Source organism: Buteo buteo, chromosome 17, assembly GCF_964188355.1.
Source record: "Buteo buteo chromosome 17, bButBut1.hap1.1, whole genome shotgun sequence".
NCBI lineage: Eukaryota > Metazoa > Chordata > Aves > Accipitriformes > Accipitridae > Buteo > Buteo buteo.
The window spans coordinates 753,895-1,303,500 of NC_134187.1; the positions used below are offsets into that span (position 1 = coordinate 753,895).

Here is a 549,606-nt window from a genome sequence, read left to right on the forward strand (position 1 = left end):
TATATTTTAGCAACACCTTGATTTTAATTAATTTCTACTTGTATAGCATGGTTTTGCTCCGTATCTTTCACCATTACAGTGTGCACATTTACACATTTATGAATTCTTTTGACCCCCATGCCCTCAGCCTCAGTGTCATATTTGTCTTTTCACTGATCCTGGTATTTTATCTGCAAACTGGTGGTAACTCTTGTTACTTCTTCTACATGGTTTGTAACACATATAAGACTGATCTACACTTTGTAACACTATAATCTTCACTTTTCTTTTTTTTTCTGCTCATTTCTTGTATCATTGTTAATTTGGGGCTATTAGCTGATTATCTTCCATAACCAGGCTGCTACATTTGCCTTTCCTTATTTTTACTTTTTTTCTTAAGTAGCAACAAAAGTCCATTGTGAACCTCCCACACAAATCAAGTGCCTGTGCTGTTGTTTGTACATGATCTCTTGGCACACAGCACCATCTAAAGAAGTGTTCAGAAGTCAGAAAGCTCTGAGCTTAAATTCTTAGGCCAACTTTCCTCAACTTTTACATGAAGTTATGCTGTACATGGCTGTAAAGAGAACATAGCTCAGTCCCAAACAAGTATAACTAAAAAGGTGAGGTTGAGAATGTTCTGATTGAGAAACTGGAATAATGTTTTTACTATCCTTCTATTTTTATTTACATAAACATTTCAGAATTTTAAATTAATGTAAAATTTTGCACTTTAGCAGCTATCTGAAGTACCAAAGAAGGTCCTTATAGCCCCTGTATATATGTCTCTCCAGCTGTTGGCTTAGCAGCCAGTATTTGTTGTTAAGCAGTTAACTGCATGTCACAAGCTCCTCTTACATCTCACAGGTATTCCCTGTTAGCAGCCAACATGGTAACTGAGATAAAGCAGAAGCTGAGCTCAGGAGACAGAAACAATCTCCTTTTTTGTTCCTCTTCAGCATGCCAAGATAATTACCTTGTTTGAGCCCTAAGCATGCTCCTTATCTATATTTAGAAAGATTCTGCAGCTTTTCTTTCACTTACAAGTTTTTTTATTGCAATTTGGCAGAGAACAAAACAAGCCGGGTGATGGTTGTAAAATTGAAGCAGATTCTGTTTAAAATACAGGTGAAACAATTAAGTTTAATAGGACATCCTTTGTATAGCTCCCTCCCAGGGCACAGAACTTACCACAGCTGACTCATTACTGAGGAGGTGTTTCGAGAGCTGGAAGAAAACAGGCATGGGAAGGTACGGAGCTCTTCAGAAGTAAGTACTCATCGGATATAACCAGCTAGAGGCAATGGTAGGGAGGTTTTTGGTGCAACAGGGCATTCCACTGCATGATAACAGAAGTCTGCCTTTCTAAGTACTTGTTCTGCATTATAGAGAGAATAATGGCAGAGCCTTGCAGCACTGTTAGATGGACCTTTGAAAACTGCCCCTTCCCATAAGATGGAGAAACTGAGACAGCATTGTAAAGTAAGGAATATTTACTTCCATGTCTTTCCATAGTGGGAAGAACTAAACTTTCCACTTTGTATCTTTGCATTTCTTGTACCTTATTCTCTGGGGTTTTTTTTGTCATAAAATATTTCTTATTTCCAGTGATAACTTTTTTTTCCTGGCCCATAAGAGATCTTAGAAACACTGCATTTCAGCATCCTAGAACATTAAGTCCAACATTTTAATAGAGACATACCATCCCTGTAACTCCATGTATTCTCTTGTGGTTTAGATTTTGCCAAGTAGCAATTTTCTTCTGATTTCTAAACCAAATTTATCTACAGCTAATGCATACCCATTTATTCTTGTACCAGTGTTGAATAGCTGTTTTTCCCCTTTAATGTTAATCCTACTGACAGCTAGCCTTTTACCTTTTGTTTTTTAACTTAAACTTTTGGGCTTCTTACCATGTCAGAGTGTCTCCCTTCCTGATTATTTAGAAGTCTTTCAATGCACTTGTTCCATTTTGAATTAGTTTTCTTGCCTGCAGGTGAGTGGAACCACACATAGTGTCTTACTACTTTGGGTGATTCACACCGATTTCATCACTATTGGCAGTACGTGGACTGGACTTTCAGAATTGCTTTTCCTTCCTGTGGGTAAATCAGACTGACAGCTTATAATCACAGGGTATAATTAATTAATATATCCAGGACCTTCTCATCCTCTTTCCGGTTACTCCTAGACCAGAACCTTGTGTTATTTGTCCCTATAAATACCTTGTGACACCAGTGCATACAGCTGAATTTCACTTACCAGCTCTTTCTTGAGTTACGGTTTTCTAGTTTTGTCTATATGCACATATAACCCAAGTTTGTGTCACCAGTTAATTTTGCTGGGATACTCTCAACTTTTGGTGCTAATATCACTGATGAAAAATCTTAAAAAGATAAATGTCCAGAGTGACTCTTGAGGAATTTTCAGTAGATGTCTCCATCCAAGCCAATTTCTCCCTTTGAACCAGTTCCTTTACTTTATATTTACTTCATTTATCTTCATCTTCTCAAGTTTTATTACTGATTTCCCACATAACAGTTTCTTGTATCATTATTACTGAGGATACACCTTATTTTCATCTGATGAGAAACTATTTATCACCACAATACAGTCTGCACATACCTTTGGCAGGATTGTGTTGCTTTCTATCCCATTTATAAGCATGTGTTCAGTTAGTCTTTACATCAAAACCTCCAGAGCCTTGCATATGAATGAAGCCATCTTCTCCTATTCTTAAATACAGATAGAACTATGCTGCAGAGGTTACCACAGTTCTCTTGATAAACAAAAATATGCATTACCTGAACTACAGCTCTTTGTGTCAGCTCTTTCAAAAAACTGTAATCTGGTTGCAGTGGTATGTATAACAACATCCTCAGTGAGCACAGAGGAAGAGTATTACTTTTGGTTTGGGTGGGTTTTGGGCCATGCCTGAAGACTATCTTTAATCACTATCTTTTCTTCTTTTTCTCTTTTTGTGGTCTTTTGCTATATGAGGTGGTAGAAGTGGGAGGCTTTTATTGCTAACAGTTGCAAACTCAAACTCAGCTGGACTTCTTGTATTCGCTCTTTGCTCTGCAGGCCACAAATTTTACAGATCTTTCCTTCTCCATTTTTATGCTCACTCTTTACACTCTTGATTATTCACACCAGTAGGTTCACAGCCCCTTCACAGTACCTTTCCATAAGAGATTGTTGAGACTTTTAATAGATTCAGTGAAAAGAAATCCCAGGATTCTTACACATTTCCAGGCACCTCAGTCTTGCTGATTTTACTTAAGTTGTTCAGTGCATTCAAAATTTACGTGACAGGGATCAAGAGAGTTGGTTACAGGTCTATTTCTCTGAATCTCTCCATTTAAGGAAAATCAAGTTGCAATTGCTTGATAAAGGTTTCTTCCTGTTTTCCCAAATCTACAGTTCAATGCCCCTGAAGTGTTTTGGGACCCCAGGAAGTGAGGCTTGAGGAAACTGCAGAGTATTTATTAAGGCTTAGTATTAGACCAAAGTTTTCCCTTTCAAATGTGTCGAAAAAATTTTACAGATGTCCACAGCTTGTAAAGCCAGAAAAATGTAGTTCACTATCATTTTTCAGGGTCTCTTGAAAGACAAAAGGTAATCATTAACAAATCAACATTAGCAGTACTAACAACCATAAAATCATATGCTTTTTATTTAACATAAAATGAAACATTAAGATAAAATACACATTTGTCCATGTGCTGAAGAACTACTGTATTTTACATTCATTTATAAAGCAGGTAGTTTTACATGACAAAAATAAGTGAGAGGAAGAGGAACAGAATCTGCAATAAGACATAAGCCACAGGGCAGGCTTTTCCTTGTCAAAGTGCTATCTCCTAAGGGCACACAGATCTTCAAGTGACAGGTTAGAAATAGGCTGTTTTTAGCACTCCTCACATCCCTCTTAATGCTGGTGAGAAGCTAAGGTGGAATCTTATACAGCAAAATGAGTGAAAAACTTGTTGACAAAACAACCTTTGCCAAAATGCATAGCTGCAGCACAATGGACCACGTTTGTCCCTGATGTATTGCTCCTTTGCTGGAACTGGCCTGTGCTGTTTTTAAATGCCTAGAAGTTACCTTAGTGAACTACAATTCCTTTTTTTTTCTATACAAACCTCGCCACATTTCTTAAATTTGACTTTGCAGACAGACTGCGATAGGGTATGTATGGGCTTACAATCGCACAGATTTACGGCAATGGAGGGCGCTGTAAATCCAGTGAAGTCGGCTGTTTGTGGGTGTATCCTTGGTACACCTCTAGACACCAGATCAAAAAACTGTTACTGAAACCTCGGTCGCTGAGGTTCAAGGTAATGCCTCTCCCATCTCAGCTACAGGTGGGCTAAGAGCATCTGCACAGGCAGTACAGTTAAAACCGTGTCAAGTGGGAAACAGCCCTGTAGTAAGCTGCAGTAGCTGCATCATACTCATTTCCATGCCTGCATTGCCTCTTGGTTCATGTTCCTGCTGTTGGCCCTGGAATTGGGCCATGAGGACCCTGGAGGCCTGGCCTCCGAAAGTTAAACTCCTGGCCCAGCTTTTCCAATATAAAATCTATAATGCAGCATCTGAGAAGTCTTAACTGAAAGGTATAACCAATTAGTTTTATGCTTTAAATTGGGAGAGGAAGGAATGGGAGATGCAGCAGTACCAGGGGAATAAGGAATGTTTTTTGTTTGTTTGTTTTTTTTTTTTTTTTAAAAAAGTGCAGCAGATCAAAACACATTGCTATTACATATTTTGTCTAATCCAACAAATATAAAAGCTGTAATTCCATCTCAGGTATGTGGTAACTTTGCAAGGTGTAATGTCACCAGAAGACTGAGACGAAGCTGGTCTTACTATGTACACTTAGCTAAAATATAGCTGTGTGTACATATGTATACATGCATGCACACCTGCACAGCCCCCCCACTATAGACTCTATGTATATACACACACCCAAACAGTGGGACTTTCTTACAGTGCAACTGTTTATAGAGTGAAAGCCCCCCTCAATGTGTCAACAGCAAGTTTTGACAAAGTATTGGGTGCCATGTTTTGTTTTTTCAAGAGATTCTGATAATAATTGAAGCAGTATGAAAATAATCAGTTGCCTGCCTTTTCAGGGCTTAGATTTGTACTTTTAAAACTTGACTTGTTAATGCTTCTTCTTTTCCCACATTTGGTTTCCTTCCCTATAAGTCCCAGCAACAGAGAAGTGCTGTAAACATGTCCAGTTTATAGACAGGATTCCCGTAATTGCTTGCTGGAGTAAGTGGAATAGTGTAAATGTCATTTGAGATTCATCTAGGCCAAAATGGGCATCATACAAAAGGGGATGAGGCAAGTGCACTGTGCCTCCTGTGCTGTGGGGCCCTTTCCACCTTTCTCTCAGTAGATTAGTATTCTCCCTCTCTATATGCAGAACTGGGGCCAGCAATTACAGGGGCTGCAGATCTCCTAGTCCTTCAGAAACAAGTATACACAGAACAAGGAGTATGTGCTGTTTACTCTAATAAATAGTTCCATGAAGCAGTACCAGCACACAGGGGAAACTGATACACAGCGCTGTGTATCTCAGCTTAATCCTGACAGCGCTGCGACCTCCTCGTTTGCACACCTTTCCTGTCTGACCCGCTCTGTGGCTGCTCTTTGCAGTGTGTCTGTCAGATAATTGCTGCTCAAGATGAGCATCTCTAGGATCCCATTCCTGATGAGAATTCACTCCATTTCTAATAGCTGCAAAGATGTATCATCCTCTACAGTATGATTTTCACCAAAATTCCTACAAAGTAAAAAAAAAAAAAAAAAAAAATCTGCTTTGATAGCATTTCCTTGAAATCACTGAACTTTTGGTATATCATTTGAATTCCTCAAAAAGCGCCATAAGATGCTCACACAAGAAATCAAGCTATTTATTAAAATTTCAGCAGCACAGCAAAACTGACTAGCTTCCGATTTTGTTTTGGTTGAATAGCTTCTGTACCAGTATGTCTCTTTGGCTATAAAGGTAGCATTGCTTGTATAAAAGATCCACCTCAACTTCTTGTCTTCTCACCATAGATTATTCTGGGTGGTTATCAGGCAAAATGAACGAATATGAACAGAAACACAAACAGGACACAGGACTGAAAAATGCTCTGTATGCTCTATCTATCTAAAACTGCTAAACTCTTCAAAAATTCATTTGCTCCTCAACTTCTGGTTCCTCTGCTACCCTGTAGTTGCTAACAGCAGCTCCTGCAGTGGTACAGTACTTGCATCCTCTCTCCCTCTTTTCTTCTTTTCCTTTTTTTTTTTTTTTAAACATTATTACATGCTCAAATCCAACCAGCTCAAATACGTTTTAATACATTGAAAATGTAAAATAAAGAATATATGAAGTACATACAGTATATATATACATATTTCAAATACTTAAAATTCTTATGTAAAATATGATTTTTCTATATTATTTGTGTAAAAATACATTTTAAAATGGTGTCAATTTGATTTTTCTGTACATACCCTCTATTCCAATTTAAGTCCCTTTTAAAAAGGCAAAAGACAGACAAAGGTTTAGTATCTTCTAAACTGTGTTTACAGGCCTGTTGTCAAAACAAGAAAAAAGCATGTGGTAAACAGTATTGGATTTCTTCTTTTTAAGAATTCCCATTTTTATTGCATTAATGGAAAAAACTGAATCTTCTCAGTTCTCTTGCCAGTAAAACTATTCTTGGCCTTGCTGAGAAACTGCATACTCCCAATACCCTGTTTATCTAGTTCATAAATCATCCTTTGTCAATTTTTTTTTACAGATACTAAAATATATATTACTTAAAATATATTACTGTAAGCTCTTAAAATTGATCTTCAGTTATATCAAATGTATAGCATTAAAAAAAAACAACCTAGGTAACAAAGAAAATTCTGGATATCATCATCCTAACAAACACTCGAGCTGTTCTCCCTGTGAGACGCGGGTGGCAAACAGACCCGCTGTCCGCAGGGACCTCCTCGCCCACCAGGTTAACTCTGCACACGGCAGGTTAGCTGAGGGTGCTCCTCAACGCCGCAGGGTGCCAGAAGCAGCAACGTCCCGGGAATGGTCTTCTCCCCACCCGCCCCACCGCAGCAATTAATCCACGCTAATTGCCAGAGGTAATTCAGTGTGCACATGCCATCTTTGCCCTCCTACCACCACTGCAGCCACCTGCGCTTCCAGATGTGGGATTTTGGAAGTTCAAACCAGCCAGTCCTGGCTGGGGAGAGCTGAGCACCCTCCTCCACTGACCCCTGAAACCAGCAGAGCCGCTGAGGTGAAGCCCAGCGCCGACGTCCACTGGTGGCTTTCAAACAGCTCAGCCTGAGCAGAACTCCCAAGCGAAACAAAAGTTTCCCCAGGGCTTCAAGCACCCTGGGTGAGACACTTCTAATGAAGAATGCCACTGGCCTTTCTGTGGAAAATAAAGCCAGCCCATTTCTTTTTTACCAAGCCGCAGCGCTTTCAGATGACGCAAAGGCAGTCTGCCACCAGAGCGGCGGTGGGTTCTGCCTCCAGCCCTACCACGGGCCACACGCTTCTACCGCTTCTCACGCTGCTGCCACGGTTGTGGGGCTGCGCAGTGCTGAAGACTGACCACCTCCAGGGAAGGCGGGAGGACACCCGGGCAGGGCTGGTGCTCCTCGCCCTTCTGGTGGTCCCCCCGCTTTCGAGGGCTTCAAACGCACTGTCAGACCGAGCCTCCCTGGAGGAGAGAAGCCCGAGTCCTGCTCCAATCTACCGCTGCATGCAGGCCAGGTAGGAACCAGCTCCAGGATGGTCTTTGCTGCCTCTGTAGCAGCATGAACGACACCTGTCAGAAGTAACGACCTGAGGATACCTCCTGGCTGTTAATGACATGACCAGGAACTTGCTGCCCCGCCAGCTAGATACTACTGCCGTAAAAAAGATACAACTCCGCCGACCAGCGTAACTGTTAAGCATCTTGGTCTTTCCTTTTGATTTAAGAAGGGACATTAAAATTTCAGACAACATTCCTTCCCTGTGCTACCAATCTATCTCAAAACCCAAACTCATTTATAGTGCTGCATTTGCTCCTCCATTGCAACAACTTGTACCTGGGGTTTTTTTGCACTGGAAAGTTAAATTCCATTGATCAGTCTATATTTCTAGTTCTCATGCTGCAGGACCTGGATGTGGCCTGAAAGGGAAAATTTAAATCTGAATATCTTTTCTTACTCAAGTTGCTTTTACTACCACAAATATAGTTTGACATTAGGCTTTGAAAACATTTTATCTCAGATTTTTTTTTTATGACAGCATTTACTATAGCTCTATTAATTTAATACCTGGGGAACCAAAGTCTAATGCTTTAAACTACGTCACAACACACCTTATATTTGTAAATCCAGTGTGAAGGCAGGTTTATTATCTTGCTGGAAGGAAGAGCGGGAAGGTCAGATGATGGGAAGAATGGAGTCTGCCGGGAAGAGCCTCAGCAGTAAGGCAGCAGTAGCAGGCTGATCCCACGTAGGGAACACTCCTATACAGGCTGCAGGATTTCCCCCTTCTAAAATACTTTATTGAATAAACCAGCACTGTAAAACATGCAAAACTTTCAAGGTTTTATGTCAACCTGTACTTACAGTGATTATTACACCGAGTCCCATTATTTCTAATGATTTCCTAACTACTTAATGCCCACTTGCAAACCTGTGGAGATTCTTCCATCAAGTTGCACCTAGTAGCTCATAGCATATGTTAAAATCAAAGACATGCAGTTAAAAGAATTTATTTTCTTAAATAGAATAAAAGTAGCCCAAGAAAAGTGCTGATCCGTTAAAATATAACTAAGGCACTAAACAGAGTTGTAAACTTCCAAGTCATCACGCAAGATGCCTACACTGCCCAATGCATGTCCGGAGCCACGGAGATCTTTGTGGTCACCGTACATCCCAACCCGGGACAGCAACGGCCAGGCCAGCGCCTTTCCTGCAGGACTACGCATGAAACGGCAGCTTCTTGCACTTCCAGAGTAGACTCACAAGAGGTGTCTGTGGCACAGAAAACCGAACACACACACTACAGAGAATGCTTGTAAAATTCAAAGGGAGGAACAAGCTGGAACCACAGCCAGGGTCAGTGACTGGTTTGGAAAATGCTGAGAGGAGCAATGGAACAGCCTTTCCAAGTGGCAGCTGCAGCAGGTTGAAAAGCCCATGAGGGCTAAGAGCAAGCTGACAGATCACAGCCTGCTGCTCCCTCATCATCTTCTCCTTCCCCCTCTTAGGCAGCCTTGTCAGCCTAGAACAATTACACTGATAAAAGTCAAGGTGTGAACAGAATTGATCCAATTATGCCAGCAAAACCTCTTTACTCTTAGTTGAGACAAGAATGACTTTTTCCAGTTTAGTTTGTAACTAGCCACAATCTTTAAATTGGATTATACTGGGGGATCTGTCTTAGACAGGAATGAATGTGTCGCTCTGAGGATTACACTGCTGTAACTTCTTTCATGTCTAGACAAGGCTTGAGTTAATAAGGAATGGACAGACCCTGCTCTCAGTACTCGACTCCCCAGGGCACCCAGCCTGAAACCATTCTACACTGCACCCCAAGATTTTTAAAACTGGCAGAAATTCCTCTTACAGCACAAGAGATGGAAGCAGGCAGTGATGGGCTGCTGTCCGAATCAGTGCCGATGTACAAGTCACCCCAGGGAACAAGATTATCCCCGTTACAGCATCTGGGGCTGGAAGGGGAGAAGCCAACCCATGTTTGCTGGTCTGCATGTGCATGCATGCAGGTGGCGGTGGGGAACATGTACAGTCCAGGGGCTATTCCTTGGGCTACGACCACCACCAACATGTGTGCAGCGTGACAAAAAAACCTGGGAGTAATTTTTGTGTAGGGTTTTGGGGTTTTTTGAGATTTCAGTTTTAGATTAAGAAAATGGCAACTTTATTCTAATACCTAAATCCTCTTTGCCACTGGATGTCTAAGCAGAGATGTGTAGAAATCAGGGGTCACTGCTCCCCAGTAAATTTGAGTAAAACAGACCAAGATACGCTGCAGCTCTTGCTAACTCACACCCACTAATCCTGCTCCGGAGGACACCATGCTCTGCTGGACAGGGAAGGAAATGTTTCTGTTACGACATGATTAAGTCTGCAACTCTCTTTTCTTTAACATTACCAAATAAATCACCACCCACTCCTTGGAAAAACACACTGCTTCACAGGCAATTATTTCTGATCTTTACCAACAGCATGCCAGGTTCCCAGGTGAGGGAGAAGGGAAAGGGGAAAGCAGTAGTATAGTCAAATGGAAAGAAAAAAGGCTGAGGACCCCAGCTCACAAAACAGCTGTCCCACCTATTTTGTTAATATTGCTTCATCTTTAAAAGGCCTTTGGATTAAAAGTGAATTCAGTGCTTTTCCATCAAAAAGATACATAGATCTGTTACCTGACCAAGATGCAGTATGGCCCCCCACCCGCCCCGAACAGCAACAACATGGGACTGGATATAATTAGTGAACCTGATGTTCTTTGTTTTGGAAGAAACAACATACAGACCCTGGATGTGATGCGGACATGTTGCGATACATCAAAACGCAGATTGGCATGTGCTTCATTAGCCAGCCTGTCGTCAATTCCTCTTGTTGAGAACAGAGTACCATTTTATAACTGCTTTAATTTAGATTAATCAGAGGGAGTGAATTTGTGAACACTGAAAGTGAGGGTGAGCATCACTAGCTGTGTCCCACCATCAGGTATGAGGGGTGCGGCGCAGCCCCCTTCCCTCCGCACCCCCGCCCATCTTTCCCAGCCCCAATGCAACCCCGGACCTCAACTGAGCAAAATCCAAGCTAAGTCAAGCCTGATTTGGTATTTTAAAACACAAAGAGATACCCACAGCAGGCTAACGGTGAGGCCCAACAAGACACTTGTTTTTCTTTCCCTACACTTAGCTAAATATAAAATCTTCTATAGAAATTAGAGACGTCTGACTATTGTGGAGGTTTGAATGAGCACAGTAAGCTTCCTAGAAAACAGCAGGACCGAGGGTGACACTTAGCGCACTTCACTTGCATCATGTGCCATGACAGCTGATGGTTCATGACTGTGGGATGGCACTTTCCAGCTCACTCGAAATGCCTAAGAAAGCAGATTTCTGCTGAGTCCTGACAGTCCAGAAATGAAATGCAGTTCAGCACATATTTGTGATCTCTGCTTTAAATGGTTCTTGGGATTACTGATAATCATGGTTACTGAGTTGTTTTAGTGATTTAAATTATTGAATCCTATGGTTAGTACAGTTGCCTTTTTCAGTATTTACCAGTAGCAAATCAAGACACTACCTTCCTTAAAACAAGGTTACTGCAACTGACTCCTTGAAGGGGAGAGGATATGCAAATCAAAACCACCAGCCAATATTGCACAACCCAGTATGCCTTCTGGAAACAGCCTGGTCACAAGTGAAAGGCAATTACTTGAAAGGCTGGTACAATGGTAATGCCTTCCAATTCTGAAAAATTTGAACTAAAATTCAGAGCAACAAAGTGAGCCCACTCAGGGGTTCCTACTTCGGTACTCTGTGATCAGTCAGTACAAACATTTTGTTTCTTGATTATCCAGTTCTTCTCTTTGCCAAGAGAAGACCAACAACAGGCTAAGGTTTTGCCAGGGGTTTGTTCCCCCATCTAGAGCAGAGCTCAGCAAACATGCTGGATAGCAGGCTGGGGTTAATGAAACTGCAGTACAAGTCAAACACTATCTCCTAAAAGATTGAAAAAATACTTTTAAACAAAATAATGTGACATATTTACATAATTCCTTAAGTGCAAACTCTTGTCACAATTCACGTAGTTGAGCTCAATTTAGACTCACTGTACAAGAAGGTGCTCTTTCTTTAATGAAAGAAGAACTCTACTCTGTATTCCTGATTCAGTAACGCGTCTCTTGTGCAAGGCAGTAAGTTTCCTGTTTCTTCCCAATGTACTTCCAAAAGCAAAACCAACAACAAGCCATCCTCTTCCCCACTTCCCATCCCAGTTACCGCACAACGAGGCAGGAGACACAGAGCTTAGAGGGGCCAATGCAATCATCATGGCAGAAGGCACCGCAGCCCTTGCACATGATCATGGCTTTCAACCTGCAGTAACATTTGGAAGGGGAATCCTCCATGCTGTTGTCTTCAGCGAAGGCTTGAACGGGGATGGTCTGAGTGTGGTTGCCAGAGTTCATAGCTTGGCTGGTGGGAATGGTGGTTACAGTCACAGAAAAGGACATGACGTTCCCCATGCTACTGGACAACTGATTGCATTCAGACAGCCCAGTCATAAGAGACCCTTGGTTCACGTCTGGGGAGGTGGAGACGTTTATTGTGCCACTGTAACTGGGTCCAATGAGCTGTGCTGCAGCATTTCCAGATAGCTTTGCAGGGTGTGAAGGAGAACGCAGTGGAGGTGGCTGCTGCTGCGCAGAGTCCGAGGACGGTACAGAAGTACTGAAAAGCTCCGGATTGCTGTGCATTTTCCCCCTCATTGCATGTGCCATTTGCTCTTGAGCAGCTTGAATAAAATCTCGTGCTAGTGTAGTTCCGTCAAATGCCTGAACGTTCTCCTTGTTGACTGCTGCTTGCTGAGACGTGGCTGCTTCTGTCTTTATACCCTTTTTAGGAAGGGTGCTGTAATCCGAAGAATTTATGCTATGTGATACCTGCTCTTTTTCACACTGACCAGAAGCCTGGGCAGCCTGGGGCTCCTCTTTTACACTGATACGCTCATGTTCATCACCAGTACTCTCATCATCTGCATCTCCTTCATCGCTGCTGCTGCCATGGCCACCTATCTCCTCACATTCCCCAAATTCTGTTTTTGGAGCATCAGCAGGACTGTTCAGACACAAGCGGTTTTCAGGGTTCAAGGAGAAGCCTCTCCTCAAACTCTCTGAACCACGACCGTAGGTGGAAATGTTGAGCAGATAATGACCAGACATAGCAGGCTTGGATGTCCTTCTGCCCATGAAACCCAGCATAAATCTCTGGCTGGTGGAGCTGTTTTCTAACTGGAAACCTGAGTGAGTGCGGTTCAGTTGTGAAGGCTGAAGGACTGGCAACAAATTCTGCCTCTGGACCCTCTTGATAAGAGTCTGAAGGATCTGCTCTTGGGTTGTTTTGCTGAGTGCCTCGTGGCACTGGTGCTGGTCACGACTGGAGTCCTTTCCCGAGGGGAGTGGAAAGGTCCTTGGAATGTGAGGCAGAGGCCTGTTCTGGCAAAAGAGCTTCCCAAGCTGTTGTGTGGGTAAACTTGACTGTCTTTCACCGCCCTCAGCTCCAGCACCGTTCCCTGCTACACTTGTAGCACTGGATGCTGCTGCTGCCCCTTTTTCTTCATGAGAAGCTAATGGGACAGTTTTCATCTCTGCTTTGGTGAGAGGCTTCGGCAGGATTTGCTCCAGAGGGACGTTCTTGCCTTGAAGAAGTTGGGTGACCAAAGGGTTGTTAGCAGGAATACTGGAGCTTGGTTTTGGGAGGGCCCCACTTGAGCCTGAACTTGCATGATTTTTAAGGCTAGGTGCTGCTGACGAAGTGCTAGAGGGTGGGACAGATGTAGCAGATGCGACCATACCTCCAGCCTGGGCTTCTGAGCTCACAGATGTTAGTGAAGATTTCAGAGGGGAAGGAGATTTGCTTGTAGAAACATCTAAGCTGGTCCCTCCTAAGGCTGTATTTGTGCTGGGATCTGCTGTGGACACCATGACGCAGACTGCTCCATCCCTGACAGCTGGTGCCCCACAGGCCTGGCTTGGACCTGCTGGAGCCGAAGGTGCTTTCTCTTGTTTGTCACTGCTACCAGCATATGGGGAGCCTGAAACCTGATTTACAGTCATACTGGGGGGGCTCTGCTTTATTCTGTTGGTTTTCTCTAATGCCGATACCGCTGATGAGGAGGAGCTGGTGCCTGTATTGCTGGCTGGAGTTCTGGACTGCAGTGTGGAAGTTTGCTGTAGTTGTGCTCTAGAAGGATTGTGAGGTGGTGCCTGGTCCGTGGCCTGGGTCTCCATTTGGGTATGGGTCCCTGGACAATGGGGAAGAAACCCTCTCGAACTTCCCCCGCTTCCAGTTCCTGCCAGTTCCAGTGCACTTCCTCTAATTCCAGTTTTGTTGGTTCCGCTCGTTGCTGTGTTACTCTTCTCTCCTCCACCGCCCGGTGGGCCCCCACCACCGCCCGGTCCAGGCCCTGGGACAGCCCCCCCCGTCGAGGCAGCGGCAGCAGCGGCGGCGGCGGCGGCAGCGGCTGCTGCCCTCTGAGCCTTGGCTTGCTGGGCTTTTGCCTTGATGTCTGCCAGAGTTCTGGCCCCTGTTCTTCCCGGACTGGTGAGTGAGATTGGGAAACGTGCCCTGGGAGAGACCTGGCCCGCAGGAAATGGCATTGGGGAGATTCTGGAAACAGGAATCTGAAACAGAGGAGGAGAAAAGCGCAACTGAGATACGGGGAACATTTAACCCACATGTTTAAGAACTTAAGTGTTTAGTTTAGAGGACTAGTTGTACTTTTGGAGAAATCCCTTACCTCCCTCACTTGAGATAAAAGACATATATGATCTTTTGATGTCTGGCACACCTATTTTAAGTCTATTACAATCTTAGCAGCTCAGACTGGAAGTTCAACCCTTGCAGTCACAGGCTAGTACGTTGTACACCACTATGCAAAAGTTGATCAAGCTCCCTCAGCAAAAACTGTAAGGTTGTTCCACAACTCAACAACTATCGTCCCTTATTCCAAGTTTCATACTTTATTCAGATGTAGTTTACATCCTTTTAAAGGTTTGCATCAACGTTCTGCTTGATTTTGTATTGCTCTTCTACCCCTGCGTATTTACATGTGTCTCCTCAGTGTCTTTATAACAAAGCAATAATAATCTCTCTACTGTGTATCTGTCGATAAAATGCCAGTATTTTAGTCCTTTCTTCTAAAATAGGTTCTCCACTCCCCTCATCATTCCAGTTTACTTTCTGTAAGTTTGTTCTTTCTAGAACATAAGTGATGAGAACAGTGCACTAATGTTAGTGCTCTTCTGTCTCACAAAGATTTAAGCGAGTATATTTTAAGGTTACATTTGTTTTCATGTATCTGCAATACCTCGCTGACTCCCACTCATCTTCTGATTAACCAGTTCACCACTTCTTTCTTTTTTGACAAATGACATGTCTTCTACCTTACAGGGGAAAATATTTGCAATCACCCTTCAATTCACTCTATTATTAAATTAAATCCCATGTTTATTACACTGGAAGGTCAACCATTCTTCCTGTATATTTCAAATCTGTTCTATTGACAGGTTTCCCCCAATTTTGTGTCACTAACAAATTTTATTAATGCTTTCCTACCTTTGTGCTATGCTTATTAACACAGTGAGAAGAATGAACTGTTTTTAAAATTTTGTGTTTGCATACTTCCTAGTATAAAAATCTTAATAGGAGAGTAGAGTTCTTAGGACATACAGAAATACACCAGTTAAGCAGTTTTCCATTAACAACTTCTGCCTAAGGCTCCAAATCAGGGAGCTGAACTCTAACCAGAGCACATTCTGGTAGAAAAAGCACAGGCCCTATTCTGCAGAAACCAAACTTTTCTATTCATACAGTCACACAAGACTGTAAAACTTTTTCTGTGCTGGCTCATCCATTTATTATCTACCATTGAGCATAACATCACTGAAAAAGGAATTAGTGTTATCTGTACACATGCAATCTTGTAATCATTTTCTGAAAAGAGTATCAATCGTCCAAATCGAGTGTTTATTACTTACCAACGTGGTATTTCCTGGCAGTTTAGGAGTAGGTGTGTGGTCCTATGACCTGGATCTCAAGTGTAAGAGAACGGCATTGTCCAGGCCAAAGTCTGGAACATTTCTTTCATGCTTCCTTTCCACCTGCCTTATCCTAGTGGTGATGGATTGCCTGTTTCCTTTCCTATGTAGGTTCTCGCTAAGACTCAGCAGCTAAAGGGCTTTTGGACTTGAGATGTTCCCTAAAATAGTCTTCCCCTGCTACCTGGTCTGGCACTATACTGCATTCAGCTGGTATAAATGATAACTAGAAATGATAATTGCTAGATGGTCTTTTTTTTTTTTAAACACAGGTAAATAATTAAGTTTCTGGACTTGATATAATAAGAGGAAGCTGCTGATAGCATTCTCTCTGGACCCGTTACTGTACTGCTGGGGATACTCACACATCTGCAAAGTTCTCTGCACTCCTGGGCTACAACTTGCTTTGTTATTACAGCCTCGCAGTTCCGCCACAGCTCTCCCCCATTTCCACCGTGAACTACAGTACTCCCTGTTATACTCAGTCTTGGGCTTTTGCACAATAGTTTGAGCTTCTGCCCAAGAGATCTTTTAACAGATGCACGTGTATGAGAGGTACTTAACTGAAGTTATGTTGATTAGCCAGCCAGCAGATTCCCTTTAGCAAACAGCTCAGCTTTTACAGTTTTGGATCAAATATCTCCATCACTATAATAAGCAGGTAACATAATTTACATAACTAGAACTGACAAAGCATTTCTGTGAGAGCCACCAGCTGAACTGACCCATGTAAAGCCACTCTGTGGATCTGTCTTCATTTCTCTTTACCTTGAGTGGGGGAACCCGTGGCACCGGGGTCCCCGCTGCAGGAAAGGACTGTGGCTGGGTCCGAAATGCCTGGTGGTGCTGACAGTTCTCCATGACGCGTGGCTTTTTTTCAGGAGTGGTTACAGCTTCTTCGGGACTCTCTGACTTCCTCTTATGGGCTTCAACACTGACTTCCATCTCTTCATTTACAGGGGACTTCTTTTCTGGTGTTTCTGGAGTCATCACTGGACTTTTCACGTTTGCTACTACTTCACCTGCTTCAGGGCTCTTTGGTTTACTCGGGGCCAACACTGAGGTACTGACAGTCTCTTTCACTAGCACTTCCTTTGATGCAGCGTGCTTTCTCTCTTCTTCGGGCTTTTGACTAGCGGCAGTTTGTGGTTTCTCTTGAATGGATTCTCCTTGGACTCTCTCTTTTATAGGGAGAGAATGGTCACTAGGTTTCACTGCACACCCATCCGGGGAAACCAAGGCCTCTGCAGGTTTGGCTGGTTTTGGCTGCATGTCCTCTCTTCTTTCCTCTCCTTTTTTCATTGCCAGTGCTTCCTGGACTGCTTGTGCTTTAGACTCTAATGGAGAAGTAATCTCCTCTTTGCGTGGTGCCAGAGAGGCTGGCGTGCATTTTGGCTGTTCAGCTGTTGGATTTTCAGTCTCTGTCTCGGCAGAGCTGGTATTTGCTGTCAGTCTCTTGGACTCTTCAGGACTTAACCCAGAACTATCAATAAAAACAGAATTTTTATTTTGTAAAACATTCTTGCGAAAAGCATACTCTCCCTTAGGAAAACTGAGAGGGGATTCTCTACATACCACACCCTAAGTATGTGTCACAGACCTCATTCTATGCCATGATCTTTGAAAACCTGCAGTACTGTTAGTACTTCCACATGAAACAGAACATAATAGCAAAGTTTAAAAACAGCTAAATTAAATACATGGAACACAGGTTAGATCTAATCTTCTAACCAGATACAAATTTTCCAGGCTGCGAACCAAAAGAATTTGGCAAACAGTAAACATTCCCTTTATTAACTACCACAGACCTATCTCTGCAGCATGCAAACAACCCCACACATCTTGCATTTGACTGAAACTCATATGGTGATTATTTGCAGAAAGGGACACTAAACTCCTGAAAAGTGTCCCACCATTTTTTCCAGAGGAACACAGCTAGCGTCAGAATCACTGACATATCCTTAGCTTAGAACCAACGTTGCTGCCTTTCTCCATCATCAAAAATATTTCCCTGTATTATTCATCCATCTTTATTTGTGAAAGAAATGAACAAGCTGGGAATCAGAGAAATGTCTGATTTAGGATCAACTTCATCCATCCCTCTTAACGAAATATCAAATTTGGTTTTTTTGCCAAAACATGAATCCTTAAAGTCTGACGAAGCCAGTCTGATGAATCTATGGTATTGATTTATACCAGGCAAGTTCTTAGGAGCTAGAGAGAACTGAAGTCCTGCTCTTGTGCACGTCACCTCCACACTGTCCTGCTGCCCCCGGTCCCTCTAAAGCTTCAAAAATATGGCTGTCACCTTTTATCTTCCAGCACAGACCTCCATGGGTGATGACATCCGGGTTCTCAATGCTGGGAGAACTGGGTAAGTTAGCTGAGTAAAGCTCTTTGCTAATGCCACTAGATCACTTGCATTCTCAACCTGGTGTATTCCTTTACTCAGTACCGCAGCCTGCCATATGTACATGCACACACACATCAGCCTCCTGCTCACCCATGAAACCCCAAACTATCAGACCATGGAATGACAGAAATAGGGCTTGCAACAATCCAAATACTCTAGAGGGTTAACACATCATAGATGAATGGGAGGAAACTGGCTGACAGTCCAAGGACAAGCATCAAAGCTAACTGTCAAGATGCAGGATAAGAAATTCCTTATTAGTTATTTATATGCGTCTGTTGTTTTTCAAGTTTCTTAGTATAGTTACTCACACAGAAACCTGTAATCCTCTCTATAGCCCAAAAGGATGGGAAAGTCTTAAAGCAAAACAAAATGCAGAATAAAAGACTTGCAGACTTGGGAGTTTAACCAAATATGTGTCTGATTGAAGATGTGGGGAAATACACAAGATTTTATGTAGCAGGTGACTTACTGCAAAGGTTGAGTATGCTCAACCACCACATACCTGTGGATCTCCAGAATCCTGACACTAGAAGAACCCTAAGAGGGGTATGCCTCAAAGTATCATAGTAAGGAGCAGGAAAAGTTAAGATGGAAAATCTAAAGGACATCCTCACTTCAGGAAAACAGTATTATGCTGGTTAAAGCATTAGAAATCATGACAGCAAACACATCACTTCTGACCTAGATCACTCAGGCATTTTCTCAGTTCTGTGGCAGCTAGATGAAGCTAGAGACCCTTTTCAGGTTTCAGGACTAATGAGAAATAATGTGTATCGATAGACAGCATGCTACAAACGCAGCAACAGGTACACCTGGACAGGCAATGCAGGATTAAAAAACACAGTTGAATGTCTTACCTCTGACCATAGTAGCTCTCAAAAAAGTGTTCCTTCCACAGCTCGACTTTCTTTTCCTTTTCTATTTCTTGCCTTATTCTTAGCTGCATTTCTGGTGTAAACTCACCTGCAAAACACAGCAAAAGATATCTTAAAAAAGCTATGGGTAAAATGAATCAGGATAACCAGAGGAGCCTTCACGCTTGCAGGTGAGAGTGCTATCTCAGAAGTCCCCTTTGGAGCTTGTGACACTGTAGCCCTGCCTGTGGTACTTCAGCATTTCTCCTGAGCTGTGAGGTGTTTCTCTGCTGCTTGCTCCTTGCTGTGGATGGGCAACAGCTTTACACCTCACAGTCACAACTCCTTTCCCTGTCAGTGTCTGCTCTGGCTGCCAATACATGCTTTATGTGAACTAGCGCTTATTAAATGAATACAAATCTATACACAAATATATGTTGTGTGTAAGCATGCACTACATAACTGCCATTTTCTGAAGGATATGAAGATATTGCCTATGCAGATGGCAAAGCAATGTGGCACCTTAAAATGACAGTCATGGATGGCTGCGGTGAAATACACATGCAAGAACATCAAAGACTTCTTGCCCAGCATAAATGACAGAAAGTATTTCTGGCAACGGATGCTATTCTGTCACAGGCAGGTGGGAAACAAAAAAAAAACAACAAAACAAAAACCCCTCACACATCTGAAGCGCACATTTCACACATAACGTATTGTGGTTTGTAAGAAATGTTTCCTAATGTCATGTCTGAACCCTCCTCGACACAGCTTTGAGCCATTAAGGTTTGTAAGACCTTATGTTAATACTTTAGAGTTCATTAGGCAACAAGAAAGCTTGTTTTTCTGACACAACTGCAGTGCTTTGATGATAGACATGTGACCCTGAGCCTCAAGACTTCACTGCTTCTCAAGGTTTATCTAGTTCACACGCCATTTTGTATGTGCTTTTTAGCACTGGAGGAAACAGTTACTAGAATCAGATCTTTTCCAACATTGCAGTTAGCAAAGAGAGGGGAATCTTTAAAGAGATTAACAGAAATTGGATACTTTCATCACTGCACAGTTTCTCAACAATTTTTCCCCATTAAATAAGGGGATCATAAGAAATTCTTGCTGAGTTTGTTCTCCGTGCAGTTCTCAAAATATGTCCAAAGGAAACTAAGAGTGTGTCCCTTTCTAGTACACTCCTATTTGTCAGTATGAAATCAGGACAGTCATCTTTCCATTGCAGCAAGTACAGAGGACCCAAACCAGAAATTCTGGTACATTGACCTTCTTTTCTATTTTTGTATAAACTTGGTCAGGTAAATAAATATAGAAAGTCTGTTGCATGGAAAACAGTGGAACACCTGCCTTCACTTAGAGTAATTTAGCAACAGGGTACAACATTCATTTATTTGAAACACTCTCTGTTGTAGCAGTGAATTCTTAGATTTTCATTGCTGTGGTTATGCCACCTTTGTCTCCCAGCTGGGAGATTGCAACTAAAAGCATACGTCTGCATCAGCCTAGGCGTGCACTGAGTGCAAAGCACAGTGAAAAACTTCGTGGCAGCTTGCAGTCAAGTGGAAGTAACTTTACTTATGAACGTCTACCTGAAGGTTGATAGGGACCATGGGAGGTCTCTTAAGTCCAACCTCCTGCTCAGAGCAGGGGCAGCTTGGCCTCCACCAGGTTGCTCAGGCCTCTGGTCAGTTGGGTCTTGAAAACCTCCAAAGTTGGAGATGACACAACCCCTCTGGGCCCCTGCTCCACTGCTGGACTGTCCTCACAGGGAAAAAGCTTCTCCTTATGTCCCATCTGACTCACGCCTGTTTTCTCTCATCCCCCTGCCACGCACCACTGCGACAAGCCTGGCTCCATCTTCCTGATGGCCTCCCTGTAGGTAGCAGGGGGCTGCTACCAGGTCACCCCTCCCCAGCCTGTATCGCTGCTGGGGGCTCTTCCTTCCCAGGGGTAGGATCCTGCCCATCTCCAGCCTCTCGGTCCCACTTGATGGCAGCCCTGCCCTCGAGCACATTGACTGGTTCCCCCCATTCTGGTGTCCGCTGCAAACTCCCCCAGGGTCGTTGATAAAGACGGCAAATAGGACCGGTGCCCGGACAGACCCCTGCGGCCTCCACTTGTCACCAGCCTCCAGGTGTGAACTGTGACTCCAAGCTTGACCGTCTAACCAGCTACTGACCCATCTGGTTGTCCACCCATCTAGACCCTAGTGTCCCAGCGTGGATACAAAAGTACTGTGGGAGACACTTATCAAAAGCTTTGCTTAAGTTGAAGTAAATGATGCCCACTGCTCTCCCTTTGTTCACAAATTCAGTCATTTTTAATGCAGTGAAGCTATTCAGGCATGCTTTACCCTTGGTAAACCATGCTGACTCTTTCCAATCACCTTCTGCACATGCCCAGACATATGCTCCAAGAGGGCTCGCTCCATGACTTTCCCAATGATGACACTGAGGCTGACCAGGCCTGCCTAAGTTAAATAATACTGTGGGTGACCCCAAACAGCATTGTTATGACTCATTGGTACCTTGAAGAGTAGCTGAAGAAAGCCTACAGGACTGCTCTTGCCCGCAGTGGCATCACGCTTTGATACCTGAGCAGAGATACAGTGCTCAGCAAGAATGTCAGTGGATATCTCCAGACTTCACCCTCATAGTTGCAAGCTTTACCACTGTAGCAGTTCTACAACAGTTTTACTCTGGTGAGAAAATCTTTGCGTAAACATAGCTGCACCCTCTAGACATGTAGACATGAATGGACAAAGGTCTTCTAAGAAGCATTAAAGGGAAAACACTAAATGATAATGGCTAAAACTAGGGGTGGTTTTAACAAACAGATTAGACAGCTGAGTTCTATGCCTTCCTGTTTACTGGCATAGATACACCTGGAATCTACAAAATGTGAAGGGTTAATTCATACAGAATCGGATACATTTTCTATGGAAAAGCCTCTTTAGAGTCAATCATCTGGGCATGAGTAAATCATATTCCCTTCTTCTTAAAGTGATTCATGATTGGTGCTGTAGTCTTTATAAAAACTCTGGTGACAGGCTGTGTGGTTCAGTTCTGTAGAGGAAATGGTCCCTGCCCACAATGAGTGAGCACACTTCCGGTGATGTAATTTGATCAAATCATGGAATTAAGCACCCCTAAGTTCAAGCTGCAAATGACTGTTGAAGGTGCAGGAGTCCTATAGATTAGTAAACGGCTGACTTTGTTATATAAAAAATCACGGCTCAAAGGACTGACCATACCAGCTGTGGCTAGATGACTTCACTGACGACAAAGTGCATTAATCTGGGAATATAATTCACCTTCTCTACTGAGCTTCACAGTGGGCTGTATGTAGCTACTACAACTTGAGAATAACACAGGTCTACTGTCATTTCAACAAGATTTTAAACACATTTTTCCTTCTTTTCTCTTCTCTTCCAGACACTTGCTCAGTTTGCCACATGTTAAGTTCAAAAGAGAACTCCTTACTGCAGCCCTCTCTATGACCTTGAGATTACATAGTTCTAGGCTTGCATTTGCTCTCACGGGCTGCATTGACTACAGCTGTCTTTACCTACTAAATCATTCCAGTGCTTCAACTTCTCTGTAAAATATCTTTTACACATTCCCCAAAACATTCACTAGTGGAAAGTCTTCTAGCGTTTTGCTTCATTGTTTGGGGAAGTTTTACCTTCTGACAACCTCTCCTTCCAGCCTTGGGCAGCTGAAGTGAAGAACTCGTTGTTGAGCGCAGAGCCACTCAGCTTCATCAAACCATCCGCCCCAACCTGGAATACATGACAAAGCAAATAGTATTAACTAGCTGGAAAGACAAATGTCACATGTTGTCACAAGGGATCTGAAAACAGAGCAAGAGTCCCAACATAGCCACAAATCTCAATGGAGTCTGCCTTTACCTCACTCAGAAGAAAATAAACAGCCTTCTTAAGGCTGTGCTTAGCCAAGTCTGAGATCTAGGAGGCTGTGGTAAGTTTTCCTCATCCTTGCTTCAGCCCAATCCTCTATAGTCCTGCTGCTGCACAAACATACGTGAGCAGCAGATGGTACAGGTGGCAAGGAGAAGCACACAGAAACAGAACAGCACAGCCTCTGAGAAGCTTCTTCAGATACCCTTTCCTCTGCAAAATTAATGCATGGCATCGCCTGAAGTACCATCCAAAGCAATAGCTCTGCTGTCATCTGGTGAATGTAAAGTGCATAAAGGAAAAGCAAGGACATAAAAGGTATCATATAAAAGTAACTTTGAAATTTATATAATCATAACCATGGATGCTTCAGGAAAAACAGGGACAAATGAAGCTTAAAACCCATTCCGTCTTTGAAATACAGGGAACCAAATAGGGCAGTCATGCTATAGAGTAGGACATAAATGAGAAAGCATGAGGCTAAGACTGGAACATAGCATGGTGGGAAATTATAACCAGGGTAAAACAACATATATGAGGTTTGCTTTTGCTCTTTATCCCACAGAAGTAAATGTGGAATTTCTCTACCAGAAGCACAAAAATACACATATCATTCAGGAAGTAGGCAAAACTGATGTGCTTCCATTTCTTGCATAAATAATAAATCAGAACAAATAAGCAAAATACAACTGTCCAAATGTAGGTTATGTCTGATTACACTGGGAGATCTGTGCAGCAAACATTCAATGGTGCAGGATTTGATAAAGAGAAACACTGCTCTTCCTGAGGCAACATTTGTGATGCAGGTAATTAAAATGATGGAAGTGACCTAATAGAAGGTTTTGTAGATAAGATTTCGTTAGAGATTTTTAAGTTAGGAGCAGCCATTATAGGGATTTACAAAAGCAGAGATTTATTTTCTAGTCCAAATCTCTGTTGATTGACTACAGGGAGCAGAATTCACAAGACTATCCCCTACTGCACATATGGTGTTGCCTGTTCCTTGTATTGGAGGACAGACAACTAGCGCAGGGCTGGCTGGGTTGTGCCTCAAAGTGCCCACTCTCTCTTCTACAGAAGCACCAGCTGTAATAGCTCAGACTGAGTCACTGCCAAGCAAAACAAAACAGATATGTGACCTTTCACAACTGGCATGTCCAACGCCTTCACCTCTTCTCCTTTTTACTACAGCAAAGTCTGACATTTTATAAAGCACACATCACCACTTTGACATGGTGGGCTGCTCTAGGAGATCTACTACAGTGAAATGTAGAATTTGTCCTCTCAGGAGCCAAGCAATATTATTTAGTCAGTCAAAATTTGTTCTCAGTCAAATTCTAATTCAATTTAAGGACAATTAAACTTAAAAGTCAGGACAGAAATGTCTTACCATCTGCTGTGAGGTTCTTGCCAGAAAACTCCAGCTGCAAACTCCATCACATCATATTTTGACACATACCTAATTATTACAAAGGCCACAGGACTTATAAAACAATTCCTTCAAATATTTATTGGATCAACCTTGGACTAACAAGTCCCTGATGAATGCTGATTGAAGATTAGAATTCATGAGACAACATTAAGTGTTAGAACTCCTCCTAACTCCAAATTAACACTATCTGTTCAGCAACACACCCTCCGTAAAGCAGACCATAGTGCAGCTGCCAGACCCGTACGCATTATTAACATTCTGTGAGAACTGAAAGAACAGCACAGCTGTGAAGATGGATATAACTTCACTAACCACGGATGTCTGTGCTGTCAGTGTCTAAGCTGGTGTCCCTTCACAGTTTATAGTGATCAAGTCAACTGAGTGTATGGAGGTGGGGACTCGGTTCATCTCGTCCTGAAGCACACCACCTGTATTTGGTCACAGGCTCTTGATTGTACCAACCAGATTTCCACGTTCTATAAAAGGAGCCCCGAGTAACTAGCTGAGACATAGGCTCCTGGGAGGTGACTGAGGTATGTAAACACAGGCATCTAGTACTAATCTGAACACCACACAGAAAAGTATCTTCAAGGCACCTGCAGATCTAAGACAGGACATACAGAAGATTTCCATCTGGAGTGGCATCTTGAAGCCAGCTTTGATATCTAAAGAACATTTCAAATGGCTCTAGGCACATATGTTACGGCATCTGAATTAACACCCCTACAACTGAAGTGGAAGCATAGTGCAGAATCCCACTCTGCTCTGAAGCTCCCAGCCAGTTGGGGTAGGAATGCTGAAGACAAACATAACACATGAACAGGGTAAAAGGAAGGAAGCATCCTTGTTCTATCTACTACTTTTCTGGTAGTGAGCATAAACAGATTGAACTTCACTTCCTCAACTCATTGTTTTTTCCTCCTTTTACATGTAAGCGCAACATCAGTTCTTTTCTCGTCTCTTAGTATAATCCCTGCCTTCCACAAGCTGCTGAAGAAAGCTGCTATCACGTTGATACTGCTTCAGGAAGTTTTTTTATGTACCCCTTCAGATGAAATTCATCAGATCCAGCTGAGTTGAAATAACTGTCTTATCAAAAGATTCTCTTAGCTGTTCTTTCAATACTGAAGGCTGAGTTCTTGTCCCCTTGTCCCTCATGTTAATTGATCCAGCTATCACCAACTCTTCAGTGAAGAGCTTTCACCATTTCTTCTGTGCCACTCCCAGAGCAAATGAACCCATTCCTCCCCACTGAGTACTCTTCTGCTTTTCCAAATTCCTCTCTTCACACACAAAGAGGTCTTAGACAGACAATCCACAAAAATAAACTGCCTTCAAGGCTGACCTGCACCACATGCTTGGTACCTTTAATCTAGTGTGTGTTGCAGGTCAGGACACAAGCTCTCTGGAGCAGGTCAGGTCTACTCTGCAATCTGGACAGCATAACTATGCAATAGAAAACTCATTCAGTTTTTACTTTACCAAATTCAGAATTTGACAGCAGTGACACGAGGTCATGAGAAATGAGAATGGTGGAACTAAATGGCTGCACCTGTTTAACTCCTGGCCCTCTACAAGTCCAATGTAACAGAAAAATTGCTCTCGCTGTAGCTGGGAACAAACATGGAGTTGATTAACGAGAATTAAGCCACTGGTTTATCAAACCGGAACTCCTTTTTCTTTCTGGTAGCAACAAATACCCAAGCAAATCACTGAAGAATTTTCCAATTTTTTTTATGTTGTGCACAGAAGAAAAAGTCTACCCCATTGGAAATAAACACCGTATTTGGATGTCTAGTCTGCGCTACTTCTGGAGCTGCTCCCTACTGACACCTAAGAGCCTAGCTTCTCTCCACAACAGAGCCCACGACATACCTGCCTGTCCACCTCCGGCAGCAGCAGCAGCAGGCGCTGCTGGCATTCTGTAGGCAGAACGGAGAACGTATGCTTGTTGATCAGTGCCCGCAGGTTTGTGTTCACAAGGATGGAGTCGGGAGTTTCCACATCAATTTCAGCACACTTTGTTCTCTTCAGCTGCCCTGCAGTGAACCACAAAGATGTAAGTAACATCTTACCTAAGAGAGGATTAAAGCCTCCTTTGGAGTTCACTGTACCTGAGATTTTCAAAATGCCACCTTAGTAATCCATTTCAAACCTTGACTTGAAGTATACATTTTACCTTTGCACATACAGTTAAAAACAAAATGTAGGAGGTCCTTTCCAGCACAGAAAAATTTCCATACCTACTATATTGTAGCCTGTGTCAGGTCACCTATCTTTTGTAGGAATCCTGGCTATCTGGGGACTGGTAAGGAGTCTTTTTTGGGGGGGCTTCTAGAACTGCTTTTAGCCCCATTAATTTTCTATTTTAAGCCTCTAGTTAAGGTCAGTTTGTTCCTCGGCATTTCTTCTTGGACTTTCCTACTTTGTTCTCAGCAAAAGCATTTCAGAAAAATTCATCAGCTCATTGTGCTTGTGTAGAAACCACAACACTAGACAAAGCCATAAAAATGAGTAACTATTCTCTTTCCTTGTCTGTGTTTCAAAGCCAGCAAGTCCAGCATTAACCCTTATGCTACAGCCAGCTTCATGGATGTGCTGCAAATTCAGAGAAAAATAATGAACAAAGTATTTGTACTGCGTACTCTTATTTTCTTTGGATGCATCCACTGTCCATTACTGGCAAAATACCATGTGTTTTGAAGCTTAAATTAAAAGTGCATTATTAGCAAAATGGGTAATATTAAGACAGAACCTGCTCCCCCTGACTTCAGGGATGACAACAATTATTTTTAAGGTAACAGTACCTAACAAAATAAATGCCATGGAGGCTCGTTTCATTAGGGGAAGTTTGCTCTATTAGAAGTCATTCAGAAAATGGCTCTGCAGTTTTATAATCTACTTAAGCTGCAGAATTTCCTAATTACAGTGGACAAATGAAACACGCCCTGTAAACTGCCTATTTTCACCACTGATAAAGGAAATCTAGGATGATTAGCATCAATAGAGACCTCAGCATATCCTTAAGTTCACTGAGGTCAATTCCATCATTGGTATATGTAAAATAAACCACAAAAGGTCAGGAGGACTGAGAAATACCTAACTTCAATGAATGGGAAGGAAGCCAAATAACAGTGGGGTCTGAAGTATAAAGATCTGGGAAGGAATTTCTTTTTTCTTTTTAATGTTATCAAAGTGTCTTAAGTACATTAAAAAGGCTGCTAAATAATGCAACTCCTTTTTTGCTTGTCAAACAGCAAGCTGCAAATCCACAGGTAGAAACCCCTGATGATAAGAAATGAGAAAGGGCTTATTTGCATATGTAAGGTTTGAATTATTTATCCTAATTCACACAGCATACTAGCAGTACCTTCCAGAGTTGTCCAGAAGTCACTTTAGCAATGGAATTAATTACACATATTTATTCAATTTTGCTATTTAGGCTTTTGTTCTGTCATCAGAGCAACCAAATCTCTGTAAGCAGAAAAATAAATATCTTACTTGCATGGAGCCTGTCAGATCTCTGGAATGGTTTCTTCCCCAGCCCTGGCAAGGAGTTATCAAGCTTAACAGAGGGAGAGGAACTGGAGGTGGAGTTCTGAGGGCTGCTTGACTGTCCATCTGACTGCTTTCCTTCCCAAGCTGCACAGGAAATGGAAACATTTAAACACAGGGATGTACAAAGAAATATTACAGGAGACATCTGTTTGGATTGAAATAAAGGTTCTTTAACATGCATACCCTAATCCCAGCAGCTCTGGGACAAGCACTTCTAGGATACTTATATTCCTTTGTTCTTGTAGCATGCAAAACCCCTTTGTAGCTACCAGACTACCACAAAATAAAGGGATGGACAGCCATTTCATTTATGGTTGGAATCTATTTCCCAGTTAGTCCCATCTTATTTCGCATCTATATCCAATCCAGTAATGATGTTGTTAAAACTTGGTTTCAGAGGCAGCTTTAGTTTCTGTTACAGTTCACTGTCAGGAAAAATCTCTTCATACTTTATGTGTACTTTCTAAATTTTAACCTACTATTGTAGCTTTTGTTCTTTTAGACCACCCTCAGTAATCCCTCCTCCTCTTTCAAATACTCAAAGAGATATTTTCATGTCCTCCTCCAAAGTCACCACTTAGCCAAACTGGACAGATTTCACCACGATTACTTCTCCTTACAAATCAGTCCCACCCACATTCTCTTTTGTATAGCAGTATTTTTTCTGCCAGTGGGAAGAGCTTCTTCCCTAGATTCTCCCTGCCTTCCTTTCCCTCCTCCTCCTAAGTGAGATGAATTAAGAACATGAGCTGGTCCTCCCTCTGCTCTCTTTAGGTTTATGTGTAATAGCAGGTACTTACTCAAGTATGGAAAGGTGCTGAAGCCCCATACCTTGAAAGAGAAACGCCACAATACACGTCATGAAGTCACAAACTAAAGAATGCTGGCTCTGATTAAGGACTTCTAATAATCAATTCCTTCACCCAGTCTGTGTCAGCTTTGTTCCCCATCTGCCTCTCTTACTCTCCTCTCTGCCTGGTTCCTTTCCTCTTCCTTCTCTTCCTTACACTAGCTGTTCCAGTTCTGACTAAAGGCATCCCTGAAACTGTGGAATCAGTGTGTTGCTTTCTACCAGAACATTGTTCACTCTCCACTTGTATGTTTAATTTGCTTCTCCATCTCATTCTATCCCATTGTCCTGGCTGTGAACTATTTCTATATACTATCACGTGGATAGGAGGGGAAAAAACGACTCCATGGATGCTGATGAAAAACATACAAATGCTACTCATGTTGCAGCAACACTCAAAGGCTTTTACAGTAATCAACGTTCAGTCTAACTGGGGGCTGCGTAAACACACACTGTTCCTACCCTGAATCAGTCGATTAAGGTGATGGCAAAAGCTGAGGAATATGGCTTTCCTGAGACCACATGTGAAATGAGTTTGATCCTTAACTTCTTTCTGTCCCTCAAAATCTTTAAGGTAAGAAAACTCACATGGCTGGATGCTGGCATGGATAGGTACCGACTCTTCAGGAAAGGCAGGCAAGGAAGATCAGTCAAGGTTGTCCTGACTACCTATACAAGCCCGTAGGGCAACAAGAGTTGAATCCAAGGGTCCTGGGGGAGCCCACCAGTGTCCCTGCAAGGCCTCTCTCTACCATCTTTAAAAAGAAATGAAGATGGTGGGAGATTCCCCACAACTAAGACAGGCAAATGTTGCACCCACCTTCATAAAGGGCCAAACAGACAACCTGAGAACAGACAGACTGGTTAGCCTCACTTTTCTCCCTGAGTAAATCATGAAGTGACCCCTCCTGGAGCACATTTCTGGGCACACAAAGGAGATAATGATGACTGGAAGCAGTCAGCATGGACTTACCATGGATAAATCATGGTAAATCACCAGCCTGATGGCCTTCTGTGATCAAATTACTGTTTGTGGATGAGGGAAGAGGGGTGGATGCCATTTACCTTGACTTTAGCAAGGCATTTGACATTGTGTCCCACAATACTGTATGCGAGCTGGGAGATTAGGGTGTGGATGGGTGGACAACCAGATGGGTAAGCAGTGGGTGAGGTGGCCAGGCTTGGAGGATCATGCTCCATACTCTGCCTGGAGGCTGGCAACAAGTGAGTGCCTCAGGGCACCAGTCCTGGTTTACATTTTTATTTGGGGGAGGCAATGGAGCACTTGCTCAAGTTTGCAGGTAATGAAAAATCTGCGGGGACCAGTCAATATGCTCGAAGGCAGAGCTGCCACCAGCAGGACCGAGCCAGGCTGGAGGAGGGGGCCAGCGGGAACCCTACACAAAGGCAAATTCCTGCCCCTGGGAAGGAAGAGCCCCCGGCAGCGATACAGGCTGGGGGCAGCTCTGCTGGAGGGGACACGAGGCTCCGGGCAGACATGAGCTGAACGTGTGCCCCGGCACCACAGGCCAACAGCATCCTGAGCTGTAGGACCACAGGACCACAGACAGCAGATCAAGGGACGTGATCATCCCTCTCTACTCAGCGCTCGTTAGAGCACTCCGTGATTCTGTGTCCTGTCCCAGGGCCTCTAATACAAGGATGACATCAAAAACCAGGAGCGAGCTCAGCTGAGGAACACCAAGCTGCTCAGGGGACTGCAGTGCTTGTCCTATGAGGAGAGGCTGAGGGACCCTGGGTTTGTTCGGGCTGCAGAAGAAAAAAGGTTGAGGGACACCCAATAGTCACCACCCTGTTCCTACCAGGAGGCCTTCAGGAAGATGGAGCCAGGCTTGTCACAGTGGTGCATGGCAGGGGGACAACAAAAAACAGGCAAGTCAGCCAGGATACAAGGAAAAAAATTTATCCCTGTGAGGACAGTCTGCAATGGAGCAGGGACCTGGAGGGGTTGTGCCTCCTCCACCCTTGGAGGTTTTCAAGACCTGACTGACCAGAGACCTCCTGAGGTCCCTGCCAACATGAATGGTCCTGTGATTCTAACATATTTTCAGAGTAGTACTAGAAAAGTTGGATAAGTTGACACACAGAACGTACGATAGCTTGCAACCATAATGTAGCAGCAAAACATGGGAAAGTCAAGAGAGGAAAAAAAAACAGTAACAAAAATTAGATAGAGATGCTGGAAGAAAATAGTTCACCCATGATTAAAGTGGATGTGGTAATAGTTTGGGAAATGTGAAACCAAAATAAGGAGAGAAACTTAATATGCCATGACCTCCTGCCCCAGAGGCCTGACATGCAGTGCCTGGGAAGGGCCAGACAGCAGACCTCCAGCAGCTGGATCCTGGCCGTACTCAGGAAAGGCAAAAGCCTCATTAGAATCACAAAAAATAAAGACACGAAACAATACTTTAAGTACTCTAAGAAACATGAGTTTGGATTACGTACTCCATTAGTCTGTTTTAATAACTACCCTATGGTAGCTAAGAATCTTACAAAATAGCCTACCTGTTTCAGTCCCTCTTAGGTCTCCCCTGTTCCTACTTCCCTAAGTGAAGGTGCAATTCCTCCTGGGGCAGGGAACTCAGGAGATGGGGTCCTCCAGGAATGATATCTGCCTATTGTGCTAATGAACCACTCAGGTTTAATCCTAGTTAGCAGAGAAATTCCAAAAGGCTTTTAAACTATCATTTTATGCTAAAGATTTCATACACCTGGCACTGCATTTTCTTAATACCGTTATGGGAAATGTGTAATTTTCTACTGGATTAATTTTGGCTTCCTTCTCAGACTACACCAGCCTAGGTGTAAAGGGCACAAGCACAGCTTAGAACTGAATTTCAAACAAGCAAAATATTAACCTTTTTCCCCTTAACCTTTTTGAAAGGGTCTGAACCACAAAGCTGCCTGGGAACAACAGGCAAACTCATCAACTGTTAAATACTTACTCTGCTATTAAATGATGCATGCAGTACAGCTGATAAATATGCCCCTTTCTTTCAATTGGATATATGGCGCATAGCCGCAACCTTGCATATGCCTGAACAGATGTTACAAGAAACATTCCAGCAGTATATAACCAGCAAGCCAGGACAGCTTGGTCTAGTTTTGGTTTGGATTTGTTTAGAGCTATTTGGAAAGGGAAAATAAACAAACACACTAAAACATAGAAAGACTTTTATACTAAAGAAAACCAGCATGAGATGAGGAAACATCTCCAATTATGTAAAAGGCGGTAGGGAGAAGAAATCAAATAACCTGCACTCTGTGACCATGGTGGACAGGACAGGAAATCTTGGGTTTAAACCCAAGGAAGCAAGACAAGATTCTGATTAGAGGTTAAGAAAAACTTTTTAAGGCTAAAGTTAACAAAGCAGGAAGGGCAAGACTTGGTGGGAGTTTTTGGTCTTTGCATCGATGGCATCTCAGAACAGACTGAAGAAAACATCCATCAGGAATGCGTCATATATCCTGCCCTGAGGAAAAGATGTGGACTAGATGCGGTCTCAAGGATACTCCTAGGCCTAGTTTCTAATGGCTCTATGAAATTTCTTAACCTGACCAGTAAATTTCAGCTAAACATTCAAGTAATTACACCAAAAACTTGCAAGGGCAAACTGTTTTTCATGCTAATATTGTCCTACTGCTGTTGTATAATCCTCTCCAGCTACTTCTACACCAGTAAACAGAACGGTGACATTGGCCATTCCCCTGGCCCCAAGAACAACTGGCACAAACCAGCCGCGTTCACATCCTTACACTTTCTGTCTCCTCCAGGCGGGGCTGGCCACATTCAGAGTGCCTGCAGGGAATAATATTTGGCCTGTGCTGAACACCAAGCCATGCCAAGGACTGCCTAGGAGACTGCTAGCTTGTCCTGAGCCAAGCTACGTCAGGGAATTTAGCAGAATGGATTGACTGAGTTCCAGTTCTTGTGCCCAGTACTTTGGCAACGATTAACTCGGCAGCTGAGATGCAGCTTCTCTCCCTCCACATGCAGTTGTTTCTTGTTCTAAACACAGGTTTGTTGGCTAAAGGACTGACTGGAAGGGGAAGGACTTTGGGGACTGGAATCAGGTTAACAGATGCTGTAAGGATAATGAAGGTAATGGTTCTGTAAGGTAATGGTTTGGTATTACCCATGTTACCAGGCTTTACCAAGAAGTCATTTTTAAGATGACTGAAAATAGCTTAGGATTAGAGATGTAATTTTGTTGTGATCCAACTGCTTTCTCTCTCTTTTTTTGGGCGAGCTTCATGACTGTCAGTCTCAGCCACTCCATCTGTGAGAGAACACCTGAATAAAGTCTTTCAGAGTAAGCGTTCTTGCTGTGTCGTCCTCAATAGTTACATTTTCATGATCATCATCCTTCCGAGATGTCAAGAACTCCCCTAACTTTACATGCATACTGTTGGACCCTAAAATAGAAAATGACAACTCAGGAAAGAGTCTCAGAATCTCAACAGTTCTAGGAAAATGCCTGCTTTTGGCGGGGTCAAAAAAAGCAAACTGAATGCTAGGACTTGTTAAGAAAAGATGAACAAAACGTATAATACCAAAATGATGCTATACAAATTCAGAATGCATCTTGCACCCTGAACTGTGTACAGTTTTCATTCTCTCTTGCAAAAAGCGTATAGCTTTCCATATGAGGAATGAGAAAATATGGTAGGACTCTTCAGGTCAAAAAAGAGATGTCTACAAAAGTCACGAGTGGCAAAATTGTTGAATAAACAATAGTTATTCATTGTCTGCTTGATAATTAGAAGAAATCAAATGAAGGTATAAGCAGCCTGGCTGAAACCAAACAAAAATGAGTAGTTTTTACAGTGTGGTGCTTGCCACAAGGCATTTACAAAGTCAACTTTCCCACCCCCCAGGTTTGGCAAATCCACTGAAGAAAATCCCACCCAGCCCAAGAAATACAAAGACATCTCCTCTTTCTTTGAAGGTCCCCAAGCACTGCTACATGCCTACCCTGCTTTTACACACTTCTCAATGCATGTACCATCAGCAGTGTTGGACACAGGTCACCAGGCCAAATGTCTTTGCTTTGATAGGCCTGCTGTTCTGATTTCTGCCGTAAATATGAACAAAAGCAGATTGGTGTTCAGTGACCGGGGAGCTGGTACAGAGCCACTACCAGTAATGTTTACAGATGACTTGACAAATTGTGGATTGATAAAATAAATCTGCAAAGTCATTTACTTATACAACATTAAAATCAGTCTATACAAACACAGACGCATTTCTTGCATCTAAAAGAAAACAACTTGAGTCATGCATACAGAACCAGGAGATTATAATGGAAATCAGTTACACCAAAAAAAATTTAGAGAAAACTAGCTAGAAGTAACTACCAAGAATTTATGGTAACTTGTGAAATGCTGCTGATGGTAAGGGAGCTAATGAACTGTTGAATGAACAAGAGAAGAGCAGTGATCTCATTAATTTCTAATGCAGCATAAATGCTGGAAACCACTTGGGGATCTTTCAGATCAGAACATACATCTTTGGAACAAGACATGAAAGCCACACAGAATGAGAGGGCACTTTGGAAAAAAATAAATACTAGGAGAAACACCACCCAGTTTGCTTAGCCATGAGAAGTACCTGACCACAGCATATAGGCAACTATATGGGAAGACATTTCTCACAGAAAGAAGCTTTTTAACCAGACAATGGCACAATAAGATCTATCCAAGATCTATTCTTAACTGAATGCATTCCTAATAAAATCAAAGCCAGGAAAATAGAAGCTACACTATTTCGGAAACAAAAAGAATGCCATATGAAAAGAGCACTTTCTTCTGTCATCCCCTAAGAAGAAGAAAAGGCAAGTTAGAGAGACATAACAGTAAAAAACCATATAGGAGTGTCCCTGCCACGTACCAGATTTCGCAGGTGTGGAGTCACTGGTTGTCTTGACGGCCTTCAGAAGGACATGCTGATTAGCCGACACGGGCATGCCTGCTCTGCATTGCTGCTGTTGTTGCTTTTGCTGCTGCTGTTTCAAGGCCTGGGGAAGAGGACAGAAGAATATGAGCAAAGAGAAATTCAAAATATTTGTAGAAATTATCAGCACACAGTACAAACTGCTTGTTTTACAGCAACCAATAGTTGTGTTCTAACTATGTCAAAAGTACAAAATGACTTTGAAAGAAATTCAGTTCGCATGGGACACTGTCTATTTAAATATACTACTGCAAGTAGACAGATTTCCTACCTTACATCTAAAGCAAAAAGTTAATGGTTGCAGAACATCTTAAGTTGTGTTGTTTCATGAGAAATGCTCTCTAGAGAATGCAAAGAGAAAGGATTCCAAATCTGGAGTTGGTTCAAGAAGTAATTATACAAAAAACTTCAAAGTAAAAGTACCATCATGTAATTCATTTCCATCTCCTGGAGAGGCAAGTAGCAACTTACTAAAAACCTTCAAGAGAGACGCTACCCATCAGGAAAGACTTTTTTAATTAGGAGAGTAACAAAGATTAAAACACTAAAGGGAAGAAAATAAAATCCTTTGTTTCAGAAAAGGCTGTTAAGGCAACCATAATACAGCCTAAAAGGCACAAATGACTAAGACAAGGAAGTAGGAAGACATTTGGTTAAACTGCAGCATTTACCCAAACCACAGTAGCTGTTTTCAGAAAATGAAATCCAAACCCAAATAAACTTAACTGCAGAATAAATTACAACAGATCAAGTACACCACAGAATTTCAAAATAGGAAGGAACGGGAAATGTTGTGTTGCACATATACAAATGAGTGGGACTGTTAACTAGAGATAATCACCATCTTGAATAACAACAACAATAATAATCATAATAATACAGTTAGAACTAGGACAGAGAATAAAACTATGCAGGAACCTGCAGAATCTGCCACATGAGGAAAACAGAAGACAGACTGACTTTCAGTTTGTAAAGACACAAATGAGGGAGACTGACAGCAAAAGTATACAGATAATGAATTGTCGTGGTTTCTATGCCCCCCACCTCCCAGGTTCCTGTAAAAATTAACTCTATCCCAGCTGAACCCAGGACATGAATGGACACCTTAGATTCCTATTTTCCAATTTATTATATAGTTCCTATTTGGCCACTTCTACCATGGGTTAAAAAACCATTCAGCCAAACTGAAACACAGCAAAATTAAAAATCAGTAGGAGGAAGTATCCTCTGCAACGCACAATTAACCTCCTGTTATTGAGGTCAAAAGCTTTTTTAAAAGAGAGAGATAAAAAGAGAGACCTGGCATTCATATGAGTAACAAAAATCCATAAACAAGTTCAAGAAAGCTTTTACAAATTCTTCTTTGGTTTGAAGATGAACCACAGGCAACAGTGAATGTCAAGAAAGTACTAGAGTACGAAGACCGCTAGTGTGTTCAGGGACTTGTTTGAATACCATACTTCCATTATGCAAATCACTTCAAATATTTAAGGTTTAGTGTATTCGGTTCACCTATTCTGTATGCCATTTAATTGCTGCTTTTTTCTCGGCTCAGGTAAAACAATTCTGCTTTTGCTCATTGTGTCACCTCAGTTCTCAGTCATGCAGCGCCTGAGGTGCCCACGCCAATGGTGGCTGAGGCATGTGTGGGAAGAGGAGAAAACAATCATTCACTAGACACCTCTTTAAATTCTGTGTCAGCTTTGCACTTTACGTTATAACTTTTAGGGGTTTACTTTAATAAATCTGAATTTATATTGAGTCCTGCCATAATCATAGAATAATTCTGGTGGGAAAGTACCTCGGGAGGTCTGTTAAGTCCAACCTCCTGCTGCTCAGAGCAGGGGCAGCTTGGCCTCCGCCAGGTTGCTCAGGGCTCTGGCCAGCCGGGTCTTGAAAACCTCCAAGGGTGGAGGAGGCACAACCCCTCCGGGTCCCCGCTCCAATGCTGGACTCTCCTCACGGGGAAAAAGCTTCTCCTTATGTCCTGTTTTTCCTTATACCATTCAACTTATGCCCGTTGTCCCTCATCGCCCCACTTCCTCCACTGTATTGCGACGAGCCGAGCTCTGTCTCCTTGATAACCTCCTTGTACGTATGGGACGGGGGGGGAGGCAAAAGGGGAGGAAGGGGAAATGCCCAGCTCGTCCATAACACCCTATACCGGGCCCGGCTCCCCCATAACACCCTATTCTGGGCCCGGCTCCCCCATAACACCCCACACAGTCCCAGCTCCCCTCAGCTCCAGCCATGCAAGGTCCCACTCTGCCAGCCCGCCTCTGTCAGGAACCAGCCAATCAGGAAAACGCTAACTACCCCGCACCCACCAATCAGGCGGCAGCTTGCAGGCGCCACGGCTGCAGAAGCCTCTGGAAGCGTCTCTCTCTCAGAGGGTCTCTCCAGGGACGCCGGAGCGCAGCGAACCCCTCCGCCAGCACCAGCCCGCCAAATCTCCTCTAACCCTGACCCGCGTGGATACTCCCTCCCCTGTGCCCATGCCCATGCGCTGGGCTCATTATTTTCGTTTTGTTTGCCTTTCCGTTGTCCTTTGTTCTCCCTCAATGGAGGGCAGATGTTCCTCAGCACACCTGCGCTTGCACAAAGGGCAGCTCTGAGGTAAACCCCCGCTGTCGAGGGCGGAAACCACCGCTTTAGAGAGTTGAGAAAGAGCGTAGTTCAAAATGGCGCCATTCAGCATCATCAGCACCTCCTTTTATTGTAATTCAAAGACCTTATGTCAGCAGCACGCTCCTCCCTGTCAGCTCCACGGTGGATGACAACGGTGACGGCAGCAGGACCAGCAGCTGCTCCTAAGCACCCACCTCTTGCTCTGCACCTGCCTACAGTCTCTGATAACGATGTTAAAAACCCACAGGGATGCACCTAACAGGGAAAAATCTGTACTGTACAGCTCCCTTCGTCACACAAAAGGTGACAAAGTGACTATTCACTGTCCAGAGAGCTTTTGTAGGGTGTAGCCCAACCCAGTCCCCAGCCCTACTCATTCCAAGTATGTGGCAAGAACAGATAAAAGTGTAATGGATAAAAATGAAAGCCAACGGTATAAACCTTATCTGAGAAGAGGGTCTGAGTTCTAATTTTAAAACACCATGACGAGATCTGGATCAAGGGAGGGGATCCTCCCCCTCTGTTCAGCGCTGGCGAGGCCACGATGGGAGTGCTTGGTCCAGTTCTCCCAGTACAAGAGGGACATGGACAGACTGGAGCAGGTCCAGCAAGGGGCCACGATGACACTGAAGGACTGGAGCAACTCTGCTATGAGGAAAGGCTGAGGGGGCTGGGACTGCTCAGCCTGGAGCAGAGCAGGCTCAGGAGGAATGAATCCATCTCTATAAATGCCTGCAAGGAGGGAATGAAGAAGAGGGAGCCAGGCTCTTCCCAGTGGTGCCCAGTGCCAGGACCAGAGGCAACGGAAACAAAATCAGAAATTCCATCTGAATACAAAATACACTTTTTTATTATGAGGGTGATGGAGTGCTGGCACAGGTTTCTCAGAGAAGTTGTGGAGTCTCCCCCCTTGGAGATATTCAGAAGCTGTCTGGACGTGGCTCTGGGCGACCCTGCTTGAGCAGGGGGGTTGGAGCAGTGGGACCCCAGAGGTTCCTTCCAACCCCAACCAGTCTGAGTTTCTGTGATTCTGTGAATTCTGATGGCACTGGGATGGCTGCTCAGGCTAGGAAAGGATGAGATGAGGTCAGTGGATTGGAAAGGATTAGAGGAAAGAATTAGAGTAGTACCTGCATTTTCCAGTGACGGGTGAGAAACCGCCCATCTTTCTGGATCTGGATTATAAATTCCAGAGTCTCAGTGTGGTGGGTTTTTTGTATCAGCACACACTCACTGTAACTAAGGGGGTTTCTCCCCATGATTGTTCCATCCTTCCAGCAGGATGAGCACTGACATGTCTCTACCAATTTAGATTCAGATATTGCAAACCTCTAACTCGGGATTTTTCCAAACAGTTGCAAAGAATGCAGCCATCTGCTTACTTACTATACTTCATGGTGATGGCACACCAGTGTATACCATATTATTCACCTGTATTTTAAGTTTTAACTCTGATGTGTTTATGAACTAAATCCTGATCTTTATTTCTTGACGGACCTGATACTTACAGTCAGTATAGTGGCAGCGTGGTGTTCCAGGGTTAAAAGTTCTCACTTAGAAATCTGCTCTCTCTTCCCTCCATAATATTATAATTACTTAGCACTTAAGATAGGAGGGCTGAATCCAGCCAGCTGTCTTCTGCAGTGCACGCTAGCAAATAATCTGGGTTGCAGACATAATTAAAAATACGAAAGCTTTCTTTAATTCTCATTTCACTCAATATCTTATGTTTTTCCTACTCCTCTACTCATAACACTGCTGTCTCCTTTCTGCTATCTATATTTGCTCATTTTATCTATGTTTTATAACTTTTTCTGACCACAATGGCAACCATGTTTAGGAAGAGGTGGAAGATGTGATATTTGGTCAAAATGACAGAATTCCACTGGAACTAAAATTAAGCAAAGGATTAGGCATGCAATGTTCTTAATTTGATCCAAAGCTAGAGCAAACCTCAGGCAGGTAAGTTAGAACGATTGAATGATGATAGTGTTCTTTGGCAACACCTGTTTTTCCTGCGTGCCTGGAAGGCAAGTTATTCACTATGCTACAATGTGATGCTCTACTGTGGGCCACAAGAGTTGAGTTCAGGGAGGAGAGCTGTTGTGATGGAAGATGATGACCACAAGAAACAGCTTTTTGCCCTGCAGACAGCCGCAGAAATGTTAAGTACAAACAGGTATGGTATGCTGACATCAAGGCCTCCATGTAGTTCCCCATTTCTCTTTCAGGGTTTCTGACTTTTTTCCCCAAACCAATGAGATGAACAGTGAAACTGAGAACACTGCCTAAATTTTTGAATTCATTGGCTCTGACATATTTCATTACCTTCAGCGACAGTGCTGGAACAAGGATGCTTGGGAAGTAGACATCTCAGAATAAGAAAGCTGGGGGGTGGAGGAGGGAGAGAAAAGAGACAGAGAGGAATGAATATAAAGGTGGGGGAAGGCTGGTGGGAACAAGAGCATAGGGAATTCAGAGATGAAGAGTAGAAGACTATTAGGCATGTAAGGACAGAGGCTGGGAAGAGAGGAGAAAAGTAGATGGAGTGTAGGATTGAAAATAGTCTAAGTTTGGAAATGGAGTGTAGGTTTGCCCAGAGGTCCCTTTCAACCTGTGATTCTGTGAAATGGGGACCTGCAGACCAGGGAAAATGAAGAGGAACTGCTGAGCGTGGGAGGGGAAAGAGGACTGTTTACAACAAACCCTGAGTCTGTTTGATCACTGTCTTAAAAGAGAAAAGCCTTTGCGGATGTTGGAGGGAAGTGATTGCCAGCTAGGCTTAAAGAGGGATGAGGAGGAGAAAGCAAAGAGTATAATTAATATCTTGTTGAATTAGTGAGAAGCAATTTTCTGAGGATTCAAATGAAAGTGGAAGCTTGACTCTGAACTTCAGAAGAAAATCTGCCTAAAGTGACAACACAGTCTCACTTTTTTAGTGCGGCTATCAGCAGCAAGCAACATCACAGTAACACTGATGCTTCTGTCAAGAAACAGCCAAGTGGGAAAAGAAAGAAGCGAGAAGATTCTCTAAAGCTGGCATCTCATTTTGACATCAACTCAACTCTCTCTTGCTGGAAACAAAGCTCCAGTTAATCCAGTTGCCTTCACCTGTAATATTCTCCTCAATGATATGCCCTAATTAGATCCTTCCCTCTCACTGCAGATCCTTTTCCCAGGGCCACAGGCATCTCTCTTAGCTGAATGCCATCCCGAGTGTCACTTCTCAGCTGGAAAAAGTCAGGAAAACAGGCTGGGATAGAAAAAGTAAATCTATCTGGAACACATCATGATTTCATCTGTCACAAGCTTCCGTAATGCCTGGACTAGCACCTCCTCTGCAACTTGATTCATAACTCCTTACAGATTTTTACTTCACTAAGGAGTAAATCTAACCTTGATAAAGCATTTCCTTTCTAAGGACCGTGGAAAACTAAACAATGCAGTTGGGGAAACACCTGCAAATAAGACACACAGGGGAATAATTCATGTTGCATTCTTCATTAGCAGAAACAAATCATTTGAAGTACACTTACCCACTCCATCCTATGTGTGCACAATTAACACTATCTACACAACAGTCATTCCTCAACAATGGAAAATAATCAGTCCTCCTCTTTCTCTCATAACACCCAGTAGAGGTGCAACGCAAAGTCAGTGTGCTCTCCTTCCCCTTCTTCCCTCCATATATACATACACACTGCAACCACAGAATTCCTTGCAAGGGAAACTATGCCGCTAACTAGGGGAAGAAGACAGTGGATTTAGTTCTTTTCCCAAAGAGACCTTTCATTTACCGAAACAGACTGTAGAAAGCTAAGCACACTCATCAATAGGTTGGGTGAAAAGAAATAACATCTTATATCCATTCACTAAAATAATAATTTTTAAAAGTTCAGATGCTTATTTAGGGAAAAAGCAAAAGAACTAAATAGTACAATATTTTGCATCACCTTTAACAGACAGAGGTGTTTTAGCAAAACCCTGTTTACTATGAGACAGCCAGGAAGTCCTGAATTACTTCCCTGCAGAGAGCAGTTTCATCGAGAAAGATGATTTACCAGAGAAATAAAATTACTGCAGCGATCCCTAAACCAGGCTGCAGACTAGGCTGCTTACCTGTTTGAGTGCCTTCTTGCTGTGCTTCTGCGATGAGGAGATGACTTTGCCTGTCTGGATGGAAGGTGACGGGCAGCCTGACTGAGGGGAGGATGTCTGTGACAGTCTAGATGACACTACAAGAAAAAAAACCAAACAACATAATCCGACCTTTATACATTTGCCTGCAGCACATTAGCCAGTCCTCACCATTGCAGATCATCTCATGAGGCTCATGAAAACTGCACCTCTAGCGAATGTTACTTTTTGCTTGAAGAATCATTTCTATTTCCTCCCCACCACCAAGGCAGCTGTTTTTGTCTGAAAGCCAACAGCAATTCCTGTGACCAACTTCAGATTTTTCATCTCTTGTCCATGTCTTTTTTTATTAATCTTGTAAATAGCTGTTATCAAACAACACTACAGCTTGAGAAAAAGCTTCGGATTCATGCAGGTTTAGCTAATTCAAATCTAACTGGAAATACAGACACAGGCAATGGTTGTCTTCATCTGGAATGTCCTGTGGTCAGACACTTAATTGATAGCAGTCTCTGGTCAGATTAAATCTGAATCCCCCACAAGAGCAGGAAGACAAATGACATGCAAAGGAAGTAGAACATCACTTGCTCCTTTCTAAAAAGAAATATGGGAATATACAGGATATCCCAGTAAATGAACGCATATTCTCAGTGGATGAGCCTAGATGCTTAAAGAAATCTAGTCCTAGCCACGTGGAGTCCTAAAGGCTTCTAGTTTCAGGTGATTTAGACTTTTAAATGGTCTTGTTACAACCAACAAACAAGGGATGGGAATTAAATAACAGCTGGTCATGTAGCTTGAATATACCTGTTTGGCATAGGATACTCAATATACTCTGCTCTGGCAGCAGTGGGGTGATGGACATGTGGCCAGCCAGGGAAACCACTCCGTCTCTCACAATCACGGTTTTGCCTCTCTTTTCTTGGCAAGTATATACTGTACTGGCCAGCAGCCAAGGTTAACCCACCACATGTACCTATATAAAAAGCCAGGTAATCAGCACACTAGAGCTAGTCAAAGCTGTTTAGCTGCTGAGGCTGAAACAGTACAACAAAAAAAGACAAAAGCGAAATGATGTTAATTGGAATGCCTTACATCGCACGATAGCCGTAACAAAACAAACACTATGTACGCATAGCCAAGAACATCAATGAGATACGGCTGCACCTGCAATGAACTCTAAAGGTAGATCTGTGAGACTGGGTATGGAGGCATACAGTTAAAAAGAAAACAATAGAAGTTAGCAAATTCATGATCTGTATATATATCTGCATGTGAATTTGTGTAGATAATAATGCCCACTGTAAGATCAAGGAAACAAAATGAAGAGCAAAAGAATGTTTGATTGCAGGGGCAGGTGGAGGGTGACCCCTACCATAAGGGATAATAAGCAGATTCACATGTAAACTATTTAAATTACTGCTTCCTGAAGCAATTAGTTCTACAATACACAAGGCTAAGCTAAACTCCTTTCTGTTGCAGAAGGACACGAGAGATAATGGCAACAGCTCTTCATTAACAATAGCCACAGTGTGATCCTGCTCCGTATCCACAGAGAAGGGAAGCTCCCCAAAATAATGCAGTGACAGTAAGCATCAGAAAGCAACATTTCAATAAAGTGCATAAAATTAGTAACAACAAATTATAAAAAGTAAAATTCTCACGTGTGGTATGGACATTAAATGAAATGAGCAACTTTTTTAGAAGGCACACACAACAGAGATGAGGTAATATCAGACTCTGAAATGTCATTAAAAACAACAACAATAAAAAGGTATGGTAAGAAACTGGTCATTTAAAAGTCACTGACAAGATTACCATATCCAGATGATACATGCACACGATAAAAGATGACACAGTTGCACAGCAAGCAGAATTACCACTTAAAAGGCAAAAGAAACCCCTGATGTTACACCAAGACCTGGAAAGCAAAGGTTATATCTGTAGTTTGAAATAGCAATAAGAATGTTTTTAAACTTGCATTTGTCTCAGTTTAGTTGAAATTGGAGTTCAAGAAGAATAAGAAGATGCTGGAAAAGATCAGAGTCTGCTCAGCACCTGGAGAGGAAAAGAAGATCTCAAACTCATTGGAATTCTCTGAGTGCCTTGATAAAGAGAACTGAAGAAAAGAAAGTCTGTTGCTAAGAGTTTACTCACACTTCCAGAGATTTTCAACAAAAGGCTTCTAAAAATTATATGGCTATTGTTTAAAAAACAAAGAATTGGCATAACTCTGTGGCTGGATGGGACAGAAGGCAAAGAACAGAATCAAATGGTAATCAAGCAAGAAATCAGCAAAAATTCTGCAAGGTCACGTACTAAGCAGGGAGCAGTTTAGAGCTTAGTGATAGACCAGAAGGCAGGAAACAGTAAAATATTAAATACTTAGTTTAGTTAAGGTCAGAGAGAATTGTGTGGAAACACAGAGAAATATAACCCAGAGAACAAAAGACCAAAAATACAGAGTAAAACATAAAAAAAGAAGTAAATTTTTGGAGGAAAGAACCCAAGATGCTCATAGAACCTGTGGTAAACTAAATGAACTGTGTCATCTCAGGAAAGAGATCCATGATGGCTGACAGGTGAATGAAAATGGCCAGCAAGATGATGCTATGTGCAAGGATGGAAAGATGGCAATATATAAAATTCTTACGGCATATTCACATCGACTGTCTTGCATACTGCAGTGCCGATCACACAACATCAATAGAATTTGATGGGATTCAGGAAAGTAAAGAAAACGGTGAAGGACATGGAAAAAAACCCCAGGGATAGTGAGCTATTTTGTATTATCCTCAAAGGAAGGACTATGAGTGAAGCATACAAAATTAAATGACGTAGCTTCGTGTCTGAGCATCCCGTTTCTGCTGAAAAAGCACCATGCTCGCAGCTGCTGGGCCACTGTCATCACCCAGAGAACAGCAGAGCCATCGGCCTCACTCTTGCACCAGCCGGGTAAGTTCCCAGTCCACCACTGCTGCAAACACAACCCTTGGCTGGGCAAACACTGCGCCCCCGTCCTTCTAAAACTAATCCTTGCTCGTAGCTATTAAACACAAAGAAAACACAAGTTTGGTTTAACATTTCAAACCCAGGCACAGAAGCAGATTGACTGTTACTGGGTTTGAGACATTTGAATAGCAGGAACATAAACCACATCCTCTTTGAAGCCTATCACTGCTGAAACTACAAGTTCTGTGTGAAATAGAAACATTAAGCCAAATACAGGCTACTCTTCTCCAGCCTCATATTCTCTTCACATTTTAATTTTTATGCTGTCTTTGAATAAAGAAAACTAATATTTTAAAACCAGGAATGGCAGCACAGGCTAAGTCCCACACCTGGGAAGACAACTCATCCCTGGAGCTGATACAATAAAGCCGCATTATATTTTGTGCATCCTCTGACTGTGTAAAAGCCCTCGGTGCCACAACGGCTGCTGTGTTGGACTGACAGCTGTAACCACAACAGATTCACAAGAACAAACAGGAGAACTTGAGAAAGCCAACCAAGTCACAGCAGCTTGAGCTTAGCTGTGGGCCCCCAAACCAAAGGGGGGATGGATGGGAGCATAAACCTGTGAGAAGACACCCCTGGGTCTTTGGACCCAAAAGCTCTCAGAAAGGTTACATCCTTTTAAGAACTTTGCATGCAGCCAAGCGGAGGTGTAACACAAAGACATGCACATGTAGAAAAATATTCAGACTCCCATAAAGACGAGGCTTGACAAGCTGAGTTTGTTTCCTTTACATTTAAACAGAATTTCAGTAAAGTTAGTTCTGTCTTCACTTCAGGCTTTCTTGTAATTTGAAAAATACGTGGAGCTGAGATTATACCTCTTCATGCCCTTAAATCTTAAGAGCACTTTCGGAGAGAAGCTGCAGCAGTAGGTACAGAAAGCAGTGCATCCAGTAAGACACTCCAATTTTAAAATACTTGCTTTGCGCTGTTTTTATGTAAATAAGGATATCCTTGAGCAGCTAAAGATTAGGCAAGACTGTGGGCCAGTACCTGACAGAAACGAATTTCAGTAGATTTTCTGAATTAGAAACAGTAAACAGAATCCTCTCATCCCAAAGAGGCATACGAGAGATGGGATGGAGACGTCACATTGATAATAAGCAGTAAGGACAGAAACATGACTAAAGGGCATTGAGAAAAAAACTCAGATATTTGAGAGTGCTGGCTTGGAGAAGCAATTAAACATATGTATCCATAGCCAGGATAGCTAACAAAACCCCATAACTCTGCACACTTGGCCTGAAGTCACTGTGCTGGCTGGTTCATTCACAAGGTTTCATTGCTTCCTGCTGGTGGTTTGGCTGGGAGAGGAGTTTGCCAGGTGAAATTTTAACAGTTCTCTAAGATTAAAGTAGATGAGATAAAGCGGAACATGTGTCAGCCAAACCTCACAAACCCTGATTTGTTAGATAAACTAAGAGTGGATCCAGTAGAGCCCCATGTCCCAGCTGCAAGAAGAAATACTGGAGGAAGACCCATCTGCAGTCAATTACAGCTGTAATTTATGGGACAGAGACTCCTTTACACTTTAGACTTCTTACTTGAAATGTCACTGACACAAGAGCATTTCTTCTAAGAAATGAAATTATAATAGAACTTTAATTACGTTAAAGGTCAAATAAATTAGAAATTTCAGTCTGGCAAGATCTGATGACATTTTACAAGGTATTGGGTTCCCTTAAGATTTGCAAACTCTAAACCATTGGTCAATCAATTCTCTTCTATAGATTTATAAAGAAACTGTGCTAACAGCAGCAAAGAGAAGTAGTAAGATTTATTTAACAATCATTTATTGAAGACGAGTGGTTAATTCTTTTAGAAAAATTGCAGTAAATTGCTGCAAATATTAAACGCAGGATGTAGTCTAGGGATCCCTTCTAACAGAAATAGTTAGGCTGTACAGTTTCATCAAGACGCTGCCTCGTGCCTTTCCTTCGAGAAGCCCCAATTCAGTTAATGCTAAGGACTTTCTGCTTGACCCTCTTGGGTAAAGCAATGCATTAATTAACCACAGCCTCAAATGAGGCAACTGAAGTATGATCTGATGACACGTCCATTTTAACAGTGTGCCACATCGTGTGTTTTCCCAGTGTTTTCAAAGGCAATAGTGTAAGGAACGCCCCACGTCTCCTGACACCCTGGTACTTAGATCCCACCATGCACTCTTTGCTGTCACCACCCAGTGCAAGACTGGCCTGCTGAAACTGGCTAAAGTCCATCCTACCACCAAAGGAGCACTAAGACTCATAATTCTCACCTGGTGTTAGGTACCAGCACAGTTCTGCACACTGCACAAGACAAAGTAACAGAAAGGTGAAGATGCCCAAAATATTTTTACTTTTTTTTTTTTTCTTCAATGTCTCATCTTGCAAAGGTTATTTACCTTTTAAGGTGTCAAAGTAGAGGGATATTTGTTTGAAATCCTACTGGCTTCCAGTATACATCTGCTCACATGTATAAGATGATATTTAATAATAATATTCTGGCTAATGTCTTTCACAAACAGTGTCAGATAAACCACAATGATAAAATACATGGACACAGCTGATCCTGCCTTGGGGTGGCAAGATTGACTGTATGACTGTAATGTCCCTCTAAGCTCAACATTTAGACAGAAGTGTAGAGATCTTTGCTTGCTCAGCCAATAATTTACTTTTTGATGCATTGCCTTATCCTCCCTTGTCACTGCATGGAGCGTAGCTGGCTGCAGGACTGGGCAGGAAAACACCTGGAGCAGCACTGAGCCAGAGAGGAGGGAACAGAAAAGCAGAGGGAGATCTTGCAGCCAAGCAATGGGGATGATGACAGAACTCATACTTTTTTGGCAGGCACTCAGGCAATTACTAAATCAAGATTAAGATTTTCTTAAACTGATGTAGTAGAAATGACTGCTGGCTTTCTCAGGCTTGTTTCAGAAGAGATGCAGTGGACACTGCTGAAGAAAGCAAGCATAAAGAATGATCTTGCATTTATACAACAGTTTTATTTCAGTGGCTCCAAAAGAGGGTCACACAGCTTAAGGTCCACCTTCACAGTTCACTCTACCAAATACTGGCATATAGATATTTTGACTACCTTGCTAACTGTTTAACAGCATGTGCTAAGTGTTTAACAGCATGAAACAAAACTATTAAAAATGTGCTAGAAGTAAAGGAAAAATATACCTGCAATTGTTGAGAGAATTTTGGAGTCAAAATCCTTTCAAATCAGACAAAGAAAGATGTAACAGTTTGCGAAACTAAAATTAATCTGACAAGAAGAGTCTTTTGCATGACCTATGGCTGAAGACAACCAAAACCAACCTACCCAAATACTACTAGCGTAAAAACACCGCACAGACCCTGTATTTTGACACTACAGCAGGCTCAGTGATGTAAGCAAAGGGCACAGCCTTCTGAACTGCTCGCACAACGGTTCCTGGAACTGTGGGGTTTTACTGGATCTCTTATCCTTTATCTTTTAAAGATCAGAGCTAATTATAGTTTCAAATACACTATGCAATAAAAGAAACTCTCATCTTCGGGTAAGTGGAATCAAACTATTTTGGAACAAAGAAATTGTTCTGCTAAATTTATACTCAGAGCATTAGATTAAAAAATCTACCAGGGATAAAAAGCCTTTTGCTAGATAACTGCTTCATGAGCATCATGTAACAAACTGCTGTGGCTGCATGTGCTGCAGAAATCAATGCCATCTTATGAATGGGTAATACATCCTGATAATTCATTCCACCCATCAGGAGTCTGAAATCTGTAATCCCGCTGCCAGCGTAAATTTGATTTATTATTTGGCACAGAAACAGCGCTCTTCTGTACAGTCTTCAGGCATGAGATATTTACTCTTTGCCTTTAAAAGGACCAAAATGCAGCATGATCTAGACACAAGACGCGTCCCATCAGCAGGCACTGCTGCCAGCCCTGTACCTGCTCTCATCTCTCTTGCAGCAGAGCTCGGTGCAAAGCCACGTGGGCACACAGACTAGGTACTCACCTCTGAGTCTTGGCTGGAGCTCAGAAGTAGGAGCTCTACTGGGGTTTTGTCTCTGATTTTGTTTGGGCTTGGGAGAGTATAATATGAAAAGAAATTAAAATAATAGGTCCAGAGTTCCTGCTCAAGGGGTTGCATGCATTTCCATGGGGTTTTCTGCCTCAAAATCTACACATTCAGAAAGAAAAGGCTGCACTTTACTCATCTGGAAAGAAAGTACAGTCAAGCTGAACTAAAAATACAATACCCCCCCCTTTCAACTATGTGCAGTCATAAGCTTAAAATAACCCAATTTTAAACAGCTAATGGGATCCAGATGTATTACATGAAAAAACTTCTAGTGAAAGCAATTAAAACATGTTTTGAGAGGCACAGAAATATCTCCAGTTAATCCAATGCCCTTCTTTTCTACAGGTATGCAGTTTACCAGAATAAGAATGGGAATGCAACCTTGAATTCATATCAAAACAGTATCATACTTACAAGTGAGACAACCATTTTAAGAGTTCTCCTCCACATGACTGTTCCTTGCTAAAATGAAGGAAGAAATAATGCCCAAAAATACTGTCCAATTGCAACTTCCCAGAACTCCCCCTCTGCACTTACCCTGGGTAAAGTTGAAATTTATACTGCTCTGATGAGGATTATGCATTCCTGTTATCAGATTACATTTTTATAAACATAACAAAGATCAACTCTTTGCTTCATATGGAGAGACTGGAGTGTATCTTGCACTGGTAGCTCTGACAAAACAAGCTGAAGTACCCAACAAGTCTGTGTCTGATCGCTCATACGTCTCCACGCTCGGTGATCTCACCTAAGCTCTCTACCCTCTTTCTCTCCCAATCTAAGGCCTTCTTAGAGTAAATTTATTCATACCTGCTTCCTTGGTTACACTGGGGAATTCCTCCACTCTAGGAAAGAACATCAACTAAATACGGACAAACACCTTATGAAAGAGGGGTAAAAAGGAAAGATACAGCTCTACAGCTCTCTGCTCTAGTGAAGAATTAAAGTTGGCACCAAGCAGCTCTCACTAAGTAGCTTAACACCACGTATAGTATTGGATCACTTAGAGAAAGATCTGACGACCTGAGCTGCCAACAGCAGCCAAAGAGTCTACATCATATACTTGAGACACTGCCACCAAAACCTACTCTGTGTGTCCATGAATGATGGCTCTTCATCAGAGGCACAGGTCAATGCGGAGCTCTTTGGAATGCAGGACCAAGCACATTGCCCTTCAGACTGGCTGCGGTACTCTCCAGCCCAGGCACAGGAACATCCATCAGCATTACAAACATTTCAGACAACAACTCTGTCACAAAGCCTTATCAGCTATGGAGATCTCCCAGTTAACAAACCCCAGGCTTACCTAAATGACACAAAAGTAGTTCTGGTTTCAGCCCAACCATAGGGAGGGCACATGACTGCATTTATTATTCACAGCATGCAGCACATCTAGAACAGCAGCCACAAACTGGAAGACCCTGCTACAGACAGTATGTGTACAAAAGGAATGAGCAGTCCCCAACACAGCAGGCTCAGAATCTATGTATAAAACAAATGAAACTAAAAGAAATAGTAAAAAGAAATGCTCGGTGATTTGTACCCCTGTCAATTCCTAAGCTTAAGCATTTTCACGTTTTCTGGAGGACATACGGCAATGACAAAGGCAAAGCACCCTGCGTGTTCAAGAAGTCAAATCATGATCATCAAAATGTTCTGAATTTAGAAATATTTTACTGATACAAACAACATTTTTTCAGCTGTTGTACTGGAAGGAAGAAGAGAAAGAAAGTATTTTACATAAACTTGTTAAAAAATTACAGCTATAAGTGCTAATTACTTTAGCTGACATCAAATTAGCCAACATCGATGAGTTGTTCTGCTGTTTGGTTTTTTTTTTGTTAAAAAACAGATAGCAGATGTGAGCGTTTAGGAAAAAGTCAAGACTGTAAGGGTGAGTGATAAATCTGAGTTATTCACAATACACACTATGGTAGCCCAGGTCGCTGACAGAAGCAATCATTCATTCCCCCTGTTGATAAAACACCCAATGCTCACTGAAAGTCATTTGACAACCAACCTTGACAGCTGCCCCCATTTGGTCTCAGTACATTACTGCAAAGATTTCAGTGTTTGTTTGTTACTTTACCCAAAATACAAGTTTCCATGTTGAGAACACTTCCCTCTTCCCTAAAAAAAAATACCTTTAGAGCTCAAAGAACTTAGTAGTTCACCTAAACTTCTCTCCTCTTGGACACTGAGAAGCAGAAGCGAAATTATTCAGGTCAAGGCCAGTTGGGTAAAACCACAAACTGAATCTTGCAGTCCATCCCGTCAACACTTACTGCCACAGAAAATTCAGGTGCTCATGTTTCTGGTGACGGCACACATGTACTTCAGGCCTGTCCCTGCAGGTCCCCACAAAGGCAGTGGAGAAAACCCGTCCCAAATTCATAAATAATACCCATACCACTTCATGATAAGACAGAAAGATACAAACACAGGCTGTGCATAACAGCACTGATGAAGAAAAGAGTTACCCTGGCATGGTGGAAGAGCTGTTTTCTTCACAGCCTCTTATCTTATGATCAAAGGCAGCCAAGTGACTCCTGCTGTGAGGTTGGTACAAAGAGGGATCAGAGAGAGACATCTGCACTCCATGAGTGCACTTGACACTGATGGCCAATGATGGCCTTGAAATGGAGAGTGAGGAGGATGTGTCGACCCACAAGGAAAAGACCTTGTTAATGTGGATGGTTTTCTCTGATGATATAAAAGTGGGGAGAACGTCTCCATTAAAGCGAGGGAAGACAAGAAAATCTTCCTCTGAGCATACCAGTGTAAGAGTTATTTTGAAAAGGGCCAACATTTTATGCTTTCTTGCCAGAAAAGCTTCTAGCACTAACGTTCATCTACTAAAGCAGCCAGTTTTGACGTGACCAATACCCAACTGACAGTGTTCACTTTCCTGGTATCCTTTCGTTGCTCAGTTTGAACATGGCAACTGCTGCGAGGAGCCTCTAAAATGACCCTTATCATTCCTTGCAGGTATTCTCTTTCTCTGGATCTCAGTTGATGTGCAATAGCCAGCAAATAACTGTCATTTCAATAGGTCGTTCCTTGACTTCTGAGTCCTTTAGGAGGAAAATTTACAGCCTACAGAACACACATCGAGTTGAGTAACTGCAGGTCAGGCAGGACGTGGACTTTGCTGTGCCAGCACCTCCTGCTGTCACGTAGGAACACATATAAAGGCAGAAGCAGCAGCGCACCTCTTCTCCCTCACTTTTCAGGCATTCAATTAAAAAAGGAGCATGAAAGGTATTTCTGCATTCACATGTGTGAAGAAGGAGAGAGATTAATTGTGCAACAGTACGCCCACTCGGTGGGTTTGCTCTGGCTGTCACGGCCTGCGAAAGGAAATGTAGGCAGGTCACGGCCACCTCCAGCACACGAAGGATTTGGCAGCTCTACAGACACGGTCACTCAAAACCCGGCATCCTGTGCACACAAGATACAGGCTTCAGTAAGATTTCTTCCGATATGCACTCAAGAGCAAGGATGTGAATTTAAGCACAGCATCAATAAGGCACCGTGGAAGCAGAAACAGAGGCAGCTCTACTGAGAAGCAAGAAGCAGCACAAATGCAGCACTTTCTTTCAAAAACGTTCACCTTCCAACACAGTCAGCTCAGCAACAGCAATGCCAAATTAGCACCAAGAGAAACCAGAGAAACCCACTTGCTCATATGAAATTGTACCAGTGCATTTGCCTGTGTTAGTCACTGCATTCCTAGGAATGCATGGTTTTAAAAAAAAATATAACAAATTGCAGCGCGCACACACAGAAGGCACCAATGGCACTTGCTGTCGAGTACGTTTTCAAGCAGTGCCACCTCCCTGAAGAGCCTGTCAGAACCCAAAGCTTTACCTTGCAGTGTCAAGTGTGAGATGCCCACAAAGCTCAAAGGAACATCTGTTGGCTGTTGTGACTGGCATCATTGTATTTTTAACAATTTATTTTTAAGAGAACCCAATCACTGTATAACTCATTCTGTAAGGGAGCATTTGCTCTGAAGAAGTAACACACCAGCAACTGAAATACACCCCATACAACTTTGTTCCTTGCAAAGCAACCCCCTTCGGGCAGCATATGGTTGTGAAAAAAAACCCCTAAGTTACAGCAAAGATTCTTCTTATGCCTCTTTACGGAATCCTTCAGTAAAATACCTTCTTTTTTGAGTATTACTTGTGACTGCTTACTAATACCACAGCATGCTGAAGATGTGTGTTCCTGAGCCAGAACAATGTATCTGGAGCACAGCAAGTTTGTTAAGGTACACAAGCAAATGAACTCATCTAATGGTTTGTGGTCATCAAAAGGAGGTCTTACACCTCCCACCACAGATGAGCAGTCCCATCCCTTCCCTCGGACTGTCCCGGCATGCATTAGGTTCCTCCATGAGCTGATTCAAATTGCTTATCAGGCACAAGGCTGCCAGTCTTTTTATCGCTAGGTTTGCTTTCGTTGGGCTACCAAGGCATGCTGGCTCACAGCAGGGTCACCACGGCTGCCCAAGTCCACCCAGGGTGAGTAAAGAGAGGGCACGGACCAGAGTCCTGGGCAGAGAGAGTTCTCTGAGCTGCTCAGCTGACCCTCAGCATCTCTTTACAGCAGATACTTAGAGGCCAATGTAAGGGGGACCGTATGCTTCGGATGCTTTCTTTTGGGGTAACAGAACATGTTTCTAGGTTGCTGACTCAAACACAGAGCAGATCAGAGGTGGCCAAACATGAATTGTGTAGGAAGCTAATGTAGGCATTCGAAGAGGGGAAGACGTGGTCACATTTCTTTGAATTCCCTGTCAGGCTCCTGCATCACGTATCACATTGGAGTGACTGCATCTAGGGCAGCACGGCTGCTCTTCTCCTCGAGTCTGAAGAGCTACCTACAACTCATTAGCTCTCAGGTCTCTTTGATCATTGTTATTGCACCTTGTCTCTGCTCATATACATTTTAATAAAAGAAAATAAGCCATTTAAAAATCTTGTATCCAGATTACAGAGGATCTCCAACCCAGCTACACAGCAGCACAACCTGGAACCTGCAAAGGTTTGCACATCGCTCTCCCAGCTATCACCTCACCTGTGCCTGCGAGGTGTCTCACCAACTAATCCACTTAACAAGGGTTTGTTGCCAAGACACGCATGCCTGAAAACAAGCCTCCAAGGACAGCACAAGCACCTACAAGAGGATTATTTGATTACTGTGTGTGTCATGAGCACATGAGAGTGATAAGCAGTTATGCCTGGACTTTAGCAGCAGTGATGCCAATGCATTTACTGCTGAGACAGCACTAGCACAAGTGTTTAATTTTTTGGAGAAGAACCATGAATTACCCACTACACTGAAGCTTCCTGATTTTTACCCCACGAAGTAGCATTTTTTTTCATTAAAACCACACAGTTAACCTGGAAACAGTTGATTTAGACAATTTAGGAATTCTCCAAATAACTTTTAAGCAGAGAAACTGATGAAGATAATATGATGCCAATGATCACATTTAACACCAGCTTTGGGGTACTTAGCTGAAAAAAAGGCCTCTCATTTAGAGTCCTAAAGTAGGGGTCAAAGCATAGCCAGTATAGCTGAACTTAAACAGTTTGCCTGTATTCCCTTCTCTGCTTTTACCTACTATCACTTAAGTGATGTGACTGCAAACTCCCCAGGGCAGGAATCCTGTGTACAGCACCCAGCACAACGGCCTCTGATCCAGGAGCCATGCTAAAACACGGTTTTAACATGTCCAACTAATGGTCTGCTAACTTAGCTAAGATTAAATTCAGTTTCTTCTCTGCTGTTGAGAGACCAGTTTCTAGAGACCACTGTCAAAAAATATAAAAATGAAGGTATTACAGCTCTTCCTCACACAGTTGTTTGTGATTAACTCTTCCTGATTCACTCCATCTGGGAACGATCACTCAGGAACAGCAAGGTCCACATGTGGAATTAATTGTCAACAGCACTTCCAACTCACACTCCAAACTAATTTTCATTAATTTGCAAATGTACATTAAAAATAGCCGAGAAACATTAAATCTTGTCAGCTACAACCCAAGTGCGCATGGGGCCTATCTGCAGCTGGGGCAGAGGCTGCAGCACAGCCTCCGCAGCCACCCAAGGGCTGCTGCAGCGGGGCCAGCCAAAAAAGCAACTCCCGCATTTTGACAATGGATTCCACAACTCTGAACTGAAAACAAAGAAAGAGCCAAGCTGAGATACTTACAGTTCTGGTGAAAAACGAACAGCGCTTAAAAACTTGCCTCTCTGCCGACCCCAAGACTGCGCTCCCTGTTCTTGTTGTTCTGACCTGTGCCCTCACCCATGGCTGCAAACCGGCTAACCCGAGAGTCTCAGACGCTCAGAAATGCAGGCGCAATGTCGTAGAAACAAAAAATTGTTGGGGTTGGGTTTTTTCAGCAAGAAACTACGCAGTCAAATTCAAAGTCCTGGGCTGAGGCACTGCCATCGCAGTGGATTACACTGGTAAAATAAGACTTTTAAGTGGACAAAAACCCCTCAATTTCCCTACACTTTATTCTCAGCAGCAGTTGAAGAGATCCTGCTGATGTTAAAAGACACTCCCCCTTCCCCAGACAGACAGACAACCAAGCCCCAACATTAAAGTCTGGCAAGTGAAAAAGGTCTTTAAAACAAGATTGCTGGGCAGCCTTAGCTACAGGCACTCCCCATTTCCATTGCCTCCCAACGGCACCGAGGAGAACACGCTGCTTGCCGAAGGAACGGGAAAGCCTCCCTGCACCCCTCTGACTGCCATCAGCACTGCTAGGACAAGCACGAGGAGGACAGAATGGACAGGCAGGGAAAGCATCCTCAACACACACAGCTGTCTGCTTCAAACTTACTGAGATCTTTTTATTTTGAGTTATCAGTTGCTTCTGAATCAATGTGGTAACCAGCAAGGTAAACCTCATGCTTTGTCTATAATATATGGAAAGAAACTGTAAGTCTTAAAGACATCAGCTCACGTGCAGCCTTATGTGACAATGAGCAAAAGCTTTAACGCTTCTAAAAGTCAGGAAATTACTGTGGGTCATGTTTTGAGGGGAAAGAATTAACTACTGGACTAGAAGATGGCAAACTGCTGAGGGCACAGGGAACGTGGCTGTATTGTTGTCAGTAAGGACAGAGACAGTCCAACACACTAATGCAGGTACGTCATTTTAAAAGATCTCATTTCCCCCAAGTGATGAAAACACAAGGGAATCTGACTGGTAAGAAAAACGTTGCCAAGAGAGCGCAATTGAAAACTCCAGATAGTTACAGAGACATTCATTAGACCATCAGTAAGTCAGGGGTAATCACATTACCCATTGGAAATACAGAATAGGAATTCTTCTCCTAGAGCAGAAGCGAAGGAAGTAACTAAAATAAAAAATGTATTAGATATTGCTATGAGTCCTTCACAGTTGAAGATGACTACCAAGCTGGTAGTAATCACTGCACATTAGAACTTTGCTACTATTGATGCTAAAAATACAAAGAGACAGTTATGTGGCCAATACTTATTTGAAAAGAAATACCAGTTCCTCTGCAGTAAGCACAGGGCAGTGCTACCTAGCCAGGACTTTTAGAACGTATGTTATCCAGTTGTTAAAAACTAAAGCTCAATAAGGCTAAAAACATTTTAATCCTCTGTTGGTAAAACAAGATGTTTTCAGTCACTCTGGGCAAATACTATTCAATACTCATCGACAGTTATGAAGACTCCTCACATCCCTACTATTTCAATAGTGTGCGTGTATATATATATATGTATAGTTTATATATAGTGCTCCTACTATAAATAATGGTTGCACAGGAAATTCAACCAAATTCAGTGTGCTTATGACAAACACCATAACATGGTCAAGTCCCATCAGAGACACGTAATTTGCATGGAGCTGGCACTGCTACCAAAGCTTGACATGCTAGTGGGCAGCACACTTCCCAGCTGTAAAGCCTACCTGAAATACAAACACACTCAGCTGCCTAAAATACACCTCAGTTTGTGTAAATAAACAGAGCTCTCAAAGGGTGGCAGGATCTGCCCCAAACACAAGACAGCACGATTGCTCTAACAACATGGTTTTCAAAGGCACAAGCAATTTTATTGTGCGAGACAGTTCATCTCCTTGAAAGACTGACCTGAGAAAAATAACGCTATACTTGGTCCTCTGATCACTAACATATAGCTTAACCTGGTCTCCCTCCTGCATTTCTGAGTTACATAGTGACACAGCTCCTTAGCACACCTCTCTGGAAACTTTTTTTTTTTTAATGGTTTCTGCAATAGTGAAAGAAGGAAGCAGAGTCTGAAGATGTCACGGTCAGCCTGCCTGGCTGAATGCCACCAGACCCAACTGCTGCCTACTGCACGTCCTGGATGCTCCTCATAGGACCTGTTCAGCAGCCAGGTATTACGCACGTAGAGCAAAAACGTATCTGACAGCAAAGAACATCAGGAGGTTGTCAAGATATCCAAGTATCATATTTATAAATTGTGTGGAAAAATGAGCTCATAGTGAAGTGGTGAAGTTTGCTGATGATACCAAGTTATTCAGGGAAAAACACACAGGCTGATGGACAACTTGTAGGAGAGGGGACAATAACCACAGAGGAATGTTATCTTAGTATTATAATAAACACTTGTACAAAACCCTCAGGTGAGCAGTGGTCAAAGCAAGCAGAATGACAGGAATTACCAGGAAAGAGATACAGAACAGAAACAAAACATACATTCACCTACTTCTTCAAGACTGTGTGCCATTTTCATACTGGCTCTAAATACATCTACGTGAGCTAGAAAAGCCCAACAAGGATGGAATGGCCCTTAAATGAGGAACGAGAAGGGTCATCCAGCCTGGAAGAGAAAACTGACAACTGATATGATCAGAGTCTGTAAAATCCTAACTGGTACACTAAAGCAAACAGAGCAACAGTTTGGACTCAAACACAAGAGCTGGGGAGCATGAAATGAATTTAGACGATGCTAGGTTTTAAAAAACGGACCAAGCAAAAGGAGATACTTCTTTGCACAACACATCAAATAGAGGAAATCCTTACTGCAGAGCAGTGCAAATGCTAAAACTGTACAGCAGTTCACAGTGGGATCGGACGAACCCATGGACAGGCATCAAGTGAAAGACAGCCTCTTTGTGCTCTAAGTTCCTGAGCCACAGACCGATGGATGATGTGAAACCACACCTGTCATGTTCTTGTGCTCTTCTTGCACCTTCTCTCTGGGTTACTGCTGTTGATCAACACTGGAGCAGACTACCAGGCTACGCAGGCCTGTGATCAGGCTCGCTATTGCTGTTCTTGAGCACACCTGAGACTGAGCTGGAATCTTCATTCTTAAGACCTTGAGCTGTCAGACTGCCAGTGCTGAGGACCATGATTTTTGCTTTCAAAAAAACCCAACCCATCCTAGCAAGGTCTCCACTGCATGCAGGCATGGAAGACACACAACCACAGTATCACTGTACACATAGTTCAAAAAAACCCCAGTACTGATTTGATACAGAACAAGTTTAAGCTTAAAGGGAATAAGGAAAAAAATAGATGTAGAAAGGTTAAAGGACGATCATGTCATGCTGGTGAAACAAGAAATTCAGGCTTTACTCAGAAATGGTTCCACATGCAGAGAGATCAAACATCTCCTGAACGTGCACTTTGCTTTGAAGAACGAAGCAGGTCCTTGGCTGGCAGGACCGGCACCGAGGTGCCAACCACGCAAGTGCCATGTGCTGGGAAGCCAGGAGCCCTTCAGCCCGTCACTCTCAAAGCAGGAATTCCTGCTGTGTTTTCCCAGCAAGTGGTTCCTGACCCTCTCCGATGACCTGGCAGCGAAGGGTGCATCTGCTCTACGCAGATGCCTAGCTCCTGACCGCCTTCCAGAGATCCACAGAAACACCCAGGTTGGCAGGGACCTCAAAAGATCATCCGGTCCAACCTTTCGTGGGAACGGCAGCCCAGATGAGATTATCTAGCACTTTGCCCAATTGCATCTTGAAAACCTCCAACAATGGGGACTCCACCACATCCCTGGGGATGTTGTTCCAGTCAATGATTGCTTTTACTGTAAAAAATTTCTTATGTCAAGAAACCTGTCCTGGTGCAACTTGTACGCATTGTCCCTTGTCTTCTCCATGTGGCTCCCTGAGAAGAAAAGTTTGTTTTTTCAAGTTTGTACTCCCTTTCTCCTACAATACAGAACTTAGAGGAGCAGCAGGTCACAGGTGACCTTTCTCCCAGAGAGGAAAGGCACCCGGCATATGTTTCTGTGGGTAAAAACTGAACATGACACAGCACATGAGGCTGAAAGGCAAAGCCACTGAGATTTTGTTTGACATGGAATGACAGAATGAACTGCAAAAATCTTAAAGGCAAGCCAGAGAAGCTGAAGCAATGAAGGAAAAAAAACCCCAGATGAGAAAGCTCTTTCACAAAGCAGCCCCTGCCTTCAGACAGGGCTGCACGTGCTTTGCTCTGTGTACCCGCATACCACTGGTGACAGAAGCTGGGACGTGAGCCTGTCTTCTGCAGGTACTGCATGGCAAAACCTCCCCCGCTCCACATGAAAGCTTGTACAACCAACTCCTGTACGTCCTCACAGACTGCCACCGAGAGGAGACTTTATCGCTTTGAACAAGAGCATTTCCATTGCTTTGGGGATCCAGGAGAGGTCAGAGCAGGCAGCCCCTCAAAGCCTGTCACTGTTCATCTCCTATCAGCTTGGACACGCTCCTGCCCCGTCCCTCACTACAAAGCCTGTTGTCAGGCTTGGCAGCAAAAATATTTCTAATTGTAATGCAATACAGTTGGAAAGTCAGAATTAAATAGAACAATATATTGATACGTGGTGACTCCTACCAAACATGCATGCACCAGATTTTCTTAAGCCTCTAGCTCAGAGAAGCACTTGAAAAACCTCCTGAATGCAATCAGAAAGCTTTAGGACAGCAAAGCTCTGGACCAAGACAGAAGTGGTTTTATTGCTCCTCTGCTCGCCCTGCACAGCTGCAGCCACACGCAACAGCTTTCAATTCCTCTTTGCTCTCAAGTTCTAGCTCTTCGGCTGAATCCTTCCAGTTCATCACACCTCCAGTGCGAGTGGACATCCCCGAGGGTGTGGGGACGGCGCTGAGCGCAGGGGACCACCGCTCAGAGGGTCACGCACCCTCCCCAGCTACCGCACACAAGCAGTCGAGCTCCCGCAGGGCCCGACGGAGCCACAGGACTGGTGCTGCCCTCCCAAATGGGCACCTTTAGGGGCCAAACAGCACCTCCCTGGGGGGATGAGAATCCCTGAGAAAACTGGCTTTTTGGAAAAATGTTTGCCATATTAAATGGCTGCCCACTCTTCAGTTTTCTGCAAAAGAAATTAAGGACTTAATCACATTTCCCTACATTTCAGTGGAAATACTTTGGGGCCCTAAAGCACCTCAGAAATACTGTGCTTATGGGAATAACCACCCCAAAACATCTGTCCTGCGCACATTGGTCAGGGACACGAGGCAGGAGTGATGCCCAAGGCTTCTCCAGTTCATGCACCAAACAGCAGTGCAATGCCACCGACTCCAAACAAGACAACAGTAACTACAGCTCCTGCCTGGCTCTTCTCCTTACAGAAGACGACCGGGAGCTGGGATGAGCTCTGCAGCGGGGGAGCACGAGCGGTGAGCAGGAGGCTGGCGTGTAAAACAGGCTCTGAGTGCAGCTTTGTCAGGCCAAGACCATAAGCTGAGAGTTTGATAAAGTGCTGGGAAAGGATCGCAAAAGTTTGCTTGGTAAAAGCACAGATCGAAGGTGTCCTACAGAAAACTGATCTGTCATTTCTTTGGTAAGCCTTAGGATTTTTAGTTGCTGAGGAAAATTCATGCATGGGAATTCATGCAAAAAAATCTTCTACTATAGATTTTAAGTTTATAACCCATTCTTCTACATGTCTAAAATGCTTACCAAACACAGAGCCACATATAAGTGCCTGTGACCACAGCCTAATGACTGCTGCTCACACAAGTTAAAAAATATGGTTCTTGCTGTGAAGTCTAATGGAAATACAACTTCTTGACTGCTAGAGAGTAAGCCCTCGGAGGCTGTATAGCCCATGAAAAACTACAGCTCACTCAAAATCTGGATACTACAATATAGTAGCCTAAACAGAAGATACACTAACCTAAAAAAAGGAAAAAGTAACGTTTTTTGGCTTTGTGGCTGCAGATTCCTTGATAAATTGCATAATGTGATACGCGGGAAACAGCTTCCTCATGAGTCACGAGCACAAGCAGGAATTGGCTGTATTTAGAAAAGCTTATATTTCTACCAAAACTTTAGCAGGAAGAAACAAAATGACATAACCCAAACAGAATTCTTTTTTAACATTTTTTTGGGCATGCAGCAGCAAAGCACTTTCTGAAGGCAGTGCCATGATCAGGCCATGGGTGTTAATTAGGGAAGCTGAGAGACACTGTCACAGCAAAGCTCTTATAGTAAAAGCAGGTCACACCCTCTAACTGTGAACCAGTATTTCTGTGTGTCTAGACTCCCAAGGTTTTCCTCTATACAAAAAGATAATGCACAAAATTTCAGGTATAGAACAGTGTTTTATTTCTTATTCCTGTTTTCCTAAGTATGGGCCATTGGCAGTGAACATAGGGTAGAAGTTTAATTATTACAGATATTTTCCTTCACTGTCCTAGGTAAGAAGAGTTTATGGTGATATCCTATTTTAACCTGACGAAAAATCTTCTAATCTATTTTCAGTTAACGACATTTTACCAAATATAGTTACTTTTCACTTTGAACACTAATCTGGTCAAACAAAATTCTGCCTGCCTAGGGACCACGAGGGACTCACTGTTATGTGTTGTACAAAAATGCAAGACAAGCTGGTTGTTTGCTAATGGGAAAGGATTATCAATAATCTTGTCCAGTTTGTTTCCCCCTTTTCCCTTAAAGTTCACTTTACCATCTAATATTTTTTCCCTTTTTCTTTCCTTTTTAATACAGCAAACTTAGGTTGGGTTTCGCTAGAGGGACACCTGTTACTGCAACGGCTCTCACAGAAGCTGTCAGTTACAGAAACTCAACAAGATCCTTCTCTTTCAGGATGACTGATTAGAAAGCGTACACCAGGGACACACAACATGGCAGAAACTGTAGGAGAATCCAGTTTTGACAGCCATTTTCCTTGCTAGAAGCCATGAAAGTCTGGGCAACTCTATACTGGAACCAAATGCCTTTTATTTATTTGTACAGGCTTGCAAAGCCAGGCATAGGCACTGACTGTGGTTCCACTCCAGTCAACTGAAGCTTTGTAGCTGATCACAGAAACACGACTACATGTTTTATTTCCAGACACCATAAGGACAGACTATATTAGTAACCTTGAGCTCACAAACAACCCCAGGTGTACAAATGAGGTGCGCACACAATGACATTGAGCAGCTGTATTTCACATTCATGTAGCTCATTACAACAAACCACTTGCAAGCTGTCCTACAAAACACAAAGCAAAACGGTGATAAAAGCATCCGGAATTGAGGCATTTAGACTTCAAGTTTCAGGATGATTTAAAACAATAGAACCCAAGAAGTCTTGGCAGTATCCATTCACAAGTCCAAAAAAAGCTTTGTTTTTATCATCAAACTCCAAAGACGAGAGCCAAGTAGCTGCCTCAAAGCCAAGGAAAAGGTATCTGTCTCACCTCTGATCGGCACAGAGGGACCCCAGCCAGAAAAGCACCCACCTCATTCCCAAAAGCAAAAATCTGCCGCAGCTGCCTGCTGAAACAACCCCATCTTACCTTCAAGGGGAATTGCATAAAGCTGCTCCATGAACATTGCTGCTGCTGCTTCTTAAGCTCCGCAATCAGTGCTGCTCCTGGCTTCCTCCCGCCTTCTGCTCACGCACAGATGTGCAGGCAATAATGCATGGAGCTTGTTTTTAAACTTTTTCCCCTGTGCTCCTGATTGGTCCCATGTAATGCCCATGTGGGTCTACAAATGCACAAAGGTTTCTATCCTTTCTAAAATCAAAGTGTCAGTTTTGCTGCTGTCAGACCACTATTTTTGTACATATAAGGAAGTGGCTGTTGATGTTATCTGAATGCGCTTCCTGTTTTATATGTATATGAGCAAAAATAATGTCACATTAAGCTAAACTGCAGTCTCAAAAAGCTCAAGTCAAAGCCGCTAAGCAAAATAATATAAGCACAGCTCATCTGTTCACTGTCCACCCCAGTTTGCATTCACTTCATTGATTTTTATTAGAATTCCATATTCTCACAATAAAAACTATCCTCCCCAATCCTTGGGGGAAAAAAAGCTGTACCCCATACTAGCGCTGCTTCCTACCAAGACTCTCGGGACCAGTCAAATTACAAAGGGCTCGGTGGATGCTGACAACCCTATCTCGAACATCACACAGGTGAAAACGCAGCCAGCAGCCAAGCGTGGCCACAAGACAATTCTGGCTGAAATTTGGGTTATTCTTGAATGTGAGTAGATACTTTTTTCTTAATGAAGAAGGAGGCTTTTTTGTGTTTCATGTACACACAGACAGTCCAGGAAGCGGCCGTGTAGGAGTGCTGCATTCCAGAGCTGATGCTACACAGCTCAAAGCTGAAGGAATCTTTCTAATTGGAATTTAGTGCTTTTCTGGTTACTTTAAAGCAGAGCAAACAAACGTACCAACTAAAAATAAAACCTGTTTTGCTGTAGAAGTTGTTCTCCTCTTGCAGAAGAAAACAGCAGTAAAACATGGAGGCACCAAGGAGGAGAGCTGCCAGCATCAATGCTACAACTTCTTATCCCCCAAAGTCAGAACTGTCATTGCCAGGAGGTCCTGCAAGGTGCCAATTCATTCACTTCCACTTTCAAACATTACTGATTGCAGAACTCGGAGATGAACCACGGCTGGGAGTGAGCTGAAGCCATTTGCACTTTCTAGTTTCATTATACTTTTCACAGCAACTCCTTGGATATTAAATGCAAGTTATTTTTTATATATAGCAAGATTATGAAACTTCAGGTTTTGCTAGAGGAAACCAGAAGAATCTTTTCAGACGCATAAAGTAAATGAAATACTAAAAATGAAAGAAAATTTTCTTCCCTGTGGACTTCATGGCACAACTCTTTGATATATGTCTCTGAGACTGTCAGCAATCTGAGTACAGCTGGTCTGCACTTTGAGAAACTTTTAAGTACTGTCTCTAAAATATCAATGAGTTATAGTGTGTGACGTAAGAAAGATGCCTTACAAACATTAGAATTTAAAAATGTTTAATGCAAAGATTTTTTTGAACCATTTAACATCATAGTACCTTACTTTACCTCATTAAACAGTTTTGGATCATTTAATTTTCATGCAAAAGTTATGTTACAGCCAAGAAACAGAGCTGGGAAGATAAACCAGGTGTCTTATTTCATGATGGAAGACGGAGAGCTATCACAGCAAAATTAAGTAGTGAGACCTAGAACTAGCAAAGTTCCAATTTGCTGCATATTTATGTCCTGGCGTTGATTGATTTGAAAGTCTGTAAACAGGCAAGCTTCAGAAGAAGTTTTTCCTGCAGCTGGGGCAGCTGCATCACCCTCGTGTGTATTCTCACATGCCTACTAAAGCACAAGTTCATGCTACAGCCTTTTGCACTGTTGGAGCAGCTACGGCACCTCTTCTCCCTTCCCAGCCACTGTTGTGAAAAGCAGGGATGTAATGATCTTTGTAACCCCTCCCGCTACTCCTTTAGGCTTGGATGAAATCAACTTTAAATGCTACAGTTTAAGAACAGACTGACATCGAGAGTACAAGCCTTGTTTCCAAACCTAAAAACCCCAATAAATATCATAGGTGCACCCAACGCTGGACATGCTATTTGACCAGCTCAGTGGAAGTATGCGGGTTTCTGTAGCTAGTGACAGAAGATGATAGGATCAGCCTCACGTTCAGTCAAATTTCATTTCCCAGAACAAACAAGCAGGTTCCCATTTGCTGCCTCATCAGGGATGGCTTTTACTGAGAATCCCTATCAAGGCTCTCTCCCACACTTCAGGTGTCTTCATAGCTCCTTCACTGCATGCCACACCTGCACCAAATATCAAACAAGCTTCCTGAGAAAGGAGGAATCAATCCAGATATTAATTTAAATCTGTTGCCATTAAGCATCCTTCAGGAACTGACTATTTCCCTACAGCAGCCTCCCAGCGCCAAGCTCTGCTACGGAAGCCTCCAACTCTGCCATTAACACGGGAGCCTTGACTCTGCCTGTACCACCCCTTCTGTACTCACACCCTGGAAGGCAAAACAGCACCATGAATTTGGAGGTTTTTTGGAAGGCTAGTGTGTCTTTTTTTTTTTAAAGACATTTTTGGCAAAGAAGTAATTTTTGTTTATGTCCTTCATTACATATTTCTAAAATCCCTCATGAAACACATGGACTGACAAAGACTTGTAACATCCAACAAGCATCTCACACAAAGTGGCCAGGATACCATTCATTCAAAATGAACATCAGACATCTGATGGCATTTATTTGTTCAGGTGCACCAAACATGCCTAATTCTTTCAGCTTTTATGCTTTCATTTTAAATCTCTGAAGAAAACCTATGTTGGGCGGGGGGGGGGGGGGGGGGGGGGGGCGGGGAGAAGACAGAGATTCAGAAGACATTCCAACAGCTGTCTGAATACGAGCCAGCAGTGTGCCCAGGTGGCCAAGAAGGCCAACAGCATCCTGGCTTGTATCAGAAATCATGTGGCCAGCAGGACCAGGGTAGTGATCATCCATCCCCCTGTACCGGGCACTGGTGAGGCTGCACCTCGAGTCCTGTGTTCAGTTTTGGGCCCCTCAATACGGGAAAGACCTTGAGGGGCTGGAGTGTGTCCAGAGAGCAGCAACAAAGCTGGTGAGGGGCCTGGAGCACAAGTCTTATGAGGAGCAGCTGAGGGATCTGGGGTTGTTTAGCCTGGAGAAAAGGAGGCTCATCAGCAAGAAGCACTGCAAGAATCCCCAAGGATCTCTAAAGAGCCTGGGAGCCTCCCAGCGAGGTGGGTGGCAGAGGTGGCACCTGGGGACAGTCCAAGGAGCACAGCACCGCCGCTCTGCAGCCTCACTGCCACAGCAAGACGAGAAAGAGGAAAGGGAGAATAACAGAGAAAGGAAATATGAGCTGCAAAACAAAAACTCAAGAAATGGCTAGCACAGCAAAAAGCCCTTGGGGAAAGCCCCTGGTGCGGTCGCTCCCTTCCTACAGAAAATCACTGACACAGCAGCATCAACAGGCCAATGAACAGGGCAAATGTGCCGGCGTGGGTGAATCGGCACCCGTGCAGAGGGATAACACACAGCCACGCTGCACAAGTCCATTTTCTTATTTTGCTGTAAGAGGAATCTTATCATGAAAGAAAGTACCAACAACAGCACACATTTCTCGAATCAGGCTAACCTTCGTGGCTTCGGGGGGGTACTGCCAGCCTTGCTGGATGTACAAGGCGCTCCTGCCTGCACCTCTGCTCTCCCCCCCCACGGACCCTCCTGCCCACTGGAGCAGGCTCACCGCAGTCCAGCTGGGCTCTGACCCACAACAGGAGGAGGGATGCCCAGAACTGGCAGGATTGGATCTTTTAGTGAAATTCAGCTAATATCCCAAGCCAAAATCCAAGCTCTGTGTGTGTGTAGTGCAAAAACAGCCATCCACAAGTTAAGAGAAATATGAGATTGTATTTTAGATGAGAGCAGCTCATTTAGCTAAGCTCTACACAGAGAAATATATGTACCTATTTCTATCCTCCCTGCCACAAAGCAAAATCTCAATATTCACACGTATCTGAAGGCCACATCAGAATCCACAAGCACAGATTTCAGTAGGACAGCGTATCATCATTGTCCTACAACAACCCATAAAATCCAAAGGTTGCTCACTTCCTCTCCTAATATAATAGTACAATGTACTTACAACTTCAGTGTTACTCAAATCACTCAAAAAAACCCCACCCCCCCATATCAAAACCTTTTAAAGAGCAAAGAACTAGGCAACATATTTATGCCTTTGAATGTTCACTTGTTGAATACAGGCCAGAAAATTTTATTCTCACATGAAGCTTCTGATTTCTAGCTGAACTAAGTAGTTTTGGTTTTGGGGTTTTGTTTTCTCATTTGGTGTTGTGTTGTTTTGAGGGTTTTTTTTGTTTTTGTTTTGGGGTTTTTTTTGTGGTTTGTCTGTTGTTTTTTTTTTTAAATAAAGAAAACATTTATATCTACAAAGAAATTTCTCAAAAATGGCATATGTGGTGTCACAGGAAGACTCAACTTCATAAAAAGGAGAACCACACTGAAACACAGAAACAAGTTAAAAAGAAATTAAGAGCAACATCTAAAAGGGTAAAACACATGCCAGTGGCAAAGACATCATTTAAATAAACCATGACAGATTCCTAGAGAAAGTGGTTATCATGTATCAAATATGACTAAAGATTTAGAAATAAACTCATCTGGTTTAGGAACAGAGTAAAGGACTCTAAGTCTTGCAGGTTTTTAAATCCTGCAGATTGATAACTGATGAAATGTAACAGGAGGTAGAACCAGCTAGGTTTCCCCACGGCCGGGGGTATTGGTGGGGTGTCCAAGGAAGGGTGCTACCACCCACACCACCATGGCGAGACGCAGCTTGCAGGCGTAAGAAGTTATCTGCATAACAAAAGATTAAACCTGATTGCAAAGAACTGCAAAAGAACCTCACGATACCACGCGATGGGGTGCTAGAACAGCAGATATGACTCAGTGAAGATAAAAGGCAATATAATGACCAAAGGGAAGAACAACTCTGAAACAGCTACTGCTGCTCAGGGAAAGGATCCCAGAGTTACCAGAGATGAAAACACAACACAATGCTCATCAACAGTCAAAAAGGCAAAGCTTTACAAAATATCATAGAAAAGAATAAGCAAAAAAATTGTTAAGAGCTGTTAGAAGATAAAATAAGAGGGGAAAGACATAATTACATCAGTGTGTGTATTCACAGAACATGTGTGTTTTGAAGCATACGGGCATTTCCACCCACTGATCTCAAAAAATACACAGTGTAACTGAAAAAGATTCAGAAAATGAAATAAGGATAACCAAGACCATCTGAGAGTCCTGGCTCTGTCATCCCAAAGCCTTGCATTAATTCTCCTGCCAGTCTCCTCACAGGTCCTGCTACATCACCTTGTTTCCTGGTGCTGTGGGAGCTGCTGCACCCAAGTGTGGAGCACTGCTGGCAGGTGCACAAAGGCTGTATTGCTCTGGAACAACTCTTCATAAATTGTATCCTTTAGAAAAGCATCCCTATTTTCAACACAGTCACGACTGCAGCTTTTAAAAGCCGTTTACGCAGCTTGAATAAGAGAAGTGTCATGGCTGGTAATGAAGTCAGATTTGCTCTAAGATGTGAGGCACATCCTGCTCTACTACCTACCAACCAGAGTATTTATTTTGTCATCTTCTAGATAGCATCAGTAGCCCCCAAGAAAATAAGAGAAAAATCAACGTAATGCTGAAAAGAAAAACAACATGGTATAAGGCACTATATAAACATGTCTTACTGTCCATCATATTTTTCTTGTTCAGGATGGCCTCTACCACTTAGTATTTAAAAGAATGCACTTTCTTTTAATATGGCAAAGCAAGGGAAGTTGACTGCAAAGAAAAGAGGTTTCATCTCGGCTCTAATAACATCAGGATTCAAATAAATCCTGTGTTCTTTCCCTCTCAGTTGACTTAACTCGTTTCTCACAAGAGCAGTAGCAGAAATGCTCAGTGCACCACTGAAGCTATGTTGAGGAGGAATAAGTCATTACATGCCCCTCATCCCGCACCTTCCAAAGGGAGCGAACGCAGCATCTTGTCTGGAGAAGGAAGCATGGAGCAGAACAACACACAGTTACAGCAGCACCGATCAAAGCAGACAGCTATCCCCCCCCAGCCCCCCCGAAATTTCAGCCTGGTGTTTGAGAGGAGTGTGCTACATCCATAAGTTAGTTTAAGAGAAGTTTTAATTTTACGAGGGAATTTCATTGGTGCAAAGCAGCTCATGGTTGATTTATGTTCTGAAGCCCAAAACTCATGTTGTCATCTTTGACAACTGGCTTCTGAGACCTAAATATATGCAGAAACATTGCTTTACCTTCCCAGTGTGACACGGAGAAGTGTATTTTAACCACCAATTTCTTAATCCTATTGTGAACCAAGACAGACGAAGGTGGAGGCCGAGCTGTACTGCAGCAGACAACCTCAGACGAAGTGCGGGTAACGTCCTCCTGCCCGTGGGTAACAACTCCGCCACAGCACTCAGCACAACTGCTTGGTTTATTTGTTGAAGACACATTCTGATTTTCACCATACACGAACCACCTGACAATGTGCTTTGACATACTGCGTACCTCTGCTTTTGACCCATTCCCCAATATAAAGGTACATTTTGCTTTGGGAGAACTCCCTCCCTCCCGCCTGTCCACGACGTGTCAGTATTTTCAGACTGAACACAGCCTACGGCTCTCTGTGTCCCAAAGGTGATTTATTTTTCTTTATGCCTTACCCTGACAGCTGAAACATGGCACTCTGGCAGGTAGTGAGATGAGCCGTCCTAGTCTCAGCTTGCGTACAACCAGGCTGCTAAAAACCTGTCTCATAACTCACTACCAGCTCCTCTCTTCCAGGAGCAGCAAAGGTGAAAACTATAGGGGACAGGAGAGTTGAGTGCCTGAGAGGGTGAAACAAGAAGGTACTGTATGTACTCTGGCATCTGGCTGTCTCATGAAGATCCACCACAGCCACTCACTCTGGTGTAACTGTAAGAAATTAAGGCAATAAAATTGCCCAGCAAGGAGGAGCAGCTCTGCTTGCGTTCACTACAGACCCTGCAGCAGCTGATGTAGGGGACATACTTCCCAGGCAGCAGTTGGTGGCACGCATAGACTGGGAGAGATTTACCTACAGATGCGGTATACGGCCAGCCAGCTTGCAGGATTTAAGCCGAGTTGTAAATAGAGAAAGGACGGGATTTGATTGTCACTCCCGTCACACCTTGCCAGTGCAGGTGAAACCTGGGCAGCTGAAGGCTCCACTGAGCCCCTCTTAGTCCAGAAGCAGCTCCATACATCTGCAGCTCCACAGATTCATTTGCCCAGAAATGCCATCTGCTTTAGCAAACAAGCACATTGTTTTTCCAAGGGAAGCTTAAGGAGAAAGCCATTTCCCCGCATAACCTGGTAATGCCTTGGTGTGACACTAAGTGGTAGGTTCATTAATAATTAAGAGTTTCTCACAGAAAGGAACACAACCCTTGAGGGCAGGTGTTCTCAAACAGAAGGAACACACTTGGTAACACTACTGACCAAAATGACTTTTCTAATTTACTGATAATTTTTTATTTACTAATCACTAAAAGTTCATGACTTTCAGTGCATTAAAACCTATGAAAATGGCCTTTACGCTAAAGGCCAAAATGCCACTCCTAAGAAAAATCATCAGTACCAGGCAACAAAAGGGATTGTTGCCTTAAAGGGTAATGAAGTTTGGCAAAAAATAACCCCCCCTGCATTCCAGCTTGTCCTCAGATATAAAAGGGCTGGGGGCAGCTAGGCTTAGATTCCAAGTGATGTCCAATTCAACAGTACAAATCCGGTCACATTCAATATACATTGAACTATCACGATTTTGGATGCACAAATAGTGTAATGTACTTTCAATCTAGTCGTGTTCAACAAACTATCACGGCTAGATTTTAATGAACAGTACAGTTTATTAAACAACAGAAGCACAGGTTCTTTTGGATTGCCGGCGATAAATACACTGTCTGCAAAGCATGTGCAAGTAACAAGAATATCAATAACACAGTCGACTACAAACGCATTAAATTATGGAAAAACTCTAGAGATTTCTAATTTTCCTGGAGAGGCACTCGGTATAACCGAGGGTTCGAATCTTACCCAATAGGCATCCCTATGGAGGGGAAGAGAGGTTCAGCCCGTCAACTGATCCCAGAAGTCAGCGATGTCCTCCCGACTTGTCTACGATGGTGTCTTCCCTAGCATTCCTCCTCTTAAGCCCTTTTATACTATTTTCTTATTTTTAGGTGGAACTTGAATGACTCTAGTCATACATACCTTTATTATGATAGGTATAAAATGTCCTCGCTTACTTTTAAAGGTATACACTAGAAAAAATTCAGAGTGGATGCTTAGTGAGGGGTGGTCACACCTTGAAGGCGGGTAGCCACCAAGCTCCCCTGGTGTTGGTAACACCTAAGGTTGCAGTTATGTTGCTTAGGGAATGGAACAGATTTCATGTATATCTACCACATTCCACCCTGGAAGTTTACCTTCCCTTAAGAGGGGGACATATCAATAAGTCACCTCCAGCAATCATTTCAGAGAGGAGCAAAATTCCTTTTTTTGTGTTTATACTGAAACCACTATCTTCACATTGTCTGCTTTTGAGTTTTGGGTACCTTTTGCCAGCTGTTTCAGGGTAAGATTTCCTTTCCTTCTTGCCTGGGTTCCTAAACCATGGCCCCTCCTGCCTTTTCAGACGTTCAGTAAGGTAGTATATAAACTTTTATCTGAAATGTATACATGTATTTCTACATAAAGATCTCTCTAAAAGATACATAAAATCCCTTGCAGGTTTTGACATAGAATCATAACATTGGAGGTGTAGGCAAGATAGCAAAAAAAACCCCTTACTGACCAAATATTTTGAGAGGATTTGTTAGAAATGAAAATATTTTAGCCAGACTATCTATAGCTTTCCTTTCAAAGGATGAATTTGGAGTCACCGTAATTCTAAGGTTTTTTTAACACTTTCTACTTTCATGGTGCTTTAAATGCTTAAAATTCTACATAATACTTCTACTTTTGTTATTTGCATTGTGACTCCAGGGAAAGCTCCAAGCAGGGTCTGGTCCACACGAGCCTCATGCACCCATACAGTAAGAGCATGTTCTCACTCAATGACTGCCCACTGCAAACCTTCCCACCGATGGAAGGGTTTCGGCAGACCCCACCAGTTATTGCAAGTCTTTAAGTGCTTCAGAAAACCTCTCACGTGCTTCTACTTCATATCCTATGGCACTGGAAATAAGTTTTAAGTAATGTTTCATTTCAGCCAGGAAATTCTGTGCATGACTGAGGAGAATAGGAAAAAGGAAGAGATCGGATTGAAGGGTAAATTTACAGCATCAGCAGCTGCACCAACAGCTCTCCAAGAATATCCAGAGCTGCAGCCTGCTACCTCTGCCTAAAGGGAGGACTTCATGCTTCTTCACAACGCTGTGAGTTACAAAGCATACTTATTTTTAACAGAGAGAATACAATGCTATAGTGAATAGACTCTCCCCAACTCAAGGAACAATATATGTCGCATCCTCACATATTGTTACGGCTTTTTAAAATTAATTCAGCCCATAGCATCTAAGCAGACAAGCAGATATCTGAGCAGAATTTTGAAGGAGGAAAGAATTCAGACAACATTGGTCAAACGAATGGGTGCCAAAACTAGAGGCAGGTAAGACAGGAACTTCAGTTTATTACCAATACAGGATGTAAATATTAGCCAATGCATTATAAGAGGTGCTGATTTCCACTGTTCCTGAAACAGTAAGACACCATGACAGCAGTATCTGACAAGATACATTGCTGCCTCAGACTGGCAAAGACATCAGGATTCAAAACAGAGTGAAATCCGCTATTTCCTCTGCTTGGTACTCTTGCACTACCAAAACCACTCTTCTGTAGAAAATCCAGAATCTGGATATTCTCGAAATATCACTGAACCATCCATCTTCAGCAACCACCCAGATACAGCAGTGGAGCAAAAAACAGCACTTCACTGTATTAGCCAAGGTTGCAGATAATTTAATATTGAACAGTGTGGAATACTTAAATATTGCCTGGTTTATGAGGGAAAGAGTCCAAAACAGGACAAAAGAAAAAAGCACAGTGGCTCAAGCCCAAACCCTACGGGACCCATCAGTTCACATAACAGGCTTTAACCTCAGAGATTCTGTGCTCATTCCTAGTCAGTGTTGCATCAAAAGCGTCAGAAGAGGCCAAAAGTAAAAGTTGCAATCTTCTTGGAAAAGCAGGCAGATGGCAGAGAAAACCTGGAAGAATCAAATTCACTTTCCTGGCTGGGAAGCTCAGTGTGCTGGTCTGTAACTTGTGTCAAGGCCTTAAATACACTTAATTACAGGTACCTCCTCCCCTTTGGTGCCCACAACAGTAAATCAGCACTTGTGTCAATCCATGAGCACCAATGGTAATGGCAGATTTTAAACTGTTATTGTAACAGCCTGTCTTTACAAGGCAACAGATGTGATGGATAAAAACCTCCAAATCCTACACAGATCATGTTAAAATCATAGCTCCTAAAACCAAAAATTACCTTTCCTTTTCCATCTGCTTTTCTTCCCATCTTTGTTACTGCACCCATCGCTGCTGCTGCTGCTGCTGCTGTTCTCAGAGCTCTGAGAGTCGGACTGGGCATCACTGCTCTCCTCTGAGCCATCAGAGAGCTCCTTCAACCCGTCTGGAACGTCCTTCTGCAAATGGAAAAAACAGATATAGTTACCCACTCCACAGTAAATTCTCCCAATTAACAAAATACTTAAAAGTAGCAGTTTTCTTTATTTACCAAGCACTAATTGTGGACTTTTTTTATGCTGCAATGTCAGAACTCCTTAGCCACTGGCCTCAAACACTCATGCAGCCTTCTGTGAGACCATATGAAATATTTAACACAATCCCAGCTGTCACATCTTTTACACTGCCCTTGCCATCACTTCAAAGGTATGCTCTTCCTTAACTTCTCCACCCCTAATCACTAACTCCAATACACTCCCCCTTTACGAGCAATCCAGTCCCTTTTTTAACTTCATGATAAAAGAAAAACAGCTCGGTGCCCCACAACCCCACATAACATTATTTTTCCAACCAGGTGCTCAGCAGTTCCGTGCCTGCCAACACAGGTCCTTGCAAAAACGGAGCTGGGAGGTGTTTCTGCGTGGTGAAACGGCAGTGGGTTCCCTGCGTTCACCTGCGTGGTTTTAGGCAGATAACAGCCAGCAGAGAAAACCGGCAGCGGTTTTCACCCTGTCCACACCTAAACCCAGACTGCCCTCTAGTGATTATCCCGATTCAGATTGTAACCTACATTGGAAATTAGCAATAACAGACTGTTGGCTGCTGCGGCCGAGGTCGTTAACGTCACCACTGCCCAAGCACCCAAACCAGCTCCGGACACCCCGCAGAGGTGCTGAGCCGAGAAGGGCAGGACGGCGGCCGGAGGCACCAGCTCATCCCCACCTGACACCAGCCACCCTCGTACCTGCACCTCTGCTTCTCTCCCATCACCTTGGCCGAGTCATACGGCATACCTGAAACTATGCTATCATCCTGAATTCCTCGTTAGTACAGTAACTGAAACTTTAAATGTTTACTGTACAAGGCAAACAGGACAGTGGTCATAACAGCTGGACAAATGAATAGGTCTGTGTGCATCAGACAGGGAAAAATCCTTCTGTTAATAGCCACTGGAAAAAGTAAATCAAAACACTTCTCCCTTTAACAGGAGACAACTGATTTATTGTCCTTTCTCTGAAACAGAGCTATGAGTAATTTCCACATGTAAGGCCAAAAAGTACTTAAGACAACACAAGTGTTATCAATGTAATTAATTCCAGATTTCTTCCATCAGCAAGGTGAACTAATAGGTTCAGATATTCAATTGTATTTTCATCCTGCACTTCAGAAATAAAGTTCTTTTAACTGCACATTAGAAGTTACTTGTAAACCACAGTGGAAGAGAAGGTATCACCAAAAGCAGGAGAAAAAAAAAAAAAAATCTTTATATCAAGAGTCACCAAAGCTGACAAAGCTTAAGCTTGCATATTCCAATGCTGACACTCCTTTCATTAAACCTCCTTTATAGCTTAACCTTTGGAAAGACAATTTAGTCACCTGAGATGCAGTAACTGCACATTTATTTATTTCATTTTTTTCAAGATATCTCTTTCAAAGTCTTCTGCTGAGAGGAGATGAAGCCTCAACATGGGTTGCCTTCACCTCCTGCCAGGTTTGGGGAACACACAAGGAGCTGGAAAACCTGGACTTCTTGGTTTTTCCAGTGGGTAAAGAAGACAGAGCCAGACTCTTCTCAGTGGTGCCCAGAGAAAGGGCAAGAGGCACAAACTGAAACACAGAAATTCCACTTCCACATAAGGAAAAACTTCTTAACTGCAAGAATGATGAAACACTGGAACAGGTTCCCAGAGAGGCGGAAGGTCTTCATCCTTGTAGGAATTCAAAACTTGACTGGACAAGGTCCTGAGCTACCTGCTATAGTTGACCCTGCATTAAACAGTGGGTTGGACCGGATGATCTCCAGAGGTCCCTTCCCATCACCACCACCATCCTGCGATTCCAACATCCCCTTGCTTCCGCAGACAACAGCCCCATTAGCTCACAAAGCCCGTACAACTTCAGTGACTCCCCTTCCAGCTGAGCCTCTTCTGACCAGTGAAACGTTTTCACCAGTATCTTCTGATGTGGTGTCCAGTCCACACTGTGGATCCTGCATTCTCTTGAATTTTCCATGCAAGACATCAGTACAAGATCTTCGTTAACACCAACTCCTCCATGCAGCTGCAGCTCACTGTATTGCAAGTTCTAATTTCAAAGAAAACGAAGAACCCAAATTGCACCCTCAACTGCAGAACTGTCTTCTCTACATTAAAATTGTTCTTCTTTCAATAAGTAAACTTATTCCTTTTAGTGAACCATACTCAATAATAAAATCTGGTCTCTTCGCTATCAGTCCCATAAATGCATCCGGTAAAATGGCATGCACTGTGGTAAAAGTTTAACGAGTCAGACGTCTCCAAATACCAGGTCAAAAATCTTCCTCCAGACTGGAATCTTCCAGGCTGCTGGTGAACAGCAAATTCACTACATAGCATGGAAAAATTCAAAGGTAAATGCACAAGGGCAGAACTACAACACGATCATCCAAATATGGACAGATGCTATTTGTGTTCAACATTAGCAATGAATTTGGGACCAAGAAATCTGAAGCTGGCAGGCAGAAACACACTTGGAAATCATCAAGTGTAAAAACACAGTTGGGGTGGGAGGTCTATGTGAAGGTCAATGAACCAGCATACTGGACTTCCAAATAATGCACCTTGCAGCAACTCAGCATGGCTGGTGGTCACTGGGATAACGGCAAACCTCAGCGCAAGCAGGGGCCGCATGGTTACTGCCGTGCCATGGGACGGGGAGCTCATGGGCTGCACCAAGAGCAACTGTGGCTGAAGGAGAGGGACAGGGAGCATCTGCAGCTGCCCCACGTCCTTCCTCAGGCAAAAATATCCCCAATGTTCCCACCTTGATGGCAGTGATGCAGAGGAATCCAAAAGAGAAACAAAGTCATTCAGAAGAGAAAAAAGTCTAAGACAAATATATACAATATATGTGCACCTTGCATAATGGTTTGGTTTAGATTTTTCTACTTTTTACTTCTTTGATCTTTTCTTTCTCAGCCTCCTGCCAAAATGACTCCAGTTTCTCAGTGTTAGCGCATCAACTTTCAGTCTAAATCCTACAAGTGTACATGGAAGGTGAGAGCGTTGACCTCACTAATATTTGCCAGTCATCATTTTTTACAAAGCAAAGTATGGAGGAAGCAATAAATAAAAACACAGAGACACAAACCAGATAAGCAGGGGGTACCAGCGACAACGCCGAAGACCAAGAGGCTCCAGTCACTAACTGATGGGTCACCAGGACCCTCCACCAGCATAGCTCTGGAGAAGGCCAACATGAACTTTGTCAGTAATACAATGGGGAAACAGGAAAATGAGGATTTGGGATATTGGTGAGGGGGAGCTGTGGGATAATGCAAAATTCATACAGGAAAGTTGAGGGGAAGGGGATGGAGGAGGATCCAAGTTGGGGAATAGACAGAAACGGGTATGGAAAGGGGCCGGTGGCATGTAGCCAGCAGCAGGTCAGGACATGTGTCCGACCGAGCCCTGCCCTGGTCACCACCGTCTGCCCTGTCCTGTCCCACTCATACCCCACTTCTTCTCCTGCCCGCTCCGCTCATTTGCCCCGATCTGGATTTGCCAGGAATGACAAGTTTTGCCTGACTGCCAATTTTCCTCCCTCTCTGGGAGTATTTCACTGTCCATTACACACTAAATGCCTCTAATCTTTTCCTTAAGACCATCTTTGCCATGCACTCTACTAGAAATCCCTGCCTTAGGCATACTTTGCCTTCTATTTAAGAAAATGACGTTCATTTTCTCTATTTATCTGTTGACCCTCAATATGTCAAGTATTCTCTTAAAATGTGAATCCTTCCAGGCACGGCTGAGCTTTGGCGTGTACCTGTACAGCCTGAAGCAAAATCAGACCCTCAAAGCTCACCCCACACACACAGCCTTTGCAAACCATGAAAAATACCAATTACAAGAAACTCAAATACCAGAAGTTACCAAAAATTCAGCACTTCTGCTACAAGTATTTAAAGGTCATGGTAATTTGTTTTATTCTGTAGTATTTAGGACCACTTGGAGTTAATTTTCCCCAGGGGTCCAAGCAGACTGTTCAGGCTGTATGAGAAGCAACCAACACATCCTCGCTAGGGCAAACGCAACTCGCTGCAAGATTTAGAGTTGCTGCAGCAGAGCATAGCTGGCTGATTCGGGGTGTTACACATCCCTTCAGCACCAGAGCAAGTCTGGAGGATCTAATCATTTTTAGAGATTAAAAGTTATTCTTTGCTTCCCCCTCCCCATGCAAAGCTTGGCTATTGTCTCTAAAGCACTGAAACAGTCATTCTGGGATTCAGTTTGCTCTTTCTATCATTACTGTCAAGCCTGAGTGTGTCCGAAGTTGTACACCTCCCATAACCACCCTGCTTGCTGCTGTCAAAAATACACAGCACCTAGCAAAAGAGAAGCCTGTCCATCAGCTCGGGACCTGACCTCTCAAGTCCTTAAACAAACCTTTGCAGCTTAGTTAAGAAAGCAGTCATGTTTCTTGAGAACCATAAACCATGTCTTGTGTGCTCTGCTTTGGGAGAGCACCTGTTCACCACCACGAACAGACTCATCACTGGGGCATGAAGTGCTCGGTGCACTGCAGATCGCTTCTGACTACTATAATTAGACAAGGTTTGGGAAAAGGAGACGACTAGGTACTTGATAACAAAGCTGGAAACAAAGGGACAAAAAAGAGCAACAATAAAATCACGTTAACAAAAACTAACGTGAAATGTAGTTCAATTGCTAGCTGCCATTAAGAATTCACCTCTGGAGCATCTCCTGGCCACCAGCACTAAGCAAGCACCTCCAGAAACACCTAAACCTTTGAACATTATTTCACAGAACTGACATACTTCTTGGTTATAATTCTCTAATCTGTTTTACATATCTTTATCATCAAGTCTAAGAAAAAAAAAATAATTACAGTAAGATCCCAGCAGCCTACCAGTCTCCTTACTACTCAGTAAGGGTGTGATACCATAATCCAGTTCAGTGAGCCAGCAAAAATGCAAGTGCAACTTTGCTTCACTCACCATAAGCTTCTTCTTTTATGAAGCGTGATTTACTGAGCACCTGGCTCTCCTCCACTCCACTGTGGTGTAACAACACATCGCTTGGGGAATGGTCAGCCCCATTCTTCAAAGCTTTCTATTTCTAACTGCTACCTAAGCCATCATGTTTTGTTAATCCTGGATTCTCCAAAGGATTTCTCATTCAGTGCACCATCACAGTTTCCGGGCTCCTCTTGGCAACTGTGCTGGGACTACATACGGCAAAGGGGACCTGGGCTGGTGCAGCAGGGCTGAACCTCTCCCTTTCCTGCAATACTGGGTTTCTCGATGCTCCATGGAAGTTACCACCTCCAGACTACACAACTCTAAGGAAGGAAAGATGACAACAAAACCGCAGTGTCTTCAGATACACAGGACACAATATGCCTTTGGAATAACTCAGCAGCTAGTCTGGCCTCCTAATTAATACAAATTGTTACACTTCACAAATTGTTACTCCTACACTGAGTTAAATAATATTGGAGTTTTGCTAAAGCTTAATATTAAGAAAGATAATCAGTTTTAACTTGCAGATCTCATGAGGAAAACAAACTAAACTACCACAGTAACTCTGACAGTCTGTTTTGCTGCTCAAATGCATAGTTAGGCTTGACTTTGCTTAGATGATTTACCCCACTTACAATGTGCTTGCAATCTTTCAAAAATGACTTTTTATTTTTACATCTTAAATTATTTTGTTCTTCTCTGAAACTTTTCATCATAGCTTTGCCACATCATGACACAGAATTCACGGACAAATACTCAATTACTTGTCTACTACCAGATCTAAATCTTTTCCCAAGTCATAATGTTTTGATAAAACACTGTTTTCCCAATCTGTATGCTTTATTCCTAAAACATAAAACTTCACACTTTTCTGTAGTGAAACAAATTGTGCAAGACTCAGTCCAGTTTATCAGCAAACAGATACCTACCTTCCCTTCATTGTTGGTTGTATCTCTGATAGCCCTTACCTTAAACTTATGTGTTATCAAAATAGTGGTTTATGTACTTTTACTTAGATGCAGTGAAATCAGGTCAACCTCTGCGCTTGGCACAACAATGCTTAAAGTAAGAAGTTTGTCAGATGTCTTGCAATGGCATTTTTGGAAGCTCTAAAGATGTTTTACTCTGACAGCACATCAGCGCCAATCCATGGCTCCCAAAAGAACATCCTCTGTTGTCACATTATACACAAGTACTCAAAGAATAATGTGTTTTTCCAGTTTACAGGGCAGAGAGAGGAGATGGTGAGAATGGAATTCAACCTAGCTAAATTTTTGACGATGAGGACATCCTTTTCAGGGCAATTCTTAGTTAATTCCATTGGTAATCTAACAGGCACTTGTAAAGCACAGACTCTCATACGTTTTGAATATTTTAGGATGAGATGAATCTCATCTTAGAAGTTACTATTTCTCTCTATTGAGCATGGAGTGAGACAAGGAAAGTGGTTCTAGTGGAGACACCTGTGCTAGACAGGTCTACGTGCAGGGAGAAGAATCCTACCTTATGGCACAGTTTTCAGAGTCCAATTTACAAAAAATAAAGAGCGGGCTTCCTTCTAGTAGTTTAACTGGGGTAAAAGGTTTCAAATAAAGATTAAAGATGCCAATCAGACAAATCAAGGAATCCACACTTTTTCCCTACAATGCTCTCTGCCTACTAGTCACAGACTGAGAATAAAGTAATTTTTGATTTCTAGATACAAGTTGAGATCAGTGAAGATGAAGTTACCCTTTTGGGGCTAAAATTTCATTAAAGTTTTAATTACTCTTTCATTTCTGGGATAGTAATTAATATCAGCAAACTCCACCACTGTGAATAAAAAGTAGCACTTTCAGTTGTACTTTCAACACCCAGGTGCTCGCTAGCAAGCATGAAGACTTAGTGTGTGCATTTGGAGGGAAAGCTTACACTACAATTCATGCCAATGAGGAATAGTCCCCTCTTCAGGATTATCCTAATCCAAGATATTTGTAAATGGATAAAAGTCACCTGAGCATTCAAACAAGATTCCCCAGCTGAGCCACTTACCTTCAGAGTGTATACTCCCATGCGCCCCGGGACCTTATAGAAAATGCCCTCTTCCCCTCGGGAGTTTGTATGTAACATAGCATTCAGGCATGCAAGAGGAGAAGTCCCACTGAAAACAAAAACACAAGGTTAATGTTTGAATGTATTTGCTCAGTGTTAATCTTCTGCTGGGAGACAATCATGGCCCCTCACCTCACCATCACACATGCAGAGGCAGAAAGATTCCAGATCCAACTTCTATTCCCAAGGAGAATACAAGTTGAAGCTGCTGTAATAAGCAACAGTGAAACCAGTCCACGTACCCACGCTCCAGTCCCAGGGAAAATAGCAAACAAAGCAGCCCCCAAGTTCAGAGTCTCCAATACTTCTCTGCCAAACATCAAAACAATCACACATTTTTAAAGCTCTAGATACTCAGCATTGCTCATCTGAAACTCAGAGCAGGTTTGTTGTGAGCTAATGACTGACTGCAGAGATATTTAAAGTTGTGCTGTGGGGTTTTTTTCCAAAAAACCTCCCCACACCATACTGAAATGAGGGTTGTGGGATAAAGAATGGAAACTGATTATGCAATTTCCCTTGAAAAGTGTGGAGATCTTCAATCCCAGTCAGGAGAATGGAGGCAGAAGATCCATTTTTTCCACCGGTGCTGGTGGGGGCTTCTTTGTTTGTTTTTTTAAAACCCATCCTGCTGTAGCCAGAAGCAAAATCAGGTGGACACAGGTGACTTTTGTTCCCACTAGAGGGTCAGGCTGATCACATCCTCTACTAAATACTTGCTTGTAATGCATATTGACATCGAGCACAACCCCTGTGCAGAAATTAAGCGAGACGTTTTCACCTCCCAACACCTTGTCACAAAGGCTGGAACAGGCACCATCAAATTGACTAAAAACCTAGATTTGTGACTGATTGACTGAAATCCCTGAGCAGCTGTTTGTCTGTAGTAAATTATGCTATGAACATTCAAATGAACTGCAAACAAAATTTATACAAAAAGGGGTAAAATAATCCCTGGGAGAAAAGGGAAATAGAGGCAAGGATGAGCACAGCCCTCTGATGATTTGGGCAGGGCACTAGGCTCAGCTGAATTACTGATGACTAGTACAAGCAGAAGCCAATGTCCTCAAATAGGTCTGGTCTCCTCTGCCCCAGCTAACAAGTAGGAGACCCCAGAAGGAACACGGGCCAGACACGGTGGCTCACAAACCATAGGAGAAATACCATTACGAGAGAAGGGCTATTATTTATGTTGCTAGACCTGATCCCATCTGTGCTGACTGCCATGCAAACGTACAGCGAGAGACCAGTTGCTGTCGGAGGGACTGGGGGGGAGCCAGCAGGGCACCGTCCTGGTCCCTCCTGCCTGTGGCACCACAAACCAAGCATCCTGCAGGCTGCTCACTCCTCCAGTTGAGAAACAGGCTTAGAGAAGTACTGGAGCTCCTGTGGGAGCTGTGTGATTGTACTGAGACGCCCCAGGGCTCGGGCACGAGCCTGAGCAGGGGCGCACAGTCGTCCCCCACCAGCAGAGATCTCTGTGGGGTTGCAGCCTGCAGTCAGACCAGATGACTTCCTTCAAACCTATATGCAAAAGGTCAGAAAACAGCCTCTACAGTGTTAATGAATACGATGGTGCAGGGGTGCTGCTGCCCTGCGGTTTTCTCTCTCCCAATCGGTCCCTCGGTGCACACTTTGCATCAACAGATGCTGCCCGTTGCAGTTCTCTCCAGTGAGTGTCAAAATGGATGCGACACAGCCTAGAGGATGCCTGTCCAAACCACACGTTCACCAAACTGCGCTTATGCATCTCTGCTCTGCGGGATCTTGCGCTTTCTGAGGTTTTGTGAGCATCATTTGTTAATATATACCAGCGAAAACAGTGATGAGGAGGGAATTTTCTAAACCCCAGCCCAAAGCTCATCTGACTGCGTTAGCAGACGGCTCAGCCTGATGCTCAAGCAAAAAACACCAGTGCTGGAGAAAGCAACTGAGCCTCAGGCACACCAGGGACCACCCACTCATTGTGTTTTGGTTCTTACATGGCAAAACTCAGTTCCATTTGGGTACTCTTACACTGACCCAGTGACTCCTCTGGCTAACAAATGTCTTCTGGAGAGACAGCCAACTGTGATACAACAGAGAAATCAGTAATGTGAGCACCTTGCTTTGATCCCTGCCAAGAATTCATGCTCGTCTTCACACACGGCGTATCTAGGTTGATGTTCCAGCCAGAATCCCTACTGCTGAATATAAGCTTCTCCTAAATACATTTGCACGCCATAGAAAACCTCTTCCTTGACTAACCCCACCAAAACCAGGTCTTGGCTCATCACTCCCTGCCGCTCCCACGGCTTTTCTGTGCACCTTCCCCAATGGTGAAGCAACTGCTGCAAACAGGAGCACCACAACTGGAAACAACTCTTCTCACACCAGCTTCACCAAGGGTATATGCCAACTTCACAGGGCTAATCCTCTTCTCCAAAAAGCCACAGGGTCTCCCTGCAAGCCACAATTCAGTGTGATTTCCTACAGCGACCCCAAATTCTTTTCAAAGGCACTGCTCCCCAGGGTACACCCTTCCCCTCTTCTCATCTTTGCTCCTGGATGCGATTTCTACATGCAAGTACTATGCAAGAACTGCATGCAAGTATATTTTATACAGGCCCAGCTGTATCTGGCAGTATAAACAATATACCTGCCCTTCTCCCATCACTGTTGATCATCACCCCTCCTATCACTGCATCTAGGAAACTATCAGAAGTCATTTTATACTTTTTTCCAGATCACTAATAGCACGTTGAATAGCAGTGAATGCACCGAAGCATTCCCATGCTCAGGAAGCTCTGGGGCAGCGAGGAGAGCTCTGCCACATACCTGACCTTTAGCTCATGGAGTACATTCTTTTTAAAAACAGTATCAGAGCAGAATATCAATGTTAAGCCAAGCATTTTACAAAACTCTAGGCAGAGCTACGCTTTGGAAGCTCACCAAGGCATGAAGCCTTGGCAGAACCTATCTTTACAAGAGCTATACTGATCTGGCATCTACACTGCTCCTACTGAATTGATTCCATTGTTCAACAGCTTATCCACTATTTTTGCCTTTTTTTTCCCCCCTCTCATATTTACCCATCTCTAGTTACATGCCTTCCTCTACAGGCTGTTCTAGAAAGCTGGTGCAAATCTAACAGTAGTCTAGCCTTTCATAAAGCTTATTATGGAAAATTGTAGAAGTTAAAAATCAATTGACAAATCCCACCCAACCTTCAAAAAAAAAAGGGGGGGGGGCATTCAATTTGGGTATAAGATGCGTGGTCTTCATGTCATATTACATCCTTTCTGCCTCAATGAGCAAGTACTCATGAGCCCTTCCTTATTAACCGTCTTATTTTCATGACTATCAGTCAATTTAAGCCCCCACTCTGGGTGCAGGGTGGCCGTTCACACTTCTGAACAGAGCTCCCCAATGCAGCTGCAGAAGAACAGGAGAGCAGCTGCTCCTACAGGGTTACATGAGCAGCCTAACCAGCAGCTTCCGACTTCACTGATCTGATCTTGATTTGACATACAAACCTCCAAACTGAAAAAGAAAAAACATACCCCCAAAATATCTGAAAACAAGCCGAGATGCTCATCCCAGAATTCAGATGAAGCCCTAACCAGCAGGGCTGTACTACACCTACCTGCATCCCATGGGAAACCACTTCAGGCATTTTTTCTTATATAAAAGGTTGTGTTGCCCACAGCTCTGACAGTTTGCTAACGTCAGAGCAATGTGCAGTGAGACTGTGGTTACGTTTATTCTTGGCAATGAAACCTGTTCTCCTCCAAATGGAAAGATTTCACCCCTTGCTTGTTCTTTACTGCCCTTTTGTTCAGAATCCCCTAACATTCACTTATTACTTTTTCCAGCTACCTGTGTTTTGCACCCAGCCTACCTTTTGACACTTTAAAGGCAATAGCTGCCTAAAAACAGCCTTAGGAACCAAATGTTATTATGCCATTTATTTTATTGCCTTTTTTTTTTTTTTAAAGTAACAATGGCCATCTCCTCCATTTGCCAGGAACACACACCAGATCATCAGCCACATCTGGCAGTTCCCATCATTCTACCTCAAACCCAGTACTTTGCAAAGCAGATTAAGTAAAAGACAAGTTCCTGCCCGCTCCAGATTCATCATTACCCATTATTTCACTTCATTCCCTTCCATCCTACCCAAATCTGCACTGCTCCACCTGCAGAGCCACAGTCAGTCTGACCATCTGCTTCTATTAAGGTGACTGCTAATATACCAGTCCTTTTGGAGGTTTCAAAACAGGATTCATCCATCAGAAAAGATTATGTGGAGCTCAGCAAGACTATGACATGACTAGCTCCTAACTGCTATGCTCCTTCACAGCCCCTTAGGGGAAGCTGTATCAGATCTGTTAGAGCTCAAGCCCCTAACTTGATTTCTAAAGCTTCTGAACTGTAATGTTCCCCAGCTTAGTGATCACGGTCATCAGTCACCCTGGGCTCTAAATAAGCTCAAACTGTGGCTCTTGGGTTGAAGATGAGGAGTTTGAGATGTGGATGCACAAGACTTCTCAATTTAGAGAGGCAGGAATTACATTACTGCTTTTGAGGACAGTCTCATTGCAGGCTCGTGTTCTACTACTTATCTACAGCAAACTGGCTCGACAGCTTATTGCAGCACGGACAGACGGCATGCTCACAGTTATGATGGGAGGAGAAAGGAAAAAAGGTATATCCACAGTCATTAACATCAAATTCTCCCAGAGAAACCTGAATGAACATTATGCATTCCACCAGTTCCCCTCCCACAGCTAATGCTCACAGTCTAGGGGCTGCTTTGCCCCTGCTGCCCTTCCCCATGCAGGGCTGTTCTCATATATTATTTACTTTCCACTCAAAGAATCTTCCAAAATGAGCTAAGATCAATTTTCACTTTTCCCATTGCATTAAACTTCCACATTCCCCTGTTCTCACAGACTACCCTGTTATATATTAATATATAAAATTAGTATTAACAACAGCAGTGCCCCAGGACTGCTACAGAGAGGTGGTGGGTAGCTAAGCTGTCCCAGCAGCAAAGGGATCTCACTCTCCTAGTTAAATGCAAGGTCAAAATATTTGTCCAGATGCTGGCAATTAGGTGCAAGTTACTGTACTAAAAGCACACAGCCACTCTCAAATCGGGTATTTCGTACCCTAGCAGTTTAGGAACAGAGGTTGAATTTGAACGCAAGCAGTACAGCACCCCGTAACCCCTCTAGGGCTTCCTTCAATACTACGTGTAGGGTGCAGGTTTTGGAGGTTTTGTCAGGTTTTAGAAACAAAGGAAGGCTTATGAATCAAAATTATGTTCTCTTTCACTATTTCAGTTTGTGATGTTCTCAGCTGCGATGCAACGCACACTGTTTACTGTTTAACAAAGCAGCGGGTACAACTCCAGACTCAGGTTTATGGCACTCAGCTATAAGTTTTTTATATAAACCAGTGCACTTGAATTAAGATGCTTAATCTAGACAGGGCACACTTCTGATTTTACTGAACTTCCAGGGTTTCCTCCCAAGAACTAGCTACTGTAGGAAAGAGTTAGACATTGGCTCGTGCCAACGCTAGAGGGGCTCATCCCCACGGCCCCGAGATCTACGTGGACTGTTTTTATCCCCAGTCTCATTTATGCACTGAAAAACAGATTACATGCACAATCAATATGCCAAAATACAGGCAGCAAACTCAGCATAAATAGGACTCATGGTGCCACTGCAAGGGTCATAATCCAAGCTCTCATGCCTAGACCTAGGATCTTCATCATGAAAACTGGGAAACATCGATTTGTTCACTGTTTGAAGTTTTAAGCCATTTTACTTTCCCATACCTTACACATTACCCTCACTTACAATATATTTCAGCTTGAGAAAAACATATCTACCCGTTCAAAGCTACCTTTATCAAAAGCAAAAATGGTTTAAGTGCTGACATAGGCTTTAAACCACAGCATCGAGAAAATTTTCATTTACAGATGCTGTTTTAGAGAGAGGTCCAATACAATCAAGTACCCATCAATACTTACCAGGTGACCACCCAGTGAACAGGCTGAACAAATACCTGTTCTTAAACTCATATTATCAGAGCTGGCACTGACCTTTTAGCTATACAGCACCTTCGACAGCAGGGTCTCAACGATACTTATTTTGCTGCGCTGGGGCAAATATGAAGTGCCTGTGAAGTGGCTATTTCAGTTAAAAATTCAGTTCCCAATCGTTTTGCTACTATTGCTGTGCTCAGCAGTGCTGCCTGCCACTGAAAATGGTGTTTTAGTAATTATTCCCTTCTAATACCAGCTTGCCAGCTAAAAGTAACCAATTTAACAGATTTACTGGAATTTATAAACCTGTTTATACTTATCAACCTGTGACTGCTATACAAACTATACATTTTTTACATTGTTGACTGAACAAGGGTTTCTGGTAACTTCTAAATATTTATTCTATTCTGAAAATTAACATATTCCATACCCACACTTTCATTTCATTAATGAGTTAGAAAACCGATCTCATAGCAATCTCCAACAAGTGACAGTCCCTCTGCCTGCAGAACAGGCACATTCTTTACTTATTTTATTGGACTGCTGAAAGGGTAACAGTGTAATAATAATTTTGTAGTTAAGAGATAGTTGTAAGGCCAGTCAATGGCATAAGAAGAAATACATATTCTAAGCTCTCTCACCCCTCCGAGTATTTCTCTAAGCTACTCGACATTTCAGACAGACACATACATACCACATTTTCCTTCTGAGAACTGCCAAATTTAAGCCATCATTAAACCACGGCATTTTAAACTCCACATGAAACTCAAAGCTTCTTCAGACCGAGCAGGAAAAAGGGGTTTTGAGAGTGGTAAATGTACACAAGGTTAAGGGCAGGACTCTCTACTCCAAGCAGCCGCCTGTTGAAGGGGAGGAAGGAGGTGGAGTGTTTCTTCCCACACTTTCAATCCCACTGCAGCATCCCTTCCCATCAGCCTGGCTCCCGAAACCTCAGGGACCGAGCTGACTTGTTCTGATTTGAAAACAAAGTGTGACCAAATCGTTTTTGTTCGGTCACATGTGGGTAGGACACCAGATTGAAATTTTTCAGTCGTGATGTATTTGAACTTAAAACCCTTGCCCTCAGAACATCATGTAAGGTGTATTTATCTACCAAAAGGTTACTTTATATTAAAGCTCCATTTTTAATTTGGTTCGCAGAGTTTACAGTATTTCTCCAGGTGTGCACAACAGCACGGTCTTCAGCATGGTGCACCCAGCAGATCCCCTGCAGCCTCCTACCACAGGACCCCCACCTTCGGGCTCCAGGGGATCCTGCAGACAGAGGGGCATCTGCTGATGCTGCTGGGCACAGAAACACCACTCAGAATTCACTGGTTTCACAGCAGGGAGGTGCCATAGCACCCAGCAACCTCAACACCAGGGAAGAGTTAATTATTGCCTTCTGCTCTAAATGGAAGCTTCATATAAAGTGCACGCAGCAGCAAGTGTCTTCATTTTACATCATCACTGCATGTTGATGTAACTGGATAAAAACGCCCAAATGGACTGGACTGTGTTAAAGGGTGAGGGTTTTTCTCATTTTGTTCTTTTGAGCATGCCCTTCTTCCCCACTTTCCACTTGAATCAGACATTCACACAAATAGCTTTTTGTTTATTAGTATATTAAAATATGATGTTTTAAAAAAACAATAGTTTCAGATCTATGGAAGTGTCAAAGCAGAGAGATATTGTAAGCAGACACCACTGTACCAACTTCAAGCTTGTTAAACACATTCATGATTTAGAAAAGCAGCTTATTTTACATGTTAAATTTTGCTTCACCCAATATGCAGTGCCAACTGTCCCCGAGACAAAAGATGCACAAAAATACGTCATGCAAATCAAGCATCCCCCTCCCCCCAAATTCAGGTTTGCAGACAGCAAGGTTAATTTGTAAGACACTAAGCATTCACATGCTATTAGCCTGACATTTTCCACAGACTTTACAAACAGATTAAGATTTCAAGTTTGCATCGCACTGAAGCGCTAATGCAAACAGCATGCAGGAAAGGTAGATTAAGGTAACAGAAGCATTAACACCAAATATACTACCATTACTTGGTTTCTAAGTCTGTGTGAAACAAGCAGTTGCTCATTTAATTAAGGCTTTTGCAGCTTGCGTTAATAGAGAAGAGTAGCTTTAGAACAAATCAGCAGTGGTTCTTACCTTCTGGAGTTGGAGTGCAACCCAAAAAAAGGAGAGAAACACCCCTTTAAAAATTTGAGCAAAACAATTGTCTAATCATTAATATGAACCCTCCCCCCCATCCACCAAAACCAAATTTTAAAAGTTTCAGGCAGATCTGCAGTAATACTAAGGCCAGGTTATATCAAACAGATATGGGGGAAGAAGATGTAGACCTGTCAGAATTTTTCAGACTATTTTCAAAGAAGCTGCCATACAGCTACCCACCCCAGGCAACTCCCAGATGCATTGTTTTCAATCTTCACCAGTTAATAAGCTTTTTATAGGGTGGACCCTTTGGAAATATCACATGCAGACAGACAGCGGTATAGGAACTTACTTATTGTTTCACACACCCGCAGCACAACTCAGAGCTCCCAACTCCAAGTAAAATAGCAGCCCTGTAACTCAGAGGAGCGAGACAGACTGCTAGCAGTTTAATGAAGCCATAGTTATGGTGCAGGAATGAGCACGTACTGCTTCATCACCTCCATGGGTAATCCATGGTCTCGCTAAGTCACTAATAAGGCAAACTAATACACCACTGGCCTCATTTAAATATTTCCGCAGTAGCAGGGTTTGGGGCAGGTAAAACGTTTCCTGCTCTAAAGCCAATTCAAGGCTTCACACAGCACTCAGAGTTCATGGGAATTTGTGCAAGACCAAAGCAACACGAGTGCAGCCAGCGATCACAGCGAGTTCAGATGGAGCCGCACATAGACCATAGTGTAATAGAGGGCCCAGGAGACACTCATGGATGAGGATCACCCTGGGGGACACAATAAAGCTCTTAGGCACACACTGAAGTTGGACTTTATTTATAGCTTTAATTAATGGTCTATCATGACAACTGAATCTGACCTGCGGGAACATCAGTAGACCCTGATATCATATGCAGAGTCCTGGATAAGATTAAAAACCCTAGTAGAAGTCATCTGACTTTCTTAGACATGGTTTACAGGTGTAAGCAATATGTTCAGGTTTACAGCACTTAATTAGCTCCACCTTAACACAGTGGCCACAGGTAAGATACTTGTTCACGTGCTGTTCACATCCTTGAGGGACTATGCAGAAACTAGCATTTTCTGATTGTAAAAGAGGAAACCAGATAGAAGTATCTTCCTCTAAGGCTTTTGGGGCACAGAGTTAAAATTTCAAAGTTTTGGGGTTCCCCCGCTTTGTATTTCTGCTACAGAACTACGCGCCAGTTCATACTGAAGATAAATCCTAAATCTAGATATTTTTTGAGACCTTGACTCTAACGTTTTCTAGAAGAAACAGTCAACCTCTTAGATTCCTGCAGTGTTCATCAGTAGTGTATTACACCCCACATTTCTCATTGCAACAAGCTAATATACTCTTTCACATGATGAAAAGTCACGTGCAATTTTATTTTGAGGAGACAGCAAAAACTGCTACTACCCCAGTCTCAGTTAGGATTAGAGAAGTGGAATATTTTGTTAGTTATGGATTTAATACCTTTATATAAGGAATATGGAAAGAGTCACCTAGTCAGAGTTTCTCCTACATATAAGGAATGTATTTAACACTCCCTGCTAATGGTAACAGTATGATTTTTCTCTGTAACCATTCATTCCCTTTGAACTATTATTTTTCATACCAACATTTTTCCCTACATGTATCATTTATGGCATCCACTAACTCGTCTCCATGCTTCTGCACAAACACAGAGTGGTACAGAAACCTGGGGCTGCTTCAACTTTTAGAAGAATTAATGCTAAGGAAGCAAAAAAGAAACAAGCCCTGTGAGGGTCTACCGAACCCAGGGTGTCCATCAAGAAGATCAGCTTTTCATTCTGTGGTCTACAGGGGAACAAACCAGGCTCCCCATGAAGCATGGGCATGATCTGCAGTCAAAGGTTCATGATTCAGAACCAAAAGACAAGGTGGCCTGGAGCTGGTAGTGCCAGGAGAAAGTGTTCAAGGGACCGAAGTTGCATCTCCAGCTTTTCCTCACTTCAGGAAAAGTCCTGGCAGGAACCGTCTGCCTGGTTCACAGGATAGTTATGAGTGTCCAGAAGAGACAATCACCAAACATACCGCTAACCTTGTTAAATATTAATCTGTAACTGTCACTATGACTAATACTTGACAGCTGTTTGACCAAAAATAGCTTTAACCTGTACTTCACACACGAATTCCACCTAGATATAAAGACATCATGAAGGTCTCAGAATACCATGTTCTGGTGGTCTTCAGTTAAAAATTTAAGTTAATAGCTGGTTTTTTTCTTGAGAAAAAGTCAAATCCAACTTTCAGCTGATTATAGGGAAAAAATTGCAAGAACTTACTACACCAGCACTTATTGGCCCTTGCTGCTGCCAGCCCCTTCTCCTGACAGCTTACAGTAATTAATAGAGCAAAGCTGAAGAAGAGTCTTGCAATTAAAATGTGCGTGCCTGTAAGGCTGGCCCTAAGGCATCTGCTTTCCAACAAATGCCCCTTTCCCATCAGCAAAGCATCAGGAAAGAGCCCCAGAATCCCAGCTGTGAGTAAGAAGTCCTGCATGTGACAACCCCAAGAGATTAGTAATACTTTTATGGACATTTTATAATACCCATCTTGCAGCATAATGGAAAAAAGCTAGAGACATTTGAGGTAAGCCAACTCTGGTAGTTCTTAAATAAGAAGCACGGATGCCCCTATCCTATATGCCCCCATATACACTTAACATTATCAATATCAAATCTATGAGACATGAACTCAAGGTGTTCCAGATCATTTGAAGATTACCGTTAAAGAACCTGTGGATTAAAGCATGTGTGAAGTTATTCAAAGGTTTGTCAGCCGATGGCTTCAGTGCCTTCCAAGTCAGCTCATAATTTGCAACTTCACACACTGAAAGGGGGGAAAACCAAAGCTGTTTTGTGCTAACAGAGTATGACCTGTTTGACATACTGTACCCTAGCTGCACATACTAGAAGCAGCCCTTTTAACTGTACTCTCTTGTCCACAAATAAGCCTATTAAGGCTTTGAGGTATTGCAGTGACTCACAATCTTACAGGAGGCACTGAAGCCAAAAGGCCACTTTGCTAAGGAACGAGGCTGGGAACCGTGACTTAGAGTCATTTAGATGGGGAGGAACGTCTGGAGGTCACCAGTACAACCTCCAGCTCAAAGCAGAGGCAACCGGTCCAACCCTAAATATCTCCAGCAGTGGAGGTCACACAACCCTCCCTGGTCCTGCTCTAGTGTTTTATCACCCTTATGGTGAAAAAAATTTCCCCCTCATTCTAATCAGAATTTCCCATCTTGCAATTTGTGTTCATCGCCTCTCAGTCTAGCACTGCGTACCCCCTTGAAGAGTCTGGCTCCATTTTATAGAAGCTATTGGTAGAAGTGAATGCTCACCAGAAACGCCAGCCACCAGATTATGAAAAGCAGGTTTGGATATAGCAGCTTTTAAATGTACTGCTGTACAAAGAGCCCAAGCAGGAGAAGGTTCCTGGTGTGGTTACCTATGGACTGCCAAAGCAATGAGTAGTTTCAAATACTCTAGACCAGACTACACAGAAAGGTGTTTTTTTGCAAACATTGTGTCACCCAACCTCCTCACTGTGGGATGCCGCAGTTATCACCAGGCAAATTTGATCATAAATATTAAGAAATTGTGAAAAGCTTTATTTGAATAAATTAACACTGTAAACAAACCAAGTGTGCCAAATCTGCTGCCTGACAAACCCTTGATGGCCAGTAAGGACAACTCCTTCCAGCACCCTCTCCCAATGGGGTCCTGCAGCACTGGGGATATGCCTAGGCATCAGCTGCTTTCACCAAAATAATTCATCCCATCCTTGGATGCAGACAGCAGCCCTTAGGGAAGACGACTATATGGGCACAGATGGTATAAACCGAAAAGCCTGCTCACACAACAGGAAGATGCTACCTATTACAGTCTCTGCCACTCAAAAAAATGTATTGGTATGCTTAATTAGTATTCAAGAAGCTGCATGGTTAGCCAAGGTCAGAGAGCACTATAGGAACCCAAGTGTCCTCTTGAGGATGCTTTGCTGTAGGGCCATCCTGAAGCACTTCTGGCAGGTCCTCCCAGCTGTTTCTACCTCTTCTACCCTACTCCCACCAGGCTCCCTATACAGCAGTGGCAGGAAAATGAGCTTCAAATTGGCTTTCTCGCTTCGGCACATTACTTTCCAGTTTCCCAGCTTCCTGCTGTCACAAGGAATCAGGAGGCAGCACAAGCGAGCTGAAAACACAAGCCTGCAGCAGGTCCTATCACTACCTCAAGACCCTTCCCCTCTTCCGTCCTGCCTGACTAGGTGTTTTTCAGCCAACAGCTCAGATGATCAGAGGGGAAACACTAAAGATGAACTCATCAGCATGTCAAGTGGCCTGAAGCCATTTTAAGAGCAATACCATGAAGGTTGCTCTGACCCATGCAGATTTCCTTCATCAAAATTTGAGCTCTGTGTAACAGTTAGCTCTTCAGTAAAAATATGAGATTGTTTGTATGAGAGTCAATGTGGAGACAATTTCAAGTTGCCAACGTGCAGATATTAATTAAAAGGAGACAGCAAGCAGACTGCATAGCAAGAAGTTGTTTCCATAGCATTTTGACTATAGACATCAAGGATGAGGGCAAAATTCTGGACATACTTATTCCACAAGTAGTTATCAAATGGACTATCAAATATTCTACCAAGATAATTCTGTATATTAGTCAAATGTGTCTAAAAGAAGGACAATGGCCTATATATGTTCCTCAGCTATAAGGTCATGACCAGAATCAGACTGAGCTGATGAAAATTCTTCATTTCTTGAACGCAAGTGAAGGTGTCCAGAGCCATTAAGGAATTTGCTGAAGGATTCAGTCTACACTTACTATCCTCTGGACTTGTGAAAACACTTAACTGGAGAATCCACAGAGGACGTGAGTTATCAGAAGATCTGCTTTTCAGGAGGTAAAGCTATATAAGTGGACTCAAATCCAAGATTTGCAGTCTCACAGTAGACTCAGAGCAGCAAATCTTCATGGGTTTTGTACAACTGCCCTGCCAGGCAGGGGGAAGAACATGGCTCAGACTCCACATGCAACACAGCTAGCCAGCAGCAAGAGTAAGAGGCTTGCCTGCTCTGTCAGACACAGGATGCATGTCTCTTCCATTGTTGGACAGTTTCAGTTTTCACATTTTCCTAATATTTTTTAAGATAGAGAAATGAGAAATATATTTTTAACTGGTTATCAATTTAATTCTCTTCACCCAGATGAGTTTTTTTTGCCTGGGAGAGCCTTTTATTGTAGGCTCATCATGGCTTTAAAGAGCAGCTTTTACAAAGAGGAAAGTCTAACAGTTTTGATAGGCGCAGCTTTTAATAGGGAGAGGAAACTCTTTGTAAGAGATAATCTATCTTCACACCCAGTGTCAGTGGGATCCAATACCAACTTCATCCTTTTCAAAATAATTTAAGAACACTACTTCCTTTTAAAAGGCCCCCTTCCACCCTTACCCTGTGGGGGGTGTTGGGTTAGTTAATTTTTTGGAGGGAAATTATGCTGGAGGAAGAATTTCCTAGCATCAAGCTGTTGAAGGAACAACCACCCTGAGAATCAAGGCATGGAGGAGCATGCAACTGCATCTTATTTCCTAGCTCTGCAGCAGAAGATGAGGAAATCAAAGTACTGAAGAACGACTAGGAAATACGTCAGTGGCAAAGCCTTCTGCCAAGAAAAAGGAGAGATCACTTTGTTGGTCCTTAACTCGATCTGAGATGCAAGGATATCCTCTAGCAGTAAACAGCTTCCCTCTTCCTATAGTTATCACCTAAGTCCAGACTCCAGCCTGACCTTTGCTCATATTTCTGAGAAGTCAATGAGGGAGCTGGTGGTCTTTTAAGTTCATCCTCGCTCCTCTTGCAAGGATGTGAGTGACCAAGTATAGAGGTTTTTTTCCCACTCAGGCAAGATCCTTATTTCATAGCACTAGAGCAGTAATACAAAGGAGTAATACAAATGTGACACTGCTCTGAACTACATAGAAGCTAAAAGCCCCATGTTTTCTTTCCAGACAAGGGCAGTCACTATCACTGTAGTTGTCCTCATCGCTCAGGAAGACAGACTGTTCACATTATCAGGCTCACAGAGGATAAGCTAACCACAGAAATACAGCAGGCTTCTGATTTTCAGCTAGCAAGAGAGAAGAAATAACAGGAAACCAGTTAAGAAACCTTACGGAAGCCTCAGGTTACAGTGCTGGCACATCATTTATACAAGCATCACACTGTGCAGCTCCAGCCCTCTTCACATAACCATCTCCCCTGAAACCAAGTCCCCTCCTCAAGGATGCTCTGACTTGGATGCTCAGAGCATCTTGCAAGGAATTTGGAAGGACCAACTTGCCAATGAGAAGCATAAATTAGCCACTGCCTGGAGGGCAGCTAAAACTTGAAACCAAACTCTTCATGACACACTTATCTCTAGTCCAAATATCACTAGTGAAAAGGGGACTTTGGCTTCTACACTTTTTTTTTTCCACCCAAAGTGGTTTAAGAGTTTGTTTTGGTTTATGTTAGAAATTCCATGAATACTTGAAACAAAAGTAGCCAGAATACCATGTCTGTTTTCATTTTTGCCAAGATTGAGCTAGTGTTTAGATGTATTTCCTTGCTTAATTAGTATTTGGGCAAAAAAGTCAGTGTGTTTGGACAGAGGTCCACAAGCTGCTATTTTATACAGTGTCCCCTATAAAATCCAAGAAAAACAACACATTCATGCCTATTATGAGAAAAGGCCACCAAAGATATCTTTCAAAGATGTTAACTCTTCAGATACTCTTACACTGGTTTTAACATACCCAAGGAGATTAACAGAAATCCAATGACAAGTTAACAATTTTGATTTAAAAAGCTACTTATCAAACAAATGTGATTCTCTGTTGCTAACCCTCGGTGCCCATCTATCCCATGCATTCAAGTTTAGGGAACTTTCACAGCTGGTGTTGCTTGGGTTAACACCATTATCCCATGCAACTTCAAAGCCTCATTTGAAAGTATAAGTGTTACAACATGCTTAGGCTTCCCCAAGCTACATTGCCAACAGAGATAAGGCAATATAAGATGCTGGACAAATCTTAGAGTCAGATATGGTTATGCTGCCAATGCATTGAGTGTTTATCCCCATGTATTTTATTTTCACAGTTTGCAAGCAGTGACCTATAGGTAGGAAAGGATCTCATAGGATTAGCACAGCCTGTCAAAACAGGCAAATCAAGAAAATTAGGACAACAGATCACATGAAAAGTGTAGTTCTAGCTTCAGGATGCTGTAGGTCTCCAAAACTGACACCTCAGAGTACTGATCCTGGGTTGACCTTTAAAAATCTCACGATTAAAATTACTTGAGTACTAGGATAAAATTATAAATACAGGTAAGATGATCAGCCAGTATCATGATCAGCCAGTATCACCACAGGTTTCTGTATTGCTACAAAACCCCCGCCATCTTATGAAAGACCTAGCCTTGTCCAAAAAATAGTCAAATTGTCCTGCACATAGCAGAAGTCTCTGCTCCTGTTTTTTCCACACTCAACTGTCACCCTTCTTCCCTGCAATTCCAAATCCTCTGCAACAGTACCAGCACTTTTGAGTCCTCTAAACTCTTCCAATATGCCCTCAAGCTTCCTCCCAAGCAGCCAGCCAAGGGGCAGCACATGCCAGGAATCATTAGCACAAAAGGGAGATGGACTGGCTGCGTGGCCAAACAGAAAAATGACGCTGGACACTAGCTGGGCTCCCTGTTCTCTCTGTCTCCTTTCAGGTCATTTGTCACTTCTAAAACTATATTCTTTCTGGAACTCAGTGATTTTAAAAAGTTAGATATATCAAGGATTTGAAGCAATAGATGCTGAATTAAAAAAAACCCAACCAACACACACACACACACTGCAGTCAAAACTGACAGAGTTTAAAGATTATGTGGTTTGTGGAAATAGTTTACTACCAAAGAAATTTGCAATTCTGTTTATTAAAAGCAAATTGCATTGAGAAAGAATTCAAAAAACTCAAATGCCTTGACACATGTGCTAACAGGAGAGCCCATGTCCTGCCTGCAAACTTATACACCATTTTGCCAGACTAAGACTCTTGCAGCTGCCTGCTATCTCAAGGCAACCAAGCACAGGCAAATTACCGTAACCTGCTGTCAAAGGCTTTGCCATGGTTTCCTACTGGAGTCTCCACATGAGAGTACTCAAAATCTGGTGAGCTCAACATGCTCATCTTACAGCTTTTATACCTTCTCTAACATGATTTTTCCTCTAATAAATGCTGATTTGTGTTAAGCCCATCTTGTCACAGGCTATGACTTATCAGAAGCCCAATCCAGCCACAAACACATTACTGGCACTAACTGGAACTGAATTGCTTAAGAACTGACAACCTTTTAGGTCTTAACCTAAATAAAGCTTTATTACATCAATCTAACATGTTAAGGGGAAAAACATACATAGCATCCAAGCGTGGCTAAGTCAGTAAGGTGGATAGTTGAACGAGAGAAATTGAGTTTCACATCTGACTGCTCCCACAAACATCTTTCAGAATTTAAGATACTCAAGAGTTTGCACTGTCCTGATGCTCAGCAACAGCTCTTTTAGAGAGGAAAACAACTTACTAGCAGCTCAGGCTAAATCCCCAAATCGACTCTAAAAGGAGGACTTGAGGTTGAGAAGGATTATATGGCACCATGGCATTTCTGTTCTGGTTTTTTTTTTTGCTGTTCTGTCCAAAATCTGGCCTGGCCATCCAGAGACTGGATCTTTCACACCACATCTGAGCTCTTGCCTAAGGCTCTGCCCCAAAAAGAGCACTCTGGAATTGCTAAAAACATTCACCACGCCTAACTGCCTGGATATTTGCTGGACTGTGCTTTGCCATCAGCAAGACCACCAGTACAGATAACTGCATTTCTATCCTTGGGTGGGCACAAAGGGCTGACAAGTGCCATTACTGTTCGTGAATACGCCTTTGATGGATTAACAGTATTTAACACAATACTGAAGCTGCCCTAAAGCTGATAAACCTTTGATCTGACTGCATGTAGTACTGCCCCAAAGCAAAGTGCATAGTCAGGGCAGGAAATAAACCGCACTTTTGTTACCTCTTTAAGAGCTAAATGAGTATATCTGGTTTCCTTATTTTTAGATAAACTCACATTTCCAAAAAGCAAACCACCTTTGTGTTGTCCACAACTTGAGTGGAAGATGTTATCGATAGCAGAATTTCTACACTTGGCCCCTTGAATATTTCCTGCAAAGCAGATGGATTGCTGTATTAAACTGGCAAAGTGGAGTGGAAAACTTAAGTCAAATTCAGGATGGCTATTTAATTCCAAAATAGATGAACTGGCACATCTAATCCCCTTTTTCCCCTCCCTTTTTCTTTGCTCTTAGAGAACATAAGTATGAACACTTTGTACTTCATATGGACAATTGTTCCCTATCTCAGCAAAAACACCTGTCCATCTCTGGGAAATATATATGAGCAAGGACTCAAGAATTAAGCTATGGTAACAGCAGTTCAAGAGTTGTCATCTGAGTTGCTCTGTTTCTAAAGCATATCAGTGTCACCTGGGTTGACACCCTCCTTTCCCCAGCACACCAAAACCTCAGTCTGCTCCTTATGGGGAACAGGAAGATCTCTAAAGCAGAACCACACACTACTCCAGATAGTACTAAAGAAAACAGCATGAGGAATAAAGTTTTCTAAATAAGGATTTGTAAGTGAGGCTGCTTTTTTACTTCCTGGATACCTTTAAGTTCTGTTTTAAGTAATTTCAATTAAACTGACTATTTTTATTTTTTTTTAAGATGAAATAAATAGTTAAGTTTACTTCAGTATCTGGAGTCTGAACTACCTGATCAGGTCTAGTTTATCTTATATGAGCCGCAGACCAGAGTCATGCATACCTGGCATGCTGGTTTGGGCTGGAATAGAATTAATTTTCTTCATAGTAGCTAGTATGGGGCTATGTTTGTGCTGAAAACAGTGCTAATAATTCAGGTATGTTTTTGTTACTGCTGAGCAGCGCTTACACAGAGTCAAGGTCTCTTCTGCTTCTCACACCACCTCACCAGTGAGCAGGCTGGGGGGGACACAAGAAGTTGGGAGGAGACACAGCTGGGACAGCTGACCCCAACTGACCCAAGGGATATTCCAGACCATAGGATGTCATGCTCAGCATATAAAGCTGGGGAAAGAAAAAAGGAAGGGGGGGACATTTGGAGTGATGGAGTTTGTCTTCCCAAGTCACCATTACACATGATGGAACCCTGCTTTCCTGGAGATGGCTGAACACCTGCCTGCTGATAGGAAGTGGTGAATGAATTCCTTGTTTTGCTTTGCTTGTGCGTGTGGCTTTTGCTTTACCTATTAAACTGTCTTTATCTCAGCCAACGAGTTTTCTCACTTTTACCCTTCTGATTCTCTCCCCCATCCCACTGTGAGGGAGGTGAGCAAGCGGCTGTGTGGCACTTGTTGCCAGCTGGGGTTAAACCACAACACCTGGAAATTTAAGTATGACCCTTATCTAGCTTTGTAGGTGAAAAGTACCAGTGACTTGAGAGCCTATTTGCAAATGGGACCTAGACTCCAATTCTGCAGGTATTTAACATTTCAGTCCCCAAATTACTTATGAGATAGAAGTTAACAGTAAAATAAACTAAGTTGGAACTGAAGTATGAATGTATTTTAACAGTATGGGTACTTAACTCACCTGATTTCTTTAAGTCCTTCTTTCTGGATAACTTGAAGGATCTCTTTATGGCTCATAGGTGTATTCGGATATTTCTCCAGGACCTGGCAAGCAAAAGCAGATTGAGAGAAGTTACTCATTTGCATTTTCACTTTAATGTTTGACTGCACAGAAAACTACATATAACAGTTTGGACTTCTCCAAGGATATGACCAAGGAAGAACTATCAGCCTCCCCACATCTCATTACCACCCCTTTCATCTGAAGGATATAAGGAGCAAAGAGACTCCAGAAGACTGGCTAAAGGACTTGTTTTAGTGCAATTCCCAAATTTTATTTCAAATGCGCTGCCCCTAGATAACACTTCTTGGAGAATTAAATGCTCCACAGTAACAGGGTGGCTTCACAACCATCAGCTTCACTTGGGAATGCTTCAGGAACTGTCACAGTACCTCAGATACACAACTTCCAAAAAGCAAATCCTTAAGCTTTGCAAAGTTGAGAAAAACCTACTGATCGGTTTGGTCATAAGTATAAAAAAAAGTTTAAGGCAATTTGGGATTTAACACTCTTAGGGTTCTTTGAAAATCTGCACACAGTTCAGGCTTAAAGGTCATAAATATGGTCTACAAAAATGCTTCCTACATTAAATTGTCCAATACACATCCGCCCCTTCCCCAGCCCGCATGAAGCACACACCAGTGCCTAAGCATCACTCACCTCCCTTTCAAGAGGTCTAAAATGCAGAAGTATAATTCACAACAGCAGAGGGATGCTTAAGACTTCTGAAGGAAAACGCCAGTTACTGCACGTCATTTGGATATTTTAAGCAATATTTGTGCTGGGGGGATGGGCAGGAAATGCCTCGTTTCCTTCTTAATCATCTGCTTTTGACCCATACCCAGCACATCAGCCCTCGCGTTCTGACTTATGTCTTTAACCAGAAAGTAAACCATCAGTATGTTAAGTATTAAAACCTACAAGTGACTTTGCAGAAAGAAATTGCCAGTTTTAATTTCCTCCGTTCAACAGCTGTGCAGAATACAAGGCTTCTAAACCCTTGCACCTTATTCCCTCCAGAACATTTAAGTTATCCTTACGGCTGCAGATTTAGCTCTCTTTGGTGAGAACTTTGAGAAGACCTTGCTGAACTGCAGCACCTGTCTGTTTAGAGAAACAAAAGACCTACATTTAGCACCATCTTTAGCTTTGGAAGCCCTAGCTGATGTCCTCATCATGTTAAATCTCTTGTTAGGTTATGTTAAAGCCTGACTTTCACGGCAACTTAAGCTATTTCCAAACCTGGTATGTGTCTTTTGCCAAGGCTGGCTGGCTGCAGTGAAGCATACTCTGAAGCATAGCACGGAACAGCAGCACAGCATTTCAGCTTTAGTGACTTCTTGAACAGCAGAGTAGCACATGTAGAGAAAAAGTGAGTTTAAAACAGATTTAAGTGGGATTTGCTTACACTCACTCTGGTATCAGTCTCAGTGACTCATTCCACTTCATTGCTGGCTGTATTGTAACCAAGAATGCCCATAGCAAAAGGGAGAAAATTAAGGTGGTTGAAGAGTGATTTAAGTCAGACCACTGCAGTTTTTAGATTTATATCAGCTCCTAATTCATGTTCACTCAGCACTGCCAAAGAGTCAGTATACTTTTATACCATTAACTTGAAACAAAATCTGAAAGCTTGTTCTGCACAGTGTGCTGAAAGTCCACAGAGAGCAAGAAGAGTTAAGGTTATCTCAATTTCCATCTGTGGTGTCAACTTTTTCACTGCAGCTAGCAAAACAAATTTGGAGAAAAATAAAGTAGTGCTATGATTCCTTAAAGAAGGAACTTTAGGGCATTTGCTATTTCTCACACAAAAAAAATACAAGTGTGCATTTTTCTCCTTGGGCACTGTGTTTTTCTCTTGACTTTCACTACATAGACAGGCTCTTGACAAGTCCCATCTCGCTCATACCGAGAGCAGCAACAACACATTTCATTAATTTTTCACTAGGCACAACCACAATGCAAGCTAATACCGTGTTTGACCAGAGAATATCATTAAAAGCAGAAAGAAAGAAAAGCTTTTCTAATTACATCCTTGCATACCCACAGGATGCTTCTACGTATTTCTCCCAGGTAACCTGTCCCCACATCTTCCTTACATAGGACTTTTTCCTGTAGTTGAGCTCAGCAAGACGATCAGTCTGGCCTCCTGCCACACCTGCTTGGCTTCCTTCAAATCGCGATGGAACCACGTCTGTGCTCTGAGGAGGTTGCACTTGAAGATCAATCAGCTCTCCTGGGTTTCTCTGCTCTACAGGAGAGATTCCCGTAGGATCCCATGAATCAGTTCTCTGAACAAGCCAAAGTCAGGCGTTTTTATGCTTCTACTCGCTTTCTTCATTTCCCAGAGGATCTTAAACTCTCATTTCACGGTCACAGAAACCAAAGGTGCCACTGTGCACCACTGTTCATACTGCCAGTCAGCTAGATCTCCTCTAGCCACTTTGTCCAGCACCTGGCTCAAAAAGTTGTCCTCAAGCAATTCCAGAAATCTCCTAGATTGGTTGTGCCCTATATCATCTTGTGCTTCCAGCAGATGCCAGGGCAGAGTCAGAACCAACTTCCCATTCATAAGGCTTTTTCCAGTTGTCTAAAGAGGGTTCATCCACTTCCTCTTCTTGATCAGCTGGTCTGCAGCAAACACCCACCATGATGTTCCCTTTGTCACCCTCCCCTCTGAACTCAACTGGTAATCTCCCAGTTGAGTCATCAGCAGTTATACAGCACAGCTCTGCACATTCCTAAAGCTGTTCTTTAGCGCACAGAAGGCAAACCTTTCTTCATTTTCCATGTCTTTCCTTCCACCTAAAGAACTCCAATCATCCATCCCTCCGTGAGTTTAATCTCACGAACATTGAGGGCTCTGCACATAACAAGAGCTGATCAAGAGGGAACTAAGCTATTAGTATCAAAACTGCACACAGACCTCTAACTCCTGATGTCCCATGCTGAACACATTTACATACAAGTATTTCAGGCTAGCCCACAGGTGTGCTGGGGAGGTCCAAGAGTTTCTCTGGAGAAGTGGAAGAGGTTCCCTTGTCACAGAAACCCAAGTGCCTCTCTTCATCATATACTTCTCTTTAGTTTTCAGTCCCCATCCCACAACAAACCTAGTTTGAAGCCCTCCAACCATGTTCCCAAAGATGCTTTTGCTCATCTTTATCAGATGGATCTCATATCTTGCCATCAGTCCTCATTCCTTAGAGTCCCATGGTCATAAAAAACCCACCCTGTCTATAAATGCTAACTGTGCAGGCAGAAGCTCATGCTCAGACAACTTCTGCCTCCTGCCTAAGCCTTTCCCATTCACCAGCAGGATCTAGGAGACCACCTGAACTCCCAAAGCCTCTGAAACTTGCTTCCAAGGCCTGGCATTAACTTTTTATCTGCTCGAGGTCTCCTTTGGGAGATCTTATTCCACTTCCAATATAGGGACGATGCTGATGAATCGGAGGGGGGGAGGATATTAGCAGTGGGCCCCCAAGATGCTCAGGGGACTAGACTACTTCCCCTGGAAGACAAAGTTATGAGATAGAGGACTTCTTCAGCCTAGAGATTGAAGAAAGCTGAAAGAAAAAAAGGCTGAGGATAAGACACCATAACAGACTTCCAATACCTATGAGAAGGTTAAAAAAATGGAGCCAGACTCTTCACCCTGGCGTCTAATGAAAGGATGACACTAGGTAAAAGCTGAAACAAGAGGTGCCAAGTGAGTATAATGAATAACATCTTCACGATGAGGACAGTTGAGAAATAGAACAGGCTGTGCTATTTCCACCCTTGGAGGTTTTCATCAAGACCTGACTGGATTAAGCCCCAAGCAATGTGGTCTAACCTCAAGCTGAGCTTGCTTTGAGGGGAAAGTTGGACTAGAGAGCTCCTGAGGTCTCTTCCAACCAGATTATCCTATGATCCTACAGGTGCCCACATGCATGAGTGGCAATAGGTACTAGTCCACAGACCAGAAGAATTCTGCTGACTTCTCCCTAACATCCTGGATCCAGTCTCCCCACAAGCAACAAGCTTCCCAGGACAGTAAGTCTGCTCAGTGGATGGGTACCTCAGTCCTTCATTGAAGGAAGTCTCTGGCCATTACCACCAGCTGCTTCCTCTTGGTGGCACTGGGTCATACCCATAGACCAGGCACAACCAGTCCAACACTTGCCAGTCTGTCAGAACTGACTGCTCCTCTTGTGTTGCCAGAGCCCTGTACTTGTTCTCCATCCAAATGTCTGCATGCAGAGGAAGGCTTTTTGCTGCTGAAAGTAAGAAAAAACTTCCATCTTCAACACTGTCCCTGGCAAGGGAATTTAACTTTTTTTATCATCTCGGGTAGTGTGGGGCTTGGGCTGTTGCACTACAGTATCTCAGCAAATAACCAGTTAATCTCCCATTTATCCTCCCTGGTGCTGCACAGTCTGCTCACCTCCTCCCACAGGTGGTTCACCCAGAAACTCCAGCAGAGCCCATGCTCCACCGGTCAATCATAGACTATCTCAACTTGGAAGGGACCACCCACGAGGACCATTGAGTCCAACTCCCTGCTCCACACAGGACTACCTAAAACTGAACCATATGACTGAGAGCGTCATCCAGACGCTCCTTGAACTCTGGCAGGCTTGGTGCCATAACCACTTCCCTGGGGAGCCTGTTCCCACGACCAACCACCCTCTCGGTGAAGAGCCTTCTCCTAATGTCCAATCTGAACCTCCCCTGACGCAGCTTCATTCCATGACCTCATCCTATCCCTGGTCACCAGAGAGAGGAGATCAGCACCTTCCCTTCCACAGCCCCCCTTGAGGAAGGTGTAGACTGCAATGAGGTCATGCCTCAGACTTCTCTTGTCCCAGCTGAACAAGCCAAGTGACCTCAGCCGCTCCTCATAAATCTAGCCCTCAAGGCATTTCACTAGCTTGGTCACCCCTCCTCTGGACACACTCCAGTAGTTTGATGTCCTTCTTATATCGAGGCACCCAAAACCGCACACAGTACTGAAGGTGGGGCCACAGCAGCACTGCATGGAGTGGGACAATCACCTCCCTCGGTCAGCTAGTGATGCTGTGCTTGATGCACCCCAAGACATGGCTGGCCTTTTTGGCTGCCAGGGCACACTGTTGACTCATGTTCAACTTGCCATCAAGCCAAACCCCCAGATCTCTTTCCACAGGGCTTCTCATCCCCCAAGTTTGTACATTGTCCTGGTTTCAGCTGGGATAGAGTTAATTTTCTTTCTAGTAGCTGGTATGGTGTTATGTCTTGGATTCAGTATGACAGTAATGTTGATAGCAACAACTGAAAACTTCAGTGTGTTAAGTAGTGTTTAGACTAAGTCAAGGATTTTTCAGCTTCTCATGCCCAGCCAGCCAGGCGGCTGGAGGGGCACAAGAAGTTGAGAGGGGACACAGCCATGACAGCTGACCCAAACTGGCCAAAGGGGTATTCCATACTGTGCGATGTCATGCCCAGTATATAAACTGGGGGGGGGGGGGGGGGGGTTGGCCTGGCAGAGGGATCGCTGCTCAGGAACTAACTGGGCATTGGTCAGCGAGTGGTGAGCAACTGCATTGTGCATCACTTGGTTTGTATATTCCAATCCTTTTATTATTATTGTCATTTTATTATTGTTATCATCATTATTAGTTTTTTCCTTTCTGTTCTATTAAACTGTTCTTATTTCAACCCATGAGTTTTACCTTCCCCCCCCCCCCCCCCCAATTCTTTCCGCCTCCCACTGGTAAGGATTATCCCATCCCAGGTGGAAAATCTTGAAGCTACCATCACCTTCAATCCTGGCCTCCAGGAGGAGCACCAGGCACTACCCTGCAGTCTTGTCTGGGACAAGGCCTCTCACAAACTCATGGTGGGGTATTCAGCCACTGCAGGGACTGACATCCTATCACGGTGTCACCACCATTGGCGTACCAACTGAAAGAGTCTGCTATGTGAGTAGACAATTTTCCTACCTCAGTTTGACAGTGTTAAAGGTCCTGGTGTCAAGGTGAACTTTCTCTTGTAAGATTACACCAAAGAACACAGGACATATCAGGAAGATGACAAATCAGAAATAAAACTTGGATTAGAGGAGCCTGAGTAGTAAGGAGACCCACTTTTTTTTTCTTCTTGCTTACAGTAACCTATCTTCAATAATACACATGACTAACACTAGGTTATAACAAATACAGCAATGAAGAAAAGAAGACTGATTCAATGGGTGACACAACTGTGAGCACCCTTGAAGCAAGCTAACAATGGGATTTGAGCTGCTTTTTTTCCCTCCCCAGCATGAACATGCTGTTTCTGAACAGAAAGCCTAGAAGAGCAAAGAACATATCAACAGAATTGTCAAAAGGTAACTGAGGATCACATGTTGTTGATCTTGCAAATGAAGTTCATAGCTCTGCATGGTTAACTACAGAACTGCATCATGCATCAAATGTAGATTTTATTGACTTAATTCACCTGACATTCTGCTCAGAGATGCCTTATAAATTCTTATCTATCAGTATCCTTGAAAGATAATTTTGCCTGCCAGATCACAGTGCAAACTCCAATTTATTTTCCATTGGGCTGGATGTACAAGAATACTCAGATGAGGACATGACTCTCAGGTGGCTTCTAAGTATAGAACTGCAGCATTTTGCTAGAGCCACTAATGTAGTGCCACAAGTCTGGGTACTGCAAAAACAGATCAATACAAAATGGTCTATTCTCAAATGCACAAGAAAAGTGGTTGCAATTCCAGGTTAATCATTAAAGCTGACTTCAAAATAATGCAAATCTGTATCTCAAGACACTCAGGAAGACACAAGTAGCCAAAAAGGCTGCCAGTCCGCTAAGAGTGAAGACTGCGCTCCCAACATCTAGACCTTTCCTTGACTCTTGACCCCAGATGGTCGACAGACAGATGAGAAACTTTACTTCGACCCTCTCCCCGCCCACAATACACCAATGAAGACAAACTGCATGAAATTAATGCTGCTAACAATATAGCTTGAGACTTAAGGTGTTACTTTGCTTACCAAAACCAACCAACCAAAACTCTGGCCACCTCTGCTGAGGAAAGACTTTTAAATAGTCTTCATAAACACAATTATCTGCTATTTGGCAATAAGTAGTAAAAAAAATCCCAAACTTCAAAACATTGGGGTTGGTACTGGGTCCAAGACTGTTTTCCATTAATGACCAGGTAACAGCACAGAGTGCAGCCTCAAGTTCACAAACAATACAAAACCAGGAGGAATGGCTGATGCACAAGATGGTTGTGCAGCCATTCAGAGGGACCTTGCCAGGCTGGAGAAACAGGCAGACAGAACCCCATCTCAAGCCCACAGGGAAATGCCAAGTCCTGCACCTGGGGAGGAACAACCACGAGCCAGCAGTGTACCCCTGAGGCAAAAAAGGCCACCGGCACCCTGGGCTGCATAAGGCAGAACACTGACAGCGGGCTGATGGGTGCGACCCTTCCCCTCTGCTCTGGTGAGACAGTACCTGAAGTGCTGTGTCCAGTCCTGGGCTCCCCAGTTCAAGACAGACACAGAGAGACTGGAAGAAGTCAGCAAATGGCAATGAAGATCATTTGAAAGGACTGGAGCATCTTTTCTATGAGGGGGGCTGAGAGATCTGGGATTGTTTAGCCTGGAGAAGACAAGGCTCAGGGGGATCTTATCAATGTGTACAAGCACCTGACAGCAGGTTGTAAAGAAAACCAAGCCAGGCTCTTCAGTGGTATCCACTGAGAGGGCATGAGGTAATGGGCACAAGTTGAGTGTGGTGGTGGTTGGGGTTTTTTCCATTGGGTTTTTTTAATTATTATTCTGACAGTGGTCAAACACTGGAAAAGGTTGCCTAGGGCAGTGGTGGAGTCTCCAACCTTGGACTGGACAATGTCCTAGGAACCTCACTTTCAGCAGAGTGGTTAGACTAGACAATCTCCAGAGGTCCCTTTCAACCTCAATTGTTGTGTGATTCTATGATATAGACCTTCCTCAAGTGATCAAAAGAAGCTGATTTAGTCACTAAAGGTCTGAGGTTAAGTATCACCATGTAATTTTATGTTGCCCATACTTTCTAGCTGACCGGGTTAAATAATACAAGGAACCACTTTCCACAGGCTATTGCAAGTGCTAAACAATGCATGGCAAGGAATGGGAAACTCCCATACAAAGTTAACACCTTTGGTTTAGGAACTTCACTCAAAGACAGCTGGGAGAGTATTCTGAGGGGAAAAAAAAAAAACCACCAAGAATCACTCTACACTTGCCTTTATTTTTTAATTTAAGATTTTTCCTTAGCCATTGTTATTATTTATTGTCAAGACACTATTGTGATAGATTAATTTGATTAGACAATACAGACATTCTTAAAATGACAGAAACAGCCTTCAGAAAGTATCTATGGAAGTAGCGATCCATGTAATCTAACCAGCACACAATAAGAAGGGATCTTAGTCTTTCACTTAGGATAACTGGGAACATGAGAAGGAGGGAGAGAAGGATGCAGAAGCATGCAGAAGGGGAAAAACATTCAAACAGCTTCACATTCTCATCCTTCATCTCAAAATACTGGAAAAACAGGCACACGAAGTTGCAAGTCTAACAAAATCAAGCAAGTTATGGTCAGAGAGAGAAGTACAGATTCAAAGTTTTATGGATTTTAGTCTGAATGGCTAGCAATAACTTTGACACGTAAGGCATAACTGTAGAAAAGGGTCCTCAGATTCACTACTCTTATTCCATAAAATAGGCACTGAAAACCCTTTCATCATCCGCAAGTCCAAGACGACATCTAAGGAGGAAAAATAAAACACCGCTATTATTGCAAAAGCATGAACAGGAACAGGCCATTGTCTTAAGGCTTCTAGATCACTGAAAACATTTTATCCAGTGAATACTAAGCAATTAGGTATGGTTTAAATAGAACAAAATCATGAGAAGGGTCCAAGATTTGGGAAGTGCACCGGATACTTAAACTCAGTCTAGACCAGCTTATCTGGAAAAACAAACTTTTCTGGCTGAGCAGCCATGGCTTCATCTAACAGCTAAAAGTTTGCACAGGAATTTAGAAGCTTGTTTACAGCGGTCAGACCCTTCCCAGAAACCTCAAAACACACACATCTCCTGTGCAACCTGATCTCCAACCAGATCTAAGGACAAACCAGAAATGAAGAGGTTGGACAACCCACCCCTGAGAGTGGTCAGGGGACTCCGAGTCACCAGTCCCATATTTTCCAAAGGCATGCAGCCCCCCCATCAACTAACCTTAAGCAGAATGCCAAGCTCTGCAAACACCCCAAACGGGGTAATGAACATTTAAATCTGCACGAGCCACACCACCGCAGGACTGCTTCACATATCTCAAAACTGAACTGGCACACTTTTATCCATAACTGCCTTTAACGAAGAGGCACAGAGGCCAACAACAGCCCAGTGACATTAACCCAGGCATTGCTCCATGGCCATTTTGGCTCACCGTGCTTTTGTTAATTTTAGCTAATCCTGCACTGTAGGATCAAAGTTTCTTGTGTTGGGCAACCGCCACCACCGGTGAAACTGATTAAACAACTAGCTCTGGCTACACAGGACCAAGATTAATTTGCACTATCCTGATAACAGTCATCATCTCATGCTCTTTAAGAAATTTGTTTAATACTAACTCTGAGCCCACTTAGATAAGCAAAGCAGTTCACATCTTCAGATGCAGTAATAACTGTGCCGCTTTACAAGCTGATCCAGAAGAACCAGGAACAAGGATTAAAGAGATTCTTAAAAAACCCAATACACCTTAAGGACCGTCTCCTCTCTTTTCCCCTTGTAATCCCATATCAGATCTTTCACTTGAGTCCTTTTTCATTTACTGTGTAAATAAATAAAAACTACTACTACCTGCCACAGAACTGAATGAGAGGCATTTTAAAATTAAGAGTCAGGATTTATAAACTACCTTCGTACTACCCTCAGCATTAGTCGAGATTAATACAAAGAACACACTAGCAAGTGCCATCACTGGGTACTGAAAAAACCTCATTACTTGAGCCTAGCTATTAATACTGAAAAGTGTCAGTGTTCAATAAAGGTGAAGCCATATACTAGAGATGGTCTCCCTCATGCTGAAATTATGCCGCCTTAGGTGTTGAAATATTCTAGTTGGGTCATTGTTAACAAAAACCATTAATAGAGTTATATATGTTATAGTACACATTGTTTTCCACCCTGAAGCTGTCCCAGTTTCTGCAAAGGTTTCCAAGAAAACAGGATCATCAGAAGAAAAGGTATTTCCTAATTTCACATCTTGGAAGAAAGGCAGCTTTCTTACTCTTACAGAATTTACAGCGTGAAGAATTTATTCACACCACCTGCAATTAAATTTAAAGCATTACATTTCAGAAGCAAGGTAGGCAGCTATATCAAGTGGACCCAGAAAAGTGAGAGACTCCCCTACGAGCACCCACCTGACACACCGGAACAAAGTCTGCAACAAAACACATGAAGAAACCTCTGCTCTTCCAAGCACCTCAGTTTTGCCACATTTCCCCAGGTATCACAGATTTACAAGCATTGGCAAGAGCAGAAGATTGTGTCACACCTCAAATCTATAGTAGAATAAGCAAAACTGCATTTTACCCAGGCTGTTTACAGAACAAAAAGTAAGCTTGCAATTGCATCCAAACTGTTGGAGCAGATATCTGACATGTTTCTTGGAGAACTGAGGCGTGGTTTAGATGTACCAGTGACTGAACACAAACGATAGAATAGTAAGAGTTGGGGCTCTTGCTGCATGAAATCCTTGTCATTACAGTATTCCTAAAACAGAAGGGTGATTCTGGAATGTGTGATAAAAACAGGGGAACACCCAAGTGGAAGATGTTTCAATGCAAGAGAAACTATAAAGGGAAAGCAAATGTAACAATAGGAATTACTTCAGGGTTCATATCTCTTGTTATGGTTTTACTGAACTCAAGCTCAAAGTCCATATTCAGCTTCCAGGTTCCAGGTTGACCTATTGCAACATGATCCAGAGGAACCCTTCTGCTTTGGCTGTACTGCCTACCAGCATTCCTGACTTTGAGAACAAAACGCAAAGACTCTGGGATTGCCAGCACAGAAAGTTGCATTTCCAGCATCTCCCTATACAACAAGGATTTGCTCATAAGCAAGCGTCCTCTTAACCTTACAGGAAAATATTTCTGCTACGAGTCTGAACTTGCTGCTCAAGTCAGCAATGAGGACAACCAGGTCCCAGCCAGCAGGATGGAGGAGGAAGAAAGACGGGGACGAGGAGGAGGATGGGGTTGGAAGTGCAGGCAAAGTGGGGGGCATGCCAGCACACATCATCTCGCAGGTGGCCCAGCCCACAGTTGGGAGCAGCCTCCACCTCAGTTGCTGGACCTCAGAGAGGACCTGCGGTGACCAGCAGCGATGCCTTCGGTAAGCTTGGCAACCCCAGCACGATGGCATGGAGCTACAGGACAGAAGCCATCAAAATCAAAGAGCTCACATAATAAAAGTTTACAACAATCAGTGTGCCGATGCATTAGCGTTAAGTGCAAATAGGAGGGTTTAAAAGTTAAAAACAAGCCAACCAACCTCTGAACATGATTATCCAGGGTTGGCTGCTTTGGGAGTAGTTTGGCATGCATTTTCCAGCATTATTAATCCCAAACCAAAACAATCTCATCTCTACATCAAAGCTTTCACCTCATTTTTAGAAATCTTTTAAAATGAAATCAACAACCCTTCTCCCTCTAAGCCTCACGTAACAGCAGTCTGTTCTCAAAGGGAACTCCCCAAAGCTACAGCAATTCCCATGTGCTGCACTGGTCGAGCTGCAAGATAACACACACTTGTAAACGAGAGATACAGACTGAACAAGAGGGATTACTGCCCACACAATTAAATTTTTGGTACCGGACACTGGTACAGCCCAGGTTTCGCTCTGAAAATCTACCAAACACTGACCCGCACACCACAGATGCAAATTGCCCAGTGTTACCAATGCTGTTTAAATGAATGCAGTAAAGAAACGTAAATGTCTTGGGCCACTGTATCTGCAAAAAGTGGGACGTGTATCTCCTCTGAACTGCATCCCAAGTCTCTCTAGTGAGTAGAAATCTTTGGTTACAGAGTTACGTCTTCGGTTTAACAGAGTTAAAACTGTTAGGATACCTTCTCACACAGTACTAGGCAGACCAGATAACCTCCCCATTTTAGATTTTATGCCTTTCTTCAGTCCTTTGACAGGAGGAGGGGAACCACAGGAAGATAATCTTCAAGCAAAAGAGCAAGACAAAGGGCTAGGATTATACTGATCAACTGATGATTAACTGAAAACAGCTTAGGAAGAAAGCAATGAGAATCTCAGTTCTTACACCTTTGCGTTTAGTCCACAGTTGTCAAAACCAGCAAGAGCAAGGGTGTTGACTTGGACATGTAGTTAGAAGCTGAAGATCCAGACTTAGCTTAGGAGGGATTTCCACATATACTATTTCATCTAGGTTCTTTCTAAAAAGATGCAGACTAGATTTGCATCTTTTTAGAATTACATTCGTCATTCTCCTAGCTTCTTACTAGGAAAAATAAACTTACTCTTCCTTTACAGCTTAAAAAGACAATGTAGTGAACTCCCTTGTGCTAACAAAAGATGGGAATTAACTAAGCCCACCACTGCTCTTCCCCTTCCCAGTTCCACCCACTCTCAGCTCTAACTGCTCATCACGAACAAAGCTCTGGATAGTGGGGATTTCCATCCAGAAAGCTGGAGCATCACGCAGCTACTAACACTCCGCTCCCCTGACATTTTCATACACCACATAACAATCCAAATAGGACCAAGTTGTTGGGAATCAGACACTTCTTTCCAGCGAAATACTGGAATACATCACTTGACTGTATATCCCTGACCATTACTGCTAATAGATGCTTCTCAAACATTTATCCCCAGTATGACTATCAAAAGAAAGCCCATCACCAAACACATACCTGCTTCCAAGACTAAGTGCAAGCAAGCCCAAGTGACTCAAAGCAAATCCATACAGTACAGCCTTCCTTTTCCTGAAGCAGGACTAGTGGGGAAGGAAGGACAGAAATAGTAATTTAACTTTTAAGAACTGAGATAAATTGTTCTAACTGAATTTAAAAAACAACTCAGCTGTAATAAAATTATCAGCTTATTACAGCTCACACTGTTCAACAAAATATATTATCCTGAGCATCTTCCGTAGTTATATTTCTAGGGAGAACAAGTTACTGTATGATAGCTTTGTAACAAATTGATTATTCAGAGGCAGGAAGACTTTCAGATGGTAAAAGTTGCAAAAGTAATTGAAATGAATGTGTGTGATAGAACACAGGCAATCAAGTCTACTGGAAACAGGAGGTAAGACAGGATCTCCAGCTCCTAAGTAGCTCTGGAACAAACAGGTTTTTCTTTAGCTGAAAAGATTTCAGAGTCTTGGCACCAGCAGTGGTCCCTATGCTGGATCACAAATACAAAGAGGAAGAGCTGCATCTTCCTCCCTTCCCCACTCTGCGGCTACCACCTTGGGAACTCCTAAAGCTCTTCTACTCGTTTTGGACCCAACACTTGTTTTCATAGCCAAAGTGCAGGTCTTAAGTTTCCTGCATGCAGCCAGGAGCCGATCAGAGAGATGGTGTTACTGCTGCATCAAGCCTGCGTTTGACAAGCTTGCCAAACACCCAAGTGAAGATTATAGTGCCTTCATAACACAAGGAGCTTCTACTGTTCCTTTCCCTGGCACACACGACATTTTGTGGCTTATGTCATACCATAAATGCAGATGCAGACAACGCAATACTATTTGTTTTTCATCCTACCAGTGTGCCTGATGGGAATCAAAGGGCAGAAAAAACAGTTTCTAGGTACACGCCACCTATATTCATGTCACCTCTTATCTGCATAAGGGAAAGCTCAACAAAATGCAAGAGTACCTTAGCGATGTCCATGTGGAAGGTCTTTCATCTTATGATGCATTAGCCAATGTTTAGGCCTAGATGGTACATCATCTGCAGAAAGTTCTGTCAAGTAGCCCTACTCCTGCCACATCAATACTCTTTCATTATTGGCATTTCCAACAGTTAAGTGAAACTTTCTTAAAAAAAACCAAAGGTATCTGTATCACTCAACTCCACCTAAACTGTCAGTGCTCCAGCAGAGTGCCATGCCACCACTGCTTCACTGTCAAAGCAGAGGGAACTTGCCAGAGGTCAAGCTTTCCCCGATGCCAACTGCCCATTCACTCATCCCTAAAGCCACCAGATTGTAATTAGGCTAAACCTGATGCAGAAGCAATCTGTGATACCTAATTACCTGTTACTTGTTTCACATTTCAAGCCCCTAAACTTTACAGGGAATAAAACTGCAGCATCTGGGAATCTGACCATCTACTAGCAGGAGCAGCAGAGCAAAAAAAGCAATTCTGGCAAAGCCATTTCAATCTCATCTGTCAGCAAGTCTTCCCCCTTGCCTTTTAATATCCTTGCTGCCTTGCCTTGCTATTTGTGGCTCTTGAAAGTTGGAAGAATAGGATTTTCTCAATTCAGCTCAGCTTTCAACACTCTTCTGCATGAAGAATTTCTACAGTTCTTGTTATAGTCTGGTATTTTACTGACAAAACAGAAATATTAAGTTTCAGAAGTACTAACAGCAACTGTATTTAGTTTTCCTGAAGCAGCACATGACCATTTCCCCCACCCCAAAAGTGCTACACCACCAAGTTATCCATATCTCCATTACATTGCTATCTTTCCATCTTTAAATACCAAAATGAAAAAAGCTAATAGAAAATTAAAATATACTGTTAGAAACTACAAGCTGGAAACAAGGCTTTGAACACTTCCACTGCTGTGTCTTTTCCAGCAGATGACATCAGGAACACGCTCCTTCCAGTTTCAACGCCAGATCTTCAGGAAATTTAGCAACTGCTGAACAAAATCAAACATTTAGTACTGATTACTAGCAAAGAAGGATGAACATTATGACAGGGAACCCACTCCATTTATCATATGAAATTAATCAACACCTTCATTCACATATACCAAGGTTCAAGGCTAGTTAATAGCTTCAGAGCATTCTCAGGGCACCAAATTAGCATGCGCCTCACTAAAATGCAGTTACACCACAGGCAAGCAGCTCCTTAGAAGGCTGCAATGAATCATTCATGAATACAGGAGCTAAAATCCTTGTTAACGGAATTAAAAAAGACATCCCCTCCCCCAGACCTGTCCCACACAAAACGACTCTTACTGGGTGATACTGTTCGGTTTTCTTTTATAGCTCATCCTTTGCCAGAAGCAAGAGTTGGCCGTACTTTTCAGTTTAAGAAAGCTCTAAGCGATCAGAGTAAGTTCTGCCCATGTAACCATGACAGTGTATCATGCCACTACTCAAAATTACATAGGATAAAATCCTCACAGAAACTTCTGTTTGAAGTGGTTGGGGGGGTTTGTTTGTTTGTTTTTGTTCGGGGGGGGGAGGGGGGTCCAGTGTTTTTTTTTGGTTGGTTGGTTGGTTTTTTTTAACAACAATCTGTCCATCAAGGCTTAAACAAGAGATTCTCCAAGACTGGATATGAAAGAACACCTTAGTCCATTACTGTTTTCAGCAAGCTTTGGTAAAAATGCACTTTGGAATTCTTGCTATTGATTATTCCCTTATACAAAGGAGGAATTACAATTGGGCAACCTAATGCTGTAAACTTAATCATCACTTACACTTGGGCTTTCTCCTGGAAATAGAATTTAAACTTCATAAAAGCCATGAATCCACAGCAACTTGAAGAGTTATTAGCTCAAACCCCTCCATGCTCTGGAGGGACAGGCAGCAATACCTGCTCATTAGGTTCATCTCAACCTCATACCTAACACAGCCCTCTTACCTCCTGGCCATTCCTTTCTAGGAGGAGAATTCCAGCTGCAGCTACAGAAGCCAGCAATAGCTGCAAATTTCCTTATACACTCCTTCAGCAAGGAATAAGATTTATGCAATGCAAACCTTTTACAGAGAAGTGGGTCAGCTATAAAAAAACCAAAGTGTATGTGAAATTTCTTTTCAGTCAGTCAGTACAGAACAGTGTGCTGGGCAGAGGCAGCATGCAAAATACCGTTTCACTCTGGCAGCAATGAGAGGAGTGAAGGGGGGACTGAAGGACTTGACCTAGATTGCAGTATCTTTTCTACTCATCCAATTAGCCAAATGCTATTCAAGGTTTTAACCAGAAATGAGGTCAAGACAGAATGGACAATTCCATGTTATTAGAAACAAGTGCCATTAAATGCCAGTGCATGTTATCACTTTATGCAGCATTTAAGACTAGCATGTCGCACCATTTTTAAATGTGTTGGAACAGTAGCATGAAGAGGCGAGATCCAAGAGTCACACTTTGCCTTGAGGACCCGGTTAGGCAACTGTACAACTCAGAGCACAGCAGGAACCTGGAGGAGGACACAGGAGGACACCAGGCTACGCTGCTGCAGCAGTTCCACAGATGTTCATTGCTTGTTTCTGCTAAGATACGCCACTGGAGAGACAAGGCAGAACAGGGACATGGGTTTAAAGTTGTACACTGCTACACAGCAGAGACAGGAACCAAAATTGCCTGTATTTAATGACCATTTCATTTCAAGGATATGGCCAAGAGGAAACTGAAATGCTGCTTCTAATAAACCATTTCTGGATTTGTGAAAAACTTGTCCCACCGAAAGACAACATGACCATTCTGACTACCCTGTGCTCCCACCAACTTCCAAAACACCCACCCAGATGCTTGATAAGCTCAGCTTTAAGTGGAGAACAAACAGTTTGAAAGAAACTCAACAGGATTATATCAACCTCAAAGACTGGGAGAAGTCTGATGTCTAGGACAGATTTTTGTGGGGAAACCCTAAAAGTGACCATCCCTACAAAACAACTCAAAGGTTCTGGACTTGGAGCTTACATCCCTGAATTTAGAGAACAGAAACCAAAGTGGAATAGCACTTCTGAGACAAGGGCTTGTGTGCAACGTGCCTTCAGCAATAACGTGTGTATGAGATGGGAGAGGGGCAGAAGTCTATCAGTAGAAACTAACAGAGTAGCCTTTTTAAAAAAAAAACCACCTCTGCATTATTTTCCAAGGTTTCAGAATGCTGAGGAGTTATACAGTAGTGATCTAAAAGGGACATGAGAAGGTCACAATATTAGCAAGAGACAATTATTAAGCAAGACCTGCTGAACTGCTCCTGGCTGTACATTTTGGCTCCCACGCACAGAGCAAGAGTTCGGGATTCAGATGCAAAATACTACCAAAGTTGTCATCTTCGCACATAAATACTTCTTTCAAGTATAAATGGTCTCAAGCTCCCAACAAACATATGTAGAAACAAAATTTATATTTGAGTTTAAGCCCTGCAGTAGTGCCTATGTTTAGTTATTGAAAGGAGAGCACCGGACAGACAGCAAGGTGGTGCAGGTCTGGTGCAGGTCACCAGTTCCCAACAAGAAAATAAATGGCAACGCAATTGGAGAGCAAACACCAAAGAGGTCAGAGTCCCAGAATCTGTGCATAGCAGCCCAACAAGGAAGTCTTAAAAATAAACAGTCCTCAGACAGCCATCCTGCACGGGGCAAAGAGCTAAACTGAAGCCAGCTCTTGCTTGAATCAGGTAGCACACCAGACCTACTCCTAGGAGGAGTTTTTGATATTTGTATATGAAAGCATAGGCATGTTAAAACCAACACAACCAGCTACTAAACTTAAACAATTTATTTTACTTAACTTACTGGCAAGAAACTGTATTTGTCTCAAATGACTGAATTTCCTATTAAAACACCAAACTTCTGCAAGCTGAAGTGTCCACACTGATGTTGAAAGATGGTCCTGCACCTTTGGCACATCTCCCTTCCTCCAGGCTGCGTTACCACGTGTGCTGGCAAAGTGGTAAACAAGATCAGGGATCTAATCCAAGCTAAAAATAATTTCACCTTTTTTTTATTTAAAAAAAAACAGCTTTACAAATGGAGTTTGCCAAGTAGCTTCACACACTCTTATGGCAAAAGAGGCCAGAGCAAGGGCAGCGCTGATACACACCTCCCCATCTGGCAGCAGCAGCAGCAGCTTGAACAGTTAGTAAAACAGCCTTTGACTTGCAAATATCACACAGGAGCCTGCAGGAAGCAGGTAATTACATCTCCTGTGGATGCCAGCCTTGGATCCTGCACAGGTTCATCCTTCTACCAAGGTAAGGAGAGTCCCAAAAGGAAAGTAAGAAACAAGCATTCATGACAGCATGTGGTACAGACAAAATTATCAAGTTTCATGGTGTAGTTTCATGGATTTGTTAGCCTTTACTTAGAATACCATACTTGTCTTTAGGTTTTACCATCTGATACAACAAGGTTTGAATGCAAGATCACTATTCAATATCATACACACACATTTGCAGGCTGTTTGTCAAATGCAAGGAGCACACTATGAGCCAAAGCCACTGCAGCTATTTTTACCCTGCGCATGAGACCTTGGGTGCCTGTGCTATGATGCGTGGAGTCAACAAGTTCATGTTAAGGATGATTGGCAAAGATCAACTTGACTTGCACTCTTGGTTTCCAGAGGTGAGATAGCAAGCCTTTTAGCAACAACACTGACAAAAAACATCACAGATTGTCCCTGCTGGACAAGTATTTACAAAATCTCCAACTGAAAGGTGTCTTTAGCCATGAACATCATTACAATAACAATACTTAAGGTTGTTTAAATGCACCAGCTTAACTGAAGTCACCAGAACATGCACCAATTGAGTAATATTTATTACTGCCCATGAGAAGAACCTTATTTAAAACTCCACCTTGTTCTAATAACTATCTAATAATCAAGAGTGTTTTAAAAAAATAAATCAGATTACCAGAAGAATATCAATGCTAATTCAACTTCTAACATTTGTCCTCCAATAAATAGAGCCTTTTTTCCTGTAGTAAAACAGTTGCCACCTTTTATGTTCTTTACCCTTGCTGGAAAAAAGGGTTCTCTTTCCTACTTCAGCTTTCACATTAGTCAGAAACAGGAAGCACAGACATCATAGGGAATTCATTGCCTACTGACCTGAAGTGGGAACTAACACTACTAACCTTCACTTGAATTTGAAGTTGATGATGAAGTTATTCATCTAGCTAATTTTCTCTTCTGAAGAGAAATCTCTCAGAATAGAAGCTCCTGCAAGCTCCTCACAATCTCATTTGAATACCGTTTGACAGACCTTGAAACTACCTGGACACATGCAAAGCATCTGACACTGTCCTGCATGACAATCTTAGAGACGAAATTAGAGAGACATGGATTTGATGGATGGACCACTCAGTGAATGAGGAATTGGCTGGATGGTCGCACTCAGAGTTGTGGTCAACGGCTCGATGTCCAAGTGGAGAGCAGTAACAAGTGGCATTCCTCAGGGGTCGTTGGTAATGGGACCTGCCAGCACTGTTTAACATCTTTGTTGGCAACACTGACGGTGGGATTGAGTGCACTCTCAGGAATTTTGCCGACAACACCAAGCTGTGCGGTGCAGTCGACACACAGGAGGAAAGGGATGCCATCCAGAGCAACCTTGACAAGCTTGAGAGGTGGGCCCATGCAAACCTCATGAGGTTCGACAATGCCAAGTGCAAGGTCCTGCACATGGGTCAGGGCTATCCCAAGCACAAATACAGGCTGGGCAATGAGCGGATTGAGAGCAGCCCTGAGAAGAAGGATTTGGGGGTACTGATGGATGAAAAACTGGACATGAGCCAGCAATATGCACTCGCAGCCCAGAAAGCCAACCGCGCCCTGGGCTGCATCCCAAGCAGCGTGGCCAGCAGGTCGAGGGAGGGGATTCTGCCCCTCTGCTCCCATCGGGTGAGACCCCACCTGGAGTCCTGCGTCCAGCTCTGGGGTCCTCAGCACAGGACAGACATGGACCTGTTGGAGCGGGTCCAGAGGAGGGACACAAAGACGATCCGAGGGCTGGAACACCTCTGCTGTGAGGACAGGTTGAGAGAGTTGGGGTTGTTCAGTCTGGAGAAGAGAAGGCTCCGGGGAGACCTTACTGCGGCCTTCCAGGGGGCCAACAAGAAAGCTGGAGAGGCACTTTTTACAAGGGCATTCAGTGGTAGGACAACGGGTAATGGCTTTAAACTAAAAGAGGGTAGATTTAGATTAGATATAAGGAGGTTCTTCACTGTGAGGGTGGTGAGGCACTGGAACGGGTTGCCCAGAGAGATTGTGGATGGAACCATCCTTGGAAGTGTTCAAGGCCAGGCTGGACGGGGCTTTGAGCAACCTGGTCTAGTGCAAGGTGTCCCTGCCCATGGCAGGGGGGTTGGAACTAGATGACATCTAAAAGTGCCTTCCAACCCTAACAATGACAGCAATGAGAGGTAAGGTTGCTGAACTACACGTGGGTTTTTTTGTTTTGAACACTGCAACCAAGGCTTTGCATTTTATTTCATCCATTTTGCCACTGGTAAAGGCAAGCAGCAGAAATGCTTTTCACCAAATCCTACCTGTCAGCACTGGTGAGCACTCTTTGAAACAGATTAGAGGTTTAAACACAATTTAAAAAAAAAAAAGCTGGTGTACAGCAGCAAACATCTGAATCTGTCAGTACAGGAGGTGGCTTCTTCCCCATTCAACAACTCCCAGTTCCGATAAGCCATGAACATAGTGTTTTTGTAAGTCACTAGCCAAAGCTTCAAAATGAAGTGGTGTGTTTTATACCAACAAATTGCATCTCTCCAACCTTTCCATTCTTCTATATTCTGGTATGAGTAGCATATAAACACTGATGGTCTCCACGTGTGCTGGCACAAGACAAATCTTTCACAATCTTAACTCACCACCAGCACTTGATGCAGAATCAGCAGACCACCCAGGACCCTACGTTTCCTTTTCAGATCTACTTGTGTTTTAGGGCAGCATCACCACAAAACCAGAACCTACAAGGTATTATTTGGACTGTAAGGCGACCATGATATTCCTCCAGTTACACAGGCAAAAAAAAAAAAGAAAAAACAACAGAAATGCAGAGAAGGCTCAAGACAGCATATACAAGAAGTTTCTCGGTGAAAGGAACAGACGAATAAGCAGATTTCATGGAAGACACCAATATCTCACAAGACTTCACTGTGAAGGCCAAGGGGTGGGAAGTCCGCAGGGACAGAAAGCACGAGGAGGAGCAGAAGACAAGGGGCCATCTCTCACTTCCATGCAGACGTAGCAAAAGACAGTAAGGTCACTGCAGCTCCAGCTTTTGAAACACCCACAAAATGAGAAGATAAAGAGATGACCCTGAAAGTCAGGGCTAACTGGAGCCATCGGATTTCCACATTCAAGTAACTATGGAAGATACAGGTAGATAACTTGAACCAGGGCAGCAATTTTGGAGGATATTGTTTTTCCACATTCCTTCCCCTAGAGTAGAAAGGAAACCTTAACACTCATTCTTTCCTTTTAAGACTGGAAAACATTTAGCTGTATGCAGCTCTAGAGGCAACATTAGGTCAAAGACAGACAGGAAGCCTCAGCAGCCTGAAACATCAAAATAAAAGGCATTTGAAGTACATTAGCTGCTTGGTTAAGGAAAGTATACTCTTTGCAGAGAACCATGTAAATAAGTTTGTTACTGGAAGTAAGTGCTCACCTACAACTCAAAAGCTTTGTCAGAAAAAATAACATTTTTTTTTTTCAGAATTTATAATTGCACAGCAAAGAACTAAAAGCCTCCAACAGAAGTAAGGTAAGGTAATCCCCTGCAAACACTTTCAACATAAGAAAAGTAAGGAAAAACATTTTAAGCATGTTTCAAGTGGCACTCCAAGATTTAAGACAGCCAGGGCTCTACATGTGCCTTGCCACCTGGTTTTCAGGTTGTTAATTCACCCTATGTCCCAAAGCAAGAAGGTCAAACACAAAGATGCAGGTGCTTTTTACTTCAGCTGTCCTTCCAAAACAGATGATTATTTAGTGGAAGAAAAATCCATCAAAGTTCAGGCATGAATGAAAAATCTTCCTGAGTAAGGATAAACCCATTACTGCAATGACACTGCTGATATGAGACAATTTTCTTTGCCATTTTCTCAACAACTCTGGTGTTCAACCTTCCAACAAGGACCGAGATCAGAAAGTACAGATGAAAACACCTGCAAGGAGGTGAGCAAAGAGACCCTGAGGACCCATAGCTGCCTTTTCAAGATTTTTAAAAGAGAAGCAGACTTTTCAAGTGATGGTGTGTGTTAATACTTTAGAACAGAAGTTACCTATCTCAGCCAGACTTCAGTCTGGGTTGAAACCTTTAAACCTCACTACTCTAACGGCAGATAGTCATTCATACACCCTGAACCAGAAGTGTTTCATGTTTTCCTGCCCACTAGCTGCTGAAAGATAATTTAAGTGATGTTATGACCGTACCATGAAACAAACACTAACTTCTTCATGGCAGTAAGGATGGGGTCTAACCTTCAACAGGGGGTTAAGGAGTGCTGAATTAATTCTGGCTGATATACCAACAGGCACACTCAGGAGGGGGCAAAGATTGTGCCATTTAATTTCCATGACAAAGTGCATAAAGAGTTATTTGCTGACCCTCTGCCACCAGGAGACCTATGTTCTCATTACATAAAGACAAAGGAAACTTTGAATTCAGTATTTCCAGAAGTACATTGATATTTAATAAGACTGTATAGGAGAAAGCAGAATTACATTTATACTGCACATACTTTTAAAAGAAGGACTGCTACAGCAGCCCCTCTCAACACTCCCTCAGTCCCATGGTGGGTTGGTAAGAAGGAAGAAATGCTGAAGACAGATGCAAGTTAACACTGGCAACTAAAGCAGACATAATACAAATTGCAGTGCCTTTCAAAGCATTTGCACCATGCAGTAAGTACTCGGCTAGAGCCAACTCTGGAGGAATCCTGCTTAAAAGCCTGGGGGCTCTCAAGACAACAGTGATAAGCCATCTTCAACCCTTCACCTCGCTTCATGAATTATTTCTGCAGAAGTTAATGGAAGGAGCTGTAAGACAGAGTTATGGCAATGCCCAAATCCAAGTGGGCTTGTTCCAAGTCCAGCTCAAGAATCACAGGCTCAAGAGCTGACATCCCAGGTGACAGTGGAGCAAAGCCCTCAGAGGTATATAAGGACACTGTATTCCACTGGACAGACAGTGCATGAACCCAGCTCATGCTCCCAGCTACAGCACCCAATCTCCATCCATCTGAAGCATCATCTGCCAGGCTTGTTAAAAGCTTCACATTTAAAATGCTCTTTAATGAAGAAGTGACTGTGATATTCCAATACGATTCTGCTGAAGCATACACTGCCTGCCGCAGGGAAACACGATCAGTGCAGTCAGTGCTGTGTGAGTATTACTGACCATTTACTTGCTAAAGTCTTTTTAAATTGCCCAAGCCACTGCTGCCAGGAACACCAGCCTACTGCAGCTTTTCAGCGGCCACAAATCCCCCAAGATGCTCCATTTGTGCATCACATGCCAGAAAACACAGGGGAAAAGAGGAGTAAATGGGTTTTGTTGATCTTGGGGGGATGCTGTATTGGGACAGAGTGTAGACTGAGCTCAGAAAAAGCTTCTGAACAGCAAAAATGCAAGCCATAACAGATAATGTTTATTGCTGTGTCTTGTAAGAGGTTTAAGAGCAAATTCAGATTTCCCCACATGGAAAGTAGGGAAGAAAGAATTCTTCCCAGCAGAACACAAATTGCATGACTTGCCAGAAAAAGAGTAGGGACAGTTTTACAAAGTGATCTTATCAAATCAATTTTGAATTCAGAATCCAGTAAAACACAAGTAAGTGCACTCAGACTCCAGCAGAGCCAGTGCAGTTATTAAAAGGAAAGACAGTGTCTAATATCTATAAAGCCACTGAAAACAGTTTTAGGAGAACATACAGTTACCAGCAATGGCATTGCAGTATTTTGTGTTCTTGAAAATAAAGTTTTAATCTGCCCCAAAGAGAGAAGTTCAGTTCCTGCCCCAAAGTTGCATCATTGCAATGACATCAGCAGGCCTTCCTGGTTGGAAGTAACCAGTGATCACATAAGTTTGGCCTATAGTGAACCAAAATGCATTTAAGCAAGGATTCCTTTGGGTGTTCTTCTGTGGAACTACTGCAGAACCACAAGCAATCAAAATATTGTCCACGTGTGAGGCAAAATTTATGCTCACATCAAAGCATTACAAACAGGTACAGCTGTTGCCCTTAGTTTGACCAAGCTCTCTTACGGTCTCAGGTTCTTTCAGTTAAATTTACCTGAAGATGAAAGCATACTGAACTTACCGGAGAGTTGGCAAACAGACCCTAATCCTGTTGCTACTCAATTTTTTTTACATACTCCAGTGAAAAAAAGGCAAATTCTTTTATTTTAAACAAAACTCATGGAAGTACATAACCCATCTGGCTGAATAATTTTGTGCACCCTTCCTGAAGCTGCAGAGTCTAAAGGTATATACTTGGTTTTAACCAGGCAAATAAATTCACACTAATTTGAGAAGAATCAGAAAGTTTATTAGGAACATTTATAATCACACCATACACTTTAGAAGAGTCAACACTTAGTTATTACAAAATTATTACAGTTCAGTATCTAGAAGATACCCAGCTCCAAAACAATTGTCTTCCCAGGGCTGTCATTTTCCCTGTAAAGGAATATGATAGTCACAGCCACATTATAAGCATTGAAACACTACAGCTGCAACAGACAACATAGAAATACTTCTGGAGGAGAACAGCAATCCAAACCACCCTTCGCAACGTAGGACATAATACTTTCTGGGTTTGTTCTAAAAGCAGAGGAAGGGCAATAAACTTGACCACCCACAGACAGTTATCTAAGTTGCCAAGCCCAGATGATTGATGTATTGGGGTTCTAGCCATTACAACAGGAACCTTTGGTACGCATCCGAACACCAACACAAAGCACCAGCTCAGTATCAGCCTCAGTACCAAAACCCAAGGACCACCACCCACATGCAGCAGCCAGTGCATGGCTGTTCAGAGCGTGGTACCTGGCTGTCCAGTCAGTTTAGCATCAACCTTGTCACCTGCTTATCCAGCCTGTGTCTCACCAGCTTGGTCATAAGGATACTATGGGAAAAAACATACCAAAAGCCATGTTAAAGGCAAGGTAAACACCATCCACTGCTCTGTCCTCCTCCACAGAGCCAGCCATCTCATCACCTTCTTCAGCAACAGCTTACCTTTGGTAAATCCACACTGTCTGTCCCCCAAAAAACATTCTTCTCCTACATGCACAAGAAAGCAGTTTCCAGGAGTATTTGTTCCATACCTTCCCAAGGACTCAACTAAGGATGACCAGGCCTATTTCCCCACATCCTTCTTCTCACCCTTTTGAAAAGGAGTGTGACATTTTCCCTCTTCCTCTCACAAGGAGCTTTCCCAAGTCACCACAGCCCTTTAAGGACAATAAAGAATCAACTTGCAATCATGTTGGCGAGTTCCTTCAGCACACCAGGAAAATCTTTTGTTTACACAGAAAAGCAGGAAACCATTCTAGTGGCCTGAGGTTGAACTAAATACTTAAACACCAATCTGTATGGGGTCACAGCAGATCTTGATAGACCTTCTCTGCAATTATCTAACATCCCAACATCCCAGGAGGCTGCTCTCCCATCCTCCATGCCGCTTGGGACTTCCAAAATGAGAGGGGTTTCCAGCTATTTAGTAACCTGCAACAGATTTCCACAAGCCCTTGCAAGCCTTTAGCATCCACAACACCCTGCAAAAGCAAGTTCCACAGCTTACATCTCCTCTTGTGCTCTCCGAACATGAGGCTGGCAGACAGCAGTTGCCATCCCTTGGCTTCTGCACTGAAACAGAGTGAACTCTGCATCATTGGAGGATTTTTCTTTAAAAAACAAAAAAGTATAGTCTTGCTGCCACAGCTATCAAGTGATAAATTCACATGCTTAGTCCTCCAAATTTTCATCTCTACTTAACTCCACAAGAGTAATACTGCTCTGTAAAGCAGAGTTTCTCAGCATTTGCAGAACATAAGCGATAGACATGATTATACAATTTCTCACATTTTATTTGACAGGCTATTCAGTAACAATGAAAGTATTTTCAATATGTCCTACTGAAGCTGCCTCATTCAGGACACGAATTCAGATCAGACTTCTGATCAGATTCCACAGCTGGTTACAGTAGAGATGTTTCAGAGACACAGGAAGAATTTGACTGAATTTCTTGGCCCTCCATTTTTACTCCTCCAAACAGTTTAAGCTAAGAACATAAGCAGAAAACCTGACAATCCTAGAAAAAAAACTCCCAGATATATCAAGCAACTGCTTCTGGTGTGTTGTAACACACACTGTAGGCAACAGATGCACATGCTGAATTCAACCAGAAAGCCACAGGATGATCTTCATTCAGCATTGGCATATTTGGGCAATAACAACCACCTGTCACGTCTACATTATTATAGTTTTCACTCCGATCAGGAGAGCACTAAGGGTGCTGGCTCTCAATTGTCTCCACTTACTGTGCTTCAGCTCACTTTCCAGAGCAGCTAGCAGAGGAGACAATGGATTCTCTTCGGATTAAGCCAGAGGAGCACCCACCTTTCAGTTCAGAGCACATCCAGTATGCGACAGGCAATAGCAAAAGTTCAGCCCTCTGGGTCAAACCAGAGCTACCCCAACGCAAAACCCTGCAGCAGACATAGCACTGGTATCGACTCCTCCTTGCCACCAATTTCTCTCCGCAGGGTGATTTTATCACTCCACGTTACTCACTAATGCAAACAGCACTTGGTGCATGAAAATGCAGACTGCAAAGCACGAGTTTTAAGCACAAAGCATTTGAATTTCCCTCTTTTTATAGGAAAAGCTTGCACGATACCCAGAATCCAACTACATTTTAGTAAAAGATGATTCTTCCATTTCTTTAGGACACTAGACAATGTGCTGGTTACTACACAATGGTTAGGTTCATTTAAACCATCTTCTGCAGATGCTGCAAAGACCATATCCGGGAAACAAAACTGTCTTTTGTTCTCAAACATTCTCACTTGGAAAAGCCTTGCACAAAAAAATGCTCAAGACATGCTTGCACATCTACATTTCTCAGCTGATTTGAAAGGAGACCACAACTTTTGCAGAAAAGCCATTTCATTGCTCTTGCAGCCTTAGAGACAAGCTCACTCAAGGAAGTCTGCATGATACCTTTAAATCCTTCTGTGCTACAATAAAGTTAATGAGAGAGACCAGGCAAAAGTTTATCTAAGCCCTGTATTAAAATTAATACCTAAACTGCATTTATTGTTTTAAATAAGAATAGAAATAAAGAAAACATGTTTAAGATTCTTCAGCAGCACTGAATTTTTCCACTGGAACGCAGAACAAGGTGAACAGTTGCCCAAACCTCCAACTCTGAGCTTGCTGTGAGAGTCACTCGCAGGCAGGGCTGCAATACTCTGCAGCTGGGGGGGATTCCCCACCTGGCACCACTGCTCTCCATTTCCTCTTCCGTGCTGTGCTGCTGAGCTGGGTGGTTGCACATCTGCCTCCACCCTGCTTTGCAGGGGGAAAATAACACTCTAAGATTTTACCAAGTGCATTGACGCTTTGGGACAGATGGACTCCACTACCCTCAAGCCAAAAGCCAGCCCCCTCAGGTATCTTTTAAAACAAGTTGTACTACAACTAATAAAATTAACCACACCTTAGCACAGCATTGCGTTGTCAACCCCACACATCAGATAGAAAGCTGGCAAACAAGCTTACTTAACTCCAGCCAGAGCGTGCACAACTACAGATCCAAAGCAGCAGGTAGGTATATGTGTAGTAAGTCACAGGGATTTTGACAGCTTTTAGAGGTTACAGCTCCTAGCAGGAACACAGGCTATGACTTGGAAAATAGTTTTTACAATGGCAGGCAAATAATTGGATTATTGTGATTGGAAGAAGGACAGATTCTGTAGTCTGCCAGTTTGCTACAGCAATTAAACTGGATTACTCTTCCTCCTCATCCTTTCCAAATTCTATTTCCATATCAGAACCAATTTTTTAAGCCTTCATTTGTCTCTTACAGATTCCCAAGATGAGTTTAAAGTGAACTTTCAGTTCAGCAGAAGTTCTAGCATCCAGAAGAGGAGATATCAGAGGATGCAACCCACATTGGACCAAAACAGAGTTCACATTTGCAGTGCAATTGCTGACTTTACAGTAAAGTCCTTAAAATAAAAAACCTGGAAAAAATGCAGGAAAAAATACATCCGAGTGCTGCGGTCAATAGAAGATACACGCAAGTAGCGAAGAAAACTGCAGTTCTCTATTAACATGTGACAAAGTTTGTGCCAACTTTTGTGCAGTCTTGTGCAGCCACAAGTCTACTTCTCTAGAAACACTGCCAAGGTATTTTCCTGGCTAGCAGAGACATAGATACGTCACACGGCAGAAGGACAGCGTACAATGGCTCGGTCACCAGAGCCACAGCTACCAACAGCACTACGCTTGTCCTGCAGAAGTCTCTGCAAAAGCTTTTAACAGACCAACCTTAGCCACCACTTCTTGTCCTCAGTGGAAACAGGTCTTGTGCCTGGACACATACTGAGAACAGGGAAGGAAGCTGTGATAATACTTAACAGATAAAAAAAAAAAAAAAAAACAAAAACCACACCACCACCAAAAACACCTAGCACACAGCAACAAACAACCCCCTCAAAAAAAAAACAAAACCCAAACAAAACCCCAAGCTTTACCAGTTTCAACTATCAGCTCATTTCACAAGCTTTGATTAATCATTTAACCTTCTACAGTGCTACCTCATTCAATGCCTTGCTGAAAAGTGAAAAGCCAGTTCTCAGATTCACCAGGAAGGGCCTGCTGTGCTCCAAATCATCCTCCAGATTTTTTCCGATTGAGTGATCAGAACTCTGAAGGACTGGTGAAATGCAGAAATCTGTCTCAGACATCACATGCATTTTATACCCAGTTAAACCAACTACCACTCTTGTCTCAAAAAAACAATCTGCAAGCACACACAATTCAGCTCTGCCAATCTATACATTGAAAAGCTGTAGCTGGGCACTTGAAATACATAGTAGTAAAAAATAACAGCATCATCTACTAGGCTGATCAGTCCCTCAAACTGATGTTTTACAGAATCCTCTGAATTTCTGTATATTTTTGCAGCAGTCTTGGAACCTTCGCAGATTTTTCAAGTTTGTGCATACAGGTGAGTAAATGGACTCGGGTACTTGTAGACAAGTGGGAAACTTCTACAATTTAGATCCTTCCACCCTCTCTTCTTCATATGTCTTTAACAGAAAGCAAGGAAAAATGGCATCCCTCAGATTCCTTGCTTCATCACCCCCAGAAAATTGCACCTTATTAAAAAGGATAGTCTTAATAAAGTCAACTTGCAAAAGCATGCTATGTTTCCCTAACAAATAAGGCTCCTACTTGACTTCGCCTTTTGACCTTACTACATTATCTTCTGTTTGACATAGCAGATGGGCCTGCAAACCCCAGATCAGATTTTATGTTCTGCACTATCAGTTTCAGAGATGGCACATCTTTTCATTTTAATTCTTCAGTTGACACAAGTGATGCAAACAAACCCCTACAGCAAGAGAGAAGCTGAGTTCACAAGAGCTGCACAATAACTGCCAGCATCATGACAGGACTCATACTTGGTCATCTATGCCTTGAGAGGTGCCCACCGCAACACATTTTGACTCCGTCTGCTTTCCCAAGGGCATTCTCACACTGCATTGCCACCCTCCAAAGCCAACAAAGTCAGTCTGACCCAACAGGAAATCAGCACACAGGAAAAAAACACGGCTGCAGCAGCTCCCTCTCACAAACAGGTAGTATAAAAGACTGCATTTTGTGTTCCTAGATGACCCAGCCAAGGGGCATTTAGAGAAACCATCTCCAGCCCACATTTGCATGGCCCCTATGCCTTGGTACCCTGAGGCCGTACAGCAGAAAACTGTTCTGTCAGGTCACACGCAGGGACTTCCCATGAAAAACAAACACCAAATTTCTTCAAACTTGGCACATGACAGCATACACTTTCCTCCACACAAACAAAGCACAAAGACAGCCTAGCCTGTTTGTGGCTTCTGTCCAGCAACAGGACTTCTTGTCTGGATCTAAACAGGCCACTAACACACCACAACAGCCCGTTCGCTGCCATACTCCATCACACAGCAGAGCAGAGGATGGCAGCAGGGAGATGCACAGAGCACTCAGCTGTGGTCTCGTCCCTCCCTGTTTCGGAAAGCTGCATCCCAAGGACTGTGTTAAACATAAGCAAGAGGAACAGCAACAACTCTGAGACCCAAGCAGTCAAAACAAAGTGCAGAACTTCTCTGCTGCACAACCAAAGTCCCATTGCCACATGCAACATGGCTCCTGCCCCCTTCAACCACAGCCACCATGACTATCAATTCAATACTACAATGATAATGCTTACCCAAGTCAGACTAAGGCAAGTACCACTGAATATTTGTTCTCATCTGCCTGCACCAGCTTCAGTTCCAGTTCTCTGATATCCACTGGACCGCCACAGCCCTACATTTAAGCTCAGCCACAGCAGGGCACTGCACAGCCACCAGCCTGGCTGCCCGCACCATTACGTTAGTACAAGGTCCCTGGCACAGATCTGTATGTAAGATTACAAATTGAGCCCGGACACCAGCTTATGGTGCAGTTCAAGAATTGGCACGAAGAATTAGCCAAAGGCAGCCAGAACGTGGTCATCCAGTTTGAGGATAGAGGTTCAGCAGTATGGATACACACAGACCCTGTGACGTAGCCTTGGTGCCAGAAAACAAGGCCTAAAACTCAAGTTTACCAGTACAGATGTAATCTGCCTGTTCTAGTCTTCAGCAGAATAGATAAATCAGCTCTTTTCTTTAGACACACTGTCCCATTGGTGTGTGTCTGCAGTTTGGTTGCTCCACCGCTGTATCTGAAGAGGATACTCCAGGTTAGAGTCATATACAGTGTATTTATCTTAAACCCCTGTATCCTAAACTTGTGTACTATATAGTATCAGCTTCTTACCTTAATGAAGCTTTTTACTTTAACTGCAGGGACATCCAGCCATTGTCCCAAGAAGTCACAAGTTAACAGTCATCTGCAGCTGCAAATTTACTGAATGAGCCAGGAAATAAGAAAAAGGTTGTTTATCAACAGTAACTTCCTCCCTGAAAGCACTGCCCACATGGGGCACCCTTTCCTTACTTCACACTGCAATTCTGCTCCAATTGATAGCCATATACAGCCAAGAGCAAGCATAGCTTGAGTCCCACTGAATCCACCTTATCCACATACCTAACCTGAGGTCCTTCTACCAAACAGAAAGGCCACGCTTCTGCTGCTTACCACCTTGTTCCAGCTAACGCTGAACCGCTACAACAGATTAAGCTAATTCAAGTAAATATTACCTTGGTGGGGAGGGGAGAGCACATTCCCATCAACTCCCTTGCACTGGAGGACACCTAATTCCAACTAGCTGGTTAGGAAGACTAAACTGGCATGAAGCCAGATCAGCACCATAACAACAATGATGGTTTTTTGCTGGTTTAGGTCCCTGAACTACCTACAAGCACCAGCGGTGAGGTGACAGAGAGAGTGAGGAGGCAGAGAGGGGACAGAATTGACACAAAAACATCAGCTGTGATGGCCTTACACTGCTATTCAGCCACTGCAGGGCAGTTTGCCAGGGCAAGCAGGTCTATAGCCAGCTGCCATCAAAACTTGCAATCCCAAGCCCCCTCCCCTGCAGCTCTGTGCTGACCTGTGACTGTCAGGGCTCACTCCACCCCACAGTGAGCCAGCTTGTGAGAGCTCAGCGAGTGAACTAACTCCACAAAAGAGTGCAGAAATGCAACACTATGCTGAAGAGAAAATGGAAGGTTTCTCAAGCTTGAAGAAAGTTTTATGTTACCTTTGAGGAGCAGAAGAATAGGGTACCCGAGAGCTGCCGCATTTCTTAATGCGGTTTTATAATATACCCTACAAACTTCAATCACCGGCAGCTGAGAAGCCAATACAAGCACACAAGCTAGGACAAGAATCAAAAGACATTATTTCAAACCAAAAACGCAGGGAAACTTTTTGAAGATTGGAGTTGGAGTTCGACCAGAATATTTTAACATTCCCGCTGAATACACAAATAGAAATATTTGCCAAAACTGAGGTTTTGGCAAGCATTTACTCATCTTTTCCTAGTTTTGGCTGCTTCTGCTATGAATCTAGGTATGCAACCCAGGATAACATGTAACCTTCAGTTTTGATAAGTTTTCAGTGCAGCTTTTCTAAATACGTGTTTTAGCCTTTAAGTGGATTTTGGAAGAGATCAGTGGATGAACAGCAGTGCACATAGGCTGAAAAAGATTTGGTCCCACTTATACCCTACACTGGAGATTCTTCCACTCTTTTTTCAAAGCAAATTATTTAAAAAAAAGATACACAAAAACATACAGAGAGGTACCAAAGTGTTCACCTGTGGGACAGTATCTTATATTCTTAAAATAGTTAACTGCATCATATCTCCTGAAAGAGCAGCTATTTTGACGCCTTTCAAACTGTAAGTACAAGGCCCAAATAAATTACTATTTATTAAAATAGTGCTTGCAAGTCTCAGCCACAGATGCCTATTTACATTTGCTTTCTAGCCAGACTTTTCAAGTCTTGTTTTAACAGATACCTCTTTCAGAATGGTTATGATAGAACCCAAACTCCTCCCCCTCTCCATTAGACAGATTCGAGTCCGCACTGCAAATTCAGATATCTCAGAAGCTTGTGTTGTACTTCCACAATTCAACACTTCTGTCCAGCTCCTGCAGGTTGCACTTGTTTCCTCTCTCTCACGCTTGTCCCACTACTCAACATCCTTTTTCTTTTATCCACCCTCTAGCGTGCCTGCCCCACAGAGAAACTACAGTAAGTCCATACTGAAAACAGTACAGTAGCAACGACTGTCAGACTGGGAAATTAATAGATAAAAATTCTCCTTTTAGGTTTTGCAACTTGCTACCTGACCTGAGGCAATTCAGTAGCTCCTACTGCAACAAGTTCTGCTGCATGAAAGACACGGATGCACTGAGAATACTGAAAAAAACCACCGTGCATGTCACTTGTTTGCCAATATTATTTACATCTGCAGCAATCGCAGCATTTTGCAAATATGAAGAGGTAATTCCTCCCCCACAAAGCTTCCCATATAAATTTGCACTTAGAAACATTCAGCAACCGGAGAACAGATCAGAATTACAAAAAAGAAAAAAAAACAAAAAACCCAAACAAAAAAACAAAAACCTGCCTATGCAAGCGCGCAGCCAAGGAACAAAGTTGCAGGCAGGGACAGGCCGGCAGCTCGCACAGACCGCGCAGCCCCTCACCCCTTCGCACCTCACCGGGCTGCCCCTGCAGCCCCCCAGGCAGCCGGAGGCCGAGCCTGCACCGACCCCGACCCCCCCCCACCGCCGCCGCCGCCATCGAGGCTGCCCGCCGCGCACGGGCTCTGAGCGGGGCCAGGCGCGACGGGAACGGCCGTTCCCCGCAGGAGGGAGCCCGCATGACCCGGAGGCCTCTGACCGGCCCCAGCGGCCTACCGCCCGCCCGCCCGCGGCCCGCAGGCCCCGCGTACCGTCCGGGCGGCCTCTGCCCAGGTCCTGCCCTTCTTCCTGCGGCCCTTCTCCCTCATGTCGGACGCGACCGGGCGCAGCTGACTCCGAAGTACCCTTGGGAGGGGAAGAGGATCCGTCCGCCCGGGAGGGGAGGCGGAAGGAACGGGGGAGAGCCGGAGCGGGCGGCGGCCCTAGGTGCGGACAACCCCGACCGCGGCGGGCCCCGCGCCCGCCGCCGCTGCTGCTGCCATATTGGGATCCTACTGTAAAGGGCCCCGGTCATGTGACCCTGCCCCGCGTGACTCCACCTACTGTACGGGCGGCGCAAGGGGAGGGCGGGGCTCTGCGCCCAGCGGCTCCGCCTTCCCGGCGCCTGCGCATGCGCGCTCCCCGCCTCCGCGCCGGCTGCCAAAGGGCGCGGCCGCCCCACCCGCTTCCCCCGTCCCTGAGGCGGAGGGGAAATGGCGGCGGCGGTGGGATCTCCTCGGGGCCGCCCGCCCCGCTTCTACCCGGGCGGCACGGCGACCCACCGCCACCAGCTCCTTTCTCCCTCGCTGCCACCGACGGCCGCCGGCTCTCCTCCCCGCCCCGCTCCTTCAGCCCCAGTCGCCCACCCCATGGCGGCCCGTTGCCCTCACAGTCACCGGCTGCCCCTCTCCGCTGCCTGCGCCCGGTGTCCAGTCACCATGCGGTGGCCACCAGCCACCCCCTTCCCTGTCCTGACAGACAGCAGGAGCCACTGAACCGACCCCCCTCCTCACGCCAACTCCAGGCCCACCTTCCCCCCCGCAAGACCACCGAGCTGGCCCCTTGCTGACCATTGCTTCACAGCTCCACTCGTGTTCCCTTCTCCCTCGCCGCTGACCACCAGCCAGCCACGCACCCCCTTTCCTCTGGTGCTACCAACCGTAACCCCAACTAACCTCGCAGCCAGACACCTAATTACCATCCGCATTCCTCTCCTGGACACCAGAACCTGAAGTCAGTCCCCATCCTCTGGTGTCAAGCCCCCGTCCGCTCCGTGGTGGTTAACCACCATCACAGGTGCCATCTTCCTCCGTCGGCACCTCCGCCCTGCGCGCGTCCGCTTGCGCAGCCCCTGCCCTGAGCTGCCAGCTCCCTTTGCTCCCTCCCACAGCCTCCCCCATCGCGCAGCCCACTGCCAGCCAACTAACCACCTTTTCCCTCACCGACACCATTACCTGCTCCCATCCACGTGCTGCCACAACGGACTGTCCCGGCTGTTGGCTGTTCTCCTCCTGCAACGCTGCTCAGCATGCTCCCAGTCCCCTTGTTCGGCACAGCTGTCCCCCCATCCCACCTCGACCTCTGGAGTTGCAATCCACTCCCATCTTCTCTCAACCAAAAGCCCCTTCTGCCCTTGGAAGCCCCGGGAGCTCCCAGGTGACACTCCCATCCCACCCAGACTTGTGATTTTATTTCCATCTTCTCTCCTGTTAAAGGAGGGATATCACTGACTGGATAGAAAAACTAATCATCACGCTATTTGAAAGCCAGCCCTTGTTACCCACCTGCAAAGGACGTACATCTATGCAGCATCTCAAATGGTTGCTCTTTCCATATCCTGGTCTCATAGAAAAATGAGCAGCTTCTCACAGTGTGCAGCATCATATGTTCCTGTTTCTATGGGAAGAGAATGTGGAAAATCATGGTATATGCCAGTGTGGGAAAGCCACCATCAGTGAATATACTGTTTCAGGGACAAAAGAAAGTTAAGGCCGGTGTCCTTACAGGTGTTTGTACACTTTAGTCCTACAGTGGGTTGCAAGCTTGTGTACAACAGTTGGACAATGAAGCCAAAACAGAGTACTTGGCATAAATGTACAGCATAAATGGTTGTACAAGACAATGTTGAGCTGAGCATCAAGGGAAAGGAGCAAGTTCTCATTATGAACTAGTCTTTGAAGAAAAATCACTTACCGAGGCTGTGAAAGAGGTAAGCTGATCCAGGATCTAACATTAAAGACCACTTCTCCACCTCCTAAGTGAATCTCAAGCCGACTCCCAGAATTATAGCTTGCTTCTTTTACTAAGATGTAATATGGTACCTGCTCCAACCCATGATGTTAGAGTGGCCTTCAGAATTTACATTGTGACTCATAAATTCGTAGAGGCATTGGCTGGAAGAAACATCAGGAGGTCTCTAGTTCAACCTCACCTAAAGCGGCACTGTCAGCAGCATTAGGTTGGGTTAACTGCGGCTTTGTCTGGCCGTGTCCTGAAATCATCCAAGCCTGGAGATTCCCCCACCTGCCTCGGTAACCTGTGCTCACCTACATCTTCTGGAGGAATTTTTCCCGCTGTCCAACCTGAACATCCAAACTGCGGTTTGAGCCACTGCCCCTCGTTACACCCCAGTACCAAGAGCAGTTTGGCTCTGCCCTCTTCGCAGCCGTCCTTTACATAGTAGTGGGCTGCTCCTAGGTACCCCCTTTTCACCCAGCCAAACAAGCCCTGCTGCCCCAGCCTTTCTTTGTGCGTCGCGTGCCCCAGGACCTCGAGCATCTCAGTAGCCCTGTGCTGGCTCTTTCCAGTTTCTCCCCATCCCTCTTGAACTGGAGGGAGCCCACATTAAAACTTTATTCAACCTGAGGCCCCAACAGTGCCAAATACATGGGGAATAGTAATTTTTCCTCCCATAGTCAGCATGCCACTTGTCCAATTTGTGGTGAGGTCGCACCACCAGCTCATACTCAACCATCTGACCTTTTTCTCTGGGCTCCTCCTGTCCCCATGTACCTGGTGAGATGCCTTCACCATCTCTTGTGGCTTAGAATTGTTAACCATAACTGCAAACTTGCCAGGGAGATGAGTTAGAAAGGGGACTGTCCTAATGTGCATTCTGCTGTCTATCTATACTTCTCTCCAGCTTATTTAATAGTAGCTTCCAGGGTTTTAAAAAAGAAAAAGTGCACATTTTGGGTAAAGTAAAAACAGATCCAGTGAGCTAAGGAAATATTTGTGGTGTAAGATAATCACGTATCAATTGATTCATCTTAAGGATGTGAGCCATCATGTTATTCCACTCGGGATTTACATTAAGCCTGGAGTTCTGAATCTTAAGTTACCATCTGAAGGTCATTTAAATTCCAAATTGGAAGTCAGACAAGCTGGAAGATATTAATCACTGGCTTTTTGACTGACAGATGACATGGCCACAGCAGCAAGCAACCCTATCTGACAGCAGCTGACTGCAGGAAAGGACAGAGCAGGAATATAAACACTTTCTGCAAAATTTTACATGAGATATGAAGTTTTTAAGAGGATAGGTGAGGGGGGCACTTAGCCCACATATGTAATCAGAATTTAAGAATCTTTATCTAAGAGATTTTATGTCATGACCATTATACTCTTTCCACAAATCAGCAGCTGGGAACCATCAGCAAGAATCAGAGCTTATCTTTGTCAGTTTTAGATGTTCTGCCTTCTTTTGCTGTGGATTAATGACAAAAAAATTCTTGCAGATTCTTAAATTCTGGAGCAAACCACCTGGCAATTAGAGCATAGGAGTGAGGTTCAGGTACCAAAATGCCTTTCAAAAGCTGAGAACTAAATCACAGGCCCATTTAAGGCTTCCTCTGCTCTGACAAAGAGACCAGATTCAATTAACAGATGTAAATGAACTCCAGTCTCATCTCCACATTGCCTTGACTTAGACAACATCTTTAAGTATCGGGCTTTCTGGTCCAAGTCAGCCTCTCATCATCCTATCCTGTCCTCCTGTCTCCTGAAAGTAGACCAAAGATACAAAATGAGATATGTGGTCAGTGCATAGAAACAAATACTAAGGTCATATTTTCATAAATATTTACTCTTTACAAACAAATCAGACCAATGGTAATCCATTTACTTAGGTATAGTTGGCATATGTCATTGGTTTTATGAATTATTGAACTTAAACAACCAGTTAATTAAATTTAGAAAAAACAACACAGCATGTTCATGCTTCAAAAGCTCAACACCATTAATTTAACCCTGTCTTTTGAAAGTACCCCTAATGTTTCCAATCCATACTGAGGTTTGTGCTAGATTCTGTTCAACTGCAGCCATTCCGAACACTATTCAACAGTCTTGGGCAAGAATCCTGCACCTGGCTAAAAATGCTGGAGACACTAGATCTAGTGACAAAGTGTCCTTTGCAACTTACTTTGGCATTGAATTCAATATTTCTGGGGAACTGATCCTCCTACACTATCAAGTTCTTCAAGTAAAGTACATCAGCCAGTACAGCCATCCTCTGAACAGGTTGAATCTATGCCTCATACTGGAACACGTGGCCTGAATTCTCCCCTCCTCATTTGAACCCTGCTCACGGTGACCATTTAGAAGTTCAAAAATGGCTTCTGAGCAGAGCAGAGTTTAATTTGCACCTTTGATGTAAGAACCCACTGATGCAGAGACCTTATATCAGCAGATTCTAGGCATGGCAGAATTATACCATGGAATGTACACCTTCATCAGGGAGGATGGTAGTGGATGGGTAAAATATCTAATATAGCAGCTTTCCTCTCGATCAAATAGAAATCTCATCCAGGCTGTCACATACTGTACCTCAGTTACTGCAAAATCCTTCTCCAATGCAGTCATGCCCTGATTATATCCATCCATTTTCGTTTCATCATTTTCTAATCCAGAATCACTCTTCCCCATGTAGCTCTTCACTGGCTCTTATCATGTTAAAAATGAGATCCCTCTCTTCATTTTCAAAAGCTTTCACATCCTACCCTACTTATCATCTAACATTCAAATATATTCCCAAATCCACTCAACTTGTAATGCCAGCCTCCACTGTCCACTTGATTGATTTTCAAACCAGCACATTTCTATGCCTTAAAATGTTACCTTTGTCTCCTATAGCTGTCCATTGTCTCTTCTTTTACGCTTAGGTCATTGCCCCCTGCACGCGTGCTGTATTTCCGAGGTCACAGGGCAATTCTGCTCTATGACTAAGAGGTCTGAATTCTACAATGTGAGCAGCAAATACTTATCATTTGAGATGGAGCATTAGAAAGCCAGCCCTTAGTTCATGTTTCTTACAGCACTGAGTTGCCATAGCCAGCATATTCATCCCCCGATTCTCAATCAGCTGAAAGCTGGACACTGCTGAGCCAAGACTTCAGCAATTTTCTCCTGCACTTGTAGTTCCAAATCAGGTCCATAAAGTTCACATGATCTTCCTTTTGTCCTAATCCGTTCCTGTGATGGAACAAATCTACATTTTTCCAAACACTAGGACAGACATGATTAGGCATCAAAATTCCTTTCAGAAGACGCTCTTTCTGCTCATAAGTCACAAAAGCACGACTCCCACAGCTATTGTCTACCATATTCCCCACACTATTCCTTTTAAAGTATAAAATCAAGAGTAAGTTTGTACACTGCCTTGTTTACATCCCCCCACATTGGCACCTAGTGATACATGCAAGACAAAGCAAAGCTAGGATTTAATATGCTCCTTCAGCCCTGTATCTGAGTTGGGAATGTATCCCCAGGAAGAGATGCCACTGTAAAAGTCAAGTAGCCATGGTCTGTGTTGTGTTCTGGAGCCTGAAAGCTCATCTGTCTTTCAGAGTAAAAATAAACATAAACAGGTATGACTCACCAAGGCATATTTTTTTATTATTATTATTATTATTATTACTACTACACCTACTGTACCACAGTTTCCTTGTTCAGAGGAGCATATAAAGCACATAAAGCCAAGGCACATAAAGCTGGTTTTAGAAGTAAAGCCAGTAGCTGTTATGAGGAGGTAAAGTAAAAAAAAACAAAACCCAGAACAAAACAAAAAAAACCAAAGAAACCTGCTGGTCAGCAAGTGAAGAGGGAACTTGCTGCCCAGAAAGTCTCGGTGCATCATGAGGGCAGAAGAGCTCTCTGCACTCCCTAGGGAGCATCTACAGCTGCACAGAGCACCTCGTGCTCCGCTGCCTGCGCAGAAGTGTCAGTTCACAGCTGATACCAAGTGCTGTCAGTAGCAAAATGGGTCTGCTTTTCAAATGCTTCCGATGAGGCTTGAATAAAACTACCCGAGCCTTTCCTGGGAAACCTGGGGAAAATAATTTGCTCCACAGGCTTTCTTAGCAGTGAAGACTTCCTTCTCATTCTTCCCACTCAGAAGAGATCAACACAAGGATTTATAGGGAAAAAAAAAATCCCAAACAAAATAACAAGAGGGCTAGAAGAAACAGTGCATTGATTCAACTTGGAGCCTGTTAGATAAAATTCTGTCCCCCAAGGTATCTTAGGGACGGACATGATATTTACCATCTGCTTATGGCTTCAGCCAACAGGACAACACATTCTAGCATTCCCCATTCCTCTTCTCTTCTGTACCCTGTTAACAATTTGCTGTAAGGGTGTGGTGAAGCCCACCATTTTTATCCCTTGCAAGAAAATCTGCTTAGGGCATGAGCTTATCCAAATGGGTAAAAGATTGACAGGAGTCGGGCACTGGGAGCCACAGCTGCAGTCAGGAGGAGATCATCATTTCCAGCCAGCTGAAAACTGCATTTGCTTTAGTCTAATGCTCAAAACATGCTCAGAAACCCCAAATCTGCTGGTCTGACAAATTCTATTCCAAATAATTTTGTTTCTCTTTGCTCCTACCCAAAGATCAGTATCACATTTCCCTGATAGTTTATTATAGCATTAGGCAATGCATATAGGCTGACAGGAAGCCTGATTTGATCCTGCATTTCAGAGAACTGATACAAGTTATTTTGGCTTCTTCTAGCTAGAATGCCTGCACTCTGCAGGTTCGCTAGTGTGCCCCGTGTGGTGTAGTTGTACCCACAGACTCTTCCAGGAACAGCCACACTATTCACCCAGCTTCCTTCTCTTCTAATGTTATTTGACCTTCACCTGCTTTTAATGATGTACGTGGGTGGCTTTAGTTCTACCTGTTACCAAAGCCCACTCCGATGGCAGTTGTTAATAACTTTGCATACAATGCTCTCATCTGAAAGTTTGACTTGGATTTGCACCTGTGCCAAGCTGAGTGTAAAACACTACCAAATCAAGATTTTGCCTTTTTAGAGATAGATGTTATGCCAGCAGGGTTATATGCGTAAAACTAACAACAAACAGATAAAAATAGTGGCCTGCTAAAAATGAAACAAGGTTAAAATTTATTGTTTGTGAAGTTTTAAGATGTGCTTTGGGCATTTTTCAACTTTGGTTCTATTATTTCAAGGGCTAGAAAATTATTTTCATATAAGAAATTAAAATATTAGAGCTCAAATTATTATCCAGTCTTATTCTTTATGATCGTGGGTTTTAAGAGTGTGTCTAAACGCTCTAAGACTTAGAATCAGTTTGTGATTAGCAAATTAAAAGTAATTTTTAGAAGTCACCTTTTCACAAGTATTATACAAAAAGCAGTAGATATCATGAATCTTTTTTGCTCCTCATCCATTTTTCCTTGCTTCTGCTTATTTATTGGAGAGCCTACAGAGAGACTGACTCGCTAGCATACTGTCCGTACTTCCCTACCATGTGATAATGCCCACAGAAGCAATAGTAAGGTGGTGGTGGTGGTTCAAAGTTCAGAAGACGTTGAGTATGTTCTTGAAGATACTTGCTTCTTTCCCCCATAGGGACAAAATGAGTTTGACAATAAAGCTACCCTGCAAAGGACAGCCCTGTTCTGCATCTCGCCAAAGGGGCTGCGCGGTTAGCAGAAGTTGGACCTGCACACAAAATCGCTGCATCGGCAGTGCTGGTAGCTCAGGTGTAGTGCTGTCCTGACAAGGCTACCCAGTTCCAAACCCAACACTGTAGTTGTGAGCTCAGGGAGTGCTGCATCACGTCTCTTTGTGCACTATAGACATATCTGAAAGCCTCTTGGAGACCTGAGGAGGTCCTTAGCAGCCAAAAGCAGGTTTCTTTGTGCTGTTTCTGATATTACTGCCCAGTATTCTTCTTCCTGCACCTGGGCAGCCCTACACAGAGAAGTCCCTACATGGCAGATAGTGCTGAATGCCCAGCCAGGAGGCTTGTCTGTCTAGTGCAAGGGCTGTTCTCTAGTCCAGGCATGTCAGGAAATGGAGCAAAGCCCTAGAACTCAGGCAGGAACTAAACTCAACTGGATGCTTCTGGAGAGGACATGCTACCCTGCATGCCAACACCTCCAAGGACCCATACTCTGGACAGGTCTGCCTCTCAAAAGCAGCTGTGCAAGCCACAGAATTGAACTGTTGGTGCAAGGTCCTGCACGTGGGTTGGGGCATCCCCCTTATCAACACAGTCTGGGGGCTGAAGGGATCGAGAGCAGCCCTGCAGAGAAGGACTTGGGGGACTGGTGGGTGAAAAGCTGGACGAGACCCGGCAATGTGCGCTCACAGCCCAGAAAGCCAACCGTGCCCTGGGCTGCGTCCCAAGCAGCGTGGCCAGCAGGTCGAGGGAGGGGATTCTGCCCCTCTGCTCCCATCGGGTGAGACCCCACCTGGAGTCCTGCGTCCAGCTCTGGGGTCCTCAGCACAGGACAGACATGGACCTGTTGGAGCGGGTCCAGAGGAAGGCCATGAAAATGATTACAGGGCTGGAATGCTCTCTCCTATGAGGAAAGGCTGAGAGAGTTGGGGTTGTTCAGCCTGGAGAAGAGAAGGCTCCGGGGAGACGTTATTGCAGCCTTTCAGTACTTAAAGGGGGCTTATAAGAAATATGGGGACAGACTTTTTAGCAGGGCCTGTAGCAACAGGACAAGGGGGATGTTTTTAAACTAAAAGAGAGGAGATTCAGGCTAGATATGAGGAAGAGATTCTGTACTGTGAGGGTAGTGAGACACTGGCCCAGGTTGCCCAGAGAGGTGGTGGATCCCCCATCCCTGGAAACATCCAAGGTCAGGTTGGACGGGGCTCCGAGCAACCTGATCTGGTTGAAGATGTCCCTGCTTATTGCAGGGGGGTTGGACTAGATGACCTTGAAAGGTCCCTTCCAACCCAAATTATTCTATGATTCTATGATTTCAAAAAATATCCCTCAATCCTCTTTCAATTAATCATTTATCTAGCTCTCAGTGTGGCAAAAAGTATAATGGCTGAAGTATAAATTATGGCTTATTAGAGATGTTTCGCAGCAAGTGGCTCGGTCAGCCAGCTGCTCTCAGGGGTCGTTCTCCTCAGATCTAATTTTATCTCTTGAAGCTGCATAGGAGGAAGTGAAGCATAGTTCATTGTAAGGGGATCAGTTCATTCTTGATGGTAAAAGGAAGGACTGTCCTTATATATGAACACAGCACTATCCCTCTTTGCAAAAACCAGGAGCAAGGTTATTACAATCATTTTGCTTTAAGCTTAAATAATTCATACTTATTAAACAGGAATTAATGCTAAAGCAGAATTGGTAAGTCTGTTTAAATCCTCTTTCTAAACTCAGATTCAAAGCGGCAGTGAGCTGGTTGCAGGTTGATACTTCCAGCCAGGAAAAAGAACATGCAAATGTCAGATTGCTGAGCTAAAACAATGAGCAGATGGCCTTTCTAGTGGGGGAGGGTTATGGGGCTACAGCTTTACAATAATTATTTTAAGTTCTGAAAGTGATACAAAAACCAGGAACCCAAATCTTTGTGCAAATCAGTGAATGCAACCTTGAATGAAAACAAGAAACGTAACATGGACACTTCACAATAGAGTGGTGTATTGTCTTCTTGACTTTTGTTATCCATTGGCAGGATGTCTGGGTTGCTGGGAATGCAGATCCCTGACCTGGGGTTATGCAGAGCCAGCTCAGGTCCAGCAGGACTTCTTTGGTCAGGCAAAGCATTATCCCCATGAAATCCAAGCAGACCTGTTGCAGAATGAGCTCAGAAATCTCTGCACGCTCCTCAACAGTTGTGTTATTAAATCTAATACAAGTGTGATTGGATGAACCACATTGCTTCAATCCATATACTGCTTCTGGACTTGAGCCAACACTTTATATTTTCTGGAAATAGTAGGGAATATGGTGCAGTGGCAATCAAGCTAAATATTTAGGAGCCAGTTTTGCTGCAGGGGAAGTAACAGCTGTATTACATATGTAGATGTGGTGCTTAGGGACACCATTTAGTGACGGGCTTGGCAGTGTCAGGTTAATGGTTGGACTCGATGATCTTAAAGGTGTTTTCCAACCTAAATGATTCTATGATTCTACTTTGAATTTTTCACTACTCATACCCTTACCTTCTATTACTTCTGATGGTGAAGAACTTGTTTTTCCTAGGCTGGCTCAATGAAAGTTTCCTGGCAGCATTTGTCTGTTGGTCAGTGACGAGAGTGAGGATGACTTCTTACTGGCATGAGGTATTTCTGCAGAACTCCCATCACTGACACAACTGTATCAGCAAAACCGTACTTGCTTGAGAAAGCTAATGTTCCTGTATCAGGAACTGCAGTCTGCGGGTGGTAGGGAGATGAAGTCCTTAGTCTTTGCAGTGGCCCTAGCCACAGGCATGGCCGTAAGCCACTTTGAGAAGCTCATCAGAGCTCCGAAATACTGCCATCTGTACCAGGGCAGGGCAAAAGACAAGCTGCTGAAGCCTGGACCTTCCTCACCACAATTGGTTTGCTCAGCAAATCCCAGACTGTCGTGCTGGTGTATATGACCAGCTCTGGTGCTGCCCTCAGAGCATCCCCCTCTCGTGCCCACACTCAGCCCAGTGAGACTTTCGTAGGTGACAGTCACCTGGCAGTATCCCTTCTGGCTCCTTTGCCACTTCTTTCCAATAGATTCCCCTCCTTTGCTGTGAGGTTTGATGCTGGGGAAGCTCTGGAGTCCTCAGTGCATCATTGCTCCTGAAACCTGCACTACGGGCAGAGTCGTCAGGAAAAAGAAACATAAAGCCAGGAACAGAGGCCTTTCATTTTCCATCAGTTCTTCTACCTTAGAAGACATGCAGGGAGGCACTTTCCGTCTCCCCCACGCGTGCCTGCGGAGGGTATCTTCACACTATGTGCAGCCTTGTAAGGCAGTTAGAGGCTTTTCTTGGCTTCAGTCCTCATGCTTTCCTGGAGATTCATACAAAGAAAAGGACAGCGTTCCCTTTGAAGGAAAGACTTTGTTTAATGCTGATAAGGGAGAGTTTGTTAACTCAGCTTTGAACTTGCAAGCTATCTTATGATCTTCTGGGCTCCTCCCTTTACCTTGCAGACATCTTAGTGTATCTTCTCCATTGTTCACAAAACTCCCTATACCTTTCCCTGCCCCTCAGCATGCACCAGGAGCTCCTCAAGACAAATGGGCCCATTCCTTTGGTACCTCCCTCCTCTGAAGCAACAATCTGAAGTTACACCAAGGGTGTGATTGAGGATCCAGCCCTCCTACCCACCATCACCTACGCCCAGCTATTCAGAAAAAAAAGTTTCAAATGATGAACTGTCCTGGCAGTCTGCTGCTTTGAACAGTTGGGTACCAGCTGGACTCCCCAGCCTAAGGGTACATCACCAAATCCTACAAGTCCTCCCATTCCAAACCCCTCTTTGACCTCTTCCAGGGACTCTTCCTGCAATGCCTATTTCAGGTGAAAGTCATTTTATCCCAAGTTACAGAATTACTATCTCTTTATTTCAGGAGAAAATAGTCTTACTACAGGCTGTTTCCTGATATAGCAGTGAATAGCAGTTGGAGATTGATTCTGGCCTTAGGGAGGCTGAGCTTCTTCGTTTAGAAATTCAAGGGCAGAGTGGTGACACAACCAGGGGCACAGGAGGAAAGCTGTGAGAAGAAATGCGAAAGGAGGAAGCAAAGAAAACACATGGAAGGCAACATTCCTGGGGACACACTCTTGGAAGGTGGCACTTTGTGCCAAAGGAGGTACCTCTGACAGGTCTGTGGTGTGTAGATAAGCCACACTGGAGCAGGGACACCCCCAAAGGGACTGCAGCTCCCACACCAGAGCAGGGGAGGTGCAAGAAGCAGCAGAAGAGAAGAGTAAGAAGCAAGGAGTGGTAGACAGAAACCATTAAGCACCGACCCCAACCTCCTGCATTGCCCATTGCCTCACCAAAGAGAGTGAGTGCAGCGTGCGGTGAAAAGATGGGGAGCTGAGATTAGCAGAGAGAAAAGCTGTTGGACTGAAGTTCAGCCTGCAGCAGGAGGAGAAGAAGAATGTTCCTAAGTGTTTGTTGAATTGCTTGTCTTCTAGTTTTTCTAAATACCTAAACCAGTAATGAAAAGTTTATGTTAGTTGCAAATAAATTAAACAAAGTGAAATCCCCTGAGTTGAGACTGTTTTGCCCATGACAACCTATTGACCTGCAAGATGTTTGCTCCCTCTGTAGGGATTTATCTTCCCTTCAGTGTGTGTCTGACACAACATCCTGCAATTTTGTCTATTTGCAGTGTCAAAGATTTTCACAAAAGTCATGGAATTGACTGTGACCTAACTAAAAAAGGGAGATTGATGATTCCCATTGGGCAAGACAACAGATTAACAAAACACCCTCCCTAGACTGACTGCCAGATGCTTTGGGACTCACCCTGGATCTTCTGAATGTGGTGGTGTTTTGGGTGAATATGCAGAAAATCCAATTTCTTCCCTCAAATAAGTCTTTCTAGCTGCTATCCTGGATCCGTCCTTGGACAGGATTTTGCTACTGCAGAAGTTGTTCCATGTTTGCTTTAAATCATGACTCAGTCAGACCTGCACCTAGAGATGGGACTGACCAACAAACCCCTACAATGGAAGAAGGCTCAGGGGAGGAGGGCAAGGGCTCCTGAAGCTCGGGGAAGGAGGGAGTGACTGACCATAGCGGTTGCAAATAAACCTGAACTGATCTCAACACAAAGGGAACTGGAGGGTAGCTTTGTTTTATATCAACTGGCTATATCAGCTGAGCGGATCAAGTGGCTGTGTAAATGTTTGTCCCTGAGTTAATCAAAGGGGTTTGAACACCTTCCTGAGTTAGCCAGACCAGCAATGGGGGACTGTATCCATGGCTCAGCCCCACAGAGAGTATAAAATCTGGATGACAAGCAACAAGAGCGCTGAGGAGAGCAACGGGCCTGAGCTGGTCTCAACCTATGTATTCCTTTGCAGGGATTAGGGACGCTCAGGGTCACAGTGGTGAGCATATTATGGTGACTGGTAATGGGAATCATGTTTGTCTTGTGATTCAACAGTATACTGCAATTGCTGTTTTCTGCTAACTGTTGTTTGTACATGCATTGTGATTTCAGTTCACCGCTGTACCACTCTGCTTAATCAAAATCACATGTAACGTCAAATAGCTTCAGATAAGTAAATTTGGTATTAAACGTTAAACCCTTCATGTGTGGAATATCTATAAGATCCTGTTCAGAGAGTACTGGGCTCTGACAGGCTATAGGTGAAAAAGTTGGCTTGTGTGTCCTGAGTCATTGAACTGCCTGTAACCATATGTTTCCTCATGAGAGCCTTTACCTGATCTCCACAAGTTTCACTCCATTTAGTATAATTGTCTGAATATCATTTAGTAACCGCTTGTTCCTTCAGACAATCACAATTGTCTTTGCTGAGCAGAAGTCTAGAATAAGATATGCAACAGAATGACTTTCACTGTGCTTCCCTGATCTGAAATGACAGTGAAATGTGCCTTAACAGTTGGGTCTGAGTTCATTTCCAACAGTATAAAAGCTCAGAGTTGGTGATCTCACCTGTCATACAAGATTCATCAGCATCCTCGAAATCAGGGAGCGATGAGAGCAGGTCTGGTGTTTCACTCATGCACACAAGATTGTCATACACAATAACAAACAATAAGATCACTTTGTTCTATTTCCACAAAAAGGATGCAAACTTCATTTCCCTTTCCTTGGGAAGTGATGCACTAAGCCCCAGGTGCAACTTTCTGCAGCCTGGAGTCTGGAACATGTTAGCGGATGGGTCGTTTCGTGCAGCTGGATTACGGGACCTGTCTTCTGGAGCTGAGTTTTCCTGTCTGCCTTTGCTGTGCACGGAAAGAGGAAGGGCAGCCTCCAGAGCCAGGCTCCATGGACCTCCCAGGGGTATTGTTTCTCCCTTTATAGGGGAAGTTGATGAACTGCTTTTCTCTTCTGTTCCAAACTTAGCTGAAGGATAAGGCAGGGAGCAATGTGACTAATCGTTTTGGTCTCTGATGGTCTGAAATCATCGCTGTACCAGGAACTCTGCTGCCTGGCTGCTCTGCTCATCATCTCATCTCATCTCATCTCATCTCATCTCATCTCATCTCATCTCATCTCATCTCATCTCTCCTGGTTCCACTGCATCTTCCGACAGCTCACAGCAGGATGCCCCATGCTTTTTTGAGCAGAAAACATTCCAGTGGACATCTAACCGAAGGGGCTGTAATTATTTCCTGATGAACATCCACCCCAGTGGCTTCCATTCAATTTATTCCACTTAACGCTTTAAATTACTGCTGAGGCTGAAGTACTCCAAGATCTTCACTAGCCTCTTGTAATACATTTGGTGGCTGTATCTGCCCCCACCCCTAGGAGGAACACTTCTCTCCTTTTTCCATGCCTTCAAGTTTGATGCTCCTTCAAAGGTTTCCCCTCATTACACACCAAATTCCTTGACGGTTTTTGAGCCTAGTCTCATTTCCTCAGCAGAGCTGTCATGCAAGCCTTTGGCTATCCACTGTCTTCATCTTTCAATAAAGACAGACTTTTTGGTGGCTATCACCACTGGCAAGCTGAAGAGGATGATTAAAATCTGTAAGATTGACTCTTCTTCTGTTGCTATAATTTGGGACAATATTACTGATAAAATTCAACCTAAGTTTTCATTCAAGGTTTAGTCTGAATCTCACCTTGTCAGTACATTGACTATTCTTTTCCCCTAAAGTGTGTACACCTAGGTCTGATGTTTTCCCCATATGTTATGCAGGTGTCTCTATTCCATAGCATGGCCACCTCAAACTCTGTCCACATGTTAACTGCACCTAATACCATTGATGAGGTCTCCAGGTATGTTGCTGCTGTTGGAAGGATGTCCTCTGAAAACTCTGATATTCTCATCCTAATATTTTGCCACTGAAAACTCTGATGCTCTCTTCCAGCTATTTGGTGGGGTTTAGGTGGTTCTGCTTGCATTCATAGTGTGAATTCAAAGGGAGATGTGCACTCGTAGGAGAAAGAAACTTTAATTCCTACTTCTTCCCTTCCCTTAATATTTCTTCTGAGACTGAGGGAGACTAAGAAGGAAAATACTTCCCGAGTACAGACAAGTGCGGAATGGTGTGGGAAGCCAGTGGCTGCTGCGTGCCTCCACCAGCATTGCTCTTCAAGGATCAGTGCCTGATTGTGAGTATACCCACAATGTGAATAAGCATACAGGCAACACATTTTAAGGCAGAACAGCTACAAATAATTAGTATATCCTTCTGCTGGCACAGAAGTTGGGACTGAAGGGACGAAGGACAAGTATAGTCTTCCAAACAGAGTCTCAACCTGGGGAAATTCATTGTGAAAGAGGTCTCAAATCACCACAGTCCCAGTGGACAGATCACTTGGAACATCTGAAACCTGCTGCTGCATCGCAAGTTGTGCCATGGAGCATGCTTGGGCACGGAGAGGTCAGGGTCACCCCACCATCTACTTGCAAAACAACAAATGTTAACAAGACAGCAATGCATAGGAACAGTGTATAACAAATAATATTAGTGACATGGCTCCCTTGCCATTAAAGACTGAGTTGAGAGCCTGATGAAAAAAAGTCACTAGAGAAAAATGCAGGGCAATGGAGTAGAAGAGCCATTGGGGAGAAAAAGAATGAAACTCTTGGGTCTTTGCACACCTACAGTAGTACAGGGAAAAGTCCACAGGGTGTCATCAGAGCATCAACGAACAGCAAAAAAAAAACCCAACCCCCCCAAAAACCTTTCTCGAATAAAGGCATCCTGCACAGCTTTTGTCTTGGGAAGTCCATGCAACATATTTATAGTGGCTGTAGTCACCTTTGTGCTGAAATACTTTAGAATCTACTCAGTAGTAAAAACATTTAGCTCCTTTGCAACTTTTTATAGCAAGTAAATCTCAAAGTACTTTACAAAGATGATAAAAAGCTTTAGTACTGCTTTAGCAATAGGAAAATTGGGATTCAGAGCAGCTTGCTCATCATGACTCAGGAACAGGGTCAGGAGGAGAGACGATCTCTCCTGAGAGCCAGGAGTCCTGATGGTCTTTGCGTTCCCTCTGTACGTGCTCCTGGGGCAGGCAGGAGAGCAGCAGCCTCTACCACCACCATCAAGAGTGGCGGGGTAGGGCTGAAAGAGAAGCAGGGCTCAGCGACAGCAAATGTTACCGGTTTTCTTGAATGAGACTGAGATATGAAACATTTGGTAAACCTTGCTTTGAGCTACCCTTGCCTATCTTAACCACACCTCCAAATGTTTTGGAGGTTTCAGAAACAAATCACTATCTGGGTGGCTCATTCTTCACATGCAAGAGGAGAGCAAGAAGAGGAACCAGGAGCTGTATAAATTTCCCGGAACACATCCTTCTGTCCTTGGCACGGGAGACTGAGGGGTGGCCATGTCACTTCCCCTGTCCTTCCCAGCACAGATGTTGTTTTGGTGACCCTGGCTCTAGCACCCAGTTCCACTTCAGACACAGAGTCCTAAATTCACATCACTTAACACATGAATGTCGTTGCTCTAAGAGTGAACGTGGTCTGGAGACCAGCACTACTAGAACCAGCTCTGCAGCTGTCCCGTCACAGCGGTCACTGGCTGTGGAGTAACCCAACGCGTGTCTTGCAAAGTGCCCCCTCCAAACCTCTCACCCGTGTCTTACACCGCAGGGAACTGCGATGGTTCTGCAATCAATTACCGCTGCCCAGCAGGTCTGGGCCCACTAAAACCATCTTCTAACAGTTTGAAAGCAGAGCTGGATGCTCTTCAGGGAGTAATTATCTGTAGTGGTTGCAGGCTGTGGACCTTGCTTTGGTAGCCATCTGTCTTCATCCCATCACACTCACCCTCTGTTAGAGTCACACAAGCTTCTTGCTGGGTCTTCTGCAGCTCTTTCAATCCATGTCTTTGAAGGGATTTCCAACTCCAAGAGAATCTGAACACTGCGGGTTACATCAGTATTTATTTAATTTGTAAGTAGCTATCCTACTTCTGTGGGTCCCTGGTCTTCACCACCACAAACTGGCTACCCAAGTGTATATGGCGTATGTTGTGTCTTTGCTAGTTCAGCTTCTACTTCTCTTGATCCTTCAGTTTGTACCATGCTTGTGGCTCTTGGGCGCCTCACACTTGTACTTTTCTAGTTGTACCTGGACATGGCAGTCACGGAGGGGCACCGAGCCTCCATGGGCATTTTTCTTCAAAGGTGGGATGTAGAAGTTTGGCCCATTTAAGATATCTACTTAAGTTCATCATTGAAAATGTAAATATTGGCATATAGAACCATACAAATCTTAGGAATAAATTTTAGATTTGTGACAGAAAAAGTCCCATGACTTACTCCTACATAGTAAGAAAGAAACCAAAATTGTTCTAGTGAATTTACCCTAAATTTTATAGATTTCAGTTAAAAATAATAACCTGTTTTGAACTGTCAGTAGATGGGACATAGCTCTTTAAAATCATATTTCTATAACCTCATTCAATATTCTCATAAAAACTGCAGGGTTCTGTGTAATGCTGTAGAACTACAAGGGATGGCTGTTCCAGGGAAGCAGAGAGATCTTCAACCTGAGAAAAGATTCTGCTCACTGCTAAAGCCACTGAATGTCATTATCAAAGAAATTGCAGCAGACATTTGTAAAAAGACAAACCAACCCCAAAGAACAAGGAGACAAATCACAAAACAAAATCAAGCTAAGGTGGAAAACATAGACACTCCTGGGTATTTTCTGCATTGCAAATGTTGCGAAGTTGGATCATCAATATTCATGAAATGCAGTAGCTGAGGGCATCTGGGCGCTGCACAAACCTTGTACACGCTCTCCAGGCGCTTCTGCCCTCTTGCCATTGCCTGGGGGGGGAGGGGGGGGAACACCAGGAGAGAGAAACAAAGACGGAGGAAATGTTCATGTTCTTTAAGCCAAATCAGCAGCTCTCTCCGGGCTGATGGTCTGCCACTGGTATGAGGAAAAGAAAACGGCCCCAAGTCTGTAACATCATTAACCAGACACTGCAGGATTTGCAAGGAAAGAGTATTGTTGGTGACTGGAGCATTTTTATCTGCCTGAAGTCACCTTCTTGTCCCCTGGGACATAGCATGTGCATTGCCAAAGCTGACATTTCAGAATGTTTTTGGCAGTTATACTTGGTGTGGAAAAATCCTTTGCCCTTCTCTGCACCCTTCATGCATGATTTCTGAACTCCTTTGGAATAAATAGAGCTCCTGACTGCGTGGCGATGCTTATAATTTGTCATTTTTGCCCTTTTATTCTCTCTGTGTTACCTGGGGACCTTGCTCTCTGATCTGCTCGCAGGCTGCCTTGGATGGCAGCAGAGAGGTAAATTGAACATGGCAAACCCTGACTTCCTTCCTTCCTTATCTCGTCCTTCTCCGTTTCTTCCAGCTCTGCCCTGGGTTCGGCTGTCCTCCCAGGCGCCCAGGCTGTACCTTGCAGTAATTTCAAATCACAGAATCACATAAAATAGGATTGGAAGAGATGGTCAGGGGTTACCCCGTCATCCTTTGCCCTCCAGCGTGATTAACTGCCTCCTAAACGGTTCTTGACAGCTGTCAGTCTAATCCGCTCTTAAAAGTCTCCGGTGGAAGCAGTTCTGTATCGTACATGTGTGAACTATCCTAGTGCTGTGTTATCCTTGGGGGCTTACAACAGTTTTCCAGAACGCTAATCTAAATCTTTCTTGCTGTATTTTAAGACCAGAAATTCTTGTCCTGTCTCCTTTTGGTAGCTGAAACAGGAGCATCTCTTTGCAGGAGTCTTTTTCAGTATTTGAAGATCATGATTACCTCTCTCCACAGTCTTCTAGCCCTAGGTGGAAACCACCCTGCTTCTTTCAATCTTTCATGTTTTCACATCATTCCCATTGATTTCTTGCAAAATCTTTCCAAGTGGTCCCATTCTTGGTTGAAAAGTGGAACCTGGCGTGGCTCACCCGTGGAAGTGCCGGGCTGAAGGAGAACAAATCACATTTCTGTCTCTGCCTGCCTATAGCCTGTTTCTTTTGGAAAAATCTGCCATCGTTAACTCCACTTCAGCCTCACATCCATGAGCATGTCAGAGTTTCACCAAAATCTCTCAATATATCATAGTTTGTGCTTCCTCCATATCTGCAAGGTCTCTTAGCAGAAAATTACGTTGGTTGATGTGATTTGCTTTGGACCAAACCACGCTGGCTGTTATTTTTCACCTTGTTCTCCTGTGGATACTTACAGACAGATTCTGCTGACCCATTCAATGCCTTTTCAGGAGTCAAATTTGGTTGAGTACGTAATTCCCTGCATCCTCCTTTCCCCCATTTTAAAGATATTCTTTATGTTTGTCCTGTTCCTGTTTGGACACTTTGCCTGTTCTTTATGAGGTCCCAAAGCCCCTCACTTGCAGCTCCAAGATTGCTTTACCAACTTCCCTACGTACATTGCTGTGAATTAAATCAGACCAGGCTGATTTGGAAACATCCAGCATGTATGAGAAATCCTTAACCTACCGTTTTCTTATTTTAGCCTGAGTCCTCAGCCCTTTTTCACTGACATTTATTGTAAGCCATCTGATCGCAGCTGACCTTTTAAATGAAGACTGAAGCAAAAAAAATGATTGCATGCTTTGTTTTTTCCTCTGATATTATCATTCATTCCCTGGTGCATAGTGAAGACTCCTTTGATTTTTCTCTTACTACTAATGCACCTATGGATTGCCTTCTTGTTCCCTTTCATTTTCCTTCTTATCACGGGTCTTGTCCCTAACTTTGTCCACATCCTTGCCCCTGTGCCCACAGGCACCCAGGCTGCCCACGGGACAAGCGTACGGAGGCAGCTCACAAGGAAAGGCCGGTGTTAAACCACGCTGGGGAGCAGAGGGAGCCAGGACAGCGGCCGGGAGCGATACCCAGCATCAGCTGCCGGCGCTTCTGGAGTGCCATGGGGGTTGCCAAGACAGGTCAGACTGCCAAGGACAATCTCGAAGCATGGGAATTCAGTGCCTTTGCAGTGTTTTCTGAGTAAGAGCTTCGTTAACGTGTAAGACGTAAGAATTTCCCCATTTTCCAATGGCATGGGGAAAAACACAGCGGCATTTGGGAGATGCCCAGTCTCTTCCCTGCTCACTATTGCTGCTCCTGAAACGGTGAGGCTACCCAAACTCCTGTTTCACCAGCAGCTTTGATTCACCTGAATGTCCATGGGTCCTTCCTTGCTCTCCCCGCGGGCTGTAACTCCCCATTTAATCTCACTTCTTGCTTTTACCCCCAGGCTCTTCCCTCCCTCCTCTGCAAGAACCAACCTCCCCACACGTGTGATGTGCGGGTGCTCCTGGCTCCAGTCTCCTTTTACCCACCTCCCGTGCTGCGCCTGGTGCGGCTGCAGACCTCGCTGCGTCGATGCCGATAAACCAGACTGTGCCAGGGCCCATTCCTGGCATCGGCGTCACTAAGCTGGAAGGAACTAGGTGAGCACATAAAATGAAATCCCCCTGCCCCAAATCAACTTACCGATTTTCAATAGGCCTCTCCACACTCTTGGAGCCCATACAACTTTGAGAGAGAGCTCCTACCTAGCAAAAACAGCTTTTGCTGCTTAGACCTTCTCCTAGTGAAGCTTCCTGCAAATTACAGGCGTTTCAGTACAAATGCTCCATCTTATAGGAAACAGGAGAAATACATGGAGAAATCCAGGCATCGGTGCCCCTGTTTGCGCAGCAGCAGGAGCCCAAATCCCAAATCCTCGTCTCTAAACACACACAGCCCGGGAGGTCCCCCCGAGCACGGCGCGCGATGCGGACCTGCGCCGAGATTAACGCATCGGCTGCAGCACCGCGGTGCCGGCGGGTTCCAGCCGGCCAGAGCTGCAGATGAACGAGGCTGCGGACGCCCTTTGCAATGATGCTCATTCCTTTATTGGTGTCATTGCCAGGTTTTGAAGGGTGCTGGCGCTTTCTGGTTGTTCCCAGCACTGGGTCAAAGCTACATTACAGCATATTGAAGAGGTGTCCATCCAAAGCCAGAGGGAGTGTGAGATTAATGACCTCTCTCCATACAGTATGTATAATATATATATATTTATAATATGTCCTGTATATTCATATGTATAGAGTGACAAGGATGGGCCACCATACAGTAAACTTTTGATTTCTAAATAAATCACCAGAGCAACAGGCACAAAAATTTGGTCCTAATCAAGGCCCTCACCTTGTCAATCCGAAACAGACCCGAACCCACCCCCTTGGAAAAAAAAAAAAAAAAAGTCCAAACCTGAAATCCAAAATAACTAAACAAACAATTAAACAACAACAAAAAAAAGCCCCAGCCCAGCCCTGTCCCCCCCCTCTGGGATTTGCCCCCTGTACAGTCACTCACATTGACGGTAAATAGATCCCTTGGCTACACGCGCGCGCGCACCCACACACACCTACACACACTCATATGTAAATACACACGCACCAACATACAAAGACCAAAGAACATTACAAATATACATCTGGGGTTGCTGCAGCGATGCAGAGAGGCTGCGGAGCCACCCGAGGCAGAGGGAAAACACCGCCGCGAGCTCGCTCGGCCTCAGCTTAAATCACCAGCATCTGCTTACAACCTTCCTCGGGGTTTGTGCTAAGGAGGTCGGGAGGTTATCGGCAGTGGTGGAGCGAGACAGAGCGATCGCCGGGACATCGCTGGACCCACGCGCACGATAGATGCGTTACAAGCGGCACTTGGACGTTGAAAGCAGCTCAGCCTGTCCCCTGCACCAGGTACAGAGATGCTGGTCCTGTGCTCCGCTGGAAGGGCTTCCAGTGGATCCCACCGTGCCCAAAATCCTGCTGGACCTGGACCCGTCCTTTGCCATGACACAGATGAGGACCAACGCGTGCCATGGGAGATGGGTGTGGAGAACATCCACCCTTCAACATGATGCTCCATGGCCTGGGGCAAGCTGGGGGGAACGAGAGGACACCATCGGCTCTTGAGCTTTGTTTCCCATGCCCTGGGTAGAGAACGGAGGTAAAAGAGACTGTCGCTGGCTCATCAGCTTCGGGCTCCACGAGCTGCTGATCTGGCTGAAGGTGAACTTGGGGCAATTAGAAAACATGGAAGGGAGGAAAATATATTCCTGTGGGTCACCCTGCAGACAGCTTCTCCCCTTCCTGAGGTCTGTGCTTCATGATGCTGACTCCCAGACCCTATCCTGAAAACTAAATAAAGAACCGGGTCTCTCATCCACCGTGTTTCATGGGGCCAGAGCTAGCCTGCTCCAGGGGATGCACACGGACAACCCCCCGGCGGTACCTGCGGACAGGACCTCACCCCAAGCCACGGAAGGGACCGATCTCTCACTCCTAAAATGCCTTTCATCCCGCACCCTCCTCCCCAGGCTGAGCACTGACCAGACCTGGCTGCTGCTCGAAGGGAGTGAGCTCAGTCCTGGGAGCAATGTCAGCTTCCAAAATCGCCTACAAGCCAGCTGCTGGGGTGGGGGAGAAGGGGACAAAGATTTCAAAGAGGCGGAAGGCGTTACAGGACACAGGCAGGGAAGATAGTGGCAGAGGGCAATGAGCAAGAAGACGCCAGAAGACAGTCCCTACCTGCACATCTCAGATGTGCCTTCCCAGGGACTGGCCTCAGCGTACGTCCCTCTGAAGACCTGTATCCTCCCATGTCAACCAGGGGCTTGCTCCCTCATTCATTAGGATCTCGTCAAACAAACGGATCTCCCCCATCTCCGCACATCCAGAAGCCATCCCAGGGAAACCACAGCTGCTGGCCTGGCACTGCCAGGAATGGTCTTCAACAAGGACCCACCTTCCCTCAGTCGAATTGCTGAAAGCTGAATCACTCAGGAACACCGAGTGATGTCCTGGCACCTATGCACGCTGCTGCCTGGGATGGGTTTCAGGTCGCCGAAGTGGCCTTATGGCTTGCCCCCTCCTATCCATTACCCATTTCACGTCCATCCCTCCACGACCCACGCAATAACCAGGAAATTTCTCCCAACTACAAGGTGATCTCCACATGGTATTACCCAGCCCGGAGGACAGCAATGTTGAAATCACCCCTCCGGGCATCACCATCGTGTCCTGCATTTCTTCGTTGCCTTTAGTTGCCAGGATGGTGGACACGGTCACCTCTGGTTTCACTTAGGTAGCATTGCTCCCCAGACTATGTGTGTCTTTGGCAAGGGTGGGTGGAAGGGGACAGAGATTTCCATCTCCTGTTCTTGCTGTAAGGAGTTAAAGACCCACTCAGTCAGGGATGGGAGCAAGCTGGGTGTCAGGCAACCGAAGAGGACAGGGCCAGCCATCTCCCGAGCGTGGCACAGGTGAACAAAGTCCCGGCGTCACCGGGACTGGCTTGGTTTGGTTAATCTGCAAGCCCTCTCTGTGAATGGAGCTGGCATTCCTGGAGCGACAGCCATGGCAAGAAGTCAATGAGATGTCATTGCTGCCACCAGTGTTGATGCAGGCTGGAGAGTCCCTCTGGGCCTCTGACAAGCCCAGCGCAAGGTGCTGCCACCACGACGTCTCCAAATCCTTGTAGAAATCGCCAAATTCCCTGGGATCCAGCAAAGCAAACGCGGCGCCAGTGTCCGGGGCTGCCTCACCTTCTGCCAAAGCCACCAGAGAGGGGCACGTGCTCTCTCCTGCCCCCTCTGCGGAGCACGATGGTGAGCAGTACGCCGGTGGTGCCCACCCCGGCGGTGTCCCCGTGCCCCAGCCCTGCGCGGGGGCTGCGGCGGCGGCGTGGGGAGGGCTGGGAGCCGAGCGTACCCAAGGAGGGGTCGGCGTGGTGCCCACTGCCAGCCTTGGATGTCCTCCAGTCCGAACGCACCTCCTGACTCTGCGCATCAACCGCTCCATAAATAAATACGTTAAATAAATAAAGTGACGGATCCAGATCGGGGAAGGGGGGGGGGGGGGGGGGCAGAAGGAAGGAGGGGGCAGCTCCCCTTGCCCCGGGGGCTGTTCGTGAGCGTCTCACACAAACACACGCGCACACAAAGTAGCTGAAGACAAAGACGAACTGGGACCGGTGGAGATGCTGCCGGCAGAGGCCCCTTCCTCGGCCGTCGGCAGGGCACAGTCCTCGCTGCGAGGCGGTGTGGGGGGCGAGGGGGTCCAGGACGTCACTCCTGAGCTGGCATCGTGGCGGCGCACGGGGAGCTGGAGGTGAGGGAGACATGCGTGGTTGAGGATGGCAGTGACCGCGGCGTCTGGCACCTGGATGGGGAGACGAACAGAACAAACTTGGTTTCCTTCTCCTTTCCCTTCCCCTGCCTCCTGCTATCCCCGAAATCCAGCCATTTTCTCAGTCATTTGCTATGCAGGCAGCACCAAAGGACACCCAGTGTCGGGCAGGATGATACCTTGTGTCTTACCATCTGGGAGATATGTGTATCATTGAATCATAGAATGGTTTGGGTTGGAAGGGACCTTTCAGGGTCATCTAGTCCAAGCCCCTGCCATGAGCAGGGACATCTTCAACCAGACCAGGTTGCTCAGAGCCCCGTCCAACCTGACCTTGGATGGTTCCAGGGACGGGGCATCGACCACCTCTCTGGGCAACCTGGGCCAGCGTCTCACCACTCTCAGCATAAACAATTTCTTCCTTATATCTAGCCTGAATCTCCCGTTCTAGTTTAAAACCATCACCCCTTGTCCTGTCGCGACAGGCCCTGCTAAAAAGTCTGTCCCTGTCTTTTCTATAAGGCCCCTTTAAGTACTGGCAGGCTGCTATAATGTCTCCCCAGAGCCTTCTCTTCTCCAGGCTGCATAACCCCAACTCTCTCAGCCTTTCCTCATAGCAGAGGTGTTCCAGCCCTCGGATCATTTCTGTGTCCCTCCTCTGGACCCGCTCCAACAGGTCCATGTCTGTCCTGTGCTGAGATGCATCTGATGATATATGACATCATCACCCTGTTTTTAATACACATCCAACAACCGTTCCCAAAGCAACGTTAGCTGTATTTTAAAATCTGACCACACCCCAACAACTCATGGCCAGTTTCCACCCCAAAAGGAACGGGGGGCTTGCGGCTCCGCCGCGACTCCTCTGCCTGCCCCAAGCCCACGCACCGCCCCGCACGGAGCATCCCGGCCGCGCCGCATCCCACACGCGTCCCCTCCACCCGCTGGCACTCACCAGGAGCGGGACTTCCTCACCCGGGAGGCCGCCGGCCGCTCCAGGAGGCTGTCCAGGTGCATCAGCCTCTCCAGGTGGAGAGCCCGGGGGTCCTGCTCTGCCGGGTCCCTGCTCCGCTCAAACTCAAAGATGGCCGGAGGGGAGAGGTCCAGCTCCAAGAACATGATGTTCTCAGCCTGCAGCAGGACAGGGCAACGGGAAAACCAACACAAAGAGTCACCACGTGGCAAAACACAGCACCAGCTCTAGCAAGTCCACGCTGCCGAGAGAAGCTGACCAGCATGCCGTGGAGTGGGACCCTCCTCTGGCTGCCACAGCCACAGGACAAGCTCCAAACTGGGGTGCAGGCTGACAGCTCTGCTCAGGCTCTTCTGGTCTTTCCTGGGGCTGAGTCCAACAGGCAAGACTGAATGGCCCCATCCGTTCAAACGGCAGGAGCTGCCACAGCCAGTGAGCTAGCAGCTCAAGGACCGGCTGAGAGCACGGCCACCGATCCTGCCAAGTGGGAGGATAAAGCTGGGAGCTTGAACTGACGTATCCCAATTCATCATGAGCTTGTTTACTCTGTGTCCTCTCTCACTGTTCATCCATCCATCCCTCCATCTGTCCACCCACCCATCCATCCACCTACTCATCCATCCATCCACCCATCCACCCATCCTTCCTTCCTTCCATCCATCCAACCATCCAACCATCCCCCCATCCTTCCTTCCTTCCTTCCTTCCTTCCATCCAACCATCCATCCCATTTATCCATCCCATTTATCCAACAACCTCTTGTCCCCCTGGCACGCACCAGTTCCACTCACTTACCCGGTACCGAGGATGAGATCCCATGGCCATGGCCACGCGGGCGTATTGGCTGATGGGTCTCTTGTACCCCACTGCAGAGGTAGGCCGCTTCTTCATTTGGTTGCTGTTTCTAAAAAATTAATTAAGAGAGGAACATGTATTAGAGAACATAAATACCTACCGAAACCGCGTCCAAACAGTGATGAACGGAGTTTGTTTACAGCAAGTGAAGGGTGGCCGTTCCTGGTGGGGCTTGGCTTGGAGAGGATTTCCACCCGTAGGCACCTACAAGCATCCCGGGGGTCCCTGCCGTCCCCCTGTCCCCGGGGACATCCCTGCCCTGCAGGCAGAGGCTTCGTGCCCGTGGGTCAGCAGCGCCGAGGCAGAGCGTGGGTCGGGGTCGGGGTCAGGGCCGGGGACGTACCCTCCGGTGGGCACCAGCGGCTGGAACTTCCACTGGTCCTCCTCACCGTCGAAGTACAGGCGGTTCATGATCTTGTTCTTCTCTTCTGGTGGGATGAAGTTCTCGATGATCAAGTACCTGAGCGAGTGACCGGCCAAGAGAGAGACGGAGCAGGAGCAAGGGGGTGGGAAGGAGCAGGAGAGGAAGGAGTTAATGTGACAAGTGACAGAAAACAGGTCGGAAAGGGAGAGAAAAGGGATGTCAGGAAGAGAAGGAGACAGCGCAGGGAAATGGGAAAACAGCCAGAAGATGGAAACATGATGGAAATGGAGAGGTTGAAGCAGTAGATCCAGCCGACAGAGAGGCGAGAGAGGCAGGAGGGAGGGCAGGGGAAGATGGTCATCAGAGAGGAGCGAAGACACTCGGGCAGCTCTGCAAGCCTTCCTCCAGGCAGAAACACCCGGACCCGTCTGCTCCCCCAGCTGCCCAACCAGAAACTAAAGGAAAGCTCAATGATGCAAAATGGACCCCAAAGGGAACCTTTTTTTCCACGTTTTTTGGGGCAAATTGAGCAGCCGCAGAAAATTGTTTCGAGCCGATGAGTTGCTTTCATTGAGCTGCTGGCTTTTCAAAAGTTTGAATCATGTTCGAAGGTAGCAAAATTTGAGATGAAATTTTGTTTCTAGTAAAAGTACAAATATTTCACCTTGAAAATGCTAAAATACATTTATATGTCTGGGTGGGATTTTCTTAAGACATTGAATAAAATAATTGCTCGAAGTGAAAACAAACCCACCAAAGATGGTGGACTAGAAGCTGCATCTCCTGCTGGGAGGTTCCTGGAGGGAAAGCACTGCCCGGCTTTGCCGGGTGCCCCCACGGGGCTGGGGCTCACACCGAGTCCCCCCAAAGCCGCCCTCCCTCCGCTGCCCGCGCTGGGGCCGCAGCAGGTCTGCAGGTGCCCTCGGGGGACGCTCACCTCCAGCTACCACGGCCACGGCCCGTAACCGAGCCATAGCGCGCACTGCTGCCGCGCTGCCGCTTCCGCTTGTGTATTTTCTGGTTTTTCACGTTTCTCAGAAACTTTTTAACGCTCTCGCGTGCAACCCACCCAGCTCAACAGGTTTAAACGTTTTACACCTTCTCCCACCGCTGACGGGGTAGGAAGCACTCAGTCGGGCCCATCACCCGGCGTATTGCTCCCTCCAGCTGCGCACCCCAGCTCCGCTCTGTGCACCCCAATTCTGCCCTGCACACCCCGCACGGCTGCGCCCGAGCCCGGGGGCCGCACGACCACCTACTTGAGCTTCAGCTCCCGCGTCTGCTCGTTCTGCGCCTCCTCCAGGTCCTGGCGCACGCGGATGTACTCGTCGTGCTGGTCCTGGATCTCCGCCTTCACGGCCTGCAGCTTGGCGTACAGCTGGGGGAGAGGAGCAGACCCTCAGCCCCGTGGCTCGGGGGCCGGGGGGCCGGTCGTCCCCGCCTGCCACGCTCTCACCTTCTTCAGCTTCTTGGTTTTGATCTCCACCTCCTGCTGCAGGGAGGTGTAAGTCTCCCGCAGCTCCATGGTCTCCTCGTCCCGCAGCAACATCTCCTGCTGCATCTCCCGCTCCCGGCGTTTCTGCGGCGCAGGGGGAAACGCTCAGAGCCGGGAGGGGGAACCGGACCCCCGGCACCCGCCTAAGCCGGGCCAGGCCCCCACGCCGTTACCTGCTCGGCTATCTCCTGCCGCTTCAGCTCCAGCATCTTCTGCTGCTCGTTGGTGTGGTCCACGATGGTCCTGCCGCCGATGAGCAGCTTGCTCTCCATCGCCTGGGGGGGACAGAGCGGGGTGGGGGGGTCAGAGTGTGGCTCTCCCAACCACCCCCCCCCGCCGTGGGGTTTGCCCCAAGCCGTCCTCGCCGGGTGGTCACCCCCATCCCTAGTCCCTGTCCTGGGCACCCTGTCCTCAACCCCGCTTTCGGGGAGGTGGGAGCTTTTGGTGCAGCACACGCTTTGGTCCCCGGCTGACGGGGAGGGGGCTGCGCACGGACACCGACGAGCTTGGGGCCGGTTCGGCACCGCCGGCCACGGCGGCGGGGGCTGTGGCGGGGGGTGCGAGCGACGTGGCCCCTCCATGGGGACCTGACGTGGGGCCGCTGGCGCTGAGCCCGGGCTGTTTCGGGTCTCGCTTCCTTCCGCACAGCCGTGAGCCAGCGGGACGCCGCGGATGTGCAGCAGCTGCCGGCAGCGGGGACCCGGCCCCAGCCGAGCCATGGCGAGCTGGGGCGGGGGGGGGGGGCTCTGCCCTGAGCCCCCCGGGACCTGCTGGGGGAGATGCTGCAGAGAAACCACCCACAGCAGCACTTCCCCACCCCAGCATCCCACCCCATCCCGACTCCCTCATCCCACCCTGTCCCATCCCACCCCGTCACCCACAGCCCACCCCACCCGTGTTTCCCTTTGTCTCCCTGGGGGAACGGGGCTCCCCTCTCCCATGGCAGTGCTCACACACACACACACGTATGAGTGGCACAGGGGTGCGTGCATGATGTGCCAGGTGTGTGCACGTATTGAATACGCGTGCACACGTGTGCCGGTGCGTGTACAAGCGCCGGGTGTGTGCGCACACCCGTGCCGGAGGTGAGCACGCCATGCACCGTGTGTGCGCACACCCGTGCAAGACGCGTGTGCACCCACGTGCAGGGTGTGTGCATGCCTGTAGCCGTGTCACCGTGTCCGGGTGTCAGTGGGACAGCGTGGCCATCGCTTGTCATTCATCGGTGCTGCCGGCACGTGCCCCTGGGCAGGGGTCTCCCCGGGGGGGGGGCGTGTGCCCCCCCCGCCATACCCCATCACAGCCCCGGGCACCCCAGCTGGAGGCGGGGGCTCGGGCAAACCGGTGACCGCCGTTCACACCGACAGCTATCTGGGGCAATACTCTATTTCTCCTATTTTCCCCCAATTTTCCCCCCTTCCCAGCCCCACGCGGGATGGCTGTGGGGGTGCGCAGCGTGGGGTTTTAGAGGTGCGCAAGCAGCCCCCCCAGCACCCGTGGGACAACCCCTGCGTCCATACCACCAGCTCCCACCTTCCCACACCCCCGTGAGACCCTCGCAGCCGTTCAGTGCTAAGGGGCACATCCCCTCCCGGGTGCCCCATCCAGCCCCCCCAACCCTGCTGCACCCCCCCAGGCCCCGACACCGAGGATTCCTCCTTCCTCCCAGCCCCGCTGCCTTCGGTTAGGCGCTGCTGGCCGGGCATTTTGCCGGGAAGCCACCGGGTTGCCGCAGTGGGGGGGGGCTGAGACCCCCAAGGGCAGCCCCCCCACCCGGCCCCATGCTGTGCCCTGCTAGGGCTCCCCAGAGCAGCCGGGCTGGGGGGGCTGGGGCTCCATGGACCCCTCACCCCTCACGCCTCCTCCTCCAAACCCAGTTCTTGGCTGGTCCCAGTTGCACCCTGTGCTGGCGAGTGTCCCCTGTGCCCTGCCGGGGTGCGTCCTGCCCCAGCAGGACTGGGGGGCACCAGGAGGGCACAAGGGAGGGGACCGGGGTGACCAGGCGGGTGCTGGGACGATGCTTGGTGAGGGCACGGTGCTGCCATCCTTCCCCGCGGGGTTCACCGCCGGCTACTGCCTTCGCCGAGAGATTAAGGGGTTTCTTAGCGCGGCTGTTTTCCCCCTGACAAAGCATTTATTCCCTCTAAGGAAGACGACTCCCAATCTTCTTTAGTGCGTGGGACAGATTGTACGCTAAGCCTCTCATTTCCGGCACCCAAATAACTTCCCCGGCACTTTCCCGCCTGCCGACCCCGGCTTCGGCACCTGGCAGAGCCGTCGGGCGAGGGGCCGGGAACGGCTGCACCCGGCAGCCTGGCCAAGCCGAGGCAGAGGCTCCGCCGCAGCCTGCCGCCGCGGCACAGGCCGGGCACATCTGGGGGCCGAGGTGCACATCTGGGGGCCGCGGTGCACATCTGGGGGCCGCGGTGCACATCTGCCGGGGCAGGTTGGCCCCCGCCTCTCCGAGCTCGATGCTGCCCACGCGTCCCAGCCGGATGGTGGGGCACGGCAGAGGCTGAGCCCACGTCCACGAGTGCGACGGCAAGACGGGGGTCCAGCGTGGGTCGCCCGCGCACACGTGGGGCACCCCGTGTCCCCCCGGTTACTACGGCTGCCTTCGCCGCGGTCGCTGCCGAGCCGTTTGACGCGCGAGCGGGACACAGGGCTCCTTGCCCAGCCCCGCTGCGTGGCAGAGCTGCCCGTGGGCACCGGGAAGCCACCCAGCGTCCCCCGCAATGTCCCCCCAGGCAGGTCCCTGGCAGTGCCCAGCGGGGTGGGTGGGTGTCGCGGCAGGCTCTGCCCCTCCATCGCTGGCACGGGGGGGATTTTTGCCCCCCCGGGGCGATACCTCACTGGTGTGGCTGTACCGTACCCCCGTGACCGGAGGGTCACGGCACGGAGAGCGGCTCCAAAGGCCACCAAAGGGGACGCGGCGTCATCTCGCCTCCGGCCCTGCCTCGTTACTCAGCAGTTACAGGACACACCGTGGCCCCGAGCCAGTCCCGCTGCGCCGTGCCGGACGAGGAGACCGTGCGGGACGGCTGCCAGTGACAACTTGCCCTCCGCCGCAGCGGCAGTGGGGGGGAACCGGCTGTGGGGAGCCCACCCCCGTGCCGAGCATCCTGCTCCGCCAGGACGCCCGTCATGGGACACCAGTCGTGCCAGCTGGCGACCGGTGCGTGCGTCCCACAGCGGCACGTCCCAGCGTGAGCCCACGGGTCTCTGCGTTGGCATCCAGGCATTGCCACGCACCCCCGGGCACGGCCACGCATCCCTGGGCACGGCCACGCATCCCCGGGGCTGCAACAAACACGGCTCTGGCCACGGAGGAGGGTACGAGAGCATCCCCCTGTTCAGCCCCCGAAATCCCAGGCAGGGACCGACACCCCAGCCATGTCCCCGCCTGGGGGGGTCCGTGCTAGGTCTCCAGCCCGGCCACCGCATCCGGGCCACCGCGGTGACGGAGGGGCCGTGCCGGAGCGTGACGCGGCGGGTCAGGGTGCCGGAGCTCCTTCCCCACCGCCCCGACAGCCATCCCAGCCCCACGCTCACGCTGGCCCCGCGGCAGGGGGTCAGGACCCCCCAGCCCCACCAGCGACGGGAGCAGGGCTGGGGCTGGGGGCAGTGGTGCAGCCCCACACCCCCAGCACGGCCGCCCGGGGCTGCGCTGGGGCTACCATGGCCCCTCTCGCACTCGGCCCCGCATCCCTGAGCTGGTGGCTCGGAGGGTGCCGGTAACGAGCCCCGCCACCCACCCGGCTCTGGGTTGGGGGTGCCAGGAAAGATTTGAGGTGGGGAGAGGGGTCCCTGCAGAGCTGCCAGACCCTGCCTGCAGGCTCGCAGTCCTGCCCGTCCCCGGCAGAGCCCGGCGGGCAGGGCAGGAGCCGTGGGGCTGGCCGGGAGCGGGGGGCAGGCCGGGGGGAGGCGGGGGGGCAGGCGGTGCCGCGTCCCCAGCCCCAGCCCTGGGCGCGTTCCCGGGGCCACCGGGGACGAATCCGCAGCATCGCTCCCCCGCCCTGCCGCAAGCTGCTTTGTTGTGCCGAGGGGAACGAGAGCTGAGCACAGCAAACTCGTGCCACCGGTGATCCGCTCCCCCGCGGCCCTTCCCAGCCCGCATCCCCAGGAGCTTCCACACCGGGTCGCCACGCAGGTCCACGCCTGAGGGCAACCCCAGCCCGCCACCACACGGGAGGCACGGGGCTGCCCTTGGGCACCCTGCTCGGGAGCCCACCTCGCTCGGGAGCCCACCTCGGGACCCATTCCAGCCCCCCAGGAGGGGCCGGAGGCGAAGCAGGTCTTCCCCCAGCGTCGCTCGCGACGGCGGGTGGCGAGACGTACCTTGTACTTGGTGGCCAGCAGCTCCGTGGCCTCCTGCTCCTTCCGCAGATCCTCGATCATCTTCTCCTTCTCCTGCAGCAGCTTCTGCTTCTCCTCGCTCACCAGGCTGTGGTCATCCTGGATAGCGGCCTTCTCCTCCTCCAGCCTCTCCTTCTGCTCCTTCAAGTAATTCTCCATGTTCTTCTCCAGGCCGTCCTCATTGTCGTCCTCCCCTTCGTTCTCCGTGGCGCTCTCCCCGTCCACCGCCTTCTTCCTCCGGCTGCTCCTTCTCCTCTTCTTCCCCAGCATGCCGCGCTTCTCCAGCTGGGCTTTCAGCCGGACGATCTCCTCCTGAAACTCCCGCAGCAAGGTGTCCTTGGGGTCCTCGTTGACCCGGGGCTTGTTCTTGATGTTCTTGGCCCTGTTGGCGAACCTGAGGGTGGAGAGGCTCTCGTCGTAGCTGTGGGAGGCCGGGCCCAAGGTGGCCACCATGATTGTCTTGGCGTTGCCCCCGAGGGAGTCCTGCAGCAGGCGGGTCAGCTTGGAGTCCCGGTAGGGGATGTGGGTGCTCTTGCCGTCCACGAGGGCGGAGATGACGTTGCCCAGGGCGGAGAGGGAGAGGTTGATCTTGGAGGCTTCCTTGGGGCGCTCTCCGTGGGCCCCCATTTTGCTCTGGCGCTCGCTGCCGGCCAGGTCCACCAGGTTGAGCTTGCCCACGCGGATGTGCTCCTCGCCGTCCGGCCCCGTCTCGCTGCACTCGATGGTGATGAGGAAGATGGCGTGGGAGCGGGAGCTGTGCTCGTTCATGTTGGTGCTGCCCACGGAGCGCGTCTGGCTCCCCAGGTTCATGACGTGCTCGATCTCCTTGACGTTCTTGGTCACGAAGGAGGAGAGGTCCTTGATGTACACCCCCGTCTCGGGGTTCTCCTTCAGCTCCAGCTTCTTGCTCTGGTCCTTGGCGAGGAGGTCCCTGATCTCCTCCTGGTAGATCTCCAGGTACGAGGCCCTCACCAGGTACTGCTGGTTCTGCGAGCGGGAGATGTGGGTGAAGATGTGCTCGAAGGAGATGGGGATGATGCCCCGCTTCTCCGGCTCCGCCCAGGCCCCCTGCATGGTGTAGGTCTTGCCGGTGCCGGTCTGGCCGTAGGCGAAGATGGTGCCGTTGAAGCCCCGCAGCACGGAGTCGATCAGCGGCCGCACCGTCTCGTCGTAGAGGTCCGCCTGCTTGGAGCTGGCGTCGTAGACGGCGTCGAAGGTGAAGGTCTTGGGCAGCTCCCCGGGGGCGGCGCGGGGGTTTCGGATGCTCACCTGCCCCAGCTTCACGTCCAGCTCCAGGACGCGCTCGTAGCCCGCCGCCTCCTCCTTCCTGCTCATCGGGCGGCACCGGGCCACCACCTTCAGCGCCTCGCAGCCGCTGCGGGACTTACCGGCCATGGCGGCGGCGGCGGGCGGGGCCGGGCGGCGGAGAGCGGCGGCGGCGGGGTGGGGGGGGGACAGCCGGGGCCGGCGGCAGCTGGGGCCGGGGCGGGGGGGGGGGATGTCGCTCAGCCGCGCCGCCCCCGCAGCATCCCCCGGGCCGCCGGGAGCGGGGCCGGGCGGGGGCCGCGGTCGGAAGCGGACCGGAGGGTGCGGGGGGCCGGGGGGGGGCGGCGGCGGCGGCGGCGGCGGCGGGGGGGCGGCCCCGCCGGGCGTTCGCTCATGGCAGCCGCGGCCGCTGCGCCCCGCCCGTGTGCGGGGACGGGCGGGGCGGGGCGGGGCGGGGCGGGGCGGGGCGGCGCGGCTGATTGGCCGCCGGCCCCGCACACACGCACACGCGCGCACACGCACACGCGCAGGCAGAGGCGGCGGCGCGGGCGGCGGGTGCGCTGCCGGCCCCGGCCCCCCCCTCCACGCCCCGCGTCCCCCCGTCGTCGTCCGTCCGTCCGTCGCCCCCCCGCCGCTCCCCGGCCGGGCACGCCGGGAGCTGTAGTCCTGCCTTTGTGCGGCGCCGGAGGGGCGGGGGGAGCGGGTGCGGGGCTGGGATGAAGGGCGCAGGGGGTGGGATGCAGGGCTGGGATGCGGGACGAAGGATGCAGGATTGGGAGGCAGGGCTGGGATGCGGGACGAAGGATGCAGGGCGTGGGATGCAGGGCTGGGATGCAGGATGCAGGGTGAAGGACTGGGATGCAAGATTGGGATGTGGGATGCAGGATGCAGGGCTGGGATGCAGGATGCAGGGTGAAGGACTGGGATGCAAGATTGGGATGTGGGATGCAGGATGCAGGATTGGGACGCAGGGTGCAGGGCTGGGATGCAGGATGCAGGGTGAAGGACTGGGATGCAAGATTGGGATGTGGGATGCAGGATGCAGGACTGGGTTGCATGATTGGGATGTGGGATGCAGGGTGCAGGGCTGGGATGCGGGATGCAGGACTGGGATGCAGGATTGGGATGCAGGGCTGGGATATGGGATGCAGGACTGGGATGCAGGATGCAGGATACAGAAGGCAGAATTGGGATTCAGGATGCAGGATTGGGATGCAGGATTGGAATACAGAATGCAGGGTGCAGGGTGTGAGATACAGGATGCGAGATACAGGATGCCTGACGGAGGGTACAGGAAGTGGGATATGGGTTCAGGATTGGGATGTGGGTTGTAGGATGTAGGATGCAGGATTTGTCAGTGGGATGCAGAGCAATTGTGCGGGATGCAGGATTGGGGTGCGGGATGCAGGGTACATGATGTTGGATGCAGGATGCAGGACTGGGATGTGCAATGGAGGGTACAGGATGTGGGATACGGGCTCAGGATTGGGATGCGGGATGCAGGGTGCATGAGGTAGGATGAAGGATGCAGGGTTGGGATGCAGGATGCAGGGCGCAGGGTACATGATGTGGGATAAGGGATGCAGGATTGGGACATAGGGTGCAGGATGGATGATAGGAGAGGCATGAGAGGGCACGGGGAGGTGCCCAGCCCCAGCAGTCCGGCAGGGACAAAGCTCTTTCCTCATGCCTGGCAGCCGGAACAGGGATATCTCCCCCCCACACCCCATCTCCTGCGGGGCCAGGGCAGTGTCACCCTCATCACCCTCGCCAGCTGCCCCTGCGGTGTTTCGGGGTCACTGGGCTGCCCCAGGTTGTGCGTACCCTCAACTCCGGCCTCCCGGTGCCGGTGCCCAGTCCCGTCCCGCTGCCAGCCCCGGCACGGCTGGCGCGTCCCTGCATGGGCTCGCTTGCGGCCCAGAGGGAATAATCCCTGGCACCTTACGGGAGAGGCAGCCCGGGGCTTCGGTGGGAGATTAAACATTCTTGTGGTTAATCGAGTCTCAGCAGCCGCCCGTTCCCCGGAACCAGAGATTATCCCATAATTAATTAATTAGGGTATTTGCTGCCATACGCAGGACTGCCTGGTGCAATCCAAGTCCTCTGTCTCCAGAAGCTTTCGCGGGGGGGACGGTGCCCTTGCCAAAGGCACAGCCCCAGTGCTGGAGGGGGATGGGGGCTACAATGGAGGGCACGACCGAGGGGGGGTGGAAGGGGGATGCGGCAGGGGCTGAGGGGAGATGGAAGTGGGATGGGGGGACAATGGAGGGGGGATGCGGCGGGGGGTGAAGCTGATGGGGAGGGTGGAATGGGATGGAGGAGGGATGGAGAGGGGATGGAGGGGGGTGGAAGCTTCAGTGGAGGGTATGATGGAGGAGGGGGTGGAAGGGGGGATGCAGCAGCCATGGAGGGAGGGATGGAGGGGGGGCGGAAGGGGGATGGGAGGGACAATGCAGGGGGGGATGGAGGCCGTGGTGGAGGCGGGATGGAGATGATGGGGAGGGTGGAGGGGAATGGAGGGAGCGATAGAGGGGGATGGAGGAGGGATGGAGGAGGCGATGGGGGGATGGAGAGGGGTGGAGGAGGGCTGGAGGGGCAATGGAGGGGATGGGGGGACTATGGAGAGGGGATGGAGGAGGCGATGGGGAGATGGAGGGGGTAGAGAACGGAAGGAGGGGATGATGGGGGGGTGGGGGCTACGGAGGGGGTCACTGCTGGAGCCTGGGCTGCCCCAATCCAGTGCTGGAGGAAGAGGACAGGGCACCGCAGGACTGGGGTTTACCCCACACCAGGCTGCAGAGTGGGGCCGGGCAGCACCGTACCCCACGTGTGTGTCCAGGGGGGTCCCAGCAGGCAGTGATGCCACTTCTCCCCACGGGCACTCGGGGCAGCGGTGCCCCTGGCTCCCACGGAGCCGGCACAGGCCCGATCGTTTGGTCTCCGCTGCAGCCCCCATGTCCCAGGTCCCTCCCAAATCCCCGTGCCGCCGGGCAGGGACACTGGTGCTGCCCAGCTCTGCCTGTGGCACTGGCCCGGCGTTCCCAGCGCGGATGGGTTCAAGGGCACTGTAGCCCCGCTCCCCCCGGCAGCCCCCAGCCCCAGTGCCCCTGCCCCAAATTGCCCACAGGACCAGGCTGCGGTGACGGGTAGGGGTGACACATGGGGGGGGGGTTATTTAGGCAGGGCGTGAGATAAGGGCAAAGTGACAGAGGGACAGGGTGACATGTCAGGAGGGGTGACCTGTAGGGACACAGTGCCACAGGGATGTGGTGACGTGCAGGGGCAGGATGACACGGAGGGACACAGTGCCACGCAGGGCAGGGTGCCATGCAGGGACGGTCCCTCACCCGCAGGTGTCAGCACTGGACCCCAGCATGCTGCTGGCGGCCGTGGCCTCTGGCCTCTGGCCACGGGGCTGACCTTTAGGGCAGCCCAGGGCTGTCCGTGGGGCTTGGGGGGGCACAGCGGACCCTCGTTGTGCCCCTCCTGGGCCAGCCTCGGGGTGCGCGGGCAGGGGCGCTATGGGGCTCGGGGCCACCCGCCCCACAGCAGCCCCCAAAGCAGCTGGGGCAGAGCTATGACCCCCCCGCTGCCCCACACCCTTTGCTCCACGGGGGGACGTAGTGCCATACCGTGGGCCCCAGGGGACCCCCATCACCGCCTTTATCCCATCCATGTACGAGGAGGGGGTAGGGGTTGGGGTATCCTCGGGCAGCCCTGGCCGGGTGGGGGTCCCGGTGGCGTGGCCGGTGGCATCCCAGTGTGGCCGGCAGCTCAGGACAGGGTGCGTGGGTGGCCGAGCACCCATGGGGGTGGATTGCCGGTCCCTGAGTCACAGGGTGGGATGCAGGGGGACTCACGGCACTGCTGGCCCCCCCGGCGGGTCCTTGTGCGGGGTGAGGGGGACACTGCCCTGCTCCCACCCAGACCCCAGGGTTTGAGGGTCTCTGTGGCTCCCCAGGGATGCTGCCCCCTCCCTCATTTGCCACGGGTACAGCACCGGCATCAGTGCCAAAGCTGAGGTGGGGCCGAGCATCCCAGGAGTGACACTGGGCTGGCCGGGACCGGGGACACGGTGGGGTGGGATGCCATTCGAGGCCTGGCTGTGAGCCTACGTCAGCCCCAAAATGCTGCTGCCGCTGCAGCAGGGCTGGGGGGGGGTGGGTGGTCCTGGTTCCCACAGCATCAGGTTTCCCGTTCCTCTTCCTATCCCTTGCCTCCATGTCCCATGGCCACCCTGGGACATCACAGCCATCCCTTGGGCATCGTGGCTGCTGTCGGGACAACGAGGACACCCCTGAGAGGCCGTATCCAGCCCTTGGAGATCTGGCTGGCTTTGGGTACCACAGCCACCCCTGGGACACCACTGCCATTCCTGGGACACCACAGTCACTCCCAAGACACTGCAGCCATCCCTGGGATATCATGGCCATCCCTGGGACACCGTGCTGCCCCTGGCTATCCCTTACTCTGCCCTGTCCTGGCCGCCCCTGGGCCCTGGGCCCCAGGGTGCTGAGCAGGGGGGCCCTGGGGACAGTTTTCCCTTGGGTTTCTTCCCATCTTGCTGCTTCCCGGGTTCCCCCCAGCTCTGCCCATGCCAGGTCCCCGGTGCTGCCATGGGGTGAGGCAGGGGCTACCCATGTGGCTGGCAGCGGGGACCCTGGCACGGGTGGCTGTTGCCCTCACCCTGGCCGTGCCGAGGGGCCGTGCCAGTAGTTGGCATGGGATGGGATGAAGTGGGATGGGAAGGGGCTACGGCTTCCCCGAGCCCCGCACGCTCCCATGGAAACGCAGCCAAGTTCCGCTCCGGGGAGACACTCCACACTGGAAAAAATGCTGGAAAACATCAAACAAGCCAATTCCCAGCTCTCGTGGGTGGCCAGGGGGAGCCGGGGGGGCTGTGGCCCCATAACCCCCCCAGCCATTGGGACACCCAGCACCCTCTGTCCTCAGGCAGCCCCCCAGGGTGAGGTGTCCCCAGGGGCTGGGTGGGTCTGGGGCTGCCCAGACTTGGCAAAGCCATGGGTCGGAGTCATTAAGGAATTAATGAGGAGCAGGAGGGATGCCCTGCCAAGCCGGGCAGGTTTCCGGCAGCAGCCCAGGCCAAATAATGCCAGCGTCGCTCCTAGTGAGGCCGGAGCTGTGCCGATGAGGGCGGCAGTGATGGAGAGCTCTCCAGCTCGACATCCATGGCACAATGACAGCGGGGCAGCAAGGATGGACGGGCAGCAGAGTCCTGCCTGAGCTGGGTGCTGGCAGCAGGGTGGCAGGAGACCTCGCGATGCCCTTCCCATGGTCTGCCCCAGCCTCTTGGCTTTCCCTGGCTGCCTGGCACAGGCAGCAGCATCAGCTGGAGCCGGGCAGATGCGGGAGGGAAAGGACGGCCGGTGCGCCGGCGCTGGCGGTGATGCTCTCCCACCCGTGGGACCCTGCGGTCCCTGTCCCATCTCCTTCAGCACCGCAGTCCCTGGGGGGGTTGGGCCATCCCGGGCTCTCTGCCGGGGCTGTGCACAAGGGGAAAGGGTGCCAGGGACATGGGCTGGAGCAGGGATATGGCGTCTGTGCTGGCAGCAGCGGGTTTGACATTACTTAAGCTTTTCTTTGAGGTTTGACTAACTGGTATTGGTGTTGGCTGGACAAGCCCCGGAGAACAGCCTGTCCTCCCTGATGGGGAAAGGATATGTCCCTGTGTGATGTTGTCCCCAGCTCAGGCAGCAGCTGAGGACTGGACCCTCTCACTTGCTCCCCACCAACCACCCTTCTTGCTTTCAGCTTTCTTTTGGCTTCTACAGGGGGAAAGGGACTCTGGGGGTCCGGCAGGCATTTGTCTGCTTTCCCCCATAACCAGCTCACCTTCATTCCCAGAGACCCACTGGATTTACTTCCCCATTTCCCTCCTCCACAGCAGTTTTGCGGTTCGGTCCGGCTGTATCCCCATCTACTTGTGGCACTCCTCGTCAGCCACGTGCTCCTGGCTTCCCTCGTGCTGTCCCTGTTTCGATGTGCCGGCTCACTGGCAGGGGACCTTGTGAAGCAGCAGGGTGTTTCTGGCTGCTTCTCTCTTCCAGTGCTGCTGGGGAGCGTGGAGGGTGCCCAATGAGCCACCTGCCCCAAATCCCAGGGCGAGCTGCCTCCCAGCATCCCCAGCTGAGCCCTATCCCATAGCCAAGCAGCCGGAGCTGGGGGGAGTTCAGCCGTTTGCCCAAGAGCTGCCCATTGCTTGAATGAGCTGATGTTTGCCCGGTATCTTCTCCTCAGGACCTGGAGCTGCTCTGGCCGCCCATCGTAGCCTCTCTGAGAGCAAAGGCCACCCCATGCGGGTGGCTGCCACAAGTATCTGTGGTGCTGACCAGCCATGGCCTTGGGCTCCAGCCACCCCTTGGGCTGAAATCGGGAGGTTTTTTCTGGCTTTTTCGGACCGTGGCTTGAGCGTTTGTAGAGCAGCAGAGACTGCTCGTGTATGGCATGGGAGAGCAGGGAAAGGGGAGCTCCCACAGCCACCCAGGAAGGCAGCAAGGGAATCGCTCCAGTGCAAGATTTACCCCATATCAAAAAGGTGGGGAGGAGTTGGAGGGGCAAGGGCAGCTCATACTAAGCCTGGATTTAGGATGGATCAGTTTGCTGGCAGCTGACTCCTCTATAATTAGATGGCAGCAGTGGTACGGGAGCCAGCTCGGGCGCAGAGCTCCAACATCTTCCCATCCACAGGCGTGTCATTAAAGGAAACTGCCCATTTTCCAAATCACCCCCAGACACTTAAAACAGCCGGGTGAGTGCTGAGCTGCATCTCCTGACGAACGGGAGACGAGCAATAAAAGCTACTGCAAAGTACTGCCTCTCCTGCAGGCCCTTGGGGCTGCTGCCTTCGAGGAGAAGACCCTCTGACCCGGTCCCAGAGGATGAATCCCGTTGGGATGCAGGGCTGGATGGCTTAGAGGTATCTTGTGGCACTTTGCCAATCACTGGCCATGCTAATGGGGGGCTGGAAGGAGCTGCAGCCCTGCCTGGCTTCGGGGGCTGCAGGCTGGGAGCCTACATGTGTCCTATGCCCCTTGTCTGCAGCCCCTGAGCCGCATCCCGGCTCTGCCTCAACCCCTGCATCATCTGGGGGAACTCCGTGGCTGTTTGCCGAGGTCCCGCAGCCCTGGGTTGTGCCCCACCGTCCCTCTTCCCATCTCTGCCATCATCCCATGGGAGCTGAGAGAGGGGGGAAAAGGGATGGCTGGCAACCACGTGGGAAGATGCAGGCTTTTATCTTGGATCTGGGTTTTCAACAGATGTGGTGTGAGCAATGTCTGTGAGGCAACTAGATCAGCATCATTGCTCGGAGATTAAAGGATTTAATAATCTGCTGGCAAGATGTAATTGAAAGAGGCAGAGCCCTGGTTGTACAGCACTCAACAAATGCACTGGGGCGTGCCCACGCTCCCCCCGAGATCCCTCCAAATCCTCCCGTAAGCAGAATAAATCCCCACTGCGTGTGGGGCAGGCCCTTTTCTACACAGATCCAGGACTAACGCTTCATCTTCCTTCGTAGGTAACTACCTATTTATCAATCACGTGCTTTTAGGGAGCCCTTCATTCGGTGACCTCAAGCTGCTCCACAAAGAATAAGGAATTGGAGGCGGCGCTGCCTCCGCGCCAGGTACACGGTGAGTCCCCTGGCACTGGGGGGGAAGCGGTGCTGCCTCTTGCCAGAGGTCAAAGCATCATTCAGCGGTGGCGGCGAGATGGCAATAGCTGCTTCTCAGTCCCTTGTTCTAATTGCTGCTCTGCTCCCTGGTGAAAAACCTTAGAAAACAAGGCAGTGACTGGCTCTGCAAAGCACTGACGACAACAATGCGGAGCTTCTTCCCCCGCTCGCCGGCAGCGTGGGATCATGACCCAGCGTAAGCAAGCGATGCTACGATCGGAGGGCAGAAACTTTTGGCAGCAGACAGAAGGGCTGAACCTCTTGGAGGGGGGCGGCTGTCCTGGGGGCGGGGGGCAGAGACATGGGAAGACTGAGGTCCTTGAGCATTAAAGCTGGGGAAGGAGCAGTGGTCTGCCCCGTCGCATTGCGCAGAGCCAGACCGGGCAGCGGCGAGGGCAGAAAGCTCCTTGGACACGTCCAAGCGTGCTGCCTGCCGCTGGGCAGAGCTGAGCTGCCCGTGCCGGCAATGCTTTGCCAGAAGCTGAGCCGAGGTGACTGTGCAGAAATAAGAGACGTGCCCGGCACAGCGAGCCCTCTGCCAAAGGCGCTGGGCTCTGTGTGACCTTTGCATCTTCCCTGCTGCCTGGAAGTGCTGATCAAGTCCTTCTGCTCTCAACGGGGTGGTGCCAGCTGGAACAGAAAATGGTGGAGAGGGTCCCTGTTTCAGGGATGTGGAGTGGCCTTTCTTGTTCCTCTTATTCTCTGGCTGCCCGCTACAGCCCTGCCTGGGAGACAGGCAGGGTAAGAGGCAGGGACGTATGATCCAAGCTGGTGGAAGTCCAACCCTGCCGGCAGCAGCAGTAGGAGCTGTTCCAAACACCGGCTTGTGGCCTTTTCGGAAAGTGCTCTGTCCGGCTGTGCGGATCAGCTGGAGGCAGGAGGGTGGCTGGGAAGCCTGGTGAGACCCAACACCACACACGCAAGTATCTGCAAATGAGAAAAGCAGTGCAGGGGACCCTCCTTGCATCACTTTTACTCCCCCCCCCAAAGGAATTAATCTTTCTGATGAAGCTTATTTCTTACAGTGGGTTCTCCAGGGGTGTCTCAAAAAATTCACCCAGCTCCCGGGTATAGTTTGGTATTTATTTATTTTGAGTTCCCCTGCCTCGACAACAACAGCAGTGAAATCAAAAAGGCAGCTGGGCGCCACATGTGCCTACAGCCAGAGGGGTGGCTGGAGTTCAGAGCTCCTGGTCTGGCCCAGGGTCCTCGCAGCACGGACCACACACACACTGTGGTCACCGCTGCTAAGAGGACAGTGTCGTACGGCAGCAGGGGAAGCAACTTCAACCCCTTTTCTGTTCCTCCTCAGACAATGTCTGGAGCACCTGGGGCTGTTACTGCCAGCTCCGCTGGGGCTCTCGTCCCTACACAAGTTTTGGGTTCCAGCCGTCCCTGAAGTGGTGGGAGCTGGAGGTGACCGAGGGCTGGGAGGGTCTGTGCTGGAAGGCTCCACGGGAGCTCATCCCTCAAGGTGAGGACCCAAAAATGGTGGGACCAGAACCTCCTCAGCTGGCCCGACCCGTGCTTGTGGCCAAGCAGCGGAGCCCCCGTCCCTGCCTTGGCTGGGGGAGGAGTTGGAGAAAACAAAGCTGCTTGTTCCCTGCGGCCGTAGGGCTGCTGATGCCTCCTGGATGACAAAGATCTCTTCCATCCCTGCGCACACCAAGGGCTGGGCCCTCCTTTGTGAGAGGATCTGAGTAACCGGCAAGCCTAGCTTGTCACCGCTCTCCCCGAGCAAACCTCCCCAAATTTAAATACTGTTGCACAACTCACTTGTGATTCACTGTTCCCCTCCCCATGGAGAGATCTGGAGGGCACGCATCTGCGGTGCGGTGTTGCAACCCCCGCTGCTCAGCTGTTCCTGGCAAACAGGCTCTGACAGCCGGGAAGAGGCTGCCGGGTCCTGCTGGCTCTCCTCTTCCACCCCACTCCTCCTAATTTGGTAATTACCCCTCCTCACACCAGATCAGTGCCCTCTTGATGTCACGAAAGGCGATCCTTGGGAGGATGTGGTGGGGAAGAGCTGTGAGAACCCTTCCACCTCTCACTGGACAACCCCAAATCTACCGGCCCTGCAGTGGTGGTCTCTTGACCGGGACTCAGCGTGCAACCAAGAGCAAGGGTGTCCTTGTCCTGGGTGTCCTTGTCCTGGGTGGGGTGTCTCCTGCGGGATCAGTTCCCTCGGGGGGTAACATTTAACATCAGGGTCAGTCTTAGATGCCAGACAGAAAATGCTTTGTGTTGTTTGCAGTGGGATATGCGAGGCTTCATATTGCTTCCTCTCCAGGATCCTGAAAGATAAACTCCTTTGAAGTCCATTAACAAACTCTCTAGGACAAAAGGTTATTGTAAACATTGGTGCAAACATCTAGCGATGCGCTTGTGCTGATAAACGTTTGGGGAGTGACGGGAAGCCGCCTGCCTGAGGGTCCCTAGTCAGTATCTGTGGCAGTGCCTTTGCTGCGGAGCTCTCCATGAATACTGGCGTTTTTCTCCCTATCTGCTCAGTCGTCGACAGGAAGCGTTTCGTACGGTGCCCTTAAACTGATCTAGCGAAGTGCTAAAAATAAAACCTCTTTGTGAAGCCGCAAACTCCTGCCCTATCTGCTGCGTCAGCTCCTGGAGAGAACCTGCTGCGAGAGTTCAAGGTTTCTTGAGACAGAGGCTTGTACCCCACTCGCCGCGGGGGAAGCGTGCCTGCAAGCGGGGGCCGTGAAGGCTGAGAAATCAAATTACAAAGGAAAAGAAACCCGAGTGTGTGTCTTCAGAGAGGTGCTAAGCCGTACCTTGGGAGGGGCCGGGTGGGAGGGATGCGACTCCTATTAAGCCCTTTGAGGTAACTCCTCCTGCAAACAGTGGGAAATTACTGATGGCAGGATACTTAATTACGGCAGTGAATTGCAGTTGGCGGTGTGCTGGATGGCACCGTGGGACAGCTTGGGTTCGAACACTTGTTTGGAAAGTGCTGCTCCTTGCCACGTTGAAGCGACAGGGTCTCTAGCAGCCCCCCGTGATGGGGCATTTCAAATGGATTCAGCGGTGCCTCTGCCGCTTGGCTCTTATGGGAAGGTTCGCTCTCCCGTCCCCTAAGAGCGGGAGCTGTGACCGAACCCCCCAAGCACCCACGTAGTCATCGGAATGATCTTTACTTTTGCCCGCCGTGCAGCCGCCGGGCTCCACGGCAAACACCACAGCCCGCACAGGAGGTCCCCGGGCTCCCCGCCTTGGCCGAGCCCCCCCCCCCCAGTCCCCCCCATCCCGCCCCTCGGTTTGTCCGTCCGGTTTTTGCTCCCCGTTTCTGGCCTCTCCGCCCAAAGGCCCGGCTCCGGCAGCTGCTGGGCCGTTGTGCTCAAGACCCCGGTACACCCCCGGTCCCCGGGCAGGGCTCGGACCGGCTCTGGGCAGGCGGACAGCCGCTGTGGGGCTGTCCTCACCGCCCCCCCCCGCCTTCCCCGGGGAACGGAGGGGGGTGTCCAGGGCCTAGGCCCTGTGTCCCACCACCTACAGCTGCAGCAGCAGGCCCGGGGAGGCTCGGCCGGGGCTGGCGCGTCCCGGCTGCAGTGGAGGGTCCCTGAGGGGGCCGGGGTCCCCGTGAGGGGCCGGGGTCCCCGTGAGGAACCGGCGCCCCCTCACCCCGCCCAGCCGCCAGGGGGCGCCCTCCGCCCCGCCGCCGAGGGTGGTGCTGGCGCCTTGCCTCCCCACCCCGCGACGCCACCCGCGAGGGGCGGGAGGAGGCGAGACGGGCAGGCGGGCGTACCCAGTAGGAGGCCGGCGAGCGAGGCGGGGAGGCGGGATTTGCGCCGGCGGGCGCAAGCAAAAAGGGTGGGAAGGCGGAGCCTCCGCCGCCACCGCCCCCCCTCAGGCCCTGCCCCGCCGCGCGGCCGCGAGGGCGGGTGGCGTCACCACGCCGGGGTTCTGCGGCGGGCCGCGGGCGCGCGCGCGCCCCGCTCCCCTCCCCTCCCCTCCTCTCCCCTCCCCTCCTCTCCCCTCCCCTCCCCTCCTCCCTGCCCCGCCCCTCGCATCCCCGTTGCCGCCAGGGGGGCGCTGCGTGCTGACGTCAGGGCGTGCGCGCCCCCGCCCGGAGGCCTGCGCGGTTACCGAGCGGCGCGCGCAGCCTCGGCAGCGCCTGTGAGGAAGCAGCAGCCGCCGCCGCCGCCGTCCGGGGGGAGCCGGGCCGAGCTGAACCGAGCCGAGCCGCGGGGTTATGAGGCCGGGCGCCGCCGCCTCGCCGTGAGGAGCAGCGGGCCCGTGGCGGCGCGGGGAGGAGCGCGCTGAGGCGCCGGGGCCGCCCCGCGGCAGGAAGCCATTTTGTGGGCCCCCTCCTCCTCCTCCTCCGTTCTCCTCCTCCTCCTCCTCCTTCGCCGCCGCCCTCGCGAGCGGCGCGGCCGGTGCTGCCGGCCGGGGTGGGCGGGCGGACCCGAGGCGGGGGCGCCCGGTGAAGGGGGGCGAGCAGGGGGCCGGAGCGGGCGGCGGCGGCGGTGGTGGCGGTGGTGGTGGCGGTGGCGGCCGCCGCGCCTCCCCATGGCGAAGAAAACCTACGACCTGCTCTTCAAGCTGCTCCTCATCGGGGACTCGGGGGTCGGCAAGACCTGCGTGCTCTTCCGCTTCTCCGACGATGCCTTCAACACCACCTTCATCTCCACCATCGGTCAGTGCCTCCCCCGGGTCCGTCTGCCCGTCCGTCCGTCCCGGGGGGGTCCCTGCCCCCGGGCTCACCCTCTGCCGGGTCCTCTCCAGCACCCCCCCCCCCATCCCTTTCCCGCTCTGGTGGGGTCCTGCAGCCTTCCCCTTCCCCCCCCCCGGGGGGCTGCACCCCCGCTCTCCGCTTTGCCTCGCAGCTTTTGGTCATGTTTTCCTCTCTTGCGTCAGCTCCCCGCGTCCGAGTGTCCCCGAGGGTCCCCAGGGACCCCCTGTCCACACCCTTTCGCCTCCTTGCTCTCGCTGTCGACATGAAATCCTCGGAGAGCCGGCCGCCCTGGTCACACCCGACACCGGCTTCGCCTCTGCTGCAGGGAGGAATGGTTTGGTTTCTGTCCGCAGTTGAGCGCAGCAGTTTTCTCCGCCGTCGGTGACCCTGAGCGACCCTCTCCTTCCCTCCCTTGGGGGTTGCGTTGGCAGCTTGTCCCCCACATCCTCGGCCAGCTAACAGTGAGAGCCCACCTGGCTCCTTCCGTCAGCGGTTAATCTCTAGCCCCCTCCCTGCACGCAGCAGGGCGATGGGGTTGCCATCCCTGCACCGTATCTTCACCGCTATTGATGTGGCTTAGCAGAAATGATTACACTTGTGGGTGGGGTCTGTTTTCTCACCCAACAAAGCTGTCCTTCCCTCCTCCGGGAGTGAGCCGCCGGGCTTCTGGCAAAGCTGACTTTAGCCCTTCATTGGTGTGCAGCTCCTGACTAAGGTAGTTTCTTTGACATCGCGAAGGAGACCTGTTTGTTTTCCTAGGCTTTTCCTCTCTCTGTGCTGTAAGGCAAGCCTTGTACCTAACATCCTTTCTCCCTAGGTTTATCAGAGAGTTTTGCTTTTCTTCTCCTGAACGCTGTCTCGTTTTGCAGATGAAGAGTTCAGGTTAGCAGCTTCTAATGTTCCTGGTGACTGACTCTGGCAATTTAAGGGCATTCATGCCTCCGCTCTTTCTTGCAGTACCCGCTGGTGTAACGTGTGCAGATACCTACTGTGCATCTGGAAAAAAGAAAATCTTTTTGGGGGGGTGGCTTTTTGTGCTTGATATAAATCCCTTAAATGATTGGCCGTATAGCTGTTCACCAAGAGTGGGAGAACATACAGTATCAGTGTGAACTGTAGTGCTGGGTGTAAGTACACGCCCATGCACTTCCTCATCGGTGTTGAAACGTCACCCCCAAAATTGCAGCTACGACTACAAGGCATAAAAATATGCTCTTAAGCAAGCCTCAGGTACTTGGAAGTGAAAGAAAGTATATTTGGGGGACAACTAAGTGTCAAGACACAGTTGTTGCCTAAAAGCTCTTTGGGCCTGAGCTCAGGGTTTTGCTTAATTGTTTTGAGGGGGATATGTGTCTGACAGTCACTTTATCTTGTCTCTTAACATCACATACCTTGACTATTGAAGGCTGTATTTATTTTGCTGCTGTGGCCATAGTGCAGTTCTGTGCTGCTTGGCAAATTCTTGCCTGTATTACATGGCGTTTGTTGCTTTCTGAGTTTGCTGGGAAGGTTTATTTAAATTCTCAAAGTTAAAAGTAGTCAGTGTCTTAGTTAAGAAGTCAGCGGATATATGGTGGCTCTTGCTCCAAAGAACCTGTGCTTTTAGTGATCAGTGATGTTTAGTAATTAGTATTAGTACTTGGTCTAACTGCAGTTTTTGAGCATTCAAGCAGAGTATCATCAGGTTTAGTAGCAAGTGTGCACGTGCAGAGCTTGGAAGCATTTCTGAACACTCAAACCAATTTAGACCAGTAGGTATTTGTTTCTGAAGAAGTTGTTTGTAGTGCATCTACACCGGAAGACAAACAAGTTTTATTTCCTAGGTTCTGAACTAAATGCCTAGGTACGGTGGCTGTGAACACCGCTTGATGACTGGTTGGTGTGTCAGGCTTGCGTCTTCACGGTGGGATTTAGCAGATTTTTGGGGTACGAAGGGGTTTGCTGTGTGGTGCTGAATTCCAGGTGCTTACCTGCACAAAGATGGCTTAAATGTATTGATTCCTTAGTTCTTCTGTAAGTAAATGTTTAATGAGGAAACCTGCTGGGAAGGTGTCCTGTGCAAGCAGTGTCAGTGGAAAGGGAAACTGTACATTAGTGCCTTTAAAAAGCAGCCCATCCGTGAAGGAAAAATCTTGAACTGGGTTAAAACACCTGTCCACTTAGTTGTTCTCTGCATTATTACAACAAAGCGACTGAGTTATCTCAACTTACCACTGGTAACTACGGTTTTTAGACTTTCTCAGGTTTTCCTCTGCTGCAGCAGTGACGGTAGCAATGGCAATCCAGGAACGTAACACGGAGCCTGGAAAGGTGCTTTGCCTGGTGGTACCTGCTGGTGATAAATTCCCCTGCAGCAGCTGCACAACTTGGGCTGGTTTTGCAGCCGGAAGAGGAGAGTTTCAGGAAAAACCTCAGATGGAGTCTTTGACCTGTAGCAACAAGGAAATACTATTTCCAAAGCACTTGTGTACACAGTTGATGACATTGAAGGTGACTTGCTTATTGGCCAAATCTCTCCTTATATTTAAAAAAAATAATACTTGGTAACTTGTTAACTCTGATTCATGCTTTTGTGTTTACACTGAGCTCCACCAAGAACCTGAGATAGTCAAGCACGTAAAATGTGCAGTAGTACTGTTGGCTGTAAGCAGGGACTGGTTCAGTCTTTCTAGTCTTTATAGGAAAAGATGGGTCTCAAAGAATATTGAAACTAACCTGTGTATATAAAAGACAAACAGGGGGAAGTGTTTTAAAACCTAAGGTTTTTCTGCATATGTAAGTGAAGATACAATAATAATGCATTTCTACTTAACGTTAGTAACTTAACATTCACTTACTTTCATCCTTACACATTTTAAGGACTGATGAAGCATGATCTGTGATGGCAGTTTGGATATAATTTGCTATACGTGTAATTTGGTATACTCTCTTTAACATTTGACTTGGAAGCGCTTCGATCTAATATTTCCTGCTAAAACAGCAGTTAAGCTTTTGGATGTGATGAGGTGCATGTGTGAATGATTTCATTACCCTGTCTAGAGGTACTATAAATAATCCAGATGGCTCTTCTGCAAGAATCCCTAAGTCATCGTAACCTCCCTACAGAGAGCAGGGGCCTTGTCCTCAAATGCTATGTTGCTGTTTTCAGGCAGAAAGGGAATAAATTTTAGAAGACTTGGTCCATCACAAACCATTTTTAGTTTTAATAACTCTTCAGTAATTCTCTGGTGCAAAAATCATGTTTATGGTATCATTTTTTTGGAGAAATTGTGGTGACTTTTCAGTTGTGCTCTACAGATACTCTAGAGTTGGGTCAGGCCTGTCAGTGGTAGCTGTTCCTCTCGGCAGTGGTGTTGCTCCCTGGTGCTCCTAAGCACTGAGTACTGGAGGCTTCTCTTAAACGGACTGCTGCCTCGTCTGCCCTCTCTCCAAGCACTGCTAATTTTAGCACTTTCTCTTCTGCCATTCATGCTACCAGCAGATTTTCTTTATTCTTAACATTAAAAGTGTTAGTGTAAGTAGCTTCCAGTCAGTGTATACTTGAGATCTTAATTTTCTTTAGTAATTTTTTTATTGGCATTCAATGTGTCAAGTCAATGACAGCTTGAAGTGAACCATTGAAAAATGATCTGTCAGAGCTCTGGGGGCACACTTTGTGAAGGTGTTCAGGGTCAGCAGGTAAAGCGCTGGCCTTTGGTGCCTGGGCATAAGCAGGTAGGGAGGGCTGTTCTTGCAGGGATGTCCGTCTAAAAACTTGGATGTCAAACCTGAACTCAAGCATGTAATTGCTATTGTTTGACTAAGTAAAATGCAAATTAAGATGAGTCACAAAAAATGTTTTCCCATGAAGTCTGACTACCTCTAGTAATGTGCTCAAGAGAACAAAGTGTATGTAATTATTGTGAGATTCCCTCTAAATGCTACTGATGTAGGTAAAGCTTTCATGGATCTTAACCCACACTGAAGATACATTTGTGTTCTGTATTTCGGGTCTTCGCTCATGCTGTCTGCAACTCTACAAATACAAAGAGAAGGAGAGAAAGCAGTATGAGTGTGCAAAACTGTATTGTTTTAAATGCAAAGGTATATGAAAACTACTCTCTGAGGAAATCCTTTTTTTCTCAGTTTTTTTTTTTATTTCTTTGGCCTTTATTAGAAGTGATTTTGAGTTGCTAAGCTCTTGCTTTGGAATCATTGCATATTGATACGTTTAAGCAGTGAAATTTTTAAAAAATAAGTCCTCAGATATCAAAAATAGTAAATATAACAAGTTTCTTCATACATCTTATGAGAATTTGTTTACCCATGATTGTGATATATTAATATTGGAAAGGAAGGAGTCCCAGACAGAGAATGGGAAAAACTTGACCGACTGTGGGAAAACAAACTAGGCAGAAATTATGTTTTGAACTGTGAAAATTCTTTTGGCTGTATGGTAGTTGCAGTGAAGTTTGAAAAACAAGTAGTTTCTGGGGTTCAAAAAAAGAGTGTTACTACAGCAGTTGAAAGTACTGGATTGCTTTTTCCTTAATATTCCTTTTTTGTCTCATACCTATAGCTTGTCGGCTTGTTGGAGCAGCAAACAACTTTGAGTTTTGTTTGTATTGTGCCCAGGCTGTGGGTTGAGTCTGTATCTGACTCCTGGCATGGAGCAGTTGAATTAGAAAAAAAACCAAAACAAACCTAAACCAACAAACCACCCCTCTAACAAAAATCCCACCCCAACTCCTATTCAGTCATTTCCATGAAATCATCAGGCAGCAAGAGATGCAAAAATCATTTCTACATATAGGTAATTGAGCTGTAGAACTTTCTGTCATGGGAAGTTTTGCAGGGCAAAATACAAATCGGTTCAGAATGAAAGTAGAAAATTGAAGTGGATCCATTGGTGGCTGTTGGACATGATGCTCTGGATGCCATCTCGAGCTTGTGAATCCCCTCAGCTCTTGGTTGCTGAAGGTTGAACAAGTATTTTTTGGCCTGGAGAGAGTAGTTCTCCTCACCTCTGTCTGCTTGGGACACCCAGTAGAGGGGTTACAGAGTTAATTGGACTTATGGTGTGATTCGGTATGATTGAGGGTGTTTTGGTTTTTGTTAATCTAGGGCCGTGGATAATGAGCAGCAGTTTTGCTTGTGTATGCCTCGCAGTGGTGATGAGAAGCATGTGGATGGCTGTATGGTGAAGACCTGAGGAGCTGAGCTGGCTGGAAACTTTTTTTTTTTAACATAGCAATTTTTTCAGCTGAGCTGGATCAGTTTCCTGATCTGGCTTCTTATGTTACCACATAAATCTGTACTGGCAGAGTGCATAGGGCATCTGGGGACATGGAAGCACTGGAATAGGTGACACTTGTACTGAAAATTCACTTTTAGGGTTGCAGTGCCACGATACAAAGGGCTTGGCAGCAGCGCCAGTGCCTAGTGTTCCCTTCTCCCTGCCCCTAGTATGAAGCAAACCCTAAACTTGGCTTGCTCCTCTCCCTGTGCTGCTGCTGTCACTGCCTCAGGGCAAAAACAGTTGGTGAAGGGTGAGAACGCTGCTGAACTCCTTACTCAGACACATACCTGTGTGGTGGCAGCACAGGACACGTAACCCTGCTGCTCCTTTTTCTGTTTGTCCTTGCACTGACATGCTATTTATGTTCAACTGAAACTAATAGGCAGCTGTTACCTAAATGTGCTAAGTACGATCAGAAGATGTGGAGACGAATGGGAAGGAGTGTGCGGAGGAGGTTGGCTGCTCCAATTAAGCCAGCGCTGTGTCCAGGAGACGGAACTGTCACTTCAACAATAAGTGGCGAAGATAAAGAGTGGATGAAGTCGCTAACATTTTCTAGGGTAAAGTGTGTTTCAGATTCAGAGCGCAGGCCTGTAGCTTCTTGTGACGGGCCGTCCGTATAATCTGTGGTCTGCTCTTGAATTTTACAAGACCAAATGAAATGCCCGTTGATGTTGGCAGAAAACTTGCCCAGGAACTGCTAAGCAGGGATACAGCCTTCATTTTAAGAAACCGAGAGCTATTTTTTAGTGCCTTGTTGAGTGATAAGCACAACTGGGGGTGCAGAGAAGTGATATCCTCTTGACTTCTTGATTTACCTCTTTTGAAAGAAAATCTGTTACTCCCCTCTCTTTATCCTGAGAAAATGCTTAATCTGATCTACCCTTAAAGTTAATATTGATATTTAATTAGAGAATCGGTTGAGAGTATCCTAATTTGAAGGGGTTTTTTTTAGGTTGTGCTAAGCAGATGTTGCTGCCTTTAGTCCAGCGGTGCTGGGGGGGGGGGGTTTGTCTTGGCAGGTGGTGCTCGCTGTACCTGCTCTTGGCAGCCCTCAGGAGCAGGGTGTGGGCTGCTTCCACTGTTCGGGTGGCAACAGCTTGCTCTTGTGCTCCTCCTTTCTGGAGCTGTGGAAAGGCAGCATGTTCTTGCTTGTTAGCGGAGGAAGAGCTGGGGAATCTTGGGAAGGATGGTGTCTGGGAACGGGCTGCTCCTGACAGGAAACTTCATCCCGCCTGGGGTTGAGAAATGCCCAGGAAAGACATTGGATGAGAGCAGGTTGCATGGATTCCCCTGGCAGCAGCAGCCGGTGCCTGTTTTGCTATGTGACCTTCTGATGACATGTGGAGAAGGGTTTCAGCTGGTGCTGGTTTTGTGTAACCCTTGCGAGGGGGTAAGGTACTTCAGAAATGCTTTGTGAAAAATGAGCTTGTCAAATTCCCGGTGCTGTGGGAATTCCCTGTCTGGTCCTGAGGAGACAGGAAAGAGACCAGAGCTGCTGCTGCAAGTTGTCTTGAATGTTTAGTGTTTCAGTACAACTTAACTGTGTGGGTTTTTCTTTTCTGTGTGGGTTTAACTAGAAGTCTTGTGTGGGTTTAACTAGAAGTCTCTGCATGTTTTTGTTCTTTTCTGTAGCTAAAACATCTCAAGGCTTTCTTTCCCACTGGGATTGTGACTGTTTTATACTGCTAACCTAGAGAAATATCTGTTTGTGTCTCACATTTCCAAAATCTGACTTAATGCTCCTTGAGAGAGGCCTGCTTGCTTGATTCCATTAAGTATGGAATACCTACACTGACATCCATACCTGTACAGCTTTTTCCTCAAGGGTGCTTTTCAAACTGATGTTCTTTCATATTTGGACTAATGATTAGCTCTACAGGTACCAGATACACTGAAGCAGTTGTTGGACTGGGAGGAGTGCTGGAAACAGTCTCTTCCCGATAACGTGGGTCTGGTGTGTTGTGCTGCTTCATGTATTGGGAGTTCCTTTAGTACTGCAGTCCAACAGGGCTGTGATCAACATCATCCTTGGTGGGAGGCTGTCTTGGCCCAAGATCTGAGCTTCAGAACTCTTAAAAGACATGGTTACAAAGGTGGGTAGTACTGTGATAACTTCAGGTGTTTACCCGTTTTAGGTCTGGCTATGGTACCGCTTACTTGCCTGTTCTTTGATTTCTGAGACAATCAGAAGGTTCATTAAAGCTGGTCTTGTCAAGTTGTCTCATCTGTGGCTTATGAGATCAAACTTTTGTGTCTGTTTCATGGCAACATTCACTGAACAGTAGGTGCCTGGTCCTGAGTAAAAAGTTATTCTGCCCTCTGAGATGGTTATGTCTTAACTTGGTCTCACCAGCATTTTAGTCTCTTAGAGTAAAGGTGATTTTACATTTTACTTCAGATGTTCAGTTATTAACTTCAGGCGTCTGGACATATGAATTAACCTATTGATGTCTGATGTATTCATGTGCTAAGTGTCATCTCTCCTGCCCTTCTAACCATAGGCATGTTACCTGTTCTTCCTCACCACCAAATCTCACTGGCAGCTGACTTCCCTGTAGGTAACTAACTTAATTGCACTTCTCAAACTATTTTACTATTGCGGGTCTGTAGTAAATGTCTGAATTTTGATAATTAAAAGAAGTTGAAAATGTTGGAAGCAGCGTCTAGATGTTTCCAGTTCCCTAGGTAGCAATCTTAATTTCACACCTTCCAAGGCTTGCTGCAGTCTGCATCTTATCCTCTTTCCGTCCTTTTCTGAAATGGGATTCCTCTAGCATAACTAGCTCGTTAAAATCTGAACTGTCAGCATGGGCTAGCTGTTGAGGCTCCTTCTGTAATTGGGGCGAAGGAAAGTAAGAAACTCATCCATCTGAACATGGCAGTACGTACGCATGCCTCTCTGTCACTGTAGAGGAAGCTTAGATGTGTAGCTTAAATAAAGCTGTCTAATTGTTGGTTAAATGAATCCCGCCAACGCGTCTGTTTTATTAAGCATACTGTGAGATGCTTTCATCTCAACATAACTTTTTGATCTTGCCAGTAAACAACAAATTTTTTTTTTAGCTACTCAAGTTTCTGGCAAAAAACAAAGATAACTACTGGCTAGTTCTTTGGGTTTTGTACTTAATGTTGGTATGTCTAGGATGGTGTGGACCAGAAATGTGAGTTCTCTGGAAAAATCTGGTGCTTTTCATTCCTACTTCAGTGAGCGGGACTGGTGAACAGAAGTGCTGGTGGTTTGCATGGAAGAGGGGCTCAGAAACTCCACCTACAACAGTGTTAGATCGCTAGTGTCTGCTCGGTCATGGTGGCTGTGTGCCACAGGGCATGTGTCCCAGCGTGCTTGAGGCCTTGAACCATCCAGAGAACCAGGAGGACGCGGCTGCCCAGGTTCGGGTCCTGGGCATTTGCTGCGGTGCTGCCTGAGGCTGCTGCTGAGGGCAAGAAGCAGTGGACACAAGTCACAACAGGGCAAACTTCATGTGGGTATTAGGAAAAAATTGATGAAGGTGGTACATGACTGGAATGGAAATGCAGAGAAATGATGGGATTGCTGTCCTTGGGGGTTGTTAAAGTATTTCTACAAGAGACCCCAGGCAACCTGAGTTAATGTGGCTCTGCTGTGGGGTGTTAGAAGCACAAGCTCCATGCTCTACAGCCTACCTTAGTCTTGCTGTTGGTCCTGGGTGCCAGGACAGGACCTGGTTTGGGGATCCGAATTCCCAGTGTGTGACAGAGCTGCTGCTGGATCTGATCAAAAGCACTACAGTTTGGAGAGATTCCTGCTGGAAGTCTCCTTTTGATCCTTCAGCGCATTAGATAATGGCCACCAGCTTTGTAAAGGGCTTCTAACAAAGTAGTTTCTTAAGAGGTAGAAGAAACAACTGATAAAGAAGGCATGTGATGTCTTGCTCAGAGCAAGTTCAGGTGTTCCTCATCTAGCTTTTGCAGGAGCTTCAGCACTGCTGCTGAGCTCAGAGCAGGTGCCTCTTTAGTCAGAGTTGCTGTCAGCATTGTGGTTTTTCACCCTGTAACTTACAGTGCTGCTGGCCCAGCTATTGGTGAAACTTTTCTTTAACCTCAGTTCTTTCTGTGTAAATCCTGATGTCATTTTCTAACATAGTCCATTTCAATGTTGTAGTTGAGTGCTGTGTTGCAGAATATATGTGGGATACAGAGAGCTAGGGCAGGTTCTTTGCTGAGGCAGGATGGCTGACTGTGTGACCACTCCTGGCTCCCTTCAATGCAAAGGGAAATGGGTTTATTCCATGAGAATTTAAACTGGGAGTCTCTGTGGTTGCCTTGTGAGTGAGCATCTATTCTGATCTTGAGGCGCAATGCCTTTTCACTGGAGTTGAGACTTGGCAAGGTGCTAGCTTGAGGCTTTTTTCTTCTTGCAGATGAGGTGTAGCTAACCTTGTTGCAGCATACAGCAAACTAAAGAATCCAAACAAGTCTTACAGCCTCCAGTGCTGCTTTGGGAGAGGCCAGCGTTTTGGGGTAGCAATGACTTCTGATTCTAGGTGTGTCGTGTGACATTCTTCCAGTTTTTTCCACCCTTTCAATGGTACATAATTCCTGTTTCTCAGGCTCTTCCTATGAGTTCAATTTGAGTGTCACAGTATCAGTAATAGCTAAAAAAGGTGATGAAACTTAGCGATAAATGTGATGCTTCTGAGCAATGTTGTAGCAATAGGCTTTTTTTTTACTTCAAGCTTTTTTTCCTGCTAATTAGCTTGACAACACCGCCATTCATCTTCTCACTCACAGGAGAGCTTAGAGGTTGGGTAGAAGCATCTGGTGTTAATAACACTTGATCTCCTCCAAGAGTAGGGAGTTGGAGGAACTTTCATGGTCACGCTGTGCCATATAGCTCGGGGTGTGGAAATTGTCCTACAAATTCCTAGAAGTAGGAGTAAACCAAAGATAAGTGCCTGCTGCCGTGCTGTGCTTTGACTCTGTGAACTCTCTGTGTTTCTTGATGCTGAAGGGTTAATAAATTAAAGCTTTTTGTGAAACTTAGGTATTGTATAAGCTGATATTCAGTAAATGAAAACTTAAATATGTATTGAATTGTACTGATGCAAGCAATGGAGCTTCAAAGTTGAACGTACTATATCTAGCACTAGAAACAATGCCATTCTCTGGAGTCTCTGTAGGAAATATAGGTGTGTCCTTAACCACCAATTCTGTATTGAAAATTTTACACAGAAGGGGCTGGGTCACAGCTTATCTCCAACCCTCTTGTAAGTGCAAACGATGCTTAGATAGCATCTTAGACTGCAGTGTTTGGTGCTGGAGTAATGTCAGTGCGTATCTAATGCCAGCAATGACAAAACTTGCTCCTCTGGTGTAGTCTAGTCACTAGCTTGACTTTGGATACTTTCATAAATAATGGTAATATTTTCTGTTTGTAATGAAAGAAACCTAGTTTTCCAGCAATAAGTAGTCAATTACAACCACATGCATTCTTTTCAGTAAGTTGGAAAAGGCAGCTTGCAGACTGTTTCACCAGAGAAGACATGTAAAAGTCCAAGTGCAGTAACTACCTGTCCCTCATAAAGCTGCATTGACTTTGAAATACTTCAGACATACTGTAAAGTGTGTAAAGCATGACAAGCTTTCATTTCTCAAATATTGATAGGGACTGCATCATGCAAACAAATATCAAAATCTGTTTGGAAACAATTGGAGAATCTCTGACTCCTCAGTTTTGCTGTTAGAAGTTTGAAATCCTTGTACCTGTGAGGGTGTTTCAATGTATTTCATGTCTTTCATCTGCTGGTGTGGCTGAAACTAATCAAATGTAGGTCAGTGGGTTCAGCTGAGAGTCTAAGTTCCAGCAAGTTGTCTGGTCTGAAAACGTGAAGTGATGGTCTCTCCTTCCTTTCTTCGGTAGTTCTAACAGTAAGGAGTTTTAATTATTGAAACAAGAAGTAACTGATCTAAGTTTCTGCACTGCAGTAAGTCATTGTTACAGAAGCTGGGAAGGCAGAGAGCTTCTGGGCTCCTCTTGAGCTTCCAACTAATTATAACAGGTTGACTGGCTGAATCTTTTTAATGACCTCTAAGACACAGTACTTGCCTCTTTGGTAAAGCTAGTGCTGTTCCTGAATGAGTCTCCTTCCCTTCATTTATGTATTACCTGTCTTGTCAAGCTGCTGAGTATAAATCAACCACGGTAAGTGTTAACTTGAATTTTATTTTTATGTAATTTGAGGACAAAATTACTGTTACAGCAAGTAGTGACAAATTTCCTGTTTCATAAATAGAAGCAGTTTATGTGAAACCAGATTCACGTAGCATATTTTCTAGCTAACAAATATAGCATAAGTAGGCTAAGACATACATGAAAACGGATTTAATCGGCTGTAGTTGAACCTGAACATACTTAGCGTACATCCCTTGTGGTTTAGAGTAGAATTCCAATTAGTTGTGAATTTGTGTGTGGACTGTCGGCTTTCTGGAGTCCAGACCTTTCCCTGCCATGATTTTAGGTATGGGACCTAATGGACTTTGTTGACAAAGGGATTCATAAGGAAATATGGCTGCTCCATGTGACACCCTCTCTAAAAATATGTGCTGGTAAAGGTGGCTGGCAGAACTCTGCCTGGACCAGAAGTTAATTTTGAGTAGATTGGAAAATGAAACATGTAATGGCAGAGAATTAAATCAGCCCTCGAATGTGGAATTAACTGACACTAAGCAGAGATTACTGCTGCATGGGAACAACTCTGAAGTAAGTACTGTTTCTTGCTAGAGCTTCATTTCCTTTTTTCCCCCCCCTTACTACCTTATGAATAAAAACCTTACTGTCTCTTTTGTCTCTTGGTATGCATAAAACATCACTAAAATAGTTCCTTTGTTCATTTTCTTTTGTTTGTGGGAGCCTTGTGTAAGGTTTAGCTGCTGGAATAACAAAATGATAAAGTTTCTTTTTTCTGGAAGAAGTAACTTCTTGTGTTGAAACTATGCGTGGTCTCATAGACCTAAGTGACAGTGTAGGTGGTATCAACAGGAAGCTTTAGTTTTCTTTCTGAGCAGAATTTTTTTAGATGTAAACTTGGAACTGTGCTTTCACATGACTTTTGAAACTCCTTCCCTGAAGGAGTATGGTTAAGAGGGATCCTGTGGGACCCTCATTGGTTGATCTGCTTGCTTTCTGTGGCCACCTCAGATCTTTCTGTGCAGCATGCTTTGAGGACTGTCTAACACATATACGTAGACTTCACTAGACAAAAGTTGCATTAATGCTTATAAATAAGTTCAAGGCAGCTGGGGAGGAGAGGATGAGAAAGCTTCATAACAGGTTCTGGCCTGAGAAATGGCTTCTGTCCCTGTTGTATGTGACAGATTACTTGCACCAAAGTGAGACTCTCTGAACCTTCGTCATTGTCTGGGATCTCAGTTTTAGTCTACCTGGCGTGAATGTCGGGTAGACTCACTGCACCCAAAATTCATGGCAGCTGTGCTTTGCACGTTTACTGAATTGATGCTCAAGTTAAATGTGCCAGATTCTTAACTGTGGGAAACGGCTGTCACTTGATGTCCAGAACCTAGTGCCTGCATCCATTTTACTGGGGAATGGTTCTTGCCCTTGTTATCTCCTGAACTTTGCCCAGGCCCTAGTATGGAGAGTGCTAGCTCTCAAATCAAAACCATGAGATCAAAACCACGCCACAAACACTTAGCCCATTGGCTGAAGTTCTGGTCCTGGGAATTTCCCTTGCCATCAGTAGCTCGCTGCTGCTTGTGTCGGTAGCATGCTGTTCAGTGTTTCGTACCCTGGAGTGTTCACGGGCATAGCTGTGGCAGTTAGAGCTCACCCAAAGTCCCCTACCTTCTTGCTTTGCCAGAGGTAGAAAACCATGTTGTTCTTCTGTACTGCCTCAGCCGTCTCTGTCAATTTAAATCACCAGTGGCCCATCTGTTAATCACCCAAAATTGTGGCTTGAATTGCTGAGGCAGGAACATGTGTGCTGTTGTCGCTCCCTTTGAACATGGAGGAGGACATGATGCCTCTCAAGGAAAAGTTACTAGAAGCTGGGTTGTTTTGAGCTCTTGTGGATTTACCTTTAGTTCGTTATGACACCTTTTCCTATGGACCACCAGTCAGGCACCTCTAATGTTTTTAAGCTCATATATCTCAGTTCCTCCCTTGGAGGAGTCATTACCTTCACTTTACAGGAAAGTTGTATTTTGTACTAATCTTTGCAAATAAACTTCATTACTAGCTTTTTGTTTACAGGTCAGTATTTAAATGTATGCAGTAGATGGAGTAAGGGAGCTAGAACTTGAGATATAAGCAGAACTCTTGGTAAGTCACTGCCATGTCATTGTTGAATGAGGCAGTGCTGTTTTAAAATAACTTCCAAGCAGGTACACGTGATGGGACCTCAACTCTGACTGCATGCTGAATGGTACTGGTGCCTTTCTTACCTTCTGATTATTTGGATTTGCTGTTTTAATTCCAGGTATGGGGATGAACAGCACTTCATGTTGTAATCAATCTATTAAACATCTGAACAATGCCACTTGAGAAGTGGCTTTGTGGAATTCTTGGTGTATTGATACTCTTTGCTTCCTTACAGCCTTGTGGCTTCTGACACCTAAATGTGTGGGCATAATCTGTATTTAAAAAAAAAAAGTCTTACTGCTTGTGTTCCAGCTAATATAAAGATATACATCTGCAAGTATCCAGTGCATAATAGCAAGGTAATGGACTTCTCTCTATTGGAGGGGAGTAAAGTGGAACAAGAGACATCTCAAGGTTTGTTTCTGAAGGCGATTAATTTTTTAAATATAGGTGACAAGAATAGTGGAGGTGTGGAAGGTCACAGTTGCTATGTAGGTGCAGCAACCTGGTGTGTGGAAAACAGACAATTCACAATACCTCTGTCTCCTTGATTATTTGGTTGGGGTTTTTTTTTTTTTTTTTTTTAATACTGCCCCCAAGTGCTCTTAAAGAATTTCTGGTAGCAATATTGACTTTTCTAATGATTTACTCCAGAATTAACATGTAGGTGTTAACTTGTGATTTTAATATAAATCTGAAGAATGATCGTTGAGGATGTTTCAATTGAGGCTAGTAGCGAGAGAAAATTTTGGTGCACTAGAAGGCTGTAGTCTTGACCTAGATTTAATATGCATCCTTGAAATGAGTTGATGCACAAAGGAAGCTTGCATGCTCACAACTTGTCTGCTGCTTTGAAGGGAAAGAGGAACACTTCAAAAAGAATTTCAAGTTAGGAAAGTGTCCTTCACTCTGGTAGGTCTGAGTCTTGTAATTCTGAACATTGTTGTTCATCTCTGAACTGGCTGGTGGCTGCGGGTGGAATACGAGGCAGGCTGCTTGGAAAGCTCCGGCGAGGCAGCCACGGGTGGGTAGGCAGCAGTGCGGCGTGAGGATCCTCCGTTTCTGCAAATGGTGAAGATGTGAATGAATTTACAATATGTGGCCTTTCCCAGATAAGAGGTCAGGCTGGATAACAATGGCAGTCTGTTGTTTTCAGGAGATTAAGCCAGAGTATTGGATTTGTCACTGAAATGAATATTCAGCTGAGTCCCCCATATCAGTTAGTGTTGATCTGCATAAATCAAATATCCCTGCAACACTGAGTCTTACTTGTTCATGATGTGTGACAGCATTTGAAATCACAACAAATGCTGGCACCTAGAATGGAAGAATGTAGGTCACACTAAGAAGCTGCTGTCTTGCAGGATTGTCATCTGCTTCGTTAAGAATAGATTAATTGGTAGGAGGCGATCTGGCAACAGTGCTACTGCTGATGTCCTGTGTTCTCCCTTACATTACCAACTCTGGAATTTATCTGTATTGATATGGTATTAGTGAAACTTAGCCTGTAAAGGCAGTTATAAAGATACTATAAAATCATACCAAAAACCTGAAGATTCAGGAAAGAGCTGTGGGTGTCACTAGGAGGGGCTGATAGGACTTGATCAGCCTATTGAAAAGGAAATGCACTTTTTTTAAAAGAATCTCTAGTTTAGCAAATTTTATGTTAAAAGCTAAAGGTAAGTGGATTGTTTGGATTTTGAGAATCTACTGCATTCCTAAAAATAGATGCTCGAATTAAATGAGTGGTTTAAGATAGACACTAACACAGTAGCAAATATCACTGGTTAAGAATCTTTAACTTATCTTTATGGAGAGAGAGGTCTGGTCATAATTACTTTTCTTGATACCTGCTGTACGAAAATACCAATTTTCAGCATACTGCAGGCACAGTGGATCACTAGCAGTTGAAGATACAGCTATTCCCCTGGTAGTTCCTCTGCTTGTTACTATATGAATGTTACTAAGAAAAACAGTTCTGTGTAGCTGTTGCTGTCGAGGTGATGTGGATTGAGGCTGGTGACCTGGAGATGGAGTGAATGTTTACCCAGGTGATAGTTCATGAGGATACTAAAACAAAATATGCAATGGGTTACGTAAATGGCCCGTTGTTTAGTGAATGGGTGACTGGTAGAGTGCTTGGGGAAGGTCCTTTGGGAAGGGAGAGGTCTCTAGGAGATAGACTCAATCTGAACATGGGAGGATTGACACCACTGACTGGAAAGAAGGGGAAGGGGGGGAAGTAGCACTAATCACATCATTTGTTGTTGGTGGAATTAAAGTAATTAAATCACTTGGTTCTGTTACCATTGTCCTCCCAGGCCTAGCTCCATCAAAACTGGGCTCACAAACAGGACACTTACCTTCTTGGATGTTTTCCCTTACCCAGTTGTTGTGGAACTTTCTTAGACTACTAGAATTAACTAAGTGTACGTTTCCTAAGGTTTCATGTAAGGTATGTGTTACTTTATTTAGATGTAACTTCTGGTGCTCTGTAAACGCTGAATTGTCACGACTTGAAACCTTGCAGAGCAGGAAGAGTGAGTTCTTGTTGCTGCTCTAGTTTGCACACTCTGCACTAGGAAAATCTTCGTGCAGAGAAGATGAAACAGTGAAACGTGAATTCATTGCATTTCTGTTTTACTACTGCATAAATCCATAGTCTGCTCATATCTCTAGTACTTCGTCATGCTCCTGGTCATAGAATGTCAAAAATGATGGAATTAAAGGTTTAGAAGAGGACAGTGAAGACAGCCAAGAGGCCATTTCAATGTCACTGGCTCTGTGATTCCGGATACCTTCCGTGTTGGTCTTGGGGGGCTGCTGCTGGTTCTCCCAGTAGCCTTCTCCAGGTGGTGGCTCTGGGAGTCCTGCACTGCCTCAATACATTTTCTGGGGCCCCTTTGCTGTGACTGCTGAGGCTCTGCTCACCAGTCCTGGCACTGGGCTGCTGTGCCTGAACAAGTTAATAGGTGCTTCCTAGTCTGCACTTGAATAGGAGTCCTGAGTCATTGTAACTTTGGAGACTGTAAGGAAACTCTCTCATGGAAGTTTTGTATCATGAAAAATTGTAGGGGTTTTTTTGTTTGGTTGGGTTTTTTCTTTTTTTTTTTTTTTTGTAAGCATTTATTTTAAATCTGACCACTGTGCTAATAGCCTTTAGGTAGAATAAATGGAAATCTACAACATGGTCTAATGTAACTGTTAAGTGTTGTCTGTCATCTGTGTGCAGTGGGTACCCTGCATTATTTGTAACTTATTTTGTTTTGCAGCAGTTTGTATGGAGTTATCTTAGGCTAATAGCAGCAATCGGATTGCCTGGATCCATGTATTCATCTGGTGAGACAGACCTGTTTGCCTCCTCTGTTCTCCATCTGCATCTGGCTGTGTTCTTCTGATGAGTACTGCTGAACTTAAATTTTTGGAAAGCAGCTTACAAGCTTATTGCCGTGTTAGGATATGTAGTTTTGTTTTTGCAGAGAAACGAAAATTACCTTGAGAGCAGAACAATAACTCAGTCACTGACTGATGGTTGCTACCTGGTACAGTTTTCATTTTGTTTTCCCCCTCCCATCTGTTCCACTAACCAGAACAGGCAACTTCAGAAACATCTTGTTAGCTTTTGAAAAAACTTCTATTAATTATTAAATTTATTATTAATTTTCTTTCATATGGGTGCCTCATTTTTTATTTGTCTTACAACAGTGTTTGCTTGTAGTGGTTAATGTCCCTTCAGCTTTTGGAGTCGCCTGCAGTAGTTGGTGCACTTCCAGGTTTTAGTGTGAAGTCAAGAAAAATGAGACAAAAGGAAGAGTCGTGCTGGAAAGCATAGCTTGCTCCATGTGTCAGGTCAGACAACAGCTTGAGACTGTTTTTATTGAAATGAAGGTGATAAAATTGACTTGAGAGACATAAGTAACTTGCCCTGGCTTTTGTAAGGGGAGGAACTGCTTCTGGGATTGCAGTTGTAACTACTAACCAGAACTTGTGTAGAGCTTTGTTTCTGGCCACTCGGCTCCTTCCTTTCACCCTGTTCTTCCCCAGCTCCCCACCTGCAGGTGGAGAACACAGCGTGGTCAAGCACTGGGTAAAATGTGAGGTACTTGGCTCTGAAATGAGCTGCCTGAAGATAGCCTGGTCCTGAGACACCTGTATCCCACATGGGCTGTCTGACCTGATTTGCATCCTGTGGTAGGTTAGCATTGCGGTGCGTGATCCATGACCGACTACAGCTCTCCGGGAGAGCCACGAAAGATGTTGGTGAGGCTGGGACACTAAGGGGACCCTGAGGACTTGAGTGATTTTGGCTGAACTTGTATTCAGTCATCTTGGTTTTCACCTTTCCAAAGCAAGAGGGGAGCTGTTTGTTTTATGTGGAAGTTTGTGTTCAGCAATACTATTTTTTTTCTATTTCTTCAAAGAATACATTGCCACACAGAAGTGTAGAAGAGTTACATACAAGTACTGATAATACATACAAGTATGTATATATGGGAGGCTGGAGATACGTTTGCATTGTATGTATGTATGTGTACACACATGCAAAAGAAAATTGGCAGATAAGCATGCATGTGAAGTGAGCGCTCTCCTGAAAGAGGAAGACTAGCTATCTTATTTACTTAGTTACTATCTTGTTTACTCATGAGATTAAATGTATTTGAAAGCTGGAGAGGAGGGTAGATTCAGTACTGTAAAACCAAGAGGTGTGGAGCTGCCATGATAACTGCTTGTACATCCTCCTTCAAAGGCATGAGCAAAATCAGTATTGCCCGCTAGGTTTAAACTAAGGGCACTGTGTGTTTGCATCTTGTCAGACTCAAGCATCATAGGCTTCTCCTTGTTTTCGTTTGATCGCTCCTTTTCTATTGCTGGTCACACTGTCTTTCTTCCCAAGTAGCTGACCATGCTACACGTGATCAGGGCTAAAGACAAGAGTTCAAATGCAATGTAATCCCTCACTCCTGATGAAAAAGTGTCTTGTTAGAGAAAATAGTTATGACCTAAAGTATCAGTTCCCTACCTGGATCTACAATTTCTCACTACTGCTTAAAAGAAGCCAAGTAGTCCAGGTTTTCAGGTTTCCTTGTTGTCTCAATCTCTGATAATCTCGTTTGGACTTGCTTCAGTGAGCAAGAGTTTTGAGACTTTGTCTAGTGACTCCTTTTATTGTTTTATTGCAGTTTTCTCCTGAGAAAGAACACTTAACAAAGACTTAATAGGCACAGGGATCCACCTGTTAGAGAAGTTCATGTGAGATGTAAGCCACAAGCAATAGGGGAGGATAATGTGGGTTCCAGCTCATTTTAGAGACCTGTTACTGGTGTTTTCTCTCATCTGCAGCTGAATGCCATGCTTTTTGCCAAAGGTAGCAAATCTGTATTTCAGAAAGAATTGCCATGACTGCAGAGGCTTGTCCCAGCTAGTCTAAAGCTTCCTCCTGTTCCTTACCGCGTCAGCTGAATTTTGCTCTCTGATAAAACTTACACTTTCACTCAAGCTTTTGCCAAAGGATGAGTCTGTGAATAGCTTGAGTTTCTCTTCCAGAACAGTCTGAATGGTGATTAGTTTGCAGATGTGCAAAGTATTCCTGAATACTCTTATCAAAAAGTTGTGAGTCTTACAAGTGGCACTTTGTGATGGATGCCTATTCCTTTCTTAGCTGTTGTGGATAAGAGAAAGGAGACATCCCAGGGAGCTGTAGAGAGGCTGCTCCTGTGGGCCCTGCAGCTGCCTCCCTGGCAGCCCTTGCTAAGAGTAAGAACTGAAGTCTGTCTAGCACAGGGAGAAGCCCTGCTGCAGGCGAGGTGAGAGGCCATCTGGGAAAAAGCAGTCCTTGGATTTGATAGAATCATCAAATCGCAGAATGGTTTGGGTGGGAAGGGACCTTTAAAGGTCATCTAGTCCAACCCCCTGCCATGAGCAGGGACATCTTCAACCAGATCAGGTTGCTCAGAGCCTCGTCCAACCTGACCTTGGATGGTTCCAGGGATGGGGCAGCGACCACCTCTCTGGGCAACCCGGGTCAGTGTCTCACCACACTCAGCATAAACAATTTCTTCCTTGTATCTAGCCTGAATTTCACTTTTAGTTTAAAACCATTATCCCTTGTTCTACTGCTACAGGCCCTGCTAAAAAGTTTGACCCTGTCTTCCTTATAGGCCCCCTTTAGGTACTGAAAGTCCACAATAAAGTATTTCCTTCTGAGGAATGAGAATTGAGATTATTACTGGATAATCTAACTTCTCTAAGTTTGTCAGCTATAAATGAACTGCTTTTAAGAAGTCACTGCAGTATCAAAACAGAGTTCAGTCGAAGTTTTGCTAAGCAGCAAGTTTGGGTTTTTTGTTTTGTTCCTTTTTTTTTTTAAATAAGATGAGGAGTTAAGGTTCTTTAAAACAGGTTTGTATATGTTTGTGTAATCTGTGCATACTTGCACAGGTATCTGTAGAGCTGGAATCAAGTGGTACCGGCGTGCCTAGATGCTAAATGCTCACCTGGCCTGGGGTTTGCTATTGCTCCTCCAAAACAAACTCCTCTGTCTGAATCTTTTGCTTCAACCACCTTTTACACCAAGTGCAAAGCATTGTCTCAGCAAAGTCCCAAGTCCCAGTATTGGGTGTGACACCTGGAAAACCCAGGGTTGAAACTTTATTCTGTGCTGAAGGTGTGAAGAAGGCAGAGAAACTTCAGAAATCTAATTTGTATAAAGCCTCTGAAAGTAATGTTGGTACTTAAAATGTTGAGTGTGGTTGAGAATGTTGTATACTCATACTGTGCAGGTATGAATACCTTGTAGAATAAATATTTTGAAAGACCGAAGTAGTAACTGAGATCACCAAGAGCTTAATTAAAACCAGAACTCTCATCTCTTGCCTGATATGCTTGTGTTGGGCTTTCTTTGGAAAGAGAAAGTATATTTACATCTGAAGGTTTCTTACAAAATATTTGATCTTAACTACTTCATTGATAACAAATGTTAATGTCTGCTTATTCTTAGTAAAATAACATTCTGATCTGTTAAAGCTTGTTTGCAAGACTTAGGTTGCCTTCGGAGAGTTTATAATTCTGGACTTGATATACTTGGAAAGCTTGTTACTGGGAGGGCTTGGAGGAATCAACTTTTTATTAGTGTTGTGCTCTAGACATAAATAAACTTTCTAAAGCAGTCTCTGGCTCAGGAGTTTTAGAAGTCATCTTCTGCATTAAGGTGTTAGGCTTAAGGAAGACTTACAGAATAATAAATCTGGCTCGAGAATCATGGGATCTCATGATCAAATAGTTCTGTGTAAAAAGACTAGACAAAGTTTTACAAAGGTCTCTGCCCCAAAGTGAATTTTGTGATTTTAAAAGCTTCCAGGCTTAGTTATTGCTGTATTTTCCTGCTGTTTGGTAAGTTTTCTTCTATTGTATTTTTGCTTTTTAAATAAAAACATTTTAGGACTGTTTATTGGGCCCTACAGTAAGCTGTAAACATACCTGAAGGATACAGATTTTCTCTGTGCTTCTGTGGTGGTCGTGATGTGCTAACTATGGGTATGTTACCATTTGTGCTCTTTGTATTAATGTGCCATAAGTCATGAGGCTGTGTTCCGACTTTGTGAATTTGAAAGTTGTTAATTCAAAGAAAGATAGCAGATAGATTTCTTTCTGCCTGGTCAGTCACTTTCTTTAAGGCTGTAATTTCTAGGAAGTTAAGCAGTAAAGATAAGGTTTATATCCTTTTGTGGCTATTAAAGCACTTGAAAGAGCTCCACCTTGCTTTAGTTGTTTGAAGTGGATTAGTGTGTGGGATGTTCAAGTGCACCTTGAAACCCTTGGAGAAAGTGCTGTAGCTCAGGCTGAGATCCTTACCTTCTCCAGGATCGCTGAGCACTGGGACGGGTGCAGGTGAAAGGGGCTGTCCAGATGGCTTCCAGTCCTCATCAGAAAATTTCAACATGGCCTGAGTTCTGCTGTGTTAATTCAAGCGTTGATGGCTGCAGTTTAGGTACACTGTTAAGAAAAATACTTGCTGTTGTCAGAGCCTGTAACACAAAGGTGGGTAGCTCGAAGGCACAAGACTTGAGAATGAATTTGTGCACGTTTGCTTTTCTTTCCTGACTTGTACTTTAATAGCACTATGTATTTTCATTTGCAAAGCAGTTACTAACAAATGAAATACAAAATGCACCTATTTATATGCTGCTTATGGTCTGCAGTTGATGGTGATTTGTCGTGCAGGTTGACTGTCAGGCTCCTAGCACTGCAGCATTGCCCCTCTCTTGCCCTACATTCCGCTTCCTACCGCCCAGCATCCTCACTCAGCTGAATGGTGTCTTTGTTTGGAAAGAATGCAAACAAAATTCATGCTGTCTGAAAAGGGCTAGCTCATCATTTGTAGCTCTGAAATGGACTGGAAAATAACTTTTTCTCCCTCCCTCTTGTATTGATGGCATTCTGTCTTTCACTTTTCAAGAATAGTTGGTTTGTGATTTAGGAACAGGAAAGTGATCTTTACGAAACCTTGGCAGGGGCTTGAGAAGGTGTAAAGTGATATAGAACTGTTTGGATGCAGTGATTATGGATTTAAAACACACTGTTCTGCTGACGCAAGTCCTGGGTCTTCATTAATGTCTTTTGCCTGAGAGCACGGGAAACTCAAAACCATTGAGCAAATAGTTCTGTATTGACCAAGACATTCAGATATTTACACTTACATGAATAAAGCTAGAATGTTTTGTCAGGTGTCGTTGACAATAACCTCTGCTGATGTAGGGAGGGAAGAGTTTGACTTCGGTGCCTGATGCACAAGTCTGACCTTCCAGCTTCTGAAACTCCTCTTGGTCTGCGTGTTTACAGTGACTAGGCAGAAGTGACTTTCAATATTTGTGTGAGGGCAGACCTTGTTTGCACATACCATGAGATCAGCTAATAGTACTTCTTAAGCCTTGATACTTGAAGACCAGTAACCTAAAGAATCCATAAACAGCTTCTGTCTTTTTTTAAAGCTGTGAGTTCAGTTTTTGGTCAGACCTGGGCCCATATGTTGCTATAAGCAACTGGTACAAGACTTGAAATTGGAAGGAAACCCAGAAGTGAGCCAGAAACCTGGGATGATCTGCCTGTAAGGAAACTTCCTTGTTAAACTGTGTGAGCTATACTGAAGCGTAACAAACATTTCCAAATTTTTATTTGGAAGTATGGAGTTAAATTAAGTGTTTAATAGGCTGGCAGTATACTTCCAGGTTTTTCTGTGAATTCCAGTTTGCCTTGTTGAAGTTGATGAATATCTTATCAACACTCAATGAGGGAGTAATTTCATGCTCCTCTTTAATTCAGTAGTTCTGTCATTATCCTCCTGTGATAGTAGTATGTCCATTCTGCACGCCATTCAATTTTTCTGCCCGTTACCCTCTTAAACTCTTTCCTGAACTTAATGTTACTAGAAACTCCCCATACCTGTAATCTCTTCTCTCTGAAGCCTTTGTGTTTCTGCCAGCACAATGTTGCTGGTGACTTCTTTGGAAAGACCTAGAACTGAATGGACATTATAGCAATGCAGAAGTCTAGTTTTTCCAGTCTGTCAAAACTACTTTCAAAGTATTTAGAGGCAAATAGTTATTGCTATTTATAACAATCTTTCTGTTACGAAGGCTGGACTAGTATTATATTGTAATTGGAATGGAAGCTGAGTATAACATGGGATTAGAAGATTTATTTTATCCCCAGATACTAGAGTTAGTTAAATCCCTCACAGTGCAGAGAAGAGTTAATTTCCTTGGCTGGGTTAATAGCTTACTTTATCTTAACGCATAAAAGTAGCTGTCAAACATCCTGCTTTATCTGGGCAGAATGTAAAAGTAAGTGTTGTTGTATAATATACTTTTATTTATGATCTTTTGGCAAATGCTGTTTTCATTTGTTCAATAGCATTGCTGTGGAGCGCTACATCGTAGCAAACAACTTGGTTAAATGCTGCAAAACATGGGGATAGTTAAGTGTATTTGGGGCAATTTTGTATGTTGGCTATTAATCATTCAGTGGGTTTATTTTTCAAACCACATACATATGATACTAGCTATGTTGATTAATAAATTTAACATAACATGAATGATGTTGTACTGCTTTGGCTAATTGGAAAAGAATGGAGCACTGACCTGAAACGGAGGTCTGAAGCTGACATCCTAGAATTAGTGGACAACCTCAGCCTTTTGTCCCTGTACTGCTTTAAATCCTTAGAAATGGGGAATTTTGCCCCTTTACACTCTAGTTCATGTTTATGAAATACTTGGTAACCATAAGAGGCTCCGCGAGGAGCTGCATTTGGTATTAATTTAAGGGTTATTCTCCATTTTCCTTTTTGACTGCATATGTGGTAGGTGTCCATCTAGCAAGTGCCATCTCCGTTCCTGCCCTGTGCTACACAGGCCTGTGGGGAGGGGGATCTAAAATTGTGTAGCCTTTCTAGAGAGGCTCTGGTATCCTGATTTTTATGTGAAAAGATTTTACTAATTTAATATTTCAATGTTAAAATGAAGTAGTGTGTGCAGTATATAGAGCTAAAAGGAGTTGGACTTGGTGGAGTTCAAAGCAGACTTTCCATGCAGACTTCTTACATAATAGTGTGTTTCATAAATTCTATTTAATCTTACTTGGTATGAAATGACCTTGTAGATTTAGGAGGGAAGTTTGTGATTGCAGCTGCTGCCTTTTAAAAAGTCTAAATATAAACAGATTTTTGGAAAGCATGAAAAACTATCAGCGCTGTTTCTCTGATTTGAATTGAAAGTCAGAACTCTGGCATCTAATTACTGTCAGAGCATTTTGAGAAGATGGCCTGTAATGTTCCTGCTCCTCTGATGTAGTCTGTGCTACTAATTCTTGTAGGCAGGTTTGGGAAGAGAAGGTTGGAACAAGACATGGTCCTCAAGCCTCTTCTGCTATGGAGGAGCTGGTGGGGGAGGTCCTCATCCTGGCTTGTCTTGTGTGGCATCTGCCTCTGAGCCCATCTCTTCTGGGGAAGAGCAGTTAGTTTGCACACATTGCACAAATGAGGTTTCACTAAGGTCTTACACAATGGTATTCATGTTTCCCTGCCTGGGATGGAAATTTCTCACCAGGTGCCTCCAAGGTTGTATTTGCTTATTCTAGGGTTGCCTCTCCATCAGATCATTGTTACTCTGTGAAAGTAAAATGCTAATCTCTCAGCCTTCAGTCTTTCTTTGTTGTCATCTGAAAACAGCTGCTGGTTCACAGAATAAATTCTTAGTTAACAGCCATGTAATGTTACATTTTGCACTGCTGACACCTGTCCCTTGTTTTTATTGTCTTCAAGATTATCAGTTTCTTATTTTAATCATCCTTTGTACTGTGCCTTTCACTTTTGTAAGTGGTAGACTTCAAACAGGACAATTTATTATACCAGAATTAATAATGAAAATATTAAATACTGGTTGCAGTATTGATCTTGGCTAATGATCTGTCTTCGGTTTGATAGTTTCTTCTTTCCTAAGACTTCACAGGACAGCTCTCCTTCATCTCCTCAGTCCTTGCAAATCCTGTAGTTAACTAACTTCCTTGCGATACCATTTCAGCTTTGCCAGAAATTAATGTGAATTATTTTGTATTAGTTGGTATTAAAAGTAAAAACCTTACTCATGCTCTGTCAAAATGGTCTCTGCTTACTCTGAGTGTTGAGAGTCCTGGTTGCACACTGCTGTCAAGTCCTGACTTTGCTTGTACCATGTCAGAGGCTAGACCAGGGCTGGAACCAGACAAAGAGACATGGCAGTTGGGTGCCAGCTTATGCTGATAACTTGCTTTTTATTGCTGGTTGAAAGCTTCATGTTGCTTAAACCCTTCTGCTTACATTATTGAAGCTTGAGGTTGACTATCTATAAACCATGCATGTGTGTGTTTAGCTCAAGAGACAATTTAGGGTTTCTGCTGCTTGTTTCCACGGTGTAAAAAGCAAGATGACTATTTTTAATAGTCTGAAGTCTTGTCACATGCTCATGTGTAAGCTCTTGTCCTGACTGCTTTGAGTTATGTTAAACAGGTAACAAGCATTAGGATTTCTGTAGTTAAGGTTATTCTTACAGGTAGGTTACTTGAACAAGATTAATGGAAAGGAGAATCTTGGGGAAAAGTGGCTTTTTTTTTTTTATTGAGAGGTTTCTGAAATGGTGGTTTCACAAGGATTAGGTCTTAAGAGTGTAAAAAAAAAAAAAATCACCACAATATTTCACATAATTTTTCAGCATATGCAAAATATGTGGTTTAATCATTGTGGGGGAAAGAATGTTTTTAGAAAACAGGACAGCTTGCTGTTTATTTAGGGTGTTTAAATTTATACCCAAACTCCCAAATTTCTTGGTTTTGGAAGTTCTCCAGAAAAATTCCAAAAACCTGATATTTTTATTTCTTAAAAATAAGCAAGAAACTTAAAAGCTTTTATAAGTCAGATCATCTTAACAGTGTTAGCTGAAGGTGTCCATTGACGGATTGTAGACCCTTTGAGGCCCTGCTTGCATTGGTTGGCATGCTCCTCTTGCGTTCCAGCTTACTTGGACATCCGTGGTTTACCTGACATTACAGTAAAAGAAGAAAAAAGCTGCTCTTCTGTCTGGAGCAGTTGTGAATTTATGTGGAATTGCTTTTTTGTAAATAAATACTAATTACTTATGTGTTTGTTTATTTTAGGGATAGACTTCAAGATTAAAACTGTTGAATTACAAGGAAAGAAGATCAAGCTACAGATATGGTAAGTAATATACCCAAGAAGCTATGGGGTGGCATCCTTCTGGATGGCTTCTTTCAGATGCAGGTTTTTCTGAGAAGAGTTCACTCTCTCTGGAATTACATTCAGGTATCTAATTTTGTAACTGTGTTTTGCATTTTCAGTAGTGGTAAAGCTCCATGTGTATTCCCCTGAATATTTTTTAAGAAATGAGGAAGAGATCTCTGTGTTGCGTTTGTAACCACTGTTACTGACTGCTCCTTTGGACAGGCTGTTGGCAAATCTCCCATTTGGGAGGACAGGATCCTCGCAGTCTGTGATTTAGTGGGAAGTGTTTTAAAACTGGAATTTTAAAATTAGGAGTTGCCTCGAATCTATGGCTATAAATTGAGTAGTAGCCTTGCTTTGTGTCAGCAAGAAAGTGTAATCCACGTCTGCACTTATTTTATGTTTCTCACTGGTAAACAGTGGAGAGTTTCTCAGCTGGCTGAAAATATGGCTGCATTTCTGTAGGATAGTCTAACATGAGGCAAAACTTAAACTCTTCCCTTTTAGCTTGCTGTGCATGTCTAACTAGAGATTTTTCTTCTAATAGCCCTGTAACAAGTCAGGTGAGGAAAGCTAATGGCTTTTCCTAGCCTGCATGTTTGTTTAGACTCCCTCCTCAACCATGTACCCATATTGCTGGTGCATTCTTCAGCTTTACTGAGAGTTCAGAATTTGAATTTGTTTAGAACTTGAATTTGCCCATTTTTTCCCCCACTAATAAAAATCTTTTATGGCTTGATGATGTTTGTAGATGCAGATGAATGGGTTCCAGTTAGAAGGAAGCACTGGTCTTCCTCTGTGTGAGGAAAACTGGCTGATTTATTATCCTTCCTAATGAACGTATTCTGAATCCTTCTCGTTACCATCGCTTTGAGTGTCCACTTTGTCTCAGTTGTTTCTTGTATCCCAGTCCTGCAAGCAGAAGTTGTCCAACTTAGTTATTTTGCTTTGTGCTCTGCAAGGGAAAGGCTTGTTGAAGTTGATTTCATTGTATGAACTGCGTAGCCTGTTGATAAGGAAGCAGTTGGGTGATGAAGTAACTCGGCGCGCTGGAATGCTTCAGCAGGGATCCACAAAGAGTAACCATGTTCATAAGGGCAATGTTTTAGATGGAGCTGTCTGAGGAAGGATGGGTATAGATCAGCTGGGAACTGAGAGCATTAGCTAAAGAGGCATTCAGGTGTAATGCAGCTTCACTGATTGACTTGCTGGGTGGCTCTTGCTGTATGTGTTCATCAGACTGTTAACATTCAGATTTTCAACCCAGGTCAAACCATAACTTCTAACAATCGTTTTGTGTTGTATTTTTTACCCCAACAGAGTAGGTGCTGTGAACTACTGTGGGATAGAAAGGTAGAAACATTTGAATGACTTAAAGGAAGTGTTAGATTAAACTTAGGAAAAAATCATCATGAAATGTAAAAACTGAAAATATGGAATACTGAGGATGCTTAATGTGTATATAGACGAAGAAGCAAGCCATAATGAAGCTGTATGCATTGTGGGTTTTAGTGGCTTATGGAAGAGGGGTTTGGGTGAGCTGAGTTTTATGAAATTACAACTTTTAAACATTGCAAAGTTGGGAGGTTGTTGTCTGAATCTGCTTCTTGTTCCTGCCAGTTTAAAATTCTGCATTTGAAATGAAACTTGGAAAGCAGAAAACGAAGCTTCTATGGCATGCGTCTTTGATGGAAAAAATTAAAATAATAATAAAAAAAAAAGTAGGCTTTGTTGTTTCCAATCCTGTACAAGGAGTTTTGCCTAGCAGTGGTTTGGTGGCTAGAACAGTAGTGTCTTTTGGTGAAGATACTTTGTGCAATGCATCTATATTTAACCACCACTTCCTGTATTTAAACTCTCCCTGTACTTCTAGGAGTTGTGTAACATATTTCCAGAATTACACTTCACTCCTGCTGCAGTTTAGTAAGCAAGGGATGCATTTAGTGGAACATTTCCCTTGTAAACCCGAGGCTGTTCCTGTAGCTTTTCTTGGGTCCAGAGTATGGGTCATGCTTTTACAACTGGAGTAAATGCTCAGGAAGCAGCTAATGTAGCTGAATCAACAGAACATGTCTTCTGAGTCGTAGGTAGCGCTTCCATGGGGACACAGCTCCATACTTGATTAACCTGATCAGAAGATAACAAAAGACGGGTGGTGAAGAGAAAACAGACTTTCAGTTAAAGACAAGAGATGAGACCTGTGGCGCTTGTGTGCTTTCAGTTAGTATTGCATTGTAGGTGTGCTTGTGTTTATGGAGCATATCCATGCTCAGAATTTAGAGGAGGAATGACAGCTATTTCATTTGTGGGTTTTCCCCCTTATCTGAAAACTATCGTCCCATTTGTGAGATTGCCTGTCAGTCTGCCCTGTTTCTTGTATGCACATCTTGAGCTGCTTCTGGTCGTTTACAGAGACAGGATACAGGGTGCAATGACATTGGCTCATTCCACAAGTGTAAGTGCAGCCATGGCTCTCCAAAGTGCCACCATATCTCTGTCCAGCCTTTCGTAATGCTGTTTTCTTGCTTCCTGACAGTCCCTTTCATTGTTAGAAGCAAAGACAGTTTTGTCTTGTCATTGTTGCTGTTATTATTATCATCATCGTTATTGTTCTTGGTGCTTATCCAGATTGAAACCTTTTTTTTTCCACAATAGTGACATGCAGCTGTTTGCAAAATGCCAGGTGGTGACAGAATTTTGTACCTTAAAGAACTTAGTATGTGTTAGCCATTTCCCAAATATGACAGAGTTTCTTTGCATAGAGTTGCTCAATGTTTATGAAGGAGCTGTGTTCAGTGAGCCATCACGGGCAAAAGTGATGGCTGAACAAACCTGTCACTTAGAGAATAAGGTTTCTACATCAGTGGGAGTGATTAAGTATTTGATTGTGTAGCATTTGTTATTTACATGGCGAAAAGCGTATTTCTCTTCACATACAGAAAGCAATAGAAATAAACCATTCCTCAGTTTAAAATTACTACATTGATCTGCCTCTCACCGATTTGTATAATCCTCCATCACTTGCATATTAAATCTTTCTCATGCTGTTGTCCTGGTATAGGAATTGGTCTCTGGCTGCCTGCTAAGCAGTGCCACTGTGTTTTACTGTGGCTGGTACTGCCTTTTGTACACCTTGGGGTGGGGATGTGGTCTCAACGGACAATTAGTTTGACAGAAAACAGATAAAACCAGCACTTCCTAATATAGCTCTGCTCCTTTCATGCACAGTGGGACAGCTACCTATCTCTCTCCCCAGGTTTGGAAAATGAGCAGATGTGGCAGTATCTCAGTCATGCCTTGACCTCTGAAATATATATAGAGGAGTAAAGCAAGAATACAAAGGTCAAGCTGAGTTAAACCTTGCCAGAGGTGATAAGCAACTTGATACTTCATAGCTATTAAAAAGTGGGGTTGCTATTCACTAAGGATCAAGCTAGGATTAAAGCGTTTTCATATTGCTCCAAATGTGAATGTGTCTGTTGCAAAACAATGTTGAAATGGGGAGAGGGGAGGTTGGGACAAGAGGAAGTGGAGAATGGTGGGACTGGGTAGCAAGTGGGACTATGTCTGTGTGCAGGGAGCTTCTGGAGGAGCCTCAGCTAGGCTGAGCAAGCCCGGTGTGGTGCATGGGCTGCAAGCAAGGAGGAGGATGGGACGCAGCTCTCGGGACTGGCCTTCTGAAGGAATGAGCTTGTTCAGGGCAGATCCATCAAGAGGACTACTGGTATGTCAAATTCTGGGTGGAAACACATAGAAGAATCAAGTGTCTTCTTGGTTTGTCTCTTTAGAAAAGTTGTTGATGTGACAGTATATGATACGGTGCAATATGGAAAGTCACCAATGGTGGGCTTAGTACAGGATTTGGGAGAAAGGAATTAGAGTAAAGATTTGGGAGTAGAAGTAGTTATGAAGGGTGGGGCCCAGGAGGGTTGACACTGATGAATGTCTTGAAAAATATTAATACAGTAATGCTCATAGTACAGAGAGGGGAGGGAGAATAAAAGAACCAAAATGAGAGATTACTGCTCCAGGAAAAGATGGAGTTATTGCGAAAGTGATGAAATGCTTTAGAAGAATAGAATAGTAGAGCTAAAAATTCAGCTATGAAGAGTGTAATATCATACACTCCAGGAACCTGGATAGAAGTGCTTTGAAATGGAAACCGAAAGGCTTAGGCATCCTGTAATTCACTAAACTTATTAGCATAATGTAGCAATTCAGAAATTAAATGTGATTTTTCTGATACCGTGGGTGCAATCATTTCCAGTGGGCAGGGAAGTGTCACAGTCTAACATAATATACAATTTTGATTAGCATGGCCTAGAAAGAAAGGAGTAAGTAGGATGATCAGAAGGATGTAATAGCTATTTTAGGAAGAACAACTAGAAAGATTAAGATTCTTCAGGATGTCAGACAAGCGACCAAAGCACATTTTAAAAATCATCAGTTTACTTGAAAAGGTAGGTAGAGATTGATAAAACTCTTTGCCTTTTCTAATACCAGAACATTAGTTCTAGCATAAGACTAGAAGGTGGCATGTGCAAAACACAAGGAAATGAAGTTAAGCTCTGAAACTCCCCATCACAGGATATTGTGTTAGCTGCAGAAGTACGTGGGTTTGCAAGGTATTTCATGAAGGAACAGTCTGGTTTGGACTGTTAAATACATGGATGTGATCTCTGGCTCCAGAAGTCCTTGAACTACACAGAAGTGGAAGCTGGAAAACCTCTGGCCTGACCAGGTATGGCTCTTACGTGCTTCTGAGAATGCACAGAACTCAGATCTGGGGTTTTCATCCTGGTGAAGCGGAAGCTGAAAGGAAATATTACTGTAATCTAAAAAATACATAGTGGTAGTAGACACAGAAGAGAAGGAAGGACTTTAAGCTCAAGGACAGTGGAAATCAAAGTTGCTGGAAATCCATCAGCAGGAGTGGGAGACTCTGGGAGAAGCTCTAGTTCAGTGTAATGGAAATGAAATAAGAGAAAGGGGAACCCCAAATACCCTTATGCTGACTGTGGCATGCTGAAGGGATGGGGTAGAGCAGAAAGCTGTTCAAGAAATAACTGCAGTATTTAGGAATAGGTTTTTAGGGATTATAAACAGGTAGGGGTTATGTGAGCAGTGGTGAGTGATAAGCCTTTTCAAGAGGTCCGTATTAGCATTTCCAAGTCAGACTAGTAAGTTTCTTTAAGCAGCCACGTGGTGTATGAAGTTCTAGTCTTAAACAGTATTAAACTAGGCTTAAACTGATGTTAAGGAGTAACTAAAATATATGGGTAGAGCTGTATGAAGAGTTAGTTTTGCAGGGGTTTGTGGGGACTAACAGTTGTTGATTCCTCACTTGTGAATTTTCCATTTATCAGTTTTCACGCAGATTGCTTTCCTGGCAGCCTGTCAGTGGGCAGTGTGTCTTGTCAAGCCAGAACAAGGAACTCTGATAGACGGAGGTGAATGACAGTAGGTACAAGTTAGCAAAGTGCTGGATTCTTGTGCTCCTGGAACAGGCTTGTTTGCAGAACTGCTGCCCCAGGAGTCTCTGTGCAGGTTTGTTGCAAGACGGTGACTTGCATCATTAAACCAGAAAGTTGAGATCTAAAAGGCTAGATCCTGAAGAGCTTCCAGAGCTGGGTAAGACAACTGATCTGTTTCTGTTCAGTGGCGTGTGAAACTATCCCACTTGATAGTGTTGTGTTAGTATGGAAGCAGTATGATAATAAAATTGCTTCTGCAGTAAACTGAAAAACAGTTAACTGTTTGCAGTTACCCAAGGAACATCTAAAAGTTAACTCTTGCTGCTGAGAGCTTTTGAGACTATTCACCATGTGCGTAGCTCAAGGTGGAAGAGACTCTTTTGGCATGTCAGTCTGACTTCCTATAAAACAATCAGATACTTCACTTACAGACTTTTTTTTCCCTGGCTGAATATTTTTCAGAAAAGCTGAAATTTCCCAGTCACAAAGTATCTTACAGATGTTCCTATATGAAGGAAAGTGTTCGACCCAATCGCTAAAGCTTCCAGAGTGTGCCTGATGTCAGCAGTACAGTTTCTTCAATTCAGTATTTGCTGCATAGTTCTAAAACTATTATAAGAAGAAACAGTGGGACAGTAATAAAATTCTTAGGATTATTTTGCTAGGAATTATTTGGTTTAAAATGTTGAAGACTTTTATTTTGAGCTATGGTGACTGGAAGGATCTTCACATATCATCAGATATAATCCCTTGTTGCAGCCGTGTAAATCTTTCATAAACAAATCATAGTACGTTTTAAGGTTTCTTTAGTCTCTGCTAGGTCAACCGGAAAGCTGTCCCAGAAATTCCTTTTTCTGTTGGTTAAACCTCTAATATGATATAGCTTATGCATACTTTAATGTTGGCATGAGAATAACTTAAATAGATTCTTCACTTTCCTTGTGCTTCTCCTTTCCCTAGTCCCACAGGACAACCTTCTTTGTCTTCATTTTGCAGCTAAACAAACCAAGTTCTCTCAGTTTCCTCCTGTGCAGTAGGGCTGCATTTTCCTTGGCTGTCTTAATAGTCCTTGTCTACATGTATTTTAGCTTGGAGAGCTAGCTAGCTTCCACAAATGTTTTTGCCTACATCAAGGATTTATTGCACACCCATAGCTTTGAAGCATATTCTTACATACTAGGGGTTTGAACAAAAGAATGGAAAGCAGGGGCAGTAAACAAGACATGCGGTCTCCGACTGTCTTGTGCCATTTGCTCAGGGTGGATTCATCAGTCGTAGGCAGTTTGAAAACCATAACTCATTTCCTCTGTTTGCTTCAGTCAGTTCTTTAATCTCATGTCCATTAAGAGTTATCTCTGAATAATGAATGGAGAATCCATTAAGAAGGGGAAAGGGCAAATATAGTACTTATTAAAAAAAAAAAAAAAAAAAGGCGGGGGGGGAACACTCCAGGTTCTTTGCTTTTTCCCTCTCCAGCTTTCTTTTCATCCATTAGCTTAGCTTCAGTTGCCAGAAAAAACACTGGAGGAGTTAACTAAGCAAGTTAGTTGTAGGCGCATAGGACGTGACAAGCAATGAGTAACAACTAAGTGCTGCCAATGCCAAGTTTTGTAAAATCAGTCTGAATTCTTACTGTGATGGCTACTGGCATTGTCAAGAGGGGAAAAACAGCAGATGCTGTATGTCTTGATGTTTTTGGTAAGGCTTTTCTGATACTGTCCTGCTTGATATGAGCAAGTTAGGGGGAAGTGACTTAGGTGAAGATGCTATCAAGTAGATACAAAACTCATGGTGAGGGAAAATAAACTATGTGTGAGTAAGAGTTCTGTTGAGATATTTTGCAGGAGTCTGTCTTGAGTTTCATGATAGACAATGTTTTCTTTAACAGTTGGGATAAGGGAATAGAGAGTATGATTATTGTATTTAAGCTAAGCAGGAAAAGATGAAGTTGCAAAGTATAAATTGTGTAGAGGACTGGATTATAATTCAGATTGCTTTTGACCGATTGGAGAAATGTCATTGAAAAAAGTCCTGTGAAATTCAGTAGAGGCAAATGCAAAGTTAGCAAGTTCAGTATGTATAATCAATTACTCAAATGTCAGAAAAATCTGCTTAATTATGAGGAAAGGGAGTGGGATGCATAAACAGGCATGCCCAAGTCTTCTAGCAAATATTCCTGTATGAGGCTGGTAAGTTGGAGTATTGTCCTGGTTTTCGCTTAGACATGGGCGAATTGGAGGGAGTCCAGAGAGCAACAGGTGAGGCTGTGTATCTTAGATGTTTGGCCAGTGAGTAAGGTCTAAAGAACTTGATGTGGCTTGAGAAGATTCAGAGAAGGTGCAAGAGCTGTGTTTGAGTATGCAAAATCAGTTGTAGAAAGAAGGGAAATTAACTCCTCTAGTTACCTATGAAAGGTAAAGCAAGGATTGACGCCCTTAATTTGCACTAAGGAAGACCCAAGTGTGCCATGAGGAGACACTTCCAAATGGGACAGAAAGGAGATGAGAGAGGGGGATTCAAGACAGCAATCGTCAGAGGTCTCCAGCAGAAGATCAGGCATCTTTCAGGAATAATGTGGGTATCCCTCAACATTTTGTAGAGCCAGGGAATGGACTAGATGGCCTCTTGGGGCTACTGCCAGTGAGCCAGACCTCTGTGCAGCATGGCCTGTCAGAACATCTCTGAACAAAGTGGTGCTTGGATTTAGGACCTGCCCCTGTTCCTCCTCCCCTGCTCTTTGCCCTCTTCTTGGTATTTGTCATCTCCTAGGAGAAGATAAAAATCTCAGGAGCAATCAGCCTCAAAACTGTGATCCTGGGGTCTGAGCCAAACAGAGCTGATAAGACTCTGAGAAGAAACTTTGTAGAGCATTTCCCCTGCATCTCAGAAGCTTTTCCTCCATGCCATTTTCTGATTTCAAGGCTTTTCATTTACTTCCCATTGGCCAACTGATACTTGGCCAGAAATCTGACGTGTGCTTAAACAAATTGATTTGGCAATTACAGTCAGCGTTTGTTGGTTCAACTGTAGGTGGTGGGGCGGTGGGGAGAGGTGAGTTTTCACAGGAGTCTGTGCCTGGCGGTGTCCATGTTCTGCCAAGGCATTTAGTGTGATCTCAGGAACAGTTGAGAGGGAAATGAGTTGAACTAGTTCAACTGCAGTCCATCATCTTTTCTGAGGTTACTCATTTGTGAGCAAGGAAGTGTGGATCTGTGGGTTGGGGGGGAACACTATCTTTCTGAAGGCGGTTAGGGAATGTGTAATCTCAATTTAGACTGGTTTAAATTTGGAGACACCTTTGATTCTACCTTGTCATAGAATCATCAAATCATAGAATGGTTTGGGTTGAAAGGGACCATTAAAGGTCCAACTAGTCCAAGCCCCTGCCATAAGCAGGGACATCTTCAACCAGATCAGGTTGCTCGGAGCCCCGTCCAACCTGACCTTGAATGGTTCCAGGGATGGGGCAGCGACCACCTCTCTGGGCAACCTGGGCCAGTGTCTCACCACCCTCACAGTACAGAGTCTCTTCCTCATATCTAGCCTGAATCTCCTCTCTTTTAGTTTAAAACCATCCCCCTTGTCCTGTCGCTACAGGACCTACTAAAAAGTCTGTCCCCATCTTTCTTATAAGCCCCCTTAAAGTACTGAAAGGCCGCAATAAGGTGTCCCCGGAGCCTTCTCTTCTCCAGGCTGAACAACCCCAACTCTCTCAGCCTGTCCTCATAGCAGAGGTGTTCCAGCCCTCTGACTGTTTCTGTGACCTCCTCTGGATCTGTTCCAACAGGCCCATGTCTTTCTTGTGTGAATAGTGTCACTGAAAACTGTCTGTAAACATGTAATCTGTTAGGTTTATGTCCTCCAAAAGACACTGTAGAATATGTGATTAACTACTAATTCTCAATGTAGTGGCAAGCAGGTTTGTTTAACCAAATCTCATGCATTCCATCAAAGATCTCAGAATGAGATGGGAATATAAATAGTCATTAATCTTGCATGATCAATTTTCAGCATATTGCTTATAGAAATCAACAATTTAATGTTACAGTACATGTTCTAGTTTTTTTAATACACTTTGATCTAAAATTTCAGGAATATACATTTGTAAGACCAACTTAAAGGTTTATAAAACTGATCTGAAAACAAAATTCCTCTCAGTGTTAAGTCTGAGTTCCAGAAAATGTTGAGTGATTGTCTTCGTGGCTGCTCAGCAGCTGCTGAAATGAAAACGGATCTTCGCAGGCATCATGGTGGTGTTGACTGGATAATTGGGTCAGGTCATAGCTGGTTGCAGTTCCAGACTCTCCTGTCTTTGACAGTGGCACTGCTAAACAACCTACAACATTTTGGGAACTTCCTACAGAAACTTGAGTACTGAGTCTGCTGGGTTTGTGCCATGTCTAATCAGGGTGGTCAGTGGTTATGGTATGTAACTTAAAAATTGTAGATAGAGCTTTTATTTTTATGTTCATTTGGGAAAAACTGGTCAGTAACAGGAGAGGGTGTCTGGGACAGTGACATTTCTGGGGTTATTCAGATGTTCCCACTGCTGGAGCTCACAGTCCTGTCAAAGTGTTGGTAGAAGATTTCTTACTCCTGTTTTCATGCTGTCTGCTACTGGCTTCCTCAGAGGCTCAGAAGTCTTTGAGATGCTTCCTGAGATATGAGACTTGGCAATAACAGTTTCTCCTTTTGGGTGCAAGTTTCAAGTTGTCAATAAAAATACAAAGTCTAAAATTAACTAATTTCTACCACGACTTGATACTGGGTTTACTTATTGTGGTAGTATACCAGAAGAGCTACTGCAACGTACCACTTTGCTGTTCACCACTTTGCTGTTCAACAGATAGCTTCATCTTCTTGACGCCTTAGTCCTGTAAGCCCAGTTAAGCAGACCCGTGTCTTTTGTCTCTGTCATAGTTGACTCTGAAGTGTGGTTTTAAAAAAACAATCGCCTGTAAAATAAAATCCAAAAGAGAAGCTTCAAACCCTATGTTTCTGTACCCTCATGAGCCTGGCTTGCTGAGGCTTGCCCTTTTTGTTCTCCGAGTGTTCAGCTACATCTGGGAGGGAGTGGGGCTTCCTTGAAGCTGCTGCTGATGCACATTGGAGTGTGTCCTACCGTTCTTCAAAAACATTGCACATCCCTTGGTAGTAGTGCAATACAGCATGTGCTGGGCCATGCACGCTTGTCTGGTAGATATACCATGCTGGTTTCTTTAGAGTATGCCTCTGATATGTACTCTTGTCTGTTTTCCGCAGGGATACAGCAGGGCAGGAACGATTTCACACCATCACCACCTCCTATTACAGAGGTGCCATGGGGATCATGCTAGTATATGACATCACCAATGCCAAGAGCTTTGAAAACATCAGCAAGTGGCTCAGAAACATAGATGAGGTGAGTAATGTTTCTAAGATTTTGGAATTGAGCTGTTTGTTGTGACCCATAGAGCATGTGATGAGTCCCACAGAACTCAGCTTCTGGATGGCAGCTTCTGCTTCTACCCTGGCAGAAGGTGTAAATTAACACAGGGGTTTGGGTTCTGGTTTTTGGCCGTCCTATGTTCTATGTTCCTTACCTCAAGCCTCCCCTCAACAATGGCGTGAAGGATCATGGCACTACGCAGGGGCTACTGGTGTCCTAAAATGTCAAACTTGTACATAAGCAAACTTTGTGCTGGAGAATACTTAGAGGTAAGGAATACATCTTCTGGGCGCTGCAGTTTTCAGGAGGAGCTGCCACCACAAGGTGGTGTGCAGAGGAGCAACACTAAGCCATAAGCTGTAGAGTAGCTGTAGAATATGTCACTTCTAGTACTAACCTATTTTATAAGGATGACTGTGTAAATCCTCGAAGATAATTAAATATGATCACCTTTGCTCCCTCAAAATTGATGAAATATTTGCAAGCTTATCATGGCTGTTGCAGGTAGTATGGCAAACTGCTGTTGTTGAATGTTGGCAAACTACTCAAACCTGCATAGCTGATTTGTATCCTTGTTAGAGGAGTACCAAACAAGGAGGCTAGGAGGATTTCAAGCAAGGACAAGTGAAGCAGAATAAACTGATGTGGAAACATTTAGTGCCTGGATCCCCAAGAGTTCGTTCTCCTGGAGTTCTGAGATGTTAGAGTGGCACAACTGTTAGTTGTTCCTTTTGTTATGCTATTCCCAAATGGAATAAATGTTTGGATTTTCCAGCTTCATTATTTTCCTAGAAAGCAAGACAGCCCTGTAGAACTGACCGTCAGCAGATGGGTGCTGTCAAGCATTGCTAGTTGAAGCATTAAAGCTGGTGAAAGGTTGTTAAAGAGCAAAAATGTGATATTGGGACTTTAATTTCCTAGCATGAGAAATGGGAAACTATATTGCTTATGGAAAGGTACGTGTTTTGGTGGGTACAGAAGGGAGGTTGGGGGGAGTTAAGGCAGCACAGGAAGAGACTCAGCAATGAGTTGAATGTAAACTTGAAACCAAGGCCTTTAGATTCCGCAGTTGCTTTATTTAAAAAATTCAGTAGTATCCAGGAAGTTGGGTAATGGATCTCATTCATACCATTGTGTCTGAGTAGCAAGTGGTTTTGCTGACCTCATGTTTTTAAATCTGTGTCACACAAACCTCTGCATCTGATTTCAGGTGTATTGTGAAGACTGCATGGTTACTGCAGTTTTATAAGGGACGTGTGACACCTTAGGAAGCTTTTTTTATCATGGAAGAAGCTCGCTAACGGAGTGCATTTGCAGAAATGATGGGTGAAGTCATCCTCTGGGGTTCCAGATGCAGTGTTGAGGCTTCTCGCTGTGGCAGGTTTTACGCACTCGCATACAGGATTATTGCAAATGATAGTTGTGAAGGGAATAACTAAGTGCTTTGATTGTACAAGGAGTTAATATTGCCAAGGATATTCTCTCAAGGAGGAGGATTTTTAATAAGCAAACTGCTGTTCTGAATTGCTGTTCTGTGCAAGGAGGCTCTTCTACAACATACTTAAGGCTTCATTTAGAAATAACCAGGAAACCTAGAGATGTTACGCCTTCATCCTTGCTAAATACTTCATTATTTAAAGTTCGCACATTCTGCAGAGGTGTACTATGCCATGCACTTTTGCTTTGGGCTAGTAGGAATTAGTTGAGTTGTGCAAGTGCACAGTTCTCCGTATTGGGGCTGGCTATGTTTGAAAGAAGTCTGTTGCTGTGTAAGCAGTTTTGTGTGTGTGTGTATGAAAAGTTAAGATTTTTGGAGTCTTATTCTACATGGTATCTTAATCTTTGCTGTCTGGTTGCTCTTCTTCCTTGTGACCTGAAGAAAAAAAAACTGTGGGTGATTTTCCTTGGGTTATTACTGTAAGCAGGAGTACTGGGTACATGGATCTCTTGCCTCTCTAGTTCTATTAATAACACTACAGTAAAGTAGTATTAAGGCTGTTGGAGTGAAAGTAAATTCAGATTAGACTTTCCAAGCAGCTTCTCATGGCAGGTTTCAAAGTACTTCCGTTATCCACTTAAGTGATGCTTTGTGCTGTGGCTGCTGGAACATTTCTGCTAGTCTGGTGGATGTCTTTGGCATGTTCTTTCCTTACTATGATGGATATTGGCAGTACTTCAATAACTGAACAGCCAAGGTATTTTTGCTCATTCAACATTCCTTGAGAAAGCATTGGCACTCGCTTTTGCCTTACAAAGGGGATTCCCTGTGTATGTGGTCCTCCTTTTCTTTGGATCCTGAGCATTGGTGTGGTGCTTGCTTCTGTTTTCCCTTTTCAGTGTCCTGGTTTATGGGTGCTTGGTATACAGTCTGCATTCTGTTTCACTGCATGAGTTTCTCAACTTCTGTGTGAAGTACTTCACAGATAGAGCTAAGGCACAAAGCTGACATGCAGTCTTGTTCTGATGATTGCGACATCAGAGAAACAGCATGATGCTGGAGAGCTGTAATTTCCTTTTGTTAGTTAACTTGGTAACTCCTCTAAAAAAAAAAAAATTACAAGCAAAAGCGTTTTTTACTAACTTGGTTATTTGGCTTTGTGGTTGTTGAAAGCATAGTTGCAATTGTTAAGGAGACTTACCTGTCTACAATAAAACTATGCGAAGAACCCTTTAAACACCAAAAAAGTAGTAGTGTCAGCTGGAGCCACTCCAGTGCATGAAGCTTGATTGTTGGCACCTGTAGACATGGGTGCTTCTTGTCCTGTGATGTTTTGTAGGATCATTTCTGTAATGTGCTTGTCTAGTACACATAAAACCTGACACCTCTAAGTGCCAGGCAGGAAGCTGATTCTTCTCCCACGTCACTGAATGCAAACTAACAAAGATTTGGTAGGCAAGTGTCATTAACTAGAAGGATCTGGGTGGCAGAACAGCACTTAGTCCTTTTCAGAAAGGAAGAGTTCACACTTAAAACTTCAGAAATAAAAAGGAAGGGGGAAAATAACGGGCATTGGGATGGTGATAGAGCTGTTAAACCTGTAGCTGTTGTCTCATTCCACTTCCATGTTATATAAGCAACTTAATCTAAAGGCACTGTCTGAAGAATAATTTCTAGCAGTCTTTGTTACACCTCAGGAAAGTGCAGGACACCAAGACCTGTAAATGTTTGCCTGGACTTCAAACAGCCTGGAAGTACAAAAGTGAAGTAGATATTTACTGCTTGTTGGGGAGATGTGTAAACCTGTCTCTTGTCTCATTTTAGCATGCCAATGAAGATGTGGAGAGGATGCTGTTAGGAAACAAGTGTGACATGGAAGATAAAAGAGTTGTCCCTAAAGCAAAAGGTGAACAGGTAAGTGTCAGACAAAAACTTGCTTATCAAAGTAATCAAATCAGTGCCAAGACTTCCCTCCATCTCCAGGTGGTTGAGATGCCACAATGGGATGTGCCAGGGAATGAACAAGGTAGCTGGATTTGCTAATGGTTTGTAAGTCTAGGGAATGTTTTCTCAGAAGCCACATTGCAAACAACTGCCATGAGTGGAATGAGTTCAGCTGTACTTTCTGCTTTCTTTGATAACAAAGGATGCCTGAAAATTTTTAGTTAAGTTACTTACCATGTGACAGGCTTGTATGGTATCTGTTGTCTTATGTTCAGACATTGACTTGTGATTTAATACACTTTAATTGCTGTTTCTGAACCATTAAGTTCCGAATCTTCTTTTGTGACACTTTGCCTAGCTAGTACTTCTGATGCCTGCTACGGCTGAAAATATGTTCAATGCTTATAAAGCTGCTAGTCCTGAAGTTAGAGCAGCACCAATTGAATAACTCTGCAGTAATGCTAATCATCTTCTTTCTTTTTTGGTTTAGATTGCTAGGGAGCATGGTATTAGGTTTTTCGAAACTAGTGCAAAAGCAAATATAAACATTGAGAAGGCATTCCTCACATTAGCAGAAGACATTCTTCGAAAGGTAGGTGCTTACAAGATTAGTTGGAAAAAAAACCCCTAAAATTTCAGCTCCTATTGCTTTTGATGTTTACGTGAATTGTTGCAGCTTTTGACTTTGGCATGCTAAGACAAACCAGTCCCTGAAGGAGGAGTATTGTACATCTAAAGCTTCTAAAGTTTGTTTGATGTTTCATTATTGTAGAGGTACCATGTGGAGTGAGTACTATACATCAGAGAGTGAAGGAATGTAAGCTTGTAGTTATTTGGCCCGTAAACTCATGATTATGTTGTATGTTTGCTTGGAATTAAAACACTTCAGTTGGCGTAGAAGAGAATTGTCCTCTCCCTGCCACCATCTCCATCAATATGCAACACTGTCTAAAAACTCTTGAGTGCCTGTTGGGAAGAGTTTAGTGAGCTCTGTCACTTCCTACCTTGTTTCCAATGATTAGCCCTCTTGGCCTCTGCATTTCATTGGAGGCTTTATTGGACGGTTGTATTGCAACCGAGAGAAGAATGTGGATCACCAGTTCATCCTGGTGGTTGGTTCCCCTTCCTGAAACATACAGTGTACCATAAAGATAGTTGTCTTGTCTGTGGCCTGTACCCAGATCTTTGTATGCCCAGAGCTACAGGGTACTGCTGTCCTTGTATCCCTGATATCTTTCATGAGTAGAAAATGCATCGGCTTCCAAGAGCTGCCACTGTTGTGTTGCAGGATTGAGCTGGGCTGGATATGTGGGTGGCTCCAGGGCTGGTTCCAGTTAGATGATGTACTTCCATAGCCAAGGGCTTGATTTACACAGTAAAACCCCTGTGGTACCACGTTCCTGCTTACGATCAGGTCATGCCTCTCCAGTGCTGAAGCTCTGTGAAGCTCAAGAGATGTGGGTCAGCCAACTCTAGCATATGTGCTTTTGCCCCTAAACGAATGACCCTGTGTGTTTTTTCTGTGCTCCAGCTTAGTGGTAGGGGCTGCCCTGTATTGAGACTGCCTTCATCAATGTCTTCCACCGCTCTCCTGCATGCATGCTATTGATAATGTCATCCGAGTTAATTGGTTAGAAATTGAGTGCAATGTCAATGCTGAATCTTTTCACAACCCTTTTAAATACACATCTGCTCAACAATGTCTGGTTCGCTGTTGTAGTTCTGAGTTGTTTCTTAATCAGTTTTTGACAAGCTTTATGTGAGAAACGGGATGAAAATCCCTGTGCTTTTGTAAACAGGAGGTCAGGCTAGCAAGTCTTACTGACCCTTTTGACCTTTAAATTTTTATTTTGGGCCTCAGTGTATTTATCCAAAGAACAGGGGGGTTTGCTTTTGCAAGGCTGTGACAAAAAGAAAAGGAATATAGAGACTAAACTGCAGTATTTTCATGAATGCTTAGGTTAGTTTCTAAAGAGCTGAAAGTAGATGTTAGCATCTGATCAAAACCACTTGACTTTGATTTTTGCTTTGGTCTAACCAAGTTTACATCCCATGACGCAGATGAGCCTGTTTTGTCCGCTGCCTCAGAAACTGGTGTCCTGGTTGACTGGAAGGCAGATGCTTTTGAACAACCCCTCTTTATCCATAAAATACTGTGTGGTTTTTTAAGGTCATTAGTTCACATAATTTAACTTCAGCTTGTGTTAGTTACACACTGTGATTTACTTCACCAAAGTCTAAGTGTCAGTTCTAAGAGCAGGATCTAGAAATAGGTTTAGTTTACTTTGGGATGGTCCATGTTCAAAAGTTGTTTGTTTGTTCCCCCCTTCTTGCCCCCAGCTTTCCAGTTGTTGTTTATGTAAAACAAAACAAACAAAATCCCCTTAAATTGGTTTTGCATACTTTTGCTGGAGGGGGGAGGAGGATTCATTATGTTTCTGTGGAGCTCTTTGTCCATAGTTTATTGATAATATTATTTGGTGATGTAAGTCTCTTTGTAAGCAGCTATCTCTTCAGCTCTGAATGCTTTATTTCAGAATATCTCAAGAGTCATCTAACTCTTTTTACTTGTCTCATTGCAGACCCCTGTAAAAGAGCCCAACAGTGAAAATGTAGATATCAGCAGTGGAGGTGGGGTGACAGGCTGGAAGAGCAAGTGTTGCTGAACGTTCTCCTATATCACCAATCGCCATCCACCGCCCCTTTTTTCTCGCTGCAAAACAAACCACTCTGCCCGTTTTTAACCTTAAACCAATTTTGTTCCTCATCTTAACAAGCTCCTGTCTCCCTTTGTTTTTCCGTTTAGGACAGCTTGCGTACTATAATTTTCTCAACAACATGTATAGGAAAATCATTTCCGTGACTTCATTTTTTAATGTACCTGCTCAACTTACCACTACGTTTTGGTTGTATTATAGTCCCGTTCCTCCTGACATTAAAACATATAGCAATCATATTCAACTCTATTCTGCAAATTGTATAAGAATAAAAGTTAGAATTAACAATTTATTTTGTACAACAGTGGAATTTTCTGTCATGGATAATGTGCTTGAGTCACCATATTCTCTAGATGCATCAGCAAAAGAGCCAGGAAAACACTCATTTTCGCCTTGAGTCTGTGAATGGGGTTTATTTTGTCCTGTGCCTTATGTGGAAAGGAACTTTTGTTTTCTTTTTTTTTCTTTTCTTCTGGTGGAAGCATGTGCAGGAGACGTACCATCCATACTTGACCATTTTAAAATACTGAACTCTTTTGTGATTGCTTTCTGTAATTGTTGGTGTAATGCATCGAGGACAAAGGGTGGTGCAAAAAAAAATAACTACATTTAATCTGCTGTGTCTCCTTTTTGGTGATCTAGCCATTCAGAACTGTTCCTGCTGCCATTTTTTTTTTCCTCACTTGCGGCTCTTTCCTTTTGCCTGCATGCTGCTTTTATTTGCATTTCTTCATGGTGTGATGTGTTAATTAAAAGGATGGCAACGTGGTATGTTTGCCAAAAATTTAATACAAAGCACTGATTTAGCTTTCAAGGTAAAAATGTTGAAGATACCTACTAATTTCCCTCTAGCCAATGTCAGTTCACTAGTATATCTTCTCTCTCCTCCTGCATAGCCGTTGGGTTTTATGATATGGAAGAGTTATTTGCATGCACTAGTTTTTCTATGGAGGGTGATGTGGTTGTCTACTTTATGTGTATGAATATAACATGCAATTCCCAAACTGACAGCAGTTAACATGAACTTTTAAGTTCTCTCTTACTGTTAGCCGCTCCAACAAGTTGTTCAGTAGCCTAGCAAAAGGCTGAGTGAAACTAGATTTAAAAAAAAAAAACAAAAAACAAGAAAGGAGAAAAAAAAAAAAAGTTGGCAGTTTAATTTATTACCTCCCTGAAAACTTTCCATTTTCCAGTGTTAAAAGCTGAGTCATTGGTACTTGGGTCAGTCTTGCTCCCAGTCCCGCGCTGTGGGAACGTGGTGGGTGATCCCAGCAGGGCTGCTCAGCCCCCCCCCCGGGATTAACTTGCTTTTCCAGCTCGCCTTCTGCGTTGCCTCGGCCAGGCTCCGGTGTCACCGATGGCGTGGCTTAGTCATTTCTGAAAGGAAGGGGGTTAAGGACTGCCAGTCTGACGTTGTCGACTGCTCCTGCTGAACCGGGTGTTCAGTCTGCAGGAGTGTTTGTACATTCACTTGCCTTGCATTTAAAATAACCACGTAGGAGAGCTGCTCCAGCCAAGGACAAAAAGATATTTTAAATAGACGCTTCTCCCCCCTGCCCCCAAGCCTCACGTTCTCCTTTAAAGTTGGACAAGCTTGTGCCTCGCTCTTGTCCGCTTGAGTTTTGGACTGCCTTTGGTAAATAATGAAAGTAGTAAATAATGCTGATTTAATTTTAATGAAGTGATGGTGTTTTAACATTGAACTTCTAGTTTCGAACGGCTTCCCGTGTAGTAACTTGACCGAGGTGTCTCCCTTTTCCTCTGTATTTTGGCATTTTGTCTCCGTGTGTGTTAACCCTTCCCAGTCGAGTGGCTGTTGGGGTCGGGCAGGACCCTGGGACTGGCGGATAAATCGCCACCGCTGCGTTTCTCATGTCCCGCGCCTGCCGGTCAGCATTGTAAATAGAGTACGGCTACCTTTTGGTTAAATCTGCACTTTCTAACATTATCAAAAAGGGAAAAATGGAGAAATATACATCAAGGGTTTTTGGTTTTTTTTGTATAATCCTTGTTTTAAACGTGAGCTTTTTATTTGCTTCCAGGGGCTTGGCTCCCTCTGTGTAAATCCCTCGGGATCCTTTGTAGACGCTGTGTTCGTTGCAAGCCAACAGGTAGAGAACAGGCCACTCGCTGGTACTACTAGCTACCACCTCCGTTTCCTATTCTCCTTACCGAGCTAATAAACTGAAATATTTCTAGACGGTCTACTTCTGTTCATATAAAAACCATGAATTTTAACCGCGTGGCTTGGCTTTGTTTTGTGTTGTGGAGTGCAAGGTCCAGCCGAGGAGGAGTGAGCAACAAGAGTCGATGCAGATGCTTTAAAAAAAAAAAAACAAAACCACAAAGTAATAATAATCATGTTGGAGGAATTTGCAGTAACTTTATTTCTGCCGGTATCTAAACTTCCTGCTAGCTAGCAAACTAACTGCTTGTGAAACCTCTACTTGGAAGACACCCCCCTCCCCAGCCCTGTGTGTGGAATAAAGCCTAAGGCCAGCCTAGAAAAGGATGCAAAAGCAGCTTTCCCCACGCCAGCTGCCCCGGTGCCGGCGGTGCCACCGCAGAAGTGGGGGCTTTAGCCGACCCGGCCAGCGGAGGAAGACTCGGCGCTACCTTTTTGTCACGGCAAAAAATGTAACTTGATTAAATTGGTCGTGCTAAACTAAAACCCGAGGTTGAATCTATCCTACAACTGGGTTAACCACTTTCTGTTTAGTGCTTCGGCGCTGCCCCGGGGAGCTGCCGGTGCCATGGCGGTGCGGGGCAGGGGTAAATGCGGCGCTTTGTGCTCTCGGACTCGGATGGTGGAAAAACAGCATCAACTTAAGGTCTAGGATTAATTCCCATGCCTACGATTTTTTACTTAATCTTTTAATATTTTTGCTACTCCACTCTGGCTTTTTATTTAAAACACATTCTTTTGTACCACTTACTGTATCAAATTGTATAAAAGATCACTGTCCCATTCTTGGTCATACCAAGAGCAAATAAAAGCTTTTATAAACTTGCATTGGTTACTTCCTCGGCCCCATTAAATTCCCTATCGCCAAGCCTCGGCCAGGGCCCTGCGTGCCGGCAGGGAGCGGGCTGAGCACTGGCCATGCTTGAGGCTGCCCCTCGGAGAAGGTGGGTGCTGGGGCTGGGACAAGCCCCCCCCCCCCTTACCCCCCAAGCCTTTGGGCCAAAGAAAAGCTTTGCACCCAGGCTGTAGCTGCTCTTAGGGCAGCTGTGACCGCTTGGACACATGGATGAAGCCTGGAAAGCGCAAACTGGTCTCTTATTTGGAAGAAGTTGTTTGGCTGGGGCTAGAGCTGCTCTTTTCTGTCTTTTTTTTTTTTTTTTTTTTTTTTTTTACAGAAAAGCTTTAGGCTGTTGTTTTTCGAGGGCATTGCTAAGTGCAACAGCGTGTCTGAGGCTGCCGGCATCTGCCCGCTCCTCCCGTGAAGCCTCCGTGGGTGGGGGTACACCTGGCTCTTGGGCCGGTGACTGCAGCACCCCGGGGACCCCCGGCTCCTTGGGGAGGACCTTTGCAAACCCGTTGAAGGAAGGCGGCCGTTTCGGCCCTTCCCTCTGCGGGTCGTGGTGTGGCTGCGAGCTATGGGCGGCTTTTCCAGCTCTCCAAGAGCCCCCGCTGCCGGCTGGTGTTTACGGCCAAGCCGATGTCCTTCTCCACCGAGCAGGATCCGATCGCCCTTGCCAGTTCCCTCTCCACAAGGTCTCCTGCCCGGGGGGAGCGGGTGCCCCCTGGGGTCTCCCACAGCCTTCGGGTGCTCCTGGGTTGGGGGTGTCACCCCCATGGCATGGGATGGCAGAGCAGGGACGTGCTTCTCCCTCTTCCCTCCCGCTGCCATGGTGTCGGTAACCGGGAGAGGGTGTTTTTGTGCCGCTGTGGGTAATAAAGCTGACGCTGAGGCTGCGAGAGCAGCCCCCGGGTCCCCCTCGGAGGGGGGACAAGGCCGTGGGGAGCAGCTCAACGATCCCGAATCCTTCCCATCCCTGGGGACTCGTCAGCTTTTTGTGGTGGGGAGGGAAGGCCGAGCTGTCGCTGTTGCCAGGATCTGGGGCCTGGAGCACGGCGGCAGGGCCAGGGGGCTCACGGCGTAGCAGCTCCGCGCAGCCATCGCCACCGCCGTGGGGTTTGTGCGAGGGCCTCCCCGGGGGGCTCGGGGAGAGGGGGCCTGGCAGGGACCTTCCCCATGGACACCGTCCGGCAGCTCTGGGTGTTCTGCTTGTCAGTGTCATCCTCGTCACTGTCTGGAGTCTTTCCCTGTCCTCTGCCTGCTGCTGTCCCTGCTCCGTCCCCACCTCTGCTCCATACCTGTCTCTGCTCCTTCCCCATCCCATCCCTGCTCCCTTCCCACCCCTGCTCCTTCCCTCTCCCTGCTCCTTCCCTGTCCCTGCTCGTTCCATCCCTGCTCCTTCCCATCCCTGCTTTCCCGTCCCTGCTCCCTTCCCATCCCTGCTTTCCTTTCCCTGCTCCTTCCATCCCTGCTCCTTCCATCCCTGCTTTCCCACCCCTGCTCCCTTCCCCATCCCTGCTGATCCTGGCAAGTTTTTTGTGTGTCCCAACACATTCGGGCTTTGTCCCGGAGGACCCCGCTGCTGCTCCGATGGCAACCTTGGGTGTCCCCCCCCCGCTACCCCACACCAGGACCCCCACCCTGCGCCGAGTCAGGCCCTCGAGGAGGGGTCGGGGTCTCTGGCACCCATCGCCGGGGGCTCTGGCAGCAGCTCGGGGTGGGGGGGCGGCCGGACCCCGAACCGTAGCCGGTCCGTGATGTTGCTGAGCTCGGCCGGGGCTTTCCAGCCCCCCCGGCTGGCGGGGAGCGGGTCCCCAGCGCGAGGGGTGCGGGGACCCCCCCGGGCCTGGTGTCCCCAGCTCAGGGGGGTCGTGAGTCCCCAGGGTGCGGGGGTCCCCGCTGCGGGTGATGGCGATGTCCCTGCCGGGGGGGGGGGGTCCGTTTGCCGGTCCCACTCGTACCTCGGGTCTTGGGGGGGGGGGGATGCGTTGGGACGGGGGGGTCGGGGTCCTCCGCCTGCCCCCCCCCCCCGCAGACCCTCCCCGCGTCTCGGCCCTTCCATCCCCGGTGTCTTCTCGGGAAACCCCCCGCCAGGTCCCAGGGGCCGGATCCTCACCCCCTTCCCTCGGCGGCCCAAGGCAGCCGAGCCCCCCCCGGGCGGGCAGCGTCTCCTCCGGGGGGGGCGCGGGCGGAGCCGCCCCCATCCCCGGGGGGTCCCCGGGAGCAGCCCCCCGCCTCGGGGGGGGGTGTCCCCGCCGGGGGGGGGGTGTGATGGTGAGGAGGGGGATGCCCCCCCCCGCCTCCTCCTCCTCCTCCTCCTCCCCCCGCCTCTGGGGGGGTCCCCGCCTGCCGGGGCGGGCGGGCAGGAGGGGCCGGGGGCGGGCGGGGGGCGGCTCCCGGCTGCCCCGCTCCCCGCCGCCCCCCCCCCCATCCCACCCCATCCCATCCCTCCCCGCTCCCCGTCCGCCGCCCCCCGGCCCCGGCGCTGCCCCGGCCCGGCGGCGGCGGCGATGGAGCCCGGCGCGGCCGCCCCCCCCCGCGGCCCGGGGCCGGCCTGAGCCGCGATGCGATGGAGAAGCTGGCGGCGGGGCTGGCCCGGCTCCGCTGGAGCCCCGCGGCGCTGCCCCTCGATGCGATCGTCAGCCAGTGCCGGCTGCCCACCCTCGTCTGCCTGGGGCAGGGTGAGCTGGAGGGGCCGGGGGGGGAAGGCTGGGGGGGGGAGGGAGGGGGGGTGAAGCAGCCAAGGGGAGATGAAGGCTGGAGGGGCGAGGAGGAGGAGGGAGGCTGGAGGGAGGGAGGGAGGGAGGCTGGAGTGATGGGGAGGAGGAGGAGGAGGGAGGGAGAGAGGAAGGCTGGAGGGAGCGGGAGGAGGGAGGGAGGGAGGCTGGAGTGATGGGGAGGAGGAGGAGGGAGGAAGGCTGGAGGGAGCGGGAGGAGGGAGGGAGGGAGGAAGGCTGGAGGGAGCAGGAGGAGGGAGGGAGGGAGGCTGGAGTGATGGGGAGGAGGAGGAGGAGGGAGGGAGAGAGGAAGGCTGGAGGGAGCGGGAGGAGGGAGGGAGGGAGGCTGGAGTGATGGGGAGGAGGAGGAGGAGGGAGGAAGGCTGGAGGGAGCGGGAGGAGGGAGGGAGGGAGGCTGGAGTGATGGGGAGGAGGAGGGAGGAAGGCTGGAGGGAGCGGGAGGAGGGAGGGAGGGAGGCTGGAGTGATGGGGAGGAGGACGAGGGAGGAAGGCTGAAGAGGTGAGGAGGAAGGAGGAAGGTTGGAGGGAAGGAGGCTGGAGTGAGGAGGAAGAGGGAGGAAGGCTGGAGGGGTGAGGAGGAGGAAGGTTGGAGGGACGAAGAGGAGGGAGGGAGGCTGGAGTGAGGCGGGAATGAGGCTGGAGTGATGGGGAGGAGGGAGGAAGGCCAGAGAGGTGAGGAGGAGGGAGGGAGGAAGGTTGGAGGGATGAAGAGGAGGGAGGGGGACTGGAAGGAAGGGTGGAGGGCAGAGGGGCGAGGAGGGAGATAGGAAGGCTGGAGAGGTGAGGAGGAATGAAGGCTGGAGAGAGGAGGAAGAGGAGTGAGGAAGGGTAGAGGGAGGAGGGAGAGAGGGAGGCTAGAGGGATGGGGAAGAGGAGGGAGGAAGGCTGGAGGGATGATGAGGAGGAAGACTGGAGCCACCAGGAGAAGGGAGGTTGGAGTGATGAGGAGGAGGAGGGAGGAAGGCTGGAGGGCCAGGTGAGATGTGACCAAGCTGCTGCCCCAGGTCTGGGGCTGTTGCTGTTCGGCCTCTCCTCTCTGTGGGGGCCCGGGGCTGCCCCCACGGGGCGGGGGGGGCTGGGGATACTGGGGGGGTCCGGGGATAGTCGGGGGGGGGTGCAGGGGAGTGGGGTGCACTGGCATCAGCACAGGGGCACCCCGGTTTGGCGGTGTCCCCCCTCCAGGGCAGGATCCATCCCTCCGCAGCAGGGTGCGGGTGCTCGGGGCCATGCCGGCGGTGGGTGCCGGGGTGCAGCGGCGGTGGGGGCCCCCGTGCCGGCCCCGTCTCAATAAACTTGTTGTTTGCGGCGGCTGCAGCTTTTCAGGGGGGGACAAAGAAATTGTTTCCTGGGCAACTGGCGGCTCTTGGCAGCGGGCACCTGCTCATCCCTCCGGCTGGCCGGCCGGCCGGCCACCCCCGGGTGCCCGGGGAAGGGTGGTGGGGGGGTGTCCTGGGGATGGTGACAGTCCCGTCGTCGTCCCCCCCCGGCAGGCGAGCGCGTGGAGGGGGTGAGCGCCCAGGACGTGCTGCTGGTCCACTCCTGCCGGCAGTGGACGACGGTGACGGCTCACAGCCTGGAGGAGGGACACTACGTCATCGGCCCCAAAATCGACATCCCGCTCCAGTACCCAGGTGGGGGCCGCTGGGGCGCGAGGGGCGAGGACAGGGGTGTAGGTGTCCTCCGGGGCTTCAGGGCCGAGCCCCCCCCCCAACCCGCCGGTGGCTGAACTGGGGGTGCTCCAGTATGGTCCAGTCTGGGAGAGGAGACGCTCTGGTTTGGGGGCTGCTCTCTGCCCCTCTCGCCCTGCCAGCGCCCAGCCCAAAGGCGGGGGGCTATGGGGGGGGGACTGGCAGGGATGGAGTGGGGATGGGGATAAGGACAGGATGGGGACAGGGAGACAGGTGGGGATGGGATGGGATGCAGACAGGGGTGGGGATGGGACGGGGAGCCTAACGGGGATGGGGACAGGGACGGGGATGGGGTAGGATGAGGATGAGGATGGGCACAGGCTGGGGCTGGCAACGCAGACGAAGGTGCTGAGACGCTGGCGGCCGCCGTAGCAAGAGCCTTAATGACCACTCTAAGTGCTCGCCATGTCGGTAATGAGTCCTGCTAATAAATAAATAATGGGAAATGGAGCGGGGGAGGGGTTAATCGCCCGTCCCAAGGGGGGTCCGAGGAGGGGAGGGCCGGGCAGTGTGTTAACCAGCTTCGGGGGGCTCGGCCTTGCCCAAACCGGCCGCGCCGGCATATGGGGCTGCCCCCGGCTCAGGCACCGCGGTTCCAGCCTCAACCGACCCCGGTGTCCCCGGTGCCGTGGCCCTGACGGGGACCCTGCCCGGCGAGGGGCAGCCGTGGCCCCAGCACCGCTTGGCACGGGGCTGGCAGCGGCGGAGCCGGCTGGCGCGGGCACGTCGGGGGATTAATATTCCCCTCAGGTCCATCCCTGCCGAACTGATGCCAATGGAGGCAGTTTCGCTGCCGGCCGCAGCCCCCTCCAGTCCCTGCCGTCGCCTCCATCGCCATCCCTGCTGCAAAGCCCCCCGCTTCCCTCCCGGGTGGCTCTCCCACCCGAGGCGTGGGGCAGAGGGGAGTCACGGGGCCCTGGTGGGGCTGGGGCCGGGTTTTGGGGGGGCAATGGGGGCTGCCTGCAATGTTGGCTGCTCCGCTGGCCCTGCTCCAGGTGGGGTCCTCCATCCACAGGGCATTTCTGTGGCTGCTTTGGGGTGGTCCCTGCGGCTTTGGCGGGGGGGGTGTGTGTGCTGGAGCAGCATTGCTGAGGCACTCCGTGCACCCAGGGCTTTGTGCTTTGTCCCACCCAAAATCCCCCCCCCCCGATGCTGTGTGTGTGTGAGGTACAGGTATGGGGGATGCTCTGGTGTCCCCTCGCAGCGCTTGGACACACTGGGTGAAGCCCACAGAAATGTGCCCCCAATATGTGATGGGGACCCCCCAGGCCATCCTCGAGGTTGGCTGCCCCCCACAAAGGGCCGGGCTGTCCCCTAGGAGGGTCACAGCAGATCTCTGGGGCCGAGCACTGGAGGTGGGCTCCTCTCATCACCATGGCTTTGGCGGTCCCTTGCAGGGAAGTTCAAGCTGCTGGACCAGGACCGGGACATCCGTGAGCCCGTGCAGTACTTCAACAGCGTGGAGGAGGTGGCCAGCATCTTCCCAGACCGCGTCTTCGTCATGGAGGCCATCACCTTCAGTGTGAAGGTCCGTATGGGGACAGCAGGGGACGGTGCTGGGACAGCAGGGGACGGTGGTGGGACATCGGGGGTCGGTGGTGGGACATCAGGAGAGGACAGTGGGACATCAAGAGCTGGTGGTGGGACATCAGGGTATGGTGGTGGGAGTAAGGGGGAGGTGGTGGAAAAGCGGAGGGCGGCGGTGGGACATCGGGAGAGACCGGTGGGACATCAAGGGTTGATGGTGGGACATCAGGGGACGGCGCCAGGGCAGCGGGTCCCACGGTGGGGCTGTCCCGGGGCAGGTGGTGTCGGGGGAGTTCAGCGAGGACAGCGAGGTGTACAACTTCACGCTGCACGCGGGGGACGAGCTGACGCTGATGGGCCAAGCGGAGATCCTCTGCGCCAAGACGGTGAAGGAGAAGTCGCGCTTCAACACCATCCTGCGGAAGCTGGGCAAGGCGGCGCCGGCGGCCGGGGCCAGGCAGGTGAAGGGCAAGATGCCCTGCCTGATCTGCATGAACCACCGCACCAACGAGAGCCTCAGCCTGCCCTTCCAGTGCAAGGGCCGCTTCAGCACCCGCAGCCCCCTCGAGCTGCGGCTGCAGGAGGGCGAGCACACCATCCGCAGCATCATCGAGAAGGTGCGGCTGCCGGTCAACGTGGCCGTGCCCAGCCGGCCGGCGCGCAACCCCTACGACCTGCACGCCATCCGCGAGGGCCACTGCTACAAGCTGGTCAGCATCATCTCCAAGACGGTGGTCTTGTGCTGCATCCTCCGCCGGGACGAGCTGGTCCCCTTCCACTTTCTCCTGCTGACCGACATGCCCCGCTTCCAGCTGCCCGAGGGGCTGCTCGCCGGGGACCCCCAGTTGGAGAAGCTGCTGCGGGACAGCGCCGCGTACTGCCACGACCGCTTCAACCCCGACGAGTACTCGCGGGCCGTGCGGGAGGCCAAACCTGACTTTTCGGAGGAGTGCGCCAGCCCCCGGCGCCTGCGGCTCTGCCTGCCCGCCTGCGCCCGCGAGGAGCTCAGCCAGCCCCTCCAGCGCCTTTCCCTCTGCGCCTGCGGCACGGGGGTCCCCCGGGACCCCGCCGCCTGCTGCCAGGGACCGCGGGGCGTCGCGGGGGGCGCGACGCGTCCGCCGCTGCCCGATTTCCCCGACCCCGACCGGGAATACATGACGCCCGACTGGGCCGAGCCCGAGTTCAGGACTCAGGAGCTGTTGGAGATCCCCTACGAGGAGCTCTGGAGCAACCCCAGCCCGGAGGGCTGCTGCGAGCCGGGCAGCGGCGCTGGCCGGCAGGACCTCGTCTCCTTTGGGGCCGTCACCCCGACGGGCTCCCCGCATCGCCCCGGCGTGCCCGGGGACGAGCCCCGCGGGGACACCCCACCTCCCGTGCCACCCAAGTCGGAGGCGGTAAGAGCCACGGTCCCGTCCCCAGGGATGGGGAATGACACCCCCCGGGGTCCCGCCTGCTGCCAGCCGCCCCGGCCGGGGGCGATGCACTGGGGTAGCCGGGCGGTGAGCCCCGGCATAGCCCCCGTCGGCAGTTCTGTGCCGCGGGTGCACAGCCCCGGGCCGTGCTGTCAGCCCCATGGCACAGCCTGCTTGACCCCCTCCCCAGGTGCTGTGGGGCTCTGGGGTCCCTCCCCAGCTCTGTTAAGTAAGTCACCCAAATCCTGTGGGCTCCCCGGCACCATGGGGTACCCAGTTCCCCAGGGCTCCCCATCACCCGGGGGTACCCAAATCCTCAGGACGCCCTTGTACCATGGGGTCCCCGGTTCCCCAGGGCTCTCTGCACCATGGGGGTACCTGAATCTCTTGGGCTTCCCAGCACCGTGGGGTACCCAGATCCTCTGGGCTCCCCTGCACCAGGGGGTACCCAAAATTTCAGGCTCACCTTTACCACGGGGTACCCGCTATTTTTGGGATCCCTGCACCACGGGATACATGGTTCCCTGGGGCTCCCCGCTGGTACCCAGAGCTTCGTGGCTCGACTGGGGCTGGCCGCCCCCAAGCCCCCCCCATTGCCCCCTCCAACCGCAGGCTCCCGGGGGGCAGATTCCCCCAGCACCGGTGACCGGGGTCCTGACGGTGCTCATCCCCCCTTCCAGGTGAAGGAGGAGTGCCGGCTGCTGAATGCACCTCCCGTGCCACCCCGGGGCAGCCGCCCCCCCGTGTCCTGCAGCCCCCCAGCACCCCTGCGCTGCCCGAAGCTGGCACCCGCTCCCTCGCCCAGCCCCAGCCTCTCCTACTACTCCTCGGGGCTCCACGACGGGTGAGTGGCTCCGGCGCGGACGTGGGGATGCCGCGATGGGGTGGCAGGTTGACACCCCGGGGTGAGATACCCCCGCAGCGTGGGGTCGGGGATGGAGTTGGGGGGGAGACCGCAGCCCCGGGGTGGCGGTGATGCTCCCCTTCCTCCCACAGGTCGGTCCCACGGAGCGGCAGCGGCTCGCCCTCGCCCGACGCCTACTCCCTGTACTGCTACCCCTGCACCTGGGGTGACTGCAAAGCCGGGGAGGCCCCCGGGCGCCCGCTGCCCCCCGCCACGTTGCCCCCCGCCGCCCAGCCCACCCCAACCTCCTGGTCGGACCCCTGGGCGTACGCCGAGGCGGGCGCCGGGGCCGGCAGCGGCTGCTCGACCCCGCTGTCGGGGGCCGACCCCCCTCTGAAGCCCTACCGCAGCTGCCCCCGCCTCAAGCCCCCGCACCCCCAAAAACGCTTCGCCCCTTTCGGGGCGCTCAACCCTTTCGCCGGCCCGACCGAATGGCCGGAGAGCCCGGAATGGCCCAAGCCGCCTTCGGCCCCGGCCGCCCCCTCCTCCTCCTCTTCGCCGGAGCCCTTCGCCCCCGTCGAGGAGCCGGCGCCCCCCCCTCGCCCACCCAAGGGGTTCGAGGGGGACAGCATCGTCATCCGCGGGGCGGCCCCGCTCTCGCCCGCCGTCCTGCGCGGGGCCGAGGGCGGCGTCACCCGCGTCTACCTGGCGCAGGGCGTCATCGAGGTGCCGCCGGCGGCGAGGGGCGACGGGGGGGCTCTGCCGGCCGCCCCCCGTCCCAGCGGGGACGGCTCGCCCTGGCTGCCCCCCGCCGACCTCTCGGCCCTCTCGCTGGAGGAGGTCTCCAAGTGCCTGCGCTTCATCGGCCTCTCCGAGGACGTGGTCAGCTTCTTCGCCCGCGAGCGCATCGACGGCAGCATCTTCGTGCAGCTCAGCGAGGAGATCCTGGCCGACGACTTTCGCCTCACCAAGCTCCAGGTGAAGAAGATCATGCAGTTCATCAAGGGCTGGCGCCCCAAGATCTAGCCGCACGCGTGGGGACCCCCTGGACCCTTGGGGTCCCCCAGACACCTGGACCGCAGCCCCGGCTCTCCCCGCTCCTGTCCCCTGCCCTGCTCCGGGGGTGCCCTGATGCGGCGGTGCCCACCGGCTGTGGGTTTTCCTCCTCCCCGGCAGCTCAGCCCTATTTCCCGGCCCTCCCCCCTTTCCTTTTTAACACTGGACGGTAATTTTGGCCCAAACGGGCTGGAAAACACTGGAGTTCGCATTGACTGGTTTAACTTAATCCTTGTGGATTAGCGTAATAAACGTATGGGAGAAAAACGAGCCACGGGAGAAGCCCCTTGCTTGGGGAGGAGGGGGAAAGGGGCTCTTAGCAGGGATGGAGGCTCTGGCAGTCACTCCCATCCTCTTTGGAAGGGATCTGTGTCCCCCCTGCAAGGCATTGCTCCAGGAGCTGCTCCGGGCTGCCTGCACCACAGGGTGATTTCAGGGCCCTGGAAGGAAGCTCCCCTGCCTGATGGACATGGAAGAAAAGGAGGCAGAGACCCACGCTCAGGGCAGCAACCACCACCCAGCGCACCCCACTCTCCCAGGGCCCATGGTGAGGTGCCCCAAGGACCCCCAAGCTCCCCAAACCCTGCTCTGCACGGAGCTCGATAGGGCCACAGCATCAGGAGGGTCTGGGACCAGACCTCCCCGGTCCTGACCTCAGCTCCTTGGCCGTGGAGGGGGAAGCAGGGCTCACACCCCCACAAGCACAGCTCCTGCACAGCCCTCCACGCAGGGGGCAGGTCCTGGGGGCTGCTGCATCCCCCCCAGGGAGGGCTGAAGGCTGGTTACCAGCTCCACAGGCAGCCCAGTGCCTCCGCCAGCAGGCAGCAGAGGCAGGTTGAGATGATGTCTCAGCCCAGTTTCGCCCCGGTAGTTTTGAGAAACAAGCACAGAAGTGACGTGAAAAGAGCAGCAGCACCCAGCTCCCGGCCCGAGCCCTGCCAGGGCACAGGGAAAAGGCTGGAGCCTGGGGAGGCACCACACCAAGCCAGGGAGGAGGAGGCCAGGCCAGCTCTGAAATCACTGACAGGTGCACAGAGATTTAAAGCCTTTTAGTTTAAACTGAGCTCTCCCCACGGGGGACCCTTCTGGCCTTTGGCTGCTTGATTTGCAATTACAGGCGGGTCCATCTGCCAGGATAACCCCGTCAGCAGCGCTCAGGGCCAGACAAAAGAGCCAGAGGCTCCTCACAGACCCTGATTGATGGCAGAGGTGACAGAGCCGGTCTTTGTTCTGCACTGCTGCCATCCCCTGCCTTTCCCCACCCTCTGGCAACCGCCAGCAGCCCCTTTGTGGGGCTTTCAGCCGGCAAGCACGGAGAGGACCCCAGAGGATTGCCTGAATGCTTTATTTCCGACTCGAGCTGTTCCCTTCCTCGGCGCCGAGAGGCTGCTGCCCCAGAGAGACAGGAGAAGCAGGCATGGAGTCCAAACCTAGGAGATGGGGATTTATTTTGTTGGAGGTTTACGGAAAGGCAGGCCCTCATGGCCAGCTGCGTGCTGGATGGTGCCTGCCAGACCTGGAGCTTTGGAGGTTGCGGGATGGAGATGGACGCAGAAGAAATTCTCTCTTCCAGCAAGGAGCCACCAGGCCCGTGCTGGCAGGGGACGGACGTGCCCAACACAGTAGCTGATAAGGCACTTGAAATGACTAGAAGGCACGAGGCAATCTGCCACCACCTTCCTTCCTTCCCTGCCTCCCCCGGGTGCTTTGCAGATTAACCTACAGAGAATGGGGTGTCGCTGGAGAGCCGGTGGCCCCAGCTCAAGCTGTCGGTGTGTCACAGTCAGGCAGTGTCAGGCCACGCTCACTGGTGGAATTTCTTGCTTGGGCTGTTGGCGTAGTCCAGCAGCAGCTGGCACGGCGTGAACTGGCTGCCGTAGACGGCCTCGTACTTCCGCAGCTTGTCCACCAGCTGCTTGGCTCCGTATGAGTCCGCGTACCTGAAGGGACCTGCCGGGGACAGGGGGACACATCTGTGCCAAGGAAGCAAGAAGCACCAAGGTGCCCGGAAGGGTGAGAGCACTGGATTCGGCCGATCTATCCTTCTCCAAGAGACCCCCAGTCTCTTGGCAGGGCACCAAAAGACCCTGCTCCCTGCCCACCCACCTGCGCTGAGCAGAGGCAGATTGGATTGCTGGGCACAAGCTGGGGCACAGATAATTGGGACTGCTCCCTTAGTCTGAGCTTGCCTCAAGGAGGGAAAGTGCTGGGTACTCGGCAGAAGCACTACGTCATGCCCAAGAGCCCTTAGTATCCTTCAGCTGGGACCCAAACCTCAGCTCATGCTTCTTCCACTGCCCAGGCCATGACCACAGCCACCCAGGTTGCAGATGGGTCTGGGAAAACTTTGCTGGTGCTCTTGGCTAATACCTTGGCCTGAAAAGTGCTGTGTGCCATGGCTGAGGTTAATCAGCTCAGTTTCATCTGTGCCACATGCAGGCACGGGGCGGAAAAGTGGGTCTTTGGGCACCATTTCTCAACTCTGTGTGCAGCATGAGACCAGGTTTCCAGAAGTGCTGCAAGATGCCTGCCTGCCTGGCCACCCAGACAAGTAGCAGTAGCAAGAGACGAGATACCAGAGCCTCATTCTTCACCAAGCACCATACGGCGGCACAAAAGCAAGCTAGGAATTTCTTAAAAATGTAGGACATTTGCAAGTCTCTCATCCCACCTACACCCCCATAACTATCAGGCACGGTAAGAGCTCTTTCTTTGAAGTTCTCATGGAAAGTGCTGATGAGGCCGGGGCCAGCGTGGCTCTGCCTTCTTATTCAAACCCAAAGAGATGGCAAATGACTTGGTTAGAGTCCCTCAATCCTCACCAGCCCAGCTCTGTGAAACAGCTGTACCAGCAGAGGAACTCCACTGGGTCCTGGCAGAAACATCTCACAGCAGCTCTCAGGCTCACTGCCACCTCTCATGGGGTAGGAATGCTGGAGCAACCTCTGGTTCAGGCTTTATATGGGAGAAGGACACTCAGGCTTATCAGACTGCAGCTCAAACCTGGCCTTGACAGCTGACTTACCTCTGGTGGCTAGAACCCAGTAGGCAAGCCCACTACAAAGCCTGCAAGCCAAGCCATGCAGCCTAGCCCAAACCCCAGCTGAGCCCGCTTACCTCCCAGACATGGTGGGAAGCCCAAGCCGAACACAGCACCAATATCTCCCTCTACAGGGTTGCTGAGGATCCCTTCCTGCAGGCACATGGCTGCCTCGTTCACAAACCTCGTCACCAAGCGCATCTGGATGTCCTCATCAGTGCAGCTGCAAGGAAAGAGTCAGTAAGGGCTGTGCAGGTAACACAGCAGCTGGATGGAGGAGCACGTGAAGTCAGCACAGACTGGGGACAGGGCCAGACCTGGGGTAAGGGAGAGAACGGTTTCTCACTGAGACTGTCCCTATCTACATGAGGATAAGGACTAAGTTCTGTGATGTGTCCTGAAGCAGGCACATAAGAATGGCAAAGGCTCCATCAGGCCAGATGGGAACTGCTCCAGGAGATGTTTCGGGGCCAGGCTGTACAACAGGTCCAACGCCAGGCAGGTCACGGCACCAACCTGCCTGCCTTGGCAAGCCCCACCACAGGGAATCTCTCTGCAAAGGTGCCCAAGCAAATGCTGATAAACTCAAGGATGCCCCGTTCCTGCTAGCACAGGCTCTCCACAGCCAACAGTCTGCCCCCCTACACACCAGCTGGGAACAGCCAAATGCCATCTGTAGTGACTCCACGTTCAGCAACCTCTCCAGTGCTGCCTGGTGCAGCCCTCGTGCTGCTGCTCAGAGGCCGGAGAAGCAGCTGGGGTGAGAGCCAGCCCACACCACTGCTCGGGCATGCACAGCTACTTACACTTCAGGTTTGGCTGGCACTTTGAACCGTGCCAAGATCTCATCCATGCCAGAATTCAAGCTCCTGTTCTTCACCCCCTCCTGGTAAACATAAAAGCCTTTCCCTGCCTTGCGACCTGCCAGGGATAAAAAGAGACAGTCACATCCTGCCACGCGTCCTGTTTGCTCGTGACACCTTCGCCTCTGATCTCCTTGTGACTCCTGCTTCTGTTAGCACGAGCAGATCCTCCTGGCACAGGCGGTGTCTCCGCACTTCACAACGAGCCTCTTTGCTGCCTCACCAAGGACACAGGGAAGGGGGCCCACATCCAGCTGACTCCTTGGCAAGATGTTGCCACTGTGTCAGGCACTAATGCCTTCACTAGATCCAGAGCACAGTCAAATAAGCACAGTCAAATAATGCCACCGTTTCCGTGGCTACAGCTGTAAAAAGACACAGTCCTTGTCCACTCCCACTTGGGAGCAAGGTACAGAGATGACAAGATCTCCTGAGTAACCCTTGCTGCCAGGGGTCTGGTCACAGCAAGGGTCACTGGAGGGTAAGAGCTGTCATGGCCGAAGTGCAGGTCCCACTGATGGATGCTGCTCTGTCCTGGTGTGCTCAGAGGCACAGCTGCCTCTGGTACCCAGTGCCACAGCTTCTACCGTGTGGACAGAGATGTAATTTTTCCTTGCTCAGAGCTTCTAAAGCTCAGCTCAGGGCTTGTTTCACTTGAGCACATTTATTTCCAGCCACTTGCTCTCCATGTCCCAGAGCACTTGTGCAGGTTTCACAAAGGGCCACAGAGAGGTTTGTGAGATCTTGCCTGCTGCTTTTGCTGTGGGCAGCATCTGTGCCTGCTGCTGCCATTTCTGCAAAGGAAGGTCTGGCTACAGCCAAAGGTCTGCCCAGGGTACAGCTGGGAGGGATTCCCAACCCATTCCCAGGGCTGTTCTCTGACTGCCCTCACCTGAGGCACAAGAGGCTGATGGACGCTAGTACTCTTTCTTCAACAAAGGGGAAACTTGTTCGATTAAAATAGCCTAGCGTCTCACCTAAAAAGCCTTTTTCCACCATTAGCTTGAACAACTCGATGCTGCCTCCTCCAAAGCGCTCGCCAAAGGCCTTGCCAAGGTCCTCAGCCACGTGTGTGGCCACATCCACACCCACCTCGTCGATCAGCGTGGCAGCACCCACGGGAAAGCCGAAGGCTGTAGAGATGGCATCTATTTTCTTTGGGTCAATGCCCTCCTGCAGGAATGGAAGGGGAAGCAGTGATGTCTCTGGGTGAGGGTCCTGGAAACCCAGCGTGGGGGGCAGAAAGCCCTTACTCATATGGGGCCACAGGCTGTGACCAGCACCATTAGCTGTTTGATTATGGATAGGAGCAGTGCAATTGTGCTTGCAGCACTCCTGACTCTCCCCTGGTGCTGTGTGGGGAGGAAAGAGCCCCATCACTGCCTGCACCAGGTCTCATCAGCCCACAGCTGGCTGGGGACAACCACAGGCACTGGGGCCAGTTACCCACCTCCCTTCTTGGCCAGGGCTGGGGTCAGCCCGATGGAGGGCAAGGAAGAAGCAGACTTTACATGACCTATTTGGTGGATGTGCGGTAGCCGACAGGATACATACCTGGAGAACTCGGACCACTTCTGCCAGCATCGGCCCTAGGCACCTGGTGGTGTAGAAGCCAGGCCCGTCCTAGGGAAGAGAAGCACAGCAGGAAGGTGGGTGAGTACAAACTGCAGGAACACGTCCTCTCTCAGCAGCATAAGAACTGCATTTCACAGCCTGGGCTGTAGTTCAAGCACTGACGTTCAGGGCACACACTGAACTCCATTTCTAGCAGTACGTTATTGACTGCTACAGTAGTTTTTTCCTGTAGCGCTCAGCAGTGTTTGAAGACTTCCATGAACTTACTCCCTGAAAGTTCCCACCAGAGTGTTTTTACTTGAAACAGCACCTAGAGATCCCAAGCAGGCTGCAGAAGTCTCCTTGCTTCACCAAGCCCAACAGCCTGACAGGGGAAAGGGTGCTCAGTACAAGTGAAACCAGTTGTTTCACCTCTGATATTGCTCACAAAGTCAGGAAACAACACATTAGCTGCAAACTGCCATTCAGGGAAGCATCTGATGTGGGGATGAGGGTTAGAGAAGCAGCACTGTATCTCCACTGGCCTCCAGAGATGCCTAGAGCACTTTTAGACAAGCCAGTTTTCCCAGCACTACAGGGAAGACCTGCTCAGCATTGCTGGCAACCTCACACATCAGTGAAAAGACCAATCCAAAAATACACTCAAACTGCCCTAAGCCTACCGGCTGAACCTCCCACACAGCTGAAACAGCATCACTGATGCTCTCTACCATGGAGCATGAGACCAGCTCCATTTGGAGGGCTGTGTGTTCAACAGCAGCCGTCAGCCTAACAAACCACTCAAAGCCCACGGCTTTTCTGAGGCTCTGCTGCCTCCTCCTAGAGACCACAGCAGTTCGTTCTCAACTGCTGCCTTGCTGTGCTCAGCCTTCTCCCTCGGCTTGGTATACCTCTTCCCCTACACTTGCACGTGCATTTCTGCCCCCTTTCACACAAGATTTAAATCCAGAAAGAGGAGGGTTACTGCTCATTGACCCTCTGTCCTTGCAGCTTGCCAGGGAGCAGAGCTGGTAAGAGTCCTGCCCAGACTCTGCTCCATCTCAGATGTCACTACAGACTTCAGCCTCCTGGAAGCTATGTGGAGCAGGACTGCCAGCTCCTCGTGCTGGCCCGTCAGACTGTTCCTGTGCCTTCTGGCCTTCCATGGCTGCTCCAACAGACACCTGAGGGATCACCTGGGCATCTGCCCTCTTCTAACCTCCATTTTTACTTCTCAGCATGAGTAGCTAATGCCAGTGTATTCACAGCCATGTTTCAGCCTCCTCTCAGTGCACAAGCCTGCCCTTTTATTTATTGACCCAGCTCATATTTGGGCAGTGTTTCCTCACCTTTACAACGATGACGACCTTGCCCTGTTTGAGGCCAACAGCAACTGCAGAAGCAGCAGTGTCCTGCGATGTTTTGTCTGTGGTGATGATTTCCAGCAGCTGCATTCTGTCAACAGGGGAGAAGTAGTGCATCCCGATCACCTAGGCAGAAGGAAGAGCTCAGGGTTAAGCAGGGTTAGACAGACTTTGGCTCCCAGAGTAACTTACTGGGCAAGTCAAGTGCCCAACTGCAGAGGGAAACAGGCCAGCATGGGCTGCAGGACCCACCACCACAGTGCACTATGCATTCAGCCACACTGTATCCCTCTCTGACAGGAATGCTCTTCAATTCCCTTTCTCTCCTTGGCTTTCCCAAGGACATAGCACATGCTCTACAGCTCTTGGCTCAGTGAGGATTTAGGTATAATGCTTACAGGACCAAGAGAAGTGCTCAGCTCTCTCTGTACTTGTTAATAGTCTGGCAGCTACACCTGTCTGGGAATCTTAGCCAAGCTCAGTCCGTAGGTGAATTACAGGCACTGCGTGATCTGCAGGTACTATCTGAGCTGGCAGGGCAGCCATATGCCTGGGTGGTGCTTCTTCTGGACTATGAGAGTGGAACAGCAGTCAGAGAGACAGATGTAGAGCAGAGTTCGTGTTCTGCTTGTGAATGTTTTGGTTTGTTTTTTTTGGGGGTGGTGGGTTTTTTTTTGTGATAAAGTGACTCTAAGGACAAGAAGGCATGTTTCCAGAAACTAATTACAGAAGTAAGCACAGCCTTCCTCTGGAAACAGCATTTAAATGGAGATTATTGGGCTGTGTGCCTCACCTTCTTAACACGACCATGTAATCAGCATGTCACCTTCATGTCTCCTGGAAGCTACACTTGGCACTAAGATCTAAGTCAGGGGCACCTTGCAGGAGAGTTGCAGACTGCAAAACTAATTAAATACACTAATTAGTTAACTGGTTTCCTATCAATTTCCCCATAAAGAGCCATTACACAGGCAATTTATACAGCAAGACAATGTTACTTCCAAGTCTGAAAAAATAAGACTCAGTTTGCATTTCCGATGCAACCAAGGTCTGACAGGAAATGAGGAAGAGGCTCACGAAGGTCACAGGAACCTCCAACAGTTGCGACACACATTGTTACTCTATGGACTTTAGAATAGAATATTTCAGTTGGAAGGGACCTACAAGGATCATCTAGTCCAACTTTGCAGATGTCCACAGAACTTCTGCAGGGAAGACAAATAGCAGAGGCAATGCACTGCCCTGGGCAGGCTTGAGATCCTTGTAGGAGTTCAGGAAATCAGCCAAGGGTACCTTTGCTTTTGCATTTGTATAACACTTCCCAACTGAGCTCTAGAGCTTTCCCCTCCTTTTGCCCAAGTTGCTACTGCCTCCCCGTCCCACCTGTTTTAGAGAGGGAGATGGGTTTATCTCACAGGAGAACTGCTTGCCCCTTCCTTCATTTTCTGCAGCCCCAGGTAGGCAAAGCAGATTCCTCAAATGAGGGGAAAGCCTCTTCCCCTTTTTCTATCAGGCTGCCCTAGACCAATGCTTAGCCCTCGGGAGGTGACTCCACCTGGTCACACAGATCCCTCACGCTACTTCAGATGCTGCGGTGTCATGTCTGGTCTCTTGCTGCTGCTTCCTGAAAAGTGCAGGTCTCCTGTGGGGCCTGTGTCACCTGCTAGCATGAGGCTGGCAGATCTATCACAGGTACCCTTGGCAGTCATGGATGGCAATGAAAAACAGCACGCAGCTGCCTCCCTCCCAATCCAGTGCATTCACACCCCTCAGAAGGTAACTCCACCAAGCACGTCCCTCAGGGCAGGCTGCTCCACATGAAGCAGTGTTCCTGCTCAGCTGTACTTGCCTGGGCTAAGGGATGAGGATGCAGCTACCTCATATGCTGTTTAGACTTCAAGCAAAGGGATGAAGAATTCCTCTGCTCCAAACCTCTGCCACAAGGTGCTATATTGCTCTTGGTAGCCTGTTCACGTGGATCATTTGGAGCCAGAGAGAAAATCCCACCACCCCTTCAGGAGCTGATCCCGTGGCTAACTAAGGCTTCAGTTTCAGCACCTCTGAGTTCAGCTTTCAGCCACCAACTTTTCTTCCCTTTTTATTGCTAGGTTAGTGCCTTCTCCTTGAGAAGGCATTTTCCTGTCATGGCAAGTCACTCCTATGTCTAATCAGTTTATCAAAATGACTGAAGGCTTCCTGGCTGGAATTCTCTCAGCTCAAGCCCTTCCATAGCTTCTCTGCCCCTCTGCATGCATTGACGTTTCCTGAAGTGCTCTCACGTCCCTGCTGCACGTTGCCTTGCCAACATCACACTGGAGGTGAGTCTACCTTCATCCCCCTCCTACCTGTCCAAAGACCACAAGCTCTTTGTTCAAAGCTTGCACTGGGGACAAAGGTTGAGCTGTTTCATGTTCTGAAGAGGAAGCAGAAGATGCCAGCGCTCACGTACAGCAAAGCCAGTTTGCCTCTAACAGACAGCTCAGCACAGACTCATAGCAGGCACATGGCACTGGGTACTCACCTTCTCTGGCCTCTTGCTAACAGCAGCAATTTGGCTGATTGGGAGGGCAGATGTGTTACTGGCAAATATACAGTGAGCAGGGATCACCTGTGGCAGGGGGTGGAAAAGACAGTGTAAATGACAGGGTCCACAGCCAGATCCAAAGAGTAATGGGCAGAACCCTGAGAAAACAGCACCAGCACCTGGTAACCCTAATAAACAAGGCAAACCCAGTTTTCTGTCAGAGCAGATGGCATTAGAAACTAATTCTAAATCAGCAGCCCAAGTCATAGAATCACAGAATGGTTTGGGTTGGAAGGGACCTTAAAGATCATCTAGTTCTAACCCCCCTGCCACAGGCAGGGACACCTTCCGCTAGACCAGGTTGCTAAAGGACCCATCCAACCTGGCCTTGAACGGTTCCAGGGATGGGGCATCCACAGCTTCTCTGGGCAACCTGTGCCAGTGCCTCACCACCCCCATAGTGAAGAACTTCTTCATAACATCTAATCTAAATCTCCCCTCCTTTAGTTTAAATTCATTACCCCTTGTCCTATCACTACAAGGCTTGCTAAAAAGTCTGTCCTCAACTTTCTTTTAGGCCCCCTTTAAGTATTGCAAGGCCACAATAAGGTCAGAACTGATACTCACAGCCTCCACTTCCTTCAGCACTTTGTGCTTGATGTTAATGTCCTCGAACACAGCCTCAATCACCATGTCTGCCTTCTCGAAGCCCTTGTAGTCCAGCTGGCCTGTCAGGTTGCTGAGAATGGAGTCCCGCTCAAACGATGTCAAACTCTTCTTCTTCACCTTGCTGTTCAGCCTAGGGAAGAACAGCTCTGTCACAGCTCCTGAGCAGGCCAGCCCAGACTGCTGGAGGTACACCACAACACCAAGGGCATCCCTCCCTCCTGCAGCTGGGACCCAAAACACTATCTCCAACCCAGCAGGCCTGTCACTCCTGGCCCCTCCTTCCATGTAGAAAAAGGAAAGCCATGCTCAGACAACTCAGCTGGTGCATTAGTCTGAAGGTCAACTGCTGACATTCCTGAGGATGCACAGCTGAGCACTATTACTGCTGAACCAGGAGAACAGGGAAAGAAATCCAGCTTTTCAGAAGTCTGACCCAATGCATCCCATGATATGGGCCTCTATGCAGCCAGGACTACTCCCTCCCTGCTTAACTCTATAAGCTACTGCTAAATCTAAAAGCTAAAGCAATCATCTGTTAAGTCACCTACCTACCTAAGGAACTAAGGCTGAATACCCTGGGGCTGTTTCATACCAATATCCCAGCACACTGCATAGGGCAACCTTAAATGAAAGCATTTCTGTGACATCTGATGGTAGAAGACTCCAAAGGAAGAGAGGTGTCAGGAGTTCCTGACTGCCTGAAAGCAGAGGAGTATTTTGACCAAAGGCAGCCCCATCCCATCCAGAGCAAATTCCTTTTAACTCACATACCCCTTGAAGACCTGCTGCTGTCCTCTGTCCAAGCCTTGCTGTGCTGTGTCCTTCAGAATGGTCTTCAGTCCCTTATCCACTGAAACCTGTGCGATCCCAGCTCCCATGAGCCCTGCTCCCAGCACTGCCAGAGTCCTGCACAGAAAAGGACCAGGGGACACATTCAAAGCTCAAAATAGCTGAATTTCCATTGCTGCTGTCAGACGTGCACAGATCCTGTCCACCCAGGCACTATTTTTAGTGAGGTCATGCAAGAAGATTTCACTGGTGGGTGAGACCTCCAAACTGCAGAGGATTAGCCTCTGGAGGCTGGAAATCTCTCTGCTCTGCTACACTGCTTTTCAGGACTCTAGGCCACTCGGTCCCAAAAGCCTTCTAGCAGAGGTCCTCCAACTGCTCCTTCAGGCATCCTATGCTTGCACTTACTTGACCTCTCGCTGAGGTGTTCCGAACTTGTTCTTCTTGCAGAGCACCTGCCCATGGTAAAGTCCAATCAGCGCCTTGGCTTCCTTAGTCACTGCAAGTTGACCAAAGCTCTGGAAGAAAGGGAAGAGGGAAGCAGAGAGTTTAGCATTTAACAGCTGTCTTGCTTCCAGCACACACGCATCAAAAACATGGCAAGGGGGAGAGCACAGCCACCCATGTAACTGCACAGACTAGTAACCTGGTTAGAAAAGGAAGAACAGACAGGGCATACATATCCTCTGCCCAGAGGCACCTTCTGTGCTAAGCACAGCCCACTTTGCACCACTGCCTCCCATACAGGCTGCCAGAAAGCAGAAGGAAACTGCTTGTTCAATGTCCTTTCTCATAAACAATTAAAGCATCTGAAAGAGTGTGTACCTGTAACACTTGTGTCTGGAGGGGCAGGGGTTCTGCCAGGGAACAAGAACAGCCACAGTATTTCCACATCCATCTTCTTCCTACCCACTGAACCATTCACTGCTCATTTCCACCCATCCAGCACAGCCTTGGGAGGAGCATTCCCTGGCAGTTCACTGGCATGATGGCAAGCCAGATGCAACCTGGCTGCTGCGGCCAGGCAGCAGCTACAGGGTCCTACGAGATCAATGAGGGAGCCACTTCTACTTCCCCAGTGGCAGGACTGTATTTCACTGACATGGGACTCTTTCTCCCCCATGTGCATCCTGCACTAGCTGGGGCCATTGCCCCAGCGGCTTTCAGGTGAAAGGGCCCTACCCTCAGGCTTTGAGAAAAATCTTTAAACAGGCCAATTTTCACTGACAGCAGTCACCTGATACTATTTTCAGAGGATCATAGACAGGCAACAAAATTAAAGGCCTGTATAACCTCCCAGCACTCAGCATGAAACGGGAAAGTAGTCAGGAAGACAAAAGACAGCGTAAGGCAACAGAAAACTAATGTTGCCTGAGCCAAGTCAGCTAAGGAAAGCTGCCAACGCAATGTAGTTTAGAGCAGGCTGTATCTTCCTTCACCACTGTCCTGTGAGTTAAAGGCTTGTTAAAATATGAGTAACACAAAGCCTGGAAGAGAATCTGCAAGTCTCCTTGGAAAGAGGAAGGCATTAAAAAAAAAAAGACATGACACTGACACTTATTCTTTAGAGGGTTCTGGGAAGATCTCCATCCTGCTGCTATTCTCAGGAAAAAACATTCATTCTTTTCTGTAAGGAACAGAGTATCCCAAGCCTTTTATTCAGCACCAGACCCAGCGTGGGTGGAATGCATAACCAGAACAGATGGGGTATACCCAGGAGGTCACTGTTAAGGTAGGAGGCAGACAGCTACATCTCAGACCAGCACCTTGTCACCAGAAGACAACAAAAGGAGCTACTAAGCACAGCAGGAAAAAGACTGCAGGATGTGACAGATAGCAGCGTGAGAAGCTGGTAAAAGTTACAGATAGTACTGCGGGGGACAGATTGATTTCACCAGTGGGTAAGGGGCAGCGATGTGAGAGATATGCAGAGATAACCAGATGGGAATGTGGTGGATCTTCTGGGGAGTTAGGTCTTGCAGAGCCAGCAGCGCCCAGATAACCACACCAGTGACACTGTGCACAGCCAGAATTACCTCTTCAGTACCAGAAATCACAAATTTGAGTACAGATGTAGCAAAACGGGGACCAGTGAGGAAAAACTAATTGGGGGCAGGTTGTTTATTAAGGCAGAGACAAGGGCAGAGAAAGGGAAGGATTGCGATGGCTGAGAATGAACAAGCACGGGAAACCAAAGACTCTGTGTGTATGGGGGGGGAATAAAAGGGTCATGCATAAGCAAGCCGCTGGTGAGTACGCTTGCCTGCTCAAGCCCTGGACCTGCCCACCACAGTCTGTCCTACCTCCATATTAAACTCTATTCCTATTTTCCTGAGCATGTCACTAGCAAACTTCAAGAAGGACTGGATGGCATTTAGGACATGAGGTCCATGTGCCAGCAGCTGGTCAGACTGGGCCCTGTGGCCAACTAATTGACCAATGAAACATCTAGAGCCAGGTATTAAAGGGGTGTGTATGCACACACACATGTGTGCTTATTGCCGCATATGAATTTGATTTCTGATCAGCCAACCGGGAGAAATAGCATCAATCTTTGACCATGCCTGCAAGTGGTTTGTGTTTATGTGGGTGTCACTGGTAAAGGCACTGTGCTGCCTGTGCAGCCAGCCATGCACGTACTCTGTGTTTGTGAACACACATGTGTGCATACCTACATCTCTGCAATATCTGCTCAGCCTCACCACTGGCTGGACCTACAAAGCGGAATAGCAGCAAGCAGAACAAGAGGTGAAGTCTTCTGGGCCTTAAAATGCAAAAGACTTGACTACCCTTAGCAGTCATTATGGGTGCTACACTCAACTGACATGCCAGGCAACTAAAGAATTGAAGGGAAAGGAAAAAAGAAATAGAGGCTCATTTCACAGAATCACTGAATAGTTGAGGTTGGAAGTGACCTGTGGAGATTGACTTGCTGCACCCCATTGCTCAAAGCAGGATCAACCAGAGCAGGCTGCTTAGGACTTTGTCTGGTTGGGTTTTGAGTATTGCCACAGAGGGAGGCTCCACAATCTCTTTGGGCAACCTGTTCCAGTGTTCAATCACCTTTACAGTAAAAAGGTTGGTTTGCATATTTAAGTGGGATTTCCCATTTCAGTTTGTGCCCATTACCTCTTATCTGCCACTGGATACCGCTGGGAAGAGTGTAGCTATGCCTTCTTTACTGCCTCCTACCAGGTGTTTATACACATTAATAAGATCCCCCCAAGCCTTCTCTCTTCCAGTCCCAGGTCTCCCAGCCTCTCCTTGTGTGCCAAATGCTCCAGGCCTTTAATCATCCTTGTGGCCCTTCGCTGGACTCTCTCCAGCCAGTTGGCCACCAGCCTGAACTAGTGCACAGGGTTATTCCTCCCCAGGGGCAGCACTTGGCATTTCCCACTGCTGAACTTCATGAGGTTCCTGGCAGCCCAGTTCTCCGGTCTGTTGAGGTCCCCCTGAATGGCTAGTACTAGCCAGTATGCTGACTGGAATGTCTACTAAATAAGTAAGTTTGACCAAGGGATAAGGAGAGAAAAGTCCTGTTCTGGGTGAGAAATCACTACTGAAAAGAACTATCTAATTTTCAGAAGTACCCAAAATTATCAATGGGTGAAAAGGGACCAGAACAAAGTACCTGGACTAGAAAACACCAAAACAAGAGTAATTGAGAATCAACACCCTGAACAAAGATGATGGTGAAAAAAGGTGACAGAGTAAACAGAACACTGGTAAAAATGAAAGTTAATTCTTGGAGGAAATGACTTGTTTGCACCAAATTGCCTGGAAACACTGATGAGACTGACAGCAGAATACCCACTCCTCTGGGTTATCTGTCTTGTGTGACAATCAGAAAAAACAAACAGTGCCCAGACACACAGAGAAATCAAAGTCCTGTTATGTGAAACCTAGATCAGTGAACTCTGTCTGGTTATTCCCCACTCAAAAAGATAACACAGACAGGAATGAGAAAAGGCACATTTTCACAGATGAAGAACCCTGACAAACAGTTCAAGATAGACCTTTTTCATAGCCCCACTGCCAGAAGAAGGGGCAGGGAGTAAGACACCAGTTTGAGTGGCCTGTGACGAGTATTATCCTTTTTGTGTGGTTAAATACAAATCCCCCCAGACTCCATAATTTACTGATTATTACCAGGGATCTGATCTCCTTACCTGGGATTCAATGAGGTATCCAGCATCATGCCCCTGATCAAGACCAGTCTTTACAACCTAGTCAAAGAACAAGAAAGATATGCTACTGTTAAGTCATGTCTGCCAACAATTACTTGTTTAGCTGTACCTCCTGTTTTCACAAGTAACCCCTCCCCAATATTCAAGGCACACTTCAGACTCTCTGGGTCCTGTCCATGCTGTTCAAAGCAGAGCTATGAATCACCTTGTCCTTCTAGCACTGAATAGCTACAATGGCAAGGAGTTTCCATCAGGTTAATTTATTTTTTTTTTTTACACATACCTTGTGGTTTCAGTAACTGTTTTTATTAGGACTGTGCTCCTGTAATGTCACTGCTCTCAGAGGGGGGCATTCACGGGTTTTAGAGAGGTCTTGGCAACAACTTAAATAGTGAAAAGTAATTTTAAGCCATGGACAGTGTCTGAAAGTAATACAATACCTGTGTAACTCAGGGCACTAACTTTTAAAGTATTGTGGGGTTAGTGCTATGAAAACAGCAACTTATATTTTCCTAGCTTTGAACAGGTTCACCCAACCCTTTAGAAACTGTATAGGAAACCTGGAAAAAACAGCTGAAAGTTTCATGGACAAAGCATTCCCGCTAAGCCTTCCCTCAAATGGGATTCTTGATCTACCCCTTACTGGTACCAGTACCACATAAATTGGTGATCATATTCTGGGAAGCTATTCTGAATTTTACCGTGCTTGCTCAATACACCGCACAGTTCACACTCATCAAGACTGATCTTCTGTGAATATCAGGATGTATGGCTTGACTCAGGAAGGAACCACCATCCCTCTGTCTGCTGCCATGTTATCCCACAGATCCACCTTCACTGTAGTTTCCTGAGCCTTGCAGGGGGGCTTACCTCAATGATCTTAAGTGGAGCAGGGTAGAGTCCTTTGGTTTGCTTCTGAACTTTGTTCTCCACTGTCTTGTAGACTTGCCGCCTCACAAATGGAAGAGCCATAGCATAGTCTGTTATCTCTGCAAGACGGGACAAAACATGTCTCAGCACAGCGCTATATGCACAATCAGTCTTTAAACAATTAACCTGAAAGTTAAAGAGTATAGATGTGAATGTTGCATATCTGCAACAGAAATATGCACCTGAAACGCAGCCACAGGTAGCATGGTCTGCTCAGAAGGGTTTCTATGGGTTGTTTCACAGACAAGTCTCATTTAGGGCTAATACAACTGGTGACAGACTGAGCTCTGTGGAGTAGAACTCATACAGAGATGTCATCATTTCTGGGCTCTCCTAACTGCATAAGGGTGCTGCTAAAGAGGATTAAGTACAGAGCAGGCCCATGTGCCTCCTCCCACTGGATTACACAAGCTTGGTACAGAACTTGCTACTAAAGCTTTGAAGATGGGTAGTCCTCTGGAGGCAGCTGCTGCTCTCTTCCTGAGGCCTGACTCCCTTCTAGTACACTTTAGGAGCTACCATGTGCAGCTCTGGCAACATCACTTGAAGATCAGATCTGCAGAGCAATGTTTTCTCTTCCAATGCACCTGGCTCAAGAGATAATTACAACATGAAATAACTTTGTTTTGAAAATGGAATTAAGTAGGAGCATGAACACATCCCTGAGAAGCAAAGCTGGATTATACTCCCTACAGTCCCTTGCGATTTGGCCATGATACCCACAGACTTACTCTGTATTAGCCCTTTCGATCTTTTGGCAGACACAGTCCTGTTGGCTAGTCCTCTGGCAAAGCCAATCGCTACCTCCTCCAAGTACTCAATTGTTCGTGCTTCTGGAGCCTTCATACCTGGCCCTGTGAATAAACAAAGAAGTCTTGAGGAAACACAGCAGAAGTTATCACTGACGGATGATGATGCAGAAAAGCAAGGATGAGACAGCAGCATGATGTTCCTTTGAATTGCTACCGCTCTATTCCCCCCAGCCTGTTTGGCTTTTCTTGATTATGAACAATGATGGAAAGGCTCAACAGACAAACTACATGAAGGCCCCAAGGCATTTAATATCCATGGCATTATACAGACATGCCAAAATGCCAAATCCCAATGGGAGCAAAGAGCAGTATGCCACTTAAACATCAACATTACTTTCGCAAAACCATGGAATAGCTTTGGTTGGAAGGGGACATGGAAGGCCATCCAGTCTGACCTGCTGCTCAAAGCAAGGCCAAGTTTAAAGTTAAATCCAACTCTGGAATTAGATCAGGTTGCTCAGGGACATGTTCTGCCAGTACAGGAGGATAGAATACGGGGGCTGAAAAGGCAGTTGTGTAAAGTTGCTAGAGGCAAACACAATGAGTCATTAATGAAAGAGCAATGCCCAGCAATTCTGCACAGGGACACCAGCTAAAGGTGCAGCCTTGGGCTGCCTCTGAACTAGCAGAACAAACCTGATGAGGTTACAACTCTGTATACTTGCAGCTGGGCAACCTCATTAACTTTCACTGTAAACTGCTCCAACCACACCCAGATGCTGCAGAGAGTCCTCAGAGCTAAGAATACACCAGAGCAGACAAGTACTCCCTGACACAGGACACAGTTAAAGAACAAAACCAAAACCCCTCCCCACTTTCACCTCCCAGTCCTCTCTCCCTCCACCAACAGCTGAGGTCTTCAACTCTAAGGTTTCACCTCTCTGCACATAAAATCTTGAGACTATGTACTCAGCAGACCCCACATGCTGCTGTCTGCTGGCAGGTCTCTCAGCAAGCAGCAGATAGAGGAGCACATGCATTTTGACCAGATCATGAAAGCTGTTAGGAAGTCTCACTCATGCCCTGGCAGTATGTCAGAGCCAGTGTAGGGGAAAACAGTCCAAACAAAACAACATATTTCATTTTACAGGCAGCACAGAAAACTTAACCAGAGCTGCTGCATAATCTACATTTCACCAATGCCCAGTGAATTTTAGAGAATTTATTGGAAATTTGAGAGCATTTGGGATTTCTGAGCTCAAACCTTACCAGCTTCCAAATTCTCTTCCCAACACTTCAAGGAAACAAGTCTGAGACCTGCAACTTTAGTGGCCTGATGTGCTACAAGATGTGAATACCCGATTTCCCCTTTCCATTAGCTTGGGTGTTCAACACCAACAAGCGCTGGACTTTGATATTACAGCTGAAGAAAAGAGCTGTTTATTTAAGTCTGAGCTATAAGAACTATGCAGGCAAGGTGGTCAAACCGACATAGGTGGGTTTACTTGCAGTAATATCTCAACATTTTGTAGTGGCCTAACCCAGGAGCTACAGGCTGTTGACTTGCATCTGCTTTCTTGTATAAAAGGCACATGCCAGAATTAGATCTGGGCACAGTAGTAAATAGATCAAGAGGATGCTGTAGAGCTCCCTACTGAAGGAGAACTGATTGCACCCCATGAAACTGTCTCCTGATTAATGCTGTCTCTCTCCTTCAAAGCTTTCTATAATCAGTTAAAGCATCGCCCCAGTTAAAGCTGCTTTCCCCCAGACATTGAGAATGAAAATGAGAATACTCAGCAGAAAGCCTTCTGGCACTGGCTGCTATTTGAATGAACAAGGAATGCCTCTAATGCTTGCATATAATTTGTTTTTTGTGTTCCTCCTACGTGCTTATCTGGTCTGAGCTAGGTCCAAACAGCTCTTCAGAAAGTTCAGGCTTCCTTTAAGCAAGCCAGTGTAATCATTGGTATAAAAAGCCACATTTGCTGGCTCTTAAAGGCCAATTCACATTTAAGCAAGTATACAGTGGTAAAGTTTCTTCAGGCAGTTTTAACTCAAGCCTGAGTACCAGCAATCCATTTTAAAAGTGAGAATACAGCTAAGGATATCTCACCCAGCTGAACACTAGCACGTGAGACAGAACAGACACAGGGCCTTCCCTTGCGTTTCTCGGGGTAGGCACCAGCACCTTTTATTTTATTTTATTCAGATTCAGGAGCTAAGGGCCACCAGGGTATTCTGGCCGTGCTCTGCCTGGGGAAACCACACTCAGCACAGTGCAACTGCATGGCAGTACCAGCTGGCACAGTGGTTTCCATTCTAACTCCCGGTTGCAGCTGCTCACAGCTTTCAGGAGGCTGTGGAGGGTTTGCTCCTCCATTTTGTCACCTTCCAAGAAACCCCCCTAGGGAAGGAAGAGCAGAAGCAAATTCACTAGCCCACTCAGCACTTGGAAGTGCAATCTGGTCTGCAGTTTGCAAGGAATTTCTCCATCCAACTGAAAGTCAGTTGGCAATTCAGAGCACCTAAGCCATGGGGGTTGGCTTCTCCACAAGATCTCGTCACAGAGATTAACATCTGCAGGCTGCATAACTGTAGACATCGGTCATCCATTCTCCTTTCATTATGGGTTGTAATCTGTCCCTCTGACATGATAAATGAAGAATGCAGGTTCTTATCTGTATAATTAGCTTATGCAAGAGAGCCAACAGGCCTGCCCTCTATGCTAACCTTTCCCTATTCACTTAGCTTTAGCAAGAGCCTGACATTTCAAGGTCCCCGTGCGCATGCCTCTAAGGCGGGAATGGAGATTGCACTGCAGAGCATAGTAAGGACCTTGCAGTCCATATGCTTTGCCCCCACTAGACTGCTGGCTGCATCACTGGCTTCTCCACCCATTTCAGTAAGGTGGAGAGGTTAATTGACAGGCAGAAGATCAAGAAATTGAGAGGCATCATGTCTGACCTAGAGGGTCCACCAGCTGGTCAACCAGACCCATCTTCTTTGCTCTGTCAGCACGGATGTTCCTTCCAGTCAGCATCATATCAAAGGCAGCAGGAAGTCCCACCTGCAAGGGCAGAAAGGGGATTTCAGAAATGGGAGCACACCATGCAGCAGAAGAGGCTATTGAGCGAAGATCTTCCTCTTACTTACCATCTTTGGCAGCCTCTGAGTAGCCCCTGCCCCCGGCAGGAGACCCAGTAACACTTCAGGTGTTCCCAAGATTGTTTTCTTGTCCTTTGTTGCTATTCTGTAGTGACAGGCAATGGCAACCTTAAAAAGGAAGAGAAAACTAAAGCTTTCCCTGTGAAAGACCACAAAGGAACTGGGCATCCATCACAAAGGTCTCTTCTACAAACTGCCTCAGCTTTCCTCCTGACTCTACCCCAATTCCCTAATTCAACTGTCCAGATTCCCTCTGTGCTCACTGATGGCTTCTTCCAGCAGGAGAAGCATACACAGGCAGATGACGGCAAGCAGCTATGACATGAACATGAAACTACCAAACAGAGCCAAGCTATTTTTAAGTCTTATCTAGACCATCAAGGGTTAAATTCATTCACTACACTGAGAGCATGGTCCCATTTACAGATCAGCCATAATACTTGGTTCATCACTGGATCACCAAGTTCAGATCTGTGTCACCACAGTGCTTGTAAAAAGCTGCGACTGCTTGAGAAATTGGTACGCAACTGAAGAGACTCCATTCCCACAAGGTTATTCTGTTTTAGTAACAACTTTGCTCCAGGAATTACCCCAGAGACTTTTCAGTTCACAAAACCCTAGATAGAGATTATGAAGCAAGTACTGCACCCAGCCAAAGTGGCAAGTGACAGAGCACAGTACGCAGGCCAGGGTGGAGCCTGGCCAGGTTCCCCACACTCATCCCTCTCACAACAACCTTTTAAAGGACAGAAGTTGCTGGGATATGAGACTCATTTCATCTGAAAAGCAGCAACTTCCAGCCTGGACTCTGCCAGCAACATTTATCCAGATCCAATGCCTGCCAGAAACAGCCGGTTTTCCCTGGGACACTCTCATCTAAATATTAGCCCGGCCCACACAAATTCATATTTGATTAGCTCTCTTTCAACAGAAGCAGAAAAACTAGCATGGCAAGCACAACCAAGCCATTAACTTGCCACAAACTCATTTGAATGGATGTAATGAACCCATGTCAGGTCTCAAATCCTTCTCACAGCAAGTAGTCCTGCAGGCATTGTTTGGATAGTTTAGAGAACCAGCGCTGTCAACTCCCACTCCTGCTTGTCAGACCCAGAATTGTTCAATACCTCCAGTCCTCCTCCCAGGCAGGAGCCACTGATGGCAGCAACTACGGGCTTTGGAGACTGCTCAATTTTTTCTAGCATCTTCTGTCCTTCCTGAGAGAGCTGAGTCACTTCCTGAGAAGTCTTGCAGGCTTCAATCATGCTGCAGTGAGGCAGAAAGGCTGATCAGAATTGGAAAAGCACTGAGAAAACAGCAGTAAAATGAGAGTGCTTCAATGAGTTTGTTCCTCTTTTTCCCACAAAGCTCCAGTGGCTGACAGACAGGCAAGACCTATTTAGTCCCCCAGTCTTAGATTAACAGACAACACAGGAAGACTACTAAATTCAGTGGGTTAAGTCACTGCATGCTGACACTGGGCTGTGCCTGCAGGCAGTGAATGAGTTTCCTTGTGTCAGAGCTTTGAAAGCCTTTGGGGGAGAGGAGGAAGGGTCATAGGAAGCCTCAAAGCACTTGCCAGGAGGGTGGAGGGGAGAGCCCAGCATCACTTTTTAGAGGAGCAGATGGCCAGTGCTCTGATGTTGCACTCCGCCAATTAGAGACTCCCTGTGCCAATTATTCTCATGGAGGCTAGCAGTGTTTGCCAGGCAGGCGCAATTCAGGAGGCTCGTAGTGTTGAGACCAGCAGACACCTCTTAAACACAGCCTGTCATTTTGCTCTGCTTATCAGCTCTAGCTACTGCCTCCTTCCCACCACAACATACATCAAGTCTCTGCCCCTGAATAAGGCCAGCCAAAAAGGTAATAAGGTTTTGAAGGGTCTGTTTGTAATTTACCTTCTTTCCTCAGAGCTTTCTGGCTTTTAATATCCTTAAACACCTATTCTGTCCTGCCCAGTGTCAAGACTAGGAGCCAATGGCACCCCAGGTCCCAGTGAGAGCACCCACACGGGTTGTCCCACACCCTGCAAAAGTTAGCCACGCTGAATCGCCTGGGAGGCTGCTGAGATGCTCCATGTGGCAGAGTGCCAAATCCTGCCTAATCAAGGGGCCACATTGGCAGACCGCCAGGCACTCAAACCCAGCTTAAATGAAGTCCTGAATGTAAATTATCTGCTCTTGTTGTGTCCCAGACCAAAGGACAATGCTCACTTCGGAGCCAGGATGGGTTTCCTTGGCTGCACCCCAGTATGCAGGAAGGAGCGACCAAGTGTTACAGCCAAATGGGGTTTAGTGACTTGCCATGTTCCTCTTTATTAACGTCCTAACTTCATTTGAGCAAGTTAGGCATCCTGTGCACAGTATTTCATTCCTAGCCTCTGCCTCACCCCTGGGGAAATGTCAGTGACAAACTGCTCCGACTTCACAGTGCACCAGACCACTGGCCCTGGATGCTGGACTTCAGGGAAAGCTCCATCAGCATAATGACTAACATCCCTGTACTTACTCAATATCTGCTCCAGCAATGAAAGAGCCTGGTTTTGAAGAGATGAGGACAGCACTTTTGACAGCTTCATTGGCCCAGATCTCATTCATTACATCAGTAAACTCTGAGCTCAATTGTCTGGATAGAGTGTTCACCTAAAGGCAGCAAATAAGCATTGTAAATAAGGAGCTCAAGAGACAGTGGAGTTTAACCTCTGATTAAATATGGGACTCAACCATCATATCATCAGAAAACTTGCACAGAAGACAGACTGACAACAAAAAGCCAAAGCCAACAGTAGGTCTAAATAGATTTTCCAAGCCAGTAGGAGCTGCACCTCTATAGCCTTTCAAGATTTGCTTTCTGGAAAAAAAAAAGGACTAGACCATCCAGGAATTAGCCCAACAGCCAGACCATTGCTTGGCACAATTATAATGCTTCTGGGGCACTCAAACTGAGCTCAGATTTGCTATGAAAGTTAGTTCATCCTGTGTCATAATATAGTGAGGGAAAAAAACCCTCAAAGATGAAACCCTGCAGCAGGTCATCAAGTAATCTATAACTAAGAAGTTCCTCCTTAACATCACCAACAGGGGGTCTGTGACCTCAAGCACAGATTTTATGAGCTTCTAGGCTGTTTTTTTCCTATATAATGGACACTCTTGTTAAATGTCTTGAATCCAAGAACTTAGTAAGATTTAGTGGTATCTTGTGCCAGTGAGAGAGACAAGTTAGCTTAGTACACACAAAATATTTCCATGAGGCATTTTCAGATGTCTCATTCAACACCCAAACACTCATTTTCCTATTTCTACTTTGCTTGTAACTTTGAAAAGCTGCAGGTTAGGAAAGTTCTTAGTCTTAAATTAGACGTTTCAATGCCTTCTCCGTATGACTGCTATTCCTGCCATTTCCACTAATATGCCTATTAACCACAGCCAGCTAAACCAGTACCTTTGAATTTGGTGTGTTGAAGCGTACAACAGCAACATCTCCTTTGATATCACAGCTAACGTGGCTTCTAGCTGGAAACAAACAGAAACGTGTTATCAGCTTATGCTCAGTGGATTTTAAGAAAGAAAATGAACTCATATAGAAAAGCTTTACACTTACTCTGAAGAGCAGTGGACGTGGAGATATTACGGCAAGCATAACCTAAAGAAAAGATGTTGCAGATGTTAAAGGAATTCTCAGTAGCCTCAGCTTAACTCTCCTTTATTAATGCATCCTCCCATCTCCCCTTATCTGCTGAGTACAGCATTTCGAAAAATCCTGAGTATGAGCCCATTCCTTCTCTTACGGCTTGACCTGTGCCACCACCAGAGTTCAGTAGATTCCATACTATTGAAGTGGAAGTGACTTTCACAGCACAGATTCCACACCGCAGCTTCCAACACCAGCAATGCCAAACTGAAAGCAAAAAAAAAACCAACCCAAACCCAAAGCCTTCTTCTCAAAGAGCTGACAAGAGATGAAGCAGGTGGCACACAGGGGTTCTTTGCCTTTAGTATGCACAGTTCAACACTTCTTCACGTGCTAAACCAGAGACCTTCCTGCACTTTGGAGAGTTGCAAGCCTGCAAGTTAACTTCTCTGCAAATCAAACAACTGCCCTAGAATACTTCTGCAAAAACACACTCTTGTGCCAGTGAATGGTGCCACCCCAAGTATACTCCACAGATCTCAGGGTAGACATCTGGTCAGCCACAAAAAGAGCACACAAAATATTTATTCTCACCTCCATCTATCAACAAAATACTTGATCCATCTCTACTAATTACACATGGAAGCACCTAGACAAACTTGTCTTGTTTCAAAGCACTCTGAAAGCTCAGACCATGGTATGAATAAGTTCTGTCCACAAGCAAAATGCCACTTTTCTGACTCATAAATCCCAGATCTCCTTTTTCTGCTGAGAAATTGTATTTGGCCTGATGATCTCTCAGTACATGAATGAATCTCAGTTCCATTCAAGCGACCTTGATCTTGACCAAGAGGATCCTCTAACACAGATCTAGGCTGAAGCCCTGCCAAAGCTGCTTTAAGTCTGAAATCTAGTAAAAGTGTTACTTCTTGAGCACCATATGCACGTCTACCAACTGGAACACAGCCATTTAGCTAGGGAAGGTTTACTGCTCAACGCTGGTAAAATGTTCAGGAATTAAACATTCCCATTCCCAGCAGCAAAAAAGGCACAAAATCCAGTACAGGGAAAACAACCTTAAAACCTCAGCCTGCACCTCACTGACAAGTGCTTCTCCCTCCCCACAGCCCCGTGACACGGGCTCAGGGCTGGAGCTCCACTGCACTTTGGCCCTCTTTCCATCTTGTCTCCGGTGCTGGCAGTAGGGACTGACCTTTGTGCTCCATTCCCCAAGCCCAGGATACATGGTGCGACGCTGTGGGGATGGAAATTCAGCGTCAGTCTGTCCCGGCAAACAGGTTTGCGTGTGCATGCATGTCTCATGTGCCTGTAATACCATTTTATAAACAAAGAATGAACTGGTTTCCACTCCAAAGCTACTTTAAAGTATTTTTGGACTAGGACAATACCCAGATTGTGATTGCTGTAGCGAACATTAATTTCCCTAAACTTTTGCATGCAAAAGTCAGGTACTCCTGAAAATAAGCACCAACGTTCATTTCCCACAAAAACTGAGGGCGGTCTGACAACAATTTCTCTGCTGATAGGTGCTCCTGAGCAGAATATGATGCACTTTTAACAGCAGCATTTTAACCCAATAAAAGCCCCACAGCTCCACTACTTTAAAAAGAAGCCAAGGACTGAACTATCTTACTGAATCCATTCACTTCAATCCTGCATTGCTGCACATAGCTAGGCACAGCAGGAAGGAGACTTAGACCAAACAAATCTCAGTTGCAAGGAAAGTGACAACATTTTCCTTCCACTCTCTCAGCCAGGCATCTGCTAAGGCTGGGATGCAGGAAGGTGAGCAGCACATCACTCCCAACGCTTACCAAAAGCAAAGCACTATGTAGTAAAAACTACACTGCAGGCGAAACACGCAATCTCAATTAAAAATAAAAAGTGAATGGATTAATTAACTTTTTGCTCTTTCTATGGTCTAACATGCTTTTCTTTTTCATGTCAGCTTCCAAACAGACTGCTTCCATGTAAACCTTAAACCTTGAATTCCATGTTGCCTTTCAGTTCTAGCAAAACAAAAGATATGAAGTAGGGGAAAAAAATAACCAAGGGCACAACCGAACAAATATCACTACATTTTAACATAAACTCTTTTGGGAAAGATACTGTCATTAGAGCAACAGCTGCTTAATATTTGAGTGAGGTTTCTTTAGCCTGAGAGTATTTTATTTTAGAGCCCAGAATACTTGTGGAAAACATGTCTAAAACTAAAAGCACATTTACTTGGTCACAGTCACAGCACATCTGCTTTAGGCATTGATTCATTCAGCACTACAACGGCAACTTGCCAAGATCGGAGCCAGAAAAATCCCCCTTCACAATGCTGCAGGAAGCAGCAGCAGCAGTAGGCCAGATGTACACTTCCGCCATTCAAGAATTAAAAGCCTTGAATATCGATTCCTTTCTCACTATTTCACTCACTCCAATTAAAAGAGCATCTAGAGACAGGGATGCCAATGCTTCAGACAGTTACTCTCAGGACTTTGTTGAGAACTTGGATGCAGCAGAGAACGGGAGATACCCCTTTCACACAGTCCAGCTGGGACCTGTTTCTTCCCACTTTCTCTTTTCTCTGTTACTTCCTTGGCTGCTTCCCTGTCCAGCACTTCCCCTTCCCGCCCCTCCACTCACCCGGCCGTGGCATGCCACTTGAAGTGGGAACAGCATCCATGGATGGTTCTAGAGAAAAGCCTTCTTGCAGTTCTGGACCAAGGCAAGCACCAGCAGAGCGAACCAGCTGAAGCTCAGGACAACTGCCCGCACTTTCAGCCTGTACGTGTGAGCTGATAGCACAGAGCGCTGAACTGCGAGCCGTAAGACAGGAAGATTTTGACAAACTGAGCTTTCCTATCCCCTCTGGGAACCTGCTAGCACACGGTATGTGGCTCAGCAGGTATGGCCAGCTCTTGAGCTCACACTGTCTTCTGCCTGCTTGCTACCTTTTGCATGCTTTTTGACCTGCCCTGGCAAGGTTTGCATCCAATTTAACAAACACTTTGTTACGGCAGAACAACACTATTAATTACAGTGAGCGACAGTGTCCTCATAGCACCTCCAGGACTGTTTGTGATGAACAATTTTGCCAGTTATAAAAAGAAGTCCAACCAACAGCAGCCGGAGCACTCGCTGGAGTTCTGCTCGTTATCCATTGCAGCACCCTCATCCTGGAGTAACTGGCTCACGTACAAACTCACTCCAACACTGCACGTAAGACAGGTATTAGGTTTAAATGAAATGCTGCTAGATTTCAGGTCAACATTGATACCAGACCCTGAGGCCTTTCAAAGAGCAGAAATCAGAACCAATTTCCAATGCCTCTGAGCCTTGGCCTTCAGCCTTCCTGAGGGCACCTGGTGACAACTTGCTTTGGTCGCTCTGAAAGGAAGCGCCACAATCCAGGACTGCAAACAGGGAGGAGAGCGCCAAGGCCCTACCCGGGTCAGCAGATTGCAAGAGAGCATTAGTCAACAACTGAGATTCCTGTATACCAAAATAAGGAAAAATTGTGGGGCACCTAGAGACACTAACATGCCTCGTGGCATTCTCCCCACCCATGTGGGGACATGGGGATACCCCCTTCCCACAGATACACTTGTGTGCTTGGAGGACAGCCCAGGGATCCAGACATCCAAGGACATTGGGACATCCCCCCCGAGGCATGCACACAGGGGCATCCGGGACACGCACACGTGTGGGACACAAAGACGCTCTCTCCCTGTGGATCAGCTCAAGTGCAGAGGACGAGATTGCGTGGAGGATCCATCGTCCCCCCAGAGCAGAATCACAGGGACACCCCCCCCCCCGCCCCGAGCCATACCCGGATTCCCAAAACGGGCCCATGTGCAAGGACACAGGGAGCATGCCAAGGCACACGAAGGCCGGCCAGCCTGCCTTGGGGACCAGCATGGGAGCATCTCCCCCGTGGGGACACACACACACACTCTCTCCATGACCCCCCAGGACACAGAGAGACGTGGACCCCTGCCCTGGGGAAACCTGGGGCGGGGGGGGGGGAAATTAGGGACACCTCCGCGGCGGCAGCCCCCACCCCACAGGCACACAAGGAAAGCCCCCCCACCCCACGCAGGCACATCGGGAAAGCCCCCCCCGTTCTTCACAGACCCCGGGCTGACACCCGAGGCCACACCGCCCAGCGACCCCCTCCGAGACACCCAGCCCCACCACCGCCTACAGCAACACCCTCACGCGTGGGCACACCACCCTCTGCCCCTCACAGACCCCCTCAGTGACACGCCCTCCCCCCTGCCCCGAGAGAAAGACCGCACCCATTCCCCCCCACCCCGGGGCAGGAGGCGGACAACCGCCGCCCCGGCGTCTCCGTCTCACCCGCGGGCGGTGGGCGGCGGGACGGGCTGTACTTGGCGGCGGCCGTGAAACGCCCCAGGCTGCCGATAGCGCGCACCGCGGCCGCCATCTTGCCTGCCTGCGCGCGAGGTCGAATGAGGGAGAGGCCGCCCGGGGGCTTGGCCCCGCCGGCCCCGCCCCACCCGAGGCTGCCCGCGGCTCTGCCTGTCCTCTCCGCCGCCGCCATTTTCCGCTCCCCTCCTTCTCCTCCGCTCACCGCGACGTCTCGGACGTTTCTGATTCATACCGAGCGAGAGGGGCGGGCGAGGAAGCGGGAGAACGCGGGCAGGGGGCTGCGGAATGGGCTGAGTCCCTCAGGCGGGCGGTTGGGCGGCCCGGAGGGTGGGGCGGGAGCGGGGCCCTTCCTGAGTGGCGGCGCGGCGGGCGGTGGCGGTGCGAGGGGGGGGTGCTGGGCGCTGGCGGAGGTGAGTGGGCGCCTTGGGGGGGGCGGCGGGGGCTGCTGAGGTAGTGTGGGGTATGTGTCCTTGTCCTGGAGTCCCGGGTGGGGTGAGAGAGGCGTGAAGTGTGGTGGTGAGTTGTGGTGTGTGTGAGGGGAGGTGTACGGGGGAGGGTGTTGCTTAATTTGGGGGGGGGGTGGGGTGTGTCTGGTGGGGTGCGTGAGGCCCCGTGAGTCTGTACGTGCGGGGGGGGGGTTGTCCGTTCGTGGCGTGTGTGCGGCCGAGAAGTGTGTGCGCGCGGTGGCTGTGGACCGTGGGGGGTGAGGAGCGGGTATGTGGGTGGTGTGAGGAAGAGGAGGAGGGGGTGTGTAGCTTGTGTGTGGGGGTGTAGCTTGTTTGCGCTGTGAGTACAGGGTGTGGTTGTGTAGGGTGTGAGTGCCTGAAAGGTGTTGCGGTGTGTACAAGGGTCGGGGTGTTGCGTGCGTGGAGGGAGGAAGGGGGGCAGGGGCTGTTGTGCAAGTGGGGCCGATGCTGCAGGGTCTGGAAGGAGCTTTGGCCGGATCGATTTGTGTGTGTGTGTAGGGCTGTCTCGTTGGGGTGCCAGGGGAGCAGCTGGCTGTTGAAAACAGAGATAGCATGCGTTGTGGGGGGGCGAGGTCAGGGGTTGCGTTGTGAGGAAGAGCGGCTGTGCAGTCTGCAGGGTCTGGGTCTGGTTTGGGTACCTGGAGAGGAACAGTTTTCTCAGTTGGGCTTGGAAGATTTGGGGAAAAGCTTTAATCAGGTATGTGGAGGGAGCTCGGCACAGATGGAGGAAGAGCGCTCTTGCAGAGAGACGACATGGAGAAGCATACCATGGAGGAAAAGTAGAAGGAGGTCTGTTTTGAGGACCTTTACTGATATGAGGAGCCTAGGCTTGGTTTGCGGGATGCCAGCGTAGCCAGAGCGGGCTGGGGAATGAGGAATGCTGCATAGCATGTTGCAGGTGCAGAGCTGTAGGGTGTGAGATGTAAAAGTGGAAGGGGCTGGCTGGCAGCTTACACTGAGTTTTGCGAAGCTGTAGAGAGCTGCGATACCTGGGTGGGCTGGGCTTGGGCCTGCAGGTGTTTCCCTAACCCTCTAGGGAAAGCGTGTGTATTTGGGAGAGAGAGTGCTGTTAGCTTGAACGCTAAAAGCGTGACAGAGTGAGGTGAATGTTGCTGCCAAGTAGCCAAAGAACTGGAGCTGTGAGGACCATTTTTTGCCTTGGGCAATAAAAACTGCAGATGAGGATTTGTTTCTAGGGAAACCCTATTTTAGAATGAGCTTTGGGAATGCTACAGAGGAAGTTTTGGGGGTAGCAGATACCAACTTGTTTTGCTTTCCATGGGGATACGCGACAGAAGTATCAATGGTTAAAACGAGGGGTAGTGGCATGAAATTGTGCCAAGGAGAGCACGTCAGGAGAGTCACGCTGGCAGCAAGATTGGCTGGGCACTGGGACAATTTTCCAGTGGGGAAGTGGTGGAACAGTTATTGGGAAGGGAATTGAAAACTGCACTGGCTGCTGTTAGTACAGTGCTAGGTCACTGGGGAGTTGAATATTTATTTACAGGAACATTTGCAGGCCACAGTTGTAAGCCAGACTCCTCGTGTGTTAGATGATGTTCAAAAAGTGTAATAGGAAGTAATTCGCTGTGCTGCTGCCCTTGGAGTGTCTTCTCTTTCTTTGCTTTTTTAGCTCTGTGTGAGGCAGGCAGATCGCTTCCCCTGAAATTGTTCTGAATAGAGCAGATTGGACTAATATCAGTCTTTCTCCAGCTCTCTAGGTATCAAAATGAGTTCCATGCTGACCCATGCCATCAGAAACCTCCCTGCTTCCTCAGCATGGGCTGCCAGGGTCTGTAAGTATCCTTATATTTATTAAAAGCTTGAATTGGTAGGTATAAAGTTCTGGTTTAAGTTTTGGGTTTGGAATGGATGCTTGTATCTGAATATCTGTTCTGTTGTCATCTTAAAAAATATTACAATTTTTTTTTTAAATAACTAATTCCATTGTTGCCATATTTGTCCCTTACCACATCAGGTGTGGGAGGAATCTCATGTTAACGGGTAATACGAACTGTGTTGTTTTTACAAACAGACTAAACTAAAAAATATCTCACAGATGTTCAGGTGCGATTGTCTTACTACGACATTATCTTATTTTTTTAACAGTTCTTACAGAAACTAGGAATGTTTTTAACATTTCAGGTTTGACATACCCTATTTTTTTGTTTCTTATTTTTCAGTTGCTCGATCGCTCAGCTGCTCTTCGCAGTTACAAGCTGCAGGTAAAGCAAAAACACCAGGAATCTCAGTGGGTCTGTGCTAGAGAAGACTATTTTTGAAGCTGCCTCCCTTTTTCAGAGTCTCGTTCTACATAAATCTCAGAAATACAGTGCAGACAGCCTTGGTTCAAGAAAGTTGCAAAAAATAAAACCACAGGCAAGCCACTGTTCGCAGCAGAGTCCTCTCAACCTCTGACTGCCCCTCGCTTCCATCAGCTGTGCCCAGTCCACAGCTTATGCCCCATTGTCACCTGATAGCTATTTCTAGAATCTAGAGAGGCTAAGCTTGGGGTTTATAAGCTGTCCGGGCATAACCAGATCGCTTGCCCAGAGGGGAAGGGATTGTCCCTGACAAGGAGAAGCTTGTGGAATTAGCTCTGAAGTCCAGTGAGACCAATAAGAGGCTCAGGTCTTGGCGGAGCTGCTGAGCACACACAATTACGTGGGTTTTTAGCTGTGGCCCTTAGTGAGCCGTGGGGGTGATCTGGCATTCTGGGCTTCATTGTTGGGGGGTTGCTTAGGTGCCTAATGCTTTGAGCTGCCTGGATTTTGTAAACTGGCCTAGACAGCAACTCCCCCTCATCTCCTTGGCTTTGAGCAGAGAGTCTTCTATAACCCAAGAACAGTATTGGAGTTTCATCGTGGTGCTCACGCTTGCTTGAGTATTTAGCTGGACTTAATCTGCTTTTACATGTCTTTGTCCTTTTCCTGCTTGTAAAGGAGCTGCCTCATGCTGCCGTATATGCTCATTAAGATTTGCAGGCCTGATTGGATTAGGAAATTCTTACTGAACTATTTGTTAATCATCACTCCAGAAGAGCTCTGACAGTGACTCGTTGAATGATATTTTATCATGGCATGCTTTATCTTGAACCTGAGATGCTCAGACACCTTATGGAGAAGTAGCAAGTTACCCACAGCAACTATATGTGCTCTTCTTGCTAGTACTTTCCTATGGGATTGAAAGTTAGTTGACTTCTTGAATTGTGTTTTGATTTACCTTGAATTATCTCACCTTTACTGTGCAGTAAGAGCACATACATAGGCAGTTACTGTGGAAGGTGGATTATTGTTTGCAGTCCTTGCTGCTCCCCAAGTGAGAGATCTTACTCAGGCTTTGAATTTGGTCCGCCTCATTCATATTGTAAGCTGTATGGCATTTTGAGGTATGTCTTCCTGCAGTATTCTTGTCAGTGGTAACAGAGCCTGGGAGTCATGTGCCTGTGTTCTCAGCTGTACCATTGTCTCTGTAGCTATAGATGAATCTCTCTGCTGATGGGGGATGTACTGAGTTGTTAAATCATTTTTCACAGATCACATAATTAGCCAGACAGAGACAAGATCACAGCTCAGGTGTCCTACCTACTCTACTTTTGACTTAAGCACCAGAACAGAACCATTTCCCTAGTTTTCTAGTAGTTTTTATGGGGTCTTACTTTAAGCTTACTGGTATTCTTGTTAACATCCCTTCTCTCTTAGCAGTCCAGCCTAAGAGTAAGAAGACCTTAGCCAAAAGTGGTGTGAAGAATATTGTTGTGGTAGAGGGTGTCCGTATTCCATTTTTGCAGTCTGGCACCTCGTAAGTATAAAATAAGAAGAAAATGCATGTTGACTTAGTTAATAGTAGAATCTTGCTGTGAAAAAAGTTGGTTTACTTGTTCTTCTTGATGTAGTTATGCTTAAAAGGAGTGAAGTGGCAATGAGTTAGGCTGCTACAGTTGTTCCAGCTTACCTAATGAAAACACATGATTTGAAGAAGATTGTCCATATATATGAATTCTAAGAAGAATGAGGATTTATGTTGCATATCTAGAGGAAGCGGTTGGTGAATCTGTAGCCAATAAAGCAACAGGTGTCACAAAACTAGCAGGACAGGTGCAGAGAATATAATGTAGACTCTTCTTACTAGATTTATGCCACCAAATTCACAGCTGAATTAGGACTAGACGTAATTCTTAGTTAGGATGGGTAGAGGATTTCTTTATTCTGTTACTGCTGCTTTTCAGTGTTTTTATACAGCGATTGTGTGCTGATCTATACACAGATAGTCTTCTCAACCTGGGGTATGAAATGTTTGATTATAAATGCAGTGGAGCATTTCTGGTGTGTCACCAGTTCTTTGCTGCTGATGGGCGCTTACAGTGGTAAAGTAGACATTCTGTATCCATTTCTGACACTCCTAAGTTTCTGCCTCTCTTCTTTAACTTCCAGGTATGCAGATCTTATGCCACATGACTTAGCAAGAGCAGCACTGCAGTAAGTAAATTGAATACTAGAAGGGCCCAGAGAACTTGTTGAACTGCTGGGGTCCCAATGTTGGTACCGTGGCTTCAAGAGATTTGAAAGCCAAGGCTCTAGCTTTGTCTCTGAATGATACGATCCTGGTGCTTCATTTTTCATGGTCTACCACCACCTTAGTAGGTGGCTTAAGCAGTAGGGTTTACAATAGGCTTGTGTTAAAGTATATTGTTACAAAAAGATGGCATTGCTGTCCTCCTGGACAAATTTTAGTTAATTTTAATTCTGACTGTAATTTTCTAAATACAGAGATCGTAGCTACCGTTGAGGTGTGCTTACAATTTGTGGGAAAAACAATCTGGGCAATGCAGAGAAAACTAAGTGGCAAGAAGAATAACAAGCTAATTCTGTCATCTTGCCTGTCCCTCCCATTCTGCAGTGATTTGACAAAAGCTGTAGGTCATTAGCAGTGGGCTTATTTTGTTGAGAGGCAGGGGAAAGTGCCGTTGAAAAGAGAGAAGGCTTTACCAGAGGGGTAAAAGAGATTTCAAGGCCTAAGGAAAGATCGTGAGGTTGGGTGTGGTCACGCCAAATCTGAATGCCACGGTTAGCCAAGGCAGGCTAATTGGTTGACAGGCAGTGTGTTGGTCGTGCGTGGGGGTTGTGTCCTAGAGTTTGAGGAGGTTTTAGTGTCTGCGGAAGAGAAGTTATTGATTGAGGTGTCTTTAGTGTAATTTTTGTGTGGCACTTTGTAGTGCATGAAATTACATTTGAATCCCATTTGCCTTAAATGACTGCCTGCAATGGGATTTGCACAGCAAAGGTGTTTGTCAAGATGTTCTGGCAAGTTATGCAGTATGTTTTCTACTGAACTGTGAAAACACACTGCTTATTTTATGTATGTCTTTATTGAAGTTTTACATGTTCCTACACCGAAGGTGATTGGCTTTGTTACCTCTTAAGGCTCTCTCCCTTTAATTTTGATGTCAGAATACTCCAAATTGGGCAAAATACTAACAACCGCTTCGGGGCTGAGGCAGGGCTAGAGTAGTTGCTTTCATGAAATTATGTAATCATTTATTGTGATATTATCACGAAGATTATTTGCAGTCCTTAGTCAATTACACTTTTCATTAAGTACATATGCACACAAGATTTCTTCTGAACTAGGGGCAGAAGATTTGGCTCCATTGTTGCCTTGTTCTCCAGCCAAGCTGGCGGGAAGAGGATGTTTGAGGACTGTGACAAGGTTATTGCTTACATGGTGCAAATTCTGTTTGTTTTCATCTTCTCTGTAGGGGGTTGCTGAACCGGACCAGTGTTCCAAGGGATGTTGTTGATTACATTGTTTATGGCACAGTTATCCAGGAGGTGAAAACAAGTAATGTTGCCAGAGAGGTGAGTTACATGCAGCATTTCCCCCTGTGAGTCTGATTTCTGCAACTGGAATGAAGATGACAAACACTTGTAAAAAAAAAATAATGAAATTCCAGTGTTATGATTCATTTAAACATGATTTGAGAATATGAACTAGTTGTGCAGTATTGTCTGTCAAATAACTGTATGGGGCTCTGCCTCCTGTTGAAATCTGCCATAGATCAAGTGCATTTTAGTGCTGTGAAGCCTCTGCTTGATTCTTCCCTGAAAGGGAAGCTTTTGTTAACGATTGCTGATCACTCAGCTCTTTACCAGTTGGACTCACGTGCTGGCTTGTCCAAAGTACTTGAGAGGACCAGAGCATGCTGTGATACGATTGCTTTACTGTGGTATTTATTTATTTTAGTTGGCTGATCAGATGCAGCTTGTGAATGATTTGAAAAGGAGTAGCTTAGCTGCCCTCTTTTCTGGCAATCAGAAAACACAATTTATGTATTATACACAGAAAGAAGCTGGTCTACTGAAGGAATGTTAGAGAGGCAGCATGTGATTTTCTATAACCCAGAGCCTCTGCAACTGGGCAAAACCATGATGTAACCTGGGCTGGGAAGACTTAGGAGGTTATGAGGCTCTCCAGTTCCATCGGCAGCTTTAGCCTTGTCTATGCAAATACTTGCTTTGGTCACCTGCTGGTCAGATGAGGCTGCGGTGTAATTTTAACTTGGGAACAGCTGTTGAACTTTAAACTAGTTGGCCACGTCTCAACTAGGGAAGGTCTTGCTGTGAGCAGTTCTCCTGTGATGGGAGGCTGTGCTCTCAGCTGGGTCAAACAAGGTGCTGCATTCTGAACTGCAAGAAATGTTTTCTGTTCTGTGTAAAGCAAATCACAGTGCCTTGTACTGAGGGGTCTAAATAATTACTTTCACGTGCTGCCTTTGCAAATAAGTTGAAGCAAAGATGATGTCAAGTAGTTGGAAGCTCTTTTGAAATTGTGAGGTGTGTGATTGGTTTGTCCCTTTAGTAATGGGTGGGGGACCAGTGACTGTCTGCATAACGCAATTGAGAGCCTGGGCAGCTGCCATCTCCTCCTATTCCCAGAGTCTGCGGAGGGGATGAGCTGCTGCAGTAATTGGCTGAATGAAAACTCGATGTACTTCTTTTCCCTTTAGTCTGGAAAGGTGTGTTTCTGGGCAGAAAGTAGCTCTGACCCTGTGGAGCAAAAGGTGTAGGTTTCAACAACCATTCTTTGTTGCTCATAGGCTGCCTTGGGAGCGGGTTTCTCTGACAAAACTCCAGCCCATACAGTCACCATGGCTTGCATTTCTTCAAACCAGGCTATGACCACAGGTATGTTGGCTGGAAGAACAAGCTGTGGGTTTAAGACTGAGCTTAACAACTCCTCTACATCACTCATCTAACTTGCACTGCTTAGTTAATATAAGTAAGCATCTGAAGACATTCTGGAATGGAAGGAAAGTTTTTGAACCAACAAACTATAATACAAATCATGTGCCTACCGTAGACCTGCCGGCAGCTTGACACCCTTTCCATTCAGCAATAGTCTGTGCTCAGTGTGCATGTTAGCTTGGGAGGTAGAGACTACATAGTGATAAGGAAGTTGCTGCCTTTCAGGCTACTTTCATCTTTGACTTAGGCTAAACAGAGAAAAAAAATTGAGAGCTGGTTACTGTCTGAAATTGCTGAGGATATTCTCCCAACTGCTGTGTATGACAAAGAGAAGTGGAAGCAAAGTTACAAAACTTGTATGATTCAGAAAATGTCTGTTCACATTGCTCAGTGTCTGTTAAGCATGTATCATGTAACTTGGCCAAAGCCGGAGGCTGGAGAAGGAAGTAAAATGTGGTAGTGTCCAAGGCACTGATGGGGTAAGTGTCACTTCTCCCCACAGCTCTCATGCGACTCTGTCTCATTCTGCAGGTGTGGGTATGATCGCAGCTGGACAGTGCGATGTCGTTGTAGCAGGGGGTGTGGAGTTAATGTCAGACGTTCCCATTCGTCACAGTAGGAAGATGAGGAAGACTATGCTGACTCTTAACCGAGCCAAGACCTTGGGCCAAAAGCTCTCCCTGATTTCCAAAATTCGTCCTGACTACTTTGCTCCTGAGGTAATTTTTTTTCCAGGCATTTAGATATTTAGCTAAACTGTTTTATAAGGAGGTGTAAGACAAGTTGGCTTAGGTAATTTTTTTAGCCTCAGTGGAGAGGATTTAAAAAGGATAAGGTGGCTGCCCGTGGCTTGCTTTTACCACATCTTTGTCCTGTGCTTTAGGTTAAAACTGCAGTTGATTAATGCATCTCATAGCATTCATGACTCTGTCTTCTTACATGTTGGTCTTCAGTAAACCTAACTTATTTCAAAACCTCCCTCTCCTGCAACTCCAAGACAAACTGTGCTGGAATCTGCAAAAGTAGAAGCTTTTTCCCTCTAAATATAAAAATTCTGCAAGGGTCTCATTTTTGTTTCCTAGGTAATAGAAGTAACATGCTTAATATCAGAGAGGAATATCCTCAGTGTATTAATATAATTGTTGTTTGATTAATGGATCTTAAATATGCCTTATGGTTACTGTTCCTGGCCAAATCCTGCCAGGTGCTGAATGTGTTCAGCTCCCATGTTTGGGCCCTGATGCAAATCTGTAGTCTGCTGGCTCATGTCAGGAGTCTGCGGTAGAGGGAGCCACTCTCCTCTGTCTTGGAGGTCATGAGAGGTGAATTACGACCTGGTGAAGGGAAGGGAAAGCACTTCCCTCCTCACCACCACCGAGCTCTTCACAACAAAGCTGTCTGTGTCTGTGCCACTGCTGGCTGCCTTTAGCGTGAGTGCAGCGAAGCACAGTGTACGTACAGCAGAGATGAGATCCAAAGTCCAAATAAGATATGAAAATTGCGGACTGAAATGCATGCAAGGATTTTCTGCATGCTGCTGGAAGAACAAAAGCTAAGCTGAAATCACCTGCTGTCTCTGGTTTTGCTCGTAGAGGTATTTGACAAGGAGTTTTAAGGTCCCAGATGTGTTGTTTCACCTTAGCCCAAAAAGTCCAGTCACCATCTGTAGGGGAGTCCTTATTAAATGCACAGGGCAGCTGCATGTGCAAATGCAATACAGTTCTTGAACCCGTGAAGTAAGCAGCAGTCTGGACCTCATTTTTATCCATTGTTTTCCTAAAATCTTTGAAAGCGATGGTTCCTCTAATACGTTGACCAAGTCACTTCTGGTATGGTTACCATGTGTTAATTGCATAGCTCTAATATTAACTGCTCTACTTAATAAACGGAAGGGCCTTGCTGGCTGACTGTGCAGGTCTTAACCAACTTCTGAACTTTACCTAACTGCCCAGAGCTGGCAGTTACATGTGCTGACTTTATTTTTCTGTTTCGTAGCTCCCAGCTGTGGCAGAGTTCTCAACCAGCGAGACTATGGGGCACTCTGCTGATCGTTTGGCTGCCGCCTTTGGCATTTCCCGTTTGGAGCAAGATGAGTATGCCCTCCGTTCACACACACTAGCCAAGAAAGCCCAGGATGGAGGCTTGCTACTTGATGTGGTACCCTTCAAAGTGCCAGGTAAAAGTGCACTTTTCATTGCTAGCATGCACTGGTTCAATAAAGAAATATTCTATTTAGAAAAAGAGGGGAAGTACTGGGGTCAGATTCATAATGTTCTGTGTATCTGATACAAATTTTAACTCTTTGAAATGGTGTCTGTTTCTCCCTGGAAAACTACTGACATAAGAGCATGTTTCTAAACATGCATGTCAAAATATATAAACATATCCTTACATATCTAGATTTTGTTGTACCCATCTCCTACTTGTGCTGATGTGGTGATAGAGCAAGGAAAATCAGAATGGTTGGACCAAAAATCCCTCTGCTCTTTCAGCCAGGCAAGCGAACCTGTCTTTATACCCCAAGCTAGTAACAACAAATAGAAAGCCTAATAAAATCCTGGCCTGATAGATCAGGTGCTGGATAGGAAGAGCTGAAATGTGTTCTGCTTGGTGGGCTCCACCAGGCCCCACAGTCAGTGCTTTGATATGAAACAATTTGGGGAGAAACTTGAAGCTGTCCTTTCTGTGGCCTGATTTCTACCCTCATCCCCCATCAGCCACTGGACACACTTTGGTGTAATACCTATTCATTTGGGGCACACTTACTCTATAGTTAGTTTCCTAGAGAGACCTTACTTTTGTAGATCCACGGTTACATATGGTCTTTATACTGAAATTGGTACTCTTTGTTAACCGGCTTATTTAAGCAGTTGGTATAGTTGAAGATGCGTATGTTTGGTTCTTCCCAGTGCTCTTGCTTCCTCAAAACTTGGCGCATTAATGTATACTGATTTAGGCCCAGTTCTCCAATTTAGGCTTTATAATCTGAATTTAAAATCTTTTATCAACTGGGTTTTCCATGTGGTAATTTTTTTCTGACAGTAAATTGATTGTAGCGCTTCATTTTTGCAGTCTTCAGAGAGAAAGTAATATAGCTTAAATTTTTAAGCACTGCTTTTTAGCCATGTTAAATATCCTGATACCATGAATGGATTTTCCCTTTTTTCCTCCTCCCACTTGTCATAAAAAGCACAGTTTTCTGATATTTTAATTCCACCCCCCACCCCGAATCCTGATGTGCAAATTCATGTATGTTGCTGACTTTCATAGTTTAAATATGCTTTTTTCATCAACAGGCAAAGATACAGTTACCAAAGATAATGGGATCCGTCCTTCCTCAATGGAGCAGATGGGCAAGCTGAAGCCAGCTTTTGTCAAGCCGTACGGAACTGTCACAGCTGCCAACTCCTCCTTCCTGGTAATGCGTGTTCCCATCACTGTGAGCCAGAGGGGAAAACTGTCTGGTTTACCCTCTGCCTCCCATAGCACGTAGGTCAAGCTGGTATAATCTGTGGGAATGAGTTGTCTCCTTTGTGACATCACCTGCTTTTGGATTTTTCAAGGGTAACTTTGAACTGTATTATAATCTGGCGAACGTGGGTACTGGATTGTTTCATTTTAAAATCAATAACTAAAGCCCTGAAGTTTTGGTCTGTATTACCTGTTTGCTTTTCTGTAGCTGCCTTGTGAGGGTTGGTCATTCAAAGGCACGTGTAGAAATTCTGTCCCAGGATGGGATTGATCACATTGTAAGTCTAGAAGTTAGTAGTTTTAGTCTAAACCTGTCACTTTAAGGCTCGCCCTGTAATCCACAGAGGGGAAGGAGAGATTTCTGTAGCACATCTACGATGACCTCTCTTCTGCATATGCTTCTTTTTCTCTCTTTAGTGCTTTTAAAGGAAGCTTTTTTAGATGTTGAAGTCTAAGGTAGTTGTGTAAATTAGGTGAGGTGTATCTGAGCCTCAGCAGAAGGTGATTGAGACTCAGTAGAAGGTGATTGCCACTGCAAGTCTCCCGCAGAGGGCTCGGGGTGACTGTCTTGTTCCTGCATGCAGCCCTGACAGGTTCTTGTGTGTTTAAAAGGCTGTTTCACAGTTTGTGATGAGCACTTCAAAGGAAGCACGTAACGACTGCTGGGGCTCTTTCAGCAGCAATGCTATTTACTCCTTAGTGTTCTTGGGAACTTAGAAAAGCCTGGTAATGCCACAGCCTTGGTGTTAGGAACAGCTGAAATGCTGTTGGTGTGCTCTATGCCACAGGTCTGCAGGCCAGCTTAGACTATTATCCCAGAAATGAGTGGTCATGTGCCAAAGCCATGATGTTAATTTTTGCAATGTGGAGAGCCTGTGGCTTGTGTTACCCCAGAATTGTACTCTGGTTTTGGAATGGAGCTGAGCGGACAGGTGAGTGTTTGGGGTAACCAGCTTGTCCTCAGGACTGGCAGGGCTTTTAGGCCTCTCTGTCCTGTTTGAAAGCAGGGGGAGTTGTGGGTCTGGATTGTAAGGAAGTGCTTCAGTGATACATGTGCTAACATTGTTCAGACACCATCCGTCCATCCATCCATTGGCTCAATCATGCAGGCATGTTCTTTGTGCCATCGCAGGGGGATGTCCTGGAAGCTCTGGTTATATTTGGGTCCTCTCTAGCCAGCTGCTCTGCAGGAGGGCTGTCAGGCTCGTTTTGTGTGCAGGGTGTGCTTGTTCTTCAGGCAGTGACCTCACGGGGTTTGTCTGCCTGTTTCAGACAGATGGTGCTTCAGCAGTTCTGCTCATGTCTGAGGAGAAGGCTCTGGCAATGGGATACAAACCAAAGGCCTACCTAAGGTAAAAAAGGGACTGCTCTATGTGGTCTCTGAAGTCGGCTCTTGCTTCCTTCTGCTCCTCTTTCTGTTACTAATGGCATTTCTCCTGTGCAGGGACTTTGTGTATGTGTCCCAGGATCCAAAGGACCAGCTGCTACTGGGGTAGGTGATGACGATCAAGAGCATCCGCTAACAGTCTGTACTAGCACAACAGCCTTGACTTGCCATTACATGTTTGGTTTTTTTGGGAAGTCTCTCACAAGATAGTACATCTCTTCAGGCCTTCTCGCAAAGGTGCGAGAGCTGGTGTGTGGGGTGTGACTCAGGAGCGGGGTGGTGGCTAACACGGGAGAGCAGCTGTGCCAGAAATACCCACCCCGCTTTGCTGGGAAGCACCTCAGCATGTTGGTACTAGCAGTAGTTACTTGGGCTAGTGTTTCAGTTGGAGTGGGACAGGCAGAGAGCTGTACCGCGAACCCTAGAGAGAAGGAATGTAACGTGGGTTGCTGTGGAAGAACAGGAGGATGATGTGTGGAAACATATTCATGCAAGACTTCTCTTAACTCTTCTTCAGTCCAACATACGCTACTCCCAAAGTGCTAGAGAAGGCTGGTCTAACCATGGCTGATATCGATGTGTTTGAATTCCACGAAGCTTTTGCTGTAAGTACTCTGAACGCGAAGGATGCCTCTAACTGTAAAATACCATTCCGTAGACACCTGGTTTCATGTTGGTGAAAGCTCTTAAGACCTTCGCTAAATGTAGATGGGTGTGATTCTACATTTATGTCTAAATATAAGTACTGTATATATTTTAGATATGTAACGTTTTTACATTGACACCATCCATGCTAAGAGTGGCTTATGTTGCTTGAAGTCACCAAAGGAATACAGATTCTTCTAAAATAATATGTAAAAAAAAAACAAAAAAAGTAATCTTACTTTCCCAAGACTCTTGTATGAAAGGAACCACTTCTTTACATCATGTACTAATTGAGTTGGGGACAGGTGTTACTGTGGTGAGGTGGCTTGTTAATTGGACGTCGTCTTTTTCTAGCTAAGGTTGAGCAAACATTGATTAACAGGGCTGATCCTGTAAAATGCTTTTTTCAGTTGGCTGTGTTAATTTTGTGGCCGTAGCTAGTGTCAGGATATCTCTTATTTGCCAGCACTGTCCGTAGGCTTTCCTCAGAGTCTGCCATTACCCTTATTAACGTTGGCCTCCCCTCCCTTTCAGGGCCAGATCCTGGCTAACCTGAAAGCTATGGATTCGGACTGGTTTGCACAAAACTGCATGGGCAGAAAGTCAAAGGTAAGACATAGTCAGGATGCTTTTATCTTTAGTTTAGTTTAACTTCAGGATTAATGGAATTCCTCGTTGCAGCGGGGTACGCTAGTGTTGCAAAGCAGGGCTTTTGTTATGTTCTGCGAGGAGAAGCAATGTTTCTTGAACTCTGGGTTAGCAAATCCCAATGTGAGCAGTTTCTTTGGGAACAATGGCATTGTCGTTGTCAGCAGGAGGTGGAGGTCTAGAGCCATAATAGTAATTGTTGGAGAGGAAGGAATTAAGAACAGTGGGAGGGGCTCTGTCCTTCTGCATGCTTTCTAACAGCATGGGGTATACCTGTCTGGCTGCAGGTGAAGCAGAGTAAAGCCTTTAGCACAATTTTGTCCAGTCATCAGGCACTGGTATGTGCCAAGGAACGCTTTATATGGCCAGCCTGGACCACTGCAAGTTTGGTGTTGTCGTGAGTAGGTCAAGCAGTCTCCTTCCAGACAGGTGACTGTGTGTGTCCCTGTGTGTGTTCTTGCAGGTCGGAGCCCCTCCTCTGGAGAAGTTCAATAACTGGGGTGGCTCTCTCTCACTGGGACATCCTTTTGCTGCCACTGGCTGCCGTCTAGTAATTACTGCTGCCCATAGATTGAAGAAGGAGGGAGGACAATACGGCCTGGTTGCTGCCTGCGCTGCGGGAGGGCAGGTAATGATGCTGCATGGTCTGGCACTGTTCCCTCTGGAGAGGGGCAGTAATTATATTTCTGCTCCTGTCAGTACTATGAAGTCCTCTCCAGTTACACCAGGTGTGGGGGCACCTCTGAAGTCCCGTGGTACTGGGTGTTCGTAACGCTCTCCGGCTCGGCTGGCTGCCTCCTTATCACAGCTCGGTTCGGCGAGCTCCCTCCGCCTCGTCCGCTTTAGAGACTCTCCAGCCCATCTCGGAATCATTCCTGGGCGATAGCGACTGCAGCCCCTTGCTGCCCATATGGTACAAAAGGGGAAGGAGAGATTTCTGCCATGTTCTGAGGGTTTCCTTTGGTGACTCTCAAAGAATTCCCAAATTGTGGTTTGCGAGGATCATTCTTCTAACCTTGGGAAGAAAGATCTTTAGAAGAAAAATGGGGGTGAGACTCTTCCTACACCTCTGGAGGATGCGGATGGGAGCCCTGGTTCAGGTTGCGGTGACTGGTGGCAGTTCTGTGGGGACCTAGCAGGGCTGGCCCTCTGTAACCTGAGGGCACTGGTCCCGACGTTGCCTCCACCCTGAATTCCTGGTTTGGCCCTCAGGACAGCCTGATGCGTTGGTCAGGGTGGACTCTGGTGTCTTGGCCAGCCTGAAGCACATCTGTGCTGTCCCGAAGCCATCAAACCACTGCCTGCAGAATCCTCTTAGTGAATCAGCCCTGGATTTTCATCTCCCCTTTTGTTTTAAGACGGTCAGGAGATGGGCGTCTCTTGTTGGGTGTGTGTCTGTAATAATTAGTCTTTTCTGTGACTGTTCCTCTTTCTGTCTCCTTCCAGGGGCACGCGATGATAGTGGAGCTTTACCCTCAGTAACAGGACAAGGGACTGCTGAGTGGGTAACTCGTATGCCCTGTGCCTGGCAATGCCATTTTAATGCACTAATAAAAACATACATACAGTCCTTCTCAGAAAGGATTTTTGGTGGCCTTTGTAAATACCTTTTAGCTACTCAGCTGATAATTTTCAACTAAGGAAGATGCTCTAAGAAATACTCCACCTCCAGGAGAGCAGAAGTTAATGCGGTTCTTAGTCTCTCCGGCGTCCTTGTAACCTATCTGATTTCTACCGTAACTCTTCAATAAGCAAGATTTCTCCCCCTGGAGAAGAATGATTCCAAAGCTGTGTACAGAGGACTAAGTTTGGAGATAAAGAGAATGTAAAGTACTGGAGGTGGGTGGGCTGAGATGTGAGTTAATGTGTCCTTGTAGGGAGTAATAACTGTTTTCAGAAATGGGTTCAAATTGAGTTGGCTGATCTCGTTTGTAAAGAGGAAGTTTGCTGTGCGATGTCCAAACAGCACTGGAATTAGCAAATTGCTTCTGACAAATGAGTGTCACTGATGTTAGCCACAATAAATCAGGAAAAAAAAAAAGTCTGTTTTTTTTTCTTTCCCTCCACTCACCTGAAATGTGTTGGGGAGGGTTTCTGTGGTGTTTGTTGTGGGGGCTGTGTGCTCTGAGGTGGCAGCAGGTGTCTGCTTTCTGAAATGGGAGACAGCTGCTGTGAAATCTGCCCAGAACCCACCTTGAGCTCTAGAGCCCCAGTGAATCATCAAAATCAATGCTTTTGAGACTGTTTTGGTAACTCCTGCTTCTCTATGGCACCTTGATTACACAATTTCAGTGTCTGGCATTTTGAAAATTCAGAAACAGGGGCAGCGTAATGCTTATGCAGAATCATGTTGTTGATAAACTTCAGGTGTGCAGGCTTGTGGTCTTTCTCCCAAGGTTTTGGGAAGACGAGGTGGTTGTTCTTGCCCTTTTGGTTAATGTTCTGGGTTATTTTCCTTGCTCATCTCTGTTTTTGTTAGCTGGGGATGGCTTGTGTTACTTGCCAGGAAATAGAGATTCTTCTAAAACAACTTGCAAAAACCTTCAAGTCCTTCGTATGAAAGAAACAGCTTCTGTGACCCGCCAGCTGCTGTACAGCCCTGCAGCTCAGGAGATGCACCTGAGATAAAGGATGGGTGTGACAGTGGGTGGTTCTTGTTTATTCCTGGTTGGAAATCTTGTGCAATGCTGCAACTCTGCACCGGTGGGAACGTGGCACGGAGAGGTGGCTGTGGGTCCAAGTGGGAACCACCTGGGTAAGGAGAGAAGGGGCCTGTTTGGTTTTGTGGGTGCCTTTGAGGATAATGTAGCACCACGCAATAAAAATGGTTAGCTGCTTGCTTTGTTGATGAGGCTAAGCCCGCGTGTCCTGCCGCTGTGGGCACGGACCTATCTGCAGCAATGGGTGGATAGTGGGGGCAAAACCACCCCTGCTGCAAGCCTGGAGGGGGCTGTTGCGGCTGTGCTGGGAGAAAAGGTGTGGATAGGGCTTGCTGCAGTAACCGGAGGGAGCTGAAGCATGTACGCTGCTTGGTGCTGGCGTGTTTGGGGCTGGGAAGATGCTGCTTGTGCTCTGTCTGGGAGATGGTGTGAAATACTTCCACGGCTCAGGTGCAAGCGTGCTGCCAGTGTGCTGGGGCAGCCCTTGCAGCCCCGTGGCCCTGTTCCGACTGTTCTGGCCTGCCTGTTCCATGGTGGATCATTTTCACAGTTATCTGGGGGGATTTAATCCCCCTCCAGGGTCTCAGGGAAAGTGGAGGGGGGAGAGCAGCCCCATGGGCTGTTGCAGCCGGTGGCTGGGTCCCTACACGCTCGGCAGGGCTGGGCTGCAGCCCTTCGGGATGTGACTCATCCCTGAGGCTCATCCTGCTCCTCCCGCCTGCTCTGCCGGTGCCTCTCCCGTGTCCCCACCGGGACCCTCGCTGCCACCGTCCTTGTAGGTGAAGCTGCTCCGGTGCGTCCGGTGGTGGGGTGGTGGTCTGTGTGGGGAAGATGCTTGGGGCAAGCTGGGCGGGCTGGCTGCAGGGAAGCAGGAGGGGAGATGGAAGAGCTTTTGCAGAACTCCTTCACCGGCTCTCGGTACAGACAGAGCCCGGCTCTGCTCTCCTCTGACCCAGCCTGGCTGTGACCCTCGGCTCCCCGAAATGGCGGGGAGCCCCTCGCAGCCTGCCAGTGCTCTTTGCTGGGGGGGAAGCCGGGCTGTCGGGGCGTGCACGGGGCTGTGCCCGCAGAGGCAGGGCTGGGGCAAAGGTTTCTTTCGTTCTCCTGGTGTTCGTCGCCGACCTGGAGTGGACGGTGGTGAGGAGGAGGAGGTGGGTCAGGCTGGGGAAGGGGTCCTGGCTGAGCTGGGGGAGCTGTGCTGTGCCAGTGTCCCCCCCGCCCAGGCTCACAGAGGTGGTGGGCATGGGCAAGTCGGGGCTGATCTCACCTCCTGGGTGTGCCGGGCTCTGCATGCCCATGTGGCAAGATGGGCAATGGGGCCTCGCTGTGGCCCCCGGCCCAGCACCCTGGTGAGCAGCCCCCTTCTGCTGGGGGGGCCGGGGGGCACGGACCAGGTGGGATCGAGGAGGACGGCCACCCGCATCCTCCTGGGGAGGCAGCAGTGGGCAGGGACCATGGGATGGGGTGCTTTGCCGTGGTGAGGGGCTGGGGGGGTTATTTGGCTGGCAGGATATGGTGGTCCTGGGGAAAGCCATGGGACCCCTGGCTGACGAAGCCCCGTTTGCAGGGAGCCTGAGCTGCCCTGCACGCTGCCCCACATGGACACACGGGTGCAGGATGGGGCCGAGGCACTGCTGGAAGGATGCCCAACGGCCGAGGTGAGCGTGGGCAGGGGTTCAGGGGCTGGAGATGCCCCACGGATAACTGTGGCAGGGTCCTGGCGGTTGGGGGACCCCCCACGGGTGGAGGATGGGGACGTGAAGGTCAGGTGCGGGGATAGGACTGAGGGTCACGTTCAGGCTGGGTAGGGGGGACTGCAGCATGGAGGAGCCAGCTTGACCCTATAGCTTCCATGGGGCTGGAGAGACAGGCTGGGGATGAGGGGACATCCCAGCTCGCCCCTCTCCTCCCGGCGCAGGTGTCGGAGGGGGCCCGGTGGGAGCAGCGCCCGGCGGGGCAGTGGACGGTGGCGGAGGTGGGTGCCTGGCTGGCTGCGCGGAGCGGGACCCGGGAGCTGGCGGAGCTGGCGCAGGAGCACGCCGTCTCGGGCCGGGTCCTGCTGCGGCTGACGGAGGGGACCCTGCGGCGCATGGGGGTGGCCCCGCGGAGCCGGCGCCGGGAGCTGCTGCGGGAACTGCTGCGACTGCGGCTGCAGCAGGAGCTCGAAGAGCTGCTGAGCATCGTTGGGGGTGAGCATCCTCCACCCCGGGGCCGTGGGTTCAGGGTGGGCACTGGCTGTGACGATGCTGGGGGTTGCGCGGGCAGGTCCCCCCAGGTGGTCACCATCGCCTCTCTCCCCAGAGTGAAGGTGGTGTCCCTATGGATGTTCCGGAGCCTGCGGGAGGAGAGGTGACGCCACGGGAGGACAAAGCAGCAGCTGGAACTGAACACCTGAGGCAGGAGTGGTGCTGGAGGGGGCCCCGAGGTCGCTGTGTCCCCCCGAGAAGCCCAGACCTGCAGGAGAAGTGGTCACCGGGTCCCCGGCAGCACAAGTTGAAGGTGGCTGCCCCTTGTGCCACTGCCGGCTCCCATGGGGTCCCACCAGCTCTGGCAAGCTGGGGGGGAGTCCTACCCAGTCCCCCAGGACCCTGCTGCAACCACGGGGCAGCCCAGCCCCAGGAGCGACCCTCCAGCGATGGGGCACAGTGGGCTGTCCATCCGTGGGGCAGAGGGGCAAGCGTGGTGGGGGGGACGAGGTCCCGACTTGCTGCAATGGGGAAATCCATCGCCTCTGTCCCCAGGGTTGGCGGGAGGAGCAAAATAAACACCTTCCTGGCAATGACAGAGGGGTCTCCGCTCCCAGATTTCACTCGGCGCTGAAAGCCCAAGCCCACCGGCAGCCCGGGAGAGGGAGGCTGCAGCCTGCTCTCCCTTGGTATTTTCCCAGCCCTAAACTTTTGCAGCAGTGGGAAGGTGGCCAGCCCCCCCCCCCCGTGCTGGTACAGCCACCACCAGGCAGGCTTCCCGGGCGGCTGTGAGCTGGTGGGGCAGGATCCGTCCCTGGGACCTGATTCCCTGGGGCGGGGGGGTGTGTGTGGCACGAGTGGTCCTTCCCCCTGCAATACCCTCCCATGGCACCCCGAGTCTCGTGTCTGAGAGGTCAGGGGGCTCCAACTGGATCCTATGGACCCCCCCAAAGAGGGAGGGGAGCCAGGAGGTGGGGGAGTCCCTGGGTAGGCAGCATCAGCTGGGTAGGGCAAAGGTGAGTCTGGGGGGAGCAGGTTTGGGGGGACCCTGGGTGCAGGGCTGTGGTTGGAGGGGTGATGCCCATGGGGTGTCTTTGGGATTCCCCTGAGGCAGCCCCGGATCAGCACCCTCAGCAAATTTGCAGATGACACCAAGCTGAGTGAGGCGGTTGACACACCTGAGGGATGGGATGTCATCCAGAGGGACCTGGACAAGTTCAAGACGTGGGTCTGTGTGAACCTCCTGAGGTTCAAACAAGGCCAAGTGCAAGGTCCGGCACATGGGTTGGGGCAGCCCCCAGTATTAACACAGGCTGGGGGCTGAAGGGATCGAGAGCAGCCCTGCAGAGAAGGACTTGGGGGGACTGGTGGGTGAAAAGCTGGACGAGACCCGGCAATGTGCGCTCGCAGCCCAGAAAGCCAACCGTGCCCTGGGCTGCGTCCCAAGCAGCGTGGCCAGCAGGTCGAGGGAGGGGATTCTGCCCCTCTGCTCCGATGGGGTGAGACCCCACCTGGAGTCCTGCGTCCAGCTCTGGGGTCCTCAGCACAGGACAGACATGGACCTGTTGGAGCGGGTCCAGAGGAGGGACACAAAGACGATCCGAGGGCTGGAACACCTCTGCTGTGAGGACAGGTTGAGAGAGTTGGGGTTGTTCAGCCTGGAGAAGAGAAGGCTCCGGGGACACCTTATTGCGGCCTTTCAGTACCTAAAAGGGGGCTTATAAGAAAGGCAAAGACTTTTTACCAAAGCCTGTAGAGACAGGACAAGGGGCAATGTTTTAAACTGAAAGAGGGGAAGATTCAGACTAGATATAAGGAAGAAATTTTTTATGCTGAGGGTGGTGAGACACTGGCCCAGGTTGCCCAGAGAGGTGGTCGCTGCCCCATCCCTGGAACCATCCAAGGTCAGGGTGGACGGGGCTCTGAGCAACCTGATCTGGTTGAAGGTGTCCCTTCCCTCATTGCAGGAGGGTTGGACTAGATTACTTTAAAGGTCCCTTCCCACCCAAACCATTCTGTGATTCGATGATTCATGAGTAAGAGGAGCAGGCTGGGGAGGTTTCCAGCCAAAAGGCCCAAGTGCTGCCCAGTCCCTGCTGCTTTCTCCCTGGTTACAGGCAGCAGCTTTGCCAGCACCCCACCAGCTCTGGATGGGCGCACTGGGCACCCCTGTGCAGAGCCCAGGACACGATCTGGGAGCTTGATGTGGATACCCGGGGCTGCTGCTGCCTTCTGACCTGCCTGGCTCAGCCCCAGCGCAGGCAGCAGCTGCCGAGTTTCACTTTCACTCTCTTTTGCAGGCAACGTACTGATTTCCAGGAAAGCAGAAGCCCTCCTCGCTGCCTTTACGAACGGGAAGCAACAAGCCATCTTGGAGACGGGTCGGCTCTATAAAGAGAGGGGCTAGGCTGGGCTGACACCAGCCTGGGAGCTGCCAAGACGGTAGGAACTTGCTGATGAGCTCTGGGATGCTGGGAGCTGGGGGTCGGCAGAGAGCTGGGATCTTCTTTGTCTTCTGCTTCGTCTTTCATGTGTTTTCCTGTCCCTTGAGAGATGCCAGGGAAGGAATAAGGGGTTTTAGGGCAGCAGGCGAATGGTCTCTGCTCCGAGCGTGGGATGGAGGAAGCAGCCTTTGCTCGCCAGCCTGTTTGAGGAAGATCAAGGTGTGTGTGGCTGCAAGGGTTGAACTGGGAGGGCAGGAAGGAGGCGAGGGGGTCAGAGCAGGAGTAGGTGGGGAAGGAGAAGACATGCCGGGGGGATTCAGGGCAGACCGATGTCTGCGGAGGTGCAAAGCCTGGCTTCAAGAGCTGGCAGCAGGGCTGGATGGGGAGGGAGCCATCAATGTTCCTCCCAGCCAGGGCTGATCCTGCCCACCCCAGGTGTGACACAGCCCCACGGTGAGTCAGGATGGGTGCGCTCGCCTGAAGCCCAGCTGGGCTGCGGGCCAGGGGCCGGGGCGGCTGTGGAGCTGTGCATGGACCTGCACCCTGATGTCATTTGCTTCCCTGCTCTGGAGACAGGGGACAGGGCTGGGACGTGTCAGAGCAAAACCGGGGAGGTGGGTTGGCAGCTCTGTGGGCCCTCCTGTGGCCTCGGAGGCTGCAACGGCTAATTTGGGGAACATCGCTGATAATAACTCTTCCCATGGCATGCTCTCTGTCAGCATTAACGGGGGTACAGAAGCAATGGGTGCTGGGGTGCGTGGGTTGCTTGGGTGGTGGTGCCTGCCTCCCGTGCTGCTTGTTAGAGAGCGTGGCAGCACTGGGGTAACGAGTGTTGTTCGTGGGACATCCTGCTCTGTCCCTAAGCCTAGGGGGGAGAGTTCTTCCTTTTCCTCCCTATGGAGTGATGGTGGGATTCACCTCCTCCAGCCTCTCCTACAGTCTCTGGTCCCTCTAAGGCACAAGCGCTTCCAGAGCCCGGTTCCCCTGCGCAGGGCTGGGGAAAACACTCTCAAAGGGGCTGCTGCCATGAAACGGGGTGCAGGCAGTCCCATGGCAGGTCAAGCTGCCAGCCTTCCTGCTTCCCTCATTCGCTTCCAAGCAAGAAAGCGATCCTGAGTAATTCCGCAAATATGCTTAGTCATCCTCTGAGTGCATTAACGCAATTGCATGTGGTTTTTCCTTACTCTTGAAAAAATATGAAGCCATGCTGGGACTTCCAAGTGTGCCTGGGTGCTAGTTCAGGGTCTGGCTGGGCTGAAGTTAATGATCTCAGTTGCAGCCATGCGGTGCTGTTTCAGGCATCTGAGGCTGAAATAGCGTTGGTAATGGGCCAGCGGGCGAGAATTTGGGAGGGGACAGAGCCAGGACAGGTGCCCAAGTGGACCGCACCGCATGGCGTCATGGTCAGCAATCAAAGCTGGAGAGAAGGAGCAGGAAGGGGAAATGTTGGCGGCTGCGGCCATCACGTGCGCTGAGGGTCTGCTTCCCAGGGAGCGGCTGGACATCTGCCTGCCGATGGGAAGTAGTGAATAAACACTCCGCTTTGCTTTGCGAGCACGTGCAGCTTTCCTTCGCTTGCTAAGCTCTCCTTATCTTGACCCAGGAGTGTTTCTTGCTCTTGCTTTTCCACTTCTCTCCCCAGTCCCGCTGGTGGGAATGCACGAGCTGCTGGTGGGTGCTTAGTTGCTGGTGGGGTCAACCCCCCTCGTGTTTCTCCCGCTCTCTTCGGGGGCTTGAGCTTCACCCACAGCAGCAGATGCATGATTTGGGCAGTGGTGGGACGTGGCACGTGCTGCCACGTTGTCAGTGCTGCTCCCCCCGTCTCTGCCACATCCAGACTTTGTCTTGAGGCTGGCTGAGCCTGACCAGAGAGCACAGATGTTAACTGGGCAGCCCGTGTATCTGGAGCTGGGACTTTTCCACAGGTGTCCAGGCTTTGCTCTTACAGACCAGCCCACTCTCCATCCTTCAGCCTGCTCTCCATCCTTCCACATCTTCTCGAGAAAGCAGGCGTGAGCCCCAAACCCTCCCTTGCTGGTGGCTGCATGGTGCTGGCAGGAGGGCTGGTATTTGAGAGGTCAGCTGGTAGTTGTGTTACCAAAATCCAGAATAAAACTCCTTAACACCAATGTGAAGTTAAGAAGCAGGCACTTCGTTTATTGCAGCGCTGGCGACACAGGGGATCACTCCTAGAAAGGCGTGTCCCACTTAGTATCAAAATCCATCTGTTTTTACAGACTTTTTCTGTCAGGTCATTGTTACATAAGCTCTTTACATAAAAATGCATACTATGCTCGCTCTTAAATTTAACCTTTATAATGATTGGTCCTTTGATTATATAACCTTATCAATATTCTTATTTAAAAACAATCATTGGTCAATTTCACTTAGCTCTACTGATTGGAGTCTTCGATACTCAAATCAAGATGGGAAGGGTAAGGGGTTTCCAAGCAGCATAACTGGTGTCCATGACAGTTTCCTTAGTTTCTTGAAACAAAACATAGAAAAAACAGTAACTTCCTGGTGAGGTGTCTATGGTTAGCTATTTCAAACTTCAACAATATTAAGGTTCCTATAGTCGCACATAACACAGTTCCTAAAGATTCTATGGCTACATTTCAAACTTAACAATCCTATACATTATGCTTCACAATTTTACTTATTAATCAAACCTAACTCTTCTATGTGATTAAATTCTGTTTTCTTTATCAGAATATTTGCAGCAGTTGGGTACTGGGGGAGGATCCCAATGCTGGGGGGATCTTTTTTTAAAAGAAAAGGCATAAAGGCACATGGACAGTGAGAGCATCAGCTCCATTAAGGTTAGCAGCCAAGGACCTTTCCAGTGCATATGGGATACTAAATGAAGGGGGAAATGATAAACAAAACCACACAGGGACGCAGACTGGATAGACAGGGGGTCCCGGAGACAATGCCGATGACCCAAAGTCTCCAGTCACTAACAATGGGCCAACAGGATGCTCCAGGCACAGCTCTGGATGGGAACAACTTGGATTTTTCCCAGCCACTGGGGTGGGAATGATGTACGTCCCAAGAACCAGCTCCTGGGGGGAACGGGCATGAGTGAGGCGAGTGAGGGGCTCCACGCCGGCAGCTGGAGCGGGACCGCGGGTCACAGCCTGTGTGCCTGGTGCTGGGTATTCGGGGTGAGTGTGTCCTGTGAGCGTGGGGTGCCCATGAGATGAGTGTGTGAGTGCGTACCTCTGTTTGCTGGTGAGCACCAAGCTGGACCAGCCAGCGAGCAGGAGACCCGCGGGGCTGGTAAGAGGGTGCAGGATGCAGGCAGGGGTGTTGGATGGACAGAGGGGCTGTGCTGGTGCTCAGGGGATTCACGAATGCCCACAGCTGCCTGTACTTATGTGTTTATAAGTCCTGTTGGGTATTTATGGGCACTGTTGAAAGCAGCACCTTGTCCACGGCAGGTTGCGTGGCCAAGACAGAGAGCGTGTGTGTGTGTGTGTCTGTGAGTGTTGTCTCCAGGATAGACGCTCACCTTCAGGGTTGAACCTGCAAATGGTAAAGCAGCAGGCACATCCATCGTCCCGCGACAGAGACCCCCAGGTCTTGGGGCATCCCAGGCTGGGCTCCAGCAACCGGGTAGGAGGAATCCCCAGGGCTAGAGCTGCTGGAGAGCCCTCTTGTAAGAGGCCCTGGCCTCTTACAACATACCTTAAAGAAAGTCTGTTTTCTTCTTCCACAGCCATGGGTTCACAGGAGGACATACTAGAGGATGATCAAAAGGCACATCTTGCTAAAAGACTACTGGCAGAAGCATGTGAGAAAGAAGGACTAGATGATGGATACTGGCTCCCCAAACTGTCGCAGATACTGGGAGTCAAGTCCAGAGAAGCCCTGAAACATCTGCAGTATGAGGACTACCTTAAGCTGGAGTGCGAAGTACGGTACCCCTGGGAAACAAAGGCGCTCCGAAAACTCCTGGAACTAACAGACAGCAAAGCAACTTTTGAGGAGCTGCAGAAGGAGCGCTTGGAGCTAACAAAGCAGAGGCAAGAAGCGGCCAAGCTCGCCCTGAAGGAGCTGAAAGAAATGCGCAACAGCCGCAGCCACAGCAAGGATGTTCTAAGACAGAAAGAGGAGGCTCTGTGGCAAGCCATGGAGATTCCCAAAGAGTACTGGGCACCACTGGAGAAGTCACTGGTGGACGTGCTGGAGAGCATCCGGAAGCAGCTGGAGCAGCAGGAGCTGTCAGCGGGCCGGGGTGAGAACGTCTCCGACACGGAGGTCCTGAGGCGGGCGTCGGGGGGACTGGCCCTGCAGGGCATTTACAGAACGAACGGCCTTGCGGATGTGCTGGCAAGGCGAGACCAGCTCATCAGGGTTCCCGACGGATTCAAGCTCGCCAGTCCAGAGCAAGGGTCGCTGCTTGAGAGGAAGGAGTTCTCCTCCTCTGCAGCAGAAGCCACTTTCACCAAGTCCATGGAGCGGCTGGGGTTCAGCATCAGCGTTGCTGCCAAAGCCGGGTTCTGGGGGTTTAATGTGGAAACTGGTGTAGATTACAGCAGGTCCTTGCAGTCAGAGGACACCCACCAGTCCCGCTCTGAGCAGAGCTACATATGCACCGCCAAGTACCAGTACATCCCGCTGGCCTCCTGCTACTTCCAAAAGCACCAGCTTTGCCTCTCGGATGCGGCCCTGCAGGAGCTGCAAGACATCGAGCATCTTTTGAGCATCACTCAGGAAGCAGACAGGGCCCACACTCTGAAGAGCAGGTGCGCGAGCTTCTTCAGCAGGTTTGGGTCCCACGTAAACCAGGGTCCCCTCCACTTTGGGGGGATATTCTGGTGGAAGGCATCCGTGGAAGGATTCAGAGCTGAGCAGCGGGAAGAGGTGAAGCAACAAGCATCTGAAGCACTGAACTGCTACGTCGGGGCCAGCTACAGCAGCTTCAGTGTCAGCGTGGGAGCAGACGTGGATGCTTCGAAATCCAGCTCACAGGCTTCTTTTCAGGGAAGAGACAGCAGGAGTGCCCACACAGAGGTTCAGCTCTACGTGGCCACCACAGGGGGCCCATCAGAGACGGATTCTCTTCCTCAATGGAAATCGGGGCTTGTAACTAATAACGCAACGTGGCATGTTATTGACCGAGGCTTTCAGCTGATCCCAGTGTGGGATATAATCCTGTTCAATCACAAAAGTGATTTCAAGTCCATCTATGAGATGAGCAGCAGCCTCAGGGCCGCGTACGAGGTGCTAACGAATCACAGTGTCGGCACCATGTTTGGAGAGGAACTGGTCAGTGCAGTGGAAGAGGCCAGAGCTTTCGTGGAGCGCGTGAGGGCCTGGGACGTGACAGGGGATGAAAGGCAACTGCTCACGCTGATAGATTTCAAACAGAATCTGAATGAAAAAACCAGAAACCATAGTGTCTGGATCAACGTATGCCTGTCGGACAAAGCAGTGCAGGAGTTCCTGGCGAATACCGTTCTGTTTTGCGAGAAGTCACCTCCAGAAAACACCATCTACATCAAGTCTCTGTTGAGGTGCCTCTTGGATCCTCATGTCTATTCTGTCAAGGACTTCCCCAGGTCTTCCTTCATTATGCAATGGATCTTCCATACTGAGCACGTGCTTCCCGAAACTCCCAATGTTTCTGAGCTTGAAGATCTCACCAAGACACTGCTGCAAATGAAGGAGTACATCCAGGAAGCCACCTACGCACCTGAAACCTCTGCATCTGCCATTCACGAAGCAAAGATAAAAGCCACCTTGACTGTAAGTCTAGCTGTTTATTCCTTACTCCAGTTTCTCCAGGAAAGGGCACAGAAAGACATAGAACTGTTGGTGCTTTTAATTACGACCAGCATGGGATACCAGGTGGAAAGGAGCACTTTTCAGTACCTCCTTGGATGTCCTGAAATTAACTTCATGATAAATGAAATCCAAATGGGACATAAGGAGTATCTGAGTCTGAAGGAGCAAGATGTTTACAGAGCCCAGGCATTCCTGCTGCTGCTGGGTCTAACTGTGACGTCTGAATATAAAGCGGTGTCCCCTGAGCAGAAGAATGAGCGTTTAGTTTTCATGGAAGATCAGATGAAAAACTTATGGTCCGCAGAAATAAAAACTCTCCTTGAAAAGCACAGTGCATTCAAAGACTGGGAGAAGCTGGAAAGTGACTTGCATTCCTTCATCAGTGGGCGCTTGGATGACACATGTGACGATCTGAAGAAACACAGTATCATCAAAGACATGGAAGACACTTTCCAAAGAACAGAGTCTTCCAGTCAGTCCAATTCCAAATCAGACAGCAGCGAATCCAAAACAAATCAAGCCACTGCAAACCAAGAGTTCCTCCACTTACTTAAGCGCCTTGGACTAGAAAGTCACTATCCAAGAAAAATGGGGACTGAAGATTTCCACATCATATACAAGACATCTTTACATGACAGCCAGCCCAGCAAGGACAATGAACTACCATTTTACTTCTTGCAAAAGCTATTAACTGTGGATTATCGGGTGAGGTACCTGACTTGCAAGGACGACAGCAACCCAGGACTCGCAGCTGTGCCAAAAACCACAGAGCAAGAGCATGAACCCTCGCAGTCCTTTGATGAATTTTTCACTGATTTGGAGGAAGAAGGCCCTGAGTCTGCAACCAAGGACAGTAGTGTGCACCCCATGGACCTCCAGATGGCAATTTTTCATTGCGCTGATGATTTCATGAGACAGTACATTTCAACGAAGCTTGCTTTCTGCCAATTTGCGCTACCTCTCCTGGTACCAGACCCATGCACTTCACAGATAGAGTTCCCCCTCTGGTCCCTCAGTCAAATAAAAAAGAGCTGGAAAGGGTCTGAGAAGTCGGGAAAGCAGACCAGAATTAACAGTTACAAAAACCAACTCATTTACCAGGCAAAGACACCCATTGTGTCCTTCCTAAGGATCGGCAGTTCTCCCTCCTCTTCCAAGTCTCAGATCCTGAATGCTCTGCTGAGCAAACAAAACCATGACACTTTTTTCCATCGACATTGCAAAGGCAGCACCAAAGACTGTTTGCTGATGAAAGGTGTTGTGGAGATCTCCTGGTACTGTCCCCGGGGCAGTGATGATGACAGCTTTGACTGCTGTGTTGCTTTCTGTAACCTGCATGGAGATGCAAGGGATCACGAAGAACAGCTGCAGTTTTTACAGGAGATCTCTGCTGTGAACGTGGCTTTCATATCCAACTCTGATCAGAATGACGAGAAAGGGAAGAAAATTTTACGTGACCTGTGGCAGTCGCAAAGTCCTTTGGTTTGTCTTTTCACTGAAAAAGAGAATGTTGCACCTGGCCAATCTAGGCAAAACATAAGAATAGGTATCAAGAACAAAAACGAAGCAAAATTAACGGGCGAGCTGACAAAAACAATCAGGGATCTCCTGGAAGGGTCTAACATGCTTTTCAGCCTTGACGCCTGCCTGGACAAAGCTCGCAAGCACGGGTTCTTAGTCGACGAAGATACAGATGCGTGTGTGACAGCCAAAGAAAAGGCAAAGGCGCTGGTAAAGCTTCTAAAGAAAGAGAAGTTGTCTGAGATCAAATCCCAGCTACTGCCTCTTCAAGGAAAACTGTGGTACACGTGGTGCAAAAAGGACAAAGAACTCACTCGCTTGCAGGAAAAGGGGAACAAGAGCATAGAGCATCATCGGAGCCAAGTTGAGTCAGAGAAGTCAGCAATAAGAAGAAAGCAGCTAGAGAAGGCATTCCCCCTCAATCAGCTGATGAAATCAGTCCTTGGCTTTCTCCAGTCACAGCCAGCAGATGCCAAGAAATACTTCCTGCAGTGGATGAAGGTGTTTATGGATGACCTGTCCTCTGGTCGCCTTGACGAACTGAAGAGAGAGTATCACCAGTTATGGTCTCAAATCCTGGCAATAAAGAAAACCAATGAAAAAAACAATGTGAAGCCTCTGTTGCTGAGTCAGTTAGATGCCCTCTCCAGTGAAATCAACGATTCATCCATTGGCCTTGAGCATATTTTGAGAGAGATAGGGCAGATTTATGAAGCTCTGGAATCAATGAACTCAAAGGATAACTGTTGTGTCAAACTACCTGAAATTGCAGCTGATCTGATGGTTTCAGGGCATCCTGTCGAGCTGATGGATGGTGATGCTTCTTACGTACCATTACAATGGATCGGAGCAATCTTTGACAGATTAATTGAGAAGCTAGGGGACAAACGAGTATTTGTTCTCTCAGTGCTTGGCATCCAGAGTACAGGGAAGTCAACCCTGTTGAATGCCATGTTTGGTCTTCAGTTTAGTGTCAGTGCAGGGAGGTGCACCCGGGGAGCATTTATGCAGCTAATTAAAGTGGACGAGAAGCTGCAACAAGATCTGGACTTTGATTACATGCTAGTTGTTGACACAGAGGGACTTCGTGCCATAGAGATGGCCAATAAACAGTCCCGTAATCATGACAACGAGCTGGCCACCTTTGTCATTGGCATCGGCAACATGACTTTGATCAATATCTTTGGAGAAAATCCTTCAGAAATGCAAGATGTCCTTCAGATTGCTGTCCAGGCTTTTCTGAGGATGAAGCAAGTAAATCTTTCCCCAAGCTGCCTGTTTGTACACCAAAATGTGGGAGAAATAACTGCCAAGGAACAGAACATGGAAGGACAAAGACGTCTGCAGGAAAAGTTGGATGAAATGACTGTGACAGCTGCCCAGCAGGAATTCTGTGACATCTCCTGCTTCAGCGACGTCATCCGCTTTGATGTGAACACCCACATCCATTACTTTGCTCACCTGTGGGAAGGAAACCCCCCAATGGCACCACCCAACCCCACCTACAGCCAGAACGTCCAGGAATTAAAGAGCAAAATTCTCCAAGCTGCCACAAAGGAGTTACAGGGCAGCATTTTGAGGCTCTCGAGCTTGAAAGTTCGTATTAGTGACCTCTGGAACGCTTTGCTGAATGAAAACTTCATTTTCAGCTTCAAGAATTCTGTGGAGATTGCTGTGTACAAGAAACTGGAAACCGCATTTAGTCAGTGGACCTGGCAGCTGAGGAGTCACATCTTAGACTTGCAAATGAAACTGGACAATAAAATTCGGAATGGGGACTTGCAGAAGGTCACCACAGAACACCTTGAAAAACTAGTGCAAGGGACAAGCGATGCGATCATGAAAGACATGGAAAAGTATTTCAGTGAAGACAGAGACTCTGAGACACTGGTCCAGTGGAAAGGCAGCACGGAACTGAAGCTGAAAGAACTAAAAGAGTCTCTTCTTCTTGAAACGAAAAAGAAGTGTGAGAATCTTATTGAACTAAAGAAGAACCAGTGTAAACTGGATGCAAGGAAGTCAGAATATGAAAACGAGCTCCTGAAAAGGAGTAGGCAGTTGGCTCTGTCTCTAAAAGGCCAGAGACTAAGTGAAAGACAACTGAGAGACAACTTTATTTCTCTCTGGGCAATCTGGATTACTGAAGTCTCCTCTGCTGCTCCCCCTGTGGAACAGGTTGATATCGATGTGGAAATAGAAAATGTCCTTCTAGATCACTTTAAGGAGCCTAAGTTACATGCACGAATCAGGACATTTCCCAAACGCAAGGTATTTTCTGTTGACTTGGAGAAACATGTCGCTAAGAAAAAACGTTGGGCCATCTTGAGTATGAATTTTGAGGATGCTGATGTGAGCAACATGCACCGCATTACAGATAACATCATAGCGTGTGTGAAGGTAAACATTGATAAGAAGGAAAAGGAGAAAAGGGATTATAGTCGAAGTTTTATTCATGAAATACTAAATGAAGTACAGAAAGGTATGAACTCTGTCCCTAGCAATGCAAAATATAGTTTTAATACAGATTACAGAATAGATTTATCACTGTATCTGTGCAGAATGGCAGCAGAAAGGTTTAAAGCCATGCATGTAGCATTCAAAAAAGCAAATGATCCAGCCATCTACCTGGAGAGCAAGAGAGAAGATTTCTTTAAAAGTTTCCAGATTTCCTGCCGAGGAGCCACTTCTATCACAATATTTGCTGTTTACCTGTGTGACAAGATTGCCCCAGCTCTTCACCAGGCAGTCTATGAGAGGACAGCTCTTGCCATAGCTCGAGACATGAAGGGTAAAATCCCAGATTTCAATGGCAATAGATCCTCTCTGGAAGTTTGCATACTGAGATATCTGGCAGAAGAAGAAGATTTTGAGAATTTCAAGGAGTACCTTAATCACCCAGACGACTTTTTACTGAGTTACATTGAGACATGTGTTGAGATGTACTGTTTAGATGAGAACAGGAGGCTGGAGAAGTTTTTAGATGACTCCCTTACTCACCTCTATGAAAGCATCCAGTCAGCTGTTTTTAAATCAACCAACATTGTCAAAAACAGAAAAGACAGAAAAGACAAAATCTCTCTTTGGCTGGATGAATTTTGCAGCACACTTGGAGAGGTGCTAAGCTTGCCCAGAAGGGACCTGAAAGGCATTGAGCATCAGGAGATAACAGACATAGAGTTCCTGAATAATGCCGTGACAGAAGCACTGGCTTCCCTGAAGGATCGTCTCAAGGAAGAGCTTGCTAGTGCTGACATGAACTCATTTGAAACACAGCCTCACACAATCCTGGCTGAACAGTTTGCAGGGTGCTGGGAGCAGTGTCCCTTTTGTGGGGCTGTTTGCACAAGCACCATACCGAATCACAGCGGAGACCATCAGCTTGTCTTCCATCGTCCACAAGTTTTGGCAGGATTCAGGTGGCATAAAACAGACAATCTGGTCATTGATATTTGTTCTAGTAGCGTTGCAAGTGACTGTTTATTCAGGGTTGGTGAAGACACATGGATCCCCTACAAGAGATACCGGGATGCAGGACCTCCTTATTCCACTTGGAACATTCCTTCTGATCCATCCATGCAAGCGTACTGGAAATGGTTTGTGTGCCATTTCAGGACAGAGCTAGAAGAATGTTACAACGGGAAATTTCATGGCAAAGGAGAAATCCCTGCTTCATGGCAGCGAATGACAAAGCAAGAAGCGCTTGACGAACTGGAGCAGCTTTAGGTCAGGTTGATCTGAAGGAAGAACTGCAACTGCTTTCCATTTTGGAAGAACATAGTACAAGTCTATCCACAAAACATTGTTATAATGACTACGACCTCAAGCCATATGAAGAAAACAATATCTAATTGCTCACAAAGTTGGGTGAAATAAGGCATGCTACTTCTGCCATCGCTCAGAAATTTCCTTGCCTCATGATAAAGTCAGCATACTCTTCCCTTCTTGCCATAAACATTTACCTCCACTTTGTCTTGGAGCAAAAAAGCAAAAAATTCCTGCAGTGAGCAGTCATATGGCCAAGATAAAGACCAAGTGCCAGATGGAGAGCAAAGACAGCATTAGAAAGTACCAATTTTATCAGCTGCTATGAGAAAATAAGTGACACTGGTAAAACCCCAGTTTTCCTGCAGCAAGTACTTGTCACACTTAAAGAAAGGGCTGCAGGATCTGAGAGCAGCTCAACATTGGCTGCAAGCTGTGCTGTTTAGCTTTTCAGGATTATCATTCCCTTATTGATCCCTTATTGATAAACTGAGCTAGTACTGAGACCAGCAGCTGCTCTGTCTCCGATATCATTAAAGCAGTTAACACAACAGCCTATGTGGATTTAGGTAGTGGCTTAACTCAATGTTCGCTAGCTATACTTCATATGTTAAGGTGAGCTGTTCCTACTCAGGTGCCTGGGCCTGGGGAACTTTCCTCCAGCTCTTAGCCACAATAGCAACTGCTCTTGCCGTTTGCTTAGCTGTTGAGCAAAAGCCTCTGTATGACCAATGTGGAGAATTATATATCTTTGCAGCTTCCTCGGCAGCCATCGGCAGTGTGTGACGTTGGTGTTTGTGCTGTCCAGACAGGCTAGTGGCAACGGAGCCGTGGTCTGGAGAACGTGTAACCAGCTGGGACTGCACCAGTGAGGTGGCTGGTGGTTTTTGCTGTGCAGTTCCTGCAACGCCACTGGAAACCCGAGGACCAAGCCCTCCTGGAGAGTTGGCCAAAGTGGTGATTCACTATAATCCCTTGTAGTCTTTGCTAATAAACTAGTCAAATTGGACTGGACCGGTCTCTGTATCCTTTAATTCCAGGTGAGCCACAGCTGTGTGTGAATTCAGCGTTTGTGCTGTGAAGACAGGCAGGCAGCAACTGGGCGATGGTCTGTGGAAGGGTGTGTGGAAGGATAGTGTCTGCTCCTTTCAGGGTGTCTGGTCAAGAACCTTCTTCGATGTCTCAAGGGATAATAAGGAGGGGAGGAAGCTGTAAACGAGAACATCCAGTTAAACAAATCTGACCAACAAGTGATAAGGGAGGCAGTGGTGGGAACCAAGCCTGGTCAGTCACACTAACTGATGAGCGAGAGGGTGAGAAGGTTTATTCCAGCGAGGTTATCTGATCGGGGAGCTGGTCAGCTGGGAAACTAAGGGAAAAAAGGGGAACCAAACCCAAGACGCAGACCTGACAAAACAGACGTGGAGACAACAACAGGAAGCAAACCTCACCATCACTGTGTGAGTGTGTGCTGCAAGGACTAAGCACCAGTTACTGGTGAGAGATGTGTGTGTATGAGTGGATTTGGGGCCAGCAACTGGAGTCAGACTGTGAGTGTAGGTGCCTCCGGCCCATGGTGTCAGCTACTGGAGTGAGTGGGGGGGTCTCAGTGCCAGCTACTGGAGCAAGTGGGGGTCTTTACCCTACAGCCACAGGGAATGGGAATGGTGTGTGTCCTGAAAATGAACGACCTGGGGGGGACCAGCGTGAGTGAGGGGACTGAAGAGCTGAGCACCAGCAGCTGGAGCAGGACTGTGGCTCTCAGCCCACGTGCCTGGTGCTGGTGGCTGGGCAGGGACTGAGTGTCCATATCCCCCAAACCGGGTGTGCGTGGGGTGTGCATGTGAATTCACTAGCAAACTTCAAGCTGGACCAGCCGGTGAGTAGGGTGACCTCGGGCCCAGGCTGGGGTGTCAGGCGGGTGGAGGGTCTGTGCTGGTACCTTCGCCTTGCCCTGTGCCCGAAGCACTCTTTCCGGGCTTTTTTCTCCCACGTGTACTGTGCATTGCTTGCAAGCTTTAGGTGATCGTCATCTTTCAGATGTCTCAAAGCCTGTATGCCGGTAACTCCCAGCTCCTTCTCCAGTACAGGGAGTCAGTACTCTATGCGGCGGCCCACGTTTTTCGGTGTCTCTGCCAGTCCACCTTGGCCCATGTCTCCCTTGGAGGGATCATGCTGCACGTCATTCCTTGCAGACATTGCTGTGGGAAGGAATGCAAACATGCCTTCAAGTGACGCAGGGATGCAGTAACTCTTCTGTCTGTAACTAAGGTTCTCAGTGACACCGACTCGCTCAAAAGAATCGTTAGGGAAGGCAAAAGACCTGATGGTGTTGGGATGTGAATATAAAGCTGAGCAGGAACTGCCTGGTGGGGGTCTGTCTGATGCACAAGGTGGGAAAGACGGCGGCTGGAGAAGGCAGGTGACGGGGCTGGGGTGACGGGCTGGGAGGAGGCCAGGATGGTGCTGGAAATGGAAATGGGGAGATCCGAGTGTACCAACTTTGCTTTCGCTTCCTCTTCTCCCCTTCCTTGCTTTATCTTCTTCTCCCCTCCTTGCTCTATCCTTCCCATCCCTCTTCCCTGTGTGTACCCTTCCCTTCCTTCCCCCCATCCCGTGGGATCCCAAATATATATCCTTTGTCCCACCTGTCCCTGGAGCCGGTGGGACAAGGACAGGTTCTCTGCGGAGTCCATAGGTTCCCTTCACCCCAGCCCTGCCCTACGTGCTCCTGGGGTTCCCCCGCCAGTCCTGGCGTCGGTGTGCATGGAGCCTGGGATGGTCCCAGTCCAAGCGGTGCTGGGAAGGTCCCTGTTCTGGCTCCTGTGGATCACCTTTCTCTGACGCTGTCCTTAAAAAAAAAAAAAAAAGATAAAACTGCAGCAAAGCGCCCAAGTGGAATAAGCAGGGCTGGGACTGGGTAGACGTTCCTGTGAGATGGGAAACTGAAAATGTTGCTGCTTTTCTTTCCATTTGGTGGAAAGTCGTAAAAATCCCAGAACTCCCAGTCAAACAGCGATGGGGGAGGAGGTGCTTGGGAGAAGATACATAGACTCATTCAGGTTTGGAAAAGACCTTTACCATCATCGAGCCCAACCATAAACCTAACACTGCCAAGCCCACCACTGCGGCCGGTCCCCTCAGCAGAGCCCCAGCCGCCTGCGGCAGCCCCTGCTCCTTCTCCTTGCCCCGAGGAAGGGTTTCTTTTTAACCAAATACCTCCTCCCCACCCGCGGGTGTGGAAAGAAGGGTCAGCAGCCCCCGCGGAGGGCCGGGGTGCCGGCTGCGACCCTGGCCTCGCCGAGGCGGGAAGCCATCTCCGCAGGGAAAGCCGGCCTCCCTCGCCTCCTCGTGGGAGAGCTGCCCACGGCAGGCCTGGCTCGCCCTCCTCCGCGCTCGCCTGGTCCCTACGGGACCTCCCCAGGCCTCTTATTTCCCCCCCAGAATCGCTTTTTTTTAGAGCCACCGCCCCGGACCGACCGCTCCCCTCACACCCCCGCCGACCTCCCGGCCGGCAGGCGGCGCCCTTCCGCCGCCGACCACCCCCCGCCCGCCGATCGCCTCCCCTGGCCGTGTGCGGCGGGCGGGGCGCCGTGACGTCACGGCCACGCCGGGTGGGCCGATGCGGCGGCGAGAGGCGGGCTACGGCGGCCGGCGGGGGCCTGGGCGGGCGCGGAGCGGAGGGACCGGCACCGGGCACCGGGGTCGCCATGGAGTACGTGACCGCCGAGCAGCTGGCCGGCTTCGGCAAGTACAAGGTACCGGCGGGACGAGGGGCTTCGGGGGTCCCGGGGGTCCCGGCCGTGGGGCCCGGAGCTCCGGTGGAGCGCCTCGGGGCCTGGCGTCCGTGAGGGGGGTGTCTGAGGGGGCCGCCGTGACTGGGAGGGGGCTCTCGGGGGACGCCGTTGGGAAAGGAGATACGGGGGTGGGTTAGGGGAGGGGGGGGCTGCCGTAGGTCCTGGCCCCGTGGGGCGGGGGGCAGCCGCAGTGGGGCCCGGTGCTGTGCGTTGAAAGGGTGGTTGTGTGAAGTACGCGTGTCCCCCATTCCGCACCCCACCCCCGCTGCCCCGCCGTGGGGTGCGGTGAAGTCCGGGGCAGCGCGGTGGGTGCTGGGCTCCGTGCAGGGCCCCCTCACCCACTGCCCCGCAGTTCCCCGGGTGGGGCGAGCCGCGGGCCAGTGCAGTGCGGTGTAATAAAACGCTTTTCCCTTCTTCTTCTTCCAGTCCCCCTCCCCGGGCTGTTTCACGGGGGGCTGGGTGCAGTGAGGATGAAGGTGTGATGGTGTGAGTCGTGGGACCCCCTCCGTGCAGGAGGGGGGACAGGGGGACCCTCGTGTGCCCCACAGCGAGTCAAGGGGTGTAGGGGTGTCTGCTTGCAAACACCCCCCTCCCCCCATCCCCAGCCGGTTTCCCAGCGGGGACGAGGACGCCGTATGCGATGCTGCGGGGTACAACGTCCAACGCAACGTGTGCGAGCGTGTCCTCGTGTCTGCGTGGGCACCCCCAGGCTGTTTGCCCCCTCCTTGGGGAAGGACAGGCTGCGTATGCTGCTGTGGGGTCTGGCGTGGGAACAGCAGAGCGTGGGGCGGTGGCAGCGTGATCTCACACCAACTGCATTCCCCCCAGCCGTGCTACTGGGGTGGGGACACACCATCACGTCCTACAGTACAGCACTGTACGATGTTACTGCGTGGGGTGTGATCACATTTGATGTGCGTGCCCCCCCCCCCCCCCCCAGTCTGTCCCTGGGAGTGGGGGGCATTGCTGGGTGCCGTGTGGGTGCGATTGGGAGCGGCGCTGTGGCAGCTTGCCTGTCCCCCCACCTCTTCCTGGGCTGGCAGCGATGTGGTCAAGAGAGGCAGCTGTGGCATGTCACCGCACACAGTGAAGTCAGCGCCTTGCCAGGCTGTGCTGTGGCTGCCCTTGCCGTGAAAGGACCACAGAGGAGGGAGCTCTGGGGGTGTGCAGGTCTGCATTGTGGTAGGAGCACGGCTGGCCCAGGGGCTCCCCCCACATTTAGCTCAGGACCACGTTGCTCCTGCCCTGTGGTTGCTCCCTGCACAGTCAGACCCACAGAAATGTGCCAGAGATCGTCCTCGTCTCCTCATGCAAGCGTGGCAGTCTGTGTCTTGTTCAAAACACTGGAAACCTTTGAAGGAAGCTGCTGTAAGTGCTAACAGGCTCTGCCTTGGCAGTGTAAATCCCTAGGGGCTGATTTTGTGCCAAAGTACGTGGCATCCTTAACATGGGGGAACCCTGGGTTGTGCATTTATGTGGCAGGGAAGGTGTTTGCTGTAGTTTTTCTTCTCTGACACCAACAGTGAAGCTAAAAGGTTTCACCTCACCTTCTCCTTTGCTTTGCTCCTGTTCTAGGATCCATCATATTGGGCCATGTTGCAGTCGTCTTTCCAGGGTGGTTCATGGGGTGTCATTTAAGCACACAGGACAGTTAGGACAAGTGTGATGCACTCAGGGAGCGAAGCAGGTGACATGCTGTCTTGTATAGCTGGGTGAGGCTGTCTATGTGGGTCTGATCTCCTTCTGCAGTAGTCTGTGGGGGCAGGAGTGGTCAGGGCTTGCTCATGCTCTTCTTTTCCACACTTGGAGCTGATGCGGTGGAGATAAATGGACTTGGTAGAGCAAGTTTGACCAATGTGACAGGTTGCCTGAGGTTCCCTGTGGAAGATGGATCATATGGGGATTCGTCAGTAAACTTTAACTGTGTTTAGAAAGGCAGTGAAAGATAGTGGTTTTATGTGGGTGCTGGAAAAAGGTAAGCAAAATGCAGTCAGGCCTCCCAAAGTGACAAATTTTGCTCCTGCAAAGACAATGCTATTGCTTAAAGAGGGAGACTGTTGTGTCTTCAGCCTGTTTCCATTAGTGCCTGGGGGGATTTGTGGTGTTGCTGCCTTATCTCTCAGTACCTGTGCCGTGAGAAGGGGGTCTCCACCCTCCACAGGTTGTGCTGGCAGTTGAACTTGGGAAGGTTCAGACAACTGCAACAACAGTGTCATTTGTGTAGCAGGCACCAAAGACTTGCTCCCAGGTTATGGTCTTTCTGAAGATGCCTCTGATAGAAATATCACTGCAGTTAAATCTATGAACAGGACCCTGAATGCAGACCAGGGTGAGGTGGAAAGCCCCATCTAGCACATAAAGCACGGTGTGGGCAGCATCGGCTGCTTACTGTCACCAGTTAATGCACTGGCGTTGTGCTTCCTGGCTTTGGTTTCGGATGGCACAGGGCTGAAATGTGTAAGCAGGTCTTCAATGGAGGTATCCCTTCCAGCCTGGCACAGCTGAACCAACAGGCAGAGACCAATAAAGCTGCGTATGCCCTAAGGGCAGGAGTGCAGTCTTACTGGCAGAAGTAGCTTTGCTCGAGAGATTGTGGTTTTATTGAGTCAATAGGGACTTTGATAAGAATGGGCAGGTTCACACTTAGTGCTCAGAGAGCATCCTTTCTGCCCTACGCCGATGCATCATCTTTGCATGCTCGTCAGGGCTGTGTAGTGCTGGCAGTGTGAGCACCTGTGGGTGAAAGCGCTTTGCTGGAGATTGCAATAAACTGTATTGAGGAGAGTGATCGGTGCTGACATGCTGGACTGCCGTAGGGGGTAATGAAGCCCCAGTCAGCCTCTCTGCAGCGCTCCCTTCCTATGTGTCTTGTTTGCTTGGGAAGCTTTTTTTCCTTTGCTATTTTAGCCTTGAGAAAGTGGCCGGTCCAGGCACAAATCTCTGATACTGGGTCATGTATTCCAGCCTTGCTTTAGGTGTTGAGGTTTGTCCTGCTCTGCCCTTTCCTTGCCTTGAAGGTGTGACTCCAGATCCATCACTGCTGTGTCGATGAAAAGCCAGTTGACCTGGATACAACTAACTGTTCTTGCCCTGAAAACTTCTGCAACAGCATAAACTGTCATCCCAAGTGGACAGAGCAAGGAAGGAGCAGTGTGGGATGTGTATGGATGGCAATGTAAAATAACGGAAGACTAATTTAGCTGTTGCTGAGCTGCTTTCTCTGCCTCATCCCCAAAGTGGGCCTGTGTTTTTAACCTTAGTGGAAGAGGTCAGTGTGTGGCAGCAGCCACAGAAGGTGGCTCACGTTGAGTAACTTGAATATGTACCCAAAGCCAGTGTAGCTGGAAGGCAGCGGGACCAGCCAAAAAGGTGATGCATAATCAGAACCCTCTGCAGGAAGACTCCTCCAGTTCCTACTGCAAATGGCTGTGCAGCCTTTGACTCTGCCTCAGCCTTTAAGCTGTGTCAGGCAGAAGCTCTCCAGCCTGCACATGATAGTTTTGGAGAAGAGCAAGCAGATTCAGGGGGGATGTGGAGGAGGCAACATGTGTCCAAGGGAAGGAACATGTCCTTGGAGAGGAGCTAGTGTCCCTGGAGCTGATAGAGCAGGAGCAGAAGAGCTTCATGCAAGATGATCCACAGCTTTCTCCAGCCCTGGCTGGTTTACTGCTCCCGTTGCTGCCAGGAGCACATATGGGAAGCGGCGAGTCAGGAGTCCAGATGGTTTTAGCTTTGCAGCGTGCACATTTCTCCTGGCTGGGGGAGAGGTAGGTGTATGCTCCTTCTGTCACAGGCTGGCTCCGTGCCACGGGTGGTAGGGGTGTAGAGGGAACCGTCCTTTAGCTGCTCTTGAAGGGACACTGAAGAGCTGCTCTGCCTGAGGGAGCTGTGCAGCAAAAAGTGCAGTGTTATTGAAGAGTTTTTAATTTGTACCTCTAACAGTCCTTCCGTAGGACTGTGTGATTTGGGTGTAGCATATGTACCTTTGGAAGCAATTTAAGTTAAGCTAACCTACAATGGGAAGGAAGGGTTTCTTTGCTGGAACAAATACATCCTTTGTAGCTAATGTATTACAGCCCTGCCTGGCAGCAGCATGCTGAGGCTTTCCCCGAGGAGATGCTGTACGCGGCGGTCAGAAAGCCAGACAAACCCTAAGTGTGTCTGCTCTAGCACTTCCTCCAGATTGTCAGCCTGGTGTAGATGATGGATGCTTCTGGCAGGGTGGAGGTTGTGATATCAAAAATACATCTCTTGTTTTAAGGCTGTAGAGCAGGATGCATGTGTTGACCTTCCGAAGAAAAGCAAACCAGATGCTCTGCTGTTGTTGAGTATGGAATGTCCTCTGCCAAAACCAGACACTCTGTTACTGTTAAGTATTGAATGTCCTCTGTCAAGAAAGTTGCAGCCAGGCACTGCTGTTTTGGAGTGTAAACCTTGCAGTTGGATGCCAGAGGTCATGATTTGCGTCTTAAAAACCTGTCTGCAAATTGCTTTCTGGCAGGCTTCTGGGCAACCTCCTTCTATAAATTTGTAGGAAAGGGGGGAAATGGGACCGTCTGGAACATTCACAGAGGTGTCTGCTCCTACTTTGGTTTCTCTAGGAGAAAGACCTACTCCTTTCTTTCCTCCAGACTGCCTCTGAGTCCTGTTTTCACAGAGCAACCCAAACAACTCTCCCTTGTGCAAGTTGTCTCTGCGTTTCCCGAGTGTGGTGGCCAGAGCTGGATGCAGCATGCGAGCTGGACCCTTGCCAGCACAGCAGAGAGGGGAAGGATGGCTTCGTGCGTTGCATACAGCACTCGTATTACTTCTGCTTGTGCGTCCCGATGAGCTGCACGTCGCCTTCTGCGGCATTGTGACTCTTGCAGCTCATTTCAGTGGGTTGGGAGGCTGTGCTCGCAGCTGCCACGTGCCAAAAGCAGCTGTGGAAACTGAGACTGACTGCAAGTGGGGGGAGAGCGCTGCAACTTAATGTGTCCTGTTAGTTACAGACAGCTTTGATGGTTTGTCACTGTCTTTTTGTATTCCAGTCACGTGCCCTGTGTTTCCTGTAGCCTTTCCTTGCCTGGTGTTGTCTGAGCTGCTTTCGATTCAGCTCTGCTGTGTGGGGTCCTGAACTGTACTGGAGTCTTCTGGTGTGATGGAGTCACTGATGACTATTCCTGGGGCATGTCTTATAGCCAGATGTGTGGTTGCTGTATGGCTCTTTCATCCAGCTCACGTAGGAGCAGGGAAAGTACTCGAGTGATGAGTGTTGTGTATGGGGCTCTGGCCACGTGCGTAAGTGGTCTCTGCTTGTGTGCTTTCCTCACCGTGTGAGCTGGGTGAAAGTGCAGGTACGAGCCTCTATTGTGATGCCACCTGGACCTTGGGCTTTCCTTAAGGGTACATGTTATCCTCAGGAGTAATGGTTTGGGGAAAATGCCAGCGAGGGAGGACGTGGCAGTGCCATTCCTTACATGTGGCATGGGAGGGATGTGAGAGGAAAGGCAATGACACGTGTTGTGTTTGGGTCCAAAGGTGGGACAGGCTGGCGTCTCACCCCAAAAGCTTTGGGAACAAGTACGTGTTCAGTAAGAGGAAAGTGAATTGGGGCTTGGGAAGTGTCTTTTATAGCAAAATTACTGCACCCTAAACCCCTTTCATTTCTGTGTCCTTGCTTCTGAGCAGGAGCTGTTGATGGCAGCCCATGGCTCACACACAACCGGCAGCAGCACGGGGGAGGCTGGTGGCAGCCTGCTCACTGGTGGCTCTTGTGAAGAGGTTCTTTGTCTCATTACCTGTGTGGGCAGTAAAATGAAGTCCTCTTGGTGTCTGCTTCTGCATGCCTGCTGGGCTGAGGCTTGGGGGCAGCCAGCAGTGCTCAAGTGCTTGAAAAAATGTCCTGACTTGCTGCTCAGCCCAGCTTCTCTCTGCAGTGACCCACGCTTTGCTGTGGGTTTGGCCGGTGATCTGCTGTGACCTCGTTCCGTTCTCCCAGTGCACAGGGGAGTACCTCAGCAGGTCCCAGCATCTCTCTCCTACTGAGACGTCCAGTGTAGAGCTGCTCAGAGCAGCTGCTGCAGGACGGCTGCAGCAGTGAGGGGTGACATCTCTTGCCTTGGGAAAGGAGGGCTCTTCTCCAGCTGCATGTTCCTGAGCATGGAGAAGGCATCATGTACTGAGCATAGCTGTGTGGTTGAGAGCATGCAGGCCCTATGGTGAGTTCATACATAGCAGAGATTTTGCACCAGGAGGTGCTGGTCTGTTATCCCACTAAGAAAGGCACTTGGATTCTGTAAGGTGCCGTTTAAAATGCTATTTATTAGATGTAACACTATAAGGAGAGAGTAGTATAGATAATCTTAGATCCCTTTTAGATGGTGGGAACCCCAGGTGGCGTAGCATCAAATGGGCCTCTGATCCATTCGCGGCATGCTGGGCAGACCCCGTCCGTAGAAGATGCTTCCCTAATTTCGATCATTTGAGCTATTACAGGATTTTTTTACAGGAAAGCAACTCTATTGCTCATTTCCAGTGTCAGATGGAAAGGATGTTCGTGAGAGCTTCCTGCTGCACTTCTACATAAAGGCAAGGACACACAGGTGGCCCCATTACTGATGCTGAGTGGGAGCTGCGTGCAGGCTTTTCTCCACTGCAACGAGCTGGCTGAGTTTATCCTGTGGCCGAGGGATCTGTGCAGCACAGCATGGGCCTGGGCGCACTCAGGCTGACTGTGATGTGGGTCACCGACTCTGCAATGTACAGTGATCTCCTGGTCAGGGTTACTACAATGGACTGGGTTTGCAGTATGTCAGGCACAGTTGTCCTGCAGTGTCAGATGAGACCTTAGCTTGGGAGACCTGGTGCACTGAATACACCAAAGGGCTAGGCATCTAGCTTAAAGGATTTTTTTTTATTGTGGAATGTACTCTTCTTCTGGATGCTCTTCTCCCTTTTCTGCACCCTTCTTCCAGGTGGGAACCCCTGATCTCCTGGGCTGTCACCAGCCCAAGCCAGCACTGGCAGCAGACCTGCCAGGCACTGCAGAGCCACGAGTCGTGCTATCATACTTTGGCTGTTGATTGAACAGTTTCTATAGGTCCCTTAAGCAAACAGCATGAAGCAGGACTGCTGGTCCCATATAGTGTCCTCTCTGCCCTGAAGAAGAGGGTGCACTTCCCTTCAACCAGCCTCAGGAAATCCTCTTGCCTTCAGACTTCAAGTGCCATGGAGAGCAGGGCCACAGATGCTGCGCTGTGGGAAGCAGATGGCTGGAAGCTGTCCCTGGCAGGCTTTTATAGGCTGCTCTGGAAATACGAGCCCTAAAGAGATCTCTGCAGGGTTTGCTCTGCTGAGCAGAGACACCAATGTATGCCAGTGGCAGTTCAGACCAGTGGAACAACAACAAAACTGGTAGTGAGAGCAGCAGAAAAGAAAGCTTTTTGATGCTAGGGATGTGGATGTGAGGCTTGAGGCCATGGTCATTAAAAGGCCAGTCTTCCTCACCCCCAGACAAACAGCTTGTCTTTTCCTGCAGGGTCCTTAGCAGGAAGGGTGTGAAGGAGGGGAAGCTTTTGAGCCCTGTTCTTGAATCACTTAATTCCTTCCCCAAGGGCTCTTCTAATTGCTCTGAGACAGTGTGTCTCTGTCTGCCTTTAAACTGCGCACAGCTTCCCAAGGTGCTGCTTGGCTGTGCTGTGTTGCGGAGGATGCTGTAAGGAAGTCCAGAAGTCCTCCTAGACTCCATGACTTCTGAGATGAGCAGGTGTAAAAGTTAGAGGTGTTTTTCTTCTTCTCCTGTCCTGCAGTTAAATTCACAGTTTTGAACCTCTGCCCAGCTTAGTGTGTCCCTTGCAGCTCTTGTGGTCTGAAAACTGCCCAGCTGCCGTGGTTGGAGGAGACAGTAGCAGTGCTTTTAGGTTAACTGGAAATGACCTGACTCATGAGCCTTGGCTGAGCTTTTGCTCTGTGCTAAGCAATGAGATGAGGGTAAGGGATTTATCTTGCTTTCTAGAGACGCTTCTGATGTGTGTTGTAAGGTTTTGATGAGTAATGAGCTAGTTCTGCTCCCAGGACCTAGTCTGTGTGTGTTTACATTTCTTCATCTTGAACAATCCTGAAATTGCTGCCAGCAGCTTGGGCTGCTGTTTGGTGCTGCCGCAGGTCTGGTTTCTGAACGGTGGCCTTTGCTCTACGGGATATCAAAGATAATGAACCATGTTTTGGCAGGGGATTCTCAGACTCTCTGTTTTCAGCCATACAGTGGCAGTGATGAAGCCCTTTGTGGTTGGGGACCTACTGCTACTTCAGTCCACAGTGGGTCCTGTAGGGTTTCCTCGGAGGAAATTCAAAGCTCTGTGGGTTTCTATATGATAAGATGACTTGCTCACGGACATGCAGTTTAGCTGTGTTGGGCTGCCAAACAGCTGGTGCACCAGCACGACTGTCAGGCCAGGGCTGCTCCTTCTCTTGGTGGTTTGGTTGATTCTCACGGGGTGAGGCTTGTGATGCTGCAAACCACCTCTCTGCCCCTTCTTTCTGGGGAGGGGAGCTGTCTTTGGCTCCTCACTGCTGTTTGTGTGGGTTTTTTTACTGCAGTCCCTACCCTTAAAGGTGTGAATTGGGCAGCTTGCACGTGCAATGGGTGCAGGTAGTGGATTCCTTGTCCTGCCCTGCAGCAAGAGCCCTTCTGGCTCTTCCCTTGCTGTGCAGGTGGAGGATGCAACTCTTGCTCTTCCCAGCTGACTGCTGCCCACATCCCTCTGCATCCTTTGCCCCACCTGAAACAGAAGGTTGCTGTTCCAAGCTGGTGGTTGGGGACGTCTGCTAAAACCAGCTACCTTTCTCATGGGTGTGAGCGCAAGGGAGGAGTAGGAAGCAGAGCTGCTCCTCAGCAGCCTTTTGCTCTTTAGATTCCCTTTAAAAAGAAAAAAGTCTGTTATTTACTCTGCATTTTTGCTTTGGATATCTGATAGATCTTTGCACACACCCTCCTCCTTTGCTGTCCTGCTTGGAGTTTGCTGTGATGGTTGTATACATCTCCCTCACCCTCTATAGGGAGCAGGCAGCCAGCTGAGTGCTCCGGCTCTGCTGCGCTCCCCTGTCCCTGTTGTCAGTGACAACACAGAGCCAGTCCCAAAATGAATGACCACAGGGATGTGGAAAGAAAGGAGTAGTTGAGGTAGGCGACACCGGTAAGCATGCTGGAGTATTTGGTTGTTCGACCCCTTTCCATGTGCTGGAGGAGCCCTAGCCCTGTCTGAGAGGCAAGTCTGGTGGGTGGCATGCGGAGGAGAGCTGGGTCATAGCTCTACCTCGAGTGCCTACCCTGTGTTGCAAGACATGCAGAGCAGTCACTTAAAAATAGTGTAGGCTGCTTGTCAGTCCATCTTGGGTCTCTTTAATTGCACTGAAAGTTTACTGCAGTGTTTACTGGTGCGTGTTGAGTCTTGGCTTCAATGAACTAGATCATAAAAGTCACTCTCTGCTAATTAGCAGCAAGTATTTGGCTGTTGGGACTTTTTGGAAGAGAACTGGAGTGCATTGTGGAAATTGAAGTATCACTTCCCATAGCTGGCTCAGAAAATGGCTGCGTTATTAGGGCTTGTATAATTGACCTGACTTGCTGTGCTTCAAGTCTTGCACAAAGCAAGATGTCAGGGCTTATGAAGTAACACATCTTTTTTCTGTTAATTGTGAATTTCCTCTTTGTGGAGAGGCAGGATGAGGGATATAGAGAGAGGCAGAGTGTTATGTACTATAGAGGGTTATGTGCTTTGGAAAAAAATGTTTTATTCGTGCCTTTCACATAGGCTCTATTGAAACTTGAAGGTAGTCTTCCCCCTCCTTCCCTGCAGTGCCTTGCTTCATCTGTAATCATCTCCAGTTATGCGTGGGCTTGTGTTTTCCTTTGATAGGTATACTTTAAAGTTCAACTTGATTTCTTTTTCTAGGGATTGTAACGAATTCTCTTTTCTTGCACTGACTCGTGTATTCTCCTGGTTGGTGGGTTGGCATCAAACCCAGCTGTTTCCTGAATTTGGCCCACTTCTGTGTGTCCTCGTGGTCCTCTGGAGAGGAGACTGGGGTTGTGATCTTGCAAGCATCCGCACCTCCCCAGTGGCTCATGGCCTCTGCGAGGGGAAGCCCAGCCTGGAGGGGTCAATTCACCTCTCTTGACCCAGCAGAAAACTGGGTTTGGGGTGGTCTGCTGGGTCTGAACGCCCTCAGGAGGGCACAGGGTGGATGTCAAAGTGTGCCTGGGGATGGAGAGCGACTGCTGCCTTCTCCCCTGCCCCCTTGCCCAGGTTGCATTGCTGTGCTCACCCTGGTCCCTTCTGTTCTCCTTTGGCACTAGGAACAGGCTTGCAAAACTAGTCTGATCCCCCTCTCAGGTACTTCAGCCCTCTTTTTCGAAATCTGAAACAGCTCTGGCAGCTGTAGGAAAAAAGTCTTTAGCCTGTCACAGTGTTATTGTAACAGGTTTCCTGTTTGTGGGTTTTTGCTTCTGCCTTTTCTTTCTCCCCGTTTTTCCTCCCCAGAGTCACTGCTCTGATCCCTTGATTCCCACTCCAGAGGCTTGTTGCTGGCTGATCCTCCTCTAACTGTATCCCTGCCTCAGGCCCCTGAAGGTTCATGTTTCCCACTCCTGTGCTCACCATCTGTGCATCCTTTCTGCAGCTGATCACCTCGAACTGTAGCGGAAGCGGTGGTGACCCATATTCATGGATATTTAATGCTCCCAAACAGAGAGAGCTCCTGGATGCAGTGGAAATTGGCAGGCTGTTTGCTGAAGCCTGCCATCAACATCAAGTGTTGCTCCATGTTATGTATCCATGGGGAAATAATTCCCCCCGCCTCCCCCAGCACAGTGATGGGAAGGGGTCAGGACTCGGCAGTAGGGTATTGGGGCTGGCTGCCTGCTCCGTCCCACTGCGGGGTGGCCCCAGTGCCGGCACAGAGCTGCAGCCCTCTGGATGAGCCAGCTGGAGCTCACAAAGCCAAGGATCGACTTGGGTGTGGGCTCCCTGTCAGGTGGGTCTTCATAAGGTGAGCTCCTGGGGTGACCACAGGCAGGTCCCTTCATGAGCCGCTGTGCTGGAGAGCGAGTCTGACCCGCGCAGCGGCTGGGTCTGGGGTAGGCTGGGTGGAGATGTGCTGTGTATCCGCTCCGCCTGGGCCACTTGCTGATGCTTTGCATGCAAGCGTGCTTGTTTTATCCCTCTGCAGTACTTCTGCTCTGAGCTTTAATTGCTAGGTGTCTAAAACCTGCGTGGTGAAAAGCAGGCAGGAGGAGGGAAGCGATGCCGGTGTTGAAGCTTGTGCTGCTGACTGCTCGGGCAGTCGTCCCTGCCACGGGGCAGGCAGACGGGACATCCTTCGTGCTGTTTTCTGCCTGCTGAGCTGCTGCTGCTTGTGGTGGGAGCCAAACCATTCTGCTGGTGTGGTGGTTGCGGGTTTACCACTGCCAATGTACTCCATTCTTATGCCAGCTGAGAAATGACCTTAGAAAAGATAAACAAGACTCGAGTTAATAAGTATCATTAAAGCACGATGTGACTTCTCATGCATCAGTGCAGTGTGGGCATAGTGCAAATGTGACTTGTTTGCGCTGGCATGGCTCTGCTCAATTAAGTTTGCCAGGGTTTGTCGAGTCCGCTGCCTCCTGGCTTATCTCAAGTCTGATGGGAGAAGGTTCTTAGCTTTGTGCCCTCTTTGTACTTAAGGAGATTTATAGGATAACAGCCTTATGGACTTGCTGGAGCTGCTCTGCTGAGGCTTTCTCTGCCCTGCTCCTTCTGCCAGTGCAAGCAGTGATATGCCAACTTGTGGCCAGCAGCACAGGCTGCCACAGACCTTGCTGGAGTGCCTGCGAGCAAAATGCAGTGTACAAATCCTTCTTTGCTTGCTGTCTGCAGCGCAGGTGCCTGTGCCACCAGTGCTGTTGTACTCCCCCAGCCTACCCTGGATCCGTTTGGATGTCTGACACTGGTGCGCCCAGGGCACCCATGCGACAGTGTTTGGTCTGCTGCTGGCTCTGGGTAATCAGATTACTTAAAAGTGGAATTGTTTTTTCTGACAGGAAGGCTATTAGTAGGATCTGAGCTATAAATCTGTATTTTTTTCCTCCTTGAACACATAATTGGATCTTCCAGAAACATCCTGGTTGCATGATTAATGTTTTTAAGTTGTATGAGCCATTCGTGTCTCTCAATCCCATAACGATGCCAGTCAGCTCACTGCTGCACCCGTGACAGTACCAGGGCAGCCCCGACAGTCTGCTGGCTATTGGGGTGCCCTGTGGCACCCTGTGGGGTGCCTGGATGGAGCAAGTGGGGGGCTGAGTGATCCCGTGGCTGTCCTGGCACGGACAGGGCACAGGGGAGGCTGCTGCTGCTGCACAGTGTGAGTGATGGGATTGTTGCTGCAAAGTTGGCTTTGCTCTTTTCTTAAGAAGTTGAAAACCAAATGCTGAGGGGACTGTCTGGGCTGGGTTCCCTCCCTCCTGCAGTGGTAAGGAGAAGCTGTGTCTGCATGCAACAGTGCTGTTTTAGAGCAGGGCCCATTACAAATGTCTGTCTCCTTTGAGAAGGAGGCTCTGAGGCATACAAAATTCATTCTGTGCGCTCACGCTTTTCCTTTGATGTTCTCTCCCTGAAAATGAGGGAGAAATCAACAGTCCTAGCTGGTGGTAGTCATCGGCCATGATAGAAAGATGACTTGGAGAGGGCTAATAGTCACATGCGTGAGTCACTAGACCAATGCGTAGAGATCCAAAACGGAAAAGGTGACGCTAATTTGCAGTGAGGATGAGGTGGGGGAATGACAGTGTGGTGAGCTAAAACACCACTGTGTTTACAGCCTGGAGAGTGTTTCATCAGAGTAACCGCAGCAGCTGAGTGTGAGATGAGCTCTGGGGGCGTATGAGCCCCATGCCTCAGCCTGGTGCTCTCAGGCTGTCAGGCTCCTTCCTCAGCTTTGCTCCAAGGCACAAGCATGTATGAACAGGCAGATCAAGACAGATATCCTGAGCCTGTATTTCTCTGGGAATGTCAGTCTCCAAAAATGTTGGCCCTGGAGGGCTGACGCGGGAACGAGGAGCCTGGCTGAGGGCTTCCTTCAAGGATAGGCTGCTGCCTCTGTCACCAGCATGGTGTGACCTGCTCTCTTCCCACGTTGTGGGCTGGAAGGTGAGTGGCCAGAGGAGTGAGCTGCAAGTGAAGTGTCTCTACAGCTTGCTTTGCTTCCAGCTCTGACCACGCAGAGGCCCCACACCTGGAGGACGTGATGACCGTGCCTGTGTTGCCTGTCCCTCCTCCTTCACTTACTGCCAGCGTCCCCAGCAGCACTGCTGGCTCGCTGTCCTCTGCAGAGTGCGTGTGCCGTGCAGGTTGTGACCCTCTTCTTGCTACTGCAGAAAGGTAAAAAGGTGGAATGTCTGCAGGAAGAAAACCAGATGACAAAAAGCAGTTGTGGGGAGGCTAGGTATGGTGGAAGTTTTTGAGTTTTGTAGTTGAAGGTGCCTGGCAGGTCATTGGTATTTTGGCAGGCAGCTGTCCTGGGCAGGCAGCCTTGTCCTGGATGCCCAGGTGCACCGTCCCTTAGGGTGGCAGGCAGCCTGGCACCACAGCCAGCCCCAGCTCGGTCCCCTTGGTCTGTTGGTGTCCTCTGAGCTCGTAGAGCACCTACCTGCCTTGCTCAGCAGGCAAAGAAGTGTCCCTCCAGGAGACTGGTTGGAGCTGGGGTCATTGTATCAGCAAACCTCCGCAAAACAGCTGCCCTCTCCCTCAAGAAATGGGTTGTTCCAGGTCTTTGAGTTCTCCAAGCAAGGTGGGAACATGTATGACCATGGGGAAAAAGCTGCTTATTGACTATTATCCCCAGCCTTTGAGGGGAGAGGGGAAAGCTTCCCGGGACATGGGCGTGGGGAAACTTCCCCGAGGTACCTTACAAACATGAGCACAGAAACTCCGAAGCACTTCCCCTGCCTTCCTCCAAGTGTTGTGTCTGTTTTCTTGTTCCAGGCTGTTTTGGGGATAATGAGATTTAATCAGTCTCCAGCTCTCCTCCTCCCCTAACTAGTGGTACAAATCCTATTATCTTGTAAAGCATTTGGAATTCTGTCCCCTGAAATTGCATTAAGCTAGGATGGAAATTCCTTGTGGCTTAAACCTCGCTTCTGTATGGCATTGAGCTCAGTGTTTGTTGCTGCTTGCTCTGCAGCTCTTGTGGGCTTGCTGGCATGGGGATGTAAGTGCTGGGGCTAGCCCCCAGGGAGGCGGACTGATCTGTCACGGGGAGGGCAGGGAGGAGCTGGTAGGGGTACAGAAATGCTTGCCAAGGATGGGATTCACCTGATTAGGAACAAATGCTGTAAGCTCTTAGCCTGTGTGCTCAGAGCCTGGCGAGACCTGGTGCCCTTTCCTTGTGCTAGCATCTGTCTTGTAGGGTGTTGTTTTGCCCTTTCCCATCACTTTTTTCCCAGCTTCCAGGCGAGATGGGGTTTCCAGCCGAGGAGAGGAGCACAGGAGGAACAAAGCTGTGGGTGCAGAGTTCGTGGCTTGTTCAAGGCCGTGGGGTGTGTGGGGACCAGGAGCTGTTCTCTGCTGATGGGTGTCCTTTTACCAGCCAAACTGCTCTTATCTCAGAGAGTGCATAGGTTATATCCGTGGTGGTGCAGGAGGGGTGGAGGCTTTGATTGCTCTCCATAACACTGCTCATAACCTGGGATTAGAGTCGCGTGAGGTGGTGGCAGGTGCTGATGCTGGGTGTTGTCCCAGCTGTGGGGTTCATCACCCGGGGTGGGTGGGTGCTGGTAGCTGCCCTGCTTGGCACTGAGCATGTGAGCTGAGGAATTTCGTAGCCTATGAATTTTTTCTTGGGATTCTTATCAAAGTGTTACTTGGGGAAGAGGACTTTAGACGGGGTAATCTTTGCTAGGAAGCAGCTGTGAGCTGGAGAGCAGATAACAGCTCCTGGTGCTCTTGAGAGCCAAATGATGTCAAATTTTAACTTTCTAACTGGAAACTGTTTCATGGCTTGTCTAGGTCTTTGATTTTTATTTCTGTTTTTGTTTTCCCCACCACATACACACCCTGACCACCTCAAATGACCTAAAAGCAGTGGGATGAGGGGTAAGACCTCTTCCTCCCCATTTACCAAGGGCAGCAGCTGCCTCTGCAGAAATCTCAGCTCCTTAACGGAGAGAAGCTGTTCTGAGGAGCCCTCTGGCATGGGATACCCGTGGGCCTCCTGGTGTTCACCCACCAATCCTCTCCCTTTGGAAATGGGAACTCCAGCTTGCCGAGCTGGACACAGGCAAGGAGCAAGATGCTGATCCTTCACCAGGTCAGTGGGCAACTGCTTCAAAATGCTCTGCCCTAACTGAATAAGGAAAAATGTCATGGGTCCTACCTCCAAACAGTGAAATCTGTTGCCTGTTCTGCTATGATCACTTTGCTCCTTTGCTGGACCCAATCTCTGCCCCACCTCCTGTGATGGGGCTGGGAGCCCCATGTCCCATGGTGCCTGCCAACCAGCCGAGGTCACCTGCGTGGCTGCACTGGGAATCTGGTGCCTCTGCACCTCTCTTTAGTGCCAAATGACCCTCCATGCCTGAAACTGTGACGGGATGTGTGGGATTTGGAGATACCTGTGGATGTGTGGTGGTATGGTGGTATACGTGGTGTTTTGGAGTATCTGCAGGACAAGGGAGGGGTTTGAAGACCTTGCTTATAAATATCTGCTCTCTTTCTGGGAGGAGAAAGTCTTCCAAGTGACTGGAGATGGGTGAGACAGCGATAGCTGCCATCTCAATGGGCTTAGTCCTTGACTGAAGCATGTCAGCTCTTGTGCAGGACCTCTGGGGTCAGTCACTGCTTGTGTCTGGGTTGCTCAGAGCTGTCAGCACAGAAATGTGTCCCCTGAAGCTGCCCGTTAGTATTCTGTCTGTCAGAGAACAGTCTTCTGTTTTCAGGACCCCACCAAAGGGGCTCATTGCTGTCCTCCTGCAGCCTTTGGCAAAAGGGGTGCCGGGGTGTGAGAGCTAAGAAGCCTGAAGACCAGCTCCAGCTCTCATGGTTGGTGGGGAAGTCTCCCCCTGCCCTTCTGCATGGCGCCTTTGGGTGCTGAGCCAAGAAGGTTCCTGGTCCTGCTCATCTTGTGGGGCAGGACTCTATAGGGTTGCTCAAGCAAGAGCATGCCAAGCTGTCCTCGGTGGATCGGTCCCATGGCATGGGTGCCTGGGGCCATGGGACTGTAACTTCTTCTCCAGCTTGTGAAGAGTGCCACCAGGCCTGCGGCCATCGAGGTGTGGGGCTCTGGCAGAAGTGTTGGCTGCAAAAAAAGGTTGTGTGTCTTCGAGTCTCTCCTCACCTTCCAAAAATCACTGCCATGAGCATGCTACCCACTATTCTTGTGTGGCTGCTCCTTGCGGAGGGGAGGCATTGGGTGCAGGCATGAGATGTGTACCTGAGAGCTGCCTCTGTGGGTCCATGACCAGTGTCGCTGGAGCTAGTGGGTGCTTTTCAGGTGGTTTAGCTCTGTCCCGGGTGTGATTCCATCCTTGACACATCTGTTCTTGCAATGCCAACACTCAGGTAGCAGGTGTCCTCACAGAAAGCTCAATATTTGGGATCTCTGGCTTTTCGCAAGTGTTGTTGAAGCCCTAACTATTGTTTTTTGTTTTTCCCTTGTCGTTCACAGTACAGTGCCGTGGACAGCAACCCCTTGTCTCTGTACGTTATGCATCCCTTCTGGAACACGATAGTGAAGGTGAGACCTCGTCCTACCCTGAGTGGGACAGCAAAACTCCAGTCACCACAAAGCCTTCTCTGTAAAACTGTCAGCTGAAAAGCCCTGCCTTGTTTGTGGTGCAACTAATTACAAAGGGCACTGCCTTCCAGCCTGCAGCCTGCCCCAAGCTCACTGCATCACAGCCTGAAGCTTCCTGCTGCCCCGTAATATGCCAGATGCGACTAAGCAGTGTTGTCTAACGCCCAGATGATTGTAACCAGGTCTGTGCCATGGCTGGGAGCAGCACATGGTCCTTACTACATGTTTTAATGAGTTCCTGTGTTCTTTTGCTGCTTTCCCGTAGATCTTCCCTACCTGGCTGGCCCCAAATTTGATAACGTTTTCTGGCTTCCTGCTGCTTGTCTTCAACTTCTTCCTCATGGCATACTTCGACCCTGACTTTTATGCTTCTGGTAAGGCTGCATGTTCCTGTTTGGACACAAAGCATTGGAGTGGCGAAATCTGTCACCACCTCTGCCGTGACTTCTGGTGCTCGTTGATAAGGCCTCTTAGTCTGGGCCTTTCCAGTGGCAGGTGGCTGTGCCAGAGGAGGGACAGAGTTGAGGGGTTGAACTCACTGGGCTTCATGATGAGGACTTGTCTGAATATGACACCTTCCCTCCGACTTCTGGGTGGACGTAAGCCTGGCTGGCAGCATGCAGGCAAGGGAGGAGGAAACAGCCAAAATGTTGAGTAGGAACTGGCTCTGCTTACAGACCAGACAAGAACCCAGTATCCTTATTTTAAAATCTTAAGAGGGTAATGTGGGAAACACTGCTTCCCTGAAGTCAGCAGGTAGGCCCTTGTTCTTTGCATCCCAGCTAATGGCTCTCTTGCAAAAACATGCTAGCACCATATTCAGACTAACAAAGGCAAAATCCTCTTTCTCAGCTTCACCATTCTGCATAAGACAAGGATATGTACAGCTTTAAACTTTTTAAGAGTACCCATGTTCATCTGTTCGTGAATCCAAAGGTTCACTTGTGTCCCCTTCCTCATAATAACTCTCACTTATCAGTGGCTTCCTCTTTATATTTTTCTCTCCCTTTGCCCCTGCCAGGTTTGGTTTAGGTTGCTTAGAAGAGTTCTTCTAGTTCTTCTAAAACTGTGCCAATCATCAAAACACAGTTAAGTGGGAAAAATACTTGTTTCTTGGGATTGCCTTTATTGGTAGGTAGACAAGTACTGTTCTTGATATGCCAGACTTTCAAAAGCTTGGGTGGCATCAGTGGCTGTTAGCTAAGATTTGGACTGTGTTTTGGTCCATGAGCCACAGGAAGAAAAGCTGACAGTAGCTCAGGGAAGGAAGCTCAATGTGAGAATCCCCAGGACATCAGGTGTCCAGAAACTTGGCCTCTGCCAAAAGGATGATGAAGCTCATGCTTTGTGACCCTTTTACATATGTGTTATGCATGTCCTGCTTGGAAAGAGAACTTTTCATTTTGCTGGTGAGGCCTCCAGAAGCTTCTGCCTGCCTTCCTCGTTGGCTGGTTTTGTAGACATGATGCTTGCCATTTGCTGCTGGAAAGGCACCATCATGCTGCTCTAAGGAAACAGGAGGTGGCATTTCACGGAATCATTGTTCCCCCTAGGAGACCTCCATGTGTCCTCCTGCGAGGCTGCTGCCAAGAAGCCGTTCCTGCTTTTTTGAAATGCACCTTTGGGCTCCCTGAGTTGCAGACAGCTAAGCTGGTTATCTGCTGAAACAGTGCTGGAGGAGGTGGAGATGTTATTAAGGAGGAACTCTGTTTCAATTGGCAGGATGCAGACTGGAGACTGGGCCAGGAATCCTAACATGTTTCTGCAGAGGCAGAGTGTCGTCACATCTCAAAGAGGCTCCCCTTGATGCTCTGTGAGCAAGAGATTGAGGAGAGTCTGATCTGCACACACTTTCATGTCATGCATTTGGGCTACAGTTGCTAGTTGCCATCACCAGTTCTTAGATCCCGTGACTTTGGGGAGCTGGGGATGGAGGACAAGTATGTCCTGGAAAAGTCCTTGGTGACCTGTCTTCACGTGCTGTTGTGGAATAGCTCTGTCATCACCACCTGGAAAGCTAACATCTCAGTTCACTGTTTGAGTTCTGTAGGTGCTTTGTCTTGGTGAGCTGCTGGTCCTTGTTGCTGTGCCTCTTGTGCCAAAATAAACCCGTTGAAAGTACGTACTGAGCCGTCCTGACTTGGGTCTTTCTGATCTCTGTAGCCCCTGATCACCAGCACGTTCCAAATGCAGTGTGGGTCATCGTGGGTCTCCTCAACTTCATTGCCTATACGTTAGGTAAGACTTTATCTAGTTGATTGTGGGAGTTTGTGTTTGTCATCTGTTCATGCTGTGGCTGCGTGTCATCTTATCTCCGAGCCCGTTGAGAAATTTTTGATTCTGGGTTTCTGCCATGCACTAATCCAATTGCTGCTCGGGCTGCTAGAGCAGTTTCTGGGAGCTGCTTTGCAAAGCGGATAGAAGGAAGTTGTCCCAGAGCAGCTGATGTGAAAGGAGGATGCTGGAACTGACTTTGAGATGAATTGTGAAGTTCTGTCTTCGGTCTGCTTTAAATAGATATAATCTTGCCAGACTGTTGCATTTTTTCAGTCTCAAATAGAGCAGGGGGGTGGGAAGCGCACTCCCCATTAGAGGATGGAGGTAGTGAAAGCTGCTGTTCGCTGGCTGCGCACACTTTGTCGGCTGCAAACTGGCCGATTACTTTGTGTGGGGGCATCCAGCAAAACTCCCCATTTCTCCTCCTTCTCTTCCCAGATGGTGTTGATGGGAAACAGGCTCGCCGGACCAACTCCAGCACACCCCTGGGAGAGCTCTTTGATCATGGCTTGGACAGCTGGGCATGCGTGTACTTTGTCGTGACAGTCTACTCCACCTTTGGACGGGGCTCCACGGGTGTCAGTGTCTTCGTTCTCTACCTCCTCTTATGGGTGGTCTTGTTTTCGTTCATCCTCTCCCACTGGGAGAAGTATAACACAGGGATTCTCTTCCTGCCCTGGGGATATGACATCAGCCAGGTGGTAAGTACACGCAGCCGCTGCTCGGCTTCAGCAGAAGCTCGATAAACTGCTAGCATGCCTGGGATACATGCAGCTCTGCTACGTGTCCAGAGCCTTGTAAATTGGTCACTGCAACACTCTCTGGAGGTGGGTGTCTTCAGCCTGACTCCAGGCACTGTGGAGGAGGAGAGCTTTCCAAGACTGCTTGCATGACTTTAAGCTTTAATTGCTTTAATGAGCCAGGGTCATGTGGCACTAGAGTTTGACTGCTCAAAACCATTAAATCTAAGGAGGTTTGTGCGGTGTGGTTTTTATTTTGTTCTGAGTAGCTTTTGTAGATGGACTCTTCACAAAAAATGAGGCTTGAAGAATGGATATTGCCTTGTGTTTCCTCTGCCTGGTTTCTGCTATCCTAAGGTGCATGTTTTGGCCACTTTAATCATTGCTCTAATTAGTTTCCTGCATTACACAAACGTGGGTACCTTCAAGTCTAGAAGTTTGGGGTGCCTTTTGGCACTAGCAGGATATGTGCCAAAATGTAGCAGAGTATCTAATTGACATGTTAATCACTGTGCCTGGAGCAAAGGTTCCTGGGGAGGTGCCCCTTTGTACCGTGGTAACCAGGCAGTTGATGTTAAGACTGGCAGTGATGGACCCTTTGGTATGTTGGCATGTCCATCTCCCATTAAGGACTCCTCTGCAGGAAGCTCTTTCTGAAGAGCCCATCAGAACTGGGAGCAAGCTCTGGATGATACAATTCACCTTTGCTGCTGGCAGCTGTCTTTCCTAGCCAGGATGCAATCTCATGGCACTGCACAGCACATAGTACTCCTTTATCTTCTGGCTTATCAGATGCTGGCTGGGAAATGCAACAGGTTGGAAGGAGAGTGCGATTAATGCAGCTGCATTAATTGCAATAATAATCTCTGCTGGTAAAAGGAGACTGCAGCTGGTCCCCTCTGACTATACTCTGGCCCCTGTTTCCAAAAGCATTGCTTAACCCTAGTGCTTTCAGATCTCTGCCTATTGCAGAAAGGCAGGGGGTGGAGGGCTAAGCCACCCCGCAGTGCGCTTCACCTAGCTTCAGGGTTACTATTAAAACTGAAATATCCCTTGTTAGCTTTTTCCCTGTAATTGCTTCAGCAGATGGGTAAGAGTCCTTGAACAAACCCTCCAGGGTCACTGCAACTTGTAGTATAAAAGCCGTCTCTCATGCTTCAAGCATTTTCTGAGTTCAAGCTGTGGGAGGGCATCTTTGCTCCTGCTGCGAGGAGCAGCTCCTGGTCATATCCTTCTCAGCAGCTCAGCTACTACACTTAACTAGACCTGGTCTCATAACATGGGATGTTTCTGGATTTTTTTTTTTATTTTTCTCCTTCCTGCCAGTGGGGAAAAATGAACATGATGTAGCTTAGAGTGTACTTCTTGAGCTGCCTTTCCCTGAAGCTGCCTGGCACGTGCATTGTGCTGCTGGGTAGGGTGCTGCCGGACTTGCCCGTCCAGTTGCTCACGCCTGCTTGTCCTGTGCTTTCTTTCAGACCATTTCAATTGTCTACATAGTGACAGCCATTGTGGGAGTTGAGGCCTGGTATGCACCTTTCCTGTTTAATTTCTTATATAGAGACCTATTCACTGCAATGATTATTGGTAAGAAACTCCATGTTGAAGCCTGTCTTTTAAACTCCACCTTTTTAACAAAACACAATGTCTTAATTATATGATAACGCTGTTGTGTTTCCTGTAATGAAAGCTCCTGTAGGCTGTTATTGAAGTGACTAATTGAGGGTGTTCTAGCAGCCTGCCCTTTCCCAGGATTTCAAAGTATTGTTGTCTTCCATGTAGTTACTTTGGAGAAGTTAACTCCAGTCTGCCTGGGTCTGTGTTGACCAAAAGGGCAAGGAAGCAGAGTGCTGCGCTCATGCCTCAGATATATTTTGTGCCAATCCTGAGGGTATAGGTGCATGCTGCTGCTTGGGGGATCAGCCCTGGTGCTGCCTACCCGCGGCTAAGGGTTTGTGCAGACAGACACAAAATGGTTCCTGGCCTGGAGCTGCACAGCGGGCAGATGAAGAGCGGCTGAGGGTTGTGGCTGCTGCTCGGGGCCGGGTGTCCCAGGGTGCTGGGAGGCAGCTGGAGCTGAGTGCTGGCCCCTGGATGCTAAACAGGAGACTCCGTCGTGCCTGGGACCTGTGAGCGTGTGAAAATACATCTCCTCTAAATAGCTGTGTTGCCTGAGTGCTGGGTCTGCAGGCATTGTGTTGCCCAGGGGAAGCACAGTTTGTTTTCAGCGAGAGTCGTGGAGTTTTTAGGGGATAACACGCAGCCCAGTGTGTGGGTGGGTACTGGGAGCTGGCGGCCAGCGGGGACCCCCTGGCACTTGGGCTGTTTGCAGAGTGTGCTTGGTTTGCTGCTTGGGGCTCCAGCTCACCCTGCAGCATGTTCGGGGCAGGACCTAAAGCCCAAATGCTGTGCGGGAGCCTGAGGCTGCTGCAGGAGGGAGGTTACAGCCATGGAGGTGGGGAAAAGCACTCTGCTGTGTGGGGATCCTGCCCTCCATCCACCCATCTAAAAAATGAAACAAAAAAATAAATAAATAAAAGCCCAGCCTTTCTCTCCAGGGGTCAGTCAGAACGACCCCTGCAAAGGGGAGAGTAATCTAGGCGAAGCTTAGCTGGGGAGAGCTGTCTTTGCTTAATGAAATTTGGCTTATTCAGAAGTTCTTTCTTGGTTTAATTTTTCTTAGTCTATGTCCCTTTCTTTAGGGGTTGATTGTAGCTACTCAGTTTCAAGTCAGTATGTCTTGAATTATGTTAAATCTAGTGACTGCACTTTTCTTAATCAGGTGGATATTCTGAGCTTTCCTTTGGCAGTTGTATAACTTAACATGAATACTCCACACTTGTGGAGTTTGAACTCACCTCATGTCTCTTTAAAGATGGTATTATAAAGAGACTTCATAAATTATTAAAACATAATACTGGGTTCATTAATGCAACTTTTAAAAATTGAAATGTCTTTAATTTATAGCAGACCTTAACTTGTAATTACAGCTCTTGGACCAGAATTATGAGCACCTACTTTTAAACGTGCCAAGCTATTCTTGGTGCACCTCTGAGCTATTTTTGTTGTGAGCAACTTAAACCAGAGCACAACCACCTGCCTATTCGTGGGTGCACATGATGGTCTCCCTCTATTGTGGAGCAGTAACACGGCTTTTTCTCTTCCAGCTTGTGCACTCACTGTGACACTGCCGATGAGCCTCTATAACTTCTACAAGTAAGTTTCTCTGTCCTCAGGACTCCCTCCCTGCACTAGCACCTTTGCAAGAGCCCCCAAAGTCTCTTAGAACTTGGTTTCCTTAGTAGTAGTCAGACGATTTGTTTTCCGTGTGGCAAAATGGGTCTGACACACCAGAAGGCACCAGTTTACAGGGTGCACTGGGAGGAGGGGGCTGGCAGGCTGCTCAGCAGCATCTTGCAGAGAAGGACCACCAGCTTTTGTAGGCTTGTACTGTTGGTCACAACCCAGAGAACCAGACAACCAGGTGCTTCTGTAATTCAGGAGGTTTTTTGGGTTAATAATCAAGGTGTGCGTCTTCCTCGTCTAACCATGGTTATGGCTGATACCAGCAGTTTTGAGTAGCAGAATGGCCAATGAGATTTTGCAGCCCTCTCCTGAAAGCAGGGACCAGGTATTTCTCAGCTGTGGTTCCAGGTTTTTTCATGTCTTTCTTTGCCTTTCAGGGCCTATAAAAATAACACCTTGAAGCACCACTCTGTGTATGAAATCATGCTGCCACTGGTATCTCCAGTGTTGCTCTTCCTGCTCTGCACCACGTGGATCTTCATGTCCCCAACAGACATCCTGGAGGTCCATCCCAGGCTGTTCTATTTCATGGTTGGAACAGCCTTTGCTAACATTTCTGTAAGTGGCTTTTGCTTTATACTCCAGTTTATCCCCTGGGAAGTGTGAAGCCTGCCAGGATGCTTGGAAGGCAGGAAGAAAAAGACCAGCTCAGATGTGAGGAGAGAAGGGAGATGTGAAGATTAACTTAACAGCTTTACTATTTCGCTATGGTTGAAAGAGCAAACAGGAAACTAGACAGGATTTGGAGTCTGCGAATTTTGTGCTGCAGCTCTCACTATTGGGAAACTAGAGAATTAGTTAAATTGAGTGTCTTCACACAAGCATGCATCCTCTGTGTTGTGAATAGCAAACTGCTAATACAAAAGGAGTTCCTGCTTCCTTTTTTTGGGAGAAACTTAAAATGTGGGGGACTAAAGCTTTTTGTCAAAATCCAATTTAGCTGCATATTGCATCTGTGCTTGCTTGAGACCTTAACAAAGGCACCTGTGCTCGTCACCTCAGACGCATGGCTGAGCAGCTCTGTGTGTGCATGCCCTGGGTCGAGCAGCTCACGCTGCTGCTTGGCAGGATTTTCTGCTGATCGTGCACGTAATGCTGGTAAGGCTTGGTCAGCTCAAGGAACTCCTTTTTCTTTTAAAGATGCCCTTGATGCCTGTTTCCCTATTACATTCCTGCCCCACGAGGCTTTGCTCTGTGTCTCCCACAGGAATTCTAATGCAAAGAAAGATCCCGAGTGAGAAACTCGGGGAAACTGCACGATGGTAGCTGTAAACGCAGACAATTGGTACACGTATGTGTGTGACCATCCTCTCTGCAACTATGGACAACTCTGGGCTTGCAGCGTTGATACTGGGTGCAAGCTCTGATAGCTTTCTCTTCCTGCAGTGCCAACTGATCGTCTGTCAGATGAGCAGCACGCGCTGCCAGCCTCTGAACTGGATGCTGCTCCCCATAGCAGCGGTGCTCTTCGTGGTGATGTCCGGGTTCGCGCCAAACAGCGAAACACTTCTCCTCTACTTGTTAACTGCTTTCCTCACCCTGGCACACATCCACTACGGAGTGGTCGTGGTAGGTGAACTCAGCACGTGGGCTTCGGGCTTGGCTGCCGTGCTCTGACTGCAGGCTTTGCTTGGGTGCTGCTGTTGTTTGGGACAGAGAACAGTCCACTTAAAAACGTGAATGTCAGTGGGAATGGCTCTCTTGTCAGGCTGTCTGTGACCATATGAAACTTGAGCTGACTTCCTTGTCAGGGGCTCGTGCGGACTGGTGCATGGGTTTGAAACAAGCTTCATCCAATGTGACGGAGGGGGCTGTTGTACTGGAGATTAGTTTGAAACAAATACTTGCATCTCTGCCACCATGTTTAACTCATCCTGACTGCGCTTGTGGCTTAGTGACCAGCTTGGATGTAAGTCAGCATGGGTGACCTGCACCCTTGGGAAGGGTGACTCCAGCAGGTACCCAGAGCAGCAGATGCTGTGCCTGCACGTTGGGCAGGAGTGCTTAATTTGGGAGTCTTGGTATAGAAAGTTAAACTGCTGTTGGTGTTACTTTGGTTGACGAGTTTGAACTGCAACCTTGCTGACATGCCCTGCGCTGGAGTCACTGGGAGAGCCAGGATGGAAGGGGGGATGTCCCTGCTAGGGAAGGTGGGGACACTGCAGCTGCAATGCCTTTTCCCCTGCTGCAAGGGCTGTGTAGAGATCCAGGGACCGATTTGTTCCCCTTGCTCTGAGCCAGCTCTGCTTGACTCCCTGAGTTTTGATTAAGAGAACAAACTCGGAGGAGACGGAGTCCCATTAGAAATGCCCCAGGAAGCTGCTGAGGAATGAGGGCAAGGGACCCGATGTCCCTTACAGAGCTGGCTGCTGCCACGTGTGTACACCCTCCTTGGGAAGCCCTGTCTCCTGGGAACCCCAGCTCTAATGTGGAGCCTCCAGAGTCGAGTCTGAACTGTAATTACAGCAAAGAAGTAATAGCCAGGTTGTCTTGTCTTTCCAATTAGTGTAATGAGGCTTCTGTGCAAGAAGGATTTGAATAGCTAAGAAGCTTAAATAAATTTGGTCTTGGAATCATAGCTGGAGATGGGGACTGAGCGGATGGTGTAATCCTCCTGCCCAGGCTTGCCCATCCCCTGCAGTGAGCTTCTTAGTGCTCTGCTGCCCTGAGCTTGTGTTCCCCTCGTTACCCCCCTCCAGCTTTCCAAGGGCCCATCTGTGCAGTCTTCTCTTCCAGGAAAAAAGAAACTTTGAGCTGAAGAGCCTTTTAAGGCTCTGGGACTGGGACATAATCCCAAACTGCTCTGAATTTGGGAGTAAGGATTAGGAATAAACCCTCTGCCCTGACTCTGTGCCCAGCTCAGCCTCCGATGCTGCTCAGCACTGCTCGCTCTTGGTTCTGCAATGACTGTTACCTTGCAGTCACCAGATGCCGGTGCCACACCATCCGTTTATCCTTCTGTCTGCGGTTCTCTGAACCATGCCTGAAAGCTCGTTGCATTGTGCAGCTTTCGCTCCTCTGTGGTTTTCTCATGTCTGCAAAGGAGGTGGTGAATGCTTCTTCCAAAGACTGGTGTAAAAGGGACCTGATTATCCAAAACCTGGTGCTGGGTTCCCCCCTCTCTGTAGCCCTCCTGTGTGTGTCTTCATGGTCAATGCAAAGTACCCGACCCCCAGTTTGAATTGCTAATGGATTCAGGGAGCGATTTTTTCATATAGATATCTGAGATTATCATATTAATTTAAGCAAAATAATAAAAATATTGCTGGGAGGGGCAGAGAGGGAGCAGTACAGGGTAGAATCCTGCGTGCCTGGGCTCAGGGCAGGTGTTTTTGAATCCTGCCCCTGAGGAGGGCAGGAACAGAGGTGAGCCTGCTCCTGGATAGACCAGGCTGTTACACGGGAAGGGAGCAAGGCTGCACCTTGCGGAACCACGTGTCTGGCTGGCCTCAGCATCTGGCTGGCCTCAGCGTCGGGCTGGCAGGGACAGGGCTCAGCTCCTGGGGCGGGCAGCCTGGCTGGCCCCATAGCTCAAGACAGAGGCTGTGGTCCAGATCTGCTGCACTCGTGGGGAGTCTGTAGGATGGGCAGTGGTGGGGAAAGTGGGTGGAGGAAGGTGGCAGGGGCTTTGTCAGCTGTACTGGTAGCCAGTCTGGCACTCTGCCTGCTTTCCTCCTTGTCCTTCCGAGCCTCGCTAACGTGGTCCTGGTGTCTGCCTTGTCCCCAGGTAAGCCAGCTGAGCAGGCACTTCAATATACGGCCCTTCTCCTTAAAGAAGCCCACGCCAGATTGACTAGGAGTGGAGGAAGAGAAAATCGGCTTGCGGTCTGCAGAAGTACTGTAAATAACTGCTGCAAATACCTGTAAATACTTCAACCATCACCACAGATCTAAACCTATCCTCTGGACAGACATCAGGGCAAAGTACGCACGGTATCCAGTGCAGCCAGGGCAGGACTGGTGTGGGGCAGCCCCTGCTGCTGTTTGAATGCAAGCTTTCGGTTTTGGGTGAAACTGGACGAGGAGGGTAGCCTTTCAGGTCACTATTACTGTATATTAGACCAGCTGAATGTTCCCAGTGAAACCTCAAACTCCAGCTCTTGCTCAGGTAAAGCTGGTTTGGGATGCAAATGGCTTTACCTGAGCAAAGCATCTTGACCTGTCACCAAAACCAACATAACAGCTGATTTCTACAAGGTTGGGGAACATCCTGATGGTCGGGGGAGATCCTGTCTGTCCCTAATCCTGCTAGACAGCCCTTGTCCTGGGCTGGTACTTAGGGAGCAGATGGTGACAGTTCTCCAGCATTCTGTCCTGCCTTCCTGCATTCACCTATTTGGGCAAATACTTGCACCTTTTTTTTAAGAGGGGAAAAAAAGAACAACACACAAAATGTCTAGTAATATTCTACTTGGGGGGCTTAGAAAATCGGGGCTCAATTTCCTGTAAGAGTGGAAAGGTGGCTTCTGCATACCTCCACTCGAGCTGTGGGTACCTGGGAGCACATCTGGACTGTGTTCCTGTCTGTCTACATGCGTTCCCTGCCTGGAAGTGGGGTCTGGGCTCTGATCGGCAGCAGAAAGTGGCGTACACCAGCCTGCCTAACTCCCCCCTCTTCCTACCAGGATGAACTTGCTGTTTCAGGTCGGCTCTGCTGGGTCATTGCGTGCTGCCTGAGCCTATTCTTTTGTAGCAGTGCAGCCAGGCTCAGTCTGCACATCTCCCTTCCCGCCAGACCATCAATGGCAGCAAATCCACCGCTTGGAGAAGCACCTTAATAAGTGTTGTGTTGGTTGTGTGTGCACTTTCAGAAAGCTGACAGGCGTGTGTGTGGTGGGGTCCTTCCAAATATCCCTTTATTTTTCAAAACCAGTGTCCTCAGCGGCTGCATGTCTCATCCAGGGATATATTTGTTTACTGTCCGTTTGTAAAAGACATGTTTGCATTGACTTTTTGTTTTTTTAATTTGTTTTTCAATTGAGTTAGAGTGGGGTGGTGAAGACTGAATGCTGATTTTCTTTTCGGTTCACTTTATTTAATGAAGACCTGTGCTTGAATGAAGAGTGTAGCTTAAACCCAGACTCTGGAAAGGCTGCATCCGGAAGCGAACAAGCACAGCAGATTGTGCATATGTAATCTACCATGGGAACAAAGTCGCTTATACACTGATTATTGTGCAACGTGGTTCGTAGAAGCTTGGTCACACCATTTTCCTTCTGCAGGTGAAGACCCCTCCTGCTTTAGGAAACCTGCAAACTGTAACTGCTATTTAATGCTTTTTCTTTTGTAAATTCAAATCATTGTCATGCTGCCTATGAGACTTGAAATCCTGAGGCAAGCTCACGCATTCACCGCGCATGGGGTGCAACGTCAGGGTAGCTCGATCACGGTACGCCCTGCGAGGAGCGAGCTGGTGTGTTCATCTGGGCTGACATCGTGGGAGGGCTCGGCTGAACGTCTGTGTGCTCATGTGTCTGTACGGCTATGACGTGTCTGGGAAGGGTGGCTAATCTGGGAGAGGGGGCAAAAGGTTTTCAGAGTTTATTTAATAAAGTAGCTTAACTCCTATATATTTTACTGATGTTGTACAGAGAAAAAACCTAAGTGTACGAATGACTTGGGCTGTGCTTGAATTTTTGACTCTTGCTATTTAATGAAATATAATTATGAAGGGAGATAAATTTAAGTCACACTTGCACAAGAATTACAGGGAATCTTAAAATGGGACACAACACTTATCTGAACATGTCCCATAGATAGCAAAATTGTGCTAGCAGCACTGACAAAAAGTGGAGGTCGGATGATTTACTTTGTAGTTATCTAGATCCTGTAGTACTAGATCCTGTAGTTTGCAGGACCAGGGAATAACTGAGCTGTTCCCTTAGGCTTTCAGTGAGCTCTGGGGTCCCAAGCTTGGAGCTTGCATTGTCCCGTCTCTTCCCACTAGTGTTGCTGGGCCCTGAAGACTGGGCTAATGCTGTGAGAAGTTGTCCAATCTGAAATCTTAGGATGTCACTTTGTCTCAGTAATACACTGTTTATCTGTTGTTTCACTTAGCTGTGAGCTGGTGCTCTTTTGCAGCACATAATATACCCTGAAAAACCCCTTTGTGAAGTTACAAACATGTGGAAGCAGGGCTTCCTCTCTAAAATCCTGCAAATATTTGTCATGCTGTAGGAGAAAGATCTCTCTTAAACTGGAACCACTTCCTATCTGCACAGGCTTTATCTTTGGAGAGTCCTGGATTTTTGGTGCCTTAATTTACTGCACCTTGAAGCTAGAAAAATATCTCCTTAAATCAGTGCTGGAAAATAGGCTCGCTTGTCTCTAGTGCCGCCAGGCTTGTGACAGAGCGAGGGGAGAGCAGACCTGATCTCAGCGCACAGGTAACTGTTCCTGACTCGTGCTGCTGTGAAGCTGGGGTGGGGGTGTTCTGTTTGGGCTGCTAGAAATTAAGTGATTCCTGCTCCCAGATTCTGGGGGGAGTGGAAACAAACAGAAAGACCAAACCATCTTGCCATGGTGGGGTGTGGCATGCTGAGAAACAAACTATTTATTAATAATAATGGTTTTAAGTCTTAAAAATAAACATATTCCTTGCTAACAGCATCTGAGGGTAATTGTGTTATGGTGATGGTTGCTTGTCTTGCTGGCTAGACTCTGTCCTTGCGGCGGGATGTGCTCCTTGGGATGGGACAGGGTTGTGCGCAGGCTGGGTAGGATGTGTGCTCACTCCTCAGCTCCTCCTGTCCGGTATTTAAGAGCTGATCTGTGTTGTCTCTTCTCCCAGGGATAGTGTTAATCATATTTTCTTAATTACTTATGGACCTGCTGAGTTGATAATAGGACTGTCTTATGCTTTCCTAAATCTGTTTTGCACATTCTATCTCAATACAGAGTATTACCAGGAAAAAACCTGTTCAGGGAGGGGGTGCAGTCCTTCAAGACCCCTTCAAGACTGACTGGGATGTCAGTCTCCTGGCCTCAGGCTCCAGGCAGGTCCTTGTGCTGTGGGAAGAGGTGGCCGGCACTGCCAGCTCCTCCTGGTCCTCACCATGCTGCGGCTGGTCAGCCTTTGCTCTGAAGCAGGTTTTGATGGGAGCCTGGGACACGACAATGTGTTGGCAAAGGACTTGCGTAGCCGAGGCAGAGAGGCAGCTTTGCTTGCAGCCTTTCTCATCTCGGTCTTGTGGTTCATATCATAGCTCCTGCCTCTGCACCAATCCAGGGACCTAGCGCAGGAATTCACAAGCGGAGCCAGGGCTGAGGGTGAAGTGCAGGTTTTGGGACCTCCTGGGGTTTGGGTAAAACTGGCTGTCCCACTAAAAGCAATGTTTTACAAGTACAAACGCTGCAGCTGACCCATGGGCGTACAAACACTAGGAAAACCAAGCACCTACCACTGTGGTTTTAGCTTGTTCCTTCCCCCAGTGCTGCAATTAACTCCTCTATTCTGCAGTCGGTCACTGCAAGGGCTCGGCAGCATTCGCTTCTCTCGTAAACATCAGCCACCCGATACAGGCGGCTTTGCCAGAGCCAGAGGAGCAGAATGTTGTAAGCGTGAGCTTCTAAGGCTCTGGAAACATATATTTAAGCTCCTTAAATAGAGCTGGCCTGATGTTACCTCCTGGGTGCATTGAGTACCTGCAGTTTGTAGTCCGGGAGCTGTTTTGATCTTAGGTCAGTTCTAGCAAGGTTCCTGAACTCTTCTCTGAGAGCATCTGTGCCTGCCTGTGATAGACCTGGAAAGTCTCTAGAGAAGTCGTGCTTTTTGGAAACTAGCTCAGATCTTCCCGCCCGTGCCCCCCCCCCCCCCCCCCTTTTTTTTCCCCTCCATACATGGGTCCAAGGGAACAGTTGATTTTTGTGCAAACAAGCTGTAGCTGAGCTCTGGTCACCTTAGTTTATGGCATAACTGTGCATGAGGTTTTCTGTATCCTTCCAAAACCTGCAGGAACTTCCCTGAAGCAGTCTTGTTTCCAGTTGTCCCTTTTTGCTTAGTGTGCATCACTCGCTTGAGGAGTGGGAGTCCTTCAGCGCACCACCATTCCCTTACACACACCCCCATCCCAAAATCTTTCAGTGCTGTGTGTCAGCCTTGCTTCAATGGTGATGGAGCTGGGTCAGCTGAAAGCTCATTTACTCTTTGCTTGTCTAATGCAGATCTGCAGCCCTGGCGTGGGGTTGCAACCTTGACTCATCCTGCTTTTGCCCACCTATTGTACCTCGCTGTGCTGTGTCGAAGCAGTGGCTGAGGTGAGGTGGAGGCTGCTTTTGGTGGGACGTGGTGACGATGGGTGCTACGCTGACCTTTTTGCTTCTGGAAAAGGTCTCTGTTAGTTTGTGGAAGACCCTTTGGCCCATCCAGGTGTGGTCAGACCTGGCTTGAGAGGTCTCTCGGCTGGTCTCTGAGGAGGTGGTCAGAGTGTCGTTGCCCCAGGAGCAGAGGTTCTCGGTGAAATTTGCTGCTCGCCCTCCAAGGTGCCATTCCATCTCAGCCAGCGGCGTCTGTGGTGGCTGTTTGGTAGGAGCTGGTGCTATGCTTCAGGTTGGAGACTTCATTAATCAAAATCTTTTGCCCTGCTTTTCCCGGCAGTGTTTCAAACTGATCTGCTTCTGTCCCTTGAGCTTTCAGCTGAAGTGGGTACTGGTTTTGGTAGTGATCCGTGTTGTGCTGGTGCCAGCCCCTCTGGAAGAGGAGGGTGGTGGGTCCCAGGCTGGTTTTGGCTCGGGTCTTCTGAGTGAGTGCTGAATTGCTTTCTTCTCCAGCTGTAACCCTGCACCTAAAGGCAAACCAAGGCAGCAGCATCAAACCCAACCTGCAGAGGCAGGGTGAACTGGGGCATTTCAGACTCAGCCCTTATATCTGAGTGGTTTTGGAAACGGTCCCGGCTCTCTGGGCTCCTGCCACTGGGCCTCTGCTATTAATGCAGGACAGGGAGCTTCTGTGCAACCCTTCAGAGCATCTTCAAAGGCCTGTGTCCGTGCAGCTGTTCAGTTTTCCTGGGCAGGGTGGGGAGGATGTTAGTAATGCTGCCTTGTCCTTCAAGAAGCAAATTTGGAGGCACTAACCGGACTCTGCAGCTCGGTTTTCTGCCACCAACCCTCTGTGCAGTGGGGCTGGAGAGCCAATGCTGCTGGCTGCTGTCCTGGTCCCCAGGGCTGTGGGGGCTGTGAAATGATGCAGGGAAAGATGCGTTTGGTGCTTGTGCTGGTGTGGTGGTTTGGTTCTGTCTCTTCCCCATTGAGCCTTTCTGAGGAGCTGCTGTCAGTGGGGGCCTGGGGCTCGGGGTGCTCTGCCAGGCTGCCCACTGGAGCTGAGAAAGTCCAGTTCTTCTGGACTCAGAGATCAGATGAAGCATCCTGGCTGTCAGCAGTGGTCCCGGCACTGCCATGGTCCTAGGGACCCCGATTGCTTCCCCGAAGTCCTGTCGCTGGGAGTTTAGGTACTGCAGTGAGTTTGAATTCCAGTCTGTTAAATGCTATTACTGAAATATTTATTGTGTTTAAACCAAACAAAAAACTATTAAAGTTCAGCAAAGAATAAAATTTTCCAAGCCTTTTAATGGTGTTTGTCTTTTTTTTTTCTTTTTTTTTTCTTTTCTTTCTTTTTTTCTTCTGAACAGGCAGCCCAGCATAACGGTGGCAAGTTTGGGCAGCGGTGCCTGGGCTGGAGCTGCAGCCCTGCTTTGAACAACTGTGCTTGCCATGGCCAAGGTGCAAAAGCTCTTGAGAGCTTTCCCTGGAGGGCTGGGTTTTCTTCACCTGCTGTGACAGGCTGCTTGTGGAAGTGCTGCAGGGAAGGAAGGGAGCAAGCTGGCTGCAGTATAGGGGAGGACTTGGCAAGGAGAAGGTAGCGTTGCCCTGGGCTGTGCCTGCCCCAGGGCACCCTCCTGGGTTAACAGGACCCTGGGCCGTGGCACAGGGACAGGGGGTTGTGTGGGGTTGTGCAGCATCCTCTTTTACCTGAAACCACCATCCCAAAGGCTCTCCTTTGACTTGTAGGCTTCTCCCCTTTGCTCTGCCACTCCTGCAGCCAGTGCTGACCACCGGCTCCGTCTAAGTCATCGTGTACCCTGGTAACATGACTGAGGCACACGTAGTGAGGAAGAAGAAGGTAAGGTGAAGCAAGGTACAGGCTTGAGGGCAGCATGCAGAGAGATGGTTTCTTGCTGGCTGCTCCTTGGGAGTGAGGCAGATAGAGCAGTTGGCAGTACTGGGGAGGCTGTGGGTTACAGCTGATGGGGTGGATATGGCTGTTGTAGAAAGACGAAGCAGCAGGACTTGGACATGAAGGGCGATGAGATGAGGGAGTAGCACATCCTGCCCTGTTCATGCCTCTGCAGGGTGCCGGTTTGGGCTCTGGGGAAAGAGTTGGCATCTCTGACCTCCCCAGGGCAGGCATCGGGGCTCCTCAGAGGAAAACAGAGTCCCTGTCCCCAAACACCCTCTTCTCAGGGGTTTGGCCCCTGCTCAGGCACCCCCCAGCAGCCCCCTTGTCAGGGGCCAAGGGCATCCCTTGCAGCCAAGCTGCTCCCTGTGGCAGGGTCTGTCCTTTGGGCAGCTGGCTCTGGATCTGTCCTTGCTCCAGGCTGTGGGCCCTGCTCTGCAACAGGCGTGTCTGGGGTCAACCCTAAGCCCTGCACGAGTGATAAAATCCCTAAAGCGTCCTTGGAGTTGGTGCTGCTTTTCCACGGATGGCTTGGGTAGAGCTGGGGCTGTGCGGGGCCATGGCCACGGGGCTCCCAATGATGGTCTGCTGGGGCTTAAAATGCAGAGTGGGCAGAGATGCTGTATTTCACTTGACGACCCTTTCCTGCCTCCTTGAAGCTGGGATCGTGGCTTGCTTCATCCGCAGGAGGCTGGGCATCATTGGTAACGGGTGTTTTCCTGGCAGCAGCTTGACTGCCCTGACAAGTCAGGACTCAGCTCTGCCCCAGCAAAGCTGCTCGCCATCACAGCGAGCTTTTCGGTGCTAATCGGGGTGATCCCTGCCTTATCCCTGCGCCGCGCACGGGGGTATAAGCTGCTCTTGGCGGCTGCGGGTCCTGGGCAGGAGACCATGGACACTGATTTAGCCAGGGAGGCTGAGGTCAAGAATTAGGAAGAACATCCTTTCAAGCCCCAGACTGACTTTCTGTAGGGGGGGGTGCGTGGAGTCATGGCCCTCCTGGGTCACCCAGCTTCAGATCTGGACTGTGCTGGGATGTGGAGGTGGCCAGGGACATGGTCCTTGCTCCGGGGGGTGGCCCAGTGGTGGGAAAGGCTGTGGCAGGGGAGGGGAGAGGGACTGCCTTCTGCCTTCCAAACACACACTTTGGGGCTGGGGGAGGCATCTTAGTTTGTGGCCACCAAATTGCATCAAAATTCAGCTAGACGTGGAGGTTCTGAGTCGCTGCTCTGCGTGTGCAGCTCCAGGCGTGCCCAGGAAGGTGCACGAGTGGCAGAGAGCTAAATGGAGAGGAATGGACCGGTGGCAGCTTTGGCCGTCTCCAGGTAGACATCCCAGAGCAGAAAGCAGTGCTTCTACTCCAGAAGCTCCTGGGGAGCTCAGCAGACTGGCTGAGAGGTGCAGGATTTACACCCCATGCCCTAAATTCGTTCTTTATGCCCTTTGCTCGGTAGAAGGGAGAACGCAGTTGGTGGTCGTGGGAGTTTCAGCCCCAGTACCACTCTCCTGTGGTTCGCACTGTCTGCCTGGTGCCCTTCGGACCGATGCCGTCATGCCTGAAACCTCTTTGCTGCTGGGAAAGCTCTGCCTTCCTCCACCGGTGCCGCGGCAGGGGAGTCCTGGGGGTCCCACGCTGCTCTTCCTTCCCGCAGCACTCTGTACCCAGCACCCCGGTGACCGTCAGTGCCAGCCTGCCCGCTAGCATTTCTATTGAAAAGACCCGGAATTGCTCTAAATAAAGGTGCAAGATGGATGGTGCTGCTGGGGCAGGAACCGTGCTCTCCCGACTGTGAAATTGTGGGTGTGAAACAGCCCCAGGAGCCATTTTGCTCCCGAAGCAAAGGGGTTGCTTTGCATCCCGCAGCTCCGTGGGGCACAGCCGTTGCCCCAGCCAGTGGGACGTTGCAGCGGGCACGGGCTCTGCCCCACCACAGACCTACCCGAGCTGCTGCAGAGGGTCTGAAACCCTCACGCTGTGGCACCCACCCAGCATCCCCAAACTTTGGGGGAGCTCGGCTTTGGCCAGGCCACCTTTAACTCATCTTTGCAGGATGCGGGTGAGCAGCCGCCATGGTGCCGGGCTGGGGAAACCTCAGAGCCGCACGTGGGACACGGGGTGATAGCAGAGACAGGGAATCCGGGGCTGAAGCTGTCCTGGGAGCAGTGGAGGAGGCTGCAGGCTGGTGGCAAAGCCTTGAGCAGAACCCAAGAGCCCTGCGGCCTCTTCCCATGCCCTGGGGCCATGCGCTTTCCCTCTGGGCTAAAGCCTAGGTGTATTAAGCGATGCCTCGTCCTTTATCAGCCGTCTCGACGGCTTCCTCTAAGAGGATTGTTGCGGTAGGTGTAATATACTTAAGGGATTGTTAATAACAATAGGTTTCGGCAGCACACCGTGTGCCAGCAGGCCAGGTTGCTGCCACGGTCCGTTTGGACCTTGCAGATTTACAGGACAACATACTCTGTCAAGTAAACTTTATTCTCTGAGCTTATTAGGAAAGAAAACAAACAAACAAGGGCTCGATCCCTTTTGTACAGACTAGGCTAACACAAGAATTCACTAATTCATCATTTAATTGGGGGGAAGAGCTGTACCTGCCATTGGCACCACGGCTGCCTGCCCACCCATATTTATCCAGCCACGGCCCCCTCTGTCCCCTCCCTGCCAGCGTATGGTGCCCCAGCGCTGCAGGGATGGGCGCAGTCCCGCTCAGCAGCTCCTCACACATCTCTCCACTCGCCCTCCGCTGGTGGGTATCACCTGCCCAAAATGGGAGGGGACTGGGGGGGCTTACACCCTCCTCAGCATCCTCTGGCAAGGGGGCTACCCCTCCCAGGGCACCCCAGATTTGAGTGCTGCAATCTGGTTTGGCTGCCCGTGGCAGAGGAGCCAGGCACGTGGCACGTTTGCCCACCTTTGGACTCGCTGGTGCATGTCCAGGGCAGCGGGTCCGAGTGCCGGTAAGCCCTGGGGCTGCAGGAACGCTGTGGGCGGGCGCTGAGGAATCCCCGCTGCGGGCAAGCAACATACCCGGACCAGGGAAATGGAGCTCGGTCCTGCCCCATGCAGAGATGTTTGCAGCTCTGGGGGAGGCAGAAAGCAAATCCTGTGTCCTCCCGTCACGCTGGTGAGGACAAACCTGCTACTACCTCCTACAAACCATAATTACTTGATGTTGCTCCAAGAAACGGGGTCAAATGCACGGCCCCAGAGCCCCGTGCCTCCTTTGCCGCGTGGCCTGTGGGATACAGGTGACATGAGGGACCGGTCTGCAGCCAGCTCCCCAATTTGCCCAATTCTGGGAGTCATTTGGTGTGCAGGTGAATCAGGAACTGTATCTGACAGGCGAGAGGTGGGTGAAGCTGGGGAGGTGATGTGAGCAGCCATAAAGGCAACCTGGTTGGAAGGGGAAAATTACTGAACAGAAGAAAATGTCTACAGCGAAAATGCCTGCCAGCCTGGGAACTTGGCCTGGGAGCCAGAAGCATCCTTGGGAAGCACAGCTGGCATGTCTGCAGTGCAGCTGGGTACCGAGAAACCAGAGACATCCTGAGATACCACCAGTAAGCGCAAAAACAAGGAACTGTAACAGCAACTTACGGTCTGAAAAGGTGAAAAACAGTCTGGAAAAAGGGGGAAACATCCTGAGAAAGTAAGAATCAGTAACTGCCACTGGCTGTTCTAACTGCAAGAACAGGAAAACTGTCTGGAAAACTAGAAATTGGTCAGAGAGAACAGAAAACATCATCATCTATTGGCTGTTCCAGGTGAAAAATAGGAATTAACAGCATATATTGGCTGCTCGAAGTGGTGGTGTCCTATGCCCTCTTATGTGTCTAGTATAAAAATGACATAGTTTTTACCCAAATGGAGCTTTTCTCTCTGAGAACTTCCCACGCTGCACAGACTTTTCCCTTTCCTAAACAGGTCGGCATGAACTTTCTACGAGATCTTGGACCCTCGTTGAGGATGTCTGGCTGACTCCAAACTCCATGATGCAGATCATCTTCAAAGTGAGACTCTGTTATTTTAGTGGTCCCCCTCGAGGTCCCATGTTGGGCTTGGTTCGGTTTGTCCTGCCACTTCTGGGATGGTTGGGTCCCCTTTGGGGATCTGTTTAATGCACTTGATATAGGAAACATACATAATATATATATATATATGTGTGTGTGTGTATATAAGTAAGCTATCATAAGTCTATCTAGTGTTTTATATTATTTATAAATTTGCTTCACTAGTGATAAGATTGTAGTAATCCATAATATTATATATATTTGATTCCTGCTATTATTGATTGCTGCTATTATTGATTGTTGCTATAATTAATTGCTGCTGTACTATTGATTGCTGATAATAATATTGGAAATTGTAATAGCTTGATACATATATATTCCCTTTATTAATCATTGCTAGAAGTGATTTTTGTGGTATTTGTGGCAATGCGTAATAGAGTAGAGAAATTTAGAGATCAAGCTTCTGTGTCCCTGCGTATTAGGGAATCCTACGGACCCACGGTCCCAATTTGGGCACATCGGTAGGCCGGGGAACCCTTTAGGTCGTGACATGGCGTCAGGCTGGGTTTGGGGTCCTGCAGCGGCAGCGGGGCATGCTCGCCTGGGTCATGTCCTGTGTCCCTCTGAGGATCTCTCTCAGTGAAACAGCTCCTGCGGAGTGTGTTCAGGTGCATCCTCGGTGCAGGAGCCCAGTAGCCAGGGATGCAGAGGGGCTGCAGAGGGGCTCCATGCCCCTGGCTGCTGCTTTGCTCATGGTTTGTGCTGGCTGACAGCTTGTCCTTGCAAAACTTGTTCCTTTGCTGCAATTTTCTGCTCCCTCCGGCTACATATGCCCAGCCTCAGCCTGCGTTGCTCATGACCCATGCACATCCACAGTGCAATGGGTAATTGGCAATGATAAAGGCAAAGCTTGGCTCACAGCAATGGGCACACTGGTTCTGCCACCTCCAAAATAGCGTGGCTTCTGTAGAAAGCACCTCAGGACCCACTCGTGCAAGCCTGGGCAGCAGCGTGCACTGGGTGGGGGGGCTACACCACTGCAAAGGCCCGGTCGCAGACTCAGCTGCTGCTGAGGAGCGGATATGCTGCCGGAGGAAATTTCACCTCTTTAGGAACCACTCAGAAGCTGAGAGATTAAAAAAATGCCCTGAAGGATTTTGCTTAATCTGTCTGGATCCTGTAAACAGGGGCCAGTACAGGCTCGCCAGATCCCTGATGGAGTCCCTGAACATCACCCAAATCTGCCGCAACCTGCTGCGAAAGCTGAACATAGCTTGGGATAGCAGTGCTCCAGTCCGGTGCGGAGCTGTATGGGAAGAATATCCCGTCTGCCTGCAGTGCCGTCGATGCCTCACCGGCAGCTGCCCGCACTGCAGCCAGCCCGCGGCAGAACAGGACCTGCCCACGCTGGCCGTCACCCTCTGCACTGCGGACATGCTGGTGCACGAGGAGGACCTCCAGCTGGAACTGGGGCTGGGCTTTGAGCTGGCCATCAGCGGGGAGCTGCTCTACGCGTGGAAGATAACCCAGCGGCTCCCCGCAATCGCCGCCGAGAGATGCTGCGAGGAGTGCAGCGCGCCTCTGCCCAGGAGCCCCGGGGACAGCGAGGGACAGATGAGGCTGGGCAGGCAGGACGCGAGGGCAAAAGGCGGCGATACCGGCAGTGCCGACCTGCAGCCAGCCAGGCGGGGGGAGTCTGTCCCCGCCGTGGTCCCCACGTGGCCCCTGCCCCCATGGGCACAGCCTCCCCCTCCCACGGCCCTGGAGCGGCTGCGGAGAGTCGGGCTGGAGCCCCTGCCCTTGGTGGGCTACAAGGGCCTGCGGCAGGGGGTCACGCTGCAGCGCATCCGGGAGTCCTGGTGCAAAGTGAAGAACAGCGTGCGGAGGAGCGTCGCGGCCGAGTGGGGCTGGCTGTGGCTGGCAAGGAGCTCGTCACCCAAGGGCACCATGGAATGGGAACCGAAGCTTCGTTCCACCTCTGGTTTCAGGTCAATGCGCTCTTCCACGCCACGGTGATGCAGGTATAAGGAGCACTGGCAAGAAAAGTCACCACAACAGCCGCTTAAGCGTGGATGGGAATTTTGAGGAGAAACCCTTGAGGAGAGTTCGCCTAACCTACTCCCCACCCTTCCTTCTCAGGTTTCCCTGCCTCCCTGCAGCCACACAACCACCCCGACGGGGTGTCCCGGGGCCCTGGCCGGGATCCCTGGTGCGACAGAGAGGAGAAGGGACCATCACGGTGTCCCTGGCTGGTGAGAAGCCGTCAGTCCCCCGGGATGGGAGTGGGGGGCTGCTGCCAGGGCCACCAGCAGGTCCCCCCGGGGTGCCAGAGCAGCCCTGGTGCCACCAGGACCAGGTAGCCATCTCAGTGGCCCATCCTGGCCGAGGGGTGGAGGTGGGTGGCCCAGAGGGACCTTCCCTGCCCACTCTCCCGCAGGCCCTGGGCTACGTCCTGGGGTGCGCTGCCCCTCCGAACCCTGACACAGGGGCTCTCTGGGGTGGCTGCTCCCCGATGGCTTCACAATCTCCCACGCCAGCTCAGCCCTGGGTTGACGTGGCAACCACTGTGTGTCTACACGATGTCACCACGGCATCACAAAGGTGGCCCCCCTCTTAACAGGTTGCGGGGAGGCTCGGGTGTCACTTTGACTGCACGCGAGCCAGCGAGCAGATGGGCAAGCGTGTGGAAAACACAGCAGAGATGGGAGGAGAAGCAAACCAGCAGGTAGGAGCGGGGTGCTTTGGCATCCCCCCAACCTCTCCTCCCCGGGTTTCTCGGCCTCCCCACAAAGGGGCCCTCCTGACGCCTTTGCACATCCCCTGGTCATGCAGAACCGCTGGAGGAGATGCTGGCGATCCCTGTGCGAGATGGAGGAGTGGAAGCTGACGGTGCTGCTCTACCTCTGCGGCCTGAGCCTCTGGGGCCTCTGCATGCTCGTGCTGCCCTGCACCCCCACCCTGGTGGCCATCCTGGGTCTGGGCACCTTCATGACCTGGTGGCCCGACATCAAGGCCAAGGTCAAGGTAGGCGTCCGTCCTGGCGTCGCCCCAAACGCTCCCTGGGCAGGGGCTAGCCCGGGGCAGAGCCCATCCCCGGGGTTTTTGGGAGGGAGCGGTGAACAGCGGCCATTGCCCACGCAGGCAGGCCCCTGCTCCGCAGCCACCGAGCCACCTCCGCTCGGGCACCGGGCTCGGGGCCAGGGACGCTCCTGTCCCTGAAACTCCGGTTACCCTTCCCAGGGTCCTCGTCTGCCGGGCAGGGGAGGGGAGACACCTCACGCTAACCGGGGGCTTGCTTTCTGAGGGCAGGGGGTCTCTGCGTGGAAGAGACGTCGCAGCAGCAGGAGGAAGGACCCGATAGGTGAGCAGCCCCGTCCCAGAGCTGCGCTGGGCTCCGCAGCGGCTCCCGGCCGAGAGACGCCGTTGCACCCCACGAGAGACGGCTGCCCTCGCTCACTCTCCCTCTGTCTTTTCCCCCAGGATCATCCATCCCCTGGGAAGGCGTGGAGGGCTCTGCCGAGAGCCTGAAGGCAAGGTAAGCGGAGCGCTTCCCTTCAGGGGGGCAGCCCCCTCCGGGAGCCCCTGGCTGGGGAACCCCACTGGTGGGTCCCTCTGCCCCTTTGCCCCCGGGAGGCTGCGGGTGGGCGAGAGCAGGATCCGGCAGAGAGCCAGGGCCCGGGCTCAGCCCCAGGAAAGGAAAGGGCTCGAGGGGCGAGGGAAGGGAGGGATGGCTCGGGGAGGGCAGGTTTCCAGGCCAATGCCCTCTGCTGACACCCGCCACACCGCCCCGACCCCCAGAGAGCCCACCGGTGGCCCCAGCACCCCTCTCTGTCCTCAGCCCCTGGCCTGGGCTGGCCCCATGTTCCCGAGACCGCAGCCTCACCCCCAGCATCCCAGAGCTGGCAGGGCTGGCTGCGGGCAGCTGGGAGATCACCCAGGAGAAGGCAGAGAGAGGGAGCCGGGTGGGTCCTGTCCCACAGCAGCCCCACAGTCCCGCCGGTATGTCCCCCCACAGGTCGGGGAAGCCCCATGGAGGAGAATGGTGGGAAAGCGGCTACGGCAAGGAAGCAGCCTCTGCAAGGGAGCTCCCCTCGGACACCGGAGATGTGGGTCGACGTGGAAATTCCAGCAGATCAGGGAACCAGCCCTCCGTCGCCAACATGAAGGAGCTCGCCAGATCCCTGATGGAGTCCCTGAACACCACCCAAATCTGCTGCAACCTGCTGCGAAAGCTGAACATAGGTTGGGATAGCAGCGCTCCAGTCCAGTGCGGAGCCGTGTGGGAAGAATATCCCGTCTGCCTGCAGTGCCGTCGATGCCTCACCGGCAGCTGCCCGCACTGCAGCCAGCCCGCGGCAGAACAGGACCTGCCCACGCTGGCCGTCACCCTCTGCACTGCGGACATGCTGGTGCACGAGGAGGACCTCCAGCTGGAACTGGGGCTGGGCTTTGAGCTGGCCATCAGCGGGGAGCTGCTCTACGCGTGGAAGATAACCCAGCGGCTCCCCGCAATCGCCCCCGAGAGATGCTGCGAGGAGTGCAGCGCGCCTCTGCCCAGGAGCCCCGGGGACAGCGAGGGACAGATGAGGCTGGGCAGGCAGGACGCGAGGGCAAAAGGCGGCGATACCGGCAGTGCCGACCTGCAGCCAGCCAGGCGGGGGGAGTCTGTCCCCGCCGTGGTCCCCACGTGGCCCCTGCCCCCATGGGCACAGCCTCCCCCTCCCACGGCCCTGGAGCGGCTGCGGAGAGTCGGGCTGGAGCCCCTGCCCTTGGTGGGCTACAAGGGCCTGCGGCAGGGGGTCACGCTGCAGCGCATCCGGGAGTCCTGGTGCAAAGTGAAGAGCAGCGTGCGAGAAAGCCTGGAACCCAAGGGCACGACGGAAGCGGACCCGCAGCTGCCGTTCCACCTCCGGTTTCAGGTCGACGCGCTCTTCCACGCCATGGCGATGGAGGCGTGAGGAGCACCGGCAAGAAAAGGTGGGACGGGGAGGAGCGTGGGCAGGGCGAGCGCAGGACGGGAGGACGGGGACGGGTCTGGGCTGTCTTGTGCAGCCGTGGAAGCTGTGCTGTTCAGGAGGCGTTTCTGTGGGACGAGATCGTGTGGTCTGGGAGCGTGGGGGCGGCGGGGAGAGATGCGACGGCCTCTCGCTGAGTTTTGGTGTGGACACCGCTGGGGAGGAAAGCACGCGGAGAGGCAGGGTCCGGCTCAGAGCCGGAAAGAGGCCGGGGGAGGTGGGGATCCTGCGGGGCTTGCGGAGGGCAAGGGTTAATGCCGGCGATGCCCAGGAGATGCCCCTTGGCTCAGAGACCCCGTTTGGAGCCCAGGGCCCCCCTCTGCCCCCAGCCTGGGCCTCTGCGGGGGGAACCTGCTCGGGGACGAATGGAGCCCTGGGGTCCCTCCTCAACCCCGTTCTCTCTTCCAGGGCAGGCCAGAAGAGAGTACCCGCTGGGCAGCACCCCCAGCCGATGGGGAGAAGTGACTGGGGCTTCCCCGCCCAGCCCCTCTCGGTCCCCGTCGACATCGCTGTCTGCCTGCTGCCGTCCTGCCCAGAGCGGAAGGCAGGGCCGTGCCTGCTCTGCTCCCCGTGCAGCTGAGGGACCAGGCTGCCGGCCAGGGCACGGACACTGGGGAGAGGCAGCGGGAAAAGAGGCTGCCACTGGGAAGCAGCGGGGCAGACGGAGGGAAGGAGGAAGGGGCTCGTCTTGAGAAGCAGCCAGCGACACGCGGTCTCCCCACTAACACGAGGCCTCTGCAGAGAAGCCAGCAGTGAAACCCAACCTTTATTGACCGATTAAAAGAGTAGCATCCTTAAAACACGCCCAAGAGCTCTTCCTTTATTGCATGAATGGGGGTAGGGTAGGGTGACAGGGACAGTGCTGGCAAGGGAGACGGACATTGGGGCCACTCTGTGCCTCATCCCCACCCTACGGGGGGCTGGCACGTCCCCAGCTGATCCATCCCAGGTCCCTGCTTCACCCTTGTTCCTGAAGTCCCTCCAAGGGGCCTTTTGGGAGCGCTCCCATGGCCCGGGCCCCAGCTCTCCCTCCCTTTCCCCTGAGGCCGGGGGCTGAGCTCCCTGGGAGGGCTCCGAGAGTCCCAGTCTAGGTGCCCTGGTGAGGGATGCACAGCCTCGGGATCGACGCCATCTTCTAGCCCCATTTCTCTGGGACTAAAGCCACGAAGGGGACCCACAGGGGAGGAATGCAAAAGAGGAGGCTCAGCAACAGCAGCAGCAGCAGGAAGATGTCCCTTGAAAGGCTGCGGGAGAAGAAGGGCACAGTGCACAGGGCACCCCTGTTTTCCCAGTCCAAATGCCCTCCACCAGCAACGGGGCCCTCCTGAGCTGTTCTGAGGATCGGCACCCAGGCTGGTGGAGGGGCGACGTGCCTGGTGTGAGATGTATATTGTCTTTCGCAAAATGAGAATACTGAAAGTTTGCCTAACTGCCACATAAGTTATATCTTGACAGGATGTTTGCTTCACTGACACTAAGCTAGACCTTGACACAGGAAATGTAACCTAGGAGCTAATTGGAAATGGAAAGATGGAAGGATAAGACAACTGCCTGCAGCTGCCGGAAAACCGCGGGGTGAAAGGTGCAGCTGGAGGAAGACTACTAACTTCATCCCTTGCGGATCCCCGGGAGCCTCCCCCAAACCAGGAGAGATGCGTGCAAGTGGGGGTGGTCTGGGGTGGAGTTATGTTAATAGATATCTGAAATATTAAAATGACTTTTTGAAAACGCCACGAACACAGTTTATAAAAGGTGAGTTCGGGTGCAACCGGGTGTGCCTCTGGTTTCAACCATGCGCCCAGCGCTGTTTGCCTTTGCTTTATAATAAAGTTGTAAAATTCATAAAATTCTGTGTGAGTGCCTTTCTCACACCTGGCACAGAGGAGTTGCTGGGCATGGGGTTCACAGGGGGAGGAAGAGCTGAGGGGAGATGCTGCAACTTGCTGCCATCTTCCTGCTCACAGGGTGGAGGCAGGGAGGGCTGTCTTCTGCTGAGAAGTCACCCGTGCTTTGTCCCTGCACCTGCAGCTCTGGGGAACGGGGACTTTTGGGAAGCTCCAGCTGGCGTGATCCCTCCTTCCCACCTCCTGGGTGGACTGAGAAAAAATGTGCGCCTACTGAAGGGAGGGTGCAAAGAGGACGGAGCCTGGCTCTTTTCAGCGGTCCCGGCGGCCACGGCCACGCACTCAGACGCAGGAGGGTCCCGCTGAACAGGAGGGAACGTGTTTTTTACTGGGAGGGTTGCCCAAGGAGGTTGTGGACCCTCCGCCTTTGGAGACAAGTCAAAAGCAGTCTGGATGTGGCCCGGGACAAGCGGCTGGGGGTGGCCCTGCTTGAGCACGGGCTCGGATCAGGCCACCTCCAGATGGGCTCCTGTGAGGAGCCCTGTGGTGGCTGACAGGGGGGGGTCTGCCGACCCAGCCAGGACCAGCGGTGCAGCGCAGAGGACACAGAGCCCCAGCAATGCCTCAGAGTGCCCCCGCGGACGTTTTTCACCCCAATAATTCGCCCTTTCTCCCCCTTTTTCGCTCCTTCCCTCGGGATCAAGCCCGCGCTCCCCCCTCTCCCGCCTCAGGGCAGTTGCCTCACGGGGCACGCGCAGCAACGGGCGCTGCGCGGACCGCGCCGCGCGCCGCTCGGGGGAGGCGGGAAGCCGCGGCGGGCACGCGCTCCCCCGGCGTTGCTAGGCGGCGCCGGGACGCTGCAGCCGCGCGGCGCGCATGCGCGGTCGCCGCCTCCTCCGGGGCTGCCTGAGGCGGGGAGCGGGCGCCATGATGGCGGCGGCGGCGGGCTGGCGGGACCCGGCCCCGGCTCTCAGCGACCCCGGCCCCCAGGAGCGAATCGCCGCCCGTCGCCGCCGCCTCGCCGCCAAGCGCCGGTGAGAGACGGGGGCTCGTCCGCCAGCGCCGCGGTTGTGGCGGCCTGCACCGGCAGCCGGCTCCCCCTCAACCCGAGCTGGGCCCGGGCCCCTTCCCTGCTCCCAGCCGGCACCAAGTCGCGCATCTCCTCCCCAGACCCGCGTCTGGTCACAGGGGGTTTCCTCTTCCCCGAACTGGGAGGGTTTCCTCTTCCCCGAACTGGCACCGGGGTGGACGTCCCCACCCTCAAACCAGTGCCGGTTCCAGATCCCTTACCCCAAACTGCAACCCGGTCCTGACCCCCCCACCCAGGACCAGCAGAGGCTCAGAGACCGTCCTCAGGTCTCAGAACATCCCCTGCCCCACACCAGCACTGGGGCCAGGACCCCTGCCACCAACTGGCAGGGGGCAGGGACCTGACAGGGCCTTGCCAGCCTTCCTGGGACCCAGGACCTCTCCCCAAAGGGGCCTTGGGTCAGGGACCGCCCTGAATCTGGAACCAGTCAGACATTCCCCCTTCCCTGCCGATTGGCAGGAGGTCAGGGACCACCCTCCCAATCAATCCCAGCTCAGCCCGAAGTCAGGGACATCCCTGTCCCGTCCCCAGGCCAGCCCTGGGGCAGCGATACCCCCTGCCTCAAGATATCACCCTGCCATGGACCCTCTGCCCCCATGGACAGAATCAGCGGCAGGCCAGTAGCCTCCTGGGTCAGGCCAATGTTCCCAAACCTGGGACTTGCAGGCCATGGGCACGCCTTTTCCCCAAACCAGGACTGAAGTGGGGTCCTCTCCCAAGCCCTCTGCAGACACCCACTGTACCCCCTCCCACAGAGCCCACCGGTAGCCCCGGCACCCCTCTCTGTCCTGAGCCTCTGGCCTGGGCTAGCCCTTTTCTCCTTGGGCTGGCGGGCGCCGAGCCCCTCACTATGCGCCTCGTGCTGCTGACCTGGGCTTGCCCCATGTTCCCGAGACCCCAGCTTCACCCCCAGCATCCCAGAGCTGGCAGGGCTGGCTGCGGGCAGCTGGGAGATCACCCAGGAGAAGGCAGAGAGAGGGAGCCGGGTGGGTCCTGTCCCACAGCAGCCCCACAGTCCCGCCGGTATGTCCCCCCACAGGTCGGGGAAGCCCCATGGAGGAGAATGGTGGGAAAGCGGCTACGGCAAGGAAGCAGCCTCTGCAAGGGAGCTCCCCTCGGACACTGGAGACGTGGGTCGATGTGGAAATTCCAGTGCTGCCAGCAGATCAGAGCTCCTCAGGAGCCAGCCCTCCGTCGCCAACATGGAGGAGCTCGCCAGATCCCTGATGGAGTCCCTGAACATCACCCAAATCTGCTTCATCCCGCTGGGAAAGCTGAACAAAGCTCAGGATAGCAGCGCTCCAGTCCTGTGCGGAGCCATGAGGGAAGACTACCTCGTCTGCCTGCAGTGCCACCGATGCCTCACCGGCAGCTGCCCGCACTGCAGCCAGCCCACAGCAGAACAGGACCTGCCCACGCTGGCCGTTACCCTCTGCACTGCGGACATGCTGGTGCACGAGGAGGACCTCCAGCTGGAACTAGGGCTGGGCTTTGAGCTGGCCATCAGCGGGGAGCCAGTGTACGCATGGGAGATAACCCAGCGGCTCCCCAAAATTGCCCCCGAGAGATGCTGCGAGGAATGCAAGGTGCCTCTGCCCAGGAGCCCCAGGGACGGCAAGGGCTTGCGGACATCGTTCCCTGTCCCCAGATCCCCGGGAACACCAGCGGGAGAGATGAGACTGGGCAGGCAGGACACAAGGGCCCCTCCTGCAAGGCAGGCCAGGGCAAAAGATACCATCTGTGCTGACCTGCAGCCAGCCAGGCAGGGGGAGTCTGTCCCCGCCGTGGTCCCCACGTGGCCCCTGCCCCCATGGGCACAGCCTCCCCCTCCCACGGCCCTGGAGCGGCTGCGGAGAGTCGGGCTGGAGCCCCTGCCCTTGGTGGGCTACAAGGGCCTGCGGCAGGGGGTCACGCTGCAGCGCATCCGGGAGTCCTGGTGCAAAGTGAAGAACAGCGTGCGGAGGAGCGTCGCGGCCGAGTGGGGCTGGCTGTGGCTGGCAAGGAGCTCGTCACCCAAGGGCACCATGGAATGGGAACCGAAGCTTCGTTCCACCTCTGGTTTCAGGTCAATGCGCTCTTCCACGCCACGGTGATGCAGGTATAAGGAGCACTGGCAAGAAAAGTCACCACAACAGCCGCTTAAGCGTGGATGGGAATTTTGAGGAGAAACCCTTGAGGAGAGTTTGCCTAACCTACTCCCCACCCTTCCTTCTCAGGTTTCCCTGCCTCCCTGCAGCCACACAACCACCCCGACGGGGTGTCCCGGGGCCCTGGCCGGGATCCCTGGTGCGACAGAGAGGAGAAGGGACCATCACGGTGTCCCTGGCTGGTGAGAAGCCGTCAGTCCCCCGGGATGGGAGTGGGGGGCTGCTGCCAGGGCCACCAGCAGGTCCCCCCGGGGTGCCAGAGCAGCCCTGGTGCCACCAGGACTAGGTAGCCATCTCAGTGGCCCATCCTGGCCGAGGGGTGGAGGTGGGTGGCCCAGAGGGACCTTCCCTGCCCACTCTCCCGCAGGCCCTGGGCTACGTCCTGGGGTGCGCTGCCCCTCCGAACCCTGACACAGGGGCTCTCTGGGGTGGCTGCTCCCCGATGGCTTCACAATCTCCCACGCCAGCTCAGCCCTGGGTTGACGTGGCAGCCACTGTGTGTCTACACGATGTCACCACGGCATCACAAAGGTGGCCCCCCTCTTAACAGGTTGCGGGGAGGCTCGGGTGTCACTTTGACTGCACGCGAGCCAGCGAGCAGATGGGCAAGCGTGTGGAAAACACAGCAGAGATGGGAGGAGAAGCAAACCAGCAGGTAGGAGCGGGGTGCTTTGGCATCCCCCCAACCTCTCCTCCACGGGTTTCTCGGCCTCCCCACAAAGGGGCCCTCCTGACGCCTTTGCACATCCCCTGGTCATGCAGAACCGCTGGAGGAGATGCTGGCGATCCCTGTGCGAGATGGAGGAGTGGAAGCTGACGGTGCTGCTCTACCTCTGCGGCCTGAGCCTCTGGGGCCTCTGCATGCTCGTGGTGCCCTGCACCCCCACCCTGGTGGCCATCCTGGGTCTGGGCACCTTCATGACCTGGTGGCCCGACATCAAGGCCAAGGTCAAGGTAGGTGTCCGTCCTGGCGTCGCCCCAAACGCTCCCTGGGCAGGGGCTAGCCCGGGGCAGAGCCCATCCCCGGGGTTTTTGGGAGGGAGCGGTGAACAGCGGCCATTGCCCACGCAGGCAGGCCCCTGCTCCGCAGCCACCGAGCCACCTCCGCTTGGGCACCGGGCTCGGGGCCAGGGACGCTCCTGTCCCTGAAACTCCGGTTACCCTTCCCAGGGTCCTCGTCTGCCGGGCAGGGGAGGGGAGACACCTCATGCTAACCGGGGGCTTGCTTTCTGGGGGCAGGGGGTCTCTGCGTGGAAGAGACGTCGCAGCAGCAGGAGGAAGGACCCGATAGGTGAGCAGCCCCGTCCCAGAGCTGCGCCGGGCTCCGCAGCGGCTCCCGGCCGAGAGACGCTGTTGCACCCCACGAGAGACGGCTGCCCTCGCTCACTCTCCCTCTGTCTTTTCCCCCAGGATCATCCATCCCCTGGGAAGGCGTGGAGGGCTCTGCCGAGAGCCTGAAGGCAAGGTAAGCGGAGCGCTTCCCTTCAGGGGGGCAGCCCCCTCCGGGAGCCCCTGGCTGGGGAACCCCACTGGTGGGTCCCTCTGCCCCTTTGCCCCCGGGAGGCTGCGGGTGGGCGAGAGCAGGATCCGGCAGAGAGCCAGGGCCCGGGCTCAGCCCCAGGAAAGGAAAGGGCTCGAGGGGCGAGGGAAGGGAGGGATGGCTCGGGGAGGGCAGGTTTCCAGGCCAATGCCCTCTGCTGACACCCGCCACACCGCCCCGACCCCCAGAGAGCCCACCGGTGGCCCCAGCACCCCTCTCTGTCCTCAGCCCCTGGCCTGGGCTGGCCCCATGTTCCCGAGACCGCAGCCTCACCCCCAGCATCCCAGAGCTGGCAGGGCTGGCTGCGGGCAGCTGGGAGATCACCCAGGAGAAGGCAGAGAGAGGGAGCCGGGTGGGTCCTGTCCCACAGCAGCCCCACAGTCCCGCCGGTATGTCCCCCCACAGGTCAGGGAAGCCCCATGGAGGAGAATGGTGGGAAAGCGGCTACGGCAAGGAAGCAGCCTCTGCAAGGGAGCTCCCCTCGGACACCGGAGATGTGGGTCGACGTGGAAATTCCAGCAGATCAGGGAACCAGCCCTCCGTCACCAACATGAAGGAGCTCGCCAGATCCCTGATGGAGTCCCTGAACACCACCCAAATCTGCTGCAACCTGCTGCGAAAGCTGAACATAGGTTGGGATAGCAGCGCTCCAGTCCAGTGCGGAGCCGTATGGGAAGAATATCCCGTCTGCCTGCAGTGCCGTCGATGCCTCACCGGCAGCTGCCCGCACTGCAGCCAGCCCGCGGCAGAACAGGACCTGCCCACGCTGGCCGTCACCCTCTGCACTGCGGACATGCTGGTGCACGAGGAGGACCTCCAGCTGGAACTAGGGCTGGGCTTTGAGCTGGCCATCAGCGGGGAGCTGCTCTACGCGTGGAAGGTAACCCAGCGGCTCCCCGCAATCGCCCCCGAGAGATGCTGCGAGGAGTGCAGCGCGCCTCTGCCCAGGAGCCCCGGGGACAGCGAGGGACAGATGAGGCTGGGCAGGCAGGACGCGAGGGCAAAAGGCGGCGATACCGGCAGTGCCGACCTGCAGCCAGCCAGGCGGGGGGAGTCTGTCCCCGCCGTGGTCCCCACGTGGCCCCTGCCCCCATGGGCACAGCCTCCCCCTCCCACGGCCCTGGAGCGGCTGCGGAGAGTCGGGCTGGAGCCCCTGCCCTTGGTGGGCTACAAGGGCCTGCGGCAGGGGGTCACGCTGCAGCGCATCCGGGAGTCCTGGTGCAAAGTGAAGAGCAGCGTGCGAGAAAGCCTGGAACCCAAGGGCACGACGGAAGCGGACCCGCAGCTGCCGTTCCACCTCCGGTTTCAGGTCGACGCGCTCTTCCACGCCATGGCGATGGAGGCGTGAGGAGCACCGGCAAGAAAAGGTGGGACGGGGAGGAGCGTGGGCAGGGCGAGCGCAGGACGGGAGGACGGGGACGGGTCTGGGCTGTCTTGTGCAGCCGTGGAAGCTGTGCTGTTCAGGAGGCGTTTCTGTGGGACGAGATCGTGTGGTCTGGGAGCGTGGGGGCGGCGGGGAGAGATGCGACGGCCTCTCGCTGAGTTTTGGTGTGGACACCGCTGGGGAGGAAAGCACGCGGAGAGGCAGGGTCCGGCTCAGAGCCGGAAAGAGGCCGGGGGAGGTGGGGATCCTGCGGGGCTTGCGGAGGGCAAGGGTTAATGCCGGGGATGCCCAGGAGATGCCCCTTGGCTCAGAGACCCCGTTTGGAGCCCAGGGCCCCCCTCTGCCCCCAGCCTGGGCCTCTGCGGGGGGAACCTGCTCGGGGACGAATGGAGCCCTGGGGTCCCTCCTCAACCCCGTTCTCTCTTCCAGGGCAGGCCAGAAGAGAGTACCCGCTGGGCAGCACCCCCAGCCGATGGGGAGAAGTGACTGGGGCTTCCCCGCCCAGCCCCTCTCGGTCCCCGTCGACATCGCTGTCTGCCTGCTGCCGTCCTGCCCAGAGCGGAAGGCAGGGCCGTGCCTGCTCTGCTCCCCGTGCAGCTGAGGGACCAGGCTGCCGGCCAGGGCACGGACACTGGGGAGAGGCAGCGGGAAAAGAGGCTGCCACTGGGAAGCAGCGGGGCAGACGGAGGGAAGGAGGAAGGGGCTCGTCTTGAGAAGCAGCCAGCGACACGCGGTCTCCCCACTAACGTGAGAACCCATCAAGGAAACCCAACCTTTATTGACCAATTAAAACAGTAATGTCCTAAAAACATCCCCGAGATCTCTTCAATTATTCAGTGAGGGTCTTGCACACTTGAAGCTGAGAGAGGTGGCTTTTCAACAGCTGAATATTGCAGTGAGCTGAGAAAAGAGCCCTTCCCTAATATACATGGCAAGAAAGTCTCCAGCTGCAGTATCTACTAATCCACACAAAATAAACCGAGAATCAAGAAGGCTGCAGGGAGCTCACGCTGTATGAGAAAACCTGGCTCCCTGTGAGCCCCCAGGGATGTCCGGCCACAACCACCACTACCACCTCTGGGTTGGTAACCTTAGGAAGATGTTTGAGCTGCTGGACACTTCCCTGCCTCTGCCAGAGCCATGGGGAGGGAAGGGCATGGCGTCCCCTTGCACAGCCCCAGGGCTCTCTGCAGGGCCTTGGCGGCTGCTGGGGCACAATGCCTGGTGTTCCCCCGTGTGGGATCGGTCCCTGCACTGGGATGCAGTGACCTCCAGAGCTAGGAGTGGAGCGGGGACAGTGCTGGCAGTGGGGACGGGTGTTGGGGCCACTCAGTGCCGTCCCCACACTGGGGGGGCTGGTGTGTCTCCAGCTGTCCCAGGTCCCTGCTTCACCCTTGTTCCTGAAGTCCCTCCAAGGAGCCTTTTGGGAGCGCGCCCATGGCCCCAGCCCCAGCTCTCCCTCCCTTTCCCCTGGGGCCGGGGGCTGAGCTCCCTGGGAGGGCTCCGAGAGTCCCAGCCTGGGTGCCCTGGTGAGGGATGCACAGCCTCAGGATCGACGCCATCCTCCAGCCCCATTTCTCTGGGACTAAAGCCACGAAGGGGACCCACAGAGGAGGAATGCAAAAGAGGAGATGTCCCCAGAAGCTGCTGAGAGGCTGCGGGGAGGAGAAGGGCATGGGGCCGGGGAAGGTTGTGCCATGGGGCTGGGGACATGGGGGAGGGTCCCATGCTTCATGCTCCCAGCAGCTTTTTGACCATGTAGCCTGGCATGCTGTAGAGGAAGAGGGCGATCATGATGAGGAGCAACAGGGCCAGCACGATTTTGATGATAAGCCACTTGTAGCGCGTGCAGATGAGGTATTTGATGGACTTGAGCGGGTTCAGGAACCAGATGAAGGACGTGTCTGGGCGGCTGCAAGGGAAACAAATACCTGTCATTAATGCCTTGGCCATAGAGAAGGGAGGCACAGCAGGCAGTGCAACAATGGACATGGTGGGCAAAGGGAGGTGCAGGATCGTGTTCCCTGTGTAAGCCTGCACAGAGTGAAAGAGCCCAACCAGGAGGATCAGGAGGGTGGGCAAGGGGAGTCAGCGTGACAAGTGCCAGATGGAGTAATGCCGGTTTGTGAGGGAGGGTGAGGATTCCAGTCAAAGCTGGAATCTGGTGGTGAGGACCATAGGGGTGGAGGAGGTGGTAGGAGGCCAAGGAAAGGGGATGGAGCCAAGAAGAGAAGCAGAGAAGGAATAAAGTAAGGAAAAGCAGCAGGGCAGTGAATAGCAGGCAATGGGGGGGAACCAGTAGAGATGGCTCTGCCCATGACTCTCATTCCTACATCCCCCCAGTGCGACCCCTCCTCTCCTCCCCATGCCTGGCTCCCTCCCTGGGGACCACCTCACAGCATCTCCCAGAAGCCCAGGTGCCTGCTGGGGAGTGGGGTTTCCTACTCACTTGGGTTTCTCCAGTGGATCAGGCTCATTGCGAGCCAGCCCGGCGGGGGATTTCTCTGCCTCCTCTGCTGTCAGAAGGTGCAGTTCAGCCTCGACTTTCCCCTGCAGGGAGCAGAGAGTTGTGCTGAGACCTGGGCAATGCTCCCCACCTCAGCCCCCGAGACATGGTGACAGAGGGGACCTGAGGGAACAGAGGCAAGTGCAGGGGGGGTGGAGGTTGTCTGCAAAGAGTTGCCATCCCCAGGATGCAAAATCCCTCCCTTTTCCCCTTCCTTACGGTGACCTCCAGCTCATCATTCTCATCTCTGGCCACGAACGGCCACCAGCCCTTCACCCGCTTCTGCTTGAAGATGGAGACCATGGGCAGCTCTGCCTCGTTCGTCACCATCTCCAGGCTGCACTGCTTCGATGTCTTGGCTCCCCGGGGGAAGCGGTTCAGGTCCAGCTCGATGGCCCCTGGCAGGAGGAAGAGGAGCAGAGATGTTGGCACCCCCAAATGCTGAGTCCTTGGCTGGAGGTGGGCTGGGCCAGCATCTCCTCCCTGGAAAGCAACTTTGAACTAGCTCTGGAAACTGAAAAGCTGACGCCTTTACTACAGGAGCAGCCTTTGAACAGCAGCAGCAGAGACAAGGGCTCTCATCCTGCCGGCTCTTACGAGCAGCATCTAAGGGGGTTTGTAGGGTGTTGTGGACTTGAGGAGCAGAGCTGCCCTTATGGGTTCTGTTCCTATATAGGCTTTGCCTCATCCCACACTGCTCTCTGCTTGTCCAGCCATGGGGTCCCTGCTGGCTGCCCCATTGCCCCACCTGAGCGGACCCTCCACTTACCGAGGAAATCATCAGCAGAGAAGTGGTCAGCATCCCAGACCTGCAGGGTGAGGCGAGCTGGGATCTTGTACTCGGTCTCATCCCAGGAGAACATCGACTCCTTCTTGGAGATGACGATCTTCTCCTCCGCCATCAGGTAGTCAAAGGGGAAGATGTAGCGCCAGTTGAAGTTGCCTTCACCAGTGAGCGAGTGGTAATGGACATCCGTGTCTTGCTTGTCCTCCTGCTGACCCTTCAGCCACCTGCAGGGCCCAGAGGGGTGAGAGGGGTGGCACGCGTTACAGGAGGGAGGAGAGGGCACAGGACCATCCTGTCCGTGCAACCAGGATGTCTCCAGGACAGACTGGAAGGACCTAAAAGGCGCGAGCAATGGGCTAGGGCTGCTCCGATCACCGCAGCAGCAGCATCTCCAAGGGGTAGAATGGACATGGGGGCAGGAGGGCCCTGGAAAGAACAGGGGAGTTTGAGAGCGAGAAATGCAAGCGGGTTGTCAGAGGTCTTTCTCTGGGCAGGGAGATGTTAACGAGGTGGACAGGAGCAAGGAGCATTGCTGGGGAGTCTGGAGCAGAGCATCCTGGAAGGATGTCCCCATCCCGCACTGGTGGAGCGGGGAGGCTGTAGAGACCTTCTCACTCCACCGTGGGGTAGTTAGGCCTCCTCTGATGGCAGCTGTCCCTGCGGAGGCAGCTTGGTCTGTGCTGGTCACGGCAGGCTCCCTGTGTCAGGGCACATCTATCCGAGCCCATCAGAGGTGTTTAGAGCCTGCTGCGGGCTCTGCTTGAGGGTGGGGTTGTCTCTGCTGACCTAATCTCCGGTGAAGGGACCTGAAGTGCCCATTCAGACAGCCACCGTGGGCACCAGGTCACTGGAGTGACAGTGGGATCCCCATCCTCCTGCCCTGGGAGATGGGGTGGCCGTGCTGACCTTGCTGTCGCATGTGCTTGTGCCCCTTTTTCTGGCTCCAGGGAGCAGGGTTCCCAGAGCAAAAGGGACACAGAGGACAGTCCATACCAGCAAGTCTGGGTCCCTGGGGAACACAGTTTTGTTTTAAAGACTGTGAGTGCCCCCCAGCCCCTTTCTCTGATGAGCCAAGGCATCTCCGTTCCCCAGGGTGTTCTCAGGTTTTTTGTGCGTCTGTTTGTCCTGAGGGACTGCAGCCAGCAGCGACATGACTCCATGCTCGAGCACCCAATGCAGGGTTGGTCTCTCAGGCTCTGAGCATGCTGATGCCCTGCTCTGCCGCACAAAACAAAAAGGTCAAGTGATCCCCCACCATACAGATGGGGAAGGGCTGGAGCATCTCAGATTCAGAGCCATTGCAGAAAAGCCACTGGGCTGATGGGACCCGAGACACCAAAACAGACCCAGTTTCCTGAGAGCAGCATGAGATGCAAGCAGAGGAGACCTGGCCTGAGCTGGTGAGGCTGCAGAGAAATCACCGAGCAGGTTAACAGACTGGTGGGAAGTCACTGCATAGTCAGCTACCAGCCTGAAATGCCGTTGCATTGATTTGAGGTCCTGTAAAGAATTGGGCTATGGGCAAGAGTGAGTCCCCTCACCTCTGTACAGGCAAGTTTTGGAAGGGCCTTTCCCCTGCTGCTGGGTGAGAGCAAAGCCGAGATGGGAACTAACCACAGTTTGGCTCCAGATGCTGGAATTGGAGGTTGCAGGGTTGAAATGCCAAGTGGGGTCATCAAGACAAGCTCAAAAAGGGGTAGAGGGGCAGACGGCGGGGACCAAGCAGCGAGGCCTCGGCCATTACCCCCTGACATAGATGTCAGACATCTTCTCTCCCGCCAGGAAAGCATCATCTTCCAAAACCACCTCATCGGTGTTCCAGATAATAACCCGCAGTTCAAAGCTGGGCAGCCAGGCCAGGCACACACAGCGGGTCGTGCAGCCAGAGAGAGAGATGGAGAGGCAAGAAACACAGCACAGAAGACAATGGCAGCGTTGGCTCTATCCGACCCTGCACCACAGTCCACGTCGTACCCCCCCTCCCCTCTCCAAAACCACCCCGGGGACCCCAGCCAGCACTAACACCCCCCAGGGAGAAGCAGAGGAGCTGGCACTGGCATGCCACGCTGTACCTACCCCCTGACAAAAATGTCACTGGATTTCTCGCCAGTGAAGTAGTCATCGTCCTCCAGGATGACCTCGTCTGTGTTCCACACTATCACTCTAAGCTCATATCTGGCAGGAGGAAGGGAGACAAGGAGGTGAGGCACAGGGGCAGGAGGGAAAGGGGTGACGCTGCCAGAAACCAGGGCCAGGCACCGAGATGACAGGGAACTGCTCACAGGGATCTTATCTGAGGGATCATGGGGACAAGAACAGGAGGGGGAATCTCTGCGTGAGCTGCAAGGGGAGCTTTACCTCCCTCTGCTCTGAACCTCTGCAAAGCCCATGCCAAAGGCTCAGTGGAACAGCCCAGGCTTGGTCTTTGGTGGATTTGTGGCTAAAATGGTGTCTGCAAAATGGTCTTGAGTCCAGATTTCTTCCTGGTTTCCCCAGCTTACTCAGCAGGGCTGTCCCCCCTTAGAAATGGGCATCACAGTCCTTCTTAGGACTCCAGCAGTTTCAGAGACTCTGAGATATTCCCAGCCCTGCCTCTTCTGTGCAGCAACCCAGGGTTTCCCAGTCACATTTGGCTTGGTTGGGAATTTTGGTGATGGAGAAAGCAGCTCTGGTGGGAGCAGGTGGAGGAAGAGCAGAAGCCAGATTCCTTGCAGGGTGCAGCTGCAACGTGGAAAGGCTGGAGGAAGGCTGGGGGACGGTGGCAAAGAAAGGCAGCCATGTGGCCACAAGCACAACACATGGCTAGAAGTACCTACAGGGGAGGGGAAGGGGATTTACAGCTTCCTTAACCCACCTCCTCTGGTATCTCCCTCTAGCAATGCCCTGGCTGAGCCCAGCTGTGGGACTCCTGCCATCTCCTCCAGCCCCCTCCTGTCTGCACCCATAGGTGGGAGCTTGTCCCATACTGTGCCTTTCCAGCACCTACAGCTAGTGTCAGGTGGAGCCCAGTGCTCCCAAGAAAGACAGAGGAGATGGATTCAACCCCTAGGATAATAACCAGGCCTAACCTTGCTTGAAACAGGCTATCTACCTGCAAACCCTCTCTTCAGCCCGTCAGTAGGAACATCTCAGCTCCAGCTCATGGGTCACTGCTCAGCATGGCTGTCCCGCAGACAGCCCTCCGCTTTTCTGGTCCACGCTGGCGTCTGGACCTTGCCCTTGGCCTCAGCTTTCCTGCAGCTGCCTGCTCTGCTCCTCAGACCCCAGATGCAGCCCACTGGGATCAAGGGACGTTCTCTCCATCCAAGGCATCATCTGTGCAAGGGCACAGGAGTGCAAGAGACTCCCACCAGGATGCCCAGTGCTGTCCCTGTATCTCGGCCTTGAGGGTGGGAAAAAGGGTCCAAGGACACAGTCTAGCAGGGTAAGGCAGGGATAGGAAGGATGTCAAGGGAAGAAATGTCTGTCTTTTCTCTAAATGAGTTGGGAGAGGGCAGGGTAGGGAGGGAAGAACTTTTTATTACCCTGCCTGTTGCCTGCTCTCTCCTGCTTGGATTGACCAACTCTGTCTCAGTAACCTTCCCTGCTCCGGGCTCTAGCCATCACCTCCTGGAAAGGGCCCATCCAAACTGCCCAGGGGTGCCTTGCCCTGGGATAACCCAGGGTCTCAGGGCTGGCTGCACTGGTCTGCCCCGTCCCCGTGCCGGGCACCGGGGTACAATTTAGTTTCCTACTCTACAGAGATGAGAAAAATCGGGAGCTGCAGGAAATGGAACGGGCGTGATACCACCCTTCAGGAGCAGCGCTGGAAGGGAAGACATCATTGATGCCTCCAGTCTTGGGATCTCTGGAAATGCCAGCGCGGTCGAGGTACCCAGGCAGAGGGCTGGGCTGGGCCATGGAGCAGCAGCAGGAGAGGGGAGAAGCAGGGCTCTGTCCCCAGCCTTGAGTTTTCCCTGGGGCTGGCTGGCTGGGAGGTTCTTACTTCTTCGGTTTCCTGGGGGAAATATCAATGGCAGGGCCAGGCGCTGGCATATCCATGGGGAACATGTCCACCCACATCTCCAGGCGACCCTGCAAGGTTGGAAAGGTGCAGTCAGCTCCCCTGGTCCCTCCTTGCCCCCTCCACCCAGCAGGGTCCCCCCCAGCTCCTCTTGCCCTTCAACATCAGTCTGGCCATGCCAGATGTGGGGTAGGGCCCTGCAGCACTGAACCCTGCCAGATATGGGGGGAGGCAGGGCTCCCCCGTGCCATCAGTCCTTTCCCACCCCTTGCAGAAGTATCTCATGGCACTGTGGTGCTGAGGGGCACAGCGTGGGGAGTCAGGGGACCAAGGGACCTGGGGGGGATGAAATGGATGCAGGCTGGAGCAGGAGAGGCAGAATTAGTTTAGTAATTTAGTTTGCTAGTCAACAGATGACTGTTAAGGGCCGTTGATGCCCAAGTGCCACTGTTTGCAGGATGCCTCCCCCGTCTCCGCTGCCCATGACAAGGTGGGTTACGGCTGCTCTGCCCAGCTGACATCTCTGCTCCCTGCTTGGAGGGTCCGCAGGCTCGGCAGCGTGGGCTGCCTCCACTTCTGCTCTGGGACTTTGAGGACCTGCTCGATGCCCGGCTTGTCAGGGTTCAGCAGCGGACGCGTCTCCACGTGCTCGGGAACCAGCTTGCAGCCCGCCCGTGGGATGTCCTCCCAGTGGCGCAGCACCGTCAGGGCCAGGTGTTCATCTGTCTGCTTCTTCTGACCTGTATGGGCAGACGGAGGGCTGAGCTTGGAGAACCGGGCAGAGAGACCCCAGGCACAGCAAACTGTTCCTCTACCCCTAACTCCAAGGAAGCAGAACTACCTACTAGCTACTTCTGTCCATTTCCTTGTGTACACTTTGTCCTTCAGCCAATACTTCCTAACTCCTCTGTTTCTCCTCTCTCTAACCCATGCCATTTACAGAAAGTCCAGATCCCCTGCCTGTCTGCATTTTCCCAGGCTGAACAAGCTCCGTATGCACTGTCCACATTCTCCTCCTCTTCTGCACCCCTCCTAGCCTGCCTTCATCTTTCTTGAGCGCACGTGAGTGCATTGGGACACCACCATTGTTTGGGGGTACAGTTACATGGAGAACGGCTTCCTAAACCCTGGGAAGGCCAGGGTGGGCTGTCTTCATTGCTCCTTGGGCATACACTTCCAGGAGGAATTTCTCAAAGGCAGCTTTGATGATGCTCTGCCACGGATACCCATGAGTGATTCTGAGAGCAACCCACTGGCCTGGGTGGTCTATAACACTCTAACTGGTCACATACTGGAAGGTCTATTTAAGGTGGTGGATGGAGAGTGATTGCAGTGCTGCTTTGGGGTGATGGGGCCACTACATCTGTCTCCAGTCCTGGATGATGAGGGGACACCCCAGACCCCTGCTCCCCTCCACAACCTTCATCCCATGGGGCAGGTACCATTTTCATCCTCAATCTCCGTGGGGCCGGTGAAGACCCTGTTGGCAACTTTCACTCTTCCTCCTGGCCCAAAGTGCGGCCCATCCACCTTGCCCTCTTTGCACAGCTTGGACAGGATTTGGGAGGGCTTCATGGGGTCACGCCAGGTGTTATAACCATGTCTGTGAATAGGAGGGCAAGGTCAGTGAGGTAGTAGCAAGATTTGGAGGAAAAAGCCATTTTGTTCCCCTCTGCCAGCAAAACAAATGCCGCTGCCATGAAGGACCCGGGATTCACAGGGAAAAGGTCTGAGTCAGCAAACGTGACACTTCAGAGCAGACCAGGTCCCTCTGTGCCCCCTCTCTGCACTTTGCTAACACCCTTCCACCCCAGCCCCTTCTCTGTGCTGACTCAGACCTGAAATTCCCAGCGCACCCCACTTGACTCCTGATGCTCAGCATTGCTCCTCTGGCACTGCTGCTATTGCAGCTCTGGCCTCACCCCTCTACCCACTCCCACCAGTGCTCCTCGGTCCCTTCCTCCCTGCCCTGGGCTCCTTATAACCCACTCCGCTGCTGCCCTGCTGTACTGGTCACAAAACCTGTCTTAAAAGTGAGGGTACAGCACAGACTCCTCCATTAGCAGGCAGTAAAGGAGTGAGATTCCTGCAGGAGATCTGGGCTTGGTGTGGAAGATGAGACAGGCATGGGTCCAGGCAGAAGTTTGGGCCGAGAAAGCTTTGCTCGTACATGGAGTAAGTCTGTGACACCCCGCAAGTAGCTCGGTGCTTGCTGTAGTAGCGGTTCTCCAGATCAATCTTGGTCTCTCCAATGAGGTCGTCGGTCCCCACCAAGTCCCAGTCGTACACCGCCACTGTCAGCATGGACTCCATGGGGAAGGTGGCCTCGATGTCAAAGGATCTAAGCCGGGGGAAAGCAGGTGAGGGGAAAGAGAAAAGCTGCTGAAGGGTTTGGCTGCTGCTCAAGACAGACACATGGGTGAGGTGGGTCTGCTCCAGTCTGCGGAGGGTGTTTAATTTGCATCTACCGCTGCAGGACATTCGAGGTAGGGGTTTTAACTAAATCTCTGCGCGGGCTGTTTCAGATCCAGCAGCCCTAGACAGGAGCTGGCACAGGGTCATTGCTTGACCTGGGTGTCTCAGTAGCCCTGAACCTAAGTTTATGTGTCACCAGAGAGACAGGCCATACCCTCCCTCGAGTTTTGGCCTAACGATTCCTAAAGTAGGTACTTAATCTTGACCAGATATGGACATCTCTTAAACACCCTTTACTATATTGACCACACAGCTGGCAAAGAAGGACAGATGGCTGAAATGAGGATGCCTACGCCGCTTGCAAGGGAAGTTCTGTGTGATGATTCCCATCTTTTGAGCTCAAGCAGCAGCTGTGGGACAGCTAGGGTGCAGGTCCAAGGGCTGGCAAGCTTGGCTCAGGCTTAGCTCGCCAATTCCAGGTGCAGACAGGTAACAGGGCTGGGGCAACTCACTTTCCAAAGACAGGGTTCAACTGCTTGGAGATGTAGTTCTCCTTGTCTTTGATGTCCGTCTTCCCCAGCTTGATGGCAATATAGGGGTCAGCTTTCCCGTTGATGTCAGCTGGGTGAAGGTCCGTGGCCTGTAGAGAACAGATGAGATAAATCAGTGGTGTCCACAGTAGCAAAGAATTCAGGGATGACCCATTCTCCATCCTTGAGACCATCTGGCCTTGGCTGGCCATAGGCATGTGGCTAAGCACTTTGGTCCCCCTAAATGGAGTGTCTTGGTTTAAACTGGGGATAAATCCTGCCTTGCGTCAATCCCTGTCCTGATTTGGGGAGGGGTTGGGGCTGGCCTTGTCCCCTCAAAGAGACATAACCACAGTCGTCTTTGGCATCTCTTTCATCAGTGGAAAGAAACAGGCTCCTCTAAAGAAATACCCTGAGCAACAACCTGACCAAGATGTCAAGAAGACTGTCCCCTTCCCATCTTGTTCTCTCCACTCACTACATTAAGGCCAAAGACTTCTGGTTTCTCCCCATAAAGGGGCTGAGTATCCCCAAACTCTCCAGTCCCAACCTCCATCATGGCACACAACAGCAGATGCCCATGCCAGGACACATCCAGCTGGTCCTGGTTGTTGTTGTTGGTGCTGACCAGGCTGGTGTCTACTACTGCAGCCTCAGTCTGTTGGTAGTGGATGGGAGACTCATTACTGCAATGGGATGCAGCACTGGATGGAGAATCAGGCTAGTGGGAAAAGTAGCCAAAAGTAGGTTGCATTTGTAAAACACTGGGACAAGGTGGTGACAAATAGCAGTCCCAGTGCTTCTAGCAGGACTGAGATCCCTCTCAAGTGCCTGGCTATGGTACCTCACTCACATGCTTGGGCACGCAAGGATGACTAGTGTAGGAGTCAGGAAAGGACTTTTTCCGGAGCACACCCCATACAAAGAAAAGTGCACTAGCTGTATGAATCAATAATGTCTCAGTGCAAGTTTAAGGAGGTGCCATGCCCTTCAGCCAGCTCTACTAGCCCCTGCCAGCTCCTATTCTGCTCTGCATGTACTTCACTGAGGTGTCGTGGCTATGTAAGGAACCACCACCTCATAGTCTGGGCTGATCCAAATTACTCACGTGAGTTAAACACTAGGACAGATATGCTGGACCGTCCTACACACCAGAAGAAAGGTCTCAGGATCTGGGAGGAGCTTGGATCTGGCTTGCTCCCAGTGCTTGGAGCACCCCCCCTCCAGCATCCCTACAGCTTTGGGACCAGCTCCTGGATGTGTGCCATGGAAAGGAGCGCAGGATCACACCTTACCACACCACACAGTTATACTCACCCGCACAATATAGACTCGGACCAGCACATTGATGGGGTCGTTGCTGGGGATCCCCTGGAACATGCCGAAGTTGGGGTCGTATCCTGCCTCCTTGGTGATATCATCAGGGAGCGGCACTTTGTAGACACACATGGAGCCCTGATGCGAGGGAGGGCACAGCCCGATGAGAGTCCTTCTGCCCAGGGGCTCAGGGTGGGCAGACCCATCCCAAACCACCCTTCCTGAGCACCCAGTCAATATCCTTGTTTCTAGCAATGTGCTGGAGCAGACAGGCCAGATCTGGAAAACTCCTCCACCGCACAAGCACCTCTTCAGAGATTGCAACCATGAGCAGAGAAATTGGACAAAGGGAAGGAGGCCTGCAGAGGAATCAGGCTAGCAAGGTGCTCATGGACGGATTTCCAAGAATAAAACTGACAGGAGGACAAAATGGGAATGAAAGGGTTGACGAGGGATGGGCTGGAAAATCTGGGAACTACCACATGAAACACTGCTGATTTCTATGCTCCCAAAGCATCTGATCCTAGCTAAGGTGGGGAAGTGCCTGCTCATCTCCTCCACCAAGCAAACAAAGGGCAAAACTGGCATCAACAGGCTTCATCTGGCCAGGATTACACCCTCAAAAAGGTTCTTGTCTAAGAATCTTACAGCTGACAGATGTGCCCCTACATTGCCTGGGGGCTGGCAATGGTGCAACACAGCCGTGACCTCAGGTGACTGGTATTGGTGAAAAACCGTTCACAGAGATAACCCAGGGCATGATTTATTTTCACAGCGGGCAAGAAAGAGAAGCTGCTTTTCCCTTGGCCTTCTATAAGAACCATCAAACCACTATTTGCCTGCAGATCACCACCTCTGTGGCTGCGCTTTTTGAAGCCATCTGATTTCTGGGGCTATCCTTGGAGGCTTTCCCTCCCTGCAAGGTGCCTGTAGCTGGGTCAATGCAAATTGGATTCTATTGCATCCAACCCTTTCCGGCTAAACCAGCTTCAGCAGGGAAACCTGTTGGCAAGAGCTCCCCAAGCTGTCCCTGCCCTGGCCCGACTCAGCAACCAAACTCACTTTGAACCTTCCCACTATCCGCTCTTCTTCTGTCGCATTGTCATCGTTGTCCCCAATCTTCCCACGGAGCAGGTTGAAGGTGTGCAGCCAGTCCTCAAAGTTATCAAACTCTGCTTCCAGCTCTTTGTTGAAGACCTGAGATGACAGATAGTTAAAGGAGGGGAATTAGGTAAAAAAAAAAAAAAAAAAAAAAAAAAGTGAGGAAAAGATACAGTGACTGCCCAAGTCAACTTGGAGGGAACCTGGACACCTCAGCTCTCAATACCCAGTTCTCTAAGAAGGGAAAGGATCTCCAGGATCATTGGTTGGACCTTGATGCCACAAGCACTTCCCTGAACTGATAACGTACAAGAGGGAATCTCAGCTGAATGGGTGAGGCGGCTGCCCGCGCTCTGTGCAAGACCCAGGTTCAACCCCCTTCTGAACCCCAGAATCACAGACTACATTAATCCTAATAAACACTGTGGGCCCGTACATTGAACCAGAGCCCACCCTTGCCCTGAGTCCTGACTGGGCCAGCCATGGCCAGGCTGGAAAACTCTCCCCTCCAGCCAGGGCGCATCCAAGCTGTCCCAAGGACAATCCTATCCCAGAGCAATGCCTTTTCTGTAAAGCGTGTTACCTCTGACTCCTTCAAAGTAGGGAGAGAAGCTGGCAGTCCCAAGGCACATCTCACCTAGGGGGATACCCCTCGGATAGGCAAGGTGCCTCAGGCAGGGTTGATCCCTCCCGCTCTGATCTCCAGATGGCTGGGACTGCCATCCTGCCAGACTTCCAGCCTGCCACTGAGCAGGCAGGACCTTCTCCTCCCCTGCCGACACACGCACCTTCAGTTCGTCGATCTTCTGCTTGTTCTTCTTCTCCGGAAGCTCGGGGGCTGACTGTTGCTTCTTCTTCTTATCGTCTTTGGGCGTCTTGGACTTCTCCTTGTTCTTTGCCTGACCCTTGGAGCCTTTCATGGGAGAGTCATCAAGTTTGATTTCTGAGTCCGAGGGGAAGCGGCGGGGAAGGACGACATGGAAATGAGGGTGAGGAGGGGTGGAGGAGACAGGGAAGGGGGGAACTTGATCAAAGTCCTTCAAACAGGAGGAGCATGAAAGCTGACAGCTGCTACTGCCTGCAACTCCCATCTCAGCCCTCTCCTGTCTTTTCTTGACTCTGGCCACTTCTGACCAGGTCACAGCATCTCCAGAAGCCCAGAGGTCTCTGTGCAGGGAACTTCCAGAGCTGACCTGAGCAGAAGTCATTTGGACGACTACAAAACACGGACTGAGAGTGCTGGACACTGGCTAGCTTCAACCGCAGTGAGAAGACCTGATCCTGCCCATAGCATCTCCTTTTCTTCCTTCCACTGGAGACTTTTCCAGCTGTATGCAGCCTGGAGATAAAACCCCAGCCTAGGTACTGCAGAGGGGACAGCGCTTGATGCTCAGCACCAGAGCACAGGCTGCTGCCCATGACCAGCTGCAACGACAGGTTGTTCAGGTCTCTGTTCAGAGGGACCACCAGCCAGGGACATCAACTACAGTCGGAACAGGCTGCCTGGAAAAGCACGTTCAAAGAACGCTTCTCCCACCCTTCTACAATCCCCGTCCCTCACTGCCTCTGCCAGATTTCATGACTGCTGGGCAATGCAGATGAGGACAGAGGGATGACACAGACTTGATGTGGAAGAGGAGAGGAGGAAGGAATGGGAGTGCCAAGGGAAAATGGATCCTTCTCAGAAGACAGAAAGAAAACAATGGGGGACACAAGACACCCTCCCCAGCAGCCCTGCCATGACAGCAAGCCCAGGAAGAAGCTGCTTAGAGTTGTCTCCAAGCTCAGCAAGTCCCAGCCTCATCTTTCTCATGATATGAATGCTAGTCTTCCAAAAGAAACCAGGCTTTGTATTTTTCTCAGCTAATGGATTTTGCATTGCCTGAGCATGACACCAACCTGCTGTCATGGGGGCATGGAATATATGGAGAGCACAGGTGAAAGTCCTCAGGGAAACCCCTCCAAGCCCCACTGGTGGGACTGGCAAGGAGCCTCCAGGCTGTAAATGGACAAAGTCACCCTTGATCAACATATCCCAACTCACTAGTATTCTTGGCCCACATCGCTTGTGGTACAAAATTAATCTCACCCAACTTCAGACATCGGCAACACCCCATCTGAGCTACAGACCCCTGACTTCCTTCAGAGAAAAATGCTTTTAGGGTGCAATTCATCTTCTTGTAGCATAGTATTGAAAATTGGTCAGAGAACTTGCCCTAAAATTGTGTATTTTTCTTCACTGCCTGTGCTAGAACAGCAGACAAGGAGGCCTCTGCATGCAGGTAAAAGCAATCAGATTAGATGAATCCCAGACCTTTTGTCTGGTTGAATCTTTCCTCATAAAAATAAAGCAAAATTAAAAAAAAAAAAAACAAACAAAAACAAACTTTAAGCCTCCTGCAAAACGAGGATAGAAAACCCCACAAAGGTGATATAGAAGTATCTGTTACTTGGTGTGCTCAACAGACTTCAAGCACAGAGTCCTGTAGCTAACACCTCTGCACGGCCAAAGCGACAGGACTTTTACTGACATACTGATTTGTGATTGCACAAAAATGTCCGTGGACAATAACGTGGATCCCGGTCACTAGTCTGCGTTACTTGCACGTGGCCTTCCTCCCAGCTCGGATGGGCTGGAGGCTGCCACAATACCATGCTCTGATTTGGATTCACCTGGCATTAGCACGTTAAACCAACACAGCCCACACCAGGCCTGCATTCACAAAAACTGATCCTGCGTGGGGATATACAGCACACTGCGAGCACCTGGTTTGGCAGAAGAGCAGCGGCAGGCTCCGAAAGGGATGCCTGAGCACCAAAAGGAGTCCTGGTCCTACCTTTCCCTGCCACGCTCCCTCTCTCATTCGCAACCTGCTTACCCTCTGCAATCTCCATTTCTTCCTTCTCCTCCGCTTCTGCTGCGGCCGCTTCTTGCTGCCGGAGTTGCTGGGGAAGAAAAGCGAACAGGGAGTGGGTGCTGGTGCCGAGGTCTCTGTGCTCGCTGGAAGTGCCTGTAACTCAGGCTCACAGTTCGCTCTTCCCATCTGAGCCACGAGCGAGGTTCTGGCAGTGCTGGAGAAATCGAAATTGCTCACTGCAGCCTTCAGCACCAATGCTGTTAAATACTTGTGTCCGGGTACAAACCAGTCACAAAGTCCACCCAGAGTGCACTCAAGGAAGAGGAATCCTGCTTAGCTCTGCCAGCTAAAAAAAAGCCTTGCTGACAGTCAGGCACGATTAGCGAGGGAAGCAGCGCAGCCCAAAGCCTTTGGAAGTAGCTGGAAATAGGCGAGACCTTGCAGGCAGGAAATGTTTTCCTCTCCCCCCCCGCCATACACCCCTCCTCTGCTCTGCACCCACCTCCTTCATAGTCTCAATTGAAGCAAAATACTTGGACCACCAGTCCAGCATGCTCTCGTCCGGCTCCTCCTCTTCTACTTCCTCTCCTCCTCCTCCTCCTTTCTTCTTCTTTTTCTTTTTCTCCTTCTCTTCCTCAGACTGCAGGGATGAGGGAAGCAAAGACAGAGAAGAAGGGGGATCAGATGAAAGCAAAATGTCTGTTGAAGGGCAAATGTAGTGGGTAGAAGCACCTGAGAAGGCAGAACTCTCCATCACTGTCCCCCTTTTACAGATGCAGACACTGAGGCACAGAGCAGCAAAGGAAGATGCCCAAGGCTCCAGAGAGACACAGTGTCAGAGTCCTGAGACATCCCCTCCTGTCCATCATCCCTTTCATCCACGCATTTCCCAGGCGACAGCACCTCAATCTTACACAGTAGGCATCCTCCCTCTGCCCAGCAAAGTACCCCAGGTCCATTTAGTGGTGCAATAAAGCCTTTTGCAGCTGGAATCTGGTTGCGGTGGGAATAACCAGCATCTCTCCCACAGGGTGCTGCCTGCCCTGCTCGTCCCAGGACAGCTGGATTGCGAAGTGCTGGCCCAGAAGAGCTTCCCCACCTGCAGGAACCAGACCACTGCCACATCTATTGATGAGACAACGCTGCTCTGTCTCTGCCCCGGGATGAAGGGGCGCTGGTCCCTCCCCATCTTGGGGTTGGTGAGGATGCATGGTCCACTGAAAGCCGCACGGAAGGGTAGGATGGGGTGCGGAGGGTTGGGAGCAGGGATGCAGAGCAGATCCATCACTTACCACGTCCACCTTCACCACTGCATCAGAGTTCTGCCGCCCGGGGTGGAAGGGAACAGGGAGAGGGAGAGCAGGTTAGCAGCGCAGCCTCGGCTGAGTACAAATACACCCCGGCACACGCATGCATTAGAAGTCACGGACAGGTCCCCAAAGATGAAGGAAGCAGACACCTTGGAATGAAGAGCCCTGGCTGGGAAAGCTCTGCACACAGAGGAGAGGTCTGCCGTGACACACCAAACCCACCTCCGCGTGGGAGACGTCTCTCTTGCATTCTGCTAAGGGAGAACCACAGTCCCTGACAGCAAGGGACCGGGGCTGGAAAGACACTTTGGCCTTCGGCGTGGATAACACCTCTCTGCTCTCTTGGAGATGTTCTTGTCTATCTGGGAAGGTCTGCAAGCTACTGTGGTAGATTTCAAGAAGCACGTGTGTGCTGGGGCATTCCAGACATACCCACATACACGTATCCTGAGGCTGCTCTTGCATGGGGCTGTCGGAGCAGACATACACAATACAGCTTTTTGGGCACAGACGAGGAACTCTACATACAGGTGCATATGTGAATGCACCAGGGACCTTGTGGGGAGTGTGTATGTATCTGTACATGTGTGCTCGTGAGGCTTTGTATGTGCCATAACCTTTCTGTAAATGTGCACATGTGAAGGGCCATGCATATCTGGAGCCCACAACATGCCTGTAGGCACACACATGCAGATGCTGCTTGTCTGGGGGTGTGTGTGAGCATGTTGCTGCAAAGGGCCTCCTGCAAAAAGAAATCTGTTTCTTTCTGTGGAGGAAGCTCTGGAGCAGAAGGGTATGAGAGGGAGCTGAAATTCTCGTTCTGGGCAAGAAAATGGGCACAGGCACATTCAGTGTGTGAACAAAGCCCGATGCCTCTGGGACATGTTGCCGGTCCAATGCATACAATGCCAAATTTTCAGGGCAAGCACAATAGGTCTAAAGAGCTTTGGCTGCCTCAGACTGACTCTGTGTGCCTGGATCAGGTCTACACCACGTCCAACTGCTGTGTCCTGTAAGGTGCAGGCTTGCTGTACAGCAGTTGTTCAGCAACACTGTGCTGACCACCCATCTAGACTGCTGAACGGGCATTTCAAAGAGCTGATGTAGCCATCTGAATGTCTCAAAACTATTGTAAAAAGGAAAAAAATATCAGGGAAATCTGCATGACCATGGCTGCTTGCAGAGACTGCGCAGTGTGCGGTGCTTTGAAAGGGCAGGATTGCTGCAGCTGTGCAGATGGGGAATTTCTGATGGGTCACTTGCGTCTGTGCTGGTCACAGACAGGGACAGGGTTGTGCTCATTCCCATCTGACAGCTTTTGAAGGAAAACATAAAGCTGTCTGATTTGCATAGCCCAGGACAGTCCTTTTCTGAGCAGCAGGCACCAGCTAATTTCAGAGAGGACAGAAAGAGGCCAACTTATAGGACTGACAATGACCCAAAGCCCTTCATTCCAGACATCAGCCCAACTCCATGTTCAGCAGGACAAGGCGGCCTCTGTTTGGGTTGGGTTACTCAAAGACTGGCAATCCAGTGAGGAAAGAGATGCTAAAGTGGTGCTGACATACGGACACTCACAGCTTCCAGCTTCACCATCGTCTCCATCTTCTTGATGGGCACCTCAGGTTCCATATTGACAACGATCTCCCCTGTGGGGCGAGAGCGATGGGCCCCGTTGGCCATTGCCAGGTAGCCATTGAGGTGTTTAGCTGGACAGAGGACAGAGAAAGAGAAAGAACAAGAGAGAAGGATAGTGTAGAGGAGAAATGGAGAGCTCAGGAGAGATCCTACAGGATTCATGCAGGAGTGATGTGCGACTGCCTTGTTCAGAGAAGAGCAGAGGAAATGACCACAGATCCTTACAGCATGAGTAAAAAAACCCTCCACAGCAAAGGAAAGCAGATGGGTGGGAAAGAATTGTTTTTTTTTCACCTGCACCAGTGTCCAGAGGAGAAGAGGCAGAGAGCGTGATTGCCCTGAAAGTATCATATGGCATGACACAACCACAGGTCCAGACCTCTGGCTAGAACCAGGGCTGGCCCTTGGCAATCCCCCCGCAGACCTCCTGTCTCTGCCTAGCCAAGAGACCCTCCACTTCCACCAAGGACTGGGAGGAGATGAGCAATTCCTGTGGCTCACCAAGCCCTCCGCTGCTGTGCTGGGTATAGGAAAAGTGGGTTTGTAATGGTTTTTGCTGTGGGTGCTGATAGATGGCGTGGTGGTTGGGCTTGAAAGGGTGGCCTCAATCTGTAGCTTTCTAGTCTTTACTTAAATAATAGCAGCAGCAGGCACTGAGCATAGCAAATTCACCTCCCAGTCTTGAGGAATGTTTGGGAAGTCTAGAGTCATGAAGCTGCAGAGATGTTAGAGGTGAACCAGCCTTTCTTGTCTTACAGGTGTCAGGGGGAGCACACAGTTTTCGCAGTGAGACCCACAGATCAAAAAAATCAAAGGGGAATCATGGCCTCACACCCTGTGGCTTCTCACCCCCTTGACCCAAACCCAGACGCGTTGCTTGCTTAACCAACAAGCAGGCAATATCCCATTGTCCTTACAACCCTCTACCCATCTCCCTCTTCTCCATGCACAATGCCCCACCGATGACCCATACCAGCCAGACCCCCGTGGCCCAAGCCTGGTACCTGTCATATTCCAGTGCTGGGCTTTCTTATCTGGTGGGCGGTAGATGAACTTTCGGAGGGAGCTGACAGCGTGGGACCCCACCAGGGTGTAACGCCCAAAAGCCCGGCAGTCCACCACACGGATGTTGAGGGGTGGATGGAGCAGCTCATTCTCTGGGAGGTCCTGGGAAACAAAGGTGTGCTGGTTATCAAGGGCTGGGTGTGGGCTGTGGGATGTCTACTTTGGGAGTTGTAAAGGCCCGTAGGGACTAAAGCAGGGACTGTGTTGGAGGAAGAGGTCTAGAGCAGCTCCAGCAAAGCATGGCTTGGGAGCCCTCAGAGAAAGGCCATCACCAACTGGGATGGAGCTCACGTCCTCCATTGCTGTGGCGAAACTGAAGCAAGGGCTAGGAGCCTAGGTGTGGGCTCCAGAAAAACTGGGTTTCAGTTGGTGGCTCAGAAGGAAGAGGAAACACTCACCACTTCAAACCACTTGACCAAAGTGCTGAAGTTGGGGTTTTTCTTGTAGTTCTGGATGAGGGCTGACTGGACCCCCTTCCCAGCACACTCGATGTCCACACGGGGCCGGTCCACCTGGGCCAGGTTCACTCTCTTCAGATCCCTGAGCCCCCAGAACAAGATCTAGGGCAGGAGGAGGAAAAGGAAGAACATGAATATGAGAGGGACTGCCCCTGGCTGGAGCCGGGCCAGAGTCAACGGAGTTGGTTCTCCGTATCCCCCAGGAGCAGGGACCCTACTGCAAACGTCATTGTCCGGGCAGTGGTGGATCCCTGAAGTATCTTCTTCTCCACGTGGCTCAGGGCTGCAGCACAGTGTCTCTCTGACACCCCACATAATCCACCCCATACCTGATCTGCAGCAGCCTAAAGTCTCCAACCTGCTGCCCTCGATACTCTTCTGCCTTGCTCTTTTTCTAGCCTTTTTCTGCCGTGGGACTCCATGGAGCAGGACCAGGCCAACTTTGGCCATCCACAGTGGCTCTTGATTCAGCACTGGCATCATTTTGTCAAAATTATATCAGTATCACTGGGGAAACTTTCCTCTCCCTTCTTAGGGTAACAGACTGCCACCATGACCAAAAGTTCCCCTAAACTGAGATTTTTTCCACCTCCTGATTCCCCATGGCTGTATTCACCTTGCACATCAGAGGAATACAATTCATTTAACCAGATGCAAATGTCTCGAAGACCAGGAGCTGGGATCCCTTTAGAGACTTGGGGATCTGGACAGCAGCATCTCACCTGAGCAGAGACACCTACAACCACGGGTGAACTGTGCACAGAACGTCACTGACTGTATTGCCTGGATCACCACCATCTACCAAGACAACCAAGGGAAAGTGATGCTGATTGGATGCATCACCCTTTAGATATCTACAGATACATGAGAGGCATCTTGCCCTTGATGCCTGACATTGGCGGGATGCAGTTTACCTGCCCTATGTGACTGCTTCGTGTGGTGATGTATTACATGTGTATCTCTAATGTGCCCTGCACTGCATCTCAGCCCAAGTGGCATTCACTTGCTGTGGTGCCCACATTTAAGACAGCAAGGAGTGATCCAGTTCCCTGTTCTTTTAGGGCTGCTGCAACCTTGCTCCCTGTGCAGCCAGTACAGACAGATCCTTGCAGTGCAGACATCTGGTCTTGGTGCCCAGCTAGTCATCAGAGCCTCAGAGATCCCGCCTGGCCTTCAAACACCCACGGACGGGCTCTCTTGCCCCACACAATGCTGATCATTGAAATTTGGTGCTTCGAGGCAATTACCTCCACTCTGTATTTACTCAGCACTGGCCGAATCCCCAGTGGCACTGGCAGGATGGGTCCCCGGTCCATGTCTGTGGGTCCATCGATTGGGGGCAGGTCTGACTTGCCCCCAGGGCCAATCTGGAAGAGATGCAGCATGGATTAGGATCTGTTCCTCTGAGCTGGTGCTCAGCTCCTGGGAAGCAGTTTTTTGTCAGTCTCAGCTGTAACTGGCACACCCTGGTCTCATGCATCGAGTCTGTGTTGTCTCAGAGGGTGCAGGAGCAACAAGGGTTGCTGAGCATCCAGCTGACTGTACAGCGCAGGTACTTCAGGAGAAGGCAGACATGAGCAGAAGTGTTGGGCAGTGCTGTGCTTCCACACAGGACAGACCCAGCAGCAAAGCAAACTTCTCAGCCCACCAACATACCCCAGCCCCAAGGCTGTTCCTTTTCTTCCTGCAGGGAGTCGCATCTGCGTGGGCTGGGTGTGAAGAGATGCAGAAATGGTCTGAGAGCTCAGCCCAGGAGCAGGTTTCAGGTCCCGTTTCCAACCCAAGGCGTGAGGGAGATCAAATATCCCATGTGAGCCATTCCCTACAGAAACCACCCCACTGCAAGGAAAGTTGGGTGGAAAAAGGGCTTGGATGAGCACCTGCCCTGGCAGACAGAGGAGATGGGACAAGCACCCTGGGGAGAGGGACACCCTGGGATCAGGTGCCCTGATCTCACCACCGCCATAGGGCATCTGAGGACATTGCAGACAGGCAGGTAAAGCAAAGTCTCCTTTGAAGTCTCCTGCACACCAGGAGACTGCCGAGACACATCCGTACAAATACAACAGTGACAGCGTATGGGAAAGGAAGTACGAAAGCAGGAGGGTTTAACTCTGCTACCCCACAGACTATGTGGCTAAAATGTCACCATATCCTCGGGATGCTGCTATAAATTCACACCCCTTTTTTCCTGAGACCTTCAAATTGGCATCACTGAGAGCACCAAGACTCCCACTGGCATCTCCTGTATCCCAGTGATGTTGTAGAGAGTTTCGGCTAACTCAACACTTTTAGTGGGGTGTCCTGTCCAGCAGGATACCTGGGACTCACTGCACATCATCTTGACCAGTGTATCTGGGCAGGAGCTGCCCCCTCACCGGGTTAGTAGCTGTGCTAAACCCTTCTAGCTTTTCTAGGATGTATGAACTACCTGTTTTTTGCAGCACCTAAGATATATAAGCACAGGTTAAGCCCCGCTCCCTTGCAACCCTCCATCCCGTCCTTTCCCTCCCTTGGTCTGGGGTGGCTTTGGCCAGCTGGTACCTGGAGCAGCTCGAAGGCAGCCAGCAGGTCACCTGCGGTGGAGTTGCCCCGGTAGATCTGGTAGTACTCCAGCTGCGGGGGGAAGCGCGGCGGGCAGTAGTGCTCATCCGACATCTTCACCACCGGTTTGGCAAAGGTGCGGCCCATGAAGTCAGCTTTGCCCTGGAGAGGCGGAGAGAGCACTTGGGTTTGCTGACCCAACAGGAGGTCTCCCAAATTAGCCCCACAGCTCTCCCCATCGTGGTCAGGACAGGACCAGAATAGGACCAGGTCCCACTGGGCCTGGGACACCAAAGCTCAGTGACAGCTTTCACTCCTGGCTTCTTCAAATAAGGTGAAGGAGGTGGCCTAGGGCTGGGACAGCAAGGAGGCCAGGGCTGAGGAGCTTTTCTAAAGGGAAAGACTCAGGTAATGTCTCCTTGCCCCCAGCCTCACAAAAGCTCTTGCTTCACTCTCCAAAAATAAGATATCATTAAGTTGAGTCTGAAGTCTAAGGAGCAGTGGAGGCTGCTCATGCCATGGGAGATGTGGTGGGGACCATTTTCCAGGAGTAAAGCTGCTTCTCATCCTTTGCACCCTCTGACTCAGAACTGATCGCAGCATCTAAATCATAAACATTTTCCTTTGCTGGGATTCATCTTACCACTGTGTCCTGGTCATAGATCTCAATGACAATTATGGGAGGGTCATCCCGCATCTCATGGGCTTCTCCATACAGCTCCACATTGTCAAAGACCAGCAGCTGGTCCCAGGTTGGGCAAAGGGTCTCATTGAGTACCTGGAAGAATGGGAGAGAGGCTTACTGCTCCAGATAGAGGCTAAGGCCCTGGTGCACGGGCAGCAGACTGGGCATTGGTCTCAGCTGCCTGGCAGCACTAGTGGGCTGCTGCATGTTTATTTTGGACCAGCAAGGCATGGGGTATCTCCCAAAGACCATTCTGAGAAAAAAAAGAACCCAACAGCAGGCAAGCAGACACAAATTATATCATAGAATCATATCATAGAATCATTTGGGTTGGAAGGGATCTTAAAGATCATCTAGTTCCAATCCCCCTGCCATGGGCAGGGACACCATATCCACCTTTTCCAGTGTCCGCCAGGCTTGCTAAAGCTTGGCAGCCCTCAGCCCAGGAAGGGAAGACACAGAACCCACTTCAGCATGCTCCAGTTTCTCCTAACCGGGCAGGTGAATCACAGCCACAGGGACTCGGGATAGCTGTGTGCTGGTGCAGGGGGACATGTCGTGAAGGTGGTCCTGGGGAAGGGGCTCCTGGAGACAGTCAAGCCCCAGTGCCACAGCCGCTTTCCCACCGCAGGACCCCATGATCAACCTCATCCTTGATTCACGAGCAGTCACAAGACTTGTGGCAGGAGAGCAGGATGTCCAGGGACATGCAACTTCAGAGCCCAGCCCTCCAGGTCAGGAGATGGTGCTTACCTCGGTGCATTGGCTCTGGGAGATGAAGAAGACTCGTGCAAAGGGGTCCGAAAGGCCACTGCTGTCAGCTGCAAATAAACTCCTGGCTTGGTACATGTGGGCTCGCAGCTGGAAAACCTGCTTCTCTGCAAGAGAGAGGGGAAGTGAGACAGCTTGATACGCAACCCTGGAGCCCAACCGTGGGGCTCAGCCTGCAGAGCGAGGTCTCGGGGACATGCTTTTGCTCAGGGCCAGCACTGCTGAAGGGTATAGAGTCAAAGCATGAGTTCGAATGGATAGGGACTTCCTTGGCATCCTGCTCACCCTGTGCAGAATGACAGCTATGAACGGGGTAGGGAAGAGGGTGAACAGTTCCACACCCCAGCTCCTCGTGGGAGCCGTGTGAGTTTCAGACTGGGACAACTGGAATTATTTCCTCCTTAGCTCCTGGAAGCCCTTGGTCCAAGTGGTGTCCAGCCAGGGTCCCTCCTGCCCTCTCCATGTCCTGTCCCCAGACCCACTGCAGGCAGGAAGTTCTTACTGGTGTAAAGGAGGCTGATGGGTGGGAAGGATGGCAGGTTTTGGCCTCTGGTGGTCTTCTTCTCCTCAAAGCCACAGGGCAGGCCACTCAAGAAGTCTTTGCGCTGTTTGTTGAGACCCAGCCACAAGTACATCTCCATCTTGGCCTGAACTGTCCAGCCAGCAGGTCCAAAGCCCCTCTTCCCAGGTAGCTGGGCACAAAGGACAGAAAAGTTTACATGGATATAGGGAAGGCCTTAAGAGATGGACAGACCACCTCTTGCAGCATTCATCTCCTTCTCTTGCACTGCTTGTACCACTGCGCCTTAAAACCAGGGACCCAGAGCTCATCATTTTGGATCATGACACTACTCTGGATCGTGCGTTATCTGCTTCCCACCATTTTGGCTTCCTCTTTCTAAGCCAGCATCCTGTTTTGTGGCCAGCTGGATCAAACATCTCTCTCCTTCCAAGCATTTCTCACTTACTGGTGTGGGTAAGGTCAGTGGTTCACAATTTCTAGCAGCAGACTTCCACCCCTACCAGTAGAGTATGGGTCTGTTTTGCCTAGTATTCAAGCCCCAGCAAAACTGGATACACAGCTCTCTCATCGTCATCTCCCGTCCTCCCAGGCTGTCCTTCCTCCATCTCCCTCCTCCTGGCTGCAGTTCCCCCAGGAAAGACAGATCAGCACCTTGAGGAAGATGGTCTTCACTTTGGCACAGTCCTTGCCCATCTCCTCATCCACAATGGAGTAGAGGATATCCTTGGAAGGGACGCGGGCGTAGGCAATGCGCTTGTTGTTGCTCATCATCCAGATGAAGATGTCAGGAATAGTGTGCTGAGGCTGTGAACACCAGCGAAAAGCCCTGTCAGTGTCTCCGCTCTTTCTAACCACTGAGGCACCAGAGGAGCGGGAGACCTTCTGAAGGCAAATTCAACAGATGCCACAGGAGATGGATGTATCTATTGCCACATCAGGGCCATTGAAATGGTTTCGAGCCTCCAGCTGCAGAAGCTTGTCTGCTTAAGAAAAGCTGCTCAGCGCTAAGCTCAGCAGGGTGAAGCCTAGTAGGAAGGAAAGCAGGATTTACATTTGTTCTAGTTTAAAAAAAATATAATTTTGGATTAGAAGACTAAAGATTTTCTTCCTCTCTTCATTCAGTGGCCATGGGGACTGTAGGGCAGGGGCAATACCTTCATTCCTTACTATGGAAGAGGTTCCCTGTCTGGACAGGTCCCATCGCACCTTATAGTCTGGTTTATGTTCTGCTGTGGTGCGTCAAAGCCAAGGAGGGCCTTGCTGTAACAAAGGATATGTAGTCGAGGCTGGGAGCCTGCCATGGGAAATGAGGTGCAACAGCTACAGCTCGCATGAAGACCAATAACCCCCAATGCCTGACTCAGTCCTAAACTGTAAAAATATCAGAGGAATGGTATAATTTTCTGAAGGAAGGAAAAAATACTTTGCAGATACAGCATCCCTTTGGAAATGCGGTAACTCTAATATATTGGACTATTATATCTCACCCGTGAGCTGGAGTGAAGCAAGAATACAGTTGCATTGCTAAAAATGAGACAGTTTGAGTTCTGTGAGAGGACAGGGCTTTGTCCCACAGCCCTTTGTAAAGCCACTTATTTTAACAACTCTCTACCTAGCCAGGATCAGAAACGGCTCCCTGCTGCTGACTTTAATGCTCTGTGGACATGTGCCACCTTCCGATGACTGATCCCCCAGGGAACTGCATGGCCTTGCCATGGCTGAGGCTGGCAGAAATACCTTCAGCTCAGCTGCAGGAGGACCCAGCTCTGTTACTGGCTGGGAAGGGCTCTGAAATTTGTTTTAGCACCGACTTGTTCCAACCCAGCAGTGCATGGGCAAGCCCGGGAGGCATGGGGCAGTGCGTAGACTTGGAGCGGCTCCTCGCACAAGATCGGTGCTACTGGGGACCTCTCCTGCCTACAGGGTTTGCAGAGAGGTCTCCATCCATCCCCTGCTGCTGTCGCCACATGCTGACCCAGCTCACACTGTCTCTACGTGTGGAAGGACTCACCTCGTCTGCCAAGAACCGGAGTTTCTGCAGGAAGTTTTGCACCAGCTTCAGCTTGTCTTTCACGGTGTTCTTCTTCACCTGCGACCGCAGAGTCGTGGCTTGCTGCCCCATGTTCTCCTGTGGTTGAAGGAGAGCCCAGGACACCACATTAGCAAGAGCAGAACGGAGCACAGAGAAGGGAGCAGCACCGGGCAGGTCGCTGGTGTTTGGGAAAGGGTGGTGAGGAGGCAAATGCCTTAATCCCACCATGTGCCTCCTGGTGATGGTACTTCTGATGCCCTTTCAGCAGCCTTGGCAGGATGCAGGGAGGTCCCCTGACAGTGCAGAGACATCTGTCCCAGCAGAAGGTGTGCAGGACAGAGAGGTGTCAGCTGTGCTTAGGGCATTTTGGGATGGCTTCTAGCCTGGTATTAAGGGTAGTCTCTCCCCTTCTGCTGACCCTGCTGTAATTCAGCACCTGACCATTCAGAAAAGGGGACGTGGAGGCTTTCACATGTTGAATTTATCGCTCTCTAGTATGCAGCTGGCTACTGAAGTCAGTGTCCATGGCTGTGCCAGCTGGATAAGCCACCTGCTCTTTGTGCATCTCTTTTGCACATTCAACTCCTTTGCAAGGAGCTGGGCTAGCAGTCCCAAACATGTAGGCTGTATCTATCCCTGGAGCAGCTGTGCTCTGCAGGGTTCCCTTAAATTATTCCTTCCCAGTTTCCTCAGCAGCAATGCAGCTCCTCCTCTGCACTCCTGGATTTCTTTCCGAGGCAAAGCAGAGTGTGGCGGAGGAGAGGCAGCAGCATGGACCCAAGTGCCACCTGGGATCTGTGCAAGACCCAAATGCTCTTGGGCTCCTCTATTAAGAAATGAACCCCAAACCCTCAATCCACAGAGCCTGGAAATCAGCACGCCTAAGGACCAAAGTTCCCCACTTTGGTCATGAATCCTCCTCCCTGCCCAGCTGAATCCCACTTACCAGCTCCCGCATGCAGGACTTGAGTCTCTCCCGGTCCAGCCTCGTGCGGGAAGAGTGGTGCTGGTCTTTGTCAGCCAACGTCACGAAGCGCCTGGTGGAAAAAGGTCGGCAGCATGAATCCCACAGGAGCCCGTGGGCTCTCCCCAGGGAGCCGTGGCCGGCTGGATCTCTGCCAGCAGGACAGCACCTCGCTGGAGGAAAACGCCTCCATTCCTCCCCAGTCTGCAACGCAATCGCGGCCAAGCAGCCTGTCTGCACCCAATGCTGAGTGTCACGCATGGGGAGTAGGTGCTGACCAGGTACCAGCCTGTGGAGGCCACAAGGCTGAGGCTTTCGCCACTGGTTTGGGGTCTTTGGGGTGCAGATGTAAGCACCACCTCACCCTTGCTCCAAGCCAGAAGGCAGCTGACATGTCATTGTGTCAATGCAATTAAATGCTTGCCCGTCATCCAGACAATAAGGAAGGTGAGCTGATGCTCATGACCTTGCCCATAGGCCCACAGAGAGCAGGGATCTGTAGCGTGCCACCTCTGCCCATCTTTTACTCACAAGCACCCACTGCTCAGCTCCTCCAGGACCCCTCGGAGCCGGCGCTCCGGGTGCGGCTTCTCCGTCTTGATCATTTCCTGCACGTCGTTGAGCCCTTCCTCCTGCAGCATCAACGGGGGACTGGTGAGGGGGTGGTGGGGCAGAGCCCCTTGGTGGGACACGGTCCCCCCTGAGGTCCAACCCTGCACAGAGCAGCCCTGTGTGGGCTGCCAGTGGGAAACATCTGCTGCTTCTCCAGACCTGCTGCCCTCAGGTCGGGCACACGTCTGGCTGAGGGGACCTGACTCTGGCTGAGGGGAATGGCTCCACCGCCCTCCGTGAGACTAGCTGGCCAAGGTCCACACCGTCTTGGCTGGACCTGCCAGGCTCTCCCTTTGCGGATCCTGCTGTGAGCCTGCCGGCATGGAGCTGACACAAAGGCTCCTTGGGAATTAGCTGAGACTATTAAGGAGACTCTGCCGCACAAGTGGTTCACCCCTGCAGTCCAGGGGGACAAAGCCTCCCCGCTCCTGCTCCCCTTGGTGGGCACACCTGGGTCTGACCCACAGAAAAGTCAACGAGTTCTTAGGATTTGGACATTCAAATTGCGGAGCATTTAGCACTGGGAAACTTCCCCCTTTCTGGCACAAGTTTGCTAGTGGGTCCTCGCGCTGTTTGTCCCTGCTTTGTGACAAGCTGCAGAGATGCGCAGGGAGCCTGGATGTGCCTCATGCCAGCCCCTGCCCCAAGCTGTCTCCCTCCCCAGCACGTACTGACCAGCTTGTCCGCAATCTTGTCCATGATGTTGGCATTATACAATCTGCGACGCTGGTCCTGCCACCAGCTCTTGATATAGATGCAGGGCTTCTTCTCAAAGTATGGCAGGTGGAAGTAGTTCCTGCAAGAGGAGGCATAAGAGATGCTCTGTGGTGGTAACGCTCCTGGCCAGGAACAGCCCTGTCCCACACCTCTCCCAGGAAGGCAATGCTGTGCTGGGGAGCAGCATATATAGGAGATCAGGCATGGGAGAGAGGGGGCCAAGGTGAATTACACCCTGAAGGACAGAGGCTCCAGCTCTCCTAGCACCCTTCCCAGTGCCAGACCCAGTGCCCAGGGACTGCAAATTTACTATCATCTCAGACTTGGTGGCCCAGAGAGAAACTAGGGAAGGTCCCACTCCCACGACCTCAGCCATAGCCCAGCAGAGAGCAAACATCTCTGGTGTGGCAGCAGCGTGAGCAGGGGCACAAGAGAAACCGAAACCTTAACACCCTTTTCTAAATGCTGGTAAGCATCTCCTGTAGTCCCCTGGCCTTCCCAGCAGGCAGAGGGCTCTGCCCTTTGCAGAGCTGACAGCTTTCTGTATACTGGTGGGATGGAGCGGTAACAGTCGTGGGTACAGTTAAAGGAAGGATGAAGATGAAGAATGGGTTCATGCTTCTTGGCTGCCTGAGCACTGGCCATGAGCTGGGATCCACCCAGTCTAAAGCCACTGCAGATCCTGCTGTACCCTTAGTTAAAAAGCAGCTGCAGCTCATCCTTCCGAAGCCACCGGTGTGTTTCCAGCCAGAGGATGTCAGCAAAGCCCCACGGTTGAGTGTGAGGCTCCCAGCACCCAGGGACTGGAGACAGCAGGGTAAAGAGCATGAAAGTCAGGTCCCAGGGGACAGGCTCAAAAACCTTTGGGGATGCTCATGTCCATGCAACATGGGCCTCGACAAGGAGCTGGTGAACAAGCGAGGGAACCCCAGGTAGACATTTTTGTCTGGAGTGCAAATACCCTCGATTCAGTGTGGTTTCTTTCATTTCCCAATTGAATTAAGTCAGGCAGTTAATTCTATTAACATCTATCTACTGGTATAACATGGTTAAAATCCACTTTAAGCATATCTCATCAGGTTAAATCCAATTAGCTTTCCTTAGTACTAGTCCTTTGTATTCAAATCCAGGCTGTGGCTGAAGCCCAGCCCAGCCGTCCCAAGCCACATGTGCTGATCCTGTTCAGTTTGGGGCTTTCTGATCCAGCTGCTTGGGGTGGAAAGCACCAGAATCGCACTTGCTGCTGTCTGGATCTTGTCTGAATTTTAGGATGACGGCTACCTGCACATCACAAAGCAATTTGTAAAGCAGACAAAAAAATTGCCATCATTTTATAGCTGGAGAAACTGAGGCAGAGAAACCAGAAGCAATTTGTCCACTGACAACCAGCTGTACAATGACAGACCCAGGTAGGACCCAGTTTTCCAAGTCCTGGTTCTGTTAAACACCGGAGTGTGGCTGTCAATGACCGTAAGCAATGGGCACAGACAGACTCACCAAAAGAGAGATGCTGTAAAGTAGGGAGGCTGAGAGGACTTAGAGTCTTTTACCCCGATCTCCTGCCTAACACATTCTCAAGACCTTTTTCCAGCAGTTTTTGCATCCTCTCATCTCTGCGTGTCAGTGACTTTGTCTAGCTTTTAAGACCCCAAGTGATGAAGAAAAGCACTTTGTCTCAGCACAAATTACCCTCACTTCTGAAATCTATGCCGTATCTCTGGATGGACCTTTCCTTTTCTCCACATGGTGCTCATGATGTTTTTATATGTTGGGCAGCTAGAGAGAGCACAGATGCAAAGCCCAGACCTCTCCTCCCTGATGTGCATTACCAGTTTGTGCCAGTGATCTTAAGGAAGGACCTGTTTATAGACTGGTTTCCTAAATGTACAAAACTTATAGGTACAGGAGTTAACCTGTTTTTTTCAGTGCCCACCAACAATTATCTGAATCCACTGGTTCACTTCATCCCTGTTTACCATAAAGGAAGAGCACTAAAGGTATCAGATAGCCTTGAGTTTTGGGTGCACATCTGGCCAGGTGTATGAAGGACAGCCTTTGTAGAGAAGCCTGGGAGATTAATTCAGCCCGTATTGGACATCAGAGAATCCACAGGAATGCTCAGAACTGTAGGGAATGGGGTGGGGATTCAACTGGCCGACTGTAGTATCCAAGGTATCTACACGTGGTATCTAAAGTCCCTTTACAGGGCATGGAGATCTGGTCTCCACTGCTGCTTCCAGGTCTGTTTGGCCAAAAGAATCCAAGCCCAGTGTGGGCACTGACTTCACCTCTGCAGACAGCGGTGGGAGCTTGGACACCCAGCGCCTGTGGGAACAACTACAGACCATGTCTGAACTGAAAGCCACATCTTTGCCCTGTGGCACTTCAGTGGCCAGGTGGGCATGCTTACCTGTCTGTGACCAGGGGCTTCACGGGTTGAGTTGAAGAAACAGAGATCAGCTCTCCATCCTCATCACCTTCATCCTCACTTGAGTTCTGGAGCAGCTCGGACTCCTCCTCATCACCATCCCCTCCCTCTTTCTTCCTCCGTAGGATGGGTTTGGCCATGCCATCGATCTGGTTCCCGTAGTTACCTCAAGGAAAAAAACGTGAAATAAAGTCACAGGGTTGTAACTCCAATCAGGCTTAATCTCTTGGCTTTAATTCAGGCTGGGGAGAAGTTTGCTCTGCAGGAACCATGGGGGACAGTGGAGTTCAACTCTCCAAAACCATGCCCAGGAACCATAAATTAGTGATGGGTGTCTGTCCCCTGTTCATGTTCCCCATCAAGCCCATAGGAATACACACCCTCCCTTGGGTGGTCAGCCTCAGGAGACACAAAGCCAGGATGAGAGAGGGAGCAGCTCCACTGGCCACAGCACAGCATGCACTCAATAGATCATTTGGGGCTCCGTATGGCTTGTGCCTGTAGAGCAGCCATCGCCTTCTCCCTAAACTGAGGGCCCTGCATGCTCTAGCATGTGTTGGTATGGAAAATGGGGAAGAAACCCTGCTCTCAGCCTTGGATACTGCATTCCCCACCAGGCATGCTTCAAAACTACCCTCCACAAAAAAGAACCAACCTATTGTAACTTCGAAGTTGATGGGTTTGTCACCAATCTTCCTGTCGATCATGGTAGCTTCCAGGAAGGCTCCAAAGAGAAAGAACTCCTCCATCTTCCCAGTGCAGTTCTGCAGGAGAGATCACAGGGATCCGTGTTGAGGTCGGTCAGAGGGACGCCTAGGAGGGCAGGTCCCCTTGGACCGAGGGGTGCATCACCTGGCACCTCTGAGCACCCTCATGGGCTTTTTGAAGGTGAGATGTCACTGGCTTTCAACGGGACCGTGAGGGTTTTCACTCCCCCAGCCTGAGCCATCTCTAGGCTCATTGCAGAGAGAGTTTAATTAAAGATTTTAGCCTGACTTTTAAATGTGTTGAGATCAGTCATCCCTTGAACATGAGGGACTGTCTAAGGGACATTCAGGAGTATGAGCCTGAGTTCACTCACAAATTGAATTAATCAAACCACACCGAACCATCTGTCTGGATGCTCTTTCAGAACTGGAATGGCTTTATTTCCAGGTGACTTCATTTCCCCTGGAGGTGAATTAAGGCCACTTTACTTCTGAAGGAAAGCTTTCACACAGAGGGTGCACTGCCATCAGACTTCTCAATTTCTGCTTCATACTGTTGGCTCATATGGATTGGCATACGTAGGCATCCCCAGGTAGGACAAGCCTGGATGTGTCTGTTTATGCAGAGCACAGGCAGCAGCCTTGCGGGGTCTACATCTCAGGACTAAAGCTGTGGGGCTTCTCTTGTCAGGAAACAGCCATTCAATTTCTCTGACCAGTTCCACCCTGCCAGAATTGCTTGGGAAATAGATTAGATTCTTGGCTTCTGTCTGAAATCCATCTTTGGGATAGGAGCGAGACAGCTGGCATTAGGAGATGGCTCTTTGTCCTTGTCTAAATCCCAACTGGAGAAACATCTCAAAAGTTTAGGATTCTCCCTCACTCAGGTATTCCTTCTGTCCAGCACTCCTAAGAGGCGAGCATTTGAATGAGCGTAAAATATAAAATCCTTGCAAGATTTGCATTCATTCTGGATCCCCCAGGATCCAGAACATTTAGGACAACACTAAATGAAATCCTCAGTTCTTGAGACCAAAGGTAATTAACCAAGAGGCCTGAGACCCATGACTCACCACTGCCAGCTGTAGGGTTAAGGGTGACTTACGTCAGCAATCGACGTGGCCTGCTCGACTTGCACCTCGGTGGAGCTGTTGATCTCTGGATTGCTGGTGTCCAAGATCTCCACGGCAAGGCTCATCAAAAGCCTGGCCCGGAAGGAGACGCCTTCACCCAGACCCTCGTTCAGCTCTTGGTGCTCGTCCATCAGGGTGTAGTTCCGAGTGGAGCCGTACATGTTCACCCACGCGGGGCCAAAGGTGGGCAGGAAGCCTGGAGCAGATCGGACATGCACGTGAGGAAGGGGATGTGCGAGGAGGAGGAGGGCACGTCTTTGCCTCAGGACACAAACTCAGTCGTGGGTTGGCCTCACTCCGGGTCTGCGTACGATGACGCAGGCTTGAATATGCATGTGTGTGGGCGTGGAAATGCCCAGTGTATGGTTGCAATTGTGCGAGTTACCTAATGTGAGTCAAGAAAAAAGAACCCCCCCCATTAGTCCCCTTTCTAGAGCCATCTTTGGTTTCACATTGGTCCTGCCTACGTATGCTGGTGTGTTCATGTGCGTGTGAACAGGGAAGCCTGTCAGATATTCATCCATTTATGGCAATGAATTTTTTGTTCTTGGGTGTGTTTGCTTTCAAGTGGTAGACTGGAGGCTTGTGAAGAGAGTTGGTTTTCAAAGAGTGCACATCCCAGTGATCTCAGAAGACCACTGCAGTGAATCAAAGTCTCTCCAGTTGTGCACCAAGAAGCAGCCTATCTCCAGGGGTGGGGAAGGATCCTAGGCTATTTTGCTGACTCTGCCAAAGGGAAGTCTCTTTATCATGAAGAAGGTAGCTCAGTCTGCCCCCCCCCCCTTAGGTTTACCTTTGTCTCCTTCATTAGAGATCTTCCGCAAATCAATGAAATGGGTACCGATGGCCACATCATTGACTTTGTCTGAGTCTCGGATCTGGACCTTTATCCGCTTGCACAACGGGGGGAACATTTCTGTGAAGACTATTTGCTCATTCCAGAGAGGCTCATAGCTGCTTTTTTGTATGGATGTCTTCCCCTGCCGAGTGAGAGGAGACAGATGTTTGGTAGCAGTTTGAGCTCCCAAGCCATCCCTCGCAACCCGAACTGCTCCCTTGCTAATGACCGCTAAAATATGCATTCTGCCTTCTGACTCTCCTCTCCCAAGTAACAAGCTCCTTTCCTCAACCGGAGAGTGCTGCAAACCCATCATAGTCTGCACGAGAGAGGGGAAACATAGCAAACAAGGTGGTTTAGCCATGCATCTCAGCATCTACATGCCAGGACAACTGAGATCATCTCTGGCCACCTGCACAATGGCTGGTCCTGCTCATGTTAGCTTTCAGGGTTACCCTGGTACCGCACACAGCTTGCTCACCTTCTGCCCTGCAAAGACCACCTGCACGTAGGGGTCTACCAAGTCCTTGTTCTCCCCAATGAGAGCCTTCTTCACATTGGCCATGATGCTGGTGTTCATACGGGGCAGTCCCTCCGCTCGATAGATCTTGATGTAGAAACGAGCCCACTGCCTCTCCGGAGGGACCCCGTCTGGGAGGAGGAGGTTCCTACAACATCAACGCATAGGGTTGGAAACAGCTGCTGGGGCTAGCAGGTTTGTCAGGAGAGGCTTACCGAAGAGGGAAAAGCTGCCGCGCTTTCTGAGCACCAGCTCTGTGGAGGCAGAAAGATGACCATTTCTGCAGCCGTACATTTTAGTGCTGTTCTGTTTCTGCCCATCCTCCTGTTTTGGGGTGGGGAGTGGTGGTTTTGTAAGCAAAATCTTAGAGGAGCCCCTTAAGGTGCCCCTGGGACAAAGTGCATTCCACTAAAGGGATATAATTATTGTCAGTGGAATCTAGGGGACAAATAAACTCAGCCTCATTTAGACATCTAAAGCAAGCCAGATGAATGGGATATTAGAATAGCCTTTTTTCTTTATCAGGTCACAAGGGGAGCTCCACCAGATTGGTTTTCTTGGAATATTTGGCTTTCCTCTTCTGGGGGAAGAAATGAGAGCCACCGGGGATGCTGTGAACAAAACAATTTCTAGAGGAATTGCTGGAGTTGTCCATGAAAAAGTGGGACAATATCACCACTGCAGCATGGAACACTGACCCAAAATAGTTCAGGTGGTGCCTTGAGCCAACTAGTCCCCAGCAAGTCAAGAAAGCTGCACTGGTATTTTACTACTAGTCTGTGTTTCTGACTATGTGATGAGAGACTGAGAGGTGGACTTGAAAGCCTGTGGCTGCATGTGGAGATATTTAATCAGCCTGAAATGTTTTGAGGCTGGAACTAAGTTTTAAGCTCTCCTGATTTTTCTTCCATGGCCTTTTAGATGCTCTGGGGAGTAAGAGAGCCCTGCCTACCCATGCAGCCTGGGAACCTGATCCAGACCCTGGCAGTGAGTGATGAAACCTCATCCCATCCCATCCCAGGGTCAACAGCAGCATTATGTAAACAGTGGGGACATGAGGTTGGTTGACATCAGGCCAGCATTGGTATAGAGAGGTCAACGACTAGCAGATGGTCTGACCTGACAGCAAGGACTGGTCTGTACTTGATATGACCTGGATTTGCACCAGTAATATCTGCCATATGTTGTCTCTCTGAAAAGCAACTTATTGGTCCCTCATTGCACAGGGTAGGTATGTGTACTAGAGGGGCTGTCAGCCTGATGTGGTACGGACGCTGTCCTCATTGTACGATCCAAGGTAAAGAGATGTGAACAGTCATTCCCAAGAAAGTCTGTGTGATGCTGGCTCTGCAGATCCTTACCCTTCAATATCGTCCTCTTCTGTCTCGTTGGCTTTGTGGGGTGTCTTGATGTTGTCCCCTTTCCCTACCACGGCGATGTCACACTTCAGGTAACCTTTCAGCCCAGCGGTGAGATCTTCAGGGTCAGAAAGGATGGCCCATTTGTGGTAGAACTGGTGCTCTGGAAGCCAGGGGATAAGGCAATCATTTATCAGAATGAGACACAGCAATTGCTGCAAGGACTGGAAATGTAAGAGACATCTTCAGGTGTGAGGAATTCAGACAGAAACCCCTGAAAAATTCATTAGGAAGATGTGTCTCATGTTGAAGACTGAGAAGCAACGGGATAAACTGTCTGAAGGGGGGTGGAGTCTCCATCACTGGAAGTCACCATCCCTGGAGGTATTTAAAGGACATGTAGATATGGCGCTTAGGGACATGGTTTAGTGGTGGACGTGATAGTGTTAGGTTAACGGTTGGACTTGATGACCTTAAGGATCTTTACCAACTTAAATGATTCTACAATCCTAAGTCTTCAAGGTCTCAGGTGCCTTTTGGATGGTGTTAGAAAGACTTCACCCTTCTGTGGAGCAGGGAATCAGACTAGATGCTCCCTTAAGGTCCCCGTTATCATCTGCTGACCACCCCTCAAGTGCAGACTCTGGAGGCTTCATTTACATCTTAGCTCTCAGGCTTATTTATAGAGGCAGAATGCTGCAATAGGTGTGACATAGGAGCAAGGAAAATAAAAAAACCAAAACGCAGTGATTTTGGAGGTATCTTTTCTGAAGGGGTGTTGTGTGTTCAGCTCTGGCATGCTGCGAGCACCGGGCCCTCAAATGGCCATGGCTGCTGTGTTTATCATCAGTGAGCAACACAACAGCAGTTCTAATCAACGTCTCTCTCTTTTCCATTGCACAGCAGATATCTTCCTTTCTTGGTTTAAATGCCAGCCACAGAGGGCAAGATCCAGCCCGTGACCTTCATCTATCTGGAAGGCTGATATCTTGCCTAAGCAAGTTGCCTTGGGCTTCCTTCTTCAGCAGGTCGGTGGATAGAGACCAGCACACCCAGAAGGCATCTCAGCCTCTGGCTGTAACGCCTTATTTCAGGATGGGATATACAACCTTCTCTGGAGGTAGGGTGTTCTTTCCTGACCACAGAGGGTAGCCCAGGTGACTTGCTTACGTCTAGGATACTAACATTAAGTTAGATAAGCATCACCCAAGGAAACTAGCACCTGCCCGGCTACCTTGCAAGGACATTTATTCAACGGTGCAGGTAGGCACATAGGACTGTGTGTAAACAACGTTTACATACCAGGTTGGGTATAAACAGTTCCAACGTCCATCTTGAAGGAGCCTACCAAAGTCCCACTGCGCAAGAGGTTTTTTGAGTGGATCACCTGGAAATTGAAGGGGGAAAACAGGTCAGACTGTTTTTTCATGTCCTGGGAGCCATAAGGCTCTTTTCAGAGGTGTTCAGTGTCAGACAGAAAAGGAGCTATGTGTTTTCCTTGGTCTGTATAAGGACACTAAGAGGCACAGTGCGGTTGGCAGCTCTCGCTTAGCGGTATTGCAAGCAAGTATATACTTGGATTGAATACAAAAAAATGCAAAGAAATTAATCTTTGAAACAAGATGCAGTTTTCCAGCCACTATGGGAACAACCACTGGGACGTTTACCTGAAGGAAGGGCCTTTAGGATGCTCCAAATCTATGGTCTAATTCCCTTTGTGTGAGAAATTGTACAGCTGGTCTGTGCATGGGATAGATATGGATACTCCTAATTAGCGTGCTTTGGTCAGTGAATCTCCAAATCTTGTTCGCCACCCTCCTCCATGGCTGTGGGGAGGGCTGCAGTGTCTGCTTTGCTCTCAGCATCTGTAGTCCTGAATTTCCACAATACCTCTGCCAGCCTCGTGCCCCCCCCAGGAAATCCTCTGGCAGGCTTGGGAAGGTCTTTCCTCTCCCCAAGCCTAAACACATCCCAAGAGAGGTTTAGTTCTACCTGGCTCTGAAATACCAGAGATCAGCCAGAGAGAGAGATAGTGAATACAGGAGTGGAGCTGTGTGGACCCAGCAATGAAGGTCAGCAACAGAGAGGGGGACTGGGGGTCTGCAAAAGAGGTGAGGCTTGTAGGACCAAACATCTCAGCTCCTGTAGGGGGGGGTCTCACATCAAGGACTTTAAATCCATCCCCAGTGCATATACAAAATGGGCTGGTTTCTTCCAAAGCCCCACGAAAAGGACAACGCAATCATGCTCACTTACAGACAACTTGATGATCTTATCGAACATGACATCGGGGGGGACGTGGAAATCAAAGACGAAGTACTGAAAAGCAAAGAGCAGTCATGAAGGGAGGAGAGCTGGGGTGGGCTCCTTTTGGACTGAGAGGCAGTATTACGGTGCATGCTCCAGCTGGAGAAGCTGTGACTGCCTGGAGGCGCATCCTGCAGCACATGTCACAGCAGGGATGCACCTGTGTAAGCCCCAACGCTTCCAACCTCTGCAGTCTGGGGAATTAGTAGGAAGCACTAACTTCTTAGAAAAAAGAATAATTCAGCACAGATCAAGTGAGAGCACTTTTTACCATTTTTGCAAAATATCAGAGGGCAAAGGCTTCATTTCTCCTTCTGCGTGGTTTGAGATTTCATCTTATTCCAACAAGAGGTGACAGATGAAAAAAAGAAAAACCCCCAAGTGACAAGAAATTACATTTAATTGACTAATGGCAGCATAGACCCCAAGGAGCAGGTAGCTGTGAGCATCACTGGCAGACAGACCCACCTCATTGTAGTAAGGGCAATTGGTCGATTCCTTCATGGATGTGTATTTCTTTTCCTCTCCAACTTCCACGCAGACCACGGGGTCCATGTTGAGCCCAACAAGCTGCCGGGCCTCGATGATGGTGATGCTGACCTGGGGAGAGGGATTTGTGCACCTTCACCTCCTGAGAGCAGCATCAGATGCTGCTCGCTGCCTTAATCCCTGTCTCCCCATCTCTTGTTTTTGAGAGATGCCTCTCATCCATCCCTGCCTCCCGTCCCCTCTGCTGCCATGGACTGAGGCAGTGTCTTGAGGTTTCCCAGGGATGGAGCCTGGAAGATCCAAGTCCTTTCCTTTTAATTCTTAGATCTTCCACAAAAGCCGGTTGTCAAAGGAAAGCAGACATACAGAGGTCAGCAAGGCACGTACTTTGTTCATAAATCAGCCTAGCACTGCAAATCCTGTTATACTCCAGAAATTAGCCATTCTCCATGAACACTAACCTTGCGATCCACATGTTTGCAGTGGCCAAATAACTGGACCTTGTGTCCCTTCTGCCTCTTGGTTGTAATTTGTTTTGCACCTTCCCCCTCCTCTTCATGTTCTTTATGTCCCCCCCACCCCTCCTGAACCAAGCACATTCATTCCCTGTAAGCCTCACAATTTGGTCTGCAGTGGATGCTGCAAATGTTATGTAATAAATCTCTAACAACAATCATTATTTGCATTGTTCCAATATATATTGCTGTGCTGAGAGGTGAGGACATAAAGCTAAATCACTGCTGAATCAGCGGGACTTGGCAAAAATGAGAAGACAAGCCAATTTATGAATCACGCCGGCACCAACTAGTAAAAGAAAAGGGAGCAGCATGGATCATCTGAGCTTTGGCAAACTAAATGTGTAGTTCTAATTCTAGATAAAGTGGCAGGAATGGAGCATCACTGAACAGGACAACAGCAGCCATGTACCAGCCTATCCGAGAAAATCCACTGAGCAACCTACTGCCAGCCAGGGCTCACCAATCTTGAATACTAAACAGCATACTGAAAGCTCTTGGGGAGTGTCCTGGTTTCAGCTGGGATAGAGTTAATTTTCTTTCTAGTAGTTGGTATGGTGTTATGTCTTGGATTCAGTATGAGAAGAATGTTGATAACACACTGATGTTTTCAGTTGTTGCTAAGTAGTGTTTGGACTAAGTCAAGGATTTTTCAGCTTCTCATGCCCAGACAGCGAGAAAGCTGGAGGAGCACAAGGAGTTGGGAGGGGACACAGCCAGGGCAGCCAACCCAAACTGGCCAAAGAGGTATTCCATACTGTGTGAACTCATGCCCAGTATATAAACTGGGGGGAATTGGCCTGGGGTGCAGATCGCTGCTCAGGAACTAACTGGGCATCGGTTGGTGAGTCATAAGTGATTGCATTGTGCATCACTTCTTTTGTATATTGCAATCCTTTTATTATTATTATTATTGTCATTTTATTATTGTTATTATTATCATTATTAGTTTCTTCCTTTCTGTTCTTTTAAACTGTTCTTACCTCAACCCATGAGTTTTACTTTTTTTCCCAATTCTCTCCCCCATCCCACTGAGTGGGGGGGAGTGAGTGAGTGGCTGCCTGGTGCTTAGTTGCTGGCTGGGGTTAAACCATGACAGGGAGTAAGAGAAATGTATTGGAGATAGCTTGTTTCAATCACAGATTAATTTGGGCTTTCCGGGCTTCACATGATGGAGAGCAAAACCAATCAATTACTTAATCTCGAGCTTATCGCTCGACCATTTAAATGCCGGCTCTTGGGAAGTCATGCTTTGTGAGTGCAGCGCATTGAAACCCAGCACGAACTTGTGCCCTGCAAAACGGTCCCCTCATCCCTGGAGTTGTGACCCCCGTGAGCTGAGGTTGGGGGCACAACATTGTCACCTACCTGGTAGTCCATTGGCCTCCCAGCACTCGGCTCCATTTTGATGTCAGGCTTGGACCTTGGGAGGGGCAGAGGAAACTCTCAGTCAAACCACAGATGGACTTGCAAGCTGTGACACAGCATTTGCAGGGTGACCCCTCAAAGCTCCTGCCCTCTTTGAATCTGAGGAATAAAACCCCTGAGAACACACGGTTGTGGGGTGTCTGCCAGCGTGCCCTCACCTCCTGGTTTGCACAAGCTCACATCTGGACCTCACCTCTTGTTCGAGACATTGGTGGTGACAGCTGTGACGGAGGCCAAGGAGATGGTGTCTGGCTCCAGTCTGCCTCCCTGCCTCATGGCTTTTCGGTCCAGGTCTTCTGCCTCCAAAACAGCGGGTTCATCTGCATAAAGGAGACAAAAGAATGTCTCTTATTGTTTCCACTCGGTGAATAATTAAAGGCGAAGAGAAAGGTAACCAATATGTCCTATCAACCTCACCTGATAATACAAAGAACAATGGTCACCAGGTCAGGTCACAATCAACCTGGTCTAAAAAGGGATTAAAAAAGAGGTATTGCCTCCTGTGACACATTATTCTGCCTGGGCAGCATGCCCATGTATGGCTTTGTGCAGGCAGAAATCCAAAAATGACAAACACACCAGACCTCAAGGGGTGAAAGAGCATTTGAGCATGTGTTGCCGCTCTAACTACCAGAAGAGCGGTTGCAAAGACAACCAACTGTCTAGTTTTTGGGTAGAGAGGTCTGAAAAAACAGGAGAAAGGGGTCATTTCCTAAGAATAAAAATTTCTGCAGGGAGAGTCAAGACCCCAGATTCCCCTGGCACTGAGACACAGCTGTGTACTCCACTGGTCTGCGTCTCTATTGGAAGAAGTTGCTGAGATATTCCTCTCCTGTGCACAATCCCTGTACATGTCATGCCTGCTCCTCCTGCCTTTGCTCTGGCTGAAAGATGACCACAAAGCAGCAATGATTTTTCTTCTGTTGGGACAGAAACATCAGTAGAGTTGTCGGGTCACTGGTTTGCTTTGGTGGCATGGCTGTATGAATCCACTCATACAGCACAGACACTGCTCCTGGGAAACAGGTTCCCTGTCTCTCTACTAACCTAGGCAAGCTTGTAGCTTGCTCCAGGAGATCGGCATGCTCCAGGAGAGCAGAAATCAGGTTTTTCACCATAGTCTGGATTGGTTTTGTGAGATAAGATGGGCTTCTGATGAAGCGAGGGAGATCTAGGCTGGGTGTTAGGAAAAGGTCTCCGTCAGGGTGGAGAAGACGCACTGCTGCAGGCTGGGTGGGGAAAGGGGCTCCTCAGCTCAGCTGGGAGTTTTTGAGATTGAGTCAGAGCCACGCCAGCCGCCAAGGACCTAAGCAGGTTCGATTCTGCCACGTGCGGGTGGGCGGACAGACTCGCATCCTCCCAGCTTGGTTTTCGGTGATTCAGTGGGTCTTTCGACCTGAGCAGGACCAGCAGTCTATGGGAGGAAAGCAGACCATGGCAGAAGAGGGCTGCTGGCTTGGCCAACAGGCAGAGGGTGCGACACATCCAGCCCGTCCCATCACCAGCTGGCCAGACCAAGGGTAGGAATCACAACTGAGCCAGCACGGAGGCTGAGAGAGGAGGGTGGTGTAAAGAGAGCAGAGCCCCGCTGAGGTGTGTGAAAGCCTGGGGAAGGTGGAAGAAGGAGGTCCGCAGCTGTGCGGCACTGACCACACCATGCAATACAGCAGCTGCGTCGCAGCCATTCCCTGACCGCGGGTAAATCCCCGTCTGTGACAGCACTCTACTGCCTGACTGCGCACCCTGTTCCTGCCTTTGCATCCCAGATGCTTTCCCCATGGTCTTGCGTGAAGCTTTAAGCACGAGATGAACGCTCAGGCACTGGGGAGAGAGGGCGGGCACCCAGGTTTCAATGCCATGCCTCCCCACAGGCTGCGAATGCTTCTACCCACACTGGTGTCCCAGGCCAAATTCCCTTTTCCTACCCTCAAACCTGGCTGAAAAACAGCGGAGATTTGCCCAGAAACATTATCCAAAGCAATGCTTTGTCCTTGCTCGCAAACATGCGTTCCCTCATTTCTTTGCTGTTGAAACTCAATCCTTTGCTCTGAATGGAAACAGCAACAAATTTCCGATCGCTGACCCTCTTGTGCGTTTCCAGAAAGGCGTCCGATTTCAACGCCGCTGCGGTGCCGAGCCCGCGGGGACCGGCAGCCCCGCAGCAGCTGAGCCCTTCCTCTCGTGGTGCTGCTGCTGCACCGCACACCCAGCAAGGTGCAAGGGCTAAATCCTGCTTTGCGTTATCACGTTTGCAGGTCGTCCCCTCAACATAATCCAGAAGCTGCCTACATGGCTCCCAGGGGTTGTCACAGGTGGGATATCACAAGGTGGGTGATACCCGGCCAAGCCTTCAGCTGGAGACTCTCTCCATCGGTTCCTACTTCCCATTCCCCTGCGGAGACCCTCTCTCCAGCTCTCCTCCCAAGCACCCAATGCTCCCTGGCTAATCCCCGAGTTACTGACTGGCTGTGCCCGACATGACCCACTTCGGGGACAGACATTTTAGTAGGGCCTGTAGCAATAAGACAAGGGGTAATGGTTTTAAACTGAAAGGGGGCAGATTCAGACTAGATATAAGGAAGAAAGTGTTTACGCTGAGGGTGGTGAGACGCTGGCCCAGGTTGCCCAGAGAGGTGGTCGCTGCCCCATCCCTGGAACCATTCAAGGTCAGGTTGGACGGGGCTCTGAGCAACCTGGACTAGCGGAAGGTGTCCCTGCTCATGGCAGGGGGATGACCTTGAAAGGTCTCTTCCCACCCAAACCATTCTGTGATTGTGTAATTCCATGGGGTCTCTCAGGTGCTTTCCTGGGATGTGGAGGATAGCCAAAAAGCGGCACTGGAGCAGGGAACAACCTCTTCCCAGGAGCACCGTACCTTGTTTCCGATGGTCATCCTTTGGAGGGCGCGTCTTGCCAAGCTTCATAGCTGAAAAAACTCCTTTCCCGGCTCTGGAAGAAGAGATGGAGAAATAAAAAACCCCATCAATTCCTGTATTTTTCATGCTGTTTCTGGGACTTGGGAGTGGGAACAGGAGGAGTCTTTCACAGCTCAAAAGCAAGAGAGGAAATATCAGCTGAAAGACTAAGCAGGGGCTGCTGCAAACGTGCCACAGGGCAGAGTCGAGACTGCAGCTAAATGCACTGCCGTTGAGTCTTGGGTCTCTTTTTTTTGCCTCAGGGAATGCCCTGACTTGGAATAAAGCACAAAGCTGGAGCACAGTGTTAGCAGCCAACAAACTCTTCCCCGAGACCCGTGCCTCCTGTCTCTGCTGCTGGCCCCGGCTGTGCACAGACTTCTCATCTCTCCCGACCTGTTTGTGCAACTGCTCCCCAGTTACCTAAAACCATTTATTAAAAATGAAAACAGCCAACCACTTCCCCCAGCACCCTGCTGTGAAAAATCAATAACCTCTTTGGCTAGATCAGCAGCAAACCTATGCAGATCCTAAAGTTTTTGCAGCAACATGATTTTCCCCCTTCCAGCATGGTAAACACCAGTACCAGGTCAGTCTCAGCTCCTGGTCTGAATCTACACTGGGGTCAAATTCACTGAGGGCAGTTTGGGCTGGATTGTCTGACAAAATAATGGTTTGCAAATGGCTTGTCAGTTGCTTTCTAAAAATAGCCATCATTTCAAGACAACTTTAAAAAGTAGAACTTCTAGCTCCAAATGCTTCAGTGGGGCTGGGACAGTTACTCCAGCTCAGAAATCAGCCCATGCAACCACAAGTGCATTGACAGTCTGGACTCCTACGTTACTTGGCGTTTGTTACATACACGTACAGCAAATATACACAAATACAGCATTCAGTAAACGATAGGATTTCTGCACTGCAACCTGGATTGCTCTCAACTGCAGATCTAGCAAACGGGCAGGTATTGCTAAAGACCATAAAAGCCTTGCAGATATTTTCAGGAGACTGTTCCCTGTATTTGGAGGTAAGTCTGTGCTGCTGTTGCAAAGAGGTGGGAGGTTCTGAGTTACCCCAGTGAAAGTTACAGAGTCTGGATGTGATGTGGATTTTTAGCCTGAAGATTCAGCTGGAAACCTCAGTAGGAAAGAACCTCCACAGTGTCTGTAAAACTGAAACCAGCGAGAAGTACAAGTCAGACCATGCGATAACCCTGTTCTGATATTGAAGACCAAAGAGTAGGAGAGAGACTTGAAGGCAATGGCCTGTGACTGTCCCAAAAGCAGAAGGTGGTAAAGCTGAAGAGGAATTTTTTTGCTTGGAAAATTCCCATTCCCTGAAAGCGTTGCTTTTTGCAGAAACCTTGCAGCTTGGATGGACCTGTTCTTGGGCCAGCTTGGAAGCAAGGGGGGACCTCACCTCCAGCCTTGACCTCACCTCCAAGCTGGCTGCAGGGCAGGGGAGCCAGGGCTCAGCACCAGCCCTGGATGCAGCAGGATTGGGATGCGCTGCCCACAAGCCAGGCAACAGCACGGAAACTGTGGGATCCCCCAGTCTCAGCTTTGATCACATCTGGCTGGGCCCAAAGGATGAAGCTGCACTTTTTTTTTTTTTTTTTTTTTTCCAAAACAAAGAAGTCCTGGCATTGCAGCCAGCCTGATGCATTTGTTGTCTTAAATAACAACTGGAAGTTTGCAGGCTGCTGACAGAACCGGAGCAAATGAGAAGAAAATTAAGGAGAATAGGAGGATAATGTATTCACCAAGTAAGGGGGAATTCAATCGGGGCAGAAGGCCAGCATAAGATACAGGAAACTATTTATAGCTGAGGTTTAATTGGGACTAAAGCAATGCTTGGGCCTCAAGGCAGTCTCTGATAGCTGTGATTAATTCACAGGATCCTCAGTGAAAGGGCAGTTTCTCAACAGATAGGAGGAAAGATGAGGACTAGATTTCTGTATCTGTAATCCTGCCAGGGAACACCTGCCTTGAGGTGCTATGGGGGAAGTAACACTTTCAAGCTATTTGCAAACTCATTTTTTTACGAGCAAATGCTGTGATAAGAGCTCAGGCTGTGAAACTCTGCTCCAAGACCACTCTCCATCACTGAGTTTCCTTCCAGCAGCTGTGGGAAATCCAGCAGACATACAGCCCCTCCATAAGACAACATACCTCCAGGGTCAGTTACATTACATTCGCTTCTTTCCAATTAATTTCTTAAAAATGGAGGGTGGAAAAAAATCCCACCAGCCCCAGAGCTGGCATGCAGGCAATTTTCTCACTGATGGTTAATGATAAAATCACTGTATCTGTCCTGGGAATTTCCGAGGTTCCTTGGGAAATAAAACAAAGCAGAAGAGCAGCTGGCGATGGAACCAGTAGGACTCTGCAGGGAAGACACTGGCAGTGCTGGTCCTCTACCAGGACCCAAAATAACAAGGTCCTTGCGTGGGCACTGAGGATGCATTGGGTCCTGGTTAGCACAGCATCCGATGCCCCTATCAGTAAAACGATCAAGCTGGTTTTGGGCCATGTGGAACAAGACTGGGATTAAGCCCCTGGGCCAAGCAGTGTGCACTGAGACCCGTCCCAGCAGCACCAGCCCAACCCAGTTCCTTCCAGAGCGATGCACGTGGGAGCTGGTGTCAACCCCATCCCCTCCCGGAGCGATGACCCCTCGCTGCCAGCTGAGCCTCAGTAAATGTGCTGGGGACATCGGCTGCAGGAGCCTCTCGTGTGTCCCCAAAGGTAGTTTTACTGCAGAAGAGGCCCCAGAAATGGGAAATGGCTTCTAGGACATCCGCTAAACGAGCCTCAGCTCTGGCTGGTTCAGAGAGCTGAGTCCAGAGAGCACAAGATCCCTCAGTGTCATAAAACTTCAGGTGCTGTCCCCACGCCTGCATCCTGGCCACAACTCCCTGTTGCTCTTCACAGCCCACAACATCTGGTACTGCCTCCTTCCTTCACCTTACTGGTATTATTGCAGTGGACTGGAGTCCCAGGGAGGCAAATATCTAGGAAACAACAGAGTTTGAACATCACTGAGAAAAGAAAAAAAAAAAAAAAGAAGAAAAAAAAAGGAAGAAAAAAGAAAAAAAAAAGAAAAAAGAAAGAGGATTTTGGCAGCATACTTGATACGTGCTGAGGAGAAGGGAAGAAGCAAGTGAAGGATGAGGAAGGAGCCACCCCAGATGCTCTGGAGGCAGATGCCCAGCGGCTCACCCTTGTTCCCCAGCCCCTTCCCAAGCCCCATCTGTCACCTTTTCCAAGCCAAGTGAGCTCTGACACGTCCCATACACCCCCCTCCTTCCCATCCCGTGGGAGTACTACCTTCACCCGCTGGCTGTCCAGGACTTGGCTTCCCCCAGGAGGAAGGAGATGCTGGAAGAGCTCAGCCGAGACCGGAGAGCGCCCAGCGGCACGTCTAGGGTGGAGCGGCCATCCCAGCGCCGAGGGCAGAGCCGTGCCCCACGTGCCGGTTGGGATGGAGCGGGGATGAGGACCCCGGCCAAGCCTCCTCTCTGGGCACAGCGGGGTCTTTGCAGCATTAAACAGGGGTCGTGCCAACCCCTCCACGGGTCCTGCCAGGCATCCGAGGGTGCGGATGGGAAGCCGGCACTGGCAGAGAGCTGACACCGTCCCCACATGAATATTACATGAGGGCCCGCGAACCTGAGATGCCGACACAGTCTGCGTGGTGGCACCAAGAGCCCCCCCCGCCCTTTGCCAAAGCCTGGGTTTAGCCTGGTTTCCTAAAGAACTGACATGCTGCAGAGGATGCTGCTGCCCACCTGCCTGCTCCCCCCCAAAACAGTGCAAGCTGCTGGCCTGTTGCAACCCAATTTGGCAGCAGGGTCAAGACTGGGTTCCGGCAAGCTTGGGGGTGGAGGACCGAACACCTTGACTGTTCCCAAGCAGGGACAAGCCTCCGGACAAGCTTGAACCTGTATTAGACACCAGAGTCTCCACCCAGCCTCCCACAGCGTTCTCCCCTTGGATTTTCTTGTGTCTAATACAGGACTGAGCAGATGAATTCTCTTCAGTTGATGGCAAAGCACACATCCTCTGTTTGGTTTGCTGCTCCCAGAAGCACTTGGCTTTGTCCTTTAGGGTTTTGCCCGTGTGGGTCTCCAGGATGGGAGCACGGAGGGACAGACAGATTTTGAGACAAGGTCAGAGAGGTGGAAGCAGGCTTTCTCCTAACCAGCTTCTAGTTAACGATACGGTTGCAGGTTACTGGTTAATTATTCATGGGTAAAAAGGACATTTTAATCATTGCCTTTTACTGGGGAGCTGGGAGCAGGGAACACGGTTTCCAAGGCTCAGTTCTTTGCAGGAATTATGCCCGTCAGGCAGGTGCTGCCTCCATCAGCCCTGTCTTCCAGTTCTCCTGCCTGTACCGGGGACAGACCCCACTGCCAGCCCCACAGGGTCATCCTGCACACACCGCCCTTGAGCCCAGGGCAGACCCTGACCCTCAGACCCAGTCTGCCTCTCCCCCTTCCCCACACAGCCAAACTGGGGAGGGGAGCCAGCAAGGGCCAGGCTGCCTGGTGCAGGGCGATCTCTTCCCATCTTTTCTTGAGTCTGCCCTCTTCCTGCTGACTGCTTGAAGGCATTTCTCTCCTTTCCCCACCTCATCTCTGCCTCCTTGCTTTACACCATTAATCAGAAGAGTCCCTCAGTAAGATACTGCCCTAAACTGGTCCTTCAGCTGCAGTGCAATAAACACGAGCCAGAAGGGACCTCACTGATTGGGAATTGCCCTGCGGTGACTGCAGGGATCATCCCCTGGACAGCAGGAGATTAGCCTGTGCTCGAGGAGACTCGAGTTTAAATTTCAGCAGATCTGCTAAGCCAGAGAGCTGGAGGATGCTGCTGTTGGGAGAGAGCTCAGACACAGCCCGGTCTGGCATCAATGCAAGCAGCTGTGGATAAAAGAAAGGCAGGAGCTGAAGAAACTTGTCTACATGGATGATGTGGCAGCCTGACCTGTGGGCACAGGAGCTGTAAAGCTGGTGCTAAGTCCCATTTGCCCAGCCCTGTGCTGATGACCTGCACCCAGACCCTCTCCTGCCCTGAGCCATGCCCAAGCTGGGAAACTCACCCCCCAGCCAGGACCCATCCAAACCTGATGGGAGCCAGCCTTCTCTTGAGACCTCACAGTTCCTTTCCAGTGCTGCCAGAGCCTGCTCCAAGCCTGTCTTTTACATTTGGCTTTTGCTGTAGATAAATATTCCCTGCAGGCTCTGAAGCCTGAGGCCACACATCCAAGAGACCCAAGCTCCTCCAGGGCTGACAGGCTCAGTTTTAGAGAAAGGGAGAGCACACCATGTACGGGATCAGCCACGACATAAGCTAGGAAAGCTGGAAACAAGGAGGAGAAGGAGCGGGGAGAGCGAACCTACTTGTGCTCCTTCGTCTTCTCTCTGCCTTTGCTGGAGCCGGTGGCCACGCATCAAGGGAACAAAAGGCAAACAAGCTTCAGTGCACTTCAAGTGCTTCAAATCAGACCATAAAATCAGAAGAGGCTGCTCTTCCCTTGTAGCTTCCCTGCTCCTCACAAGTGCTCCAAGTGCCCCATCCCCAGGCTGCGGTCACGGGCAACCTTCCTCAGCAGGGCTGACCCCAAACACCCCTGTCCTGCCCACTTCTGTAGTTTAGGCGGATAACATCTCTGCACGACCCTTTGCTAGGCTAGAGGGGCTCAGGGGAACCGCAGCTCCCTACTCCAGGAGCTGGGGGTGACGGGCATTAACTGGATGTGCGTATGGGGCCGGTAAAGCAGCTAGAGCTGTCTGTGCGTGCACAGATTGGGGATGCTGCCGGGGCAGGAGACAAGGCTGCTTCTGCTTTTTGGTAGAGGGGAGCGGACTCCTTACCTCCCACAGAGGTGTATTCGTGTCCTCCCTCCAGAGAGGGCTCGGCTGGAGGAGATGGGCTGGAGCTGGGGGTCCTCATCCCCGTCCAGACTGCCTCTGCGCCCTCCTGCCCCCATACCGCGCCGGACCGACTCCTCACCTCCCTGGTTCACTTCGCAGACCCCTGCTCCGGCTCTGCTTTCTGCCTTTTAAACCTGTTTTCCTTCTCTCATGGCTCCCGCATTTCTCTCTTTGTGTCCTCCCCCCCTCCAGTCACTCTTTCTTCCCTGGCTAATCTCCCCCATTGTGCGCCAACAAAGCAGGGAGGAGAAAGCAATTAACCAGCTCTAGAAAGTAATTAGGAGGGTTGTTTTTTAATTACAGCTTGTTACTCTCCTTCACCCTTTGGCCGTGTCTGTGCTGAGGACGTGGGGCAGGAGGATGGTTTCAGAGCATGAAGCTCCAGCTCCCTGTGCACTTAGCTGCTGGAAAACCACATAGGAAAAAAAAAAAACGTTTGATGTGTTGCTGGATGGGTTTTAGAGAGGTGAAGTCCAGAAGCCGAGCTCCAGCACATGACAGGGGGCAGGACCCAGCGGTGGGTGGGAGCTGGGAAGAGCAGGGTCCTCCTGTTCAGCCCAGCGTGGGCAGGGATCAGCTTAGAGTCTGGGCTGGAAAACGGCCAAGAAAATCCATCCAGGAGCTGCTTCTGAAACAAGCAGCCCTGCTCTCTCCCTGCACAGGAGAGCAAACCAGCAGAAATTATTCCCTTGCCAGCTGAGCTTGCCACGGGAGCAAGCAAACACCGACGCCAGCACCTCAGCTGGTTCATCTGCATTGTAAAAGCTGCCCTAGTGCCCTTGCCCAGTGCGGGGAGAGGATTTAAATCACTCCGTGCTTTTTCCTGCAGCTCGTGGATGTGGTCTGAGCTCCCTGCAAAGCCATGGTTCATCTCCATCTCACCCCACAGTGTGGCTGGTTCATCTGGGTCTGAACACACAAGCCCTTTGCATCGCTGCAGGGATGAGCATCTGCATCTCCCCGAGCGACTCACTGGTGCGAGACCCTTCCCTGCCACAGCAGGGCTGGGAAACTCTGCCTCCCCACCAGTGCCCCTCCGAACGGCCCTGGGAGTGCCAGACTGTCCGGTCTTCCCCCATGCTGGGATGGGGAGCAATATTTTCGGGTGGGTGGGACTGGGCAGTGCTTGAGCCTGCATCCTTCCCCTGTTCATTTCACCGGTGTACATGTGGTCTGGATGAGGGATGCAGGAACACAGCAGTGGCTGCCCTCTTGCTCTGAGCGTCTCCCTCCTCCTGCGACTCTGCCCTCCTGGCTCCCCTATGCAGCAATGCATGGTGCTTCTGGTCCTGGGCACTTGGATCATCAGTGCCTGGGTGAACAAGCTGATTGCACTACATGAGAGATGCAGAGATTCTTCTCCAAGGGCCTGGTGGAGCAGCTAACACCAGATTACTCTTTCTCCCTCCCCTCCTTTACCCCTTGCCCCTTCCACTCCGACCCTCACTGCAAAAGTTGCCTCTCTGACTCCAGACAGCCACAGTCTGGGCTCTGGGTGCCTGAAAAGGGCACAGATTTCCCATTACTGGCACCGCCAGAGAATTCTCATTTTCTGCCTTCAAGCGACTTGGTCTTAAGCATTCTCACTAGCACAGAAGAACTTGTGGTCCTGCCCTGCAGCCGTTTCAGGGGGATGCAGTAACACTGCTGCGAAGGGCTAGGGGCTGGAGCTGGAAAGTGAGCATGGGCACAGTCAGGGATGGGGGAGTCAGGGTACCTGAATGGTAACATGAGATGTCTTTTCTCTTTCCCCTTAGCCTTAGCTCTGCAATCACAAAGAGCAATTCATTCAGACATGATTCATCCTGCTGCAGTGGCAAAGACCCTTGCCCACCTTCTCCCCTCAAAACTCCCATCACCAGCATGCACCAAGCAATCAACCAAACCCAATTCGCAAGCATGCCAGAGGGAGATCTTGCTGCATCAGGACTTCCTAACCCACTGGCATCCAGGGAACTGGGTACAGAGAGAGTGACAGTACTGGTGGTGCTGGAATGAGGAGGGAGGAGAGAGAGTGCATGAACAAGATAGAACAACTGACAGAAAAAGAGCGTGGATGGATAAATCATATGGCACTGGGCTGGCTGGTGCTATGCATAGATGGATGGACAGATAGCATCACAGTAGGATGGATGGATGGATGGATGGAATGGCACTGGCATGAATGGACAGATAGACAGACCTGTACTGGGATGGATGGATGGATGGATGGATGGATAGATGGATGGTGAGAATTGCAGTGATGGATGGAAAGAAATGCAGTAAGATGGATGGATGCATAGGACTGTATTGAGATGGATTGATGGACAGGTGGACGGATCGGTGGATGGTGAGAACTGCATTGGGATGAATGGATGGATGGGTAACGGGTGGGTGGATAGCTAGGCAGACAGACTATCCTTGAAGCTCCTTTGGAAGGTCCCTGACTAGAAGGAAACATGTCCTTGCTGGGCATAGGAGAGAACAGACTGAACACAAAGAAGCCCTGCTCTTCGGGGAGGAGGAGATGGGGTGAATACAAGAAAGCCCTGCCCTGCATTAAGAGGAGGGCAGGAAGCAGCTAGGACCTTTCCCTGGGTCCAAATGCCATGCAGGGATTGGTACGCCAACACGCATGTCACATACATGCACACAGCATGCCCAAAGGGCCTGAGTGAAGCAGGGATACCACGACCAGTACCTGGGATCTTCAGGGTCTTCGCTGTTTGGAAGAGACACAGCCAGGAGGATGAACGTGAGGAAGATACAAACCCACCCAAACAGACATACCCTCCCACAGTCCCTGGGAGCCGGCCAGGCCAGGGGAAGGGGCTAACGGCTGCCACCACCCCCTGGGAGGATCCTTCTGGGCTGATGCCAAGAAGGTTCATTCAGGGCAATGGGCACCAGTGGGCAAGCTCTCACTCTGGCCTCGGCCAGCACTGCGTGGCGAGGTACCGAGGAGCCATTGTCCCACAGCTCTTTGCAGAACCTCCCGGGTCCTGCTTGCCAGTGGCAGGACAGCACCCTTCTGCAGGTTTCTCCTGCATCTTCTCCACCTCCCCCAGATACTGAGCAGCAGCAATGAAGAACAGACTTAGAGGGATGTGTTGGGGCTGGGATCATTGCCCTGGACTCAGCCATGCCAGATAAATTTACTTATACAGATGTATTCTTACTAATGGCGCCTTTGGGAGTCCACCAGCCCTACAGATGGGGTGATCATCATCATATTATGTGGGATACGGCTGCAGAGGGACCACAGGACCCTCTTCTCTTTTGCAATGTGTCATGAAGAAGGTTTGCAGGTGTGGCTGGGTCCCAGAGAAAGCTCCAGGAGCACAGGGCTCGTATGCTGCTGTACAGCTCTTCCTCCCTTCCAGGCTTCAGCTCCAGCTCCAGAACACTCACGTGTGCTGTCCTGCACTTGCAGAGAAGTGCCGTGATGCTGATGCATGAAGCATTGGCTTCACCCAGGTCTGGACCACATACCCTGCTCTCCTGGCTTAAGATTCGGGAATTAATCTGAATTAAGGAAGATTTGGAGCTTAAACCACATTAGCGTATATCCCAAATCCTGGGCATATTTACGCCTGGGCAGTCACATATCTGTGGGATGTGGGGTGACTGGGATGGGCTGAGATGTGAGCAACCCCCCCACAAAAGCCAAGATCCCACCAGTCACGACATATTGATACCTTGCTACTGACTTGTATCCATCGTTATACTTAATCCTGAGTGAGGCACCAAAGAGAAAGAGAGAAAAAAAAAAAAGAATACCAGTGTCAGGCTTCTTGAAGCAGCCCACCAGCAGCAAGGGAAACATTGACAAGGGACATCCCTTCCAAGGAGGGGTGGTGGTGTGTCCAAGCCACAGTTCCCTGCCACAGGGCGCTCCAAGACAGCTGACGGATGGTAACTTCAGCTGTGTGCACCCAGCCCAGGGTGCTCCGCTCACACTGTCCCCAGGAAAAACCGGGCTGGTGACAGGGTCTGCACTTCTGGCACAAGGCACAAGAGCCGCCACCACCCTGGCACAGCCAGCATCAGCCATTGCTCCTGCTCGGTCTGGAAGATCTCCTACACTGGAACAGTTTGGGGTTGATCTAGATCACAGGTGCTAACAGCTTCCAGGAAATATCTCAAGCAGCTGGACGCTCTGCCTTGGGACTCACAGCAGCACCCAGTCCAGTGCTTTGAACACCTTTTCCTAGCCCTCTTCCTGCTTTTCATAGTCCTCGGGATGCATTTTTTTCTAGCAATTTAATGGTACATCGGAGGGGTTGCAAAAAGGATGGGGGAAACTTGACAGGGACTGATAGACTTTGGGAGATTTCACTTTTTTTTTGCTCAGGATGAAAAGGACTCCAGACTTGCCTGGTTATGCTGATGGAAGCACTGGCCTGGTGTGTGACACCCCTAAGATGTGTGTCCAAATGCCACACTTGAGTTAGCAATTTTGGACCCTCCTTATCTACTTGGACATGGAGGTTATGAACTGTCCACACTGGTCTTCCACTAGAACTGAGGATAGAGACATACATCCGAAGGCTGAGTCAGATTCTATGTGGGTTAACATCCCTTGGGAGATTCCTCTTTCCTTTGACTATAGGCACAACCTAGGAAGACTGGGATCATAGCGAGAACCTTGCTGAGCTTCCTAGGACCATGCAGGATGGTGCTGGAATGCACCTCACAGCACTATGTAATTTCTACCTCCCTATAGTCACAGCAGCTCTGGAAAGCCACCATGAGCAGCAATAGCACCAAGCAAACGTGTTTGCACCATTGACCAGCACAGGCTGACCAGCGAGGTGCCCAGGCCTGACAGAAGCAGGGAGCCTTGCCTCTCCCAGACTCCTGTCATGGGTGTTTTCATCACCAAGTTCAACTCCAGTGCTTGGCAATGACCCCAGCTTTGGAGCAAATGACCCACGGGGATAATTAGTGGCAGGCGGAGGATTGAACCCAGTCAGACATGTCTTGGATCCAGTGGTACACACAAAAAAAGACAGCATCAATAATTCACCATGACCAGATTGCTTTCAGCTGCAGAGCTCTGTCCTGCCCATGAATATTTCAAGGTCAACAGCTATCGGGTGATACTTCCTGGGATCTCAGTTTCAAGGTGGCCAGGAGCCATGACATACACAGCTGTATCCCATCCAAATTTTGGCAGTCCAGCGGGTCCCTGCTCTCCCTGAACCGCCTCTGGAAGTGCCCATCTCTCTTCACTGGCCACAGAGGGAATCTAAGGATACGCCTATATTGGTAAATAAATGGACCGGGGCTCATTCTCTGGCCATGACAGAGCTTGTGTCCCGCAGGTAAAGTCCCTTCCCTCTGCAAATGGCATCCAGGCTACCTGTTGGGGGTGGTCCCTGGTCTATCATATCACATTCATTGTGCTATCACAAACTATCCCAGACATCTATTGAGCCAAAGCCATGCCAGGAACCATGCTAACAACCTAAGAGATGGGAAGGTGCTACTGCCTGTGTCCGGGCTTGCTTCATCAAATGGACGCTGCGTGGGGCGAGCGGGCTCCTAGCCTGTCTAGACTTGACAGATCTGGGCCTCCAAGTTTTGACATTTAAGCCTGGATTTAAGGAAGCGCTCTCTGGAGAGCAAGAATTTGAATGTGTCTCAGCACTGCAGAGGCAGGATTTCAGGGTCACCGCCTGAGCAGGGCTGGTGTGGGTATTTACCTGGTGTGCTGCTCTTCTCCTGCATCGTCTCCAAGGCTAGGGCATTTACAGAGAGAGAGGAAAAAAACCACTGTGATATGAGACAGAGGGCTCTTCCATTGTGTCCGCATTTTTAAAAACAGGATGATTTGCTTCAGTACAGGAAGAAGTTCAGAACATACCAACACAGCAAACCACTCCATGCATGTCTGAAAACACACAACCACCTTGCACAGGGCTGATCCTCCCTCTGCCACCCACACCACTCCTGGCTGCGCCTGCAGGGTCCAGGCATGACCCAGACTGGTTTTCTGTGGCTATTTGGCTGGCCAAGCTCCACATTAGGGTGAAAGCGAACTGGTTCCCTACACTCCAACCTCCTTCCTCCCCTCCTCCTTTCTGCTTGGGGTGAATAAAAGATGCTTAGGCTGGAAAAAACTGTGTTGGGTCGGTGCTGTACCCTGTGCGAGGCTGCCTGGAAGGAGGGAAGATGAATTACCAGACGCTTTTCCCTTTTTTGTCCCATGTCCCGTGTTCCCAGCACACAGCCTGCTTTCTCAGCTGCTCCTGTGTGCTGAGCTGCATTCACAGGGACCAGATTGCTCCTGAGGGGTAGGATCCAGAGCCCAGCGTGGCGTCTCCGCAGTTAAAGCTGTTTCTCCCCAAACCATGTTGCTTTAGTGCACTTCGACGTGTGAGACCATCTTGCTGGGGGATTTTTCAGCTGGCGTGCTAATGGCTTTCCTCCTCCTCACTGGTATCAGCTGCCTTCTCCTTGTCTCATCTCCAACCAGCTGCCAGCTTGCCTGGCCACCCAAACCCCATGAGGAACACAGAGGCAGCCCACGTGGGAAAGGATGAGCAGTCAGAACTGGTCAGCACGGAATTCCTGCTGGGTTTCAGCTTTAGCAGGGCTTTGATCTGCTGTAGCACTGGTCACCTGCATGGTGGGAACTGGTGCAGAGACATCCGCGCGGCTCTGCAGGAGCTGGATCGAATGCAGCGTGCGGACCCTTTGCTGATGCATATGGACTTGGTTCCCCTGGTACTGGCAGCATGAGGTGAAGCCCTAGAGCACAATCCCCAAAATCCTTGATGAAGATTTGCAGTGCTGGGGCACTGCTCTGCTCCATGGGAAGATGGCAGGGCTGCCCTGGACCATGCTGGCTCTGCTGGGGCTGGAGAGGGCCCTACCTCTGCTAGCAGACCTGCCAAAGCTGCGTCATCTCGGGGCTGAGCCATCTCGGCGATGTCTGTGTCTGACCAGGGGGAAAAGGAGAGCATCAGGTCTCAAAGCCGGGAGTGGGGTGGAAGAAAGGCTGAGCAAGGAAGGAAGATGCCTGAGATCATAGGAAAGGTCATTGGCAAAGATGGGAGTTAAACCAGGTCCCCATGTCTCAGGACAGACTTTTTAGTAGGGCCTATAGTGACAGGACAAGGGGTAATGGTTTTAAACTAAAAGAGTGGAGATTCAGACTAGATATAAGGAAGACTTTTTTTACGCTGAGGGTGGTGAGACACTGGCCCAGGTTGCCCAGAGAGGTGGTCGCTGCCCCATCCCTGGAACCATCCAAGGTCAGGTTGGACGGGGCTCTGAGCAACCTGATCTGGTTGAAGATGTCCCTGCCCATGGCAGGGGGTTGGACTAGATGACCTTGAAATGTCCCTTCCAACCCAAACCATTCTGTGATTCTATGATTCCATGTCCCCAGGGCTGTAGACTGGCTTGGCCCATGATCCCTTAGGCTGCTCCTGGGACCTGCAGGGACAGAAGGGGGATGCCTTGTTAATCCCCCTTCTCTTGTCCTTCCCCCCCCACTCCTCTGTCTGCTCCTGAGCCCAGATCCAGCTGTCTGCACCCTGGTCCAGCTGCCCTGGTGCAAACTGTCCATCTTCTGTGCAAGACAGAGAGTCCAGGGGGTTCCCTGGGCTGGAGGAAGGACACCCTGGGGCACGCTCGGGTCTGCGATGCTCTCGGCACAGCCTCTGGGAAGGGGATGGGGGGATGACGATGGCCAGAGGAGAGTCTAGCGGGAGCCCTCCTCAGCCACACTGAAACCTGGGTTTGAAATGCAGAGCTGGCAACACCAAAGCTTTCTCTTCTTTTTATTCTTTTGGTGCAATTTTGTCTTGGGTCTGGGATCTGTAACTGATGGGAAAGTAAAGACCTTCCAGAGGAGCCAGGACATTTTTGTTCACGCGAACAAAAAAAATTTTAAACAAAATGAGTCTTTTTCTTTGATTCAAAAGGATGGTTCACATCAAAGTGATTCTTTTCAAAAGCCTGAATGTGGAACATCTTTTCTTTCCCTTGTTTGATTCATGGTAAACTCCAGCACAGGTTTGCTACAGCCCAAGCCAGGCTCAGCTTTGCACAGTGCCCCAGACATTTCTCCGAGCATTGTGTCCTCCCATGCAAAATCCTCCTGGCACCAGGGGAGCTCACTGAAAACATGGTCAATGGTAAAATGCCATTAACACCTTCAGAGGTGCAATCTGTAAGGGGATCGATCCCAGCGCAGATTTGGGGAGGGGGGCAGGTGGCTAAACCCTCCCCCACTCAGGGATGGGGCAGAGCATACCAATATTTCCTGCATCTTCCCCTTCCTGCTGCATGCTTGCATGGACACAGCTAGCCCCGTTACGCCTGAAAAAACCTGCTTTGTTCAAACAGGTTTGCTCAACTGCTGCCATCTCCCTCTCTCTAACTGTTTATTCACATACTCACTCATCCGTGACTCCCACAAGCACGGACCCCATCCTGCCAGTGGGAACGTCTTCCCTCCCGGCCAGGACCCATCCAGACCGACCAGCGGGTGGTCCTGCCTGGGCATCCTGGGGTGGATGATCAAGGTCCAGCTCTCGTCTTCTGCCCTGCTATGCAGACAGAGCCCTTGGCCCCAGCCAAGCCAAAGGCAGAATAGACTAGACTAGACTAGAAAAGAATAGAACAGAACTATTTCAGTTGGAAGGGACCTACGATAATCACCTGGTCCAACTGCCTGACCAATTCAGGGCTGACCAGAAGTTGAAACATATTATTAAGGGCATTGTCCAAATGCCTCTTAAGCACTGACAGGCTTGGGGCATCGACCACCTCTCCAGGAAGCCTGTTCCAGGGTTTGAACACCCTCTTGGTAAGGAAATGCTTCCTAATGTCCAGCCTGAACCTTCCCTGATGCAGCTTTGAACCATTCCCAGGTGTCCTGTCCCTGGATCCCAGCGAGAAGAGCTCAGCACCTCCCTCTCCATGTCCCCTCCTCACAAAGCTGCAGAGAGCAATGAGGTCTAGAGGAGCCCATCAGCCCACCTCCTCTGCTGGAGGGAAAATGCAGAGCACCAGGAGTCCTTGCTCCTGGCTGCCAAAATAACAAAAGCTGTTGAAATAATTAGAGCTATCAGAAAAAACTGGAGCTGGCCATGCTGTGCCTGGGGAGGATGCTCCAGCCACGATGGCCCACAGGGACCCATCCGTTCCACCCACCACTCCTTTGGTCCATGGAGTGTCAGGTGCGTAGGAGCTCTCTCTGGAGCCCGTATGAAGAAGTGTCATAAAGAGATCACGATTAGCACCCTGTGGGACTCGGCTAATTAAAAGTCTTGCTAATTTTGGTAACAGCTCTAACATTCAAGTGTAACAGAAGTAAGGAACTAATGGCCTGTCTTTAATAAATACTCAAGCTTACAGTTCCAGTTAGTGGAATAATAAAAGCAGTTCTTGCAATGCCTTAAAATGCCAACTTGGACTGTCTGCAGGCACTTCTGAGGTGGGAATTGTCTCGCTAACCTTGAGACATTTAAACTTTAGGTGGAAAGTAAACCTCTCATCTAGGATCCCCCACATTGACTGGTGAAGCAGAGGCAGAGTGGATGGCGGATCCTCCACTTGCCTTGAGCTTGGGTACGGGGGGGACAAACAGCCTGTGAAGATGCCCCACTGCTCTCCATTTAACTTTGAGGGAGCCTGGGAAGGTAGCTTAGAAAAGACATCGCATATTTGGATGGCAAAAATTAAAAGCTGTTCCAGGGGGTGGAAAAAACCCCAGAGGTGGAGTTGGACTATGCCAATACCGACTGGTTCACAATCTTGGCAAAGTTAAATGCCAATAATGATGCTGACACTGCATGAAAGCACCATGTGTCCAACCAGAGGATGAGCCCAGGCTCCCAAGGGATCCATCAGCAGGCAAGGGTCAAGCCATGTGGAAGCATAGCTGTGTTTTAAGAAGAATATTTTCGGTGAGGCAGCAGCCTCCAACAAACTGCCTCCTGCAGGTCTATTGACTGCAGCCTTATTTCTTGGTGTTGTATTTGTCTCTGCCTGAATCATTAGCAGGGAGCTGGGGAGGTGCTCCAGGCCCTTGGGTACTTTTCTTGTCAGGGAGGAAAAATAGCAAAAAGAGCTTTGCATCTGCACTTTCTTGCCAGGAATCCTGCTGGGACTTTATGGGGAGCAAATGGCCATCCCTGAAGGATTCGTTCCTACTACTGAGGGCAGAGTGGTCCCTGCGCACCATGCACCGGGGCAGGGCTTTCAGGTCTTGCTTTGCTGAGGGAGATAAAACACAGACTGGCAAAGGGAAGACAAATCTGTCATGCCTTGCTCACTGCTGCGTAACAGCTCAGTGCTGTAACATCCCCACCAGCTTTCCCTGGAGTGCTGGATACCTCCCTGGGCAGCCCCTGGACATAAGGACGTCCCCACCTCTAAGTGACCATAGGGAGGTGACCCTGGCTAGTAACCCGGCCAGACCTCCACATCTGCCTGCACGCAGGTCTGAGCTTCTGTGCAAAAATGCAAAGTCTGAGGCCAGGCAGAAGTTCAGTGAGTTTCAGGCTATGGATCAACAGCAAAGGTGGTGTAAGGTTTGGAGCCAGCTCCTTTGGTGGTCAGCATGTGGTCCCACTGCGAACTGGAAGCGATCCAGTTTTGAAAAAGACATAAATAAAAGCCTGGAGTGTATACTTATTTACTGCTTGACTCTTTTTGCCTGGTGGATCCATGCCCTAACCTGGCTGTTGGCTTAGCCAGGCAAACAGAGGTGGTGGCAGGAGAGGGGTGCTGGGAGTGATGAAGGATGCTGGCAGCAGAGGGACCTTGCTTGATCTCTCTGTTCTGCAGCATCCAGCCACAGGGACGCTCCGAGACCATTCCTCAATCCCTGCCCAGCCGGGCCAAGGGATTTGGGCACCTCTTTGACTGAAACAGTGAATTGTGACGGCACTTGCAGTTTTTTCTGCCTTTTACTGTCTCAGAGCCCAACCCTCACCTGTGCTTCCATTTGGACCATTGATTTATCCCGTATGAACTTGTTTCTCCCCCATCTCACTCCCTCTCCTGAGATTTTGTCCAGAAAACAAGAGAATTCACCTTGTGCAAATGTCTTCTATGAACTGAAGTCATTGCTCTGGGCATGGAGGAGTTACAAGAGCAAATACGGTATTTCCCTCCAAGGTGTGTGTCTTCTCCTGACAGCACAGGGACTGAGCCTGGCTCCAGATAACTCTGATATAATCCCCACTGCCGGCACAGGTTTCCAACATGTGTCTCGCCAGCATCGCTGGTACCTCTATTAGGCTGCAAGCAAATGGCTGAGAAGTGCTTGGCAAGCCCAGCGCTATTTATATATTCCTTGTTGTTGCTGCTGCTTTTCCCATTTCAAGGTCTGTTTGTTTCCCCCCCCTTCTGCATCCCCTCAGGAGAGGGAATCAGCTGAATAACAAAATAATGTCCCTAATGAGCCAGGGGAGGAGGTAAACAGCTTTGTGATGGAGACAACACTGACGGAAAGCCTGTAGAAATCCAGGGAGATCTTTCCACTGCCTTCATTTGGATTCAAAGACCCCCCAGGGGGACACAGAGGATGGAAACAGACTGTGAAGACACACAGAATTACAGGCAAAGGGGCTGCCAAGAAGATTTCAAGTCCAACTTCTTCCCCAAGAGGGATCAGCTCGGCCCAAGCTGTTCCTCAGATGTGCATCCAGCTTGTACTTAAGCATCTCCAGGGATGAGAGCTGAACTCCTTCCCAGTCAGACCTGGGATTTCTTTCCCCTTATTCCTACAACATGTGTCACTGCCACCTTGCAGAAATTTGATTTTTGGCTGCCCTCTGTCAAAAAGATGAGCAGCTTATCCCAAACCCAACCCTCAAAGGCAAGGTGGGAGCTGGGCTTGGCTTTGAACTTGGCTTCCTTGGGCTGGTCAGGTCCAAAGGTCGGCGTGGCACAGCAGGGCTGCGCATCTCAGCCCCCACACTGAGCCGTGGTACCCGCAGGAAGCTGAAGGCATTGCACAGCCATGCCCCATCCAACTCATGGAGTGATGGCTCCCACACCTGGGCTTGGCCCGAGTGGCATTTGAGCTTTTGGGGGACTCCCAGGCATCCAGCACCCTTGTCAGAGCATTTTGATCGTCCCTCCACCTCCAGGCACCCAGACATCCCAGAGACATCTGCAGCCTGGGGCACGTGCAGGAACAGACATGCTTCTGGGGTGCCCTGCTCACGGGGCATGTGCTACAGCCGCGTACCTCTACACTACAGAGTAAAATGTTCAAGGGCACAATCGGAAGCCAAACTGCCCGGCACGCATCGCACCCACGCTAATGCTTCCCATTCAAAGAAAGGGTTTGGATGGGCAATCCCTAATCTGCCCTTTGGTACTGGGCCATGGCTGTTGTACCTGCCTGGGGATCATTCGGGTCACTGCTAGGTACCCAAAACCTTCTCAGAGACTGTCCTGATAATTTATTAAGGTTATGGGCACTTCAGATGCTTGGCCTGGCACTGTCTAATTAATGAGACTTGACAGACATGTTTACCAGTGTAATTTATGTGGCCATAAATTCCCATGACAGAGAGTCAGTATCTTCATGCTAGTGAAGCTTGGGGCACTCGGCGACAGGCTGTATGGGAAGCTGTTAGGAGAAATGAGCTCCCCAGAAGCGCTGGGTGTAGGAAGCACCACCCTCATGTGCTTTCTGCCATCACTGGACCCACAGGAATTGAGGATTCCTCCCCAGAATGCTCCTTCCTTTGGCCGAGCTGCTCTCAGAGGCGTTGGGTTGGCCCCTGGGTTTTACCTCAACTTCTCTTTGCTGCAGCTCCTTCCAAACTCTTCCTGGCACACGGTGGGCAACAACTTACAGCACTGCACTGCAAGAAAAGCCACTGCAAACAGAAATCAGATCTTCATGCACATCACGAGGAGCTCCTCCCCATGCACTGGACATGGCTGGTCTCTGGTTCTGGGGACAGCGGCGCCTGATGTGTGGTGGGACCTGGAGAAGGAAGGGGCCTCCAAGGCGAGGCGGTACCCCAGTTACAGCCTCACGCCAAGGCCCTTTCTCCTCCCTGGATCCCAGCACACCTCCGGAGCATCCTTTCCAAGGATGCTTTTCCAGCTGCTCCATCGTTTCTCCCCACCAGCTCTCCTGCAGCCAAGAAATGGGAATCCAGGGGCGATGCCTGTGGGACATCCGTAGGGACAAGGCAGTAGCAACACAGCACTGCAAACCCCACTGCCACCAGCACGAGTGGGTGCTGACTGGCTCCCTACCTCGTGTTGAGGGATCCCTGGCTAAGGGTGTCCCCCTCTCCCAGAAGTTCATCTTCACTGTGGTAATACATCTCGTCCTCTTCCATCCTGCAAGGGTGGTGACACGGAAAACATCAGCCCTTTCCCTCCCTGGTATTTTTAATGATAGTGGTGGTGACATTAATGTCCACAGCCCTTGGGGCTGGCAGAGGGGAGTGCAGGGCAGCAAGGCACAGCCCAGCCTGACAGCTCCCTGTGCGCAGAATGATCTGCTGTGGGACAAGACTCCAAATCAGAGGACATGGGGAAGCTCCTTGGGACAAAAGCAGCAGATGAAACCAGTTTTAGTTGAATTGTCCACACGCAAACTTATTTGGGACAGCGGGACTAGCATGCCTTGCTTTTTTGGCATGTCTGCTGAGGAATGCTCCTCCCTCTCCTCCTTTAAAACAGTCGTGTATTGCTCAGCCTAAGCCCTATATCCAAAGGGATTTTTTTCTAAAGCATCACGGATCTGAAGGAGAGACTGAAGCCAAGTATCAAGGGACTTTCACCAAGCTGTGACCACCAGGAGCCACTCTCCCCCCTGCTCAGAGACGCTGACCTGTGGGGAAAGGCAGTGCAGGGATCAGTGCCACAGTACCATCTGCAGATGCCCCAGTGATATTTAACCTCTACGTGTCCCCGCTGCCTGTTTATAAACAACTGTTGCATTTACTTCAGCTCTCCAACAGGAAGGATTTTTCACCAATGATGTACGAACCAACCTCAAAAAGTCCTTCTGCTCGGCACTGTCTGCATGCAGCCGGCGCAGCTCGGCAGCCTTCCGCCACGATGCAGCTCTGTGCGCCGGGGCAGGGGTGCTCAGCAAACCACACATCTCCTCTTAAGAACTGCCCCAGGGCGGGATCTGTCAGGCTAAATGTGGCTGTCCTCACCCTCCAGCCGAGCTGGTCACCTTAGACTTGTGTTACAGTCCCTGGAGACCTAATCCAGAGCCTCGATTCGTCCGACTGCCTGCTGCAGGCGATGATGCATCAGCCACGCGGCGTTAATTACATCTCAAGTCACGTTCACATCATGCTGCCCGCGCCTCCAAAGTCCACGTGGTGCAGGCAGGACGCTGATTTCCCGACATACGGGGCTGACAGGCAGGCTGAAACCCACTCTGCAAGCCGGGCTGTGCCTGGTACGCTGCCCTGCCAGCCCCCTTTTAAATCCTTCAGCATCTTCCCTGTTCAGCAACCTCACGGTCCACTGAGCCAGGAAACGAATCTGCACTTTCAATTTGCTTGAAAATCCACAGGTTTCAGCCCAATTCACATGGTTAATTAACTGCCTAGGAGTGATGCGAGCGACTGGAGATATCGTCCCTCAATCTCGCACTGTGGGGAGAAAGAAATTTTGCCCTTATATGGCCTCAATAAAGTGCTAAACCCAGACAGAAAGCAAACGCTACTTCAGGACACAATTGCATAAACCCAGCATGGGGGATGTATGGCTGCAGCGGCGCCTGAGATTTAAACGGTATTAAAAAAGCAGCCGATTCCTAGGGGTATGTTTGGATTCACACCTCCAGGCTGGGCTCCCATGTGCATTTGGAAACACCAGGGCTGTCCTTCTTCGATCCACCAGCACTTTGCAGCCCTCGGACAGGGGCTGTGCTCATCCCAGGAGAGGGCTGATGTGAGGACCCAGCTCTGCCTGGGCTGCCTGCACCCTCTGCCTGTCCCACTTATAGGGTCTCTCTCTTCTACCAGTTTATCTCTTTCCACAAGACTTTTAGCAAGTTCAGGACTTTGATGTCTCCACTCTTCCAACTGGAAGAGGCCAATGGGTTCAGGAGATACTGGAGTGGAGGCCGACAGACAAAGTCACTACCGTGGACAACATAAACTATGTAAAGCTACCTGAAAATCTGGCTTAGCAGCCTGTGGAGCCAATTTATTTATACACAAGTGGGTTTACACTTGCAAAACTCTGTTGTCTGATGAGCTGGGTGAGGATTTGAGCATGGAGTTCAGAGCACCTGTGATGGGGTGGGCTGAATCTGGCCCAGCATCACTGGGGCCACAGTGTTCGTCCATGCCTTGCCCTCCTGGCTGCATATGAGGTGGTGAAGGGGCTGTTCCTCCCAGCCAGGACTGAGCCCTGAGCATCCATAAGCAACAGCTTGTGGTAGAACTGGTTCCAGCTTGCACTTCATCCCAATGGACAGCCGGCTGCAGCATCCCCAGTCCTGAGCCCTCTGCACCCATCCCAGTCACCAGGCTGGATTTGCAACTCATTACGGCAGCTTTGGCTCACAAGACAAGAATATGGTCCCTGGGCTTGTTTTCATCCAGTGTTAGGTCCCATGAGCTTAGAAAGACACAAGGGAGATGCTAAGGTCCCTTAAATGAACAGAAAGCTGGTAACAGCATCCCTTAGAAGAACTGGAGGTGTCCCCTGCCATCACAGGGTGAGGGGTCCCTCAGCTAATCCAAACAGGGCTCACCTGCCCAGGCACTGCCTTCGGTATGGGATTTCATTTCAGCCTGGTGAGGTACAGAAGCCTCGACAGACCGCCGTGGAGGGAGCTTTGATAATGTCTTGGTGAAGTTAAGTGCCTGTCTGAGTGCCAAGGGAGGTGCCAGGGCTCATTCCCTCCACCCGTGCCACAGCATCCATGGTTTCTCCTCCAGCCTCTGCTGTGGCACCTGCCTTGCCATGGGATGTGCACACTCGTACTGGCCCCCAGCACGCAGACACAGGTCAGAGGCACTGTCACGGTCACCTTCCACCCCAGAAGCATCTGCACTGGAATGGTTTTGTGGCCGACATGCCCTCCTCCCCCTGCCCCTGGCTGCAGCTGCACTCGCCCCTTGGCACACCTGCAGGTCAGTTCTGGGGGAACCACGAGCCCCGTCGAGGTGCAAGACCCCACATATGGCTCTACACCCCACGCATGGCTCTAATCCCATCCAATATGAGGCCTGACCAACAGCCAGACCCTTAATCCTCTCTGAATCTGTACTTAATTGCATTTGCTCTCCAGCATCTGCCGTGTGCCACAAACCTCAGTGCTTGCTGGAAGACTTAGCTCTGTGCTGGGCTGGCGTGGTGGGACCTGCTGGCACCGGTGGGTGGATGCTTACAGCCCATCCTCACCTTGAGCTGTGGTAATAGGTCTTCTGAGGGCCAGGAGATGTGATGTACCTTAGAGGAGCACTGGGGCAATGCTGCCCTTTCACGACAAGCCAAGCCCTCCCCGTCCCTGCTGCCATCACACATTTCCAAGTGCTGAGCTTCACATTACCTTCTGAAGCTCCTCTCTGCGGACTGCTGGTTGGATTTGCCTGGAGAGACGTCTGAGCCCTGCCGGTGGCCGGAGAGGAGGCTGTCTGTCTCTAAGGGGTACCTGCCATCCCCCTCTGAGTGCACGCTGGGGGTCTCCAGGAACTCCTTGTCATTCCACGCACCCACTGTCCCGTCCAGAGCCTGGTACCTGATCTCTATGGAGATGCTGGTCTGCAACACACAAGGAAGACAGGATCAGCCCCCCAGGGCAGCATAGGGAGGAAGGAAGGTCCTGCAAAATCTGAAAGGCAGGAAGAGCTGTTGTGTCAGCCGGCTCGATCTCTGAGCCTTACTGACCCCAAAGTCTTTTTCCTAGTGCACGAGATGGAGTGCAGGTCTTTGGCTTCAAGAGGTGGTCCGACCCAACTCGGGCACGGTGCTGCAGCCTCCCTCCTGCTCAGGGACCTGATTCACGTGGAGTTGCTGGTGTGTCCCAGACCAGCTACATCAGAAATGTGAGATATAAAAAGCCCTGAACAGCAGACCAACCCTTCAAGCAGCTGAAGGCACCATGAGCACATGAAGCCATGTCACGTTGGTGGGTTTTTCCCTGTGGCGCATCACCTTGTTAAGAATTTGTGCACTGCTGTTAAGTGCTGGGCTGCCAAGCCCCACGGGTGCGGGGTGCCTTGCTCCTGCCTGGCCCCATCCCATGCCCAGGCAGGGCAGGATTTGGCAAGGGATGGGCGTCCCTGGGAAGGTTTGGATGGATCCTGGTTTGGGGAGGGGGTCTCCCAGCCTGGCCACAACCACCCTGGCTGGGGCTCAGGGATGGGAAGGGACCTGGCACTGGTACTGGGTCTGTCCAAGCTTCATCTAAAGCTTCTTCTGGATGAACCAAGTAAGAGTAAGGTCCTCTCACTCTTCTACATGGTCATCCCCCACTTACCTACCCAAGATGGCACCTCGCTGCTGCAGCAAATTCAGGGTTGGAGCTCCCAAATGTTCCCCCCCCGCGATATTTCTCTGGATTTAAAACCCAAATATGTGCGAGTTCATCTTGCTGCAAAGAGCTGCTGGCACTACCTTTGCCTTGATGACCAAAGTCCTTGTAAAACCAGTGCTTTGGACAAAGCAGCCAGAAAAATCTGTCTCCTAAAAACATATCTATTTTGAAAAGCAAACAGCTGCTACAAAGATCAAAGCAAAAGCAAAAACCATTCTCCACCTCCACTCAGCTTCCATGGAGAAATTGTAAGTTATATTCGGTGCAAAGGCAATCGATTTTGGATGCAAGGACAAAACGAAAAGGCTAACAAGCCAGAGCAGGAAAATTTATTGCAAAATCTTCCTTTTTTCATCTACATGTTTATGAGAAGGTACAGCATCCTCACTCGCTCCAACTGCAGCTTGTCAAAGGGATGATGAAAGGCTGGAAAATACAAGATATGGCCTGGAAGGATTCTGTGCATTTAGCAAATGACAGCTAAGGGGTGACTCAAACCCAGCTGGAAACAGAGCTTTGTGGAAGGTTTTGACTGATTTTATTCTTCATATGGCAAAATACAAATTTGAGTCAATCAAAATGATTTGCCACAGTGTGCTGACCTCACCAAGCTGTTTCGGATTGTTTAAAAAAGCAAATGCAAAGGAGAGACAAAAAGCCATGTCGAAACGTTAATTTTTCACATTTTTCAAACCACCTCAATGCTGTTGTGCAACACTTGATTTTGAAATCTCACTTTAAAACTGTATTTAAAAGTTGAAAAATCCTTTAAAAGCAATGAAAAATTATGGGTGTAATAAACTGAAAGATTTTGGTTTGGGCTGAATAAAATCATCACTTGTTTGAAGGGGAATTAGTAGGTGTAAGCTGAAACCAAGAGAAATTCACACTGGAAAAAAACTTCTCAATTTAACAGTATAGAAAATTAACGAGAGGAATGATTCACAAAAGGGCTGGTGGATTGCTCTGTCACTGGACAGTTTAAAATCATTTTTATTTGGTTGGGTTTTTTTCACCACTGGAGATAATAACAAATTCTGAGACGTCCCAGAGCTTCTCTTGTAGGAGGCCAGACAAGACGATAGTCATAACCCTCCTGGCTTTGCAGTTCCTGGCTCTTTTAATCTCTTTGCTAAGGCAAGTCAATAGTTTTATTAGGGCTGGCTGGAAGCTGCCAGTGATGTTTTGCAGTCAGCCCAGAAAAAGGAAAACAATTTTCAACCCTTCCTTTGCCTTTGATTACAGAAAGATGAAGTTATGCCTGGAAACCGCTTTCCAAGAAGTGACAGCAGTGAAGATGCTCCTCTCCCTTCAGCCAGAGCCGGGGGCTGATGTCTGGAGCTGGAGACGCTTCACACCGATGTGTCCGCAGTGTGGTCACCCCAGGGTGGGTTTGGAGGTGGGACGGTTGCGCTGGGGTAGGACCCTCGGGGAGCACGGTCTGCAGGAGGGATCCCTGGTGCCAGCTCGGCGTCTTGCAAAAATGGAGCTGTGCTGCATTACAGCACCTTCAGCATCTGTGCCGTGCTTGCCAGCAGCCCTTCTGGAGGTAATGCAATGCCAGGACTTGCTCAGGTGCCTTTGCAGAGGAAACATGCCTTTAAAATCACAGGTTTGAAGAGTGGAGAGAGGCGAGGCTTGCCAAGAGGGGACATACGGATGTTGCTTTATTTCCTAATTCTGGAGGTGATTTTTGCAACCCTTGCACATGATTTGTCTTTGAGTTTGCTCAATGTGAGGAACATGTTGCTTCCAAGTAAAACCTTTTTCTTTGCATCTCAAAGGGCAAGGAGTGCAGATGGCCAGTTATCCCGTCTCATCTGATGGGCAGTGGCTTTCCATACCTGTCCACCTCTGCCTTCTCAACATGTCTGATCATTTTTGAGTCCCTCTCTCCTCCTGCAACAGCCCTCACTGGCTGTGGTCCACCCCTACCCCTACTAGAAAAATCAGCATCTTTTGAGTCCAGGAGAAAGTGGGTCACGTCTCCAGGAGGGCTGACTCTGCTGCCCATCAGGAGCTATTCCAGATCTATATTGCCACTAACATTTCTCCATGCAAAATGTCCCAGGCATTGCCCTCTGGATTCTCTCTTCTCGAGGCTCCCTCAGTCCAAATTTGTCCTCTTGCTGGAGCAGAGACTGGGAGCAAGCAGTTTGGAGAGAGAATTTATGAAGCTGAGTTGTCTCTGAAGTTGCAATGGATACTGCACGGGAGAAGGGATTCGAAATCCTGATGAAAGCCCAAAATGCAAACACATACCCTCACCTCCCAGCTCTGGTTTGAACAGGGGTGACCTGGGGCTAAGACGATGTCCCAGAAATGCAGGGGAAAGAGGGGGACGTGGCATTTCTGCTCACAGCAAGCACTAGAAATGCAGGATTTGTGCATGGGCGTCCATATGGCTTGTGGTGTGCAGAACATGGCGGGATTTATTGCCTGATCCAAGGGAGATCTGCACTCCTGTAAAATCTGCCTTGCCCAGGCTGCCCCAATTTTGTAGCAATAGACAACAGTCAGTATTTACGCTTTCCAGAGCACTCTGTGGATACCAACAAAAACAATTCCAGCAGAGCTGCCGTGACACAGAGGCGACGTAGACGTGAGGTCCTCGGAGGGGAGGTAATGAGCGCAGGTTATCCAGCACATCAGGCACCAGCTGGGGAAGGTCGTTTCTCCTCCAGGTGCCTCCAGTTAGAAGCACACAGCTTATAAAGAGGCGAAGGGCAGCAGACTATTTACTTTGACCTTCTATGCAGCTACACCAAGCTCCTGGCCAGGCTGCAAGGCACCAGGCAATCCAGGTACCTCCTCAGTCCTAGGTTAGTTTGTTCTAAAAACTTCATCATTTTCAACATCAAGAAGTTGCACGTATTTAAAAGTTGCAGGTATTTAATTGTCATCCACTGATTTTCCTCTCTCCCTCTGTGATACTGAAGGCTCTTTCTTAAAAATATGGGATTTTCTTCCTTTGGTGGGTCCTATGGACTTTAATCAGGCAACTTCTTGGCCTGATAAACCAAGAGAACAGTCAGAGCTGTTTTCTCCAACCCTGAAATTATTTTTGCACCCTGGGTCTGCACCCCCTCCATTTTTTCTCCCACCTCAGCACTGTGTCCCTTGTACTTTTATTGGTTTCATTCCCTCTACCCCCACAGGAGAAGTCACCTCCTTTCTCCTCCTAATGAAACCACTCGTCTTTTCATAGCTAATTGCTTGTTGTTAGCACAAAGGGTTACGTGCAATTACACTTTTCCTTTATGCTGAGTATAGGAAGCAGCTTATAAAGGATTAAGAAAAGGGGGGAGGCTGAGTTTTCATTTTTTAATTAAAACACCAGGGTTTTGATAGCCAAGAAGATCAGAAGTAGCTGTATTTCCAAGTGTGTTATAAAACTCAGTCTCCATGGGAAACAGCTCCTGAGAGATGTGTTAACCGGATGGAAATGCACTGAGTTACACAGCAGCTGCTCCGCAGACAGGGAGCCTTTTCCTTGGCATCGGGGGCTCTGGACGAGGGCTGCAGACCCAGACCGGGTGGTATTTCTTATCCTGACTTTCCCCAGAGGGGTATAAGGAATGAGCCTTCGGGGGAGCTGCTGCACGAGGTATTTCTCATGTGCTACAGGGGTCAGATAAAAGCAGTGTTGAGGTCGGAGACAAATACTCTAAGTGTCGAGCATTTCAAACAACCAGTACTGCTGGCATGGCTTAAAGCTGATATACTACTGGCTGGGGCAGAGCCAGCATGGGATTGCTCAGGTGCAGGAGAGCACTGGGAGCCGAGCTCAGCGTGGGACTGTGGTGAAAGCAGCTGCTCAGCATCTCCGTGGGGATCTGAGGACCACGCTGTGCTCTGAGCTGCCACGGGTCTCCAGCAGCAGGACGCTTGCAGGCTATTTCTGAGCTGTGGGGCATGAGCAATTGCACCCTGTCTGTTTGCAGGTTAAACCTGATCTGTTCCTGCTTTGCCCCCGTCCTAAACTTCTCATGGCATGCAGAATATCCAGCCTTTGCTCTGCACCCTCAGGACAGTCCTGGCTGCCTTAGTCCTTCAGACCAAGAGTAATGGGATGAAGGAAAGGTTGAGGATTTGGGGATTCAGGTGCATAACGCAGCCTTTGCTGTTCCCACAGAGTCGACAGAAATACAGACAGATGGACCAAGACTGGAGGGCAGCAGGGGCTGCTTATTCCTTATGACCTACCTGAATGGCTGAATTATTGTCGTCTATGAGCGTGTCCGTCACCTCTACCTGCCCTTCCTCCACCACCTTTTGCAGGACCATCCGGAAAGTGCCAATAAGCCTATGGAGCAAAGAAGAGAGAAGTCAGGCGAGCTGTGGTGAGCACCAACCAGCCTTCATTTTTAATGGGAAAGGGCTCTGCTGGCCAAGTCACCCAAGCACGCGTGGCTGGTTTTGCTTCCCATTTGCCTTAAGAGGAGGTAGCTGTAAGAAGCAGGATCAGAGCATGGCCAAGGGCTCTGGCAGCTGCAGCCAGTGACCCCAGCTCAGTGGAGATGGTGGGCAAAGGAGGAGCCAGGAGAGAAGCCATTACAAGGTAACACTGTTGGGATAAGAAGAGGAGACTTTGGGAACCATCGGTCTTGCATTATTGGGATACAACTAAGGGGGCCCAAACTGGCCTTCTCCATCCTGAATGTCCGCATTAGTAAACTGAGCAAGGCAAGAACTAGGGCACTGTCCCTCACCCATTTGCACCAGGACATTGTCAGCACAGGACATGACATGGGGAGGTCCCAGGTCAACATGCCTGACCCCAACCCACCCCCCCCGGAGGGGTTGTCCTGGGGCAGGGCAGCCCTGGAGCAGTTTGGATGTGCCTGGTTGTGTGTGGGATGAGTCAAACAGCCCAGCTGGGTTGGCCCAGGGTTGGAGAACAGGACTTATGTTGGTTATTTTACTTGGATGGACATAGCCTGAAGGCACTGCATGTGAGTCTCAAAGCTGCTCAGGGGAGAAGACTGACTCCCTTCTGGTAAGGGAGGTCTAACCATAACTGATGCCTGGAGGCTCATGTCCTTGTCCCAACCCACTCCCATCCTGCTAGGTGTCTTCAAGCAGTGCAGCAGGGGCCCAGGGAGGTTAGGCTGTCTACATCCTGGGGGCTTTCATAGAATCATTTAGGTTGGAAAGGACCTTTAAGATCATCAAGTCCAGCCATTAATTTCAAGACCCAACAGGAAAAAGCCAAGAGTCACCTGCCGTGAGGTCAAGCTGACCCAGCTTGGAGCATCAGGCTGGACTAGGGATCTCCTGAAATGCCTTTCAGTCTGAATTATCCTGTGATCTTTTGATATGATCCTTGATCCTATAATTATTGCTGTGGTAGGGTGTGGGGCAAGCTGCATGCCAAAGTTCAGTCCCTGTGTATTTGTCACACCTCATGGAGTTGGTGACAGCCTCACCTGAGCCAGGACAACATGTCCCAGAGCCACAAGGGCTTGTTGTGGCTGAAGGGAGACATTTACAGCAGGCATGGAGCAATGGTTTAACGCTAATTCCTCCTTCCCAGGTTCTTCCCAGTCTTGTGCTGGATGCTATTGGTCCTGACAGCAGAGCACTCCCATCTTTCCTTCAGTGGAAGACAAGCTGGTTTCTCCAACCCCACTGCTGCACCGAGCAGCCTGCCTGACTCTGCACAGGACAGAGGAGGAGGACTCGCATCTCTCCCACCCGACCTGCGTGTGCTGGCTCTCACCGTGGGCTGAGATGAACGCTGAGGTGAGGGCATATAACACCTTCCAACCACCATGGCCATTCCTCCTCCGAGCATCTGATCACCACCTAAAATCCCCCAAGATGAGCAGGATGAAGGCATCAAATTGCTCTTAGTCGTTCTTGCCTGGGCTCGCTGCAGTGTGTGCACTGAAAGCAGCCACATTTGTTAAATCACAGGTCCAAATAGATACCACAGAGAGTGGAGAAGCCTGGCGCTCTCTAATAGAAGTCATTACTTATTTGCCAGCTCATGGCTTGTCAAGGAGCTGTGGCTTTATGTTCTTCATGTTCTGCTGTGGCACCAGAGGGACCTTCCCAGCCTGAGAAGAGCCAGCTATGAATCAACAAGTGACTCCTGACGCAGAAAAAGCCCTGAAACAGTGAATGTGGAGCTGCCTTACCCCATCTGCCTTGCATGTCACCTCCAGTGCTGTGATCCCAGATGACAGTGAAAATATTATGTGGCACATCAGGAATATGCTTGCAGTGCTCAGCCAGCTGGGGCCAGCGAGAAAGCTGCTGCGGATTGAACTACTTCCTTGCAAACCTTAAGGCATCGCTTACTGCGATGCTGATTTATTGAGATGTGGTTTCAGAGGGGGAGACAAGAACTCCCCGTGCTGTGTGGTGGGATAGCGAAGGCTCCTCTCCTGCCTCTGCCCCTGTATAACACAAGCACCCGATGCTGTGCCTGGACACCCAAGGTAAAAGCAGGGTTACCAGATTTACCCTAGGTCGGTCTGTGGCAGAGCTGAGGATGGGTTTATCTTTCTCAGCTCTCAAGCCATCCCCTTATGCTTTGAAGCACCCTCTGAAATGCAGCACAATGCTGGATGGAAGAGCAGGTCTGCTCAGCCCTGCTCAGCTCCCTGGGGTCTTCATTGGCTTTGGGGCTTGATTTGCCTGGGTCCTGCCTCTGCCAACCCTCTTTTTTAACGTCCCCACTCAAATGACCTGTCTTTGCATGGTCCCTGTGTCCCCTTGTGCACACACCTGCAGGCATGGGGATCAGACAGTATTGCCGTGGGCGTTTCTCTGACCAAAGAAATCAAACTGTGCTGTGTAGTTATCCTACTGTACACCACTCATAATAATAAACTACATGAGGAAATTAATAAACTCCCTGAGGAAAACAGAACAATGACCTTACTGTTGCTCATCTACTTATCTAGCGCTGACTTGCAGCAGCAGCAGGGAGGTCTTGCTTTCCAACAAACCTCTGATGGGTCCTGCTGTAGCTTGCTGGTGGTGCTTGATGCTCCAGGAGCAAAGGAGAGCCATGGCAGACCTGCCACGGTGTGCTGTGCAGGATAGGGCCCTTCCCTGCAGGACCTTCACCTCCCCTCCTCAGCTCCCATGTGCTGTGCGCAGGTGGATCCCAGCACTGAGCTCCTTTAGCTCCATCTCCAAGGTGCCCTGTTGGGCATTGAACATGAACACCTTTTCTTTGTGTGCTTCGTATTGCTTCATGCACAATGAATAATGCATCATCACCTCCCATGGACACCTGCTTCTTCTCTGAGATGGGCTTGTTGGGGGGAAAAGGCTGCTGTATCAGCCTGGATTTCAGGATTTGTGAAATAATGTTATTTGCTGTTTGCAGCTCTCTTGTTTTGGAAAGGCTTCCTTGAGAGAAGTCTGTGCTTTAACTCTCAGGATTTGAGCACAGACTCCGTTGCAGGGCTCTGGAGGGCTGTCCTCTGCCTATGGCTGGATTTGATTTCAGCAGGTCAGTTTGGAGGGATGCTCTTGTGGCTTGAGCTCTAAAATCAAGTTATTTTAGTGCAGTTGCTGATGAGTTAGATTTGCCTGTGAAGGTTGCTAGGCTTAGCTGGTAACACACCGTGCAGTTCTTGCTCTTACATGTGTTTGTAGGTGTTGGTATTATTTAACCTGTTTGCTCATGGCACATCATAAAAATAAATCCCCTTGGAAATGCCACACAGCTCTAAGCTGTGGTGGTGGCTTCTCTGCTCCTCTTAGATCAAGGTGGACTCAGGTACCTCTGGCCCATGGATGCATATTGCCCCAGGGTGACATGATGAAGGAACAGAAAGCTTCTTGCCCGGGCAGAGCGATGGCAGATGTGTCTGTAAGGGGGAACACCCCTCAGTCACGAGGAAAGTCCTTACTACTGTGATGGGAAGTGCAAAATGACCTGGAACCAGCCTGATCTCTGGAGAACTTACCCCAGGCTCAGGCTCCCTCCCAGCTCCTCTAGTTTACTGAGTTACCCTCAGGGAAGAGCCATGGTTTCAAGACAAGGTGTCCTCCTTTGCTGAGGGACATGGTATATCTGTGGGACTGAGGAAGAGGGAGGCTTTTTCTTGTCTTTGCAGTGGGCTATGAGTATGTGGAGATTCTTCAAAGCTCAGCTGTTGTGTGGTAGCTTGCTTAGCTACCATAAACCAGGCATGTGTCTGACACCAGAAGTGTGTTCACCAGGTTCAGACAGATAACTGAATTTTCTTGATCAATTTAATGCTCTAGAAAAGCTGATTTACATGAGACTGCAGTCAACCTTCCACTTCAGTGTCCTCAGGCTGAGGGAGGATGAACACCAGTGGACTGCAGTACCGCAGCTTTGGGCACTTCTACTTTCTATTTAAGCTGAGGAGGCTGCTCTAAAGTGGTTTCAAGCTGCCTTGCCTTATTTTTGCAATTGCAGGGGGTAGGATGTGCCTGTACCCAGTTCTCCTTGCCTGAACATCTCTCGGTTTCCCATCTGAAATCTGCTGCAGCCCAGCGCTCACAGCTGCTGCTTCAACAGCAAATCAGTGCGGAGCTGAAACTTCTTCTGAGGGATCTCGCAGCAGAATACAGAGCTTTTTGTTCAAGGGCCAATATGTCTGAATCACAGACCCGATGGGTGGAAGGGACCTCCTGCATTGAGCAAGACCATCACCAACTCTAGATGAGTTTGGCCATGGCTTCATCTATCCAAGCTTCAAAGACCTCCATGGACGGAGATTCCCCCACCTCTTAGCTGACCTGTTGAGGGTTCACCACCCTTCTGCGGAATAATATTTTCCTGATATCCAACCTGAACCTCTCAAGCCACAATCTGTGCCTGTTGCTCCTTGTTACTTTACCTGTCACTACTGTCATCTCTGCAACTCCCCTTCAAGTAGCTGCAGGCTGCTGTTAGGTGATCTCTCGGTCTCCTCTCCACCAGACCAGCCAAGCCCTGCTCCTTCCACCTCTCCCTGCAGGTTGCATGCTCCAGGCACTAGTCAGTTGAGGGTTCTTGGTGGTGGTAGTAGTTTCAGATGATGGCTGGTGGTGTTGACCTCACCAAGGAAACAACTGAAGTCTTGAATGAGTCATGGCAAGAATTTGCAATGAATTGGTGCCTCCAAGGAACTCCATTCCATGGGAAATACCTAAAGGTATCCTAAAGCATACACTGGGTGAATGAGGGGCTCTTCTAGGTCCTCTAAATCCCCTTGCTGGTGGTAGTGGGACAGGGCACAGGAGAGGCTGGTCTGAAAGAGCGTGGCTCTGCTTCATAGCAGCAGCAATGCACGTGCATTTCCCTGGTGCTTTACAGTTAATGAAGCCCCCCCGCCCCAGCTGGCAGCTGTCCAGCCCATCTCACAACATGTCATGTCTTGATATCAATGCCACCTTAGAAAGAGGAGTAACTGGGGTGTTTCTCCAGTCTAGCTGTTGTGGCTTTGCCAGGAGGGGTATGAGAGCTGCGGCAGTTTGTGTGCTCAAGGCTTTATGGCATGGCAGCAGCCACACACCCATACGGTGGTTCTCCTTGAGAGCACCTGGATCTGGCCCTGTCAAAATAAATAGCAAAAAGAGTGTGTCGGGAAAAAACCCCAGGAGTCGACAGGGTGCAAACATCTCCAAGAGATGTTTTGTGCACAGCCTTCCCGTGCTTGCTCAGGAGTGGGGTTGTGGGATGGGGGGACCTGGGGCTGGTGGGGGAGACCCCAGAGTCAGGCGACATCTCTGCATGAGAACAGGACAGCGGGGATGTCCCAGGCAGAGGGACCCATCGGGAGAGCATGTGCCCCAGCTGCAGCCAGGGGCCCCTCCTGACACCCCCAAACTGACTTTCCAGACATCTCCTGCTTCTCTGACCTGCTGCGGTGCTGCCTCTGCCCGGGACAAGGTCACCTTAGAGAAGCCCAGAGGCTGCAGCAACATCACGTCCATCTCCAGCACGTCGATGCTCTCCCCAGCTGAGCTACAGTCGAAGGTGCACATTGCCTGTGAGTGCTCGTAATTGCAGACTGTCGCTACCGTGGCAGCGGATAAAAGCAGGTATGTCAGAGCCAGTGCTAGCCCCATGGCAGCTTTTCCCCAGCCTGGATGGTGGCAACAGGCAAAGAGCAGATGCCCCCATCTCCTGAGAAGATGGTGAGGTGCAGGCCCTTTCACCGTCCTCTTGGCACATCTTTGCAACCCTTTCAGCCTGACTTATGTGCTTCTGCACTCCCCAGCTCCGCTCACAGACCTCGGGCCAGCTTGTCTGCAAGCGTGTGAATTATTGGGAAGATGTCCCTGCGTTAGGCTTGGGACAAGGCGCTCCTTCCTCGGACCCCTCCCAACCCACTTCCCCTGGCAGGCAAGAGCCAAAAAAGAGGGAATGAAATATTCAGCACTTGTCTACACAGCCTTTTCCAAGTGTTTCATAATTCATCAAGCGCCCTGCTCCCTTCCCTGGCATTTCTGCTGATGGAAAGAGAGGGCGTTTTTCTGGGTCACTCGTAATTTTATCAGACTGTAGGAACGTCTCTTGTTTCAAATCCAGCCTGGCTGGTTCGGTGCTTAGAGCTTGCTCAAAGCCTTGGATCAGGGCAGTCTGGGGCTGCTGCATACCCCACAACATGCTTTGCTCTTTGCCTGTGCAACTTGGTCTGGCTTTGCTAAGAGCATCCTCCAGCCCATGAAGTCCTGTCCCCTCTTCTCTGCTAGTGTCCCTTGGATGCTGTTTGCTCCCTGGGCTCCTGCAGCCAGGGAGAGCCTCTGGGTGTGTGGGGGGTTGCATCTCCATCCATCCATCCATCATCAGATCCTGGGAAGTGACAAAAGGTAAATTGTGGCATGTCTGTTTGGTCCCTACCTCCAGACACTCCTCACAAGATAGGGTGGGAAAGCAGAGGGCTGCCGCTGCTTTTAACCCATTACCAGGCTGCAAAAGCTGAGGAGATTGGACTGAAGGCTCAGCTGCCCAAGGGAGGATCCAACTTGCAATTACAGTAAAGGCCTCAGGGAGAGCCGATATCTGCTCCTGAACCACTCAGAGTTGTTGGCTCCATCTAAATTAATGAATTAAGTGCTGCCTGGGCACTGTCCCTCACCCATCCACACTGGGATGCTGCCTGCCAGGGTCAGCCAGGCCAATGCATCACCCCTAACCCATCGCAGGGATGCAGGGGCAGGGGTTAGCCCAGGGCGGTTTGGAGAGGAGAGCTTCCTCACCTGGCCATGGCCAACCCAGCTGGGGACTTGGGACAGAAAAGGACCATGGTGTTGTCTGTGTGGGGCACTAGGATAGAGGGAGAAACTGAGTCAGACCCAAATCAAAACTGGAATTGAAAATAGGATTGTAATCTGATGTCAAACAGGCAAATAATAAATAGAGTTATCTTGCTGAACCATTATACAGCCTATCCCTGCAGCCTCGCCTTCTTCCCACCTAAACAAATTTTCAATGCTCGTCATATTCCAAAGTGTCTGAGAGAAAACCAGCAATATTGGGGGGGGGGGGGGGGGAGTAGGGCAGGCAGGAGCAGCCATACTGCATCTTCATGCATCCCCCTGCCAGGACGCCTTCCCACCCGTGACACCAAGAGCTGCAAACACCGAAGGATTTGGTCACACCCCCCAACCCAAAGCAGCATCGCCGAACTCCTGCACCCTGGCGACAACCCAGGTGACACGGCGAGCGCTGCCTTGCTCAGCCTGTAAAGAGGGCTGAGGAGATCTGGGGGCTCCTGCTCGACACAGCCTCCAACCTGGAGGCACGGTGGGGAGGGAGAGCAGTTCTCCCAAATGCCTGCCCCACCGTCTTCCCTGAATTAATGAGCTTTTGCGATGCAAACCAGGCAGCACAGGGACACGGCCGATGCCTGGCTGCTCAAAGAAGTGATCATGGGAGATGCTAATCTTTTGGACCATCAATGGGGCTTAAATGAAGGAGTGGCTCAGCCCTACTCAGCTAAAATCTGCTGACTTGATGAACTCCTGTGGATTTGTCAGCTCCCAGGGCGATGGCCACCAAATTCCTGCTTCTTGGTCCGTGATCAAGCCACCTCTTCCTTTCCTTACCAATAAGCCAAACGGACAGAGCTGCTGCTGACTTCAGGGTAGGCAGATGTGCTCAGGTTTTAACGCCTCTGGCTGCTCCTCTCTGACCAACCCCACTTTGCCAGCACCTTTCTGAAGCAGTGGGCTCTGAAACTAGGCACGTATGGTTTTTTCAGACTGCACTGAAGTGCATAATGCTGTTGTTCCCGGGCTGCCAAGCAATTGCAGGAGCTCCCTGCCAGCTTCCCTAGAGACGCCTTCCCCACGCTCGGCACCCTTGCCCATGCTGTTAGCCGTAACCGCTCCCTGCGCCCGGGGAAATGCGAACTGCTGTATGACAAGGTCTGGTCCCCACAGGGCTCCACTGCCTGCCAGCATCCTCGGTGACAAATCCCTGCCTGTAGTCGGTCCCGAGCACTGCTCACATGCATAACACCTTCAGCACCTGCCGTGTCAAATTTCTGCATAATTTTTCCTTTCTTAATCAAAATATTGCATGACACCAAGTCAAACACCGTGCAAAAGTCTAAGTATAGACAAATTACCACTTCAGCAACCAGATCTGTAATCTCATCCCAGATTAGTTACCTGACAAGATATATTTCAATACAACCAGGCTGCTGGCACTCATTATGCTATTCCACTTGTCTTCAAGGGTGAAAGAAAATCTATTTATATTTAATGAGAATTTTTGCAAGGGTTTGCTGAAAAAAAAAGATAATTCACTGAAGCAACTTTTAATATCTGGAGGCTGCTGAGATAGAAGTGCTGTTGTGTCCTACATTTCACCAGGTTATCCAAATGATAACAAAACAATACTAATTACATACGCTTGCAAGTGTAAGCTCTGACTTGCCTACCGCACAGGCTTGGTGCAAAGGGGGTAATTAGGAGGGAAGTGATTTAGGAAGCTTTAACTTAAAGAGTCAGATGATTAGAGATGAAGCTGCAATTTGGCTAGACAGTGAAAAAGGCTCTTCATTTTGATCCAAGCTCTAGGGCACTTATCAGCCACGAGAGGAAACAGTTTGCATTTATCAGTATTGCCCAAACATGGGTTTGTACATAAATGCAAGCATGGCAGCTTCCAAATGTACCGTCAGCTCCCCCAGTATCCAACAGCAACTCCCTTTCAGCTCATTCACTTTCTGCTTTTCCAGCCTGAGCTCCCAGAGAGCCATTGCCTCTCCCTGCCAGGTACCCCAATGAGCTTCACGGACCAAACCAACCCACCCAGATGCTCATCAGAGCAGGTCCCTGGTTTCTCAGCACCCATTTTTGGACCCCTCGCACAACTCTGGTCTCCCAGCCAGTCCTGCCTGATTGCAAAGCATCACAGAGCCAAAGGACAGCCATGGCTGTGGGTTGCTGGTGCAAAGTAAGAAGGTCCCACAGCAAAGAAACCTTTCTTGGAGGCAAGTTGCCCACAGCTTAGCCCCTGGTGCATGTCCTCATGTGCTGGGAGACAGAGAAATTATAACACTAGAAAATGCTACAATGGCTAGAAAAAAAATCACTGTTTTCAACTTTTCACCCAGTTTTGGCAAAGGAGGGCTTGGGTTTTCAGTTGCATGAATCTAGAAGCTATATGGAAATGATGGTAACCCATGAAGGGTTATTTTACCAACTCAGATCTGAAGAAGCAGGGGAGGCTTTGAGGCAAAACACTCATCATGCATGAACTCTGCAAGGTGAGAGGGATGGGCCACGCCAGGGCAAAGAGGAAAAGCACGGCCAGCTCGATGTGACCAACCAAGTCATGTTTGGCACATCGCCGATGGGCTGTGACTGAGGTTGGGACAGGGTAAGTCCAGGGCAGGGGCTCACCGATCCCCTTTGCATGGCTCTGCTGCACAAGCCTTCTTCATGCCCACCTCCTGCCTGGCAGGGCTTTGCTCCACCCTGGAGGCAGAGCTGCCAAGGTGCTATCACTGAACATCTCAGGCTGCCTCCAAGGAGGACTTTGGGCTCAAGATTCTGCCCAGAGGTCATTTTAAAGCTATCCTAGATGTAAAAAAAAATGGTGTCAGGTCAGGTGGTTTTGGGTCTTTGTGTAAAGAATAACAGAAGTGCTCTCTTCTTTTCCTTTGTTTCCCCTCCTCCAGACACCCAAGTTGCCAAGGGATATCAGATCTGGCCGTTGTTGCAGTTTGGGGGAAGCCCACCTATGCTCTGTCTGCTTTTAAAGCTTAAATAGAAGGCTGAGGAATCTTGAAAGACTCCCTCTCTCCACAATAGACTTTGCTCAATGACCAAACCAAAATCAAACAAAACCCCAAAAGGCAAAAAGCCCTGATGCAACTCAAAATCATCCGGGTTTAAAATGTGCTGATGATTGCTCATTTTCCTCTCTACTACTCGTTGCTGTCCTGCAGTTCACCATTAGTCCCTGAGCTCTCTGTGCTCAAATGGAGGGACTACCCAAGCTTGAGGGAAATCAGTCCCACATGCCTTAGATGTATCTGAGTTGGGGAGAAAATGCTTGTGGGAGGTTCTGGTCTTCCTCTGCTGACCATTGGACCTAAACTCAATGCCCAGGTTACAGGCAGGCAAAGCTGGGTGGTGGGAATTGTCATGTTGCTGCCAGACATCTCCATGAAATGTGTTTTCCTGGTGATGCAAAATGATTTTGGTGGGGATCAGTCCAGAGTAGGAAGGTCTCCTCTTGAAAGTGCCCAAACACAAACTCCTCCAGACCTCCAGGCAGAGGACCTGAATTTCTGGCGTTACAAAAAGCAAGGGGTTTGAAAGCCAGCAAAGTATCATTTCCCTTAGGAGACAAACACCCAGCCTGCCTCAGATGGTAATAAAAAATGGAAGAAAGGGCTCAAACCTCTTCGTCTGCACAGCTTGCACTACGCAAGCCACATCATTGCTTGCTGGCCACATCCAACTTGAGCACAGCCAGCCAGCCCAGCTGCCTTCTCCCCTGCTCGCTTTACTCTGGCTCTTGGTGAGCCAAGATGATTTGCAGCTCCTCCTGGGAAGTCTGGACTCTGCTCGTCTCTGACTCTGCAGCTTCCCTCCTCCAACGGAGCTCAGCATTTCAGCTCTTTTTTCATGTGCCAGCCTTGCCTGCAAAACTGGACAAGTTGTATGACATGGTATCACTCGCAGAAAGGCTGAGCTGATACCTCCGTAGACATCTCGGCTGATTAGCTTGCACCTCTGACATGGTATGGAAACTTCTGCCTTTCCAGGCTCCTGCCCCTGGTGACATCAGTCCTCTCAGGTCATAACCAAGCACACCCAGTCCATCTATCTATTACCTTCCATGGAAGCTGATGCTAGAAAGTCTTAATGACACTTCAGACTTGCTTGCTGCAGCCATCCCATTGCAAGGAGCTTCGTGCAGGAGAAAGGTTTCAGGGAGATGATACATCTGCCTGCCATCTGGGCGGCTGCAGGAGTATCACAGGCACCAGTCCTTAGGGCTGGGAAGCTAAGCTGGGCTTCGCGAACCTCAGGCACTGGAGCACTTGCCACCCACCCTACTTTGTGGAGGGGTCTGTGGGAGGAGACCCTGCTCACTGGACTGGTCCCCGCCATATCCATATTGCATCACCTGGAAAAGAACTTGGACTAGGACCTTCTTCCTGAGGTGAATAATCCCACAGCTCAAGAAGTGCAATGGAAAATGGAGAAGAAATAAAAGTGCTGGTTTAAGAAAGAACATGAAAAGAAAGAGGGCAGCCCATGGATCAGGAGGATGGGGGAGCCTGGGCTCGCAGGAGGACAAATCCATTTGTAATGACAACCCAGGTACATCAGGAAGGACCACAGTTCATCAAACCTTGTCATCCAGGGTATGAGTCTTCTGGCCTATGTAAGATGTCCACCTTAGGACTCCTGGGGCCAGAGGGGATATCTTTGTGTTCAATAAACTCGCACAGATTTTTCTCCTCTGAAGATGTCACACTCGGTTTTGAACCTGTAAACTTCCAGTATCCACCAGATGTCGTGGCGGGGCTCTCCACAGCTCACCCAGCATCATCTGAAGACCTACTTCGACCTGAGCCTCCTCCCACTGTCTGTTTTCATGGCTTCCAAGTTTTTCTACTGAAACAGATGATGAATAACTGCTTCCTCCCCAGTTTAACCTTGTGGCTATTCATTATGTCCTCTTTTGAATTGGACTAACTTAATTTGTAGTTCCTCATATAAAAGCTGTTCCAGAGCTTTTGTCTGTTCTATTGGACCCTTTTTGCTCCTGCACAGTTAATAACGCAAACAAAAGGACTCTTACGACCAACAGTGTGTAGCAAAGACAGCCTATAACAGCATTGGAGAGCAACTTTCTGTGTTTCCAGTGCTGAAAGCATTAGCAGAAAAGCTTGTTTTAATGATGTTTGGATAATCAAGGTTACTGGATTGCTCCCAACTACTAAGACAGGCGTAAGATCCCCCCCCAAGAGACGCGCGCAGTCTGGGCTTCACACGATAAAGTCTGGGGATCCAAATCACATGCGAAAATGACAAACATAAACCCTAAGTTGTGCAGGTGGCCCTAAGATCCTCCCATACTTTTTTTTTTGTCTTACTGGTGAAATTAGGAAGGGACTCCAAAAAGTTGTTTTGGATGGAGACAGAAGCAAACCAAGCATGAGGCCAGTGTGTCATGATCTTATGTAAACATTTTGTCTGGGTTGCAAGCATGTTCAGTTTGATTTGTAGACATTTAATTGTTTTCTGCCTTTTAGCAATTCTCTAGACAAAAATAACATCTTGATGTGTGCACTGGAGGCATCACTTGTCCAGTGGTCTGGTGAGTCAGACACAGACCCCTGGATGTGAACTCAGGGTATCCCTGGGATGTTCCACACCGAGCGGGAAGAAACTAGGGAGAACTGAATCTCCTGCATCACCGACGATGCCCCAAGGGCTGCAGCTCAGAGCTCTGCAATGTTTAAGCAAGCTGGGCAGCAGAAAGGCTTGCTTCAGCTGCGGTCCAAGCACTGTCTCAAGGAAACCGAGGCACCTTCTGGTTTGCAAAACGCAGCTCTTGCAACTCCCTACCTGCCCAGAGTCCGAGTGCTGCTCTGCACGGGGAGGGCACTCAGACAAGGGGGAAACCTACTGTGCCAGAGTTAATAATTTTTTCCATTATACTCTTTCTACACTGATTCTGCAGCGGATTATTTTCTGTGGATGAAATGGTGAGCACCCTGGTTTCTGCAAGTTGGAGGCAGTTTCATACAAAAGACTTGAATTCTGCAAAGATCTTAATTGCTGGAGAAGCCAGAGTACAAAGGACAAAACAAAGCTCTATTTTTATCCTGGAGAGCACAGTGCTGTATTAAAAGCCTTTGGTATTAGTCTCTTTGTCTCTCTGTCAGGTAAGGAGAGCCAGCTCCCGCCTCTTCCCCCTGGGTATCGGTTTTCTGCAGGGGGATGTTATCTGTGCCCCCACCCCTGCAGCACCCATCAGGCCGATGGGGAGCCGACGGGTTTGTAATATGGCTTTCAGCCTTTGCCCAGCTCCAGTTACTGCTTCTTGCCCTGGAGAGGAAAACAGTGACATAGAGGAAAACAAACCACCTCGAAGCAAAAGCCCTTCGTTTTCGCACAGCGTTCCTCATCCTTAAGGGATGTGGTCATTGACTGGTATTGTCCTTGTTTTCTACACAGGGAAAATATGTGGCCCAGAAGAGGCTTGTCCAGGCTGTCCCAGCGGCTCAGGAATGGGAGCAGCAGCAGGGACCAGACCTCCTTCCTCAGGGATGATGCTCTGTGGCGCTGGACTGCACAGCCATCCTCTCCGATGTCTCACCATCACAGCATGCTGCCCTGGCCGCTGCCTCCACTTGCTTCTTGCATCTCTGCCCTCTGCTGTGCGTATGGTCCTCCACCCACATCACTCATACCTGTCCCATAGTGTCTTCTCCTGCTCAGACACACTCAAATCCACATCTGGGACCTCACACCATGCACTGTGTCTCTCATGGCTTCTCCCAGGGCCCTTCGCTGTGGGACCACATGCTGTGAATTTTCACCCATCTTGAAGGTATTTTGTAGGTCTCCCCAGGGGACCAGAAGACAAAGGACAGAGTTGAACTGACTTCCAGTAGGATCTCAGTATTTCTACCCAGGTCATCCCACCATGCAGCAGTTATTTGGCTTCACCACCCGCTTTCCAGGATGGGATACGTGGCATCAGATGAAGCATCTCATGTCTGCAGGGTGGGTGTGTAGGACCCACGATTATTGGTCCTTCTCTTGTGTGGAGCATTTTCAGTCTGCATCTACACTAGTAAATTAACCATGGGCAGGATTTGGCACTGCCCCTCATCCACCCGCACTGGGACAGGGCATCCCTGGGGTGGTTCGGATGGGTCTTGGCTGGAGCGGAGAGTTTCCCAGCCTGGGGATGCCCTACCTGGTCAGGGGCTGGAGACAGTTTTCGGGGCTGGTGGCACTGCTGGTCTGGCCCATTTGAGCTGTCCTCATGAACTATCTCCCTACCTCCATGCTCTGCCCCTTTCTCTGGGCACTCAGACATGCCGGGGAATGGCTCCAAGGGACAGCCACCATCCCAGAGGCGAGACCCACCGGAGCCCACAGCCCCTCCGAGGGGCCAGCATGTGATCAGATGCTGTAAGGAGGCTGAGGCACCCGACCGGGGCCAGGAGAGGATTATTTTACCAGCTAATTAGCTAGGTGCTGATGGCCACTGAGGCGGGAAACAAAAGCAACTCAATGAGCCACGCAGCCACGTCTCAGCACTGGCCCCCTCCATTATTCAGGGTGGACCCGCATCAAGTGTCATGCCTTTATCTGGGGCTTTGATAAATAGCACTAATCAGCTGCGTGTGAATTATTCACAGAGACTGGGGCTCACCTTTCCAAAGCCCAGCACCAGGGCTCTGCTTCTCACCACTCCTCTCCCTCCTCTCCAAGATTTATGTCTGTCTGTCCTCCTCCAACTCATTGCTGTAGAAGAAGGATGGGCTGTAGTTACAGCACTGGCTTGTGACCCTGGGCTTTAATTTTATTTTTGTACCACAGATTCCCTACATTCCCTTGAGGGAGGTGCTCAGCACCAGCTGCCCGGGGTGGGATGGGGCCAGATTCATGGGTTGTGCCTTGGCACTAACATCCTGGTGTAGACATTTCTTAGCCAGCAGGAGAAATGCTGTGAGTCTGAACAGAAATCCCTGGGTAATCCCTTTATATTTATGACTTGGAGTAGTCTATTCTGCAGGTTGATTCCTGCCACTGATGCTCAGGTCTGAAACTTACTCCTTCCCCTGTCCGTAGGCAGCTTACAGGGTTGAACTAAGGCTCTCCTGGCCTTGCCTCCTTTGGGCTCCTGGTTGTCTTCTGCGTCAGGGAACTTCAGCCTTTTCAGCCCATCCTTCAGCCACAGGCAGTTCTCAGTTCCTTGTGCCCAAAGCACGTTGCCTTGGGTCAGGGCATGCCTTGCTGCTCCTGGCTCCCCCAGACCCCTCTCCAGAGGTTCAGCTCCATCACCTAAACGCGAGTACCTGCTGCCGTGCAGACGTCCTGGGATGTCTGAGACAAACTCAGGGCTGGCAGACACAACTTTGGATCTACAGGAGACATGGGTCCTTCCAGAAGCTGGAGACTCAAAGGACACCTGAGCTGAGCCCTGGCTCCCCATGGACACCTATGTTGCAGTGAGAGGAGATGAAGCCCCTTTTGGGATTCTGCTTCCCACAGCTGTCAAGGCAAAGCCAGGGGAGATGTCTTGCTTGGTGTTTGCTGAAGGGGCTCTTTGATCGCGGCTCCTTTCCTGGGCTGGGCTGCAGGGCTGGGCTGCTCCGGTGGCCCAAAGCAAAGGTGGGCAGCAAGGACGGTTCTATGATCAGATGATTCTATGATTTCAAGGCAAATGCACCCCAGAAACAGGAGCAGCAGGTCCTGTTCCAGCCTGTAACGATGCAAAATAGGCAAATATGCTGGATAAATATTTCTGTTGGTTGTTGCCGGCCAGGGGTAGTTTGTGGGTAATCAGCACAAAAGAACCAGCAGCCTCTGATCCACTGATATCAATTTTTAATGAAGTTGGAATAATAGAGAAATCCCAGCACAGCAAAGAGTTCATACGGGGTGAATGAAGAGAGCCAGGCTAACCTGGCAGCCATCCTAGGAAAAGAATAGGGAAGCTTGTACAGGATTCAATGGAGAAGCAGTTATAAACTGGAGTGTAATCAATGACATTCAAGGTGGGTTTATGAGGAGATAGAGCCTGTCAAAACAAGCACGGTTTGCTTCTTTGGGGTTGGTTTGTTTGGCAATTGCGTGAAAAGAGCAGGTTTTTACAAAATGTTTGGTTTAACACTGCCTGCTACCAGTGCTACACACTAACAAGAGCAGATTAATGGAGAAATTCTAAAAATAAGACATCAGCTGAAAATCATCTTTGAATGACAGTGCTACGGTGCAATTTTGCTATTAAGCCCATGACTACTACATCAGTAGCTGGGATGTAAAAATAACTTACAATCAAATTTTCAAATAATGTGAAGATTGACACATTGAGAGTGGAGGCAGCCACGCAGAGCAGTGGGGACCTTGGGATATGCCCGAGCCAAACAAAAAGGGCAGTCATGTGCCAAAAGCACTTCCAAGAAGCAGCATCTGCACCTCAGGCTGGCAGAAAATGGACTCGACTTCCACGAAGGCGACAGCTCCAGGGAGTGCGGTGCACCAGCAGCCCAGCACGGTGAATAAACAACCAATTAATCCATAACTGCCTGACCAGAGGAGGGATGGGGGGAAAAGAGATGTATTTCATCCTCAGTCTGCAGAGCTGGGGAGATGCGCTGGATGCATCCAGCCTGTGCCTGTACTTTGGAGGGAGGATGTTGAAAGTTGAATGTTAGCAGGATAAAGACCTGCAAAGATGATTTGAGATGGTAAAAACCACTGTGCAATGAGAGGTGCCAAGAACGGCCTTCTCATAAACAAGACTGGGAGGTGCTTTGACTACAAATGCGCAAAAGCTTTCGAGGGCAGAACATGCCTGCCGAGCAATGGGCAGAGATGCTTCTGGTCTCACGTGCTGCAGACACCACGACGGGGGAGCCCAGCTGCCTCAGCTCAGACTGCTGGGTCCCTGGGACAAGAACCACGGCATGTGGGGGTTTCTTTGTACCACGGGCGGACTAAACTGATGGAAGAAGGCAGTTCTCATGGGGCGTTGGAACCAGATTCCTGCCCACTGCAGATCTGGCCATCCCTTAATCATAAGGAATGAAGTCAATGGCACTGCAGGCAAGCATCAGCTGAGCTAGCTGAGATGGCAGCAGAAGATAAAGAGATGCAAGCTTCACCCTGGGCAGTGCAAGCCCAGCCAGGACACTGGGACGTGGCTGCAGCCTGCTCCCCTGCAGCATCAGCAAATGCTGCTCAAAGGTAAGGCTGTTCCTCTGCAGCAGCCCAGGCCCTCAGGTGTCAAAGACAAACTGAGGAAAATACCTAAAGTGATGAAAATGATAAAACAGAAGGTCATGTGGGAAGTAGAAGTGGCTCTTGGCTGGCTGATACATGTGCAACTCACCAATGGAAAAAAGGCACTTTAAGCATTTTGGCTGAACTAGCTGGATATTTATTTTGTGTTGGGTGTTTGGAAATTTCTAAGAGACTTTGGTCACATTGAAAGTGGAAGGAATTACCTGAGTGATCGCTTTCTCAGCCTCTAATCAGTGCAACCTGCTGGTGTACCCTGGCCTTTCCAATTCCCAATTCCATGGAGGAACAGTTACAGTTCTTCATCTGCAGACACAGAAACACCACTTTCTGCTTTTTATTGCATCTTTCAAGTGGATTTTTTTTCAGGTTTTAAGACAGGGAGAGAAGGGATTGCTTCTTTGTGTGCAGAGCACGCAGGATTGCTGTCCAGGAGGTAAATTGGGTACATCCTGACATGCAGTTTGTTAGGGCAAAAGCATCTGATTCAGGTGGCATGTTTTCATTCACTTCTGCCGGGTAATGAAGACATGAAGCTCCAAGCCATCATGGATGGAAGGATGCTCTGACCCTTCATGTTGTCCAGCTGCCGGCTGCACTAAGCCTGTGCAAATTCATGGCAGTATCCAGGCTGCTTGCTCACACCAGGGGAGTAGACAATGAAGGAAGGCACTGAAGGAGCATCCAGTCGAAGGAAACCCACTGCTGTCACAGATGCAACATGAAGAGCAGGTTCCAGAGGCTGGAGCTGGCACTGGCTGGGGAAGGAGGTGGATCTCCGGGTCTGCCTCTGTCCGTCTTGGGCTCCTGTCACCCACCTGCTGCCCAGAGCCCCTGAGTCCCTTCTCACACGGACCCTGGGGCACTTCGGGGCTGCAGAAATGAGTCAGATCTCCTATTCCATGCGCCCATCACTCATGAACTTAGTGACCACCACAACTGCACTATCTCAATGCAGGTGCCTATCGGAGGTGGTCCGAACACAGCTCAGAGTGACTTGTACTGCGTATGGCTCCTGTGGCAGAGCTGAGATTTCCCCACAAGCCCTGGACCACTCTTCTGCCTGTATCCACCATCCGTTCCCCACCCAACTCATCCACCTGGGCTGGGACCCTCTGGGCACTCCTTGCCGTCCTCCTCCCAGTGACCGACTGAATGAAACAAGTTTTTTCAACTCTCCTTCTGCTACTCAAGCTCCTACTTAAAAGCAAGACAAAGGTAGGTAATTTTTTTTTCTCAGTTTTTTTCTTGCCCTTTTTTTTTTTTTAAAATCATGTATATTTAGCATGCTTGCCTTGCTTGCCATCTGTCTGTCTCCTCATTTTTTTGGCTCAGAAGCAAGCTTTTGCATGCACATGTGCCTGGGAGATGTTCAGGAGACCCTGCTGAGCTCCAGCTGGGGAAGACACTGGATTTCAGGGCAAAAATGTTAGTGCAACATCCAACCACAAGCAAGAGCTCTTCCTCAGCTCTTTTTTTTCCTTTCCTCTCTTTAATGTCAGTGTAAATGTTCTGTAGGACAATTCACATATGCCACTCAGGTTTTTGTGAAATGCTCCCATATTTTTGCAATGGCAACATGGACGAATGTAGGAAATATACACTAAGGCTGACAGAAGGGAAAGACAAGATTTCCTTCTCTCGTGTTCATTATTAATGTGGGGGCAAACTTAGACTGTAAGAAATGTTAAAAAATGCTCATAACATTGCACATAATACATAAGGCATGGCAACCACCATAGTATCTATGTGAGAAAAAATTACAAGAATAAGATAAATAAACAGGTGGAGAATTTGCAAAAGCTGAAGCACTACATTTAGGTATCAACTTCCACCTTGCTAATTAACCAAAAGATTTCAGTTTCTCTTAAAGACATGCAAATTGTATTGAACCAAATGGCAGCACCTTGGGAAAACCATGGCATGGATGTGGCACTGACCACTATCTACTTGCTGGTGATTAGCAACCTCACTTGCTGAGCTGTACACATCACATCTGAGCTTCCTCGCCCTTCCCAGGAGACATCAATCACCAACGTCTTCCTCACCATCCAGTCTCCAAACCAAATGGAGATGTTGCTCCAGCTCAAGCAGGAGCTCCCTCTTCCCACCGGAGAGGACCTGGGGGGTCGGTGGGAGGGAAGGACAGACCACGCTCTCACCTGTTGGTGAAGACTTTGCTGTAGTTGAACACCTGGATCTCCAGGATCTCATTCCCATCAATATTGCTTGCCACTGGCCAGCGGAAGGTCTGTGGAGAAAGGATGAGAGGGAGATGTTCAGGCTTGTTTCAGGGAGCTGCTGCAGAATTGATGAGGATGGAGCTGAGATGACCATGGAAAAAGGCTAACTACCTCTTTCCCCCAGCAAAAAGGCAGGCAGGGCTGTTTTACAAGGGTCTCACTAAGAATGTATCTTGGTGCCAAATATTTTCTAGATAGATATACCAATAGGTAGATAGTATAAATATATACATACATTGTATAAATGTGTGTGTGTACACATATTATACACACACACATATTGTATATATAAACCCACATTTTTAATACATATAATCACTTTCATTTGTGGTTTTTTTTTTGCTTCCCAAGGCAAGAAATCACTCTGCCAGGCTAAACCACCTGAGCTGCCTGCAGTTTTCCAAGACACAGGTCTCCTGTGACCTCCCAAAGCAAAGCACACTCCCTTGCCAAGCTGCTCTTGGTGCATCACGGGATGGGAACGTGACACCCTGGATGCGGAGGTTGAGCCCTGCATCACTTACAGAAGTGGCAGGACCGCATTCAAAGTCTTGAAAGGAAAGTGCTTATCAAGTGACTTCACAGGAAGAAATTAGTGACTCTTCAGAAATATGCCAACACTCATTTTTAAGCTATTTCTTCCCACTTCTATGTTTTCCGCAGTGAGTCAAGGAAGCAAATGAAAAAAACCCATGAAATATAAAAGAAAACTAGAAATGGCCCCACGACAGTGATACCATTTTGCTTATGGTCCAGCCTCGCTCCTCATTCTGCAGCCAGAGTTACTCTCCATCATGGAGATATAACTCAGCCCTTCCCCTTACAGCATGTGTGTGTGTACTGCTCTCTGCTCTGTCAGGATCAAGACTTCTGGTTGCTTCTGAGATGGAGACAGCAAGCCCAAGCTCAAGGGACCTGATTTCTGCCTGGATCATAGAATCATCAAATCACAGAATGGTTTTGGTTTGAAGGGACCATTAAAAGTCATCTAATCCAATCCCCCTGCCATGAGCAGGGACATCTTCAACCAGATCAGGTTGCTCAGAGCCCCGTCCAACCTGACCTTGAACGTTTCCAGGGATGGGGCAGCGACCACCTCTCTGGGCAACCTGGGCCAGCGCCTCACCACCCTCAGCGTAAAAAAAGTCTTCCTTATATCTAGTCTGAATCTCCCATCTTTCAGTTTAAAACCATTACCCCTCATCCTATTGCTACAGGCCCTGCAAAAAAGTCTGTCCCCATCTTCCTTACAAGCCCCCTTTAAGCCCTCCTTAAGTTCTGGAAGGATCCTGCTGGTCCTTCCTGAAACCTCCTGTCTGCATCCTCACCACCTCAACAGCGCCTCAGCTTCGATCCCTCTGCCCAGAGCCTTGGCCAGCACAAGACAAACCCAAACCCCTCTACTATCTTCATAGAAGGATAAACCATGGTCCAGGCACAGGCTTTTTTTGTGCTTACACACATATCTGACACAGACTGGGAGTTTAAAGAAGTCTGGAAGCACCTCCTGAAACCCCAGCAGAGCTCTGCTGCTGGACACAGCCAGGTCCTGGGGTGGTTTTTTCCTTCCTCAGGAATACCATTCTCTGTCCACAGACCAAATCTGGGGGAGGAACTGGAATGAGCGGGCATCCCTGCCTCTGCCACATTTGGGTAAGTCTCTGTTCCCCATCCTTGGGTAGAGGGTGGAGGACAGAGGCCGTCTCTTGCTCTCTGGGTGCGCACAGCACTGAGCACAGGGAAGTCCTGCTCTACAGTTGGGTCCTCTGCAACCCGCAGATCCCAAAGCTCAGGTGTGGCTACCAAGATAAGGCACAGAAATAGCTATGTGTAGGCACCCCTGCCTCGGTTAGAGGTTTGCCAGGAAGCAAAATAACAAATAAGGTCATTTGGAAAGCGCACTGGCCTAGAAAGTCTCCCAGGATCCCCGCTGAACAGCCTTGCCGACAGTTTTCCGCACCAAGAAGCTCATCCGGGGATGTTGATGCTGCAGCCCATCCGCTGCTGCTGCTGCAGCAAACCCTGGGGGGCGGCAAGCGATGCACGGCGGGGAGGAGCGCGCTTCCATCTGCTGCGCTCTGCGACGTGCCGTATCGTCCTGGGAGCACTCCCCGCACACGTGCCCGCACACGTGCCTGCACACTTCCAGTTCCAGAGGAACCCACCTGTCTAGAGGCACTAAAGCAATTTCGTTAAAGCACTTGGAGTTTTGCCTAAAATCCTGGGGAATGTAATACAGGGTACCATTTTCCACCGTCAGAAATCACCCCTTCGTGGTGTAATCCCTGGTTTCTTGGGGCTGGGCTTCGGAAAGGGGCTCAGATCTGAATTCTGCTGCAGATCTGCTGAATTTGGCTAAATCGTTTCGGATGGAATGCAGATGCTCTCTGGGCTTCAAAATCAGGGCTGGGATTCCTCCACCTTGACTGAGAAGCTTAGAGGTTACCTACCTAAATCAACACCCCTCGTCTGGGCTCTCCGTCGCTGGAGAAACTCTGGCACATCCAGGGTACAAACGGAGCTGTGGCTCACCTTTGGGAGGGGGTCACACTCCTTTTATCCTTTCTGGACAGACTATCCAGCCATGACTATATGCCTCAGATTAAGGAGGACACCCTGCTCTGGAAGCTGTCCAAAATCCCCCCCAAAACCCACTAACAGGACAAGGAATGGGCACTCAGACCCTCAGGCTATGAACAAACTTCTGCACAATCTTCCCCAAGCCATGACCCATGCTCTGCTGGTCTGCCCAGTCACCCTCAGTCTCCTCTTGGTTTTATTCCAGTGCGTGGAAAACCACTCACATTGACTTGTGGCACCCAGCCACAAGTTCTACAAACTTATTTTTTCCCCCTCTTCATTTTATAAATGCGTTGTCCCGTGCACTAGTGAATCCTGGAGCATTGCTCCCCCCAAGGCTGCTGTCAGCTTCTCCAAATGTTGTTCGATTTTGAGTATTTTGGAGAGGCGGGTGGTGGGTCTGGAGCACCCAGACTACATCCAGCACCTTGTGGCTGGAGGTCTGACAGTGGCAAGTCAGCCCGGCTGGGAAATGAAAGTGCTGGTCTCTGTGCTTTATCTCTCTGAGTTAACAACAGCCACCTCAGCCTCGGCACAAAAAAAAAAAAAAAAAAAAAAAAAAAAAATCAGCTCAAAAGAACTGGGTGATATGCTTTCCCTCCTAAGATAGATATTTTTTATTATTATTATCTTTTAAGCCTGGAAAGGATTATTACAGTCGCTCAGCCTGACCTCTTAAACAAGCCAGACCACAGATTTTCGTGTTTCGCTCAAAGGCTCCTAAATCAAACAGATATGACTCGTAGCACAGTCAGAACATATTTTTAACAGGGAAACAGGAAAAGAAGACATCCCAGAATTCAAGCAACAACATTTAATTACACTTTCAGATAAGTGGTTTCCACAGCTGATTGCCTTCTAGCGATAAACATTTGCACCATATTTCTGCTTTGAATTCATGGGCTTCAGCTCCCCAGCCTTTGCCCTGTGTTCTCCCACCAAGCAAGGTGCTACCTAAACTCTTTCATTTGGCTTTTTAGATTTCATTCCTCGCTGCCTGTGGGGACGCACCGAGGGAATTGCCCTCGGGCTGAAGCCGGCGCTCCCTTCGCAACGCGGAGAGGCAAAGCAATGCCACCAGCCCAAGCCGAGCACCTCCAGAAAGGAGCCCGGAGACAGGCACCCTGCTAAAAGCCCCTAGCACCGGCTCTGCCGGGGCAGGCATCATCGCACCGCAAATTTTTGCCGCTCTCACTGGCACCGAAGCAGCTGCAGGTCACCCAGGAGCTGCATTGCATTCGCGCAGCCTCGGCTCTTTGCAGGCAGGTTTTCCTTCCCTGACCCCCTCGCTGGGTGCTGCCCTTCAGGTAAGCGACGAAAGAGGGTAAATGTTTTAGAGCTGAAGTTTTCTCGGTTAATTTATAACAGGCCCTGAGGGGTTACTTGCTCTCATCAATTCAGAGTGCCCGGGCTGAAGGGAAACACCGGTCGGGAGGTGAACACCAAACATTCCGCGGAGTAATTCAGTTGCAGGGGCTGCAGTGCCTGCAGCGAGTCCCACGCCTGCCTTCCCAAGCTGCTTCCCACCAAGCCGCTGAAACCCAGCAGCACCAGGGACTGGGATGCAGCACCAGGGACTGGGATGCACCCCCAGCCCTAAAGTGGCATCCACGGAGGTGACCCGTCTGTCCTCCCAGAGCCTGCCCGTCCTGGGACAGTCCGACCTGTGCAAGGGGCTGCACTTACTGGCGGCTCTTCACCGCGACTGTGACCGTGGCAGAGGGCTCCCGCGGCAGGAGGTTGCGCGGGGGCTGCTGCAAAAATGCGTCTTGTGTCAATAGAAAAGCTTGCGATGAGCACTCCGCTTCAGCACGAGCACTGGAGTTGGCTTGCAGGGTGAAAGCCACAGGCTTTACATTTATCCGCTGCAATTAGGCAGTCTGACGGCCCACGGGGTCAAAGAAGCGCAGGGAATGAGGCTGGAAGGTCTCTGAGAGCACATCCATCTGTCCCTCCTCCCCCGGCAGCAGCAGCGGCTCCACTCAACCTTGCAGCCCATTTTTACAGAGAGGTGCACATCCAAGCGTTTTGCAAAACATGCCTGCGACGTCACGGCGGGTGCCAACTAAGAAACAAAGCAAACTCATGCTAAACCCGAACTTCACATCTAACCAAGGGATGCATTCGAGGAGATGCTGCATGCTGCCGGGTGGGGACAAAAAAAATCTGCCACCTGTGGGGTTTTCTATTTCCTTCCAAGTCAGACGGTCGCTCATCTGTCACCAAGGTGGGCATTTGACCCTGACGGTTTCCCCACCTGCCTGGCTCTCCACAGCTGATCTCCTGGGACTGGTGTTCTCATATCCATCAGGAATCCCTCCAGCCATGGCACGGTCTAAGTACTACATCATTATTAAAGTAATAGTATGATCCACAAACCCATTTTATTCCTTCTCAATGATCTGCCTAGAAATTGGGGGACAGACTTTTTAGCAGGGCCTGTAGCGATACGACAAGGGGTGATGGTTTTAAACTAAAAGAGGGCAGATTCAGGCTAGATGCAAGGAGGAAATTGTTTAAGCTGAGGGTGGTGAGACACTGGCCCAGGTTGCCCAGAGAGGTGGTCGATGCCCCATCCCTGGAACCATTCAAGGTCAGGCTGGATGGGGATCCGAGCAACCTGGACTAGTGGAAGATGTCCCTGCTCATGGCAGAGGTTGGACTAGATGACCTTGAAAGGTCCCTTCCCACCCAAACCGTTCTATGAAATAATTGCTCTTACTTCACATTTTTGAAGGGAAAGGTATTGGGGATGCAGTTGTGGGAGAAAAGACAAGCGTGATGCACCAAATAAAGAGGTGAGAATTGGCAACCAGCCGGCATTTAAGGCTCAAGGGAACCACAGAAAGTGAAGAACAAGATCCTGAGCTACCAGACACTGTTGTGATGGGGGGGGGGTTACAGTGGGTTGGCTGGAGGAGCCCCTGCTACCCCTTCCCTGCCCACACCAATGCCTCATGCCCCCGGACACATGCCAGGAAAAAACCATCCCTGGGGGACAGCTATGCCAGCACTCCCCATGAGGGCTGGTCCAGCTGTGTGCCAGATGTGGAAGAGGGAGGGAGAGGGTGCACAGCTAAGATCAGCATCTCACAGTGCCTGCACTGCTGTTGATAGCCAAGTTGATAGCTAGAAGCTCTCAGCATGGGGCTCAGCACCATCCTGAACGCCCATGGGATACTCTCCCTGCTCCCTCCCCACTGGTCCCATTAGGAAACACCAGCAGCACTGGTGCGGGAGCACACCCACCACCGCGGCACTGCTCGGGGCTGGGGCTGCTCCCAAAGGCTTCCCTGCTTTCAGTACCCTTCCTCCTTCCCTGGCTGCCTGCCTGTTTATTCTCCTTACTGGTTTTATTGTTAAAATCCTTTTAAAAAGCCCTGTGCAAAGCTAAGCAAGTGATATCTGCTGGGTCGATTTTATCTGTTTTTATTAATGAAGGGAGAAAAAAAAAAAAAGATAGAGGCAGAGAAATGCCTTGGCAGAATGCAGAAGCCAGACACTTATATTGATACTGCTTCAAGGGAGCTGGGAAAGGGCATCTTTGCAAGCCATGTCACCCCTCTTTAAGCCATGTTACCCCTTTTTAAGCCATGTCACCCCTTTTTAAGCCATGTCACCCCTTTTTCTGCAGCACCTGGGAGCCTTGACTGGATGCTCATCCTGCCTGTCATCTCCAAGCCTGATTAATCGGGGGCATTTCCAAATGTTTGGGTCAGGGCTGCAGGTCTGGGTCTCGACTTTCTTGACAGCAGCACCTAAGCCTGTCCCGGACCCTTTAGGAGAGACTGAATGCAGGCAAGAAAGACCACACAGGACCCATCCACAGCCCTCCATGCCCAGCACCATCACCGGAGTCCCCGTCCCTCCTGTGGGTGCCTGCGGGAGAGCTGCAGGACAAGCCCCTCCAAGAAGAAACCCTTTGGGGTGCAGGCAGGACACAATGCAGCCGGTCCCAATTAAGTCAAATACAGCCGTAGTGCCGTACATACCCTCTGGAATAGGCAGCAGATCATCTTCCCCAGGCTCTGGAGCAGCACAGGCTTTGCATAATTCATTAAACAATGAAAAAAAATAATTGCAAAAGGAATAGAGTGAAACCAAACAAATGGAAACCACTGGGGCAGCCCAAATTCAGCCTGGTAGTGGATCCTCATGAATGTTAAGCGGTGGCAGGGAAGGCTGATGTCCTCGTTAGTGCTGTCAAAAAAACCTTTGGCTTCACATGAACCTAATGTGAATTTTCTGCAGGGAGGGAGCATCCTCTTCATCCTCACGCCGTTTCATCTCCTCTCACAGAGATGAGAGATCGGCCAGCTCAGCTTCGGAAGCCTTCCCCACACGGGGGATGAGACATCCCCCCATCCAAATTACCCCCCAGACACAAGGTCACCATTTTACCCCATTTTGAGAGGAAAGCAGGAGGAAATGGGGTCATTTCTGAAGCTTCTGGTTCATAAATGATCAGTGCAAGGAACCATGTGAGCACTAGGAGGGTGCACGGGTAACTGGAGAGTAATGTGAAATAACACCCCACCTCTCATCCCACCAGTATTAATTCATTGCAAAGTTCAGGGAGAACTAGGAAGCTGAAGAGGGAATAAAACTGCTTCTGCAGAGGGACTGGAGGGCAGGCAGACCCTCCTGCTCATCTTCAACTGTCCCAAACTGGCAGTGCCCCCAGGCAGACCCGTCGATACTGCTCCAGCCATCAGGGCTCATCTAGAAGACAGCTCAATTTTGTGCATCGCAAGCGTTACAGACCACACGCACCCACCACCTCCCTGCCAAAGCTCCCTGTGCAATAGCCTTGTGTGGGGGAATAGCAGAGGAATAGTTGAGTGCTGCAGTGATGCAATAATAAAATTTTATTCGATAAAGTTCATCAGCTGGGCTTGTCATCAGTGGCACAATAACTTGCCTTGTGTGTACACTCAAAGGGAAATATCTGCTTTCCTGGATAGCCTCATCAGCTAATTACTCCAGGCAGCTCAAGACACGTTCCCTAGCTCACAGCAGGTTTGTAGTCTGTGGCCATTACATCAGGGAGTCCTTCAGCAGCATGAGATAACGAGAGATTTAATAAGGGAAGAAGAAACAGGATTGCACCTCTTTTGCTGTGGCTTGTGCTCTGCCCTACATGATAAGGACGATGCATCTGTGCAAGTGCCCAGCCTGTTCCTCCTAAAGGCAGCTAGCTGTCTCCAGCCCCAGGAACCAGCTATGCGCAAGCAGGGACCAGCATTCAGCCTCCCAGTGTGCGGCAGGGCTACAGCACCGGTATTACTGCTCTTACAGAGCTCTCTGCAATTTACAGAGAAGTGCAAGCTGCAGGTGCCCCATTCCTAGCCGTACAGGAGGCAGATGTGGCTGAATTCCCAGCAAGCCCCCAGCAAAGCTGGGAAGGCGAACCCAGAAACGTAGGCTTGCCTTCCCCTCCGAACTGCAGGAATGTCGATCTCACCGGCAGTCCCCCACGTCCCTTTCTGTGTGGTTTTTTGCGTTGTTTGCTCCGTGCCATCAGAACACATTAAACTATCAGAACACATCATGGCATTAGCACACGTTTAGGTAACTGAATGCCCCACGGAGTGGCTACACACATGCCGGCTCATCTGTTAGATGCTGTGAAGACCTTGCGTGACCCAGAGGATAAAAGCCTGACTGATGGGGTAGTCGGTCAGGGCATGAGCACTCTCCTACCGATGTGGGAAAGACTTAAGAAGGTGCTTAACTTAAAAACCACTGGGATTACTCATTTTTGGCAGGTCTTAAGACGTGGAGCAACCAGCAGTTGCACACCCTCATGTCATCTCTGCCAGGGCTCCGTGCTGACCTTGGTCCCCAGTGCAAAGTAACCTGATTCACGCTGGAGTTTCCTCTGGCTGGAGCCAAGTCGTTGATGAGAAAAATCAGGGTATTTGCAGTGTGGGGGAGCCAGGAGCTGGGTACAGCCTAGCTGCTGCCAATGCATCGCCTATCACCTGGCGCAAGGAGACGAGAAGAGCCCAAGGCTTGGTCCAGGCATGCAAGGTTGCTCCAAATCAGCTTGCCTCACTCTGCTGCAATTCACTGTGTAGATACTACCAGGCTGATTCTAACCACGTTTACTTGAGGCTTTCACAGCAGGAGTTGTAATAAACATGATCTAAAGAGAGAGATGGGGACAGCCTGGGGCTCATCTCCACAGATGCAGTAAGAGGCACTAGAAGAAAATATGATACACACTAACGCACTAACATAACTAAAGCTCAAGGCTTTCTTATACCTGCTGTCTTTTAAGTTCTCTAGTCCTTGTCCCGACATGCACCGAATGCCCGTTGTCTCCTGCACGCTGCCTGGGACCGCAGGGGGCTCCGAGCTTGGCTGGGATGCTCCAAGCTTGGCTGGGATGCTCCAGGATCACTGTGCAGCACCAAGCACTTGGAGCAGCTGCCATCCGGCACCCACCGAGCCTGAGAGAGCCTGAGAGAGCGCGCGGAGCCTCCAGCTCTTCAGCCCCGGCGGGGAACGATCTCCTCATTCAAATCACAAAGGATTCTGAGACACAGGCAGCTCCACCAGTGCACACCTCCGTGGTTGTTATTCAAATCAGTTATTATACTAACAAATTGCTGTGTGCGGATCTATAGAAATCTCCATCTCGTTACCATCAGCAGCTTCCCCCGGCTGCCTCAGCTTTGGAGGAGTGTGGTTGGAGCCACATCTCCAGCCGCCTTCCTGCCGTGCCTCACCGATCCCATGCAAACCTGGAGCTATCAGGGGCAGATCCTACGCAGGCTTCCCCTGACCCTTAATCCTCCCTGGCAGTTTAGGGGAGCCTGAGATTAAGCTCTTCCCCTAAAACTTGGAACGAGGACTAACCCATGCCAGGGGCAGGGAGGAGGCGGTTGTGCTTCTGGCCACGCAGGCTGGAACGCCATGGGATTTATCACCACATAAAAATGTCCCATGCCTGGAACCAGGACAAAACCTTATTTGCTAAAGGTGGAAAAAGCTTTAGAAAATGATAAAAGGTCTTAATATTCCTCATAGCCTCTTGTATTCTCCAGCCCCTGGGAACAGGTTATCTTCTACAAGAAACACAAAGCAATCAGAGGAAATATCTGTTCTCTTTTGAAAGTATATTTCCATTTTGAATGTGACTTAGCAGCAACAATATTCCCTGCTTGTGTGGGTGACCTTATTTCAGTCATCTCAGAATATTTTCTTGGTAACCACTTAAGAACAGGCTGTATTTTAAAACCACACAGATCCTGGGTTTCAAATCCTTCTCTGTCCCTTTCCAAGCCCCAAACTGAGCACTGAGGGCCAATACAGAACCCGATCGGCACCCGAAGCAGATCAGTTGGTTTGTTACCCGGCGTGAGCTGCGGGATGCAGACGAAGGGGGAGGCTGGCAGGGTGAGCATCAACAACTGACGCACCAGGGATTTAAAACAAGGAGGAGTTTTTTCCCCTGAGACAAGGAAAAGGAGAGCCAAGAGCCCAGTGGGATTTGCCCAGTGGAGACAAGTAATTTTTTCCTGAAACTTCAGTGCAAACAACAGGGTGGTGGTTTTTTTTTGGTTTTTTTTAATTAATCGCCTCATGGGGAAATGCTGTAGGGCTGTTCCCAGATCACAGGACAGCCCGTGTCCTCAGCCCCAGCCAGACCACAGCCAAGAGACCCATTTGGTACCTGCCAGGAGAAACCCTGGAGCAGACAACGAAGATGCCAACACACTTAAATTGGGGAACGGGGATATTCATCCAGAAAGGGAGTCACGGCAAAGCAAACCAGATGTGTGAGACAGACCGGGAAGAAAACACGTCTTCTCTTACCTCATCAAACCTGGCCTCGTCCTCGCAGTTTTCAAGCACTCGGGTGTAGAAGGAGAGCCCTGGAGAGGGGAGAAGAAAACCAGGTTGGTTGCAGCCAGGCAAGGGGCAGCCGGAGCAGCAGACACGGGGTGGGAGCTGCACAGCACCGGCGGCAGCGAGACCCCGGGGTCGGGGTCTGCAGGGGTGGCCTCGATGGCACACGGTCTGTGGGCATCGCCTGGGATGGGGAAAAGGCGTCTGCGAAGGTGTGAGAGCACTGCAGGCACGTGTGCGTGTGTGCAAAGGGGGGGACAGCCCACGCAAGGGGGTGAATCCAGCTTCAGCTCCCCCGCACCGGCACTAAACACCACATTAACCTCTTTTAAGAGCTAATTAAGAAGGTTTTTCCGGAGTACGCTTAATTGGTGCGCTCAAGTCTTGTCCCATCTATTGCAGAGCAGATGAAGCAGAGCAAGGGGAGGGGGATGGTGGCAGTTTCTGCATTGGTTGAACAGGGGGTCCTCAAGCTTCGGGGTATTGGGATGCAGGTCTACACACCCCAGAACCATGCTCGAACCCCAGGGATGAGACTTAGGACCGGCTACCCCAAGAAAACCACCTCAGCTCCTGCACAGAGCAGAGGATCTGCAGGTTTGAGTCCAACCACGTGGATGCAGCCACGCGTGCCCACCCCGACGGCAGCGTCCCTCCACCGCCGCACCCCCGGATCTGCCGGGCACTGTCCCGGGGCAGGGATTTGGGGACGGTGAGGAGCTGAGGCTGCTCTGCCTGTGCAGGCAGGGGAGCCTCGAAAGCCCCCCGTCAGCGATGGGATGAGAGGAAAAGCTACTGCGGAGGGGAAGCCCAGGGAGAGCAGCCAAGCATGTGCATTAGTTTATTGAAGTAATCAGGTTTTCCCAAGAAGCCCCGGCTCCTAGGTTGCCCCATGCTTTCAGCTGCTCTCGGTAGGATAACCTTAGCTACACACACTCCCTTGAATCAATATTTCTAGTTAATATCCACTTCATAACACTGCAGGAGGAAAACTTATAAAAATGCTAATATTTAATCACTGAATCACATTGAGGCTTTCCCTTCCAGAAAAGAAAACTGTCTCCTGGGTAATTAAAAACATCTCTGTGCATGAGCCTGGTTTGGGCCCAGCATTGCACAGACAACCCGTGGTCAGGGTAAGTGGATGCCAGCGTACCCCTTACTGCTGCAGGGTCAACTTTTACTTGGTTTTACCAAAGACTGAGACATCCTGCTGACATGGCTCTTGGCAGGGAATGCCCCATCCCTTTCTAATTTAACTATTACCCAAGGAGAGCCAGAAAATCATTTTGTCAGGCTTTCTGCTGTCTGCAACATCCGACCTGGGTAAAGCAAACCCAGAAGGTGTGTCCTATATCCTGCCGAGTTTCTCAGTGATATAGGCAGAGCACTGTATTTTTCTCATGCCATCTGACTCTGGGTGAGGGTCGAGGAGACCCACAAGCCTCCAGGGCTGTGGGATGGCTGCCCACCCTTGCCCTGTGCACACTGGCTGCCTCCCAGTGCAAAGGGACCCAGTGCTGGTTCCCTCCTCGCTTTCCCTGGGGTGGGATGGGAGCTGCAGTGGGATGCAGCCCAGCCCTTCCTCACCCAAAGCAGGGGAACCCGGATGGGGAATGGGAATGGGACCAGTCCTCCACTGGGATGGAGCCACCAGGAGCAGGCCCACAAAGATGATCAGGGGGCTGGAGCACCTCTGCTGTGAGGACAGGCTGAAAGAGTTGGGGTTGTTCAGCCTGGAAAACAGAAGGCTATGGGCAGACCTTATTGCGGCCTTCCAGCTTATAGGAAAGATGGGGACAGACTTTTTAGCAGGGCCTGTAGCGATAGGACAACGGGTAATGGTTTTAAACTAGAAGAGGGTAGATTAGAATAGATATAAGGAAGAAATTGTTTATGCTGAGGGTGGTGAGACACTGGCCCAGGTTGCCCAGAGAGGTGGTCGCTGCCCCATCCCTGGAACCATCCAAGGTCAGGTTGGACGGGGCTCTGAGCAACCTGATCTGGTTGAAGCCATGAACCCCATGGCAGGGGTTGGACTAGATGGACCTTTAATGGTCCCTTTCCACCCAAACCATTCCATGATTCTAGGATCCCCCAGCCTCCCAGGTGATGGAAAAGGCATTGCGTGCCAGAGGCACAGCCAGCATCTCAGCCGTGGTGTGAGCTCAAGGGGAAGCTGCAGAGCACCCTCACGTAGATACAGGACCAAACTAATGAGGAGACGTGCACGGGTCAGGGGGCGAATCGGCTGTAAGCGAACATACATAGAAAACAGTATCTGGGAGAAGGCACTCCAAGGGGGACAATTTGCCCCCCAAAATATTTCTCCGAAGAGCATGACTTAAGACAAGCCAACACGGTGGGACTCCCCTGCCCCATCCTCTCCCGGTCCAGCGAGCATCACAGTGATGTTTCATTACAGCAGTATCATTACCCACTGGTGCCTAGTGGTGCTCTGGGAGGTATCCATGAATGATCTCCCTCATTTACACACACTAATCCAGAGAGGAAGCCTCGCCAAGAAGCTCTTTATAACTCCATCTGTGATCAATTAGCTGACAAGCACTCTAATTGCACTGGGGCAGAAGTCCCCTCCTTTGCAAATACAATTAGGCTGGTCTAAGAGTGAAAACTTTGCTATGGGCAAGTGACCCTGTACGAGCTCAGACCCCACTGGGGAACAGGAGCAAGCACCCCCAAAATTGGCAGGCTGAAGAAAATTCACCATTTTTCTGCTCTTCCCCTGCAGCCAGCCTGAAGAGCAAGTATTTGCAGAAAATCCTAAAGTCACCCCTAGCTGAGTTTCACCTGCAAAGGAAAGAGATGGAGAACTGGAGAGCTGCAATGGCAATGGATTTGGGGCTTTGGAGCCCTTTTCAGCCAGCCTGGAGCATGCACAGGGCAGCTGCTGTGGAGCGATGGGTACCTTACAAGACACTGAAGTTCAAAACCAGCCTCGAATCTCCTATGAATAACTGGGAGGGTCATAAAGTCAAGGGATCTTGTTGGTTACCCCCCCCACCCGCAACCTCCCAGGGTACGAGTGTTCCCTGGGAGTTTGGTGAGTCAAATCCAGCACCGTGGTGGGAGATGAGTCCCTGATGCTCAGGGGTGGCAGTGGATTTTGGCTACCTCTCCCTTCCACTTCCAGACTAGGAGCTGGATAACCTGGCATCTCTCCCTGGCTGCTCCCATGGGTCCAGAACTGGGAGCTCCTGCCCGTGCCTCAGTTACTCCTATTTGCAAAATGCAAATAGTGCAGCTATGGCTCACAGGGGCTGCCAGGAGTGCTGGGATCCCTGGGAGAAGAGAAGCAGCATTATTCCATAGCCATCCCACACAGCTGTCAGTCTCAGCCCTTTTCTCAGGAATGCTTTTATCAAGGTTGTGATTTATTCATCTCCCACCTGAGCGGAAGTCAAGCAGCATTTCAGAGCACTGCCCACCTGCAGAAACGCACATGGCAGCCTGTCACACTGGAGTCAAACTCTTTCTTTAACTTCTTTTTGTGCAATAATAGATACTTGTGGCTGAACCAGCAAACACCCACTCGGGGAGCTCTGCCCAAACGCCCCAGGCTGTGCTGCCGGTGGGTGAGGAGAGGCAGAAGGCTGGACGGCAGCTTGACTAGCGAAGAGCATCCCTCTCTGCAACGCTCAGTAACTCCAGGAAAACCAGGTTACTGAGGAGTATCAGCACAACACTCAACCTGTGAGTTGCTGTGAGGAGCACTGAGGGATGCCAGACTGGTGGAGGTCACCTCACTCCATGCTAAAGGGGTCTAAAGCTCCCTCTAGAGTCACTGGGGAAAGGCAGGAGACTCTTCCCTCTAGAGAGCTTGGCACCAAACCCCAACCGTCCACAGCAGGATGTTCTCCTGGAAGATGCGCTCTGAGGGTCCAGGCCACCGTGCCTGGCCCCATCCCATCCCAGGGCAGGGGTTAGCCCGGGGCTGGGCAGCCCTGGGGCAGTTTGGATGGGCCCTGCTTGGAGGGAAGAGCCATGGCCAGCCTGGATGAGGATCATGGTGCAGCATCATTTTAATCAAACGGCAAAAGTACAGCCAGGGATTTAAAGAGTTGGTCAGAGAGGATGAGGGAGCCAACAGGACAAATAACGCAGCTTCACAGCAGCATCGAACTTGCCATGCCTTGACTCTGCTGCCCATCATTCCCAAATTCTTGTGGGGCAACGGGACAGCAAAGCATTGCCTGAGCCACTGGAGGAGCTCTGCACCAACCACGCGCAGTGCTGGGACGCTTCATGGCCGCCTCCAGTGTGGGACCCAGCGGGGACCAGACCCTGTTCCAGCTCCGGGATGTGCTTACGCACCCGTCAGTGCAACAGCCCCAAGGCCAGGCGCTAAACACCCCGGAGGCAGGAAAGCCTTCTTGCAGAAGGTAATGCAACGCAGTGCTGTGCATCCTCAGAGATGGGTGTCAGGAGCTACCTGCTGAAACCCAGCGCCAAAACCCAGCGGTGCAGGTCAGGGTCCAGCCCAGGCACCTGCAGGACTTGGCCCTACCTCATCCAAAGCAATTAGCAACCTGGCATGAACCAATCCTCACAAGTACCACCAAGAACATCAAGAAAAGACCGAGAGCATGTGAGAACTTCTATCTTACTATTACTACAACTGTTAAAAGTCAGAAAGGTACGGTTTATGTACCCTTACGGTGTGATAATTCTGGTCCCTTCATCCAGAACAAGGTCCTGTCCCGGATTCACGTCTCGTGTTAGCCGGCATCCCAGGCTCAGTGCACTCCCACAACCTAAAAGCGCTGCTGCTGTGTGTCAAAGAGGTACCCAGGGGATCTGCCCCCGGACTTCCCCGTCCTCAGGGCAGACATGGAGCTGTCTCCACTTGTTCCCCTTATGGGACAAGGAATTTGGGTAAGATGTAGATAGGCTTTGGAGCTAAATGTTAACATGAGGTGTTAAACTGCTGTTCTCTGTACAGGCAAGGCTTGCTGCAGCTTTGGACACACACCGGGTGGCACGAACAGGGAACAAGACCAAACCCCTCTCCATCCGCCATCCTATCTGAGGGACGGGTCCGTCCTAATCCACCTGCCTGCTGCCTTCACCGACCCAGCCACACATGGGATCACTTCCTAACCCACCTCGACCACCCTTTCGGCAGTAGGATTTTTCTAGCCATGATCTCAGGATCCAGCCCTGCTGGGTCTCGTTACCGGGAGCCTTTCCTCTAGGACCGAGCTTACAGAAGACAGCAGCATCGGGTGGCCGCATCACGAGCTCTGCGGCTGCCCAGGATGAGTAGGGCAAGAGGGATCCCTGCCTGCAGGTATTGGTGATGCCTGCTATATACAAAGCGTGAGACTAAGCCTGCTCTTTGCACAGAAATCGGTTGCAGCAAACTATCAGGAAAAAAAATTCCAAACCCTGACCCAACCGTCCTCAAAGATGATGCCAAATTTCTTCCTTGGGAAAGAAATGTCCACGAGAAGCTCAGCTCCTCACAGCTCAGCACCAGGGAAGGAAACACGGCTGTGAAGTTTAGCGTCGTCCTCCCTGGACGGCGTGACAGCGATGGTGATCCTGCACCACGCCGGAGCCAGCTCACACCTAGGAGGACGGTGGAGATGGGATCATAGGGGGAGCCTGGAGAAATGCCCTGGGGTGTCCTGTAAGGGCTCTGACAAGGGAATTGGCAGGAGCATGAGGGGGGGGGCGGTGCCGCAGGAGCACAGCAGGCACAGCATTGATCCCAAAGCATCTCGAAGTGGGTGTCATTCCCATTGCCCATCGGTTGGACTGCAGGGTCTCACAGTGGCTCTTAAGTAAAGATGTCAAAGCAGGGACGGTTCCTGCACATCCTACAGGGGTTGTGTCCCAGGCTAGGGGCCAGGCACACTCAGGACTGGAAACATGGGTCCTCCCGGGGCTCACCGGGAAAACCCGCAGTGGCCTTTGGTTCTCCTGCAGATCCCCCCTCTCCACTGCCAGGGCAGGCGGTGGGGGTTTGCTGGGGGGTGGCTTAGGGCTGGGATGGCTCCAGGCTTCACCGTCAGCCGGGGATACGATCTGTTCCTGCAGAGGTTATTTAATTGCCCCTGCGCTGATGCTGGGAGGCAGGGACAGGGAAATAAGGGGATAATTACACCTTTTTAATGACACTATGGTCATGAAGACAGTGCAGGGAAGGCCATTTCAGGCAGTGCTGGCTGGCCTGGCTTGGAGGTCATGAAAATACCTGCTTCCCCACTCTCCTGTGGCACATTTGCCGAGAGAAGGGATTGCTATTCCCGATTCCTGGTGCTGTCAAACCATCCCACGTCCGCCTCTGCCTGCCGGTGGGCTCCCCCACGCTGGAGGATGGATCCGGCACCACGCAGCGAGCTCACGCAGAGCCTTCCCCAAGCCCTCAGGGACTTGGAAAAGGTTTGGCTGCTGCTGGGGGTACAGACCCCCGGAGAGTTTTTGCTCCTTTTGCAAGCTTCCCTTAGAAAGCTTTGGAGCTGGCACGGATCTGAGCAGAAAAACCAAAGCTGCAGCATCCTTAGAAGACATCCAGGCACACGTCGGGTCCCGGCACAAGGCAAATTCTCCTCCTGGCCCTTCCAGTGACACTTTCTTGGTGGCAGAGCTTCATGACCAAGCCCTTGACCCTACGGCAGGAGCCCAGTTCCCTCCAGCTGGGGCACGGTCCCACTCCTTGGGGGGGGGGGACGGGACCCTGGGACTTCACCTACTTTGCCCTGGCTGAATCCCCCTCCGCAGGGGAGGTAACGTGGGGGCTGCAGTGTCCCAGGCTGGGTGCCGGCAGGCGGGGAGACCCCAGGAGAGCAGCTCTGGCGGCGGGGGGGGCTCATGCCCCAGACAGGGAGGGGTGCGCAGCCCTTAAAGCTGGCAGGCTCGCATCCCCCCTTCCCAACCCAACCACGGCCGCGGCGGGGAAACTGAGGCAGGGAGTAGCGGCGGCAGGGAACAACCCATCCCGGGGCAGCCCCCCCGGCCCCCCCCCCAGCTACCTCGGAAAGCCGCTTTGGCGATGCGGTCGGCTTTGCCGCGGAGGCCGGAGACGGTGCGGAGCTGCAGCAGCAGGGCCATGGTGCGCGGCCAGGCGCGGAGCGGTGCGGAGCGGTGCGGTGCGGAGCGGTGCCGGCTGGCGCGGTGCGGTGCCCGGGGCCGCGGTGCGATGCGCGGGGCCGCGCTCCCAGCTGCGCTCCGAAGCGCGGGGCGGTGCGCGGAGCCGCGGGGCGGTGTTCCCCCCCAGCGCTGAATTATTCAGCAGCGGCACCGCCCGCCCTCCTTCCCTTCCCTTCCCTTCCCTTCCCTTCCCTTCCCTTCCCTTCCCTTCCCTTCCCTTCCCTTCCCTTCCCTTCCCTTCCCTTCCCTTCCCTTCCCTTCCCTTCCCTTCCCTTCCCTTCCCTTCCCTTCCCTTCCCTTCCCTCTTTCCCTTCCCTTCCCTCTTTCCCTTCCCTTCCCTCTTTCCCTTCCCTTCCCTCTTTCCCTTCCCTTCCCTCTTTCCCTTCCCTTCCCTCTTTCCCTTCCCTTCCCTCTTTCCCTTCCCTTCCCTCTTTCCCTTCCCTTCCCTCTTTCCCTTCCCTTCCCTCTTTCCCTTCCCTTCCCTCTTTCCCTTCCCTTCCCTCTTTCCCTTCCCTTCCCTCTTTCCCTTCCCTTCCCTCTTTCCCTTCCCTCTTTCCCTTCCCTCTTTCCCTTCCCTCTTTCCCTTCCCTCTTTCCCTTCCCTCTTTCCCTTCCCTCTTTCCCTTCCCTCTTTCCCTTCCCTCTTTCCCTTCCCTCTTTCCCTTCCCTCTTTCCCTTCCCTCTTTCCCTTCCCTTCCCTCTTTCCCTTCCCTCTTTCCCTTCCCTTCCTTCTTTCCCTTCCCTCTTTCCCTTCCCTTCCTTCTTTCCCTTCCCTCTTTCCCTTCCCTTCCTTCTTTCCCTTCCCTCTTTCCCTTCCCTTCCCTCTTTCCCTTCCCTCTTTCCCTTCCCTTCCCTCTTTCCCTTCCCTTCCCCTGGGAAAGTGGGTGGGTTCGGGGAGCAATGGGACTCTGCAGGGAACTTCCCCCTGCGCTTGCAGGAGATGACTGTGAGTGAGGAAACTGAGGCAGGGTTCCCTGGGTGCGCTGGAGCCTCTGGGACAAGACCATGCGCAGCCCCCCCCCGCTGCCTGGGACCACCAAGGGCCAGCAGCACAGGGATCCCGCACTGTCATCAGCATCGCCTGGGGTCAGGCGCAAGAGATGGGTGGGCTGTTATCCACGTCCCCCCCTCGCCGTGACAGCCAGCAGTGGTGGGAGGCAGAGCTAAGACCACCCCGCACAGCCCACGGCTACGGCAGCAGGACCGCTAGATCGCAGCCCTTCAGCTGGACCATGAACAAGTTTGGACCGGAGGATGGGACACGTCTGGTAGCGGTGCTGGGTGCAGGAAGGTCCTGGGCAGCGCAGGCAGCGTCGGCACACCGCGGGGCTGCGGCATCCCAGCCTGGAAGAGCCGCCGCCTAAATGTCAGCAGCGCCGCGCTCTGCTGCGGGCTTATCCGAGCTGCAGCGTGCTCCGCGCTCCGCTCTGCGTGTTTGCCGTGTGCTAGGCTGAACCTCAACAGGATTAAGTGGAATTTCCAGGCATAAGTGATAGCTTTACAGTCCGGGCTTGCAGGCTCAGCTTGGAGCGGGTCTTGCCTGTAGGTTTGCTCATGAACACCTTTCCTGGGGTCTTAAACTTGTCCTTTATTTCAGGGAAGACAACTAACACACACGTTTGGGAAGAGGAAGAACATAGACACAAGGGTCTTTGAGCCTCACACATCTGCCTTTCCTGCTTGGGCACTTCCAGGAAAAATCCATCTGTGGTGAAGCGTGAACCCAGGAGACCTTCAGCATCATCAGAGAGAGAGAAGCGAGGGTGAAACCTTCACAAATGGGTAATAAAACACTGGAAATAAGCCATCTGTTTCCATCTACCACGTCAGGTTCTGTTAGTGAGTCTGGATTCCTGTCCTCCCGCCAGCAGAAAAGAACGTTATGCTCATTCATAAGTGCACGAGAGTGACAAAACTTGTGGAGATTAACAGTGTGGGCCATTTCTCATTATGTTCATAATCACCTCCTGGCAGCACGGGCCGGGGGGGAGAGTGCTGCAGCACGGAGGCAGGAGGTGGCGGTGAAGGCAGCAGCTCTAGTGGGACATAACAGCCACGTGAAACCCCTCAGCCAAATGCTGCTCACCTTTTGTGGCAGAAGATGGCCTCACCTTCATCGCCCCCAGCTCCGCTTCTCCACTTCACTCGATTCTAGAGCAAGCAAATTACACCAGCGTTTCCAGGAGGCATCTTCAGAGCAACCCACGTTGCCCTAAAAGCACAAGCACCACAGAAAACACCTTCTACATCATGTAGTTAATTTTAAACGTCTTACTCAATATCAGAAAGTAGATAACTAAGTAAAAAAGTCCAGTGGAAGGGGTGTTGGCTGAAGATTTTCATTACAAGAGGCAGTAGGAGGGATGGCTTAGAGCTGCAGCGTGCGGTTAGGTTATGCTGGATGGCCACCATGAAAACACCAGCCTGAAGGACCTGATAAGGACCGTGACTTCTTTTTTCCTGATTTTATTTTATATGAAATCCCAGACATGATTTAACTGTTCCTACTGTAAAAGCACACGTGGAGGGCTCTTGGGGAGTGGTAACCCATAGTTTTACTCCCAGACTTAAGGAGACACAGCAAAGCGAGAAAGAAGAAATTAAGACAGAAGACGATATGCACATGGGTCTTTAATACAGTACATTAAATCTGACTGCAATCTGGTGCCTGTAGTCGCTGAAAGCAGCGCAAGAAACTACTGCCCTTCGGCTGCTGGTCATAAGCATCCTCTTAGGATGCTACAACTCAGCAAAGTTTATCCTCTCGTAGCTGAAGTGACCTCTAGAGCTTAATGCTCTTCTGGATGGTGGAGGATCTACACTTGCCCCCCTGGTGATTATACTTGTAAATTGGATAATGAAGATGAGCAGGAGCAACATGGGAACCCAACTGCACCAAAGTCGACAAAACACAAGGACTGTCAAAGTACGGTGTGTTAAAAATGCTCTCTCCAGCCTGAGAGCTAAAGAGGCCTGCCTGTGACTAACTGAGCAAGATGAGAAAATGCCTTTTTTAAACATTAATTCCAGTTTTTCACAACGTCTCTGCAATTTTCACATCGCTGCATGTGATTAAAATTACACACCCACCTCTGAATCACTGATGATTGCTCTTATTTACTATGGCTTTACACCAAACATAAGGGGCAAGGCACTTCTTGCCATGGCAGAATCAGACCTTAACTAGTCCTTCCGCATACACCTTCCACAGCACCAGGATCCCGTTGAAATAAATCCCAATTGCACATGCTGAAGCAATAGTCTTATGATACTACGGAACGTTAAGTCCAAAATTAATTAAATTTTCTCTTCTTAACTCTTTTTCTCTATTTTTTTCCAGCTCTTCTCTTCCCACGCTTGGAAAAGTCATATCAGCCTCCCCATTTGTCAAACCACTAAAATCCTCTATATTAATTACAAAAAGTTGTTGTGTTTTTCTTTTCCCTTTTTTTTGTGTTACCTGAGAGTTGGACAAAGACACCGCACTTGGGGGCTGATTTTGGCCCCTTTTATCAACAGGAATCTCTGGGACAGGCTTTGAGTGATGTTTAAATGCTAATGGGCAATGCTAATATATTGTGTAAGAGTGTGAGTGCCTATACAGAGCTGTATATTTTCCTGTGTTACGTTTCTTTTCTCTTGCCATCCAGGCTGCTGCGTAAAATCCCCATGAGCCCGCTAGCCTGAGCGGATCCAGGTTGCGGTAACACAGCCTGAAGAAGGCAGTTCTCCTTCCAGTAACATACCCGCAATAAATGTGCCGAATAATCTGCTCCAAATTTTCTTCCAGTTGCTAGAAAGCCTTAACGGGTGCCTGACCCACCCCCTTTCCTTGCACCTGCAGACCGGCACAGTGATGCTTCTTGAGTCCCACCGAGCAGGAATTTGGTGTTTTAGTGAAATCAGCAATAACTGGGGGGTCTCCTCCTGCCAGACGTGGGCAGGGAGATGGTTCTGTGCTGGAGGCGCAGCCATCGGGTGTCCCAGCAGATTGCACTGCATCCCGCTGCTGCTCTCCTCGCTCCCGGGAGGATGCAGGCAGCACCGGGCAGAGCCCGGCGAAGGGGCAAACGAAGCCGGCTGCAGGCAGCAGGCTTTGGGGACAGCAGGATTTGGGGACAGTGTGCTTTGGGGCAGCGTGTTAGTACGGCAGCGGTGCTGGCAGGGCGATGCCACAGAGGGTGGAGAGAGGAAGCAGAGAGCAATCGTGCAGCTCTGGCTGATGGGCTTCTTTCAGATGTAGAAAATACCCTTACCAGAGAGCTCTTGAGCCGGGACACGCAGCAGCTCTGTGAGAGGAGGGAGAAGATTTCATTTTCCAGTGGGTGATTTTGCTAAGAGAAATATTCCCTGCCCTTTCCTCCAGGCTGCTTTATTTACTTGTCAAAGCCTGCAGCACTTAGCTCTGCAGATTCCCACGCTGGGTCCACTCTCTGCCGAGGTCACCGGTGGCGATGGTGGTCCTCTTTCCCATCGGCAGCTAAAGTCCCAAGCCCCGCAGAACAGGAGCAGTGACCGAACCAGCTTTTCCATCACCATCAGCCCGGAGGGGAGCCCTGGCTGGGTGGCAAAGAGGCTGTAGCTGAAGGCACCACAAAAAAGGAGGAGAAAAAACCCTTTCTCCTGCAACGCAGATGTTCCTCAGACCAAGCCCAGGGCCTGCAGGTGCAGGCAGCAGTGCCAGAGCCTCCTTGCCCTGAGGGACAGCAATATGCATTTCTTCATTTCCCATTGGACTCACTTTTTTTTGGCCCTGCTCTTCCTTGTGCTGATGCTGCCCCTTTGCCCCAATGACAAGGACTGAGCTAGAGCCTTGGAGGATGAATAACAAGGAGAGCCCTTGCTTTCAAAGAAAGCAATATAGTCAGTCTAGCAGGACTGACTTTTGTTAAATCCGTCTGGCCTTTTGCATCATTTTCCGTTTACTTTCTTATCTTCCCATTGTATCCTCCGAGACGGATTGGAAAGCCGTGCGGATGCTGGGTCACAAGCCCACAGGGAGCCAGACAACCTTCTCATTCCTTCTTAAATGCCAGAGCTGTACTTGTTACTCAGCAGCTGTAGCAATGCAGCAGCTCTCAATGAATGGATGATTTTTTTATTGTTATTATTTTTAATTCTGACATGGGGGGTTTCCCATTTTCTTGAATTCAGTGCAATTAGCAAACTGAGATTACCTCATCTCTCCTCTCAGAGAGGAGCCAGCTGTAAGGACACGCAGTGGTTTTCTGCATGAGGTCTCCCATGCCTGTAGCAAACTCCCAGCAATGGATCCCACCCCACCAGTGTCCCCCCAGTCCCACGGTGGCTGAATCCACGTCTCACTGGGAACTGGAGAAGATGGCAGCAGAAGCCTGGCCAGCTCGACCACTGAGCCGCAGGGTCCAGCTCACAGGGATGCACGGCTTGACCTGGGAGCAGCCCATCGACTCCCCAGCGCATCTGTCCTCGAGGGAAGCAATGGCACGTGGCTTTTGGAAATGCTGAAACCTGAGGCTGCATAACGTGGTGAGACCAACACACGCCTCTGCTTCACAACCCAGCTGGGAGAGAAAGCGGCTGGGAGACCTTCCCCAGAGCTGGCACTGTCATGTCCTAGTGTGAGGCGGGTGCTGAAAGCCCCTGGATTTCTATTTTCTTTCCTTCTCTTTTTCTTTCCTGCTATTTTTTTTTTTATTTTATTTGAAATACCTCAGACCTTAAATACAAATCAAGAACAGCCCCTCCAATTCCCACACCTTCCAGTGCCCCTTACAAGCAAGGATTATTTTACTAGAACATGCAGATCTCTGTGTGCAATTATTTTTTTTACATTGGTTCTTTATAGGCAACTGACCCTTCCCAAAGCCTCTCCAGGACAGGTCCCTGGTTGCCCTCCTGGGGCAGGAACAGAGCCCACTACTCCCCTTACACAAGGAGCTGGGGAAAAAAAAAACCAACAAAGCCTAACAAAATGCAAACCTGGGGATATTTCTGGATCCCCTGCAGCAGGAGAGTCGAGGGCAGGGGGTGCAGGCAGAGGGTCCTGGGGTGGGCGCAGCGGTGAGGGCTGGCTGGGTGCAAGCGGTGGGTGCAGAACATGTTCAAGAGTGGGTGCCGAGGGGTTGCAGGGTACCTCAGGGTCCCGGCGGGGTGCAGGGGGGGCCGGGGGGGTTGCTGGCCTCCCACCGTTGCCCAGTGACGGTGTTTGTGACCCGGCTGGGCCAGGCAGAAACCACCAGGACAGTTCTGGGGGCAGCTGCGAGGCAGGGACCCTCCACAGCCCGGACCTGGTTGGCAGCGGGTAGGGGCTGAGCACAACCAGACCCGCACCCCGGGACCCCGCACCCTGCCTTATGGACACTGCACCTTTCACGGATCCTGCACCCTGCCCCAGGGACCCTTCACGGGTCCTGGGACCTCGCCCCAGGCACCCTGCACCCTTCCTATGGCCGGACTGCGTTTAAGACGGGCTGTAGGAGCCGAGTACTGCAGGGACTCCATCTCCTGACTGCTCTGCTCTTGCAACCCCACGTCTGCGCGTTTCCTCGGGTTGTTTTACACGGGTCAGGGGTTGTCTTCTTTATCAGGGGTTGTAGAAGGACAGAGCGGTGGATTTTCTCACCTCCTCATGCATATCGCACGAGGGCAGTGAATAATGCACGCAGCCTTTGAGAGAGGCAGACTTCTCAAGTGCACCCTGCTAAAACACCCGCCTGGTCCTGGAAGGACTTTGGGGGCTTTTCCTCCCCCCGATAGACCCCAAATGTCTCTTGTCTAAGCGAGTTTCATCTCGTCCTGCCCTCTCGGGTGAGGCAGCTTCCCCAGCCCCTTCCCATCATCACATATTTCCCCCTCCTTCTCTTGTTTGCTTTCATGTCTCCTTTTGTTTCGTGTAAGCAAAGATTCCTGCTGCAGCCAGGGCTGGTCCAAACTGCCGCGGGATGCCCTTGCCCCGGGTGAGCAATGCCTGTCCCTGGCAGCTTTCCCCTGGTCTAGAGCCAGGCCGGGTGCCAAGGCTGCGTGTCCCGTGCACCCAGGAGGTGCACCCGCACCCACGGGCTCCTTGCTGGCGGGGTTATGTGTGTGGCTGGCATCCATCCCTCTCGCTGCTTCTCTCCGGGCTGCTGGAGTCCATTTCTCCCTTACAGGCAGAGCTATATTTGTAGGAGATATATACATATTTTATTTTTATATGTATATGTATACAATTTTTTTCCTCTGGTCTTCCCAGAGCATCATTCAGCCATCCAGCGCTCTGGTTGACAGCCCGCTCCCGGTTCACATCTCACGGCTTCAACCCCAAAGCGGGTTTGCTGCCAAATCTTTCACCTTTTCTCTTCTTCAGCTGCTCTGGCAAACAGCCAACTGCAGCCACGCTGCAGAGACAAACACCCAAACGCCCTGAGCTGCAGGGCCCGATGCTCGGGCGCTGGGCTCTGCTCTGCCTGCCCTGGGCTCCAGGCTGGGTGCCCTGGCTGCACGGGTGCTCGCACGCTTAAATTGCATCCCACGTTTTTTGGCACCTGTACCTGTTCACACAAATATTCCCAGGGTGGCAAGCAGCAGGGTACTTGCATATCAGATGTCTGTCTTTACTGCTTTGCTTTGGATTTGTGGCCCCTTGATACCCACAGATGTGAAGAGCATTGCAGGGCTGTGTCACCAGCTGCACGTCATCCCCTTTGTGTCTCAAGAGGCTCAGAGAAGAGAAATGCTCTTTATTTGGCTGTTAAACCAGAGCTGAGCAGAGGGAACGGGCCAGCAGGGCGCTCTCGTCATGTATGTTGGTGAACGAGGGTGTTTTCTGTCAAAGGCAGGGTATTTAAATGTGCTGCGGATCAGGTGAAGCAAACTGTGGCCGGTTGATGCTGGGCTGGGTCTGGCCACTGGTGGCCTGATGGCCTTATTGCACCAGTGGCCACGGCAAGCAGAATCCATATTAATGACCTTATCTTGTGAAAAATCATTTGAGTCCTTAAATGAGCAAAACCCCTGGTACCCAATCTTTTTCAAATATGAGCCAAATTTGTGGTGTGCAAATCGTCATTCCTGGTTCAAGCTACACCATGGGAACTGGGCAGGGTCAGGCAGAAAAACTCGCATATAATGGATGGGAAAGCTGGGGGGTTTTGTGCTGTGTTTGTCCCAGAATTCTAAGTGGAATCTTGCTGTCTGCCAGACAAATGAACTTGTGCTTGTACCTGGGGTGTCTGCTGGGTGTTAGTGCTGTCCCCGCAGCAGGACCGGGCGGGGGCTGGGCTCAGCACAGGGGGCTGCTGGGGCCACCAAGGCCAGTCCCTGTGGTGCAGGCAGCAGGACAGTAGTTTCATCCACATAGACTTGAAAAACAACTGCGGCAGCATCGCTGGGGAGGGGAGCATAAGGCACAGGATGCAGTGAACCCCAGGGTCTCATTGACCAGGGGATGCGCTAAGTAGTTTGTCATTGATTTTCGCCTTCAGTTATCGCCTTTCTTTGGCAGCTCTGTTTTCTCTGCCCTGGCAGCAAGGGGAAAGGGTTATATTTCCTTGTTTTTCCCTTAGATATTCCTTTTCTCCTCCTGGCTTTCGCAGAATGATACAGCTCTGTGCTCAGAGCCAAGGTCTCCTGCACCAGCTGAAACACTGGTTTCAGGTTATAGGCAGAGACTCTCAGACTGCAGGAAAATTAACTCCAATATGCCTTGGCTGAGTTTACTTGGTGAAAAGAAGCAGTTTCCACTGACTGCTGTGAAACGCGGCAGTGTCTCGACACGTGAGGCTTTGCAGGAAACCCAACTGCTCACGGCCATTGCGAGAAGCTGGCGGGAGAATAATGACATATATCCACACTCTGGGAACACACGGAGAGTCCTATGAGCTCTCCAGGGTGGCTGAAGGGGCAAATATAGTTTATTCTTTTACCACTCATTATTAGTGATAACTGCATTTTCAGCTCTGAGCGTGCAAAGAGCTAAGGGAACTTCCAAATAATGTCTTTATGGGGCAGATGGAGCGGTAGAAATGAGTCTGTACAGCCCTCCCACGCAAGTATTGGAGGCATATCCCAAACGCAATGTTTTCCTTCAGAAACACCCGTGGGAACGCCACCATGAGATACCCGCAGGGTCCCCAGACCGTGATGGCATGCCAAGCAGGGGACCGGGACCCGTGCCCGTGCACCCCACTGCGCACCCGTTTCAGCCTGGACGGCGGTCGGTCCCGGGAGCTGAGCAGGTTTTACCAGGTGAGGACACGAGGGACCGTGGACGGGAGCCAGGGTGGCCACAGGGTCCCGCTGGCTGCCGGGGGCTGCAGAGTGATGACCCCTCGTGTGCTGCCTGCACACAGCGAGGCTCGCTGCCCGAAATCCATGCACGGGCAGGAGGCAGGGATGCCCCCTCAGCAGCCAAATTTGATTCCAGGCAGCTCGAGCGTTCAAGTGCTCACAAAACTGAAACAAGCCTTGGCTGGGGGGGGGGTTTAATCCCAGGCATCACACGTGTGTGTGCATGGGGGAGTGCACCGTGTGTGTTTAACAGGCACCTGGGGCTGCCGCTCCCGGGGGCTGCATGGGGAGCAGCCCCCCCATTGCAGCAGCCAGCTCTGCCCCTTCCAGAGCCCCTGTCTCCGGAGGGCAGGGCACAGGGTGAGGGTCTTGAATGCAACGGGCACTGTCCGCAGAGCGGTGGGCAGAGACCTGCGGGCACAAGCGCCTGAGATAACTCAGCATTTGAGAAGCAGGGGGAGCATCTGGCTGCAGGAACCCCCCCCCTCGGCCACGGCAGGGCCCGTTTCTTGCTGACACCTTACTATGCATCACGAATAATTCAAGCCAAGCCGCCAAATTAATGATGGGAACACAGACGCTGCTTATTAATTTGCCTGTTAGCTCAGCAGCCTGAGTGTCTGAGGCAGGGCAGCTTGGGAGCAGGGCTGTGACTGCTGTTTCTGCACGGTTAGAGCGGGGAGGTGATTGCCATGTGCTTTGCAATTGTAATCCCTGCAAAATGCTGGTGCAAACATGACTGGGAACACTGAACTCAGCCAAAATGCCTGGGCGTTTGCTTTTCTCTGCAGCTGACCCAGCAGCATCGTGAGTTTTACCGGGACAAGAGCGGGACGCTGTACGTCCTTCCCTACTTTGTGCTGCCCTCGAAGGAAAAGGAGAGATATCCTCATCCACTCGACCTGTGAGTACTGACAGCCCTGTGGACAGTCTCTAGGACATGGTGGCACCCAAATCCCAAGGTCTGGGCTAGTGGGATGAAACTGCAGAAGTACGGGGGAGTGCCAGCCCCATACCTGATCCTCCTTCTCTGTTTCACCCAAACCTTCTGTCTTCAGAAAAATGAGAGCAGAAGAAGCCAGATTAACTTGAAAGGAAAGAATAAGTGGGAGGCGTGCCAGGCTTTGAGGCTTCTTTCCCAACTTAGCAGTCCCAGGGTTTTGGTTTTTTTTAAAAGCAAGCATCCTCCTGGCTGTGTGTTTGAAATCCTGGATGTTTATTTATTTCATAGCCCTCACAAAAACTGGAGCAGCATCCTGGGGGCCCCCTGTCCCATCTCCTCCCCTCCTCGTTGCCAGGGGATACCTGCAGGCTCTGCTGCTCCCTGGGACCTTTCCCACCACCCACGGACACCCATGCCACCCACGGACACCCATGCCACCCACAGCCCCCACTGCCCTGCTCAACCCTCCAAGGACCAGAGAAGCTGTCAGAGGAATGTGTTGTTCTGGACCAATGCGGGTTATAGCTGGCATCCAAAATCGCCTCTTGCCTTGAGCTCTGAGCACAACACTGGCCTCCTGGGATGATTATATAGCACCTGAAATGGGCTGAAAATGCACCTACAGAGCTGCCAGCCCAGGACTGGGAGCTGAGCTGGGGTGGGAGGCAGCTGGAGCCAGCCGCCCGCAGAAATACGCGGGTGCCCTCTAGTGCTGTGTTCCTGTGGTCCAACAGGAGTGTAAAATCCAGAAAAAAACCCCCTCCGTTCATCTTCAGAGGGCTTCGGATAAAATATCTTCATATATTTTTCTTATATCTGGCTGGATCTGCCTATGCTGTAACTTGTGCCTATCACTGCTCCGATCACCGTGCACCTCGAAATTCAAGGTGCATCCTCCAGCCTCCTGTATCTCTACATCCTCTAGATCCTCTCTTCTCTGCTACCTGCCCTTAGGTAGCCGTAGACAATTTTGCCTTCTCCTCTCCAGGCTGAACAACCCCAACTCTCCCAGCCTGTCCTCACAGCAGAGGTGTTCCAGCCCTCAGATCATCTTTGTGTCCCCCCTCTGGACACGCTCCAACAGGTCCATGTCCTCCTTATGTTGGAGGCCCCAGAGCTGGACGCAGGACTCCAGGTGGGGTTGGTCCACATCGGGTCCTCCAGCCCATCTCGGTGGCCCTTGCTGCGGTATGTCCGTGTCTTCCTTGCACAGAGGAGCCTCAGACCGGCCACAGCACCGCAGGCACCGACCAGGGGGGCTGGATGCTGCCTCTGCCTCGCCGGCCGCTCTCCTGCTTGCAGAGCCCAGGAGGCGGCTGGACCCTCCTTGCTGTGCGATGGGCAGTCATGGCCATGCTGTGAGCACAGCAGCGAGTTTGGCTATGGCCAGCCCTGGAAGCCTGGGACTCTGCAAAATTTTGTGTGTGGAGCTCAGAGAAGCTGCTTAAATAAGAGGTTAATTGATGGGCATGGAGCGCTTCGTCCTGGCTGTGTGCTGTAGCTATCTAGGCCGGCTCATGTTTTCATATCAACCCTTCGGTGCCCATCCAAAACAAACAGGAGTGGGGGAGGCTGTCCTTCACCCAGGCCAGGTCTCATGGCAAGGCAGAGAAATGTGTGGGACGAGGAGGATAGATGAAAGCGGATGGAGTAAAACAGATGCTGTCGGGGCCATGAGCGCATCCCCCTTCCAGGAGTTTAGCTGGCAGAGGCCAAGGTCGGCCCCAGCGCTGATAAGAGCTGTTGTGAGCAAAGCTGGAGGTGATGGCTGGCACCTCCTTTCCTTTGGGTTCTGCTTTTAAGCCGCAGATTTATCACCGGCCCCTGCCTCTGCAGCTGTGCCACAGCTGGCTCTGCGCCCGGTCTTGGACCTCCTCCACTCCAACCTGGACCCGGATCTGGGCTTGACCTCGGACCTACCCGCTGCTGGGTGGCTCTCGGGCTGTGTCTGACCCCGACCACTGTCTTCAGACCTGATCCTGACCCTGACGTGCTGCTAACGCACCCCTGCTCCTTGTTGCTGAGGACCTTGCTGCTCCCTGACTCGTGTCCACAGAAATGATTTGACTTTGACCTGTTCCTGGAGGGACAGGCAACGTGTCCCCAAAGGGGCGCAAGCGGTGGTGGCCTCAAAAGTAATCTGTCTTTTCCCTCTATCCCTTCAAACACTTCCCCATCCCCAGGGTCCTTCCCCATGCAGTGGTCTGCATTAGTATTTGTGGCCTGGAGGTCATGGGTGTTTGCAAACAGGAGAGCATCGCTTGGCCTTGCAGCATCAGCTCTGAACATGGCACAGACAAAATATCCCAGTTCTGCCTCTGTTTTCCTTGCACTTATCGGTAAGCAATACCTGTGCCCACGCGATCCGTGACAGCAAGACTTTGGGTGCATGTGAGGGGCTCAGGAGCAGGCAGAGCCAGCGGGAGCTCAGGAATTGGGAGCCCCAGGGTTACATCAGCCCTGCACAAGGTGAGATTGAACAAGTTCTCTTGTGGGGACAAAAGAAGAATTCTCTTGGGGCTGCAAGCTCGCCTACTTCTGCAGCCCTGCTGGGGTGAACGGTGCCAGGACTGCAGGTGCCCCAGTGCCCTTGGAGCACACCCCTATGGCTGAGCCCTGCCTGCACCTCCGTAACCCCTGCCTGCACCTCTGTAACCCCTGCCTGCACCTCCATAACCCCTGCCTGCACCTCCGTACCTGCTGCCTGCACCTCTGTAACCATCCTTGGTGCCCTGTTGCTCCCCAGCCCTCCGCTCAGTGCGAAGACCCGCTGGCATTTGCTGCGAGTGTCCCCGGTGAACCTGCGGACCTACCAGACCTTCCCCTCGGGGAAGAGAGTCACCTCCCAAGAGAGAGAGACCCGAGACAGCTTTTTCGAGTACCGAGCCTAACCGATGGCGTCTACCCTGCCCGCGGTGGAAACCGAGTTTTCCAGCTGGGAGTGGAGCAACAGGAAAATAAAGGAGAGGGAGCTGCCGGCTGTCTCGGGCTCTGTGTGCCGTGGGGACCTGCCGCGTGTGGCAGGGATGCTCTTTGTCCATGGCCTCCAAGGAGAGGGGGCAGCTGCCCACCACACAGCTCCTCTTGCCATTTGGGATGATCAATGGGCTGAGGTTGTGGGCAGGCAGGGGATTAGCTCCGTTTGACGGGGTCACCGTCTGGCAGGCAAAATGCCCCCCCCCCAGCTCTGTCCCTGCCCATGGACGCTGCTGCATCTGCCGGGGGCGAAGGGAACCTCTGTCCCAGTCTGGGCTCTGTTCGCGGTGGTGGGGGGTCACCCAGGACCCTCTCGCCTGGGTTGGGATGACTGCTGAAGTGTCGCAATGGTGGGGAAGAGCACATAGACTTCAGCATAGTCACCAGTGACCTCAGACGGGGTGATGAGCTTGCAGACAGCATGAAATCATCCAGGTAACGAAGACAAGGCTGCAGGAGGGTCTCTGGGGAAGATGCTGCTAAAATCACCTGTGGGGTTTCCAGCCCAGTGGTACCACCCAGCAGCCAGACCATGGGTTCACAGCGGGCAGGTGGCTGGCAGTGGCCAAAAAAGCACATCAGACCCCAGGAATAATTAGGAAAAGAGTGGAGAGCAGAGCAGGCAGCATTGGAAGCCTATGGGGGGTTGCCCTCCCTGCTGCCTGTGCATGGCATGGCTGTCCTGCCTCCAGGAGGAGATGATGGAGCAGGAGCAGGAGAGGGTAAGATGCTGGAGCGGGAGAAGGTTCAGGGAAGGGTATTGGAGCAGCTGGAGGTCCACATGGCGTCAGTGCAAGAAACAGCCACGCAACATAGAGCCCATCAGCCTGGAAGAGAGAGGACAGGGGGTCGGTGGGGTCGGTTGTTCAATGTCTCATCCCGCAGAAGAGCTGAACAGGACCACAAGAGGTGGCCATTGTCAGGTTCAGAGCAAACCCAGCGGGGTAATTCTTCCAAACCACGGGAGTCCCCTTCTCAGGATGCTGGGCACAGCAAAATCTGACATGGTTTCAAAAAGCTACCAGAGAAACTGGTGGAAGAAAACTACTCTCAGGAGGACTGACTACAAGGACAAGGAGTCTAGGGAGGATTTGCTTTGCTAGGAGGAAGGGGAGCTTAATTCCTCCATCCTCTGGGAGGGCTCGTGCACCACGGAGAGCACGTTAGGATGGGTTAAGCCATGCCAGGGCTGGTAGGACAGTGTCCCAGTGTGGGCAAGGGGCAGCACACAGCCTTAGCCCTGCTTAATTTATTTGAGAAGACATATTTTCTCCTGTGATTTTGGAAGTGGATGACATGGTGGGGCACGGACAGAGTCTGTCACTGATGCTGACGACCGGGGCTCTGTCCCCATATGCCACCCACCCATGAGGGGTCTGGCACCTTTGGGCCACCAGTGGGCACCCTTGCAAGCTGTGCCAGCGTTTGAGAAATATCTGCTTACCTCTGAAGAGTATTTCCCTGCCTGTCAGCCTGTGGCTTCTGCCCACGGGGCTGGAGAAGGGGTCCTGACCCCACTTCTGCACCATTACAGGCAGATGTCCATCTCCTACCCCAGCTTGGAGCTGCTGGGAGGGCAGAGGCCGGAGGTCCAGCTCAGCCCTGGTCACTGCTGCCTTGCCAGGGACAGGAGCAGCCTCGCGTCCTTGCCCCAATTCCACCCCAGCCACATCCCCGGGCTCTTCCTTACTCAGCTGGTTCATAACCAGCCTCCTGTCTGATTCCCATGCCTGATTCGAAACACAAAAGTAGCTTAGCAATGAGGGGCTCTTTGTAGCAGCTATTTTGGAAACCCAGAGATGGTTTTTTTCGTAGCTTTTTATTGACTTTTTTCCCCCCACTCGCTGACATCTGAAGTGAAATAACCCTTTTAAACTTATCTCCTCCTCACTTCCCAGCCAGCACATTTCATCCAGTTAGAGCAAGCTGATGGGGACTTACTACTGCAGCACTTCAAAAGCTCGGGTTTAACACACCAGGGAAAGTCTTCATGTATTCTAGTGCGTTACTAAAATCACTTTAAACTCCTGTCAGGTCATCATTCGCAGTGAGACAGAGTTGTGCATGCTTTTTAGGGCTTGTTCCTCGGCCAAGATCAACCACGCAGCATTTATGGGGCGGGAAGGATGTTTGCAGCAGCCACAAAGAAGAAAGTCACTTTGAGCCAGTGGTGCAAAGGCCAAACAGCAAGAGAGATCTATTTATTTGAACTATAAGACAAAATTAATTAATGGCATAATTTCCACCAAATTTCATTTGTCTCCCTGGAAGGGCTTTGCATGTTGACTCAGACGTGGCTGCTGAGGTGTCCTGGGGAGGTTCTTGTGTGGGTGCTGTATCACACGACGGACCCCTGAATTAAAGAAGAGGTTTGAGATCTTTAGTGCAGAGGGCCAGGCTGGGGGGAGATCAGCAGATCACAGGGGTCACCCCTTGCAGGTCCAGGATCTGATCCTGAGATTGCTTTTAGGCACCCAGGGGGATGCTGCAGGATTGGGAACTGAGCATCTGCCCACCCGCCTGCATGACAGAGAGGGGCTGTGGGTATGTCACCCCTCACCCTCCTCCTGTGAGCTCTCTGGTGGGTTTGTGGGGGCTGCTGGTGTTCATGGAGCACCCCTGCCTGCTCTCCCCAGCTCACAGCTCCCACCCGAGGGGGCCAAGCCCAGATCGTCCTTTTGCTGACGGCTCTGGACCATGGCCAACTCGGAGGCTAACATTTTAGATGCCAAGTGAAGATTTTTTTTGCCTATTCACACTCTTGTGAGACCCCTCTGCAGCTCCTCAACATCAGCCTGAGCCCCTCAGCACCACCAGCCCCCTCCCCGCAGATGCTGGAGGAGCTCCATAACCCTGTCCTTGAAGTTCCCTGGAGCTCCCCTGCACATCAAAGCCAGTGCCGCAGATAAATGTCTCTTATTTTCTTTGCCCTGGCCAAGACTTCTAAGACAAACTCATCCTTCCAGCCACCCCGGCACGTAGAGAAACCCCTGGTCTTTATTTCGTGCGCGGCACGGTCCAAGCACCAAACCCTACAAGGTGGTTCCCCATTGTGGGGAAACCTGTCCCTCTTCTCCCCAGTCCCTGAAACGTGACGGCAGCAGACAGGCACCCCAGGGGTTACCAAACCCGTCCTCAGGAGGTGACTCCACATCCCCTCCAAAGGGCTGCCTGGCAGGGAGCTGGCAGGGGAGGTGATCTTACTGCAAATACCCAACGTGGGGTCTATTTTTAGCCTGGGACATGCTTTGTCACTGCCTAGCACGTCCTCAAGTGCAGAAGTGTGGTGTGTGGAGGGCACGGTGCAGATGCGGTGCCTGGCAGGACTGACCTGCAGGCAGGGAAAAGAGGGCTGCCTGAATACACCCTGCAGGGTTTCAGCACAGGAAAGCAAATGAAAACAGATGCAAAAGAATCCCATAGTGAAGAAACCTTCCTGAGAACAGCAGGGTGGTTTTCCAAGATTTAAACCATGCTGGCAAATATTGCACCCAGTGTAACAGAGGCAAGAGACATTTCAATCGCTTTCCTGGCTCCTTTTCCTTCCACCTCCCCAGCACTCTCGTGAAGGCACCAAGAATATCTTGGCCTTTCCAGGAGATAGTTTGAACAGCCAGTTCTGGTGACCCTGTTTCAGTAGCCTTTTGATGCAAAGAGAAATGGAGATGTTTTCAGCATATGAGCACCTAAGCCCTGCCAATGGTGCAGACAATCCTTTCCACATTTCTGAATGTCTTTAATAAGAAATGTTGAAGGTAGGGGAAGGTGAGCCCCTGCTCTGGAGCGCTCACACCCATAATATCTGCTCTCCATCAGCCCAGGAGGGTGGGTACATGTCCCCTCCCTGTTCCCAAGCAGCACAGGTCCAGCAAACAGCCCCATTTTCTGGTGTTGCCCGCATTGCATGGAGTTTTGGGGCTGCTGCGGCAGACGGGCTGGCCCCTGCAGCGGGTGAGGTGCCAGGGGGGCAATCTTGGCGGGCTGAGGAACAACACGGTCCTGATGAAGCACATATTTGTTTTGGCCACTTTGAGCTGTACAACTCTCCCTAGGACAAGAAGCAAATTAAAACCGCCTCAAGTTTATACCCTTAAAGTGTCTCTCCGGGTTTCTGTGGCTTTCTTGTGCTCACCAGGGCTTTGATAATCAGGTCCCTTCGCTCTGCAGCCCTGGCTTCTCGCAGGCAGGGTCGGAGCAGGGGCAAGACCAGGCTGCTTGCGTGGTGCTGCTGGTGGAAGGAGCCCCCCCTGCCAAAATCCATGCCTTGTTTCTGAAGCAGAAGACATCTGTCTTGCAGCAGGGTGGCTGTCCTGCTGCGCTGGGGCCAAGCTGCTGGGGATTTTTCCCTTTGCTTCTCCCTTTAGAGGGCACCAGCAGCTTGCAAACTGTGCTCTGTGCTCACTGGCAGCTCGGTCAGGCAGAAGGTGGGTTATGGGACCCCCAATCCTTTGGGCTGGTTTCCAAGCTGGCTGCTTGCACGGACACCGAATTTACCTTGCTGCATCTCCGCTCAGTTTTTGCCCCACGCTGGTGCCGCGACGTGGGGCAATAGGGGCTGTGCTCTGTGCATGACCCAGCTGCGGTGCAGGGACATGCAATGGATGTGCAGGCAAGGGACAACCGCTTCTCCTGCCTCAGTTTCCCATATCGCTTCCCTCGCTGATTCGGACTATGCAACTGGGGACTTGTCTGGGCATGGGGGGAGCCTGAGGCACCCGGATCCCGTGGGGACCGTGCCTGCTTGTATGGGACCTGCACTCCGGCATCTCTTGCTCCCGACATGGAGCAGGGGTGAGTGACAGAGGAAGGGCAAGGTAGAAATAACGGGGTGCCTCCTGCCCGGGCAGCAGAGCTGGGGCAGGGACAGGCTCTCTTCTGATGGGGAGAGTGCTGAAGTTTGCAAAACCGGGCTGCATTTTCCAGCTGCTTTGACTCCCAGCCCACCGAGATGGTGTTGCTTGTCTGCAGGGCCCTCTCCAGGACCTGGGTGCCTGGGGAGAAGGGAGAAAATCCCCTGCGGGACAGGGAGCCCCGTGGGGCTGTCACCATCTGGGGCCTGGGGACTGGGACAGCTCAGCCATGTCTGGAATTAAAACCCACCATCCAAACAAGGCTGTTGCATGTCCCTGCACAGTGGGAAGGGATTTTCCTTTGCAGTGCAGACCGATCCTGGCTGTCATGTTCTGCTGCTCCTGTGGTGCTAGAAGGGACTGGGAGAGGTAACCCCAAATGTGATGGGGTGATGGGGTGGACAGGAGGGGAGGAGCAGCAGCCTGGTTAGAAATAAAGGGTTGGAGCATCCCCTCTGAAGCAAAAGCCAAGGGCAGGATATGAAGATGGCCTTGAAATAGCCTGAGATGGCTAAAGTTCGTGGGGGAAAATGTGTTCAAAACCCCCCCTTCATCAGCGCTTCAGGAGTGAGACCTCCCCACGCTGATCCCCCCCCGGAAATCCCACCGGGCTGACCCCAAGCAGCTCCCTCAGGAGGATGGGGTATGGGGGGGTTACCTGCAGACCCCATAAGAGGCATGAGAAACCTGCTGGGGGTTGTCCTGTGTGGAAGAGCTGGTGGTTTGGGCACCCTGAGCAGGGACCCAGCACCCTGCTGTGCAAGCACCACTGGAGCCAAGCTGGAGAGCTTGGAGATGGAGGTGCTGGGAGAAGGTCCCCCATCCCGGAATGTTCTGCAGAGAGGACAGGCAGAGCCCCATGGACCTGGCCTGGGCACCAGCAAGAGTTCACTGAACCTGAGATACTGAAAAAACAAACCAAAACATGTGGTGCTCCAGGGACCAGCATTTTCCGAAAGAATTTTACTTTGCTGGAAAAGCTCCAACCATCAAAAGGATGATGTAGGGATAAAATCCAAAGTGTCAGGGAGGACTATATAAGGCGGTGCGCAGACGGTACTATGTCATCAGTCATTAAAACATGCTGGGGAGTTCTGAGGTGCTCTACTACAGCAGAAATTTGAGGGTCACCGCCTCAAAGGCTATGCTGGTGTCACTGGGAGCACTCTGTGGTTTGCAGGTCCAGGAGCTGCACCGCTGGCTGGTGGGAACCACCACCGGATTCAGGAGGAGGAACGTGGACACGGTCACAGCCTTGATGGGGAAGCAGTGCCCACTGACGGGGACAGTGCAAGCGTCACTGACACACCTGGTGTCCAAAGAGAGTGAAATCCTCATTAAACCTAAGGGACGTGCCAAACACTCTGCTGCAGCCCTAGGGAAGGGGACACCAGCTCCTCCATGCTGCGGGTGGAGGGGAAGGAGCTCCTCGACCCTTTTGCATGGCAAAGAGGTCTGCAGGGTGGGAATTCCCCCCCTGGGTTGGACCCAGGCTCTAGGATGGGTCTAGCCCACAGCAAGGACTGCTTCCTATTCATCTTCTTCAGGTGGCCCCGAGCCTGCAGGCCTCACACCCTCCTGAGCTGCCCCTTTTCTGGGTGGAAGACCCCTGCTCTCTCCTTCCTCTCTTCCTTGGGCAGCTGAGCTGCTCCACTGGCCACCCTGTGCCATCTAACACAGCTTTCCTGGGGACGTGCTTTCCAGAGCTGCATGACACTCTCAAAAGCACAGTTGGAAGCAATGTCCTCCTTTGACACCCCCAAACACACAGCTGGAAGTGATGCCCTCCTTCGCTCACCCTTGCCTTCCTGGAAACACCTAACGTGAGGTTTGCCCTCGAGCCTGGGCACCTCTTCAAGCAGTCGTAGTGTGTTTAAAGCCCCTTGTGGGTCTCTCTTTCCCTGGTGCATTACTTTGCACTCGTCAATGTTGAATTTCATGACCCATCTCCTGCCAAGGCAGCCTGCAGCGAGAGTTCCTTCTTCACCCTGCCTGGCTGCAGGCTGGGTTTGAGTGTCCCAGCCCACTTCGTGCCACTTTTCCATGTCACCTGTGGGTGCTGTTGGGCACAGAGCTGCAGAAAACCCCGCCAGCAGCTCTTCTCCGTTGAGAAGAGGACCCATGCCCACCCCTGCTCACTTTATCTGCTGGCCTCCAAGCAGCTCCGGAGCCGCAGGAGGATGCCCCAGCTCATCCATGTGGCTGCCTCTGTGGGTCTTGGTCAAATCTGCCTGGGAAATCTGAGTATACCCTGAATACTAGCAGAGATTCCTGCCTTTCACACAGGCATGGGGAGAAAGCAAGGGGGAAAGGGAAGGAAAACCCTTCATTGCCCATCTTATTCCCTTCATCCCTTCAATCATATGTTTCCCAGAGAGGTGGTAGCTGCCCCATCCCTGGAACCATTCAAGCTCAGGTTGGACGGGGCTCTGAGCAACCCGATCTAGTTGAAGATGTCCCTGCTCATGGCAGGGGGTTGGAAACAGATGATCTTTAAGGTCCCTTCCAACCCAAACCATTCTATGATTCCGTGATTCCATGATTCTGTGACATGGTTGTTTACTGCACTCTTCCCGCCCTCCAGCATGTCCCATTAATTAAGTCAGGCTCAGTGTTTTGCAAATGCAGGCTGATTTTGTCCAGACCCAGCTTAGCTCCTAGCAAGCCCTCTCCTCCTCTTCTGCCCCTGGAAAACTGCCTCTCCCGCTGACCACCGCTGCCCCTTCCCCACCTTGTCTGCTCCCAGATCCCATCTCGGATCCCTCCTGAAGGTGGGGTCCCCCCTCGCCACCAGCCCGGGCATCGGCTGGCACAGCCACCGGCACCGTTTAACCAGGTAAAGGTTAACCCAGGTAGGCGCCCGCCCTTACAGCCCCAGTTCCTGTCCTGCTGTGTTTTTCCGGCTACGGAAGCGGCAGGTGGATGTTTGCTGGATCGATCTGATGCTCTTTACCGCCTTTGACAACTTCTTTAATCTTTCCGTGCTCCGATTACCCGAGCCGGTGACATTGGCTTTTTCCCACCTTTCCGTGTTTAGACTGGAGCTTGTTTGGACTAGAGATGTGTTTTATTGTGTATTCAGCCAGCCAGCGGCACAAAGCACGCCTGGTGTTAGGCAGGGCTGTTAGATACTTGCATAAAACAGATGATCCATAATAACAAAGTGTTTGTTTTCTGACTCCCAACGTGAAAAAAAAAACCCTCTCTGCCCCCAGCTCTGTGCAAAATCCAGTTGTACAAAGGCAAACCAGAGCTGCTCCCTGACGGTGCTGCTGTGCTCGCTGCCCCGTTATCTGCATAAGCAATCAAGGCGGGCGAGCGTGAGCTGCCTGCTGGAGCCCTCCGTCCCGCTATTATGGGAACATGCACAGTTGTGTCTTCTTTATTGTCTGTTCGGCGGGTAATGACTGCAGAGGCAGCCCGGGGAAAGGCTCGCTTGAGCATTTTATAGCCCTCCCGAAATGCAAAGTGTTCATCTGAAATGATCCATGGCAGACGCGTGGCGAGACTCTGACTGTCTCCGGCTCGCTCTGCGCTGGGGATGCTGCAGGAATAAATAAGAAGGGGGGAAGCTCTGCACCAGTCATCTCGCCTGGGGGACTGGTTTTGTCTCCCAAGGGGGATTTTTCTGCTGGGGAGGAGGGAGGGAGCTGCGTGGCATCAGGGCCAGCACCCCAAAGTCCTGCCTGCGGGAAGGGGTCTTCTGCAGATCCAGGAGAAACCCCTCCGGACAGGAGCCTGTTGAGTGGGTGCAAGGCAATGGGATGCATCCTGCACCTCCTCACCCTCGGGGCCATGCTGGCTCTGCAAAGGGGGACCCCCACTTCTCGGGACCCTCCGCAGCCGAGCGGTGAGGGCGGTGGGAGTGCTGTGCCGGCACAGAGCAGGACCCATCCCGGTGCTGCGATGCATGCAGCGGGGACATCCTCATCAGAGCTACTTTTTGGGGCAGGAGTCACATGAATTTGTTCCAACGGCGGCTCCAGGAGGAGGTAAATCACACCCAGGAGACATCTCTTTGTCCCCACCACCTGGAAAGACACCTAAAGCTGGACTGTCACACTGACCATGCTCCCCGCAGTGTTTGTGAGCCACCTCTCTGCCACAGCTTTCCCGGGTGATTCCCATCCCTTCTGCTGTGCTTACCAGGACAGCGAGATGTTGTCCCAAAGGGATGAAAAGCCCTTCCCACGTCCTGCTGGCAAGCCGGAGAGGGACACAGAGTCACATTACCGAACGTGAGGATGGGGCAGAGCGGCACTTCGCAGGAGTAAGCAACCAGCCAAGGATGGGATTGGGACAATGTGGAGGGGGAAAGCTGTGCAGAAAATGTCCCAAGAGCTAGGCTGGCTAGAATTCCCCAAAGGGGGATTTGGCAAGGATCCCCCAAAGCAGCAGGGCTGGGGGCTGGTGGTGCCCCCACGCATGGAAGGAGATGCTGGTGGGAACCCCCGTGCCATCCGGCAGGGACGGAGGGGTGGCAGCACATTTCGGGGAAGCACGGTCCTCTCACGCTTGCGATGCTCCCAGCTGACACGCTGCTGGCCGCCGCGGTCGCGGAGGTAATCTCAGCAGTGCCGTTGAATGGAAAAAAGCACAAAGTCTGCCACGGCTCATCGTGTTTACATAACTCCAAATGTCAAGTGGCGAAGGCGAAAACAGCAGAGAGGGATATTAAAACACAGGCTAATTAGCACGGGCTCTCAGGCAGCGCAGGGGTGACTGCGGTGACACGGTGCGTGGGACGGCTGGCACGGGGGGAACCCGCCTGGCGCCTGTCCCGGGAGGTTTCGGCATCACTGAGCTTGGTTCCCCCCCCAAGCCGGTGGGGCACCGGCCGGGCATGTGGCTCTGCCTGGCACGAGCATCTCGGCCCTGAATAAACAACTTCATCTGTGCTCTCTCTCAGCCCAGCTGGGTTTTGGGAGGACGGGACGGTGATGGTGTCTGCCCCCGCTGCCAGCTCACCGCCGGGTTGTCGGGGCGAAGGGATGCGGGCACCGCGGTTGCAGAGCGCAGCCGGGTACCAAGTGCAGTGCCCGGTGGGGATGCGGGAATGGGGCATCTCCCCCAAACTCTGCAGGATGGCGGGGGGGGGGTGGATACTAGCTATGAGCTCCCATCGCAGGACCCTACCCATCGCAGGACCCCACAGTCCCAGATCTCAATCGATATCTGGAAAACAAAAAACCTCCCCAAAACGCATCCTTCTGTCCCACCCCACCTCCCCCATGCACGTGGGGATACAGCCTTCCTCCCATTTTTTCAGTTTTCTTTCAACTTTCGATGCCTCTGAGAGCTCTTCATTCTTAAAACATTTGTTCCAGGAGCTTGTAAAGTTGAGCTGTGAGATTTGTGCAGCCCGTCATGCAAAGAACTTTAATTAAACATGTGAAAGTCAAACACACTTGGTGTAATTCAGACTGACAGTGTATCTAAATATATTTAGTTCCTGGATTTTAATTAAGTCCTCCAAAGCAATTGTCTGATTCCTTAAGCACAACTCAGAATTTCTTTTTACTTTTTGCTGTTCCTCGGGATAGCACGTTTCCTGCACAGATATTTGCATTTGTGTGTTTTCATATATTTTAAGTCCCAGACAGGTGATGGATGCTCGTGACGTCAGGAGGAAATCTGGATGGGTCTCAACAAGAGACTCTCTCTGATTATAGGAATGGTGAGGTTGCTCATTTTTTGCCTTTCAAGAGAAACAATTTTATTTTTTTTTTTAAGATCATAAATATCCCAGAAATGAACCGTCAGCACTGAAAGCCCCTGCAGGAAATCTACAAAGTACTTGGATGCTCCCAAAATGAGCATGAGGGAGACATCTCAGTGGGGTTTGCTTTGGTCCATGGCTGGATTGGGATGAGGGATGGAGAAATGCCCCCGGAGAGGGTCTCCACCCCCCCGAAGCAAGCTGTCCCCAGATGCTCCTCTCGTGTCTGAAAGCAAATTTGTGGTATTAAGTGAAATAGCGGTATTAAGTGAAACATATTTCTTCCCCCTTGCATGTGCCCTGCTTTTCTCTAATCAGTGTAATCCCTGTAATTACACAGTTAGGGCACTAGAAATCAGTGATGGTGATTGCTAGATCCTTGTCAGGGCTTCTTGGCCTCTAGGAGAGGCTTGTGCCCGGCTGTCCCAGGGCACTGCCAGGGTCTGGGCAGAGGCATCCTCTTTTCCAGTATCTCCCAGTTGTTTGCTAGGGCTGGGGCTTCATTTGGGAACCACGATGTCTTACTGTGGGCTCGCGGTGAACATCTGTCTCCCACCCCCCTCCATGCCATCTGTCCTGTGGAGGGGAAGTAATTAAATGAGATTGTTCATTAATATGTCCTTGATGCTACAGTACCCTGGGAAATGAGAAGCTTCTTCCCTAACAGGGATGTGTAATTATACAGCAGCACTGAGAGTGGCACAATTTTATGTGTAAGGCTTCCATGGCCCCTTGAGTATAGGTGCAGTTAAGGAAACTTTGGGGACACCTTATTACCATTCTTTTATACCTCTTATTAGCATCCTTTGACCTTTTTCCTCCCTCCCAGCTGGCTCTCTTTGGCTGTCCCCCTCTTATTTGGGGCAGCCCCTGTGCATCATTGCTTTTAGGGACCTGCACTTTGGCTGCAGGTGATGCAAGGGGCAAAGCACACATGAGGCCACTCAGTGGTGAGCAATTCGGGGACCCCAATATAACAAGGGGTTTTTTTGGCAAGTAAGCTCCAGCGCAGCTTTTGTCTCTCTCAAGAGTTGCCTGGGAGGGCCTGGAGGAATCTCTGCTGGAAAGAACAGAGTTGCCCTGGGGTGGGGAGCACAAAAGGCAAGCTACAGCTGAAAATGCAAGGTCAAGATTGAACCAGGATGATTGGAGCTGGCGGGGGGGAGGGGGGGGAGCAAAATCCAGGAGCAGTTCTCAAACAAGTGGATGGTTTTCTCAGTTTTGCCTTTAAGAAACAGCTTTGACAGTCCCTTTCACTGCTCTGCAGCTTTCCCAGAGCTGGAAAAGCTACAAAGCAAGAAAAAAACAAGGGAGAAAAAAAAGGAAGCAAGAGGGAAAATGTGAAAAGACCTGAGTCTTCAGCATGATTAACTTGTATTTCAAGTCAACAGAAGAGAGAAAATCCCAGTAAATCCTTTCTGGGTTCTGCAGATGGTTGAGAAAGCCATATGCAGGTGAGGTTAGGGCTGGCCAAGTCCCCCCGTAGGGTTGATTTGGCAGAAGACAACCTTTTGCATGAGTTTAGTGCCAATTCCCAGCTCCCCACAGATGCGAAAGCAGGACAACCTCACCGTGGCCAGGACACAGCAGCTTTGCCTCCTCTGCAGCTGCCCCGGGTCTTGAGGAACTCGTGGTAGGTCTGGCTGCAGAAACCCAGCCTCCGGCAGCTTCCCGAGTTGCTGCAGTCAGGAAGGGGATTTGCCCTTAAAGGAACTTTTGCAGTGTTGCATGAAAGTCCAAAAGATGTCTTTAGGAAAACACTCAGGGAAGTTCTTTAGGACCAATGTCATGCATACCAAGCAGGACCGCATCCCCTTCCCTGGAAGTGCTGCATAGCCTTCAGGCCTGGAAATTACATACGATGCTCATATAATGATATCCAAATGGTTCACACCCTGCCCAGCCTTAGAGGAGCTTGGGCCATGGTTAAAGGATTTAAACGTGGTGCCCAAGCCAGGTTGCAGGAGATGTCTGAGCACGGGTGGTGGGGAGAAGATAAGATGTTGAGAGCTGAGCACGGAGGGGGCTGTGGGTACCGGGAGCACCGCACCGGGCTGGGCACCAGGTCCTAACACCTTCCTCCACCCCGTGCCATACACAGGCATCCCGGGTGGTCCGTGTCCTGATGGGGATCAGAAGATACACCTCCTGAGCTGATCCCTGCAGAGCTCCAGCCGTGGTTCATCCTTGAGGGGCTTGAGGAAGCCTTCGTGGAGGTTTCCTAAGTGGATATGAAGGCTTCATTTGAATCCCAGGGTAGCCGGTTCCCTCGGAAAGGTCGTCCTGGGAAGCTCTGATCTTATTCCTACTTTCATCTTTGCTTGCTCCAAGTTTAGTCTCCGGCTCTTTCAACCTCCCGTTGCCTGCTTGATTAAAGAGCCTCCACTACCAGTCACTTCCCCCCAGGAGAGGTCATTATATGCTGTGACAAGTTTTCTCCCTTACCTTTATTTTGATGAGTGAAAGCCTAAGCACGCTGCGGGAAGGACTTTGCAGACTGGGGATGTTCTGGCAACTCCTAACTCTGGATCTTTTTTGTACCTTGCAGATAGGGACCTGTTGGGTACCGACATGATGCCCATGTCCCCATCCATCCCCTGACCCACGAGGGGGATGCTGCAAGGGGCGAAGAGGAAAAAAACTTGTTGCTATTTCTGCCTTAAACCCTGCGCTGCTTAATCGTCCCCAAAGTGATTTGCCGCTGTTCTGCATCGGCATCTCAGCTCGGCCGTTATTCTCCCATCCGTCATTGTGTCAGGCAGAGGTAAAAGCTCTCAGGAAGGATTTAAGGTTGGCTCTGGGCACGTCGAGGGGAATACCGAGCAGCGCGGGGCTGGGAGCCGTTCATTAACCTTGCTGCAGGAACGTGTGCTTTCCTTCCCGCTGGGCAGATAAGGCAGCAGTATTTCTAAAATCTTAACATGTGTAGTTTCTCTGTTAAGAAAATATAGACATTATTCTTAGCGCATACAGACTGTTTGGATTGTGTCATCTCTTTCAGGGACAAGAGATACACGTAACATGAATTTTCTAACAAGGCGTTTAATCCCTAAAGCGTGCCAAATGATTAAAAAGGGAAATGACAAAGGGAAAATTAAAAAAAAAAAAAAAAAGGAAGACCTGGCTGCATGCTATGCGTATTTAATCCCCTTCAGATGCAATGTAGGAGACAGGTTAATACCAGATACCTGCCTTTTCTGGACTTGCTGGGCTGCACTGAAGATACCTACTCTCTGCGGACAGGGGAAAACATGTTAAACCCCCGACCCTCAGTGGGAAACTCAAAATTATTTTCAGATTGTCCTCCAAGGCTCTTGCGTGTGTCTCCGTTGGCAGGACAGATGTTTTCCCAGGCGGGAGGTGTCTCGAACAAGCTGTGCTCACTCGCTCCTGGACTGCTGCTGGTGTCACCTCGCGTGACCTGAGCGTGTGGCTTGCGCAGAGCTCGGTGGTGCCCAGAGAGCCTCCACGAGCCTCCGGGTCCTCCGAGACCACCGTGGGAGATGCGCTGCTCTCCCCCCAGAGCCAGGGACCTGGTGCAACATCTCCAGCTGGACCTGGTGCCACAGGGGGAAGAGATTTTGTGTTTAGCTCCCTGCCTTGTCCCCCCACGCTGCTGTGGTGCAGCCTAGGGTTTGAAGGGATGTGGCTAGCTCCCCAACTTCTTGCACTGCTCCTTGCATAACACAGTAAAACTCCTTGTTTTTCCTTTTTCTCCATCTTTGACAGCCAGATTATCCCATTGGGAGGCATAAGAAAATCCAAACCAAACTAGGGCTTAATGAATTTCCCTGTTCACAGAATAACTTGGAGTTTTGACTCCTCAGTTCAGTCACTAAACCAAATTATCCCTTATTTACCCTGCTCTGTTCAGCATCAGTCTTGTTAGCATCCTCCTTTCAATTATGACAGCTTCAGAGATCAGTGGGTTTCCAAGGGCAATGGATTAGATGTGAGTAAAATAACCCATTTGTTTCCCTCATGCCTGCTGCTTGTGGGAGGTAACTAATGAACAAGGGCTGCAGATCACACTTATCCTAAATACAAATCAGTATGGGCAGTTGCACACAGTGGAGTTAAAAGGGAGCATCCATCCCAGTTGACACTGGGCCAGAGCCACAGATAAAACAACCCCATTTAAATGGGATCGCTGGGCTTCTGCTGGATTTGGGGGAGATTAACGGGCAGGCAGGTGGCTTTGTCTTGAAATAAGAAGCTCTGCTCATGGGAAATGGAGAAGTTGGAGCATTTACCCACTTAAAGACCTGGAGCCTCACGACACGCAGGGCTGAGGATGGTCACAAAATACCTCTGTAGCCTCCCCGGAGGATGCCAGCACTGAGGGGGTGAAGGGAAAAGTGATGCTTGGTCCTTTTCTGTAGTTTGGGATAAGCAGGGTTAGGATAGGAAGGGGCTGGCAGCACCAAGGTCACCCTGCTGCCACCTTTGAGCCCGTGCAACTTTGCAGAGCCACACGGCACCAAAATGCCACCCCCAGGAGAGCTCTGCAGTGGGACACTTCACCCCATGGGGACGGTGCCACCAGGCTGGCGGCACCCCTGAGCGCACCCTCCGTGGCCCTGCCTTCACCTGCTGCCTGCGCTCCAGCTCTGCCAGCTCGCTGAGCCCAGCGCCGAGTCCTGGGGTGAGACCGTCCTCCCCGACCTTGCTCTGCTGTCCTCACACTGATGTCCTGGGGTCCCTGCTTGCTTTGGGGTCCTGGCATTTCCACAGACATCCCAGCCTCAGACCCTGCTGTTCCTGACCTCCTGAGCATTGCTGGTGCTTCAGAGCTTCTTGGCACTGGGTTGTCTCCTCCAGCATCAACCCTTGTGCTTTTATCGGCAGGCTGGCTGCTCACTCATGCCCAGGACTTTGCTCTCCACGGCCTTTGGGACACTTCATCCCATGGGGCTTCATGGGTGGTTGGGACACCCACCACCCATCTAGGACAGGGACAATTTCCCTCCCAGCAGTACCTGCTGCCCCATACCATTAGTTTGGTCTCCATGGTTTCCCTGCTGGGTGTTACCATGGTTACCTGATTCCTTTTTTCATTAGGAGACACAATCTCTGATAGTTCTGGTCTCTGCACCTCCTTGAGCTCTCTGGGCTCTTGCACAGGCTGGTTAGAGGGGACGGAGTGAACTTCACCTGGGACAAGGGTGGCAGCGGGGCATCCCTGAGCCAGTGCAGTGGCTGGTCTGGGCAGACCTGGAGGCTGTTGGTGAAAAGCTGAATGGCTTGAAAGACTGTGTTAACCCGCTGCATCTTGGTTAGGGAAAAAGGGAATGGAAAGGGGGTGCTGTGACCTGGATTTTTGTTCTGCAATTAGGTTGCATTGGGTTGTGCCTGGGGTAAGGATCATCCTTACTCAGCAGAAGTAAGGCTATCCTAGCCAAAAGCCTTCCCAGAGGCATGAGCTATCACCAATGTCTCCATCTCCTCGTCCAGGTGCGTCTTTTCTCTGCCCTCTCCCCTCTCATAAACAGTGAGCAAGGCAAGAAGACAGGCATGCTTTTAGCAAATCTAAACAGACTTCACCTCACTGCATCCATTTCCTCCTCGGGCAGCTGGAGGACAGACTGATGGATGGGCTCCTGAGTCTGTTGACTCATTTCCAGAAAGTGCTTGGAAAAGACGGAGGAGGAATGCTATCAGCACCTGCCTGAAAACATCCTCCCTGGCTGGGACTGGTGGCTGGGGCAGGAGTCCCCTCCAGATGTAGGTCCCAAACTGTGTCCTGGCATCTGCACGCGCTCTTGGTGCCCGGCTCCTGTTGGAGCCCATGGAGATCTGACCCAGGCGGCAATCCAGCCTGCCTTGGGCTTGGGCAGCTGAATTGCTTTGGGCTCAGTCCTGAAGTCCAGACAAAGGCAGAGGTCTCCCCTAAAACCTTCTAGCCCCATGTGGATGCCTCCGATACCCACGGGCATCTCTTCTTGTTATGAACCCTGCCATCCCAGCCTCACTCAAATAACGGAGCATCTGTTAAGGGAAACAGCTCCAGCCTGGTTAACGGGATGGAAAGATGCTCCTGCCAGATTTGCCCCAAGCACCCTCCTGAAAGGCTGTGTGTGGAAAGCACTAGTAGCCTAAGTAATACATTGCAAGTGCTGTACTTGGAGGAATTAATTTCTCTGGGGAACTGGATAGATAATTATTGCCCTTTTAGTGTGTTACTGGGACATGTTGACGCTCCCCGGCCTCGCTGGCCCTGCCTTAGCTTGCCTTCATTCTCTCAATCATCAGACACATTTGGGCAGTGAAATTTCCAAGAAAATGTAATAAACTGGCCCTTAGAGACTCCATTTCATGTCGTGTTGGAGATGAAAGCTAAGAGGAGCTGGGTCACACGAGAACTCCCTGCACTTACAGATGCTGTCTCCATTTGGAACATGACTCAGCCTGTCCTCAGCAGAGGATGATGCTAGGCAGAGCTGGATGATGGGAAAAGGCTCATCAGACCATCCTGTGCAGATGTGGGGGTCCAGATATGCACCCCACCCCGGCAGAACCACCCTCTGCCATGTGGGCTCCAGGGCAGCAGCAGCAGCAGGGACCGGGGTGATGCTCTCCAGGCACCGATGTGGGAGTCACTGGTAGGGCAAAATATTCTCGGGGGCTGGAAGAGGTGAGCAATGTCCTTTCTGCCATGCAAGCCTGGTCCTGGAGTAGCTTAAGAAAAATATTTGGAAGCAAGGAGAACAACTGAGCATCAGTTGTTCACACAAGTGCACAGCCTGAGCCTCTTCATCTCTCCACAGCCCAGGAAGGAAAACACCCTCTTGCTTTTCTCCATCTCAAAAGAGGCTGGAATGAGATAATTTCATACAACTATTACTCTCTTCTGTTTTGCTGTTCCTCCATGTGTGAAAGGAAGTGAGGACTCTCCTAATTAAATTGTTGTTGGGCAGATGTATGAGCCACTGAGAAGTGTAAAAGAATAAAATAAAATAGATTGCAGCTTCCCTGAGATGTTTTCATTCAGGAGGACAAAACTGTGCAGGGCTGTTATTTTTTCATCCAGTTTTAGTAAAGAAACAATTAAACTCCCCTCTTTGTTGAAGCAGGACTCCAGAAGGCAGCAGAGTGAAGACATCATTTCTGCCTGTTGCACACTGAGTGTAGAAACTGTTGCTGTTTCTCACAGAGGGGACTCATGAAAAGAGAGGGAAAAGGGGGGAAATGGGACATGCATTTCTTCACCAGAACAAGCATTTGCTTCAGAGTTCAGTTTGCTTGGCCAGCTTGGTCCTGCCAGGCTGGAGTTACCAGCTCAGTGTGTTTGGCTGGTGCATGCTGCAGGTGCTTGGGAGAGCTGGGACATCCCATCAGGGCAGGGAATCCTTTCCCTGCTCCAGCTCCCAGGGCTTTTACCTCCCAGCAAGTGATGCCTTCTTTAGCTGCTCTAGTTTCCATCTCTTTGGGGACTTTTGATGAAGAATGTGATGGAGCAATTGGATTATATACTCAAAGGCCCTGTGATACCCAACACCACCTCGTCTCATCACCCCATGCCATGCCATGCCATCTCATGCCATCCTGTCCCATCTCATCTCCAGAACATGAACTAACTCAGGCTTAAGAACACTATTTCTTGACCCCTTGCTCCAGAACCACTTTGAATGAGGAAAACAGTCTCTGTGAAATGATCTGAAGGGAGCTGTGAAACAAGGTGGAAGAACTCCTTCACCACCCAGCACCACAGACTGATGCAGGCCCTTTCTTGCCGAAAGAAAATGTTCAAGACACGAGGGAAATTCTTTTCAAGGACTCTTGCATAAAAAATGTAGGTATTATTTGTGGTGTGGGAAGATCTAAGACAACCACTGATCGCTGAAGCTGGATGGCTCTCCTGCACTGTAATGAAGAACAGAAGAAGAGCTGATGGTGTGGGAACAAGGTCCATGTGGCCCAGTTATGTGTTCCCAGCATATCAGCAGAAGTCTGAGAACTGGCGCAGAGTGGTGTTTGGTGCTTTTACCCACCCTCCACTGAACTGTGTTTCAAGAAGCCAGACATCAAGGGGACACTAGATAACACCCTGGTCTTACATACTTTTCCTGAGCAATCACTACTGAAATTAGAGAGGACACATTTGGTCAAGATGAGCCTTGCTGTGGGCTGAAAACAGCCATTCTAAGGTTATGAACCTTCTAATTCGCAGGCTTCATTTACTCAATTGCAGCGTGTCTCTAGTCATTCTTGTCCTGTAGCTTGGACAACTTGCCTCCCCGCCCCTGGTGCTCGGCAGCACTCATGTATTGGGAGCGCTCCTATCTCAGCCCCTTTATCTCTTGCAGTTGCCTTTCTTTCCTGAAGTCAGTACTTTGGTCCTGACAAATAATCTGACAGATGGATGTCCCAGTGTCATCCGGAGTGGTTGGACTTTCAACCTGGCGAGAAGATAACAGGCTTCAAACACAAACAAGGAAGTACTTCTGCACATCGCGTCTGTCATTAAATGGTGTCAAAGACATCAAAAATGTATATGCATTCAAAACAGGGCCAGACTGACCCATGGAAGACAGGTCCTCTGTGGTCGGTCATCGTGCATGCAACGCCTGGCTCCGGGAGTCCTTCCTCTGGCTGCCAGCAGCCAGGGGTGTCTGACCAGAGAAATGATCCATCGTAGGTGTCCTGTCCCAGGCTTCTGCTGTCGGTCACGCTTGGAGGCAGTGTCCAGGGCAGGAGCATGCCCCTACAGCTGATTTTGCATTTGTGATGAGGTATCAGCCTCCCCAAAATGTCTCAAGTCTCACCAACAAGACTTGCAGCCTCTGGGTCTCAAAGGGTGCTGGCAAACTGCTAGAACTGCCTCCCTCACCAAACGAGGTAGAGAATGGCTCAGATGACCCAAAATGGGTTTTTCAATAGCTCCGCAGAGGCAGGAGAGGCAGGCAGCGTAGTTCGAGTTGTATAAACATGACCCCCTCTCACTGCCTGCCAGATATTTTGGTTCCTGTCCTCCCGGGGATTAATCTGTTTGTTTCCATTGTCCACAGCAGAATCAGATTGTGCAATGTCTCTTGCCTTGCGTTATTATGATTTCAAAACTTCTCCATTTCAGATCCCTTAATCCACTTGCTACCACAAAATTCAGTTACGTCTCTCAGGCAGATGTCCCTCACCATTCCTGCCAGTGTTTACTAAACTGCTATTGCTGCTGAGGGTGAGCGTTTCATCTCTCTTCCCCAGTGTCCTGGAGACAGAACGGCCTCCCTGTTGCTGTTTGAGCTCCGAGAGAGGCAGAGCCCAGTGCTCTGCCCAGGGCAGCTCTGAGTTGGGACTTGGAGATGTTCACCTCTGCTCTGCCACCAGCATCCTCCCTGGGTGCTGCACTGGATGCAAGGCATCCTTATTTTAGGTATGCCTCAGTACTCTGTGTGCCCCGGTGGGTGCAGGCACGTTGCAGACGCCCTTCCTAATGGAAACCCAATCTCCGTTACCTCTGCAGCATACCCAGGAATTTACCCAAAGGCTGCTGTGGTGAGGCCATCCTCATCAAGGTTCATGACAGCTGCCAGAGGACCTGAAGTGACAATGCTGGAAGATTTTTCTGCCTGTTTACAGCAGACACATCTGCTTTGTGGTGATGCTGTCCCACCACGGTGTCTGGGAAGAGCTGACGCTTCCCAAGACTCTGCCTCAGCCTTCCTGCTTCCCTCCTTCTTCCCAGCCCCAGCAGGACATGTCACGGCTGTCAGCCCTTGGGGCAGCAGCTGTGCTGCCATTCTGGGAGAGGAAGGATCCCGAGAGGACATCTCCGTTGCGACCCTCTGTGGACAGTGTCAGCCTGTCCTCTGTGTTCAGGAGCTCTGGAATGGGGAGACAGGGTGAAGGGATATCTTACTGCTGTCCCCATGCTGTTGTCTGCATCCACACCAGTAACCACCAGTACCAACTGCAGTCAGACAGCAAAGCCTCTCTCTGAGCTTGGATAGCTTTGGAAAATGTTTGCTGATGCTTTGAGCACGCTGCAGTGTGCAAGGAGGGTATGCAAATAGAAGTGGTAAGAAGGTGGGCACCACCGCACTGATGAGAGGTCTCTGCAGAGGGAGAGAGCCTGCTCATCCCTCTGTGCTCACCAGGGCAAGGCAGGGATGGGGTCTCCTGAGTGGCACAGGAGGGTGAGGTTAGGTGACATGGCATGGGAGGGTGAGGTTAGGTGATGTGACAGGGGACGGTGAGGTTAAGCACTGGAGGGACAGTCTCAGACAAGAGAAACTCTGGGATAGACTAGGAGGGGGTGAGGGCTCCATCCCAGCGTGGGCTGAGGACGGTTAGCACACATCTGTCCGGGATGAGATGCGAAGAGCTGATCCCAGTTTGGGGCAGGGCTGCCCTCTCCCAGTCCCACCAGGCTCAGCCCTGCTGATTCTCCTGCCACTCCAGCATGGAGCGTACGTGCTCCAGGTGAAGGGAAGCTGTCGCGTGTCCTGCGGGCTCCACCGATACACCATGCTGCAGTTTTCCAGGAAGATCGGAGTTGGTTTTGGCTGCCTGTTCACTGCCACTGCCGCTGAGCATCCTGCTCCAAGAGCTGTAGGTGTGGAGCTCAGGACTGAAGCTTAAACTATCCTGCCTATGTAATTGAATTAAGCTCCTTAATAAAGCCAGTTGTTATTTCCTTAATTCCCTACAGACTCTCTAATGCTATTACCTCAACACAACACTGTTTAAATAGCTTATTATCGATTGGTTTGCAAAGCAAACTTGCCATTTACTGTGGCACTGGGCACTTGGGAGACCAGCTCAAACAGAAGTGGACAACACTGCCTAGCGTGCAAGAATGCAAAGATGCAATTGAGGTTAAACCCCAAGTTAAAGGCAGCCAGAGGTGGTGGCTGGGCCCCAACCAGGGTTTCCATGTGGCTGATGAGGCACAGCCTGGAGCATCTACTCCAGGCCAGCATCTTCTACTCTCCAGATTGCTTATGGAAAGGTGCATGGTCAGGTTGGACTGAATCCAGGCTCTGGATGTCAATTGTATTCGATGCCTTAGAGCAGACAGCAGCTGGATGTAGTTCTTCCCTCCACTGTATTCTGGTTGTTTTCAAGCAACAGAGGCGTACAAACACCCGAGCAGCTTCAGGGCTATGCCAAACAGCCTCTGGGTCCTGATGTTTGGCATGATATCTCTGCAGCTCTCCCTCCTGTTCCCCTGGCAGAGCTGATGTGGTCCTGGTGTCTGACTGCAGCTTGACCAGGAGCTAGGAGAGGAAGGGTCTTGATACACAGCCCCAAACCAAACCATCCGCACAGCTGAGACCAGCGCTAGGTGTCCTGATAACATCTGCAACAAGACATGACACCAACAGTCCTGCATCGGTACCAGAAGTCCCGGACCTTCCTTGAAAGCTCTCATCTCTCTTCAGACACATGTTGTTCCCAAGTAGGACCAGCCTCTTGCAGCAGTGGAAAAGGCAGCTGAGCCAGCCCTAGTGCCAAGAGCCCTGCTCACCTTTGCTTTGATGCACAAGGAGTGCCAAACGAGGTGGGCTGAAGGGAGTAAATCAGCCTCCAGCAGGTGCCATGGAGGGGAGCGGGACTCTTTGGAGTATGGGACCTGGTGAAGGGGCTCAATCCTGGGCACAAATGCAGCATTACAACCTCTGACCCTGGAGGAAAGATAAACCTGGTATAACAGCAGTCCACATGATGCCACCCATTTCTTTGCTGCAAGAAGAGAGAGAAAGAGAGAAAGAGTGAGCCACTGCAGCCAACGCGGGGGTTTAATTGCAGCTCAGGATCTTGGGATAGGAAATCCCTCCTGCCTCAGAGGCTGCTCTTTGGCTCAGACTCCAAAGCGCCTTGCTCCATGTGGGACAGCTTCTTCTGGCAGGACAGCTGACCAGGACAGGAGCTGATGGACCTTCCTCCCTCCTCCACACTACCAGGGCACTGCCCCGCACAGTCCCGGACCCTCTCGCTGCTCTCCCTGGCCCCAGAGCCCATCTGCGACCTTCTCCGCAGATGTTTTCCAGCTCCACCATCCATCCACTACGCACCTACCCCATAGCCATGACTGCCCACGGTCCCATCACTTGTTGGGGGACAAAGCTAACTGCGGGGAGGATGGAGTGAGGTTGGGCTGTTCTGGTGACCCCAAAAGCCTGGGAACTGCTGGCCTAATTAACCCCAACGAGCAGTGCCTGGAGGACACGTAGAGATTGGCCCAACAAGGCAAAATATGTCTGTATATCTCCCTGGGTCAGTGGCCTCAGCTGCCTTTGGAGGAAGGAGGCGAAAAGGGTTCTTCTAGGAAATGATTCATCTTAGCTAAGAGAGAGAAACTCCTCCTGGAAAGGCTCATTTCTCTCCATCTGTGCAACAGGAGCACGAGGTGCTTCACCTCCGGGTAGGCACTGAGACTGTCCAACATCTCAGTGTTGGGCAACACACATGATGCCCCAGAGCAATTCATTTATTTATCATCTTGCCAATCTGTGCTGTATACTAGATCAAGAGAAAAGATGTTCCTTTCACTTTCAAGCAATGTTTTTACTCTGAAGGACTGCTCGTCTAGGGAGCTCTGTCCCTTTGCTTTCCGGATGACTTGGCATTCACCTGGAGCATGGGCTCAGGAAAAAGCTGGGGCTATGACACAGAGGTACCTCCAGCACCTTTTTATAAAAGAAATGTCCACCCAGATTTGCTCAAATTACGCCTCTCTGGATTACAGAGCAATGCTGATTTGCATTGCTCACCAGAGGTTAGTAGCCAGCCACACTCCGCGTGGGCATCGTGCCCCACATCGCATGTGGCACAGCTGAAGCCGCAGCAGCAGAGCAGCACATCCCGGGCAAGTGCCGTGCTGGTGGCTCGTACCTTCGTGAGACCCACAACAAGAGAAAACCAAATATCAGCTGCTCCCAGGGCTGTCCCTCGGTGCCCATGCTGTTTGCATAGGTTGACGTCTTGCAGAAATCGAGAGCTCGGATTGCTGACAGTGCAGAATCGGGCTCTTACCCAGAAAGCTGAGGTGGCCACTAGCGAAGGAGGGAATCCAGGAGATGATGTTTCCGTTAGCTTGTGATTATTATCAGGAATTGTTTTTGGTCACTGACCAAGTATTAAGCAGTAATAATATAACCATGGCAATAGGATAGTAAATGTTGATGGAGGACTGACGTAAAGTTGAGTGATTTGAGTAGTCTATAAGAACTCATTATTCCCCAGGGTAAAGCAAATATAGCTCAGAAATAGCTTAGCAGTCTCCAAGGGCAGAAAGACCTTATCCGGGGGCAGTTCCTTGGAGCTGCTGTGGACAGGAGGTGGTTTGTACCAATACGTGCTGCTCCCGTTTCGCTCTCCCAGATGAAAAGGGTTAACGATACCACCAGGATGCACCAGCAGGCGATGCTTGTCCTGGACTAACCTCTGCCTTGGTCGGGGATGGGGATGGGTGTGTTGGCCGTGGTTCATCCGTGCCAGGGCCGTGCTGATGGACAATGGGCTGTAGCAAACAGCTTTGGTTTCAGCAGCAGGGAAGCAAAGTTAACGAGCATCATCTCTAACCCTCTGCCAAACTAATCCTGTCCTCCAAGCAGCAGTTTGGGACAGTTTGTCTGGGAATGGCCTGGCAGAGGCACCAATGCTTGCATGGTCCCAACTGCAGCAACAGGTTGAGTGAACCTGAGTCCCCTTCCCTGGTCCCCAACAAAAGCAGGCGATGGCAGTGCCCTCCAGACCCAAGGGGCTGAGTTAAGGTTGTAGCAGCAACCTGAAGTCCAGCTGACCCTGGCCTTTCAATATTTATATTTCTCCTTCTTTTAATGGCTTTTGGCTCTTTCTACCTTCCTGGACTCATTTCTGCAACACGGACGTTAATTATTCTCCCCGTGCAGCCAAACAGGGAGCAGTTACACTATAAATTGACTCAAACGGATCAGACCAGGTCAGAAATACTATCTTTGCAAGGATCTTATTTATCCAAGGATTTAGATTCTGCAAGAAGAAAAATGGGATTCTTTAGAGGAAAGCAGAGTTTAAAAATAAGCCCTTTGATTGCTTCAAAGGCAAAAAAAAAATCAATTCTTCATCATTCTTGAGAGCAGCCAAGAACCTGACAGAGAGCAGAGATGCCAATTAGAGCCACAGAGAAAGGGAGCGATGTGCTTTGCCATGAGGCACAGCATGGAAAGATGAAGGACCGGAGACTCTTTTACTTGGTGTGGAAAGTTGTGGGGAAAACAGCCAAAGAATGTTTTTTGCCCTAATTTTCTTTCATTCAAACCTGTCGACCCCATCCTCCTCCTGCCGCCAGCCGTCTGTTCCCACATCCCATCTCCGTCCCCCTTCTGCAGGTGGCAAAGGGATGTGCAGGATACAGGAGAGGCTGGAAGATGGCAGGATCAGGGCAAAGCTCCTCGCTCCCCCCAGCCCTCAAACCTGCAACAAAAAGAGGTTTATTTGTCCCTGTCGGCTTCGGAAGTGTTTGCGTTAAATAGCCGTGAATGAGGAAAACAACCTCAGCACTTGCTGAGGTCCCATCCTGCCTCCGCTAGCTGCACACAGCAGGCTGGGAGGGGAGGGACGGTGACATTTCGGGGACCCAAAACCAGAGACAGAAGACCCTCAGCTGTAATGCTCAGTGGTAAGATGGCTTCCCTGGTACAAATCACTCTCCAAAGCCACTCTGGGGAACTGAGGCACTTGGACTTTGACTGCTTATCTTTTTCCATGCGGGGTGACCTCTGTTCCTCTCCTGCCATCTGCGAGCAACTCATAACCAGACCTAGGTTGTGTTTGTTTTCTCACTCTGCCAACTCACTGGGCTGCCACCTAAAATCTTCCTTCCCCTGCAAAACCTTACCCAGTGGCGTTATCCGTTTATCTGACTGGCCAAACCTTGCCCTTCAGGGCCTGGCTAGTGCATCGCTGTTGGAAGCTGCAGCCACCCTGCTGAGCTGGACTTGGCTGTTTAAAAGCATTAATTGCATTTTGGGGACGTGTTGCAGCAATCTCTGCTTTCCATCAAGCACCTGGCTGGTCTAATAAGCCTCTGCTCGCAAACACCCAGTCGCTCCTGGCCCTTTGCTTGCTAGCAGATGCTTAAAACCCAGCATCCTTGGCGCCAGGGATGCTCACATGGTCTGGGCTGGTCTTTTTTGGGTTGAGGTCTCTGGAAGATGCTTTCTCCATGGACCTTCCTTGCCACATGTCCCTGCTTTCTCCGCTGCACAGGCAGCTCCTGGTAGCAGTGGAGGTGGTTGAAGGTGGTCCAAACCCTGCTCTGAGCTTTAAGAACAAGACTTTTCTACAGCAGAAATCAACCAAGGAGGACAAAAACTGTTATTCTCTTCCCGTTATTTGCCCATCATCCATCTGTGACCACTAAGATGATGAGCAGGGAGGTGGCTATCAGGGTCTTTTTTTTTTTAATTAATATCTCAGTTTCCTTTAGGAAGGCTGCTACCTCGGATCTAGTCTGAAGGGCTGGAGAAGGTTATTAGGAAGGAGGTTGGGCTGCTGGCACCAAGGGATGGCATTGTCCAGCCTCCGAGGGCAGCCAAACCACCTTGCACGGGCAGAAACAGGGCTTACTGCTCCACTCAGCTGCTCATACAGCCCGTGGCTCCAGCAAAGCCAGCGCCAGCTTTTGATGATAAATGAGGAAGCACGATCCTACTAAATAGGGTCAATAAGATAATGCGCAGCCAGGGGGACCGGCCGTGTGCAGACACAGACATACAAATTTAAGCATTACAAGGATAAATGCCGGTGCTTGCCACGGTCTTGTTTGGAAAGATCGTTTTCTATCCCAGGCTGACTGAGAAAGTGAAGGGGAACATTGCTGCCTGGAAGGACTGGGGGGTACATGCTTTAACTTTTGGTCAGCCCTGAACTGGTCAGGTAGTTGGACTAGATGATCACTGTAGGTCCCTTCCAAATGAAAATACTTTTATTCTTTTCTTTTTTCTTTTCTTTTCTTTTCTTTTCTTTTCTTTTCTTTTCTTTTCTTTTCTTTTCTTTTCTTTTCTTTTCTTTTCTTTTCTTTTCTTTTCTTTTCTTTTCTTTTCTTTTCTTTTCTCTTTCCTTTTCTTTTCTTTTCTTTTCTTTTCTTTTCTTTCCTTTTCTTTTCTTTTCTTTTCTTTTCTTTTCTTTTCTTTTCTTTTCTTTTCTTTTCTTTTCTTTTCTTTTCTTTTCTTTTCTTTTCTTTTCTTTTCTTTTCTTTTCCTTCTCTTCCGGTAGAGCATCATTCCTTGCGTGGTGCAGAAAGCCAAGTGCTTTTCAAGGCCAAATTGCCATTATTGAGGCAATAGGATAAAGATAACCCAAGTAATGGTGAAAATAAATGATTTAGCTGGGAGAGTAACGGTAAGCGCAATGCTGAGGAACCCAAGTGCCTCTGCGGGGACCCAGATCAGGTCCTGGGGGTTTATGAGCCCTGAATCAGCCCTGGAAGCCCTCATGGAGATCCAGGCAGGGTATTTGCATGCTGAGAAGACTGACAGGGCAGGTTCTTCCTTGACCAAACCCATCTCCTATCCCCAGAGGACAAACGAGTACAAACCCCAGCCCTGGAGGCCCCCCCTGGGGTGAGAGACCCGGGGCCGGCAGGGTGGGAGCACCCGTGTCCCGCAGGGGAGCGTGCCCACGCCAGGGCTGCCTGCAGAGAGGTTTATTCCCAGACAGGGAACCTGCCAGCTCATCCCGGCCAGGGGCACACACGGCGGCCGTGGGTGTCCTGTTTCGGTGGCCGTGACCCTCTTTGTCCCCCGCAGGCAGTGAGACAAGCGGCAGCAGCTGGACAAGCCCCTGTGCACAGGGGCCGACGTGGCATTGCTTAGATGATAAAAACAAAAGCTCTGAGTGCACCCCCCGCCCTCCAGCCTTTCCTTTTGGAGGCTCCCCGGGGAAAAATTTCTCAAGGACTGAGCAAAAAAAGTCAGGTTTTTGTAGCCACATAGCTGCTGGAGGGCTGCAGCATCCCTGTCCTCCCCCCGGTTCCTCCTGCTCCCCTGCCTGATGGGGCAGGCAGGGGTCAGCTCATCCCGGAGCGGGGTCTGGCCGCTCTCAGCAGGATTAGCATCTTTTGGCTGGTGTGGCTATCCCTGCCGGGAGCTGGGCTACCCGGCATCGCTGCCCTAAGCCCCTCGTGGCCATGGCTCTGCCCGCCCGGAGCTGGCAGCATCCCACCCGCCCCAGGGCAGCCGGTGCATCCATCGCTTCCCTCTCCAGCACAGCCTAAAGCCTGTTTTTACAGTCCTGACCTGCAGACGGGCCCCGGGGCCCCTTCTGTTCTGGGGAAGCAACTGGGACAGGATGGTCCCTCCTCACAGGGCAGATTCCTGCAAAATGAATCACGGACACACAGCAGCAGCCAGTCCTGCCTGGGATGGTTTCCCTCTAAATATCCCTTAGTCCTTTCTTTACAAAGCTCTGGCACCCAAGCCGAGCTAAAACGAGCCGGTGATTCAGGTGACCGGCCATGGGCTGTGTGTCTCCTGCAAGAGGAGAGGGGCGGCGAGGGGAGCCGCGTGTAAAGGGGGGTTCTCTGAGCAATCCCTGGCGAGGACCCGCTCTGCTCTCGACACATGTTACTGCAAAAATGCTGGAAGGAAAACCGAAAGGCTGGAGGGGAAACCCAGCTGCCTGAAACCCCCTGAGGTCAGACAGACCCGGTGGATAAATCCAGCTGAACCACCCCTGGATTAGGGGCTAAAAAAAGCCTTGGGAGAACAGCCTATTCGGCAGCATTAGCCAGCCGGCTGTCTGGCTGGGGGTCTGCAGCGCGGGGTGAGCTGTGGGGCTCAGCCGCCAGCGGGGCAGGATGGGGGCTGCCCTGGGATGGATGCACCGGCTGCCCCCTCCCCACACCTCACCCTCCTTCCGATGAGGATTCAGATCCCCAGCCCCGCTCCAGCGCCAAACTGCACTCGAATCGCACGTGGCCCCGAAATTCAGGCGGTACCTCCCCACAACAAGCTCCAGCCCGTCTGACCCTAGCCCCTTCTGCTGCTGGGGGAAACCTTCCCGGCCTCACCCCCAGCCCCTGCTCCTGCTCTCTGCCTGCACAGGGATGTGGCGAGGATGCGGCTTTTGTCCTTGGCCAGCCCCGACCCGCTCCCAGTGCCGACACAGAGGCAGAGGAAGGTGTGAGGGTGGCAGGATGAAGCCCAGAGCTCTCCACGGAGGAGGCTGGAGCTCGGTGAGCATCTCAAGCCCAGTCCCTGGCGTGGTCCTCACCTGGGTGAGTCACTATCCATCACCGAGGGCTGGCAGCGAGCCGTCAGCCTGCCTGCCAGCTCTTACGTGCTGTCTCCGGTGAGGATGGGACACAGCCGTGACCTGTTCTGCCTCCCAGAGCAGGTCCCCTCCCCGGCAGCGCCTGTTCCCAGCCCCTCGCTGCCCTTCCCGGCTGCCCCTGCCCCCCCATGCCGGGCGGCAAGGGGTACCAGCCCCTTGGCAAGAGCATCCTTTCTGGGGTGGTCCTCTCTGTAACAAGCCTCTCATTGCAAAGGGGAAGGAGAGCCGGAGCGATGATCTCAGTAGACACAAACAAGGCTGTGGCGTTGTCCCTGCTGCCAGCTCCTGCTCGGCTCTGCCCTGCTGCCGGAGGTCACGTCGGCACAGTCTGGCAGGGCTGCCAGCCCCTCCGAACCCACCCTGCCTTGCCAGGGCAGGGGGAAGCATCGCCTCCTCCCCTCCAGGCCCCAGCTGAGCCTCCGACACCGTCCCCACCGAGGAGACGGGGACTCGGCCACCGGTTCGGCTGAGGATACCTTGGCCCGGCCACCGCAGTCCCTGGAGGGCTGCGTCCTCCACGCCACCAGCTCTGCCTCCCTCCCACCCCCCCTAAAACTCCCATCCATCACCATCCCAAGCCCGCCAGCTTCTCTTATTTAAAGCCCAAGTCTCCCTCTCTTTTCCGTGCCAGGAATCCTAATCTTCAGGACGAAGAGGCTGGGCATGCTGCGATGCATCAGCAGAGGCACCAGGTACATCGTGCTCCCAGCCCTGGCAGATGCCAGCATCAGGACAAAGCCGCGGCCAGCAATGTTATTTGGCCTCTGTGCCGCAGCGGGACAGTTTAATACCTATCACGCCATGGGCTTTGGATGCCGCATTCGGTAACTGTGCCCGATGAATTATTTATTCCCTACCCAGCGTTTTTATTCCCCAATCCAAACTCCCCATGGAAGCAGGGTTTGGGGAGAATGGATGCCAGCAGATGGCAAGCGTAAAAGACAAAAAAAAAAAAAGCATGACATGACAGGATTTTAAATAAAAGTCACAAGTGGATCTTGCTGGTGACTTTCTCACAGTGCTGAAAACCAGAGGAAAAGACGAAACGTCTCCAAGACGTGGGTGACCCAGCCTTGTAACCGCTGCTGCCTCCCGGGGTCCTGCACTGGGTGCCCTTCCCTGGGCATCCTTGCAGGAGTCGGAGCCTCCCGTCCCGTGTCCCCGGTGTCCCCAGGGCTTAGCCAGCCCCGATCCCAGCACGACGGTCCTTTGGTAATGGGGCAAAAGCCTATGCCTGGCCTTAAACAGGGAGACGTTGTCGGCAGGCCTGGAGGAGGCAAGACATGGGCTGTGTCTGCTCACGCATTGGCTGTGATTGCTTCTGCTCCCTGGGTGAGCTGGGGCTCCTGCAGGCAAAAATGATCCTCCGTTGTGTTATTAAGGATTGAGTCATCAGACGTGCGGACAAGGGGGTCCAAACTCGTTGTCTGGGCAACCAGGATTCTGGCATTTCCTCCATTTCAGATGCTTTTCCTTTTTTTTTTTTCTTTTTTTTCTCTTTTGCATCATCGGTGATTTCTGAATGGAGTCACTTGGGATTGCATGGGCTGGGGATGACAGCATCGCCTCCCACACAGCGAAACCCTCTGACAAATGTCTGCGGGTCTGGGGATCTTCCAGTCTGCCCACTCCTTGCAGGGGAAGCCAGTTAGTCAAGCGGGGTAATTTTAGGTCAAATTTACCATTTCTGTAACGGTAAAGCTGGGCTCTCCCGACCCTCCCCGGCCCATTTAAGCTGACTGGCACAGCTATTAGTGGGCACTCGTCACTCCTCCCACTGCTCCCATTTCCCCACTCGAGGAGACTGGCAGTAGCCAAGGACCCTGGGCTCCCACTGGGAAGCAGCTGGAGGATTTGGGAAGGGAGGAGCAGCATGCTGCATCCTCCTACCTCCGGCATGCCAAGCAGTGAAGGATGCTCTGCTGTGGTTCTCGGATATTTCCCGGCTGCCAAAAGGGCTCTGTCCCATCCCAGGACAGTAACGTGGAGTGGGGGGGGGTCTGCCAGGGGCTGTCACCCGCAGCCCCACACGAGCCCCAACTTATTGGGGTCTGGGGTCTTTGTGGAGGGCATAGAGACCCCACAACTGAATATGTTGCTGGAGGGATTAAAGATGGGAATTTGATTCCCAGGGCTGCTTCTCGCCTTTTCAGATACAGGAGAAGAGCAGGAGGAGGATCCCCAGTCACCTCCCCTTGGACTTTTGGGATTGGGGGGTTTGGGCAGGGAAGGACCTGGGCCTCAGGGCTCCTTCGTACCCCCATGCTCCCCTTGCTGACCGTGCCTCCCCCAAAACACGGGGCCCTGAAAGCTGTCACAGAGGATGAGCCACCTCGGATGGAGGGACCTGTCCGTGCTCCACACGTGGGCTCATCCTGACCTCCTGTGTCTCTGGAGGCAGGGCTGGGGAAGGGCTGGGGGTGCCGAGGGGTGCAGGGCTCCAACCCAAGGGACCTGTCAGGGGTAAGTGCCCGAAAGAGGTCAGGGCTTCAGCTGCAAATGCTCCTAATGTCCCAGTGCTGGCAGAGCTGGATGGGGAAGACTGGCCAGGCAGCACCTTGCCAAGGTTTGGCATTGCCCACAGGGCCACCAGCTCACACTGGTTTCTGACCCCAGTTCAGGGCTTTCAGCATCCTCACGTGCAAACCTCTGCTCATGTCGCTGCAAAATTCAGGGTCATGTTGCTCTTGGCTACAAGAGGCCAGATCCCAGGCTCTGGGTGCTGGTCCCCAACCAGCTGTGCACACCCAGGGGTGCAGGGCTGTGAGGAACCTCTTCCTCCTCCCAAGCCCAAACCAGTGTCCCCTGAGGACGTCTGGCTCCAAGGCAGCTCCTGTCCAGGCTCTGGCTTGCCATGTCCCTGTCACTTGCTTCCCATCCTGCGTCCCCTCCAGGCTTCTCTGATGGCTTATGGTGGGGTTGTGCCTGATGGTGGGATGTCCGCTCACATCCCAGAGGAGAAGCCACGTCACGCAGGCTTCTCACCGGGCTCCTTGGGGGGGGACAGCCCTGCGGGGCTGCCCAGGCACCAGGGCTCTCCTGCTCTGGTTGGGAAAGTCACCCTGAAAATCAATCTCCATGATCCCGCAGGGACCAGTGCGGCCACAATGCCCCAGGGAGCCAACGCTGCAGCTGGAGATGTTGTAAATCAGGGGGAGGAGGCTTTAGCTGTCACCGCTCTGAGGCTTGGAGGGTATTTTTAGCAGCTTTGCTCTGCAGGCTTGTGGTGGCATTGCCCAGGGTGCTTGCACCACGTTTGAGCCTCCCGGGGATGGTGGGGAAGAGGGAGTGTGGGCTCTGGGCTAGACACATCCGAGCGCGCGCCGTGTGCCATGGGGCAGGCTGGGACATCGGGGACTGTGTTGATGGTGGCAGGGGACACTGGAAAATGTCCAGGAGAGGACCCTGCTCCAGGAGGACCTTCTGGTGTCCTTCACACATGGTGTAACCCCAGCAAGGCTGCTGGGCTTGCAGACACCCTGGCCAGGGACGCTCACGCAGAGTCCCAAGAGCTCCGTGGGACTGAGAGCCGACTCAAGCTTTCACTGTGTGCCCTTCCTGCAGACACCCTAGAGACAAGAAACCAGAATCCTGTCTTTAACAGCAGCCCTGAGCTGATGCTTGGAAAAGATTAAAAAGCCCAGTGCAAGCAAAAGGAAACCTTAACCCCAGCCAAACCCTCTCCATCCCCTGAAAACGGCCAAACCTGCTCATGGCCCTCAGAGTGTCACAACGCTAATGAACCCCTCTGCCAGGAGAGTCCTGTCCAGCCCTGCACCATCCCTCAGCAACAAATGTCCCGGGTATTCTGCAGCATCTCCTGCTGAGCCTGTGCTCTTGATGCTGCCGTTCCCCATGGTCTTCAGCCCCGATGGAAAACCATCCACAGGGACCGTGTGCTGCTACAGAAGGGGAGCCAGTCTCTGCAGTTTGGGATTGCTGGCTTTGCTTCTCCCCAGGTGCCTGGAAAGCATGATGGCAAGCTGGGACATGCCAAGGAAGGTGCAGAAAACCACTGGTTTTACCAGGTGAAGTGGCCGACCATCTGCAAGAGCAAGGACTGATGTCATCCTCGGCTCACAGCCGATGAGAACGGGACAAGGGCACCACAGAGGTCCCCGTTTCTGTTCCCAGCACTGTCATCGATCGTCTGCACGACTCTGGAAGAGATGGAGAGCATCAGCCTCCCCCTCTGCCGACCGCAACCCAGCTCTGAGGGCCTCGTAAATGGAAAGCATCAATATTTGATGGCTCCCGGCTGCTGTTTTGCTCTCAAGGTGAAGGAGAGCAGACCCCTGGGTCTGCCCTGCCTGTGTCTGTGCTGTGCTGGGTCGTCACGGAGGGGCCGGCGCCATGTCCCTGCGTGCCAGAAGCTGGTCCCCTCCCCACAAAACACACCACCTCAACTCATACAGAGCTGTCGTCTACCCCATCCATCCAGGAGGGATGCGGCAGGGGGGCCATGATAGGGTGCAGGACCACCAGCCTGGCCACAAACCTCTCCTCCCTGCCCCACGGGCACGGGGCACAAGGCAAGAGCCGTCATGTCCTGCAACGGTGACTATCCAAGGAGATGGATCTGGGCAAACCCTGCGGTATCTGCCTCTGATGGCAAATAGTTTCACCTAAATTGGGCATGGGGCTCGGTTTCAGGAGAAGCCAAGCGCGCTGCCGCGTTGTGATGCCATTTTGGCAGAAACGTGGGCTTTTTTGTGCATTAGGTTGTTCCCCTTAAAATAGCTGTTTGGAGTTTATTCTTCAGATCCCTTTTCATCGAAACAATAAAGAAAGAAAGAAAGGGAGGGCAATTAAGCTGGAGTTAAAGTCTGCTGGTGCATCTCCAGCATTATCAGCCTGTATCAGAGGAGGGAGGCGGAGGGGCTCGGGACTTTAATCAGCATCCGCCTGGCAAAGTCGATGTTGGGCATCATCCTGGTGGGGATGCTGATGCTCCTTCTGCCAGCCAAAGCACGGCCTGGTCCTGAGCATCCAAGGCTGGCCAGATGCAGCTTCCATCCTTCAAATGTGCTGCTTGAGCCCCAGAAGTGGTTTCTGGAGGAGTCATGGTGAGGCAGCTGGAGGATGGGGGTGCCGTGTCTGTCTTCTCATCCCTCCTGGCTCTCATCTGCTGGATACACAGCAAAGGGAGCTGCCTGCAACGGGATAATCCGTGGGGCTCGGGAGCCGGCAGCGGTGCAGGCAGGGCTGCGTCAGGCAGCACACGGCGAGGCAGCTCGTGGCACAAGGCACACAGGATAGAGCCGCACGGATGACGGAGGATGCTATTTTGGGGAAGAGAGGAAGAAGCCGCTGTGGCAGCTGCTGGTGCTGGGGGCAGAATCACCCGCAGCCGGGGAGGGGGTCTCCTGCCCATGGGGGGACCTTGTGGGGTCCAGGGGTGTCGGGGTGGAGGGGACAGTGTGAGGCCGGGAGGGTGGCAAGGTCTCTTGCAGCCTCAGTGGGGCAAGGCTGGCCAGGAGATTACCCAGGATACAGCTTTTGCATTTTCATTTGCAAGGTTTTCTGTGAAGCAGAAACCCGCTCTGAAAAAAAGAGAATAATGAAGAAGTAAAACCTCTTCAAAGCATCATATGTCTGCAGGACCCCAAAGCCAGAGAAAAGGAGCACAAAGCTCTCACAGACGCTGTTGTCACCTGGTCCCTTCCTTGTCTGCAGCCCCAAACCCCGCCAAGAACCTCTCTCCCTGCCCAGGACCCAGCGCAGATGCTCACGTGGACCCGTGAGATGCATCACCTGCGAGAGCAGGTGATTTTCTCTGCAAGGCTGAACATAAAGGGAGATAAAACCTCCAGGCTCTGAGGGGAAATAGCTTGTTTTCAAGAAAGCTGGTTCTCTGGTCCCCAGACACCAAAACTCTCCCAAGAGAGACCGGCACCTCTCGCAGCAGGTGAGTCCGCGCAGGATCAAGGCGTTGCCAGGCTGCATCGCCGGCAGCGAGAAACCCACGGCAGACCTGCTTGCTCACGGGCAGGATGCTCACTACCTGCTGGGAGCTGCCTTTGTGCAGTTATCTGTGTAATTAGAGAGGAAAACACAAAATTACAGCGTAAGTGGTGTGGGCGTGCTAAGAAAATGTGGATTAGAAAAGCCGGTAATGAAATACTCGGGGAGGGTGGGCAGGAGGTTGGCCATGAACGGTCCCCCCCATCTCCCACATACTGCCTGGGAAAGCATCGTGCCACCGGTGCTATAACCCTGTTATTGCTGAGCCGGGGTCTGGCCGTGGATGTGCCGACCGGCTCTGTGCAACCCGCTCCCCTTGTGCCTCCCATTGCTCTCCCAGGGCTGACTGCGACACCTCCAGCGAGTCCCTCCAAGAGGAGCTACGGACCCACGGTCCTTTCTGCATCAGGGAAACACCTTGACAAAGCAACTTTTTCAAGGGGAAGGAAAGATGGCGAGACCGGCAGTGGGACAGAGCCCAGCGTCTGCCTCTTGAGCCTCGCCGGGCTCATCCCCCAGCAGAGATTCACCTGTACGTCCATCTGTACCGGCTCTGCAAAGGGGGGACCCCCCAAGGACCAGCTGGAAGGGTCTTGACCACGTGGCCGGGGAGCCCCCCCCCAGCCAAACAGCATCCCGCTCCATCCCTGCAGCCACACCCTGATTTTGGCTGATGTGCAAAAGCTGCCCGGGTCCCCACTGAGGTCCTCACCGCCGTCTCGAGGTTAGGATGGAGCCCGAGCCCATCAGGGCTCGTTAGCGCTGGAGCAGCGCATCCCCGGCCCCTCTGGGCTCCTCTCTGCTGATCTCAGAGGGGTTCGTAACCATGGGCACCGGGCACAGCCCCAGGTGAGGAGCTGGGCTGGGACCACAGCCCCGGGAAGGGCAGAGCGAGCGGTTGCCCGCACTGGGTCTGCAGGGGACAGCTCAGGGTCTCCGTCACCTCGGGGGACCGTGACCCCAGGGCTGTGGGATGCTCACTGGTACCTGTCAGGTTGGGTTGTGCGCATTGCCTGGGGAAGCAGTGGTTTTGGGAACACGCTGTTCCCTTCCTCCCCTCGCTTGTCAAAGTTTATTTTTGCTCTCCAGTGGAAATTGGATTTTCTCTGATTTCATTCCTCTGCTGTCATATCAGGCGCTTGTGGCTTTCATGCCTCTCTCCGCTCCCCAATGCTTTTCTGTTCTTGCTTCAAACAACTCTTGGTGCGACAGCTGAGAGCTCGGTTGTCTTCATGTCTTTTATTCCCCTGCCCTCACTGCCAGGGCCAGTGCAGATGCTCTGAGGCCCCACACCGGTTCGCCGGTGCCTTTGCTCTGATTGCTTCCAGTGGTCCAGAAAATATGACCCGCAACAGCAGTTGGGAGGGATGGGAATTGCTTTAGTGTAAAGAAGAGACAGGGCCAGGGACACCTGACCCTGTTTTTCAAATCCAAAAATTATGTCTGCAAATAGGAAGGACTATCCTGTCTCCGCTGTCCTGGTGGCCAGCAGAAAAGCCCAGGCTCAAAATGCAGCAAGGGAGGTGAAAGTTAAGGAAAATCTTTCTAGAAAGAAAAGCAAACTGCTGGTCTGGACCATCCAAGGTCAGTGAAGGGAGGTGTTCAAGAACAGGTTAACAAGGATGCATCAGGGAGTGCTCAGGACAAGCAGAAGGTTTTGCCTGGGGGCAGGAGCTCCCAATTTTACATCCTTTCTTACTCCACAGACCACTTAGCCCTCTTGGAAGCAGAGCCCCAAGCCCCGTGGGCTGCTGATGTGTTGAGACCCAGCAGCAGCTCACAAGCCAACAAAAGTTCAGCTGAGCATCGACTGAGCCTTGCTCTCTGCCATCTGCCTTCCCTCCTCTTGCTCAGGGGCATGTGGCACTAGCTCTGGGCTTGGGTAGTTGCTTGGGTCACTCTTCTGCAACCATCGCTTGGGCTACCCCCACCATCTTACACAGTCTGGTGACCACCAGTGGTGTTACACTGGGCTGCGCTACCTCTTGAACACCCAGCCTGATCTTCTCAGCATTACGTGTGGGGCCACTAACCAGTTACACCAGCACCCAGCTGTGGACTGAACTTGCAGACACAGCCCTCGTACAAGGGACTGTCCTCCCGACCCACCACTCACTCCACTCTCCTCAACACCGTCTCTGGGTTGGGTTTGCTTGAAGAGGTCCCACGTGGATGGACCCAGTACACCCATCCCGGTGCCTGGTGCTCCTCATAAATGTATTTCTTGGGAAGGTCCAGCCCTGCAGGCCATGTCTTGAGCTTGGCAAGTCCTCAGCATTGTAGCCTCCACACCCAGTTTCACACACCTCCACTGAAGCTGCTCACCCTCCCACCCCATTGCAAGTCCCTGGAGAAAAGCAGAAATTCCTGGGTGCAGTGAGATCAACTCGTGCTTTGATGAGCTAAGACGAGCTGCTCTTTGGAAATGCCCCTTGAGCAGAAAGGGAGTGTGAACAACCTCTCATGGTGTTATGGACTGAAGTCAGTCACCCAAACATAGGTGGCCAGATCCCTCTGATTTACTCATGGGACCTGGGAGGGTGTCCAAGACATCCCCATGGGCTGGCTAAGTTGGCAAGAGTTTCATGGGAACTCCATGGCTTTCTGGACTAGCAGATGGGACCTGAGGGCATCGTGAATGGCACTAGACACCTACCTGTGGGCATCTGGATCACAGCCTGGGATCGTCAAATACCTACTTTTGGTCTGAAAATGCTCTCTTGAGTTCCCCAGCTCCTGGTTCAGACGCAGGCAGGATGTTTTGGGAAACTACAACCGACTTCATCTTCAGGTGCTCAAAACCAGACAACAGAAACAGCAAACAGACCCTTTGAAAAGCAGGTCCTCTTGAGACATCCCCAAGTGGGCACTGCCAAGCCCATGCCACCTCCAGCTCACCTTGGCCTTGCTTGGATCTACCTGGCCCACAGACCCGGAGCGAAGCCGCAGAGATGAATGCATCTCTCATCCCATTTTGTCAGGCGTCGTGGTTTGCATTTTAACTCAGTGCTTTGCTCCTCTGGCCTCTGGAAAGCAACCTCCAGTTGTACCCTATCATTCACACTGCATCCTTGAATAATCCCTTCCTTCATTTTTTTCCCCTTCTTTTAAAGGAAAAAAACCCCAATGTTTATATATGCTCTTGGCAGACTGTGGCTCCCAGCCTCAGACCTCAGCAGGACAAGTCGATTATAGATTTCCATCCCATATTTCCCTGGACGCCTGTGTCTGTGACTCACCTGGGACACCTCTTGCCCTTTTGCTGCTCAGAATACAAATGCCAGAAGCGTCCTGGGTACCGCAGGAGCCTGTGCCCAGTTTTTGGCTGGAGCATGGCTTTCCCCGGGTGCTTGCAAGAGGCGAGGAGTCCCGCTCTTCCCAGCCCAAAAACCGTCCCCTTCTCTCTGCTCTTTCCCAGGCTTTTTAGTGCAATCCTTGGCTGCCTGAGCAAGGATGAACTGCTGCCAACTCTGTGGACCGATGCCTAGTTCCAGGCGGTTGGAAGAGAGATGCACTGGGGCTTTGCCCTTCATACCCACGTGCAATTAAATACCCGGTGTCGGCTGATGTCAGTGCCGGATGGCATGAACCATGGTGGCCAGAAGCTGCTGCGTTCCCAGCAAGGGCTCTCACGTAGCCAGGGTGGGAGAAGGGACGTGATCTGGGTCACAGCATCCCGCAGATGAGCCATCTGGATTACTGAGCTGGACACGGGAAGGGGCTGGATCCAGCTCTGCCTGTGGCTGTGGTCCTGGGACACAGCCTCCAAAGCTGGATGCAAGGCAGCGGGTGGCCTGTCTGGTGCAGACAGAGACAGAAATGGGGCAGCCCTCAGCTAGAAAGAAGAAAACAAGGATTTTATTAGGGCAGCTCCATCCTTTCATCCTTCCCAGCAGCTGTGGGGACATGGTGGTCCCAAAGGTCAAACCATGGCCAAGGACTGGCTGATCCTGGAAGAGATGATGCTTGCTGGCTCCAGGACTGGAGATGCTGGTGTCCAGAGGATTTCTCCTGTGACATTGGTTTCTCCCCTGCTTTACTCCAAGGTCCTGCTGCCAACAGTTGCCCACACCACGTGAAGCTCCAGAGACCTAGAGATCCTATGCCCTCTGGCAGTCCGGGCATACTCAGCTCTCAGGAAAAAGAATCCTTTAAGGAAAACCCAAAAGGGACCCTGAGCAATGGTGGTCCCTGCTCCAGCGCTGGGGAAGGGATGATTTCAGCTCAGCCCCTGGGCTGCCTGCCTCCCCAGGGGACTTCCCCGGGCACCCGTGGGGAAGGAGAAGAGGACTTCTGCCCTGTGAAACCACCACCTGGGCTGTCCTCCTTCAGGAGGGCTCTCCAGGGTCCATTGCACTCCCTCTCCTCCCAGGATTTCCCTCTTCTCTGCGGAACATCCAGTGCTTGGATGCTCCCATGAGCAGAAGGTTTCATCTCTCCATCACCAGCGCCCTTCCCAGCCCTGAGAGCACCCATCCCATGCGTTTTCCTCCAGAAGGGCCCTTATAAAAGTCATCCAGGGCTGGGAAGGGAGCTGAAATCCCAGGTTGTTGTGACAACAGACAAAACAATTTGAGAAATAGGATTAAAATCCTCAGCTCAGCAGCATTTCACTGCTGGGTTTTAGGGGAAGAGGCTGCAACCTCCTCCTCTGCACTTCCCCAGTGATGGTGGGTCAGGGTGGGCTTCGCTCTTACCCCTGTTCTCCCTGGTATCTCCTGAGAGGCCCAAGAGATGCTGCTGGTGGGATCTCTGCTTCCCCAGAGATAATCGGGATGGGCTTGGCTGTAAGGAGCAACCAGTGTCATCCCATTTTTATGGCAGTGCCCCATATGCCAACCCTCCTTCCTTTCTCTTCTATCCTGTCCCCTTGTTGCCCTCCACCTCGTGAGGGAGCAGTAGTGTGACCAGGATGATGCTCTTCTTCCACGCTGTGGCCAGGGAGCAGCTAGAGGTGATCTCACTTGGCTCATGGGTGGTAGGATCTTGTAGGGTCTCAGGACAGCAAAGGAGCGCTCCTCACATCTTTCCAGCCCCTGGTGACCAGCAAATACCACCCTGGGATGCAAGAAGGGTCCCATGTGCCTTCACTGTCCTTCTCCTCTGCAAAACAACATCTCCAGTTCATCTGAGCCAGCCTTCCTCCACGTGTTTCCTCGCACTCTCTTTAGGCTGGGTCCATCCCTGGGCATCCCACAGCAGTCCCAGTCGGAGCCAGCACCATGGGCACTGCCGGGGTCCGGCACAGCTTAGCCGTTCACCACTTAATGTCCGTCCCATATGTAACCCAGGACTTCTCCCAAAGCTCCGAGACCTTTCCCAAAGCGCCGGGTCGGTGACAGCAGCGACTCCTCAGCCAAGCCGGGCTCCCAGCAGGTGCCGAAAGCCCGTGCACTGCGCGCTTGGCAGGGAACGGGAGGTTGGCAGCATCTCGCAGCTCGGCTCGACCTCAGCCAGCCAAACAGCCCTGTTGTTGTTATTGCAGCTTGCTGAGCTTTACGTAAGCCTGGCAGGGCCCTGGAGAAATCTTCCTGGCATGGGGAGGCAGTGGGGAGACAGAGGGACTTGCAGGCACGAGGGCAGACCCCAGGACACCCCAAGCTTTCTGTACCTGGCTGAATCCCACCTGTTTTGGGGTACTGCTGCTATGTTAGAGGTCCTGGGGAGGGACAAGCTGGTGCTCTGGAGTGCATGTGCAGCCCTTGAGTGATGCCGGGAGCACAGGGCTGAGGGGGCACGGCGGCTGCCCCCACCCCGAGCAGGCACAAAGGGTGGCAGCCCCTCTGGAGCCAAGCTCTGGGGGTACACCTACAGCAGGGCATAACCACGGCCAAACCCAGGCAATGCCTCCTGCTCACCCACCCTGGGACGTGCCCGGCTCCATCCCACCCTGGGACCCTGCAAGGGACCCCCAGGGCAGCTTGCACGGGCTGGTGCAGCCTGCAGGGCAGCTTCGGACGAGGACGTGGGGCTGGGGGACAGGAGACGGCACTGCTTATTTGATGAGCAGAAATGATGCCATTCTGGCTCTGCTTGTGGTGCACTGCACAGTGGTGTCCGGACCCCGTGCCCACATTAGCTGCACGCACAGGGACCACGGTGCAGGAACGTGGGGCGTCCACAGGCATGAGCAGCTACACACTGAGCACCAGCTTCTCCCAGATCACAGAGGTGGGAAACAAGAAATATCCCTGAGGGACACCGGTCTGCAAGAGGGAACACAAGCTGTGTCAATCCTCCTGCGTCTTTTTCTGGCTGCGCACATGGCATGGTGAGATACTGGGCTTGGGCGTTCGGACTGAGGAATCCAGATAGGGTGTTTTGGCCCTGAAAACCGCAGTGCTGTGTTTTGGGCTGGGAAGCCTGCTTCCACGCAGCCTGTGATGCCGCAAAGGCAAAAACAAGCCACCCCTACACCGGGGTTATCAGCCGCTTGCAAAGCTCTCCCTTGGTGTGTTTCTGAGTGCAGCGTTGTTGCCTTTGTGTGTCATTTAAAATCAGAACAAATGCTGGGGTTTTGTTGTTTTGACTGCATTGCTCTATATTTACATTGCTTTTAGTTTATTAGCATTCTTGGTTCTGTCTTTTTGTGACAGGAAAAGTATGTACTTCAAATGAATCACAACATGCGTTTGGGAAAGTTTTCTGGTGGCTTCCAGTTTTCCGTCGGTTTGATCTCGTGTCTCGGCCCGTCAGAGTGTGTGCTCTTAAAAAAGCACTCACGAAAGAGAATGCCTCTGCTCGCCAGCCCTGCCAGAGCACGGGACATGAAAAAGCTTCAGATCAGCTCTGACGAGCCCTCCCTCGCCCCATTTTAAGCTGAATAACTTAGGTTTGCTTGATCTACTTAAATAATGATAGTCTTGTCGTTTCTGTAGCTGGCTAAATGCTTTACATCTATTTGTAGTCCAGCAACTTGTCTCCCTCCATCGTCTAGAGCGAGAAATCGGCATCTCGGAGGGTGCTTCATCTCACCCTCATTTAAACACCGTGCAGAGGATGTGCTGAATCACCGAGCTCCTTCTGACAGACGTGGGTTTGGGAGCTCTCCAAGAAGGCAATAGCCTCCAGGAGAAGGGAAGATCTAAGCAGCTGCAAGCAGGGTCCACTCTTCCCGGCACTGCTGGATCCAGAAGACAACGTCTTTCCAGAGCCTCCTTGTTCCTGCAGGACCTGGGCTGGGAAGGTCCACGGTGCCCAGAGGGCTGCGGTCAGCAAAGCAGCTCCATGATTTACCAGCAGGGCTCATAAGTGAAAGCTGAAATGTGCAAGCTTGTGCCAGGAAAAAAGTTTTGCCCGTCAAACTATTTAAAAAAAGTTTATTACATCCCCGTACTCCTCATTTATGTGGTCACCTTACCCCAGGGTGGGATCGAGTGGCCTTGACAAGACCCTCTGCCCACAAAAGCATCACTGCAGAAGCCAGACCAGCAGTGCTGGGCTGGAGCAGGGGTCCGTGGGTGAATTTGCCCTGTAACACCCTGCAAGCAGAGCTCTGCATTTCATCCAGGCCAGCTCTGCTCTTTCTTCTCTGGGAAACAGCTTGGGGAGGGCTCAAATCCCACCTGCTTTGGCACAGGACCTACCCAGGAGCAGGCAGGGATGGGGTCTGGCAGCATCCTGCAGATAAATTCCTAGCAGGGACCCAGGGCTCTTTTTTGGGAGAAAATATGCTCTGTGTGAACGTGGAGGGTTTGAGGTCTGTCCTGATAGACTTGCTGCTCATTCCTGTCTCTCTTCCCTCCATGCTTTCACCCATGCTAGAGGAGGTCAACAATTCTCTGCTGATGGTCTCCAGCTTCCCAGAGATCCTAAGGCAGAGCCTGTTTGCATGGCAGGGTATTGCCTGCATTTCACAGGACTGGGAGCAGGACTGGCTTCCCTGGCTCCTGTTCCTGCCACGCCACTGGGAACCAGCTAATTCCCAGCATGAGACCCTGAGAAGGACCTAAACAAAACACTAGGTCTGAAGAACATCTGGGATGAAACCACTTTCCCAAGATTTCCGCAGTGACATGGGTATTTCGGTGTGTGCTTTGGGAGATCCCTAAACTCCTGATGGTGGAATTATCCAGGCAAGGATTGGGCTGTTCTGCTCTGGATGAATATTGGATCCCACCCAGTACTGCTGTCAGGAAGCTTTTCCTTTCCTGTTACTTCTAGATGTCCATCATTAGGCTTCAGGGTTAACAGGTTCCCTCTTCAGGCAAGGCAGCCGCAGGCACCGCCAGAGCGGAGGAGTCTGAGTCTCCGCTTGGCAGATGAAGGTGGCTGATTTGCAGGAGTAGCACGCCTGCAGTTTGGGGTCTGTTACCGAAACTTTGCTGCTTCCCTGAGGTAGCTGCTGGTTTGAGCTGTGTGTTATTCCCAATGCTTGGAAAGAAGAAATCCAGGCCCCAAATTAGCCGGAGTGATGCTTCCCGCCGCTGGTGCCGAGAACTGCTGGCCATGGCCCAAGGGCTGGCAAGCTCTGCCGGCCTCCAGCCCTGTGGGCAGGGATCTGTGAGCTCGGCCGGGTCTCCCCGAAACCACCGTGCGCTGGGTGCTCAGGTGCTGCTGCTCGCCAGGGCTTGGGGAGAAGCTGGACTGAATGGGAAAAGCAAGGGGAAAAAAACCTCATATCCCCAGAAATGAAAAAACAACCCTGCTCCTCTCGCTGAGCCCGGGATCAGACCTCCGTGTTCCTGATGGGTGAATAACTTACAGCAAGACGATGTATTTATAGCATCTAGCTCATGAGTTTTTAATTAAAATTCCATTTTCTTTTGCTCCAGATGGCACGAACAACCGTTTTGGTGTTTTTGTTGGGTTTTTAAGGGATCACGTGGCTCTTGCCGGGCTGGGTTTGTTTTGGGGGTGCAGGGAGGGGGAATTTTGGGGAAGGGGTGGGGAGGGTCCTTGTGCCCTGCACAGCACATTGCCTGCCTTTATGGATTTGCTGGGGGGGGACGAGAAGGTGGCTCGCTCCCCCCTCACCTCTGCAGACAAGTGTCAGGTCCTCAGGGACCGCATCCATCCAGCCGCCGCGGCGGAGAGAGCAGCTCGCAGGGCAGGAACGGCTTCACGTCAGAAAAAATCAGATCAGGAAACCAAGCCATTTACCGGAGCTAAATCGAGCTGGCTGGAGAGGCTGATGATGCATTAGGGAACGGCGATGCCAAGGAGGCCGGGACGGGTGCGTGCTGCCGGCGCACGCTGCCGCCTCGGGGTGCGGGGCACCCCACCATTCCCACCGTGCTGCCCAGCTGGGATGCAGTCAGGGATTTGCACGGCCACTTTCCAGCTTAATGCTGCCCCAGAGGACACCGGGGACATCCCCTTCGCCCACCCGTGCCTGCAGCACCCAATGATTCCAGGGAGCCTGGAGCAGCCTTCTGGGGTCTATCAAGCCCCTCTCCGAAACTTGGGGATGATGGGCTGCTCACGGACTTTCCCTGGGAAATAACCTGCCAAAATAATGAGCTGGTGCGGGAAAAATTCCCACTTTGTGGAGCTGGTGCTGCCGGGCTGGAGGAAGGGCAAAGCCAGGAAAGCCCAAACCCAGCGGCACAGGGATGTGGTGTGAGGGGAAAAGACCAAGTTCAGGTTCTTGCTTTGGGTGTCCTCCTCGCAGCCTGCACCACCCATCAGACCTGGGCTGCTTTGGGTCGAGAGCGACCGGGGCAGGAGGAGGGGGCTGAGCACGCAGGGGGGCAATGCCCCAGGAGCTGCGAACCCCAAAGTCAAGCCCTGGCTCGGCTCCCGCTCTCCGAGCCCCTTCCAGCTGCACATGGAGACCTCAGGATCACCGGTATGGGAGAAGCACCAGCCCCTGCCCAAACCAGGTTAGGAAGCACCAAGAGGACTTTGTGTCTTGTTTCTGCTGTGCAACTGCTTTCTGCACGAACGACAGAGATGTGTCGTGGAAACCTTCCGGCTCAGTGGCCCTATAAAGATATCTGAGCCCTGTATTTTGTTAGCAAACACACCCACTCATACAACACAGAGCATGGTGCAGCCGCGGCTCCTGGGATTTCCGTGCGAACCCCGGCAGCAGGAACGGGCGACAATACAGCAGCAGCTCTGCAGATGACGGAGTGGGGCTGTACAGCCTGTACCTGTCTTGAGGAATAAAGCAGCGCTCACTGGGTGAGGAGTAGGAGCCGGGATCTGATGGTCCCATCTAGCTTCAGAGCCTAATGTCCCGTGCAGGATACTCCCAGGTTATGTCAGTGGTCAAAGCGCCCAAGAACAAAAACAAAGGAAACCCAAGAAAGTCAGAGCCGAGGTCAGCGTTAGGCTTGGGCTGTGCAGGAGGGGCAGACCAGGACAGGCTGCAGGATCCGGCAGTCTCGGCACTCAGAGAGCAGGACCAGCCTGCTGCAAGGGGCTGGCTCCACCGCGCCGGTCGTGCCATTGTTTCCCCGAGTTCATTTCAGCGCTGCTGACGGGAGAGGTACAAAGGACCTTCCTTCTGTCCTGGGGTCTCAGAGGACCCTTGGTTATTCCTCTGCCTGGAAAAACCCTCCCATCCCATCTCATCCCAATGCATCCCATGACAACACATCCCATCCCAACTCAGCTCAACTCATCCCATCCCAACACATCCCACCCCATCCTATCCCATCCCACCTCAAAGGCTGTTGCTCTCCCAGCACGCCCAGTCTCTGGTTTGCAGAGGAAGGTGGCTCAGGGGAAGTTCTCTGGACATCCACCCAGCTGCAGGGAAGGCAGGGAGGTACCCAGGCTGCTCAGGGTGAACTGTCCCACCAGTGCCAGTCCCCACACAGGGGACCTGAGGGTACAAGGGCTGCCGGTGCCCCCAGTCCCCTGCCCAGGCTGCCCTGGGAGAATGAGAATTGGGGACCTGCAGGAGCAGGGTGCCCTGGGAGACCCAGGCCAAGCGGCCACCACCACGATGTCCTTTCTGCTGGGCAGTCCCCAAAACAAACCTGTTTCCCTGAGTCCCGTTTGCAGAGCTCCTGTCCCGACCCCCTAGTCCATCTCCCTGGATGGGGTGGGAGCTGGTCCCAGAGGCATTGCTCTGCTTTCCTCCTGAGGCGTGAGGATGGGGAACCTGAGCGCTCCCCCCCCCAGCCCCCAAAAAACCTCTCTCAGAGCAGTGCTGTAAAGCAAATTTCCACACAACCCACCCAAGGGTGTTGGCAAGGATGGCTGGACCACGGCACAGACCCTGGCCGTGGACAGGGAGGACAGTGCTGCCCACAGGAGCCTTGGCAGCCCTCCCCTTCCCCGCGGGACTCGGTGTCTGGCTGTCGGGGCAGAAATGCATTAGGATCCCGCGAAGACAAAATAAAAAGCCTTTGGGGAGTGACTCGGCAGCACAGCCGGAAGAAAGACAGCACAGTTTGCTTTTTAGGAGGTCTTTTTGGTTTCTTATTTTATTTTATTTTACTTTATTTTTGGCAGCTGTGATGGCAGGAGGGAGGGAGTAAATGGCATTGCTCGAGCCTGGATGCATTTGTGGCTTTCAAGAGGTATAAGTGGCCGGAGTTTGAGAGTCTCTGTGCTGCAGAGGGCATGAGTCAGAGCCAGGCAGCAGGGCTGCGGAGGGGAGGGAAGGGGAGAGGGAGGTGCTGCAAACCCAGCAGGGTGCTGGGATGGAGGAGCAGGGTGCGGGGATGGAGGAGCAGGGTTTGCAGAACAGCGTGCTGGGATGGAGGAGCAGGGCTGGAAGAGGAGGATGCAGGGATGGAGCGGCATGGGTGCAGAGCTGGAGTGGCAGGACACTGGGATGGAGTAGCAGGGTTGGAGGAGGAGGGTGCTGGGGTGGAGGATCAGGGTGCTGGGGTGGAGGAGCGGCTCTCAGAGCAATCCAAGGACCTATTGCATAAGCCCTCACCAGTCTGACGCTAGAAATGAAGATACCTGCTCACACCCTGCTTGTCCTCACTCCAGGCAGAGGGAGTCAGGCAGCACCCGTCCCTGCTCCCCTTCCTCGGGCCCCTTTTAACACCGTCCTCTTCCTCTCGGTGGTATCTGGAGTGGTTGGGGGGGGTCCAGTGACCTGCCAAAGGACCCTGCACCGCTCCCCTCTCGCCGGGATGCTCTCCTTTTCCATTTTCTCTGGAAGCAGAGAGCTCAGTCCCTTTCTGGAGCCAGACCTCACCCACCCAGGATCTCCAGTCCTGGGTCTGGCAGCAGGAACTCTGCTTCTTCAACTGCCTGCCTGCACTTGGCAGCGGGCTCGAACCCCTCCGCAGGGCGGTGGGGTGGGATGCGGTCTGCCCTGCCTGTGCCTCCTGGATGAGCTCTGGAGCAGCCCTGGGGGGCAGAGAGCCACGGCAGGCAAACTCTGCGCATCTTTCGCAAGAAGCCAGCTAGCTGGGGTCCCCGGTCTGGGGCTGAATAAGGCATCAGAGCTCAGTGCTGCTGCTTTCCCACATCTAAAGAGGTCCCAGAGCAGGAGAGAAGGTGCCGGCAGCCGAGAGCGATGACCAGGGATGCTCCTGGGGCTCGCGTCAGGGGCTCGGCAGGGAGCAGGGAGGATTTTCTGGGAGTAAAGAGCCGCCAGATGCTCCCCAGAAGGAGAGGTCGCCTCTGCCTTTTCCCCAGCCCGCCTGGGGCTGCGGCGGTGGGCGACGCAGCAGCTGCGGGCGACAGCTTGTGTTGCACTTTGTTTGCTCACGCCTCGCGGCTCCGGCTGGCGAAGAGCAGAGCTTGTGCTGGGGAAGCTGCAGCACCCTGCCAGCCGCAGCACCCCGTCGGCTGCAGCACCCCACCAGCCGCAGCACGCTGAGCGGGCACTCGCACAGCTCCTGTAAATGATCGCTCCAGCTCTCATTTCCAGATGCAAAGAGAAATCAGAGGGTGACGTGCTCCCCTCCAGACACCCAGGTATGACCATCGCCCTCCCCGAGGCCGGCAGCGGGGTGAAGTGGGTGGCCAGAGCCTGGGAGAGCCTTTCCCCGTCCCCAGGGACACGGTGACACCGGCAGGTCCCCGCCACCTGCCCCCACAGCGCTGAGCTGCTCTGTGCACTGGGGTCTCTTTCTTCCTGCAGAAACCCTCCCGAACCTGAAAGCAAACTCTCCCCAAAGTCGTCGTGCTTTTTCTGGGTGAGGAACCGCCCTGCCTTTGGCACAACCTGTTGGTTAAGCGCACGTATGCTCGAAGGAACTGCGCCTCTGGGAAGGGTGCTGCTGGGGGCAAAGAAATCACAGCTCTGCCTCCCGCGTGATCATTCTTTCCGCTTTTTACACACTTTGCCTCCTGGAAAAATCTTTGGTTTTTCCTCCCTTCGCTTTCACTGGGTGCAAAACAGATGCAAGCCATCTTCTGGACGAGCCCAGCGTGCCTGCCCCGTGGGCAAGCGTGTCCTGGCTGCTGCAGTCCAGCCAGGCTGGCTCCCCCCGTCCCTCCTCTCCTGCCCTCCCTGCCCTTTCTCACCTCCACAACTTGAAAACCAACCAGAAATATTCCCAGAGGGGGAGAAGAACGAGGCCGGGAGCCCAGGAGGGCAACTGTCACCTCCTGCCATGGGGGAAGGTCCCCTGGGAAGCTGCCACTGCGAGTTAATTTAGTGCCACCACGGAGCATCCTCCCTCCCCGTGCCCTGCGTCAGAGCAGCACAGGCTGCGGCATTAAATAATTCCCGTCCCCGCCAGCCCTTTCGGCACCGCCGCCCGCCGGGGCAGGATTTGTCCCCCCGTTCCTGCATCTGGGCGTCAGGGCAGAGCCGAGGGGCAGGACGCGGGGGTCCCTGCAGCGATGCTGTGGTAGGACCCCCCCCTCCCCGGGGACCAGAGGGACCCCGGGGTGTCCTGCGGCGGTGACACATGTCGCTGCTTGCCGGCAGCTTGCTTGAGGTGCCAGCACATGTGCGAAGCGTAATTGTTCTTCGTTTCGGGTGTCAGCGGCTGACGAGACCTGTCCCGGGGCCCATGCGCAGGCCGAGATCGTTCCCTTTTCCAGAGGGCAGGATCCATTCCCGCTTCCCGCTTTGGCGCTTGGGGCCTTTCTCCCAAAGATCTCCCACGGCTTCGCGCCGCAGGTGCCTGGGATGGAGCAGGGAATGGTGCCCCGCAAACGCACGCGGGTGCCGGGGCCCCCCCGGGATGCCGGGATCCCCCCGCAGCGGGAACAGCCCTCGGCCCGCTGGTCTGGGCAGCTCGGCCTTCGTCCCCTGCAGCCGTGCGTGGGCGTGTGTGCACGTGCGTGTGCGCGATGCACGGCAGAGGTGGGGTGCGTGTGCACACACGTGAGCAGCCATGCAGATGGAGGCGTGACGGAGCGGCTGTGGGGCCGTTGTGTGATGTGTGAGTGTGATAGCGTATATGGATGTGTGTGTAAATATATGCATAGGTGTGGCTGTATGTTTGTGTGTGTATGTGTGCACGCATGTGTGCATATGCATATAAGTGTGTGTGCAGGTGTGGGCGAGGGGGTGCGGATGCACAGAGGGGTGTGCAAATGCATATAAGTGTATGTGCAAGTGTGAGCAAGGCGGCGCATACGTACAGGGGCATGTGTGTGCACGTGTGTGTGCACAAGTGTGGGCGAGGTGGTGCATACACACAGGGGTGTGTATGTGTGTGTGCACGTGTGTGTGCGCAAGTGCAGGCGAGGGGGTGCACACGCACGGGGGTGCACACAAGTGTGGGCAAGGGGGTCCATACACACAGGGGTGTGTACGTGTGTGTGCAGACACATACAAGTGTGTGTGCAAGTGTGGGTGATGGGGTGCATACGCACAAGGGGGGGGGTGTGTGTGTGCAAACGTGCGTGTGTGTGTGGGCAAATGCGGGTGAGGGGGTGCATACGCCAAGGGGCATGTACGTGTGCGCGCAAACGCGTACACGCGTGTGTGTGCAAGCGCGGGCGAGGGGGGGGTGCGCGTGCCCAGGGGCGCGTACGTGCGCGTGCAAACGTGTAGATGTGCGCGTGCAAGGGGGTGTGCGAGCGCCAGCGCGCGTGTACGGGGGCGGGCGTGGGCGGGCGGGGGGTGGGTGTGTGTGCGCGTGTGCACGCGGGCGTGAGCGTGCGTATGCGTGTGCCTGCACGCGCGTGTGCAAGCGCGGGGGGGGGGGTGGGTCGCACGCGGGTGCACGTGCGCGCACCTGGGTGTGCCCACACCGCCCCCCCCCCCCACCCCGAGCGCGTGTGCGAACGCCCGTGGGAGCGCTCTCCCCGCCGCGACCGCCCCGGCTGCGCGCAAACCTTTTTTATTATTATAATTTTTAATTTTTTTTTTGGGGGGGGTGGGTACCGGTGTCCGGTGAGCGGGGCGGTTGGTGCTGAAGAACAGCTCCGCCCCTTTCGCCCCCCCCTCCCCCCCCCCCGTCCCTCCTCCGCCGCCCTCCCCGCTCCTCCGGCCCCGCAGAGCCGAACCGAGCCGAACCCCCCGGAGCCGGGCCCGCCGCCGCCGCCGCCGCCATGCCCCAGACGCCCCCCCCGCCGCCGCCGCCGCCGCCGCCGCCCCCCGCCGCACCATGAAGCGGCAGAACGTGCGGACGCTGGCGCTCATCATGTGTACCTTCACCTACCTGCTGGTGGGGGCCGCCGTCTTCGACGCGCTGGAGTCGGAGGAGGAAACGGCGGAACGGCGGCGGCTGGAAGCCAAGAGCCAGGAGCTGAAGAGCAAGTACAACCTCAGCGCCGAGAGCTACCGCGAACTCGAGTGGGTCGTCCTCAAGCTCAAGCCCCACAAGGCCGGCGTCCAGTGGAAATTCGCCGGCTCCTTCTACTTCGCCATCACCGTCATCACCACCATAGGTACCCCCCGATACCCCCGGACACCACCCTCCGTCTCCCGGCCGCGGGATATCGGTCCCGGTCGTCCCCCCGTGCCGACTTTTCCCGTCGTCGCGGGGTCGGGGCGACACGCTCGCCCGGCTCCCCCCCCCCCCCCCCCAGCCCGTCCCCGTGGTATCGGAGCGACCGGCCTGCCCGGCTCCTCCGCCGCCCGCATCCCCGCCCATCCCCGAGGTATCGGGGCGACCCGCCCGCCAAGCCCCCGCTGGCCCTGGGAAAGCCCCGCCAGCACCCTCCCCAAAACGCCCACCCCCGCAGCGGCGGGCTTACCCGCCTCCGCCACCGGGAAACCCCAGCCCGGACCTTCCCGAAATCGCCCATCCCCGTAGCGTCAGGGCTACCCGGCCGGCTGCCCTGGGAAAGTTCCCCCCCCCCCGCCCCGGACCTCCACCCATCCCCGCGGTATCGGGGCTGCTCGCCAGCCCCGCACCCCAACGCCGGACCTCCCCCATCCCCGAGGCATCGGGGACCCCTCCTGCCCCGGCCCCCCGTCCTCGGGGAACGGCGACCTGCCCATCCCCGTGGTCTCTGGTCTCCCTACTCTCGAGGTACCCCCCTGCTCCCATCCCCGCAGCCTCTGGGCTCCCCACCAGCACATCCCCCAGCCTTAGGAACCCCCCCACAAGGACCTGGGGCTCCTCACCCCCACTCCTACCCCCTCTGCAGCTCGGGGGTGTCCGGGGGAGGGGAGGGGGGGGATCTGAGCTGGGACCCCCTTTGCAGCCCTGCAGGGACATTCCCGGGGGGGTGCAGAGTCCAGCAGGGCAGTGGGGGCTTTGGATGCTCAGCGGGGGGGTCACAGTGGGGCTGTGGGACAGGCGATTTCCTCAGCTGACCCCTTCCCTGGTGGAGGAGGAGGAGGAGGAAGGTCCTCTGGGGACAGGGTTGCCTCGCAGCCATCTCCTGCCCTTCCCAGGCAAAAGCCTGGTGGGACCCCCAGCCCGGGCGGGGGGGTCTGGGGGTACGTCCCTGCTTGCACAGATGCTCTGGCTCTACCAAGGGGGGGTGTGGGTGCTGTGCCCCGGTGCTCAGGGTGGTCTCCCTGCCCTGACCCGACCCCACCCAGGGTGCCCAGGGTGCTCCCCCACTTTGGGAGAGGGGCTGCAGAAACTGGGGAGGTTGGGGGGGGGGGGCTGCAGAATCCACCTCTGAGTTCCAGACCACTGCTCTGTACGTTCACCCGGTCACATCGTCAACCCGTCTGTCCTTCGGGTCCCCTCGACGCAGCTCCTGGGGTGACCCCACTGCCCCTTGGTCCCCAAACTGCCCCATCCTCAGCCCACCGCGAGGGTCCGGGGGTCCGGGGCACAGCCGGTGCCTGGACCGGGATGGCACGTGGCCGGCCTGGCCCTGACCAGCATCTCCGTGGGTACCACGGCCCCGGGGAGATGCCGGCGGGAGCTGGCAGGGTGGGAGGGCTGGTGGGGCACCAGGCTTGAGACGCGGGTGTTGGGGCGGCTGTTGGTTCTCGAAGCCGAGGCATGGATTTTAGGGTAACTGTTGTTTTTTTGGGGCTGAGACGCGGGCGTTGGGGTGACTGTTGGTTCCCAGGACTGAGATAACGGGTGTTGGAGTGGCCGCGGGCTGAGCGGAGGCAGGGGTTGGCCTCTCCGGCTGGCGGGAGCAGCTGGGAAAGGCTTTGAAAGTGAAGACAAGCAGCTTATGTTTGACGTGAGAGGGAGGAGGAGCGGGCAAGGGGGTGCGCGGGGGGCTGGGGAGAGGAGCGAGCGGGAGGCGAGCGGGAGCGAGCGGCGTCTCGCCAGCCCACACAAAGGATGCTGCAGTGATGGAGGAGGGAGACAAAGCCAAGCCGGTGTTCACGGTCCCGAGAGGCCGTGGCTCAGCACCGGGCTGCGGGCAGGCGTCGGGACCCCTGCCCTGCCTCCCACCCCCCCCCGGGACACCCGGCTGCCCTGCCCTGCCTGCCGCTGCCCGGAGCCCCACGAGGGATGGAGGAGGGATGGTTGAACGTGGCTGAGCCCCAATGCAGGCGTTACACCCCAGTAAAGCACCCTGCCAGCTGTGGCTGGGGGTTAAAAACCTTAAAACCTTCGTTTGGGTTTGATGTGCGAGCTCAGGGGCCCCTCTGGGGTTGGGGTGATGGCACCCGGCCCCGAAAAATGTGTGTCCAGCTGCAGCGGAGTGGGAGGGAAATGCAGAGGCAATGTCCCCAAACTGGGTTTTACGGCTCTGCAGGCATCGAGCCCTTCTCTGCCGGCAGCTTCAGCCTCCGTGATGCCTAAGGGTGTGTAGGGGGAAGGGGCATGGACATAAATATGTAAGACAATACTGTTTTTATCAAAATCTGATGATTTCGAAGGCAGGCGCTTTAGCTGGCCTGTTGCAATGGAGCTTGGGTGCTGCTGACAGGGGCCAGTGTGCACCGGCAAAGAGAGCAAAATCAGCTAAAGCCACAAGAGAGGAAAGAAAATTCCATTATTCCCATGAAGTGGGATTTTCCAGTGGGGAAAAAAAAGGCATTCTTCCAGAAAATTGCCAACCAGCCCCTCCACTTGCAGTCGGGGACCGCAAAGAGCCGGGCTCCCCACCGCGCTCAGGAGGCAATCGGGGTGCTGGGGCTCCTGTGCCGGTTGAGATCCTGGTGCTGTGGCCGGCTTTAAAGCAGGAAGGAGGAAAAGCCGGGAGGGTGACAGGTCCCACTCGGAAAGTTTCTCTTACATTTTGGGGTTTGGGTTTTTTTTTTTTTCCTTTTTCTGGGAAAAGAGCCAAGAGGCAAGCTGCCCTCCCAGCACTGCTCCAAAGGTCCCCCTCCCTCCACGAAGCTGCCCTGAGCCCTGCACCCTGCTAGTGGGGTGCAGCCCCCCCCCCCCCACCTTGAAAAGCTACCCCAGCCCCCAGGGACCCCCAAAGCACCACGAAGGGGGACTGGGGACCGGGGACCGGGATATTTAGGTTTGTCATCACCCTCTGGCCCCCTCCCTGCAAAGCCAGGGGCAAGGGGAGCTGCAGGGCGAGCAGGGATGGAGCGTGGCTGCCCTTGCAGCCGGGCAGAGCCGCCCCCGGGGTCCCCTCGCGGGATGTCAGCATCAGCCGGACATGTCCCCTGTCACCTCGGTCCCTGTCCCCGCATCAAGGGGCCTCCATGCTCCGGGGCTGGCTGTGATGGTTCTCGCTGGATCGCTCCCAAAAACCACATCTCCCTGCCCCCCCACAAACACCTCGCTGTGTGCGGAGAGGCGAGCGGCCATATGGGCCGGGGCAGGTGACGAATGCCACCGCAGTGTCACCATCTGTTACAGCCCTCCTCCCTCCCCACTTGTTTATTAAGGGAGCAGGGATCCTGCTCGGGCCAGAAGACCCTGGGCTGAGACCGAGTCCCCACCGACCCTCTTCTGCACGTGGTCTCCCCATCAGTCACCCCATCACCCCCATGCCCAGGCTGCCTCCTCCAGTGGTAACGTGCCTGTCCCCAGTCCGTAGCATCTCTCCCGGCGGGAATCCCTTCCCTGCTCACGCCTGTGGGCTTGGCCCAGCAATAAAGGGGGAAGGACCTGGGGACACCCCCGGCACACGCACCCCCAGCCACCGCCGGTGCCAGTGGTACCGGCACAACCCTGCCGGTACTGGCACCAGTGGGAGGGGAAGGACCCCTGATTCTCTGGCCTTGGGGGTGCAGCAGAGGGAAACATCTCAGGGAAGGCGCGGGAGCCGTCACCGCTGGGATAAGGAAGAGGTTGCAGCAGTTTTGGGGCTGCCATGCGGCTGGTCGGTGGGGGGGAAGGCCAGGGATGGGGCACCCGCTCCCTCCAGCCCCTCTGGACATTTCTGTTCCCATTCTGCACTAGCCGTGACTGCTAAAAAAGATAGCAGTGGAAATTAGTGTTGGCACTTACAAACATGCCTTTGATAGGTTTCCGAGTTAACGTGCCGGAGGGAAAAACTGTACCACTCTGTTCCAGGGCTGGGATTCCTCTCCCCTCAGCCCTGATGGGAGGTGATGCCCAGGCAGTGGGGAGAGACAGGCAGCATCTCACCCCTTTCAAGCCCTGGGAATGTGTGGGGCTTCCCCAGGAGAGCAGCCCTGTCCAGCCTGGCAGCTCCTCGGTCGCTGTGGGGGTTTGAGTAGCCCAGCCGTGCTGCTGAGCTGCAGGAGCTGGCAGAGAGCAGTGCTGGGAGGTCAGGACCGCTTCCCTTCCCTCTCCAGTTAGACATCAGGCCATCCCCTGACACCTTTGCTTGTGGTATGCTGGGATTGCTGGTTGGGCTGTTCACTCTGAAACCTAATGAGGGCATATGCACCTCTGCCACTGATCAGGGAATAAGCACAAAGAGGGTGAATGGGGAGATGGCGTGTACGTGGCTGAGACCGGAGCCATCCCTGAGCCCTTCCCAGCAGCGGTGTGTGTTTTAGGGGTGGCAGTTGCAGCCTGCTGCCCCAGCGGTCTGCTCGGCTGGGGCTCAGCACCTTTGCCGAGGAGGCAGAGCCTCTTCCCAGGGAGGCTCCAGCAAACCTGTGGCATGGAGGTATCGTGCATGTCCTCTCCCACAGGATTCAGCCCAAGGACCCTCCAAACCGGGGGCTCAGCCCTGCTGGCAGGAGCGCTGCCCCTCCGCGAGCATCCCTCCCCCATCCCGCTCCCCCCTCCCACCCAGGCTATAAATTCCCTGTTCCTCTCTATCCCGGAGCGATAACAGCAATTAATACCGGCTCCTTCACTGTCCCCTGCTCGGCCTCTCCCAGCTGATGCCTCATTAAACTCGCCAGCAAAGCCTGACTCAGAGCAAGACATAAACACCACGTGCTGGGGCAGAGATGCTCCGAGGCGAGGGGGGGGTTCATCACGCAGGACCAGGGTGAAAAAAAACCCCAACAATTTCTTTGGGTTTGAGGTGGGTTTTTTCCCAATTACCAAGCCCCAGGGCTGGTCACTCAGACTCGGCGCTGCCAGGTCTAATGCCAAGAGGCCGGACCCCAGCTGGAGCTGCGGGAGAGCCCCGCTCTGCCGGCGTGTGATTTATGAGCCGGCTTAAATATTTATCAGGCAGCTCTCAGGCTGAAGTGACTGCGGCGCGGGATTTATAGCAGGCACCGCCACCTTGGATAAATCACAGCCAGGAGGGTTAATTGAAGGAGCAAGAGCGGAGCGTGCTGGCGGGGCGGGGGTCTCGCCTGTCTGCCTGCAGAGAGGGGTGAAGGAGAGCGGCCGTGGGGCAGAAGGGCCCCACTGGTGCTGCAAGCGGTGCTGAGCGCTGGCGCACGGCGCGTGGCACTGCGCACGGTGCTAGCGCACGGCGCTTGGTGCGTGGCACAGTGCTTGGCGCGTGGCACGGTGCACAGTGCATGGCACTGCATATGGTGCTGAGCACTGGTGCGTGGCGCTGGGCACTGCGGCATGTTACTGGTGCGTGGTGCTGGGCACTGTTGCACAGTGCTGCGTGCACGGTGCTGGACGCTGGTGCAGGGTGCTGTTGCACTGTTCTGGGCACTGGTGCACAGTGCGTGGTGCTGTTGCATCGTGCTGGGTGCTTTTGCACAGTGCTGGGAGCTGGTGCACGGTTCTGGGTGCTGGTGCCTGTTGCTGAGCACTGGCGCATGGTGCTGGTGCACGGTGCTGGGTGCTGTTGCACAGTGCTGCACGCTGGCGCATGGTGCTGGTGCACGGTGCTGGGTGCTGGTGCACACCCTTCCACACCTTGCCACTACCCAAACTAAGCAGAGCGCTGGGAGGAAAGAGCCGCATCCTGCTTTTCCAAGGGGAGACCCTGGGTGAAGCGCCCCGGGGAGGGCCGGGGCTGAACGATGGGGCAGCCCCCTCTCTGCCAGCCTCCGGCTCTGCCCTGCGAAGGCCTGAGCTAAAAAATGGTGGAGAAAACCCCCATTTTCTGTAAAGGAGGAGCAGCACATGGCACCCACCTGCCTCCCGGGGGAATGCGGGGGGATTTGGCCGAGGAGAGGGCGGCAGGGAAGGAAGCATCCCTGGCGTAAGGAGCTTTGCAGCGAGAGCCATCAAGGGCTCAGGGGCTTTAGGGGCTGGGGTGACCGGACCGGCCGTAACTCCCCAGGGAGATGATTCCCGCGCTTGGACCCCATCCCCATCCCGCTGGGACTCGGGGTAGGGGGGGATAGCAGAGGGGTGCGTTTGTAGATGGGGTGGGGAGAGGCAGGGCAGCGTCGAGGGGTCCTTTGGGGTCTGAGTCTTGCAGGAGGCTGGGGTCTGTGTCACCCTCGGGGGGGCTCAGGACCTCCTGCAAGCGTGGGAGGTGGCCCCTGGGTGCTGCAGGGGGTGAGGGGGGGGTCTCACTGCCTGGGCCAGGGTCCCTCTGCCCAGCGGTTTGAGCCGATGTATGCAGGGCAGCCCCCCCCCCCCAAAAAAAAAAAAAACCCTCAACCAGCAAGACCAGCCTCCCGTGTCCGGGTGTTCGTCAGCATCCAGCCGTGCCCATCACCGGGGTATCCCGCCTTGACCACCAGCAGCAAGAGTACCCCCCTCCTGCTGCAGGGCCCCTAAGGGCAGCTGGGGGGACCTGGCTGCACCCCCCTTTTGCAGGAGAAGGGGAGGGATGGAACAGGGGGGGGACACGGAGGGGCCAGGAAGGGGCCTGGCGGAGCCCCAGGACTGAGGGAAAAATTGCCAGTTTCGGCGCAAACAGGGCGCTTGGCCGGCGCCGGGATTTTCCATGACACCATCCTGACCCCCCCTCCCCGCTACGGCAGAGTCCGGCCCCCGCCTGCAGGGAGCGACGCCTGGGGGGGGACAGGCACCAGCTGCACCCCCCAAACCGTCCTGCTCTGCCCCCTCCCTGCGGTGGGAGCCGGGTCAGGGGTGGCTCCAAGCCCCTTTGGGGGGTGAGACCCCCCCAAGTGTGTAGGATAAATGTGGGGGGAAGGGGTCACGGTGATGCGGGGACCGGGGGGGGCAGGGGCACAGACGCTGGTGAAGAGGATAGGAAGGGCTACTGGGGGGGTTACCCCGCTGCTGTGATTTTGGGGGACCTGAAGGTCTAGCCCCCATCCTGCTGGGGAGATGGTGTCCTGGAGGGGGCTCCAATCCTGGGGTCCCTTCCATCCTACAGAGGTACAAGCCCCCAGCCAGGCCTGCCACCCCCTCTCCAATGTGACACCCCCACCCAGGGCAGCCCCCAGTGCTGCAGGGCTGGGGCAGGAGGGAGGCTGAGTGCAGCGGGGGGGTAGGGGGGTGAGAGTGGGGCGATGGGGGTGAGGGTGGACAGGGAGAGAGGGGGGCAGGAGGAGAGGTGGGTGGGCAGAGATCGTTGGTGGGTGGGTGGATGGAAGGAAGGAAGGAAGGATGGGTAGATGGATAGAAGGATGGGTGGGTGGATGGATGGATGGATGGATGGATGGATGGACGGACAAATGGGTGGGTGGATGGACAAATGGGTGGGTGGATGGAAGGTTGGATGGGTGGGAGTATGGATGGGTGGATGGATGAATGGATAGATGGAAGGACAGATGGGTGGGTGGGTGCATGGATGGATGGTAGGAAGGATGCATGGATGGATGGATGGATGGATGAATGGATGAATGGATGGATGGATGGATGGCAGGGTGAGAGGATGGCAAGCTGGCTGCCCTGTCACCTGCCCTGGTGCAGGCACAGTGAGGACAGTCCCTGCTGTGGGTCCAGGACCCAGCTGGCACAGCAGCAGCCTGGGTGCTGTGGGTCCCAGGGCTCGCTCCCTCTCTGCACTGCCCAATTTCAGCCCAGCCACAGGATGCTGCTGCCCGGGTCCTGTCCCTCTGCTCCGGCCGCCTCTCACCCTGCCCTGCCCAGGAGGTGTCCCCGGGCAGGACGAGCCCCTTCCCGCTGTCCTCAACCCCTGTCCGGCGGGGGACAGAGGCGTTGCAGGACACGCGTGTCCCCACGCAGCACAGGCAGCGCCGTGCCCCTTCGTGCCAGGGCCGTGTTTGCTCAGGGCAGGCTGGCAGCGCTGCTGCCGCTGCCACATGCTGCCTTTCCCAGCCGCTCTCTGCCTGCTTGTTTGCTCGCCCTGCAAAGACGGGGCATCTCCCAGGCAGCGCTGAGGGGCACCCCGTGTACCGGCCGCATCGCCTGGGTCTCCATCCCCGGCCTGGGGGACAGCTGGGGTCCCCACGCTCAGCCCCGGCACTGGTTAACTGGCAGGACTGGGCACAGAACCAGGTTGTTCTTGGCTGCGGGTGCTGGAGAGAGCTTGGCACTGCGCGGGTGCCGTTTGTACCTCGGCCGAGCTTGCGTCACCCAGGGGATACATCGGGAAACAGGCGCCCGTTACACGCTGAGCGGGATGCTGGTCCTTACTGGAAGTGATGGGGCGGGGGGATGCAGGGCTGGCTGCAGGGCTGACACGAGGAGGAGGCGAAGGCTGCTGCCCAGGGCATGCTGCACCCCAAGGGATACCCACTCACTGCCTCCATCCCTGGGGGACCCCCAAGGGTTTCTCCAGGAGAAGGGGGTGCCTGGGGCAGGGACTCGGGGGGCTCAGCGCTGAGTGCTTTGTGCATTGGTCGCTTTTGAGTGCTAAAGTGCTTTGGGAGCGTGGGGTCGTCGCGTGTTCACCGCCGTGCCAGCCAGCAGCAAGCGTGGGGTCTGCTTGGGGAGGGTGGTCTTCATGGTGGGGGGTGACACCTCCAGAAGATGAGGCTTTTCCTCCACCGAAGCATCCCTGGGGCTCTCCTGACCGTGGATCCTCCAGGGTCTACAGATGCAGTTGGGTTATTCCTTTCTCCCCAAAATGCACAGGAACGTACCGACCTTGGTGGCTGCTGCTAAACCTGCCAGGAAGCAGGGTGAGAAGGGAGGCAGCGCTCCGCAGGCTGTGGGGTTTCATGGTTGCGTGAAACCAGGCTTGGAAGGACCAGAGTTGGGTTTGTCCCAGACTTGGAAGGACCAGAGTTGTCTTCCCTCCAGGCTGGGACAGAAACTGGGGCTGCTCCAAAGCACTGGAGACCCCCCGAGTGGTTAATGCTTTGGTAGATCCCCCATCAGCCGGGATGCCTGAACATTCCCCACCATCCCTCATCGCTCCTGCAGCCTCGCAGCCCGGCAATGGACAGTGAAAGCTGCAGCAGGTCAGAGACCACGGTGAAGGGCTCTGGCCTCCCTCTGCAGGGGCCAGGCTGTGGCAATGGCAAGAGGTGGCAGCCGCGCTGGCTAAGGAAGGGGGACACCAGCCACGCGTCCACCCAGCAGACACCCAGGTTATGGGGGGGGGGGGTGAGGGTGGGTGCAAGGACAGACCCACCCCGTGCCCAGCAGGGACCCCGGGAGCATCCCCCACCGCTGAACCGGGGGAAGAGGAGCGTGATGGCTCTGGCTGCAGGATGCAGGGCTCCCGCCTGGGCACGGAGGTGTCCTGGCGTGGGCGAGGGCTTGTGGCCACCAGCCCTCGCTCGCTGCCAGCGCCTGCTTTCCTGCAGTGATTTTGTAAAGCAGGGAGCTGGTTTCTTGACTGCTTCATACCCCCGCTCCCTTGCACCCCCTCCCTGGAGGGCTCAGCCCCCTCCCATACCCCTTCAGCACGCAGTACCACCTCCCGGGGACCCTCTCCCTTCCTTCCCAGCCCTTTGCACCTTCCAGCCTTGTAACACCTCCGCTCTGCAATGTTCCCCCCCTCCTCCCGTCCCCAGCAGCTGCCCCGCTAATCCCCACCATCCATCGCTCCGACAGCCTGGGATTTGCTCCGGGCCAGGGGCCAGCCGAGACCTGCACCTGCTCCCCGCAGCCCCGGCCAGATCTGCCCCTGCTCCTCCGCAGCCCTAAAAAGGAGACGAGCCGGCTGCGTTCCTCAGGGACATGTCATATTTTCTCCCAGGGGACACACGCTGTGCTCCTTTGCCTGCTTGCAGCACCCTGAGCGGGAGCCCAGAGCACCCTGACCGTGCCCTCCCTTGGCAGCATCCCTCCTGGGACACCCCTTTGAGGAGTACCCACCCGGCGGGGAGGTTTGGGGGGGCTGCTGGAGGGGGGCAGGAGATGGAGAGGAGCGGGGATGCTGAACCCCTTCTGCAGGGAGGGCAGGAGCATGGCGGGGAGCCTCGCTGCCTGTGCCCGGCAGCCTTGCCGAGCCGGGACGTGCCCCAAATCAGACGTGCCAGGGCGAGCGGAGCCACCGTTGAGCCTGGCAGCTGCCAGGACTTTGCCGCATCCTCGGGAGCCGAGCCCTCCTCTCCAACGCGTTTCCTTGCCGCGGTGGATGAAACCGCAGGTACGAGAGAGGTTTGGGGGTTCACCCTCTCTGCCACCCTCCTGGCGTCTCCCTCTCCCCGCTGGCCGAATTTCACATCCCGACGACCTTCCCCCCGTCCTCAAACGTGCTGGAGATCAGGCAGTGCCCGCTAAAGCCGGGAAAGGGGGGGCTGGCAGATTGACGGACGCTTGGACACACTGCGAGAGCTCATAAACTCCCTTCCCTGGGGAAATGGGGCTAAATATAGCTACGGGAGGCTGCAGTGGTGCGGGGCAGGCAGGAGCGGGCAGCAGGATGCTCGGCCAGGCTGTCGGCAGGGACGGGGCCTGTGGGCACTGCTCAAGGCTTGTGTCCTAAAACCCCGTCCCCGACCGGCTGATGCACGAGGGATGGGGAGATTTGGGCTGTTGGGAGGGTGTCCGGCAGGAGATGAAGGGCAGGGGCAGGCAGACGGGCAGGGTGAGGGCTCGGTGCCTGCCCTGAGGCCAGTGGGATGTGACCCCGGTTTGAAATGCGTTGCCCAGCTCTGCTGCGGGACCCGGTGGCCACCCGGGTGGCATGGCATTGCCTCGGTGTCCCTTCTGCGGCTGGGGAGGGGGCAGCAAGCAGCAGCCCCCTTTTCCATCAGCAAGGGAAGGGACAGGCGGGCACCTGGCACTGATGAGAGCAGTGATGCTCTCCGGCGATGCTCTCCGGCGATGCTCTCCGGCTCCCACGGCCGCAGCCCAAGCCGGCGGCACTGGTGGCTGGGAGAGGTCACACCAGCTCCTCGGAGGCGGCTTGGGCAGAGATCTGACGATCCTTGTTTTTGCCTCGCTCCGGCCTGGCTTAATCCTTGGCCTCCCGAGGCTGCCGGCGAGGGTGACAGTGAGGGATGTCGCCTGCGTCCGCCGAGCCAGGATTAAACAGAGCCGGGGCAGGGCGAGCTCCCCTCCGCCGTTCCCACGGGCTGGGGGGCTGCTGCGGCGTCGCGTGGCCGTGGGTGCTGGCTCTGGCTTAATTGCTGGGACAGGCCTTGGAGAAGCGGGTGCTGCGGTGGGTGTGCTTGTGCCGGCACCCCCAGCCCTGTCCCAAACACGCTCGGAGTCCGAGGGAAGCGGTTTTGAGCCCCTCTGGGGTCTGAGCGGTCGGTGAGCTGCGGCCGCAGCCCCCCGGACCCCAGCAGTGCTCCTGCCTGCCCGCTGCCCGCTGCCCCTGCCCGCTGCCCCTGCCTGCTCCTGGGGCCCCAGCCTGCTGGCTCCGGGCATCGGAGGTGAAGCCCTCGCCCCGACACTTGTCGATGGCGTGCGGTGTTGGTGAGGGGGAAAGGGAAGGGGAAGGGGAAGAAGGGAAAAGGAAAGGGGAAGGGAAAAGGAAAAGGAAAGGCAAGGGGAAAGGTACAAAGAGAAAGGGAAGGGAAAGGAAAAAAGAGAAAGGAAGGGAAAGGGAAAGGAGAAAAGGGGAAAGGGAAAGGAGAAAAGGGAAAAGGAAAAGCAAAAGGAAAAAAGAGAATGGGAAAGGAAAAGGAAAAACAAGAAGGGAAAGGGAAAGGAAAAAAGAGAAAGGAGGGAGAGGGAAATGGAGAGGGAGAGGGAAATGGAGAGAGGGAGAGGGAGAGAAAGAGGGAAAGGGAAAGGAAAACAGAAAGGAGAAATGAAGGGAAAGGAAAAGGAAAAAAGAGAAAGGAAAGGGACAGAGGAAGGGAACAGGAAGGGGATCGGCTGGTGCCTGGCTGCCCGGGCACCCCTGGCAGCGCAGGGGCACTGCACATCTCCCTGGGGCACCCTGGCTCGGCACCCACACATCCCCCAGGCTCAGCTGCCCCTGCCCAGCTGCAGGCGCCCAGGATCCATTAGGGATGAATGATCTGCCAGCGCAGAGGCAGAATAAGTCCTATCTGCATGGGTTTTGTGCAGACAGGAGATTAATTGAGACCCAGATGGGCCCTCCAGGGCTGGGCACGGATGCTCCTCCAGCTCCCGTGGCAGCCCCAAGCTGGCAGGCAGGGGGACATGGGGATGCGGGGCTGGGGTGAGAGAGGAGAGCCAGCCGCCCTCATCTCTTGAGTCCTTAAAAATCCCTATTTTCCCCATCTCCTGCGCTTTTCCACCTGGCTGCTTTGAGATGGTTCATCCCAGGATGGATATTTCAGGGAAGAGCAATCTCCAAAACCCCAAGGCTGGGGAATGTTCCCCCCACCCCAGCCAGGGTCCATCCAAGCATCCCCCGGCTGCCCCCACCCCAACCCAGAGATGCAGCACCTCATCCATCACCCTCTGCCAGCCCCCCAGCTCCTTTCCCCACGAGCTGAGGGCTTTCCCCCTTCGCCAGCTCCCTCCCCTTCATTTCCATCTGGAGATCCCATTATCCCCCCCAGCCTGCCCAGCCATCCGTGGTCCCTCCTTGTGCCTTGGGGTGAGGATGGCGCTGGTCAGGGTTGGGGTTCACCACCAACAACTCAGACGGGGAAGCGGTTTGAGGCGGTGCACACCTCGCACCCCCCTCAGACCACCAAGCTGATCCCGCTCTGTGGCTTTGCTCCCCAGGTTACGGCCATGCAGCCCCCAGCACGGACGGGGGGAAGGTCTTCTGCATGGTCTATGCCCTGCTGGGGATCCCCCTCACCCTCGTCATGTTCCAGAGCTTGGGCGAGAGGATCAACACCTTCGTCAGGTACCTCCTCCACCGCATCAAGAAGTGCCTTGGCATGAGGCGCGCGGAGGTCTCCATGGCCAACATGGTCACCATCGGGTTCTTCTCCTGCATCAGCACCCTCTGCATCGGGGCAGCCGCCTTCTCCTACTACGAGCACTGGAGCTTCTTCCACGCCTACTACTACTGCTTCATCACCCTCACCACCATCGGCTTCGGGGACTACGTGGCCCTGCAGAAGGACGAAGCCCTCCAGAACAAGCCACAGTACGTGGCCTTCAGCTTCGTCTACATCCTGACGGGGCTGACGGTCATCGGGGCTTTCCTCAACCTGGTGGTGCTGCGTTTCATGACCATGAACGCCGAGGACGAGAAGCGGGATGCCGAGCACCGGGCGCTGCTCACCCGCAACGGGCAAGCCAGCAGCATCCACGCCGCGGACGCCGCCTCGGCCGCGCCGGCGGCGGTGGGAAGCGGCGGGGGCGGCTTTCGGAACGTCTACGCCGAGGTTCTCCACTTCCAGTCCATGTGCTCGTGCCTGTGGTACAAGAGCCGGGAGAAGCTGCAGTACTCCATCCCCATGATCATCCCCAGGGACCTCTCCACCTCGGACACCTGCGTGGAGCAGAGCCACTCCTCGCCCGGCCGCTGTCCGGAGACCCCCTCCAACAGATGCTTCTGCAACACCCGCCGGTCGGCCATCAGCTCCGTCTCCACCGGCCTCCACAGCCTGGCGGCTTTCCAGGGGCTCATGAAGCGCCGCAGCTCCGTGTAGCCCCTCTCCATCCCCACCCGGACCCCCCCGCCGCCTTGGCCCCGTGGCCAAGGAACTTTCTTGGTCACGGCAGGAGGAAACTGCCCCGGGTTCGGGCTGCGGAGGGGGAGGCAGCGGACTGGGACCCCCGGGGGAACCGGGGGCTGTGCTCCTCTGCCGGGACTCGGGAGGGATGCGGGAGCAGCGGCGAGGCTGCCCCGGTCCTCTTTGAAGCGGGAAGAAGGGAGCTGCTGGTTTTATTTTATTTTAATTTAAATTAATTTTATTTTATTTTATTTTGCAAAACCACTCCTCAAAAATGTGAAATTTGAAGAGCTGGAGAGTGTTCTAACCTGATGGGGTGGGGGATATGCCTGCACCTCCCACCGTGATACCTCTGTGCAAGCGGCCGGGGACCCCCACGGCCCCGGGGCAGCCCCACGGCATGGCCATGAGCCGGACGCGTGACCGTGTGTGCACCAGAGGCCTCGTGGGACGTGGGGAGAGGAGGACGTGGGGCTCCTGGCAGCGACCGTGGGCAGCAGCGAGGTCCCGTCCCCTCCATCCTCTGCCTTCTCTGGCCGCGGGGCTGCCCCGGGGAAGGCAGGTCTCCGGGCGGTGAGGGATGCCGTGGCGAAGGCGAGCACGCATCAACGGGCAAATCAGGCTAAGAGGGGCTTAGACGGAGCTTTTTCGATCACTGCGCACATCAGCCTGCCCCTGCGGCCGAGAAAACAAGCCGTGAGTCACGTAGGCTGCCGAAAATGCCTGCCGCAACTCGGTGGGCAACCCTCTGAGAGCTTTACGGGGTTATTTTAACCCTCTTTAGATGGGCAAACCTGGGCATCCCTGGGATATTCCTGATGGCGAGCCATCCCCGGGAAGTAGGACGGACGGGCAGCGGCAGCGCAGTCCCATGGGACCCCCATCTCCATCCTCCCCTGTGGCAGCTCTGGGGCCGGAGCCATTACCCTCGGGGAGCTTTTTTAGGGGACAACCTGGGGCATTATAAGACTTTTTCCACCCTTCTTCTCCTTCACACCCCCGGGTTGAAGCGGTCCCCTTTCCACCCGCACCCCATCTCACCCCGACACCTTGAGCCCAGAGCAGGGGATGCTCCTGGGGCTTCCCCTCTCTGAGACCCAGAACATCCCGGGGGTCATCTCCGGCACAGCCACCCCGACACGGCAAGAGGGGGGCAAAAAACTTCTTTCCTTGCCCCCCTCCATGCACGGGGCAGCCCCCAGCCCCACGGGGAGCACCCCCCTCACCCCCAGGACTGCGCTCCCCCCTGCCAGCACCCAAAGCACAGGCTGTCCCCCCGCCAGCGGGGACACCGGGGGACACCGTGACGGGCACCGGTCCCTCTTTGAGCCCCAGGGGTGCCAGGGGGACTTTGGGGACAGCTGGGGCACCCAACCCACCTGTGTCTTTTCTCACCTTTTAACAGAAGAAAAACAATGTATTTCTAATACTTGATGACCTGTACATACTGTTAGATACCAGAGAGGATATTTATTATAAATGACACTATCATCATATCTATAGAAATCTATAAATATCTATCAGAAAGGAGTCTTGGGGGGACACTGTTGACGACTCCGGGGAATTTCTTTTTGCTCTCTGCATCTTTCTCATCCTAGGGCACCCGTGGGGAGCCACACTCCCCCCGGCAAGGTTTCTCTGGTTCTCATGCCAAAGCATATTTGTACCGCTGAGTTACTTTCCTTAGAGAGAGAAATAAAGGCTGGTTCAAACTTCGGCACTACCTCGGCTCCTTCCCTTGGGTGCTGGGTGAGGATGAGGGACTGGGAGCAGAGGGTCCCGATCCCCTGGGACCTCCCCGCGCCGTGGCTCCATGCCCCATCGCCTTTGCTCTGCGGTGACCGGGAAGTGTAAGAATTTCCTCAGGATAAGCCTCTGCCCCTCTCCTGACTTTTCCCATGGACGAGAGAGAGGAGAGGCTCAGCTTTGAGCTCTGCCGGGGCTGCAGCATCCTTCGGTGGGGTCAGTGGGAGATGGGTTTTGGGGTGCTGGGTAGGGCAGAACCCCTCGGGGCTCCCCGACCTCTTCCCTCCCACCATCACCCACTACTGCAAGGCTGGAGGGGGTCTTGCAGCAGCTTTTCCCATGGGACCCCCCCAAAAACCAGCAGAGCTCTATCCCTCCTGTTCTTGCCCATAGCAGCATCTCTGCAGCCTTCCCTCAGGCTGGGACCTCCCTCTGCTCCCTGCAACAGCCAAGAAGCGTCCAACGATTGCGAGCAGCTGCGATCTACCGTGTGACCCAGGGGGGACAGGGCTGAGCCCCCCTGTCTCGCACTGCGTGGGGAAACTGAGGCACGGAGGGGAGATGCACAAAGAGGAGAGCCGGGGGCACCTCAAACGGTGTTGGGCATCTGGGTCCAAACCTCCAAGGGGATTTGGGCATCGCTGATGGCCAGGATGCGCCGGGATGGACGGGGACATGCCATCTCCATGGCTGGGGCCACCAGCAGAGCTCTGGGCTGCTCTCCTGCCTTTAAGTGGATAAAACCCTCTGCGTCCAAACCCAGGTGAGAGCCGCCGCCTAATCTAATAAAGCTAAGCCTGCAAAGAGCAGATCTGTCTCGGCAGCAGCTGATGGAGAGAGCGGCTCATCCGAGCAGCAGCTTTCGCCCTGCCCGAGGGTGCACCCATGGGGATGTGGAAGTGTCGGGGGGCTGGGTGCTTCCCCGGCATTCGGTGCCTCTGTTGAACCCTTCCCTCCTGCCCCTGGGATGCAGCTGGAGGGGTTGGAGGCATCCCTCCATCCTCCTCTTCCTCCAGTGCTTCCCGTCAGGAAGACACGATGCTGAGCCAGCTGGAGCTTTGGTCTGATCCAGTACGACCATTCCCGGGGTGTAACTGGTCCCCCAAGCTCCCAGCCCTCTGCATGGAGCCGCCAACCTGCCCAGCACTGCACAGGCCCCTGGCACTGGGGAGAAAGCCACTGATGGGTTGGGGTGGACCTGCTGGGAGGCTGCTGGTGACACAGGGCTGGGAGTGGTGGAGATGCCAGAGGGACGTGGCAGGGATGGAGGAGAGGTCAGAGAGGAACCTCATGACGTTCAATGAGGAGAAGTGCCAAGTCCTGCCCCTGGGGAGGAACAACCCCATGAAGCAACGGCCACCCGACTGGAAAGCACCCCGGGAGGAGAGGACACCAGGTTGACCATGAGCCAACAACTTGCTGCAAGGAAGGGTGAGGGTCTTCGGAGCTTCATTAGGCAAAGTGTGGTCAGCAGGTCGAGGGAAGGGACCCTTCCTCTCTGCTCAGCACTGGTGAGGCCACATCTGGAGTGCTGGGCTCAGCCATGGGCTCCCCAGTCCACGAGAGATGTGGATATACTGGAGGGAGTCCATGACGATGGTGGGCTGGAGCATCTCTCCTAGGAGGAAACCCTGAGGGAGCTGGGGAGCAGAGAAGGCTCGGCGGGGGTCTCACCATGGCTATAAACACCTGATGGGGAAGAGGATGGAGCCAGGATCTTCCCAGTGGAGCCCAGTGACAGGACAAAAGGCTCGGCCACCTCCAGCGGGTCCCCCCGCCCCACCATCCGCTTTGGGAAAACAGAGCATCCCCAGGGGACCCATAGGGATCCGCAGGGACTGGTCCTCTCCGGCCAGACCAGGGCTGTGCGGGCAGGTCCCTGTTGTGGGCAGGGGATGGGGTGGGAGCTGGGACACCCCCATGGCAGGTCCCAGGGGGTTTAGGAGCAGCCTGAGCCATCTGCCCCCGCTGTCTCATCCCGGGCGATTTTTTTTTTCCCTCTCAAAGCATTTAAATTTTCCTTGTCAGCTGTAGCCCAAATATTTACAGTCCGCTGGAGAGACTTAAAATTCCTCCCTGGGATTAAGCAGCGCGGCCACTCGCTCATGGCTGTGGGGGAAGCTCAGCCCCGGGCAGCTGGGACTCATCCTGCGGCCTCCTCCAAGCCACGAGCCCGAGGAGGAGAAGGGGTGGGGAGTGAAGGCTGAAAAGGGGCCAGGTAGTGGGTGGGAAGCAGGTAGAGAAAAGGGGAAAATGAGGGGTTTAATGGGGGGGGGGGGGAGAAAAAGAAATGAAAACTCATGCTGCTCTGGTTTCTAAAGCCATTTTCAGTAAATAGGGGTTTGATTTTAAAAGTCTTCTTAAATGTTTCTGTTTTCCCTTCCCAGCTCATTAAACCCAGCAAAAAGCTCCAGCAGACACTGCTGAGGAGCGGGAACCCTTATTTTTGTTACCCTGACCTTCTCCCTATCCCACGCATGGCCTCAACATCTTCATTGCTCTGCACCAGGGTCCTTTGGATGCTGAGGGCATCCCGAGGCAGCTGCGGGACTTGGCACCCTGGGGACGGGGACACGCTGGGGGTCACCGCTCCCTGCCGCCAACCTGCCCCTTCGCTGATCCGAACTGGGGGAGAGGTGCTGGGGAGGAACACCGGCTGGATGCGGCCACGGGATGGGGAGTGCCAGTGGCACCGGTTTGGGGACCCTGGGCTGGTGATGGGGACACTGGGGTGACCCAAGGGGCAGAGTGTGTATTTGAAGGTGGGGGGAACCAAACCCCCCCCGGACAGGGTGAACGGGAAGGGATGGGAACACTCCGGCTGGTGGCCCTGAGCCTGGAGAAACAGGAGCTGAGCCCAGGAGGTGGAAGAATTATGCGCTCTGTTAATGAGGCGATGGGCCTCATGGCCTCATTAATTACGTGGGGCCAGGGAGCATCTCTGCTGGCGGGGGGGCTGCATGTGCACTGAGCTGCAGGGATGCATGCGTGTGGGCAGGAGATGCCACCGTCTCCACCCTGCCAGCCGGTCCCCGCTCCTCCTGGTCTCCAGCCGCAGGGTGCTGGGTGTCCCTAATGTCCCATCTCCTCCTGCCCTGGGGACCCCAGACAGCCCCCCACGGGTGTCTGTGCGGGGCTGGCACCAGGTGGGCACCGTGCAGGCGACTTTGGAAGTCAGTAGCTCTGCCACCGCTCTCCTGCGTGTCCTTGGGACACTCACCCATCCCAGGACTGGAGGAGGGGGCTACGGGAGACCATCCCCGCTTGTCCCACCGTCCCTGCCCAGCCCAACTGGCCCAGCCTGTAGCGTCCCCACGGGTGACACCAGCAAGTGGCACGGTGCCCACTGCCCGTGCGGATGCATGGTCGGGCTTCTCCGGGCACGAGCTGCCCGCGGCGGGATGCTGCCTTCCCCGCTGTGCCCCCTGCCCGCCCGCCACCATCTTATCGCCCGGTATTTTCCATGGGCGAAGGCTGCAGGGAGGGACAGCGGGGGGGGACGAGGGGGACACGGGGGGGAGTGTTTGTCTTGCTGGCTGGAGCGAGGGGTGATGAGAAATGGCCACGGCCTCGGTGGCACCAAAGAAGGAGAAGTTGACGGGGCCCGGAGGAGGCGGCCGCATCCTGCTTCCTTCGCCCTTTCCCTTCGGATGCGGCCCAGCGGCTGCCAAGGGGTCCCCGCCGGGGGGATCGGGATGCGCTTGGGATGTCAGCGGGGGGGGGTCACCGGGGGTCCCGGAGGCAGATCCACAGCCCGAACGGCAGCGGGTGCCAGCAGCTGCTGGGTGTCCCGGTCCCGTGGGGTTTGGGGGAGCTGCTCTGCCCCGGCCCTGTTTTGGGAGGACCCCCCCACCCACCCCCCCCACGAAGCCACCAGAGCCAACGCTCCCCCCCCGCCCATCCCTCCCCAGGGCCACCCTTGGGTCCCCTTCCCCGCAGCATCCCGGGGGGATGCCCAGGCCTGCCCTGCCCGCCCACGCCCCCCCAGCCGCGGGAAGGGTTAACTCCGACCGCGCAGCCAGCCTTGGCCGACAACCTTGGAGTGGGTTTTTCTGCCGCCCCCCCGCGGCCTCCCACGGGTCACGGCTGCCGGGGCTGACGTCGGATGGAAAAACAATTTATCTCTGGCTGGCGGGGAGGCCCGGGAAGGGAAGGCGGGGGGGGGGACACGGCAGCAGAGCCCGCTGCCAGGTGTGGAGGGGCCCCCCCGCACCCCTCGGTCGGGGTTTGGGGGAGGGGGGTGTGAGGCTCCGGGGGGCCACGCCTGGCACCGAATGGGGCTGAGGGGGGAACTGCACCCCCCCCCCAAAAAAAAAAAACAGTCCCGAGGGGTTCCGGGGGGGCTGCCCTGGAGCTGCGTCCACGGGTGGGGGCCCCGACACCCACTCTAGGGTGCCCGGGGGGGGACGGCACCCCCACCCAGCCCCGCAAAGGGGCAGCCCAGGCAGGCCCGGGAAGGTAACCCCGGCCGGGGGCGGGGGGGGGGGTCGGGCCTTCCTGCCTGGCCCGGGACGGGCGGGGGGGGCCCGAGCCTCGGGTGCGGCGGGGAGCCCAATCCTGCACCGCCGGCGCCATCTGCCGGCAGCGCCGCGGCGGGGACACGCGTGACACCGGGGGGGGGGGGGCACACCGGCCACGGGGAGGGCGGCACTGCAAACAGAGCCTGGGAGCGGAGCACCGGGGGACCGCGGCGTGGGCACCGGGGGACCCGGGGGGGACCGGCACGGGTGGGCGGCAGGGCGGCGGCCGGGGGGCGTGCGGGCCGGACTGGGGGCGTGGTTAAGCGCGGCGGGGCGGGGTCGTGGGTAAATGTAGGCGTGGTTATGCACGGCGGGGCGGGGTCGTATTATATGTGGGCGTGGTTAGACGCGGTGGGGCGGAGTCGCGCTTTAAATGTGGGCGTGGTTAGGCGCGGCGGGGGCGGGGGTCGCTGGTAAATGTGGGCGTGGTTGGGCGGGGCGGGGGCGGAGCGTGGTTGTATGCGGGCGTGGTTAGACGGTGCGGGGGCGGAGCGGGGCGGTCCGGGGGCGGAGCGGAGCTGTCGGGGGCGTGGCCGTGGCGGCGGCGGCCCCGGTGCAGGGCGGGAGGCGGCGGCGGCGGCGGGGCCATGGCCTGGTCCCGGTACCAGCTGGGCCTGGCCGCCCTCATGCTGCTCACCGGCTCCATCAACACCCTGGCGGCCAAGTGAGTCCTCCCGGCGGCTGGAGGGGGACCCGCACCCCCGGGGCTGGGGTCCCGTAACGGCTCCGGCCCGCCTTGGGCCCGGGGCTGGGCCCACCGTCCTGCTGGGGAACCCTCTCGGGCCTCCTCCCCGCGGCACCCACAGCCCCACGCAGGGACCGGGGGGGGGGCCTGGGGCTGCCCCAGGCCGGGCCACGGTCCAGGCAGAGCCCCAGGACTTGCCCAGTGCTCCCCAGTTCGGGGGGCTGCCATTGCACTGGGCGGGGGGGGGGGGGCAGGCCTGGGCTGTGGGGTGCCCCATAAGGACTGGGGCTGCTGCTTGGGGGTCCAGCTCTTGGTGATGGGGGAGGAATGGGGGGGTGGGCTGCACGGCCCGGCGGGGCTGGGTGTCCCCAGCCCTCTTGTGCGTGCTGCTGGGGGGTGCGGGTCTCCCGCTGTGGGTGCCGTGCCTGGCCCCGGGGTGCTGGGGAGGAGCCGTGCGAGTGCCCCAAAAGCCAAGTAGGGTCTGGATCGAGCCCCCTCGTAGGGGGAGCCCCCGGAGCACCCTGGGGTGCTCCCAGCCCTCGCAGTGAGGATGAGGATGGTGTTCCCCAGAGGTGCCCCAGCAAGGCAGACCTGCCAGGCCGGCTCGTCCCACTGCCGCCAGACAGACGCGTGGACGTCAGCAGGGTTTTGCCGGGTGGCCAGAGTTCAGCTGGCCCCGATGTTGCAGCAGGCCGAGGTCCTCGGATGGGGAAGCTGAGGCATGGAACCCTCGTGGGGCAGGGCAGAGCTGGGAGATGGCACCGAGCTTTCAGCGAGCTCACGAGACCCGTGTGTGGCCCGACAAAGCCTCTTGCGAAACACAGACCCGAGCTGGCCCGTGGCGGAGGGGCTGCGGCGTGTCAGCCGGGGCTGACTCACGCTGAAATCTTGCTGGCCTGGCTGAAAAGCCCCTTGCCGATCAGTGAGGGACAAACTGGGGATTGCCCCAGCTTCTGCTCGTGCCCCTTTTCCCCAAGCTCAGCAGGTCTGCGGCCGCTCGGCATCAGCAAAAAGCCACCAGAGGGGAGCTGGGTGCCTGCCTGCCTGTGTCGGGGTGCACCCCCACCCTGGGGGTGTCCTGGGGGCAGGCAGCCAGCCAGCCACTGAGAGGCTGGGGTCCCCTCCCCATACGCGTGGTCCCTGAAGAGGGGAGATCCTTGCCAAAACGGGCCGTGGGGACCTGTGCCGCAGCCTGTGTTTATCCAGCGTTGCCCTCTGTGCTGGAATACCCAAAAGAGGGAGTTTGTGCCCCAAAACTGTGACTGGGGATGTAAGAAGTGGGAGCCGCTGCCCCCCAGCCTGTGATCCATCATCTTTTATGGGACCTGTGTCCCTTAGCCCCCAAGTCTTCAAGGTGGGTGACATAGGGAGGAGGGAAGGGTTCGGGGTGACCCCCCCACCACGCTGTCCTGGTCTCCCCGGCAGGTGACGGTGCTGCCTGGCCGGCTCTGGCCGCGCGTGCCGGCAGCGATGAGCACGGGGACGCCGGATTGCGGGGCTGTGCAACACAGCAGTGTCCGTTTCCCTGCCTGTCACTCAGGGCCGGGAGCTGGGCCAGGAGCTGCCGGCAGGTTGGGGCAGCCACGGTGGTGTCTCCTTCCCTGCTGTCTCCATCCCTGTGGATGTTGTGTCCCTGGAGCTGTCACCTCAGGGGGCTGGTGACCCACATGACAGCCCTGGGCTGGCTCTCGGGGTGTGCTCCGGCTCCCCACGGCCCCCTGCTCTAACCACCACCCTCTGCTCTGCCTCATAGGTGGGCAGACAACTTCAGCGCAACCGGCTGCGGCGGGACGGAGGAGCATGGCTTCCAGCACCCCTTCCTGCAGGTGAGCCCCCCACCCAGGGCAGGACGGGTCTTGCCAGCAGGGCCAGCCCCCTCACCCAGCTCTCTCACAGGCTGTGGGCATGTTCCTGGGTGAATTTTCCTGCCTGGGGGTGTTTTACCTGCTGGTGTGGAGGGATCGGTGGAGGCCAGAGCCCAGCATGGCCCCGTCGCAGCCCTTCAGCCCACTGCTCTTCTTGCCCCCCGCCCTCTGCGACATGACTGGGACCAGCATCATGTACGTGGGTAAGTGCTGGGGACGGGGATGCTGCCTCTGTCCCCCGCTTGCCCTGTGGGGATCTGGCCATGCCTGGGGCTGGACTCGGCTGTCGGGCTGCAGCACTCCATGGTGCATTCAGTTTTTGGGGGGAATGACCCTGAAGCCGGTTAGAGGGATCTGAGCAAACCCTTCCCACCCATGTGGCGAGTTGTGGCAGCGCTCAGTAAGCCGTGTTCCTTGGGGCACAGGCTTTCCATGGAGCAGGGACAGGGGGCCGCGTCTTGGCACGAGCCTCTCTGCTGCCAGCTCTAAGTAGGAGTGGGGTTGGACGGTGTTGCTGCCTCTTCCTTCTGTTAATCACTGATCTGCTCTTAACTACGGCAGCAGACTGTTAAGCAGAGGGTTGGTGGCATTAGCCAGCTCCAGCAGCATGTGTGTGCGACTCATGAGTCTGTCTCTCCCCATCCAGCCTTGAACATGACCAGTGCCTCCAGTTTCCAGATGCTCCGAGGATCTGTCATCATTTTCACCGGGCTCCTCTCCGTGGCCTTCCTGGGCCGCAAGCTGGAGCTGAGCCAGTGGCTGGGCATCCTGGTCACCATCGTGGGGCTGGTGGTCGTGGGGCTGGCTGACCTGCACAGCTCCCACGACCAGAAACACAAGCTCAGCGAGGTGATAACTGGTACGTGGTGGCCCATGGGGGAGGTGGGATGGCCACGGGGGCAAACAACTTCCCACAGGGTGCGTGCCTGGCTCTCCAGGCATGGCTCAGCCATGCTGTCCATCCAGTGGGCCTGGAGATGGGTGCTCAGCCTCCCCTTCCTTTCTCCTCTCCCCTTCCTTTCTCCTCTCCCCTTCCTTTCTCCTCTCCCCTTCCTTTCTCCTCTCCCCTTCCTTTCTCCTCTCCCCTTCCTTTCTCCTCTCCCCTTCCTTTCTCCTCTCCCCTTCCTTTCTCCTCTCCCCTTCCTTTCTCCTCTCCCCTTCCTTTCTCCTCTCCCCTTCCTTTCTCCTCTCCCCTTCCTTTCTCCTCTCCCCTTCCTTTCTCCTCTCCCCTTCCTTTCTCCTCTCCCCTTCCTTTCTCCTCTCCCCTTCCTTTCTCCTCTCCCCTTCCTTTCTCCTCTCCCCTTCCTTTCTCCTCTCCCCTTCCTTTCTCCTCTCCCCTTCCTTTCTCCTCTCCCCTTCCTTTCTCCTCTCCCCTTCCTTTCTCCTCTCCCCTTCCTTTCTCCTCTCCCCTTCCTTTCTCCTCTCCCCTTCCTTTCTCCTCTCCCCTTCCTTTCTCCTCTCCCCTTCCTTTCTCCTCTCCCCTTCCTTTCTCCTCTCCCCTTCCTTTCTCCTCTCCCCTTCCTTTCTCCTCTCCCCTTCCTTTCTCCTCTCCCCTTCCTTTCTCCTCTCCCCTTCCTTTCTCCTCTCCCCTTCCTTTCTCCTCTCCCCTTCCTTTCTCCTCTCCCCTTCCTTTCTCCTCTCCCCTTCCTTTCTCCTCTCCCCTTCCTTTCTCCTCTCCCCTTCCTTTCTCCTCTCCCCTTCCTTTTTCTCCTCTCCCCTTCCTTTCTCCTCTCCCCTTCCTTTCTCCTCTCCCCTTCCTTTCTCCTCTCCCCTTCCTTTCTCCTCTCCCCTTCCTTTCTCCTCTCCCCTTCCTTTCTCCTCTCCCCTTCCTTTCTCCTCTCCCCTTCCTTTCTCCTCTCCCCTTCCTTTCTCCTCTCCCCTTCCTTTCTCCTCTCCCCTTCCTTTCTCCTCTCCCCTTCCTTTCTCCTCTCCCCTCCCCACAGGCGACTTGCTCATTGTCATGGCGCAGGTCATCGTTGCCATCCAGATGGTGCTGGAGGAGAAGTTTGTCTACAAGCATGACGTGCACCCGCTGCGGGCCGTCGGCACCGAAGGTCTGTTGCGACATAGTCAGGGGGGCTGAGCGCTCGAGGGGTGCTGGATCCTGCAAACTCAGCCTGGGGAGGGCTGCTTTGTGCTGGGGGGGATCACAGGCAGCGAAGGGGCTGCTGCTGGGGCGGGGGCTTGGGTCCCACGGGGCAGGGAGAATTAGCTGGGGCAGGGGGGGATAGGCTGCCCTGGGTGGTTCTTGGGGCCAGCACCCGTCTGACCGTCTGACCCCCACTCGCACCCAGGTTTCTTCGGCTTCATCATCCTGGCCCTGCTGCTGGTTCCCATGTACTACATCCCGGCGGGCAGCTTCAGCGGGAACCCTCGGCGGACGCTGGAAGACGCCCTCGACGCCTTCTGCCAGATCGGCCACCGGCCCCTCATCGCCCTGGCCCTGCTGGGTAACATCAGCAGCATCGCCTTCTTCAATTTCGCCGGCATCAGCGTCACCAAGGAGATCAGTGCCACCACCCGCATGGTGCTGGACAGCCTCCGCACCCTCGTCATTTGGGCCGTCAGCCTGGCTGTGGGCTGGGAGACCTTCCACGGCCTGGAGATCTTGGGTTTTGGGGTGCTGCTGGTGGGTGCTGCTCTTTACAACGGCCTGCACCGACCCCTGCTCGCCCGCCTGCCCCGGCACGCGGAGGAGACCGGCGGGGCGGCCGAACGGGAGGGCTTGCTACGGGGGGAGAGCACGGCCATCAACAGTGAGAGCTGAGCCCTCGCTACCGCTGCCCCGTGTCAGGCTTGACCCCGGGGTTTATTTCCCCGGACCTTCTCTCCTCCCCTCGTCGGGAGGCGATCGGCGCGGTGGTGGTGACGCCGGCCCCCGTCTTGCTGCCGTTTGCAGGAGAAACCTCTCCCCTGCCTCGCTGCCAGGGCTCTGGGAGGGGATGGCGAGGCTGTGCCTGCCCTTCCCGGCGGGGAGCGGACCCCAGCCGGCCGTCTGGGGGAGATTGAAGCCTCTGCCCCTGTTCCCAAGGGGCTCAGGTTGGGGGGGTGGTGGTGGGGGTGGTGAGGCTGGGGTCGGGGCTGGCCCCGCTGCTCCGCGACCTGTGTCTCCCCCCAATAAAGTGCATCTGCCCATGGCTGGCTCACTGGGGGTCTGTGCTGGCTGTGGGGAGGACCCTGGGGGGGATGCTGGGGGCTGGCCGAGGACCCAGCACCCAGACCCCTTTCACTTGGGGTGTGGGAGAAGGCAGTGAGCCCCGGGGTCCTTGGGGGGGGGCTCCTACTGGACCGGGTTTAGGGGGAGCTGTGTCCTTGTGTTTTCCCCCCCTCCCCATTTTGCAATATCCGATGATCGGCCCCAGGCACACACGGCTGCTTTTTGCGACATTTATTTGCTCAGTGGGTCTCGTCCCAAAGATGCACCAGAGAGCACAGTCAGGGTGTTTGACTCTACCTTTATTTTCTGTTTGTTCGAGGCCCGCGGTGGGACCCCAGCGGTGGCGGTGGCGGGGGGGAGGGCGGTGGCAGCGGCATTCAACACCCCCCCCGGCACAGGGACGGGCCGGCAGAGGGGGCTTGGGGCACCGGGGCAGCGGCGGCGATGGGGAGCAACACCCGGCTACTCTCTGCCGAAGTAAAGAAGGGAGAGGGTGAGCCGTGGCGTGGCCCCCCCCAAAACCCCAGCCCTGTCCACGGGGATGGCGGGGGGGGGCCCAGACTCACATGGTATTTTGCTTGTAGTGCTGAAGCGCCTGCTCGGCCACGATCTCCATGAAGCGGGGGTCCTCCCAGGAGATGTCCCCGGGCACGGTGAGGGACAGCGGCTCCGAATCGAAGAGCTGCACCGTCACCTGCGTGTCGGGGGGGGCCGAGGGGTCTTCGAGGTTGGGAGCCTTGGAGAGGACCTGGAGAGGGGGGAGACAAAGCAGGGAAAGCCGGGTTAGCCCCCGCGCCGGCCCCTCGCCCTGGCACCCGGCCCTGCAGCCGGCTATTATGCCGAGAGGCAGCCGGTCGGGCGCACAATCGCTTCTTTCTCCCCCTGACCCACTTTCCGTGGCCGCCGGCCCTGCCCGGGGAGGGGGGGACGGGACCGGAGCCCTCCGACCGTGCCGCAGCGCCGGTGGGACTCACCGTGGTGACCTGGAGGAAGCCGTCGGTGCCTTGGGTGATGTTGGCCAAACGCGAGACCCAGCCAAACTGGCTGTTGAGCTGGTCCAGGAGGCTGGTGGTGTTGAGCATCTCGGCTTGGAAGGCGCGGAGGAGGTCGTCGTAACGGCGGGTGAAGCGTTCGGCCAGGCGCAGCGCGTCCTCCAGCTGCTCCCGCAGCTGGCTCTGGGCAGGGTCCGTCTGCCAGCAGTCTGCGGGGAGGGGGGGAAGTTTGGGGGGGCGTCGGGGGGTGTCAGGGCTCACCCCCAGCCCCGCTGCGTACACCCCACCGCATCTCCTCCCCTACGCGTGTCCCTCCCCCGGCACCGTTCACGGTCCCGTCCCGGCTCACCCACGGAGAGGATCTCCCGGCATTTCTCGCACTCATCCCGCATCCGCAGGCAGCCGGCCGAGTTACGCCGGATTTCCCGACACACCATGCGCTCGTCGCTGAAGTTACGGGACTCTGTGGAAAGCCCAGCCTGGCCTCAGCACCCCAAAACACTGCGGAGTCGGGGGGCGGCAGCGCCACAGACCCCCCCAACGCCGGGCAGAGCTGTGGGGCCAGCCCCGGCCAACACCCTGGGGGGGCCATAAAAGTGCTTTTTCCGGGGAATTTTGACACACACCCCCAGCTGTTTTTTCCCAAGCAAAGCACTCCCTGCCAACCTCCCTTTCGAAATATCCCTTTTCCCAGCCGCCCGAGCCGCGGCCGCGGTGGCAGACGGTGACGGCACCGGTAACCGGGCTGCAACCGGCGTTGCCTGCCCAAAACAAACACCTTCCCAGGACGGCGGCAGCTCCGGCAGCCAAGAGTTGGTGCGGGGAGGGGAAAACCCAAAACCCCAGGCCAGCTCTGCAAACAGCGGAGCTTGTGATTCCTGGGCTCCCACGGGGATTCTCTGATGTGTCGTATTAGGGTTGAGCTCATCCTCTAAGTTAGTCACCCCCTAATAAGAAGCGGGGGGGGGGGGTTGCTGGGAAGCCCTGCCGGTTCCAGCCAAACTGGGGAGCCCATGACACCCAGCCCACGGCGAGCACCCTACCTGAGGCAAAGCCACCCAGTGGGTGCTCCCAGCTGCCCTGCATTTCCTCCAGCATCCGCTGCGTCATCTCAAAGAGCGGCTGGAAGAGGTGGTGGAAGCTGTGGTGGGGATGCTGGAAGAAGGGATGCAGGTCCCGGGAAAACCTCCCGCTGCGCAGGGGCAGGCGGACGTGCTGGACGGGGGGTCGGAAAGCCTCGCGGAAGCTGCCAAAGGGTGCTCGGAAGAAGGGATACATGCGGCTGTAGACCTGGGTGCTGTCCTGGAAGATGTCGTCCACCCCATCTTCCAGCAACCCGAAACGCTCTTCCAGGTCCTCGAACTGCCGCTCCTGCCGCTGGTCCCGCTCCAGCAGCGAGTCGATGCGCTCGCCGTTCACCCAGATGGAGAAGGGTGAGGAATGGTTGAGGAATTCCTCCAGCTGCCGGGCAAGGGAGCAGGATCAGGCCAAAGTCCCCCCCCGACCTCAGCATCCCCGGGTGCTGCGGGACCACTCACCTGCCGCCCCACCAGCCCCGAGCCGCTGCGGCACGTGCGGGAGTAGAAGCGCATGCAGGTGTGCTTGAGGCAGGGCTTGCACTCTTCCCAGAGCGCCAGCATCGTCTCGTTGCACACCTCCTGCTTCGCCGCCAGCTGCTGCTCCTTCTCCCGGGCCAGCTGCACCGCCTCCTGCAAGGCATCCGCATCCAGCCCCGAGGGCATCCCCCCCCTGCTCCCGGGACACGCGGATCCCGGGGCACGGCATCCCCCGAGCCCTTCGGATGTGCTCAGCCCAGGGGCTCTGGGTACCAGGACCACCCTCCTCATCCTCACTCACCTCCTTCCTCCTCTTGGTCTCCTCCAAGGTGTGCAGGATGGCTTGGTGGTCCTTACTGGTCTTGTCCATGAGGGTCTTCATCTGCTTCACCCCGTTGATGGCGTTTTCCACCTCCGTGTCGATGTATTTGCTGCCGGCTGCCGACATCTCTGGAGGAGGGGGGAGGAAGAGCATCCCTCGGCCGGCCGCTCCCAAGGCGGCGGTGGGAGCCCCAGCAGCGCACGCAAATATTTGCGGGTGCGGAGTCCTGTTTGTTCGCCAGCGGCCCGATTCCAGTTCACAGAACCCGAGAAAAGTGACCCAAAATCTCGCCCGGGCTGGGGGCGCGTCTCCCTGCCCGTCACCCCCAA

General features: G+C 50.6%; 16 protein-coding genes across 31 annotated transcripts; 11 read left to right on the top strand and 5 right to left on the bottom strand.

Moving 5' to 3' along the window:
* Nucleotides 1–3,637: 3,637 nt before the first annotated feature.
* On the bottom strand, nt 3,638–133,364 carry ASXL2 (ASXL transcriptional regulator 2). Of its 8 annotated transcripts, XR_012653276.1 has the most exons (13): nt 133,120–133,355; nt 99,412–99,494; nt 80,383–80,491; nt 73,132–73,288; nt 41,613–41,728; nt 34,803–34,929; nt 27,982–28,122; nt 26,356–26,519; nt 22,814–22,910; nt 19,124–19,229; nt 16,619–17,333; nt 8,367–14,434; nt 3,638–8,174 (listed from the first exon to the last, which is right to left on the bottom strand). XR_012653276.1 is itself a non-coding variant. In XM_075048832.1 (12 exons), exons 1-12 carry the CDS (start codon nt 133,174–133,176, stop codon nt 12,029–12,031), a joined length of 4,278 nt encoding a protein of 1,425 aa, XP_074904933.1. In that variant the 5' UTR covers nt 133,177–133,364; the 3' UTR covers nt 3,638–12,028. The 8 variants fall into 8 exon arrangements, 7 of the variants coding, with proteins under 7 accessions (XP_074904933.1, XP_074904935.1, XP_074904938.1 ...); XM_075048832.1 differs by having other exon boundaries at nt 3,638–14,434; nt 133,120–133,364; XM_075048834.1 differs by lacking the exon at nt 133,120–133,355 and adding an exon at nt 100,111–100,161 and having other exon boundaries at nt 3,638–14,434.
* A 20,726-nt stretch (nt 133,365–154,090) lies between these two features.
* KIF3C (kinesin family member 3C) lies at nt 154,091–166,819 on the bottom strand. The gene is made up of 8 exons (XM_075048840.1): nt 165,407–166,819; nt 161,242–161,343; nt 161,030–161,152; nt 160,833–160,951; nt 159,553–159,669; nt 159,150–159,258; nt 158,338–158,513; nt 154,091–157,415 (listed from the first exon to the last, which is right to left on the bottom strand). The coding sequence occupies exons 1-8, from the start codon at nt 166,817–166,819 to the stop codon at nt 157,322–157,324; spliced, it is 2,253 nt and encodes a 750-aa protein (XP_074904941.1). The 3' UTR covers nt 154,091–157,321.
* Nucleotides 166,820–178,830: 12,011 nt separating this feature from the next.
* Nucleotides 178,831–225,490, top strand: RAB10 (RAB10, member RAS oncogene family). The gene is made up of 6 exons (XM_075048841.1): nt 178,831–179,034; nt 205,392–205,452; nt 216,213–216,351; nt 219,641–219,730; nt 220,251–220,352; nt 222,343–225,490. Exons 1-6 carry the CDS (start codon nt 178,908–178,910, stop codon nt 222,424–222,426), a joined length of 603 nt encoding a protein of 200 aa, XP_074904942.1. The 5' UTR covers nt 178,831–178,907; the 3' UTR covers nt 222,427–225,490.
* A 2,579-nt stretch (nt 225,491–228,069) lies between these two features.
* GAREM2 (GRB2 associated regulator of MAPK1 subtype 2) lies at nt 228,070–234,900 on the top strand. Its single transcript, XM_075049782.1, has 6 exons — nt 228,070–228,181; nt 229,729–229,869; nt 231,324–231,454; nt 231,732–232,847; nt 233,546–233,709; nt 233,862–234,900. Exons 1-6 carry the CDS (start codon nt 228,070–228,072, stop codon nt 234,733–234,735), a joined length of 2,538 nt encoding a protein of 845 aa, XP_074905883.1. The 3' UTR covers nt 234,736–234,900.
* Nucleotides 234,901–236,091: 1,191 nt separating this feature from the next.
* Nucleotides 236,092–262,715, bottom strand: HADHA (hydroxyacyl-CoA dehydrogenase trifunctional multienzyme complex subunit alpha). Of its 2 annotated transcripts, none has more exons than XM_075048843.1 (20): nt 262,607–262,715; nt 258,206–258,247; nt 258,047–258,117; nt 257,114–257,247; nt 255,733–255,871; nt 254,594–254,713; nt 254,405–254,507; nt 251,417–251,539; nt 250,626–250,744; nt 249,738–249,794; nt 245,977–246,086; nt 245,551–245,685; nt 244,738–244,909; nt 244,108–244,194; nt 241,572–241,712; nt 240,223–240,291; nt 239,646–239,841; nt 238,612–238,726; nt 237,883–238,028; nt 236,092–236,715 (listed from the first exon to the last, which is right to left on the bottom strand). In XM_075048843.1, the coding sequence occupies exons 1-20, from the start codon at nt 262,692–262,694 to the stop codon at nt 236,570–236,572; spliced, it is 2,313 nt and encodes a 770-aa protein (XP_074904944.1). In that variant the 5' UTR covers nt 262,695–262,715; the 3' UTR covers nt 236,092–236,569. The 2 variants fall into 2 exon arrangements, with proteins under 2 accessions (XP_074904944.1, XP_074904945.1); XM_075048844.1 differs by lacking the exon at nt 262,607–262,715 and adding an exon at nt 260,891–260,945.
* A 253-nt stretch (nt 262,716–262,968) lies between these two features.
* Nucleotides 262,969–278,082, top strand: HADHB (hydroxyacyl-CoA dehydrogenase trifunctional multienzyme complex subunit beta). 6 transcript variants are annotated; one of them, XM_075048847.1, is made up of 16 exons: nt 262,969–263,049; nt 264,820–264,902; nt 265,290–265,331; nt 266,808–266,907; nt 267,540–267,584; nt 268,865–268,964; nt 270,203–270,290; nt 270,882–271,069; nt 272,346–272,526; nt 273,647–273,768; nt 275,094–275,173; nt 275,266–275,313; nt 275,726–275,813; nt 276,388–276,462; nt 276,965–277,129; nt 277,948–278,082. In XM_075048847.1, exons 2-16 carry the CDS (start codon nt 264,836–264,838, stop codon nt 277,981–277,983), a joined length of 1,425 nt encoding a protein of 474 aa, XP_074904948.1. In that variant the 5' UTR covers nt 262,969–263,049; nt 264,820–264,835; the 3' UTR covers nt 277,984–278,082. The 6 variants fall into 6 exon arrangements, with proteins under 6 accessions (XP_074904948.1, XP_074904950.1, XP_074904949.1 ...); XM_075048849.1 differs by having other exon boundaries at nt 262,988–263,049; nt 266,811–266,907; XM_075048848.1 differs by lacking the exon at nt 262,969–263,049 and adding an exon at nt 263,076–263,099.
* Nucleotides 278,083–279,165: 1,083 nt separating this feature from the next.
* Nucleotides 279,166–295,866, top strand: LOC142040714 (interferon-induced very large GTPase 1-like). The gene is made up of 4 exons (XM_075048851.1): nt 279,166–279,256; nt 281,463–281,660; nt 283,648–284,010; nt 287,513–295,866. The coding sequence occupies exons 3-4, from the start codon at nt 283,941–283,943 to the stop codon at nt 294,826–294,828; spliced, it is 7,386 nt and encodes a 2,461-aa protein (XP_074904952.1). The 5' UTR covers nt 279,166–279,256; nt 281,463–281,660; nt 283,648–283,940; the 3' UTR covers nt 294,829–295,866.
* Nucleotides 295,867–298,518: 2,652 nt separating this feature from the next.
* On the top strand, nt 298,519–331,969 carry SELENOI (selenoprotein I). 2 transcript variants are annotated; one of them, XM_075048852.1, is made up of 11 exons: nt 298,519–298,625; nt 315,351–315,419; nt 315,745–315,853; nt 317,643–317,717; nt 318,195–318,457; nt 319,975–320,083; nt 321,664–321,712; nt 322,180–322,360; nt 323,189–323,371; nt 325,530–331,655; nt 331,808–331,969. In XM_075048852.1, the coding sequence occupies exons 1-10, from the start codon at nt 298,578–298,580 to the stop codon at nt 325,644–325,646; spliced, it is 1,203 nt and encodes a 400-aa protein (XP_074904953.1). In that variant the 5' UTR covers nt 298,519–298,577; the 3' UTR covers nt 325,647–331,655; nt 331,808–331,969. The 2 variants fall into 2 exon arrangements, with proteins under 2 accessions (XP_074904953.1, XP_074904954.1); XM_075048853.1 differs by lacking the exon at nt 331,808–331,969 and having other exon boundaries at nt 325,530–325,595.
* Nucleotides 331,970–337,880: 5,911 nt separating this feature from the next.
* LOC142041134 (uncharacterized) lies at nt 337,881–341,764 on the top strand. Its single transcript, XM_075049783.1, has 8 exons — nt 337,881–338,005; nt 338,124–338,236; nt 338,605–338,709; nt 338,817–339,008; nt 339,294–339,345; nt 339,465–339,519; nt 340,000–340,961; nt 341,408–341,764. The coding sequence occupies exons 3-7, from the start codon at nt 338,656–338,658 to the stop codon at nt 340,940–340,942; spliced, it is 1,296 nt and encodes a 431-aa protein (XP_074905884.1). The 5' UTR covers nt 337,881–338,005; nt 338,124–338,236; nt 338,605–338,655; the 3' UTR covers nt 340,943–340,961; nt 341,408–341,764.
* Nucleotides 341,765–343,754: 1,990 nt separating this feature from the next.
* LOC142041136 (uncharacterized) lies at nt 343,755–346,119 on the top strand. Its single transcript, XM_075049785.1, has 2 exons — nt 343,755–343,877; nt 344,973–346,119. Exons 1-2 carry the CDS (start codon nt 343,771–343,773, stop codon nt 346,024–346,026), a joined length of 1,161 nt encoding a protein of 386 aa, XP_074905886.1. The 5' UTR covers nt 343,755–343,770; the 3' UTR covers nt 346,027–346,119.
* A 31-nt stretch (nt 346,120–346,150) lies between these two features.
* On the top strand, nt 346,151–349,769 carry LOC142041135 (uncharacterized). Its single transcript, XM_075049784.1, has 7 exons — nt 346,151–346,262; nt 346,631–346,735; nt 346,843–347,034; nt 347,320–347,371; nt 347,491–347,545; nt 348,026–348,987; nt 349,434–349,769. Exons 2-6 carry the CDS (start codon nt 346,682–346,684, stop codon nt 348,966–348,968), a joined length of 1,296 nt encoding a protein of 431 aa, XP_074905885.1. The 5' UTR covers nt 346,151–346,262; nt 346,631–346,681; the 3' UTR covers nt 348,969–348,987; nt 349,434–349,769.
* Nucleotides 349,770–350,735: 966 nt separating this feature from the next.
* OTOF (otoferlin) lies at nt 350,736–457,105 on the bottom strand. 2 transcript variants are annotated; one of them, XM_075049786.1, is made up of 52 exons: nt 457,027–457,105; nt 449,996–450,054; nt 439,511–439,599; nt 420,114–420,213; nt 414,921–415,132; nt 411,644–411,730; nt 411,419–411,552; nt 411,168–411,255; nt 401,097–401,117; nt 400,134–400,181; nt 397,883–397,912; nt 392,439–392,512; nt 389,757–389,883; nt 389,504–389,558; nt 387,600–387,731; nt 387,081–387,143; nt 386,127–386,211; nt 384,828–384,987; nt 383,428–383,614; nt 382,902–383,088; nt 382,081–382,304; nt 380,924–381,032; nt 380,251–380,434; nt 377,799–377,919; nt 377,043–377,143; nt 376,494–376,584; nt 375,527–375,643; nt 374,167–374,319; nt 373,495–373,684; nt 372,975–373,099; nt 372,180–372,314; nt 371,537–371,698; nt 370,240–370,359; nt 368,933–369,094; nt 368,474–368,636; nt 367,410–367,480; nt 365,814–365,843; nt 365,024–365,161; nt 364,543–364,609; nt 362,452–362,576; nt 361,625–361,759; nt 360,563–360,700; nt 359,228–359,355; nt 358,471–358,641; nt 357,743–357,903; nt 356,898–357,040; nt 356,283–356,371; nt 354,374–354,472; nt 352,280–352,521; nt 351,730–351,908; nt 351,454–351,554; nt 350,736–350,916 (listed from the first exon to the last, which is right to left on the bottom strand). In XM_075049786.1, the coding sequence occupies exons 1-52, from the start codon at nt 457,103–457,105 to the stop codon at nt 350,736–350,738; spliced, it is 6,372 nt and encodes a 2,123-aa protein (XP_074905887.1). The 2 variants fall into 2 exon arrangements, with proteins under 2 accessions (XP_074905887.1, XP_074905888.1); XM_075049787.1 differs by lacking the exons at nt 397,883–397,912; nt 400,134–400,181; nt 401,097–401,117; ... (1 more) ...; nt 411,419–411,552; nt 411,644–411,730 and having other exon boundaries at nt 367,410–367,540.
* Nucleotides 457,106–466,215: 9,110 nt separating this feature from the next.
* On the top strand, nt 466,216–470,226 carry CIMIP2C (ciliary microtubule inner protein 2C). Its single transcript, XM_075049838.1, has 3 exons — nt 466,216–466,350; nt 467,184–467,296; nt 470,082–470,226. Exons 1-3 carry the CDS (start codon nt 466,216–466,218, stop codon nt 470,224–470,226), a joined length of 393 nt encoding a protein of 130 aa, XP_074905939.1.
* A 50,160-nt stretch (nt 470,227–520,386) lies between these two features.
* On the top strand, nt 520,387–536,146 carry KCNK3 (potassium two pore domain channel subfamily K member 3). Its single transcript, XM_075049788.1, has 2 exons — nt 520,387–520,816; nt 533,530–536,146. The coding sequence occupies exons 1-2, from the start codon at nt 520,534–520,536 to the stop codon at nt 534,408–534,410; spliced, it is 1,164 nt and encodes a 387-aa protein (XP_074905889.1). The 5' UTR covers nt 520,387–520,533; the 3' UTR covers nt 534,411–536,146.
* Nucleotides 536,147–541,219: 5,073 nt separating this feature from the next.
* Nucleotides 541,220–546,305, top strand: SLC35F6 (solute carrier family 35 member F6). The gene is made up of 6 exons (XM_075048855.1): nt 541,220–541,364; nt 543,139–543,211; nt 543,282–543,453; nt 543,897–544,109; nt 545,194–545,304; nt 545,545–546,305. The coding sequence occupies exons 1-6, from the start codon at nt 541,288–541,290 to the stop codon at nt 546,015–546,017; spliced, it is 1,119 nt and encodes a 372-aa protein (XP_074904956.1). The 5' UTR covers nt 541,220–541,287; the 3' UTR covers nt 546,018–546,305.
* A 380-nt stretch (nt 546,306–546,685) lies between these two features.
* On the bottom strand, nt 546,686–549,431 carry CLU (clusterin). The gene is made up of 7 exons (XM_075048854.1): nt 549,257–549,431; nt 548,938–549,108; nt 548,443–548,860; nt 547,749–547,862; nt 547,382–547,608; nt 546,974–547,155; nt 546,686–546,876 (listed from the first exon to the last, which is right to left on the bottom strand). Exons 1-7 carry the CDS (start codon nt 549,428–549,430, stop codon nt 546,870–546,872), a joined length of 1,293 nt encoding a protein of 430 aa, XP_074904955.1. The 5' UTR covers nt 549,431; the 3' UTR covers nt 546,686–546,869.
* Between the last annotated feature and the right edge of the window lie 175 nt (nt 549,432–549,606).

Coding starts and splice junctions, on each gene's coding strand:
- ASXL2 (XM_075048832.1), bottom strand. CDS start 133,176: ATGAGGGAGAAGGGCCGCAGGAAGAAGGGCAGGACCTGGGCAGAGGCC. Junction 99,495..133,119: donor GGGCAGAGGCCGCCCGGACG/GTACGCGGGGCC, acceptor TTTGCTTGCCAG/GTCCTGGAGAAATATCCGAA. Junction 14,435..16,618: donor CACGGGTTCCCCCACTCAAG/GTAAAGAGAAAT, acceptor CCTCTGTTTCAG/ATTCCTGTTTCCAGAATCTC.
- KIF3C (XM_075048840.1), bottom strand. CDS start 166,819: ATGGCCGGTAAGTCCCGCAGCGGCTGCGAGGCGCTGAAGGTGGTGGCC. Junction 161,153..161,241: donor GGCAGGAGATAGCCGAGCAG/GTAACGGCGTGG, acceptor CCTGCGCCGCAG/AAACGCCGGGAGCGGGAGAT. Junction 158,514..159,149: donor GATCTCATCCTCGGTACCGG/GTAAGTGAGTGG, acceptor GTCCTGCTGCAG/GCTGAGAACATCATGTTCTT.
- RAB10 (XM_075048841.1), top strand. CDS start 178,908: ATGGCGAAGAAAACCTACGACCTGCTCTTCAAGCTGCTCCTCATCGGG. Junction 216,352..219,640: donor GGCTCAGAAACATAGATGAG/GTGAGTAATGTT, acceptor GTCTCATTTTAG/CATGCCAATGAAGATGTGGA. Junction 219,731..220,250: donor CTAAAGCAAAAGGTGAACAG/GTAAGTGTCAGA, acceptor TTTTTGGTTTAG/ATTGCTAGGGAGCATGGTAT.
- GAREM2 (XM_075049782.1), top strand. CDS start 228,070: ATGGAGAAGCTGGCGGCGGGGCTGGCCCGGCTCCGCTGGAGCCCCGCG. Junction 231,455..231,731: donor CCATCACCTTCAGTGTGAAG/GTCCGTATGGGG, acceptor GTCCCGGGGCAG/GTGGTGTCGGGGGAGTTCAG. Junction 233,710..233,861: donor TCCTCGGGGCTCCACGACGG/GTGAGTGGCTCC, acceptor TTCCTCCCACAG/GTCGGTCCCACGGAGCGGCA.
- HADHA (XM_075048843.1), bottom strand. CDS start 262,694: ATGGCGGCCGCGGTGCGCGCTATCGGCAGCCTGGGGCGTTTCACGGCC. Junction 254,508..254,593: donor CTCAGAGGCTGCCAAAGATG/GTAAGTAAGAGG, acceptor CTGCCCTTGCAG/GTGGGACTTCCTGCTGCCTT. Junction 249,795..250,625: donor CTCCACTTAAGATCATTGAG/GTAAGCCCCCCT, acceptor TTCTTTGACTAG/GTTGTAAAGACTGGTCTTGA.
- HADHB (XM_075048845.1), top strand. CDS start 263,828: ATGGAGGAAGAGCGCTCTTGCAGAGAGACGACATGGAGAAGCATACCA. Junction 268,965..270,202: donor CAAGTAATGTTGCCAGAGAG/GTGAGTTACATG, acceptor TGTTGCTCATAG/GCTGCCTTGGGAGCGGGTTT. Junction 275,174..275,265: donor AAACCAAAGGCCTACCTAAG/GTAAAAAAGGGA, acceptor TCTCCTGTGCAG/GGACTTTGTGTATGTGTCCC.
- LOC142040714 (XM_075048851.1), top strand. CDS start 283,941: ATGGTCTCTGCTCCGAGCGTGGGATGGAGGAAGCAGCCTTTGCTCGCC. Junction 284,011..287,512: donor CCTGTTTGAGGAAGATCAAG/GTGTGTGTGGCT, acceptor CTTCTTCCACAG/CCATGGGTTCACAGGAGGAC.
- SELENOI (XM_075048853.1), top strand. CDS start 298,578: ATGGAGTACGTGACCGCCGAGCAGCTGGCCGGCTTCGGCAAGTACAAG. Junction 317,718..318,194: donor CTTCATTGCCTATACGTTAG/GTAAGACTTTAT, acceptor TTCTCTTCCCAG/ATGGTGTTGATGGGAAACAG. Junction 320,084..321,663: donor ATTCACTGCAATGATTATTG/GTAAGAAACTCC, acceptor TTTCTCTTCCAG/CTTGTGCACTCACTGTGACA.
- LOC142041134 (XM_075049783.1), top strand. CDS start 338,656: ATGGGCAAGCGTGTGGAAAACACAGCAGAGATGGGAGGAGAAGCAAAC. Junction 338,710..338,816: donor GAGGAGAAGCAAACCAGCAG/GTAGGAGCGGGG, acceptor CTGGTCATGCAG/AACCGCTGGAGGAGATGCTG. Junction 339,346..339,464: donor CAGGAGGAAGGACCCGATAG/GTGAGCAGCCCC, acceptor CTTTTCCCCCAG/GATCATCCATCCCCTGGGAA.
- LOC142041136 (XM_075049785.1), top strand. CDS start 343,771: ATGATGGCGGCGGCGGCGGGCTGGCGGGACCCGGCCCCGGCTCTCAGC. Junction 343,878..344,972: donor CGCCTCGCCGCCAAGCGCCG/GTGAGAGACGGG, acceptor GTCCCCCCACAG/GTCGGGGAAGCCCCATGGAG.
- LOC142041135 (XM_075049784.1), top strand. CDS start 346,682: ATGGGCAAGCGTGTGGAAAACACAGCAGAGATGGGAGGAGAAGCAAAC. Junction 346,736..346,842: donor GAGGAGAAGCAAACCAGCAG/GTAGGAGCGGGG, acceptor CTGGTCATGCAG/AACCGCTGGAGGAGATGCTG. Junction 347,035..347,319: donor ACATCAAGGCCAAGGTCAAG/GTAGGTGTCCGT, acceptor TTCTGGGGGCAG/GGGGTCTCTGCGTGGAAGAG.
- OTOF (XM_075049786.1), bottom strand. CDS start 457,105: ATGGCCCTGCTGCTGCAGCTCCGCACCGTCTCCGGCCTCCGCGGCAAA. Junction 389,559..389,756: donor ACCAATGTCTCGAACAAGAG/GTGAGGTCCAGA, acceptor GCCCCTCCCAAG/GTCCAAGCCTGACATCAAAA. Junction 372,315..372,974: donor CCCAGAGCCAATGCACCGAG/GTAAGCACCATC, acceptor CCATTCTTCCAG/GTACTCAATGAGACCCTTTG.
- CIMIP2C (XM_075049838.1), top strand. CDS start 466,216: ATGAGATACCCGCAGGGTCCCCAGACCGTGATGGCATGCCAAGCAGGG. Junction 466,351..467,183: donor AGCTGAGCAGGTTTTACCAG/GTGAGGACACGA, acceptor TTTTCTCTGCAG/CTGACCCAGCAGCATCGTGA. Junction 467,297..470,081: donor TATCCTCATCCACTCGACCT/GTGAGTACTGAC, acceptor GTTGCTCCCCAG/CCCTCCGCTCAGTGCGAAGA.
- KCNK3 (XM_075049788.1), top strand. CDS start 520,534: ATGAAGCGGCAGAACGTGCGGACGCTGGCGCTCATCATGTGTACCTTC. Junction 520,817..533,529: donor CACCGTCATCACCACCATAG/GTACCCCCCGAT, acceptor TTTGCTCCCCAG/GTTACGGCCATGCAGCCCCC.
- SLC35F6 (XM_075048855.1), top strand. CDS start 541,288: ATGGCCTGGTCCCGGTACCAGCTGGGCCTGGCCGCCCTCATGCTGCTC. Junction 541,365..543,138: donor ATCAACACCCTGGCGGCCAA/GTGAGTCCTCCC, acceptor TCTGCCTCATAG/GTGGGCAGACAACTTCAGCG. Junction 543,212..543,281: donor TCCAGCACCCCTTCCTGCAG/GTGAGCCCCCCA, acceptor GCTCTCTCACAG/GCTGTGGGCATGTTCCTGGG.
- CLU (XM_075048854.1), bottom strand. CDS start 549,430: ATGCTCTTCCTCCCCCCTCCTCCAGAGATGTCGGCAGCCGGCAGCAAA. Junction 548,861..548,937: donor CGGGGCTGGTGGGGCGGCAG/GTGAGTGGTCCC, acceptor CTTGCCCGGCAG/CTGGAGGAATTCCTCAACCA. Junction 547,863..548,442: donor ACTGGGTGGCTTTGCCTCAG/GTAGGGTGCTCG, acceptor GGCTTTCCACAG/AGTCCCGTAACTTCAGCGAC.